Source organism: Drosophila erecta, unplaced genomic scaffold, assembly GCF_003286155.1.
Source record: "Drosophila erecta strain 14021-0224.00,06,07 unplaced genomic scaffold, DereRS2 tig00000021-arrow-pilon, whole genome shotgun sequence".
Classification (NCBI taxonomy): Eukaryota; Metazoa; Arthropoda; class Insecta; order Diptera; family Drosophilidae; genus Drosophila; species Drosophila erecta.
Window position 1 is genome coordinate 3,946,172 of NW_020825198.1, and position 477,143 is coordinate 4,423,314.

At 43.7% G+C, this 477,143-nt stretch overlaps 77 protein-coding genes across 117 annotated transcripts; 40 read left to right on the plus strand and 37 right to left on the minus strand.

Annotated features, from left to right (window-relative positions):
• The first annotated feature begins 1,495 nt into the window (after positions 1–1,495).
• Positions 1,496–2,348, plus strand: LOC6544072 (pupal cuticle protein C1B). The gene has a single exon (XM_026976924.1). It carries the CDS (start codon positions 1,550–1,552, stop codon positions 2,240–2,242), a length of 693 nt encoding a protein of 230 aa, XP_026832725.1. The 5' UTR covers positions 1,496–1,549; the 3' UTR covers positions 2,243–2,348.
• Positions 2,349–4,465: 2,117 nt separating this feature from the next.
• LOC6544073 (carboxypeptidase B) lies at positions 4,466–5,871 on the plus strand. The gene is made up of 2 exons (XM_001971396.3): positions 4,466–5,224; positions 5,291–5,871. The coding sequence occupies exons 1-2, from the start codon at positions 4,515–4,517 to the stop codon at positions 5,730–5,732; spliced, it is 1,152 nt and encodes a 383-aa protein (XP_001971432.1). The 5' UTR covers positions 4,466–4,514; the 3' UTR covers positions 5,733–5,871.
• Positions 5,872–6,724: 853 nt separating this feature from the next.
• Positions 6,725–9,315, plus strand: LOC6544074 (cytochrome P450 4d8). The gene is made up of 4 exons (XM_001971397.3): positions 6,725–7,024; positions 7,722–8,175; positions 8,243–8,805; positions 8,875–9,315. The coding sequence occupies exons 1-4, from the start codon at positions 6,868–6,870 to the stop codon at positions 9,222–9,224; spliced, it is 1,524 nt and encodes a 507-aa protein (XP_001971433.1). The 5' UTR covers positions 6,725–6,867; the 3' UTR covers positions 9,225–9,315.
• Positions 9,315–10,966, minus strand: LOC6544093 (probable cytochrome P450 316a1). Its single transcript, XM_001971398.3, has 4 exons — positions 10,810–10,966; positions 10,333–10,762; positions 9,733–10,268; positions 9,315–9,675 (listed from the first exon to the last, which is right to left on the minus strand). The coding sequence occupies exons 1-4, from the start codon at positions 10,964–10,966 to the stop codon at positions 9,326–9,328; spliced, it is 1,473 nt and encodes a 490-aa protein (XP_001971434.2). The 3' UTR covers positions 9,315–9,325.
• Positions 10,967–14,828: 3,862 nt separating this feature from the next.
• On the minus strand, positions 14,829–16,575 carry LOC6544094 (probable G-protein coupled receptor Mth-like 6). Its single transcript, XM_001971399.3, has 7 exons — positions 16,102–16,575; positions 15,907–16,051; positions 15,673–15,849; positions 15,367–15,618; positions 15,152–15,311; positions 14,904–15,098; positions 14,829–14,850 (listed from the first exon to the last, which is right to left on the minus strand). The coding sequence occupies exons 1-7, from the start codon at positions 16,573–16,575 to the stop codon at positions 14,829–14,831; spliced, it is 1,425 nt and encodes a 474-aa protein (XP_001971435.3).
• Positions 16,576–27,773: 11,198 nt separating this feature from the next.
• LOC26526917 lies at positions 27,774–28,382 on the minus strand. Its single transcript, XM_015158875.2, has 4 exons — positions 28,320–28,382; positions 28,104–28,265; positions 27,920–28,045; positions 27,774–27,855 (listed from the first exon to the last, which is right to left on the minus strand). Exons 1-4 carry the CDS (start codon positions 28,380–28,382, stop codon positions 27,778–27,780), a joined length of 429 nt encoding a protein of 142 aa, XP_015014361.1. The 3' UTR covers positions 27,774–27,777.
• Positions 28,383–31,474: 3,092 nt separating this feature from the next.
• LOC6544095 (pupal cuticle protein G1A) lies at positions 31,475–32,388 on the minus strand. The gene has a single exon (XM_001971400.2). The coding sequence runs from the start codon at positions 32,300–32,302 to the stop codon at positions 31,475–31,477; it is 828 nt and encodes a 275-aa protein (XP_001971436.1). The 5' UTR covers positions 32,303–32,388.
• A 1,314-nt stretch (positions 32,389–33,702) lies between these two features.
• Positions 33,703–34,443, plus strand: LOC6544096 (cuticle protein 76). 2 transcript variants are annotated; one of them, XM_001971401.2, is made up of 2 exons: positions 33,703–34,053; positions 34,108–34,443. In XM_001971401.2, exons 1-2 carry the CDS (start codon positions 33,703–33,705, stop codon positions 34,441–34,443), a joined length of 687 nt encoding a protein of 228 aa, XP_001971437.2. The 2 variants fall into 2 exon arrangements, with proteins under 2 accessions (XP_001971437.2, XP_026833302.1); XM_026977501.1 differs by having other exon boundaries at positions 33,703–34,443.
• A 1,371-nt stretch (positions 34,444–35,814) lies between these two features.
• Positions 35,815–36,742, minus strand: LOC6544097 (protein late bloomer). Its single transcript, XM_001971402.2, has 5 exons — positions 36,641–36,742; positions 36,404–36,583; positions 36,204–36,338; positions 35,970–36,146; positions 35,815–35,919 (listed from the first exon to the last, which is right to left on the minus strand). The coding sequence occupies exons 1-5, from the start codon at positions 36,740–36,742 to the stop codon at positions 35,815–35,817; spliced, it is 699 nt and encodes a 232-aa protein (XP_001971438.2).
• A 396-nt stretch (positions 36,743–37,138) lies between these two features.
• Positions 37,139–37,870, minus strand: LOC26527042. The gene is made up of 4 exons (XM_015158900.2): positions 37,768–37,870; positions 37,548–37,715; positions 37,365–37,490; positions 37,139–37,300 (listed from the first exon to the last, which is right to left on the minus strand). Exons 1-4 carry the CDS (start codon positions 37,828–37,830, stop codon positions 37,232–37,234), a joined length of 426 nt encoding a protein of 141 aa, XP_015014386.1. The 5' UTR covers positions 37,831–37,870; the 3' UTR covers positions 37,139–37,231.
• A 9-nt stretch (positions 37,871–37,879) lies between these two features.
• On the minus strand, positions 37,880–38,699 carry LOC26526078. The gene is made up of 5 exons (XM_015158729.2): positions 38,528–38,699; positions 38,306–38,473; positions 38,118–38,246; positions 37,966–38,058; positions 37,880–37,897 (listed from the first exon to the last, which is right to left on the minus strand). The coding sequence occupies exons 1-4, from the start codon at positions 38,588–38,590 to the stop codon at positions 37,990–37,992; spliced, it is 429 nt and encodes a 142-aa protein (XP_015014215.1). The 5' UTR covers positions 38,591–38,699; the 3' UTR covers positions 37,880–37,897; positions 37,966–37,989.
• A 13,816-nt stretch (positions 38,700–52,515) lies between these two features.
• Positions 52,516–54,928, minus strand: LOC6544099 (pickpocket protein 28). Its single transcript, XM_001971404.3, has 6 exons — positions 54,338–54,928; positions 54,017–54,277; positions 53,762–53,966; positions 53,443–53,713; positions 53,122–53,380; positions 52,516–53,011 (listed from the first exon to the last, which is right to left on the minus strand). Exons 1-6 carry the CDS (start codon positions 54,886–54,888, stop codon positions 52,765–52,767), a joined length of 1,794 nt encoding a protein of 597 aa, XP_001971440.2. The 5' UTR covers positions 54,889–54,928; the 3' UTR covers positions 52,516–52,764.
• Positions 54,929–56,415: 1,487 nt separating this feature from the next.
• On the minus strand, positions 56,416–87,689 carry LOC6544301 (homeotic protein female sterile). The gene is made up of 8 exons (XM_001971407.3): positions 87,357–87,689; positions 65,729–66,162; positions 65,553–65,660; positions 63,254–63,332; positions 60,463–61,382; positions 58,656–58,793; positions 57,584–58,320; positions 56,416–57,450 (listed from the first exon to the last, which is right to left on the minus strand). The coding sequence occupies exons 2-8, from the start codon at positions 65,871–65,873 to the stop codon at positions 57,364–57,366; spliced, it is 2,214 nt and encodes a 737-aa protein (XP_001971443.2). The 5' UTR covers positions 65,874–66,162; positions 87,357–87,689; the 3' UTR covers positions 56,416–57,363.
• On the minus strand, positions 59,015–60,240 carry LOC6544300. Its single transcript, XM_001971406.2, has one exon. It carries the CDS (start codon positions 60,203–60,205, stop codon positions 59,015–59,017), a length of 1,191 nt encoding a protein of 396 aa, XP_001971442.1. The 5' UTR covers positions 60,206–60,240.
• On the plus strand, positions 70,496–72,945 carry LOC6544302 (serine protease 1). Of its 2 annotated transcripts, none has more exons than XM_001971408.2 (2): positions 70,496–71,255; positions 72,733–72,945. In XM_001971408.2, coding segments are annotated over exons 1-2 (762 nt in total). In that variant the 3' UTR covers positions 72,735–72,945. The 2 variants fall into 2 exon arrangements, with proteins under 2 accessions (XP_001971444.2, XP_026832692.1); XM_026976891.1 differs by lacking the exon at positions 72,733–72,945 and adding an exon at positions 71,323–71,425.
• LOC6544303 (serine protease 1) lies at positions 71,919–72,945 on the plus strand. Of its 2 annotated transcripts, none has more exons than XM_026976889.1 (2): positions 71,919–72,678; positions 72,733–72,945. In XM_026976889.1, coding segments are annotated over exons 1-2 (762 nt in total). In that variant the 3' UTR covers positions 72,735–72,945. The 2 variants fall into 2 exon arrangements, with proteins under 2 accessions (XP_026832690.1, XP_026832691.1); XM_026976890.1 differs by having other exon boundaries at positions 72,739–72,945.
• On the plus strand, positions 74,019–74,594 carry LOC6544304. The gene has a single exon (XM_001971410.3). It carries the CDS (start codon positions 74,141–74,143, stop codon positions 74,558–74,560), a length of 420 nt encoding a protein of 139 aa, XP_001971446.3. The 5' UTR covers positions 74,019–74,140; the 3' UTR covers positions 74,561–74,594.
• LOC6544305 (ras-related protein Rac2) lies at positions 76,314–78,895 on the plus strand. The gene has a single exon (XM_026976892.1). It carries the CDS (start codon positions 76,988–76,990, stop codon positions 77,564–77,566), a length of 579 nt encoding a protein of 192 aa, XP_026832693.1. The 5' UTR covers positions 76,314–76,987; the 3' UTR covers positions 77,567–78,895.
• A 17,284-nt stretch (positions 87,690–104,973) lies between the features above and the next one.
• On the minus strand, positions 104,974–105,267 carry LOC26527062. Its single transcript, XM_015158903.2, has one exon. The coding sequence runs from the start codon at positions 105,227–105,229 to the stop codon at positions 105,056–105,058; it is 174 nt and encodes a 57-aa protein (XP_015014389.1). The 5' UTR covers positions 105,230–105,267; the 3' UTR covers positions 104,974–105,055.
• A 2,304-nt stretch (positions 105,268–107,571) lies between these two features.
• Positions 107,572–109,381, plus strand: LOC6544306 (carboxypeptidase B). Its single transcript, XM_001971412.3, has 3 exons — positions 107,572–107,926; positions 108,095–108,985; positions 109,051–109,381. Exons 1-3 carry the CDS (start codon positions 107,859–107,861, stop codon positions 109,346–109,348), a joined length of 1,257 nt encoding a protein of 418 aa, XP_001971448.1. The 5' UTR covers positions 107,572–107,858; the 3' UTR covers positions 109,349–109,381.
• Positions 109,382–111,798: 2,417 nt separating this feature from the next.
• LOC6544307 (carboxypeptidase B) lies at positions 111,799–113,365 on the minus strand. The gene is made up of 3 exons (XM_001971413.3): positions 113,249–113,365; positions 112,293–113,189; positions 111,799–112,225 (listed from the first exon to the last, which is right to left on the minus strand). Exons 1-3 carry the CDS (start codon positions 113,326–113,328, stop codon positions 111,919–111,921), a joined length of 1,284 nt encoding a protein of 427 aa, XP_001971449.3. The 5' UTR covers positions 113,329–113,365; the 3' UTR covers positions 111,799–111,918.
• A 99-nt stretch (positions 113,366–113,464) lies between these two features.
• On the minus strand, positions 113,465–115,043 carry LOC6544308 (carboxypeptidase B). Its single transcript, XM_001971414.3, has 3 exons — positions 114,947–115,043; positions 113,980–114,882; positions 113,465–113,919 (listed from the first exon to the last, which is right to left on the minus strand). The coding sequence occupies exons 1-3, from the start codon at positions 115,018–115,020 to the stop codon at positions 113,622–113,624; spliced, it is 1,275 nt and encodes a 424-aa protein (XP_001971450.1). The 5' UTR covers positions 115,021–115,043; the 3' UTR covers positions 113,465–113,621.
• A 136-nt stretch (positions 115,044–115,179) lies between these two features.
• LOC6544572 (carboxypeptidase B) lies at positions 115,180–116,370 on the minus strand. The gene is made up of 2 exons (XM_001971415.2): positions 115,562–116,370; positions 115,180–115,486 (listed from the first exon to the last, which is right to left on the minus strand). Exons 1-2 carry the CDS (start codon positions 116,326–116,328, stop codon positions 115,180–115,182), a joined length of 1,074 nt encoding a protein of 357 aa, XP_001971451.2. The 5' UTR covers positions 116,329–116,370.
• Positions 116,371–116,972: 602 nt separating this feature from the next.
• Positions 116,973–122,223, minus strand: LOC6544573 (carboxypeptidase B). The gene is made up of 5 exons (XM_001971416.3): positions 121,316–122,223; positions 118,656–119,331; positions 118,116–118,226; positions 117,895–118,049; positions 116,973–117,377 (listed from the first exon to the last, which is right to left on the minus strand). Exons 1-5 carry the CDS (start codon positions 121,402–121,404, stop codon positions 117,086–117,088), a joined length of 1,323 nt encoding a protein of 440 aa, XP_001971452.1. The 5' UTR covers positions 121,405–122,223; the 3' UTR covers positions 116,973–117,085.
• A 3,176-nt stretch (positions 122,224–125,399) lies between these two features.
• Positions 125,400–127,347, plus strand: LOC6544576 (carboxypeptidase B). The gene is made up of 3 exons (XM_001971419.3): positions 125,400–125,481; positions 125,686–126,195; positions 126,263–127,347. The coding sequence occupies exons 1-3, from the start codon at positions 125,404–125,406 to the stop codon at positions 127,232–127,234; spliced, it is 1,560 nt and encodes a 519-aa protein (XP_001971455.2). The 5' UTR covers positions 125,400–125,403; the 3' UTR covers positions 127,235–127,347.
• Positions 127,348–127,413: 66 nt separating this feature from the next.
• On the minus strand, positions 127,414–133,640 carry LOC6544577 (nuclear valosin-containing protein-like). 3 transcript variants are annotated; one of them, XM_026977887.1, is made up of 9 exons: positions 133,290–133,640; positions 133,110–133,233; positions 132,721–133,050; positions 132,618–132,668; positions 132,224–132,567; positions 130,886–132,157; positions 130,493–130,825; positions 127,723–127,947; positions 127,414–127,664 (listed from the first exon to the last, which is right to left on the minus strand). In XM_026977887.1, exons 2-9 carry the CDS (start codon positions 133,186–133,188, stop codon positions 127,593–127,595), a joined length of 2,706 nt encoding a protein of 901 aa, XP_026833688.1. In that variant the 5' UTR covers positions 133,189–133,233; positions 133,290–133,640; the 3' UTR covers positions 127,414–127,592. The 3 variants fall into 3 exon arrangements, with proteins under 3 accessions (XP_026833688.1, XP_015013430.1, XP_001971456.1); XM_015157944.2 differs by having other exon boundaries at positions 127,415–127,664; positions 132,618–132,665; positions 133,437–133,640; XM_001971420.3 differs by having other exon boundaries at positions 127,415–127,664; positions 133,437–133,640.
• Positions 133,641–133,848: 208 nt separating this feature from the next.
• LOC6544578 (sphingomyelin synthase-related 1) lies at positions 133,849–138,313 on the plus strand. The gene is made up of 4 exons (XM_001971421.3): positions 133,849–134,787; positions 136,496–136,999; positions 137,070–137,236; positions 137,303–138,313. Exons 1-4 carry the CDS (start codon positions 134,202–134,204, stop codon positions 137,816–137,818), a joined length of 1,773 nt encoding a protein of 590 aa, XP_001971457.1. The 5' UTR covers positions 133,849–134,201; the 3' UTR covers positions 137,819–138,313.
• Positions 138,314–138,812: 499 nt separating this feature from the next.
• On the minus strand, positions 138,813–142,652 carry LOC6544579 (akirin). 2 transcript variants are annotated; one of them, XM_026977888.1, is made up of 4 exons: positions 142,348–142,652; positions 140,285–140,658; positions 139,830–140,186; positions 138,813–139,773 (listed from the first exon to the last, which is right to left on the minus strand). In XM_026977888.1, exons 2-4 carry the CDS (start codon positions 140,526–140,528, stop codon positions 139,763–139,765), a joined length of 612 nt encoding a protein of 203 aa, XP_026833689.1. In that variant the 5' UTR covers positions 140,529–140,658; positions 142,348–142,652; the 3' UTR covers positions 138,813–139,762. The 2 variants fall into 2 exon arrangements, with proteins under 2 accessions (XP_026833689.1, XP_001971458.1); XM_001971422.3 differs by having other exon boundaries at positions 142,274–142,650.
• Positions 142,653–143,026: 374 nt separating this feature from the next.
• LOC6544428 (SH3 domain-binding glutamic acid-rich protein homolog) lies at positions 143,027–147,951 on the plus strand. Of its 5 annotated transcripts, XM_026977127.1 has the most exons (6): positions 143,027–143,109; positions 143,205–143,445; positions 144,322–144,768; positions 145,827–145,904; positions 146,126–146,174; positions 146,227–147,312. In XM_026977127.1, the coding sequence occupies exons 2-6, from the start codon at positions 143,401–143,403 to the stop codon at positions 147,081–147,083; spliced, it is 1,476 nt and encodes a 491-aa protein (XP_026832928.1). In that variant the 5' UTR covers positions 143,027–143,109; positions 143,205–143,400; the 3' UTR covers positions 147,084–147,312. The 5 variants fall into 5 exon arrangements, with proteins under 5 accessions (XP_026832928.1, XP_026832931.1, XP_001971460.2 ...); XM_001971424.3 differs by having other exon boundaries at positions 143,041–143,445; XM_026977128.1 differs by lacking the exons at positions 146,126–146,174; positions 146,227–147,312 and adding an exon at positions 147,349–147,951 and having other exon boundaries at positions 143,047–143,445.
• A 3-nt stretch (positions 147,952–147,954) lies between these two features.
• Positions 147,955–151,800, minus strand: LOC6544429 (translocation protein SEC63 homolog). The gene is made up of 4 exons (XM_001971425.3): positions 151,292–151,800; positions 149,905–150,614; positions 148,587–149,835; positions 147,955–148,481 (listed from the first exon to the last, which is right to left on the minus strand). Exons 1-4 carry the CDS (start codon positions 151,413–151,415, stop codon positions 148,303–148,305), a joined length of 2,262 nt encoding a protein of 753 aa, XP_001971461.1. The 5' UTR covers positions 151,416–151,800; the 3' UTR covers positions 147,955–148,302.
• A 408-nt stretch (positions 151,801–152,208) lies between these two features.
• On the plus strand, positions 152,209–155,277 carry LOC6544430. Its single transcript, XM_026977126.1, has 7 exons — positions 152,209–152,443; positions 152,511–152,683; positions 152,742–152,876; positions 153,407–153,945; positions 154,006–154,095; positions 154,158–154,327; positions 154,411–155,277. The coding sequence occupies exons 1-7, from the start codon at positions 152,352–152,354 to the stop codon at positions 155,243–155,245; spliced, it is 2,034 nt and encodes a 677-aa protein (XP_026832927.1). The 5' UTR covers positions 152,209–152,351; the 3' UTR covers positions 155,246–155,277.
• Positions 155,278–155,610: 333 nt separating this feature from the next.
• Positions 155,611–159,000, plus strand: LOC6544431 (transcriptional repressor CTCFL). Of its 2 annotated transcripts, none has more exons than XM_001971427.3 (4): positions 155,611–155,798; positions 155,920–156,306; positions 156,366–158,317; positions 158,377–159,000. In XM_001971427.3, the coding sequence occupies exons 2-4, from the start codon at positions 155,922–155,924 to the stop codon at positions 158,476–158,478; spliced, it is 2,439 nt and encodes an 812-aa protein (XP_001971463.1). In that variant the 5' UTR covers positions 155,611–155,798; positions 155,920–155,921; the 3' UTR covers positions 158,479–159,000. The 2 variants fall into 2 exon arrangements, with proteins under 2 accessions (XP_001971463.1, XP_026832926.1); XM_026977125.1 differs by having other exon boundaries at positions 155,612–155,802; positions 158,377–158,999.
• Positions 159,001–159,659: 659 nt separating this feature from the next.
• Positions 159,660–164,027, minus strand: LOC6544432 (geranylgeranyl pyrophosphate synthase). 2 transcript variants are annotated; one of them, XM_015157943.2, is made up of 7 exons: positions 163,643–164,027; positions 163,318–163,472; positions 160,883–160,991; positions 160,558–160,818; positions 160,388–160,490; positions 160,186–160,313; positions 159,660–160,062 (listed from the first exon to the last, which is right to left on the minus strand). In XM_015157943.2, exons 1-7 carry the CDS (start codon positions 163,706–163,708, stop codon positions 159,904–159,906), a joined length of 981 nt encoding a protein of 326 aa, XP_015013429.1. In that variant the 5' UTR covers positions 163,709–164,027; the 3' UTR covers positions 159,660–159,903. The 2 variants fall into 2 exon arrangements, with proteins under 2 accessions (XP_015013429.1, XP_001971464.1); XM_001971428.3 differs by having other exon boundaries at positions 160,883–161,027.
• A 254-nt stretch (positions 164,028–164,281) lies between these two features.
• On the plus strand, positions 164,282–165,015 carry LOC6544433 (signal recognition particle 19 kDa protein). The gene is made up of 2 exons (XM_001971429.3): positions 164,282–164,463; positions 164,538–165,015. Exons 1-2 carry the CDS (start codon positions 164,399–164,401, stop codon positions 164,956–164,958), a joined length of 486 nt encoding a protein of 161 aa, XP_001971465.1. The 5' UTR covers positions 164,282–164,398; the 3' UTR covers positions 164,959–165,015.
• Positions 165,016–165,052: 37 nt separating this feature from the next.
• Positions 165,053–166,618, plus strand: LOC6544434. The gene has a single exon (XM_001971430.3). The coding sequence runs from the start codon at positions 165,279–165,281 to the stop codon at positions 166,500–166,502; it is 1,224 nt and encodes a 407-aa protein (XP_001971466.1). The 5' UTR covers positions 165,053–165,278; the 3' UTR covers positions 166,503–166,618.
• Positions 166,619–166,945: 327 nt separating this feature from the next.
• On the plus strand, positions 166,946–170,350 carry LOC6544484 (major facilitator superfamily domain-containing protein 8). Of its 7 annotated transcripts, none has more exons than XM_001971431.3 (6): positions 166,946–167,119; positions 168,361–168,656; positions 168,713–169,219; positions 169,283–169,434; positions 169,495–170,091; positions 170,149–170,350. In XM_001971431.3, exons 2-6 carry the CDS (start codon positions 168,465–168,467, stop codon positions 170,258–170,260), a joined length of 1,560 nt encoding a protein of 519 aa, XP_001971467.1. In that variant the 5' UTR covers positions 166,946–167,119; positions 168,361–168,464; the 3' UTR covers positions 170,261–170,350. The 7 variants fall into 7 exon arrangements, with proteins under 7 accessions (XP_001971467.1, XP_026833816.1, XP_026833817.1 ...); XM_026978015.1 differs by having other exon boundaries at positions 166,947–167,119; positions 168,367–168,656; XM_026978016.1 differs by lacking the exon at positions 166,946–167,119 and adding an exon at positions 167,133–167,527 and having other exon boundaries at positions 168,367–168,656.
• On the minus strand, positions 170,337–172,715 carry LOC26526277 (RNA-binding protein lark). Its single transcript, XM_015158765.2, has 4 exons — positions 172,542–172,715; positions 171,382–172,279; positions 171,040–171,278; positions 170,337–170,884 (listed from the first exon to the last, which is right to left on the minus strand). The coding sequence occupies exons 2-4, from the start codon at positions 172,081–172,083 to the stop codon at positions 170,767–170,769; spliced, it is 1,059 nt and encodes a 352-aa protein (XP_015014251.1). The 5' UTR covers positions 172,084–172,279; positions 172,542–172,715; the 3' UTR covers positions 170,337–170,766.
• Positions 172,716–173,476: 761 nt separating this feature from the next.
• LOC6544485 (N-acetyltransferase eco) lies at positions 173,477–176,846 on the plus strand. The gene is made up of 2 exons (XM_001971432.3): positions 173,477–176,543; positions 176,605–176,846. Exons 1-2 carry the CDS (start codon positions 173,632–173,634, stop codon positions 176,807–176,809), a joined length of 3,117 nt encoding a protein of 1,038 aa, XP_001971468.1. The 5' UTR covers positions 173,477–173,631; the 3' UTR covers positions 176,810–176,846.
• Positions 176,847–177,300: 454 nt separating this feature from the next.
• On the plus strand, positions 177,301–179,039 carry LOC6544486. 2 transcript variants are annotated; one of them, XM_001971433.3, is made up of 3 exons: positions 177,301–177,427; positions 177,617–177,972; positions 178,066–178,300. In XM_001971433.3, exons 2-3 carry the CDS (start codon positions 177,679–177,681, stop codon positions 178,255–178,257), a joined length of 486 nt encoding a protein of 161 aa, XP_001971469.1. In that variant the 5' UTR covers positions 177,301–177,427; positions 177,617–177,678; the 3' UTR covers positions 178,258–178,300. The 2 variants fall into 2 exon arrangements, with proteins under 2 accessions (XP_001971469.1, XP_026833644.1); XM_026977843.1 differs by lacking the exons at positions 177,301–177,427; positions 178,066–178,300 and adding an exon at positions 178,652–179,039 and having other exon boundaries at positions 177,672–177,972.
• Positions 177,313–179,041, plus strand: LOC6544487. The gene is made up of 3 exons (XM_001971434.2): positions 177,313–177,427; positions 177,617–177,972; positions 178,066–179,041. The coding sequence occupies exon 3, from the start codon at positions 178,264–178,266 to the stop codon at positions 178,435–178,437; it is 174 nt and encodes a 57-aa protein (XP_001971470.1). The 5' UTR covers positions 177,313–177,427; positions 177,617–177,972; positions 178,066–178,263; the 3' UTR covers positions 178,438–179,041.
• Positions 179,037–183,430, minus strand: LOC6544488 (structure-specific endonuclease subunit SLX4). Of its 3 annotated transcripts, XM_026977841.1 has the most exons (6): positions 183,202–183,430; positions 182,929–183,137; positions 182,327–182,850; positions 181,330–182,268; positions 181,225–181,269; positions 179,037–181,169 (listed from the first exon to the last, which is right to left on the minus strand). In XM_026977841.1, exons 2-6 carry the CDS (start codon positions 182,973–182,975, stop codon positions 179,275–179,277), a joined length of 3,450 nt encoding a protein of 1,149 aa, XP_026833642.1. In that variant the 5' UTR covers positions 182,976–183,137; positions 183,202–183,430; the 3' UTR covers positions 179,037–179,274. The 3 variants fall into 3 exon arrangements, with proteins under 3 accessions (XP_026833642.1, XP_026833643.1, XP_015013428.1); XM_015157942.2 differs by lacking the exon at positions 183,202–183,430 and having other exon boundaries at positions 181,086–181,169; positions 181,225–181,264; positions 182,929–183,015; XM_026977842.1 differs by lacking the exons at positions 182,327–182,850; positions 182,929–183,137; positions 183,202–183,430 and having other exon boundaries at positions 181,225–181,264; positions 181,330–181,421.
• On the minus strand, positions 182,799–183,346 carry LOC26526478. The gene is made up of 3 exons (XM_026977844.1): positions 183,202–183,346; positions 182,929–183,137; positions 182,799–182,850 (listed from the first exon to the last, which is right to left on the minus strand). The coding sequence occupies exons 1-2, from the start codon at positions 183,324–183,326 to the stop codon at positions 182,975–182,977; spliced, it is 288 nt and encodes a 95-aa protein (XP_026833645.1). The 5' UTR covers positions 183,327–183,346; the 3' UTR covers positions 182,799–182,850; positions 182,929–182,974.
• Positions 183,431–183,753: 323 nt separating the features above from the next.
• On the plus strand, positions 183,754–186,194 carry LOC6544489 (major facilitator superfamily domain-containing protein 1). Its single transcript, XM_001971436.3, has one exon. It carries the CDS (start codon positions 184,261–184,263, stop codon positions 185,695–185,697), a length of 1,437 nt encoding a protein of 478 aa, XP_001971472.1. The 5' UTR covers positions 183,754–184,260; the 3' UTR covers positions 185,698–186,194.
• A 151-nt stretch (positions 186,195–186,345) lies between these two features.
• Positions 186,346–189,009, minus strand: LOC6544490 (RINT1-like protein). Its single transcript, XM_001971437.3, has 5 exons — positions 188,753–189,009; positions 187,871–188,698; positions 187,588–187,813; positions 186,741–187,533; positions 186,346–186,658 (listed from the first exon to the last, which is right to left on the minus strand). Exons 1-5 carry the CDS (start codon positions 188,891–188,893, stop codon positions 186,472–186,474), a joined length of 2,175 nt encoding a protein of 724 aa, XP_001971473.1. The 5' UTR covers positions 188,894–189,009; the 3' UTR covers positions 186,346–186,471.
• A 195-nt stretch (positions 189,010–189,204) lies between these two features.
• On the plus strand, positions 189,205–191,497 carry LOC6544491 (FYVE, RhoGEF and PH domain-containing protein 6). Its single transcript, XM_001971438.3, has 4 exons — positions 189,205–189,452; positions 189,510–190,067; positions 190,124–190,677; positions 190,734–191,497. Exons 1-4 carry the CDS (start codon positions 189,320–189,322, stop codon positions 191,412–191,414), a joined length of 1,926 nt encoding a protein of 641 aa, XP_001971474.1. The 5' UTR covers positions 189,205–189,319; the 3' UTR covers positions 191,415–191,497.
• Positions 191,426–192,521, minus strand: LOC6544492 (uncharacterized protein F13E9.13, mitochondrial). Its single transcript, XM_001971439.3, has 3 exons — positions 192,385–192,521; positions 192,233–192,315; positions 191,426–192,169 (listed from the first exon to the last, which is right to left on the minus strand). Exons 1-3 carry the CDS (start codon positions 192,458–192,460, stop codon positions 191,501–191,503), a joined length of 828 nt encoding a protein of 275 aa, XP_001971475.1. The 5' UTR covers positions 192,461–192,521; the 3' UTR covers positions 191,426–191,500.
• A 7,054-nt stretch (positions 192,522–199,575) lies between these two features.
• Positions 199,576–248,869, plus strand: LOC6544382 (BAI1-associated protein 3). The gene is made up of 13 exons (XM_026977741.1): positions 199,576–199,858; positions 200,402–200,687; positions 220,526–220,669; positions 230,152–230,740; positions 232,932–233,181; positions 235,970–236,210; positions 238,043–238,211; positions 240,557–240,863; positions 241,637–242,149; positions 242,235–242,708; positions 244,114–245,503; positions 245,582–245,828; positions 245,901–248,869. The coding sequence occupies exons 4-13, from the start codon at positions 230,323–230,325 to the stop codon at positions 245,990–245,992; spliced, it is 4,101 nt and encodes a 1,366-aa protein (XP_026833542.1). The 5' UTR covers positions 199,576–199,858; positions 200,402–200,687; positions 220,526–220,669; positions 230,152–230,322; the 3' UTR covers positions 245,993–248,869.
• A 2,326-nt stretch (positions 248,870–251,195) lies between these two features.
• Positions 251,196–264,840, plus strand: LOC6544383. Of its 2 annotated transcripts, none has more exons than XM_015158236.2 (5): positions 251,196–251,406; positions 252,044–252,187; positions 263,254–263,374; positions 263,437–263,868; positions 263,996–264,840. In XM_015158236.2, exons 3-5 carry the CDS (start codon positions 263,352–263,354, stop codon positions 264,513–264,515), a joined length of 975 nt encoding a protein of 324 aa, XP_015013722.1. In that variant the 5' UTR covers positions 251,196–251,406; positions 252,044–252,187; positions 263,254–263,351; the 3' UTR covers positions 264,516–264,840. The 2 variants fall into 2 exon arrangements, with proteins under 2 accessions (XP_015013722.1, XP_001971477.1); XM_001971441.3 differs by having other exon boundaries at positions 252,047–252,187.
• Positions 264,841–264,968: 128 nt separating this feature from the next.
• LOC6544384 (mediator of RNA polymerase II transcription subunit 4) lies at positions 264,969–265,998 on the plus strand. Its single transcript, XM_001971442.3, has 2 exons — positions 264,969–265,321; positions 265,381–265,998. Exons 1-2 carry the CDS (start codon positions 265,085–265,087, stop codon positions 265,918–265,920), a joined length of 777 nt encoding a protein of 258 aa, XP_001971478.1. The 5' UTR covers positions 264,969–265,084; the 3' UTR covers positions 265,921–265,998.
• Positions 265,999–266,157: 159 nt separating this feature from the next.
• On the plus strand, positions 266,158–269,951 carry LOC6544385 (cell division cycle protein 27 homolog). The gene is made up of 3 exons (XM_001971443.3): positions 266,158–266,837; positions 266,911–266,986; positions 267,056–269,951. Exons 1-3 carry the CDS (start codon positions 266,814–266,816, stop codon positions 269,665–269,667), a joined length of 2,712 nt encoding a protein of 903 aa, XP_001971479.1. The 5' UTR covers positions 266,158–266,813; the 3' UTR covers positions 269,668–269,951.
• Positions 269,952–270,110: 159 nt separating this feature from the next.
• On the minus strand, positions 270,111–271,254 carry LOC6544386 (meiotic recombination protein P22). The gene is made up of 2 exons (XM_001971444.2): positions 271,175–271,254; positions 270,111–271,111 (listed from the first exon to the last, which is right to left on the minus strand). The coding sequence occupies exon 2, from the start codon at positions 271,098–271,100 to the stop codon at positions 270,111–270,113; it is 990 nt and encodes a 329-aa protein (XP_001971480.1). The 5' UTR covers positions 271,101–271,111; positions 271,175–271,254.
• A 288-nt stretch (positions 271,255–271,542) lies between these two features.
• LOC6544387 (39S ribosomal protein L50, mitochondrial) lies at positions 271,543–272,354 on the plus strand. The gene is made up of 3 exons (XM_001971445.3): positions 271,543–271,636; positions 271,692–271,801; positions 271,858–272,354. Exons 1-3 carry the CDS (start codon positions 271,607–271,609, stop codon positions 272,285–272,287), a joined length of 570 nt encoding a protein of 189 aa, XP_001971481.1. The 5' UTR covers positions 271,543–271,606; the 3' UTR covers positions 272,288–272,354.
• Positions 272,355–272,357: 3 nt separating this feature from the next.
• LOC6544388 (nuclear receptor coactivator 5) lies at positions 272,358–273,741 on the minus strand. The gene is made up of 2 exons (XM_001971446.3): positions 273,218–273,741; positions 272,358–273,158 (listed from the first exon to the last, which is right to left on the minus strand). The coding sequence occupies exons 1-2, from the start codon at positions 273,637–273,639 to the stop codon at positions 272,465–272,467; spliced, it is 1,116 nt and encodes a 371-aa protein (XP_001971482.1). The 5' UTR covers positions 273,640–273,741; the 3' UTR covers positions 272,358–272,464.
• Positions 273,742–274,150: 409 nt separating this feature from the next.
• LOC6544389 (60S ribosomal protein L18) lies at positions 274,151–275,340 on the plus strand. The gene is made up of 4 exons (XM_001971447.3): positions 274,151–274,215; positions 274,280–274,309; positions 274,595–274,681; positions 274,754–275,340. Exons 2-4 carry the CDS (start codon positions 274,307–274,309, stop codon positions 275,228–275,230), a joined length of 567 nt encoding a protein of 188 aa, XP_001971483.1. The 5' UTR covers positions 274,151–274,215; positions 274,280–274,306; the 3' UTR covers positions 275,231–275,340.
• On the minus strand, positions 275,281–277,035 carry LOC6544708 (folliculin). Of its 2 annotated transcripts, XM_001971448.3 has the most exons (3): positions 275,777–277,035; positions 275,554–275,656; positions 275,281–275,496 (listed from the first exon to the last, which is right to left on the minus strand). In XM_001971448.3, exons 1-3 carry the CDS (start codon positions 276,933–276,935, stop codon positions 275,376–275,378), a joined length of 1,383 nt encoding a protein of 460 aa, XP_001971484.1. In that variant the 5' UTR covers positions 276,936–277,035; the 3' UTR covers positions 275,281–275,375. The 2 variants fall into 2 exon arrangements, with proteins under 2 accessions (XP_001971484.1, XP_026833149.1); XM_026977348.1 differs by having other exon boundaries at positions 275,554–277,035.
• A 408-nt stretch (positions 277,036–277,443) lies between these two features.
• LOC6544709 lies at positions 277,444–278,193 on the plus strand. Its single transcript, XM_001971449.2, has 2 exons — positions 277,444–277,973; positions 278,040–278,193. Exons 1-2 carry the CDS (start codon positions 277,456–277,458, stop codon positions 278,179–278,181), a joined length of 660 nt encoding a protein of 219 aa, XP_001971485.1. The 5' UTR covers positions 277,444–277,455; the 3' UTR covers positions 278,182–278,193.
• Positions 278,194–279,578: 1,385 nt separating this feature from the next.
• LOC6544710 lies at positions 279,579–280,925 on the minus strand. Its single transcript, XM_001971450.2, has 2 exons — positions 280,224–280,925; positions 279,579–280,076 (listed from the first exon to the last, which is right to left on the minus strand). The coding sequence occupies exons 1-2, from the start codon at positions 280,739–280,741 to the stop codon at positions 279,935–279,937; spliced, it is 660 nt and encodes a 219-aa protein (XP_001971486.1). The 5' UTR covers positions 280,742–280,925; the 3' UTR covers positions 279,579–279,934.
• A 49,569-nt stretch (positions 280,926–330,494) lies between these two features.
• On the plus strand, positions 330,495–358,385 carry LOC6544711 (Down syndrome cell adhesion molecule-like protein Dscam2). Of its 9 annotated transcripts, none has more exons than XM_026976715.1 (21): positions 330,495–331,174; positions 336,594–336,926; positions 336,990–337,151; positions 337,811–337,957; positions 338,063–338,180; positions 339,915–340,363; positions 340,579–340,723; positions 344,796–344,947; positions 346,840–347,112; positions 348,477–348,761; positions 352,200–352,319; positions 352,702–352,875; positions 353,003–353,153; positions 353,221–353,501; positions 353,566–354,066; positions 354,131–355,447; positions 355,581–355,871; positions 355,947–356,066; positions 356,281–356,444; positions 356,915–357,041; positions 357,617–358,385. In XM_026976715.1, exons 1-21 carry the CDS (start codon positions 331,126–331,128, stop codon positions 358,372–358,374), a joined length of 6,117 nt encoding a protein of 2,038 aa, XP_026832516.1. In that variant the 5' UTR covers positions 330,495–331,125; the 3' UTR covers positions 358,375–358,385. The 9 variants fall into 9 exon arrangements, with proteins under 9 accessions (XP_026832516.1, XP_026832514.1, XP_026832515.1 ...); XM_026976713.1 differs by having other exon boundaries at positions 353,581–354,066; positions 355,920–356,066; positions 356,281–356,546; XM_026976714.1 differs by having other exon boundaries at positions 353,581–354,066; positions 355,920–356,066.
• A 407-nt stretch (positions 358,386–358,792) lies between these two features.
• LOC26526514 (probable serine/threonine-protein kinase mkcB) lies at positions 358,793–359,884 on the plus strand. Its single transcript, XM_015158806.2, has one exon. The coding sequence runs from the start codon at positions 358,813–358,815 to the stop codon at positions 359,638–359,640; it is 828 nt and encodes a 275-aa protein (XP_015014292.1). The 5' UTR covers positions 358,793–358,812; the 3' UTR covers positions 359,641–359,884.
• Positions 359,885–366,053: 6,169 nt separating this feature from the next.
• Positions 366,054–366,823, minus strand: LOC6544714 (RNA-binding motif protein, X-linked 2). Of its 2 annotated transcripts, XM_015157941.2 has the most exons (2): positions 366,426–366,823; positions 366,297–366,370 (listed from the first exon to the last, which is right to left on the minus strand). In XM_015157941.2, the coding sequence occupies exons 1-2, from the start codon at positions 366,679–366,681 to the stop codon at positions 366,339–366,341; spliced, it is 288 nt and encodes a 95-aa protein (XP_015013427.1). In that variant the 5' UTR covers positions 366,682–366,823; the 3' UTR covers positions 366,297–366,338. The 2 variants fall into 2 exon arrangements, with proteins under 2 accessions (XP_001971490.1, XP_015013427.1); XM_001971454.3 differs by having other exon boundaries at positions 366,054–366,823.
• A 940-nt stretch (positions 366,824–367,763) lies between these two features.
• LOC6544715 lies at positions 367,764–381,656 on the plus strand. Of its 3 annotated transcripts, XM_015158237.2 has the most exons (9): positions 367,764–367,978; positions 368,568–368,929; positions 377,135–379,032; positions 379,092–379,407; positions 379,471–379,759; positions 379,821–380,030; positions 380,096–380,267; positions 380,718–380,939; positions 380,999–381,656. In XM_015158237.2, the coding sequence occupies exons 3-9, from the start codon at positions 377,152–377,154 to the stop codon at positions 381,227–381,229; spliced, it is 3,321 nt and encodes a 1,106-aa protein (XP_015013723.1). In that variant the 5' UTR covers positions 367,764–367,978; positions 368,568–368,929; positions 377,135–377,151; the 3' UTR covers positions 381,230–381,656. The 3 variants fall into 3 exon arrangements, with proteins under 3 accessions (XP_015013723.1, XP_001971491.2, XP_026832364.1); XM_001971455.3 differs by having other exon boundaries at positions 367,764–368,929; XM_026976563.1 differs by lacking the exons at positions 380,718–380,939; positions 380,999–381,656 and adding an exon at positions 380,599–380,709 and having other exon boundaries at positions 367,765–368,929.
• Positions 381,657–382,107: 451 nt separating this feature from the next.
• LOC6544763 (protein melted) lies at positions 382,108–390,523 on the minus strand. 3 transcript variants are annotated; one of them, XM_026976565.1, is made up of 10 exons: positions 389,706–390,523; positions 385,681–385,826; positions 385,372–385,623; positions 384,500–385,301; positions 383,689–384,443; positions 383,388–383,625; positions 383,111–383,280; positions 382,917–383,045; positions 382,569–382,850; positions 382,108–382,510 (listed from the first exon to the last, which is right to left on the minus strand). In XM_026976565.1, the coding sequence occupies exons 2-10, from the start codon at positions 385,783–385,785 to the stop codon at positions 382,253–382,255; spliced, it is 2,991 nt and encodes a 996-aa protein (XP_026832366.1). In that variant the 5' UTR covers positions 385,786–385,826; positions 389,706–390,523; the 3' UTR covers positions 382,108–382,252. The 3 variants fall into 3 exon arrangements, with proteins under 3 accessions (XP_026832366.1, XP_001971493.1, XP_026832365.1); XM_001971457.3 differs by having other exon boundaries at positions 383,111–383,262; positions 385,681–385,835; XM_026976564.1 differs by having other exon boundaries at positions 385,681–385,835.
• A 791-nt stretch (positions 390,524–391,314) lies between these two features.
• On the minus strand, positions 391,315–392,969 carry LOC6544764 (acyl-CoA-binding protein homolog). Its single transcript, XM_001971458.3, has 3 exons — positions 392,891–392,969; positions 392,073–392,101; positions 391,315–391,670 (listed from the first exon to the last, which is right to left on the minus strand). The coding sequence occupies exons 2-3, from the start codon at positions 392,082–392,084 to the stop codon at positions 391,422–391,424; spliced, it is 261 nt and encodes an 86-aa protein (XP_001971494.1). The 5' UTR covers positions 392,085–392,101; positions 392,891–392,969; the 3' UTR covers positions 391,315–391,421.
• Positions 392,970–393,279: 310 nt separating this feature from the next.
• LOC6544765 (acyl-CoA-binding protein) lies at positions 393,280–394,028 on the minus strand. The gene is made up of 3 exons (XM_001971459.3): positions 393,865–394,028; positions 393,755–393,793; positions 393,280–393,627 (listed from the first exon to the last, which is right to left on the minus strand). Exons 2-3 carry the CDS (start codon positions 393,761–393,763, stop codon positions 393,382–393,384), a joined length of 255 nt encoding a protein of 84 aa, XP_001971495.1. The 5' UTR covers positions 393,764–393,793; positions 393,865–394,028; the 3' UTR covers positions 393,280–393,381.
• A 1,435-nt stretch (positions 394,029–395,463) lies between these two features.
• Positions 395,464–396,513, minus strand: LOC6544766 (acyl-CoA-binding protein). The gene is made up of 2 exons (XM_001971460.3): positions 395,901–396,513; positions 395,464–395,826 (listed from the first exon to the last, which is right to left on the minus strand). The coding sequence occupies exons 1-2, from the start codon at positions 395,907–395,909 to the stop codon at positions 395,587–395,589; spliced, it is 249 nt and encodes an 82-aa protein (XP_001971496.1). The 5' UTR covers positions 395,910–396,513; the 3' UTR covers positions 395,464–395,586.
• Positions 396,042–399,257, minus strand: LOC6544768 (Bardet-Biedl syndrome 1 protein homolog). 2 transcript variants are annotated; one of them, XM_026976426.1, is made up of 4 exons: positions 398,678–399,257; positions 397,550–398,617; positions 396,949–397,427; positions 396,042–396,061 (listed from the first exon to the last, which is right to left on the minus strand). In XM_026976426.1, the coding sequence occupies exons 1-3, from the start codon at positions 398,955–398,957 to the stop codon at positions 396,958–396,960; spliced, it is 1,818 nt and encodes a 605-aa protein (XP_026832227.1). In that variant the 5' UTR covers positions 398,958–399,257; the 3' UTR covers positions 396,042–396,061; positions 396,949–396,957. The 2 variants fall into 2 exon arrangements, with proteins under 2 accessions (XP_026832227.1, XP_001971498.1); XM_001971462.3 differs by lacking the exon at positions 396,042–396,061 and having other exon boundaries at positions 396,728–397,427.
• On the plus strand, positions 396,550–396,928 carry LOC6544767 (acyl-CoA-binding protein). The gene has a single exon (XM_001971461.3). The coding sequence runs from the start codon at positions 396,551–396,553 to the stop codon at positions 396,869–396,871; it is 321 nt and encodes a 106-aa protein (XP_001971497.2). The 5' UTR covers position 396,550; the 3' UTR covers positions 396,872–396,928.
• Positions 399,258–399,319: 62 nt separating the features above from the next.
• Positions 399,320–401,758, plus strand: LOC6544769 (protein male-specific lethal-3). Its single transcript, XM_001971463.3, has 6 exons — positions 399,320–399,558; positions 399,678–399,856; positions 399,923–400,480; positions 400,535–401,031; positions 401,086–401,170; positions 401,228–401,758. Exons 1-6 carry the CDS (start codon positions 399,457–399,459, stop codon positions 401,343–401,345), a joined length of 1,539 nt encoding a protein of 512 aa, XP_001971499.1. The 5' UTR covers positions 399,320–399,456; the 3' UTR covers positions 401,346–401,758.
• LOC6544618 (formin-J) lies at positions 401,571–430,128 on the minus strand. Its single transcript, XM_001971464.2, has 11 exons — positions 429,568–430,128; positions 413,759–414,153; positions 413,281–413,455; positions 409,682–409,715; positions 406,816–406,963; positions 405,591–406,621; positions 405,173–405,523; positions 404,733–405,112; positions 404,113–404,674; positions 403,914–404,047; positions 401,571–403,852 (listed from the first exon to the last, which is right to left on the minus strand). Exons 2-11 carry the CDS (start codon positions 413,939–413,941, stop codon positions 401,904–401,906), a joined length of 4,947 nt encoding a protein of 1,648 aa, XP_001971500.2. The 5' UTR covers positions 413,942–414,153; positions 429,568–430,128; the 3' UTR covers positions 401,571–401,903.
• A 1,380-nt stretch (positions 430,129–431,508) lies between these two features.
• Positions 431,509–432,158, minus strand: LOC6544619 (pupal cuticle protein Edg-78E). The gene is made up of 2 exons (XM_001971465.3): positions 432,059–432,158; positions 431,509–431,989 (listed from the first exon to the last, which is right to left on the minus strand). Exons 1-2 carry the CDS (start codon positions 432,068–432,070, stop codon positions 431,618–431,620), a joined length of 384 nt encoding a protein of 127 aa, XP_001971501.1. The 5' UTR covers positions 432,071–432,158; the 3' UTR covers positions 431,509–431,617.
• A 4,466-nt stretch (positions 432,159–436,624) lies between these two features.
• On the plus strand, positions 436,625–437,687 carry LOC6544620 (pupal cuticle protein Edg-78E). The gene is made up of 2 exons (XM_001971466.3): positions 436,625–436,738; positions 436,799–437,687. The coding sequence occupies exons 1-2, from the start codon at positions 436,727–436,729 to the stop codon at positions 437,321–437,323; spliced, it is 537 nt and encodes a 178-aa protein (XP_001971502.1). The 5' UTR covers positions 436,625–436,726; the 3' UTR covers positions 437,324–437,687.
• A 1,072-nt stretch (positions 437,688–438,759) lies between these two features.
• LOC6544621 (pupal cuticle protein Edg-78E) lies at positions 438,760–439,374 on the plus strand. The gene is made up of 2 exons (XM_001971467.3): positions 438,760–438,857; positions 438,932–439,374. The coding sequence occupies exons 1-2, from the start codon at positions 438,846–438,848 to the stop codon at positions 439,301–439,303; spliced, it is 384 nt and encodes a 127-aa protein (XP_001971503.1). The 5' UTR covers positions 438,760–438,845; the 3' UTR covers positions 439,304–439,374.
• A 3,513-nt stretch (positions 439,375–442,887) lies between these two features.
• On the plus strand, positions 442,888–443,502 carry LOC6544622 (pupal cuticle protein Edg-78E). The gene is made up of 2 exons (XM_001971468.3): positions 442,888–442,985; positions 443,060–443,502. The coding sequence occupies exons 1-2, from the start codon at positions 442,974–442,976 to the stop codon at positions 443,429–443,431; spliced, it is 384 nt and encodes a 127-aa protein (XP_001971504.1). The 5' UTR covers positions 442,888–442,973; the 3' UTR covers positions 443,432–443,502.
• An 11,166-nt stretch (positions 443,503–454,668) lies between these two features.
• LOC6543874 (GTP-binding protein Rhes) lies at positions 454,669–473,335 on the plus strand. The gene is made up of 5 exons (XM_001971473.3): positions 454,669–454,962; positions 469,163–469,986; positions 470,364–470,557; positions 471,393–471,576; positions 471,726–473,335. The coding sequence occupies exons 2-5, from the start codon at positions 469,445–469,447 to the stop codon at positions 472,132–472,134; spliced, it is 1,329 nt and encodes a 442-aa protein (XP_001971509.1). The 5' UTR covers positions 454,669–454,962; positions 469,163–469,444; the 3' UTR covers positions 472,135–473,335.
• LOC6544624 lies at positions 456,869–458,603 on the plus strand. The gene is made up of 5 exons (XM_001971470.2): positions 456,869–457,056; positions 457,112–457,251; positions 457,341–457,474; positions 457,644–457,816; positions 458,435–458,603. The coding sequence occupies exons 1-5, from the start codon at positions 456,869–456,871 to the stop codon at positions 458,601–458,603; spliced, it is 804 nt and encodes a 267-aa protein (XP_001971506.2).
• LOC6544625 lies at positions 462,820–463,962 on the plus strand. The gene is made up of 5 exons (XM_015158238.2): positions 462,820–463,133; positions 463,186–463,330; positions 463,385–463,510; positions 463,566–463,715; positions 463,767–463,962. Exons 1-5 carry the CDS (start codon positions 462,985–462,987, stop codon positions 463,929–463,931), a joined length of 735 nt encoding a protein of 244 aa, XP_015013724.1. The 5' UTR covers positions 462,820–462,984; the 3' UTR covers positions 463,932–463,962.
• On the minus strand, positions 463,944–465,921 carry LOC6543873 (invertebrate-type lysozyme 6). Of its 4 annotated transcripts, none has more exons than XM_001971472.3 (3): positions 465,520–465,921; positions 464,460–464,690; positions 463,944–464,169 (listed from the first exon to the last, which is right to left on the minus strand). In XM_001971472.3, exons 1-3 carry the CDS (start codon positions 465,857–465,859, stop codon positions 463,946–463,948), a joined length of 795 nt encoding a protein of 264 aa, XP_001971508.1. In that variant the 5' UTR covers positions 465,860–465,921; the 3' UTR covers positions 463,944–463,945. The 4 variants fall into 4 exon arrangements, with proteins under 4 accessions (XP_001971508.1, XP_015013424.1, XP_015013425.1 ...); XM_015157938.2 differs by lacking the exon at positions 465,520–465,921 and adding an exon at positions 465,288–465,362; XM_015157939.2 differs by lacking the exon at positions 463,944–464,169 and having other exon boundaries at positions 464,642–464,690; positions 465,288–465,909.
• Positions 473,336–477,143: the final 3,808 nt, after the last annotated feature.

The following is a 477,143-nucleotide window of genomic DNA, read 5'->3' on the forward strand; positions in this document are numbered from 1 at the left end:
GAAATGTAAGCACTCACATGTGATTCCTGTCGGTTCAATAAAACGTTAAGTTCAGTCAGACGACAATGCAGACGTAAACGAAGACGAATCCACTTAGGGCCAAAAGCGAAAATCCAAAGGAGGAAAAAAAGCAAGTAATGCGAAAGCCAATTCAACACTCAAACACAATCAGCAAAGAAAAGCAGAGTCGAAAGTTGGGCAGCGAAATAAAATCAAGCATAAATGCAATAATACAATTTATGTGCCGAATTTCATGAGGACCATAATGGACATACAACCCCGCCCCCTCATAATCCGCACAATAAAGATATGTGTTTCGAGTGGGACCAACAAAGGTGACTTTCTCAAGTTGGTCAGCAATCGCTGTTAACGTAATCGCATTTGGCGCCGAGATGTTGACGCTATTTGCCAGTGTGTGTCATTTTCATTGCGCAAAAGTTCTGCTCCGCTGGTGTGGGCAACAATGTCCCCACCGGATATCCATCCACTCCATGCCAACCCATGCCATCCCATCCATCCTCCCATTCTCTGTCTCGTTCGGCCGGCCAGCTAACAACATTTGCTTGACGTTTGCCAATTGCATTATGGCTCAATTGTGAGCTGAACGATTTCACGGACCAGCCAAGAATCAAAGAGAGGCAGCGCATCATTGAGGCAACTCCAAGTTGAGTGGAGTGTCGGTCCACTGAGGGAGAAACAGAAACGGAAACGGAAACAGAACTAAGTAAAAAGCGGAAGTAGCATGCAGTTCGATCGAAATTCAAGGGAACATTTAACAAGTGATTCATTTTAATATGGATGTTGAATTGCAGATTCCAGCGCTAAATTCATATTGCTTAATAAAGTTTAAGGGGTACATATGCGGATGCTATGTCAGTAAAATGTACAAAATATTATTTGAATAAGTTCAAACAACTGCAAACCATTGATGGTTCAAGTGGCGCAACTATTGCCACTTCGGATGTTTGAAGATACAAGTATCTACATAAACACATCTCCATGTGGTTCATCTCTCAGATTGAGTTGCTTGAAGAGCGGTTGGAACTGAAATGCATTAACAATTTGGCAGCGGCGTTAATGCATCTCCGATGGGCAATAAATCGCGCTGGCCGCAATATGTTTGGGCCACTTGATGGCCCTTCAGCGGACAACTGTAAGTTGCCATCGCCGCGGAATGTGGAGCAAGTGCGGCAAGTGCACAGACCTTACCTTACTCCGTTCATTATGCAATGCCTATGGGCCAAAGTCTTGGGCTACATAAACTGGGTCGACACGCCCTGCTCCAGCGCCTTCTCCGGCCGATAGGCTCGCCCCCACCGACTTTTGTGGCTGTCACTCGGAGCTGGGCAATGCTAAATTGATTTGCCACGATCGAGGGATAGAGCAGCGGATTTCTGAAAGTCACGCAAAGCCAGCCGGCAAAGCCGAAACGAGTGGAAACGCGCAGTGCGCCCGATTATGAGTAATTGGCATTGCGCTGGCCAGCTCTTCTATATATGGCCCAACCTCGTAGTTATCCAGCACAGTTGTTCCCATTGCTTCAATCGACATGGCTTACTTCCAGTTCCTCAGCGCTGCCTCCAGCCTGCTTCTGCTCCTGGCTCCCGCCTGGGCGGGATTGATTGCCCAGCCGACCATCAGCTATGCTGGCGACGAGCACGCGGTGGCCCACACCCAGCAGAATGTCGTTAGGAGCTTCGATGGCACCGTCTCCCACTACGCCAAGTCGCTGGCCACGCCCTACTCGCAGGTCCACAAGCAGGACACCCGGATCAGCAACAATGTCTATCAGCCGGCGCTGGCCAAGACCTTCAGCTATGCCCCAGCTCCAGCTCCAGTTTCGGTCTCGGTTCCGGCTCCGGTTTACGCCCCACAGGCTCATGACCAGGAACCAGCCCAACTGTTTACCCAGGCCTCGCCCGTTTACCATCAGCCCGCCCAAGTCCAGGCTCCATCGGTTTACCATCAGGCTGCCCAAGTCCAGACTCCATCAGTTTACCATCAGACCGCCCATGTCCAGACTCCATCGGTGTACCATCAGCCCGCTCAGGTGCAGACTCCATCGGTTTACCACCAGCCCGCTCAGGTGCAGAGCTACCACCAACCTGGTCATGTGGAGGCACCCTCTGCGTACCACCAGAACGCCCACTACAGCCACCAGCCGGCTGTCATCCACTATTCGCCGGCGGAGACCGTCTCCCACATGAGCTTCGATGGCTTCGGCACCCACTACGGATTTTAGGTGCTCATTACTTAAGTTAAGGTTATGCAATATAGCTCGTTAAATATATGCTTGTTAAGTAAATTGATGAACTAAAGATGCAAGTGAATTTTAATACGAATTTCAATCTGACCATTGTTTTCTTCAAAAATCCGTTTGTTTGGCAGTTATACTGAAACACAGCAACTTTTTGATTGACCCCTTTAACAGTGTGTTATGTAATGTTCCTCCATAACCATATTTGCATCATGTGCGCACCATTTGCCAAGGTTTTCTTGTCCGGCTCCCTTTTTATCACTCACGTGCGAGGGCAGCGTAAACAAATCATAAAAGTACACACAAAGTGCAACCAACAAATAGCCCCAAGTAGGACATTAGCTCTGGTCCTTACACCAGTCCGTGATCCTTGGATTCTGGGCAGAAGGATGCGGAGGGGTTGCGTGATTTGTGCAGCGCAAACTTAAAAATCGGACATGAACGCTACGTGCCTGGAATGGCAACTGAAGGAGCCAGGAGCATTTGAAAGGGACGAAGGACTCCAAGTGGCGTGGCTTATGAACTAATAAGATTCTGCCCATGCTCGTAAATTATGCACATTGACAACTGTAATCGGGAAATTGAAATCAGATTTTTGCAGGCTCATTAGCTTTGCAAAAGAAAAGGAAAAACTCCATACGCAGCCGGAAGCAAATCGAAAACTTATGAATGCCCGAAGTCAATAACCAATTTGTGTGCACTTGCCTTTCGCAGTTTCGTTAAATGATAGCTTCATTAGCTGGCCATCAAAGTAATGGCCAAAATGATTACCAGAACAGGGCCAGCCACTGCTGGGCGAACTTCCGAATTGAAAAACTGAGCAAAAGGCACAAATTTGCAAAAATGAAGCCATAAACTGCGCTTAGTCCAGCATCCTGCAGGACCTCCTGCCATTCCCCTCTGGAGCCACCACTTCTGTCCGCCACTTGAGTGCTAAAAGGCGCAATGATAAAATATTTGCCCGAGCAGGGCTAGTAAATTTGTTGGCTGAAAAGTTGAAACAGCTAACAAAAAACGCAAAGGAGGCGAAGAAAGGCCGAGCCGTTAGTTGTTGTTTTTATTTAGCTGTTGCGGCTAAAGTTTTCCCACTTTCCACGGCCAGGACATCGGCCAAAGGGAAGTTTGCGAAAAATAAAAATGCAAAATGCCCAGCAAGACGTATTTATCAACATAATTACATTTTTTAATGGCCCTTTAAACCGCAAAATGGCAAAGCCGCAAAGCAAGATAGAGTCATGGCGAAAACTTGCTCAACATCAGCATTCTTTGCTGGCTTCCAAGAAATATTAAGTCAATTTGTGTGGCCTCAGCCAAAGGCTGTGATGTATTTGTTAATAACATAATTTTACCAGAACTTTAAGTGAAGTAATTCAGGTGAAATTTAACTCACATGAGGAGCAGACTTACGATTAATTGGATTTCAAAGGATAATTGTCCGCGTTTTGGAAAGAAATTGTGACTGTAACCGTTGGCCTGTGACTGGCCTATACAATTTTCATTTAAAATACTTTATTCAGCAAATGATATCGTGACGATCTTCCGCATTTTTGCATCGGAATCTACCAAGTATAATAAATAGCTTTTAATTAATAAAAATTTAATAACAGCGCACCCGATCAATAAAATTGATAACCCATAAAGCGAATATTTGCATGTAAAAATGTATACTCGCTTGTTTATTAGTTATAGTTTTCAGCACGATTTTCCAGTGGGTCGTTCATAAATCAGAGTATTTTTTATTTAGAAAAGAGAAAAATGCTTAAGAGAACGTAGTTCTTGCGCTTTCTCTTTATGTTATACTATATGTGATTTCATGTTTATTTAAAGAATTGCAGCAGAATGAATGCATAAACCTGTTTGATCATCCGTCTGTTTTGCGTGCTACTCGAAAATTTGATCAAACCAAAAATCAAACAGCTTAAACAAAGTTTGTGAGTCATATAAATATTTATAGAAATATATCCAAAGTATGGGAGAATACATTGCTTGTTTATGACCTATCGAAATTGCTAATATTTAAAAATTTCAATACTTTGATAAATAATATCCAATGTGGAAAACTGATGTAAATTATTTAAGCAACAAATATTTGATATATTATATTTCGTATGTTCATGAATAGTTACAAATGAGGGTATTGAACGTTCGTAGTCACGATAAAAACCGATTTTATGCCATAGCTCTCGAAAAGCAATGTATATATTACCGAACACTGAACGCTCACACTTAGTTCCCGGCACATTGGCTCTCCGGCAGCATGTGGAGAATTCTGTGCGGGATCGGCGTTCTGGTGGCGATTGTGCATCCGCTGGCGGAGTCAAGGGCAGTCCGCCGGAGAGGAGGGGCTGAGCTCCAGCTGGACAACTACCTCAGCTACGATGGAATTATGCAGTACCTGGATCAGCTGGCACTGGCCCACAGTAGTCGGATGACCCTAAAGGATGTGGGCCGCACCTACGAGAACCGAGCCCTGAAAATGGCGATGATTACCAATGGAGATGGACGTTCGGGCAAGAGGGTGATATTCTTGGATGCTGCGCTCCATTCGCGCGAGTGGATGACACCCGCCGCCGCACTGCTCACCATCCACAAGCTGGTTGTGGAGTTTGAGGAGAACTCCGATCTCTTGGCGGACTACGATTGGCACATAATGCCGCTGGCGAATCCGGATGGCTACGTGTATTCGCGGAATACAGAACGATATTGGAGAAACACGAGGACACCGAATGGAGGCAACTGTTTTGGCACCAATCTCAACAGGAACTTTGCTGTCAACTGGAAGGAGGGTTTCCCGCAGCTACGGGATCCCTGCGATGAGAACTACGCCGGCAGCTCACCATTCTCAGAGGTGGAGGCGCGTACAGTGCGCGACATAATGCACGGCCTGGTGGAAAGCAAACGCGCTGTAATGTATCTCTCACTGCACACGGCAAACCGATCGGTCTTCTATCCTTGGGTCTACAACACGTATGTTGGAAGCGAATGCTTTATAAATATATATATTTTATATATTATATTAGATATTTTGTGTAGCGCACCAGTGCCGAACCAAGAGGAGCACGATGAAATCGGAAAATTTGTTGCTGATAGAATTTTTCAAAGTACGGGCACGATTATAAAGACGTGGCAATATGCTCTATATGACGGCACCTTTGGTGGCACCAGCATGGACTATGCACTGCTCGCGGGATTCCCACTCTCCTTTGTGTTCGAGATGTCGGGAACGGGACGGGACAATGTGGAGTACAAGTTCTTTCCTCCGGCCAGGGATATTCGCCATCTGGCTGAAGAGTCCTGGACGGGCATTAAGGCGTTTGCCGCGAAGGCCATCGAGAAGTATCCTCCGTCCAGGGCGATTTCGCATAACCAAATGGTTGAGCTTCCCAAAAACGCAGCTCCAACGATTCGTGGCTTTAATTCAATGGTTGGAACAGTTTGCATCTTCTTCCTATATTTGACCAGCGTTTTAAACTGAAACACGAAATCTTTGTAAGCCAAACTGCCTTGCTTGAGAACATAACAAAAGTTATCTAAAGCTTTTTAGTTTGTTCCCTTAACTAGCTGTTACTAAGTACATTTGGTTTATAACGATAATATTAAATTAAAAACAATTACTTTTACTACACGAATCATCAGACATTTCGCGAAATTTCCCTTCTCCTCGCGCTCTTTAAAATATTTTTAATACCCAGCAGGGAAATACCCAGCACTCCTTGCCGCTCTGGCATTACGCATACGCCTCGTTGTCCGCTTGTTTGCACTTGCTATCAACGTGACTTGGCTGCTTCGCTGGCGCGGAAGAGGGCAGAGTTTTCGGGTGGGGAACCCGCATATCACTTGCATTGTCCGATACATTTCACATGCGCTGCAATTAACGCAACAAATTGCATTTTTAATATGCAAAATTAATGCGGAAAGTTTTTCTGTGCGCGCGGAGCAACAGAAATGAAACGAAGGCGAGATACAAGTATTTTATTTATAACAGTCATTGTGAAAATTGAAAATTCACATTCACTGTCTGCAATTAAAAAAACACTTTTCCATGCAAGGGCTGTACGCGCACTCGTTCTGCTGGATATTGTGGATATGGCGAGTATTTAAAATAATAAAATGCCATTACAAAGTCAAAGTTGCCTGGGCCAGGAAGTCGCTGTTAATTAGTTTTTTCGAGGCACCTCTTGAATCCAGCCAGCTGACGAATCGCCCAGCCATCTATCTGTCCATCTAGCCATTCATGCCCTGCACTTTCTGCGCGGGAGTTGGGTCAAATGTTTTAATTTCCGCACGAATGTCTCTAACGGAAATTACTTAAAAAATAAAAAGCACAAAAATACACTTCACCACCCAGGGCGCGATGTCAATGGCCTGGGGTGCTTCGCGTTATCTTGTCCATGGCCTGGGCATAATTACTAGAGTAGTTCCAAGTACTCAATACTCCATACTAGCACTCAGTTAGTGTGCGCAGATTATCTCAATTATCGCGCTCGAGCTTCGCCAACTGCACTTTGAGTTACATATGAGTCCTACTCCGATTAGATTTGCTCGTACTGTGGACATTTCGCTCTCGGATCGCCGGATCGTTCGGCTTGGTGGGCGATTCAGAGTGAAACATGCTGCTGCTTCTGCTGGTTGTGCTGCTCTGTGGCGCGGGCTGGATCATCCATCTTGGCCAGGCCGATCGGCGGCGGAAGGTGGCCAATTTGCCGGGACCCATGTGCCCGCCGCTCATTGGCGCCCTTCAACTCATGCTTCGTTTGAACCCAAAAAGTGAGTAGCTGCTAACGTATACCTTTTAAAAAGGGTGAGACATCAGTTACCTAAAGAAGAATTCTGCTTAGGAGAATATACTCTTGTAGTTAGCAGAAATTGATTTACAAATCTTGAACTTTGATTTGCATGCGCTTACAAATTTATAACTTTTTGTAATAAATATGTACATATGTACTTATTACTCATAACTGAAAAGCTGTTCGTGACTGCTGCTGTTTAAACCCACTGATAAGAAATTACCAGGTTCTTTTTTTTTTCACTATATTCACGCAACCGCCTAATGAATAATTTATATTTGATGTCAACCGGTTTCTTACAACCAGATCAACAATAAAATACATCAAATAAGAATAAGAGTAAAATTTCACTCAAGCTAGCGAATAAAAGTTATGCACTTGAATGCACGGCGGAAAACTTTGAATGGCTTTATATTATCAACAAATTTATTGCTACTTATACTAGATATGGTAAGCAATTTGAAAAAAAGAGCTTAATCTTAAGCTAATAATAATATTTTTTATTGAACAAACATTAGACGCAGATTACTTTGAAATCTCACAGACTATCGCTAGGTATGTGATAAATAGATTTCTTATCAATGCGGATTTCTGAGCAGAGCAAGAAACAAAATGCATATCGGCACTACTTCAATTGTTTCAATTGCTTTACTTATTTTTGAACATAAAAATATTAGCTTTTCTAAAAGTGGGTCGGGAGTACGTGCAGAAATTTGGTCACCTCCAACGAGTGTGGATCTTCAATCGCCTGCTGATAATGAGTGGCGATGCGGAGTTGAATGAGCAGCTGCTTAGTAGCCAGGAGCATCTGGTGAAGCATCCGGTGTACAAAGTGCTTGGCCAGTGGCTGGGCAACGGACTGCTGCTCAGCGATGGGAAGGTGTGGCACCAGCGCCGCAAGATCATCACTCCCACGTTCCATTTCTCGATCCTCGAGCAGTTTGTCGAGGTATTCGATCAGCAATCGAACATTTGCGTCCAAAGACTGCTGCAAAAGGCCAATGGCGATACCTTCGATGTCTATCGGAGCATTTGTGCTGCAGCATTGGACATCATAGCCGAAACAGCTATGGGCACCAAAGTATATGCCCAGGCCAACGAGAGTACACCTTATGCTGAGGCAGTCAATGAGTAAGTGCCGCCATCGATTTGAAATGAATAAATGAAATATAGGGGCACATTTGGTAATCCCACACAGATGCACTGCCTTGCTAAGCTGGCGCTTCATGTCAGCTTATCTGCAGGTGGAGCTGCTGTTCACCCTCACCCATCCTCACCTGAAATGGCGCCAAACGCAGCTCATCCGCACGATGCAGGAGTTCACCATCAAGGTGATCGAGAAGCGTCGTCAGGCCTTAGAGGATCAGCAGAAGCAATCCAAGTTGGTGGAGCATGTCGATGAGGAAGTGGGCTCCAAGCGGCGCATGGCATTGCTTGACGTGCTGCTGATGGCCACCGTTGATGGCAGACCGCTGACCAACGATGAGATTCGCGAGGAGGTGGACACGTTCATGTTCGAGGGTCACGACACCACCACCAGTGCCTTGTCCTTCTGCCTGCACGAGATATCGAGGCATCCCGAGGTGCAGGAGAAGATGCTGGCGGAGATCCTCAGTGTGCTGGGCACCGATCGAAGCCGACCAGTTAGCATTCGGGATCTCGGAGAGCTCAAGTACATGGAGTGCGTGATCAAGGAGTCGCTGAGGATGTATCCACCAGTGCCCATCGTAGGGCGCAAATTGCAGACTGACTTTAAGTACAGTAGGTTTCGCAATTATTCTAAGTTTCCAAAATAGCAATTTATTTAATGTGCTTATTGACTCTTATCAGCGAACTCCGTGTATGGAGATGGAGTAATTCCAGCCGGCTCGGAGATTATAATCGGAATCTTTGGTGTACATCGCCAACCCGAAACTTATCCCAATCCGGACGAATTTATCCCCGAACGACACGAGAATGGATGTCGCGTGGCTCCATTTAAGATGATACCATTCAGTGCGGGACCCAGGAACTGCATTGGCCAGAAGTTCGCCCAGCTGGAGATGAAGATGATGCTGGCCAAGATTGTCAGGGAGTACGAGCTGCTTCCCATGGGTCAAAGGGTCGAGTGCATTGTGAACATCGTTTTGCGATCGGGAACGGGCTTTCAGCTGGGAATGCGCAAGCGAAACAGTAACTGAGCACTAACTAGTTTAGGTTGTAAAAAGACACGTATTATTCTCTAATCATAAGTAAAAAATGTGTAATTAAAGGCTGTATACCAAATTTTATTGGGCGTAAATTAAATGGCGTTTCCAGCGATTTCACGTGGCTTTAATGCCAACTGAAAGCCGTTTGATGATCCCATTATAAGTCGCAAGTCCAAGCGCACCTCATCGCCATAGGGCAACAGTTCAAAGTTGGCCAAAATAGGAGCCAGCAATGTTTTTAGTAGCTGCATACTAAACTTTCGCGCTGGACAACAACGAGGACCGAGACTAAAGCTCAGGAGTTCCGGAGGAGAGTCCAAAAATCGCTCCGCTTCGAAGTGGTTTGCTTTGGAATATCGATTCTCACTGCGCTGCAGTTCATAGAGATTTATGTAGATCTCTGAACCAAAGGGGAGATCTCCATCTCCCACGATACTGTGTGCTGTTGGAAATCAAATTAGAACGAGTGTGTTATAAAAGACACGTTACTCATACGCACTGTAGGCGAAATCCTTCTTGAGTTGCCTCCCAACAATCACCTGTGGTGGGTAAAGTCGCATAGTTTCTTGCAGAACAGCGTCCAGATAAGATAGCTTTTCCAGGTCCCAGCCTTGATGCTGATCCTTGATCTGAGCCAGATTTAACTCCTCCACACACCTTTGCTGAACCGATGGATTTCTAGCAATTGTGACGAGGCAGAAACATAGAGCTGAACTGCAGAGCAGATAGCCCAGATAATTACAGGTATTCAGCTCTCCACAGATTTCTTGGGTTGTAAGTTGGGTATCTTTACTTTCCAGGAGCATTTCCAAAAGGCATTCAAAATTCTTCGTAGGTATTGGCGCTAACTGATACGTGTCTGCAATTTTCAATTGCTTTTGACTTTGGTGAGTGGCTATGAGATTCTTGTGTTCCTCATTTAATACTTTTATCAATCGATTCTGACGTGTTCTCATAAAAGGAGAACTCAGCCAAAAATTGAATCTGTTTGCAGACTGCAGGCTCAGAAACCGTTTTCTGTAGACCTTCGATAAACTGAAAGAGGTAACGAATATGGGCTTCGTCACATGACATTCAAGTGACATCTGTTTTTACTCACTCTTCTAGATTCTTGGAGTATTCCTCACTGGGCCTGGCACCACAGGTGATCGTTACTATGAGCTCCAAAACAATAGGACTCACAGTTTCCCAGATATCAAACACCTTTCGATCGGCCTTTTCCGCCAATTTTCGTTGCAATTGATCCGCCTGTTGGCGACTTAAATCCATCAACTGTTCCAAGTTTCCTTTGCCAAAAAGACCACTAATAAGAGCATGTCGCTGTTGCCACTGATCCGACTGACACATGAGAACGCCTCCTCCCAGCCAATCCTTCATCAGCTCATATCCCGTCTCCAGATGTGTGTCACTTTCCAGAAGCTGTCTGCTGAGCTCCAGATCCGCCAGGGGAATGAAGAGGCGATGGAAGACCCAACAGCGACTCAATGAGCCATATTTGCTGAGGTATTCAGTGCTGCGCTGGAAGAAATCTGCCAGCATTTGTAGGAAAGTAAATCTTTAGTTCAGTAAGACTTACTTTTCGGCGTCAGGAATAGCAACTTTTGCATTGCTCCCATCAGCGGCCAGGTAAAGGGACCTTTCAGGTTTTTGATCAGCGATCTCTGCCGCCGGGTCCTGAAATAGTTGAAGGCCGAGGCCAGGCAGAAACAGACGAATGTGGTGGTCAAGATCATGGTTCCAACTGAGCCAAAACACCGTCCCCGTTTGTCTATGCTAATCGCAGGTTATCGCAATCGCCTGCATCTATACTATCCACGGTTTATGGCCGTTCGAGGGGCAGTGCTAATCTCACAGGGGTCTTAAATTTCTTGTAATCTTATCGATAGCCAAGGGGGTCTGTCAAAAAATAACCAAGCGATAGTAAAATCTCCGGATAAGTTAAGATAAGTTTGCTATTTTATTCTTGTATATAGTACTTCATAATCAAATTATATCTGCTTACAACGACAGACAGTTGAATTTATCTGCTTCTTTTTTTAGTTGAAAAAAAAAATAATAAGATATAAATAAAAAAATTGCAACATTTTACTTTTGTAGCTTGCAATGCGTTCCACAAAATGTTGCGTAGTGTGTCAGCAACATGTTGCTAGATAATATGCAAACTTAATGCAGACTTCATTAATAAAAAGCGTACAGTAAAAAATAGATATTAATTATGCAGAATTAATCATGATTCATTATAAATTTAAATAAAGTGTATATGGGCTGACATATTTTGATTCTAAGCGCATATCTCAGTAAAGCGAAATGTGGCTTGGAACTTAAGCAAGCGAGCAAACTTGATTGGCCAAGTTGAAAGTTGCCAATAACCGTTGGGGGTTGGGGTGCCATAACAGATACTAGTGACTAATAAATATTTAAATACTAACCCAACATTTATGGCTGCTGAGCTGGGTGACACGATTCGAAACTATTAAACAAACCAATTTGGGGCAATCGAGTGGGGAGGACAGCAAAGGACGAAGGACGTAGGACGAACGCCTTGGGGCCATAAGCAGCTGTTGTCCCGGCAAGCAAACAAATCTTTTGTCTTTTGCCCGTTGCGGTTGCCGGGGTCAACGGAGAGGGTTGGTCAACCCTTTCAGGCTTCAGGAGTTTCCAGCAATCGGACTGTCAAAAGTACATTTGCCTTGGTTACGCCACAGAAATATCCCCCAAGCATGTAATGACAATATCAGCCGACCTTCCTGCCCCAGACCACCACTTGTGTATATCTCTTGTATCTTGTATATATCCTTGCCCTCGGGGAGTTGGCAAAACTGGGGTGTTCCTTCAAACCGAGCGGAGTTTGTTGTGTTCCATTTTCATTTTGCGGCGTTGATGAAACTTTAATGACACTCCGCACGCATTCGAGTGGCAAATGGCAAAAGGCAAGAAGGGCCATGTGTCCAGCTTCGTTTTTTGCCTCCAGCCCCGGCATTTTTCTGCACAATTTCACTTTGAGGCAGCAAACAGACAAAGCCGGCTAATGGCGGCTAATGAAGCCAGTTTTATTGGGGATTTTGTGGGCCGTTGAACCCGGCTGGAAGCAACACCGAAGTTCCCAAGTTGGCCATACTGTGTGCATGTATTTATGAGGCCCAGGTATTCAGGCATTCATACGTCAATGTCACGAGTCACGAGTCGCAAGTACAAGGACTCTCCTCCTGGAGTCGAGTGCAATGGTCACTGGTTACTGGCCACGTGACCAAACACCAAATACCAAACATTCCGTTCGCCACCGTCTCGCATATGCAAATGAACAAAAAATTTGATGACAGCGTCGCCGGTGACAATGAAAAGTAAGCGCACTACAAAGCCAACAGGACGAGTGTTACGCAAAAGCACAAAAATAACCAACAGGAAAAATAAGAGCAAAAAAATCCTAGACCGACAAACAGCGGCAGGACAAAAATCCTTTCACATGCCTGCCGAATATGAGCTCCGTCGAAAAAATGTAAAACAAAGACATTGCAACAATTTACATTCCCATTGTTCGCCTCGGCGGCAGATACAGGTTCGCAAAAAGCGGCAGATAGTTAGATACAGATACAGATACACATGCTTACAGTGCGATTCGAATTCGATGGCCCAAGTATAAGTGCTGCATCTAAAAGCGTTTTTGCTTCAAAAATATTGGCTTTTTACAGGATTTTTTAATTTTTTACCTTTTTAAAAACATTTAAATTTATTTTTGTAAAGCTCATTTTTTTAGACGCAGTGTAGTTTTGCCCCTAAATTGCAAATGCAGTCGGTCAGCCGACAGGTTAGAGACAGAAATAGAGCAGAAAAACACATGGAAACCGATGACAACTGAAGTAGAGAAGTAGAAAGGACTTAAGAAACTGATAAAAATAAAAATGTATAGAAGAATTTTATGTAAAATAATGCTAATGTAAGCAAATGTCTGTATTGTTCTTACAGACATTACAAAAAATATTTCTTTTTCACATAATAACATTTGCATCAGAAACTTCTGTAGGGTATTGCAAAACCGTGCTGGCCGAGATATTTTCCGCCCTGTTCGACGTTGGCATCGTGCTTTGTCTTGGTGTTGTTGGCCACAGGAAGCATTTTGCATGAATTGTCCATAAAAATGATATGCACATCAAGATTGTCTGATGTGACTTCTGCGATAAGCGTGAAAATTTGCTTACTACCAAAGCTCATACTGCAAGCATTTCGAGAAACTTTAATGTGAGGGAATTCCCCAATTATAACAGCTAATCAGAATGAACGATACTCGGCTAGACATTTCATTTGGCCACTGCAGCTAAAAGGTTTCCATCAGTCTCAGGCAACCGCCCTACGCCCACTAACCTGCTGTTAACCCACCTCTCAACCGCCACCCCCATTAACCATCACCCATTAGGTATTGCCCATTATAAGCTGGGGCTTGGATAATAATAGTACCATCAATGCACAGAGAAAAAAGTTATACCTCAAATTTTAGTAACTTTAATACATAGCTTAGTAAAATTCAGTCACTCAATAAGTAACATATTTCGGTTACTTCTTATCCACGATGGAGCCCGATTGTGTACATTTTTATTAAAACTCAAGTGATATGGCATTTTCTCAGTGAACGGCAGCCTCCACACACTGGCATATTAATAGTCCGCATACCTTTTCCTTTTCCCTGGTCCCCGAACCCCCATTTTCCGCTTTCCCAGATGTCATATGTCAGGCGGCCGTAATATTACGAGCTGATGACTGCGTTATGATTACTGTCAGCGGCAGGCACTCAATGAATAAGCAGATGAGAGAGTCTCAGCCTGCGAGCTTTTCGTGCTTGTGGACTTTTCACGCATTTTCCGAAAGAGGAAACCACACAACACCCAACCAACCACCACCCACTCGCACCACCACATGTGACTTGAGGTGCCCCGCAGCGGCAACAACTTTGACTCGGCAACAATTTATCACAGCCAATTTAACCACTTAAGTGCGAAAAAGGTTTCAGCAGACTGAACTTAACGTGGCTCAAAAGTGAAGTAGCACAGTGCATGTGAGATAAAGTATTGCATGCATTTCGGCCTGCAATCTGGCCACTGACCACCGAATGTTCGAGTATCTGTGTGTCTGCCAGCGGCATTTATTTGTTTACAATCTGTTTGCGCAAAAGCTGCCGCAAGGCTTAAAAATCTGCATTTGCATTCTGACACCAGTTGGGGATTGTGAGGAAGGTGGACGAATTTGAGGTCCTGGTGCGAGTGCAAGGACTAATTGAAAAAGCGAGTTTCCATGGCAGTGCACATTTTTCAATGGAATTCCATTTTATACACAATCACATATTTTTGTTGAAAATTGACATTTTGTGCTAGCAAAAAGAATCAAATAATATTATTGATTAAATATCAAATGAAGTATTTTTCATTTGCATTTCAATAATAGCAAGATGATATGCATTTACTGACCAAAGAGTGACTGCTTTTCATTAAACTTACTAAAAAAAGCTCAAACAAACCCTTTTATGTACTAAAAATTAACCAATTATCTTTACTTCCACTTATGTTTATTATACATATAATTATCGCCTAATCAAGGTGCAGGTTGTTATCCTCTTGGGCCGCTGATTCTGGTAAGATAAGTAGTTGGTTACTTTGGAATCCTAGAAGCAGAAGCACTTACCTCTCAAAAATCATTTGAAGAGTGCTGCGCTTGAGAATGAACAGCACAAATACAATTATGCCGGAACCCAGATGGATAAAATTCGGCACCCGAAGGACTTGTCGCCAAAAAGAGTGCCGCTTCGCGAAGTAAGTTATTACCTCAGAAATTCCAGTCACACCCATCATTACAGACAGACGCAGGTATAGTAAAAAACTATGGTTGGAAAATGAATTGGAAATGGTAAATGAGAAAAACTTAAAGCTTACTCATAATGCTTCATGCACTTTTCCTGCTGTTGGGTAGAGTTTTCCACGCTATTCTTAACCTTCCGAATGTGATTCACAGTCAGAATAAACGTGAACACATTAAACAAACTCAGGACCAGCATCGGTCCATATAGGTATATCATTGCTGACCAGTCGTAAGCTGTGAAATATTAAACAATTATCAGTTTTCCATAGTGCCTTACTACAAAACCCACTGTTTATCCAACATCGATACAAGCCAACGCCGGGAATCCAGTTTAGTTTGTCAGGCCTATCCCTCCAAGCCCAATCCACCAGATACGTAACTCCCGTCATGATGGCAGGTGTGCCCCAACCATAGACGTTGTAGGCGAGAAAGTGATAGCGGGGCTCATCCCGATTGATCAACCTCAAGTTTTTCCATATGTGATAGCTCATGACAGAGAGCCAAAAGTGGGCGGCCAGAGCAAAGAAGTAGTTGGTGTAACCTGTGAAAGATAAAAGCCTGTTTCAAGTCCAGTCTCGATGCGGAATCAACCAACCTGCTAGAGAGCAAATATTAATCCACAAGTTCAGATCTCCTCCTGCCCAGATAAGGTACTGCGCAAACTTGCAAAACACATAGCATACGAAGCATTTTCCGAGCCGATTTCGCAGCTTTTTTATGTAGAGATAAACGGCGATGGTGAGAACACAGCCCACCATGGAAATTGTACCGACTGAAAGAATCAAAGTATTTATAAGACACTCAGTTCAGATGAGTTAATAGTACTGACTCTGCGGTACAGCTGGCATCGATCGCGGTATGTACACATGTTCCAGAAGCCATATGGAATTGGGATCTTCCAGACGGGGATAGAGGCAGTACCACTGCTTGGCCAATGTCCAGTTTACAGCGGGGTTGATCATAAAGCTGCCGTTCTAAGGAGATGGAGTTAATTGGAGAAATCTCAAACGGATCAAAACTGAACCTCAAATAACTTGTACTGATCCTCCTGCACCGTAACCACCCTCTCGCAGTACCGAAATTCATTTCTTAGAACGATCATGTCGGTGAGCAGGTGATATGTTTTCCTAGATCCATCCTGCAGGGTGATCTTTAGGTAGGGATTGATACGCCTCAGGTTCTCGGTGAGGCCATCGCTGCAGCGACTATGCGGCAACATTTTGCTGCGGGCACAGCAGAATCGGATGCAGAGTTTTAGCTTGCAGATACAGGCTCTTAAGTGAGTCTGCACTGGCTCCTGGGATCCGTCTGCCAGTTGCCTGAATGTGTAAAGACCCGTGAGGTGACCAGGTATGATTACCCCCTCGTACGCATATGAGTCATTCAGCTTTGGGATGTGAGATATATCCACCGTGTCAAAATAGTCGCATCCAGGAATAACTGCCTGCGATTGGGTTGACATCGCGAAAACGATTATAGCGAGTATATTTCGACCCATTTCCTGCAAACTGCGTGTTCCGACTAAACTCCATAAACTCCATGCCCATAGCTCACTCAAGTCTAAAGCTCTTGTACGGCATCATTTATTATTTTATCGGTTTCTTATTGTTTTATTCTTCTCATTCAGATGGCAAAATAATCGTAGCTAGGTCCCCTGAGTTTCATTATCAAATAAGTGGTGAAAATATGCGGTGCTTTTTATTCACACAGTTGGAATAACAAAACATTTCTTTCAGTAAGCGCAAAACATTGAAACCACTGCCAGTTTCATCGCATTGTTTCTGGCAAGAAATCTGAATTCCTAATGAGACGAAATAGATGCTTAAAGTAATGTTATGTTATAATACGTTAACGATTTATTATACTCACTTTACTTTGCCAGTTTAATGTGCCTGAGCTTAAATGGCCACGACCATATGCGAATCACGACCTAAAGGGCTTCAGCTGAATGGCACCAAATCGGCTTTGGCTGCTCTCCCTTTCAGCCATTTACACATATGTGTGTAAAAGTGCGAAATCATGTTTTGCTTGACAAAATCTGTATAAATCTAAAGACCGAATGCCAGCAGTCAGCTCAGCACAGAGCTCTCGCAACGTTGGGATTAAGTGGAAAATGGAAAATGGTTGGGTGGAAGGACGAATACGACGAGGTATTCGAAGCCATGCAAATGGATTGCTTTGGGGCCTCTGGGGGTCAAATGGAATTAGCCGCCATTTTCCGAGGGATAGATGTGGAAAGGTCCAAGGAACAAGACGCGAACACTTGTTGCGCCGCCCAGACCATTTTCACACTCATTAAAAATTTGCATAATTACGGCAGCCTGCCGGCTCATTAACACTTTCGAGGTAGACAGGACTTAAGGACCCAGGACACTCGTAACCAAATGAGCTTTTCATAAGGCCGCGCGAATGTTGAATTATAAATGCATGGAAATTAAAAACAATTACATGATATTCCATTTTCCGCTCACGGCTCGTGCATGTATTAACAAATAAAGTGCCCATAACGATGCTTATCCTTTAAGCCACACCAAACTGTTAGCGGATATGCGCCCCCACAAAAATAAAGGGCGTGGCTGTCAGAAAAGGGCTATCAATTTGCATTGCGTTTGGCTCATTAGCGTCGCTGCCACTGACCACTTGTAAATTTGGCATGTCTATATGGGATATTCGGAAAATTTATAGCCCTGTGGATGACATTAATTCGGAGAGTGTTTGTGCTTTTCCTGTAATATTGGAGAATATTAATTATATACATTCTAAGTTAATAAGTTGAGTTATGGAGTTTAGAACTTCAGCCTTGGAACATTTCCTAATTCTACATCATCATATGATCAAAAAAATTACAAAAAAATTAAATTTATATAATTTTCTAAACTTGAATGCAGTTTTTTAGAGAGTTGCGCCAGAATCATTTAGAGGTATGCAACTTCAAAATCCGATAAAGAAAAGTTGAGTTATGGAGCTTAGAACTTCAGTCTTAGGACACTTTTTAATTTTTTTGAATTTCCACAACATCATAACATCAGAAAAATGACAAAAAATTACAAAAAAAATATATTTCTAAATTTGAATGCAGATTATTAGAGAATTGCGCCAGAAACATTTAGAGGTATGCCACTTCAAAATCCGATAAATAAAAGTTGAGTTATGGAGCTTAGAACTTCAGCCTTGGGACATTTTCCAATTTTGTTGAGCTTCTACAACATCAGAAAAATTACAAAAAAGTACAAAAAAAATATATTTCTAAATTTGAATGCAGATTTTTAGAGAATTGCGCCAGAAACATTTAGAGGTATGCCACTTCAAAATCCGATAAAGATAAGTTGAGTTGTAGAGTTTAGAACTTCAGTCTTAGGACACTTTTTAATTTTTTTGAATTTCCACAACATCATAACATCAGAAAAATGACAAAAAATTACAAAAAAAATATATTTCTAAATTTGAATGCAGATTATTAGAGAATTGCGCCAGAAACATTTAGAGGTATGCCACTTCAAAATCCGATAAAGAAAAGTTGAGTTATGGAGCTTAGAACTTCAGCCTTGGGACATTTCCCAATTTTGTTGAGCTTCTACAACATCATAACATCAGAAAAATGACAAAAAATTACAAAAAAAATATATTTCTAAATTTGAATGCAGATTTTTAGAGAATTGCACCAGAAACATTTAGAGGTATGCCACTTCAAAATCCGATAAAGAAAAGTTGAGTTATGGAGCTTAGAACTTCAGCCTTGGGACATTTCCCAATTTTGTTGAGCTTCTACAACATCATAACATCAGAAAAATGACAAAAAATTACAAAAAAAATATATTTCTAAATTTGAATGCAGATTATTAGAGAATTGCGCCAGAAACATTTAGAGGTATGCCACTTCAAAATCCGATAAAGAAAAGTTGAGTTATGGAGCTTAGAACTTCAGCCTTGGGACTTTTCCCAATTTTGTTGAGAAAAATTACAAAAAATTACAAAAAAAATATATTTCTAAATTTGAATGCAGATTATTAGAGAATTGCGCCAGAAACATTTAGAGGTATGCCACTTCAAAATCCGATAAAGAAAAGTTGAGCTTCGAACTTCAGCCTTGGGACATTTTTTAATCTTTGAATTTCTACAACAAAGTACTTTTAAGGTACATTTCATTAGTAGCTTTGTAAAAAAACACATGAATAAGTTTAAAACTATACCATTACTGGTTTAAGGTTCACAATTGATACTCCATAAGCACACCTCGTTGAGGCCGTCATTTGACAAAATAATGCGGTTTCGGACCAGCTCGATGGCTCGAATGTATTCGAAAAGCTTGAATTACAACGGCAAGCAGGGAAATATTTATATAAAATATATGAGTAATTAAATGTCAATAGAATTAAGCCAGACAAAGTGGCGCAAACATTGAAATGCAGTGAACAGGAATTTCGATGAGCAAAGCCAATAAAAGATGTGTATTTTTGAGAGGAAACAATATTTAGTTGCACAATAATTTGAGACTACTTTGATTAACTAATATTGATTTAAATTCAAGGCATTGAAGTGCCGCTGTCAAGTGAAGAAACAAACTTATTGCCCAGAATTGCTGAATTTGCAGGCAAATTGCTGCGTCGCTAAGCCTTAAGTCCAACAAGAAAAATCACTTTTCTCCGCCAGACGGACATTTTTACTTATATAATCTTTTTTTTTGATTTTGGGTGGCTTGGGATTTGCTTTCGATTTTCCAACGGCTTTGCCGAATGATTCCCGCTTAATATGCCAAACACAATTTGACTTTTATTCAATATGCAAAAGATACGCGTCAATTTGTTGCTTGTCTGCAGAACTTTTTAATCTGATCGATATGCACTCCTCGTCTTTCACTCTGACTCTTTAAATCTTCAATTCACATGGCTGGCATTAACTTCTGGCGTCTAGTGGCAACATAAAAGATGTTGTGGCCAGATTTATGTTGGCAGTTTTACAGTCATTTTAAGCACCACCCCGCAGAACAGCTACTTAAGCCACTGAGCTCGCGCTGAAAACTTTTGCAACTATTAAAGTCTTAAGTAGAAGTGGATAAAGAGAAGCTGCCACAGTCGGCAAACTGTAAATGCATTTCCACCAACAGCAACAACGATATCACGTTGCAAGGGAAAACTTTCTTCCACTGTTGTTCTACTTATGCGGCCTGGCCAACACTTTCCGTTCGTTGGTTTGTTTGTTTCTGCGAGGACAAGACAAAAACTGACTTAAGCCCACATTCCGAGCTTGGTATGGGTGTTCTTGAGTGGGTCAAAGGAGTGCCAGGTGTGCTGAATAAAGAGATTAGGGGTTCTAGTTCAAAAGTATACAAAATGTCAGCTTGCATGTTTGTTACTACATGTTTAACTGAATGTATGCAGCATATTTTAATCAAAGGTCTCTAGCTTGGTTATTTAAGGATAGGCGTTATAAAAGTACTCATAATCAGGATACAGTATTTAAAAAATCAGCTTAAAGCCCACATGCATACTTCAGTTAACCCATAAAGATACATTTCCACCTGATACTCGACTCCTGATACTTGTGGGTTAAAACTTTATCAAAGTAATATATTTAGAGCACCTGATAACACTTTTTCGATTTCTTTGGGGCTTAACATTTTTTTGACTTATGGTAAAAGCAAACGAAATGTCAAATGATATTCCAATTCCCGCCGCCATCCGCACTTTCCCATAATATGCACCCTCTTTAGCCTTAAATCAATGTTGACAAAAGTTTTATTGGATAAGTTTGTTTAACGACAAGAAAGAGTAGACGCACACAAAAGGGCAGGTAAAAAGGCAAAAGTTCTTGCTATTTTGCTGAAAAATCAAATTGAGCAAAAGTTGATCTTCAAACCGGATAGAGCCAATGAAAAGTAGGGGGTGCGGGTATGGAAGCTGGAAAAGTTTTTGCAAAAATCGTTGGACGCGGCAAGTTTGCAATTTGATTTGTGTTCAATGTGCGCGCAATTGATTAGGCATTCTGCGAGTTCATGAATGTCCACTTCGTGTAGAACAAATCAGTACCAATCTTGTACAATTGTTTGTATGTTTGCACCATCGTTTAAGGTTCAGGCAATCGCAAAGTTTAAACAGGCACATCTCGACGGATTCAATGGTTTTAAATAAATATAAATACTGAATATTATATTTAGTTTCTTGTTAAGTTTCTGAATCCCTAAAAACACAGCAGTCATTATAATTCTCGCTGTGTGCCTAACTTGAAAGTAAGCCCGACTATCTTCAGCTGGAAGCTTGCCAAGTGTGGCACACTGAAGTTTTGCGGCAAGGACTAACAACTGTTGCAGGAATCCGAACTTCACACCCTCGCATGCATAATGGCATTGTGGTTTTCCGGCCGCAGACTCCTGCTGTTTAATATGCTGTTAAATTGCATTAAAATTTGAAAAGAGTTGGCTCTGTGCTGGCTGGCTGGCTTCCTGATAAGCGCATTACGAGCTGCAATCGCCGATAGTCGTGCTTTCTCATGTGATCCGATGAAGAGGGCAGGAAAAGCGAGGAAAACTGAACTGGGGTCTTCAGTGTCAGGCGGCAGTAATTGGCTGGCAAATAATTTAATGCGAAATCATGGGGCGGCAGTGTGTTGCACATTTAAAATGCAATAACCGGATTAGATTGTGTTGTTGTCATATCGGCGTGTCCTTTTTGGCCGCACTCCATTGTTGTGCTGCATGTTACTCTCGTATTTATAGAGTTTTAACGCAATCGCAATTTCGTTTGACATTTTGCGCTCTCGGCCATTTCCCATTTTCCAACTTGCCCCAGCCTCCGGCTGTCGATAGACGTCGTCTACAGGTAGTCCGCCCCCCAGAAAGTACCTCCCATCCACCTGGAATCCCGCCGCATCCCGAAAACCAGGTATATGTGCCCCATGCCCTCACTGTCTGCTTTATGAAAAATGCATTTCGTCTGTCGTCGGTGGTCCATGAACTGCGTACTGCGGCCGTGTGGCTAATATTATTTCATTTGGCTTTTGAAGTTGAAGCTCCAAATTCACTGGGGCATTGGCAAATATCTATTCAACATCTATTCAATTAAGTGGCTTAAATGAAATCGCCCTTATTGGCCACTAAATATTCCATTTGCGCACTTAATTGACATTTAATACAAGAGAGTCGAGTTCCCCGACTATCAGATACCCGCTACTCAGCTGGTGGTAATTGCGAAAAAATAAGAAAAATCAACTTTCTAGCTTTTATAGTTCCGGAAATCCAGACGTTCATACGAAAGTATATGAAGAGTCCAACTAGGCTAGGGATCATGACAGTTTTCAACTAAGGAATATACCCTTTACGAAGAAATTACCCTTTATAATTAATTGAAAAAGTCAAGTCATCGATTTAAGGAAATATCGTTGGCAATATGCATTTACATTTTTCATTTCAGGGGAAAAATGTTGGGAATACCTAATGAAATCAAGTAGAGTGCTAATCAAACTTGGGAATAAATCCCCTTCAGATTGTTTTTTTTAGAAATTAATAAAAAATCGTTACATCCCACTAGACATAAAAAACTTTGACGAATAAATCTCGTGATTTTGTGTGCCTACCATCAATCAAAAATGTGACATCTGCAACACCTGTGGCTGTGCAAGCCACAACATCCCTATATTTTTCAATTTTTTCCGGGTTGCTATTGATGTTCGTACAAATTAAAACGAATGCAAATAAGTCAATTTCGAATGAAACACGAAGCGAAATTAATGTGCTACAAAATAAATACGACAAGATAAATGTTTTTGCCACTGAGCGGGTGGCAAGTAACAAGATAAACTGATGCCGGAGTATCTCACGGATGCGGGTTGGTGTACTAATAAAAATACACGGACACGAGTCCTGCGAAGCGTCCTTGTGAAATGTGTGAAAAACGCTTTTGGCTCTAGACGTATGTGTGCGTTGCGTGTTAGTGTGTGAGTGCGGCACGTTTAGCATTTCAAAAGGCGTATTGTTTATTTTTTCGTGTTTCCCTTGTGTTTCCACATTCAATGTTATTTATCTGCGTTTTTCCTGCCCTCCAAAACTCCTACGATCTTTTCTCCTTTGTAACCCAAGTTCACTTTCCACAGACCCGCTTTTGTAGTTAACTTCTTTGTAGTTTCGTTTGCTTATTCATTTCCTTTTCCCGCACATACACATGTACACATGAAAAGTTATTTTTTCATCGCACAATGAAAATGAAAATGGGTGTGTGCGGAGAATAAGCGCAAAACTGGAAAACTTGTCACGTGATAAACTCGGAAAGCAAAAGAATGTCACGTACTGAGAAGCCCAGCGACAACCTTTGCCACTTAAAGTTTTAAGCTCGCCAGAGCAAAGAAATATGTTTTAATTCCATAATCAGCTTGCACTTGGCCAAAACCCGAAATCAATTCCCATTGTTACACTACTACTGTCCTGCCCAAAAAGAAAATATAAAAATAGGGAAAATCCCAGCATTTTGGGGCGACGAATGCTGGTCACGTAAATTTTCCCCCTGGAAAAGTGGGGGACAGCTGTTTGGGTGCACTTAGCATTGCTACATAATTTCTGATGGCGTCGTTTTAAGAATTATGAATGCCACGTGACTTCTGCTGGGCAAATAAAGAAAATGAAATCCGGAAATCAGGCAACAGGATTTTCAGTGTTGAGCTAAGCCGGCATAATCGTTTTTTGAAAAACTAAGTCGATTTGAAAGTGGGATATTGACGGTGGGCCATTTTTTAGATGGAAAATTTATTCAAATTTATAGCTTGACCGGAAATTAAAGAATTCGCTCTTCATTTATTCAAGATAAGGAGGATACAAATTATGAACAGAAAATACAAGTATTTTTACTTGAAATTATGTTTAAAATTTACCATGATTCAGGGGTGTTTTAAATGTGTGACTAACTAAAGAGCTTAGCATTTTTGTAATTATTACTAGGTATTCTTCAGATACCGTGTGGCAACAAACGTCCTTCTGTGATTTTAAGCCGACGATAGTAGTTTGCCCGGCTTGCAGGTGCAATTTAATTTATATCGTCTGACCGCGGGGAAAACCTGTGCCAGAAAAACACCTCGGTGACCGGTCAAAGGTGTCACACATAAACCATTCAATCTGACAGCCAGCTGGGGGAGATATGTATATACGAGTTGGTGGGGCTCTAGATACATATGTATCTGAAGTGAAATGGCAAAGCGATAGACAATGACACTGCCCAACGCTGACCGCAGTCAAACTTTCGATTTCACTTCGTTAACGTGGCGAGTTGGACACGTTTCCGACCCCTTCAGCTCACCTTTGCGTGCTCTGCAATTTATTTTCCCAGCACATTTGTCGAGAGTTTTCCACTCGCTCCATATTCATTTCGGTGGTGCAAATTGCGCACGAAACATGCGAGTGGTGAGTGCACAAAACCAATTTGTAATAAAGACGACGACGGCGAGGAAAAGCGGGAAAAAGCGCAATGCCTTCATTTCATTGTTCATTGTTGCCATACCCAGTGCTCCAAGAAGTAGGGGGTATACTGTATTTGGGCATACCTCTAAGCAAGGGCTGTTAGTTCTGCTATCAATATTTTGCATGTGCAACATTCCATACCTTATTTCTTGATTTCTAAAATAGAACTCCTTTTGCTTTCAGCTGACATGTGGTGTAAAGTACCATATTTCCTACTTTTTTAATGTAAGGGCTGGATATCCGTTAGTCGAAATCTTCATGCTGCTCAAGGACTAGGTGATGGGAATGGCTCAGTCGAACGGAGTGGGATTATGCGGCATCAGAAGATGTTGACACATCACGCAGCCGTCCAGGCATTTGAATGTTTTCAATTAACTTTATGTAGATAAATAGCCGCAACTAGCCCCGTTGACTGAGTTGGCTTTAAAGGACGAGCCAGGCCGAAGGACGCAACAAAAATGAAACATTGCACGGCTGTAAATTACACCAGTGGCGTGGGCATAAAGGAGAGGGGGTCTTTGGCGGAAATTGCATTATCAGCGTCAAAAGGCAAAGGCATTTCAGGCGCAAGTTGCCCCTTCTGGTGGCATGTTTTGCCGCCGGCTGCTGTTGCTGCCACTTCCTCCTGCACTTCCTGCCCGCCGAGACAATGAGTTGTGATAGCACAACTTTTGCAGCGGCGTCGCGCGTTGCGCATAATTACCGTTCGGGCGGAATGCGAATGGGAGCGGCTGCTCTACCGCCCGCCCAAGACTGATGAGCTGTTTATGACTTGACGCTTTCGCAGTGCATTTAATACCGTTATTGTGGCGCATTTGTAACTAGCAGTTAATAACAGCGCACAGCACTTTCCACACTGCCATTTTGGTTTTGCTCACCAATATTAATACCAAATTATATTTCTTGACAGCAGTTGGCACCGCAGCTATGATTAAAACACAACAGTCTTTGGTTTTTATTTTTTTTATATTTTTGCAACTTAACTAGCTACTAACTACTATACCAAATTTTGTTCTCTGTGCTGTTGCAGCTGCAAAATGGATTACGCTCGCCGGCCATTGTTCATGGTGTTTATATGAAATTTTAATGAATTGTAAAGCCAGGACATCTTGGAGCAGCACACATGTGCCTTCGCTGCTCTATCAGACAAACATTATCGCAGTCGCTACTTCAAGTTCAATAAAGTTGAGTGCCTGGCACAAATGGAAATTTTACGCATACCCATCGAGGCGAAAGGAAAGTGCGGAAAAGTGCCCTTTAAAATCACTTTATTACGCCGGCGTGTGTGTGTGGGTGTGGGTGTTTTTCATCCCCTCTTTTGGGGAGAGGGAAGAGGGGATGGTGGACACATTTGTTGGGGGCGACAATTTATAAGAAAATTCCCATCGAACTCCGGCATCGTTGGGCAAATGTCTTTTGACCGATAAAAACGTACCCGGCATACGCTTTAATCATGAAAAATCATATTGAAAGCTCATGCGCTGCACATGCTGATAGCGGGAGGCGTTCGCCAGATAGTGGGCGTGGCAGCCATTAAATGAATATTTCAACAAATTTGCCTTACAAGTATATTTAAGACCGGGCCAACGAGACTCTCAATTCCACACACAAAACAGCTGCACAATTTCCGTTGGAAACTTTGGACTGCAAAGTTTTTGTGTGCGACTTTAGACAACAACAAGAACCGTGACATTTGGTTGGGGAAAAATAAGTTGGGCGAAGACCTCTCTCGAAATACCCTAACTAGCTGTTATAACATTACCAGTCACATATAACATTGAATTTAATAGGTATCAACAACAATATAATACTACTAATAAATGTAGCTAAAATAAATGAAAATTTCAATACATTTTCTTAGGCTCTGAATGAAATATTTATGCTGCTAATTGAGTTGTTTATTAATTATATTATGAAAGCTTTTTTCTGTTCTGTGAGCCCACTTGCCCCGCATACCCTTCTTCGACAAGTTGAAAGTTTTTGCCGCATGCATTTCAATTGCGTAGCCGTCGCCGTCGTCATTTACATGGCAAGTCATTGGACAAAGTGGGCGCCCCGCCGGTTGGCTTGCCACCCGGTGGCATGGAGAGCATCCACCGCCTGCTTAGTGTCTTACATCTCTTTGACTCTAATAGATTTTAATCAGCCGCAGGACATGCGCCCCGGACGACAAGGACAACGACAACGTCGACGACATGCTGTTATGGCCCCAAAAATTCCAGTCCAGCAATCCAATGCGAATCGCCGGCGGCCGATCAGGCCTCGTCTTTAATTATGCCAGTTGGGGGAATTAAAAAGAAACGAAATACTTATTTTTGCGGCATTCATATCTTTGTTCGCATTTAAATGGGAGTCCACAAAAAGAGGTCTTTGTTCATAGCCAAAGGCTTTGAGCATTTCTGTATAAAAGTGCCAGTTTAGAGAGTGTTTTTCCACACAATTTCCCGGCCAAAAGCTTCGGGGCAGCGCACACACCTCTAATGAGCCACTTCACATCCTTGAATTCTGTTGCATTTTTCCAGCACTTTGACACGTTTCATTCCGGTTTTTTTTTTCCAGCCAAGAAGGGTGTGTACTTTTATTTGCGTAATTGGCCAAATGCTGAGTGATGTGGCCAGCGTCTTTATGGCTGAAACAAATTTAATGCCCTTATCGGCATCCGTTCTTGGCCATAAAATGACCCGCTCTACCGCTTTACCGCTTTTCCGCTTTCCACCCCACTCCATACTCCGTTTCCATTGCCAATAAAAGTGTCAAGTGAAATGCGTGTAATGAGCACCGGACTTGGGGACGCTCAGTTCTGCTCTCTGACTTCTGACCGAGTGGGAAAAGTGTTTTTAAATGCAAAGTATCATTATTTGTGGGCATCGTTAAACTTCATTTAAAGCTGCACAAATGGAGCCAACAGATGACCCCGGCGGGGGTCACCGCCTCTGCTCCTGTTGGCGCTTATCTTGTCATTGCCATCTTTATTGGCTGCCATTATCGTCCTGCGGGTGTCCATAATTCCGCATGTAATTTGATTACCCACACAGCCCACAAATTGCCACGCCCACCGATATCAACAGCTCCATCAGCTCCATCAGCACTTTGAGGTCACTTTCAGATTAAAGTAGGAAAACTGGCCTTCGAGCACCAACATCGATTATTATAGTGACAAGTAATGAACAGCTAAATATAAACTAAATGTGTTGTAAATTTATTTTTTAACTGAGAATATTAAACTGAGAAAATAGCAAAATAATTTGTAATCCTTGTAGTCTAAAAGCCCAGTTGAAACTCTCGAGTTTGCTCATGCAGCCGCATACAAAACAGAACTGTCAAAACCGCACACACTATCTGTGGAAGAGTGATATACATCAGTTATTTGATCGGAATATATGTACAGGAAACTGGCTGATACCGATAAGACTGTGTTGAGCTGGAACCATACGTGGGCGAGGTTGGCAGCTAAATGTGGGGACAGATTCTTACACACTATCCACATGACTATCTTAACTAAGCAGAATGATATCAGTATGAACATCTGCTGAAAGGGCCTCAAAATATAAATATTTTTGATGCAGAAGCACCTAATAGGGACCTACCATTCTAATTACAAAGAGTGTTTTCATAATCGTTCCATAAATTCCAAATATCAATGTTATAAGTGCAATGAAGCAGGCTATTAGGTTTAAGTTGGCGGCAATCTCATGGTGTTCGTCTTTCGCATGCACACCATAGACAATTATTTCCATAATATTGGTAGCCTGCGGACTTGATCAGGTATATATGTTCAACGATAGGCAAAGTAACCAACTCACTATGGTGGGAAATATTGTCAGCAGCAGTGATATCCTAATGAGTAAAGGCGGGCAAGCGCACATCCTGAATTTTAACGGAATTCAAATAATAAATGACAAGTTTCGCATGTCTAGAAATACAGTGAGTAAGTAAGATCGGATTGTCTCGACTATGAGATACCTGTTACTAGGCCAAGGAGAGTGCCGCGGAGGATTTACTACATGGCCAGTGGTGTTGATAAAAGTGTGACAACTCCTCCAACTTCAGCTAGTTATTTACAAGTGCTAAGCCGCAAGATATTCAAGTGGCGGAGAGAGGACGAGCTCCTCGAGGACCTCGAGCTCCTTCGAGTCCTGCCACATGTGGCTGAGTAACAGGGACGACAAAGCGGCCAACAGCAATGCCAACAACACTGTTGACATTTTCCAGTTGAACGCACAATAGCCCCCATTCCATTTGGAACCCGTTTGTTGTTTGCCGTCTTGTATCTTGTATCTTGTATCTTGTATATGGTATCTGGTATCTGGTATCTGTCCTGTGTGTCCTGCCGCTCTGCTAAAATAATCGCCACAATAATCTGTCAACGACAGCTGCTGATGTCATAAAAACCTTTTGAAGATGTCCTGGCTGGAGTCCTCTCCTCCTTGTTTGTGTGCCCAACACAGGCTAATGATAATTTGCCACAATTTACACTCAAACCAGCCGCAGCAACGAGGTCCTGTGGCTGTGTGATAAAATCATTGATGGAGCCAAAAGCTAATTGAATGTTAATCGCTTGGCATTGACATCGCACGTGGCAGCCAGCGGCGGGGTTGAAAACTGCCATGGAAAATCGCAGGAAAACGGAGAAATAGAAAACCCCTCATCCGGGGCTTTTCACAGATGTGCTGCGATAAAGCTCAAAGGTAAGCGGTCAATTTGCATAAAGTGATGATAAATCAACACAAAAAAGGCGACCTTAAAGTTGCTTTTGTGTTTTCCACTCGCCCAGCTGCACTTGTTTGTTTCGCATCGCCGGGCAAATGGAAAACAAGCCGTCTTTAATCTAAAAATTTAATTTTCAAACAAAAAAAGGAGCACCGTACATAGTAGGCCGCAACTTTGCTTGTTGTGCCTGTGATATGTTTCAAATGCAATGCATTCCAAGTGTGGCTGGCTCTGACAGAAGGACACATTAACTGCAGTCACTGTCCGGCATTATAGTCGCAGTTAGGAAAACAGAATCCGGACCGAGGGACTGCCCCTTTGTGGTTCGGTGGAGTCAAAGTTGCAATTGAAATGCTGGCACAGATGTAAATTCAAATGGGCGGGACGGGCACAATCTGCCACAGCAGATGCATCAATTGTCTTATTGTGTGCCGAGACAGAGTCGTCATAATGTCCATCAAAATGAGGCAAAAATTACCAGTCAGCCGTATACAGTGCAAGAAAAATATTAACCCAGCAAAGGGGTCTTCTCTATGCTCCAGTTTTTCGTTTCAAACTCTATATCCAGCTCTTTTGCTCAACTTGAAAGCATAATATTGTATAATATGACTGGCAAAACAATAATTATTTGTTTCGGTGCAACGATGGCCATCGCAAACTGTGTCTGTGACGCCGTCTGGAGTGTCATGCTCGGCACGACCCGTGGGATAGGTAAATTTGATTTATGACCTATTATGCGTCTTATGTCCAGCCATAATTTAATTATAGCAGGACACACAGCCAGCCAGTCAGACAAAACACAAAATACCGAATGGCAGAATGGCAGAGCGACAATGTCTGCAGTTTTTCAGCCACATAGAGACACACACAATCTGCCACACATAATGCTGTTATTTAAATCATGAAAATTCGCTTACCTAAATTGCATTGCAACAATTGCAGGGTGGTCCCTGCAATTCGCCCCTTGTCAGTGTCGTTTTTGTGGCAAAAACTAAAGCGGCAATCTTAAGCCAAAATGTAAATGTAATTAAAGTGCAGTTAGATTTTCATTTCAGGAGGTACGTGTGTGTGTGTGAGTGTGAGTGTGCTTGGCATGCGAAATGAAATTGAAATAAATTATTGACTAATTGTCAACTCAGACGAGGACAATCTGGCACATTTTGGCATGTGGCATGTGGCATGTGGCACGGGGCACGGGGCGTATGCGCAATCAAATCACAAATCAAAGCGCCGCCCGAGTACAAGAACAAATGCAGCTAATTTGGCTGGCAAAAATTCCAAGACAGGGCACCCGTTCTACTCTTTTCGGACACGTTTTCATTTAATTTGATTGTTCTTGTCTGGCCTGCCAATTGGTCTTGGGGGAATTAATCAGCTCGATTGCATGTCTCATTAGTGTCATGTCTTAACAGGGCCAACTAAATTGCACATTTTCCCCAGTCTTGCAGAAATATTTTAGGAGCCCTTTGCGATTTTTGAAGCATAGCAATCCATTTAATCACACACAAAGAAACGCTTTAGTATGACTTCCTTAGTTTCCATAAAGTTCATAGGTTCATGCAGTCAATGTCAATGATTATTAATAATTGCGCTTTAACTTTCCTTCCCTCTTATTTGTACATTACCTAACTCTCTCTATGACTTACCCTTCATTACGCAACTCGATCGCTGGCCAAGCAATCCCGCCAAAATATCACTGTCAAAACACGCATTCGATCTTTAAACTCTACCTCTTGGCCGCCTGTCAATGGCTCCAATTGAACCCATTTAACTGGAACCCATTAATGTACCACACATCTATCCGCAGCCACTCTGAGCCAAAATGTCAATTTTAAGCTTCGGGGGCAAGCGTGTAAGCCATTTATGCGAAGCTGCGGTTATGCGAGCATAAATATCCGTTAATTAACCGACAATAAGTATAACAAGTGCACAACTGGGCTAGAGGCTGGGTTTTGGGGGAAGGGTGTGCGAAAAATATGAAATCCAATTAAAGAGCCATAAAACACGACATGCCACGCCCCCGCAGCTTATCACAAAGCCACTTACCACCACGCCCACCACCTCCGCACTTAAGGTAAGACCTCATAGAAGGCCAACGCTTAACGATGAATTGGCAGAAACCAGTTTGGCCATTGTTCACCCAGAAGGTCTGCTTAACTCGGCTCATGTTTAATTTGCAACAATCGATCTCCGTCTTTATTGACCACCAAACATTAACAATTGCCTAAGCCCAAAGGCCAAGACTTACTTAGAAACCCCAGTGGGTTCCGAATCCATCGAAGCTCATGTGCGACACACTCTCGGCGGGGGAATACTGGACCGTCTGGGAGCTTCCATAGCTGGAGACGCCCAGAGCTGGGGCATTGTGGGTGTAGGTGGTGGCGGCGGGTCCATGGTTCACATTGGTGGTGGCCAGTGGGGCGGCATAGGACACGGTCTTGGCCACAACTGGAGCGGGAGCAGCATAGACTGGAGCCGGAGCGGAGTAGACAGTCTTGGCCAGAACTGGAGCAGGAGCAGCATAGACTGGAGCAGGAGCGGAGTAGACAGTCTTGGCCACAACTGGAGCAGGAGCAGCATAGACTGGAGCAGGAGCGGAGTACACAGTCTTGGCCAGAACTGGAGCAGGCGCGGAGTACACGGTCTTGGCCACAACGGGAGCAGGAGCAGCATAAACCTGAGCTGGAGCAGAGTACACAGTCTTGGCCAGAACTGGAGCTGGAGCAGCGGCGTACACAGTCTTCTCCACAACGGGCGCTGGAGCATGGACCAGAGTCTTGGACACGATGGGAGTGGCCTGAGTGTACAGAGGAGCTGCACCATAAGTGGTTGTCTTAATGGCAGGAGTGTAGACATTGTTCTGGATCCTGGTGTCGCTCTTCCGCACACTGGAGTACGGGGTGTCCACCGCCTTCGAGTAGCTGGACACAGTGCCGGCAAAGGATCTCACCACATTCTGCTGAGTGGAGGCGACTGCGTCCACCGACGGATTGGCAATGGCCACATGGCTGGCCAAGAGACCAGCATTGGCGCAGGCCACCAGGGCGCACAGAGTGATGAGGTAGCGGAAAGCCATGTTGGAGTGGAAGTACGTGGATGACTGGACGGTTTGCTCACGTCGAAAAGAAGTCGAAAGCAGGCTGGCTGGGCTGCGACTGATGCTGATTTGGCCAAAATGGTGCGGCTTTTATACGCATCGGACGCGTGCCAGTTTCTGCAAGTCTTTGGTTGATTTTCTGGTGATTTTTGGTAATGTGAACTGCCCACAATGCGATGGCAGTTCACCTGCGTAACCGCTTGAAAGCCAATTTACAGGCATGCATTAAACGCGGTAATTAGGTTTCGGTGTGGGGCAGAAACGGCTACAGGGTCCCCAGTGGAAAATTAATAACAATTTGCCAAAAAAAAACAAAAATAAAAATGCGCAAATAGAAGAAGGAAAAAGAGCGCAGAATTTGTGGCAGTAAGAAGCATCCCAAGTTGGCAACACAATTCAATTTGGAGTAGCGTCAACTTTGGTAATTTCAATAAATATTCATCATGCGCCCGTGAGCAGCAGAGCAGGAAAATTCATTTTCCAAACTTGGCCAAAACAAAAAGAAAACATCAAGCGAGTACAAATGCCAACAGAACGAAGTGTTGGATGCTCTATGCGCATAATTTACTCTCAATGGCTTAGGTGGTTCAATAAACAGTAATATACTAATAAATAATATAATATTTATGGCAGATCCATATACAAACTTTATACTAATATATACATGTTGCTATGACCAGCTAAACTTTCCGCCTGCCGATCATTAATTTCAACTTGTGATCTCCCTTCTGGAAGGGCACCAAAACTGCTGCGCTCCCCCGTGGAATAAAAACAAACAAAAATCATAAACAACTGACTGCCACCACTCCGAAAATAAGAAGGAACCACTGACACCCCTGCTGATAAAGTTGACAGCAACAAGGAGCTGAGGAACATCCCCTTATTGAGGGGTTGCCTCATATTTGCTGCTCGAGTGGAACTCAATTTAATGGAAAAACACGGCGGGAAAATAAAAGTTAGCTCCCTCCTCTGTTGCTGGAAAATTTATGAGCTGCTGATAGTACGGGTATTCAAAATAATTCACTTTCCTGATACATTTCGGGTGTGGGGCACTTGAGCTGGCCTCCAATTAAGACAGAGATGGAGCACGGAAAGAGGCGGGGAAAAGAGCTCAGTCATTTGTCGACCCATTGAACCAGTTTCTTGCTCTTTTTTCGAGCTTAGGCCTAAGTCAGTCTGTCATACGAACACACCGTAATTTGCAATTTGCGGGTTGGCCGTGAAATTTGGCAAGCCATTTTGGCTATTGGCGCGTTTTGGCTATAAAAACAGTCGCTTGCCAAGGGTTTAGCATCAGTAGCCACTGCAGCTCACTACAAACATCAGTTTAAGTGTTCAATTTCAATTATTATTTGCAAATTACAAAACCAATCCTAGCCATGGCATTCAAGTACGTCCTGTTGTCCTTCTGCGCTCTGGTGGGCGTGGCAAGTGCCGGCTTCCTGGCTCCGGCCACCACCTATGCCGCTGCCTCCATTCCCGTGGTGGCCAAGGTGGCCCAGCCCCACTACGATGCCGTGGGAACCACCCAGCAGAATGTGGTCCGCTCCTTCGGCGGCACTGTGTCCACCTACTCCAAGAACGTGGTCACCCCGTACTCCAGTGTCAGCAAGGTGGACTCCCGCACCACCAACAATGTGTACACCCCCAAGACCCTGTACTCCGCACCTGCTCCCGTGATCACCAAGTCCTTCTACACCGCTGCTCCTGCTCCAGTCGTGGCCAAGACTGTCTACTCCGCTCCTGCTCCCGTCTATGCTGCTCCCGCTCCCGTCGTGGCCAAGACTGTGTACTCCGCTCCGGTGGCCAAGACTGTCTACTCCGCTCCTGCTCCCGTCTACGCTGCTCCCGCTCCAGTTCTGGCCAAGACTGTGTACTCCGCGCCAGCTCCAGTTCTGGCCAAGACTGTGTACTCCGCTCCTGCTCCAGTTGTGGCCAAGACCGTGTACTCCGCGCCAGCTCCAGTTCTGGCCAAGACTGTCTACTCCGCTCCTGCTCCAGTTTACCACGCTCCTGCTCCTCTGGTGGCCGCTGCTCCCGCCGCCTATGTGAAGTACTCGCCCGCCGCCGTGGTTGCCCACGCCAGCTTCGATGGATTCGGATCCCACTGGGGATACTAGGGCGTGACATGCCATCCTTTGTTGACACTTTGTTGATTTATGATATATGAAATAAAGAAAGTCCCTTTATAACTGAATCAAGCAGGAACTTCAATTTTCAGTAATCATAGTTCACTGTAATTACATTAAGGGAAGAATGGTTGTAATGTATAAAAATGTCTCTATTTGCAAGGCAAAAAGTAAGAAAATATTTTAAGATTAAACTTTGTGCGAAGCGTCCGTCATGAATTGAATTTTGTTATCATATATTCTTCAGAACTGGCCATATAAAACGATTTTGTAGCCTCAATTTAAAGTAACACTTTCGCCCTTTTTCTAGCTCCTGCCTTCCATTTGTCTAGCGTTTAATGGGCCGTATGTGTGCTAAGATATGTGCTAACCATTCCAGGTCCCTGGAAACCATGGCCACTCACCTCAAAAACCCTTTTCATTCTGTTCACCAAGTGCAACTCTTTTCATTTTTTTGCGAGGGCGCAAATATTTAGTGCAAAACTTTCTGTTTGTCTTTGTCGGTTGGGGGGTGCAACAAAAAATTGTTGGCCAAAGTTTAATGAGCCACATGACCCTTTGGCCTGCGACTCGCCTTCGCAGCCCTACCCTTCTATCTGTGAACTTTGCACTGGGCATTTCAGCAGCTTGACCAAAAGTGTGGTTGCTTTTGCTGCCGTTATTGTTATGGCGGCTAAAAAGTTTTCCCAACACCCAAACACACGCATAAAAAAGGCATTAACGATGTGGGCCGGAGCAAACTATTTAGCCATAAAGTTGGTCGTTCCGGCGGACAATTTCGTATGCATATTTTATGGATTTTCAAATGCTGCAAAATTGTTTTTCACGACTAGAATTTAATGTTGACAACAATAAAATTTATGCGCGGGACGAGGCGAGGGACACAAAATGAATATATAAACTTGAGCGCTTGGTGGGGGACACTGGATCGTCCTTGAATATTTTCTGCTTAGCTGCATTTGCATATTGTCCGGATTGGAGTCCAATTCCGTGTCCGAATCCCAATCCGAATCCGAATCCGGGGTATTTGCAATACTTTTTCAATCGCCCGACATGCTTTGTTGATTTCTTTATTGGCTCATCCATATGCATGCCGTCGTTGAACAGGATTCTGGACATTGGATTTGCCACTCAAGTGTTTATCGTTATTGATTGCAGTCCGTGAAACATGACGAGAGCCAGCAGCATCCAATTTGTCTCGCCCGCCACAATGCCAATACCCATTGCCAGGGCAATGTGAATTGTGAACCGCGCCCGAAACTCGAATCCCCAAGAAAATCAGCTGCTTAAGTTCCATGCGATGTTGGAAAGTAGCCCTCAAGGTCTTCAGGATTACTTCCCAACTCCGAACGGAACTTTAAGTCAGGTATTCAAACTACCAAACATTTCGGTGCGCTGCTGAGACGATACGCCCCTGCTCCTTTTCAGTAAAATGAGGAATACCTCAATGCATATGACTAATACATACTAAATCGGCATTCAGCACTTGGCTTTTTAAGCACGCGGTCATCACTCACCTGAACTACGAATGAGATCACCTGGATGATGGGAAACGAGGGCTTTATGTAGTGCGTGGAGCAGCCGGATTGGTACAGGTCCCCCTCCCGTCCACTGCGATCCTGGTAGCAGGACAGCGGAATATCCATCTCGTCCAAAATGTAGTCGTCAGGTCCCAAAACGCCGCAGCACTGGCACTTTTAACAAACCAAGTGGATAAGTTTACTTAAGTAATATTCTTGGGGGACTCTTACACGGCTTTCGAAGAACTCCAAACTCTTCTCATTTATCCAAATTCGAAGCACATCTGCTACAGTTTGGTACTGCTGCGCAAACAGTATAGTCAGCATCATCTGCAACCAAGTTGCTACAAAGAGTACTGTTGCGTACTGGAAAAAGTGAAATACAATCTAGGCAAGCGCTGTGTTTTTCAAAAGAGTTTACAAAAAATTACAATGCGTATTGCGCTGGCTAACTCCAGATATATGAAGAACCCGCCCAAGATCAGCAGCGGTACCATTAGGAAATTTATGGTTAGGGCGATAATCATGTAGGACCTGAACAAACAGTTCCAGCAATCCATGTATTCCTTCAGCATGAAGTAGTATATGTAAATATCCGCACAGGTCAAAATCTGTGGATGGGTGCACAGTCGTAGTGGCTTTTTCTTAGCTTCGTTGGTAGTACCTACGAAATTGACTGCCCACACACAGAAGGTGATGACTTTGCTGATGATCAACTTCCCACCGCCGTATAAAGTCGGAATGCCACGTGTTTCCTGATTATCCACCATACTTATCCGAATAATATGAATTATATTACCTAAAATAAGTTGACCTAAAATGACACTACTTCCGCAGGTATAAATGCTTTAAATACAGAATTTATTCGGTGAACCATTAGCGATACAATGTCTTTAAACACCAATACGATGTCCATTCCACTCTTTTACTTTCCTACGATGCGCATTCAGCGAGCTCTTTGTAATAACACCAATGGCAGGGTCAAAGGGCACATCCACTTACTAGAGACAAGATGTAGAGTGCTAAAAACCCAACTTAGGAGATACCTACCATAATTTAGGTGTCCCTTGCGTTTCAGTTTCGCTCTGATCCAGTTGGCTATACGACATATTTAAGATCTTAGCTTTAATCACAGTTAACCACAATGACAACGCGTGCAGAGGTGATACGATTTTTCGATATTATTGTACTACAGCTATGAAGCTTAATAAAATACTTGGAAGAATATGTATTTTTCAATGCTATACAGCAGATTCAGTTTAATTGGCTTCGCTTGCCAGTTCATATAGCCGAAGCCAGTATACAGTAATAGCGGCCATACATAGAAACTATTCAGATGACAAAAGTGCTGTTTTTAGACACATAAAAGTAATTGGAGAAGTGTATGCATACCGTAAGGAACCAGCATACCATAAACATGGGATGGGCTGCCGTCTTACCCGTATCCGTTTCCGTGCTTATACACACGAACAGAATTACCAGTTTCACCACGACGATTATTGCAAAGACAAAGATCATCTGAAAATAACATCAAATATTGAACTTAACGATTTAAGAAACCTCATGCTAACGGACCACTTTTAGAATTCGCATTCTATTACAGATCGCCGCATATATTAGAAATACTAGAGTCGACAGTATGACTGCGGACAATGATAGGCTAATAACGATCATAATAAAATGGTATCCCTTTAATGTATTCCATATAGAAACATCTTTTGCTATTTGTGCGCCATTAATTCCCTGCGAAATGATTAAAGAATTTGCTGTTCAATGAAATGCGCATCCAACTTACTGCGGTTATTGGTATTATAAGCATAAGCATAATTTTGAGAGCAAGTGTGGGACAAAAGCACATCCTGCTGAAGATTTTTCAAGATCAAATTTGGATATTTGTATTTTTGACAATATTTCCGTTTGAAGAACTAAAACAAATTTATGGGAAACATTTTTCAAGTTTTCTGCATAGTTTATAAGGTGTACCCGTCCTTACCACAATCAATATTCTTTATAGGAATTAGGCAGCTTCCCTTGAAGTCTCTGTTAGCCGCATATAAAAGAATAGATTAAAGATCATACAGCAACCCTGTTTTGAGTAAAAAAAAGTTGTAGCTAATTACTAATCCAATTTGATGATCTACCTACCGTAAAAATCCAGCACAGAATGAACCAAAGATGGGCGGCAGTATTTTCTATAGTTGTTTCTGCGGTTAATGTACACACGATTACAATAATACCCTTTGCTACACACTTCAAAATCAAGCAAATGAGAGTCTACAAAATTCCTTGAATATTTTAGAAAATCGTTTATTAATTAACTCAATGCCACGCACCACGTTTAAGGCCAATATATGTTGACGAATCGCAGCGAATATCGCAACTAAGAGAACAACTAGTATAATAACACAGAGTGCTAAACTTATAGTAAGAATAACATGATGGTGACCCACCAGTTTATCCAGCAAAGTGATGTCTTTTGCTATTTGCGCGCCATTAAATCCCTTAAAAAGTGTGACTACAGTAATTTTACATGAACGAGTGTGTATTTAACTCACTGCGGCAATATGTATGAGTGCCAAAAGAGTGATTTGGAGTACGCGAGTTGTACAAATGCACATTATACCGCAGACTACAATCAACAAAGCAAATTTAAAATTTTCCAACTACTAAACCCAATTGACATTGATCTCATGTGTTATGTAAACAACTTTTTTTTTTCCTAAAGCATTATTGAGGCGTACGAGGAAATCTGGGAACTATAGTCTAGTTAGCTTTATCAACTTAATTATTAAATTCAAAAATAATTTTGACAAGCCACCTGCTGCGATTTCTGTTCGCCTGGTATCAAGAATCGAAATTTATTCTATTTGGTCAAACAAATTGGCCTCAGCTGCGGATTTCGTGGGTAATTTCGTGATTTCTAACACCAGCGGAACATAATCGTTAGCAGGCTGGGAATCGTTGGTCACTTTCTGCGATTTCTGTTCGCCTGGTACTTGAATCCAAAATCTCCCAATTTGCCCGACCAAATTTGCCACAACTAAGCATTTTGCGGCGAATTTCCCGATGTGTGGCACCAGGCGATCATAATTGTAGCACAAGGATGTTGGAAACATCTGATCGTTGGGTCACCTACGACAGTTTCTGTTCGCCTGGTACTGCAAAACGGAAAAATTTCAATTTGTCACCTTATTTTTAGCCAAAAATGGAAATTTTTATCAAAAGGGATGCCAATGTGATCTTGCAAGTAATCACACTTACGGACACATACGCTACACATACACTACACTCACTGCTCGATATTTTGTGACTCTAAATTAGAAGACATGCCTTACAGTCTTCACTAGAACTAGTTGGGAATTATAGGGCTACAAGAAAATATGTTTCCAAATTTAGTTCGACAGTTTCTGTTCGCCTGGTACTGCATAACGGAAAAACTCTCATTTGCCACCCTATTTTTAGTTAAAAATTGAAAGTTTGACCTAAATTTAGTTCGAATTACGGCAAATTTCCAGATTTGTGGCACCAGGCGATCATAATCTGTAGCACAAGGATGCTGGAAATATCTATATATTTGATCGTTGGGTTACCTCCGACGGTTTCTGTTCGCCTGGTACTGCAAAACGGAAAAACTCTCATTTGCCACCCTATTTTTAGCCAAAAATTAAAATTTGGACCCAAATTTAGTTCGAATTACGGCAAATTTCCAGATTTGTGGCACCAGGCGATCATAATCTGTAGCAAAAGGATGCTGGAAATATCTATATATTTGATCGTTGGGTTACCTCCGACAGTTTCTGTTCGCCTGGTACTGCAAAACGGAAAAACCCACCCATGCCACCCTATTTTTAGCCAAAAATTAAAATTTGGATCCAAATTTAGTTCGAATTACGGAAAATTTCCAGATTTGTGGCACCAGGCGATCATAATCTGTAGCACAAGGATGCTGGAAATATCTATATATTTGATCGTTGGGTTACCTCCGACAGTTTCTGTACGCCTGGTACTGCAAAACGGAAAACTGTCATTTGCCACCCTATTTTTAGTTAAAAATTGAAATTTTGTCCTAAATTTAGTTCGAATTACGGCAAATTTCCAGATTTGTGGCACCAGGCGATCATAATCTGTAGCACAAGGATGCTGGAAATATCTATATATTTGATCGTTGGGTTACCTCCGACACTTTCTGTTCGCCTGGTACTGCAAAACGGAAAAACTCTCATTTGCCACCCTATTTTTAGCCAAAAATTAAAATTTGGAAATATTTTCTTATTGCAGCATACTTTTGGGCTCAACATATTTAAAGTGTCGCCAAATATGTTGCATACTTTTGAGCTGGGCGAAAACGGTCGAAACTATGGTCACACTGGTACTTTATCAAATTACCATACGCAGCCCAAAAGTATACACCAATTTTTAACGTAATTTGATAGCGTCTGCCCAAAAGTATGCAATGAATTACTAAATTCACAAATTATTTTGACCAGCCACCTGCTGCGATTTCTGTTCGCCTGGTATCAAGAATCGAAATTTCTTCTATTTGGTCAACCAAATTGGCCTCAGCTGCGGATTATGTGGATTATGTGGATTATGTTATGTCTAACACCAGCGGAACATAATCGTTAGCAGGCTGGGAATCGTTGGTCACTTTCTGCGATTTCTGTTCGCCTGGTACTTGAATCCAAAATCTCCCAATTTGCCCGACCAAATTTGCCACAACTAAGCATTTTGCGGCGAATTTCCCGATGTGTGGCACCAGGCGATCATCATCTGTAGCACAAGGATGCTGGAAATATCTATATATTTTATCGTTGGGTTACCTCCGACAGTTTCTGTTCGCCTGGTACTGCAAAACGGAAAAACTCTCATTTGCCACCCTATTTTTAGCCAAAAATTGGACTTTTGACCCAAATTTAGTTCGAATTCCTTCAAATTTTGTGATCGTGGCACCAGGCGATCATAATCTGTAGCACAAGGATGTTGGAAACATCTGATCGTTGGGTCACCTCCGACAGTTTCTGTTCGCCTGGTACTGCAAAACGGAAAAACTCCCATTTGCCACCCTATTTTTAGTTAAAAATTGAAATTTTGACCTAAATTTAGTTCGAATTACGGCAAATTTCCAGATTTGTGGCACCAGGCGATCATAATCTGTAGCACAAGGGTGCTGGAAATATCTATATATTTGATCGTTGGGTCACCTCCGAGAGTTTCTGTTCGCCTGGTACTGCGAAACGGAAAAACTCTTATTTCCCACCCTATTTTCAACCCAATAATTCCGAAAAAAACACTTAAAACAAGTTTAGATAATTTTACAGCTTTTATTTGCATTTCTGGCCCTAAGCCTAATTCATGCCTTAGATCTAAGCTCTGGTAAATTCCAGCTAGTCTCTTTGGTTGCCGCGGGCGGGCGATGTGGCAGGAACTGGTATTCGCTGTCGGTGCCGATGATGTAGGTGGGTATGTTGCCACGCCGCTTGACAAAGGAAATGCCACGGTAGTTGCACTGGATGTTGTAGCTTCAGCGCCGCGATCTCGGTGACTGGGATCTAGCAGGGCACCCCGGTGGAGTCCATGCTCATGGAGGACACGTTCACCGGATTGCCCATGATGTCGTAGTGTGGCTTCGAGATGTGTAAACAACTAAATCCACATTTTTACGAATAACTCAAGTGTTTTTATTTTGTTAATTTCATAAATTTGTACCTAATATTTTATTCCACATTAGTAGAGCTCGAAAAACCCCTTTAAGAAATCTCAGGAATTTGCATAGATTTATTCAGCATCGCAGCTTTTGACCGCGTTTGGTGATGGAAAACGGCTTGGGGTTGGAAAAACTAGAACTAAACCCGTACACATCCCTGCAAGGGAGCAGCAGCTGTGGAATTTTTTAATCAAACAGTTGCCATTAATTACTGCAAAATTCTCTAGCCACATAACAGACATTTTTTCGACAGCCAGCCGCGCTGGAATGAATGAAAAGAAAACAGGATGCGCTGCCAAGTCCTTCCTCGTGTGTGTGTCTGTGTGTGAGTGTGCTTGTATTTGTGAGTTAGGATCTGCGAGACGGTACCCCGAATGCTACATGGCTACATGGCTGGGGCACAACCAGCTGAGGATGGAATGCCAAGCGAACCGACCGCAGACTCGCCACCAAAGAAGCAGGCAACTAAAAATCAAATTAGGTGCAAACGAGCGCCCGTCGGCGGCAGGCGTTCATTTACTTGGCTCGAAAAAAAGTGGGCGTGTCGCGGTTGCGTTTTCGTAATGAATAATTTATAATGCAGCCCGCCGATGGATTTTATTTTCTTGTTGAGCTCTTAGTTGAGATTAAAATTTTGCGGTTGCCCAGGCCGCCCCGAATTAAAGTTCATGCTCCGCAGGATTCGCCCGAATCGGCTGATAAATGTGCGTGGGCTGGTGTCATGTGCACGCTCGTGAATTCAATTTGATACACAAACTGATTTATCGACTCCCAAGCACTGGCAGTAGCAACGCATTCAAAACACTTCAACAAATATATGCATAGCTTAATATTGCTGCAATGTTCGTTCAATTTCACAATTAATATTTAAGGCATCTTTTCCATTATTGAAATCATATAAATCTAGCTAAGGCAGCCACGAAATTGACTATGTTTTATTCGAATATTTGTGTATTTAGTTTTCTAAATTTTATCATATTCAACATGTAAGCTATATTTTTTTTCCAGTGCTTTGTCTCAACTCAACTTGGCACACGCCATTCATAAGTCAGTCGTCGTCAGCGGGAGAGTGGAGTCGAAAGTCGCAGACGATAAAAAATTACATACACTTGTAACTGGTGTCCTCGGGCCGGAGTCCTTGCCGCTCCACCACTACTCCGGAGTTATGTCCTGGTCCGGAGGAGCCCTGTGCCTGTGCTGCAGCCTCTAACAAGGTTAATTTGTTGCGATCGCAGTTCTGTGTCATTTATCTTCGCTGTCAGCGGCAAGTTCTCACATAGAGCGCAGCTCCTGGCAGCGTTCTAATTTGAATTTAACAAGCTCACTGGAGGCAAGGATGTGGCCATGGATCCCATCACACCCGCCGTCTATCGCGAAGCATTGAAAATTAAAAATTTATTGCCGGGCGTGGTGTCAATCATCGCTGGCATCATTCTCAGTGCAGCAGAGAAAGTAATAAAGTATTGAAATACAAATCACTGGCGACTTCCGGTACTCTCTCAAAGGTAAAAACCTGTTTGAATAATTCTATTATAATTTTATTCGCACCTTTTTTGCAGAAATAAGTTGGGAAAAGTGTATTTATAAATGCTAAATCTGTAAATAATTTTTGTAGCACCGAACCCGCTCTATAAATTCGCAAAACCCATGTCAGGGTGCATAAAAAATCTCGCTGAGCATCCTGCCACACAGTTGCAGGCACACACACTACATCATCATCAATTTGTGCTGTGAGCTTCTAGAGCACCCTCATCCATCCTGTTTCCTTTCCATGTCCCTCCGCCCACATACATCCTTTCAGGACTCCGCACTATCCATTGAACGTTTCAATTTCACTTGTTGGCTTCGATTGTCGCCTGTAGTTGGGTTAGCAATTGAAAGCGACACTTTTATGGTTTTCAGATTTGTGTGATGTTTCCTCTTTCACCCAAATTTACCACTCGGTCTGTACTTTTTTTTGTTTTTGTCCACCGTAGCAATTTTCCCTTACTCTGCTACGTGCTTTATTAGAAGGGTGCTGTGTTTTCCGACGACTGTTCTAATTGATAAATTCTTGGGAAAATTACGATGAGAGACGAATGCCTTTAAGTGTTTTTCACACTTACTTCCACAGCATTGCCCAATAGTTTGCATAATATTAGTTTTATGCCAGCCAAGGTCTCGAGCTCTTAATTCTGCAAATAAAATTTTGTTGCATATTTTGCGGCGCCAAATGGCAGCCACAAAAATGAATGAAATCGTAAAATTCAGACCATGCTGGACCGCATCCACGCCCAGTGAGCTAATAACGTATACTCGAAAACCGGAAACGCCGCAGACCAATCCAATGCCGCACAAAGGCTGACCCGCAGTTTAAACCCCTTTGACCCTTGCCCCCAAAGAAATCTCTTACTTTTTATGCAGAGAGAAAAACAGAAAAAGTCAGAAAAAATACAAAAAAATTAAAAAAAAAAAAAAAATCTAAATTTGAATGCAGATTATTAGACAATCGCGGCAGAAACATTTAGAGATATACCACTTCAAAATCCGATTAAGATAAGTTGAAGTATGGAGTTTAGAACTTCAGCCTTAGGACATTTTTTAATTTTTTTAATTTCTACAACAGTCCGAGTTCAACTACATCTACGCCAACAGCCCCTCCACCAATGTCAACTTCAATGTAGTCTGCCATCATTTTCCGAGAATCCCCCATAGATATTAGTACCTAAATTTGGGCACTTCGTACGCTGCATAGCAATCTTATCGAATCGTAGCAGAACGAACTGCGTATTCAAGAAGCGTCTTGAATGAGAAAACAGTGACATTATTTCCACCTCTATAAAAAATAAAAAGTTAATTCTTAAGTAGAATGATAACATAAGATTGAATTTTAAATGACACTAATCGGAGTATCTCCACTTCCAGCTGAACAAGTACTCTCAGAGCTTGCGCGTGGAGAAGATGAAGGTGGCCAAATGGACGTACATGGCGGCCTGTGCCGTGGATGTCTCTTGTTCCGAGCAGGTGAACGCCCCCCAGATGAAGTTCAGCAACGTTTCGCTCATGTCCAACGGCCGCAGGAGTCGCTACGAAGATGCACGCAGCTCCAATGAGGACGGAGTGTAGCGGCTGCCGTACGGAAACGGGAGCAACCTAGCCCTGGACCTCGAGCGGGGTCAGTATCGACTGCGGCATGCTGAGGATCGGCATTTCACACTACGACATCTAGGCTGAAGTAGGCTTAGGGCCAGATATGCAAATAAAAGCTGTAAAATTAACTAAACTTTTTTTAAGTGTTTTTTTTCGGAATTATTGGGTTGAAAATAGGGTGGTAAATAAGAGTTTTTCCGTTTCGCAGTACCAGGCGAACAGAAACTCTCGGAGGTGACCCAACGATCAAATATATAGATATTTCCAGCACCCTTGTGCTACAGATTATGATCGCCTGGTGCCACAAATCTGGAAATTTGCCGTAATTCGAACTAAATTTAGGTCAAAATTTCAATTTTTAACTAAAAATAGGGTGGCAAATGGGAGTTTTTCCGTTTTGCAGTACCAGGCGAACAGAAACTGTCGGAGGTGATCCAACGATCAGATGTTTCCAACATCCTTGTGCTACAGATTATGATCGCCTGGTGCCACACATCGGGAAATTCGACGCAAAATGCTTAGTTGTGGCAAATTTGGTCGGGCAAATTGGGAGATTTTGGATTCAAGTACCAGGCGCACAGAAATCGCAGAAAGTGACCAACGATTCCCAGCAGCAGTCTGCTGGTGTTAGAAATCACGAAGTTACCCACGAAATCCGCAGCTGAGGCCAATTTGGTTGGCCAAATAGAAGAAATTTCGATTCTGGATACCAGGCGAACAGAAATCGCAGCAGGTGGCTGGTCAAAATAATTTTTGAATATAATAATTCATTGCATACTTTTGGGCAGAAGCTATCAAATTACGTCAAAAATTGGTGTATACTTTTGGGCTGTGTATGGTAATTTGATAAAGTACCAGTGTGACCAAAGTTTCCACCGTTTTCGCCCAGCTCAAAAGTATGCAACGTATTTGGCGACACTTTAAATATGTTGAGCCCAAAAGTATGCTACAATAAGCAAACATTTCAAAATGACTTTATTTCCCAATCTCATTTGACTAGGGCAAGCAGAAGCTGACCCTTATCATAAATTATTTGTTATCTGTGATTGTTTTGTTATTGTTAAATTGATAGTTAAATTGATAGTTATGTGGATTTTTTCTTGTGTAGCTCTCTTAAAACTTGCATATCAGTGTGTTTTCCGGGCTTGTGTGCATTGGCACTTAAGTGCCGAAACAAATTTTTGGGAAAAGAGTTTAGGAAAGAGCTCGCAGCCAGGACGTCTAACATAACCTCGATTTGTATGCGTTGCTTCTTCCATTTGGTTTTGTCTGTCTGTTTGTTTGTTTGTTTGCCTTTTGTCTCTGCGACTGCCGTCTATTGCCATCTATTGCCGTCTCATTCGGCGGGGAATTGCAATTGCATTGCCACCTCTTTCCCTCCCACCATTCTCCGCCGCAACGACTGTCCTTGTCCCGCATCCGCGCTGTGTAAATATTTGATTTTTGCATTAAAGTCAATTTGCTTTCATGATTCCGTAATTCATTGTTTACTCACGCCAACTTCTATTACGCCTTCTGCCGCCCGCTTTGATTGTTTATTTTTATATCCCCCCCAGGCCCAGCAGAACTCAGACTTTGGGTTCGGGGTATCCCATGGTCCCGGATTTCCCGCATTTCCGCTGCACTTCCATATCCACTTCCATATAATATCCACAGACTCCACTCCGACACACCAGACCGAGCCCAGTGATCATCATCATCATCTTTGTTTGTTGCTCGCAGCAAGGTTTTCCACCGCCTTTTGTCTGCTGCCGCCTCCCCCAGTTTTTCGCCCGGAAAATCCCCGGCACACCACAATCGCCACCATCCTCCACCGGCAGACTCATCCTCATTCCTGTACTTACTGTTTTAATATGCGCACTCAACGTTAGAAATTAAATCTGGCTCTCAAATGTTATTTGCGCTTTTCGTTTATTTATTTATTTATTATTTGCTTACGCGGCTGCCAGTTCTGTTCCTTCGTTCCTTGGTCCTTGGTACTTGGTCCTTGGTCCTTGGTCCTGGCCCAGTTTTCATTAGGTAATGCATAATAAGCTCGAGAACTTGCGCCAGTGAATTCAATTTATATTATTTTCTCTGGGTGCAGAAATTTTCGGGCCTGGTCCCCGGGAAAAGCAATTATAAAACTGAATATGAATGGAAATGTAAGAACTCCGGTTTCAATTGTTTGAGACCGTAGATATGGCATTAGAATTTTCCACACAGAATGTCCGTTGCAGATTCCACAAAAGCCTTATACAAATGCGTTGTATTCATAGAATAATGTTAGAACTATTGGCTGTCTATGGCACTATAAAATTAATTATGATGCTTCGGATTTGCACAAGCGAACACATTTTTACGAGAGCGCATAAACTACAACAGGTTGCAAGCTCGAGTCCTGCGAATTCTATTTATTTTACGCGACCCACTAACCATCAACGATTTTATGTTTACTTGGCTCTATTCTCGGCTCTCGGGGACACCATGAACCGCAACGTGAATCCTGCAGAGCCAAATCAATATGTCGCACCATCAATATCCTTCAGCTAAGCGGCATCCTCAGTCAGCCATCGATTGTCATTATTATAAGGGGCGCGTCGCGTGCAATTTTAACGAGCTTACGCATTTTATCGCCAGTAGCTGGAAAAGCTGGAAAAGCGGGAAAATAAGCCCGGGGACCGTGTCATCGCCTCATCATCAGGCGGACTATGTGGCTGCAGTAAAAAAGAATCTAATTTAGTGCGCGGTTTGCATACAAATGCCAAATACAAGAGCCAATACCGCAGCGAATCCTGCGTGACAATGATGCCCACATACATAAGTATGTATGGGAGTATATGAGGGTGTTAATTCGCAATTGGTGTCACGATATACATTGATTCGCCATTTGGCTTATGCATTTTTCATTAATTGTCTCGTCCCATCTTGTCGCAGTAACTTGCCAAGAATCTCACCAGCCAAGCAATTTAATCAAAAATTCTAATTCGTATCCAAAGTTGGGCGCAAGTTTTTAATGACTTTTCCAACTTCGGTTAAAGTTTTAGACGCGCTACAACTGCAATTACTGCAATCGATGCCGGTGCTTCGGTGTTTCGGGTCTCCAGGTTTCCAAGCTGAGCTGTTGCTCCACAGGACTATCCAGGACCAAGGCACAACAGCAAACAAAACGACGTGGAGCGCAAACCGCTAATCGCGTTACACAAAACTTCGCCTCCAAGGCAATCGAGTGCGAAATTCCACATACGCCCCGTGTGACGTGGCGATAGCGAAGGCATTCAAGTCATTTCCGCTTAAGCAATCAGTTCCAGGCAGCTCTCCAATCCCCACCAAAGCAATCCTCTGCGATCCGATCCCCTCCAGGTGGCCCACCACTTGACATGACAGCCGCGTGCTGTAGTCACTCCGCATTTGAATGTCTGCATGCCGCAAAACGCTGCTCGGCAAACCGACTTAAATACAAACAAACAGGGCTGCCTGGCGGCCACTTCCTCATCCTTTCTGGCCATAAATTGCCAAGTGCTGAATAGTGCAGCTTGGATCGGGAAATGTGGGTGTGTCAAAAAAATTTTTTGCAAATTTATAGAAGTTTACAAGATATATACAAGATAATTACAAAAAAATTAAAATTAAAACATTTTCTAAATTTAATGCAGATTTTTAGAGAATTACGCCAGAAACATTTTGAGGTATGCCACTTCAAAATCCGATTAAGATAAGTTGAGTTATGGAGTTTAGAACTTCAGCATTGGGACATTTCCTAATTATCTTGAATTTCTACAACATCATCACATCAGAAAAATTACAAAAAAATTGAAAAAAAATAAATTTCTAAATTTGAATGCAGTTTTTTAGAGAATCTTGGCAGAAACATTTTGAGGTATGGCACTTCAAAATCCGAATAAGATAAGTTGAGTTATGGAGTTTAGAACTTCAGCCTAGGGACATTTCTTCATTTTTATGAGTTTCTACATCATCATCACATCTGAAAAATTACAAAAAAATTGAAAAAAAATAAATTTCTAAATTTGAATGCAGTTTTTTAGAGAATCTTGGCAGAAACATTTTGAGGTATGGCACTTCAAAATCCGAATAAGATAAGTTGAGTTATGGAGTTTAGAACTTCAGCCTAGGGACATTTCTTCATTTTTATGAGTTTCTACATCATCATCACATCTGAAAAATTACAAAAAAATTGAAAAAAAATAAATTTCTAAATTTGAATGCAGTTTTTTAGAGAATCGTGGCAGAAACAGTTTGAGGTATGCCACATCAAAATCCGATTAAGATAAGTTGAGTTATGGAGTTTAGAACTTCAGCATTGGGGCATTTCTTAATTATCTTGAATTTCTACAACATCATCACATCAGAAAAATTTAAAAAAAATTGAAAAAAAATAAATTTCTAAATTTGAATGCAGTTTTTTAGAGAATCTTGGCAGAAACATTTTGAGGTATGCCACATCAAAATCCGATTAAGATAAGTTGAGTTGTGGAGTTTAGAACTTCAGCATTGGGACATTTCCTAATTATCTTGAATTTCTACATCATCATCACATCTAAAAAATTACAAAAAAATTGAAAAAAAATAAATTTCTAAATTTGAATGCAGTTTTTTAGAGAATTGCGACAGAAACATTTTGAGGTATGCCACATCAAAATCCGATTAAGATAAGTTGAGTTATGGAGTTTAGAACTTCAGCATTGGGGCATTTCTTAATTATCTTGAATTTCTACAACATCATCACATCAGAAAAATTACAAAAAAATTGAAAAAAAATAAATTTCTAAATTTGAATGCAGTTTTTTAGAGAATTGCGACAGAAACATTTTGAGGTATGCCACATCAAAATCCGATTAAGATAAGTTGAGTTATGGAGTTTAGAACTTCAGCATTGGGGCATTTCTTAATTATCTTGAATTTCTACAACATCATCACATCAGAAAAATTACAAAAAAATTGAAAAAAAATAAATTTCTAAATTTGAATGCAGTTTTTTAGAGAATTGCGACAGAAACATTTTGAGGTATGCCACATCAAAATCCGATTAAGATAAGTTGAGTTATGGAGTTTAGAACTTCAGCATTGGGGCATTTCTTAATTATCTTGAATTTCTACAACATCATCACATCAGAAAAATTACAAAAAAATTGAAAAAAAATAAATTTCTAAATTTGAATGCAGATTATTAGAGAATCGCGGCAGAAACATTTTGAGGTATGCCACATCAAAATCCGATTAAGATAAGTTGAGTTAAGGAGTTTAGAACTTCAGCATTGGGACATTTCCTAATTATCTTGAATTTCTACAACATCATCACATCAGAAAAATTCCAAAAAATTTGAAAAAAAATAAATTTCTAAATTTGAATGCAGTTTTTTAGAGAATTGCGACAGAAACATTTTGAGGTATGCCACATCAAAATCCGATTAAGATAAGTTGAGTTATGGAGTTTAGAACTTCAGCATTGGGGCATTTCTTAATTATCTTGAATTTCTACAACATCATCACATCAGAAAAATTACAAAAAAATTGAAAAAAAATAAATTTCTAAATTTGAATGCAGATTATTAGAGAATCGCGGCAGAAACATTTTGAGGTATGCCACATCAAAATCCGATTAAGATAAGTTGAGTTATGGAGTTTAGAACTTCAGCATTGGGGCATTTCTTAATTATCTTGAATTTCTACAACATCATCACATCAGAAAAATTTAAAAAAAATTGAAAAAAAAATAAATTTATAAATTTGAATGCAGATTATTAGAGAATCGCGGCAGAAACATTTTGAGGTATGCCACATCAAAATCCGATTAAGATAAGTTGAGTTATGGAGTTTAGAACTTCAGCATTGGGACATTTCCTAATTATCTTGAATTTCTACATCATCACATCAGAAAAATTACAAAAAAATTGAAAAAAAATAAATTTCTAAATTTGAATGCAGTTTTTTAGAGAATCGTGCCAGAAACATTTAGAGGTATGCCACATCAAAATCCGATTAAGATAAGTTGAGTTATGGAGTAGAGAACTTCAGCCTTAGGACTGCGGTTTTTGCGAATATCTCCATATATATTTTTTTTCATAAGCTAAACTGCTCATTGAGTTTGAGAATAAATAACACGTTAGAGTCCAATCATGTATCTCTAATAATATTTGATATTCGCCGGCTGTTTTCGCTGTGGGCTTCAAAACCGGAAGCAGGAAACCGGAAATTCAAAGCACCGCCGAGCAAATCAAACTGTTGGCCAAATGCAGCACGTCTTGCACTTTGTTATTGGTTGTTGCTATGCAGCTGATGGGTTTTTTGTTGCTGCTGCCAGACACTGCGGACAGTTTGAGTTGCATTGTGCAAAAGTTTAATTACAATTTGTACCTTTTTTTGCGTGCCATTTCTGCAAAAAGCGAAGAAAACTTTTTATTGATATTGCTCGCGAGTGCACGATACCCCGCCGACCTCCGGCTCAATGTCAAGTGTCATGTTATCCCGGACTTATTCATGTCCGCCATCACAAAGGGAGAAGAACTCAGCCGGAACTGAGCAGAAATTACTTGCAAATTGATTACTGACATTGCCTGCCCCGACTTTGAGTTGGCTTTACTGCTTAATAGTCAATGTCACATTATCGGCGACTGAAACGACAATACAACAAAGTCTCACTGCCCAAAAGAAGATACTTGTATACAATAGGCGTTTCATCCTTTCAGCGAGAGTTGGTTGATGTCAAAAGAAAAAAAAATATAATTACAATTGTGATACTCCAATACTTAACTAACGATAATCACAGAGCCTTACAGGTGTAAAATTCCATGCTGTAAGAAGCACTCCAATATTTTGCGAACCACCCTCGCTTTGTGTGGAATCAATAAAGCCCTCGAGACAGCCTTGGCAGCCATCAGACGGAAATTGTCATAAATTCATTTTTATATGTGAATCAAATTGGCAGGCACGGCAAGTGAAAAGCGGCCCACAAATGGCAAAAAGCAGCCGCTGGAGATGGAAAGTGCCAAAGTGCGGACACACGGATGTGGACTGCGATTTCGTGCCCGGTGTGCAATGTGCGGTGCACTCGCCGTGTTTGGGTATGAAAATTTTATTAGGCATATGCAAATGTGTCAACTTTATTTGCAATATTTCGACACATTTCGACACTTGTTGCCGTAATGAACTGCCAGCAAATTGCAGCAGTTTCATGGCTCGCACAACTGTTGCGCAAAGTGAGCTGGAAAATGTACTATACGAGCCGTGCATAATGCACACAGCCAATTGAATTAAACAAAATGACAGCCGGTGTATGTGCATGGCAACATTTTAAAGCCTACTTTGCAGCGCCTGCAGGACTGTGAAGTCGCCGGGGTTGGGTGTGCATAAATTGCTGCTATTGTTTAAATATTTGCCAACATAATTAACTTAATTCAATTGGATTTCCATTAGAGCCGCACGCACAACTTGAACGAAGGAGTGCCGGGATTGCCTCAGTGTTTGCCCAGCCAAGGTATCCCATACCCCATGCCTGCCATGCTCCTGGGATCAGGATACACTCGGATATCCTGGGCTGAATCAAAGGATTGGCCCTGCATAACATATGAGCTGGAAGTTGAGATGCGTAGCTCCCCTTTGACTTTGTCCACGACTCTTCGACGACGTTGTCTATTGACTTTCGAAATCGAATCGCATCGCATCGCATCGAAGGCAGCAGCAAATCACACAATAAAATAATTGATTCCATTTCAAATGCACACAGACTTGCACACAGACAGAAGCAGAGAGCAGATTTGGCAGGATGCGGGTCGTATTGGAACAGATAAATGACTGCACTTGCCGTCTAGTGCTGAGTACAACTTTATTTTCATTGTTTGCAGATTTAACATTTAACGCAACACAAACACAGAGCAGCAGAGTCAGCTAAACTTTGGCTTCCAGTTCAGATGGATTCACTGGGTTCTGGATTATTTATGGGCCGTGCAGCAGGTCCTTCGATTAGGCGTCCTTATTGACCGCCTTCAGCAGTTCCTTGCGGGTTTTGCGGCGCATCCTCAGGTTCGAGATGAGGCGCACGGTACAGAAATAGATCAGCTCCACTATGCTCAGCATGGAGACGCCCATGAAGAGGCCAAGTAGGCCACCACAGTTGGCAAGAAAATCGGTGGTACCATACAGCTCCGAGCGCCGAGAGGTCAGGAACTGGGCCTCCTTGAAAAAGATGGACACGCGCGACATCTTCATTCTGCCGAAAGGTATTTTTCAAGAAGAAAAGAAAACATTTCAGGTTTTTAAGCTGTTTATAACTATTATAACAATTAATGATGATGAATAAAGTATTCCTGCCAGACTTACCCTTGCCTCTTAGCCTGTTCCTCCTTGCCCTCTGGAGAATCCGTATTAATCACTGTCTTGTAATCGAAATCAGCCTGGGAGATCTCGGCCTCGTAGGCAATAGAAGTACACGATGGCAGGCAGTTGCACTCGGTTTCACCCCGAGTATTTTCCCCAGCGTTAATCAGGCCCTGGGTGAACTCCCTGAGCAGCAGCTCGTCCTCGGCTTGGTTATAGCACTTCAGGTTGGCGTCACCGCAAACGGGCATATTTACATTGCCTGAAACAGAACTAGTTAAATAAATCCCAATGGGCAATGGGCACACCAGGTATAGAACTTACGTGGCATGTTGAACTTAACACAGCCACATTTGGTCAACGTGAAGTTGGCCAGGCACTCCAATTCGCAATTACTCTGCGAGTAGATATTAAAGTAGCGCAAGTCCCTTTCCTTCTGGAAATAGCACTGTCGACGGTTGGGTTCGTAGTGCTTCAGACCATCCGAAGTGGTGATGATCTTGGGGCGAATGGATATGAGCACTTCCTGGTCGAACGGTATGCGGAAGTACTGCTTGGACACTTGGGCCACATCTCCAGGTGTGTGTAGTAATATCTAGAAGGACTCTCTTCAAATGACCATAGCAAACATAACAGATCTTACCTTGAAGCCCTGAACTGGACCACGACACATGTCATCGAAATCAATCTCCGCACCGCCCATGAACAGATATAAGCCAGCTCGGGCTCCTGGGCCCAAAACTCGGTTTGGATAGGGCGAAGTATCCGCACTGGCGCTGTAGCCATCCTCCACATTCCAATCCATGGAAAGTCGATTTTCCTCGCGGAAGATGAAGTCGGGAATAATACTGCAAGAGAACTTTTGTGTCGGAAGAATTTGATTTTCTAACAAACTCACCCTTCCGCGCGGAAAATCTCCGCTGGACTGAGTGAGTTAAAGCTGTAGCAAACGCCATCCTCCGTCACAAACTTGTGGAAAATATCACTGCACTTGACCGGGGAGTTACGCCACTTGCAGTTCAGATAGGTGTCATCGAAATGGGGCGACACTTCGGTCAGGGCGTCAATGATTTCCATGCCCCTCCTGGTTTTGTTACCCAGTGTTATATCGTGCAAGTGTGGCTCGCAAACCTGCGACACAGCGCCATATATTCCCTTTCTATTAACAAAATTATCATGGTAAACGGCGGTTTTTTAGGTGTGAAAAGCAAGTACTTACTGCTTATCGGTAAGGTCTACTATGCCGCTGACATTAGTCTGAAAGTCGCGCACTTGGTGATACGCATCCGTGAAATTGAATACATCGCGCCGGGTTTTTGTCTCCGGACAAACTGTGACCGCGGGAAATGGGATTTGCCACACCGGAGTGGATTTCTCGGCAAAACTGACAATCACCGGATTGTTGTTCCACTTGTCCCAGATATTAAGGGTCAGCTTGACGCAGGTGAAAACCGACAGCACAAGCACACTGATCCAGAACAGTCGCTCCAGCAGTGGCCGCTTCTTCTCGCCCAGATACCGGATGCCATGGATGGTCGTATAGTCGCAGTACTCGTGAATGATGGCCTTCGCCGCCTGGAAGCCGCTGCCGTACTTGATCTGCTTCTTGGTGTCCACCTCGTCCTCGCTGTCATCGGATACGGTTTCCCTGAACTCCGGCGCCACCCGGGCCATCAGTGCCGCCCGTTTCCACTGGTTGGCGGCACTGGGCAGCGGACGGACCGCCACCTCATGGCTGGGCGTATGGGGTTGTGTGCTGTCCGTCGACATCCGGTCCGTCGTGCTGGAGATGCGTTGACTAAGTCAGCGGTGCGCACGCAAGGCTCCGGCTTTTATATACCCTCTGTCCGGCTGCAGGGTGCGGCTGCCGTCCGGTAACGGTGGAACCGGTCGACAGTCCCGGCGGATCGCGAAAGCGGCACGCATAGTTTTCCACGAATTCGCGGCGTGGGAAGGTGGCGTTTTTGGTGGCGTTTCAATTACTTCATGTCGCTAAGCTGGCGTAATTTGCAAGCTCGCCCTGGAATCCCCAGCACCGGAATCCCCAGCGGGAGCTAAAGGAAGCCCAGGAAACCAGCCAGCGTAATTGTCAACTGTGACCCAATGCCCGGCTAAATGTTACCTTTGAGCCTGCACTAGGCGAGGCATTCTAATTAGCCAGTGCGCACTTGAAGCTCACCAGGCCCCGGGTCACCGGTGCCACATCCTCGACTGCAACTCTCCACCGCGACAGGTGCAGCCGCACGGCCATGGCCAAATTGAAAACGGCTACTTTCCGGCCACCGACGCGGGCTTATGCATTTTAAATCCCGGCCTGCGCTCGACGCCACTTGACTGCAGGCGCTTAACTCGACCTCGAAACAAAACGCCAAACGGCTGCAGACGCCGACAATGTCGCCCAAATCCTCAGGTTAAACACGGCTAAACAATGGCAGTGCGGCAAATACTGAACGACGACTGGCAAATGCTCTCTCTACGTGGGAAAGTTATTGAGCTGTTATTTATTTGCCAAATTTTCCGACTCTCGAACTTAAGTAGAGTGAGCACAGACTAAGCAACTTATGTTAAATAATCAAAATATTTGAAAATGTTACTTCAATCCATCAATCTTTTCTTTAAAAACAATATATATTTTTGCCTTGAAAAATTGAAAAAAAAAATCCCCAAATGTGTGTTAAAATGTAAATACCCCTTGAACAGAGTAGAGGAAAGAAATGCAATTTTGAATAACATTATGTATTATATATATTTTTTTGCTTGAAAAATTTAAAAAAAATTCCCCAAATGTGTGTTCAAATGTAAATACCCCTTGAAAAGAGCAGAGGAAAGAAATGCAATGGCCAGCGGCAAGGACACAACAAAGAGGGGACCACGACAGGCAACACGGCGCAACACGATGCGACCATTTTGGTGGCGCATTTTAATAAAGTGAACTGCATTTGGGGCATTGTGTCTAAATTTTTCGGAGGTCCTGGGAAATGGCGCCAGCAAAAGGGCAAATGGGGCTCCTTTGTTGGGGGCTTTCATTATTGCGAGGCTGTGCCTTCAACAATGTTGGCATTGTCCTTGCTACCTGTTAGCTGTTCCTTTTGCCAGCCGTAAACATTTACACACTTCTCGCTTCTGTCTGGCGAAGTCTGGCCATCATTTATTTTAATGAGCTGCGAAATAGAATTTCTGATGCGTCTCGCAAGTTTCAACAGGGAAAAATTTCAGCTTGATTTAGGCGAATCACTTTAGTTTAGCTATCATTTTCCCAACAAACCATTGAAAGTCGCAATGCATTTTGTATCTGTATATATATATATATTTGGTATTCTCATTTAGCATAATACATTTCGTTTGTTGGTTTATATGCTTTAGCTGGAGGACATTGAATTGAATGTTGTTACTGTTTACAAATTGGTTTGGTAAGTACATAATACGTTGTTTAACCTATTTACATAGCCGCTACTTTTGATATAGGTTTTACAGAATATAGTCGCTAATAATATTTCGCATATTTGATTATGATTCTAGATAATGTATAGCAAGTTACTCCGAATTTGTTTTTGAAACACCTGTTGTCACTATGCTACTTTTGATATACAATTTGCGTGGGCTAAGGACTAAGTTATTATTAATCCGTAAATGATATCCAAAATATAAGCATCGGTTAAAGCCGGCACCAGACGATTGTCCGGTTAATAACAATGATCTTATAATTCCGTAATTTGTATCCGTATTATTCCATATATCCATATGTACAAAGCTCGATTACCATTCAATTTGCACCGCCGACGGGCGATGACAGTTTAAGCTTTCCATAATTTTACCTATACGTTCACTTATGCAGTTTTGAAACCCAAATAAATACTCTTCCGTTTGAAACGATAAACCCAAAGGACATGCAAACAACACAAACACAAAGGCGTTTTACAGTTACAATTACCATTACAATTACCATTACAATTACAATTACAATTACAGTTACGAATACAAGTACATTACATATAAACGTACACATGGCTTTAATTGATATAGTACACAATACACTATATATAGCTGCACGTATTTCATATCTATGGCTAATTAAAAATGATATGTTTGCTGTAATTTACGTTATTCGATCTTCTTTCCTTCGGACTCATTAGCTTCCCCCAAGGTTAGTCTGTTAAAAATACTGAAGAAATTGCACTTGTATCGCACTACGATGGCGCAAGAAACACCGCGCTGAAGCTGTTGACCCTGCCCACGTCCTTTGACCTATTGCGGTGCGAGAGCCAGGCCTAAACTGTTCGACATCAGGCTCAAAGTATTGGCAGTTGGAGCTGTGGGTGACCCGGCAGTTTCCTGGAAATAAAGTTGAAAAGAAAAGAAGAGAAGTGGAAAACAATCAGTTTTTGGACTGCATAAGAGGATACTACATTGAGTAGCTTTATGAAGTGACTGTGCCAGCAGTTAGCCAAGGATCATCCATACTCACAATGCTTAAGGTGCGGACAATACAAGCCCTCGTGGCCGGCGGCTCATCCGCCTCCAGTCCGGGCGAACTGCCCCTCGAGGAGACGGAGCCACTCAGCAACTTGACGTTCAGTTCGTCGGAGTGATGGGTCTGCTGGGAGCTGCTCGACATGCGTCCATCCAGGGAGAGATCATCCCTGTGCTGATCCTGTAATGGAATCATGGCTGTATGGGCACCACTGTCTGCTGCCGCGGCAATCATGTCGCCCGCCTCCTTGGGACTGGCGCTTAGACTGAACTTTATGTCCAGACAGTTGGACTCCATGTCGCTGGCCATTCCATTCTCAGCCACTGATCCGGATGCCATTATGATGGCCGTTCCCGTGGGCGACATGTGGCCATTGATGGCCTCACTGCTCATGTTGTTGTTGCTAATTTTATTATTGTTATTGGGCTCCTTGTTAAGTGTTGATGAGGCATCTGGCATCTGTGGCATCTGCGGCATCTGCTGCTTTGTGGCAGCCTCATCGGCGATGGCATGTCCGTTCTCCACGGCTGCTGCATTTGCAACATTGTTGCTGCTGGCGGTGGTGGTGTTGCTGTTGCTGTTGCTGCTGCTGCTGCTGCTGCCCTCATCATCGCCCAACTCGTAAATGTTAACCATGTGGGCGGCCTGTGCGTGGACCATCAAATCCCAAGGATTGACGAACGCATCCTTGCAAACGGCGCACAGCAATTTGGCGCTCGTCGGCGGAGTCTCTGTATGAGCAAGGGGCGAAACATGCGAGAATTAATTAGTTATTTAAGTTGGAATTTGCAGAAGGACAGACATCGGAGGCTCTGGCGCATAAATAACTCAATTTTAAATGCATTTGCCAGCAGCCGCAGGACATGCATCCACATACATACTCGTGCATCCTGCTGCCCGGCCAGCAGATGTTGCTGACTGGCAAACAGTGGAGCGCCTACGACTTAGACAAACACTCTTGGCCGGGGCAAGGGCAAAAAGTGTTTAACAATCATAAATTAATTGCCCACAGACAGGCTGCCACAGTCCCTGTCCCCCCACAAGGAGCCCCGTTTCGCCCACTTACTTGCACTTGCCGCAAAGGCAACATCCTGGCACTTGCATGTGAACCTCAGCTTGCAATAACTTTTCTTGTGGTCCAATAACTCAGACAGCTCGCCGAAGGATTCCCGGCAGTTGCCGCAGATTAATGTATCCGGATTGCCTGTAAATATGCAAAGGATAGGTCTTAGAAACATGTTGCGCGTAAGTGAAAACTGTGGAAAACTGTAGCTTAAAAGTCTCTGCTACCAATATATTTGCTAACTTCTTAGAAATTAAAATTTAAAATATTTCTATAAGGCTAGCTGTTCGAATTCCTTATTATCTTTAATTCATTTTATCTTTATTTGAACATTGCTTAAAAAATATATAAATATTGTGAGCTTAGTGTATTTGCTCCACAAAATTCGCCTTTATGTTGATGGGCCAGATCTTTAGTTCAGCCTGCAGCAGTTGATTTTTGTCCAGGATCTTATCTTTTTTTCGTTTCGATCGGCTCTGCAACTGCAATCCAGGATCCGTTTGTGAGGAAAAGGGTTTCGGATATGGCGCTGCACCCTGAGCTCTTTTTCTGCGATATCTCAGTAAGTTGGTAATAGCGTTTATGCGCAAATCAGGCTGAATGGCGTGTCTGCCACTGCGAGGCTGCTGTTGCAAGGACTTCGGCTGCTCGGAATACGCATTTTGCACATTAACATTCGGAGGGGATGCAACGCCCTTATTCATTGGCTTGGTGCAGCAGGGCAGTTTCCTGGTAGTGCTTTTGGTATCACGCGTTGTCAAATGTTTTTGGGTGGTGGACTTGACGTTAGATGGCTTGGTGGGCTTCGTTTTTGGAGGCACGAATGGCTTCGCACTGGTTGTGGTGGTGGTAGTAGTTGCCTGCTCTTCGTTCTTCACATCAACGGATATCGAATCCTCCTCCTCACTTTCATTGGGCTTCTGCGTGGTGTCACAAGTATCAGTGCCCTCGCCCTTTCCCTCACTTTGATCCACTTGAGCGCTGTTCATGGCCAACTGCGGTCGCACCTGTTGCAACTGTTGCCGCTGGCCAAAGAACTCTGACAACTGTTGCAGCAACTCGAGCTGCTCGGCAGTGGGCGGCGGATCCAGTGACTCCTGTCTCTCCTGCTTCTTCGGCATTGGCACGAACGGCGGCTGGAACAGGTGAAAGGCGGGGAACTCCTGGTTATATCGATTCAACTTGGCCGACGGCATCTGGGAGGGAAGAAGATTGCTTTGAGCTAGCGCGGATGGCCTCAGACTGGCAACGTGCTCAACCTGAATCTCCTGCAACGGCTGGCTCTGCGGCTGCTGTACGTCCAACTGCTGTGTGTACCGCATGCCTGGCCTGATTCCGGATACGGGATCCGCGCTATTCCCCTGCTGACTGGAGTAACCCAGGGCCGGCTTGCTGGACAGCAGACTGCTCTTCAGGCTGAGTATGCCCTTCACGTAATCCGCGGGCAGTGGCTGCGATGTTGGGGCTTCCGCCACGGGCATCGGCATAACCTCTTGACCCTGAACGACACTGAATACGCTTGCAATGGCCAAAAGAAGGGCAACGTGAGTCATTTCCCCTTTTCAGAGACTCTGTCGTCAGGCGTCAGCATTTTTGACCCATTAAGCCAGGACAACTAGACGCAAATCAAACTGGGATGTATTTAAATCCTACAAGTAATTATCTTGTAGATACCTACTCTCATGTCTTAACCGCTATTTTACTAACTTATAAAAGCCAACTGCCAAGACGAAACCACAGACAATAATTAAAATATACTTTTCCGGCTTTATCCCTCCTCAAACTTGAGCAAAGTGGAGTCAATACTCACTGTATACTTTGAATGGTCCCCATTGCTGATGCAAACTTAATTGCTCCAGAGCATGTTGCTGCTGCTGGTTGTGCTGCTGCTGCTGTAGTTGCTGCTGTTGCTGCTGTTGCTGCTGCTGCTGCTGTTGATGTTGCTGCATCAATTGGCTGTGCAATTGTAGTGGCGTTGCCGCCTGATGAGGCTGCGGTTGCTGTGGGGACAATGCCAGAGTCAACGGCTGCAGCAACGGTTGCTGATGTTGCTGATGTTGCTGATGCTGCTGCTGCTGCGGATGCTGCTGCTGATGCTGGTGGGCGGCAAAGGCGGCTGCTCCAACCGGATACGGCTCGCCCAGCGCCGTTTGATTAGCAATTATTGCAGACTTTGCATTTTGCGGCGATGTCGTCGCCTGGACAGCCACGCTGCTCTTCAGCTGGAATCCGAACGGCTGCTGGTGGTGCGGGTGGTGGGCATGTGGATGGTGCTGCTGCTCCTGTTTGTATTGCGACCAGTGAATGGAACCCGGTGCCGCCGTTACCGTTGTGGCCACTGCCGCATTCGAGAGCAGATTCTGCTGATGCAGCAGCAACTGCTGCTGCGGCAACAAATTGGCCATGGCCGCCATCGCAACGGCAGCAACCTGCTGCTGGTGCTGCTGTTGCTGCTGCTGCTGATGGTGCTGCTGCTGCTGCTGCTGCACCTGCTGCTGTTGCTGATGCTGATGGACGGCGGCTGCCGCAGCAGCGGCCACTGCGGCCGCACTGTGATGATGCTGGCCGTGCTGCTGCTGTTGCTGCTGTTGCACGGCCACCGCCAGACCGCCGCCGTTGGTCATCAGACGCTTCCGCTTCTTGGCCCGCACTCCGTTCGAACCGCCCCCGCCCGCACCCCCGCCGCCTCGCAGCAGCGCCGAGGAGCAGTAGCTGTCATAGAAGTAGTCCCTGCACGGAGAGAAAGGTTACATTTTATTTAGATTATGGTTATGTACTATTAAGTTAAATAAATTAATTATTTTCAAAAAAATTTTTGACTTAATAGGGTTAATCCTAAAACTAATGGGTGAACCATGTTTAAAAAAATAATAGAAGTGGTAATAATACAAGAATAAAGTATTAATTGAATAATTTCAAGAGGTAGTTTATTTAAAATATTAATTTTGGGGATTAATGAAAAATAATAAAAATTTAATGGGGTAGAATTGAATACCCCGGAATTTTCTTAGGTTGTAAAAAGGCAAAGTTATTAAAATATATTTAAAAAATAAAAATAAATATATAATATTTATTTATCAATATAATTTCAATGCTTATCAAAATATTAGGGTGTGTGCGCTAAAGTAACTTTTTTTATCAGTGCATTAAGTAAACTAGTGGCCATTTACAAGTCGTAATCCGCTCAACAAATATTTGTCCGCTAATTGAAGTGTCGCAACGTCAACCCCAAAAAGTATGCTATTCAGAAATGAGTAGCGAATAGATAGTTGTGCTGTAGCTACAACGACGAATAGTCAGTACCCTGCTAATTTTAATACCTCACATAAAAAACTTAATTCGTATTAACTTATAAGTAATTTCAATTACCTGATGTGCAGTAATTTCCCAATAATAAAACCAACTTTCCTGCCTTGCCAAACGCAACGATAAATGTGAATTCCCTCTCATTAACTGCTAATGAACAAGCTGCCAACTGTTGCCCAACCTCAATGTCAGTCAGTCACTTCCTCAACCCATCAGTCCGTCAATATTTGTTTAGGCTGCCATTGCCGCCGTTTGAATTGTCATTTGGCAATTGTGTTTGTGTGCCGAGGTCTCCCGTTGGGTCATGTTGCCAGTGATTGATACAAATGCCGAGCCAGGACGAAACGCCCCTTCTTCCTGGCGAAGCCAACCAATTGTGGTCAACTGAGTGGGGCGGTGGTGGTGGTGGCTGCGGGTGTGGGTGGTGGAGTGCAACAATTGTGGCTTTTTCGGTCAGTTTGTGTGCGGTCAGAGGAGGCAAACCAGGTGAGCAGCCGTTTAATGACAAACACAAGAGCACAAGAGCACCTGGACATAGCTATGGGCTTTCGACGGAGGGGGACATCGACATGTTTGCGTTTTAATTACAATCAAGTCGATGTCAGTTGGGTTTCCCCACCCCCCACCCCCCACCAAGCTGCCCCGTTGTCATTCACGTCGCTGCCTTTTTAAAGCCGTCGAGCCAACGCATTCGGCATTTCGTTTCGGCGTCATTAAGCTTAAATTAAATATTTCCACACGAGTGGAAGGCAGCTCTGGGGCACCAGGCCCAAATAAATTGTGAATGTCGCTCAGTCATCATTAAGGCCGCGCCACGACAAAGACAAACAAGTGCACATGTCAGCGCCAGGACATTATGGCATACATTGCAACTGTCACTCACAGGATCCACAGGATACCCGCACACACATACGCATGGCTATGTATGGCAACTGACCCTCACACAGCAAAGAAAGTGAGCAGTGAAATGGAGACGAGAACTTGGCCTGAAGTGTCCTGGTTCCGGTTGGGCGCAAAAAGCCCGGCTAGCCGTTGACAGCCAAATATTTTATGCCGGCGACGGGGAAGTTGAAACAATGGGCGACCCCACCGCCTGATGAATGGTTTCTTATTTATTTATTTATTTGTTGGGCGAGCAACCCCCCAAAAAAAAACCCAGCCGTTAAATGATATGTAAATACAGTTCAAGCGAATGCCACATGGCGGCGTTAAATTGAGCAAAATTAACTTTTAGATTAAATTGAAATGAGGCTAGAGCCCAATGGGCGTCCTTGGTAACACAGCTCCAAACTCACCAATCGTTTCCGGTCTTGCTCACATTCTGCCTTTTCCTTCCGATCTGATGCGCTTTCGGTTCGGCCACCATGTTGACATCTGGAAATGGGATTTGAAATGGGAAAATGCTTAATGACAAAAGGCAATCTGTATTCTACAACGAAATATAAGTACACAAAAATGCTGGGTTCTTTGAAGTCATTGTTTTGGGCACACAAAGGCAGTCCTTTATAACCCTACTCCTTTCATTATGCAAATGAATAGACAAAATGTGAGTGATTAAAATGGTTTTGTTTTCCTTTCTATGTGCATGCATTTCCATTGACCAACTGCGTTTCTCGGTTAATTCAATCTGGCTGCACCCCAATCATTAATCTTAATAAAAGTGCGCCACAGCCGGAAAGCACATTGTCAGTTATGGTTAATGCAAAAAAAGGAAACTATGTGTAGTCGAAGGCGAAATGCTCTTCAAAATATAAACGCCAATCCACTTTTCTGCAATTTTGAAGATATTTTTCACACAGTTTGACATAATATTACATTTCTCTGGTATTTTTAAACGCTATTTAGGTAGGCTTTTCAATTCCCTCAGTGTATTCAAATAGCTTTATAAGCCCTAACCGCATCTGATTTTTTTATGAAAAGGGTGGCTGTGGTGGCTTTTCGAAAAGAGCCAGGATTTCGCAGCCCACGCTCGTTCATCATAATTCATGACAAAGTTTGAAGTGCGACGGCTGCGCCTCCAATCCTTTGGAAAAGAGAGCTGGAGCTGGTAAAATTCAGAGGAACCCATGGCTATCTACAAATTGGTGGGTTTGGCTTACAAAACAAAAAAAACTGCAAGAAAAGCGGGCGTGAATGCTTTGAGACCTTCGTTTTTTCAGCTGCTCCATTTCCTACTCAGCTTTCTTGTTATTTGTGTTTTCCTTTTACCGCCTCACTGTCCGACTGTCCGACTGCTGGGCTGGCAGGCTATAATTAAGATTAAGGATAAAAGCGTAAGAAGGATTTGCACAAGTTGCAGCCAGCCATCCACGCTGTTACCCCAGTGAAAATCGCTTTAGTGGGCCTGGCCGCGTTTTCTAGCGCCTCAAAGTCAATGGCGCGTAGCAATGAAATATTATGCCGGCCACTTCGTAGTCGGTTCTTCTTTTCCTAATCAGTGGAATTAGCATTCCACATTTAGCGATTCCCATTTGCATTTGCATAAGCGGCAGAGTATTTTCCCTGAGAGTCTGGCAGTTTCGCTTTGTTTGCGCGGCGAACGGGGCGTATGAATATGAAGCATCCGCCGTGTTGCCGCCAGAAGCAGAAGCAGAAGCAAAAGCATCATCAACCGACACAGAGCACTAAGTGCATTAACTTGTTCTCCACACGAGACACGCACTGCAGAAATGAAATAAAAAAGTGGAAAAAAAGCACAGCAAAGAGATTCACAGAACCGTCAACATGGCAGCTGCAACTGGCGTTGAATTATTTCATTAAACGCTGAACGACTAGACAGTCAGATAGTCGCATAGTCGCATAGTCGGATAGTCAGGGAAAACAGAACGGCAGATACAAAAGACAGTCGACTGTCTGGCACAACATTGAAATTTCATTAAAAGTATCGTGCCAAGATTTATGTCGGCCGCACTTTAAGTTTTTGCGGCCGGCAGCGACTTCCGCCCGTCGAAATACTCAGACATTAGTTGCGGAGGGTGCCTGGAGATATGGCCACTACACATGCCAGGATCGTCGACGGCTCCTTCATTACCATTGCCTGCTATGTGTTCGTTGCAAGCCCTAAGCCAGGACAAGCCATCCTGTGCCCCTCCAGGCCCTTTTGTGGCTTTTTTCGCGCGTTTGTTCGATTTTAGTGCAACGCTTCCGCTGCCGGCGGCCATTAACCTGACGAATGCCCCAAACTCCTTTGAGAGCCACATAACTGGCGATATCCTACGAACATGCAACTTTGGCCAGCCGAGGACGAGGGTTAAGGTCCTAAATGTCTATGCAAAGCAGCCTTCGTTAGCGGCGATTTTGTGGGACGCAGCAGTTGCGCAGATTTAAGACAGCTTTTATGCACTTTAAAGGTGAGCAAGAGATATCGGCCAGACTATCATATACCCGTTATTAGGGAGATAGTAAAGGAAGATTGCACATGCGCTCCATCTAGCGACGGCTACATGAAGCACCCCTAACTTTTTAAAGTATGATTTGACAAATAAGCAAAACAAACGAGAGTTTCTTCGCTTGTCAAATAATTAAATAAACTTATAATAAGGAGATGTCTGAAGGACATTTAACAAACGCACTGTAAAAGACCCAAATCCTTACCTAATGTCTGGCTGAGGACCGTCTTGCCATCCTCGCCGTGGCAGGCGTTCCGAGCATCGAATGGATTGGTGAACTGCACAAAGGCATAGCCCTTATGCATGGATATGCCTGCAGGATGTTTTGGGGAATCCAGATTTAGTGGGTATGAAGCTGGTGGCTGGATGACAAGGACTTACCCGCGAGGCGGCCATAGATCTGAAACATGCGCTCCACGTCCGTTTTGGAGCACTGAAAGGTATTCAGATTGCCCACAAAGATGCGCGAGTTGACCGCCTGCGGATCCTGCGAGTTGGTCTGGTTGGACAGCTTGGACAGCTTCATGGTGGCTACTGGCAACGTCACAGATCCTGCCAAGGACACGGGCACGGGCGCAGCCGCGGCGCACCTGTGTTCAAAGAACAAGTACGCAATCCTGGCGAAATCCCTGCTGTTGTCCCCGTTTTTGATGCTGCGTTTTTCCTTTTTTTTGTGGCTAAGACGGGGCTTTTGTTGACGGCTTATTGCATTTGCAGTCGGATTGTTTTCCCCTCAAACTCTCCCGGCGGATTTTTCACTTTTAACGAATCCAAATCTGTGAGCGGCCGCAGATTGTCCGGTGTCGTTGGAAAATCTGTAAAATAAAAGACAAACGCAGTGAACAATAAATAAAAATCACATCCGTTTTTGTTTGTCGATGGGCTTAAAAAGTATCAATGGACGTGTTTTTGTTTCATTTATTTATGTGGGTATGGGTTTCACGTTATCGTGTTGATTTTGGGGAATTTTTAACTTAATGCCAGGCAATTAAAATGCAAAAATGGCTTTTCACTTAAAAATACTTTTTCATGCTTTCCTTTTATATAAACTGTATAAGTTGAATAAATATGCTTTTTGGTTCTTTCTGTATTTATAAGAGCAGCTGTTCACACCCTGCCAATTAGAAAATGCTGATGTTTCATTTTCTTTTAAAGATCCGCTTTTTATTGATGTCCTTTTGCCTTCTGTGGAAACATGTTTTGAGCTTGTTATTAAATTAAATAACTTTCAAAGCCATTTCATACAGGCACTCACACCCATTTACACACCCATTATCCTTCCTTTGAAAAAGGAGGCAAACGTATAAAAAATGGAGAAGAGGTGCCGAAGCGACAACAACAAAGAAACTGCGCTCGCTTCTGTAAAAGTGAAAAATTAAGCGTTTTTATTGCGCTTTCGATGCCAACAGTGCAGTGCGTCCTTGTCTGCCACTCCACCCCACTCACTCCCTCTCACCCACACCCACACCAACAACCACACCCACACCACACCCATTGTGGCAACATGTGTGCTGAATGTGTGCGTGTGTGGCTCCTTTGCATAGTGTACGTGTGGTAGTGTGAATGGCGAAGGGCATTAAAATGTACAAAAGACGTGCATGAAATAAAAATAAAACATGCAGCCATAAAAATAAAATACTCGTGTACTAGCAAATTGTTAATGTGATTTTTATGCAATCCCCACCCCGAAGAATTTATTGCGGATTTATGGGTGTGCCAGTTGGTGTTAATTGTGAAAGTTTTTGGCGCTTCAACTGGAGTCTAATAAATAGAATAGAAAGTAGAAAAAAAAGAGACGAGTAGTATCTATGAGTTCGAAAGTTTATTTAGTTTCAGTGAATTAAATATTCCTACAGCCGTGGAATTAAAATTGTTTAGTACATTTGCGACTCAGTTAGGTGCTTAGAAAATGACATGGAACTGCATTACTGTGGTTGGTAAATATTCATTGATCGATATCTACGGCTTTTCCCATCAGTTTTATTAAAAGCGTTTTCGCATTGTTTGGCATAAATCAAACGGGGGAACCAGAAAAGGAGTAGCATGGAGTCGGGATATTCATGGCTTTGGCTGCATTGTGCGCCAGTTATGAGTGAAAGACTCTTTATTTATTATAATGGCATTCCTGCCTGCCAGTCTTCTGTCTGGTTTCCATCCATTCACTCACCCATTCAGGCATTCATTCACTCATTCAACGGTTTCTATTTTTGTGTCGCATTGTCCTTGCAAATGAAGGAATAACGCCGATGGCGAATGCACCGTGAAAAACACTCAGATCTGCCGAGATCAGATAGGTTGGATATGAAATAAGACACTGCCTTTCATTTGAGTTGCAGACGATAAAAAGATAAGAATTTGATGAGATATTATTTGATCAAGCTACTCACAACAACAGCTTACACTACACATTTTCCTTGTATACTTAACCCTAAGAATGGGAAAACTTGTACGATTTTCCACAGTGCATGACATAACAGCTTCCTCGAAGTCTGCTGTTCGCCATTGTGCAAATCCTACAACAGTAGTAACAAACACTCCTGCTGAAGTCATATTGAATAAACGTTTGAATATGCAACAGTTTTGGTGGCCTACTTTTCGGCGCTGTCGGCATATTAATGAACGCAACTTTAATTAAGACAACAATCAGGGAAGCTGACATATTAAAGGTGTCTGTGTTTAATGCAGTGCTCTAGTGAGTGTGGCAATAGGGCTGCTCAAGAGCCGGCAAGTGGTTAGTTAACTCGGCCTAATTGTAATTAACTGCACTACGGAGCAAGTCAGCCACCCAAGTTCAACCGCTAGAAAATGTGCAGAAAATTGCCGCAATCCCCTCTTTCCACGCCCTTTTCCCTCCCCCTTTGCGAGACCTACCAACAGTTTTAGGCCCAGAACAAAGGCTGCCACCGTTTGCACTTTTATTTTCCAGACGCCCGAGCGCAAAAGTAAATTAAGACGCCTCGTGGCAAGTGAGTTAGTAAAAGTCGTCGCCGGCTAAACTTCAGGATGCCAACGTGGAGCCGCCATATGAGCTGAACTTTGTAATTGAGTGTGGTGGAAACACACAAACAGCAGTTGCACTTCGGAAAAGTCGCATAGTCAATGCTCTACATGGGGCCACACAACGAATAGAAATGCATTTCAATTACAGCAGTCTAAAACTGGTTAGCATGAGTTCGAAATAGGCACTAAAACCTTGAAGGACTGTAAAACGAAGATGTAGCTGAACTGAACTTCTCACCTTAGTGGATGGACCCTGCCACAAAGTGCTTAATTACTTTTGCTGCATCCGGCCAGGCTCGGGCTGCCTAATGCCCCGCATTGTCTGCGGCTTAAAGTCAACGACTCTGTGGACTACATTTCGCAGGCTCCTTGGTCGAGTATTCGCTCCCCGATACTTTTTAGCCAGCATTTCGTGTTAAAGCGTTTTGATGGGGCCTCGACGTGCCATAAATAATGCAGAAAGCCATTAAGCTGCCGGAGTTGTTGAAGAGCCAACGATGCGATGCTGTCAGGATTATCGGTGGCGAGCGATCAAATGTCAAAGGACACATTTCGTCACCACGCCTGTTGCTATTTACTGCCTACTACTCGTATCATCTTGCGTTTTCTTTTTCCATCTCTACATATGTTTATATGGCAGACAACTTTTCATTTCAAATTGCCCGGGGCCATTGGGGGATGTGGATGCTGTTGACGGCAACCCCAATAGCGCAGCACAAAAAATGAATAGACGCCGTGACCCATTGAAAGCCAAAAAGTCAACAAAGGGGCACTCACACCCACCGATCTGAAGCAGATAGAGCGACAAATAACCCCAATTGAAAGGGGGGAGGACCGAATGGGGGACCGAAATGTTGGAGGAATGATGATGATGCCATGTGTGCATTGACAAGCCAGCAAACAACTTTATTCATAAGCAGTCAAACGGGACGAAGTCGGGCCAGGACATGGCAGACCAGGCCAGCAAGGACCCGCAGACGTGACCCCAGTTGGGCCGAACAGAATCCTTTCCGAAAAGCATAGCATCCATATGCGTGCACTAAACAAAACATTTCCACATAACATTAAAAGGATAGTTGGTGGCTACATTTAGAACAGCTCATCCATTGATTCAAAATCAAACAAACTGCATAACTAGCTTATTAAATCAATATAATAGTTGGTACTACTCAGCAAAATATTAAAAGCATATGGAAAGTTTGTCATTTCTCTCAGTGCATCGACGTATGCCCAGAGATGACTTCACGTCTGCTGGCGATAACTCTGCCGAGTTTATGGAACTCGGACTAGACGAGAGTCGAAGGAGTCCAACTTTTGGGACTTCCATTCCATGAAATTCATACCTTGTACATGCTGAATAGATTAAAATTCCGGAGATGTACTCAAAATTGTCGATAAGCGGAGAATGTGTCACCACTCGCGCATTGTTGCTTATTGTTTGCTGTTAATTTATCGTAATGCACAAAACAATTTACAAAGGAGCAAAAAAAACCAAATGAATACAAATATTTAAACATATTTACAGGCGTATTAAGTGCCAACTATTTGCATAAATAACAAGAAATTAATAACAAACACACGGCGCCATGGCAGCAGCCGCACAAAAGTTAATAATTGCTGCTGCTGTCAACAGGCCGTGGAAATGTGTGGAAATGGGTGGGAAATGGGTGGAAAATGCTACTGACATGTGGACCACATATAAATGAAAAATATGCCAAGAGGCGGAGGTGGGGAAAAAAAGAAAACATCGGGCAATACCATTTTATCACTTGACAGTAAATGCGTTTTATTGCGATGCTCATTAAATAAATTAAATTTGCAATGGATGAAGTGCAGCTTGGAAATCGGCAAAGTATTTAAACAATTCAAAAGCCAAGGAATTCACGCTTTAAAATTTTGAGATACCAATATACGTGTTGATCGTATCAAAATAAATAGCAATAATTACCGTATAGGTATTATATTTTTACAACAGAGAAGTGTATAGCTGCAAATTATATTATTATAATATAAAAATGAAAAGGAAAAGAAAATTGAAAGTAAAATTAAATTAAACAAAAAGGCCGCAACAACATAAAATGGATTCGACACACCACTAATATTTCTCAAAACTTTGTTAATAATATAACAAATTGTTACTGTTTGGCGATGAAGCTAGTTGTGGCATTACTAGTTTTATCACTAACTATTTCGGTTGGTGAAAAAAATATATTGAACCCCAGGATCAGCGGTGGTTATCGCGCGAAGGCCTATACAATCCTTTATCTAGTTGGAATCGTCTACTCCAAAAGTCCTTCATCCTCACTCAAGTTCGGAGCCGGCACCATAATTTCGAATCAATGGATACTCACAGTCAAGAATGTGCTGGTATTTAGGTACATCGAGGTCCACTTCGGATCAAGAAGAGCATTTTGGGGCTATGACATTTTAAGGATCTACAAAGAGAACTTCTACTTCCACTATGATAAAAAGCGCGAAATTGCCCTGGTCAAGTGTCCCTACCAAAAGTTTGACCATCGAATGGGCCGGGTTCGCATTCCAGCTTATGGAACAAGACACAACCGATTCCTCGGAAATATGACCTTGGTCTGTGGCTGGGGAACTGAAAACCGAAAGGCTATGCTGCCCAATTGGATGCGTTGCATTGAAGTGGAAGTCATATCCAACGAAGACTGCGCCAAATACTATGAACCATTGCAATCGTATGAGATGTGCACCTCTGGAGAAGGCTTCAAAGGAGTTTGTGAGGGCGACATGGGCGGTGCGGTGGTCACGATGGGCCAAAATCCCACCTTCATTGGTATTATATGGCTCATGCCCTCCAACTGTAGCATTGGATATCCTTCGGTTCACATCCGCGTCAGCGATCACATAAAGTGGATAAAGAGTATATCCGGTGTAGGATTCTGTGAGTATCCCATATCTAAGTTACTTTATCTCTATAGCAAGTGAATGCCAAATTTGATTTATTTCAGAAAAAAGATAGATGCTATAATTATGCAGCCCTTAAAATAAGCAGTAAAAGAGCGAACGCTATAGTCGAGTTGCTTATTAGATACCCATCACTCAGATAGTGGGAGTGCTAGTGAGAAATTTCAAAATTCTCTTGGCGTATCGACAGAAATTGCCAAAAAAAATAATAAAATGAAAAAATTTCAAAACCTTTTTTTTGGCGACTTGCGGAACTGTCCCTAGAATCTAGATGTCTAAATTCGACTTTCAAGTTTTTTTTATTTCTCGACGGATGGACAGACAAACGGACAGGAAGACGGACAGACATACGGACAGACATACGGACAGACATACGGACAGACATACGGACAGACATACGGACAGACATACGGACAGACATAAGGACAGACATAAGGACGACAGACAGCCATGCATAGATTGACTCCGCTAGTGATCCTGCTCAAGAATATATAGGGTCGGCAATGCAAATGTTACATACTCTTCAACGAATCTGGTATACCCTGTTACTCTACGACTAACAAGAATAGCAAAATGGATTCGGCACACTACGAGTATTATTCAATGCTATGGTAAAGTAACAAATTGTTTCAGTATGGCAATGAAGCTTGTTGTGATATTGATAGTTTTATCACTAGCTGTTTCGGTCGGTGAAAAATATAAGTTAAGTCCTAGGATATCCGGGGGCTATAGGGCCAAGACCTTTACAATTATATACCTAGTTGGAATCGTCTTCTTCAAAACTCTAAGATCACCACTGTACCACGGAGCCGGCACCATCATTTCGAACCAATGGATCCTCACAGTCAAGCATGTTCTGAAATACAAATACATTGAGGTCCATCTCGCATCAAGAAGATCGTATAGGGGCTTTGATATTATAAGGATCTACAAGGAAAACTTCTACTTTCACTATGATAAAAATCGCGAAATCGCCCTGGTCAAGTGTCCCTACCAAAAGTTCGACTATCGAATAGGCCGGGTTCGCATTCCAGCTTATGGAACAAGATACAATCGATTCCTCGGAAATATGACCATGGTCTGTGGCTACGGAACCGAAAAACGAGATGGTAAGATTCCCGAATGGATGCATTGCATAGAAGTGGAGGTCATTTCCAACGAGGAGTGCACCAAATACTATGCACCATTGCAATCGTATGAGATGTGCACCTCTGGAGAAGGCTTCAAAGGAGTTTGTGAGGGCGACGTTGGTGGAGCGGTGGTCACGATGGGCCAAAATCCCACCTTCATTGGTATTATTTGGCTCATGCCCTCCAACTGTAGCATTGGATATCCATCGGTTCACATCCGCGTCAGCGATCACATAAAGTGGATAAAGAGTATATCCGGTGTAGGATTCTGTGAGTATCCCAAAATGAACTTAGCAAGTGAATGCCTAAATTTATTCATTTTAGGAGAAGGATAAACAAATGAATCATAGAAAAACAGAATGAAGCTTTCTGCAAACAAAGCAATTAACATAACTTCTGAAGATGAACGAATTGCTTAATGTAGTTCATGAATATTAATACAAATTAATGTAAAAACTAAATGGTTGTAAATGTTCTGCAAAATGTAGTATGTTATCTTTGATTTGATTAAAACACCTTAAACAACTGCCTCCAAAAGCTTGCTGCCCAATTTGAACGTACACCTATGTAATATAATTCGGTTTGCTTATAATGTAACAATTTAATGCGATTTGGGGATAATATACATATGTAGGCTGCTCCTCGCACAACCGTTAAAGTGTTAAATTTATTGTTATTGAAGCCCCTGTTTGCAGTTGAAGCTCCACTATTTGCTTTATTTCGCTCTTTTCGGTTCAGGCTGCGGTTCTTTAGCGCACATTCATTCATTATCGCCAGTCCCTATATGTGCATATAGTATGCATGGGTATACTCGTATGTAGCTGGTGTGTGGTTCGTCTGGTGTGGCAATAAAAATGGCTTGAATATTTTTCAGTTTGTTATGCATTTTCCTGCCACTTGGGCAGCAACAACAATTATGAATAACTCGCTGCATAATGGCCTGCAAGCTGTTCCTATGAAATTCCTGGATCGATTACCGTGTAGGGGAGGGGTGGGTTGGGCTGGGTGGAATATATATTCATATAAATGTATATATATGCATATATCACTCCGCCAATTACGTGGCAAAGGGAACTGAACAGGGAACTGGCAGAGTCCCGGCGACAGTAATCAAATAATTGTTGCACTTGCTGTCATACGTAGCGCTCTTTGGCTTTAATTATTTGCACAGTTTTCCGCTGCGCAATGGACACGTCGTAATAAGGATATGCGGATAAAGTGCTGAATATGCCAACGATTACTTGATTAATGCAAAGCGGTTAATCGCTGCTTTTCAATTGCAAATGTTTGCCTTATAGCACCAAACGAAAGTCTAAACAGCGCATTGTGAACTTAAATTATGGTAATGAAAAGTGTTCGAATACGCCTAACCCATTTCAAACTACGTTTTTTTCAGATCCAAGTACTCAGAAATTTGTTTTTTGAATGTGTCAGCAGCGCTTGTATATCGAAATCCTCAGTTTTTACACCGATTCGTAGATGTGAACACGTCTGTAGTCCCAACCAAAAGTGAAATCCAGCAAATCAGGCCGTAAAAAAACATTTCTAGTTCAATTTTTTTTTTTTTTTTGTATAAAATTTGTATATATGGCGTGTTAGCAGTTGAAGCTTTTATAACAAAAAACAATGCACGTTCAGCACATAGTTCACTCTCGCACAGCAAAATTATTGAGTTCACTGATCATCTCGCTTCTGTCGACCAAAATTCACCTCCATTCCTGGCATCATTGTGATGGACTACGACTATTGCAGTGGCGCCACAACGCCAGTGTTCATCAGCCACTGTGCCCCATACAACTTTCTGCGAGAATACCGCCTGGCGTGCGAGGATAGGAATATACCAGCCATGACGCTGGTGCAAGAAGCCCGCAACGCTTGGCACGCACTTAGTGCCCAGGAGAGGTCCTTGTTCGAGGAAACGGCCTATCTGATGGCCCGGTTCGGACAGTCCAGCGACTCGGCGTTAAGGTTAACCATTGATGTCCTGTCCGCCCGGCAAACCGCTGTGCGAAGGATGCACTGCGACGATCGGCGATCCAGCGATCGTAGGCTGCATCAGGCGAATGCCAAGTTGCACAGAAAGAAGCGGCAGCAGAAGATGGGTGCAGTCAGCAGGAAGCGTGCACCAGGTTATTGGAAGTACCAGGTGTAGGGCAAGCACCTAGGGTACTCCCCAATTTCACTGGCATAAGACCGCCTCTTTTTAACCACGATAACCCCATATTTGACCAATGTGACGGGAATGGAAAATATATAGGTACACTTCAATCGAATGCGTTTTATTGCGGGCTTTATGCCTCATTTGGGTTTTTGCAAAATATTATGGTTTGAAGTAAATAACTTTGGCTGAAAGGTAATTTGATAACTGCGTTATTTGCTGCGCTTATCGCTTTTCAACTTAATTTAACACCATTGTTTTGGCCAAAAGCTACCGATTGGTTAATATATTAATTTACGCTGTAATTTGAAAATTAATTCGAAATAGTGTTGTTTTTCTTTCTACCCCCTGACCGCTGATAACCTCGCAACAACACCCACCCTTCCGCCCACTTGAAATCGAATACGAAATCGAATGAATCGAATGATTCACCCACGCACAAACAGAAACTGAAACAGAAACATTTATTCCCCTTGAGCGGACTTCATTGGCGATTTAATTGTGGCGGATTTTTTACAATAAATTCCATTAAAAACATTTTGAAAATGCATATTATTGAAATTCATATTCATGCTCGTTGCTCGGATGCTGGCGAGCAAATTTTGTGGCGCCTATTTAATTATCCAATTACAGCAGCACCATCAGCAGTGCGAGAAATTAACTTAAATGCGAAAATATTCGCCGGCGGCACTTTAAACATTTCCATTTTAAAATCAATGCGAAAATGGGCGTGGCATGTGGACTGGTTGCTGGGGCGAAATGGGCGGAAGCCAAAACACAAACACGAAATATTTCGGCTATCACTTTTTGGCTGAATGCGGATGCGGTGGATTCGGTGGATTCGGCGGATTCGGTGAATTCGGTTTGGGTTCTGTTTTTGCTTTTCGGCTTTTACTGTCGATATTTTGCACTGTTTGCCAATGTTATTTGTTTGTTATTCCTTGTGCTTTGGTTTTTTGCCGACACACGCAATTTTGTGGTCCATTAAAACAGTCGACGGCAGCAAATAACGCGTTTGGTAGTCAGTCATGAAAAATTTAATAATTCGTTTAAAAATTAGATGGGCAATCTCATGCAGTCGAATTTAATGAACTTCCAGATTTAGACATATGTACATATAAGGCCGCCTGATTTCTAGGGCATTAAATATTATAAAATGTACACTTCATTCCAAGTATTTTGATCAAAAGACTGTGACGCATATCTGGGTCACATAATTGATTCACCAATAAAAATATTGTTCAATTAATATTTATATCGCGATATCAACGTTTATTTCATCAAGTTTATTTTTGGTGTGGCACTGCAGTTGTACCGAGACAAGCTACAAACGATGTGTACCTGAATTAGGTACCGCGCATCTCTGATAGTCTCTAGTCCCGTGGAAATTGGCTCAAAACAACAAGCAACGGTAGGGAAATTCGTGGAAAATCGACGAACAAATATAGAAAACTCTACAAAAAAGACCAAAGCAAGGTCAAGTAAAGATACTCACTAGCGCACTATCTCTTTCTACCTCTCTATCTCTGTCTCCCACCGCTCGCGATGGATTGCCACGACGAACGTCACCGAGATAATGACTCACTCTGACTAATTTCACGGTACCGCACTGTGACGGGGCCGCCGCGCTCTCATGCTCTTTGTGTCGGAGAGCGCATATGCGCAAAGTGCTTCGCTTAAGCCACTGGCGCACGCGTGCGAGCGAGACAGCCGTAGCAACAAGTTGAGAGAGCGAACCAACAGTCAAAAAACAAGAACAACAACTGCCAGCGGAGGCAGAAAATTTCTTCAATCGCCGCGAAGATTTCACAGCGTTTGGGCGTGTTTTTTCCGTTCCTGCCTCAGCGAATTCCCACATATGCGGGCCGAATTAATTCATAAATAACATACCGAACGAACAGGAAGAACGCCGTCACGGTTCTGCTTTCAATTAAGAACATTGATTGAACAACTTTCGCGATAAATCAAACTCCACTTCAAATTCGCATCTCTCTCTACGCGCTTGAGCGTGTTTGTGTGTGTGGGCAGCATTTGTATTAGTGCGTGAGCAAATTATTGTATAATCGCCAAAAAAAACAATAAAAGCAAAACGCCAACGCGAAAACCAAAGGCAATACAATTAGAAAAACAAACTGAACTTGGTGTGTCGAACTAAAAATTGCCAAAAAACTGCTGAGTACAAAAATACACGAAATATTCAAAAACAGGCTGACCTACCGAATTAAATGATTACCCCAAAGTCATAAAAGTACACAGCTGCCACCAAAGGAAAACCAGTTGAGAGCCACTGGAACCAGCTGATAGCTGCTCCAGAAAAACCCTCTGCACCAAGCGCAAACCCATCAAGCTGCTGGATTCATCGATCACCAGTAACCAGTAACCAGTAACCAGCAGCCAGCAGCCAGTAGAGCATTCAGCACCATGCAGGCCATCAAGTGTGTGGTTGTGGGCGACGGAGCGGTGGGTAAGACCTGCCTGCTGATCAGCTATACGACCAACGCCTTCCCGGGCGAGTACATACCCACGGTGTTCGACAACTACTCGGCGAATGTGATGGTGGATGCCAAGCCCATCAATTTGGGCCTCTGGGATACGGCTGGTCAGGAGGACTACGATCGGCTGCGGCCGCTATCCTATCCGCAAACGGATGTGTTCCTCATCTGTTTCTCCCTGGTCAATCCCGCATCGTTTGAGAATGTGCGTGCCAAGTGGTTTCCGGAGGTGCGTCATCACTGCCCCAGTGTGCCCATCATCCTGGTTGGCACCAAACTGGATCTGCGCGACGATAAGCAGACCATCGAAAAGCTGAAGGACAAGAAGCTAACGCCGATCACCTATCCGCAGGGACTGGCGATGGCCAAGGAAATAGCCGCGGTCAAGTATCTGGAGTGCTCGGCCCTCACCCAAAAGGGTCTGAAGACGGTCTTCGACGAGGCCATACGATCTGTGCTATGTCCCGTGGTTCGCGGGCCCAAGCGACACAAGTGCGCCCTGCTCTAGGAACTTTGAACCCACCCGAAAAAAACAAAAACAAAAAGAGCGAAGAACTCTAAAAAAAACGAGAACAAAGGGCAAAATTGTGTGCAAAATATTCATATTCGCTTTGTTGGATCTTTGTTGTAACTACAGCAGATAGTGTGAGTGTGAGTGTGCCTGCGAGTGTGAGTGCGAGTGTGAGTGCGTCTCTGGCTGGCGAGTGTGACGGCATGAGTGTGTGAATGAGTGAGCGTAGTTTTGTTTTTATTGTCAGCTTTATGTGGGGGAGCAGCAGCCACAACAAAAACAACAGCAACAACCACAGCTATCAGCAAGGGGGCCACACGGAATGGGGGCGGGGTTCTCTGGGGGGCAGATCGCAGATAGAAAGATATACATGAACATACAAGTATGATATTGTGCGTACACGGCAAAATAAATGTGGAGGAAGTCGTAGAACTTATTGGATGTAATATTGCTCAACACTTAGCATATATTTTAGTGGGTTTCTCTTACTGCCACAACAATTTCTACTTTGCCCCAGATTACATGTTGAAATTTTTCTGTTCTGAGTTATTGTTTCGTAGCATTTTTAGTGACTAACTTTTTGTAGTATTTAGATTACAGTACAGCTCATGACCTATAAGAACTGACACTTGAAAAATGTATTCGATTAAACAATATTAAAAGAAGAGGTACTTTAAAATAAAGAAAATTTAATTTTCGCAAGTATGGGGCTTAGAAGCTTAACTATACTAATTGATGTAGAAAACCAGAGCCGCAGATGAAAAAGCTAGTTGAAGATCATAAAATGTCATAAACAGCCGCACATTATTGTTTGCCAAATAAATTCGGTCCGAGAAACGTATGACAAATGAAATAAAATTAATTGTAAATAAATCTAGACGATTTAAGGCCTTTAGCACCCCAAACACAGTCACTATAACAAGAACCAGATAGCTGTTATCTTGGTTGGGGGTAAAACCACAGGAAAGGCCCCGCCGATGGGCAATATCTGAACAATTGCGGAATGTGAGAAGCCGACAAAAACTTTCATTTATATCTAAAATAGAAGTATTTAGAGTTACGAGTGAATGTGTGTCTGATCAATGGTCTTCCCGCTAAATGCATTTGCCTGGACTTGATTTAATGTATACTAAATGCACAATTAGCCTCGACTTTGTTAATTTATACACTGATATTTATGTTAAAAAAATGCATATACTTTGCCATTTTGTTTTTAACAAAAGAGAGCGGAAATACAGAAAAAAAACTTTATTTATATTAACACATAATTTACCAATAAAGAGTGTAATATTAATCAACCGAAATAAACGTTTGTATAAAGCTAAATAGTCGGATTTGTAGTGAATTATGTTGGGCGCAAAGTGCATTTCAGATTTATGTATTTTTTGGAATTAATGCGGGAATATTCAAAGGTTTCTTATAGATGGTAATGCAATGGGGTTTAACCCCTGAACTGCTGCATACTTTTCGGCGACGGCGGCAAATTCCAAACGCCCGGCAACTTTAATCTTATCTGCACCCGCATTTGTCACTAATTTTAGATAATTATTTCCGATTGCCGGACACGCCGGAAGTTCTGATCCCCGCACCGGTTGACTAAGCAATTTGCCAGTTCCAGTCCAATCATATATGTACCTACGTACAAGGGTCACAATGGCTACATCATATTTATTCATGTTTTCGATCAATTCCCTCTATTTCTATGGCATACTTCGATTGTCATAATGAGCCAGCTGTTGATTGATTGCCCGCGGATATGATGAAGGGCAGGTTTGGGTGATGTGGGTGATTTGGGTGGGTGGTTTTGATGGCTTTGCCGTGGGGCACCGTGTGTATGTGGCTCGTTAGCGGATGTGGCCGCTGCCCAGTGAGAATTTGACAAATAATTACATAAGACAACCTGCTGTGCGAATTGCGCCCATCCTCCCGCACATTTCAACGGCCTATGATGGATGTTTTTCGCCCACACCCCCACCCCCCTACACACACCCATCATGGTTTTGTCTGTGACGCGACGAATCGCATAATTGACCCACATTTTGAACAAACACCGCGGCCAGCCAGCAATCAAAACAGAGAGGCCTTTAAGGATAGAGAGACCAACGAAGTCAATTTAATTAGCAGCAACATTTGGCTAGCATCTAGATCCGTTGCACCTCTAGAATTTGCACTTTTGGCTCCGCTGAGTGAGGAGCCGTTGACAGGCGTGGAATGTGCGGCATGTTCAGATACAATTGCCCTAGTGCCTTGCACGCGGATACTTTGTTTCAGAACAATACAAAATCTCAAATAATTTTCAATTATTTTCATAATTTCATTTACACATAAACATTTCATACACAAAGGCATAGTTACTTTACTAAAATTCTCCTAAAATGCAAATGATTGTGCTTGTCCCAATGCGAAATGGATTTCTCACCTATGCACAGAAGCAGAATTGCAATGGTCTCATAAAAGGCATATAATACAATTAGCTGGATTTCCCCTTGAATTCCCTTTAATTTTCAATCCCCAAACACAGGTTCGCATTTTAGAATGTGAACGGAATTATTCCTTGATTATCCCCCCACCAAATCGAAGGGGGAAAACTGCAAAATGGCCAATGCCGCAAAGTGGACAACTGCTGTGCGTTGCAAATCCATTGACAAGTGTCGCATAATCATGCCCCATGCCAAATGTAAATGCAAATGGAAAATGCTAAATTTATGCACTGCATGCGTGAAATTAAAAGCTTCCCCGGCGGACTTACAGCTCCATTTGGTCCTGATTTTCGGTCCAGGTTTTTGCAAAAGAGGCTCGCGCAATTTGTCCGTTTTCAACCGGTTAACAATTTGGCTAAATCAATTATACGCTATACGCACGGCGAGCAACGTGAAATCGACGGCTTTTTTTCATGGCGATTTTACAGCTTAATTGAGGGATTTCCAGGGAAATCGTGGCCGTTCGGGAAAGCCGAAAAATGTAATATGAAAATTTCCGAAAGAATTCCTTGCTGGCCACAAATTTCGTACAAAATGCCAATAAAATACGCTCCAGCGCAAAAATTCCATGCCACATAAGATGAAGGTAAATTCAGTGGAGCTTGGCGCTGGGCAGGTCAAAATATTTCACACTTCCGGTGTGGAGAATGCTTGCACCTGAACCTCTGAAAACAGGATATGACAAGCTCGAACACCTCATCGCATCCCCGCCCAAACCACCCAGCAATTTTCTCAGCATATTTTCAGCGGCAACTTCCTGCCAGAAAACACATTGCAAATTATGATGTGAATACGAGTGGCGGACGGAGAATGGGCGGAAATGTTGAGTTTTCCAAACTGCCAACTAAAAAAATTTCATTTGTGCGCTGATGCTGATATTGGTTTTGGCTGCTCATGGAAAAACAGAGAAATATAGGACAAATCGATTTTACTCAAACTGGAAACTAGAAACGACTTCAATACAGATACGAGTATCAAAATAATAAAAAACAATAGTTTTCACCTTTACCTAAATTAAGAGATGCTGCTTTCCAAGACTGAATTGTACTTAATTTCACATAAAGATCCTGAATATTTAAGCGGAGCACCACGCGATACTTGCTGTGAGCAAACAAAAGCTTGAGGACGCAATTGATATGGATGGCCAACAGGCAGGACACGCAGGACATTCGATGGGCTTGCGGTGATAGGAGCGCAGCCATCTAGTGGCGTAGCCAATATCCGTTGCAAGGATTACGCATGTGGGCATCTTCCTCGGACTTGTTATTGATAATCTTTGTCATGGCCTGCATGGCAACGTAAAGCATCGACGGCTAACAAAAAAGCAAGGAGTCGCAGGACAACAGAGTGCCGGGAAAGGATGCAGTCAACAAAATTTCAACACTTGTTACTTTACCAGTTAGAAAAATGTACAACATTAAAATTAGAAAAAGAAACATTTTTAAACTAAATTTTTATGGTTATGGGTTTAGTTCTAAAATGTACACAATTTAGACCCATGGTAGCACGGTAATAAAGATGGAGTATCTCAATATTTTTGATTGTGTAAGAGATGGGCCAGGATTGTCGTCCTGCGGAGTAATGAACTGCGGCAGGACCAGACAGGCGACGGGCCTTGTTTGTCCCGTCGATCGATGCAGCTGGAGTCGAGTCGAGTCGAGTCGAGTGTATTAAAAACAAAGTCACAATGTGTGTCCTGCATCCTTGTACGCTGCCAAAGTCAATGGACAGCGACGTGGGACGTGTTCGTGGACCGGCTGCCAGGATATGAAGCGTGTGCGAAAGTTTTGCACAATTAGGATGCCTCCTCGGAACGCTCCTCCTGCTCGGGCAATAAAAAAGTTTAAAGTTGCGTTTAAATATGCATTCCATAATTCATGGCTGCAGCGGGGGAGCTTTGATTTTCCGATTTTCCAGTCGACGCCGACAGCAACACGTTTCCGCCATTTTGTTGGCCGGCTGGCAACTTGTTGCATTTTCTACATTTGCATGGTTGGAAAATGATGATCGGGGGGAAAGTATAAGGGCACTGTTGACATCCCGAACACGTTGAAATTTCCGCCAGACAACGAGCGATGCTGAAAAGCTGAAAACTTGCCAGTCTGACATTCAAATCGAGCAAACGTACGTGTGTGGGACTTCAGGTGTGTGTTCATACTGAATTTGAGTATGATTCTGTGTGAGGCTTTTCATTTTCAATTAAACACAATCACATGTCCAACTGTCAGCTTTCAGTTAATAATGCACACAAGACACAACTAAAACACAGGCCAGCATCCCGAAATAGTTGTCACTTAGTTGCGCCCCAGGTAGTGCTCAAAAGTATCTGAATTTTTCGCTACACTCTATTTTTGACCACCTCCCTCTGCTACACAGTTCAAAGATTTTCCCCATTTGTGTTTTTGGCTTTTTAGAAATATATATGTAAACAAAACACACACCGTCATGGTCTTCTTAATATTTACATTCGCATATAATGATTTTTGGGTAAATAGATAGAATTCTCTGTGGGATCGAATCTAATGAAATCAAATGAACTTACTTTTAAATATATTTTCCGCGCCAAGAACGTATCTAGAGCGGAGAAAAATTATTCACCCTCGGCGCAGATTGACATTAATTGTTTAAATTGAAGCGGATACGCTCGACTGGCCAGCGAAATTCTTATAAATTTTATAAGAATCCCGGCATGGGTGAATTCCATCGAAGGATTTACGCATCCCATTGGACTTGGGAAAACTTGCTTGAAGGGCTTAAGTAATGACGGAAACTTTAAGAATTTATGGAAAGAGGAAATTAGGAGCAAGGGGTTCCCGAGATTTAGTAATGCAATTATTAGCATTGTATGAAGAAACCAAATTACTTTGGCCGGAAATTTACTTAAGGGGTTGAGTTTATAGTTAAATTTCGGATACTGAGCAAAAATGTTTCAATTCAAGGTACAAGTGAATTAATAACAAAATGAGTTAATCAAATTAGTCTTAATAAGACACTTACACATATATATTTGTCGCCCTGAAAACCGCCAAGTGTTAAATTCAAATACTTCTTCCCCCGAAATTTCATGCATTTGGCGCAAATTCGGGGATTTCCCTCCCCTTTTTTGGTAACTGATGTCTCTGAGGACACTTTATCATGGCTCGCGAGGCTCAAGCAATTGTTGCAAATGGAGCTCAGCGACTAAGTGGTTTTATTTTAAATCTTTCACGTTCAGCACAGAGTCACCAAAAAAAAACAAAAGAAATGAGAGCGCGGAAATCTGAAGCTTTATTACAACAAGTTGCTTTCAGAAACTCAACAGTCGCGACAAGTTGTAAGCGGAATAATTTGGTTTTTCTGTTTTGTCAGCTCTCTCCTTATTTTCTTTTTCCAGCTGAAGCTCAATTGTTTGGTAAATGTCAGTCTTCATTTGTCAGCTACATTCAAAGTTGGCTTAAGTGGCTTCGTTGTGGGGCGGAGGATACGGATCTAGTAGAATTATATATCTATATAAAGGCGATGTGCAGTAAAGCTTTAAAGGTCTCCCATTCTCCTTCACACCCATGGGTAGACATTTAAAATTACAATTGAAATGGAAAAATTTCCAACGAATTTCCACTCACTGTCGATTATCCCTGGGCGCAGCTTATACGAATCCTATAAATATTTAGTATAGCCGTTCAAGGACTAATTCTGATTAATTTATCAATCGATTTGCCGATGAGCCTTGACACGAAATGCCAGACTCTGGATTTATGGCCCAACATTACGAGCTGACTAGCTAATTATTTCGCTGTGTTTCGCCTTGGCTTTTGCCCACTTAACAACTCCCTGTCTTTGTTTCTTGGCAGTGAATCAAGCTGGAATCAATAAAATCCCGTGGCACATGAATTCAAACACGTAAGCCCCAAAAACAAAGGCCTGCAAATGTGCATGGCATCAAAATCAAAAGGGGCCAGAACAACAAAAGCCAACAGCGAACGAAAGTGAATTTCACGCCATTGGCCAAAACGATTTTCCGGTAGGAAGGCATCAATCAGATCGGAAAATATTTCGTTTTGCTTACTTATTTATGCGTCCCTGGCGTATGCGTAATATTTCAATGGTTTATCACAAGCTCATTGAATTCGCAGAGCTGCACAGTTGAAGCAGGCCTAATATGAATATGTATTCATTCTAATTTATTGAATATATATTACATTACGAGCTCTTTAGGTTGTTCGCTAATTTAAAGATTTTATAGCTAAAGTTGAAGTTGGCAACTTTTTATGCACGCAAGAATAAATTAGCAAAGTATTCTAGTTTTGATATATTTTAAGGCATTTGGAATTCTTAAAAAACGTTTTATTTAGACCTAGCAAATTCGAAATTTTGTAATTGTTGAATTATTTTACTGCAGATAATGTCAATTATAAGCTTGTAAAAGTTCAAGTACATTGCAATACATTTTTTATGCTAAACCACCTGAAATGTAACGAGTTAAATCGCTTAAATATTTTACAGGAAATGTAAACTGGAAATGTATTTCTTTTTTCCTGCCATTTAAGATAAATAACCCGAGACATCTGTGCCACAAAGGAATGCTAATCAAGTGGGAAGCCGGAGCAATGAAATTATCGACCGATTTGGGATTCCTCGTGGTTTCTCGTTCCCATGTTCGTGCTGCCTAAGCTCTAATTGAACTCTTTTACTTTAAGCCCGCTTCCTCGTTGCTGCCAAATGGAGCATGTAAATCCAACCCACCGGAATCCGCCACCCACTCGATTGCACATCGAGTCTGGTGACCTTGTGGCAGTGGTTATGGGCCATCTTGTTTAACTCAAACCGCAATGGGCCATTTGCTGTTACATTAACCCACTATGCACAGCTCATAAATTAGGAGGCATCTCAACACCTGCGAATTGCAGTTGCAGTTGCATCGCCATCGGGCAGATGGCTTTAATATGCTTGGAATTTCGCACAAAACCCCCCAATAAACACTGATTTTCATTTTGACTGCAGAAAGCGTTAAATAGTTTTGTGGTTTTTGGCTGTTTAGATGAAAAGTTAATACGGCTGCGGCCTTTGATGCGTCAGCTGCCAGAAATTAACAGGTGAAATATGGTTACAATTCTAACTAGAAAACTAGTCTCTTGGCTTGCCATAACAATTTCTGTACCATAAAATAAGAACGTTTTTGTTTATATTATTCACTTGTACGCAGCTCTTTCGAAAACTTGAATCTAGGTGACGACGACGAAGTTGTTGAAAGTTTTATCATATTAATACAATTCCGGTGGCGCAAGGACGCGGAATTCGAAGCTGAGCTAAACTACTTGCATAAATTAGGCGGAGGTAAATAAACACGATCGAGATGAATAATTTTCAGGCATTGTACACATGTGACCGAGCTGTTAGGCAATTGCAAGTCTAAGCAATTAAAATGCTATAAAGCTTTTCACAAGCCAATCACCGATACACAAACTCAGCGTGTACTTGAATGAGCATCCATCGCAGCAATAAAATATATGGCCAACAATTTGTTTGAACTATCGTCACCTGCAAATCGCCAAGGACAACGCACTGTATCTTACCATATCTATCTATTTATTATGCTGCGTACAGCCATTGGATAGCCATAAAACCATTGCCTACTCTGTGGCGTTCGATCGGCAGTAATTCGTTTTTAATAAACCGAACAGCAGCAGGCGGAGAGGAACTACAGGACTCTACAGGAACCCCCATATCAAGGCACTATTCAGTTGGTGCCGCAATAACCGAAAATCTAATAGCCATAAATGTGGCGATTTTCGGGATTTCTAGTCGAAAACGGGCCGTAAAAATGGTAGCCCCCACCATTGCGATTTACCGCCGTGTGTTTAACAACATGTTAACATGTTGACTATTGCAATGAGCATTTCGTATGCGGGCGTGGCCGTAAATCAGGCAATCGACTGTGAGCCACAAGCCAAACATTAACCCCGGAAAACCCCAAATCCGTTTCCCGCAGGATTCGGGCCTTTTTGCGGTCTGACGGGCCATAATATGATTTAACTTGCGGTTTGCGTTTGCTTTTGGTTTGATTACCGATTTTTGGCTTTGTTTGTCTCTCTATGCGATAGTCGCACCCCCTGTGCTTGCTTATTATAATATTTGTGTAATAGTCCTCTTCCTACTGCCGTGTTTCAATGGCACTTAACTTACTCAACCAGCTGGTTATTGTTATTAATATTATCAATGGTTATTATGACTCAAAACAGATTGAAGCACTTCAAATCAGTAATAAGATACATTTTCATATACAAATTCCTTACTATTTACATTTTTTGTTATAATTAATGGGGCTAGGATTAAACTTAATTTGATGGAGCCAGAAATCAACCAAACTAATTTAGCACCATCGCAATCCCATTTTCCGGCCGGCCTGTCTAGTTATTATGCTGTTATTTATATTTCAGCGCTAAATTCTCAGTGCCCCCGAATGTTGCACAATTTTCGTGTTTTTTCCGCTTTGTTTGTTTTTTTTTTGTCATCAAACATGTTGCGTGTCTGGCCGCCGTGTGCAATTTAAGCGATGACTGTGGTTCAAGGGGGTGCAGAAATGCGGGATGGCTGACAAACTTTCGCCACGTAAATGATTTGTTTTGTCAATTATTTTGTTAGCCAACATGCAACAGCAACAGCAACGACAGAGTCTCAGCTGATAACATCAAAACAAAGGATCCCAACCCATTCCCAGAGGAATAACTTTTCGGGCTGCGATTTAATTGAGAGGCGTGGCTGCACAAATTGCATCAAGATAAACAAACATTTTCGAAAAATACAAAAAAAAACAAAAAAAGCGGAAACGAAGTTGATGTGTCCCAGATTGAAAGTACGATATAGTGTGATTTTCTGATTTTCCACAGATTTTATTAAGTGCCGGGGAATCGCTTCGTTTGAGATTTCTGCGGCATCTGTTTAGACAAGTGAGTCGCATGCATAAATATTTATCGCACTCGCAGCCAGCTGATTATTTATCGCCTGGCGGAAGAATACGAAAATAATGAAACACATGTGCACTCGACTCTCTCTCCATTTTCAAATTAAAATTAATGCACATTTGGCTTACGGGCGGCCTATAAAAATAATAGAAAAACAGAGTTCTATGGGGGAAAATCCGTTGCTCAACTGGCAATTGAGTGATGGATGGATTGGCATTGGCCCCACTACCATTTGGCATTTCTTTTTTATGCCTGGTCTTAATTAACATGCGCGACATTCTGTTATTTCTTTCTGTTCTTTTTTTTTTGTTTGACATATGCTCAGATTCTGACGTTAGGGGACTTTAGAAATTCGGTAGAAATTACCTTAGCGCAACTGGAACTCAAACACCATTCAAAAACGTACACACACGATAGCTCACTCACTAAGAATATCTTTTTGGTAAATTCATTTGCTAATGATGCGCCTGGCCAGAGAAATAAATTTCCCAATTCATTGCACTAAATTTGTGGCACTAATTGCACTTAGCCGCAATCGCGATAACTCAAAATAACACACGCGGCACCCAAGATTCCAAATATTTATGAAAATATTCAGAAAACACATAGACAAAGATCTCTTGAATTCTTGAACTTGCTTGGCGAACTGAAGGCGTATGGATGACCGTTTCACAGTGCGGGCCGTTGCCAACTGAATCGTTGGATAGGAATCGAAATGAAGCCAGCCCCGAATCGCTGGCAAAAGGCTCGTGTATCTTTCGGATTTTCCGCTCGTTTTGTTTCGGCTATCTGTCGGATTTCGGCTTCGTGTGGAAAAGCCGGCAAAACAAAATGTAAATAACAGTGGGCAGGAGGGTATATTGGTTGGATGGTGCGGGGAGCGTGGAGGTTCGGGGGTTTGGGGGTTTGGGAAACCGGCTTTTGGTCTCAGTGTTGAGCTTTGCAGATTTTACGCCTTACGAGCCAAAACGTCAGACGAATGGATGTGTGCCCCCTGCTCCATAAAAAACCCCACCCACAACCCCCACCCCCTCTGTTTGCTTTGTGGCTTTTCGGGGTTGTTGTTAGAGAGTGTGTCGGTGTGTGTATGTGTGTGTGAATGCGAGTGTGTGTGCCACCGTTTGTTTGTAGATACTTCGGCTTGGCCTGCAATTGGCGGGAAATTTTGTGGATCGCATTTGGAGTGACTCCTTGAAGCCATTAATATTTTAGAAATTAAAATCTAATCTTGTTATTCAATTAATTGGCATTTAGTTAGCTCTTGAAACAGCTAATTTTATTACATTCCATCATTTTTATTGCATTTCTTGTAACATAATCACTAGTTTTAAAGCTATGTACATATGTGCGAAATTTTAAATTCAATTTTAAAACTGAAAATGTATGCAATTTTAAAACAAGAATTATTGTCTCAGATTTATAAACACTTTAAATTTAGGCTGTTAAATCCTATTTTTATGGCTTTCTAAGATTTCTTATACTAATTCAGTTAATATTACAATAAGGTAAGGTAAGGTAAGGTAAGGTAAGGTTAATAATGAGGTATAAATCAGAAAAATGTATAAATCGAGCAAGATACAACAATAACAATATTAGTTACTTATATTGTTGTAAAATTACTTATTAAAAACGGGCGTTTTGTGACTTTTGAAATCCTGCCTTGCTCAACTCACATTCCACCTTGTCAACATGTTGCATTGGCAACAAATGTTGCCAACACGCATCGCTCATGCGCCCTGTAGTTCCATTCGCCGTGTTCTTGGTTGTTTTTCTTTGCCTTCCCCTCTGCGCCGCCGCTCCCCGCACCGCCACCCCCCGGGCCGTCCCTTACTACCCAATTACCAACACCATTGCCTATCCCAACCAACACGAGCGACCGCCTAACGCTGCCAAAGTGACAACCTTTCAGTTTTATCGCTTCTACATAGCCATGGTTTGTATGTTTGCGATTGTGTGCCAATGTTTGCAAGGGGGTATGCATGTATGTATGTGTGTGTGTATATAAATAATGTAACAGTAAATTAGCGTGTTTGACACACTGTGGGCGTGGCCAAACGGTGCGTGCGTTGAACAATCTCAATCAAGTTAATATTTGTAATTGCGAATAAGTAGAAAATTAAAAGACCCTGGTGAATTCAAAAAAATCTAACATATTCTGCTGGGAAAATATTTAATATTGACATAATTAGAACAATTAAGTTAATAGAGGGAGGTCCCCATTTGAAGGATTCACCATTTAAAATATGCACAACTGAACATAATTATAGTAGAATTGAAAAATTCCGAGTCATTACAATCCTTTTATCTACGCCAATTACTATTTTGCCAAAATTACGCACTTAATACCTCTAAATATCGCATATGTGAAACAATATATTTATGAATTAATATATGCACTATATATTCACATTATTTAATTATGCTTACTACATTTATGGCACAATTTAATATCATGATAAAAAGAAAGACATATTTTTCTTCTCATTAAATAAAAAACCAAATGTGACTCAATTAAGAATGATTTTATGCCTATTTTCTAATTGAATAAAAATATGTATAAAATTTGCCTCTTTTCAGAAAATTGAGACGAAATTATTTTTATATTGCCGTCCCTGGCCAATTACATGCTGCAAAAACAAAAGGCGTCCGCCGCTGATTTTTATTTCGATTTTTATTATACTCAAAACGAAAGAAAACTTGGCCATTGGGAAAACCCAACGCGAAACTGGGAAAACAAAAGTAAAACCAAAGTAAAAATAAGAAAAGCGAATAGGATTATATTCTGTAAATAATTCGACAAGTCTTTACTCATTAACCTTTTCCTTTCAAAATATTGTGAGTATTATATTTGGAAAATTATAGTTTTGGTACTCACAATCTCAGTGTACTGTGTACCAAGAAAATGGCATAGTCAAAAGTCAACAAAGGAACTACCAAGCAAGTAAACAAGCGGACCAAGCGAGTGGAGCAGCAGAAAAAAAATTAGAAGCATTAGAAGAAGGGGAGCAAATTAACCCGTTCGGATTATATCCATTTCGTAGAACATCAAATGGGCCAAGACGTAAATAAGACCGTCTTCCTCTCGTTTTGGGGAAAATCTCGAGAGGCCACAGCAGGCGCCACCAAAGGGCACTCGATGAGATGACGCGATCCCAGAGTTCGCCTCACCTCCGAATGATCACAGACTTTTCGCACCTGTACAAATCAGTTGTTGTTTTTCGCCTTATTGTAGTGTCTGCTGGCCAAAACGTATTTTTGGTTCATTGCCAAATAGGCGAGCAGCAAAAAAGTGACTGACTATGCCAAAACATCTTCAGACATTGCGTACTGAGCAGGTAGTTTCTAGACTAAAAACTTAGCTGAATAATATTTATTTCAGGATTTTTTAGAGAGTAAGAGCTCTTTTTATCATCAGATGACCTCTTAAAAACTTCTCTGTCATATTAAGTATTTTTTTAATAATTATGATCTGATGAAGCAAATCATCAAAATTCCTTAAAATTACGAAACCCACTGTATTAATGTCCAAGTCGTCATTGCTTTCATGCGTGCGGGCCAATACTTTGTATGCTCATTCCCAAGAATTTATTTCGTTGTTTTAGTTTTATTTATTTTTGGCTTAATTTTGTGCCTCATAGCTGCTGATCAGCATAAAAACCATAAAAACCTCAAACTTCCTCAAGCAATAAAACGGAATGATCAGTTATTAACAGATTGTTATCAGATAAATTAAGGTAAGATAATTGTTGACGACCTTAACGAGCAAGAGATATGACCAATTAAGTTCAATGGACATTGCCTGTACAGAAATTTATTAATGGACCTTTTCAATCGGGCACGTACAATAAATCTGTCTTTTATCTGCCTCAATTAAATATGATCGAAGAAAATCCTTGGCCACTTTGCCCATTTTTGGCCCAAAGGGATTTCGTGGTGGGCCGTGACTTTCTGCCCAATCCGTGGGCCAGAAATTCTCACCGGAATTTGGAAAGTGCGGTGTATTTGCAACTTTATTCCTCATGGAAATTCGGTAGTAAATTGGCCCAACTGTATTTCATGTCGTGTGCTGAAATATGCGAACCATTTTTAAGACTTAATTGTTATGGCTGTAAATTATACTTGGCGGTTATATATGGCCTCTTCAGCGGCGCTATAATCATAATTTCCGAATGACTAAGTGGATGCTAAATCTTTTTGAAGATGCTAGTGCGCTGATTTTTTATTGGCTTTTAATTGGCCATGTTTCGCAACAAAAAATGTATTTATCAATAGTAAGTACGGATATGTTTATATGCTTACTTCACATAGCGTATTTTTTGTTATATTAATTCACAAGTTGGTACTCCTACCAAAGCCTTGTTATTTTTCCCTGTCTAATTTATTAATCCCGTCACCCATCCATCTCAGCTGGCTAAGCATTAACCCCATTTGGCCTAAATGGATTCCCGTTTGGCTTGATGAATGCATTTCGCTGACGGCACGAAAGCCAAAGGAAATATCACTAACGAAAGTCATTCGAAATAATTGCATAATGAATAGGCAGGACAACGAGAGGGGTCAAAGGGCGCTGTTCCTCTTCCTGTTCCCCTTCCCGTTCTCGTTCCGGTTTCAGTAACCCCCAAAGTATTCCTGCTGGCTAGCTGCGTGTGGTTAATCAGTCCGATTAATCTACGCAGGACGAGTGCAAGTGTTTTGCGAAGGCGGAGGACACGAGCCACCAAGCCAGCGAGCAGTCCTTGCTGATGATGATGTTAATTTGCACATAAGTTGCACGTGTAGCAAAACGCTAGCAGGTTCCGAGCAGGATCAAGAAGGTCTCTCCAGCAATTAATTTACTTTGGCAGGACATGCGACCGACGAGCGACCGCCTGCTGGTTCGGCACTCAAGGGGAGGTGTCCTTGCCTGCGGGCCAGCTCATTACGGCTTGCCGTTGGCATTGTCATATGGAAAGTCTTGGCCGGATGACAATGTGAAAGCCGCATTTAATTGGCATTGGGAATTCGCCGGAGTCCGTTAAAGAATGGAATGGAATGGAAGTGGGAATGACAAGCCAGCCAACGGAGCAATGACAATGACTCCGCTTTTGACTTCGACTCCGACTTCGGATCCTTCATTTATGCAGGACGAGTCCTGCAGCGCAACTCACAGTTGGAGACTTTTGATTGGCATGTCCTACATAGGGACAGTGCGTGCCACAACCATATTGCTTTCGACAGTTGTACTCATATGCACAACAAAGGGAACTTGAGCATGGGCAGATGTTCATAAACTACTAAATAAATGTTTTAAAACTCGATTTTGGTATTATACATGACCCATATAATATATACTTGCAAAGTTCAGCCTTTCTTGTTTTAATTATATTTAATAAATCACCCAGCCATCCAAAATTAGCCTGATGTGTAAGTGAACACTTTTGTGTTGAGTCAACGCAAACGGAAGTGCAAATCACGAGTCTTATTAAAAGTTTATTTCTGATCATTAAGAGAATAAAGCAAATAGCATAATGCCACCAATATACGATATGCGAGTCTTGAATATTTGGTCAGGTGCTTCGGGTGGGGAAAGTGGGTGGGAAAAAATAATTTGCATTTCATTTAGCCGCCAAATTTTTGAAGTAAATTGTGCGGCTGAGGGGGAATGCGGACTGTTCGCTGAGATCCGGCGGAAATGACGGCTATAAAAGCCAACTGCCGTATGCGGGATACGTGTAGCTAAACAACCGTAAAATATATGCAAACCCCAGATATTCTGCCACCCCGCACGCACGCACAGTAAAGACAATTAGTGTAAGCCAAGCCATGCCCAGCCACGCCCCTCCTGCGCCCACTTCGTGACTTTTGGCGCTCCATCCTGGAATCGCTTGGCTTCCCCCTGCACCCTCTTCAAAAAAAAAAAAAGAAGAGAAATACCCTTACCGCTGTTTTCCCTCTTCACACATGAGCATTTTCTTATTTGCACAACGCGAGCTGAACGAATGAAATAGGGTGCGGCAGAGGCCATAAAGCGGAATTAAATAAAAAGAAAACTTGCATAAAAAGGCGGCGAAACGGTGGAAAACCCCAAGGACACGCCACTCTTTGTTTGAAGATTTCATTTGCGTTGAAAATGTTTCGCAAATGTGGTGCGTAATGTGCCATTTCTGGGCCCCCATCCCAAAACGAGTTTATTCTGAGACCTAATTAAATGCGGAGCTTTAAAAATGCGATTAAGGGATTGATGCTGTTGTGGCTTCACTGTGGTTACATGTACATATTATAGGAACAATTGGATTTTCTTCGACATGATTGTGTACACAGAACTCAACTCAAACAGAAAACTCAATTAAGCCGTTTGCATTGATGAAATAAAAGTTAATTGCCTGAGCATATTTACCTAAAAGTAAGCCAGAGCAAATGCATTTGATTTATTACCCTGAACGAGACAATTGGAATCACTCAGAATTTATGCAGTTTTTTTTCGAATAAAATTGGCCAAAATACCCCTTGAGTTGGCCATAAGTGCGTCGATTACAATTATCCAAGCATCGTATATTACCAGATCCCTGACTATCCCAAGAAGCCATTGCCACCTCATACAAGTGATGTAGTTCCTTGGCCAAAAGCACGAAAAGTGCCTTAAGAATTAATTCCCCAGCTCGACTGCCGCCCCTTCACGACGAAATTCATCTAATCGAATTAGTGGAATTAATTTTTGATGATATTGAAATTAGTTGCAGGCAGCACCACAAATTTCACTCACTTCGATCCAGTGGCAGAAGTTACTACTTGCACCACAGGGGTGGCTGAGTCCAACTACAAAACACTTTTGGGTCCCGCATTTCTCGATGGCGTGTGGGTGCATAAATTTTGGTTTGACATACCGGGCTTGACTTTTGGCCCGTCGCCATTCATTGTGCTCTTTTGGACCACTTGATTCTGGCATGTGTACATATACGTATATACCCATAGGTAGGACTCCACTCCAGCCCTCCAGTGAGGAGGTCTTCCACCTTCATTATTAATGACTCTTCGACATGTGTGTCAGGTTCGGCGAGCGGAAGTTTTGTTGAAAAGCAATTTTATTTACTTTTATTTCGTGCCGTTGCAACAGCAACTGCTACTGCTGATATTCTTCGATTGGTGCTTATAAATGGCGGCTGCTATGTGTCATGTTATTATTTATTGTGTGCTGGAAATTAAATGCCAAAATACGTTGAATATTTAATGCAGCAGTGCTTAAAGTTGGCCGCCCCTCAACACGTGAGTTGGCGCTGAAGTTGCCAACTTTTCGCTACATTTCCTACATTGTCCTTGTCCTTGGGGCTCCAGGCCACCCATCCGCCCATCCGCCCACCAGGACATGATAGCACTCTAACTGCTGGCAAAAATAGGGATCCTGCAGGCGCGAGTGAGAGCGCAAGTGTTTGCATGTCAGCGAGTAATAAGCACAAGGGCCATAATAGTTTTGCCAGTTATTTTATTTTTTCTCTCCGCCCGCAAAGCATTTGCGCCCAAAATTCCGCCTCGATTACGCGGCCATGACTTGAAAGCCGCCAAGAGCCAACTGCTCCAGCTGCAGATAGCAAAAAGTTTCAGGACATCCATTTGGTACGCACCTATGACCTTCCAATAAAGTTAATAAATAGTTTTCATAACGTAATTTCTTATCTAGACATGTGAAATGTTGCTTTTTATTTAGGAACTTGATAAAAAAGAAAAAGAAACCAAAAAAGAACTCACGTAACTAAATGGTCCATAAAAATTAGGGAGTTCACATTTGAATTTTCTATTCATAAGGTTTTGCAGTTACAGCTCTTGAAAATTTTCCTCAAATCAAAGAAATTTCTGGTTAAATGGTGACCCAATAAATTCGTTGTTCCCTCATATACGATTTTCAGTGTAGTCTAGACCAACTGGAGGAGGCCAAGCCAACTCGTTGAGCGTCTTGGGAGGCAGACATAAATGTTGGACATTAACGGGTAATTTTCTTGCAATTTTGTAGTCGTTAGCGTTTTGTGGCAAGGACGATGACGACGCGCCGCGTTGACAACAGCAGGCAAGAATTTAATTTTCGCCAAAAATGCTGCGCCACAATTCGCATAAATTGTGCAGCTAATTTCGGTTGGCTGCAACAGGAGCGGCTGCATTCGCCTGGGCGAAGATTTACCAAAAAAGAAATATGTATAACTTTTGCAATTATTTAACTGGCAGCCTTAAAGCGCAGCAGCAGAGCCAAAAGCAATTCGGAATGGAAATCCATTAGCGGCGGACAAATTTGTAATTTCCGCTGCTGGGCACACGCACGCAGGACATCCAGGACACAGCTGGACACTCGGGCAGGACAGCCACCTCATCGCTGTTTTTGAGGTGTGTTCGGTCAGGTAATTTCATTTACCTTACTCATTTAGCACGTTTCTTTGAATGAGGGTCGCGACAGGGGTTTTGTGGGTGTCGGTCGGTGGGAGGTCCGGCGTTTTCCGGCTGTTTGCATGATAAAAATCACATACACTCCTTAAATTTCAACAGCACGCGATGTTGGATGATTATCCTTGAACCAAAAAAAAAAAACCTTAAAAAAAGCACCAAAACGGAGTGGAAACAGTGCAACCCACACCTCTTTCATGGCTTGGCCTTTGTCTCCTTTGCCGGGCAGCAGAGACTCAACCTTTTTGACTTCCCTGATAGAAATTAATGCTCTGGCTTTTGTCCCCATAAAATTTTATTTGGACTAGTCTGCTATTCATTCTCCCAGCGCACGCAAGCTCCAAGTATCCAGCTTAAAGCTGAATTCTGCCTCCCACCTTCCGCTTCCGGCAACTTTTTAATGAAATTCCATAACCTGGTAATCAAAATCCAGCACCCGGATGACCAGAAATATGCCCAAAACACTTGGCGCCGCTTCGGCGACAAGATTGAACGGAAGTTGTCAATTATTCAGGCTCACACTACCACATTCTTTAGACCCGAGAGTGGTCTCAAATTTGCTGCTAAAAATCTTTAAAAAGCCCAAAAGATCCAAAACTTCTGCATAACTTATTAAGGAATGAAATGTGTTTTCTTGAATTCAAATTATTGCAATGCCACAACGAATTGTACAGTATGGGTAATTTGCTGCAAATCAGACTTGAAATTAAACCAACTCCTTTTCTGTCCGTAGCCTGCCAATCTGCAATCTGTTTCAACTCCTCTGAGTTTTGTGTCCCCGTTCTAGGCTCAGTTTAATTTACATTTATCCACACGCTTAACCAGTTTGCTGCCCGAGACTCCAGGTGGAGTTCATTTGCCTGTTCCGAGTCCTGTTTCTGGTCCGACTTTTGGTCCTTGGTCCTTGGTCCTTGGGCTAAAGTCCCCGTGGTGCCTTGGCACGCAGACACACACATACACTGGCACACTCGCACAAACAGGAAGCGACTGACACCGTACAAAATGTTAAACACTTTGGCAACATTTGCTTAAAACTTTTGCCAGTCCCTGACTTTTGGGGAGGATTTTTCCAAGGGGCAGGGACTCGGATGGCAAGCGTGTGCTTTCTAGTTGCGGTTGCTGCACACAAACAGTCACCCGGCACGATGCAGTTCAGCCAACAGCAGCTCCAGTAGCAGTTGGCATGCACTGGCAAAAATTCGTGTGTACTACGTAAAATGATACAAATAACTAAGGGCAAAAGAAAAACATATATTATATATGCAATGATTTCCAATTTCCTATCATTTGAAATTCGCTCTGTTTTTCAAAAATGTAAAATTCGTTTAATGTGTAGACAATTTATTTTGCGCTGTGCAGCGGCAACAGCAACAAAGGGCCGAAAGGTAAACGTGGCCAACAAAAGGCACGCCCGGAAATGGCAAAGCTGCTCGACTACAGAAACAACAGCAATGAGATCCTGCCGCAGGAGCAGCAGCAGGAGCAGCAGCAGGAGGATTGAGGAGCTGGAGCAGCAGACGCCACTCGGCCACTCATTGTCGGTCGCCATGGTGAATCCTCAGGTGTTTTGCGCACAGTTTACTACGTTTTTCATTTAACCAACGTTGGGTTCAGGTCGTTTGTCCTGCTTTTTCCTGGATGATGTGGCTTCTGGCCCGCTCGTTGTTTGCTAGTTGGTGTTTGGTTTGCGGTTGCCTGTGGATGGCCAACGACACCTCTTGCTGTCCGAGCATAATTAAAAATTCACATAAATTTAGCTTAGCGTTGACGCACACACACACGCATTCTAATTGGGTTAATTATGTGTCGCCTGGACCTTAAAAATGTCAGCCAGTCTGTGTGTGTGCGTGTGTGTGTTGCACCTGTATTATGGCCAAGTTGTCAGCTTCAGCTGTACGGGATCCGAGTGCCAAGTACATTAACACCAAATTATCTTGTCGCATATGAGGTGAACGAAAGGGAGTTTAAAGGAGTCGCATGTCCATGGTGCGCAGGAAAGTAAAATGGGTTAAATGTAATCCCCTGATGTTTTGCCCTTTCATGCTGACAAATTATTGGCTATTTGTTCAAGCCTGGCCCTTTTGAATCGAAATAAGGGGGTTCCTACTGTTGTAGAGTTTCTTTTTATGCTTAACTATTTTTAATACATATTTTTAGTTTTCCTCTAAGTTGACTCTTCTGCGTTAAGCCCTCTTTCTCAAATTTCTTGCCCCCACTCGTTCAACTCTAATGCTGATCCACTGTTTCGAGCTTAATTACACATACGCCCCGTTTGACATGCCCCGGACGGTTGTACGTTTTTATGGCCACCTTGTTGCATAATTTAGGCCGCAATTTCGGCTTGGCAACGGCTTAAGTAGCCAGAAAAGTTTTTATGTGACCCCGTCTACGTGTGCGGTCCCCAAAGGGCAAGCCTGAACTGGGCAATAAAACAGATTTAAGTCGGGAAAATGGCATGAAAAGTGTGACAAGATGGGCCATAAAATAATGAAACATCATAATAATAGTAATAATAGGGCGAGGTCTGCTTTTAATCCCAGAGAAAGGCGCTGTGACACTCGAAGAAAGCAAAAAGGCACACAAAAGTATGCAACCTATAATGGCAAATGTCAACGGCATGAGCGGGGGAAAATCGGGAAATCCGGGTGGGAAACTGAAGGGGAAGCCAGCCAGGGCAAGACAAAATTAATTACTCGACGTGGAAATGTAATTACGAAAATATTTAGCCCAAGCTCAGCGGCATGCCAAGGCAACAAAATGCCATTTGTCAAGCGGTGTCCCACCGAGCGGATTTCTTCGGTTCGGGCTCAGGGGAAATCCTTGATATCCTCGATGTAAGTGTGTGTGTGTGTGTGTGTGTGTGTGCGTGTATTGGAGCCAATAATATGCCGCATGCTAAATTTAATGATTTATGAGCGGCGGCAATTAATCAAATCGAATTAATCAAAACCTCATTAAATTGTGGCGCAGTGCAGCAACGCGCATTTTTAAATGCCTCAAGTATAGATTCCCATTTCGTATACGAGCATATCTCTATTTTTGTATATTTCCCCCACCTTTTTTTCTTTGACATTTGTGCGTGCCATATGCACATTAATTCCGCGCAAGGAGAACTTTTCCGGCACGGCGTGTGGGAAAAAGTTCACTTTATGGCCCACTTATTTCAGAACGATGCGGTTTTCCTATAGCGCCTGTTCCGCGGTAATTATCCACTCACTATCCGTCGACCAACTTGCGCAATTGTCTTTCTATGTAAAGCCGTTCGGACGGGAAATCAGAAATGAGACTATCTGCACAATTGCCTTGTAAATGCCAGCCGATGGCCTCGATGCGTTTTCTGCTGGCAGGGAGACTACCTACCACATCTTTATAAATAAAGTGTTTTGTGCTGAATCCTTAAGAACCCCATCCGCGGAGTATGTCGCCATATTTTTTGTTCCAGCCAGCCAAGCCGAGTAAATTGAATCCAGGCTACGGAAGGGATGATGATGATGACTGCGTTGGTTATGGCCATGTCTCGCTTTCAGTGTTGACAGCTCCGCTGACGTGCTGGCCATAAACACGGCCAATGCCAGAGGGGAAATCATGGGAATTGGCGGGAAAGGACCTGCACCAAAAGGGCTTCGGCTTGGTTTGTGTGCAGCCGCCAGCGTAAAACCGCAAAATTTAATTCCCTTATCAGAAAGTGACAAGCGTGCGTAGTTAATGCAATTTTGCAGCGCATTTAACATGACATAGCTGCCATCAAGGATGGGCGAAATCTTTGTTATGATGGAAAACGGGCACTGCAAACAAATATTCATAGCACATTATAATCAAAAGTTTACCCAAATATACGCTTTTCATTGTTTTACGTGTATGTAACCATTCACATTCTATAGAACCTTCCTTTTTAAATCAGTTATAGATACATTCCATCAATTGAAATATTACCATTTTCTAGTAATGAAAATGACTATAAAGAAATAAAGAAATTCATTATTGTTTGCTTAAGAGCTCAACTCGATAACTTCTTTTCTTGTGTAATCTTGATAGAACGCACCGATCCGCTTGGCATTTTCCATTTTCCAGCGGAAGTTGTTTACGTCCAGGTTTCCCTTTATTTCAATGGCTACAGTGCTGCTTTGTCTTCAGCGTGGAAAAACCGCAAATTGCGCAGCTGGAACTTGCCCACTTTTGGGCCAAATTACAATTCCGCTGATTGCATTGCCCACTCTGCCGGCCCCTTTTTCTTTGGGCCGCGAGTGAAAAGCGCCTTCGGCTCATTCACATTTTCCACGCGTTATTCACACTTTACGCCTAGATTTTGAGCGCCATGAATCCTCCAACTGTTTTGCATATTTGCGTGCCTGATCCTTGGTCCGTACTCCAAAGTGCGGACTTTGTAGTCCGTAGTCCGCAGTCCGTAGTCCGTGCTACTGCGTCCTTACAGTTTGCCGTTTTGTTTCTGTTTTTGTTTCGTTTGGTAGTTTTGCATTCATTGCGAAAGAGATAAAAATAATGAACATACCAAAGGCAAACTCGAATGGCGAAAAAAAGCACCAAGCCAAATGCCAACAAGCAACTCAGCACAACTGCAGATACAGCTCCTTCTGATCCGCCAACGCTAACTTCTCTGCCTCCTTCTTTTTTTTATGTGCGTGCAACGGCGCTGCGATTTAGCCAAGTTTTTGTTGGCTTAGATTTATGTGCGCCGAATGCATGCACGTACAGTAGATACTGCGTCTAAGGAACTATAGTCACGGAGCTTATCGACCTATATTATTTCATTTATATTTTAATTTCCACTGTGACTAAATCACTCTTTGTTGAATACACATATGATGGATGCCTGGCATCTAATCCTTATGGCAACTAAAAGTATCTTCATTTTTCAAGGCGTCATACCTGTATTTCTGTGCCAAACATCGCCTTCAGCTTGAGTGAGAAATGGGCGTTTCCCTGCATTTTGCTGGGCGCCGTGCATAAGGCAAATTGCTTGTAAGTTCAACTCGTATTTTGCATTGTTCCTCACTTCCGACAGTTAAATTAAAGCCATTGTCTGAGTTGCAGTTGGTGTGGCCGTTAGTTGGTTTTGTGCGCCTAACGTAGCGATTGCCTGGCATTTTTATCTGCAACAAACCGCTGGAGCAACAAAAACAACATTAGCCAGGAAGCACGGGAACAGGATTAGAAGCCAAAACAGTTGAAATACGACAGCGAAAACAATTTGTTAGGCCAGAAGTGTTCTGCAAGTTTTGTTCTTGACCAAGTAGCCCACACCCCGCTCCAATTCCAGAATTTGGTTTGAATTCCGGCGTTGGCCATGAAGTGTGGGCTTTTGGTTGCGGTTTTAATTAGTCAAGCACGCGTCGAAAGAAAAAGCCGTAATCAAATGCGGAAAATCTGCGCTTAAACTCTGCATTGCGCGGAACTTACCTTGCTTAATTGGGGAAGTCAGGGACTAAGAAATTTATACTATAAAGTTCAAAAACTATACAAATAACAAATTTTGCTGATTCAGGCTCTATGGCGATTTCGTATTACAATGAGTTTCCAAATAGTTTCATTATTATTCATTATTTGTATTTGACTTGCAACGAAGATTTTCAAATTTTATGAAATCATATTGAAAACTTCCGTGCTTTGATAGTTACAACTGGACCTCATCGAGAGCCAACTGCAGTCCAGTCGCTGTGGAAAAACAACAGCTGAGAAACGCATTAATTATCTGACTATCTGCCTGGGGCACAACCACCCATTAAGCCGCCACCGGAGGCACCACCCATCGCAGCCCACCACCAGGATGACACAGAAAGTGTTGAGCTGCAAATGAGGCAACAATGCGACCGAAAGCGGGGCAGAAAATAAACAAAATATGGGTGAAATGGGGAAAATGGGGAAAATGGGGAAAATGCAAAGTGGAAATGCTTCGAGTGCAGGCCATGCGTGGCGCAAACAAACTCGGAAAATGCAAAACGGATGTGTAAATAATTTAGACGAGTTGCCAGCACAACCGGCGAGTATCCGTGTGTGTGTGTGTATCTTTTTAGTTTATGTATCATTAAAAAATACTTACAGCAAAACAAAGCGGGAAGAAGCAGAGCATAATGAAAGGCAGTGGGAAAAGCGGAAAATGTGCCATTTGCGAGCTGCAAAGCAAACAGAATGGAGGTTCCATCCTATAGTACATATATATACAAATATACGTATATAGTGGCTTCGTACTTTTCCGGAACGTGCGAGAAGTGCAATAATTATATGCATACAAAGCAACAAACACTTGTATAGTTACTTTTTTGACATGCTGCAAATTAAACAAGTGCAAAAAGAAGGAAGAAAAACTAAGAGGGAGAAAGACGCTAGGTGAAGTAAATTACTTTTTGCTACAACTGCACACAATCAAATGCAAGCGGATTAAAAACCAACAAGCAACATGTAACAGCGATATCACCTTTGGATTATGCACTAAGAACCACTACGGATTAAGATCGATTCCATTTGCAGTTATAACCAAATCAATTTTTAGGCTAAATACAAAGTGATTTAGAAGTTGTACCATCAGATAAACAAAAACTAAACAATCTTGTTATGACTAGAACCAAATGGAGCGCATTTTTACTCTCAGTGCACAAAGTGTGGAAAAGGATGCGACTGTTGGCAACCTGGCAAACCTCCGGCGGCATTTGCATACCTGATGCTAAAAAACTATGTTAATGTGTGAGCTATCCGGGATTGAGGCGAGTTGGCAACCAAGTTCCTGGCCCGAGAAGGAGGACCAGCTGTGAGTCCGCCGGCGGGACAAGCCGCAGACATTGAAAGTGTCGCCCTCTCCGCCTTCGCTGCGTCCTGGCTGCCTGTCTGTCTCCATAAATCTCTACGGATGTGTTGTTTAACTGCCGCCGGGCTCCTGGAACACTCCCCTTGCATTTTTCCTCCCCCAGACAGAATAGGGGGCGTGGCCGGGTGGTGGCTCAATTTGCACGCTTCGTTATTCAATTAGACACTTGGCACACAAACATAGCGAGTGCCGTGGCGAAGGGGCAAATTGGGAAGAGCGCCGACTACAAGGGACGCATAATTTTGATTGATGGCCCAATAATGGCGGTGATTTATCATATTTGCATGCTAACATTTAAGCCAACGAACGGCGGGTCTGCTCTTGAAGCCAGTTAGCGAGTATGTTTGCGAATTAGCTGCATACCATAATTAAATTTAACCCTTTCAATCTAGAAATTCTGTGAATGGCATGTACTAAAACACATGGAAGTAACTTTAAGCGAGAGAGAACGCTATAGTCGATTTCCCCCACTATCAGATACCCATTACTCAGCTGGAGGAAGAGCGAACGAGAAACTTCCAAATTTTTCTGGGAGATTGGCAGAAATTGGAAACCAAAATAATATAATGAAGAAATGTGTCGTTTGTGGACGCAAGCGTAGAATGTCGGTATAAATTGCAGGAAACTAAGTTTTTCAATAGTGTAGGCGTGGCACTTTTCGGCGGTTAGTTATAAGCTTTCTCTGTCACCGGCCACCGAAAAGTATGCTATGCATTCGAGCAGATGACGCCAATACAACTGCAGGTGTGTGCGTGTGAGCTGCACATACACACCCATGTATCCCGCTAATTGGTCTTTTGCTCTCTGCAAATGAAAGCGTTGCTCTGGCAACAGCCACGTGCAGCTGTGGCTCCTGGGCGTATACGCAATATCTGTAGTTTTTTATTGCACTTTCTTCGTGTGCATGTGTGTGTGTGGGTGTGTGTGTGTTTCCCCGCAACGGCTGTATGTCTATAAAATCCGGCTTAAGCCGCTTGCTACCTGCGAAATGTATGAAATTTCTGCAGCCACTCAGCAGCCCTCCCACTTATACACACACACGGGTGTATATGTGGGGATAAAGCCAGCGACAATGCAACTTCGCACAGAAGGAAAATACACAAAGGAAAATATATTTGTACGAATTTTTATAGTATAAATAGATCCCAGTAACAACTGAAAATATATGATTAAACTGAACCTAATAATAGCGGGGAATTATATGATTATATTATATTTTACCTTGATTTCTACCGATATTCCAGAAAAATGTTGCAATTTCTCGTTCGCACTTTCACCAGCTTAGTAATGGGTATCTGATAGTCGGGGTGCTCGACAATAGCGTTCTCTCCTGCTTTAAGCTTAATAAAGAATTAAATAGTTATATATAAATATACTAGTTTGCACTTTAGGAAACATAAGCAGGGCATTTGCAATTATACATATTTTAAAATTTTGTTTAGGCATAGTATTTTTTGTGATGCACAAATACAAAAAAACAAAAGTGGAACGCATTTTTGCCAGCAGGTTTAGCCGCTGCTCCCACTGCCTGTGGCTTTGCCGTCGGCTTGGGACGCTGGTAAACACTCAAATCCAATTAAATTTAATACGACTTACTTGGCTTTGTTGCTGGTGGATGGGGGACAAAGGGATCGAGGGGAAAAACCAGGACAGAAAAGAACGACGTGTGCCGTTTGTTTGGCATTTGGTTGTTCTCGTTCTGGTTTTTCTTGTCGCTTTTCTCACTCGCAGGTTGTTTTCATTTCAGTTTTTATTTTGTGTTTCATTACTTTACTTTCTGCCGTTTTTTACGCGGTACCTGTAGAGTATATAGCTTCCAAACAGACATATTCTTCATCTGGCTTGAGGACTTCAATTAATCCCCTACCTCCAACATGCAAATTATGCCAAATGTAACATTTTTATTTTGGAGATGAGCTCTTATGCCTCGTTGTAAATAAACTCATTGACTATTATTTGAGTGTTACAATCAACACTAAAATAGTAAGTAAATAGTCTTTAAAATAGATTCTAGTTTACTTACCCTAAAATCCAAGTAACGAGTCAAATCGAACAGTCGCAACACCTTCAAACATTCTTACCTGTTTTGCAATGATTTTGCTTTCGTTTGGCTTACCCGAGTGGTTTGGCTTAATTAAGGCAACATTTGCCAAATTAAATTGGCCCCTTCAAATGAGCTTAAGAGAGCTAATTGAGTTTTGTGCCACCAGCTCGTTGAGTCTGGCTCTCCGATAAGTTGACAAACTGAATTTGCTTAAGCCGGCTAAAATAAGAAGCAGTAACACGAAAATGAGGCAATTAATATCGCCCGACTGTCAACGATCGATGACATGCAATGCAATCCGGTCCGATTCGTTCAGTTTGAATGGGATTATTCAGTCCGCAACTTCTTTCCGGTTGTCGTAGGACCACTGATGCCACTGGCATTGTAAATATGCATAAGCTCCAGAAACCCCTTGGAATATTCATGGGGTTGTGTAAAGTGCCAGGAGCTGCAATCTATGTCATATGCAAAACAAACTGCTCGATAATGGCGGAACACTCGAGGTGACAGTCTAACATTTGCAGCACATCTATTTAACAAAGCTTGAATGGCTTGTTTGGCGGTTTAAATCACACAAAACGGAAATTCATTCCAAAATAAACAGTATAGAGCTTAACATGCTTTAACAGCTTCATTGGGCTATAAATAAAGATTTTAATTATAAACACACATATGACTACAACTTAATGAATGCCTGAGTAAAAGGCAGTGGCTTGTCATAAATCCTAACTTTATTTGAAGTCACAGTTTGAAACTCGTGGCACATTATTAATAATCCTGCAATTGCTTGACCATTTATCCCAGGCCCTTCAGACTTTCCAGGGTGCGTGATCCCACCCTCGCCGCATTTGGAGGCGCCACCGTGGGCGCTTTTTCTCGATTCCCTGCCGGAAAAGTGATTGGTGGATTTTCTGCCATCAACAGGGGCAGCAGCAAGATCAGGCAGAGCAGAGCCAAAAGGTGTTTCATCTTGAATCAGATCGGACTGGCAAATAACTGGCAATTGAATGTCGAATCGGTCTTTTATACGAGCGATTAACTTTTGCGAGTACACTCGAACAAAGCACAGCTTCGGGGCCAGTTTGCGTTCTAAATTTAAGTGGAAATCGCATTCAAGCTGGATTTCCGGCTGGCAATTAAGAAAATTGGCCAACACAACGTTGGCGACTGGCAACGAGTACATAATGGATTGTAAATATTTGACACCTGCGCCACCCACTTAACCCCAACCCCAACCCCGACCCCAGCCCCAATCCAACCCAACCCATTGATGTGGCCTTAATCCAAACGCAGAACAATGCCAACAATTTACTCGGTCTAAGCTGCCACCCAGCAAGTTCTTCTTCCAATTACTTTTTGCACGATTTGATTTTACATTTAACGATTTTTCGCACTTAATTAGAAGCCAGTGTCGATGTCAGTGGCAGGCGGAGGTGGATTTGGATGTGGATGTGGCGATGGAGATGGAGGCATCCAGCCAAGGGGTTGCCATGATTTGATTAAATGTGAAGATGAATTTTAATTAAAATCCACCCCCCAAACTTCTCGCCCTGGCTTGGCTCCTTCACCCTTTTGTGGCCAAGTTTTTGACACTCAACGGCTCTCCGACACTCCCCCAAAAATCAACCCACTCCTAATAGAGCAATAAAAGCCGCAAGTTCATGCCAGACTTAGTCATCGTAATTTATGCAAAATGAAAATTAAAGATCCACGGAGCAAAAGTTTTTCATGCAAATGACAGAGTATTTAATTCCCAAACTACTTACAAGCAATTTGCCAGACATTCCCCAGATCTCGACCATCTATTTCAATTAATGCCTTTACTGCTCCGATTACCATCAATCTCTTGGCCAAACAGTGAACTATTTGGCATAATTTCCCTTTAAATGGGCTGCATGACAAACAATGCCGCTTTGTCCAGCGGAAGACTTTAGTTAAAGTTTTATGCACAAGCAAAAAAAGTACGCACAAAGGAAAACAAATACAGCCGAGCAATCACACACTCACTCGCACAGAATTTTTACGGGCAGTCACATGCAGTCCACAAAAAATACAAAAACGAACAGGAATCGCTGCCAACAGGGCGAATACTTGATGCCCTGCATACTTGATTCTCCATACACTTTGTTTGCCTTTATTACTTTTTATTTAAATATCTGTAATAACGAAACGATTACCCTTTACTTCACCTTAGTTTTAAAGTTTTCAGGCCTAGCCATGAGTAAATGTATTCAAAGATACCCTGTATCTGGAAGATGTGTACCATACACCAGATATGCAGAACGTGGCTTAGAGGGAGGGGTTTTGGCTGTCGCTTCCAATGGGCATTCAAAATTACGAGCCAACAGTTTCCGCAGTGTTTTTTGTCATTTCCATGCGCTCATTGTCAGTTTTAAGTAAGCAACTTCCTCGTTGATTTTTTTTTGTTTTCCTTTTGCGAAGCAGCAGCCGAAAGTTTTGTGACCAAAACTCTGCCTACAAATGCAGACAAATATGGAAAAACTCATGAAATGCAATAAATTTTCAAATATATTTTGTGTGCGCGGCAGCAGAGTTTTTAGTTAGTCTGTTTTTGAATTTTTTGCGTGCGAGGTTTTTGTTTTATGTTTTTTTTAGCAAGCCCTGTACAGACTTTCATTGTTTTAAACTGAAAACTTTTTTCTTGGTGCAGTGCACAGAACAAACTGATAAAGCCACGTTTTGGAAGCAAATTCAAATACCGAAAATAGAGATAGAGACTGCGACTGGCGCACTCCAAGAATTGACGGAGTCTAAGGCCAAAAGGCCATATAAATCAAATGTTGATTGCGTAAAGTCAGAAGACCAAATTTACGAGTGGCTCAAAGCCGTCTAAAAATGGCAGATATCTTTGGAGAATGACAAATACAACAAGCATGACCGCACTTTGTTAAGTTATTTTTAGTGTTATTTAATTTGTATGTAGAATTATTAAATGTGAACCAAATTTGATATATATAAAAATTGAGATGACAAAATTCGAAATGCTTTGTTTCAGAGAAGCAAAAATAATATTCATAAATATTTACAAAAATTAAAAACACATAATATATAAAAATTATGGCTGAATAATGAATATTATAAACAACAGTTAATGTTTTACAATAAAGTATATGCACTGGGCAATTATTGAAATGGATATAATGTGTAATCAAACTGTTTACTTTAAATGCGTTTTAAGATTGACTCACTTAATTTTCCAGCCATTAACGTCACAAGGCAAAGTTTCAAAAGCCGGATCATGAGTTGCTCAAATGAAAAACTTTTACTACGATTCAGCCTGTCATCTTCTTGTCAATGACTATAAATTTTGAGAGATTTTTGTTTAGAATTGCCCCATCGCTCGGCGAACACACAACAACAAATCAAATCAAATGAAATCGAACATCGAACATCGCCCATCATCTGCCCGCTGATAACTGCTCTGTTCTGATAGAGTTGTTCATTGATAAGAAAACGAAGTGGGTGGCGGTGGGCTGTGAATGAACGCTGAGCTGGCAGTTGGCTATATAAGCCAGAATACGTAGGTGGGAGCCACATTAGAAGCCCTGGGCCCAAACGGAACGGAGCGGACTGGAAAATGTTGAAACTATTTGCTGCGGTGCTCCTATTGGCCGGCGTCGCCTTGGCGGCGGACAACTACGATGGGTGAGTGATCCGTCGGAGGAGCAGTGGTTCCGCGGGCACTTGGCCATTAGTCAGTAAGCTTGCACAAAGCCTTTTGGCCAGCTTAAGTCGATGAAATCAGCGGTGCCAGCTGCTTTTTAAAGGCCAAACTTAAACTATAGTTTTATGTGCTCACACTTGTATCTGCAGCTACAAGATCTACGACATCAATGCGAGCAACGCCTTTGAGAAGCAGCTGCTGCTGCGTTTGTCCGGAAATGAGGCGTACGACTTCTTTGATCTGCCCCGCTCGCTGGACGCAGCCAGTCGCGTGATGGTGAAGCCCGAGGATCAGGAGGGCTTCGAGCACCTGCTGGAGAAGTACAACGTCAACTACTTGGTGGTCAACGAGAATTTCGGGGAGTCGCTGCGCAAGGAGCAGGAGGAGAACCAGAACCAGAGGCTGATGAACCTGCGATCCGCTGGACGCAGCGTTGGCTTCAAGGCGTTCCATCGCCATGCCGAGATCAATGCCTACCTGGATGAACTGGCTGCCGCCTATCCCAGCCGTGTCTCCGTTCAGGTGGCCGGCAAGTCGTTTGAGAACCGTGACATCAAGACCATAACTATCACCAATGGCGATGGAAAGAGCGGCAAGAATGTGGTCTTCCTGGATGCTGGAATCCATGCTCGCGAATGGATCGCCCATGCTGGTGCTCTGTACGTGATCCATCAGCTGGTGGAGAACTTTGCTGTCAACTCGAATCTGCTGAAGAACTATGATTGGATCATCCTGCCGGTGGTGAATCCCGATGGCTACGAATACTCTCACACCAACACCCGCATGTGGCGCAAGACCAGGAAGCCCATCAGCAGTGCCTGCTATGGAACCGATGCCAATCGCAACTTCGATTTCCACTGGGGTGAGGTGGGCGCCTCCAGCTACTCCTGCTCCGATACCTTCATGGGCGAGACGGCCTTCTCCGAGCCAGAGACCCAGTTGATTCGCGACATCCTGCTCAGTCTGAACGGACGCGGCAAGTTCTACCTGACCCTCCACTCCTATGGCAACTACCTGCTGTATCCTTGGGGCTGGACCTCGTAAGTATCCTTTTTAAATACCCTTTTCTAGCACCTCAGTGCTAACCCGTCCAATCGCATTGCAGTGCCCTGCCCAGCAGCTGGCGCGACATCGATGAGGTGGCCCAGGCTGGAGCGAGTGCCATCAGGAGTGCCACCGGAACCAAGTACACCGTTGGCAGTTCCACCAATGTGCTGTATGCTGCTGCCGGCGGCAGTGACGACTATGCCTTCGCAGTGGCCAACTTCCCGGTGTCCATCACCATGGAACTGCCCGCAGGCGGCACTGGTTTCAACCCCAGCACCAGCCAGATCGAGGGCTTCGTCTCCGAGACCTGGGTGGGCATCAAGGCCATGGCCCAGAAGGTGGCCGAGAAGTACTAGCCAAGTACAATAAATACCATTGATATTTCCTAATCGCGTAGTCTTCATACTAATTGGGTTCGCATTTCCACGCATGTTTAAATCGGCGGGCGGCCCATTGGGTGGGTGGGCCATATCGCTCGAGGTTTGCCATTGACACACAATACTAATGGGCGGGGCACTCGACTCCGGGATACTACGGACTTATCGCGGTCTGCTACTTCAGTTCGTCAAGTGGAACGGATCTCAAGGGGCGGTCTTGATTATCACGGTTTCACGGAATTAAACCGCCTTTTGCCTTTATTTTTTGGCTGAAAAAATACGAACTTAAAATATTTTTCATGAGTCAAAGCGAATTTGTCATTTGACTCGTCATTATAATTTAAAATGTATATATATGCATATTTATTTATAATTTTCATTTGCTTAGATAGGTGTTTCACATACTTGGGTCCGCGGAGTAAGCGGTTTTAATCGGTTTTCAATCGTGTTTCTATTGGGAGAAATATTAAGTTATGTAAAATAATACCCAATCTCTGAACTTACCTTTCCCTGAACATTTGAAGGATTTTGCTCTTAACGATAAATAGCAGGAAAATTGGTATTCCAAAGGACGCATGCAAGTAGTCGGCTAACCACAGAAACTGTGGGAAAACTCTAAGGGTCTGCATTACACTGAGAATCAAATCCAGACTCCAAGTTACACCCAAGATCGTAGGTAATCGCAGCCAAAATAAAACACTGATCGAAATAAAATATACTCGTGTATAAGTTAAATTATGCTATTAATGTGCCCCACCTCTTGCACTTCTCCATTAGGTCGGCTTCCATGAAACTCCTTTTTTGTTTTAAATTGATTCTCACGACCAGGATACTCCAGACCGTGTTGATAAGGCTTAGAATCAGCATCACCACATAGTAGAATACAATTGTGTAGGGCCAGTCCACGGCATCAATTTGGATGAAATATGGAAACATGTATCCTGCGTTGCTCTCGCAGAAATAGTTTACAAAATAAATAAGTACGGTCCAAATGGCCGCAGTGAACCAGACAAAGGAACAGAATGTAGTGAACCGAACCAAACAGGGGGGAAGTTTGTGACCATAACCAACAAAAGATTTCCAAACCACAAAATTTAGGACAAAGAACCAAAGAAACGATGCCACCCAGAAGAAGTAAGCTATATAACCTGCAAATTAAAAGAGAACTATAATACTTGGCTATGATTAATAACGGCCAGCAAACTAATTACATATTACTATAAAACAGGACATTTTTAATATTACCTGTAATAGAGTAGTTTCTGTTCAACAAACACCGATCATCCAGCAACCAGAAAAGGCATTTCATACACATGCAAGCTAGGCAACTCATAAAGCACTTGCCGGTTAAATTCCGAAGTACTATTAAGTACAGATAGACCCCAATTGTTAGTACATAGCATATAACTGATATCACACCAACTTCGAAAAAAACAGTGATTAAAAAAGAGTGACCAATACGAGCATTAATAACCTATTTATTTTCTTACGTTCGAACACAGCTGGCATCAATATCTCGCGAGGGATCGGCTTGTACTTATAGATTTTGCTCTTATCTCCCATTCGGGTGTGTTGGTATAAGTTGAAAGTGATGGTCTCCTTCTAGAGTAAGTTAACTAAGTACAAGTTTATACGATAAAATATATGGCCCATCAAATACAAACCTCATGCAATGTATGCCCATTGGGATATTTTCTGTACATAATGGTATACTTTTTGTTTGGCGATGTTAGATTATATCCGCACTCGCCAGCGGGAATAAATTTATCTTTGGAGCAACAAATTCCGACGCAGTTCATCCCTTTACACACACATGCTCTTTTCCGCTCCCCACATTTATATGGCTTCGTTCCGTTGGCAGGAACTTGGGGTTTTCCGTACCTAAAATAGTCATCTACACTTTTTAAATACGACATATCCACCGTGTCGAAGTAATTACAGTCCGAAATCTTCGCGTTCGACTCGTAGGCAATCATTAGAAAAATAAATGCACTAAATAATTTCACAGGATTCCGCATTTTGGAACTCGAAACCCGATTTGCTCAGAGTACTGACTGCTCGACTGACTGTTTATAAGCTAACTTTACTATATTTATATAGTTTCGACATCCACTCATTTTAAGCATCAACATTATACTTATGCTTTTGGGAACTCAGTATGCAAAATATCTTTTGAGTGATCTACTTAAGACTATATGCTAAAATGGGATACGGAAAAAATAAATGTTTTTGAAAAGACGAGGAAACTTATCACAAAACGCTTTGTCAGCCCTCAATGAGTTACTAAAACAGTAGACATTTTATTTTAAGCACATTGCAAATATCTAACTAATCACAATCATTCTATTAAATCATTCGCTTGCAAATAAAAATAAGTATTAAGTTCCACACAGTTCAAAACTTTTTCTTTCATTCCATTCGTAGAAATGTTTATTTGCTAAAATGACCGGAGACTTTATCGTCTAGATACCACAAACATGCTAACGAACTGAAGTTCCGCTAGTTTCGTAAATCAATAAACTGATACATCGAAACAGTGCAAGAGTGCATTATGCAAGAGGATACTTTTGTATTACCCTCCGCGCCATGGCCGCAATGCCCACCCAGGTCTCCTTGACTATGCGATCTATATCCGATGCCGGGGGATCGAATCCAGTACCACCGAATGGCAGTTCCATGGTGAAGGAAATCGGGAAGCCAGCATTGAAGGCATAATCATCGCTAGCTCCGGATGCCGCATAGTTTATAGTTGTGGTAGAGGGCCCAACCTTATAGATAGTGCCAGTGGCATCCAGAATAGCACTTTGACCTGCTTCAGCTACCTCCTTGAGGTCCTCTTCTGTATCGGGAACAGCTCTGGAAAACATTACAATTTCATATCATACATGGAAATTACAAGCAAAATAGCTCCAAGGATACTTACGCAGTCCAACCCCAAGGATACAGAATAAGTGAGCCATAGGAATGCAAAGTCAAGTACATCTGCCCGCGGTCCGCATAGCTATGGATAAGATCCCCAACCACCAGAGCCTCCGGTTCCGAGAAAGCCTTCGCACCAGCATAGGTGTTACTGCAGGGATCGTCCGAGGCACCCTCCTCGTTCCAGTGGAAATCAAAGTTACGGTTGGGATCGGTGCCAATGCAATCGGAACTGCTGGGTTTCCTGGTTTTGCGCCACATGCGAGTATCGGCCGATAGCTGTGTGTACTCATAGCCATCGGGATTGACCACGGGCAGGATCACCCAGTCGAAGTCCTGCAGAAGATCGGCATTATCCTCGAGATTTTCCACCAGCTGATTGATCAGATAAATCGCAGTCGCCGGTGATATCCATTCGCGAGCATGAAAGCCACCATCCACGAGGATCACATTCTTATTGCGCCTGGCATCGCCATTGGTGATGGTGACGGTCTTCAGCCAGCGATTTTCGTAACTTCGGCCAACGGTTTTCAGGAAAACCCGTTGCGGATATTTCCTAGCCAAATCCTCGATGAACTGGTTGATCTCCTCGTGGGAGTAGTATCTCTCATTGCCCAATCTTCCATTGTAGGGAAACCACTGGCGTAGCATCCGGTTCGTTTCGAATTGGCGACTTAGAGTGAGACCCACATTCCGGTTGATAATATCAAAGTCGACATTATGGTCATCCATCAGCTGCACAAAGTTCACCTGTTCGTCAGGATGCACCATAATCCTGGCTGGATTGGCACCTTTAAATCCCGAGAACACCTCATAATATGACGAATTCTTGACCAATTCGGTAAGAGTTTCTGCGAAGGGCACCGAACGAGTTTTGCCAGAAACCTCATAGATTTTATAACTAAAACAAACACTTGTTTCAATTTCGATTAATATTATAAATTTCATTTGATATCCTACCCCTCGTATTTATTGGTGTTTTGCAGTCCAGCAGAAAAACTTAGGCAGCTTAGTGCCAGCAAAACCAAACAAACCGACATCTTTCAAAGTCGATTCCTATCTGAGCAATACCAATTTCAAGCTATCGAAACAACTGCCGTGGCCGACATTCTCAAATTGTTATCAGTAAATCGTGCTGTTTATATGAATGACTGTAAAGATTTCAAGATAAATCAATTGGTGATAAAGATTATTTAATATTTGGTTCCCAATTACGTTATCGAGCAACATTTCGTTGGGTAAAGTGAGCACAATTAGATTTTAATTGAACGCTGTTTAGAAAAAAGAAAGTTTTATATGAAATCTATATATATGAAAAATATTTGGACACGTTCTAGTACATCTCGATCACTTTCTCGGCCATGGCACGGATGCCAATCCAGGTTTCGGTCACGAACTCATCGATGCGGGTGACTGGAGGATTGAATCCAATGCTGCCAGCACCTGACAACTCCATGGTGATGGACACATTGAAGCCGGCATAGTAGCCGTAATCATCACTGGCTCCAGCAGCAATATACAGGACATTGGTGGAGGATCCATAGGTGTACACCGTACCAGTAGCGTTCTCAATAGCCTCAGCTCCAGAGCGGGCTACCGCATCCAGATCCTCCCAGTCCTCGGGCAGATCTCTGTGAAATGTCAGTTATATGTCAGAGTAAATACTTTAGTATATGATAGCCATGGCTTACGAGGTCCATCCCCAAGGATACAGCAGATAGTTGCCGTAGGAGTGGATGGTGAGGTACATAATACCACGATCGGCCAGCGAGTGCATCAGATCCCGGACGGTAACCGTCTCCGGTTCGGAGAAGGGGATTGGGCCAGCATAGGTGTCCGCACATGGGTTCGAGGAGGCGCCCTCCTCGTTCCAGTGGAAGTCAAAATTCCGATTGGGATCAGCTCCGTAACAGATCCGACCGGCGTACGTATATGGCTGGCGGGTTTTGCGCCACGACCGGGCAAGAGTTCCGGTCTGGGAGTACTCATAGCCATCAGCATTGACCAGAGGCAGGATAACCCAGTCGTAGTCCTTCAGCAGATGGGCGTTCTCCTCGAACTGCTCCACCAATTGATCGATGACGTACAGAACTGCAGCCGGTGAAATCCATTCCCTTGCATGGAAACCACCATCCATGAAGATCACTTTCTTGTCAGCCTTGCCATCGCCGTTGGTGATGGTGATGGTCTTCAGGACTCGCTTCTCATAGGACCAGCCAACGGTCTTGACGAACACTCGACTGGGAAAGCGCTGGGCCAGGTCATCGATATAGTTGATGATCTCCTCGTGCGTGTAGTATCGCTCCGTGCTCAAACGACCCTTTCCCGTGATGGGCGCCAGAAGGCGCTGCATCTGCCGCTGGGCAAACTCCTCGGCTATGGAGGCGCCCAGGTTGGAGTTCACCAGATTGTGTGCCATTTTCTCTCCCTCAACCAACTGCTGGAACTGCTCCAACTGGCCGGGACTCACAATCACACGAGACGGATGCCCCAACAGACGAGTCTCGCTGATGAAATCGAATCCCTGCAGACTGAGTTGATGCAACAGGTGTGCCTGGTCGACACTCGAGGGTGTCACCTCATAAATGCGGTAACTGGAAGCGAATCACATTAAATCCGTAACTAGTTCCTGGATGGATCAGTGACTGCCATACTTACCCCTCGTAATCCTGATCGGCAGCCACAAGAGTGGCGCCCAAAAGGAGCACTAGCAAGCCCAGGGAGAACTTCATCTTGGCAAGAACTAAGCAACCGCGTGGATGGGCCGAGCCACTTAAATAGCTAGACAAAGTCACCCAGACACATACATATCTAATCGACGAACGGATCCATAAATAATAACCCGCAAATCAGGGAAAATCAGAGTTAATGTCTGTTTATTTACAGCCCGATTACGCCGGATAGCGTCTTATCACCTCGGCGGCCATGGCCCGCACTCCCACCCAGCTTTCCGTGACCAATCGCTCGATGTGGGAAACCCAGGGATCGAAGCCCTGGAAGCCAGCAGCCGGCAGCTCCATGGTCATGGAAACCGTGGCATTCACCACTCCCAACGCAAAGTCCGTCGTATCGCCAGATGTCGGATACAGCACGTAGTAGGTGCTTCCATAGCTATATATACCATTCGTTGAGTAGATGATCGCCTTGGCCCCGGCATCCGCAACGGACATCATGTCCTGGTAGGTATCCGGAAAGACGCTGGATGAATCAATTAATATTCACTGATAATTAGAAGAAACAGAAATTAGAGAGACACCAGCCTAGTGGAATTACCTGGTATAACCCCATGGTAGAAGGAAATAGTTGCCATAGGAGTGCAGTGAGAGGTAAAAGTTGAGTCGTCCCCCATAATGGAGCATCACATCTCGCAGGACCTGCGACTCGGGTTGGTCGAATGGTCGCTCTCCTCGGTAAATAGCTTCGCATGGATCTGAAGAAGATCCCTCGTCGTGGCCCCACTCGTAGCCGAAGTTTCGATTGATATCCGTGCCAATGCAATCCGGATTGCTAGTGGGTCGACGGGACTTACGCCAGTAACGATCAACCGTGTGGGTGTACTCATACCCATCCGCATTAACCACTGGCATAATGACCCAGTCGTAGTCCAGCATGAGCTCCTGATTGTCCACATAGTTGTCCAACAGCTGCTGGATGACATAAAGGGCCATCGATGGTGATATCCATTCCCGGGCATGCACCGTGCCATCAATTAGGATCACTGGCTTATTCCGCCTTCCATCTCCGTTTGTAATGGTCACTACTTTGAGGGGTCGTCTCTCGTAACTCCAGCCAAATTGCTTCAGCTGGACTCGTTTGGGAAACCTTGCAGGTAAACTATCCAGGTAATCATTTATTTCCGCATGTGTATAAAACGCCGCCAGGACATCAATGTGTGGCCATTGGATGAGCAACTTCTTCTTAAGATTTTCAGCTCGTTGGGCACGCACCAATGGTGCCAAGTCCTCTATTAAAACCTTGTACTCCAAGTGATAGCTTCTCAATGTTTCAATAAATCCATCAGCTTCTTCAGGCGGTATCATCACTTTAAGTGAGCTCGCATTCCGACTTGGCTCGTGAAAGTCCCATGAGGGCTTCTCCTGCGACCACTTCCTTACAAGATTCTGCTCCACAGCTCCTTCAAGCTTCAGCTCGTACAGCTTGTAGTCCTTGTAATCCTGCCAAGCAAACAGCTCCATGGGCTGCAATAGCAGCAGGGTTAGCAAACCCAAGAGAGGCGAAGCCATTATTGCCCAAAAGTCCAATATTGACTGGGCTAAAAAGTGTGGCTGTTGGCTAATCGCATTACCCCTTTTTATCACTTTATTGGAGACGCTGCCGCCAGCTTACGATACCAAAATGTCGGATCGCTTTTATGATACATACACCAACTAAGTAGTTCCCCTTTTAAGATAACGCACTAGTTCCAGTTCATTTGGGCCAAAATTTTAATTAAAATTGGAAGCTACAAAAATATAAATAAAATAGTGGAAGGCACTCTGTATTTTATTAGTATATTTTAAATGAAGCCCGTAAAAACTGGTCAATTGTTCAGTTTCATAATAGAAATAATTTTCCTTGCATTTTTTGGCTACACTAATTTGAATTAACAGCAATCTGCAATTCATTCGGCAAATGCACATCAAATCAGAAAATATATTTGCAAATCTATACAAGGAATGGAAATATTTATTCACTATTCATCTCTTTAATGCTTAACAACGAGGTCACTTATCATTTTAGTTTTAACAAACAATAAATTCAATTGCCTAAAGGCTTAGCAAATACAGTGGGCACCTCCTAGTAGAGGCTGACGTGCCGGATGAACTCGATGAAGCCCGCGAATGTCTCCTTGCAGACGTGGATGATGTCGTAGGCGGGCACGTGGAACTCGTCACCGGGCAGCTCGAGCGTATAGGACAGGGGGATTCCCAGGTTGCCGTAGGCGAAGTCGTCCAGGCTGCCGGAGGCCTCGTACAAAATGGAGGCGGAGGTGCCGGTGGTGTAGCGCGTTCCACGGTACCTGCCGATCTGGTTGGCGGCCCTCAGAGCCACCGAGCGCAGTGTTCCCACGGTGGGTGGCACGGTGTTTCTACACAGAGAGAAATACTCGTCATTATATTGAACAACTATGGGTGCAACAGAATATAGAATGAAAAATGAAATTCCCATCGGAATCGGTATAGAAAATGTGCGGAGTATTTTTTTTGTGAAGTATTAAATATTTTAACTCACATCAGTTGGCATATGTAATGATTTTACCATTAAAGAAACATGTTTAAAGATTTTAAATACTACTTAATAAATATATAATAAATATATATAATAATATCACATATTTCCAAAGATCTATTAGTTACCGCTCATGCTCAGGAGTATACAGTTTAAACTTGAATATTTAACGCGCAGTGCAAGAGAAAAGAATTAAATGGTTGCATTGGCAGAAATATTCGCGTTTAATTGCTTTTAGCAAATAATTGAAAAGCAAATTGAATTTCTTTCTGGGCCACCCGCCGGCCTGGCCTTCAGCCACAGCCACAGCCACTGGCGAGGATTTTCGGACATGCAACATGGAAATCAGGGAGACTGCACTTTCCGCCCATACTCACCTCGCATAGCCGTAGGGATAAAAAATGAATTTGCCAAATGAGTGAACATCCAGGCTGAGTTTCACACGGTTTCGATTGAATTCCAGATACCGCACCACCGCCGACGTCTCCGGCTCCGAGTGGGGTGATGTGCCGGAGTACACCTCCGAGCAGAGCTGTTGGGTTTTTTGGGTATACAAAGGGTTAGGTTCACTGGCTAAGGTCAATGTCGTGGGACTTACATTCTGGCTGGCTCCCTGGTAGTTCCAGTGGTTTCCAAAGTTGCGATTGATGTCCACGCCGGAGCAGGAATGACCCGCATAACGATGGCGGTTCTTGCGCCAGAAACGATCCTGCAGTGGATTCAATTAAATTATTTCGTATATTAAATATATGATAAACTTAACAGCAATTGAATATTATGTGGCATATGTACTTTTCGGTTTATTTTAGCAGCTTATGAGCTGGCAAGAACATTGAGGGTATATTTCAAAATGTATCTTAAAGCCCGTGACATCTAAACACTTTTCAAATGCCACTTTTCTCTAGCGTAATTTATGTGTTTTCCCTCAGCCTTTCAATGGACATTTAAAGCGTATATGTATTACAAGATAAATGAGCGAGACTTGTTCAGCACATGTTCGAATCTTTCATATTTCGTTGTATAATTATATGGATTGAAAGTTTTTCTACGCAAAAAAATACTATAATGTGGCCTTGCCGACATGGCAAATGTATCTTACTTATGTTGATTGTGTGCAGTAGGCATAGGAACGACTTACCGTCGTGTGAGTGTATTCATAGCCATCGGGATTGACCAGGGGCACCAGGAAAATCTCCACATCCTGCAGGACCCTTGTGAAGGCGCGCAGATTGCTCAGCAGCTCGTAGGCCAAATAGAGGACGGTCTGGGTGGTGATCCACTCTCTGCCGTGGGTGGCTGCCTGAATGTAGGCCACTCGACGAGGACGTACCCTACTATTCAGCGAAATCGAGAGACCAGCTATGTGCCGACCCTCGTTGGATCGACCCAGGGATTCATAGCGGCAGAACTGCGGATATCTGGCGGCCAAGCCGCTCATGAAGCTGAGTACCTCCTGATACCGTGGAAAGTGCGAGAAGAAGCCGCGAGCCTGGCGACGAGTCCTTCGACGTGGTCGCTCCGACTCCTCGCACTCCTCCAGCTGGCACTCCTCGTACTCCTCATCGTAGCCGTCCTCCGCAAAGGAACTATTCGCCTGCAGGGCCGCCATCAGTTCCATGAGCGGCTGCATCTCGTAGCTGACTCCCAAGCTGGACAGACGAGCCTCGAACTGGGTCTTCCGCTTGGGGCTCACTGTCAGCACGGAGGAGTTTCTGGTCAGCAGCCAAAAGTCCAGCTCCGTGTCGTTCGTCTGCAGGTCCACCATGTACTTGAAGGCCTCCTCGTCGCCATGTTGCACCGTGTATTTTGTGTAACTGAAATAGGGGGTTTAAGACCAATATGAAATCGCAAGTTTTAGTAAAGTGTTTATAAAGTGTTGTATGCTCAAATTTCTGAATGGTTTTTAAATTAAATATAGTATATATAGCTTTGTTTTATGTGGCCAAAATCTAAGGAGATAAAGTTAATCTAGCAAGCAATTTTAATGCCATAATCTCCAGTGAGTATGTCAAGGTTGGGGTATATATTGTTTTGGTAGATACGTGTTAATTAATTCATTGCAGAGATACGCGATGTTTGGACAAATAAATATTAACATTCAGTTGACAGGCGTTTAATTAATTTAACAGCAAGACATGTTGGCACTGTTTGCTAGTTGCTCCTCAGCAAACCCCAATTTTTAGTTTGCAACTAAAAGTGCGATATTTCTTATAGTGATTTCTAATGAACTGATAACCAGCCAGATAATCGTAATCTAGCTGCGGGAAATCCCGATGATTGCTCCACATGTCTCAAGCTAATTGGACAACAAATTAATTTATGGCTCGCCCTCGCCTGGCGTCAAAATGAGTTGTTGATTCATAAATTTATGCAAAGCGACTGCTGGCCGCTGTTTGTTGGCTCTTTGCCACCTCGCACGAATCGGTGGCCAATTTATCATCTCTCGAAATTCCACACACACTTTTGAAAATACAAAACACAAAAAAAATAGTGAGGCAACAAGTCTTAGGTCCCTGCATATTTATCTCGTTTGCATTATGCGATTTCGTGGGTGGCAGGGGGCATTATGATATGCTATTATAAGCTTTTATATGCCACACATAAGCTAATCACGTGAGCCGGCCAACGGCATTCGATGGTAATTTAATGTTGGCCAAAATAAAACAGCCAGCGGTGCCCATTTTTCATCTTTAAAAGTTACGATTTTTGTTTGTTTGAAATTTTCCCAACACCTTCTTCAACCAAATCAAAGCCTATTGTCCAACGAAACTCGACCTTGTGAAATTGTATATCACTCTGCATGCATATCTTAATGTTTTTGAACTTGAAAATGGTTAGGAAACAAGACATCTGGCCAGTACTAATCGGAAGTTGGCTTTCCATTTGGACACGGACTTCCAGTCGGAAGCGCTGCAACCACAAAGCCCTCATCACTCATACGCCACATGGTCCAATGACAGGCGCAGCTTCGCCCCAGTGGGCGTGGCATGTTTGGCAAACAATTTGCACTGCGATCGCCTGCCAAATTACAAATGTATGGCAATTATCAACGGAATCGTTGAGTGTCCAACTGTTGGTCACTGACCAAACGACAAAACGTTTAGCCCTGCTCATTGTGATGGCTTCTAATCACGGCCAATGGCCATGGACTCGGCTAACAATGGGAATAAATATTTCAAAAACATGCAGCTTTTGTTTATCCTATGACTAGATCGGTTTTATGATGTTTGTTTATTTTAGCTTCAAGTTTTTATTCTCTTTAAATCTGAAAATGGTTAATGTTTAAATTTAGGAACCCTTCGAAATAATACTAGAAAATTCCCGCCCAAGTGCTACTCTAGTTAACCAAGCAAATCACATCCAATATCACTACACAAAAACCCCATTAGGAGCAGCAAAATGCTGCCAATTCTACAGGACTTTCTCGATTGGTTCTGTCAATACTACCGCTATTTTTGGCTGCTCGCCATTGTGGCCATTCCGTATCTATCCTATCGATCCAAGCAGGACGATTTCAACATGCTGGATGGCTGTATAATGTACGCAACAGTGTTCATTGGAGCCTTTGAGCTGATTCAGATCCGGCAGGGTGATGCTCGTTAGCACAAGCTGCTGGAATAGCCCTGATCATGGAGGAGATGCGAAAACCCGTTCATCAGGTGACCAAAAAACCATTTCAATTAATGATCTGCCCCACAGAAGAGCCGCTTGATTGATGTGTATTGCGTATTAAATCTTTTTTGCTACCTTAAGGTAACGTTGTAGTTTATAATTAATGCAAGTAGCGTCGATGATTACCCTTCGTAGCCGGCGAGATTGTTGGCAAGGCCGAAACCCGCCAATCCGACGAGGCATAAAGTCAAGCTGCACACGATTCCCTGCCACATTTTTGCAGGTATATGGATATTATATATATACTGTGCACTTGCACCGAGATGCTTCCACGATCTCTGGCTAATTATGTATTAAAATATGCAGTTGCATGGACTGGCACACGTATTTGTATGATTTTATTATTTTTTATGTTTTTTGCACTTTTGTTTGCCTATTTGTTTTATTGTTTGCACGCTGCACGCTGGCGGCGATTAGGCAAGAGTCTTGAGTCTTGAGTTTGAGTTTTTCAAGAGCTCTTAGTTGAAGTGATTAGCTTTGGGGAAAACCGTTTAATATTAAACACTGTTCAGCGGACGCGATCCGTGTGTTCCATCTCCGGTCCGGCGAAAGACTGACGAGCGGTTTGTAAAGCGGCCGAGAAAGAAGACGAGATCTTGGCCAAAAAGGCAGAGACCAAAAAATGGTCTCGGTTCCGAGAGTCGATTGTTTAGAAAAGTGAGTGTCAAGGTCGGGCTTTGCGACCAGTTTATATAGAGTTCCGAAATAAAGCGGCAAACGCGTCACGAGACAAGATTTTGGGCACGCGTCTTGGCCATTATGAATATTTCGAGTTTCGGCTAAGAACTTTTTGATATTTTTGCATAATTTATTCACCGTTTCGATTCCCTTTAATCTGTACTTTTTCTTTTCTTTAATTGATTGGGAATTAGTGTTTCTTTTATAGTGAGATTGAAAACTTGTTTGTCTCGAAATCACTTTTGATCACTTTTGGCCGCACTAACAATTTGTTCTGGCTTATTTGATGAATTTTGCATCCGCATATGGCGGTTCGTGAATCGATTCTGAAGCCGCTGATAGTTAATTTTCTGGTTTTTATAGACAAACTCGCTTCCTAATGTCATGACGATGAGTGTTCTGTTGCGGTCTGATTTGAAAGTTTAAGATATGCTCGTGCTGGAGATGGTCCGTACTGTGGAGCACTGAACTTTCGAATTTATGGCCAAAAACGGACAAGGTCAGTTGGGACCAAAATAGCCGGAAACAATAGACGATGGACGATGGACGATGGATGATGGGTGATGGGTTCAGTTCGTTACAGTTACCACTTGGCGTCTAAATACGCATTTATTGAGTTCATTAATTCGTGAAGAGATCATCATCATTGTGATCGCCGCCAGAAGCCAGGTCACTCAACGTCCAACTCAGCGTCTGATATTTATATTTGCCTTCGGCTCCACTCGTTTCGGACCGCTTTTGTGTGTAATTATAACACTTGGCTATAGCTTCAGGCACTTCCGCCTGCATTTTTTTGATAGGGAGTTCGACAGAAGAACAATCGAACCGCCACTCGCATATTTCCGGTGCTAAACCGATCCAAAACACAACTTGTTTAGCTAAAATAATTTACATATGAAATTTGTGCGACTTCTGCGGCTTAATGGCACCACTTGGCGTACTGCCAGCCCTCTCTAGTCGCGTTCTAAATCATCTAGCTTATTTATTAACCTGGTCCAGACACCGCCACAACTTCACAGCAGCCCAAAGGGCATTCAACTTGCCCAGCAAATTAATTCACAATCTCCACTCGACGATCGCATTAGCTTAAAGGCTTATATACCACATGCTTATGTGTTCGTATAAGGAGATATCTATTTGGCTTTTGGTATTGTGCGACTCAAGGCATGGCCATTGTGTTTGTCGCGTTTTCGACCGAAATATTTGCATCTGAAATGCCGCTGATGACAATTGACGCGTTTTGGCCTTAACCATGAACATGAAAACTTCAGTCTTCGCATGGGAACGGAACTGCGAGCTGCCAAGGAATACATTTTAGTGATTGCCTAGAAATCAAAGAAACATTGGTACACCTAGTAAACACTAATGTATGCTTGAAATTGAATTAGTTTAAAGTTAATTGTTTCAGTGTTTGTGCAAATTTAATAGAGTGTTTATTGGACGCGCTTAGCAATCACAGTAATCAGAATATTGCCCCACAAACTATGCCAAATTGCACAAAGTTAAATTGCCCTGCCACATGACAAAAATCCAGCTTATTGGGGCAGGTCCAGGCAACACAACTTTGCCAGCAAATCCGAATTCGTTTGGGCATAATTGTTTGGAATTTCGTTAATTCGTAAACAGTTTTATGCTACATTACGTTTCGTCATCGCAACTCGAACAAAAGACAGGAGACAGCCGTCAGGCGGGGCAAAAAAAAGGGCCCGAATTCAACAAAGTTTGGCCCTTTATATTGGCCAACATGCTAATGACATAATGCATACTTGAAGAGGGTTTTCCCCTTTAACTTTTACCCCCGACGGAGGACGTCCAACAACCAACTGACTTACTGACTGGGAAAGGCTTCACTTGCTCCATCCATCCATTTGGTTTTCGTCCTTGCGTGTTTATACATAACACTGAAAAAATAAAGGATTTGCAAACAGTATTTTATAAGAGCGACATTGGAATATGCGGATTTGGGTACAATCTCTTAAAACATTCAATGTGAATAGCTTTTTCTGGTTCTGTAAGCCAATTTGAAATTAATGTTAAAGAGTTACCTATTTGCTTTAGAAAAGTATCATTTTATATCACATGTATAAAGAAAAGTAGGAAATCTACAAAAAATATGTATAAACCGGGATTTTAATTACACAAATGCTCAATTAACTAAGTTCCTAAACATCTACGAATAATTTATACACGAAGGTTTGGCAGTGAAAGGGTATTCAACCGGAAAGGGAATTACAACGTATTATGTAGACATAGCGAGACATAAATATATGGCAGCCACTGTGTCAGGAAGTTGACTAAAAGACCGTTAAATGAAAATCAACACGAACATGCTTCCTGTATAAATCAACTGGTTGCGTTGCTCCCGCTATATGCCATACATATTTATACCAATTTATATGGATTCAGTGAAGGACTCGGCTCGGCTCCAAACTCCATGAATTTCTGCGGGTGGCTCCACAGCGACCTGCCGCGCACTTTTGACTTTTGCGTTGACATGACATTTGCCAGGACATAGGAAGCATATTACACTCGCCAGCAAAATGGCGGTAAAGTTGCAAGACATTTCTATGGGCACCTTGAACTGCTACAATACTTCTTCTAAACTCAAAAATCATGAACAGTCGTATACAGTGTATAGTGTATAATGAAATTTATATTATAAATTATTATTATAAATTATTATAAATATAATTAAATAAAGAAATTAAAAATAAAAACATATTTAAAAAAAACTAATTTTTAACTAAGCTTTCTCTTAAATTGCAAATATTTAATAGCGCTCTGAATTCGAAAGATTAATTCATATACATACTCATTTCCCGGCAGCTCAGTGTGATCAGGAAGCCCAGATCCACAAATGAACTTCGCTGCAAAACGCTTAACCGGAGAAGGACAGCAACGGCTCCTCCTCCAAATCCTGGCTCGTTTCCCAGGCTGCACGCCAGCTCCTGGAGTCCCTGTTTATTTGCATTAGCCTCCTGCGCTTTTCTACGCCCACGCCGCTGCTCCTTTTCCCGCCGCTTCTGCTCCTCCTGCTCCTCGTGCTCCTCCTGCTCCTGCGCGACTCCTCCCCACGCCCACCAGTCAAGCCACCCCGTCCTCCTGTCTGACATTTAGCATATTTGCGTTTTGTGGCAGCTGCAGCCAGGCTGGGGGATTCCGAGCCGGAATCCAAATCCAATTCCGCATTACATGCTACCGTGCCCAACTTATTAAACGTTGTCGCTGTTCCATTTACCCACTGCGAACTGCACACTCGAAGAAAATTCTAATTAAGTATGATAGTTTGATTTTTGCCAAATATGCTGATAAAAGTTAAATGTTACCTAACCTTAGGCAATTAGTAGCATAAAAAGTTAGTTAACGCTTTAGTTTTAATGCTCCTCATTTTACGATCTTACCAACGTGCAGTTGTGCCGAATTTCTGGCAGTGCATCAGCAGGAGCAACTCAATGGGCGTTGGACCTTCTGTGGGAGCACGAATTTCGCCATGCCGGAGTACAAAACCCAAGCGTCCGCTGCTCCAGGCCCGCACAATGGAAGACAAACCCAAGCAGGGCACACGGCTGGCTCTGCTCGTGGTCGAGCGGCTGCACCTGAACATCAAGTGCCAGGTGAGTGTGCCCACGCAGCAGGCCAGGGTGAGATTCCACTTGGATGTCACTGGCGAGTGAGGTGTCAGTTTTCATTTGTGCCTCAGTCATACGAAGGGCGTAATTCTTAAATTTTCCAGTGATAAATCGTTTTCTTATTCGTTGCTCTGTACAAATTATTTCGTATTCTCTGCGATGGCCGCCATACCCAAACGTAAAAATCAGACGGCCAAGGATCGGGCCAAGGATGCTGCCACTACGGCGCTTCGCCGGCTTGTGATCCCGCGACCGGACATCCTGCACACCTACCTGGAGTACAAGCAGATCAATCAGTATCTGGAGTACCTGGCCCAGCGGTATCCCCACTTCGTGTACGTCCACATCCTGGGCCACACGCACGAGAAGCGGGAGGTTCGAGCACTGGAGATCAACTGGATGAACTCGGAGAACGTGGAGCTATCGCCGCAGATGCGGGAACACGCGCCGCGACTCTTCGACATCGCCCCCAATGGACGGTTCACCGTTCCGGTGATCCACCTGGGTGAGCACTGCCGGAAAACGGTCTTCATTGAGGCAGGCACACATGCCCGCGAATGGATAAGCATCTCCACGGCGCTCAATTGCATCTACCAGCTGACGGAGCGATACACCAGGAACATCGAGGTGCTCCGGAAGCTCCGCTTCATCATCGTTCCACTGGTCAATCCCGATGGCTACGAGTACTCCCGCACCAAGGTGAGGAAATATTTTCGCTATGATAATTACCAACAGGTTATGGTTAACGATGCAACCAACTCCTTAGAATCCCAAGTGGCGCAAAAACCGACGGCCACACAAGTCCACCAAATTTGTGGGCACCGATTGCAATCGAAACTACGACATCTTCTGGAACAGCGGGCCCAGCAAGATCAACCGCAACACGTACAAGGGTGAAAGTCCGTTTTCCGAGCCAGAGACCCGGGCCATGAGGAGCATTCTCGACAGGATGAGCACGAACCTCCTGTTCTTTTTGTCTCTGCACTCGTATGGCCAAAGTATCATGTACCCTTGGGGCTACTGCCGTGACAATCCGCTCTACTGGCGCGAACTCAGCTCCCTAGCGAATTCCGGCAAGAGTGCGATCAAGTCCTACAATGGCCGCGAGTACCGAACGGGAAGCATCAGCTGTCTGACCAAGCGAACCATTGCCGGATCCGTTGTGGACTATGTATATGGGGTGCTTAAGGTGCCGATGGCTTTGGTAATGGAGTTGCCATCACGCGAGCTCGGCTTCCAACCGCCAGTGGAGATGATCAGTCAAATTGGACACGAAAGCTGGTATGGGATTCGTGAGATGTGCAAGCGCTCCTATGACCTGCGAAATCAGATTGCCCGCGAAAATGATCCACCGCTGCCACGACCGGCTCGTTACGAGGCCACCAATGAGGGCGTGGCAATCGCGAACACGTCAACGTCCACGGTAGAAGCCACTGCGGCTGGTGGCGATTGTGCCAAAACCACGTCAAAGAAGAAGCGTTCGAAGCGCACGGTTCGTGCGCAGCACGAGAACACCGTACGGCTGCAAAGGAGTTTCAAGGCACGTGAATCGCAAGACCTGCCCGAGGGCATTCAAGCCCTGCCTCCGGGACTCTTTCCGCGGCAAATGGAGCCGCGTTATCCACCGATAAAGCGATCTGGACTCAGCCGGGATGGACAAGGCGGTGGAGATGGCGCGATTCTGACCAGTCGAGGCAAACCTAACATTTCTTCACAAATGCCGCTGGTTTTCCCATAAGCTTACAATTTTGTTTTCTGATCAGTGGTAACGTAAAATTAAATTAAATTGTAAATTATGTGTAGGTCAAACTTAACTGCGATGAACCCAAATAAACGGTCACTTTTTTTTTACATATGTATAACATAAGTTTAAATTTAAAATTAGGGTTTCCAATTTATTTTGTAAGTTACTACAAAAAATAAACCAAATGAAGTTAAAATCCTTCTCTTCTACACATTTACAGATAGGTATACAATAGTTTTTTTTCTGGGTAACATTATTCTTTCTGTATCGAAAACTATACGTTAATTTCACGATTCACAATTTGTTTGATTCGCGAGGGTGCTTATCGGCTAAAACAACAATGTTGAATGGGTTACTTATCATCCAATGTGGGTACCCTGGGTGCAGCGTATTTCAGGCGCAGTTTATCGTATATTTTGCGGTCCTGTCGAGTAAATAAATATATTGAATACATAAATAACAATATATCGAGGCATTCTTACCTGTTCGTTAACTGAGGGGCGAAGCTGCTGTAAAGCTTCCTTGAAATGCTGGCTGCGTACGCACAGATCGTCGAGTTTTGTGTCGCCGTTGTTCAGAGATTGGCGCAGGGAGAACATGGAGGCCTGCTTGACCAGTCCAGCCAAGTCTGCGCCAGTATAGCCCTCGGTTTGGGCAGCAATTTCTTCAAGATCTACATCATCGGCCAGAGCCGGACGCTTTCCGTTCTGCAATGGAATAGAAAAACAATTAAAAAAAAATAAAATTCTAAATTTGAAAGCAGTTTTTTAGAGAATAGCTTCAGAAACATTTAGAGATATGCCACTTTAAATTCCGATAAAGATAAGTTGAGTTATGGACTTTAGATTTGCACCCTTTGGACATTTTTTACCTCTTTTTGAATCTCTACAATATCATAACATCAGAAAAAATACAAAAAAATGTTGAAAAAATAAATTTCAAAATTTGAATGCAGATTTGTAGAGAATTGCTCCAGAAAAATTTAGAGATATGCCACTTCAAATTCCGATATAGATAAGTTGAGTTATGGACTTTAGAACTTCAGCATTGGGACATTTTTTAATTTCTACAATATCATAACATCAGAAAAATTAAAAAAAAAATTTTTTTACAAAAAATTCTAAATTTGAATGCAGATTTTTAGAGAATTGCTCCAGAAACATTTAGAGATATGCCACTTCAAATTCCGATTAAGATAAGTTGAATTATGGACTTTAGATTTGCACCCTTTGGACATTTTTTACCTCTTTTTGAATCTCTACAATATCATAACATCAGAAAAAATACAAAAAAATGTTGAAAAAATAAATTTCAAAATTTGAATGCAGATTTGTAGAGAATTGCTCCAGAAAAATTTAGAGATATGCCACTTCAAATTCCGATAAAGATAAGTTGAGTTATGGACTTTAGAACTTCAGCATTGGGACATTTGTTAATTTCTACCATATCATCACATCAGAAAAAATAAAAAAAAATGTTGAAAAAAAAAATTTCAAAATTTGAATGCAGATTTGTAGAGAATTGCTCCAGAAAAATTTAGAGATATGCCACTTCAAATTCCGATATAGATAAGTTGAGTTATGGACTTTAGAACTTCAGCATTGGGACATTTTTTAATTTCTACAATATCATAACATCAGAAAAATTTAAAAAAAAATTTTTTTACAAAAAATTCTAAATTTGAATGCAGATTTTTAGAGAATTGCTCCAGAAACATTTAGAGATATGCCACTTCAAATTCCGATTAAGATAAGTTGAATTATGGACTTTAGATTTGCACCCTTTGGACATTTTTTACCTCTTTTTGAATCTCTACAATATCATAACATCAGAAAAAATACAAAAAAATGTTGAAAAAATAAATTTCAAAATTTGAATGCAGATTTGTAGAGAATTGCTCCAGAAAAATTTAGAGATATGCCACTTCAAATTCCGATAAAGATAAGTTGAGTTATGGACTTTAGAACTTCAGCATTGGGACATTTGTTAATTTCTACCATATCATCACATCAGAAAAAATAAAAAAAAATGTTGAAAAAAAAAATTTCAAAATTTGAATGCAGATTTGTAGAGAATTGCTCCAGAAACATTTAGAGATATGCCACTTCAAATTCCGATAAAGATAAGTTGAGTTATGGACTTTAGAACTTCACCATTGGGACATTTGTTAATTTCTACCATATCATCACATCAGAAAAAATACAAAAAAATGTTGAAAAAATAAATTTCAAAATTTGAATGCAGATTTGTAGAGAATTGCTCCAGAAACATTTAGAGATATGCCACTTCAAATTCCGATAAAGATAAGTTGAGTTATGGACTTTAGAACTTCAGTATTGGGACATTTGTTAATTTCTACCATATCATCACATCAGAAAAAATACAAAAAAATGTTAAAAAAAAAAATTTCAAAATTTGAATGCAGATTTTTAGAGAATTGCTCCAGAAACATTTAGAGATATGCCACTTCAAATTCCAATAAAGATAAGTTGAGTTATGGACTTTAAAACTTCAGCATTGGGACATTTTTTAATTTCTACCATATCATCACATCAGGAAAAATACAAAAAAATGTTGAAAAAATAAATTTCAAAATTTGAATGCAGATTTGTAGAGAATTGCTCCAGAAACATTTAGAGATATGCCACTTCAAATTCCGATTAAGATAAGTTGAGTTATGGACTTTAAAACTTCAGCATTGGAACATTTGTTAATTTCTACAATATCATAACATCAGAAAAATTTTAAAAAAATTAAAAAAAAAAAAAATTCTAAATTTGAATGCAGATTTTTAGAGAATTGCTCCAGAAACATTTAGAGATATGCCACTTCAAATTCCAATAAAGATAAGTTGAGTTATGGACTTTAAAACTTCAGCATTGGGACATTTTTTAATTTCTACCATATCATCACATCAGAAAAAATACAAAAAAATGTTGAAAAAATAAATTTCAAAATTTGAATGCAGATTTGTAGAGAATTGCTCCAGAAACATTTAGAGATATGCCACTTCAAATTCCGATTAAGATAAGTTGAGTTATGGACTTTAGATTTGGACATATGTACATATTTGAATTTGTACATCATAACATCGGAAAAATTACAAAAAATCTGATCTGAAATATATACATAATATTCCTTTTGCCTGTGACATACTTTTAAACGAATCTAGTATACCCTTTTACTCTACGAGTAACGGGTATAATTATTAAAATATAATATATTGAATAAAATTAAAAGGCAAACTCTTACCTTGGTTGTGGCCTTCAAAATCTCAGTACGTTCGCTCTGCTCGGGGAAGCCCACGTACAAAATGGTGTCCAGGCGACCAGGTCGCAGGATGGCCGGATCAATGATATCCGGTCTGTTGGTAGCCGCCAATATGTATACACCCTTGCGCTCCTCGACGCCATCCATTTCGGTCAGCAGTTGGTTAACTATACGAGTGCCCGAATTATTACCATCGCCTCCATCCGAACGCTTGGGGCACAAGGAGTCGAACTCGTCAAAGAAGATGACGCAGGGTGCAGAGTTACGGGCACGCTGGAAGCAGGCACGCACAGCGCGCTCGCTTTCGCCAACATACTATAGAAATAAACACATAATTGGCAAAGCAAGAAATATACAACCTTTCAATTAACTCACCATATTCATAAGCTCGGGTCCCTTCACCGATATAAAATTGATGCCAGCCTCATTGGCAATTGCCTTGGCCAACAGAGTTTTGCCGCAACCTGGCGGACCGCATAGCAGAACGCCTGACGGAGCAGTCAGCCCAAGACGTTCCAGCATCTCCGGATACTTAACTGGCGCCAAGACGGCCAACTTAAGCTCTTCGCGAATTTTTTCTAGGGCACCAATGTCATCCCAAGTGGTGTCCGGCACTGTAACAAAGCCCTCGCGCTTGGCGGAAGGCTGCATCACCTTAATGGCATCCACGAAATCGATGAGAGTGAGGCAGAAATTTGGGTCGGCGAACTCCTCAGGCGGGTTATCTAGAAAGTTGGTCAGCTCGGCCAGCGTGGGTTCGTAGTATTCGTCGTTGGAGGAGAAGTCCACTTCCTGCTCAACGTCTTTCTTCGGCTCCTTGGTAGCGACTTCGTCTACTTCCATGGCTGCTTCCGTTGGTTTCTCCGGTGATTTCTTCGGTGATTTCTTAGGTGATTTGCCGTTGGTCACTTTCTCAGGGGATTTAGTTGTGGGTGAGTCGCCTTCTGACTTATCCTTTTCAGATGTTTCCTTGTCACCATCCGCCTTTTGCTCTGCATCTGAATCTTTTGCAGTTTCCTTATCTTTTGACTCAGCCACAGCCTTTCCACCTGCCTCCTCGCTGGGTTCGTCGTCATCCAAAGTGACCGTTGTCATGTTCTTCTCACTGGCAGCGTGCAGTTCACGGAACTTCTTCATCGACCTACGCTTCACGGCTACAGAAGCTGCTCGGCTGACAAGGGCCATCAGATCAGCACCTACATATCCCGGTGTTAGCTCGGCAATCTTATCATAATTAAGCTTTGGATCGATGGACAAGCCTTCGCATTGGATGCGCAAGATTTCACGCCGCTCCTTTCGCGACGGGATATGTATGGCAATTTCATGATCAAAGCGACCAATGCGACGTAGTCCAGGGTCCAGGACATCGGGACGCGTGGTGGCCGCTATGACGACAACTGATTGGCCAAACTCGTTGGCCTTAAGGTTGTCCAAGCTGCTTATCAGCTGCGACACAATACGACGTTCCATGTCCTTGGAAGCCCACTGACGATTCCCTCCGATGGCGTCGATCTCATCGATGAAAAGCACACAGGGCGAGTAGCCTATGGCCTGTTCAAAGACCTCGCGAATTCGCTCTTCCGACTCACCAGAGATGCCACCAATTAGCTCCGTTGCCGGTATTTCCAGCAGAGGCATTTTTAATTGCTGTGTCGAAGAGCAGAGATGGTTAATAAATGATTCAACGATTTAATCTTGATCTATAAAACAGACCCCGCTAATGGCACGAGCAAGAAAGGTTTTGCCACAGCCTGGCGGCCCATGCAGCAATAAGCCTCTCGAAGGCAGTAGTCCCAATTGGAAGTAGAACTCCGGCGACTTAATATGGATCAGCATCTCGCACAACTCTTTAAGGGTGCTATCCATGCCGCCAATGTCCCGGAAACTTTCCGTGGTGTGCTGCACCTCCAACTCCTTTTTGTACTTCCTCGGGCGGTCCCGATTTTGGTTTTGGTGCAACTGGTGATATAAGCCAGTGGCATTACGGTGATCTTTTGACCGCAAAGCGGCTTCTTCTAAATGATTCTTAGCCCTATGCCCTCCACCAGGGGCGTGCACTAAAATAAACGATTTAATTGATTTGTCTACAGTAATTCAAATAACTCACGTTTTTGCACAGCATCCGACTGGCCGACGTGAATAGAATTCGGTTTAGCTGCTAATAGAAGGATTATTAAACTTAGTAATAGACACATGGATTCCTAACCCACTTTTCTTTGGAGCCACTGCGATCTCCGGCACTTCCTCCATCAGGCGTTTTAAGGCATTGGTTTGAGCTGCTGGAGGAGCAGCAACTGGAGCACCATCTCCGTTGGTGGTGTTTGTATTCGAGTCATCGTCGTTGTCGTCTCCACTGGATATATCGATGGGCTCGCTGATCGGCTTGGGCGCCAGCGGCTTTCTTGGCTGACTATACAGGCTGTTCATCATATTGTTCATCACACTATTGGTGGGTGGCGCCTCGAATTCCTCGCTAACGCAATCTTCCTCAGAACTGCTTACCTTGTCCAAATTGTAGCTTTCCGATATGATCGAGAACGCTGCCGTATAAATATTTGTTAACATACGGCTAATAAAACAAGCTTAGTCCAATGTTTACCTTGATGCACCAGCTGTCTGAAGGGTCCAAACTTGCGACGCGAATATTCCGGATACTTTTGCATCAACTCCCTGGTCATCTGCTTCACATCCAGGTAGGTTTCCCCGATGTGCTCCTCGAGGTACTGAAATCGAAAGTAGAGCGCAATTAGCACACGATGCGGGTAGCCTGCGACCTAACCTTGTTTTTCCTTGCCCAAATTCGCCGCTCTGCGAAGGGTTTTTGTGTTTTTTTTTTTTTTGGCTGCTTTACATGGGAATTTACCGGCTATCGGGCAGCTGGCAGGAGGAAGGTTTGTGGGGATAAACTAGGAATTTCAGGACGCACCTTCTTTACTCGGATCGTTATCTGATGGTCGTGCAGCAGCGGCTTGGCTTTCTTCATATTATTCAAGGATTAATGCTGTCTAGACATTCGCACAGGGACAATTAATTCACTTTGCCGCTCGCAAAATGCTAACGAAGCCGTCGCCTCGATATATTCGCTTTGCAGGCCGTTTCCACTCTTGCACTTCTTCGTCTCGGATGCGTGTGTATCGAAAGTGAATTATTTCAATCGAGCGTTAATTTGTAAATTGGCTGTACTCGTCTGACACCTCATATGGTTCAATTTTAAATCAAATTAAACGATGCGCAACTTTTGAGGCTTATAACTTTTCCCAGAGCGAAAGTCTTAAAACTTTTCAGTGTGAACACGCAGTTAATGCGACAGTAATTCCATCGATAACGATGGCTTGCCCAACAACTATCGATATCCGCAATCAGCTGTTCGGCATTGTTATCTCGCTCCCGCCCGCAGCATAGCCGCTCACACTGCTCCTGCTCTCTCGCTCGCTCTCTGAACGGAACAACTGAGTAGTCTGAATTTTACAAGCAACCAAACCAAAAATTAAATGTGCTTTTACATCAACAAACGCTGGACGCGCAATAAGTGAGAGGTGTTAATTATGCGCCGCAACAGCAGCCAGCAGTGAAATAATGATGCACTCCGTCTGAGTTCGGCCGCACAATTGTTTTGGATTGAATAAATCGCAAAATTGGAACGCATAAGAAACAGCCAGAAGAACACCGAACGGAAAAAAAAGAAAGCGCGATGTGCGACGGTGAAATTGGCGATCCGGTGACTCAGCCACGTTCCGAGGGCGGTGGATTGGTCTCAATGGATGAGGAGACACGGACAGATAAGCATCTGACCAATGGATCCCCAGATCCGGAGCCCGTGGATCCCCTGCTGGTGGCCCATTGGTCGATCGAGAATGTGACCAGCTGGGCCACCTACACCGAACGCTTTTCGCGAACACTGCTCGACTGCCTGCGCCAGGAGGCCATCGACGGGGAGGTGCTGCTCTCCCTCACCGAGGATGATGTACGGGATATGCGCTACAAACTGGGCTACAAACTCACCTTCGGGGAGCTAAAGAAATTCTGGCTGGCAGTGCTCAAGCTACAGCTTCTGGTGAAGAACAGCTGTGCGGAATCCGTAATGCTGGGCATCGAGAGCCATGGCGGGAACTCGGTCTACATGCCACTAGCCAGCACCGGCTGCGGTCCACCTTCCTCATCCACGTGTCCCTGTCCGCAGGTCGAGTGCCCCAGCTATGTGTCCGATTGCGATACCTATTTGCGCATGGGCGGACGCTATGTTCCGCCGGAATACTTCAAGACCGCCATGAGTTTAGGTGAGTGGTCCTCAATTCCCACCGACGACAGCCTGCCCCCCTTCAATTACGAAGGTCAATTTTCTATTGATTGCTTCTATCGTCATGTGGCTTATCGGTCGTGTGCCAATTCTCGAGAGCTTTTTCCTATACTGCAATTCATGCATAAAACTTTCCTTGCGATAACCGAGAAATATGAGGTTTCCCCATGGAAGTGACTATTATGATACATATGTTTGTATATAGATTGCAAGCTTAGCCATATGGTGCTTATGACAAATAATTCACACAGATCTACATATCTTATAGCGGAACATTTAGTTTACTGGCGCTTTGTCCAATTTACTTTTAAACGAAATGTATTGTCCACTCTTTGAATACACTATATAAGCATTTTGATATGCTTGTTCTTAATCCGAACAGAAAAGCTAGGAAAAAAATACAAAAATCACACTTTGTTCTTTTTAAATATTTTACTTGTCATATTTAGTTCTTGTCATGTTTTCCAGCATTAATCAGCACCTTTTCCTTCAACCAGAAATAGACTCTTTCCTTCTAGCAAGCATTGCTTTAATTAGCACAATTAATCACTACCTAAGTGATAAGCCAAAAATAATGGATTCAATGTCACGCATAGAATGAATGTTTAATCAGAATAATACGTCATTAATCCCCAATTATAGTCTTTGTACTATACCCATCCTACAAAAGTAAACGAGTAAACCTTCGAGTTCATGGGTTCATTTGCCATAACTTCTAAATACGTCACTCTAACTATTATTAAATAGTTTCTGCCCACTAGTGACGCATTTCTATTATTTATTTCGAGCACTTTGGAGGTTATTTGTGGAGACGCCACTCGCATTTATTTGTGTACTCAAACGCCTCTCATTCTGGCTTACTGGTTTTATTATTTGTGTGTTTGGGTTTGTGAGCCTTTTGTGCAACTTTGCGTGCCTCAAATTTCAAATTCCGATTTGTTTATGATACCCTTCAAACGGCTGTCTTACTTTACGTGGAAATTTTCAAAAGAGTAGCGGCAAAAGAAAACACAGACACAGTAGCCAATCGCATTTTGATTTGTATTATTGTTAATCTGATTTACTTTTTAATAAGTTTATGCTGTTTAATATGCATTCCCCAAAGTTCTGTAAAATGATTTTCCCTTTACGAATTTTTTGAATATTTAAGTGAACAAAGTCCAAGCAAAACAATGGGCTTATCTAGGCTAATTTGCTATCAGTCGCTTTTTATTTCGATAATGCATTTATCATTACAGGCTGTGCTTGTTTTCTTTTGTCATGGCCAGTTCAATAGATAAGTCTACATTTTGGCAGATAAAGCCGCTAAAAGATAATTATTTTGGTAGTAAATATTAAACTTGTATCACTTTCGGAATGGGGTCAAATACATAATCCTTTGTTAAAAGGTTTGCTCATTATATACTAATTGGTTATACAAACAAAGATGATAATCACAAACAAGTTTTTAGTCATCATTGTGATTCAAATAAATAAATCAGGCATCTTGAGACCAAATGCAAATATAAACGTTTTTATAAATTATATATAGAGAGTGTATACTTTAAGGAACTAATTTGTTCTAGCCTAGAGTTTCCAGACTATGGTTGCAAATTACCGATTCCATGATTATATTTTCCACGTGCAGAGCTAGGTTAGTCACAGTCTGAATTCGCATGGTAACCAAGTTTATTTTGTTCCATCAACAGGCTACTCGTTCGTTGTCACCTGGATAACTTCGTTAACAATGGTTATTGTGCACGAGCGGGTCCCGGACATGAAGCGCTATCCGCCGCTGCCGGACATCTTCCTGGACAACGTGCCTCATATTCCGTGGGCCTTCAATATGTGCGAAATAACCGGCTCGCTACTGTTCACCATTTGGGTGGTCGTGCTGATCTTCCACAAGTACAGATTGGTCCTTCTGAGGCGATTCTTCGCCTTGGCGGGTACGGTTTTCCTGCTGCGGTGCGTCACCATGCTGATCACCTCGCTGAGCGTGCCCGGAACGCATCTGCAGTGCAGCCAGAAGGACTTTGCCATCGACGATCCCAATGTGGATATGGTGGGCGCCTTGATCATCCGCATGTCGCGGGCCTATCGCATCTGGAGCGGCCTGGGCATGTCCATTCAGGGAGTGAGGACCTGCGGCGATTATATGTTTAGTGGTCACACGGTGGCCTTGACCCTGCTCAACTTCTTTATCACAGAATGTGAGTAATTGGCTTTACCAATTTATATTAATTAGTTCATAATTAATACTGACTTACTTTGATCTCTCAGACACGCCGCGAAATCTGTACTTCCTGCACACGCTGACCTGGCTGCTCAACATGTTTGGCATATTCTTCATCCTGGCTGCCCACGAGCACTACTCCATCGATGTGTTTGTGGCCTTCTATATCACCTCACGTCTGTTTCTGTATTATCATACTCTAGCAAATAACAGGGTGAGCATTAAGGAGATAGTTCCTTAAGAAATTGAATTAGTTTCTAATATTTCCTTCTATCCACAGGCTCTCATGCAAAGCGACTCCAAAAGAACGCGTGTTTGGTTTCCCATGTTTAGCTACTTCGAGAGCAGTGTCGATGGAATGGTGCCCAATGAATATGATACACTTGGCTCCCTTATCGATGGGATGATTGAACAGATCTTCAAGGCCAAGGACCAATTGGCCATATCCGTGAAGCGCTGCTGGCTGGATGCTCCACTGTCCGGCAATTCATCGACACACATTTTTGGTGGCGAATCTGATCAATGCTTGCGCAATGGTACAGCGTCAGCCGCTTTCTTTAGTCCTAATCAGTCTATGATCGGAGGATTGGGTCGCCCAGGAAACCAATCGCATTTGAATAGCGCCCAAGCCACGGCGGCCACACCGACAGCGGCTACATCGACGCCGGCGAGGAGTTTGCAGACCCAGAAGAAAACCTTTAGGGACGCGAGTGTGGACCCCTTCTCCCGAACGACGTTCGCTGCTGGCCAGGAAAGCGCCAAGGATTCGCCGGTGAAGGAAAAGAAGCATCTCTGATTCTCACAGCCATACGCTCTTCCACATTCGTATATCGATGTCGCTCTTCGAAAAGCAAACATGCAGAAATCAACCATACCGACTGATATTTTTATTTCGAAATTTCCATCGATCCCCTTCCTTTCACAGCTCCCCTGTATTATTGACTGCATTCTACCATTTGTAGTGCCTTCCGGGTCAGATCCCCAGCGAGTCTTTCCTTAGTTTACTTATGGAATTTGAATATCGAAGTTTTGTTTTTTAGCCGGAAGACGCTCCACGTCGTCTTCTAATTGATAATGATGATAAGATAACCCTCCTCATTCCGTTCAATTGAGTTTTGAACTAAATGTATTTATTATTGAAGACTTTTTAATGCATTATTATGTAATTGTAAGCATGTGAATCAAGCGTATTTTTAGTTAACTAATGTTAAGTTTGGAATGTTTCTGTTGAACGCACAAACATCAATAAATCAAAATGAATATTCTCAAAGTCTGGAGAAACCACTGTAAAGGTGTATTCAATTTTATTCATAAATGGAAAGTTATGCACAAAAGGCATCTTTGCTCAGTCTTTTCCCCACCGTAAAGCAGTAGCCCAAGTCATACATTAAGCCTATCTATGGTAGTTTTGCAAGATTTGCAAATAACATTAAAAAAATATTGTTAATAATTTACCATTAGCTGGATTTGGGGCGACCTGAACCAATTGAGTTTTATTAGTAAAGTAAGAGTTGGTATAAATAATATTGTGGGTTACAAACGGATGAAATTAAAAGTTCGCTTCACAAACAGAATTAAAAGCTTTAAAAGAAAAGACCAGCGGGCTTCTGCAATTCATCATTTTATTTTTGTTTGTTTTAATATAAAAATGGCATTTCTTTACTAATTTTAAGTTTAAATTACTAATATAAAGTATGTATGATTGCGGTAATTGAAAAATATATATATATCATATATTCTTGTATATATTCTTCAAGGTGTGAAAAAATAATTGTAATGAACATGAAACATCTTCTGACAAGCGTATATTATAAGAAAGCGTTCAATTTGACTTAATGAATAACTTTTATACGTTTGTGTTCTCCTTCTTTTCAGTATTCATTTTCGTATGTTGTAAAGCAAATCGAAACATTTCACTTGCTTTGTGTGTTTACATTACTTTGCAATAATTCGCATCAAAGGAAGAAACAATTAACAAACGATACTCGAGAAAATAGGCAAAGTCAAGCGTTCGTTTCTCGCCTTAGTGTACAACTAATATGCAAAAATAAACTATGAAAAGTGTTCTTCATGAGTTGTGAGTTATCTTTGTTGCATCGCTCGTGGCCTTCCGCTCATAAATTACTATTTCAAAAAACAATATATGTAGTTTGATACGTTTTACATCATACCTTATATGCTACATGTACCTAACATTATATTTGCCAATTCTGTCGGTCAGTTATGTACGAAGCTACGTTTGAGGTTTCATTGAATCGTTCTCTCTACGGATGCACCATATATGTCTGCAGTGGCGGTGTGCTTATAGTTCTTCATATTAGATATTTGTCATTTTATTTAGAATTTTCGTTATGTGAAAAACATAGATTTAACAAGTTTTGTTGGTTTCTTTCTTTTGTGGTTTCTGCTTGCTGTTAAATAATTCATCCCTTTGCTGCTAACCGATACAATATATATGTAAATCTAGGCATAAACTATAACTGCTTTCTTCTTTGCGTGTATTTCAAAATATATTAAACACGATGTATGTTGTAGTTTGTTTTTTCTTTTTTTGTTTGTTTTTTCCGTTTTTTGCTTTTTAGGTTTTTTGTTGGTTTGTTTTGCGTTTGCTTTAGTTTCCTTATTTGTTGTTTGTTTTAGTTTATGAGGGCTGTTGTTGTCGCGGTAGATCTACCGTCACATAAGATCGTAGTGCAATTATTAATTTCTTTTCTCTGAGGCTCCAGATGCCTACACAGCCTTACGACAGGTCTGAAAAGATAAGGTAATTAGCATTTTAACCATGAAGGATCCTAATTTGTACTCACAGCTAGGCGCTGCCTCGTAGCGACGCTGTATCTGATCATATGTGAACTTGACGAAGGCATCGTACTGTTCGGCCAGCTTGGTGGTCAGCACGGACTCGTAGCGCTCCCTCAGCTGATTCTCACGCTCCTTGATCATGCTCTCGCATATGAGCTGCACCTGCTTAAACGTGAACAGGGCCTTCTCGCCGTGGCGCATCAGGTTCTGTGGGCTGTCCGGGCGACGCGGACTCTCTGGACCCATCTCCGATCCGCTGGACTCCGAATCCTGCATGCGCTCCAAGGCCGACGAGGTGATCGGCAGCTGTTTGCGCTTGTGCAGTCTCTTGATCTCGTTGCACAAGCTCTCGGCCATTTTGTCTGTAAATTTGTATTCGGAAAGGAGAAAGATGTATTTAGGTTATGTGCACAAGTGGGTAATCCGACGTTCCTAACCAGCATCAAACTGATTCACTCACCTGGTGACATTTTTGCCAGCGACGCCTCGCTGAACGGGCTGGGTTCGGTGTTGTCCTTGGCGAATCGGTTGCTGGGCGTGTGGGGCAGACCCGCCGAGGTGCTGGGACCGTCGCGGTCACGGGACGGCGACGCTGGACCTGCGTTGCTCAGCTCCCGGCCAAAAGGATTGCAGCGCCGGCGTTTCGGAGGACGCTGGTTCATCGACTCCCAGTCAAGGGCGCGTTTCAGGGTTGCACAGGCCATCGCTATGATTGAGGTTCTACTTCTCGGTGCTCTTCTGACGAATAGATGGCTTGCTTGATTGTCGGTAGCTGCTGATTATTTTAGCTCGATTCCGGATGATGGATGCTGCAGATGGATGATCAAGCGTCGGCTGCAATGGCCAAACAAACAATGAATGAGTAAGGTGAAGCGAACACCTTGCTGGCAGAGAAAAGACGGCCACAAACTGGTTTCAAGGAAAAAACAGGATTCACAGGCGTGCACTCACGCACACGCAGCCGATAAAAGAAAATGGTGCAGCGATTTATGGCCGCCAGTGCTGACAATTTGGCCTGTTTCTCTCCAGATCTGCATAATGGGCAACAATTAAACGCTTTCTTATCTTATCGCTTATGCGGCACGATTTTGGAAATAATTCAAGAGGGGTAAGATAACTAGCAGATGCTTTAGTGCTACAGCGCCTTTCAATTAGATGAATCCCTAATAAGGAATATCCAAATCCTTAGTAGTAATTTTTTGTTGGAAAAACGGTTAGACTTCCGAAATTAGAATGGGTTTCTCTATTTTTTTATTGCATAAAAAAGTACAGTTAGCCATGCCAAAAATAAAATGATTTAAAAAGCTATCACCCGACATTTTTCCAAGAAATCTATAGAAAATATATGTAAATTCCACTAAAAAACTTTTAAATGCAAAGTTCGCCAAAGTTTAATGACTTTGATGACGTATGTTTTAAGACCAAATGTTCATGGCAAAAGAGAGGTGAACAAATTCAAGGCAACAAAAAAATTGGTTTATTGCCCTCATTTTTACATTAGTCATGATTAAATTATATCTTTCAATCAAATTAATAAGCAATTATCCATATTGTTATATTCTTATAGTGTCATGGCTAATTCTATAACGGATTCTAATTCTATAAATCCTACATTTTAAAAGACTATACTAGTTTCTAAGGGGGTTTTCTTTTTGTTTAGCTTTTTCCGCATATCACCGACAGCACCGATGCCCTGCAAGCAGCTGGTGTTTGGTGTTGCTGCAGGAAAAGGGCGATACCGAATCGGAATACGAATCCAGAAACTGAAGAGAAGGAGAAACAGCCAAGGAAAGCGATGAAACGAAGTGGCGCAGCTCAATTAAAGGACGGCCGACAATACAAAAAAAAAAAAAAGAAAGAAAAGAAACCACCACGACAAAGGCGAAATGCATAGCAATGCAGAGGGAAAAAAGAAAACAGAGAAAAGTGTAAAATGTAACCTAATAGCAGAACAACCACCGATATAAGAAAACTACGCAGGATAATAAGCGTGTTCTTCTTTCTCTTCCCGTTTCTTTCTCCTCATCCTCTTCTTCTTCGCTGCAGCAGCAGCTGTACCAGCTGTTTCCCGCACTAACACACGCGCACTGCCCTCGCGATAAACCGCAACACGTGTGTATGTGCCTGCTGCTGCTGTTTCTGCCCACAATGAATACATTTCTAAAGCCATGTTCAAAACGCTTTTGGGTTTTACGTTTTACTCATTTACTTGACAAATGCCAGAGATTAGTTTTAAAAAAACGCAACCGAAACGACAGCAGGCAAAGCGATCACAGTAGTTGTCTCACTCTCGCCTGCACACACACGCACACAGAGACACGCACACGCACACCGTTGTGAGTTGGAATGTTGATTTCATGATATTTTAAAAATGGTCGAATCGCGCATATCATTATCAGCTTTTCAGTGGAACAAAAAATGAATTAGCTTTTCCAACTGTCGCACTTACGTTAATGCGTTATTCGCTTTTGCCTGCCGACTGCCTTTTCGCTTTCTGCACCACTTCACACGCGCTTTATTTACTTTTTTATTGTGCCACTACTCCGCTGGCACATACGCACGTACATTCACGTTACAACTTCGGTTTAGGTTCTTAGTTTAGGTTCTCGGGTAGATATTAGTAATGTTATTGCTTGCTGGTTGTTTGAGCAGTATTTCAAAGGCCACTGAAATGCACTGTCAATAGGTGTTCGTCCACTGCGACTCGCTTGCTATAATTTACAAATTTTCGTCTCGCTTGGCAAAAATGGACGACGATGCTTGCGTGACGGGACGTGAACAGAGTGACCGCACTGCGACCGATACGATTAGCGACCCTTCTAACAAGTATATACCAACAAATACTTTTTGGTATACCATAAATAAACATAAAGGTACCAAAACAAATATTTTTAAACTATATAAATTTTTAAAATTGTATACAGATATTTCTGTTCTGTAAGGTTTCCTATTAAGTCTACTAATTTCGATCCCTCGTTTAATGGATCAACAATTTTTTTAGATGTTCTACATGTTGGATGGATCTATGCTTTAATAAGCTTAATATAATTTTTCATAATATATCTTAAATTTTTTGCTCATACATCTAAAAACGTTTAAAAAATTAGAACTTTACATGATAGCAAATTAATATTTAAGTTGTTTTAAGGAAAAAACACCTATGAAATGTCGTCACATAAGTAAACGAGTTAAAATATTTTCAAAAGGTATATTTAGTATATTTATAAGCCGGAAGGTTTTCCATTGCCATCAACCCGCGGTCACACCATTCGGTTCAACGACAAAGTAGGAAATATTTTCCACTCCTGATATCAAATATTTTTGCACTTTTATAAGCGTCGTCAGACAATTTTGTAACCGCGTCTTCGCCGTTTTTACAGCCAATAAAACCATCGACCTTGCCCAGTGCGTGTGCCTTCGTCACCAGTGGAAAAACATTACGTAGGGGCGCAGGACGGAAGAAAGCAGGAAAAGAAAATATCTAAAAATATTTTTAATCGCCGTGAAAGTAATCAGCGGGTTTTAGTCGCAAAATATTATTTCATTTGCGGTGCGAGGACACAGTTATCTGCGAAAATGGTCTTGAAAGTCTACGTCAGCGGCATGTCCGGCAATAAGGAGGTAAGTTTGTGGGCGTGGCGGGCTTAATACCGAAATAGTGTCATGTTATTGGAATGTTTGGCCCTGTTATTAGCAGCAAACAGATAAAAATGAAAAGAACAAAACTAAAGTGGTGACGAACGCATTGCAAATTCTATTTCTTCTGCTGCGTTTCGTGTATGTGTGTATGTACGTGCGTTGGACAATGATGATGATGATGTAGTGTGTGGTATGTAAGTTTGTATGTCTGTACAGTCAAAGAAAAACAAGTGGGTATTTTCGTGAGTGCGCTTGTGTGCGAGTGTTAGTGGTGGCAAGAAGCAGAACAAACATACATTTCATTGCCCATATAAGCTCATTCCACTGTGAACTGTAAATTGTTCATGGAAGAGAGGGATTTCCATTGATCGCAGTTGCGTGGGTGCGTGTTTGTGCGTGTCTGTGTGTGCATGCGTGAAGATGATTCACTTTCCCCTCTCTTTGTTCAATTGACAAAGTTATTCCTCTCCCAATAAGAACAAAAACATAACGGTCATTGTACTTACAGTTCACGATTATTTTGTCCTGCCTATGTACACTTCAAAAAATCGTAGGAAAACACATATTCCTATCGTAAGATAACTGCTGGGGTGCAACAAACCATTTTAATTAGCTTTATCATATCGCGTTGTTTGTACGTATGCTTATATCGGCGGGGAGTTGGCTTTGTGTGTGCTTGTGTGCGCTTGGGCTTGCCGGTAACATTTCATTAGCGATTTGTCATCGCTGTAATTAACAGTGTTGCTAAGGTAGTTACACTGAACAAAACGATAAGATAATTTCTTTTCAATACAAATTTCTTGTAATCGAATTCGTAAAAATAAGTGCATACACTGACACTCCAAATCTGTTTTTCAGGTGAAGAAGCGCCAGCAGCGCGTTCTGATGATCCTGGACAGCAAGAACATCAAGTACGACACGGTAGACATCACGGAGCCCGGCAAGGAATCCGAAAAGGAGCTGATGCAGAACAAATCGACGAGCAGCGGCGGCACGGTCAGCGATCCAGAGCCCCGCCATCCGCTTCCTCCGCAGCTCTTCAACGACGAAGAGTACTGCGGCGACTACGACGCCTTCGACATGGCCAACGAGATCGACACCCTGGAGGTGTTCCTCAAACTGGCCCCAGCCGACACCACGGCGGTTAGTACCGCCCAAATCGAACTGAAGCAGGAGAACGGCGATGCCAAGAAGGAGGAGGCTGAAGCGGAGGCGGTAACGGATGCGGATGCGGAGGCAAAGAAACCGGAGGCCGGTGATGGCGGTGCCAAGGAGGAGGAGGAGGTGGCTGCGGAGAAGGCCGAGGTTTGAACTTGAGCTATTTTCACGTATTTTCCGTTAACTGTTACGACGCAACAAACGCAGCCAGCGATCATCTGCAGCAGAGCAATAGAATTAACAACAGCAACGTCTTGAAACTAAATCTTCACAGTTAACAGCAGATATAACCCCCTAATGTTACCTAACAGCACTACCAACTTTCTATATCCATATTTATGGCCCCCGTGTCTCCGATTTCTATGCCTATAGGGTTCGGGGAGTCTTGGGTAGTTACGTATATAGATAGTTGCATAAATATTAAATGCAATCAACTTGGAAGCCCTTTGAAATTATAGGAAATTTACAACCTAACTTTTAAAACTACAAGATTTCTTAGATTTGAACGATCTTACTAAACCTAAGTGGTTTAGTTTTTTAGAGACTTTTGGGACCTCATCCGCTAGCTATTCCCCCAACTTTATAGAGCTAGAAATCGGGTATCTTCCAATTTTTAACGAATTCATGACGACGACTGCGGTTCTTAAGCTAAGTTCATGAGCTGAGTTCATGAGAAAAGACAATTTTAATCAAAATATTTATATTCATTAACTTACATCCAACAACTTGTATGTACCATTTATACACACCTGTAAGGACTCGGAATACACACGCCAGCACTTAAGCCTAAGTTGGATTAGTGTAGTGAGCTGAAACTTATTGTGCAGCTGTTATGTTAATGCTAAAACATAAAAAAGCGCTGCCCCTGTAATAAAAAGGAAATATATTTGTATTAACTAAAGAACTATAACCAACCGCAAGCTTGTTTTTCTAACTCTATGCAACACACTCAAACTCTAACACCACATCATTAACTCAACGGCAAGTTTAACAAAGCGAATGTGACAACTAAATGTACTCAACGCCTTTTCTACTACCAAATTTATATAAAGAGGTTGGTCTTTAGTTAGGTAGCTCTTTACAAATAGCGCACAAAGATTATGAACTGAAATATTCTTGAGCACTTTTGTTGCCCTAAAGACCGGCTTTTTCGAAGCAGTTTCGTAATGTAAAAGCATTGCTTACAATTGAGTGATTCTCCAAAGAATGAAGACGATGCCGGCGCGGACAAGGAGAATTCGAAGGGCGAGGATGAGGACGCTGAAGATAGTACCGAGCAAAAGGTAATAGATCGATAGATCCTGCATGACCGAACCATAACTCTAGAGTTTTAGAGCTTGTCTAAGCTAACAAAGGCATGATCTTGCACCGTAGTAGCCCAGCGATGGTAGAGGTCAGATCTTGTAAATACAACTTCCACTTTCCTCCTCCCAAAAATTATACAAAATCCACCCATCAACAACCCACAAACATTCGCACGCCTAATCCCACCACCCACAAAAAGACTGAAACCGAAGAATCCGGGGATAAGAAAAAGGAGGAGGAGACCGCAGGTAAAGTAGGACGTTTATCCCTAGACTCTAATCAACTTTTTTCCCCGTAAAGAAGCTGAAGGTGAGAGCCAAGAAAAATCCGCGGAAGTGGATACCAAGGAAAAGTCAGAGGTTGAGAGTACCGACGATGATGAGGTTGTTAAATCCGAGGATGCTGAAGATGATGGGGATGAAAAGTCCGAGGATGTTAAAGACGATAAGGATGTTAAGGATGATGATGAAAAATCCGAGGATGTTAAAGATAAATTAGAGGAAAATGAGAGCACAGGAACATCGGCGGATGTTGACACTGCTGAAAAATCAGAGGTTGAGCCCACCAAAGATGATGGGGATACAAAATCAGAGAAAAATGAGACCGAAGTGAAGTCCGAGGATATTGATGCCACTGAAAAACCAGAGGCAGGAAGTATCAAGGACGAGGACGATGAAAAAACTGAGGAAAATGAGAGCACCAAAGTCAATGAGGATGATGAATCCTCCGAGGAATCCTCCGATGTTCAAGACAAATCTGAGGAAAGTGTAACAGAAAAGTCCAAGGAGGAGGATAGTGCTCCAAAGTCAGAGGTTGAGAGTATCGAAGATGAAAACGTAGAACCATCGGTGGATGTGGAAGATAAAGTGGAGGAGAATGAGAAGACCAAAGAGTCTGAAGAAGTTGACAGTCCTGAAGTATCCGAGGTTGCAAGTACCAAAGATGAGGACGTAGAAAAACCAGATACAAATCAGACCCAAGAAAAACCCGAGGAAGTTGTTATGGCGGAAAAATCTGTAGAGGAAACCGAAGAGGAGGCAAAAGAAGCAGCCGAGGAGGAAAAACCCGCAGAAACGAAGGCAGAAGACACGCCCCAAAATGGAGAAAGCGAAGCGGCTGGGGAGAATTCTTCCGAAGAAAGCGAAGAAGACGAATAGGCAAAAGCTACCAGAATCGATTAAACGACAACAGAACCCACTGACATCCGCATCACAAACACCAATGCACAAACACACACACGCACTCGCACATAAAAACGCACATTTAGCCAAATAATTAAAGAAACTGTTTTGTAAATAGAAACAAGAACCCACTAATCACGAGTCTGGTGGCGGGTAATGAACCCCAGCTTAGGCCTTTTTGTGACTTTTATTTACAATTTTTTACCCCTTTCGCTCCTGTCTACAACAACAACAACGAAAGAAGTCATCAACGACAACAACAGCAGCAGCAGCTAAGAAGACTTCAGATTCCCAATCGGATCTTTTATTGCACAGCGAGCGGGCAGCGGCTGCGCAGTAGGCGTCGACGCCAACGCTGACAGAGGCAGCGCCAGCTTTTGATTTTAATTATATTATGATTTTTACAAACTATTCGGGCTTGTTGCAATTCTCACCTGTTTTTGCTTAATTATGCTTTTATGTTTCGTTACTCTAACAATGATACAACAGTTTTTACTTTATTACAAAATGAATTTACTGCTGCTCCGAGAAATATTCTAAAAAATTCTAAGAGCTATAAACAATTACATTTTCTTAATGCTTACCAAAAATTTAAATGAACAGTCAACTTAAAAATCTTTAAAGATTATGTTTTGTTAATATCATATACAATAGACAAAATTTATGACAACTTGAATGGTTTAAATTAAAGTAATTGTGATGCTTTTTATTTAAATGAAGAAAATTAGAAGAAGTTAAACTAGAAATTCGGCAATGGTCTAGTAAATTTAAGTTGATTCAGCATTAAACTTAGTGAAAGCCGTAACAAGCCCGTGGTTTTTTTTGCAGTTTATAACAACAAAAAGAGTAGTAATATCAATAGACTTTTGTATTTACGTGTCTCACTTTTAGTTCTTGTATCCAAATAATTAAATATACAGTACATTATAATTATGTTTAGTACAGTACACGGTAAAATGAAGTTATAGTTATTTACGCACTAGTTCGGGGTCTTTTCCATTACAAAACTAGTAAAAATGCGAAGGAAGGGTCGCATTGGTGTGCCTCCGCCGCCACGCGAAACTCATTTACTAAAAGGAAAACAAAGAGGCTGGCTTTCTCGTCCGTCTTACAGAAATGGAGTGGAGGGTTGAGGTTGATTGGGGTTACTCGGGTTCCGGGACGTCCATCCTTCCGTCGCTCTGTCCATCTAGATCTAGTCGCTGTCCTCCTCATCGGACGTATCTGTGGTGTAGTCGCTCAGGTTCTCCTGCTGGTCGGTGTGCTCCGGCTCCGATTCGCTCAGATCCCACTGAGGATGATCTGTCGGTGGTGCGGGCGCCTTCTGCACATCCAGCTTCAGCTCCTGCTGCTGGTCCATGCCCAAGTAGGAGTCTGAAACAGTGGAAACAATGTGTGAGAATCATAACGCAGGCCGAAGAACTAGCGGAACTCATTCACTGTAGGTCTAATTCAACTGGATCCCTTCCAGAAACTCACCCGATCTCAGGCAAACGGTGAACGTGTAGACGCCTGGCCAGCGCGGCGCGGTGAACTTCAGCTGGATCTCCTCCTTCTCAACCAGATTGGTCACGTGATAGGGCGCCGTCAGCAGGGTGCGGGACTTGCGGTCGCATATGTAGGTCCACCAGTACTCCTGCTTCTCCTCAGGGAAGTAGGGGCAGTGGACGGTGTGCGACAGCCGAGACTTGCCCTCGAGACGCTCCCTCTTGTTAAGCTTAGCTTGAAGTCGCTCCCACTCCTCGTCATCGTCGTCGTCCAGCGAGGAGTTGTTCTTGCCCTTCTCCTCATCCTCGCTGCCACTGCCAGCAGCCGATTCCACATCGCTGCCCTCCGCATTTCCGGCCTCTGATTCGGCATCAGAATTACCCGCCGCCGCCTGATCCTCGGATGCCGTGGTCGTAGCTGTGGCCGCAGCCTTTGCCGGCACCTTTTTCTGGTTCTTCTGGTTCTGGGCTGGTTTCTTACCACCCTTCCCCTTTCCACCTTTACGTGGCTTTGCCCAGGCGGAAGCCTTCTTGACCGGCGCTGCGGCAGCAGCCTCATCGTCATCACCGGCAGCCTCTTCGTTGGTCTCATCCTTGATGCCCTGCTTCTCAGGTGCCTTTGTGTCCCCGAACAGCGTCTTCATGTCCTTGCGCTCCAGCGTAACTGTGACCGTAACTATGGCCCCGGCGGTCACCACATTGGTGTTCTCATCGTCGATCACCTCGCAACGAATGGAGAAGTCAATCAGCGGCATCTTGCCCAGCACTTTCATCGTGTTCTCGTACTCAAAGTCCGATAGGTTCTTTAGAAGCTGACGGCTCTCTTCCGGCTTGAGCTGGGCGAATTGCTGCAGGTTCTTGACGTGCCTTTTCTTGTTCATAAAGTACAGATGGTCCTCGGTGAGGTGGGGCAACTGCAGCAGTGGCGATTTGAACTCCCACAGGCCTTGGATAATCATCGGTGACATCTTCATGCAGTTTTCAATCGTTTCGATGCTGGGCAGGCGGGGCACACGGCGGGCGTAGGCCATCATGACCAGCTGGTGGACGCAGGAGACCATTTCTTGTACCAAATAAGGGCACTTTTTCACCACAAACTGACGATCCCGCTCCAGGGTTTCCGGATTGAGGGGCATGCGACTGAGATGGGCATGCAGGATGGCACGAGCCTTGATGGAGTACATGCGGCACAGCGGATGCTCCTTGCACTTCTCATTCAGGTTGGGCAGTTGCCGAATGAGCTGTAAAACGAAAGTAAGGTGTCATTGATAACCGAACAAAGTAAGGGAATGCCCAGAAAATGCACTCACCGCCGGCACCTCGTCGTTGTCCGACTGGCGCTCCTGGACTTGCGAGTTGTGGCGCTTATCAAACTCCAAACTGGCCGCCAGCACCATAAGTGCGCGCTTAAGCAGCATGTGCGGTGTCTTGTGGATAAAGTAGAAGTACATTTGTGTGGTATCCAGCAGCACCTTGTCGCCACTGAAGCGGATGGATCGGTACCACCAGACACCGACCGCCGAGGGCATGGCCACCATAAAGACCAGGCCGTACAGGCCCAAAACCCAAACGCTGTTCTCCTTCTCCACAATCCATGAGGGCAGGGCGATGCCAAAGGACATGGCACCCGGTCCATCCGGATTACCATACTTCTCGTAGTTCTCCTTGGCCACATCGTCGGTCAGCGCCTGGTACGCTTTGCTCAGCATCATGAAGGACTTCTCGTCGCCCGTCTCCTTGTCGGGATGCAGCACCTTGGACAGCCGATAGTAGGCCTTCTTGATCTCGGCCTGTGAAGACGTCGGCGGCACATTCAGGATCTCGAAGGGATCGAAGCTGGCCATCTCGTAGTCGAACTGCGAGACGCGGTAGGTGAGAAATAGCAACAGGGCCCAGCCCAGCACAATGGTCAGCTTGATGGTCCATGACGTCAGAGCCCTGTACGGCTCCGCATTGGCCAAGATTGTCTTCTTTTTCTGGCAATCGGCGCACTGGCATTCCTCCTTAAGCTTGCTGTTATCTGCAAATATACGAAAATTGGGTCAGTACAGGTTAATATAAGTTATTTGATAATATTATTTGAAACTAATGATTTTCACTTAATTTATTAGAATAGGTTATTATTATAATATTAAAAGTACTCTTAAAAAAATATGAGGTCTATGCATATTAAATACAGCATATTTGCATTTTTACCGGGAATGCCAGCGTTACAGAAATGAAAATATCGCGAGAGGAAAATCTTGAGAGAGGAGCCGATTGGTCAGTGAGCGTGTGTGCAAAGTACACAAACACAGCAAGATCGCAATAAGTCAAGGGTAACTTGCTCTTAATCACTCAATCGATCGCGCCGATAGTGGGGAGTTATCTCGATTTTCGCTACGCATGAACGCTTGTGGAGCGTAGAGTGCGCTGTTCCAATTGGGAAATGAAGAGAGCTCGACTTGCGGTAACCGCAGCTTTCACCCATACGAAGACGATGAGCTGACGTTGTTAGAAGTAACTTATTGGAACGTGTCCATTTGCGACAGAGCTCGAGGGCGGGAGGAGGGCGGGTGAGAGAACGAGAGTGGGCAAATCACATGTATGTCTTTGCCTTACTGGCACTCACACTCACGCGCACAGCTGCAGGTGGAAAAATAAAAAAAACAAGAGCGAAGCCAGTGCTATTAAAATCGGCTGAGAAGCGGCACTTACCTTCTTTCTTTTTACGTGGCCAATAGTAAATGGTGGTCGGTATCAATATTAGCGCCAAGAACGATAACACAAAGTAGTAGAACGTTCCGCCGCTCTCATCATACTGAAACTTTTGACCCGCCATCTCCGGCAGCGACTATATGTATTTTGGATTTTGTGTTTTATGTTTTGTCTGGCCCTGCCTTTTGGCTCCGTTCCTTTCCTTTCTCTGCCGCTTTCCCTTGCACTTTTCCTCCGGCGGCTCCAGCTGATGTTGCTGTCGCGTTGGAGTTATCGCTTGAATCGCTGCGCCCCGTGGATTTTCGATCGACACGCGGCTATCGGCGGAGCGTTGGGAGGCGAATGAAGCAGGAGTTATTGCTGCTGCAAGGTATCGCGAGATTGGCAAGCCGCGAACTTAAAAAACTCTGTATTTACACCGACGCATGAGACTGACACGTAGGGTTGTTTGGCTCGTGCTGGAACCGATAGAAGTAACTGGAGCGGAGCCGGTTCGATTGCACGGCTATCGAAACGCAGGTGGCAGCATTCATAGTTTAGGGTTGCCAACGCTGGCGGAACACACTTTTTAAATTGATTTTTTATCAATTACGATAAGCGCCAAGTCACCAAAATGATGATGCTTTCAAGCAATAATTCAATCAGCAAAAGTTTTCAATAAATATATTTGTATATTTATAAATGGGTTTGGCTTTATTTTCGCAAATATATCAAGTAACCCGTAAGCAACATGAGCTTGTCTATGTGCCAGCTTTGAATACCAATCAAATATTTTCTGATTACATTTTGGTTTTAGTAAAAATAAACCAATTAAATTCTGCGTACCAAAAAAGTGACAAAGGTAAATGGCTATTATTGAACCAGTCAAAAGGTATGACCGTTTCAGGGCTTTTCTGCTGTCTTTTTTTGCTCTTTTTTTGCTCTTTTTTTTTTTGGTATTTTGAGTGCGATCGACGGATTAGTGTGGCAGACGATGAAGTTTTCCGATATAAGCTGGTGATTTCCCGGCATTATTCCATTAGCAGCGCAATTGTGACAACGGAAAGGTGGCGACTTAAACATGGCGGAAAACGTGGCAAACCGCACCGTACGGGAAGTGCAGCAAAATTTTGCTGAGTCGCTCGGTTACGCAGAGGAGGTAATCTGGGATCTGTAAGTACTGCGCAGTTGAATTTACGATTCCAAAAGTGTATGAGGGTTTTCCGTATTCCCCGTTCAGGTTGTCCCATGAACAATCTCATATCCTGAGGAGAAAAATCGTTGAACTGATTCGTGATTCTCCGCCACCGCAAACTGCACCGGAAAGTAATGCAGATAGGAAAATCCGGTTGAAGCAAAACGCAAATAATGAGCGGGCTCGTGAGATCATTTTCAATGCCGTTTGGGAGCAACGTGAGTTGGGTCTTGTATAGTATACTTTTTTGCCTAATTGCCTACACTTGTTTGCCAGGAAAGTACACGAGCCGTCAATCGCTAACGGCGATCATATACGTAATGGTGGTAGCTGACGAATCGGATGTTAATCGCGCCGAGGACTGCACAGATTTCAGTGTGCACCCAGTTTTTAGGGCCCGTCGATGCGTCGGTCAGTCCTGGGCATACGTATGCAATCTACATATGTATATTTATACCCGTTACTCGTAGAGTAAAAGCTTCGTTAAAAAGTATGTAACAGGCAGAAGGAAACGTTTCCGACCATATAAAGTATATATATTCTTGATCAGCATCAATAGCCGAGTTGATCTGGCTATGTCCGTCTGTCCTTATGAACGCCTCGATCTCAGGAACTACAAAAGCTATTATGTTGAGATTAAGCATGCAACTTCCAGAGACATGTTTGTTTCCAGTTTGTTGCCATTCCCACTCTAACGCCCACAAACCGCACAAAACTCTAATGCCCACACTTTTAACATTTTTTTATAATTATTTTTCATTTTATTTTTTTCTCACTTTTTACCGATTTTTCAGAAAATTGTAAATTTTACGTTTGCACTTCTACTAGCTGAATAACGGGTATCTGATAGTCGGGGAACTCGACTATAGTATTCTATCTTGTTTCTCTTTGATCCATCACATAAGATAAACATTGACATTACACTCTCATTTGTTCCTCAGCTGACAGCCATGGCACCAGCAGTAATAGTGCGAATTGCTGCAATCTATTTGTAGACGAGTTAGGTCGGGTCTACCAAAACTGGGAACAGTATGTGGCCAAAAACGAGTTGCCCGCCGGAGTGATGGTGGCTCCAGAGAAGGGAGTTTACCGACTGGTTAGGGATCAAGTACGTCTGGATAAGTACATAACACCGGCGGGCACCACCACGAGCATGGTGCTTGGCTACATGGATACTGGGTCGGCAATTGGAGGACTTGGTGCTGCCTGTGTGCCTATAGCTGCCCTGCTAACGCTGCCCGTATCCGCTCCGGTGATGGCCATAGCGGGAGTGGTAGGTTTGGTCAGTGCTGGATACGCTACAACGCGCTCAGGCAGCAGGTTAGTCGATCGCAGCCAACACGAGCAGTCTATCAATGTGACGAACCGTGAGGCTCGTGGCCATTGGCTGGGCGTGGCTTCTGGCACTGTAGGATTGGGGGCGGCTGGCGCCACCACAGTCTTGACAACGGCCACAAATGCCGGACGCGAGGTGGGAGCGGTGAGTCATTAACCCACACTCTAAGAGCATTGAACAGTACCCCAAAATTATAATATATAGATCACCCAACTGACTGTGAATGGCATGAACATATCCTCGATCGTGGTCTCGGGCACTGGAGTGGCCAACGGTGTGCTGGATCTAATATTGGCAAGTTTCATTAAGATCCCTATATCTGCAACATCGAAGCTTATGATCTCTGCTTTTCACAGAAAGCTAAAGATGGTGACGACATTACTGGGATGGATGTTCTGCAACTTTCCGCATCGTTGGTGCTGCTCACGCACAGTGTCTACAACTTCAAATTGGCTTCTACCATCATTAATGAGACAAGCAATGCTAATATTGCCGACTATCGTAAAAATCTTTCCAATAGGCAGAGGTAAAAAACGTTCAATGAGATACATTCTGTCCTGAACAAGAGTTTTTCAAAACTAGTTTGTTCTTATAACTTTCTTCTATTAGACGAGCCTTCGACAAGGCTTCCAAGGAGACTGTTCGGATGCAGGGCAACACTCGCGGCAAGCTGGACATTATACGCAATGTAAACGAAATGTCGCCCCAGGAGTTTAATGATCTTTTTAAGATCAACAAAAACTTGAATAGGGAGGGCGTGCGATACTCATTTGCACCCGAAGGCAAAGGATTTTTGCTAAATGGCGAGGTGCAGACGACGGGAGCGGAACTGCGAGCCAGTGTACAGCATAGCCAAGGAAATGTTCTAGGCCAAGTTAGTAAGCCCATTCCCGCTAGCCATGCGGGGTCAGGTCGCCTGCAACTGGAAGGCGTTAATCAGGTTTCCCGACTAATCGGACCGCTGCCCACATCCCATCCCCGCCAGGAACCAAGTACTTATGCCGCCGGCGTGTTCATCTTAAAGCTGAGCTCCGTAATAGTGAGTGGTGTTATTTTCGTACTGGAGGAATACGGAGAAATCATCTTTGAGCATGTGATCAATGCTGAAAGTTTTGAGAATCTAATCAACGGCATGGCCGAAAACCTTAACCCAGCAGTCTTTGACTATGTTATGAAACTGACCAGAACCTTCATGGACACCACGCTGGAAGAGCTGACCTCGGTGCTAAAGTTCTATATATCAACGGAGTCCGTTCTGTATCGAATTTTGTTGCAGGTTGTGCACAAGTACGGGAATATGTCATATTCTGAAATTGTGGATCACACAACTAATATCATAAATGCCGTCAGGAAGTACTTCCTATCCCTGAACCCAAATGAGTTCCCGGCTCTTCTTCAAAAGTGTCGAAATTGTGTCGGCTACTTCAGCATGTGTCCTTTGTAAGTGTTTAAATTGGCACTTCAGCTTGTGATAAATGTTGCCTTGTTGTTAAACCACAAACAAAAGTTAGTTTTATGCGCCAAATATGCGCGCAATCTTTTTACACAAATAATCTATGAGATATCATACTCAAATTGGAGCACAAATTGACAAGGAGTTAATAGTTTTTATAAATAAAGATTTCTTTTCTACTACTGAAACCAGTTTAATTTGAATGCATTAGTGGGTCTAATATCCGGTTTTCAAAAGAATATGTGAATCATCCACTATGCACCGGGGATTTTTTTATTCTAATCATATATGTACATATGTAGGTATTATGATATCATCTGCTGTTTTAATGTTTGATAACGATTATCTGTGATAGAGTATAGAGATGACAAGATGCGAAACTAATCGAACTATCGATAACTGGCGGTACTGATGCTATATGTCGCCATCTTTTATTAGAAATGGGCAGCTGTTTCTTGTGGATGCGAAATAAATTGTACATTTAACAACAATAACGACACCCGGCGTCCTTTTTACCTTAATTTTTGTTGGTCATTAAGTGCCAGTAGGTAAATTGAATCAAGTGGAATTTCAATTGGTCGCTGCGAGAAATCGATAAGCGCCCTCTTCGGGATCTCGGTCATCCGCTGTGGGTCGCCACTAAAAGAAATCCAATTTATCCATAGGAATGCCTAGGAGGACAAAAAAGTACGAGGACCCTGAGGATCTGCAGTCCTTCCTCAACAATTTCCATAAGGAAATCGAAGGCAACAGCGATGAGAAGGTGGTGAACACAATTTTGGAGGCTATTAGTGCCGAGGCCATCGACTTGGATGAGAATGATGAGGAGGCGGGTGGATCGAAACCGGTGGAGGAGGAGGTGCTGGAGCAGTTGGCTGATTTGGAAGAAGCGGAGGAGGAAGACGACGAGGACAAGTACTTCATAGATGACGAGGGCAACTGCTACATCAAGACTACACCCAAAAAACAAAAGGAGCTTCAAAAGCAGCTCAAACAGGCTGGCAAGCCGGGGAAAGCCACACGTTCCGTGGTCAGTACAGCCACCAATAAATGTGAGTACTCTTTGCCATATCTGTACGTGTATTTCATCACTTGAAAGATTTTTTTTTAGCCATCAATTTGCACCCAGCCAAATCGACACCACCCAAGGTGGCTATTTCAAAACCTGCCCCAGAACCCAGGGCAATTAGCGTTCGCCCTGCCCGAGCTGCTGCAGCCAAGGCGAAGCAATCTGCGCTGCCACCCCCGCCTGCAGCAGTGGTCAAAGTACCGGCAACCAGGGGCAGGCCAAGAAAGAACACTGTCATACCGAAGTCTGAACCTATTGATTTGGAGCGCGAGCTCGAAGAGCTGGTAGATGAGCCCGACATCAGTTCCATGGTGACCCAATTGGCGGACTATGCCGTAGACGAAGCTGCCGTAGATGCTGCCTCCGCTACCCTGGCGCCAAACGAGGCTGAAGTATACGAGTTTGAGGACAATGCGACAGAGGATGAGAGTGCCGACAAGAAGGACGTAGACTTTGTGCTTAGCAGCAAGGAGGTGAAGCTGAAGCCAGCTTCTACCAGCCAGAACTCAAATGCTTCCGGACATAAGTACTCATGTCCACACTGCCCGTATACGGCGAACAAGAAGTTTCTGATCACGCGCCACTCTCGGAGCCATGACGTTGAGCCTTCATTCAAGTGCTCCATCTGCGAGAGGTCCTTCCGATCGAACGTGGGTCTGCAAAACCACGTAAACACGCACATGGGCAAGAAGCCGCACAAGTGTAAGCTCTGCGAAAGCGCCTTCACCACCAGCGGCGAGCTGGTCCGTCACACGCGCTACAAGCACACCAAGGAAAAACCGCACAAGTGCACGGAGTGCACCTACGCCAGTGTGGAACTGACAAAATTGCGCCGTCACATGACCTGCCATACGGGCGAGAGACCATATCAATGTCCACACTGCACATACGCCTCGCAGGACATGTTCAAGCTGAAGCGACACATGGTGATCCACACGGGCGAGAAGAAGTACCAATGCGACATCTGCAAGTCACGATTCACGCAATCCAACTCCCTGAAGGCCCACAAGCTCATCCACAGCGTGGTCGACAAGCCCGTCTTTCAGTGCAACTTCTGTCCGACGACTTGCGGCCGGAAGGCTGACCTGCGCATTCACATCAAACACATGCACACCTCTGATGTGCCGATCACATGCCGGCGCTGTGGCCAGCAGCTACCCGATCGCTATCAATACAAGCTGCACGTAAAGTCGCACGAGGGCGAGAAGTGCTACAGCTGCAAGCTCTGCAGCTACGCTTCGGTCACCCAACGCCACCTGGCCTCGCACATGCTCATCCACCTGGACGAAAAGCCGTTCCACTGCGATCAGTGCCCGCAGGCCTTCCGCCAGCGCCAATTGCTGCGTCGCCATATGAATCTCGTACACAACGAAGAGTATCAGCCACCAGCACCGCGCGCTAAACTGCACAAGTGCCCGAGCTGTCCACGGGAGTTTACCCACAAGGGTAATCTAATGAGACACATGGAGATTCACGACGATTCGGCGAACGCTCGCGAAAAGCGGCGCCGCCTTAAGTTGGGCAGAAATGTGCGACTCCAGAAGGATGGCACTGTCATCACGTTGGTCAAGGAGCAATTTCTGAATATGGACCAGGAGGACAACGAAGAGGAAGACAACCCAGAGAGCTATGACCTAGCTGAAATCGAGCCTGAGAACTCGGAGGGTGAAGACGCTGAAGATGTGGAAACCATAGTCAGTGATCCGATACGGCAGAGAGTCAAGCCCGCACCTGTCATTATCAACAAACAGGCAAGGCTTGCCGCCTCCGAAAAGCAGCCGATGATCATCAATCAACGACTCCGAAGTCAGCGGGGCACCAAGACGTTCCACATCAAGGAGGAGCCGGATAACTCCGACTTCACCGTGGAATTGCAAGGTGATGACGGCGAGGTTATGGTCGTTGAGCTTGTTAATGGCGACGAGGAGGTGTTGGTCAAGCACGAGCCGAGCGCCAACTCCAAGATTAGTGCCAAAAACTGCTTTGGTTTCGAGGTATGTTCCAAAACGTAGACTGTCATTTATTCCACTACTTAAATCTGGTTCTCATTCAGGACGACGATGATTATGAGGAGTATGGCGAAGCGGAAAATGAAGTTGATGGCGCTTCGCAGGAGTTTTTGCAGCTGATGGATATGATTGAGCAGGATTCTTAGTCTCCTGAAAACAAAGCTTATAGATAAGAAATTATGGCTAACTTATGTACATACCAAGTAACGTAATTCTACGTTAAATTGTTTTCTATTTAAATACGAAATTGAAACAGAAAACTTATTTTGGAGAAATGGATTTAAAAAAATTTATTTTTTCTAAATGAATATACAATTCTTGATGAGCAGTTAATTTTCCTCCGCAACTATTTATAAATGATCCCCAACACATAACTTTTAGTTGACAACTTGGCATAAATATTTATTTAAATACATATACATATATTTCAATGTTTTCATTAGTAGTATATGGGCAAAATGTTAGGTGCGTTTGCGATTAGCTGCATCTGGGCGTGCACTGTAAATTCTCGGCTATTAGTTGTCGTTCCTACCGTAAAATGTTCGCATAGTTTTCAATTTCCTCTTCAGCAATCTGGTTACTTCTCTTGTTATTTATCCGATTTCTCTTGACGTTATTTCTTTTTGTTTTGGTTTTTTCAAGTGTATAACTACAATAAAAATATATATATTTATATATAATATTTGTATATATTTTTTAGGTGGTGCAATGTGCAAAAACCTGCTGTGCAGTGCATCATTATCATTATTTCAATATATAGTTGCTATCTCTTGTGTTGATTTTGCATGAACAATTTGTCGTTAATAGTACATATGTATGTATACGAATTGTATTTGTATAACAATTAAAATGGAACAACGTCGATAAAGGAAGTGCACATTGAGTTCCGAGTGAGTTAGATTTGATTAAAATGACACTTAGAAATCGAAAATTGCTTGCAGAATCGAGTTACGAATACGAAACACACTTAGAAATACAAGAGCTAAAAAATTGCATATCGCATATCCTATAATTCAGTAATGCTCTGCGAGATTTGCATGACTCCATTTGGTGGGCAAAACTAAAACTGGGTAACTAACCGAGCCGCCGACTGCCATAGTAGACCCGCAACTAACTACGTAACTTTAAAGCGAAACTAAAATAAAAGTAAAAAGTACAAAAAAATAAACAAATTCTTGGAAAGCTTTGCTATGGCTCTTTGCTAGCTCACCGATAAGCTTGGCTTATATCAATTTACTTTTGGCTTAACAATTTTCTGTAAGGCTGCTGTTGGTTTTGTTATCCATCCCCATCGATTTCACTTTCCAATCCAATTCCAATCCTCCTATTCCCGTTCTCATCGCTCCAGTTTCGGTTGAAAGTAAAGGGTTCTCTGTGGGCTTTTCGGTTGGCAAAGGGTAACATAAATCTCAGAACATCTTCAGCTTCAGCTTCTGCAGGAAACGCAACAGGGGCGCACTGAGGCACGCAGGCGTCGGCTGGCTGCTGGCCTGCTGCTGTCTGGGATTGGCGGCAAAAGAGGCTATGCCGTTCGCAATTCACGACTGCTCCCTCTTCTGCCTCTTTGGCTGCTAATTGCAATTGAGCGTGTTCTGGTTGGGGCTGCTGCGTGAGACGTTGTTGTGATTGATCTGGTTCGATTGCGTGATGCTGGCGCTATCGCTCGTCTTCCACGACAGCAGCTTGTTGAGGAGGCGGTCCATGTAGGGATTGCTGCCCAGACGAGCCACCTGTGTGGGTTGACAGTTTATTAGTTTGGCACAAAACTTGTTACATGTACTATGCGACCAATGATGGTCCTGAATTGGCTTCCAAGCAAATTTGGTTGCCATTGCTTGTCTCTAAGTACTAACCTCCGCCCGCGCCTCCGCGTCGAGCGTCTCCAGAACCTTGCGTGTATACTGAAAGCTGCCCAGCTTTTCCAGCAAGGTGATGCAGTACTTCTTGACCTCAATGTCGTGCGTGCGCTGGCGTAATATGTCTGTGGATATAACACAATAAGCCCCAGCTTAATGAGTGAAATGCCTTTGGGCGAGGTCAAGACGTAGGACTTACGTAAAACCTGTTTATCCTGCTTCTGGGTGCGAACCGCATGGATTACTGGGAAGCCGAACTTGCCTTCCGTTAAGTCTTCGGCAAAGCTCTTGTTCTCCGTGTACTACAGGGAGGTGTCATCAATGATTAACTGATTTACGCATATTGCCACCATTCATCCATGCACTCACCTCTTTCAGACTCAGATTGCAATAATCGTCGCGTATCTGAAAGTACAGGCCCAATATAGCCGTCAACTTTGAATAGTCCTCCTTGTTGTTGCTAAACAGCTGCATCAGGCGAATGGCCAGCATGAAGAGGCCGCCAGTCTTACGCACGGTCATCAGCTTGTAATCCGATTCCGAGGGACACGTGAAGCTGTCGCGCCAATAGATCTCCATGCCCTGTCCTCGGTGCAGCTCCAGCAACTGTTCGGTGTACACCTTGGTGGCCTGCAAGAAATGCGGATTACTTGTAGCTCGACAATGTCGTTTGGAGCTCCGATTTCGTTCGTACCTCCGGATGATCCAGCTGCTGCACCTTCTCCAGCGCCAGGAACAGTGCGTAGTTGGCCGCATTTATGGTGCTGGCCACGCCGTAAATGGAATGCGCTACGGGCACACCTCTGCGAAGGATCGAATTGTCTTCAATATCATCAATGCTGTAAGTTAGTATCAAGAACACATATGTTTATAATAGCCGAGAGTTAATTGTGTAAAGGGCACTTCTAACTTAATATAATTGCAGGCATCTCATTAACTTCAATCCACATACAATCGCAATTTTGCTACCTACCAAGCAACTGTGTAAGTTTTATGTATTAACAGGAATTCTGACCAGTAAAGTTGACGGTTAGAGTGAAAATTTGCTCAAGCAAGTGAAAATATATTACCCCTTTTCAGATCCGATAATTTACCAATCAGCAGATGTTTTTGTAAACCAATTAATTCCGAATTGCAGCACATGCACACGTACTGAATAGGAAAGTATGGGCTTTTAAATAGAATTTCACAATACGAGCGTGTATCAAGCGAAGGGAGCCTCGTATCCATGTGTCCATCAACCGCATACATATTTATAAACATACGGTGGCGCCCCCCATTCCATCCATAATGGATGTGTAAATTTAAGCCTTGCTTAAAGGCCGCCATCGCTTCAATAACTACGATGCCCGGCGGGTAAGACGAGCTGGGCAGCCCAACATTTGCGTAATTAAAAAATGTTTGCGCTCCGCCAAAGCTGGCAAAGTCATTGGTAGGGAATACGGATGGTACGGATGGTATGGGACGGGATTGGATGGGATTGGATGGGATGGCATGGCATGAAGGCGTGGGCGTTGAAGCGACAACGCACAAAGGGGCCGGGCTAGGGAAAGGATGGGATGGGGCTAGGGTGCAAAGGAGGCTGGATGGTGTTGGGGAAAATGAGGAAAAAGGGCGGAGAACGGGGGAAAATGGGCGAGTGGGCGTGCTACTGCTGCCGCTGCTGCTGCTGCGTGGCAAGAGTTGTGACAATGCCTGTCGACTGGCGACGGCCTGACTAACTGACAATGGGCATAAGTGCATGAATGACGAACGGACGGACGAGGGTCGGGGCTGCAACGGCAGGCGTCGTTGTAGAACTACTAGGGTTTTTGCCAATATGAAAATGCATTACTAAAAAGGAAAAACTAGGAACACCAAGAACATGCAGGCCACTTGCTGGCAATGAGAATGCTGTCGAGGAACAATGCTGGGGATTTTATGCAGAATTAAGGCCAGTTCCAAGTGTTTGTCTGTGTATGGATGGCGACAGGTGGCCGGAGGCCGGAGGCAAGACGGGATTAGCTGGAGAGCGACATGAATACTTTCTTAACTGCTGCCTGAAGATAGGCGAAAATCCCTGGACACTGCGAGTCAGTTTAATGTCTTCAATTGAAAAGCGGCAGACACTTCAATTGGCTGAGTTCAAAGTTTAATTGCGACGTTTTGTTGCTACGCCATCTCATTCATCGCTTTTCCCCCACGTAGGTCGCCCGGAGAAAAATCTAAATAATTTATGCAATTTCGGATTCCAAATTCGAGAAATGGCCTGCAAAGAAATTCTATTGTAAACAGAAAAACCTGCGGGCTCATGATGAAATTTGGAAATTGATTTGAGGCCAGCGCACAACGCTCTGGCCAAATAACCCACAAAATGTGCGAGATTATACATATGGTCAAATCCAAGTGGGTAAAAGAGTAGTGAGGATGAATCACCGTCCAAATGATAAAGCAAGCTTCCATACAGCATATGCGCTTTATGTAAACGAACTGCTGATGATGATAAGAACTTCCCAACGAGCATATGGCAGCATTTCTATATTTTTTTTTGGAGCGTGGAGTGCCTACTTTTCATCACTTGCCTAAAGAACTTCACACTCGATTGGGCATTTAACTGGAAACCATTTGAACAATAGCAAATACGCTAAATGTATACAAATACAGACTCTGCAAGTGTGCATTGAGATAAAACATGCAGGAGAAGTGGTTAGAACGGGGTGGGGGTCAAACGTTCGGGTGTTTTGGCGGGGCACAAACAAAGCGTAAACAAAGCCAAGTAATGGGGAGCAGAAGAACGAGGGTAGGCAAAGGTCAAAACTTAAAAGTAAAGCTCGCCAAGCATGATTAGTTATACCTGGCAATAAATCGACAGGTATTTAATGCGTTCATAAAACTAGCACAGATTTTCTATGGATTCTCAAAGGCATATGTTTACTCAGGCTACAAAAGTAAAATATTTTGTTTATATTGATATGATAGTTAGTCAGTACATTGTTTTGGGTTTTCCATAGAAGGGGACAATACATGCATGTATAAACATCTATTGCAAAGCACGGCATTGTCTGAAGTATCATGCTGAGATATTGGCGTGCAGCAAAGGGCCTATTAATCTGACCGCCAGTGTATACTTTATATAATTGATATACTCACAGCAAACTGGAATTGTGCAGCATCTGCACAATGTCTCCGATCTGCGCCAACTTTTCGCCCGGTATGAGCAACCAGTGATTGAAGGCCAAGGCCAACTCGGAGCGGAATTGTTTGCCCGGAATCTGTTGTATGTATGTGAAGGGCTGCAGCAGAATCTGGATGGCGTTTGCGTGCGTGGGCCACATGTAAATAAGACCCGAAAATGAAGTGGGACGAAAAGAAGGAGAACGGAAGGCCAAAATAGCTGGTTAGTTGGTTGGGTGCCACTTTCAAATGTCAAAGTTCATCATGGGGTCCTGGAAGGATGAAGCCGTGGGATAAGTACCTCATCCTGCTCCTTTTGCGTTGATTTATCTTTGGTCTTCTGTAATATGCTGTTCAGTTCTTCCATTGTTGTTGTTGTTGCTGTTGTTGTTGATGCTCCAATGTGGCCTTGCGTGTGTGCTTTTGTTGTTTTTATTGCGCGGGGGGTGAAGGGTGGGTGGGCACTGCAGTGTGGTGTGTGCTTTTTGTTTACCGCTTGGCTTCGCGACACGCGTGACTAGAATTGTTGGCCGCCGTTTCGTCGACTCGTCGCTTCAACTTGGTTTCGCGTTATCCGCTCGACTTCAAGGCAAATACACCACGGAGAGACCAAAAACAGACTGTTATTGAAGTTCTTTCGCGGCCTGCATATTAGAGACGGTCGCAAGACGATTTGTCTATCGATAGGATTGAAAGTTTTATCGATATACCGAGGGATGAGAAATGTAGCTTAGTGGAATTGGCGGGAAACAGCCAAAAATTATAAATAGGCCTAGCTCGTCAGTACCTAATTGTTAAGTAAATTAAATAATACATTTTATCAAAAATAACATGTTGAATTTTTGCATGCCTTTAATCAAACTTTTTAAAATTTTAAAATTGCCTCTAAATGTCCTATTACTTAGTAGCCAGAAGATATCGCCTAATATCGATTACGTGACCTGCTGCACTTGCCATCCCTATTCCAATTGGGTTGCTTGCGTGGAAAATAGCTTTCTAGCTCTTTAGCTAAATTACACTCAATTTGCAATAAACTAACAAGGAATTCCCTGCAACAATGGCGGCAGCAGTACCCATGATAAGCAACTGGAACCCGAACATGAAGCACAGCGATATGGAGCGGTAGGAACCAGACACTGACCACAAAAACAAAGTTCGATCCCACATGTAACTCCTCTTCTTGTTTGCTAACACAGATGGATTTGCATATATCCCGCGTACATCAACAGCAAAAGGACACGCCAGGAGGGCCGCCGGCTGCCCAAGGAGAACTGTGTGGACAATCCCACCTACATTGAGATCCGGGACGTGCTGTCCGTGTCCAACTTGCCCTTCCTAGTGGAGAACAAGAAGTACTGTCGCGAGAACAGCAACGAGCTCGAGTTCCGTGGTCGTGTGCGCGTCCAGCTGCGTGTTGCCGATGGCACTTTGTACAACAGTGACTTCGCCACGCGCGAGTCCATCATGATGCATATCGCCAGCAAGATACCGCAGCTGAAGACGCGACAGAACAAAACCGGCGACTCGTACCATCAGCAGTCGCAGCCACAGTCGAATGCATCCGGATCCGGGGGTGGTGGTGGCGGCGGCAAGAAGGGAAAGGGCAAGCGCCGCTAATGACTGCAGTGGCAACTCGTTGTTTTGGTTTCTTTTGTAATAAATGGTGTAAACAAAGATTTGTGTGTTCTGGTACAAGTTCAAGTGCGGGAATTCGGCCTTGGCACGCCGAAGTGTGCCAAAAAAAATCGGCACAAAGAACTCAATTAGAGAACCCAATTGGGAAATGTCTCAAGATCACACGAAGTCAGCACAAATTCCGGCGAACTGAAAGCTAGAATCAACTGTCAGTCACGAACATCTACAATTTCACCTGGTCAGCGTTATAAAATCGACTGCGCATCGCAAGTGGCCACACAGTTTGAACTGGAGCACCCACAATGATGACGGAAAAGATACGGAAGAGCAGCCTCTGTGGCTATACGGTGATACTTCTACTGGCGGCCATCCAGTTCCAAGCAAGTGTAGTGTCCAGCACGACGACCAAAGCGCCGTCTACAGTGGCCACCTCCACGAAATCTAGTCGCAATGTGAATCCCCTCACGGAGTCGAAGCTCGAGAAGAACTGCAAGGCGCTGTGTGAGCATTGCGGCTGCCTGGGTTTCTACTGCGGCGAGGAGTGCCTGTGCGAGTGTAATGACGACCACTCCGATACGGAGTGCATCCGCACCATGCAGATGAATGCCAAGACGTTGAATCTCCCATTCGAAATAGTCATCCAGGGACCGAGCAGCAATCGCTTTGTGCGCAACGCCCAGCAGTTTGAGCAGAAGCGGGATCTGCTGGCCAGGAGCGCCTCCGCTTCGAATCAGTCGCCTCGAAATCGTCGCTCAAACATAACCATCTACAAGCCCTCCGCTAAGTCGGCCAATCAACGTACTGTCAATGCCTTGGAAAAGCCATCCAAGGCATCGGAGCAGATTAGGCACAAGAGATCCGTCGAGCACCTGGAGTGGTTCAATGACTTTGCCAGTTCCTTGGTGCGCCCCTCGCCCTTGGGCACTAGAGCCCAAAAGCAGCAGCGTGCATCAGCCAAGCCATCGGCATTTAAGCGTCAGGCTGAGCTGGACGAGCCGGCTCGTCGGGAGCCATGGTTCCTGGAGCAGGCTGCTGCGCGACTGACCCGCCCCGCTCCCCTTAAGAAGGAGCAGCTCACCCGGAAGAACAAGAAGAGTTCGTTGTTCCGAAAGAGCACCAAGAGCAAGGCGTCCAAGGAGCAGTCGCGCAGAGAACCGGAGCGAGAGATTCGGCCACTTCGCGATGCCCTGCAGGTGGTGGAGCGTATACCCAAGGTGCTCCAGGATACTGTGAGTCATCTGTCCTCCGATCCACGCACTGGGGATGTCTTCAGCCTGAATATGCGGAACGAGGACTTGCCGCCGAAAAACGATCTCCAGGCTGAGGATCGTGCGCCCCGCAGGCCAAGTGCCGCCGTCCGTGGTTTCCGGCGTAATGAGATCATTCCCGAAGCCGTCACCCTTGCCGCCCCAATGGACCTTGTCCCACGCGTTCCACTTCCCGTACAGCGTCCAGGTGGTCTTCTGCTGCCCTGGCTAAGGCAGCGGCGACTGATGCGCCTGCAGCAGGCACAGGGAAATCTGTAGAGGCACTCCGCCCTCCAATTTACTTTCACTTCATTTATTATAATCCTTTGTTGTATATTTATAAGGCATTTTGGGCTCTCAAAAAATAAACTTGCACATTCTAGTGTTCTGCAGTAGCAGCGAATTCGGCAGTGTTCAAGTAAAGTACTATTATTATGGGATCTCGAATAGCTACAACTACTTTTACTTCAACTGTACAGTATAGTAGAACAAGCTCATTATAATGATAGTTTTAGGAAGCCGTAATGGTTTCCTAATCCATTCAAAATAGTCAATAGATTGTGGATTAATTACAAGTTACTAACTATGCTTAAAACTAATACCCTGAATAGAAAGCCCTTGCGATCCATCTAATGGATAACATACCGCACAGAGTATCTCAGTAGCATACTTTCGGGCGCGGGCGTTATCTGCCGTGGACTCCTCTCTCTCTGGGCAGCTCCATGCCGCTCTGTGGCGACGCGTCGTCCGGTTTGTTGGCAACAGGCGCTGCCGCGTCTTCAGCTCAGTTCGACGCGACCGTTCCTATTCAGTGGTTGTCGCTGTTCCGCTGCAACAGGTAGTTGGCTGAACTGAGGCCACGGAACCACTGAACCACCGCACCCGATTGGTAAAAGGTGCATTACCCGCTCGAAGCCCCACAAAGGGATTGCGAGGAGAGAAGCCGCGGTGGGGGGTGCCTTTGAGCTCTAGCCGCACAGAAAGATACATGTACATAGATACAGATACAGATATAGCCATTGGCATCGGAGAGATTGCGGAGAAACGCGCTTTCTGTGCGGTTGGTTAAACATTACAAAAATCGAGGAAGAGCGGTGAGAGTGAAACAAAGAAAGAGTCATTTAAAAAACAAAGAGTGCATGTTTCACTTTAATACTTGTGCTACAATGTGTGAAGAAAAAAACAACTTAGTAAACAGTAGATGGCGGGCCAAATAATTATTTCGAATGCTAAATAATTTGAAATCAAAGAAGAGAGTGCAAGGGCAAAGTATCGAAAAAAACAAAGGCAGCCAAAGATCAACGGTCGCTATCTTATATCTAGTAACTTGTATCTGAAAGATGCATGTGTGCGTGCTTGGAGAACGAGAATCTGGCTCTCCACAAAAAATAGAAAACCAAACAAACTTGTGCATCAATTGGCAATTGGTATATTCAATCAGCAATCGATTTACGAAGGCGTGATTTGCCATTGAGAAACGATGTAGGAAGTAGACAAGTCTGATTGATATGGCTAATCACTGCACTTGTTGCACTATCGAAAACTAAAGTTTAAACCGAGTGTTTTTCTTTCGCACCCTGTACTGGCGAATCAATTTCTTTCGCTCTCTCTGATAAATGAAATCATGTAATAAACTGACGCTGTGTTCGAAGCTTATCATGCCATATAAACAAAAGCAACGGCGTGCCCGAGGTGATAGTGGCTGTTACTAAAGAAAAACGCACCACAAACACCCTCACATGGCAACGGATAGCTACAAGCAGCTGAATATGGCTTTACTTCGGCGCCGATTGCCTTTATCTTTCGTCATTTCTGTGATAAGTTCAACCAACTGTTTTCCATACCGCCGGTTCTTCGGAGGATGATAATCACGCGACGGTTGGCAGATAATCCACTCCATATTCAAGTGCTAGGGATATACTCTACTCTGATCAGTTCATTGAGCTTAGTTATCTAAGCTTAGATATACTCTACTCTACTCTGATCAGTTCATTGACTTAGTTATCCTGCTCCTCCTATTGCACAAAGGTTTATACATATTAGTTGGTCAGCTTGTAACAGTTTTCCATAGTTATCAGAGATAAAATGAAACTTGACACATTCATTCACAAAAGTCCAAAAACTCATTCGCATCCAGTTACAGAATGACTCAGTGGCGGTGAAATCCAGCAGACGCATCCATCGCAATCAACCCGCCCACCACCCATCAAACATCACACAAATCAGCCAAGCAAATCAGCCATGGAGTTTGCTCGCCGAGTGTCCGCTCGCTTCGAAACCAAAAGACTGCCGGAGGATGTGGACGATGGCCTGGAGACGCTGGAGGAGTACAAGCAGCGCTGGCGCTCCGTTCGCATCATCTACTTTACCATGTTTCTGATGGCGCTGGGCTTCAGCATCATTCTCACAGGCATTTGGCCCTACCTCAACAAGGTGCGTACCCATTTGGCCACATTATCCAGCTGCTTTTCAATCCCATCTCTCTTCAGCTAGATCCCGATGCGGGCAAGGAGTTCATGGGCCTCATTGTGGCCGCCAATCCGCTGGGGCAAATGATCTTCAGCCCGATCTTCGGCTGGTGGGGCAACAAGCTAGGCAAGATTCGTCTGCCGCTGCTGCTTTCGCTGTCGCTATTCACGCTGGCCAGTGGAATATACTCCTCGCTGGAGCTGCGTCCAGACCATGTCAAGTACTGGATGCTCTCCTCGCGGTTCCTCATCGGTGTCAGCTCGGCGAATATTGCCCTGTGCCGGTCGTATTTGTCCGCCGCGACGCGAATCAGCGAACGCACCCATGCCGTTGCAATGGTTTCGCTGGCTCAGGTCCTGGGCTTCATCATTGGACCGACCCTGCAGGCGGCAGTCACGCCGCTAGGAGATCAGGGGCACGTTTGGCTGTGGGGCAAGATGCACTTCAACATGTACACGGCATCCGGATGGATCAATGTGCTGATGAGCATTGGAAACTTCTTGATGTTCCTGCCCGGTGTGTTTGAGGTGGGCTACTCACCTTACTTTGTTTGCACTTAAAAGTGGTTTCAAATTTGAACATTTCTGCAGGAGCACAAAATCGCAGCTCGCGAGGTGATGGTAATGCAGGGCGGCACATCCGAGAAGGAGACTTGGAAAGGCATCAAGCCAAGCTATCTGTCCGCATGGACTTTGATCGTCGCCTTCTTTGTTCTGGTATTCAACTTTGTGCTGCTGGAGACGTGAGTATTCTACAGAATGGATTCTTGAGAGCTTTATGGGATTGACTCCGCGCCTTGCAGACTGGGCACATCCCTGACAATGGATATGTTCGCTTGGTCCAATGACGAAGCCCTCTGGTACATGGGCATCATGATGACCACCGCAGCTATTGTGTCCCTGATCACGTTCGTTTTGATTGAGCCCATGTGCAAGATTATTGCCGAGCGGTATGTGCTCATCTGGGGCGGATTCTCGCTCATGTTTCTCGGACGCGTGCTCTTCGTGCCTTGGGGTCCGGATCCGCCAAAGCTGGCGCAGCCTTTCAACGCCAGCTGGAATCTGAGCGAAAGCGATCCCATCTTCTTGGGCTGCCCCACAACGCAGAAATGGTGCGGCGAACTGCCGGCATTGACCCTGACGCAGTTCATCATTGGATTTGCCTTCACCTCGATAGGATATCCTATTGGCGTGACACTCATCCAGACCATATTCTCCAAAGTTCTGGGTCCCCGGCCGCAGGGCGTCTGGATGGGCTGGATGACCGGTTCAGGTTGTCTGTCCCGCGTCCTTGGTCCTGTCTTCGTGGGATCTATCTACACGCGCCTGGGCACATTCTGGACCTTCGGCGTTACTTCGGCCATGATGCTGGTTTCCATGTTTTGGCTACAGTGCAGCAAGTAAGCTTGTTTTTGGTGGTACGAAGTAACACAAGAAGTAACATCGTATCTTTGCAGCCGCTTACTAATCCCACCAACATTTGAGAAGGCCACACCTGTGGAGCTGCAAGAACTGAACAAGCACAAAGGTAGCAAATTGGACGAGAACGGCAGCCAGCACTCCATTTAACGTCACGAAGGGAGCGCCAGTAGATCTAAGACACACCGTTGCAATACTGCCCCTTAAACTAGCTTTAAAATACATGTTTATTTTTGCATAGTTTCGACTGCTTATGCCCCTTTATTGGTACTACGGATGAATGTGTGTAAGGGCATGTCGTTGTCTAGTCTTTTAGGCATAGTTTGCGTATAAGGAGGATGCTTCGATACGTGTTTCCATCTTCTTGTTTAAGTGTACGAATTGTGGTTAGTATGGTGGTTTAGGCTTAGTAAAATACGTGTGGTTTACCAAGGCGGCACCCACAGTTGTGAAATTGTTGTCGGCATCAGCATGTGCTGTTGGTGTGCTTGATGGTAGTAGGCCGCTGGCGACCAGCAGAGCAGCCAGCAGTCCCCATGCGCCGTCCTTCGGTTGCTGGGAGTATGGTAGACAGTGTGGCCCATGGCTAGGGACATGGACATATGCATGGGTAGTGCAACCGGTACTCAGCTGCTGCCGTGATAGTAAAACTCATCTCAGTAGGGCGCATATCGGCGACCCGGAGGCGATGGACCACGCATTCCGCGCGACGAAATCATGCGTTCGTCGAATGCATCGCGACTAAAGTCCTCGTAAACGTGTGGAGTGGGGGAGCTGAAAGGGAAGAAAAGTACTCATTAAATACTGATTTCAAAATGAAGATATGTGAAGAACTGAAGAACAAGCATATAAAGCACTTTCAAGAGCCTAACTATCAAATAATTAAAGCCTTAATCATCGAATAAGAATTAACATGATGTGGTACCTACCCGTAGCGACTCATTCCATTGCTGCTACGCGGCGGAGGCGGCGAGCGCCGACTGAACATAGTGTCGTATCCACGAGAAACGCTGCAGGAGCGCAGACTACCGCTTAAGGTGGGCGGTAGAGGCATTGGTTCGCGGCGAGAGATGGGCGGCGGTGGGAAGTCGCGCATTCGCGAGGTCTGATAGCGACGCTCGTACAGATCGCGCGAGTCCTCGAAGCGGCGGTCATAGTAGTCATAGTCCTGCGGGTGGGAAAACAAGGATAAGATTAGTAGCAGCACAGAAAGTGAATGATACATGGGCAGTGGATGAATTGATCGGGGGGCAAATGGATGCTGAATTTACCCTAAAGCCATCCATGATGCGGTCACGCAGGAACGGCGGCGGGGGTGGTGGCGGCGGATACGGGTCACGACCGTACATGCGATCTCTGTAGCTGCCGGCACTGAGGGGCGATGGCGGCTCGCGTCCGCCTCCGGCACTGCCGTACAGTCGCGGACACTCTTTCGACCAATGCCCGGATCTTCCGCACCGATAGCACTGCTCCGGATCGCCCATGCCCGGCTTGGGCCGGACCCGACTGGTCGACACTTGAACCTTGAGCGGCTGGCCATCGACGACGCGACCGTTCAGCTCCTTAATGGCGTCCTGCACATCACCGACACAGTCCAGATGGACAAAACCATAGTTGCGTACAATGTCGCATTCGACGACGGTGCCGTATTTCTGAAACAGTTCCCGCACCTCCGGCGCCCGAGTCTTGTCCGTTAGATTTCCCACGAAGATTTTCGTGGTCGGTGTATTGGGCGCCCGCCGGCTCTTGGCCGCCTCCACCTTGATGGCGAACTCGTTCAGCGTATAACCGTTCAGATTCTGTATGGCATCGCGACCCTGCTGCTCCGTCTCCATGTGAACGAAGCCATAGTTCTTCACCACGTCGCACTCGACGACGGTACCGTACTTCTCGAAGAGGGCCCGCAGCTCGGTGGCCTGCGTCTTCTCGTCGAGATTCCCGATGAATAACTTGAACGTGCCGGCTCCGGGCATGGCGGCAGCGGGTTCCGCAGCGTGGTCGTCCACGGTTATATCGTTTATATCACTCTGGGTGGGGTAATCCCGGAAAATGAATATCTACGCGGCGGCGGCGGCGGCTGCGTCGGTAATATATATATATGTATGTCTATATGCTTGTATGCATATACCGCGTTTGAGCGACGACTGCGGCGGCGAATAAACGCGATACCTCAAGAGAAGAGAGAAGACAGTGCAATTGTTTCTTTTTTAACTATTACGAGCAAAGGGTAAACATTCAGGCAGCAGCACAAGGAGCGCGATTTACCATTAGTCTCTATAAATTCGATTTGATTTCTTATTATTGGCGTTGGCCAAACGCATACATAAAAAAAAGATGGCGGCGGCTAGAGTTAAGATTTTCTCACGGTTCTCGTTGCTTTCGTTGGCGTGGCTTTCAGATGCGGTACGGATAATGAAGGGGGCTGACTTACCTGATCGGCGGCGGGGTTGGGCTGCAAATTAAAATTTTATCGCACAGCTCTATACTTTCTGTATTTTCTGCCTTTTAGCAGAATTTTCCAAATCGATTCTGTTCCTTGCTGCAGTATGACCGTTTGACGTCTGGAGAAATGTGACCAGATATCATTTCGGTGGAAATACCAACGAAAGTTGGTCGCTTTGACTCTGTAAAACGATCGGTTAGTTAACATAAAGATAATATCTGAGAAAAATATGATGATTCGGAAAAACGCACATAAAATCAAGCGATACAATCATAATCGCTAGACGCATTAATTAATACTATATTCAATACATTGTTTTGGATCAACAAATTGGTTTCCTTTCGTTCCATATTTTGGCCGAAAAAATAGGCCATATCCATCTACAAATGTTCTACTTAAAATTAATAACTAACTTGATTGCTTTAAGGAAAAACGCACATTATAAAATGTGGTGGGAAAAAATATATTTATTACAAAATATTTTGATTGCAATGTATTTAATATTTTAAGCAGTACAGTATAAAATGTGGTGGCAAACATTATATTTATTACAAAACATTTTGATTGCAATGTATTTAATATTTTAAAAGTTGCTGTAAATCACATAGTAAGTAATACTATTTTCAATACATTGATTTGGATCAACAAATCAATTTACTTATTTCACACGAAACAAAATCGGTCATATCCATCTACAAATGTTCTACTAAAAATGGATAACTTGATTGCTTTAAGGAAAAATGCACAGTATAAAATGTGGTGAAAAAAATTATATTTATTACAAAATATTTTGATTGCAATGTATTTAATATTTCAAGCACTACAGTATAAAGTGTTAGGGGAAAAATTATATTTATTACAAAACAGTTTGATTGAAATGTATTTAATATTTTAACATTGCTGTAAACCACATAGTAAGTGTGATCGCTGTGGATCTCCAAGCAGCTGATAAGTGTTGACAAACGTCCGCAGAGACCTCGATCGATCCAACCACCCCCAACACTGGGCAGCTACAAAAAAGCGCGAAGGAGTCACAATTTGTACAAAGTTAAGCGAAATATAAGATTTGCGCGCGATCATGGAGACCCCGACGGGTAGTCGCCGTCCAGGTCGCATAGCCACCCCGCGTCTGTCCGAGCGCAAGCGGCAGCTCTTCGGCAGTCCGGTATCCAGGCTGCGCCAGATCAACGACGACGAGGATGATGGGGACGTAGCAAGTCTGGGTGTCTTGCCCCTGAACACCCATGTGGCGGCCAACAGGCAGAGAAAGAGCCTCTTCGCTGCGGGGGCCGGCAAGTCGAGCAGCAGTGCCAACAGCAGCCCGGAAACCAACAAGGAGAACAAGAAATCCCGTGGAGTCGTGACAGCCACGGCGGAGCAACTGCCTCAATTGTTTACAGCCACCATGCAGCTGAATAGCAAGAGCAGCAGCAGCAGCAACAGTCCCACCAGCAGCCCGCGAAAGCGAGCGGATTCTTCAATGTCATCGCCCACATGCTCCTCCGAAGGAACTCCTTCTCCGAGGGCCAGAACCAGCCTCAGACGCAGTCCACGAACCTCCAGTGCGCAGAAGGATCCTGATGCGTTTTCTCCGGCAAACTCATTTCATACTGGACAGGCTCCAAGATCTGGGTTAGAAAAATCACAGAAAAAACACAACAATAACCAAAAGACCACTGCCCAAGTGCATACAACTAAACTCAAGAAAACGAGCCCAGCTGAAGAGTTCGAAGACGACGAAAAACCCTCTAGTAGTAAGAACTTCAGGAAGAGTACAGAAGTACGCGAAGCAAATATACCGCAGATCATCAGTCCAAAAACAAGGAATAGGCGAAGAAACTCGGAGGAAATAAACAGCAACAGTCTGAAGGCTGCTGTCCAGGTACCTGTAATTAAAACGGATAGCGAGAACATGACGTCGGATGACGACGAAAACCGAGATATTGAAACAGCAGCAGTTAAGCTAGAAAACAGCAGAGGAATAACCAAATCCCCAGTAGAAGTGTTCAAGTCCAATAACGATGAAACCACAAAACAAAACCCAGTAAAGACCATCAATGAAAAAGCGAAATCCCCTGGAGAAGCCACAGCAAAGATCACAGAGAACCCAATAGGCAGTATGAAGATTGATGTCGAAGTGTTCGAATCGGACGAGGAAGCACCCAATCGTAAGCCCCCAAAGCGATTGCACTCTGAAACGTCCAACCACACTGCTCCCTCAGCGGAGTCCGACTATGGATCGCCGCAGAGCAAGATGCGCAAGATGACGCTGAGTAGCAGCATTCCCACCATGGCCTTCTATTCCCACAGTGGAGGCACTGTCACAAAGTCGAGAAGATGGCCGTCCGCATCCAAGAACATGCTAAAGCATCCAACGATGTCGCCAAGCTCCCGTCCACCATTGGGCATTAATAGAGGTGTTCACCACAAAATACGTAAGCGCCACGGATTCGCCTCTCGATTGCCACCCACCGATTTGGACAACATTATCAACTCGCTGACCAACGAACGGCTTAAGAAGCTGATCGCCACCAAGCGTGAGGAGCGCGCCAAAGTGGAGAAAGTCCATCAGATCCTGCGTAGTGCCAAGGACCCGATCAAAATGGCCAAACCATTGAGTGTGATTGGAGCCGACGATGCTAACAATAATAACAGTGTGCCAGAAACCGCATGGCAAGAAACGTCAGGCGACTTCTCTGACCTTAGTGAGGATGAAGATATTGACCCCGTCATCGAAATGGAGCCCATCATACCGATAATTCGCCACGAGCCGATTCAGAAATCGCCAACCGCCGAGCCAGCCGATCTTAGTAAGCGGAAGTTCTTTAAATCGGGCCAGCGAAGCAGCGCCTGCATGGAGGTGAGAATCACGGACAACATCCGGGCCAGTGTCAGCCAGGGCAAGATTGCCCTCGTCCAAACTACACGCCGTAAGCCGCGGCAAGTGCGCGTCAAGTCGGCCACTATATTTTCAGCCGAGCAAGCCACTGTGGATGCGATCCTGAAGAACCTGGACGACACGGTGGTTGATGAGATTGTTGAAGCGAATCCGGTGGCACAGGCAACGTCTATGGATTCTGAAGAAACTGCCATGGAAACGGATCCGCTGCCGGAAATAATTGAATATGCACCAGAAACGAATGATGTGGAAATTGATCCATTTGCTGAATTCCGTCAACGTTTGCCATACGAAACCAATGATCCCGAAGTCGTAGAGCAGCAGGAAATCTTGCTAGAGTTTCTCATTAGCAACAATATTTGCACCGAAAAGAACTTTCAGATTTTCATTGCCAATCCGGACGACTACAAGGACGAGGCCAATCAAATTGTGGACGAATTGTACATGGTGGTAAACAGCGAGGAGGCTGCGCAGCCTGCTCAGATGGAAGCGGTGATTGTTGCACCACAGCAGGATCCTCCAGCAACAGAGGAAGTTCAACCAAAGCTATTTCCCATATTTACTCAACGCCTACAGCCCGTTGTCCAGAAATCGATGCGTCGTCGTCCGGCTACATCGGTGCGATTGCTTTCGGCGGCTGGAGGCTCGAATCAGTACCAGATCGATGCTGGTCAAAAGGCCTTCGGAGCGCGACAGTGCCAGCAGTGCGGACTGGTGTACACTGTGCACGAACCGGAGGAGGAGCTGCTGCATCGGGAGTACCACAACTCCATCCATGTGCTGCGATTCAAGGGCTGGATCGACGAGGACATTGTGTCCGTTTATCCGGAGTGGGCCAGCGACGGCCGCATCATACGGATCAACGAGCGGGCTCCGCCAGCTCGCCTCGACAGACTGCGGGATCTCATTGGTGTGGTGGACAAAGAGCTGGGCTACTCCTCGTACATTGTGCCAAAGATCTTTGTGGCCTTCATAGCAGTGCAAAAGCAGAAAATCGTGGGTTTCTGCCTGGTGCAGCCCCTGAGGCAGGCCCATCGTTTCATCCAGGTCGATGGCACGGACTACTTCAGTGAGGAAAGCTACCCGGCCAGGTGAGAATCCCTTTCTGTATGCCCCTTGCTTTGTCAACAGCTGAACTATGCCCTCTTTCAGTTGCGGCGTGTCACGCATCTGGGTCTCCCCGTTGCAGCGACGCAGCGGGATCGCCAGCAAGCTGCTGCGAGTCGTCCAGTGCCACACGATCCTCGGTCAGGAGATCGCCAGGGAGGACATCGCCTTCAGCACGCCCACCGACGATGGTCGAGCTCTGGCGCGCCAGTTTACCGGGCTGGATAACTTCCTGACCTACGACCAGTGATCGGGCTAAATGGAATCGGTTATTGAATAGGTGGATTGTTTTTGAGTTAGGATTGCTTCGGAACCTGTAATAGTTGATAAGAAAATGCGATTTTGTTACAAGCGGTACGCAGACGCGGCATTTAATTTGTTTACAATAGTGGGTTTTAATATGCCAGTTCTCATGCAATGAATTTAACTTCTTCTTTCGGTCGCATTTATTTTGAAAATATAGAATAATCTCGTTTATCATACTTGTCGGGCGTTTAGTACGATCAATTGTTATAGCCGTGTACATTTGGTATTAGAACAGTAACATTTGCATTCAAGTGTTATTCAAAATTAAAGAAAGTTCTTGAAATTACTCATTGTTTAATTTGACGTATGAAAAAAGTACTGCCTAAATGTATGCAATAAACGATTTACACAGCCGCATTTTCGATCGATAAATTGTTATCGATCGCTTGCAACCATGCGGCGAAACCACTAATTGCCATCACTAACATACTGAGCCTGGCTTTTGGGCGTTGTTTTCGTAGCAGCAGAGTGGCTGAAATTGAATACTTTTACGACCTTAAGTAGGTAACACACCTGAATGGGACTTGTGCCAATCTCAGTGACCACCAATCGCGCGCAAATGGTAAGTGCACTGCACATCTTAGCTGCAAAGTCGGCAGTTGCAGGTGCTGCTAGTTTGATTTCTTTGGTGACGCCACGCCCAATGTGACAAATTGGAATCGGTGGCAAGTGGCTTCGGGGTGCAAGTTGCATGCAGCGTGGTGGTTGAACCGCTTTCTCATTGCGTACCCACTTCCCCTCCGCCTTTCAGACCATTGAGCATTGTGCAGCAGGCTATTGAGGCTCCTTCAAGTACCACACCCCTAAAAGACTATGTCCACAATCGAAGAGGAACGCAAGGCGTACGAAAAGAATCCCTACTTCACCGGCCACATCTACGGCAACTTCTCGCCGTTTTATGTGACCATTGCCATCTGCACCGTTGTCCTGGGCTCGATCATTATACTGAACATTATCTTGGGCTGCTGCTCCAAGCATCGCAAGTACTGGCAGGACAGGCACACGGGTAATCGCTGGCTGGTCTCCATTTGGTCCGCCACGCCCCACAATCAGCCGCCATTGGACTTCACTGAACTGAAGGACGCCTCCTACTTCCAGCGTTTCCATGTGAGTTTTTTTTTTTTTTTTTCAGAGCCCAAAACATCGTTGCTTATTGTTTGGCTCTATTGAAACTTATGTATGTATGCATATGTCTTCTAGCCCACAACCCATCAGCAAGTGTTCCCCGACGACGTTGTCATAGGCGTTGACGACTTGGAACCCGTGCACTCGGCGCATCATCATCACCAGCAGCAGCACCAGCGTCCACCACGCCCAGAAGGTCGCACTCTACACCAGCAACGCCAGCGCGAGGAATACGTGGAGTTGCAGAAGCGCGAGAGCGACATCTAAGTAGCAATGGCTCTTTACTTCCTTTATCCCGCCGTGGCCGCCGTCGCCCTGTTCATCGTGGGCGTTATTATTGTCATGCTGCGCTATGGACCGCGTTTGTGCGGTTTGCGCCACCATGCGCTGCCGGATGATGATGACCTGCGGGGAAAGACGTACGAGCATGAGATTAGCTATGCCTAATCTTGTTTAGGGGTGTCCTAGGAATTTCCTTCAACCAATATTCATTCCTCTTCAGCTTTCAGTAACCAATGCCAGAGTGGACGGTGAAGAAATAGTTTCTCAACTATAAAATTGTTAGAGATTCCTTGGACACCCCTGCGTTTAATTTACATATTGCAATGCTACGAATTGCTACTTATATATCTCCCCTAACTAATCCTAGCTTCTGTAAGAGCCCACTAACCCACTATAGTCTGCACCCACCAACCATATCAATTTTGCATGCAGTACAAATAGCTTCATTAGGAACTAGTTTCGTTCGAGCCGTTCCATTCCATTAATCGCAATCTGACAATGTGCCTTCCACGTAGAGACTCGTGAGAAAATTATACCGTCCAAGTGTCTTTTCTAGCGCCGTAAGATCGAACTATATTTACATTTAATACCCTTCCTGGGGTAGTCTGTCCACAGATGCTGCATTTATTGTTGTCCAATATTCTATTCGTATCAGTGTCTTGTATCTACAATAGTGTATGCAAACTCTATACATTTGTATTCGTCCATTAGTTTTGTAATATTGTATTTTGAAGTTGCATCAAATAAATCTACGGCCCCAAGAATAATGAAAGTTCGTTTTTTATTCAATGGATACATGCTAGAGGATAACCGGAATGCCAAATAAGAATATATGAGTTTTATAAATTTCACATATAATAAATTTCAATCGCAAAATGCCAAATAACAATTTCTTATTCAATACTTCATTTTAAGGTAATACTAGAACATAATTCAATGCATTCGAGGGTATAGCTACAAGGAAATTCCATAACTTGAGTTGCAAATAATGGATAATAGAACCTAATTTCTCTTAGGCTGCTTTCTGTGGTGCCTCCGCACATGATGCTCCGCCTGCTTGCCGGGTGCACCCAATTCATAGCGAAAGATAATGCAACGCCGGTCAAAGAAGGTCTTCAAGTCCTTTGGATCGTATCGGTGGCCCAGGTGCTTGAAGTGCAAGTAGACCGCCTGCAAATCAATGGGCTCGTACATGAGCACACTTTCGTGCAGCTGCGGATTGGCGCAGAGGAGATTGTGCCAGGCGATGTGTAGTGGCACCAGCGGCTGTGCAGTCTTCTTGGTAACGTTCGTTTGCATGACAAAGGTCTCGAAGTCGTCACAAAGACTCGGGGGCAGTGATTGGGAAAAGCGCAGCAGTTCCTCGCCCGTACCATCATTGAACTTGAAATCCTTTTTCGGCTCAGTTGCCGTCGCAGGAGTTTTAGTGGTTGACTTGGTTACCTTCGAATGTGGCCCCTCCATAATCACAGGTGTTGATTTGGAACGCCCAATTGGCTGTGATCTGGTTGGCAAGTCCTGGACAGCAGCCGTCTTCATTGTGGGATGCGTTTGATTGTAGATGAATTCTAACATTTTTACGGCCTGCTTGTGTTTCAGTGGCTTAATACCGTACTTGTAGAGCTGCTGGAGGATCTCCGCTTCCGAAAGGGTCGCGAAATCTGGCTTGGGTGTGTGGCAAACACGCACGGTGTAGACATAACCATCTACATCTACTTGCTCCGGCACAAGTGGAGATTGGTCGCTTGGAGCACTTGGCACTGGGATCGCTGTGGTTTTTATCTCCCCCTTTAACAAAAGGTCCAGTCCGCGAGGCATGTCATTGGTTTCGCCAGCAGTGGCGGCCTCCTTTGTGCTTTGGAAAACCATCTGATCGAATTCGTCAAAGTCATCATCGGAATTATGCTCAGGTTTGCTTATTTTCGCCAAGAGTTCATTAAATTTGTGGCTGCTCCTGCGAGCCAAGGGTTTTACTGGTGCATCCAAAAATGATGCTTCTGCCCAGTTGATTTCGTTATCCGATGACTTCGCTTCGCTGACGGGATTCTCGAATTCGGAGAGGCTGAAGGGTTGAGACGGAGCAGCATCCAGGATTCCAAACTCAGCACGCTCCTTGCTAAGGGCGCTTTTGTTGGGTGAATGCGAACTTTGCGATCCATTGGCAGTCGTGGAAAAGGCCATCAGAAAGGCATCTAAATCCTCCTCGGTTTGGAACTTTGGGACAGCTCGCCTTTTCGATACCGGAGATGCAAAGCAACTGTCTGAGCTATCGTCCCCAATATCCAGGTCCTTTGCGGTCTTATTGGCCTTCCATATGGAGTAATTGATTTCCTCGTCGGAGAGCATAATCGCATCGTCTTCATCATCGCTGTTCTGGGTTAAATCCACACTTGCATCCGACTGTTTATAAGGAGAAGCTGCAGGCGATACCCTCTTCTCAACCGATACGTTTGTTTTCCAGTTTAGCGGGCTTTTGAAACCGAGATCCGTTGATAGACTAACACTCCTTTGAAAGGAGCACCTCGAGAAGTTCAAGTCACTGAAGCTTGAACTCCGTTCAGTGTCGTTTGGAGTGGTTAATATGCCGAGATGAGGCGACGACTGCTCGGAGCTCTTCAAATCTATTTCCATGCTTGATGAAAATTCGACTTTATTCTCCTCTTCTGCTGCACTCCACACAGGAAATGTATCCACCTCGGCATACTTTTGGTACAATTCCTTGGAAATGACACAACTAACCTTTTGGGAACTGAAATCTAGTGTGTTACCAATTAGGTTGTCCACATTGGAATCTGTTTCAGATGATGCATTTAAACTTGGGGTTCTAGGCTTCGACTCATTGAATGCCGCCATTTCGAACTCTTGTGTTAGGTCTATAAAGTCGTCTATCGGTTTGTCTGTAAATAAAATAAGAATGAGTTTTCGGTTGCGAACATTTCCTCCCTCACTTACCATCAAAAGAAATCTTCTCCAGCATAGCGTTGGAAACAGTCTTTACTGAAAGCAAGTTGAAATACTCTTTAGAGTTATGCTGTCTACATAAATGAATATGCTCACCTTCGTCGCTGGAACTGGAAAACACTTCATACGTGGTTATTTGAGAAGGCTCATCGTTGCTGGATATAATTTCTATTTCCTTGACCGGAGATGATCGCTCGCATGGGCTTACATTCTTGTAGACCTTTATTGAAAGATTCCTAATATCTTCCGGCTCGTTAGAACTAGCAGTCGTTACAATATCCGGCTCATCTTCGGAATCCGCAAAGAGATCCGGCGAGGTGCAGCGGGTTAACTGGGTAGGAACACTTAAATTGGCTTTTGAGGCTGTGGGCAGCAGGTTTTCTTTATCTTCAACTGACATTTTTGGTCGCTTATCCGGCGGCTCTTTAGATGGACTGCTACTAGTCAAGCATGTTTCTGCCTCCACGACATTTATCACTAGGGATTCCTCTTCGATCATGTTTTCTGCCACCAGTTTTTCCAATTCATCCAGTTCCTTTATCACCTTCTGTTCCAACTTCTGTGTATTCCCGAAATGCCTTTCCAACTCAGCGTACACAAGTTCATGTTGTTGCCTCAGCTGGCGGCATTTTTGGGTCTCCCGCTCAGGAGAAAAATCCCTCCCCTGTATCGCAGCCCAATTCTTCAAAAGATGGTGTGCAGGCGTTTCACTAACTTCAAACAAATCTGTTACGTAGTATAATCTTAGGTCATCTATGGGCCCCTCGCTTGGTTCTCGAACGATTCGAGATTCACTGGTGGCTCTGAGTTCCTGAAGAGCTGCGGAGATCACAGTGTAAGGTGGCAAGGAACAGTCCTTGCCCTTCGGTTCCTTGGCGCGCACTTTTTGGGCCAGCAATGCGGACACTTTCTCGTCAAGCTTCTTCTGTTGCACAACCGGATTTCTTAATGTTAGGGCAGTGAACTTATTGGCCCACTTGCCACGCCTACCTCCTTTTGCGGCCACCACAGGCAGAACCGCCAGAGATTTATAATCTAAATTGGGATAAACGAATGTATAGTCGTACGGTGTAAACTTTATCTCTTTACTTACCTTCTTTGGCGGCTGTGCGGAAGCCATACTTCTGCAGCTTCCGCCGTATTCTATCCGTGGACTGCTCTTCATCATCCAATAGGTCAACCACTGCATCGTCATCGTCGTGCAAGCGCAGGCGTCCCTGCTTCTCACACTCCGACTTGGACAGCGCCAGCGCCATTTCAATGTCATCCGGACTAAAGTTGTCCGCCATGCAATGCTGGGCGGTCACCTCCGCAAAGATCTGCTCGTTACGTAGAAAGTTGCTGATATTGGGCTGCTGTTTGCTCTTTCCGCGTCCGCGACGCGCGCCGCTCGACGATGGCCCAGTGCTGCCCTTGAGTTTGGGTGCCTTTTTGGGCTTGGGTCCAGGTTTTTCGAACACATTGCTGGTGCGTATTGGTTTGATTTTGGGTGCAGGCGGATCGAGCTCCACAGGAATGTCTGTGAGACATGGCGGAACGTCTTCAGCACTTTCTGGTGTGGCAAAGAAGTTGGATAGCGATAATGTGTCTGTGGTTGCTTTGGTGCTTCGCGTCGATCTTTGGATGAAAGGAAACCAACGTGTTCGGTTAGATAATGGCAATAATTTTATTGGTCTTCATTAAAACTAAAATTACCGAGGTTGCAGGTTTTTGAAGTTCACCCGCCGCGTCTTGCGATCCATTATTTGTTCCTCTGCTCCTCACTCTCCTCGATGGCCTCCTTGATGAAATCCGAAGTCCTTGGAGCGGCGAACTGGAAGAGTCCTTTTCTATCGCGCTCCTGCTCCGTTTGAGCCACTGCCTGGGATAGCTTCTCGTTGGCAATGCGCTGAATGGGAGTCAGGCTATAAAAGAGGCGGAGAAAACTATAAAACCCCATTTATCCGTGGAATTAGAAAATATATTCACCTCCAAATGCCGAAGAGCGCAGTTCCGGCGGCCAAGAGGGCGTAGGCGAATCGATTGCGGTACTTATAGGATGGTGTGCCGTGGGTGCGTCTGGGCTTCCGCTTGGTGGTATCAGTGGGATCCATTGCTGCAAGTGCCCCTGAATTATATAATTAAGTACATTTTACCCGGTAAAAAGAATGAAAATATGCTTCGACTCGGCGTTGCTGGATTAGGGTTGCCAGGCTATGGTAAAACAAACCAAAACAAGATGAACGGCATTTCTGCACTTTTGAGTTCTTGGAGTTTAATTAATTTTCTCTAAGCGTTATTATACTTGCTTAAAAGTTCGGTCTTCTGTTTATTAAATGGTTCGTAAGGTAAGACGTTTTAGAATTATTCCTAGCTTTCATGAATTTCCTTTTTAATTAGAGACTTTTCAATGTAATAGAAATCGAACCAGGAATACCCCTAGTGCTTGTGATCGTTATCGCGTTCCAGCTGCTTGAATGCACCTGCAGCTGCGTCGACAACCCTGCCCCAAAGCGAGTTGGCAGCCCTGCCGTTGTATATTCGTAATTAACGTTAATTAGGCGGAGAAAACAATTTAGTTTCATTCGATCAGCAATAAAGTGCGGTTGCACACGACACCGGAAATTTTCGCCTAACACCGCAGCACGAACTTCAGCTGTAAGTGGAAAGAGTGGGAAAACTGCTGATAACCGATGAACCCAGAGACAACTAACTAGCCCACGCAGCCAACAACCATAACAACAACAGCAACAACAACAACAACAATAGTTTTTAGACAAAGAGTACTGGTACAGTAAACAAAAACAAAAACAAAAGCAGCGAGATAAGCAAAGACAAAGCAAAAGAGTTCAACTCGCTCGTTCGCTGAAATTCATACAAATATTTCGCAGAAACGAAATAAGAAAAGTGAATGCAAAAGAAAAACAACAGCGGCAGGAAATCAGAAGTCCGATTAATATTATCACATAGTTTTTGCATACGCCCATATTCTACGGGAATCGTCTGCCAACAACTGGTCAGTGCGGATTGAGGCAACGGTGAGTGGAGATGGCGCGCGAGGACGAGGAACGCATCGTGGACAATGAGGAGGTGTCGCATCCAACGGAGGAAGACCAAGTGGTCGGTCGGGCCGGTCGGCATGACAATGAACTGAGTCTTCCGTCCGGCGGCTGCTGTATGCCCTCGAGCACTAGCCATCGATTCATGGCTTTGGTGTTCATGTGCCTGCTGGGATTCGGCTCGTATTTCTGTTACGATGCACCCGGCGCCCTGCAGAACGTTTTCAAGCGGGATCTTCACCTGACCTCCACCCAGTTTACGCTCATCTACTCCATTTACTCGTGGCCCAATGTCGTCCTGTGCTTCGTGGGCGGTTTCCTGATCGATCGCCTGTTTGGCATTCGACTAGGCACGATTATCTACATGCTGATTCTGCTGGTGGGTCAGCTGATCTTTGCCTGCGGCGGCATACTGGATGCCTTCTGGATGATGATCCTGGGTCGGTTCATTTTTGGCATTGGCGCTGAATCACTGGCCGTGGCCCAGAACAGCTATGCGGTGCTCTGGTTCAAGGGCAAGGAACTGAACATGGTATTTGGCCTGCAGCTGTCGGTTGCCCGATTCGGCAGCACCGTCAACTTCTGGGTGATGCAACCCATCTATGACTATGTGAGCAACTTTTACAAGGGGCATACCGCACTGGGCGTCGTCTTGCTGCTGGCTACCCTCACCTGTGTGATGTCTATGACCTGTGCCCTCATACTCGGCTGGATGGACAAGAGGGCCGAGCGGATTTTGGAGCGTAACAACAACCCTGCTGGACAAATCCCAAAACTCACTGATGTCTTCTCGTTTAAGCCACCCTTTTGGATGGTTTCCATAATTTGCGTAGCCTACTATGTGGCCATCTTTCCATTCATTGCCCTCGGACAGAAATTCTTCATCGATCGCTTTGCGTTTTCCGCCGCAGAGGCCAACACCGTGGACTCGCTGGTGTATCTAATTGCAGCAGTATCGTCCCCTGTCTTTGGTTTCATCATTGACAAACTGGGCAGGAATGTGACTTGGGTGTTTACTGCCACATTGACCACCATTGGAGCCCATGCCCTGCTGACGTTCACCCAGGTGACACCCTATGTGGGTATGATCATCATGGGACTGTCGTATTCCATGCTGGCCGCTAGCCTGTGGCCTCTGGTGGCTCTCATCATTCCGGAATACCAATTGGGCACGGCCTACGGCTTTTGCCAGTCGATACAGAATCTTGGCTTGGCGGTCATCACTATCGTGGCTGGTATCATCGTGGATCACAGCGGCGGTGAGCACATGTGGCTACAGTTGTTCTTCATGGGCTGGCTGACCATTGCCCTGATCTCCACCGGTATCATCTGGGCCTACAACAACAAGCACCGCGGTAATCTCAACATGACACCCCAGCAACGGGCACAGTTTGTCAGCCCCGAGAATTATCAGAACTTTGAGTAGAAAGGGGATACACAGGCGAACGGCACCCGCAGATCGGTTTATTATCGGTTATTTAGTGTAGACATAAAGTTACTCTCTGCGGGCAATACGCCTTGGTCTGCTCCACGATGTGATGATGATGTGTGATGTGCGTCTCGAGTCGCAAATTGGTATTCACTAACTGCAATTGTTTGTCATCCGACGATTGGCATATACAATACGCCCTGATCAGCCATGAATCAAAACGAATCAGTATTGATGTGTCAAATGCAATATCTGCGATTCGAGCCCGATCAGGCCGATATATATGTATGCTATTTTACGCTATGTATTTTTAGAGCAATTTATTATTAATGTTACCGCATGTTTTTGTGTAAACGTTTTACAAATTAAACTGAACATTGAACCTCGATTCCAACTAAATGTTTACTTATCACAACACATTCAAGACTTGTGCGCCAAGGGCAAGGAATCGCTATTTAATTGTAAATATATACTCGAAATTATGTCATTCATACAACTTGGTCGTTTGTTACTAGCATTCTCACCAGATCAAAACTGTGTCCTGGTTAAATACAAATTAGTTAAATCTCCGTCATGATAACTATGTTTATACACATGCCTTTCTTCAAATAAAATGAATGTAAATTACGATAAACACCTATTCGCTTTCATTCCAGGTAGTAATAATTTTATTTCGCAAAAAGACGGCGTCTAAACGTTGTATATCATTGCATAAATTCCTAGGGCCCAATAAGAAACAGAGTAATTAACTAGCTTAAAGATTTGCTTCGCTTAAAACATCTTTATGTCCGTTCTCCGCTCCAGAACCTCGACGCATTGTTTGCTGTCCATGCTGAGCACATGCAGTTCCCTCAGCGGCTTCGTTTTCTCCTCCACCGATTGATTACTGCGCAGCGTTTCCAGCAGTAGCAAGGCTGTTCCCCGTGCCGCCGCCAGCAGCTTGCATGCATCGTGTATTCTGGCGAATGGAATAGGAATGGGAAAGAAAGGTGTCAGGTTTATACTTATTGTGCGCGTTGGCATATGCAGAGATGACTCACCGCTTGAAGAGCAGCTCGGGACGACGCGTATACTGTCCAAAGAGCGCAAATAAATTGCGCGTCATGTCATAATTGAATTGCGCTGCCCCTGCGGGTGCGAACTTCGTGTTCATGACCATGCTCTCGAGCATGAAGTCATCAATTTGATGGGCTATCAAACGGAGCGTCTGGTTGAACAGATTGGCGGACAGTTCCCGGTCCAGATTGTGTAGCAGCGTAACCAGTACCTGGAACATTTCGCCCCCACTGGGCGAGAGGATAAACGGCTCCCGGCTGTTTTGTTCGGGCATTGTTGGCCACGCATCATGGCGATAGCTCATCGATTTCGCTTTCATTTCATTGGTTGCCTTGGTAGCCAGATTCCGCATTAGTTGTCTGGCCCAATGCTCCAGTTCAGAGACCGCATGCTCGAACACTGAATTAATTTCCGTTGCATTTGGACCGGCAAGTGCCGCGTGCAGGTGTAGATAGTGCACGTTTTCGCCCCATTCGCGCAACACCATTACCAAATAGTTGATGGCATTCAGAACGGGAATGCTTGGCACCGCTCCACTGCTGTGCAGCTGCACCAGGCGTCGTCGGAAGCTATCGATCAGCTCCAGTTGCAGGTGAAGGAACTGCAGTTGGTGGCCAGGCTGAATCAGACCATTGTAGCGATCCTTAATGGCGTCCAGCAGTCGCATGAACTGATCCGCACACTTGGGAATTTTCAGATCGTCCTCGAATGTGTTGGGATCAATTAGCTGGAATGGCGTCTCCGCTTGCAGGATGTCATCCATCTTTTCCGCACAAACTAGGTAAGCACATTATTAAATAACAGCAATCGAGTGCAACGAGCTTATCTCACATCGTTCTTCCAGTGAAATCCACCGAAGCAAATACATTGGCTGCGTAATTACGGATATAGCGCTGGGAAAACTCGCCGGATATCCAAATGTTTCCCGTAACTCGGATTCGAAGGCCAGCGTCTCGTCAAGCAGATGGGCAAATAGTATCTCGTCCTGGGCAATCTGTTCTATGTCCACCGCTAACTTCTCAATGGCTAACTGCACCAGACCTCGCATGAACTCCAGCTGAAAGAGGATCACAATTAGAACCTTGAATGGTCTAGTAGGCCACCAAGTACTTACTCTGAGATTGTAGTCTAGCTTGCCCGCTTTGATGGCAGATGGCTGAAATGTTTTGCCCACAAAGAAATGCGTCTCCTTGCCCCAGTTGAGAATTTGCGTATAGAACCATTCGGGCTTGTCTAATCTATTTGTTTGCCTTGTGCCTGTGAAGTGAAATGTGAAGCGCTGGCGATATGGCGCCAATAGGAGCTGCACCACCTGGTTGATGGGCTGGCACACGATGCTGGGCGTGATGCTTTGCAGTGGCGCATGCTCTTCGGCTGGAGATTTGATGAGGAACATGTACTCCGCAAGCAGTTGCGCCTTGGCAGTGTCTCGTGTGGGTGAATAGTTGAGGGCCTGCTGTTCCAGATGCGCCCAGCGCATGCTCTTCAGGACCGTCTCAAATTCGCTGGAAAGCCGCTTGAGCAGCAGCTTGTGCCAGTAGATGGCAGTGCGTTCGGCAAAGGATTTCAGGGATTGTGCCTGCACGGCCTGCAGGCGACCCACCACGCTGTGCTCGCAGTCGTTGCCCTCGTAGAGGGTTAGGTAGATATTGACCAGTTTGTCCTCGTCCTTGCCATCGATGGCATTGCCCAGGGCAGCGCTTATCTCTTGGATGTCCTGGACCAGGCGCAGATAATGCTGCAAACGCTGCAGTTGTCGCACATTGTCCACGTCCTCGGCCACTCCCTTAAGGGCAGGCTGGCATTCTTTGAGCTTCTTTTTCAGTTTGGCTTCGAACTGGGCCAGCTTTTCCAGCTCGAAGTCGATGCTCTCGCAGACCTGTTGCTGGCATTGGAAGGCGGATTTGTAGCAGGACACGTTCTGGGCATCTTCGTAGTCCAGCTGGAGGATTATATGGATTAAAACATGACCTACACAGATCAATATTCGTCTTACCGTTTGTGACAAAACTTGGAGGCGCTCCTTGTAGTGGCTAACGAGGTGACTGGCGCGATGCAGCCGGCTGGCATCCTTTCCAAACTCCTCATTTAGACGCGCCACTATGCGCAACTCCGTTTCGCTGAGTTTTGCATGCATTTCGGTGCAGCATTAGCTAAAACACCATTTAAATTAAAAGCTAAACGGGCCACGAACCACGTATAAAAAATAAATAATTAAGCTAGTGTGACCATGTCGCAAGACAATAAACAAGCTAATGCAACTAATTTGCGGGCCCAAGTAGTTGTAAATGAAATTATGTTGATATTACACTTTTACAATATTAATAATATTTATAGGTACCTAACAGTTAATACAGATAAATGGCTACCAAATTATATACAAAATACATGTATTGCTTGCTATTCCATTTATTCTTCAAACTCCCCTCGCCAGTGCGGTCTCACATTTGCAGTGTGGCTGCCACCGATGAACGGTAACACTGCAGAAGCGGCATTGTTCAAATTGAGCAGGTGTGGCGTCGTTTTCGTTTAGAAATCTTCTTTGCAAAAAGTTGGTTGGAAAATGTTTACGCCCAGGCAGAAAGGATACGGGAATGGCTTCATCCCCTCGCCACAAACACCTCTCAGCTTCAGCCGGGAACTGCGGCAGGTGCTGCAGGAGAGGAATCTCCTAACCGCCAAGTCGCGCAGGAAAGGTGAGCAGCATAAAAAAGCGTCGCCAGGTGTTCGCTAATTGCGGCTATTTCGTGCAGTTTGCTCCATGCTGGACAGCAACAACAGCAGTCCCATTGGCTCACCCAATCCGGAATCGGGAAAACGTTTGGGCTTCCGGCGCCAGGCCATCCAGGAAATCATCTCGTCGGAAAAGTCGTATCTGGAGCAGCTGGAGCTGTTGATGAACTTTTTTGTGCGTCCCTTAAAGGAACAGGCTATCATCGATTGCTCCAATCACACGCTGCTCTTCGGTCAAATCGAAATGATCCACAATCTGAACGGAGAATTCCTACGGGAACTGGAGGGGAACATGGAGAATGTTGCGCACGCATTCCTGAAAATGGCACCTTTCTTCAAGCTGTACTCTGTGTACGCCTTTGATTACCGCGGTGCTCTTTTCATCATCCAGGACTTGATCAGCAAGAATCCGGTGTTCCGAAAGTTTTTGGAGCAGACTGAGAGTCGCCCGGAGGTGCAACGCAAACTAAACTCACTGATGATAGTGCCCATCCAGCGGGTTCCGCGGTACAAGCTTCTTTTGGAGCAGGTTCTGCTGTACACGAGTCCCGCCGATGCTGACTATAAGTTGTTGAAAGGTATGATCTAAACATGCAGATAACTCGGTAACCCATAAATGTGGTCATTCTTTTAGAATCCGTTAAGGAGATCGAGGCCACCGCCAGTCACATAAACACCTGTGTGGAGGAGCAGGAGATCACCCAGTATCTGATTCATTTGCAGAACTCCTTGGTGAACCGCACACCAAACATAGTGAAGCCCTCGCGGCGGGTAATCAAGGAGGGCGTTCTGCAGAAGATCACTCACAAGGGCACCAAAATTAAGCGCTATTGTGTGCTCATGTCCGACATTTTCATGTACTGCAAGATGGTCAAGGAACGAGCGCCCAACACCGTTGTGGAGAACTCACTGGAGTGTTGCTGCATTTTCCCTTTGAAAAAGTGCAAAGTGTATGAAATGCTGCCGGGCAACTTTAAGCTATCTTGCCAGAGTGATGGCATAATCTTTGGCAGCGGCGATGTTCAGTTGTCGCGCACTTGGGTGGGCTTCATCCGCGATGCCATCGACTTGCACGTGCAGTGCCGAAAAACTCTACGAAAGGACTCCAGTAAAAGAACGCCCATTCGCAAGAAGGACATGAAGAAGTTCGGAGCTGATTATGTACTGAGTCCCAATAAGCGCAAATGCGTGAGTACCCAATAGTTGAATTTACAATACAAGTATTAATATTTTTAATGCACTAGGAATATGAAACGGTTTTCCGCAATAAGAATCGCAGCACAGATTCCGAAGAAGAGACCGAGGACAGTGCATGCTTTTCTCGGAAGCGAAAAGTCTCCAGTGGGATTTTGAGGACTCCAAATTCCAATATTATGGGAAAGGCCTCCTCCTCAGGTTCCATGAAACGTGTTGCACCACCACCACCAGCTCCTCCTCCGCCTCCGGCTGTGCAGATGCGCCACCAGCCGGGAAGACCAGGAGAGTCCGCCAGCAAGGAGAACCGCATCTCAAAATTGTACAAAAAGATAGCCGCCGGGGACAAGGTAGCCAATGTTCGCGGCATCCTCAAACGCAGCAATGTGCCGGCGCCCAACAATGATCACGATCCAAGCTACGGCTTCGCCAGTCGCTACTCCGACTCCAAATCTTATTTTAGGGCCCACAATGTGGACAACACCATACCAACATTTGTCAAGCGAGAGGATCTGTTCAACGGGGAGAATATGTTCCCCGTACATTTAAGGAGCCATGAGGAGATCTGCACGCCGCCGCAGAAAAAGCGGGTCAAGTTCGACGACACCTTGGATGCAGTGTCGCCGGTTTTGGTCGAGAAACCCTTTGCTTTCTCAAGCGATGCGTCTTCTGCCCTAAAACCCACATCGTTGCGTGAGCGAATTTATGATTTCTTTGCTAATCTATTCTAGAACTAGATGACTTCAAACTAAATCGTATACATATTTCACCGTTTACAACATTTATCACACATCAATAAATTCATTAACAATTATTATCATTTCGAGCGCCGCAGCTGGCAAATCTTTTGCATGAATTCATCCACAGCTGGTTCACTGATCTCCTCAAGCCAGTTGCCATTTCGCTTAAAGTGCGAGCCAATTATCACTGCATGGGCATCTTTGTAGTAACTGTCGATATTATCTTTGGTCACCCCAGAGCCAATTATCAGGGGAACCTTCACCCGGCCGGATAGCTGCTGCAGATCTTCGGGACTGGCTGCATGACCCGTTGCTGTCCCAGTGATGATGATGCCATCGGTCAGAAAGAACTCGGCCGCATGAGCGGTTTCCAGGAGACTGACATCGGCGGTTATGGCATGTGAACTGTGCTTCTTCTTCAGATCTGTGAAGATCAGCACATCCTCTGCATCGATGAGCTTCCGGTATCGCAGCAAATCGCCCGCACAGGCATCCGTGAAGCCCTCATCTGCCACGTGACCAAAAACGAATCCCTCCGCGCGAATAAACTGCAGCTGACTGGCCTTGGCAATGGCCAGTGCTTGTTTATTGCCGCAGGCGAGCACTTGGACACCACAAGGCGTCTCCTTGGGGACCACATCGCGCACTGCCCGTCCCAGGCGCGTCATGCAGGCCACTATCTCGGCGCCAAGAAGACGCTCTGGCACATAGGGTATATCGTGCATATTCTCTATTAGCACGGCATCCTGCCAACGGATATACAAACAATGCATATAGAATGGAAAATTACTTATGTACATATATCCTACCAGTTGGTGTTTCTTGTACAGATTCGCCTCGTGGATGGCCTTCTCAATCGTCTGCTTCCAGTTGCCGGCGTATCGTGGCGTTCCTGATGTGGTTCCGGATTAGAAGCAATCGGATTTCGTTGGTTCTGAAGCTCTGGTGTAGCTTCTCTCACCTGGCAGCGCATCCACGTGTATCATGCCGATTACTTTGCATGTTTGCTGGTTGAATACCTTCAGGAATCGTTGCATATTTGATTTTAAAGCGAAATAGATGGTGGGAAAACCGAAATAGTTTGCCGGCAAACAGCTGATAAGCGAACCAGGGATGGATGACATTTGTTTGTTTTTTTGCATAATTAAAATAATTAAATAAAATAATTTAGTGGGCAAAATTAACAAAAAAAAAAAAATACAAAAAATTAATACAAATTAATTAAATTTTTTAAATATTTTATAAAATTCAACAATTTTGCAACATAATCAAGCATTAAAATTCCTAAAGCAAGCTAAATTTTTGATTTTAGCATGGAATATGATATTTAACTTAAAGCACATTGCACAAGCATAGTAATAAGACCACTTTTCTCTTTTTGAGTGAAAGTTTTAAGTACCCGAAATCATTTAAAACCTTTTTTTATGAACCAAAACAAAGGCATCACGAAGTGGCACTTCAACTGAATGGCGAGTGCAAACGAAAACAATTATGACACTTTGGCGGAACAATGAGGAGCGCTATCGGCGGCAGGGAAACCGGAATAGGACTGAAAGCAGCCGGGGAACAGCAGCTGGGAATAGGAACTGGGGAAATCCGCCTACAAAGTCTCGCCGAATGAAAGGCTTCCCCATTTGGGCGGTGAAACAGCTTCTGTTTTGTTCCTGTTTTGTTCCTGTCGCCACTCAATTACATTGTTTCAGGCGCGAGGAGCCCGTCGTCCTTGAGTTTGATTTGGATTGTTTTGAATGGAATGGAATGGGGTGGCATGGTATGGTGGGGGTGTGGTATATAGGATGTGCTCCTAACTGGCTGGGCTCAGCGGAAACGACTGTGCGCGCCAGAATTTCAATTACCGATGCGTGCGTATTGCTCCCTTCGCTCTCACCTTCGATTTGCATAACGCATAACGCATACCCTGTAACCCACACCCATTTCATACTCGCCATTTGTTTGTTTGCTCGGCATTGTTTTCCTTGCTGTCGCTGTGTGCGGTGTCCTTTGTGCACGTAACAATTGCGCTTTGTCCGGTTTACAATATGTAAAAACGATTGTTGTAATGGACTCCACTACTGCGGTTCCATTTGCTCCATAAAAATGTGCAATCTAATTGAATTTCGTTTAGTACCTGATGGGCCAGAGGCAAGGTCGATCAAACAATCAGGATATGCCAGCTTAATTGATATGGAGAAGAAATATGTTTACTCTTTGCTGCAACACAATCGAAATTATTTCCAAGTACCTGGCGTGCTGATTAAATCGACTTTCGCACTTGAATTCTAGCTCGTTTCACCGCTCTGCGAAGGACCTGTGCAAATATCCTGGGCCAAGTGGAAACTCTTTACCTGTTTGGCAAACAGTATAAATAATTTATAATCTGAGCCGAGTGTCCCTTCGCACTTTCAGCCCACTTCCGCCGCAGCAGCGCAGCTGGTCCGCAGGATCTGTGTCCTTTGGCGTCGCCTCACATGTGTATGTGTACCCACTTTGTTCGGCTTGTAGTTGCAACAAGTTGTTTCCGTGTTTGCCTTTTGTGCCCCCGCCCTTGATTATGCGAGCTGCTAGCAACCTTCATCTGTGCGAGTATGTTTGTCTGCACCGCACAGCATGGCAAACAGAAAACATAATGTCCAGGATATCCTTCCCATCACGTCCCCCAGGACCTCTTTTTCTAATTGGCTTGCCGAGCGGATACAGGATACAAGATAAAAGCCACATACGAAAATCAAAACTAGGATTTATCACCCATCAAGGTTTGGCAAAGATTCAGCAAAGTTAAAAGTGTATTTTGCAGTTGTGGCTTACAGAACTTTTAATAACTATCATTACAAATTAATATTGTTTAGTTTCATTGGAACATTTTTATTTCTAACATTTTCTTCAGTGCCGAGCTTAAGCCAACTTTATGCTGACGAGGCCAAAGAACCAATTACTGACCAACTGATGCAAGTTGGCCAAAAGTGAGAGCTCCTCGAATTCGCACTAATTAAGCCGTCTGCAAGTGCATCAAATATTACGCAGTGTGCAATAACAAAAGTCTCTTCAAAACTGAAAAACAAGCAGTTGATAGCCATGTGGACATGGCCAAAACAATTGAATTATTTACCATGCAGCAGGGTAAACTTTTTATAGTCTCTAATTGAAAAGTTGCCATCAGTTGTGGATCGCCAGTTTCCTTCACCTGCATTCCTCCTCCTGCTCCACCTCCGAATTTTCCCTCAACTGTCAGCTGCAGAAGATTGGACGAAACAGGTGAGGCAGGCAGCCCATTTTCCTGACCGCAAAAACTTGCCGACATTCATTTGACAAGAGACAGTCGTCGCTGCGAAACTAAATCGCTGCGCCCAAAAAAAATAAAGAAGAAAAACTCAACTCGGAAGTGGGACTAACGAGTTTTCCATTAATCTCCGCGTAAATTACATTTTCACACCTAATGCCGCTCAACGTGGGCGAAGCTCTTTATCATTGTCGAATCAGCGGAGACCATTTTACAAATTAGCATTTCAAATATTCGTATTCGGCCAACATTGCGACGTTGATTTGCCAAGCTATCGAAGAACGAAGGACTTTGGCGCGTGAGAGAATTTGATAAATTTGCCATTTTATTTGGCATTTGAGCGTTTTCATTAGCCAGTGCAAATGCAATTAGTCAATAAATTGAGTGAATATTACCAATTTTCATGCGAGCCGCGTTCGCTAAACGCTGAAGGGCAAGGACACCGGGTGTCCTGCGAAATGTGCGTGCTGTCGCTATCGGTGGCCATAATTCCTGGACGTCACCGACAGCGCATCGATCATCATTGGCCAAGGGTGGTGGTAATATGGCCAACACGCGACCAGGCTGCGCTGCAAATTGCTAAATGAGCGAAAACATGGCCACATTGTGTGCACAGAGGGCGGCTTGTAAGCGGCCAAAACTGCACATTGGGTGGCTGTCCCCTTGGCCAAAATGGGCACAACCAGAGGTGCTTACCTTAAAGGAGCTGAAATATTAGGGCATTATCTTGTTAAGTTTCCATAGCCAAGCAATCATGTTTTTAATTCAAAAGGTATTTCTCAGAATATTAACACTCATTAAAATCAAAAAGTAGCTGGTTGAATTCAGAGAAAAGCTGAGTATTATTGGAAACAGGCAACACAGGTTTTGTTGCAGGATATTTAAGCTTTTAGTCATAATATTAACTATCATTATCATTGTTATCAAAGTATTATTAAAGTATCACCATTAAAGTATTAACTTTTTCCGACACCTTTAAACACCCAAGTTCTCAAGGGTTATAGCCATATTTTTCACTAAATGCCTTGCATCTCCGCAGTTTAACCCACTTTAGGGCTTTTTCCATAATGAGCAGTGCTAAATTTTCACCATTTCTCAGCGGTTGGTGCTTACCAGGCACTTCGTTTAATGTTGACTGCTTTACAGCGCCAGCAATATTCCACTAAATGATTTAGGTGACAAAAGTTTGCAGACGACTCTCTTCAGCTCTCTGAACAGAAAAAGAGACAACTTTTTACTTGGTTTTTTACTATAAAAAATATAAATATGCCACACCGCGAAGGAGGATTGCAAATTATGCCATAAAGGTGAAATTGCAAGCGCTGCATGAACAATTAAAGGCGAACAACACGTATACGCCACGTGTGCACAATTTGCTGCAGCTGCCGAGGGAGAAATAAATTACTCAATTCGCCGTTTCAGCTGACAGGCAGCCCAGACAGGGCCAACCAAAAAGGCCATAATACGAGCAACGTCGAATTTTCAAGAGAACTTTAATTAAACTAAGCCACAGCCAGAAAGTAAGCGACGTATTCGTGACCTCAGGTGGCAAATATACGTTGGCGCACCCAGTCGCCAGTCGGACAGCCAGTGGCTGACCAAATAAGTCGAAAAAACCCGAGGAGCAGACAGCTGGATTCAGGGAGTGGCCACTGCCCCAGACATGGCTAGTTGGACTATCGACTCGCTTTATCTTGGTCAGCCAAAAACAAATTGTCGCACCTTGAACTGCCCGCAAAAGTATGCTACGCTTTTTCATTTCACTTTTATTTATTGGATTTCGTTACCGAGCGAAGCGAGCCTTCAGATACAGTATCTGAAGAGTCAAAACCTTTACCTGCCAACTAGAACTTAGCACACTTACACTAAAATCCTGTGAATTACGGCAAAAACAAGAAGAACTTGATAAACCAGCTGCGACTTTCAGTTTTGTTTTTCTGCGTGTCCTTTAGCTTTTAAGCCGGACTCCATAGATAACTGGCCGGTCATCAAGAGGAAGACATAATTAGTGAAAGTGATTTGTGTCGGTTGACTTGAGCGTTCTGAAAATCAGTGGCACTTCAAGAGCATTTTCCCGTCCATTTATTTTGCATTCCATTCCGGAGTCAGTCGACTCCTCTTACAACATCCTTAAGTCTCACTTTATCCTTGGCTTAAAAGGCAAGCGGGTATTAAAATGGGGCTGCAATGCACCTGGCTTTTGTCTTTCCCAGCCGTCTAATGAAGCTGCGCAAATGCATTCTGCTGAAATTCCTAAAGGATATAATTTGCATTCCATTCAAGTGGGTTGGGTATTTAAAGCATTTGCCTTGCTATTCGCATTTTTAATCAAGCAACATTCTGTTTGCCCTGCTTTGCTGTTGCACAACAATGTAATGCCAGCAACTACTGGGAAATACTGCTGCTTTTCTATAAACAAAGCATACAGTTTTGCCCAATTTGATGAACTAATTCGATAAGCTCTTTACGGATTTTTAGGCCAAGTGTATTACAAAATTACATGGTTTGCTGTGTTGGTATTTTAATTAGTGTAATTTAATCTCGGCTTTGTTTCCAAGCTAATTACACAATATTCTGCGATTGCTTTGAAAGCCAAACTAAAAACTGGTTAAGCCTAAAGTTAAAGCGCTTAAAGGTGTGCAATCCCGACTGCCTGTGTGTATGTGAACTGTGTGTGTGTGTGTGTGTGTTTGGGCCACCAATCAAAGTTCAAAAGTTCACATCATTGACAGCGAACAACTTTGGCTGCTTTGGCCCAACTCAAATTAAGAAAAGATAGCTGGCAAGCGGGAGAGAAGCACAAAACTTTTATCATTTTCACAGTCCAAGAGAGAGCAACGAGAATAGTTAGTTACGAAGTACTTGCCACCCTAAACCCCCCACCCCCCACAATCCTTCTACAAGGACTCTTGTTCAACTCCTTGATATTGTCGCTTATTTAAGCCGCTTAATTTCGTTGCCAATGGCACCGGTTTTTGCCCTCCACAATGCACAATGTTGGCCAACAATCAATCACCGCCTGGCTGACGTCTGTTGACTCCTGCCAACAATGCATGATGCAGAAATGCGTCGCATTCGCACCTCCATTCCGTTGGCAGGCCCCCAACTGCCAAAGCCCCAAGCCAATCAGGCGAAGGCGCCTTCGATGCCCGGACACACTGCCTCCCAGTGTTACATGAGCCACCACTTCGCTGGATGAATCTCCGTTCTCGGTTCTCCGTTCTCTGTGCTCCATTCCTGAGCGCCGTGTACGTGGAGGCATGAAATTGGGTCGCCTGGCGAAAGGCGGGGTTCTGGGTCATCGTCGTGGAGGAGCGTTCGGATTCGGGCAGCCGCAGAAGGAAGAGGGAAAATGCCAGCTATAAGACTAAGATTGCGGAACCAAATTCCGAAATAGACATCCATTTTGGCATTGAAGAGGAATGTGTAACCTTCACAGATGCAATTTCACAATTGACAATTTTTGCTTTCTCGTTGTACACTTTTAAAATAATATTAAAATGGTAATAATGCTATGGGTTTTTTGAAAAGAAATTAAGACCTCGATGAAATTTGTCTATTACATGAAATTTAAATTCTAAATTCTTTAAATAAATTAACGATTTTATATTCCCTTTAATTGAGTTTATTATACATTTGTTACAGGTTGCCTAAAATTCTTGGAATTATTTAATAAAATAGATAAAATCCTTGCAAATTTCATATTAAAAATGTGAAATATTTTTACTGAATTTTCCTTACGTGCAATCTTTAGTGGCAGGATGCGAGTGGCTCAAATTGTGGCAAGCAGACGTGGGTGGTGTTTGGTGGGTGGCGATTGGTGGGTGGCGTTTGGTGGCTGAGTGGTAAAGGAAGGAAGCCAACGCGCGCTAAGCGCCGTCGCTTGATGGAGCTCATCATAATTTTTGGGGCGCCACGGTGGAAAGCAGAAGGCAAACAAAACAAATCGAAGTGGAGCGTACAAGAGCAACATGTTGACGAGCGAGAGATAAAAGAGAGAACGGAGAGAGAGCGAGAGAAAGAGCGAGCTTTTCTGCAGCTTTTCGAGTTTTCGGCGCTAACCTTCATCTTGAACTTCACGGAGAGGGGAGCCATATGTTTGTGTGCGTGTGTGTGTGAGTGTGCGTGAGTGGGTGGGCGGATTGGTCGGTTGTATGCTCCATTTCTAGGCCAAGTCTCGACCCCCTTTTACCATCCTTGGCCATAAAAACATATGCAACAGGAGGGAATTCATTCATGACCAACCCACACCATTAAGCAGAGTATAATCGTAGTAACAGACGGAGCTTTGGTAGAGCAAGTTTCGTATTACCGAAGAAAGAGCCTTTATGTTACAGTTCTAAAGTAAATATCACATTTTTCGAAATTATGATCTTATTGAAAGTTCAACATGTTGATGATAGCTACAATATTTATAGATTGTTAAAACATTCAATTAATTAAAGAAACACAAAGACTTTTTCCAAACAAAATTTAAAAATTACATTTTTATAAAATATTTTCTGAGCTCTGTGTTTCTAAGTTTCTAATGCTTATAGCATATGGTTTCTTTTTCATGCGGCCATGCGGAAAATTCGTTGATGTTATGCTAAATAACACTCAATAGTGCATAAAATTCGTAACTTAGCTGAACTTTATGCAATATATTCTGAATTCATTAAATAAAAAACGTAATATAACATTTGAAATTCAAATGTTACTAACGGTAAACTCCCTGTTGAGCTTTGTTCGAAGAGAGTCGCGATGTTGGGGAAACCTGAACCGACCGAGCTTTCCACACACACACTCCCGCTCTCTGCGGCTCTCGCTCTCTCACGCACACCGATGCCAGCTCTTATCAAAGGACAACGGCTGGCTGGAAGGCAAGCCAGCAAGCAGGACTCGCATTGAGGATAGCACAGGAGCAGGAGCAGCAGCAGGAGCAGGAGCAGCAGCAACAGTGCGATGGATGCACGGCTTATAAGGTGAAGCCCGAAACTGGAGCAGCTCAGTTCGCTGTGGGCAGGCGTCGCAGAAGGTAGTAGCTCTAACCACCCAGCGGCACCTGAGGAAGTCCAGTCGGCAGCCGAGGGCCCAGTCTCCTAGTTGGTCTCCCAGTCAGGAGTCAATCAAATCAAGCAAAAAAAAGATCCTAGAGCCAACCGAAGGCGGTGTGAAAGTGAGTGCGCGAGTGTCAAATGAAATGAAATGAAACGTAACGAAACGAATAAGCCAAGCAAAGCAAACTCGACCCAACTAAAACAAATTGAATTGAATTAAATTGAGGAGAGGTGGAGCAGCAGCAGCATCAGCAGCAGCAGCAGCGGCAATTAAAAGCAAATTGCTTGCAGCTAAACGACGAAGGATAAAGAGGGGCCAACCGACGGGATCCGCCCGTTTATGTCACGCTGCATTTGCACATAATTGCAAACTGTTGCGCGGCCTGCAGTTTCGCTTTTTATTGCCAGGCAATAAAATAAAAATCCATTTGCCCGAAACCATTACACTTCCGTGGAAAAAACCCCACGACAACTGTTGCACACAGGACACTGGATACACCACATAGGACTTAGGACGGAAACACGGATACACGGACACACGGACCCACTGAACGCCATACTACACCGCACTGCAGTTGGGGGCCACAGGACATAACCATTTATTTTACGATCTCAGCCTTGGTCATGCCCCATTAAGTATGCTTCTGAATGTTTTGTTCAAGTTGAAACGGAAAGCGAGAAACGAAAAACGAAAAACGACATGCGAAATGCGAAATACGAAAAGTGCACAACCGAAAATTATGCTAAAATAAATATTACAAAAGAGATCCGCGCCTAAGAGCAAAGTAGACTTCAAAAAATAAGTAAGAAATCCTGAAAGAAGGAGCAATTTGCATTCGAAACTCCGAGTTCTGGTCAAAACCGGAGCAGCGCGTCAATTTATGCAGCCATAAAAGTTGAAGGCGAACTCGAGAGCAACAGCAAAGGAAAAGGATTCCCATTCACCTGGTGAGTCCTTGAAACAGTTTGCACTATTCTCTGGAAAAGGTTAATAAATCGACAGTCTGCCAGCGACATTCGCAGTGCAATTAATGATAACAACCAAAGCATTCATGGGTCATTAATTATTCATGCCAGTTTTCATTATTAATTTAATCCTTGTAAATTCCACACACGACTAACATATGTATGTACATATGTGTGATAAAGTACATATATTATTAACACCTGAGGGCCCTTTGGGATTGCGAATGTCCGGCTGAAAGTTGATTCATGGCTAATAGCGTTGAACAGAAAGGGCGAAATTGCGAATCGGTGATATTAAATCCGTTTTATTATTGCAATAAAGTATTCACGCATTTTTTTGCAAATCAATATTTATGTTCGCACTCAGTGAGCGGTGCATTTGTTTTGTGGGATAAATCAGGGAAAGTTGAAACGGCGTACAAGGCGTATACGTAATGCGTATTTTCTTTAATCATGGCAAACAAATATTGACGCAAAGCGAGCGAACTGGCCGTAATATTTTGATGATGTGGATGCCTCGGGCGCATTTAATGACCGCTTCCTTATCGCGGCAAACTATTATGGCCACGTACACGAGTATTACGCGTATTATATGGAATATGTCGTCTAATTTGCTGCCGTATATCAGTTACCCGTGGTGTCTGTGAAATGTGCAGCTGTTGTTTTTATGGCATTCAGCCGGATGGCTTGTGGGATACAGAATAACAAATGACTGCCCAGCTAAAAAGTAAACAAAAACAGCAACAGGCCGATGGGATCGGTACATCCGCAGTTAATTAAAACTCAACTCCAATTTGGCAACTGTTCATTCGTGGCAGACTAATTAAATTTATGCAAAATCCGTGTCAATAGCACACAAACACACACACAAGTCCACGTGCAGCTGTAGCGAAATGCAAATTTCAAATCAAATTAACCTAGTAATTCCATGGTGGCCCACCTGGCGTATGAGTGTCGCGGCTCAAGTGGTGCCATCTGCTTAGCTTTGCTCGGTGGCAAAGGCAAACAATTAAGAGGCACGTTTGAAGGAGGCAGGATGACTTGGATACCCTTAAAAGTGATTAATTTCCTGTCCAATAATATACCGCAATCAGCTCCAAAAATAATCGTTAAACTCTGCCCCGCAGACACTCACAATTGATACCAAATATAAGCTTCAAAAGGTGGGTTCACTTACCAGTGAAGGATATGACCTTTGATAAGTTAGGGTATTGATAAAAGGCGGCGCCGTGCTTTCATGTCAACTTTGTTAATTAAATGAAGCACTTAACATCGGGACATATTTCACCCTTTTTGTTTGAGCTGCGTTTTGTTTTCTCCGTTAATTTTTTCCTCTTTTTTCCGCTTGTATTTCGCTGACTACATAATTCGGTGTACCAGTTCCATTTTAATGACTGTCCAGTTCCGTAGTTCTTATCATAATTTCCATTTTGACTTCCGTTCGTTGTGCTGGCACTTCTGTGCTTTATTGCTCCTCACGGCACCACCCACCAAAAAAAAAAAAAAAAGAAAAGCCCTCAGATTTCCCAAAATATTGTCCTTAGACTGAATGTGGGCAACTTCAAAGGATTCGGTGGGCATTTCATTGAAATCGCTCTCGGTCACTGCGACTTTTGCCTTTTCCGCTGCTGTTTTGCATAAAGGTTACAAACAAGTTGTTTTTCCATTTCATTCTTCCGACGTTAATTGCAAGAAAAATGTTTAGTTTCGATGACAGCACAACTTTGACTACGCATTATTATTTGCATTTTATTGCTGTTCGACAATCTGAGCTATTTTTTCTGGCTATTTCCATTGTTTTTGGCATTCCTTGTTTGTTTGCCAGCTGCAATTGTTGTGGTTTCTGTGGCAAGTTTGTTAGGGAATGGCTTAGAGGCAGAGAAAAAACAAGACACAAACCACAACTTTATTGCATTCAAATTTGTATTTCTAACAATTTTTTTGTTTAAATTAAATAAGAACAAAGCGAAAACAACTAAAAAACCAATTATATGCAAAATGGGCAATGTAAAAATTTAAAAACGAAGGATTATTTTTATTTCTTGAAGAATTTCTTTGGTTCGTAGGAATATTTGTAGGAAGATTATGTGCCACAGTTGGTAAGAATTTGTGTTATTCGGACTAAGAAAAGCTAGCAAAAATTGTGCTTTATTTGCTGTACGTAAAAGATGAAAATTAATTTGGGTTCATAGTTTGGTGCAAAGTTTGCATAGTAACGTGAAAGGTTTTAGCTCCATCTTCGGTTGGCCATTCATATAACATGATAAGTATTGGTAATAGGATCTAATTTGGCTTTGTTGAATTGGCAACTACCTACAATATGGGTCCTTTTTGTGCAGGGCTTCTCTGCAAGGTTGCCATGCCCACATTCAGTATTCCATTCATATGACTCTAATATGCGACAACAAGTATCCTTCATTAGCTTGATATTCCCATATCGAGTTTCCCCCACCGACGCGACTACTTCTCCACCCCCCCTCTTTCAATTTCCGCTGACCTCTGGCAGAAATGTGGCAAAATATTGTCGCCTGCTGTGTTCCCAAATATTTGTGTTATGTCGCCGACGATGAGCGTCAAATCAGAATTCGATATGTTCAACAGCCAAAAGACGGCTAGCTATGTGCTGAAATCAAACGGAATTCGCAGTCGTATCGAATCCAAAATACCCCTCAGTGCAGCAGACGAAGCATGTGCGACACATCAAAGAGTCCTTGAAGGAGTTATTAGCATGCCCATTGAGTTATGAAGGGTATGTCAGAAATGGGCAATTAACCTTATCAAGACGCTGTGTGGCAGTAAAACAAAAAATGCCAGCAAGGATGTGTCCTCAACGTCGTTAAGATTTAGCAGTGAGGAAAAGCGACACGGCGAAATGAAAGGAAAAAACAAATAAAACAGGACGAAACCGAAACCCCGAAGCAGCTACCGTGGCCTAAAATATACGCCATTAGACAGACGGAATGCCGAAGCAAAGGGGAAAAAAAATAACAAGGAGTGGGCGAAGAGTCCTTCAACGGGGTGGCAAAGGCAAAAAGCAATTTCAAATATTTTCGTTACCTGCTTGTAGAAATTTTTACGTTTTTCTGATTACGTAGCAAAGCTTTCGTTGCCTGCTGCTGCTTTCTTTTTATTGTTGTTGTGTAATTGTGCGCACCAAAAAAAAAGTAGCAGGAGGGAAAAGTGGGGGAGTACCCCAAAAGACGACGATGAAATGGGTTGAGGGGACAGGCAGGAGAACCTGGAACAGCTGGGTGGCTGGTGGCACTTTAGGTCCGACTCTAAGGCTCCATTCTAGACATTTGAAATGCAAAAAAGCATTGCATACTTTTGCACATCCAGCGAAACAGCTTGGAGGCAAAAAAACACAGCATATTATAGCCAAATGGAGGTGCACTGGCATTGCGATGCAGCACAAGAATGGCAGCGAATGTGCCTTTCGAGCACCGGATTTGTCAACTGAGCCAACAGGACGAGGAGGCTAGCTTATTAACCATAGCATACTTAGCAGCTGAATGGAAGTTCTGGCCAAAGCTTTGGCCTTACTTGGCAAAGTGTGCTGAAGAAGACACGAGTTGTCGTGGGAGAACTTCAGATCTAATTGAGATTTGTCTTAAAGCTGTGTAATGCTTAGGGCATTTGCGTTCTACATACACACGTGAATCGGGTTAAGGAAGCATGTTGGCATTCATCAAAGGATTGAAGGAAAAGTTGCTAAGAACTTTTTGGATTAAACTGCTTTTTGAACAATATTCAAGCCTTCGCTGTAGAATGAGTGATAAAGTTTAAGCTTAACAAAGCAAAGAGCTGTCACATGATTGTTAATAATTCAATGGCGCCCAGAAGTATGCAACAACATATTTTGATTTTAGTCGACATTCGAAGCATACTTTCAAACACTTCTCAAAGTGTCAAAGTTTCTATAGTTTCTTTAAGCGGAGTATAGTATGGTGTAAATGTATTTTCAATTGGAATGGAGTTCCATCCCCATGTCTGGCATGTTTATATTTAGCTCAGTGGCTTAATGGCTCCATGTTCATGCAAAACCGGAATTATCCTGCGGAAAAGCTGTTCGCCTACTGCTCTTTTGGCACTAAAAATAGATTCAGCTCCAGCTTCAACTGTTGCGCAGTAAGAGATAACTAAAAATAGCAGCCAGCTGTGCTGCTTTGCAGAGCGGCATAAAATCCAATAAAATTGTGCGGCGGACAAAGCCGAATTACTCGACACGTCCTGCGTCCTCCACAAATGTTGACGTGTTTTAGTGTGAACACACATACGCGGCGATACCGCTTCGCTTGAGCACTCGGATACATATTTGTTTAGCTGTTGGATGTTTATCAGCTTGTCGCATGATTGATTTATATGCCCGCTGGATTATTAATGGACAGGGCCAAGTCAATTGAAACGACTCCACAGGACTTGGCTCATTCATTATTGATGCCCTGCATGAAAGTGACACACACGCGCACAAATTTGCTTTTTTATCATATCCAAATGCCATCCATTTGATTTGACTACTGGAGATGATCTTTTTGGCCCTTCTTCATGTTCAATTATTTTGAATGACCTAGGGCTGAAGATGTGAACATAAATTCTTTTGGAAAATAGACTTCATTTATAGTTGCATATTTTCGCAACATCTAAAAAGAGTCGAAAAACTGATAGGTCCACTACGCTTTTGTTTTAAAATATAAAATTACCCTGTTAAGTGGAAGTGCACTGGCATTGTTATGTTTTCCACTCAGCACACACACAAAAAAAAGGGGAAAATTGTAGGTAGCTCGTCGCTTAATTGCTACTCCGCTGGGAGCAAGCATCGCCCGGTTAACTTTGTTTGCTCAAGCAGAGCTGGAAAATGGAAAATGCCACGGAGGCGGTGGGCAGTGGGTGGCATGAAACGGGACACAGTGAAAATGTCCTTTTGTTTCTGCTAGCAGGTTTAACCTGCTCCACCTACTACCAAAAATAAAGAAAAACTTTCAGCCCGGCAGTTGGGAACGAAACACACGCATGGGACAATTCTCTAGAGGATTTCTCCGTTTGGAAACCTGGTGGGCGCAGCTGACTGTTTTATGGCTCAATCATAATTTTTCACACTGTTAATGTGCAAATGCGCCGCCAGACAAAAAGATGCGAGGGGCGGTGGGGGTTCAGGCCACTTGGAAAAGCGGCAAACACTCAGACAGAGCAAACACACACCAATGAGCGTGTGTGCCTGTGGGTGTGTGTGTGTGTGGAAAAGTTTTTCAAGTGTTAAATGAGATAACGTAAACATTGTGAGGTTCTCTCCGCACAGGACGTGGATTCCAGGACAATGGCTTCCAGGACTGCTCCTCATCTCTTTGCAACTCGCTGACAGACTGACAGCTCCCTTTAGCTTCCCGCAATCCCCCCTGCACTCCCAGGTCATAATAATTATTAAAAATAGCTCGCGCTTCTCGCAAGTTCTTAGGCAAAATGAGCATTTTTATGGCCTCGGGCCTGCCAGATGCAAAGAGTTCTTCCTTTCGTTGGGCATAATTTATGGTTCAAGTGACGTTTTGATTGCGCTTCTTACTGCCATTTTTTTTGCTGTGGCAAGTAGCAAGTGTGTGCAAATATGTGTGAGCCTCCTTTGACATTCGCAGGCGCAACACTTTCGCTCCTCCAAGTTAATTGAGTTTCAACAAGTGGCCGTGTCTTCAGGCGGCTGGAAAGTGCACAAATCGCTGTGGATTAAGCCCTTCAAGTGGCTGGGGGCCTAATGAATTGCCTGGCATGCCATCGGATTCACTTGGTTAATGAAGTGCTCGGGCTGGCGGATTTGATTGCAGTTCATTGCATTCGGAAAGGATCAGGTGGGGCGCTCAGTTGGCTGAAGGCAGGCGACTGACATAGTTTCATCGTTTTCTATTTGCCGATTACTATTTGCTGACTATGCTAATAGCAAATATTGAAAGCTGTGCAGTGTTACACTGGGAAAAGTGGACACCAAGTCTGTAGATAATATTTAAATGTCCTTTGACATTATTATTTTTTGACATTAAATCTACTGATTATATTAAATGTATCATATGCTATTAAAGAAAGACTCTTCAAGTGAATAGTTGGAGAATGAATATTCATTCATTTCGTCATCTGATGGATATTCTGCTGCCTCGAATGCCTCTGCATGGCGTCATGTGTGCTTGGTTACAACAGGATATACATCAGAAGGCCGCCCCCTGCAACGCCAAATGTCAATTTCAATTTATTGAATATGTAAAGAGATCAGGCGCCTGGAAGGGGGGCGAAAAACAGAAATAAATGGGCGTCAGGATGAAAATTGAAAACGATGCCAGCTGCGAGGAGCTCGACTGCGTTCTTGTTGTCAGTCCCGTTGGCTGCTTATTAGTTTAAATTGTAAACAGGAAGTGTTGCGGCACCGGATATAAGGCCAAGACGCTTTTAGGCCAAGGAGAAGCCAGGCAGGAAAATGAAAGGAATGGTGGGGGTGGGGGGCTTGGCATTTTGATATTTAGATGGAACACCAAAGAAGCGACTGGCGACTTGCGACTGGATTCAACTTGCCTTTCGCCTGTCAGCGGCAGGCGAGGAATAAACTTTTAAGCGAATGACAACAGCGGAAGCGCTGCGCCAAGAGATGCTTCTTCACTTGGCCTTGGCTTCCTCCCCACTGCCACTGCCACACCCACTTCCTCATCTGCGTTCACTTTGGCTCCCACTCTGCCATCCGTTTTGTTTGCCGCTTGTTGCAACTGTCGAGCATTTAGTTAACTCTTGGCGGTGTCCTTGTCGCTCTCAGTCAGCCGGTCGTCAGTCAGTCAGTCAGTCAGTCAGTTGGCGGATGTCTTGAGTAGTCAGTTAGCCACGCCGGCGGCTTAAGGCTCAATGGGGTCTTTAATTCGCTCCTGGAGCAGCTGCCACTACCAACTTGCCTCCTGGCCATTTCCCCTGATTTATTCAGCATTCTCTTGCATTTTGCATGAGCTGTACATTGTTGTTGCTGACGTTATGGTGATAGTGTTCGTGTATGAGGATGTACAGGAAAAAATGCTCCAAAATGCAACAATTGTGTAAGTAAGATAGGTGTTTTAAAACTGTGCAATAAATAAGATAAATTGGATAATACAAATCAAATACTTACAACAGAGTTACCTTTACCTCAATTATTTCAAAAAATATTGAATTACTAGTTTGAAAATCACAGCCTCACAGTTTTCTCTCAGTGCACTTGCTTTCTCCTCTTTGGCATAATGAAACACAGAAACGTTTCCATTCATTTCGAATAGCTCTTGAACTCGGGCCAATGGGGCGGATGGATAATATACGAGCAGTCGGAAAAAAGCGAGTGGGAGTGGGAATTAAAACCAACAAGACAACAGAAATTAATTTAAAAATCCTTGAGTGAAGTGAAGGAGCTCCAAATCGCTTAATTATATTAGCAAACATTAAGTTTAAAGCTTGAGTGGGTGGCAGGAGATTTGCTCGCTGGGGCTCAAAGTCAAGCTTCCGCCTGTTTCATTCGCTTTCATGGCGAATTCACAAAAGAAAATTGTTGCTATAACAATGACAGAGCACCTCCTGCCCCGCCAACCCCACTCCCCCTCCACCAGGACGCCTTTGGGCCTATTGTCTCGCTTTTATTCGTCACAATCCAAGCGCAACAATGCGACATTTTAGGCATTTATGGTGTTCCAAAGTTGTTGGCAAGGCCCGATGATATAGACGTTATGCCCACAATGTACCCACCCCGCCCCTAATCTAACCACTCAATGGTAATTGAAGTTGTTTTTGCCGTGGGAAAGCTACAAGGTCCTGGCCATCGGCCCGATATCAATCATATTTATGCAGTTACACGTACGACAGGACAGGCACCTTTTGTCCCCAGTACACCCAACAGCCAGCCAGTTTGCGTGATTTATGCGTCCCATTCCGGGAAAATCCAGTGGATCCAGTGGATCCCCATGCCCCAGTCCCAGTCCCAGTGGCAGCAGTATCCTGCCTATTTTGTTTTCTTTTCTTGCCAAGCTGATAACCAAATTTTGAACAACACAAAAGTTGCAAACAATGCGCATAATGCATGAGCAAAATGGTACCCATCTCGACCTCGGCCACACCTACCTACCGACTATACTGGCCAAAATTTGAATGCTTCTGTTGGCACGAACATGTCGAGGAATAATGGACAGCTTACATGCGCATTAAGCTGCTTTCAATAACGTTGGTGCAAGTACAAGTTTGATTGGAAAACTCTCGATGGCGATGGCGATTGCGATGGCGATTGCGATGGTCAAATGCGGCAGCCATTGTCCGTCAATTTGTTGTTATCATATTTTGGCCATTTTCGTTGCTCTTTGTCGGAGATCCTTGTCAAATCAATTTGCAGGCACAGGACAATGGAATGCCATTAATAAAAGGCGAACGAATTGGGCATTGTTTATTCACGAGCCTTCCAAAAGGGCATTGTTATTTTTACCAATAATAGTCTACAGTTTTTCTGTTAATTTACGTTATTAACTTGGGCAAGTGCTGCGTTGCAATATTTTTCCACTCGTCTAGACTGCGGTTAGCAAATAAATCTTTTCTTTAGACCTAATGGTATAATTTTCTGTATCATTACTTCCTTGGCAGACTTCATCTGACTTTCCGCTTGCTTATAGCTGCAAATTCAGTTTGCTCGTGAGTTTTAGGCATATGTATATACTCCTGCCTGCATATTTATGTACTATATGCTGGCCACGCTCAGCACTCCATAAAGGTTAAAACTTTATAACTGACAAAAGCAAGCGCCAGACAAATGGCCAACTTTTTTTTACCTCCATTCTGCCCGGTTCCGTTTATTTTTTCTCTTTGTCCTCTTTCGGGCCTGCGGGCTAAGGGGGGGCCAAAAGGACTAAAGGACCAACACGAAGACAGTTTAATGGGCTTTGACAACAAAAACATAAAAATTTAAGTGACATAGACGAGCAACGACAGCGTTGCTAGAAAGAGATAAACACACATAATATTATTTATTTTCCCTCGATTGTGTTTGCTTGTGTAGCAGAATTTGTGCTTTGGTAATTTGTAAATCTGAATGCGGAATGTGGAAGATTGCTCATTTTAGCCGGCATATTTCAGAGTACGCAAATGGCTGTCTATTAAAGAGCATGTGTTTTTCGAAATGTTTGTGCCGCTCACTTATTATTGCTAATGTTCAACATTTGGAAAGATACATTTAAAAGATACTTAAAAGAAGTAGAAGCAGCATGACAAAGCAGTTTGAGCACAAAGTCATAGTGCAAATTGAATAGCAAGGATACAAATTTCTTTCTTAGTTCGAAAATTTGTATGCATACAATTTATGTTGCATAGCATATATTTGCATTTTATCGAAAAGTGTGATCTTTAACCGTCTTTGTAGTAGGCAACTTAGAAGTAAGTGCTTTTCACCAAATAAATGCCAGATATGCTGTGCTATGGAAGGCACTTCCAGACCGTTTAAGCCATTATCGTAAAGCAGCTTCCGCATAAACGAGTCGCGAGTGCTGTGTCCTTGGCTGTCTGCCTGCCAGTCTGTTGCTTACCATTTTTTGATAGAGCCTGTCTGTTAGTCGTCCTTTCGCTGAAACACCGCCCCCCCTCCCGCCACTCCGTTGCCTTTGTCCTTTTCATTTTCTCTGTTTGTCTAGGCAGCCATTTTGAGTGTTGTTTTTGTTTCTGCTGCTGCTACCGCATTTCTAATTGAATTGCTCGCTACGTAAACGTTGCCATTGCCATTGCCGGTGCTCCTGACACGAACAGGCTGCCACCAGGATTTCCACGACCTGCCCGACACACACAGACACACAAGCACACATACACCAGAGCTCAGAGCGACACCCGCTCACGGCCATAATCGAATTAGATAAGTTAATAACTTGATAAAAAGTTACAGCGTGCTGGTGCTATTTGGCTGCCTGAATTTTCCTTTGTTGGGCGACCGTTTGTCATTCATTGTTTGTCAGTTGTCGCTGTCAATAAACGGTACGAAATGAAGTTGCCAAACAAAATTTGTATCGCAAAAAAATCGGTAAAAACAAACATTTCATTTGCAAGTTACTGAGTGCTTAAATCAATAAATATAAGTAATAATAGTACTTATAAATAGGGTATTTTTTGGGAAAATATGATGAGATGTATGATGTCAAAAAGGGATTTGCTTAAACCCAAATGCAAAATGCTTCCACTGCCTGTATAAATAAGAAGAAGGGAAACGTTTACATAAAACCTTCTGGCCTTTAGGCTTCAAAACATCAACAAGGAAATAATCATGCAGGGAAAGCAACAAACAGCAAGAACCAACAAACAAACAAGAGAAAAAAGAGAAATCAGAAGGGAAAATGTGGCGGGAATTACTCCCTGAATTATTAGCCTCGTTATGGCAGGGGCGTGGCATAATTTACGAGCCATCACCCTCAATCCGGCAGGACCGCAATGTCCTTATCGATTTTGTTGCCGAATTTATGCATGATATTGTCTGAAATCTGCCTGTGCGCGGACATATGGCTTTAAGGTACGTGATGAGGCTGGCCAAAACTTCAGATAACCGCCGAGTGCTGGCCGCTTAAAGCCAAAGGCCCTTGATCAGGTTGTGGCCAGGAAACGGGCCACTGCCACTAGACTGACACTAATCAGTTCACAGCACATTGACCCACTTTTCCACGGGGGGGAAAATAACTACGACGACGACGACGACGCTTTGAGCCCATCAAATGTAAACACAACGGCTGAAAAGGGGAGACATGTGGCCATGTGGATGGCTTTCAGTACGGGAATGGCCGTTGGCCACATGGACTGGACCAGGGCCACGACTTTATTGACAGCTCTCCAGCTCACCGGCTCACCAATTGTCCGGCCCGGTGCATTTTAATGAGTTTATTATGCCCATAATTGCGAGCTGGCGAAGCCAAAGGAGCCAGCAAAGCAAACATATTTAGCCGCTTGGGCGATAAATTAAACAGCAAGGAACCACCTTCTCTATCAGGGGGCAGCTCAAACTGGGGCACACAATAATAATTATGTGTGCATAGGTGGACTCCGGCCGCGTTGACTCCACAGCCAAGTGTCCCTAAGTCCCTATTGGTGATGCAGTAGAAGAAAATGCTGGCTAAAACTGTAACAAGCTATATCGAATTAAACGATATAAATTAAATTTCGAAATATTTCGTAATATTTCTGATGGTCTGATAATGCAGAAAAGTTAAAAAATGTCCCAGGACTGAAGTCCATAACTCAACTTATCTTAATCGGATTTTGAAGTGGCATACCTCTAAATGTTTCTGGAGCAATTCTCTAAAAAACTGCATTCAAATTCTGAAATTTATTTTTGCAACATTTTTTTGGATTTTTTCTGATGTGATGATGTTGTAGAAATTCAAAAATGTCCGAAGACTGAAGTTCTAAAGTCCATAACTCAACTTATCTTAATCGGATTTTGAAGTGGCATACCTCTAAATGTTTCTGGAGCAATTCTCTAAAAATCTGCATTCAAATTTGAAAATTTATTTTTTCAACATTTTTTTTTGATTTTTTCTGTGATGATGTTATAGAAATTCAAAAATGTCCCAAGACTGAAGTTCTAAAGTCCATAACTCCACTTATCTTAATCGGATTTTGAAGTGGCATACCTCTAAATGTTTCTGGAGCAATTCTCTAAAAATCTGCATTCAAATTTGAAAATTTATTTTTTCAACATTTTTTTTTGATTTTTTCTGTGATGATGTTATAGAAATTCAAAAATGTCCCAAGACTGAAGTTCTAAAGTCCATAACTCCACTTATCTTAATCGGATTTTGAAGTGGCATACCTCTAAATGTTTCTGGAGCAGTTCTCTAAAAAACTGCATTAAAATTTTGAAATTTATTTTTGCAACATTTTTTTGGATTTTTTCTGATGTGATGATGTTGTAGAAATTCAAAAATGTCCCAAGGCTGAAGTTCTAAAGTCCATAACTCAACTTATCTTAATCGGATTTTGAAGTGGCATACCTCTAAATGTTTCTGGAGCAATTCTCTAAAAAACTGCATTCAAATTTTGAAATTTATTTTTTCAAAATTTTTTTGGATTTTTTCTGATGTGACGATGTTGTAGAAATTCAAAAATGTCCCAAGGCTGAAGTTCTAAAGTCCATAACTCAACTTATCTTAATCGGATTTTGAAGTGGCATACCTCTAAATGTTTCTGGAGCAATTCTCTAAAAAACTGCATTCAAATTTTGAAATTTATTTTTGCAACATTTTTTTGGATTTTTTCTGATGTGATGATATTGTAGAAATTCAAAAATGTCCGAAGACTGAAGTTCTAAAGTCCATAACTCAACTTATCTTAATCGGATTTTGAAGTGGCATACCTCTAAATGTTTCTGGAGCAATTCTCTAAAAAACTGCATTCAAATCTTGAAATTTATTTTTTCAACATTTTTTTGGATTTTTTCTGATGTGATGATGTTGTAGAAATTCAAAAATGTCCCAAGGCTGAAGTTCTAAAGTCAATAACTCAACTTATCTTAATCGGATTTTGAAGTGGCATACCTCTAAATGTTTCTGAAGCAATTCTCTAAAAAACTGCATTCAAATCTTGAAATTTATTTTTTCAACATTTTTTTGGATTTTTTCTGATGTGATGATGTTGTAGAAATTCAAAAATGTCCCAAGGCTGAAGTTCTAAAGTCCATAACTCAACTTATCTTAATCGGATTTTGAAGTGGCATACCTCTAAATGTTTCTGGAGCAATTCTCTAAAAAACTGCATTCAAATTTTGAAATTTATTTTTTCAACATTTTTTTGGATTTTTTCTGATGTTATGAAATTGTAGAAATTCAAAAAAGGTAAAAAATGGCCCAAGACTGAAGTTCTAAAGTCCATAACTCAACTTATCTTAATCGGATTTTGAAGTGGCATACCTCTAAATGTTTCTGGAGCAATTCTCTAAAAAACTGCATTCAAATTTTGAAATTTATTTTTTCAACATATTTTTGGATTTTTTCTGATGTTATGAAATTGTAGAAATTCAAAAAAGGTAAAAAATGGCCCAAGACTGAAGTTCTAAAGTCCATAACTCAACTTATCTTAATCGGATTTTGAAGTGGCATACCTCTAAATGTTTCTGGAGCAATTCTCTAAAAAACTGCATTCAAATTTTGAAATTTATTTTTTCAACATTTTTTTCGATTTTTCCTGATGTGATGATGTTGTAGAAATTCAAAAAAGGTAAAAAATGTCCCAAGACTGAAGTTCTAAAGTCCATAACTCAACCTTTCTTAATCGGATTTTGAAGTGGCATACCTCTAAATGTTTCTGGAGCAATTCTCTAAAAAACTGCATTCAAATTTTGAAATTTATTTTTTCAACATTTTTTTCGATTTTTCCTGATGTGATGATGTTGTAGAAATTCAAAAAAGGTAAAAAATGTCCCAAGACTGAAGTTCTAAAGTCCATAACTCAACTTATCTTAATCGGATTTTGAAGTGGCATACCTCTAAATGTTTCTGGAGCAGTTCTCTAAAAAACTGCATTCAAATTTTGAAATTTATTTTTTCAACATTTTTTTGGATTTTTTCTGATGTGATGATGTTGTAGAAATTCAAAAATGTCCCAAGGCTGAAGTTCTAAAGTCCATAACTCAACTTATCTTAATCGGATTTTGAAGTGGCATACCTCTAAATGTTTCTGGAGCAATTCTCTAAAAAACTGCATTCAAATTTTGAAATTTATTTTTTCAACATTTTTTTGGATTTTTTCTGATGTTATGAAATTGTAGAAATTCAAAAAAGGTAAAAAATGGCCCAAGACTGAAGTTCTAAAGTCCATAACTCAACTTATCTTAATCGGATTTTGAAGTGGCATACCTCTAAATGTTTCTGGAGCAATTCTCTAAAAAACTGCATTCAAATTTTGAAATTTATTTTTGCAACATTTTTTTGGATTTTTTCTGGTGTTTGAAATTGTAGAAATTCAAAGAAGTAAATAGGTTCTAAAGTCCATAACTCAACTTATCTGAATCGGATTTTGAAGGGCCTTTTTTAAATATTGTGATATTTTTGTATTTTTTATTTATTTCATTTGTTCTTGTGTTTTCACTACATTTTTCCATGTGTATATTCCTGCTCAAAGTCCAGCCTGGAGCTCCTGACAAAACACTAAGCTCACCTGCCCTGTCTGACTGCCAAAGCTCCAGGGCGTTTCCTGAGCTCATTAAAGTCACGTCGTCAACGAGCAAAACTCATTTAAAGGTGTTGTTAGTATGCGATTCGTTAAATATTCATGAAAGTGGTAGAATTATTATTACTTAATTCTGTGGAATTAAACACAAACGCATTGCGAATGACCGTGAATCCCACTTTGCTGGTCAGACAAAAGTAATATTTATGTATTGTACATATTGCGAGGATGAAAGTAGGCCAAGTTTTTAATAAACAGCCAACACGCAAAAGTTTTTTTGGCACGCACTCACACACACATCCATCGCAACTAACACACTTCCAAAAGAATATTTATATGATTACTCCGACGAACAAGTTTAGAGAGCAACAAAAGAACGCGTCAAGGAATAGAGTGGCAATTTGGGGCCTGTGGGGTGTAACCTGCACATGTGCCCCAAATACACAGAAATAAAAAATGGTGGAGATTTTATTAAAGAATAAAAAGTTGAAGCATTGGCAGTTGTGTAGCTGAAAGCTGATTAAATGATGCGTTTTGAAAAGAAAAGGTTCTAAAGATCCAATAATAATACCACAATTATACCACAATTTCGCTTTATGCTAATATTTCGTGCTACCTATGGCTGTTGGTTAAAAGTGGCCACGTCCCGTTGCCTTATTAAATTAGTAAGCGCACTCTACGCGAAAGCAGCTGAAACGGAAGTCAAGCATACACAAGTTTTTCAATTTCCTGCGGCAAGTGTGTGTAACATGTGATACCACACCGTTTTAGTGGCATTTACCAACCTGAGGAGAGGTTAACATGGGGCCAAGCCCCTCCCATAACCGCCGTTGTATGGGCTTATCCTGTCCCGCGTTTGGCTTAGCTAAATCACAAAGGAAAATAAGGCAAAAGATGGAAACCCCAAGCAGCCAGTTTGCTAATATACCAACTCAAATGCTGACCAGCTCACCTGGGCACCGCCCCTCAGTTCGCGTACACATATTTTATCTCATTTATTTCTGGTAATTTACTTTGATTCATCGATTTTGTAATATATACGTGGTGTGGACGAAGGAGAGTCGAGAAAACACGCTTTTTATTACACTAACTGTGGGTAGTATAGCGTTTTTACGATGTTTGTTATTCGCTGGGGAGAGTCGTGTTTACACCAAAATGGTCTTAAAGTTTCTGAGAGGGCGAACGAGGTTGTAAAAGTTTTTAAGTTAAAACTCCTTGAAATGTGCTAAATTAAAGGGGGAAGCTTGCCAAAGGACAACTTCACAGTTACTTCAGAGTTACATAACTAAATGAATACATATAAGATATGGCCAATCTTAGCTGTTTTCATTTAGGGTATTAAATAACACATCCTCAATTGCCTTTGGTCTCTATAATATATCAATTGGCTGTTGTTTTTCCGTTTGACTTGGCCAATGCATCAAAATGTTTATATCTTTCAGCGTGTGTGTGTGTGTGTATCTCGTGTGTCGAAATCTGATTGAGTTATTGAGCGAGAATTCCCTTTAGCTTCCAGCTATTTCCGTTGCTCGCAATGCTGCACATCACAATCGTAATAATAATCGTATCTTTTTATGCGGCAGATAGAAGTACGGAGTCCATAAAAAGCCAGCAGTGGATTAGGTCGTACTCCAAGGTCTGTGAAAGGCTTTAACGCGATTTGTGCACATTAATCATACGCCATGATGCACAGTATCGAAACCAATAACAGGGACTTATACAAACATTATTCCTTGGGCATGTTGGGGATGTTGGCAAAAACTTATGACGGTCATTTGGTCGAGTGTGGCAGACAATGAAATCGAATTTCATTAAATTAGCAGGAGCAACTTCAACAAGGACACGACTCTGGCTGCTCGAATCAATGAGCAAAACAACATGAATGGACGCCATTAACAAAAGCAAATACGAAGAACTTTGCTAAAGGTAAAAACAATCGATTGAGATGGCATGAACAACATCTCTCCCAGAGGGCGATTCATTGACAATTTGCCAGGCAGGACGACTCTCGAGTTTTTTTTTTTTTGGCACCTGATTGGGGAGTTGGGAATGACGTGTGTGGGTGGACCTTATGCCTGTCACTTTATTGTTTGCAATTTGTTTCTAGCTGCCCAAACAAAACTTTATCTTTATGGCTAAGCCTGCGGCAAGGACACGCCCCATTTGTCCACCCAAAGGCTAAAAATAAGCAGGACGTGCCGCTCTATTTATAGTCCCCAGCATATAGCGACTATAACACTTGGTGGCAACAACTAATACCGATTGCCATAACCGAGAAATCGTGGATGAATGCCATTGACATTTAAGCTGCCACAAAATTGGTTTTCTGCGGCACCAACTCCTTGGCTTCTGCCACACCTCATCCATGTTCCCGGCCTGGTCATGTGTTCTCCCTTTTATTTTCTCTCTCCCGTTCGTCTGTGGCTTATCGAGCGCATTTACATAACGAAAAATGAAATTTTCAAATTATAACAAATTGAATTTCCCCCAAACGTAGCAAACAGAAAGCCGAAATGGAAATGGAAATGGTAAAGGAAGGAAAAGCCGGCAAAAGAGGATAACCCACAATCGGAAAGCTCTAAATATTGACATATGCCATAGGCCTGCAAAGGAAAAAGTGAAACAGGTGGAAGGCAAAATGTCTAAGGGGATTTGCCAGGGGATTTGATCGGCCATAGTTTAGCAAAGAAAATTGGCATACTAATAAAATTCCTGACGGGGTTTTACACCGTCATATAAAAATAAAAACTTTATAATATTTTCAATTAATAAATTTAAAACAAACTTATGCATACTTTCTTTCAAATGAAAGTAGCACCATGAAACTCAAGGTGCTGCAATTGCAATCTGAGCGCCAGTTCAATGAATCCTTAAGCGTTCCGAACCAGTTCCCATCGGATGCACTCCGCATCCTTGTATTCATGTAGCCTTGTATCCTTGTAGTCCAATCAGTCACCCGCCTACGTGTTCGATTCGAATTCAACATGTTGTGGAGCCGCCTTGGCGTCGCATTTGCGGCACATTGTGTTGTCTTTTGATCGGCGGCTGCCATTTCTTTCCCGCCTGTTCGACGGGCTCAACTTCCTTGGTGAGTCGAGTTCGTGTTTGCTTTTTTCTTGTATTTATGCGTTGATGTTTTACGTGCCCGAAATGCCAATATCCTGGCCATCCTGGCCATCTAAAATGTATGTGCGACTACTGACGATACGATTCCTATGTGCGATGATTGTACGTGCACAGTTAATACTCGTATTGTGTAAATGCTGGCTGGAGAAGTGTAGAGGCTGCGAGAAGCAACTTGGTTTGATGTGGCCAAAAATTGTATGACCCTGGAAAAAGGGGTTAGCATGCCAAATGAATTTATGTGGCTTTTGCCGCTTCTCCCATTTCCCGTTTCCACTCGGGTTACATTCATATTTGTATTCGATACCATTCGTCAAATGCAGAAAGTGAATTTAGCGCTCTTTGTGGCTTTCATTTTGTACTTTTTGTACGTTTTCGATTTTATTTCTCATTTTCTGATTTCCGTTTTTGGATCTCCGGTTTCGCTGCCGGTTTTCACTGTTATTAAAGCGTGGCAAAATATTGACGCAACCATTAACAAAAGCTTTTAGTGCAAATACAGCTGGCTGTGGCACATGGCCATCGGCGACGGCCATCGCCGTTGTGGAAAAAAAAACCAGTCCAGTGAATGTCCAGTGAAAGTCCAGTGAAAGTCCAGTTAAAAGGGTGGTCGTCACTTTGACAGTCCTGTCGTTTTGTAGCCCGGCTTTGTGTGCCGCGCTGCGTTGCACATTTCCATTTGCATTGTCCTGCTGCTGTCGCCCCTCGTCCCTGCACCCTCATCCCTCTTCGTCCAGGGCCAAGTGAGCTGGTCAACGGGCTATCTATTTTTGCTGCCCTGCAGGTCCTGCAGGCAGGACAGCCGAGCACTTTCAGCCCTTCCAAATTCGCTTCGGCATGTGCAATTGCCTGGGACAACAGCCACATCCCGAGTTGCAGCAGCAACATCCAAGCATGCAACAGCAACGGCAACAGCAACAGCAACACACATTGTTGCCCTGCATTTGTGTTTTGTGTCATGCTGGCTCTGCCTGTGGCATTGATTTGACTTTTCAGTTGCCAATGCAAAACGTTTCTCGCCAAGGATAAAGCAGCTTTAAGTCCGAACTCTGGTAGTATTGTGATGGTATAGTATTGTGATGAATAGGATATTCAGGCAGCTCAGCTCAGCTGGCCCATAAATATTCACTGTGAGAGCAGCTGGCAGTTGATGCTTGATTTGATTTGCGAAAGTATATTAATTACACTGACTTGATTTGATCATCAGGACTCTCCAAGTCCTTGAGCCAATTTCAGCCAATTTGAGCCAAGTTCAGATATGTAAGTAAAAGTGTGAGGATGCAACTTTCTATTAATTTCAACTGAATAGCTTAATAAAATAAATTGGAGGTTTGTTTTTGTGGCCCTAGGGTAAACAATAATCAAATAAATTTATTGGTGCTTGAATAATTCAATTATAATTTGATCTAGATAGCTGTAAGCGTTTATAATTAAAAGTCAACTGAGCAATATTTATATTTATATGCATACTTGTATTGTATGTACTTGTATACATATAAAAGCTTTGTTATAATGAATATTGAAAATTCAGAAAACCAACTGGCTTATATAAGCAACTTAATTATTTATAAAAAGTTTTAAAGTCCAAATCACACAAATCCATTTGCAGATTGAATTTCTATTTCTTTTCATTTGCGCCTAGTTTAAATTTTGAAAATGGAAATGAATTAATTTAAATATTAAATTTTCCCCAATTGCTTTAAAAGTACAATGGAAATGTAGAAATCTCGATTGCATGGCTTTTTCGGTGTGCATTTGAACAATTTGCCGCTTTGAATTCCCGTGCCAATCATCGAACCACCAAATTCCAATCTCGACAATCCACCCATCCCGACAATCCCATTCCACCAACATTTCCGCTGTCAAGGCAATCAAACATGGATTTTGGGTGCCCTTCAAGGAGCACCCGCAATCTAAAACAGGCAAACGCAATTAATGGGATAAAAAACGAACTGGAACTGGAGTCGCGCACTCTAATTTACTTTATTTTTGGACACGAATGGCGGACCCAGCTAAGTGCGTGGCCTCAGCAAAACGGAAACGGATACTCATGCAACCGAAAGCGGAAATGTTACGCTGACGACAGCGCTGAAGACGGTGTGTGTGTATGTCTGTGTGTGTGTGTGCGAGTAAGGACGCTGGTCAAAAAAAGACGAAGACGAAAAAAAAACACCCACCAAGAACGGATCCACAGACACACAGGGTCGAGTCGTGTCGAGCGAAGCATTTCTAGCATTAAATTTATGTACATGTCATTGGGGGCGTATACGTAATGTGCCCGAAGGGTATCACGGTATTTTAGGCTTGGGCGTCCATAAAGTGTTGCCAATTTCTTACCTGTACTGCACTGTAATGTACGGTGCCTTTGTCTGCGCCTGTATCGCGGCACCATTTGATGGCTGGGCTTAAAAAAATATTTGTTGCCGCACCGCGCCTTAAATCCACACAAATTAAGCCCTAAATTAGAAAGCCATCACTCGAAGTAATTGCCGGGCCGATTTTTATGTTTTATATCTTGGTTTTTATCTTTGCAGTCCTAGCATTTGCGGACGTGCCCCGCATGCCAACATGATGTATTAGACTTGCCAGTCCCCAGCAAGGACATCTCATTTCAACTCAACTTATCTCAATGCAGTGGCTGCCCCATTTCTATTGCCATCAAATTGTTTGCGCCAACAGTATGTGTTTAAAATTTCATTTTTACTGCACCGGTTTTTATTTCTCATTTAATGGGCTAGTCCTTATCTTTTTTGTTTGTTTTCATCGTGGCGCAACCCCGAAACAGTAAAGTTGCTTGGCTGCCCACATGAAACTTTCATTTATTTTTGCATAATTTTCAAGGTGTGTGGCAAAATGTTCATTAAACACCCGCAGGAATGTGTCTCTGGTGCGCCGAAATGTTTTTGTTTTAAATTGAGGTAGCCGTCGCCTGGGTGCGATGGTCCCAGGACTTCGATGTCCTTGTCTGCTGGGACATGAGTGGGTTGACAGTCCGGGTGACAGTGACACCAATTATGCATAATTTTGATGGCAGACCCGAGACGAAAGCGGGCAGAACATCCATAACGAATGCCAACTTTATTAATCATGCATAACGCTAGCCTACGAGGATAAAAAGCAGCGGAGTTATTGCTATTATAATGATTGCTGGTAATGGACAGGAAAATGGGGAAGTCCAGTGGAATTATGTCATTAGTAGGGGTGAATTAAAAGATTATGGTTAATTGGACGTTACTTTGCCTTGAGTGCCTACTTTTTATGTGCAACAATTAACTATAGCCCAAAAATATGAAGCCTTATGACATGATGGAGTGTAGTTCAATTGCTGTATATGGGCTTCAAAAAATGTTGATACTAATAATGCATTTATATTATAAGTATATAGCATGATTCTATTTTTAAACGTGCTCCTGCGGTCTTTTCTACTTTTTCGACCTGCGTCATTAAAACAACACCTAACTTCATTAGCCCGACTGGCCTTAGTTGCGTTTATTATTATATCCCAGTGCCACGCCCACAAACAGACCATAACATGCACCACAAGGACGCCCCCGTGTGGCACATCATCCCGGCAGGAGTGATAATATTTTCGCTCGCTCCGACCGCAGTTTTAATGCCTTTTTCATTGTCCTTCCATCGTCATAGCCATGGTCGAGGCCCATGTCGCTGGTCACGCCCCTGGCTGGCCGCATTGGGTCTATCCTGGATCCCTTTGCATTCATGGAGCTTGGGGGGCTCCTCCAAACAGGACCGAGACTGAGTGGCTCTGGCAAATTGACGTCATGTCATCAATCAATCTTGCTGCAGAGCTGCGAACTGCGAACTGCGAGCCGCACGCCAACGCATCATCACGCTTTTCCTTTTTTCTCTTCCCTGACAAGCTGTGAATTTTCTTTCGCTTTGAATTTTTCCGCCGCACTTTGCTTAAACCCAAGTTTGTCCGAGCAATTTCAATTTACTATGGAATACTGTTTTTCGCTTGGCAAATTTTCATTATGCATTGGGATAGCCTTTAACTGCAGGCCGGCCAGTGCGGCTTGATTTATGTTTTTTTAATGAGCCCCCCTGCCGGCTTAGCCATTGTCTGACCAAGCGTGAAGCCCTCGCAAATTTTTAGACCTTCAAGTGGTCTCTTTGAGCGAGGATGTGGATGCCAGGCAAAGGGTTCAAGGCCATAGCATTGACCTTTGCCACAATAAATATTCAGAGAGCGTACTGTTGAATACAAAACAAAGTACGAAATAGGCAACGAAATGCGTTGGGTGCCGTTAAATTTTAATTGCGTCTTAGGACACGGCCATCATGGCGTATACGTAATGCATGTGACCAGGGAAATTGTCGCTGCTAATTTCCCATTTAACATCGCTCCCTTTTCAGTTTGCTTGTATGCTTGTGTGTGTGTGTGTGTGTTTGTTGCGCTGTTTTATTGCTCGGTTATTTTAATTAAAAACTTTGCTCAGCTGACAGTAGCAATTGCTCCGCACCCGCCCATCCTTAACCCATTTCGCCTGCCTGCTCAGCAACTTTCCACCGATTTCTTGGGCCGAAGTTTCCTGAGCATTTTGGCCGCCTCCAGCCTCGAACAGCGTGGCATCCAGACAACAAAGCCGTCGGTACAAGAGCCACTTTTGTGCGAGCACCTTCCTTTGTCTTGGCCTTGTTTTCGCCACCATCCATCCGACGTTTTAGCGACTTTTGCTATTTTTACGCTGCTAAGCCGCCATTAAAGCCATATGCAAAAATATGGCCACGTTAAGAGCGTTAGGATGTGAGGCGCAATCTTGTGACGTTTTCTTTTTTTCTTTATTTTATTTGTTCACTGCTCTTATGTCACCTTGTTGATGATGTTGGCGACATTCGGAAAAACAAAAGCGCAAAGCGGCGGTCCTAATCCCGCTTAACGTTCTGTTGACATCGCCGTGCCAACCGAATGCCAACAGGCATTTCGTCACATAAAAATACATTGCCAATATATATGTATGTGGAAAACAGAATAATGAAAAATGTATATGAGGGCTGAACCCAAAAAAAAAAAACAAGGGGTCCTTAACGAAAATAAATCATAAAAAGCGAATGAAATGAAATACAGATTACTTGTGCACGCAGCAAGCTCCTCTTTAAGCGGAATTTCGCAGCCAATCGGCTAATGGTTTGTCACAGAAATGGTAAAGGATATTTTACCCAGGGAATTACAGCCTCCTTCGCTTTAATTCAGAGAAACTTAAATTCAGTTGGCTTTAAACATTTACGTCAAACGTAGTAAGCAAAAACTATATATCAAGTTGGTTAGCTATAATAATATAATGTAGCATAAAGCAAACATTGTTTGCAATTAGTTTCGAATTTAAGACTGCCTGGCATTTCTAGTGCCAGAATGCACCTGACCTTAACAAAAATCCCACATCGTTTGCGAAAACTGCACTCCGTACTCTGGCGGAGCAACTGGCACCAACACGTTTTAATTACCGAGCATTTAAGCAAACAAAAGCATGAATGTGCAGTACAAAAATATATTTTCATTGCTCCGCACGCCGTGTGTGCATTGCGCATACGCCGCGTACGCCGGCCAAGTTCGTAAATAAGCTGCGGCGCCCTTAATTGCAGACTTTGTAAAAGAGGGTTGGTTTGGGGGTGTAAGCGGGAATGGGTTAATACAAAACGCAATGAAAGCAAACAATAAACCTGGTCGTCATAAAGGCCGATGGCGAAAAAATCCAGAACATTACAGCACAGAGCAGAAGCAGAAGCTGAAGCTGAAAAGCAATTTTTATGATGGTCCTTTGCTAACCCAGAAAAAATGAACTTAAAGCCGAGCTCAACGAGTTGGAAACATTGAACGTCTGGCAGAAGCATAACCCATCTTTGCCCCATTCCCCTCAGTCTGTCATCCCCCGACAACCCTCTCTTAACCCCAGGAGATGTTGTGCACTGAGCCGTTTTGGATTTTCTTGTAATTTGCAACAATGTTGAGCTGCTGAAGCTGTTGGTGCTACTGCAACATCTTCGTTCGTTTGCCACCTCCCTCCCCCCTTTTGTTGTTCGTTGTTTGACATGTCAAAGGCAAACAAAGCGCTGCTAGACCCAAACACACATTTATTGGTGGGGGGTAGAGGGATTGCCCCATCCTAGCCATTAGCACTCCCCATGGCGCTGATTGGCGTCAAAAAACGCATCAGACAAAGGCAAGGTGACTTTCAAGTTCAGCGCTCATGGTCAGGAGATGGGGGAAATTAAAGGGGAAACGCTTAGAGGCCAATTAGTTTAAAAAACAAATAAATCGAGCCGCACAGTGAAATTTAAAGCGTCCTTAACTGGTACGAACGCATATCTGTTAGTCTGTACAATAAATCGATGCAATAGAACATGATTTTCATAGTAAATATTTCAAGTAGCAATTTTAAAACGTGAAACTTGTACAATATTCCCATTAAAATTTTAAATTAATGACCATAAGCTCATAAAGTTTTTAGCTCCTTGCCCAAATTAGAGGTCTTCATGTCAAAGAAAAAAGCCCGAAATCCAAAGGCAAACTCTTTAAAGTTGCCTGGCCAGTGCTCCACAGCATACAGCCAATCTATGCATTAATTAGCAGCATAAAGAGTTTATCGAAAGTTTGTACTTGGTTGTTGGGCCACAACAAGTACCCACTGCAGGCGTAATTTCGCCATTGATTTTGAATGAGCGAGCATGCTTGGAATTTGTAATTAAAGTGGCCAAAGCATCTGTGGCATGGGTGTTCGAGCGGCAGCCACTTTGAAATTGTTGCAATATCAAAGGCGACAATTAAATGTTGACTCGGCCTGTGTGTCTCTTCAGTTGCTCGGTGGTTTTGGCCACACTTCACAATTAGCCGAAATAGGACGCACATAGCACGCACACAAACACACAAGGCACATTAATTATGCATGCGTATGTGTGACGCGCCTCCAATTTCCAGGGCCACACATTCCTCATTGGCGAAAACATTTTTGCGCCACCGCAAATATAGTCAATGGATGGATCCAGTGTCCCCTGGGAGTGGGAGTGCACCGAGCGAAATTTGAAGTGATTGCTCTGTTATAAACATTTTTTTTCACAAGTATTACAGAAGTAAGAATTCATGATTAAATGTTTTTTTAAACCATTTACCAATCGCACTAAGTGAACGGCTGATTCAGTTACTACTAAGATTTGTTAATTTTTCCGAGTGTGCCTCGTAAGATGTCTTACTTGAGTTTTGTTCAAGACCTGCGTCTAATTAGGCAGCCTGGTTACGCCTCGCTAGGCTTACACGTAATTTGATAGTTTTAATTGGCCATTTCATGGTCCCCAAGGATGTGCGATGGCGCTGGAAGGGTGGGAGAAGCCCTTACATATGGAAATTTCGATTGAAATGCGAGCAATATTTAATTAGAACCCTTCCGTACACAAAACTTGTAATAAAATTTGCTGCCAAGTGGAAAGTGCTCGAGTCTTGAAATCCTCTGTTGATTTTCCCCCTGGCTGCTTAATCTTGAGAACGATTGTCCAAAGGGTTTCTGTTGGATTTCCCGCACACGCCATGAGTGCAGCGTTTTTGATAGCAATCCTTTGTAATTCATAGCCGCAAATCCAGCAAGTTAATTGAATTTCTATTGCTTTTGCATATGGCAAATCGCCCATACGCCCCGTTGTACCAGGCATTGCGCCCTGTTTGCGCCCCAACAAATTAAGCAATTTAACAGACAGCTGCACAAGGCAGGTGACCCTTCTTGGACGCATTTATCAAAGGGAACTCAGTTCGTTCAGCTCGGCACTTTTGCATGCTCGATGCCCATTACTCATTGGCCCCCTTGCCTCCTTGTCCATTGTCCTGCTGTAGTTGCTGTTGCTTCCCAACATCTTATAGTGGCCACACACAAAAGGATCCCTGGTTTATTGCATTTGACAGAGGAATCGAGCTCGAGTCCTTGCTTTTCGGCCCGGCAACATGCTGACTACAAATTGCCAAAGCAAACAATGATCGGGGCAAGCAAAATGTGTAGAGCGCTGCACATGCTGCACTTTTGTGATTTATGGTGATGACGATGTTGCTGATGATGATGATGATGCCAATACTGATGAAGCGGAAAAACGAGAAATCCCTGTGGGCGGACACACAATCCCTTTCCTGCTTTCTGTGGTGGATGCAATTTTTTCGCATCTCGTTTAATGCAATTCATGCTTATCGCATCACTTTTCATCACTTTTCAATGGCTTTATCACTATAAGTACTGTGAAAAAAAATATGAGCATCAACAGTTTTGTACCTTTTTATAAACAGCAAACTATTAAAAACAGCTGCTGTGTAAAAAGACAGATATTTGTATTTTATATATTCACGCTGTGTTTGGCAATTAAAATTTTTGTCTTGACTTTTGTGTCCATCAGACGCATTAAAAACATTTTAACTTGAGTTTATTTTTGAACGCTATGGATGGTAATGGCAATGTTTCCTGCTGTTAAAGCCATGATTATTACCATTATTGGTTGCTATTAACCTGGCTGGTTGCCACAGTTGCTGATGGCAATTAAATTATATTTGGCCACAATTGCAGCATTGTTAAGGCCGTTTCGCTCCCTGAATTTTGGGTTGCCCGTGCGTAAAATAATTTATAATTTGCCACGCCCACGCACACACAACTAAGGGAAACATTTGAATGGCACACATTTGTTTGGCTCAGTTTTTAGGCCAACCCCCGGCAATTTTTGCCTTTTGAGATGTCGAATTTGGAATATCTGCCGCAATGTAAACGACTTTGTTCTCTGGTTTTTTTGTCGGTTTACTGGCTTTTTCTTCGTTCTTCCCTTACACTTTTTTTGACGGATATTTAAAGCCACATATCATGTTGGGCCAGGAGTGAAAAATAAATTTTATGCCCGAGCATGCGTTGCCGTTTGTTGTTGAGCAGCTGCTTTGTCATTTTCACGTACAACCGTGCACCCCAAAATCCCCATATTCGGTGCCCAAAAACCTTCTGAATTTCACCCCAACTTCATTTTTTTCGGCGGTATGCGCAACACATTCATCTGCCAGTTGCCTGGGAAGGACTTGGCTTTTGGCAAAAAAAAAAAAAATGACATAAAGCGACATAATAATTTTGCCTTTGAAATTGCCTTACAATTGCTTCGTTTTTTTTTGGGTGTGCGCGAATTCCTTTCCTTTCGGGGACTCTGCGTTTTTTACACAGCTTATTTATAGCTGCGGCTTTGTGATTTTTTTGGCACAATATAATATGATATATATGATGAATCATTAACTTTGAAAACACCGTACTGTTTTATTGATTTACTGTTCTTGGAAACCTTTTATTACGGATTAATTTATTATTCAACTTTGTTTCGTCGAATTACATTATTTCCATATTTTTTTAGCGTGTTTAAAATTCTTCTTGCCAAAATCCCACGAGTTTATTTTTCAATTTTCCGCCTTCTATTTGGTTTACGTAACTTTTTGTGTGCAACTTGCGACCGTAGGATTGTTTGCACAGGTGGGTGGGCTCATGAAATGTTTTCAAATTATGCATGGCAACCAAATCAGCTCACAAAATGTGTCTAAAATTGACTAGACCCTTGTCTCAGTTCATTTCGGGCCACAAAAAACGATAATTACTGCGAGTTGATGGAGAGCACTGTGTTGTGACAGCTCTTCAAAGCATTCGGGAAGTCACATTAGTGCAATCCACATTTAATTTAGTTTTTTTTTTCCCGCGAACTGGGAAAACTTTTTCGAACAAGGGTTGCTGACGGCACACGAAAACCCACGCTAGCACCCTACTCACTCGGTCCACATGGCGTATGCGCAATCATTAATAAAAACTAAATAGATTGAAGCAACAGCGGGAAGGAAATGGCTCGTGTCCCTCCCTTTTAGCCCACACTAGTGCACTGGAAAAATAAATAGCCAAATTACGATTAATTAGGTTTTTATATTCTATAATCACTGGTTTCACTGAAGCACGATATTCTTAAAGCAGCTCTTAAAACTTGTATAGCAAATATTTTGCGGAAGAGTAGAGAACTTTCTCTGATTATCGCCAAAGAGTAACTCACACATGGCACAATGACTTGGCCAGTGACTAATTAATCTTAATTAAAGCCAAGTTGGCTGTGTATTTATGGGCCCTTTCCTCCACTCACATGCATGTGGATATGTATATATAAACATATATACTAAGGTTGTGGGCAGCTGTTGCTGTTGTGGCTCCGCTTCCATTTCATTTAATTGCAATACATTTGTCTGTCGCTTAATGGCAAATTTACGTGCGGCATATAAATCAACTTTTGTGTGCTGGTTGATTTATTTTTAGCGTTTTTAGAAACAAAACACAAGCCCAATAGACCGAGCCGCACACAAACTACAATGAGATAACAGAAATGGTTTGCAAATTATTTTCCCGAGTCCGCTAATTATGGCGCCAGTTGTAAGCAGGATAATATGCGGAAGCTAATGCCGCCTGGAAAGAGAGGGCTGCAGCGCTTAGAAAGAGAAAGCGCCATGCATGAATGCGCTGATTACGCCCACGAACGCAGTGGCTTACACATCGCAATCATCGCTGTTTCGGCCATTGTTTTTGCTGGCTGCAAGTTGTTTGCCAACTGTAGTTCCAGTTGCTATGACTGTGGGCCATTTAAGGCCATATCCTGGCACTGCTCGCTGCTTTTATGGCATTTAAAGCCACTCAGCACAGCACATAATACCTTTCACTGTCCCCGAGAGTACTCAACTACACTGTCCAGCGTGTTGCCAGCTACGATAATGTTGATAATGTTGAGAATTTAATCAGTTTGGTTCTTCTGACGACAGTAAACAGGTTGACAATATTCGAGTACTTTATTATGGGCGAGCTCAACAACAGATAGTTCGTGAAATGTTATTGATCTCGGCCAAATGCCAGCATGACATTTTGGCCTCGATATTTGGTATTCAGTAGCTCATTTAAAGGATTATATAACATTTCCAAGTAGAATATTAAACAATTATAGCGCACAGCTTTGCGTACGAGTAGTATTAGCATACAACATACCCAGAGATTTCGCAAATAATATTTCTGGTTAAAAGGGCTTAATTCAGCAAGTCTAAAATCCTTTAATTTTCTACGCGTTCCTCCCAAGTTTAAGCTACTTCACTCTTCTTGCCAAAACGAAATAACCAAAGAGCCGTTATCCGGATACATTTCCATGGTAATTTCCACGAAAGCAAAAGACGGACAACTAAGCCGGTCACGTTTGGATGGCTGAGGGGAAAAGCAGGACCAAAACTGGTGTTGTTCAATTTGCAATTTCATTTTCGCCAACCGATTTGCTCATCCATAAATGAGGGCCAAAACTAGCAAACTAATTAATTAACTACTTTTCTGCTTGGTCCAGCGTATTGGTTGTATAATTATTGTTATTATTTTGTGCTAGGCCCCATATATGAGGGCCAATTTATGGGCCAGGGCAACTCGGCCAGTTACCTTGAATGTGTGTGTTGGCCAATTATTCATGCGAATCGATTAGCCGTGAGTCCAAAAGCGGCTCATTAGACTCAGCTGATTAAACGTTAATTAAGACAGCAATACTGGGTGCATACTTCAAAAGAAATTTAATTAAGAGCTGTGCCTTGAAGTGAGCAAAACGGCGCTCCAATCAATCGACAAATGTATATAGACCATTGAACCAATGCCTAACTGCAATCGTCCTTTTTTTCGCCTGGATATTTGTACAGGATTTGGATGAGCAAACTGGAGATGAGGAGATGGGGCGGTAGGTCAACAAAACTGCTGACGAAACGAATCAAAGACAAATATAACGACTGACTGGGAAATCGAGGACATTGGGGAACTCGATTCGAATCACAGTCCCAGAATGCACTGGCTATAAAAGTGCCAAGCAAGTTGGCTTAATTAATTTTTTGTTTGGCTGCCATGGAATTCCAGCGCTGCACAGTATGTATGTATGCCACGTCAAAAAGGCAAATGAAGAGCATTTCGTCTGGCTTTTCTATTTTGTAATTGCTTTTAGTCGGAACACGAAAGTGTTTACATACATACACATAATTCCGCCCAAGTGCCGGGGTCGAAATTCAATTATTGCCAAAAATAGCTGAATACAATTCTCCAGCGGATAGCAGAAGCTTTCCACCTTAAGTAAACATTTCGTTTCGTCTTTATCCTTGCAGAGCCTCGATAAGCGGAAAACGGCAAGAGTCTGGAGCAATTTATAATCGGGGTAGGCAAATCGCGGGCGCAAGTTTCCAAGTGATTAATTTCACAGAAAAGGAGAAAAAACGACAAGAAGAAACAACTTGAGCCAATTATCAGCCAGCCAGATAAGAAAGCCAGATGCCGCCATGAGTTTCCTCAGCTCCATGCAGCAATATGTAACAAGTGGCATCTCGAGCTTGGGCCTGGGCAATCGGCGCTTCTCGCTTTCCCGCCAGGAGTCGAGTGAACAGCAGTCGGGGATCGGAGGCGCCACACCTGGCGGCCTCGTTTCCGGCCAGCCGCAGCAGCAGCAGCAGGTGCCGTTTTCGCAGCAGCCCTTGCAGCAGTCACTTCCGCAGCAACAGCAGCAGCAGCAGCAGCAACAACAGCAGCAGCAGCATGGCCACGCCCCCTTGCAGCAACAGGCGAGCATCGGCAGCGGACTGGGCGTCTATGGCACCCCTGCCCCGCCCACCGGAGTGGTGGCATCCTCGACATGTGGCAGTAATTACCCATCCGGCGGGGTGGTAATCGGCAATCCGAATGCCACCAATCCATTACTGGGTGAGTTCTGAGCCCGATATGTAAATACTTATATACATCAAAATATTGGAAATTATTTACATTTAAAGTGTAAATTTTTTATGGAAAAACATTTCATTATTTTAATCTAATTGCAAATAATAGCTTATAGCCAGCTTTTGTTAATTATTATTTAAATTAGCCCATTTAAAGCCTCAACTTTAGTGTGCACAAATTTTTTTCTTTTTTCATCTTTGAAAAGCATTTAATTACTGTATTGCATGTTTGACAGCTTATGTAGTCCTTTTGTGTAAAAACCAAAGCTTGATGAACGCCTTGAAAAAGATCATGACCTTGCAGTTGTATAGAATGGGTTGGCTGGATTTCAAAAACAGCCTTGCCTTAATTAAGTTGCTAATGGAGTTTTCCGATGCGGTTTTTGGCCTCCGGACTTATCAAGAAATCGTGTAGAGAAAAGCGCAAAAAAAGGAAGAACCTAAGATACACCTTTTAACTTGGCTGAAAGTTGACTTTCAGTTTCCATCAGCTGAAATAACTTGGCCCGCAAGCAATTTGTTTGCGTATGCGTGCCGCAAAAGATGGTAAACATGGAAAAGTTTATTGAATCCGCCAGACGCTATCGTCATCGGGTCTCAATATGAAAATTACATTACATGTCTTGCCATCCACCAAATGCGCCCAAAGTTTCCCAATCGCCGAATGTTCTTGGCCAGCAACGCCTCCCGCATATGGATCAACAAATGTGCAGACAAAACCACCGCAATGAAGTGCCAGTTGGTTCTAGTGGCTGATAGTGGCTCTTACACAAAGAACTAAAATTAAATCAATCAGATTTTTATGACTTCAGAAAGTGTAACGAAATTAGGTCTCCTAACATATAAGAATTGTAAGAATTTTCCATCTTTTGTACATTTATATACAGTATATACAGTATACAATAGAATAGTTTTTCTCAGTGTAGTATAGCTGGCGAAGCGAAAGCAATCAGCATGCATATGTGACTTCTTGTGCGGCTTCGTTTCCGCTTTGGCTCCGTTTGGCTATGCAAAACTTGTTTGCCCAGCTAAACGATGTACAAGGTTGTTGTTTCTGTCGTAGCTGGCAAGTGCAAACACATTTAAATGTCAAGACGCAACAGTGGCATCAGCAGCTGAAGGAGCAGGAATGGCAGGACCACAACCGCCGGATCCTGAACTTCCCGCCATAGCCATCACATGCCCATCGCCAAAGCCAACGACATTGACTTGGCATTTGGCTGGGATTTTGATTCACCGACGTCTGCAGCATTTAGAATCAAAATTTATATTGGCTTATCTTGTTGCACGAGCGACGAGAGAGCGGTTTTTACTGGCCAAAACAGCTGCCAACGGGGAATTGTCGTCCCAATGCAAAAACCCATCAACGTGTAAGCGCTTTTCCCAATTCCGCAGTCCACTGCAGTCCAACTTTGACTGTACGCTTTGTGCACACTTTAAAACCAAACCGAAATTCGAGCGCATATTCGTTTTCTTTTCTGTGCTTTTCTTTTCTCTTCAATTTTTTAGTTGGCCCGGCTTTCCCGCTACTTGGCCAAAAAAGCTTTCTTTTCATAGCCACAGCAATGGTTAGCTGTTTCCGTCCGAAAACCCGCACCACAGGCACTCTGTGCCTCCCAGTCGCAGTCCTTGGGAGCCAGGAGTGGCAACCAGGACCAGATGTAGGAGCCGCAGGACTCACACAGATGCATGTCAAGGCTGCGGGCTGCGGTTGCCAGTGCCGTTGCCGTTGCCGTTGCCTTCAGCACGGACCACTGCACCACACGGAACCACATCGCACCACATTGACTTTGACTGCGTTCGTTCCACACCTGACTTTCAGCTGGCTGTATTCCACAGATATTTGCATGTTGTGGAAATTATAGGACATTGCATGGGGCAAATAGTTTCAAGATGACTTTGTTCAATCTTCTTATTTCGGTGTGCAGAAAGTTCACAAAAGTATGCCAAAAACTATGGGAAAACCGCACGGGCCTGTACTTTTGAACCATTTTGTATAAACATACATCTTTCAAAATATGTAATCAGCTAGTAAGAGTGATTCCCACAGATTGTGCCGTGTATATTAAGTTGCTGGTGATTTTCCACTAAAATCAAACTAAATAAATACAAAAGACTTTATAAGTTGAAGTATAATCCAGCTCATGCCTTTACCCCTTCTTGTGTGTCTTCCAAAGGTTATCCCAAAATACCAGGTGGCGCTGCGGGCCCCGGCAGTCCCTCGACATCCGGCTCCGGTGGGCCGGGTGGAACGCCCCAGTCGCGTCGCCAGTCCCGGGCCCTGGAATGCCTGGCTCCACCGCGTACCGGATCCTTCAGGCAGCGCAACTCGCCGCTGCATCAGCCGGATCCGCCGCCTCGACCGCCGCTGGCCTTCTGCAAACGCCGGCTGAGCTGGCCCGAAGTGGATCCGCGCTCCAATTCCGGGTAAGTCCGCAGCTGAAGCCAAAGCCAAAGCCAATTCCAAGTCCGGTCCCCTTAATGCATAGTTGATGAAGTGCCAATGGATTTGGCAAATTTAATGCCTGTCTGGCGGAGATTGGGTTGCAAAGCATGAAGGCTGGAGGTAATTAACCCACAGATGGAAATGCTAATATTTTGCCCCAACTTAGCTGCCAGATATTTACACGCCAAAACATACACACACAGACAAGAACACCGAGGTATTCGAATGTGAAATGCATAAATTAAACATTCCGGCATAATGAGCTTCTTGGGGGATTTGCAGGGGCGTACACTAAACAGGGCGGGGCTTGAAGTCACAAAAGGGAGAAAATCTAAAATAAATTACACACATATACCAATTAATTAATGTACTTCAAATTCAGTTGCGTTTCTCGATTTGTTTTTCGAATTGCCAAACAAAAACTTCACCGCTCGACCTTCATAATTACGTAATTACAAAAGTTCCTACAGTTAGTTGGGCGTCGAAATTGGAAAGAAACTTCAGCACCCGCCCACTTTCGTAGGGCCATGGCAACTTTGGATGCGGGCGAAAAAACCTTTGAGTGTCGAAAACTTTGTTTTGGGTATAACCAGCACAAGCACACACACATAGACGATCTGGTTCCTTGGGCTTAAAGGTGCTTTTTGGGGTCCTTGGATTGCTCTCAATGTGGCCGAGTATCATCTGGCAGACAGGTGCAACATCCTTCAGTCGCTGCAACATCTTCTTTGCGGCTCAAAAGGCAGCTTTTCCAGCACTTTGCATAATGCGGCATCTGGTTAACCTGGAAATGTGCGCTCGACGCGGCTGCGGATCACAGGTTACATTTAATTAAGCCCGAAAATGAGGTTTACTCTGGAGATTGCTTAAAGAAATATGAGGTTTTGATGAGCCGAAAGTGTGAAATGCGTCCTCAAGAGCCAGAGCCGCCTGCGAAGTTTTTTACATCCATTAACATGGCTGGATTTCCGGCATAATTGGTCTCGTAAAGTATGCCAAAGTTGTTCAAGGATGAAATTAATTTTCACCGCTTTGTAAACTTATGACCTGGGGCGCACTTCATTGATATTGAGCGTATATTGACCAATATTGAAATTAATTTTTCACAAATGCACAGCAATTTGATTTATCCACATTTAATTGCACGCTTTTTGAAAGCAACATGTTCTTTACCATTTGGAAGCCAAAGCCAAAATTGTGCTTATTAAAATGCAATTGATGAGCGTTGACGCATATTTTATGCATTAACAACTAATTGCCACAACATTGGTTTGTCACCACAGCCAATAAGTTTTAGCAAACAAGCGTAAATTACGCGCAGTGGGACTGATTAATTTATATTTCATAAGAGCCCTTAACATAAAACCGATGCTTATCAATTATTAAGCTTCAACTGGTAGTCAGACAAATAAAAACCAATATTAATTAAGTGCTGAAAAAAAAACTTTTGCACACTTAAAATTGTTTACCTCAACTTAAATGCAAAATAAATATTTGCGACTAAATAAATACCAAAGAAATATAAAAAAGTTCAGCAAAAACTTTTCCCTGGGCCCAACAAAAAAAAAAAGAAAATGACAAGAATACGGCGGAAAAATCTTAAAAATTGAAACCAAAATTGAGTGTCCTCGGAGGCAATGAAATCACAAAGCAAGCCAGCAAGAAGAAAAATAAAAGCAACGCAAACATCTGGGCGAAAACTTTAAAATTAAATTTTTCACAAAACAATTTTTGAGTGCGACAACTTCAGACAACGCAGTTAGTCTACCCTATCATTTACGGCAATTATGTTGACCACTTTCACACGAACACGCCCCCAGCACTCACGCCCCCACACACATATATATATTTATATCTATGTATATATTTACTTATATATTTGTCTGGATGAACACCGAAAGGTGTTCACGAAAAGTGTTGCCTACATTTCGGGGTCGACAGGAAAAGTGCCGACAGAATTTGTTGCCTACTTTCGTGCGCTCTTCAGTTTATTTTCTGCCATAAACGTAAACGTAAAAAATCATCAACGCCGGCGACAAAGTTAAGCCGCTTAGCTGTTTTCCCTGCTGAGTGGACAAAGTTTTGGCCAACTTTTTTTTGCTTGCCACAGCTGCTCGAAACAAATCCGATGGGCTTTTTTTGCAAGAGTGCGGGGCATGCAAATCAAATGATTAGGAGCATCCACTATCGGGACTAGTCCTAGTTAGGAGCAAAGCTAAAAAGTTTCAATCTTGCATGCACTGCGAAAAAAGTATTTTGGAAAAGTTAACTTGCTTTAAATGGCTCATCCTTAAATAGTTTTCCGCAAACTTCAGTTGGATAATATTCTAATAATTAGAGAATATTATGGAATTATTATATAGGGTAAATATTTTTTAACTTGATACTTTTTTGAATGTGTACCTAGGTTGGACTTATAGACATTTGCTTTCTGTGCGCAAACGGGTGAATATTTGTATACAATTAGCGGCTCAGAGCAAGCCTACGCTTCGGGGCATCAAGCATACGCCCCGTGGTACGCGGCAACAGGCGACGACCCTTATCAAAGTTGAAATAGGTATACGGCAATGCCACATTTGTATGTCGGCCACTGCATATTGACAGTGCCAATTAAAGTTGGACACCCAACTGACAGCGGCAGCAGTCGATTTGAATATCCTTTGATATCGAATCGACAGACAGAGTGATAGAGAGAGCGCACACACATATCCCTATGTATAACCCTATTTTATAGCCAACTAAACCTCCATTGTATTTTTTCGTTCACAGAGTTCAGGAAACGGACGGCTCGTACTTTGAGAACTTTACATCGCTGGGCTGGAAACGTGAAAATCGTCGCATGTCGGCCACGCGTGCCGCCGAAGCACGTGCCGAGGCTAATCCCGAGAATGAACGTGATCCGCCGGCGGGTGAGGAGTCCATTGACCGCCAGGACGAGAAGGAGAAGCTGTATGCGGAGGTGCTCCACACCATTGCCAACACGGTGGGCGCACCGGCTCCAGGTGGACAGGTAAATCAATATTCCTGGATGAGTGGTTGCGTCTGCTGCTTGGAATACAATTATGATTTGGGGACATTTGGGGAAATTTTGTGGAAGGGCAGGAGTTTGGGCTGGGGTTTTCGGGGACTTATGCAAATAGTTGCAAATTACACAAATTAGGGCGATTTAGCAGATACCGAAAACATTTTTGTTTCGGGGCGGAGACACCACATGATTGAAAGGCTTAATCGCCGGCATTACGCTTTGAGACGTTTTGCAATTTGAATGATTAATGCTTTGGGTTTCGGGCCCCAAAGGCAAGGAAGCACATTCTGGGATTTGGAGATTTTGCAACTGGCCGAAAACAGGAGGCGGAGGTGGAAATTTCATTCCATTTCCTAGCACTCAAGCTCTGAAGTCTCTGTTGAGGGTAGCAAAATACAATTAAAAATGTGCTACTTTTCCTCCTCATTGCTGATTGCCATTTCAAAAGGAATTTCCCAATAATTCTGCCATGGCCGAGCCCGGCTTAACACCAGTTCATTTTTCAATTATCGTTTTTAATTTAGCAGTAAAAATTGTTAGACGCCCAGCGCACAACTAATGAAACTTGAGCAGCTCCCAGTGGGAGTGAAAGTGGAGTGAACATGAAAGTGGGAGGATGGCAAGGTTACGCCATCATAACAAAAGTTTCAACTAGTAGCGGAAAATAACGTTGGTACTCCTGCTGTGATTGAGTTGAAACCGGTCAAATCTCGCGGGTCTCTGCAAAGCGGATCGAGAAATGAGAAAACAGGACGAAGGACGCAGGGCGCAGGACGCAGGACGCAGGACGCAGGACGAAGAAGTGAGTTGGCCAAGTCAGTAAAGTTATTGCCTGGCCATCTCTGCGGGCGTCCCCAATGCTCGAGTTTTTGCATTTAATGGTAAATAATTACAAATAAATGCGATTTGCTCGGCCAGCGAGCCATCAGAGGGTTAAACCTGCTCTAATGGAAATTAATGAAAAGGGAAAAATAAAATAAAAGTAATAACGAAATGGAATGCGGCTAAGTTGCAGAAACAGATGCGGAATTGCGAAGGTTGCTGGGCAACAATCTGGCCAAGTGGTGTCCATTTAAACGATAAACAAACCGAGCTGAGCTCCGATTATTTTCAATTATAAAGACTTTGGCTGCAGCAGAAGTAAGATTAATGAAAAAGCAGTTTCATTTTTGCCTAATAAGTAAAAATGTGACTGAGATCGGACATAAATCTGATTCGCTGATTTCTTTTGGTAGACATGAGATAGGATGTTTAATTCCCCCACTTAAAAATGCCCTATATCCAAATCAATTCGAGTTCTTTTCAAGCAAACAGTGCCGAGTAATTGTAATTAAATTTTTTTAAAATATCGTTGACTGAATGCAGATTATGTGCACATTCTACCGAGCAAATTTAATGAAAGTCAAGATTATTCATAATTTCGACTGCAGCGAAAGCAATCAAATTATAATAACATAGCAGTAGTGGGATGATGAAAGCGTTTTTCGAAGCGTGATTGAAATCAAAAGACGGCAGGCTAATAAATTCAGCAGCGATAAATCAATACAGACGACCAAGAAAAGAGAGTGAAATGAAAGTGGATTTTGTTTGATGAGGGGTAGTCAATAAACGAAATTTCTGGCGAAGCGAAATATGCAAATTTTTTGCCCAAAAATGATATTATAATTTTGTTGACTTGCAAAATATTTACAAATGAATGACAATATAATTAAATTAAATTTTAAAAATATTTACTCTCTCCCTGTGGCAACATGCGGCGTATACGTAATGCGGCGCCACATGCGACTCTGCGATTCCTTGCGAAATCCGGAGCACAGTTTGCACACTACAAGGACGAAATGTATCTGCACGCACAGCGCGCCTTCGGTGTCAATCCGGATCGTCATTATCGCCTGCTGCACGCCTCCGCCGAGGATAAACCAAAGATAATCGTACTCTCTGCGGTGGTAATCGAGGCAGATGGCCTCGAGGCAAAGGATGCCAATGGTAAGCCAGCACAATCGGCACTTTGCCACACTTTCCCGCCTCACTAGCAGCCCCCTCCCCCTGCCTTCCTATGTTTCAATCTGTCTATCCATGTACTGTGCGTAAATATTTTTAGTTTGCAAATTGATTTTGCGGCTACTGCGATAATTGCATTATGCGGTGTTTTGCGTGTGTGCGAGTGTGTCTGTGTGCGGGTTGTCTGTGTGCGAGTGTGTGTGCGTGTGCACTTGAGCAAATCAAAAAGCCAAACGAGCCATCCATAAACTGAGCACCATGTGCGTTGACTATTTCCCCCAATTATCCAACATTTTCCGTGCAGCGTTTGTGTTGCTGTCCTGTCCCATGGACCAAGTCAAAGTTAGAGTTTTGGTTATGCCCCATCTTGTTCCTTCAGCTTCGTGTGCGTTCAATAAATTTGCAATTTAATGCTTCCCATTTTGTTCATTATGCTCAAAAGCTTGAAGCCCCTACGACCAGAAATAGGAATGCACAGAGGGAAATGCTACTGGGACAAGTGAAGCATTGCTTTTAATTACATCTAAAGGTGTTATTCTAAAAGCACAAGGGAAAAATTGTAGTTCCTTTGAATTGAGTTGAGCTAAAAGTTATAAGAGTCTATTGCACTTTTAAGCAATGATTTTCATTTTAATTTTCTTTTAAATATTTATAATAATTCCATTCAAGCTGAAACAAAGCTGATGTTGGAGGGCTTCCCACGAATTTCTCGACCTTTAAAGGGAAACCTATAAGAATTCCTCACTGTGCAGTAGCAGCAGCCTCATCGAAGGCAACGCAATTTCGCATTTTAATGTGCTCAAGGATGTGTAAGGAATACGTTGAGTGCTCCTTCGTCTGCGTCTGCTTCAGTTGGAGCCTTTTTCTATCGCTCAACTGGCCGGGAGCCCACATCACCATCACCATCACCATCACCATGCCCTTTCCGTGCAGAAGTAGTGCAGTGTTAGTGTGCCGTCTGCCATCTGTTAAATGTACTGATGACGGCCAACGTCTGCAGGCAGAGGGGCACAGCAAATAGGCCAGAATGAGGCATCCTTCTGGATGGGAAGGGGGTTTGGATGTTGGGGGCTGGGGCAGATGGCAAACAACTCGTTGCCAATGAAACGTGGCCGATGAGAGCGGTCTGCCTTTGTTTGGGCCGTTCTCGATGGGGCAAATAAGCTGGCAAAGCGAAGAATCAGGTTCAGTTCCGTTTCGTACCATTCGATTCGGCTTGGTTCGATTTTCATTAGCAGCCAGTGATTCCCTTCGCTACCAGCGACTGGTCAAGCATGAAAGGCAACAATCAAATTGGCCATTACAATGAGTGCCTTCAATGTGCGAGTCCGAATTTCAAATGAATCATTTCTGTGGCGTAATCGATTTACCGGCGAAAAAACACACTAAATGTAAATCGAATTCGGAAGGAATCCGTTTTAGTACATAATCAGCATGGGCAATCGGATACTACTTCGCCTATTTGCTGCCCACTTTGAACCCAATTAAATTAATCGCCCTGAAATCATATCGTCCCTGACAGAAATTGTCCTCAAGGCTGGGTAATTGTTTCAATTATGTAGATCTTTGTGCAAAAATCTTAATCTTGGCATCTGTGGCAGCGCAGAGCACTGCGATGTGCGCGTAAATCACAGGCACTCAATAATTGAGCGGCACTTTATGCAAATGAAATGTTAATCATACGCAATGTGTGACTGGGACCAGCTGACGCCACGTTGTCCCCGCTGGCAGTGCCATTAATTGCCGTTTAATGTCATCAGGCGACCTCTTCATTAATGCGCCACCACTTCCCACTCCACATTATTTATCCTGCCGGCCTGCCTCCTTCCATCTTTTTGTGCTGGTCCGCGCAGAGAGATAAAAACATAATATCAGTTACATTGCGCCACCATAGCTCATTAATTGAATTATTATTGTAATTATAAGGGCATTACTTAAATGAAAAATTGAAATATTGTATTATCTTCTTGTGGAGATTCGGGGTTGAAATGTTAATTTTGTTGTAAAACTTCACTTAGCGTTATGAGTGGTAATAATCCTTAAAAAAAAGGTTATAGCAGCGTAATATAAATCAACACCAAATATTGCAATTTCACTAATTAACCTTTACAAAAATATTTTTTATATATAAAATGTATCTATAATAAAATAAACAAGATAAAATGCTTTAGTCGAGTTCACGACTATCAGATACCATCTAAAAAATATACGATCATCTATATACATATATATAAAAGAAAAAATTACTTAATATTTATTTAACCTCCCCCCAAATGAGACTTTGATTAGATTCTTTGTATAAGTGTACTCAATGTTTATTGCCCGCCCAGGTTTCTCGGATCCGTACTGCATGCTGGGCATCCAGCCGGACGAAAACGGCGGTCCGCCCGTGTCGCCGCTGCCGCTGCCGCCGACGCCGCGCGCCCTGTCGGCGGACATGAGCGGCGGCTTTGATAACAGCGCCACGGACTCGCCGCCGCACAGGAAGCACAGCTTCCGGCTGAGCTTTAAGAGGCGGGAGGCGGGACGGCGGGAGCAGCGCGACTCACTGGGCGGACCCGTACCGGCCAAACTCATTAAGGCGACCAGCATCAAGCCCCACACACTGACGCCCAAGTGGAACGAGAAGTTCAAATTGTAAGTAAATGAATTACAATTATAAGCCTGACATTTAGTGATAGATTCGTGGCACTGAACCGAAGCATTTGGCATCAAAAGACAGGCATTCATATTTCCGCCTGACTGCCTGATAAATGAGATATCCTGGCAACAGCAAAACAAAATTTAAACAAATCGTTGGCATCTGATTGGTGGTGGGTCCTGATCCCTGTCACATGCCCAACGATTCGTATTTTACGAATTGTAAGCCATAAAAGATACACATTCATTTACATGTTCCATAAATGAAGCACAATTGCACATTGGAAGAAATGCAATAAATTTGATGTGGCAAATGCAATAAAAATCAACTGGGCAAGGGAAGCAAGAAATAAAAGCAAATTTAAAATGCCCTTTTCATGATACATTACTAATACGCGAATAATTAGGCTGACAAAGAGATGGTTGTTTGTATTTCGTGGAATGACAAATTAGTAAACATAACGCAGGGCATAATTGATTTATTGTTTCTGGGAATTCTCATTGTTGCCAATCATTATCATTGTCATTCAAAGGAAACAGCTAATTCCGGGAAAATAAATCTTTTCTCAATAATTTCCAATGCTGATGGTTTTCGCATTACGTGTTATTTCTGAGAAATCAACCACAAAGGTAGAGAAAATATTGTTTCAGCTTAAAAGCAAGAATAACGCGAGTTATAAACTAAATGGAGCAGAAAAGCTTAGCACGTGCTGAAGTACATAAATCTTTAGGAATAAATAAATCACTTGATGTGAAATTTCCTCCCGCAGCGACATAGATGACATCAATACGGACACCTTTCACCTGGACATCTGGGACCACGACGACGAGAGCTGCGTGATGGACGCCGTTTCGCGACTGAATGAGGTTCGTGGAGTGCGTGGACTGGGTCGCTTCTTCAAGCAGGTGTGTCAATCCGCTCGTCAGGGCTCGCAGGACGATTTCCTGGGCTCCGTGAACATTCCGCTGTCGGAGATCCCGTCCACCGGACTGGATGCCTGGTTCAAGCTGGAGGCACGCAGTCATCGTAGCACCGTGCAGGGTCGCATCCGGCTCAAGTTGTGGCTCTCGACTCGCGAGGATCGCAGCACTGTTAGCGAGGAGAACCACGAGCAGCAGATCCACAAGGTGGAGCAGCTCCAACGGGTATTCATGCAGCACGAGGTCACCACGCACGAGCCGTCGTGGACTTGGTGTGGTGACCTTCCCGGTCCGGCTCTGACCATCCTGCATCAGCTGGCGGTGCAGTCGGATCTCTCGGACTTACACTGCGCCATGGCCAGGTGGGTTCCTATAGTTTACTATTTATTGGTTTAGTTAAATTCTTGGACTGAAACCTGACTTGGAACTTCCGTATTTCCTTTTCAGATATGTGGCTGCAGCCAAACTGAATCGATCTACCCCGCTGGACCCCAAGTTCCTGCATCGCCTGCTGAGCGACGTGGAGAAGCAGTGGAATCAGCCCAACCAGGAGGCACTCAGTCGCGATCTGGAGCAGTGGCTGGCGGATGCGATGAATGGCTTCGTGGAGCGCTCCCTCAACCAAATCCGTCGCCACAGGGACATCTTTCCCGCCCTCAATCCACCCTCGCTGATTCGGCTGGAGTTCCTGCTGCGCTGCCTGGGACTCCTCGGCTCCATGCGGGCCTTTCGAGCCGTGTGTCCTTTCAACAAGGGCGTCAGGGGCGAGGTGGTCAATGCCCTGCGCAAGGGGTCCGTGATGTGGGGCCAAACGGTTATGCGGGAATCGCAGGGAATGCCCAATCCATTATCGAATTTCGTAACAACATTAACGGCCGACATTCAGCTGGGACAGACCTACTACCATGCCCTCTTCGACAAGTGAGTAGAAAGAGTAGATTTTAGGATCACTATTATACGCCGGTATCGGTTAGATACCTTTGTGCAACACCCCACAACCCACACACGCATCGAATTGGATTGAGCATGTGGCACACGTGTTGCCCATTAAACGTACTCGCTATCCTCTCATCGTGGACATAAAATGAGCTTGGGACATTTAACGGAACAAGCTGGGTACCAGCCCATGCCATCGCAGAGCCCGGGTTACCATGTTGACCCAATTGAATTGTGACCCCACGCAAGTGGCGTCACTTCGATTCCAACTAATTCGCCATTGGCGCCGGGGGCGGAGCACTTTACAGTTGCCGGTTCCTAATCAGCTTGTGCATTTGTCAAATGGCAAAGTCAAAGTCATAAAGCTAACGAGCATTAATGAGGGCCACAAATGTTGTCGTGACAGATTGCCAGCAGCGTTGAAAGTGACTGAACTAGTTCCACCCAAGGGGGAGTGTTTACAGGGTCAAGTGGTGCAAGTGTTACTCACTTACCCAGTCAAATACATGTAAGCGGAAGCTTAGGAAGTTACCTACTCTCCAATGCAGCGCAGAATTCGATAGATACCTGTATATCAAGTTAGTCAAAAGTGTCCCCCAAGTGAAATGATAAATCGAAGCACCAAATGCCTGAGATCACGTTACTGTCGTAAACGCAACCGGAAGTGCGTCCATAATGGGTCATTTATTGGTGCATAGAGCCGCATCTCCGGCCTTCCCGCCGGACTAATCAGTCACATATTTGCCAGTTAGCGCGGCCATAAAAGGACCTTAATGAGGACATCAAGTGGCTTACACACATAAGCCCCAAATTAATTGCGCTGTCATAAAAATGCTCTCACGTTGCCCTCCACGTTCTGCCGGCTTTTCGGACCGGCCAACAAACCGGGCCAACAGCCTGACGAGGCATTTAACAAATGTCCAGGGGCTGTCAGCCAAAGAGTTGAGTGCTGAGTCCCGGAGTCGGGTAGCATTAGCAAAATTTACTTGCTGGCTAATTGCTCCATTTTCTCGCATTAAACTCGGCAGGCCATTATTTGCAACTCTTTAGGCGGAAAGGCAGCTTAAGTGGTGATGTCTGTGTCAGGTGTTTGCACAATACACAGTTAGTTTATTTATGAGCCTGTTAATAAGTTTTAAGGCCCTTGCTTAATTATATAACACACATATTGTATAATTTCAATGAGTGCGGTGGCCTTTGTAGCTTACTGACATCGATCGCACCAGTTTCCGTCCCACTAAAAAGAGTCCCAAGTGCAATAAAGCAAAGTAAGAAGCCTTCTGGAAAAGTTCCCCCACAAATAATTACAGCACAAACAACTCGAGCACCTGAGACAACATAAACCCATAAATCGATGTCCAGCCACGTAAACGTTCTATCTTTCTCACAGCACGAATGGCATACAGTACTTCAGCATCATCTACAAACAATACGATGCGATGGTGGGCGAGGAGGTGTACAGCCGGATGGCCGCTGGCCAGGTGCCCGGTGTGCGGATGAACCTCTCGCAGTATGCCGTGCTCGAGGGCGATGCGGAGCCGGTGGACACCAAGCCGTTCGAGCTGTTCCTGGCCCTGCAGGAGTTCTGTCAGCTGAAGCGACACCTGTCCGCCCAGCCGCAGCCGCCGGAGAAGCCGCTGGCGCTGAGCAACAGCCACGAGTGGTTCATCCCGGCGCTGGAGCGCTGGATGATGGTGAGCAAGGCCAAGGCGCTGCAGAGGATTAGGGCGGCCATACGCATGGATGCCATATGCGAGGGTGAGCGGATTGTGCGGTACAGTAGCTCCTCGGTGGACACGGCCAGCACGCTGCTGAACATCAAGGAGTTCTGGAAGGTGCTCAATTGGCCGGACGAGGATACGGCCATCATGATGGAGTCGCAGCTCATCGATGTCGTCTGCTCGGCGGCCATGCACTATTGCGATCTAATTCACACCGCACTGGCGGATAGTGGTTACTATGAGCAACAGGGTCCGTTCCGGTGCTCGGATGACATGTGCGTCACCGTCAACAATGTGGAGTATGTGCGTCGCACTCTGGCGGAGTTCCGATCGGATGAGCAGCCGCTGGAGGAGTCGGCCGATAATCTGCTCGAGTCCAGTCTCACCCACATGGAGAACAGGTGTGAGCGAATACTCTCCAAGCTGGCACCCCTCATGCAGATGTCACTGCAAAAGGCCATGTTCCATCTGGCCTGGTCACCCGACTCCCTGCCCGCCAATCAGGCCATTGTCCCACTGCTAGAGTACCTGGACTGCCACCTGGCTGCCCTGAACAGCGCCCTGCTCACCAAGAACTTCAATCGCTCGCTGCGATTTATTTGGAAGACAGTGCTTGGCGAGATGTCCCGCCAAATGGAAACTGGCGATGAGACGGACAAGCCCACACACTTCCACAAGCGGCTCTATGAGGCACTGCAGCTGCTCATCGATTTCTTTCATGCCGAGGGTCAGGGATTACTCCTGGAGTGCCTGCACACCGAGGACTTCTGGCGCATCGAGCAGCGGCTGCAGTTTCACAAAACGGACACGGATCGACTCATCGACATGTTCTATATGCAACGCCTCAGGGAGCAACTGATGGCCGTCATGCCCTCGCCATATGGGTCGCTGGCTGTGCGGGCCTACTTCAACCACGACTCCCTCTGCGTGGAGGTCCTGCATGCCAGGGATGTGGTGCCCCTGGATCCGAATGGCTTCAGCGATCCCTTCGTGGTCATTGAACTGCTGCCTCGCAGGGTTTTCTTGCACTGCATGGAGCAGCAGACCAATGTGCACAAGGTAATTAATTACTCTCCTACACATAGTAATAATACAAAATAAATAGTACATTTAAAATAATACTATTTTTGTGTGCAGCGAACACTTAACCCCGTTTTCGATGAGTGCTTCGAGTTCTCCGTGACCCTGGAGCAATGTTTGACCGAAGGAGCCATGATCTGCTTCACGGTGATGGATCACGACGTCCTGACGGCGAATGATTTCGGTGGCGAGGCCTATTTGGCACTGGGAAACATTCCCGGTGTGGCTGACTACAGTACGAGTGTGGACAACTTCCACGGACTGAAACAAATCGAGCTGCCACTCATGGAGCAAAAGGATAAATGTGAGTAGAAAATACCCCAACAGCCCAATGATCCGTTGATGCAATGTAAAATGTTCTTAACCCCACACGAAGGCAATCCCATTTTGCAAATCCTCGAGGTGCGCGTCAATGACAAACAGGCTCAGGACTTTGTGCGCAAACAGAAATCGCGGTTTATCAATTGATTCTAGACAGGATAACAAGGAAACAGGACTACCGAACGAACCGTTTGTAAAACGTTGGAAAGCGCGGATCGAGCAATGTAATTGCATCGATAGCGATGATGATAACTTAACCAAACTTAAATTGTAACCAAAACCAGCATTGTATGTATTGTACTTAATCTAGTTGTTCGACAAAGACTCCTTCTTCTCTTCAGTTTGTAAATGTTAGCAAGGAATCGAAATTCAAATGGTGCAAAAGTGACTAAAAAATGGGGAACCTAGCTTCCCGGCTCTACACAAAAAGTTGCTTGAACAAAATTATGGATAAATTGTAACTCAAATTAGGGACTTATTAGAAGCCTAGCATTGCTGAAATTGCCACAAAATTGGCAATCAAACAAAAGTTATCTACAGCAAAATCTCATATACGAAACACACAAAAACTCGAGCTATCTACTCCAGCACCCAGATGCGTTTTGAAGACTTTTACCAAAAAAAAAAAACACTATATAGTATATACATTGTTAAAAACTCGCAAAATATCACTAGTACACTGAAACACTTTTTGGGTCAATTTAAACAATACGATATATCAGCAACAAGTATACCTTATCATACAAGCCACAATTCAGCATATTTTCTACCATAAGCCAAGAAACAATCAAAAACCGCGTAACTCTGAGCTTCTTTGAAACCCCCCAAAAGAAACACAAGACACGAAGTATATTCACACGCACACAGACAGGAGAAAGCTATTTACAATATGAATAAACATAAATATGAGATATCAGATATGAGATGTGTACATGATTTGTACATTTTATATCACGCCCAAAGGACAGTGTAACTAAGTCTAAAGTATATTTGTAAACTATTTTCTGAGCACAGATTTTGTATAAATTTATTAGACACGCGCTTGTCCCCAGAGAGGCAGCCTTCAGCTCTTTTGCTTATACACAACTTAGGGCTTTCCCCCACTTTTATGGATCCACTCTCCACCAAAAGACCCCCATTCCCCAATTAGTTTAACCCATCCAGAAGGTCTCGCTTCTATTGTAAATTTTGTACTATATACAACGGTCTCTATGATGAAACACGAAGGAACTTAAAACATATGCACGCGGTTGGTTAGCGGTGTGTATTATGAATAATTGAGGAAATTGTTGAAATTGTGTAACTCTAAATTGTAAACTGTAAACTGTAAACTGTAACAAGAACTTTTTATACCTGTCGCTAGGGAGGCAGTGGGCGTGGCTGAGGACAATTTAAGTGGGTTAAACAGAAGATAAAAACTAAACTACTAAAAGCTGCACAACAAAGATGAAAATCCAAGTCAAATTACAACTATTTTTAATATTTACACTTAACTAAAGAGATGTGCAAAGAAATTTCATGATTGTTAATTACAAGTAAATGGAGTATTATGCAAAGATAATATACCTAAATATACGAGTATATATAGATAAATGGATACAAAACTAATCGGTAATCAAGTATTTAGTTTGTAAGATAATTCTTTGGTTTCTCATCCCTGCACAGTCTTTCACACTCTTAAACTACAAAATTATGTTTTTGATTGGGTTTTTTCTAAAATTATTTAGTCTGCCATCGCCAAGACATCGACAGTGATTAGTGACAATCCCGGAGGCAGGGAAGTTAGGATCCCGAAAAGATATGAAACATCGAAGTAGAGTCAACGCTGTACGATCATAATTTCCTCTAAGAACTCCCATTTCACTCAGTATCTTCCAAAAGGGCACTCGTTATTTTCCAAAACTCCCCACTTCAAACTGCTATCTTCCAGAATGCATGTGCAGCAAAACTAGTAAGGAGACACATAGTTAATTGGATAAATAAATAAATGTAGGCCAGGGTTTGTTGTACTAGCCAACCATAACTACTGTGTTGATATGTGTACCTATGATAGTTTCCTATAACTAATAGACAAATTCAAACACACAAGCGATCGAGAAAGAACAAATGAAATGAAATCAAATTAAATTATTCATGTTACTAGCACTATCTAACATAAAAAACAAGTGAAAAATATGCGAAGCAGGCAGAGTAGGATAATTTTAAACAATTGTACAATTTATTTTGAAGCGAAACTGTTAGAAGAATGCGAAAATTGGCCAAACAATGAGACCAAACGCATTTCCCAACCGCAACAAACCCAACAAGCAACTGAAACTGTGGAAAATCAAGGCCAAAACAAGCATAAACCTATACTAGAACTATATATATATATACATATTTGAATGTGCAATTGTTGTGCTAGTTACAGAATACAAGGAAACCTACAAAGAGCCCTCCTACATACATATACAGATTGCAAATGCAAATACGAAACACTTTTAATTGCCACATTTACAAGCGACCAGCAGCTGAGAAATAAAACTGCAATTTTTTCGATGATAAAGAGGTAACGTATATTTATTTCCCCGTTTTATTCAGGGCACACCACACCCAAAACAAAAAAGGACTTGAAACTATTTTTTGTATGCCAAGACAGAACTATAAAACAATCCACCGCCGAATCTTGATATCAATATTTTGAAGGAAACTACTAAAACCAAAGGTAAAGAATATAGTTTTTTAAATGTGAATGCAAATACCAATGGGCCGCAATTCAGGTTCCTAAGCTCCCCTCCGTAAAAATATCTGAATGGATGTATCTAAATAGCAAACACAGCAAACTCTAAACTATAGCTAAGTACATAAATGTGTGTCTGTGCCACAGCTAATCAAATCAAATCAAAACGAAATCGATACGAAAGCGATAGGGAAAATAAGAATGAAGACGAGGACGAAACCCCTTAAAACATATTCAATGTAAATTCAACAAAATGCTGCAGAAAAACATTATCAAATTCAATCAATAAATGTCAATGAATAATTAACTAGCAACTGTCTTTTATTCAGCGTGCGATTCCTGGATATTCAAAAGGGTTCGAAAGAAGGTGGTAAAAGGTAAATATGGGATTATGGCTTTTGGGAAAACCCTCAAATCCATTAGGCGCCAGTTTGCGTAGTAACGAAGCGCTCCAAGGGAGTGTGCAAACACCTTCTTGTTTGACAAGCAAAAATCAAATAAACTCTTTAAATTGATCCACTTCTACCCTTTTTAATTGATACGTAATCGCTCCTAGAAGAGTAAGATTCGTTATCAGGTTCCAGGTAATACATATATGTTTGCCAATTGATTTTCCTGAAAACTCCCATCTACCGATAAGCTAGAATCAATCCCGACGACAGGCCAGACGTCAGAGGTATGAAAACAAATTGTCGTCTTGCTGGCAGGGTTGTGGCCGGAAAAATGTTTACGGAATTGATTTGAGGCATTATCTGGTGCACGTCAAAGGCCTGGCGTGAAAGTGTGGAAAAGCTTTTATCTAAATTAAATCCCGACACATGCGAGCCCGGCGTTTTCCCCTGACTTTTTCAGCCATTCTCAGCACATGAGATTCGAACGACCTGCTATTTAAGGGGTCACTTTAAAGCGATCCTTTGAGAGGGGCACACATGCAATACATATCTAGATGTTTTCCATTGTATTTAGGGCATATCCTAAACTTTTTCACGACGCTCACTGCTGAGAAATCTGTGCAGTTTTATGCAACTTTTATGACACCAGCCGAGGACACAGAGCGTACACAAAAAACTTTTTACGACTTGCACTGCCAAAGAACAAACATCAGAGCTTCTCGAGCTGCGCCTGATGCGTAAAGTCAACAAAAAGTAAAACGTACTACCAGGCACCGAGTGAAATTTCACAAAAAAGTCCATACACCTACACACTAAATGTGTGTACAAGAAAAATGTGCTGGCAGGAGGAAAACCTGAAACAGACAATGCAAGTATGCACAGGATCCAGTTCGTGTCAGAATCAAAGATATCAAACTTACTGAAGGACGCCACGCCCAGCGCCGAGCAAATAAAAAAATTAGTGCGGATTTGACACCCACCAGATAGGGAAGAAATATTTCACATACTCGCATCTCAGCTTCAAAAGAAAATCAAAGCAACAGCTACACTTTTTATTCAGCTGGGAAGGAACAAGCATCTGATAATTTAAATCAAAGTTAAATACATGTTTGACAGTTTATTATTCTACTTTTACGTCAAATTATAAAGCCATTGAAATTTATGGAAAATAAACTAATGCAAACTGCAAACGGAAGTTGTGCGAAAGTTGTTGAAAAATTTCGCGCAACATTTTCACACAAATGCCGTGGAGCGCGAGTGGAATAAATGCCGATGTTAATGTATGAAAAATATGGCATGTAATATTTATTTACATGGCTAACTATTTTGAATACCATGCAGCGTGTAAATTGCAACCTTAAATGTTCACAATAGCGGGATTTGCGGCGCAAAGTGACCCAGAGAGTTGGGCCTCTGGCCCCATTATCGATGCCACTCATCCTAATGACATGATGCAAATTAAGCCCCCAACATCTGCCCCCCAGCCAACATGACCCCCAATGCTCCAGCCAACAGTCAAAAGCATTGCGCAGTCACGTGCGGCAGCTGGCCAAAAGCGGTGCCTGTCAGCCAGTGGGGCCTAATGTAGTAAGCCCCCAATGCACCTCACCTCCAACCCCTGTAACGCTCTCACTCCCACCCCCACCCCCACTGCCTCCCACCACCCACTTAGCCTCCCAGTGCACTGAAAATATCTTCCTTGACAGTTAATGCGACAAATTATCTGGAAGATAGGGTAAAAAAATGCCTTCTTTTTGTATCAAACAATAACTAGTTAAACAGTATATGTTTTAACTAAAAATAAAATAAATATTTTAAATATTTTCCCATAAAAGTTTTCTTAATTTTACTTAGTATTCAAGGTACCTCAAGCTGTAAACGGTTCAAAAATCATGGAATAGATGCAAACACTTTTTGGCTTACGAAGACAGCACTTGCATCTTTCGAGTCTTTTTTTCTCTGTGTGTGAATGCAGTGCACGTGTTGCAGAAGTTTCGGTTAACGGTTATTAAATGCAGTTTTTGCAGTTTGACAACAAGATGCAGTCGCCAAAAGTGCAAAGTGCAGATGGCGGAGACCGGCACGGCCAGGCCAAGAAAGCCACAGAGAGAGATAGAGAGACAGAGAATAGTTGGGAAAGAGCCGGAACAATTGGTAGTGAGATTGAGATGGGACTTGGCCAAGAGCGAAACCGGTTTGGAGTCGCGTTTTAGACCAGTTTAGACCACTCACAGGTGCTGGAACATTGTCGCCACTCTCGGGCGATCAGTTTGGGCCGAGATCGCGACGCGTTCGCTTCGATTTCCTCTACCGGAGCACGGTGCATTTGCAATCTCCGCGATTGCCAAACAATACAATAGCAAAACAAAGTTGTACTCCAATCCAAAAAAGCCAACGAAAAATCTGAGAAAAATAACGCGCAGCAAATTCAACTATTTTTAGCGGATTACGTGAGTGTCATTTGAATTTTTCGGCGTGAAGTATACGCCCGATCTGCTGGCGAGAAATAGCCGAAGAATAAAAAAGAACAGAGTGCTGGCCAAATTTGCTCACCATTTCTGTATGTGTGTGTGTGTGAGTGTGTGGTGTGCGTGTGTGTCTAAGCCAAAGTGTGTGTATTTGTGTGTTGTCCAACTCCAAAACCTGCTGCTATTATTAGCCTTAGCCAAGATTATGGGCGATTTCATTATGGCGATGCAATTTGCTGTGCCGCCGCAAAAAGCGAAACAAAAATGTAAAACAGAGCTTAGGCCGAGAAGATTTGAGCTGAGTTAGACGAGTTCCGATGTATTGGCCATTGTGTTTGGGCCGCCTCGCACCGCTTCGAGCCAACTTGCGAGAAGCTGCAACGCCTTTCATTCATTCATTCATGTCAGCAGGCGATTATATCATTCCCCATGTACGAGTATTAATGTGTTGGCTGGCATTTTGGCCAGAGCCAGTAAAGGTTTTTGGCCCACACACACACACACAGAATCACACACGCGTACACAGCGGCGACGATGTCATCGCCTTTATATTTGCATTAATATTTCCCTTCATATCTACATACATTGCAAATGTTTATTTTCTCGATTTTCGGTGCAGCAGCCATGTGAAGTGTAATGAAATGTGTACAGCAGCCAAAAACTAACAACCTGTCACACTGGCTGGCAAAAAGCGTTAACAATAAATAAGCGAAACAATACCAACAGCACGGCCAGTTCAACTGTATAACAATGAGGAGAGAAGGTAAGCCAGTTTTTGTATTTTATTTATTTTGTTGCCCACAACCATGCCGTGGAATACATTCCCATATCGCTATATATATGCAGAGGAAGTTGTGTGGATGCATAGACGAGAATACGGAGTGGAAAAGCCAAGGACACACGTCTTATATCAATACTTATATCAATAGACCATCTGAATTTAATTAAGACTATAAAATCGCCAGCTAATTTATGCGAAACGCTTAGACTTTGCAGAGTTTCCACTCTGTAATGCGATATATATAATGTTATTCTACTAAAATGACTAAGGAACAATAGGTCTTGGGTGATAACAGATTTATAAATTACTATTAAAATTCATCTAGAATCTTGAGCACTTTTGGTATATCTATTTTTCCAGTGCACGCTCGACTTGTTTATTTGCCAACAATTTGCTTTTTGGCGCAGTGGAATTGCACTTTGAGCATCTTAAGGTTGCCAACCACCTTCGGTTTCAATTTCCGCAAAACGTTGAACCGAACTCAGCTTTTGACTCTGCGTGGGTGGTGATTCCATTGATTACGCACCGGTTGACCCTGAAAGTGTCAGCCAAATGTTGGCTTATACTGGCCTTATATGAGCACGATACGGTCTTTTGTCGTTCAGTTTGTTCGCCTTTCGATGGCCGGAGTGCTTATGTCATTTGTCAACAGAGCAAAAATGATACCACATACGGATTCCGGTGGAAATTCGAGTGAAAAGCAACTTTGGTCATTTGGCAGCAAACTGCAATCTGTGGAATTGCCTCTAGGCAACAGGGGGACCAGTACAAATGCCAATACCAAATGGATCAATGAGTGAAATTTAATGTGCTTATATGCATTTAATTTATTGCTTTCTCTTTTCGCCCGAAAATGACAATCGTGATGGCAATAGGCATATCGAGGAAATGCTTTGACATAAGCCCTTACCCAACGATTTTATCATATGACAAACAATGAAAAGGAAAGCGTTTTCAAAAGGGCTGTTTGGCTTATCTATATGGCAAAGATAATAATAATAGAAAACCCCATGCAACCCACTGTGCATAACAGAACTTGCTTTTGGTTTTAGCTGGGCTGCTGAGCTGTTCAGTTGGTGATTTTTCTTCGGCATTATTTTTTCGTGTCTTCGCCGCTGGCGATGTTTATGTTTAAAAGCCAGCCATGCTTAGCACGCTTGCCATCCAATAAAAGTTGCACGGACAGCAGCGGCAGCTAGAAATTCAAAACCAACGCCAGCGGCCAAGTGTTTCTAGTTTTTCTCTTAGCCCCCTTTTTTTTTGATGACAATGTTTTGATAATAATCATAATTTTCTGTGTCTTTTATTGTGCCGGGGTATTTTTTACATTTTTCGTTTGCTTTGGGGTCAGCATGGAGTTGTGTTTGTCGTGATTGCGCCGAATTCGGCAACAATTAGAGTTTTGGCGTTGATAACTTTTCAGCTGAAAAGCCACTGCTCATGGTCAGCAGCGTAATTCGCAAGATGCAGCGAAAGTTACGTAATGCTGCGGCAGTGGCTGTGGCTGCTGCGGTTTGGCGCAGACAGGTTTTAAACGTTCAATTTGCAGCTGCACACGGTGCGTATACGTGTTAAGCGAGAAACCAGCAATTCATTGACTCCCGGCCACAGCAAATTTAAGCGAAGAGGGTATATACCCAACTATACATATACTCGTCAAAACACAAATCAATCTGAGCTAATCACAACTGGCAAGTTGGTTATATAAAGTCGTGTTACTATCCGCAAATATGCATAAAAAACAGCATACTCCCAGCTTTCGCAGTCTTTCTCATCTTTGGCGTTTGCGTGTGAATCCGAAAGACAACTAGAGAAATGAACCTAAAAACCCAGCAACTATTATGCAGGTACGAACCAACCAGCCAACTGCAACTTTCATCTGACATTCGAGACTGTATGCAATTGAAAATCTGCAAGCCGACAGATGACTTGGTGCTGGTGATGTCATCATCACACGTAATTAATGCCTCGTGTCGCTTGCACATTCATTGCGTGCATATTATACAAAAAAGTATCCGACATTCAGACATTCAAACATTCATACACTCAGGCATTCCGCGGTTGCATTCGAGCTATATAAATCAGCGATCGATTCGCAGATCGATGCTAAGTTGAATGCTTATTGAATCAATGATGGCAACCGGTTTTGGCTGCGATTTCTGATTGCTGATTGTGCAGGCAGTCCGACTTTTTAGGGTATCAGTCAACAGCAAATTATGGGTTTCATTAGACGCTCAACAGCATTTTCAAAGGCCATTACTGGCAATACGATTATTTTTTTTACAGCATCCATGCATAATTTTTAAGAACATTGGTGAAATTTAATTATACGCGTTGGCCTCTTTAAGTTTTTAAGCACTTATTCAGAAATATATAATTTGCCTAACAGCATCTTAAAGACTAGCAAAATAAAACTAAACTATAAGCAATTAACATGGAGTTCTATGCTACTTCCTTCACTTTTTCTGTGCTTCCACAAGTTAAGGTCCCAAGTAAATCCTATAATTGATTCCACCACAATTCAGTTGGCCTGGGAAACAATTGGCAGTGGCCAAACAATAAACAAAGCTCAATATGCAAAACCTCTTCACTGCCCAATCCATAATTCAATGTGGCCGAATCGGAGGCAAATTCCAAGCCATGGCAACGTCCTCAGTTTCAACATCTAATTGAGTGAGCAAGCATTTGATGAAATGTGCCCGAAACAGAGAAGCAATCAAGTCGCTAGGTAAAAATGCAAAAGAAGCTAAACTTGTTGAAAATACACACAGTTTTTTGTTGGGCTTCTCGAGTGCCTTTAGCTTTAACAATGCCAGCAAAGCCGAGTTCTGTGAGCCACACTTGACATTAAAGCATTTTCTCAGGGGCTATGCGAGTATACACGCCCCCACAAATCTTCGACGCGGGGCGATAAGTGGCTATGAAATTATACATGTATTCCGAGCAAAGGCAAATATTATACAACATCAGCTTTGGCCAAATTATAAAAGGCAACACCCCTCTCATAAATCGCTGTCTGCGTTTTGCCGCCAAAAGACCTTGGCGGCCAGCCAAAATACATTAACTTTATATACTCGTATACAAATGACCGACAACAAAAGGGGCAAAAAGTCTCAAGATTGTGTTTGATATTTAGCGGAGATTCGTTAGGTTCAACCTATTTAGTTTATTCGCTTCTATGATCTACGGTCATCTTCATCACGAGAGCCGCGTCATCGGCGATCATATAACATTATGATTATGCGGAGATGTCATGCAATCATTAGGGTATAATTAAGTTGAGCCCAGCTTTTTAAGGAAACGCAAATGGAGTTCCTGAAAGGAGAAAAACTGCTCTCGGTATTTCCGCCATGCAGCGAAATAATTGTGAAACAATGAATGTGCGAAAGAAAAAAAAAAAAGAAAAAGGCCTAACGAGTTGCAATATTAATTAATCTCCGTCCGTGTCCCGGCTGCATTAGAATACTGGTAGCCGCCACCAACTGGGCATTCTCAACACCGCCGATCCACAGCGATCCATTCCGATCCAATCCAAGCCTATCCGATCCAATCCAAGCCAATCCGCTGCGATCGGAGCAGCTGCAGCCTAGCGTGGGAAACCGATGGCGATGCAAACTGGCCAAGGCGGACACTGGAGGTCCGGGCTGCTAGGTGGAGTGGAGGATGTGGTTGTGGATGTGGATATATAGCCACGATCTGGTCTGGGAGCCTCGAGTTTGCATGTGCTCATGTGTCGATTGCCGCATTGGCTTATTATTTGATATTTAAGGTCTGCCTTTATATGTTTCCAACACTTTTTCTATTTGTACTTACGAACTTTATTGTCAACCTGCCTGTTGTGCAATGGAAATTAATGCAGCAGTTTGATAGCAATGCGCAAGTACGGGCGACACTGCCTACAATCAACCTCTTTATAGCGCTTCAATTGTGTATTTTTAATTATCGCCATGAGTCAGAAATGAGTTCATTAAACACTTGAGGTTCATTAAAAATGTAGAATACCTTTATAATTGCTTTGCAAAAAATGTCAGAAAAAGAAAGTCATTTAGCGTACAACTAGTTTTTATTATATGTTATAACCATATATATGGTATAGGGTATATATATGGTTTAGATATACATATGGCTTATATATATGGTCAAAGTTGGTAGGTAGTTTCGCCTGTATGCGCATTGCGCCACTTGTTTGCAACCCGATCCTTATGATAGTCAGTAGATCAATAGATTACAGACGCATTGGGGTTTACGAGGTCGTAAAAGTGGCGAACTGTTTAGTTCAGTGTGTCTGCCTTTGATGTTCAGTCGAGGCACTTGTGCAGTTATTTGAACTATTAATGAAACCGAATTATGTGCACAGGCGGCTGTCTGAAAAGAAAATAGAAAAGTGGCACTCAGCAGGGCGGGGGGAGGCGGAAACAAAAGCTATAACGGTGCGGCTGTGTAGCGGTGGCATGCAGTCAAAGAGATACATTTTGGGCTCCCTACTGCCTTGGCTGGCTGACTGCCCATAAATAAGGCAAACAGGTTTACCCCTGGCAGCCCCGACCAGAAACCACCAAAACCAGCGAACTACCTAACCACCGCTGGAACCGCTGGAATCGCTGGCACCGCTGGAGCCACCACCTTACCCCAAAAAGCAAGAATATTTATTATGCGCATTGTTTTGGGTGCCATTTAGACCGTGCGCCACAGATACGAATCCGCACGGATTCCAGAACGCAGCTAGAACCACGCAGTACTAAGTAATACCGAAGTACTCAAGCACCTGACGATCTCTATCTGCAGCGGTTCTGCTCGGAGACCTGGTTAATGTGCCACAACCGCGTTGGTAATACGACCACAAATCTAGACGTCTGTCAAAGCGGATCATTGTGCCTGCAATCGAACGACACCCTGGTCTGCACTCAAGCCAAAGTGAAAATCAATTTACCCACACCATATGGCGGAGTAGCTATTCCACTGGAGTGCAATTATGCCGGAAGACGACACCATTAAGCCAGAAGCCAGGGGAAAACAGCGGGCGCCCACATAACCATATTGGAAAAGTGTGCTAATGAAGTGCGAATGGCTAAGTGCGCCCTCCGCATATCGATTCGAAATGCGTTGGTGTGATGAAAGTGCTATTACTTCTATACAATGCCCTAACATTAATACCCTTTTCTTCTGGTTACAGTAACATACATGTTTTTTCAAAGGGCTGCAATAAGTATAAGTGTAAGCATATCTGCCAAAATAATCTCACTCGCAAGGAACTACAAATCTATGAGTAATTTCTTGCAATCGGCGGATTAGCTTGATCCCCCAGGCAAAAACAGAACTGTGGAAGCTAACTCTGTCCCAAGTCCGCAAATCATCTTGGACCTTTTGTACTTTCAAGTATGCCTGCTCATGCACTAAGCCCTTGAATCCAGCCATTTTGCGGAGTTGGGTGGCCAAAGACAATCCCAACCGTGGAGATTGCCCACCGACAACTGTTGCGCTTAAGGTGAAAAACTGGGGGCATGTGGAGTCATACATATGTGGCATACCCCTTGCAAAAAAAAAAAAAAAGTGGTGGAAAGAGGGTTGGGTTGATTGAAATTGATGTGGCAGACGTGACGCAGTCGAAAAAGGGACCTTTCAGACACCTCACATGACCACTTCATCGTTTCTTGGCCCACAAAACAACAATTGGCCAACAGCTTCATTTTAGCCCTTGCCAGTTGCCACAATTGCAGAAGCAAACCAAAGGCGTGGCTAAAATAAAAACAAAACACCCGGCCGCTGTAAACAATTTTTTGCTGTTTAAAGTGAGCTTGCAGAAAATAAAAAGTAAAAGAATCAAAGGGAAAAAATTGAAAGCGGATGGTGGTGGGCGGTTTTTTTTTTTTTTTTTGTTTTTTTTTTTGGTAGGAAGTGGCCTAGCTAAGGCCGCTAAGTCAACTTTCTCCACTCGATTGTTGGGATTTAATATTGTTTGCCTCATACACCAGCAATGCCAATTGTAAACTTCTTTTCGAGTCCGTTTCTGTTCAATTATTCTTGCTATATCAGCCATTGATTTTAATGGCTTACTTGGCGCAGCGCAACATTAAAAAAATGGCTTAAAAATTAATAAAAGAAATTTGGCATCTTTATCGCACTTTCATCGCCCAATGCCCCATGCCGCACTTGGCCATAATTAATTTCGTTCCCTTGCCTTTTGGCCAAAAAGCCTGACGACGTGAGCGAGCATTTATGGCTAGAAAGTTTGAAGAGGGGGTGTCTTAGGTTTTGGGTTTTGGCTTTGGCTTTGGCTTTTGCCGCATGGCTATTGTCGTTGTCAAATTGTTTTGCCAACTGACCGCCCATTTGAATTTTTTCGGCCAACTTGTTGGATTACCATGGGTCGCTTTGAAATGGTCTCAGTGAAATTACAACTTCCCATTTTATGCGCTGCAAGTTTTAGCCCAAAGTTCGGCAGAACTTTCCCATCTTAGCCAAGTGCTTTATGAATAATATATGACATTGTATAACATTTTTAATATGTACATATGTAGGCAGCATTGGGAACCTGCCCATCGTACAACTGAATAATTTTAAACGCTGCTCATTTTTCAAGTCTGCGCGCCCTTTTCGGAATCCGTGGCGGCCTCTTTTCTACGTTCGTTTGTGTCTTTAATAGCCGGCAGGGTTAAAAATTTAATGGAAAAACGTTTTAATAAATCAGTTAAGTGGTCTTGCCGCTTTTTTCTCCCCCTTCCACCCTCTTTGCGGCTAATTACACGCATTAGTGTTGGCCAGTCCCACATCCCCAAGTCGTTTCTTTGGCGTGTTAACAGCCGCACCGGTGTCTCCATCTCCAGCTCCAGCTTCAGCTCCATCTTCCATGGATGCGACTCCAAGCTCCACTTCGAGAACTCCATATACTACATACACACACATATATATCCACATAGCCTCCATAGCCTCGTCGCAATGTCGACCATGCAGCGCGTAATTTAGCAATTAAAAGCGATTAACGCGCGGCAGACATGGCTACTTAGTGTCTAAGATCGGCGACGAGACCACGCATCGTATACGTATATATCGGATATATATATGCGTATATATAGGTGGATCTACCCAGTACCCACAAAGCCAGTTTGAAGACCAAGCCAAATCAGCATCAAGTGTTTGACTCCCGACAATGCAATCAAATTTTATGCTGATTATCGAAAACATGCAGCCAAACTTAATAGTCGTGCGCAATTAAGCAAGGGTATTCTGCTCGAATGCATTTGAATGTTTTTGATTCGACTCGAATATTCATAAACTCACAGCGGCATACTTGCTTTTGCCCGTTTAACGACTTATGGGTTTTATAGCACAGAAACACCAAGCTATTTGGATTTCTGCAGTTGAACACTTATAAATATGTGTCTTAGTACGCAGATAATTATTTCTTTAAGAAATATGTGCACTGCGCCTGATCATTTTCGTAATTGAAAGCCCAAATTCCAATGCAGGAAATACATTCACAAATTCCCTAACGTTTTATTAACTAAACAAATAGGCTAAGCCCATAACAATTGCTGATTTATGGACATTAAAAGATCACTTACTGCGCAACCGCACCAAATGGTAATTGTACAATGCAAATTCGCAGAATGACAAGGTAAAGTGTGTTATTATTTATTCTAGCGAATTCTGGGGGCGCTGTGGGGATTTATTTATTGGATTGCGGCTTTGGCGAACTGTGGCCAGCAGCTTTTGGCCAGGCAATGGAAACTCCCTCCCGACTCCACATCCTTCTGTCGATCATCACCTGGTTTTTTTACTTTTTTTTTTTTTGTGAAAGGCGAACCAATGCGGGTTGACTGCTACAGATTTGTTCGATGGCGGCTGGCCTGCAGTTCTAGTGAATGCCATGCCCCAGTTTTTCGGGCACATCCACATGGATGGCAGGGGGAGAAACTTTCTAAACCGCGCCCCAAAAAAGAAATACAAAATATATGCCGCACCGGCCATGAAATCTGCATGCTGACCACAAGTTTTTCGGTCCACCAGCAAGTTCAAGTCCGTTCAACCTTTACGACACTTGACCACAACGGTTGCAGTGGAGTGCATTTTTGTGGTCACTCCCTTGGCGGCGGCGCCAGTTTCACAGTTTTCTCACCTGGGCGTTGGTGTTACAATTGCCGCGAATTAACTTCTCGTTTTCGCCGAGCAGCTACTTCCGCTCTTAACCCATTGTTGCCCCCCTCCGGCAGCGGAAGCAGCGAAAGTGGTGAAATCCATCGAAGACAATGGTGGAGGCGCCACTGCCTCGGCGGTTGAACGACAAAATGCAAATTTCTTGTAAGCTGGTCCATCTAAAAGGCTTTACGAGTGATGTGGCAAAAACATATAGCACACAGCGAGAAAAAACTCTTAGGTTGTCAAGCATTTTCGTAAAAATATCACAGTGACAATTCAATACTTTTATCAAAATATCAAATCGACAATTTAACACTTTTATCAAAATATCAAGTCGACAATTTAATACTTTTATCAAAATATCCGAGTGACAATTCAATACTTTCATCAAAATATCAGATCGACAATTCAATACTTTCGTAAAAATATCAGAGTGATATCAATAGTTTCATCAAAATAACAGAGTGACCATTCAATACAATCCTAAAGTTTTGTTAGTGTGTAGTATGGTGCCCCCTTATAAGAAAAATTGGTATATAGAATATATCTTTGTGCATGAAACTAACGATGCTCTCGAGCGAGTTCTCGAGGCTTTCACGGTTTATTAAGGCTGTTTATGTGGCGTTAAATGTTAAGGCCACGCGGTGCGGCAAGGTGAATGGTAAATGCGGGAACAAGCACATTTTAATGGCATTCGCATTCCATTTGGGCAGCGCCGCAAAAGGAGAAGGCTTTAATATAAGTCAGGCCTAACAAAACAAACCCCAAAAACCGCATAAACAAATCAATGTGCGGAGTGGAAATCCGACGCATGGGAGTTGCAAGTCCGTCTTTGATGGCCGCCAAGTGATAGAAGTGGTTAGAAATCAGTGGAAATACTACCAGCACAGGAGGCCAAATGGAGCGGTTCAAATCCAAGTCAGTGCCATAGGGACCACACAGATGAAAGGGTCGCCCTTTCTGTTTTGCCCCTTTTTTCTGTTTTTTCTTAAGGTTTCTGTCTCTCAAGCTCCCCGAACCGCACACCCAATTCGATTTTTCATTTGACGACGTTACCGCCCACACCATAAATGTATGGTGTGTGTGTGTGTGTGTGTGTGTGTGTGTGTATTTCTGTCCCCAGGCACAGAAATCACCGCATTGAACTTGAAAGTTGGCATTGAGAGGACTGGACTGGACCCAAGCGAAGCGAAACCAAACCGAACCGAGCTGAACCGAACCGAACCGAACCGCAAAGAGACCCCCACACAGATCCACAGATCCAGATCCCAACTGACAATTGTATCGCGATTGACCGCCGGGCAGGGCACAAATGTAAATGCACTCAGAGATTGGCTTCAGCTGAAATAATAAGAAAGCTGGCCGCGAAACTCTGAGAAAGGGGTCCGTTTCTGTGGAGGATTGAGGGGCGGAGCAGGAGGAGCCGTAGGAGCCAGCCCATCCCAGCTGGCCATCTTACACAGATAACGACACCCTTTAATTGGCCTAATCGAGGCAATAACTCAATTTTATCAGCTGCCATTGGCGTTAATGATATGCTGCGAAAAAGAAGCTGGTAAATTATAAACTCATTCGCCCGGCAGATTCGTTAAAAATAAATATACATATCTGATTAGAGTTTTCCCTGATTGACACAGTCGTAGCAGTTGTATCAGCTACACTTCTTCAAAGCAATATGCTAATAATAAGAGGCTGGCATAATATGGGCAGAATTCTCGAACAGGTTCGTTAAAATTCTTAGCAAAAACACCTAAAAGCGAGGAGTTCGCAATATATGGCTACTTTTGATTGACATATTCGAGTGTCATAAATAGAGCTCAGCTTTGGCGAGGGGTTAATGATACACAGAGGAAAATCAGGCATGATTACATGCCTAAGCATAGTAAAAGCTCTGTTTTGCTGAAATATGTTACCTGTTGATTGACATATTCGAGTGTGATAAAAATGCTGATTTGTGAGCCTACCGGGGTGCGTAAACAAATTCATGGGAACATCATCGGACTGAGATTAAGTTTGCGGCCGATGGAACCAGTTTGCCCTTAACCCGCTGACGCTCCCTTTTATCAGCTGTCACCTCGGTTGGGTTGGAGTGACGCACCCAGAACCGAGCACTACGTGACCAAGTGACAAATTGCAGGCGAATGTCGAACGGCGAATGGCGAATGGCTGCGAAGGACGGGCAACTTCAATTTCTCTGCCATGAACTTGAAAGAACGAACAAATTTCTCCAACTTTGCTGAGTGCCTGCGGTGTGTGTTCTTGATGGCCAGGAGTTGGGGTATGGGGGCGATTTTAACAGAAAAGTGCAACGAACTGTCATTGCAATCATTAAGCTGGGTGTGTCCTCTGCTCAGATACCATAAATTGATATAAGTTATGCAAGGCGTAAAGGAAGTTTAAGGTCTGTTTTGATTGCAAAAGGGAATTAATGGCATTCTCGGCACCTCCATGGACTGCCAGCTTATCGAAATACCCTTTTTGTTTATGATCCTTTGTCTCAGGTTTCAATTAACTGCTGCACTTTGATAAGCAGTATCCCATTACTTTCAGGTAACCTATTTTGAAAAAAAAAGTTTTTCAGTTAAAAAACATTTTTGTCATTTTACTGTTGGAGTTTGGAGTTGCTTGAAATTTGTACGATCCAGGTGGTGTTCCTGAGTTTTTGTTCTTTTTCAATATATATTTAACTATTCAACTTTTGCGAGCGTAGAACACAGAACACAGAGCCATAAAACTTTACATTACGCTTGTGAAATTCAAACAAACCAGTTATTTTATTGAATATGGCAGCAGTCGAATGAAACTTTCATCGCTCTAATTAAAAGTTCTAAGCTATCCGATAAAGTGGGGCCAAAACCTAATTGCCATGAAGTCGAGCTCATCGTGTGTTTGTTTTACTTCCCCATTGGCAGGCACCTCGAGGAATTGCTAGTCGGGTCCATTAGCAGTCAATCAGCCGCAGAGAAGAGCCAGCAAAAGATACAGATACAGCCGGTGCAAAAGATACAGGATGCACGAGAGACAAGTGAAGAAGTGAGTAGCGGATGGGCCACTTAGCGGCCAATTGGCGATAACATTCTGCGATCCAATTACAGGTTGAAGGGCAGCCATTATGTGGCCACGCACGGTCGCCTCACTCCGGACCCGCCCTACGTCCACTCGAACCGGGGCTACTCCACGGACGGCGATGAGACCCACTCCCACCGGGCACCCTCGGAGCGCACCTACTCGGAGTACACGCTGACCCACGAGCGCATCTCGCCGCAGTACAATGGGTCGCGCAAGAAGCGCTCCTCCTCCGCCTCGAATGGCCACCACCACAACCAGCACCTGCAGAGCAGCTACAGCCACAGTCAGATGGGCCTCTCCAGTTCGCCGGACAACGGAGGACCACGCTCCCTCAGCGGACCGCCGCCCACGCGACAGCCACCGCGTGCTCCGTCCGCCCTGAGCTACGACCAGGCTGGGGACGCGGGCAGCGACATCTATGTGACCAGTGCCGCCTACAAGGCGCCCTCCGAGATCAGGTGCGTGGCTCCAATGCTTAATGTTAGCATAGAAACCAACTCGACTATCAGATACCAGTTACTCAGCTATAACGTTTTGCTCTATGTATTCAGTAATAAGTAACTAATCGACCTACCTCCATTGCAGTCGCTACAGCCAGCGCCCAGTGTCCCGAGGAGCTCCACGGAGTGTTTACTCGGTGGCCAGTACGGCCAAAACCGGACGCAGTGCCCGCTCGACGACCCGGAGAGGCGCCAAGGTGGAGACGATGTCCGCACCGAATCCATTTTGTCCGAATGTCAAGGGCGTGTGCTGCCTGATGCTGTTGCTGAATTTGGGCCTGATCCTGGTGACGCTGGGATTCGTGATTGTGGTGCAGTTCTATGAGCCACTGTACGTGTGGATACTGGGCATCGTGTTCCTGGTCTTTGGCTTCCTCACGCTGATCGGCTGCATGATCTACTGCGTGTATGTGTTCCGGGATGCGAAGACGCCGTCGCAGGTGCGAAACGAGGATCTCTACTGGACGCGGCATTGGCAAAAGAATATCGGGTATACGCCGCAGGAGATCAACTACAAGGCGGATAAATATGATGCCTACTCGGATCGCTATTCGGTCAGCAAGCTGAGTGGAAAATATTCGGATCGCGAGAGCCAGCGATACTGATACTGATTGTTATGCACATGCGGTTTGATAATAGGGGATCCTTCCAGCCGGCGAAGAAATATCAATAGCAACATATAAACCACTTATATCTTAACTAATTGTAAGACTATCTACTAGTTCTAAACGGTTATTAACAAGGCCCCTCAACGTACCTGCTGCAAGTTGCTTGCTGGTTTGTATGTTTTAAGTGAGAAACTGAAGGGAGACGAGAGGATACAACAGAGTATTGTAATCTGCCATAATCAACAAGAGAGTTTTATGCTAAAATTGTAACTGCAATTGTAACACATGAGAAATAAACAAGCAAATAATACTTACTAGAGAAAACACGGCGAATTTGCTCTGTCATTTAAATTTCCTGTGCTTTAGTGTAATAAAAAAAAACCGTGTGGCAACTCTGTTGTCTGGCAACATCAACATTTGCGGTATTTTTCGGGGCCTATTTACAGAATAATTATTAAAAATAAAATACTAGAAGGTATATTCTAGCAATCGAACAACAGCCACATTGCGGTGTGGAAAATAAACAATTTGCAATTATTGTTTAAACCAAACGAATTAGCGAGATAATGTCGTTTCACCTCAGCACAAAGGAGCGCCTATTGCTCCTGATCGACGACATTGAAATGATTGCCAAGGAATTGATCGAGCAGGCGCACCAGAAGATCTCCAGCACCGAACTGGTGGACCTGTTGGATTTGCTGGTGGCCAAAGATGAAGAGTTCCGCAAAATGCTGGAATTGGCGGACGAGCAGGCCAAAGTGGAGGAGGCGATGGACAAACTGCGCGCCAAGGTCGAGGTGCACGTAAGTGGATGTCTTGTATTCGCCCCAAAAATCAGTTATAAACTGGATTTCCCCATCAGGACCGTGAGATCCAAAAGCTGCAGAAGTCCTTAAAGGATGCGGAGCTCATTCTGTCCACGGCCATCTTCCAGGCACGCCAGAAACTGGCCAGCATCAATCAAGCCAACAAACGACCGGTTTCCTCGGAAGAGCTCATCAAATACGCACATCGGATTAGCTCTGCCAATGCGGTCAGTGCTCCGCTCACTTGGTGCATAGGCGACCTACGGCGCCCCTATCCAACGGACATTGAGATGCGCAACGGTCTGCTGGGAAAATCCGAGCAAAACATCAACGGCGGTCCAGTGACCCATCAGAACAGTGGCATGCCCTCGGAGCAGCAGAGAACCTTGTCCGGCAGCGCAGGAAGTGGGAGTGGCAGTGGCGCCGGCGGCGAGGTGCCCAATGCCTTCCAGAATCAGTTCAACTGGAATCTTGGAGAGCTGCACATGACCATGGGCGCCTCCGGGAACACAGTGGCCTTGGAGACGCGCGCCCAGGACGATGTGGAGGTCATGTCCACGGATAGTTCAAGCTCCAGCTCCAGCGATTCGCAGTAGATTTGGGATGCACAACTATAATTAAAATTCGTTTAAGCAAGTAGTAATAGGTATTTAATAAAAGCGCTCTATAAGATAGGCTAGTTTTATATATTTGTGCTGGGATACACAAATAGTTGAATTGGTATTTAAAAAATTTCAAATTGTGGCAGATGTAAAGTTAAGTGTTAGTGGAAATAGCTTATCAACACTCGCCCTGGCTTTCGTGAAAAGCGTTGGTATTTTCGCGCTACTACAATACGGTCTTCCACAACCACAGAAACAATCGATTGGCAGTGTCGCGTGCAATCGATACTTTGACAGCTCTCACATATTTTAGTTTTGGGTTTTAAAATAAAATGGAATGCAATGCGAATGCAGCGTGTTTCAAGTAGCTAAAATGTGGCCAAGGTTTAGTCCAGTGTCGCCGCCAATCGCAGATCAGCACCGTGTGCGCCTATAACAACAGATAAGCTCCGAAAACGATTGTAGAAAACCGACCCCCATTCGCAGTGTGTGTGTACAGAGGGCGAAGCGAAGCGAAGGCTCGACTCAAACCAATTGCAATATCAAAAAAGTGGAAGTGGAAGGTGGAGTGGAGTGGCCAGGGAGCGAGAGATACCGCCATCGCCACTTGCATCGCCGCATCCGCAATCGGGTTACATACCACATTCACATACCATACAGCACACAGACCAAACTTTTACTTTTCGGATCCGATATTGTTGGGGAAAATTTGCCAAAAAAAAAAAAAATTTATATATAAAAAGAAGCGTGCACTAGTGGCGACATGACAATTTGTTTGATTTCTACACCGTGCATATTTGAATTACTTGAAAGCCAAGAATCACAGTGAAGCCACAAGCACGCACAACCATAGAGCGCCCCTAGAAAGTCGCATAGACCGCCCATACATGATGATTCAAGAGCCCGTGCAGGTAAATCAATAGCTCCTCGGTCCACCTGGCCTCTAAAAAACCAAATGCTCTCTCTTTTTTTCCATTCCAAAAGGCCGCCATATGGCACTGCCTGAATTACTACAACTTCAAGGATGCTGTTTTCCTGGCGGAGCGACTGTGCTCAGAAGGTATAGGTCAAGGTCTCCTTTGGTTGGCCGGGTACATCACTGATTTTCTTTTCCATTGTGTCTTTTCAGTGGAGAGCGACGAGACGATATTCCTGCTGGCCACCAGCTACTTCCGCTCCAATCAGGTGCACCAGGCATACTGGCTGCTCAAAGAGAAGGCACTACGCTCGCCACAGTGTCGCTATCTACAGGCCAAATGCGCCTACGAGCTGAAGAAATACGCCGAAGCGGAGAGCGTTCTGATCTCTACGGGATTCGCGGACGCCAAGAACTGCGATGAACTGCAGCGGGACTTCGGGGATCTGGCCTGCTTCGCCTATCAGTTAATGGCCCAGATATGCGTGAGAACCGAGCGCAACAAACTGGCCGTCAGTGCTTTAAGGCGGGCCCTCAAGCTGAACCCATTCATGTGGCACGCCTTCGCTGATCTGTGCCTGCTGGGCCAGGACACAGATGCGGCGACCATATTCCAGATCCACAGCACAGATGTGTTCAACACCTGCCAAGGCAGCAGCGCCAATGCCAATGCAATAGTGCTGTTCGGCGCCGAGCAGCAAAGTCAACAGCATCAGGAGCGCCAGTCGCTGATCACCAACCTAAGCAACTCCAACTACATTCTGACCACGCCCGTTGATCAGCAACAACAGAATCAGCAGCAGGTGCAGCAGATCAACCAGAATCAGAACCACAACAGCAACATGGTGACGCCCATCAACAATAATAATAATAACAACAATCTCAATAGCTCGATCAGCATGCTGCGCGGCGGTTTGGTGCAAAACTCCAGCATGCTGGCGATGCTGGAGGACACACCTATGGGATATCCGCAGGACACAGCCGGTCAGCATCAGCAGAACCAGCAGCTCTACGACATGAGCAGCGGCACACCCTTCCGCAAGCAGTTCAAATACCTTTCAGCCATCTCACCGCCAACTCCGAGCTTTGGCATCATGCCACTGACTAGTCCCTGCACCGGCAACGATGGCTCCTTCATTGGCAACCACACGCCCGTTATGAATATTACCTATTCGCCGATGCCGCAGATGCTGGTCGAGGTCAATCAGGAGCCGAAGATGATGGGCAAAAAGCTTAAGACACATGTGGGCGGACTCATCAATCGCAAGGAGGGCAGCCTTAACAAACCCGCCGTCTTTACGCAAGCCGGTAACATAACGCCCCGCACCCCAAACAACAATAATGTGGGCAACAATGGCAATATGAATGTGCCGCCCAATCCGAATGCTGCAGTGCGCCGCAGTTCGCGGCTGTTCAGCAACTCGTATTCGGTGAAGGAGAACAATAAATCGCCCAACATAGCCAACAAGTTTGTGCAGCCACGTTCGCCGCCCCGCAAAACCAAGTCACGGATGACCAAGATCTGCCTGAATAACGAACTGATCGAGGAGAAGTCCCACCACCTGTCCGAGAAGCGCAAGGAGAAGGTGGAGACTATTACTTCCTCGGGAGCGAATAATAACAGCGGTGGCCGCAGTGCCGCCGAGGAGGCCAAAGTACTGTTGAACAATAGCTTAAACAACGCCCAGACGATGGCCCACCAGCTAATGGGCCTCAAGAAACAGTCGGCCGATGGGCTGATGGCCCTTCTGCGGGATTTGGCTGAAGCCTATCAGCTGCTTTCCAACTTCCAGTGCAAGGCGGCCATAAAGCAGCTAGAGACGACGATACCAAAGCACCACCTGAACTCCAGCTGGGTGCAGTCGCTCATCGGACTGGCCAGGTACGAGATGCGCGAGTATGAGGCGGCGGTGGCGATATTTGAAAGCATCCACAAGGCAGAGCCATGTCGCTTGGACTACATGGAGATATACTCGTCATCTCTGTGGCATCTGCAGCGTGAAGTGGAGCTGTCTGCTCTCGCCCAGGATCTGATTAACCAGGACAAAACTAGCCCGGTGACCTGGTGTGTGGCCGGAAATTGCTTCTCCCTGCAAAAGGAGCACGAAACAGCGATTAAGTTCTTTAAACGGGCTGTCCAAGTGGATCCAGACTTTGTCTACAGCTACACACTGCTGGGGCATGAGCTCGTACTCACCGAAGAATTTGAAAAGGCCATGGACTACTTCCGGGCCGCAGTGGTTAGAGATCCACGGCATTACAACGCTTGGTACGGCATCGGCACCATATACTCCAAGCAGGAGAAGTATGAGCTGGCTGAAATTCACTACGTGAAGGCACTGAAAATCAATCCGCAGAACTCGGTGATCCTCGTCCACATCGGCGCCATGCAATTCTACATGAAGAAGAAGGATCTGTCGCTGCAGACCCTAAACACGGCCGCCACGCTGGACCCCAAGAACCCGCTTACGCGATTCCATCGCGGTTCCATCTACTTCTCTTTGGGCAAGTACCAGGAGGCGTTGCGCGAACTGGAGGAGCTTAAGGAAGTCGTGCCCAAGGAGTCGGTGGTGTTCTATCTGATCGGCAAAATTCACAAGACGCTCGGCAACATGGATCTGGCGCTGATGCACTTCAGCTGGGCCACCGACCTGGATCCCAAGGGTGCCAACAATCAAATCAAAGATGCCTTCGACTCCATGGCCCATCCCAGCTGCTGTCCGGCCAACACTACGGCCCTGGACGTTGATCTGGAGCCAACTTCGGAGCGTTCCGATGACTCCACGCAGGCGCAGCAGGACGGAAGCTACGACAGCGACTACTAGGGAGCTGCGCCTCCAAATTCACGCGGTTGTATATACATTAAAGAGAAACACAGTAAACAAAGGAAAACTTAGTAACAGATACAAAAACCCCGATCGATTGCTGCTGTATGGTCGTAGAGGAAAGGAAACCAATTATGAAGTATAATAAAGTCTAGATAACGTTTAGCATTAGTAATTTAAAATATACAACAAAGTAAATGGTTTAAACAAAACTTGTGCACTCTGAAAGTCTAAGGCAAAATAACAAAAAAACAAACAACAAAAAACAACAATAATTAAATACCACTTAAAAATATACAAAGAATCGAGATACATTTTAAATGTTAAGTTATAGCAACAAGGATCTTAAGGATCTTGAGCTTGGACTTGATCAATGGGAATGATCACATTAAAACTATGCAACGTGGAAACATTTCGTGTGTTCACCTATAGGGCACTCATTTTTAAGATACTTCCCGTTCCTCCTCCTCTAGTTTTACCGGAAAGCGTAGGATCTGCTCGTGGGTTAAACCCTGGGTGATTTCCAGGACACTGCGGAGTCGCTCCAAGTCCACGTTCAGCATGGTTGCCAATGTGGGCAGGTGCTCCTCCAGCAAAATATACTGACGTGGTCGCTGCATGGTCAGAATGCTGCTTATGTCCTTGGTGCCGAAGATTTCGCCAATGGAATCGGACAGGGAGATGTTCATGGAGACATCGGAGTCGAGATCCGATGGCGATTTGTTTATGACTTCACCATGTGGCTCCGCCGTTTGAATCTCATCGTGCGTGAGGCACAGATCGCGGAATTCCATAGCCGGAGCAGATAAGGAACGACTTCGAACGGCAGAACTGGCATTTACTGCGGGCGGAAGTTGATGAACAAAATGTGCTGGATATTTCGCAGGCAGCTTCGATGGCGATGGTGTGTTCCCTAGATGATCGTTCGGAATACTTGATTGCAGTTTTTTGGGCTTTTCCTTAGCCGTTTGCTTTGGTTTTCGGCCACGTTTTTTGGGAGTGCATTGCGTGCTCCTCTTTTGTGAATTCCTTGGAGGATCTCTTTTTTGAGTGTTCTTTCCGGGTTTCTTTGCATCATCTAACCTCTTTAAGTGGACAATCTTATCCGATGGCTTAAGGTGGACGATTTTATTCGAAGGTTTCAATTGGAGAACTTTAGCTGGGGATCGAAGATCAGCCGAGGATCTCAGGTGCACTAACTTAGCTGCCGGCTTCAAGTGAACCACTTTTTCTTGGTGCTGCAAGAGTTCACTGTAATCATCTTCAGTGTTTCCAAACAATTGAGGAGAAAGACTTTTGGGCGGAATCTTCGGCAAATCGCGATTTTCCTTGTCGATCAGGCGCTGTGATCGCCGTAATGGGGAGTGCTGGGAACCCCCAACCAAGGAGCAGTAGGTGGAGGCTGGACTCGGGGTGACTGTTATCCTATCCATTCCGTTTTATACTATGGAAATAACAAAAATGTTGTTTAAACTATCACTCGATCCAATATTACAAAAAAACTTACAGTTAGCGCGATAACAGGATTTTATGAATTGAGTAACAGGACCTTGTTATCGAAAAAGCTTAGGGCTGCCACCCAATTTATCAATGTTATAATTTGTAAATTTATTGAACATAAATAAATAAATTCTTAACTTGAAATGGAGTAATATCATCCTTTTAAAATACCATCAATCACGGGTAGTTCGTTACAGTGAAATATTAAAAAAAAAAAGTTTATTTTAAGATAAATTTAAAAGCTGTATAAATGGTGCATAAATATCAATACTAAATACAGTGTAATTGTTTAAGTTTGTTTATAAATTGAACAATGGGTTAACACAAAAACCATCTGGTAACGCTCAGTGCAGTATTTTAGTGTTACCATCTGCTGACTTCCAAATATATTGTCAGTCTTAACTGTCATGCCTCAGTGTTTTTAATCTGGTCACATCCGATGGCAGCGATTTTACGTAAAACCCCAATTGTAAGTAAAAAATAATAAAAATTTCAATTAACATCCAATGCAACCGTAATTTTAGCTTGCGGGAACACTGCAAAGGAGTTTTGCCTCCGCCGCCAAGGCCGCAAAAGCAAAGCCAGTCAAAACCGGCTCTATATCAGCTGTCGGTAAATCCATTGCCGCCAAGGGGTAAGCACTTGTCATTTATTTACCTCAAAACCAAGTAAATATTTTCCTGATTGTAGCTTCCTGCGTCCTCACAAGCCGTACTCTCCACCTGCAGATGCAGCAGAACGTATACGAACTGTAGCCGCCTCGCTTCAACTGAAATCCGATCAGCTGGGTAATCTCTCCGAGAAATTCGAGTTCCTGAACGCGTGCTTCCAGGAGCTGCAACACGGAGTGCCCAATTCCCAAGTTCATGAACTGCGCACCATCGGCGACGTTATCGCCTTTTACGAGACATCTGTGGACACAACCGTGCCGTTGGATGTACTGAAGCGCATAGAATTGCCTGAGAATCTGCACATCCAGTACGAGTACGTGCGATTCCATCCCGAGACAGATACCAAATTCGACGGCAAAACGGCTTTCCCCAAGAGCTCCACCCTGGTTACCGGTCTCAAGTACCGTGGCAAGTACGAGGGACACGAGGCCAAGCGATCATGGCCTTAGAAACAGCCGCTTGTTAGTTGTTAATGTCTTACACTTATTAAACGCCTGCTACAGCTTAAAACCCAAGTTATGCGTGACATATGTGTAGTAGGTATTACATTTACTAAATGCCAGGAATCCGTAATCATTCTCTACGGCACTGCGTTTAAAATTACTTAATCCTAATATGTACAGAGTTTATAATAACTCGGCTAAGGTATGCCGAAGATCCGAGTTGTAAACGCTTTCCAGGGCCGCCATTACTCGATCATCAGCAAGTAGCTCCATTAGCCTCTTGTCCTCCTTGACTGCCTCAAATGTGGGATACAGGAGCTCATTGGTGATCTCGGTCACTGGAGGCTTGTTCATGATGCTGAGGATCTTCTTTTGAAGCTCAATTTCTGGATCGGGTGCTTTGAGCTTAGCCAGAGCATTGGCCTCGCCAACCTCTCGCTTCAGTTGCTCCTCGCGTTCGCCTTCGAGGTACTTTAGAATCACCTCGTACTGCGACGCGGTCAATGGATGATTGTCTGCCAGCCTTTCCAGCAGCTCCTGCATTTGCTCCGGATGGCGTCGCTGTCCCTTGTGTATAGATGGTGCCGGCGGTAAGATGACAGCGTCGCGCTGCTTTTTGAGCCTGAAATCGGTGGCAATCAGTGTGATGGCGTCCTCCAGCGGCATGTTACGATGTTCAGCGGGTACTCCATACAGGATGTTTACTGTGATGCTGTTGTGCTCCTCGTGTTGGGGTGTGACTAAGACCGCATACAGGCAGCCGCGCGAAGAGATATTGGCCAGGACCTTGCCCAGCAAGACGTCCTCGTTGGGAAAGAGGACGTCCACCCGCAGGCTGGAATTCTTTAACCGCTCCTCAATGTATTCTGCGTATTTGCTGCAGGGGTTACAAAGTGTATGAACATCGCAACTCGAATAATATGGGCCATAACTCACGTATTCTCGCGATTCTTGACTATAATCTCGCAATCGTTGATGACGGGCTGACCAGCGGCCGCGGACGCCGCTGACATTACAATGCCGCCCTGAACCGTGACCTGGGCTCCTTGATTTGGATTTCTTTTGGCGTTCGCATTGGCTGCTTTTGATTTGATGCTGGCGTTGCGTACGGTGAGCACGTTTTGCTTAAACGTGGACTTGTGCAGAGCGAAGGCGGCTTTATTGGCCAGCTCTTCCGTTTCAAACTGAACAAATCCGTAGTTTTTCTGGACCATCGAACCGAGGACCTTGCCATACGGCTGGCAAATGCTCACCAGCTCCTCGCGCGTGCAAATCGGCAGGTTGCCCAAGAAGATCCGACTCTTGGCCAGCGTCGGATCTTTGGTTATGTTGTAGCCAGCGCTTCCTGGATCGGACATTATTATTTAAAGCTTTTCGCTAAACCCACAAAACCGAAACAATAAATATGCGATTACAAGTGTGACCAGATGGGCCAAAGAAAAACATAAACACCGGTTCGGCTCAGAGTTGCCCTCAGTTTTTAATTAAAAAAATGATACCCTCCTACAAATAATTATATAAATTTGCATTCTGAATGTTCTTTACTATTTACATTCCTTTTGAAATTTTTAAATGAAATCCATCTGTACAATTAATGTAGTCAATTTTTTGACAAAATTAGTATTAATAGAATAAACAAATGGTCATACTAATGCTAAGCTCAATTGCGGCGTTGCCACACCGGGCATTCAGTAAAGAATTGTTTTTAGGTATAATTTTGTATAAAATAGATTAAGAGGTATGAAAATTTGCCAATGGTATAATTTATGCTAGAAATATTGTTTTAAAACTTAACATATCGCTTTGAAAATAATAACACCTTGCGCCCTAACAGCACGCTGTAAAGATAACAGCACAGTCGGATATTTTAGCGTCTTGTTATTGCTCGGTGCAGCCACACTATTTTCTTTCTTTTGGCTTTCGTTTCCGGCGAGGTACGTGCAAGAAATTCCTGCTCCACGTTTTTGGCTTAAATTAATGTCCAATTTTCCATTTTAGCGTTGATTAATACATTCAACAAAAGAAATGGTGGGTTCCCGATAAAAGTGTGCCAGTGATCCTTGCAGGAATGTGGCAAATAACCTGCAAACGTCAGCGGAGCCCCAGCCCACGTGCATTGCAAAGCTTCCTGTCGATGAAATGAAATAACAACAAATTTGTGTGGGCGGCATCTAGCTTGTGAACCTAAAATACCACGAAATAAGCAGTTTAACTGAAGAGTGCCATGGATGTGTAGTAAACATTCGCCCAGATGCCGTCCAACTGTTTTCCCGGTTCAAAACACCAGTTCTAATACGTGTTTTTCGTTTGCAGGGTATTGATATCAACCACAAGTACGATCGCAAGGTTCGCAGAACCGAGCCCAAATCCCAGGATGTGTACCTGCGCCTGCTGGTCAAGGTAAGGCATGATATGGCGTTGATTGCCAGCTGAATGTGGAGATTAATAAGTGTTTTTGTTTGCCCCATGCAGCTGTACCGCTTCCTTCAGCGCCGCACCAACAAGAAGTTCAACCGCATCGTCCTGAAGCGTTTGTTCATGAGCAAGATCAACCGCCCGCCGCTATCGCTGCAGCGCATCGCTCGCTTCTTCAAGGCCGCCAACCAGCCGGAGTCGACCATCGTGGTCGTCGGCACCGTCACCGACGATGCCCGCCTCCTGGTGGTGCCCAAGTTTACCTTGTGCGCCCTGCACGTCACCCAGACTGCCAGGGAGCGCATCCTGAAGGCCGGCGGTGAGGTCCTGACCTTCGATCAACTGGCTCTCCGCTCGCCCACCGGCAAGAACACGCTGCTGCTGCAGGGCAGGCGTACCGCCCGCACCGCCTGCAAGCACTTCGGCAAGGCTCCCGGTGTGCCCCACTCGCACACTCGCCCCTATGTCCGCTCCAAGGGACGCAAGTTCGAGCGTGCTCGTGGTCGCCGCTCCAGCTGTGGCTACAAGAAGTAAGCGGCTGGCTGACTGGACTGGATTCGGCATCCTTTTGGTTAAGATAATAATTTTTCTCGCCTTCGCTTAAGCAGCGCGGCAATAAAGAGGTTTTATTCCAAAAGGTGAAATCGAACGTCCTTAATCTGTGCGGTATGCAGTTGTACTAGTGAAGGTGTGTGCTCCAGTAGTTGATAATCGGCTGATCATGCGGCTGCACGCCAAGGACCTTCTTCAGTTTGCCCTGCACGCTGTTGGATTTGGCATGATTGAGGCACGTCACTTTGCTGAAGTAGGAAGTCAATTAAGTTGTGGACTATTTCAGTACTCGAAGGGCTACATACTTTTTCCACTCTTCGATGAGCACCTTGGTCTGCTTGTTCAGCACTAGTTCTGTGAAGTTTTTCTCCTCAACCGCCTTCAAAAGTTTCACCATAAGATCTGGCACTAAAGTGGAAGAATCATTAATTAAGCTCTTGCGTGGGAAGTATGAATGATACCCGTTTTCACATAATCCCCGATTGGTTCTTATCAGTGAACGCGGAAACTGACTACAGTGAAGCTTACATTTTCGTGGCAGCTCTCCCGGCCATTTGACCGACACCTCATGTCCGTTGACGTGCTTGTCCAGAAAATCGATCCGATAAACGGAGCTACTGGCCATGGGCACGGCTATATCATTGGACACGGATATGATTTTGTACTCTGAGCTAATGGAGTGTTGATGCTGGGCGTCGATTCGCATCAGATTGTGCATGGGCTCGGGCAGGAGTTTCTTCAGGCAGACCATGAACCGGAAGGTCTTTCTCGGATCCCCTCTCACAACAATCTTGACCCCGGTCAAGGCGCAGTAGCAGACCGTGGCAAACTCCTCCTTGCGCACGACACTCTTGAGGTGGCGCAAAGAAAAGAACTCTTCCAGATCGGGATCGTCGATGCTTTCTATCATTGGCAGAGTAGAACTATTGTATGTGAGTCGCTGTGCGGGAGGACGGCCACTACTTTGTGGCGGTAGCCACGGTAGGTTTCCGAAGGTCACGTGCTCGGTGAGGAATCGGGAGCCGGCCAGCAGGAGCCACGAAAAGTGTGAGTGCAACTGGGCGAAGATGTGCTCCTCGCCAGTGAGTTCCAACAAAGAGCGGGAAGTGGGCATCAGGAACTGTGCACCGGACAGACGCCTCTGCCGCTCCGAGTACGTCAGCTCCTCCGTCTCCTTGGTCTTCTTGGCAGCTGCCTGCAGCTCCGACGACACCTTCTTCAAGTGCTCCGCCAAAAAGGGCTTGATGTTTAGCAGGAAGTACTTGTCCTTCATCAGCACAATGATGGAGAATAGCTGCGAGTAGCCGCGCGCCTGCAGGTCGCTGATGCGAAAGGTGTGACTCAGTATGTGACCCCTGGTCGAATCCCCGAAGAACACGAACTCGCCATCCTTGCTGGCGTCCGTACCATTGCTCAGACTGAGGACCGCCGCCTCCTTGACCAGACTGGCCACTTTCGGCAGCACAGCCACCTTGGTGCTGACGAATGTGGCCCCGCTTTCCGTGTCCCTGCTGTAGATCGCATTGCTATTTTTGCTAATGGAGTAGTTGCAGGCGGAGCAGGTCTTCTGGGTCTGTTGGTCCAGCGACAGGTCCTCCAGCTTGGTGTCCCTCAGTGTCTGGGTGCAGAAGATGGCGCAGGGACCGTGCGCCTCGCAGAAGTGGCACAGGGCTATCACGGCGTTCATCGCTTCTATTATTTTCTATTATTTCCGTGGTTATGTTATTGTTTATTTTATTCGTTAATTATGCTAGAGTGACCAGGTGCGCGCGTTCACTGAAATGCTTGGAATGGCAAAAATAACATATTTAAACATTTTTATTAAATTGAATATATGTCTTAAAATTTGTTGTCTTTCTCTTCTCAAAAATTGGAAAAAAAAGGAATCAGAACAATGGCGAAAGAAAGTTAAGCAAATACACATGAGAATAAAATTCGAAGTATAGGTACACTGGAATAAAAAAGAATTTTTTAACTTAATTATTGTGAATTTCCACGGCTAGAATATCATCTGTAGTTATTTACCCAATTAATAATGCAGAACGAGAATGTAAAGCAGATCTACCTTCTGGATGTCTTTATAACCCAATTTGGATGCTAATTGGTTCAGTCAATATTAATTACTCTTTGCAGCGCAGATGGTTGCCGACTCAAGTGATCTTCATTCTCGAAAGTTATTGTGGCACTGCCAGTTGTTTTTCCATACAATGCAACTGATTTCTTGGATTTATTTATTGGCCTGTTCATTGCCAGTGGTCAGAAGCGCGTATAAGTTGGTCGATCCTCCAGTTGGTCAGAATATCACGGAGTATATGCATCTCCGCCAGAAGCGGCATCAGTTGATCTACAGGAATGGAGGAACCATCCGTTTGTTGGTGGGTCCCGTGCTGGCCACTCAGCTGGAGGATCCCGTGGTGTGGCGCAGCATGGTCTACTATTATGTGCTGCATTTCGGTGCATTTACCCTGCCGTCAGCTCCACTTTATCCCTGGGACAAATGGGAGACGATATATGCCCGTTCGTTGCAGGACAAGATCAGGAGCTTGGATGAGTCGCACGAGGACGACACTCGCCTATTCGTGTACGCCACCTTGGAGAACTACATGGACCAAGTCAGTGGATCGGTGGGCCGAGGTCGACACTGTTTGCTGCGCGGCATCTGCGAAAATGCCCAGATTCATTACCATGTGGGAATCATGGCGGAGCTGCTAAACGTTCTACTCACGTGAGTTTTAGTTTTTGTGTGCTATTACTTAAATGGAAGATTCATATAATTATGTAAACTTAATAGGCCTGGTAAGACGCGTTTGGATGTGGAATACACAGAAGCTTTTGCGGCTGGCAAGGCTGGGATTGATTGCATAACTCAATATTCTGATTGTCCAAGAGGCGAAAGTGTGCTGGATGCCTATGCTGTGGATGTGGAGTACTGAAATTGCAGGAGCTTTGCAGGCGAAGCTTATATCGAATATAATTTTTAATACAAAAACTGATTTGAAGTGATGGCCATATATAAGTGTACAACTCTAATAAACCCAGTTATTGAATTTCATGATTACCACTGACGGTACTTTTCAGTATGATCAAAAGGACTCACTGTCAACGCTCCAGAATCTCTGCTCACATGAACAATCTAGGTACTGCGATGCATTTTTAACACTAATTGCAAGTGATTTGCGCCCTTGTCGTCGCCACGCCCCTCGAACTCCTGCGAGCGGAGGATGTCGCCACTGGTAAACCAGAAACATGAGTGCATCCATGGCAACATCCACCAGAATCTCGGCGAAAAATGCGTTAACATTAATGGCTTGTGGCTGCTGCAACTTGGGTGGGTGCAGCGAAAGCCAACACACAACCGCCATTTTGTCAACAATGGCGTCAATTAAATGGAAAATGCGGCACCACCAACAGCCGCCGTGCTGCAAGAACAGCAGCAGCAACAACGAAAGACAATAAATGCGTCTTAAGTGGCACATTAGGCTCGCAGACGGTGCCAAGCGGATGGAATGGGCTTACCTACAGGGTGCAGCGGATGCTTTCCTAACCGGAAGTGTCCTTGGAATAACTAAGCAGTTCAAAGGAATCAATAAAAATATAATATAATATCATATATATAATATTTAAGTGCATATCATTTTAAGTGTGAGCAACTGCTTACTCTGTCTGCTATAATTTAATTTTCTATATTTCATGTTTATGCTTATTATCAGTTGAATATTTATTGAGCTATAAAATAGTTGCAAAAACAAATTTAATTTGAAATATGTTTCTTTAGTTTGATAGAGAAATAATTGATATATTTAAAAATTGTGTTTTAGAAAGAGGAGTAAATTAAATCTGTAATTGTATTTGTATATTACCATATCTTATCATTATCATTTATTAATTGCAGCATATACTCGGGGCACCCTGTTCGGAATCCTCAGCTGCGCCTCGTGTGCACAGCTAATTCAAATGCGATTATGACAACGCGAACAACGAAGGAGCTAAGCGGCGCGGAGGACGAGGAGTGGTGAAAGGAGGTGAAGGCGGAGAAAGTGGGGCGAAGGAACCAGGCAGAGTGCAGATGGCGCAGCAAAAGGGGGTAGGGGGCCTGCACAACTTTGCGGTGTTTGAACTTGTGATGGTGCAGTGGAATAGGTAACTAATGTCTGCGGCTGCCACGTTTATGCGGCGGAAATAACGTGAATTTTGAAAATACCATGTATTAGGTTACAAATTAGTTTGATTCAGTTAGTTAACGCAGCGTACGGGGCGGATGATTAATATTAGGATATGTTCCAGAACTTATTATTTTTACGCAGTTGGAATGTTTAAAAAATATATTACAAGTTTTCTATTTTATTGTGAGCGAACCACGAAGATTATCATTTATTTATATTTAGTTTCTACAATGAGGAGTTTTTAGAGCAAGACGCCCGCATAAACCCTCAAACATGTGGGTTGCCTGCATCCATGTGCACACATGCTCATCCTGGAGCCGAGTCAACACAGTTTCCTGCCCCCCTCAGACATGCTTCCGTGCATTTCCGCCCCAAATTATGCTGCAAGAACAAGCGGAATCCGACATCAGGACAAGAACCATTAGACATGCACTTTGATTTGGTTGAAAACTTTATTGCGGATCCCCATTCTCTTCCGTACTCCACAGTAATCCGCAGCAGCAACAGCAGGAGCAGCAGTAAATCAATCATCTTCCGCAATCAAAAGCCCGTCGAGGAAGTTGGAGCCCCGAGGACAGGTCCTGTACAGGCCTAAGCAATTGGCTCCAGCTCTTCCCGCGGCATAGGCCTCATGGTAGGCATTGTCCAGATCCGCTTTGCCGGGACTAAAATGATTGGCAGATTAAGGTATGATTAATGAGTTAAGAGTAAGTACTGGAAAACAGGTATTTAAATGTATGCAAATTATTTTTACATTAAAAGAATAGGAGTTCTGTTAAAAAGTATTCCCTAAATTCAAAGCCATCTTTTACCTGAGTACGATATCCATAATTTCCGAAAACACACCGATGTGATGATGGATCTGAGCATTCTCGCAGATGGAGCGCAGCAGGCATTGTCTGCCAACGGAAAGGTCATTGTTCCTCCTGCCCATATACTCCTCCAGAGCAGTGTAAACCAGGAGCCTGGCATCGTCCGCATATCGCACTCCGCCATTGGCCACATGGCGCTCGATATTCTTTCGCATTTGCGTCAAGGAACGGGCGAAGGTGCCTTCCCACTTATCCCAGGGCCAGATTGGTGAGCTAGGCAGCGAATAGGATCCACCTTGGAGCGTGTAGGAGAGCACACAGGAACGGAAGGACACCTTATCCTCCAAGGGAAGGGGCATCGATGGACCAATACTGAACTTCAAGGACCCACTATTCTGGTAGATCAGCCAGCGTTTCTGTCGATGTCCCATGAATTCCGTCAGATTTCGAGTGGTAAGTCCCGGGATTGGTAGGGTGAGCAGCCCCACCGCCAAGAGCAGACCCGTTGTCCACTTCATGCTCTCAACGACTAACTGGCTACAGGTGTAGGCGTCACGGCCTTAACTCGTTTTGAAATAGCTCGTGAATTAAGTGAGCCATCAACTCAAGATGACAAGTGGAAATTTGGTAGGCACAAACATTTGGCCAGGCAATTAGCATTATGAATTTGTTGAGAACTTTGTTACACTGGCCCAAAAATGTTACAAACGTATTTCATTGATTGTGTCAAGTGTAGGATGTTGAAATATCGAAAAAATATCTACAACACATTATTTTTCAATGTGTTCCCAATCCGTTTTGGGTTTCTATTTGCACACGTGAGTGGAAAACTGAGTGGACAACGGCCAACTATTTGGGTACGGCCCAAATGAAGTGACCCCAACATGGAAGATCAAGATGAAAGGTCACAGAAAAGTGGAGATGGAGAAAGACCCACTTAGAAGACCATTAAAGCACGGAAAATCTCTGCACACAATCAGCCTGCAGAGCGCTGAAACGAAAAATGTTTTGCAAATTATTTATACAAATACGGGAAGTAGCACCAAATGTCTGGGCAACCGCTCAAGGCGGAGATAATATCCTTTTTCGGGTTGTTTTGTGATTTGTCGACGTGGCCGGAAATGAAAAGCAAATAGCTGTTGCAGGAAAAGCAGTTGGCAACTAAATTTGCTTATATCACAGCACTGGCATGGCAACTGTGGCAGCAACAATCGGAGTACAGCAAACACGGCAACAAGCCGCAAAGATGAACACGTTGGAAATGGATTCCGGAGCAAATACTGCTTATACGCTGCCGAAATCCCTTGTGGGTTCATAGGTCTGACAAAATCACAATGCCGCGAAACTTTTGCCACCCAAAACCTCGGACACTTCCGCTGTCTAGGGAATAACAGTCAACAACTCGCTCCACGTATAAATTGTTGACAATTTGAATGGTTTATAAAAAATGCGTGCAGACGAAATTGTCACATTTCTCAAATAGCTGCCAAAGAAAAAGGAATATATTGAAGTACTGAAGGTCTATGTGTAGGCGTGAATAAAAAGATCAACAAAACCTAGCGATTCGGAGCAATAGACCCGTTTAATTGACACGTGACTAGCTCATTAAATGAAATATCTGTAGACTGTCCAGTCATTGTTGATATCATAGTCTAGAAAGTCTATGTCAACTATTCCAAGCCATTTTAAAAATAGACAAAATATTTGTTCAAATGCAAGTGATTTTTAAATTATTTTTAAAGAAAAAGGCATCTAAGAATACTGATATCTAATTTGCTACGAAAGATTATGAAGTTTTTGGCACATTTAAATACAACCACAGCACATTTTCAACACTGCAGCAGTGCGCTTCGTCACTACGTTACTTAGTGAAGTAATCCTAATCATCTGAAATGGAAGTGCACATTCATTAAGCAAAGCAATTCCCGACCTTATAGAGATTTTGCATTGCCACATGGGTTGCATGTGAGCAGTAAGCCATTTTTGAGTCCTCTGTTGCATCTGCATTACTTAGCAGTAGTCCTGATTTATGGTTGCATATGTGCAGTTGCTTGCAATATTTTTGGCAAAAGCTTGTTTCAACATTGCAACATTGCCGTATCTCATGCTCTGTCATACGACATTGCACATGTTTTTCCCAGCCGTCTTTGCCCATTCTTACTTGGCCCGTTCTGCCTGCTCCTTTTGCCCAATTTGGCACAGCCAGGAACTTTATTTTTCTTGGCCACAATTAGGCAGCGGGTGCACGGAGTAGTAGATTCTGGAAAAACAATATCTGAAGTGGGGTGTGGCATCGCCTCCCCACACAGAGCATTTCTCCAACTGTCACGGGCAGCGTGAAAAGGACGAAGGACTCGAGAAAAAGTAAGGAAGTAACTGCGACACCCAATGGACTCGTAGCTACCTCATTCGACCTTCTATCCCTCGACCCACACCCAAAAAAAAAAAGAAAAAAAAACGACTCCCCAGAGCGAAGTTCCTCTTCTTCAATTTCTCACACAAACTGTATATAATATTTATTATGTTGGCATAATAAATTGCAACATGAGGCAGATTCATTTTCGCACTTGCGGACATTTTTCATTTTGTTGCCCGCCGGGCAGCAGCTGCTTGGACTTGGCGGTGCGACGGGTGGATGGGTTGTTTTCCTTTTTTGGCCACTGGGTTAGTGGGTGGTGGCCAGCTAAAGCAAGAAAATAAGAAGCGTTGCTGCCACATTCATGTCGCCGCTGCTGTCCTCGTTGCGGTGTTGCAACTGATGAGCAAAAAATACTTGTTGCCATCCTCTAGTTCCGTTCGGCACTCTTGGTTCGAGCTGCCTTTTGAATATAAACGACATTTGCGGACCGACTTGATATATCTATAATCTTTCGTATGCAAACGTTGTTCATATTTGTTATACTATTTAGAATAGTCTTTTAATAAGAGTAAAGCAATTGTTTATTTTTTAATAAGATTAAAAGTGATTTTCCAGTCTGTTAACATTTTTGATGATTTATGATATTTTCTCCAAATAAGTTTCCAAACTGGTTCCTTCCTTGGCTGCACTGCATCACCTGTTCTTCTTTCTTCGCCAGCTGCCTCGGCATGTGCACATTTTAAAAGGGAAATTTAATAAACCTTGTCCTATTTCATGCTCATTAGTGTCATGATAAATTGTGGAGCCACAGTCACGTAACCGGAGCGAAAAGGAGACCCCGGTATCCGGGGCCATTTCTCAGGTGAGGAACGCCGAGGAGATGGGAATCGCGTTGCCCATGTAAATGTGGGCCGGGTGCGAAGTTCAAAGGGCAGTCGGGCTTAACTGTTGCACAATGCATAGACCCCCCACAAATGGCCATAAATTAGAAAAGTTCGCCCCTGATGCGGACAAGTTGCCTTTGATTTGCCAGTTTTGTTCGCCATTTTATGGCCGTTTAATGTGCCGACATGTCGGCAATTACAAGAGAAAGATCGCCGGCAAATGTAAAATGGAGCTGGGCGGTGTGTACGAGTTCATAGAGCTCACATAAATTCAGGCAATAATCTCATTGTTTTCACATGCGCTTCATTGCGCGGTTTTTATCACGCAACTGAAAATCGAGACACTTTTCCCCAGCTCTGTGCTCATTGCCTTGCTGTTTTCCTTTTCCCTTTGTTGTCAACAAAGTTTCGCAGACACAATATGTCTGCGGCAGTCAGTTGTCTCTATATATATGTATATATATACTATATCTACGTGTACACATGGTGTATCCCAACCCCATCGGTTGATCCGTCCGTCCGTCTAACTGAGCTCTGTCCGTCCCTCCGGTTGCCTCCATCTGCCATCTGATGTAGCTACTTTTATGGTTGATGTTATTACTTTTTCCTTGTTGTCCCCACTGACGCCTCGCTTTTCCATTTCCCTTCGCCTTCCCGCCCAGCTTTTCCACCAACTGATACTGCGGCATGCAACAGCATAAAAAGTTAAAGGTTGAAGGCTATCTGATGAGTGGAAAGCTATTCGCAGATGCACTAGGAAGTAAAAAAAAATATATATTTTGTACATAGATGGCTTACAACTTGGCTTACAACCAGTCTATAGTTAAATACATAATTCTTGAAATAAATATTTAAAATATGTATATTGATTGTACTTATCCCAATCTAAAAAGCGCCTATACCCTATCCTTAGGGCATCATCTAACATAACTAACTTCAGCAGCTGGTTATTGTTTTTTATGCTAGTTGCAGCATTGCTTTTTGCCTTTGTGGCTGCATCTGCACTTCAGACGTCGCCATCCTCGTGGCTTGGCGACGACATTTAAAGCGCCATGAATATGCAAAACTTTTACACTTGCTTTTTATGCGCAAATGTATAAATTGAGGGAAAAATGAAGAGGCAAGGCAAACAAACGCCGCTGGCAGCAAGGATATTTTTTGTGCTCTCCGGGCTCAGCACTATTAGTCGCCAGCATTGGCAACTGGCAACTTGTGCCGCCAGGATGCTGGGAAGCTGGGATGTTGGGATTCCAGGATGCTGCGATCCTGGGTTGTTAAAATGCCCACCCCCTTCATCGCGCAATAATTCTTCAATAATAACGGAGCAGAGTTGGCGGAGGGCAAAGCGTTTGTCGGCTAGGTGGGAAGATGGGTTCCGCCGGAATCGGAGTTCCTGGCTTTCCACTGCTGCAGCCAACTCCATTGCGGGCTATAAAATAAACACTCACTCACTGCTGCCCCAGCTCCTTGTCGCGTTATCCTTTTTCCTGCAGCTTCTCATAGAGCACTGAGAGAAATCACCCAGTACTTGTGCTGACAAGGAGATTACTGCTTGGATGCAAGCACAAAATTTCACAACAGGATTCTCTTTAACATATGTGAGTTGTATGAAATGAATCTGAAATCTACTATGAATAAATACGTTTTAAATATTATTTTTCAAATATTTTTCAAAAAGCTTAAATTTTTGTTGTAACTCTTGGCGAATTTTTTTAAATGGTGTAGAATATGTAAATTAAATGGAAATATGAATTAGTGATTAATGAATATCCAATTTATTTGTAGTGTTCAGCTCCTTGCCAGCGTTTTTTGTCACTAGCTGCGGTTTAAGTTTCGTGCTTCTTTCTCGGGTTTTCACATTTTTTGTTCGCAACTGCGGCTTGCTGAAATTTGTTTGCATTTGCAATGCAGAATTAAATTATTGCTTCCCCGTACACCCAACCTAGTCGAACTTTTTGTCTGCTGCTGTTGCGGTTTTTCCATGTTGCTGCTGCCACTGCTGCGTGTTGCTGTTGCACGTTGCACGTTGTTGTTTTGCGCACCGCAGCAACATTATCGTTGGGTTTTGGCTTGTTATTCGAACGCCGCTTTGAGACACGAAACTTGGGCCGCGAAGCACTGCGGTATGAGGCCATATTGATTGGAAGGCGTTTAAAGTCGCCAAGAAGCTGGCCAGGAAGCTGTGGTCCCCGGGCGAAGTTCAAGTTGCCGCCGCAGGATGTTATTGATAGCGATCTCATCTATTAAACGCTTTCCAGAGTAATTGCGGTCTAATAAAATCCCTGAGCACGAGCAAGTTGGGAATTTCCTCGTCTCGCGAGCAATTTCAAGTGGAAATCCAATTATGTAACACTTCTTAATGGCGAGCTGGAAAGGAAAAGATTTGTACGCAATCAATATAAATTGCAAGTATAATAGAGGTATAATTTGTATTTGAATTCCTTAAATAATATTTTGAAACCACTGTTGAAAACGAACCCCATTTATTACGCCAACTTAAGCAATTTCTCAGCAAAACAAGCGAGGAATTTCGTTGGTTCTTCTTATTTGTGCGCCATTTTTTTGGCACTTCCTGAATCTGTCGCTGTCCTGTCCGCTTACTTGCCGCTTTGCATTCATTCCAAATATTTGCCGCCACATTTTCACAAACAATTTTCGCATGCATACTTTGGCAGGACAGAGTTAAAAAGCGGCGTGACTCCAGCCGAAAGCCAAATCCGGCAATAACTGTCTTGAGTCAGGAATCAGGAATACCCAAGGATGCGATGATACCGCACTCTAACAACAGGACACCAAGGTTCCCTAATGCGTTTGTCTAAATTATGCGCCGCTGTTGGGAAGTCAAAAATGATCAAGGACGAAGCTTTAATACACTTTCTGCTATTGGGAACATATCAACAATCCTTGGATTTAATTCTAGCACATTATTCTACAGATCGGGCTTATATTCCAAACTTCCTTAATTTTAATTACTAAAGTATGGAAGTACAATATCAAGTGCCCTTATATGTGAAGTTTACTTAGTGTTCAAAGTAGATGGATGGGTGGACAACGCGTGACTTTCAACTTCTGTTAGCTGTCGTTAGTTGCCATCTCCTTGATCTCCTCTCCCAATCAAACATGCCACACATACCCCCTGCAAAGGGTGTAAGGAAAAGGGTATAAAAGGAAAGGAGAAAAGCAGCCCAAGGAAGGAAAAGGCGGCGACGAGGTAAGAGCCCGGATCCTGGCTGGCGAAGTTTGCCAGCTTGCAGCCCATAGTCTCGTGCCCATGGATGAGTTGGCCCGGGCATGAACTGTGACCCCGGACCGGGTGCAGAAGTCAAAGAGTGTGCGGGGGTTAAATATGTTTTTTGTTATTTATGCAAATTCGTTTCTGTGTTGCCAGCGACCTGGGCATTGTTGTAAGTCATAATAGCGTACACGCGGCGCGGGAAAAAGGAAAAATGGAAGCCCGAAGGGGTTTCTTCAGGCTCTTTAACCTGTTGGCATTCGGGGCTTCGTGTTTATGTGCCAAACACTCGTGCTTTCCCCTTGTTTTATGCAAATTTCCTAACCAGCCGCATTTTCTCGTCCATTTTTCACAGCATCGCGGTGGCTGAGCTATAGCCATGGTACTTGGTCCACAACTTTGTTGCAAGTTTGTCTTCGCCGGCATTCTATTTTCCCTTGCTACATATTTAATGCCCAACAATAGGCTTGAATAATGAATACGTTGCCCTGTGCCATCCAAACTCAGATACACACACACACATTCTCACTAAAACTCGCAAGGACTCACATTCAGGTTCAATACTTGACACTTTGGGGTAGCACTTTAATCTCAAATTTGTGCCTGCGCCCAGTTTATTAGATTTAATGTCATAATTTATTATATATGCATGCCCAGCTGGGCCCACGAATTACTCAAGGACGAACAAGAGCCCCCAACAGCCAGGGGCGCCAAAGTTGCCTGCTCGAGGACATGGGTAATTCCACCCATTTCTGGCTGCATAATCACAAAAAACACTCGAAACATTTTTAATTAAAATTTGTGTTGTGTTTGGGCTGAAGTGTTGGGTCGACTTAATGGGTTACACGGTGTTTGCTGCAGGTCAGCTCTGCTCACGTTCATTTACGTAACCGAAAGGTGTGCCCATTATATTAAATCAATTAAAACGAATTCGCTTACATGGTCATTAAATGGGAACTAATTAATCAGATTGGGCTTAATAAGCGAAAGTTTGCTAGTTTATTTCCGGATATTCAATGAGCTTTAGGTGAAAACAGTTTTAAACATTATTCATCCTTAAAAGAGGATTCTGAAAAATTGTATTTAATTAATTTTTTGACGCTATGGTTTCGGGTTTCGTTGTATGGATTTTGGGAACTGAACCCTTACTTCAGTTAATTTAAAAGGGATCCACCTATCAGCCGCTTATATGTTGTATGGTGCCTTCATTGATTCGGGTAGTTACTCTCGCCTTCTCGGCATGTGGGTTAATTTATTTAAATCTCACTTGTAATTCATATTTCTCAGGTAACGTTGGCTGCATAATAAGCAACTTATTTGGCCATAAGTCAGCTACGAACTGCCGCACCTCAGTTCCTCGGCTGATTTTGGTGAACATCCGTGTTCATGGGTGCGTGTGCGAATATTTGAGACATAAATTTGGCAAATTTTGTGGAGCTACGTGTTGGTTGGTTGCCTGGTTGGCTTTTGGGTGCCCGGACAGCATTCGTGTCGGGTGTAAATTTGCAGATAAGTAGCATTAGTTGGGCCTTCCATCCTGGCGCCTTTAGCACGGTTATTATGTAGTTAACGAGTGTTTATTAGCATTTTAATTACCTACTGGGAGCGTGAAAGCGCATTAGCAAACCCTTAGTCGCATATATATATGCCGGCGGGCTGGCAATTTACCCCTGGCACTTGGCCAACAATATATGGCTAAAACTTTAATTATGTTTTTAAAGTTTAATGAGCGGCAGCGGCTTTGAGCTTTGAGTGGCTTCAAAATATTTGCTCATTTTAGCAGGTGCAAGAAAAAACTTACAAATCATTTCATTAAAAATGCATAATATACAGGTGTATGGGTACAGTGAAATCGTATTAAAACAAACATTTGCAGCACCATAGTGCTCAGTGACGTGAGCACAAAAGAAAAAAGTTGTTAGATCAATTTGTGTTTAATTTTTTTTCTAATACTCCTTAAGGCTATTTAAACTTTATATTAGATTCTAAAAGATTATGTGTGTAACTTGTGTTTCTGTACTTCGTTTTGTAAGAATGATGCAGATTTTTCAAAACTTTATATTAAAGCTCAAAAATATTGCCTATCGTGGTAGTGCTGTGAAAATAAAGTAACGATACGCACATGTAAAGCACAAACTATTTTTTGTTTGCTGCCATTTGAACGCAAAGGGTTTCATTTAAACGGACTTTACTACAACATTTTCCATATGGTACAATCGTAGAGAAATATTTGCATTGCTCTAATAAAAACAAGGGAAAAATTGCAAAAACTAATTGGATGTGCTGGGCGGAAAAAAAATTGCACTACGCAGCGGTAAGCGTAGGAAACGGTGGGCGTGGCTGTTACGGCGGAGGGGGCGGGGGTGGTGCTGGTTGCTTGTTAAAAGTTCATTAAACTCATAGAATGCTTGTAAAGCGAGATGATAAATTAATCTACAGCAGGCAACGAAGCGCGCTATTGAGTGGGCGCAGCGAAAGGGACAGAGGATAAGGAGTGTGGGTGCAGTCAGAGAGAGAGAGGGAGAGAGAGACGGGGAGACAGAGAGAGAGAAAGAGAGAGCGATGCAGATGGAGAGCTAACATAAATGACGAGTTTAATTTGTATGCAAACAAGTTGGCGGCGTCGTCTCTACACAAACACGCTGCTGATGTTGACGGCGATGAGGATGATGTTGGACCTACAGTAATTACGCACACATTTAAAGAAATGCAGCGGACACACACACACACGCACGCTTGCAGGCGGAAGAGAGCGGGAGAGAGGGAAAGCAAGATGGCGAGGTAGCCATGATGGTTGCTAACTGTTTCCGCTTGATGCTGAGTGACGTGCGAATGCCAGGAATGAAGAAGCATTGCACTGCAGCCAGCCAGCCAGAGAGAGAGAGAGAGAGCGCGCGAGGAAGAGAGAGAGAGAGAGAGAGCGAGGTAGAGGGGAAAAGTGGTGAGAGAATCATTGTGATGAAGTAGCATGTGCATTAGTTAAAGTTGGGGGAAAGCATTTCACTGGGGTGCACGATAATGCCAGCGAGGGGACTCCAAAGTAATGATGCAGAAAACATGGCAGCTTTGTCATTCGGTCGCCTTCTTTGAATGGCAAGTGTATTTCAACGCGAACTGTACACACTTTTGGATTTGATTAAATAGGTCAGTGCTGTGATGGACAAACTGCAAGGAACTTGTGTTTCAAAGTTTATGTATAAGCAAAAAAACTTCATTATTAAATTCCCATACAGTTGTATTGCCAAACAAACAAATGCAATTATTAATTAACCAAGCGAATGAACATAGCAATCCAATTAGAAAATACCCGGACTCCATGGCGTATGCGTTATTTTTCAAAGAAGCAGTGGCAGCGACCTTTTAAGTGGATTCTCGGCAATAAAATGATTCGCTCGACTAGCAGCGTGTAATTAGCATAAACTCGAACAGTTAATTAGCGTAATAATTGCGTTCATTCAGACAAACACAAAGGCAGAGGGGATTTTAACACCAAAGGGAAAATAAACTAAAGCAAAGCAAAAGCGAAAGCCAAATCCAAAATCCAAAGTGTAACAAAAACTAAAACTTATGGCGTCTTAATTAGCGTGCGTGTTCAATTACAATCGAGAAAGCTACTGCTGAACCGAGTTTCCTTGGATTCCTGGCCCAAGTTGGCTGAGAGTGGGTGGTGTTGGCAGCAGTGTAGTTCCTGGTAATAAGCCATTATCAGCTGCTGTTACTTGAATTTATTTGCCAGACAAAACACGCTGAAACAAAGCCGAAGACCCGGCCAGCACGTAATGCCAGAACGAGGAGGTGGGCGTTGCGGCAGGACGAGTGCCGTAGGACAGGCTGTCATTCATGAATTTCAAATAATGTCGATGTCGAACACTTTGACTTTGTCCTGGTGCCGTGCAATGCGATGCGATTGAGGCGAAAACCACCTCGTCCTAGTCCTCCTCCTTCTGCGCACAATGTCGTGATTCCATTCCGTGATGCCTGGCATGCCAAAATCCAATGAAAGACGTTTAGTTTGCCTCGGTGTCGTAGTCCTGCGACGTCTCGAGGAATTCGCAAAGAAAACAAGCAATGAAATCGCATAACTAACAATGAATTCCTAACTTGAAGCTACTTGAGCAACCAGCCACCAGCCTGCAGCCAGCAGCCACCAGCAGAAAGAAGCCATAAGATGAGCTGAACGTGGTCTATGTCTGTGTTTCTACGGTTCTCAACCGCACGCCCCTCTTTTCATCACCCACACACGTAGTTATACAGAGAAAATATACATCACTAGAAATGGTTATCAATTGGATTTTATAATCCTTTTATATGATCCCTGTATTAAACTTCCCTTTAAAAAGTTTGTCAGCAGCCTGTTGTAAAATTCCTACTTGTTTCTAAATTCAAAGAAATATATTTCTTGAAAGAGCAGTCTCGTCTAGACAAATATATTAAGTTTAGGAGCTTTTGCTTTTGCTTGCACAGTTTTTATGGTGATTATTAAATCATAAACTATATAGAATATTTAATACAAGATTTTCTTCGCGTGCATAGTGTGCAAAAGTCGACTGGGAGTTCTTTAGAGATTTCATGGCAAAAAAATAACTTGAAGCGTGCTTTTCTACCGTGTGTCCTGCGGGTGGGCCTTCATTCCTATGCTGCCTGTGTGCTGCCGGTCGCGATTTGCTTTTCCTTCTGCCTTCCGCCTTCTGTTTTCCATTTTCCTACTTTTCCGGATGGAACGTGAATTCTTTGCTTTGCTTTCTGTCCGCCGTTTGGTTTACTTGTGGGCGCATATTTGATTTCTGTGCGCTGGAATTTCAAGGAGTCATCAGCGCCAGTTCCGGCTGCAGATTCATATTGCAGCTCAGTTTTTACGCCATTTGAGCAAATGCAGTCGATTTATTGCATAACACTGAAATTATCTTATCGCCATCCCATTCCATGAGTCTGCAAATATTTATGGAAACTGACGTATTGCGAACGATAGTTTCGCAGCCAAGAGAAATGCATCTTGGGTAAGGTAATTTATTGCTTATCATTTAATTGTTTGCCATTAAATTGATGGCCTAAATAGTGATGGTGCTATCTGATTGGCTTATCAACTCGGGCCAGGCTAAAGCAATTTGTATAGCTGTACATAAGAGCATATATTTTCTCATGTGTTGCTTTAAAACGGACACATATGTGCCAGCTTGCTGCTGCCACAAAGCCAATAAACATGCGAGTAATTTCATCGACAAACAAGGCACAAAATCCCTCAATGTTTTGCTTACTTTTAGCCAGCAAAGAACAACAAACGAAACCAATACGAGTTGAAGGTTTTCGAGTTCAATGGAAGCGATTTCCAGCTATGATCCCAAAATCCAAAATCCATTGCATACTTCAAGGGGCGGCTGGGATCGTATGCGACTGCTCTTGACTTGCATTTCAAGTGCATGTTGGTTTGCTGTGGATGCTGTTCCACCATTGTTCCATCGCATTGCGGGCTTCTTCTTGGCCAGCTTCTAGTTTTAACAATGCCACTGACTGCGGATGACAGCATTTCGTGTTCCAGTTGTTGTTGTTTTAACGCCACCAGCCTGCGGGCTTTCCAGCTTTTGTGGCCATGCGGATATATGTATGTATACACGTATGTATGTGTGCATACGTATGTGTGTAGGCAGCCACTTCTACGACAAGCTGAAAAACATGTTAATTTGGCTCCCAAAAGAAGAGAGGGATGCGGGGTATCGATTATCACAGCCTAATGCGAAACGCCGCAACTGCTGATGCATAATTTAGACGGCAGACGGTGCTCTAAATGAAAAGACGGCTTATCAGCAGCGCCTCTAATCAGGGCAAGGTAACAAATCCTTCGCCAGAAAAAATTCCAACAGCGCGGCAGGCAAATAAGCATTATAAAAACACGGGGAATACGGCAAAAAAATGTGTACAAAATAATTCCACGACAGACGGGAGGTAAAGAATAAACAACGAAAAGGCAAAGGTGCAAGTCAGGTCGCAACCATGGGTGGTGAGGAAAAATAGAAACAAAAAAAACGTACGAAAATATGTGGCATATTTCTACAAAACTGAAATATTTATAAAATGTAATTTTTTATTTAATTTAATAATTAGTATTAAGCTTACTTGAATTTCCTTTTTTAGTCTCTTTTTAGAAAAAAGTTTTTCTAATACTCCTTATATATTCCCAATATATCTTATATATAATATAATATATCACAAAATGTTTCTCGCATTATCGAATTTTACAGATGTGAATTCTAAAAGTACATTTTAAAACTTAAAAAAATCTCTATCCTTGGGGCTGTTGTTTAATATAAAAAGCTGCATCATTTTTATGAAGCAAGCCATTAAAGAGTTTTTGGGATATAAAAAAGTGGATTTTGTTTTAATATTTTGATACAAAACTTTTAGCTGCCACACCCATGGTGTCTGAGCCATTTGGTGTGCCGTTCCTGTTGTCGCCAACGACTTGTTGGCAAAAGGCATTTAACGACACCTAAACAGAAGACGTCCGCCCAGCCAGGAGAACAGGACAGCAGCGGGACAGGATACTGGAGACAGGACTCGGAACTGGAGATGGCGAAGACGGCGCTGTTTACATACAGGGATGCAGGAACTGGGGGAAAGATTTGAGGGAGGAGTGGAAGTGGCTGAGCGACTGCTCGCAAATTCTAATAAATGTAAAAGAAATTGAATGAGGTTATGGGGAAGGTTATGCCACGGCAGCTGCGAAAATGGCTGAAATTGCCAGGCAAACGCAATTTTTAGACTCATCGTTCTACTTTTTTTTTTCTCTTTTTTTTGTAGCTCTGTGGGTAAAATGAAAACTAAACGAGTTTGTGCTGGCCTAGGCAACATCATCCTTGACTTGGATTTGATGGCAGTCAGCAAATTGGCAACGCACTGCGGAATCGTGGTGCTGGTGGCGACAGTGAAAATTGCTGAGCCAAAATGGATATCGTTTTAATTTTTTCAAATTGGGGACTCAACGTCGTTACGCGGATAGACAGACAGGCAGGCCGGCAGGCAGGCAGGAATTTAAATTATAATTGTAAGCGGTGAGGAGCCGACTGCAGACTAACCATTAGAACCCGATAATGTTGCGAAGTGGAATTCCCGATTTGTCAATCGGATATGCAGCTGCAATTTGGAAACGATTTAAATTGGGCTGGCCAGAATGCCACATGGTGCAGTAGTACAGTGTCCTGCTGCCTGACTGACTTTACATAATGCCTGCCTGATTAGGGCAAAGGGCATGAGCCATGCCCCTGCCACTCAGCTTGCACTGGCCACAGTTAATGGCGCCTGCATCTAGGCCTCAAAATATATAACCAGAGCATGTGGCCAGTTTCGTGCGTGGGCATGTGTGCGTGTGTAACTACATAATGCCCAAAATGTGTATTTGCATGGGAGTATGTATGCCTGCGTGTGTGTGTGCTTGTGTGTGTGTGTGTGTGTGTGTGTGTGTCTGTGTGTCTGTGTGCCGAGTGCGTACGCAAAATTCATGTCTCTATACGCACAGGCGGCAACATTGGCGAATCAATAATGATGACCTGAATACGCAAAAGCTGCAGCCGATTAACTCTGGACCCTGTCATACGCACACACGCACACACGCACACACGCACACAGGCATGCATTCAGAAATTGCGTATACGTATACGCACAGAGATATTACGTATACGCACGCCTCGAAGTAGGCAACGGAAATGCTATTTGTTTTGTATGGTTTGCTGACGTTTTTTCTATTCTTTCTCCTTTCTCCTTTCTCCTTTTCCGTTTTTCTTTTTTTTTGTTGCCCATTTCAATTGCTGTTTTGCTTCAATTTGCTGGCGCTTCGTTTGCCAGCTCCCCAGTTTCATTTGCGCTCTCGCCAGCGTCTTGTTTTCAGCTCTGTGTTCTGTGTTTTCATTGTCTTGCCGCTTGATTGTTCAAAGCGCAGCTTTCGGCTGAAACATTTGCAAAGTACTATTGGACTCCCAGTCCTCCCTCTTCCCCCCACAGTCACCTGCCAGCGCGTTTACTACGATACGAGGGATATACGTTGGTATATACGAGAACGGTCTGGTTGTAGTGCCAGTACATAGGCCTCTCCCTCGCCGGTAAATGTGTGTGCTATATTTATAGGCATGTGCATGTGCATTCCATGTGCAGTCCGTTTTCATTGTGGGTCACTACCGTTCCCAGTCCCATTCGGGCACTCCCATTCCGCCGCACCCTTCTGCTCTCACATTTTTATGTTTTCGACGCCTGCCTGCTTCCATTTGCATTCGCACTGTGCACACGAAATCCGCTTTGCCCACTCACACAGATGCACAGACAGATACAGCCACGTATACATACATGCAATCCTCCGTCCAGTCTCCATCTGACATGTGTGCCTGTGTTGCGTATACGCCGCGTGGCCCATTGTGAGCCGCGCCTCGGTTCGTTCACCAACACACTTCCCGCCCTCCTCGCCGCCTGTCCACTTGCATTACTCATATGGAGCAGCAGCCAACGAAATACCGACAAAATAAAAGAAAAAAAGCAACGTAGAGCACAGAAGTAATACAAAAAAAATTGCTCAACAATTTATTCATTTACGTGGCAAACCAGGGCTGCACCACAGCAGACGATAAGCGGGCTGAAAGTCGAACGAAACTGGGTCAGCAATCGAAACCTTTAAAATGCATTACAAATTGATGAAGTCCCACTCGAAAATATTTTAATTTTAATGTGCAAACAAGCAGGATGCCTACAAAGGGCCTACAAATTGCCAGTGTTATAAGAATATGTTATTACAGGAATAAATCAAGTTGTTCCGACTGCTTCGGAATGTCCAATTACTTGTAAGGAAATCATTAAGAATTACTTTTAAAATCCGCATTGCTTAAAGAATTTAAAAAATGTTGTTTCTAAATGAAATACTTATATTAGGTCAAGCATAGTGTATCTGAAAATGAATTATTGGCTTAAACCTATTTATCTGCATAATATTAATCAAAGAATTCATGTTTAAGACTTTAAGTTTATGCAAATTGTTCCCACTTTTTAAGTGATTATTCATTGAGTTTCGTTACTTCGCAAGTTCATTTGCCACACTTGTCTAAGATGTAATTGTTTTACCTTTGCTTTAATTGCTCAAATATTCCCATTGTGTGCGGGCAGTCCTTTAACGGGTGCTTTTGCTTGAGTGAGAGCCATCAAATATTTAACTTGAGTTTGATAGGGCAGCATTCTGCCATCTATTACTATCTAATTCTTCTGCATATTTCTGCGATATGCCATTTATCTTTGTTATGCATAACAGGGCGACTTTTTGCCCGTACCCTGGATGCACATTCCCCATCTTCCGGTCTTACTTAACCCATTTGTTATGGCTCTTAAAGCCTGACCCCTTATTGCATTCTACTGGCAAGCAATCACACACACACATACACACTTACTGGGTATACATATACGTTTGCTGCAGCCCTGTGTGTTGGCACTGTATGTGTGGGCACTGGTCGTCATTCGGCTCTTCTTCTTTTTGTTCATCTTCTTTGCAATGCATTTTGCTGCATTTTATTTATTGTTCCACAGGCTGGATGTTGTTGCATGCATACATTTTGCATTGCCACCTCTGCATGCGTGTGCGTGTGTATCTCTCTCCCGCTTCGCCTGTGTGTGTGTGTGTGTGTGAGTGTATGCATTTCGTATTTACGCCTGCTCCAATTTATTTATTGTATGTATATTTGTTTATATCGTATATAGAACTCTCAACAAATTGCCGCTCCTGCTGCTGCTGACGTTGCTGTTGTTGTTGCCATTGCAGCTGCAATTTTTTCGACATTTTTTATTGGGCGTTGGCCGCTTTATCGATTGATTTTCAAGTGTTTTGCGGCTGCCTTCGCACCGCCTCGCAATTGATGCAATTTCAATTATGCACGCACAAATAATTAAATTGTTTTAATTGCCAGAAACGAAGTTGCCATGTTGTTAATTAACGGCGGAGGAGCTGGAATACTAAATATGCATCAGTGGTCTGCCACACAGGACACATGTCCATCGCACCTTTTAAAGATATTTATACACTTGAAAGGCGTGAACAACAGGGTCGTAGTTTTTGTTTATGTATTTTTCTAAAGGTCAGGTTCAAAGTTATAATAGAGAACATAATTTTCATACTTAAAAGTAGGCAATGAAACACGTTTCATTATTGGGGCTTTAATTTCAGTTGATTTATTTACTTTCTGTGTACATTTACGAAAGGGATACATTCGCATAAGCAATGGGCATGAAAGTTTTCAATTTCATTCCCTTTGCTTCGTTTTCAGCTTATCTAAAATTACTCCTTCACACACACACTTGCACTCACGCAAAAAGGAAAAGGGAGAGGAATGTGTGGATAGCCTGGCAGCCAGATTAGAAAATATTAAGGTCAACAGGTTAGTGTGCTGTCCCCAAAGGACACAAAAAACGGCAGCTCCGGCAAAACTGTTTTCAAAATTTTCTCTAAAAAGTAGGTTGTATCCCAACCGTTTCCATTTAGTGTTTGATGTATGTGTGCGTGGGTATGTGTGTATTTTGATTACTGCCTAATTTGGTGACGGGGCGAATGTAACATGGCGTATACTTAACGCGACGTCTGCAGCCTGGCTCTTTTATGTGAAGTGCGGTTTCTTGCTTGAGTGAATGAGCGAAACCTTTCCTCTTATCTGCCAATCCCCCTCCTGTGCCGCCCCCCAACGCAATTTACGTACAATTGCTCCATGCGTGTGTGTGTGTGTGTGATATTCAGAGGGGTGAGTGTGTGCGTGCTGATGACGATGCCAGCGACGTTTCAGCAACACTTGTCGCAAAATGCCGCATTAAGCAACGTGCGTGGTATATAAAGTCGCCATGGGTGTTAGGCCATGTTAAGGCAAAGTGCTGGGATACACAGAACTTTTCGGGTGGCGGAGGAATGGATGTGTGTGGTGTGTGGCTACGGAACTTGGCCAGGACGAAAAGCTGATGAGTAGCGAGCGCGCTCGGCTTGCCCGGAAGGGGAAATGATTGTGCTGCTCGAGTGGAGTCGGTTTGATGGGCTTCCAGCCACGATCGGTTAACACTAAGTGGTCGGGAACCGGATTATTGAACACCACGCATGAGAGGAATGCCAGAACTTGGAGCTTTCATGTTATAAAAGTGATGAATTTAATATATTACAACTAAATTTTTATAATTTCAAGTAAATTTCATTTAAAACTGATTTTATAAGGGGATGTAAGAAGAATTCAAATTTATTTATTAATTTTTTATTTAATTTATTCTTCTGCAGATTTTTCGCATATTTTTAACAGTGATTTTCCGAGAACGTTTATACAAAAGCGGCTTTTCCTTTCCTGCAGAGGAATACAATGCACACACACTTGGACAAACACGTTGGGGCTGAGGAATCCTTGCAGGTCTAAGGAACTAAGGAACTGAGACCGCCGCACGGACAAAATGTTAGCATAATTTTAGGCACGAATGCGCTGCCACCGTGCTCCATCTGTCTCAGTGTCTTCCAACGTCCTCCGACGCCCTCCGAGGTCCTCCGCCTGTTTCCGCCCCTTCAATCCCCCCTGCAGCCCACCGTGTTTGTGGTCGCTTTCCCCCTCGAACAGGACAAAATTGTGTAACCGAGAGGAGAGTGCATTCGGGGGAAATGTGGCAGGCTGCGGAGAGAGGTGAGCATCTGAGCATAACTCAACGAGTCAATGACTTCTTGGTGGCAACGTTGATGTGCCTTAATATTAACAACATCACGGGCAGGAGCAGGGGCAGGGGCAGGGGCAGGAGCAGGAGAAGGGGCAGAGGCAGGGGCATATGAGGCGGCATTTGAAGAGCCACATTGCGCATCAAACTGCCACTTAACCGAGCACACACAAATAAATTTGCAAATGAACACGTTCCAAGCGACGCTTGATGGCAGACTGGTGGGCTGGTCGGTGCTAGCCGCGCTCCACTGTAGATGTCTGATAAGTGTGTCAACAGCACCGTTTCGCCACCGCTTCTCCTCCAGAGAGAGAAAAAGCAGCATTTTGGTCACTAGACGATTTGATTTGAGAAATTAAATTCGTAAGCACACTTACCTTAATTAAGCTAGAACTTCATATTCTACAAAGCAAGCTACCACTTTTATAAGATATTTTAGCAACGCTTTCATATCTTTTTCCAGTGCCCAACTAAACTAAATCTGCAAATTGGCTCCACTTGACTCGTTTTCGCTCCCTTTGGCCGGGGCCTGCTTATTAATAATCATCATCTACTTTTTTTTGGGTCTCCTCTTTGGGGAATGGTAATTAAGCAACACAATAATAATTATAATCTTCATCTGGCAAGAGATGCATAAATCAGCAAATTACCAGCGAATGCCGCCGCCGCTGCCGCCGCTGCTGCTGCATAATTAAATAAAAGGCGAACGTGATAAATAACAATCTTTCAGCAAATACGCCTGGGAGATTTTTGCATTAAATTGATTAAATGCGGAGCACATGCAAAATGATAACAACTACAGAAGCGCCAGTGAAACAGCAGCAGAAGCAGCAGAAATTATCAACTTGGAGCGAAAACCCGTTGAGACTCATAAAAATGTGCCACTTAGCAGGGAAGTTGGGTGGCTAGCCGGGGAATTGGTTAAAAGAAGGAGCGATGGAGGCTGGTGGATTGATAGGGGTGGCAATGGGGATGGATGTTGCACGCACACTGCGGCATAATATGTTGCCTGTTGGTGTTGGCCTTATGCGGCTATGTGGCTTTCAAGAGCGATTCCTCTCTTTGTGTCATGGTGAGCATGCGCAGTGGCCTCAATTGCCAAAATGGCGGCCTACACCAACAAGAGAAATGCGACGAGATTCCGGGGAGTTGGCGGTTGCAGGCGGTTCGAGCCAAGTTAACAAGAGAGTTGAGTTTCCGCTGCTGTTCGGTGCCGTAAATGTCAAGTGTAATGTCACAATCAGCAGCAATCAAATACGCAAACACACACACATACACACACGCATATTTTCACGTGCATGCACGCACAACACCAATGTATGCGTGTGCACAGGAAATGGAAAACATGAAGTAACGGAGAATATTATCCACACATTTGCAACCCAAAAGCCTGTGATATGTGTAAGTCACAGAACCAAACGATATTCAATTAAAAGCAAAAGTGTATTCACCACCATCGTCAAATTAAAGATCTTCTCTAGTAAAATCACAACTTTGTTATACTGACTGCACTTAGTACTCCGTTGTATTGGGGTTGTCCGTTCAACAGAGCGTCCGATAAAATGGAATTATTAAATATTTTGCTAGTGCAACAATTTCTTGACCCTTGAAACAAATTTGGATTTGATGTGTTCGCCCTTTGAAAGCGCGCCAGAAAAAGTCCCACTCATTATGTGAGTTTCGCTGGCCTTTCCTTTGGCACATTTTTTTCTCCTTGCTCCTCTTGATGTACAACTTTTTTAGTGAAAATCATAGTTTGCTGGTATCAAAAAAAGAAAAATAAAAAATGCTGCTACCCAGCTGGGCAATCTTCTCTGGGGTCAACCTCAAGTCTTGGCTCTCAAGTTTTTCGATGGTCGGAGAGGAAGGTTTGTTTTGCAGAGGAAGTGAAGATGGTTTTCGGGGTGTAAGGGCCAAAAGTGTTATTAGTTTTTGCGGTTCATGCTCATAAAATGTTGTTCTTTTTCAAGTGGCCGCTGCGCGAAGTTTGGAACGTTCTTTTTGTTTGACTTTTTTTATTTTGTCCGTTACTTGCAAAAGGGGAAATAATTAAAAATTTGAAATAGCTTGAAGCCTCTTAGTTAGGAAGTTTCAAAGAGCAGATGCAAGCGGATATCTGCTTTGGTCATGGCGGAAATAATACGAAATATCTGACCAGAGTACCAGAGTTTATTGTCTAAAATAAATATTCCCATGAAAATGAATCTTTAAGGACTAACCTCTGCAAGTGCAAATAAAAATTGTTGAATTAATTTCATCGTTGACTGTAATGAAGCACCGACATTAGCTTCAATTAATCTGCACGTGGGTTCGGCCTTGAGCTTTTTTGATTGATTGCCTATCATTAATCTTCCAGTGCTCTCTTGACATTTCAGTCAGATATATTCGTTAAGTATACGCCAGGCAAGCCCAAGGATATATTTGATATGTTTGCGTAAATTGAATTACATTATTGTGGTTTTTGTATATCATTGGACCAGTCACATTTTTTTTTTTATATATTTTAGCTAGCTTTTTTAAATGTTTCATTTCCTAATAGAATTTCCCCCTCGTCACAAAACTGCTAACTTAAATATTCCCCCATGTTTTTCTTCTCTTATCGACAATTTTTTTGCACTTCGTTTTGAGTTTGTGTTTGTTTTGTAATGCGGGAGTTGAATTTTTGTCATAATATTACTGGGACACTTATACACTTCAAGAAAAGACGAGTTTCTCAGTGTGCGTGTGTATAAGGCATATGCATGTCATAGTCCATTTCCTTTTCTTCCTTTGGTCGACTCCTGCGTTTTGACGAATTCTCGGAGTCAGCCAAGTGAAACTATTGTGGGCATCCTTGGGACGCCCGAAGGGAAGTCCATCGTTCTGAGTCCTTTCACTGGCCACTCAAGGATCGTTGAAGTGTGGCACTATGTGTGTGTGTGTGTTTGCCTGTGAACACATGGACATGAGTGTCAAAAGCCTTTGTGGCAACACTGAGAAGCGTTAGATTTTAAGAATTGCACAGCACCCAACCCTAACTATTCAGTTTTCCCCCAAAGTGGTTAGCTTAAAACTTGAGTCTGCTCACATTTGCAATAATTAACGAACCCTCTTCGCGTGCAAGAAAGTTGAAGGGTGTGAAATTGAAGAGGTTCGCCTTCCCTTCCGCTGCAATTTTCTTTAATTTTCCAACGTTTCTCTCTCATCATTCTCGTTGTTTTGCTTGGCTTCTATTTGGCCTCCTGCTGGTACTTCGTGGGCTTTGCCACGCCCACTGGGGGGGCAAAAAGCCGTCAGTTGTGGCATTTGCCAACGTCAACTACAACTTCAACGCCGAAGCGGAAGTTTTATTGTTATTTGCCCCAAGTGCGTGCAGCAGCTCCGCTCTCTATTGGCCATAAAATATGTCCCATAAAAATGTTTGAATTTTGGATCCTGGTCGGTGGAACCCCTGTTTTTATGGCCACAGCATCCACTTTCCTCTTACTCAACCCTTTTCACGACATTTTACAGTTCAATCAACTGTTCAATGCCCCGCTTTTGTGCGCAAATTGTTTACAAATGCAACAGCAATTATGCAATCATTTGTGGCCGGCAAATGAAAAGAGATTTACATGCTGGCTTCCTCCGCCACCCCCCACCCCCCTCCCAAAGCACAAAAAAATCACAAATCGATGGTGCAATAGAGCAAATATATATCGAGTTGTGCGGTGTGTATATGTGTGTGTGTGCGAGTGCTTCTGACCAATGTTCCAATGAGCCAGGTCAGTATGCAGCCGGCCAACGCCCAAGCCTCCACTTCGTCCTCGAACCCGATCATGGGTCCACATTCAGCCGGCCTCTTCTCTCTGATTGTATGCAATTGTGTTCTGCGTATGAATGACCAGAGACCACATTGCGAATGAGTGCTCCTGACTCGGCCTCCACACCACACCACCCCATCCCATCCTTTCACCTTTTCACCCACCATCGCATCGCATTGCATTGCACCGCACCGCAGTGCCCAACCCCCTCCTCCCCCAGCCATGTCCATGTGCATGTGCTTATTTGTATGTATTGTATTAGCCAACATAATGGCCGCAACAGCAGCAGCACACAGCTCAAATGGCAATAGCAAGAGCGCACTGAAAGAAAATAAGTTAAGACAATATTAAATGAAATAAAGTAGCAAGCAATCAATCCAACAGAAAGCATTCTTATATCACTTATAAGGAACATTTCATTTGGATTTTGAAACACAAAATGCAGGATGAAAGGATTCCAATCAGTTATCACATCAGCCAACGGCTAAACTCATTTTCGTGCAGTGCAGCAAAGCAGCATCCTGCTGGCAGCAATTTCGCATTGGTCATAACGCTGGCTCCGCCATGGGTCAGGTCAGGCCGCTTCCGTTTCCGGCTGGCTCCTGTTGGTCCTGGCATCCGTGGCCATTGCCATGGGCGGGGTGGCGGAATGGCAGGGTGCTCTAGGTGGGCGGAAGTGGGCTGGATGATGGCGGAGGTGCCCGGCTGCCCTTACTGCAATCCAATTTTCGTTGCTGCTATGTTTTTGACACTTACAAAGTGGTTACGGCTTTTGCTTTGGCATTTCTCACTTCAGCAACCGCACAAGCAGCGCACAGCACCCACACGGCACCCAAACACAAACGCAAACGCAAACACAAACACAATCACAAACACAAACACAAATAGAAATACAAATACATAGGACAACAAACAATGTCGAGCGGACCGAGCAATTTACCAAATGTGTGTCAAAATCCTCCCTGCGGCTCTGTGCCACCCGGAACTCCACCCATTTCCCATTGACGAGGTCAGTTCTTAGCTAGTTATTGGATTGCCATTATCAGGCGGCCCTCCTCATTTCAATTAATTTGCTTATGGCCCGATCTGTGATTGATTTATCTTGGCCAGCAATTGATAGAAGTGGATAGCTGGAACTCCAAGCAAAAGTTCGCTTTGCCGTCTTTGCAGAAAACGAATTTAATTCAATCAATTTCTGACCTTCAAATCATGAGATTAAAGGGCACCTATCAAAGTTATTTATAATGAATGCCTGCTTCCTAATGTTGAGAAGTAGGTTTGACAATTTAGGTACACGTTGAATTCATTTCCAATAATATTGTAACTAGATAAATTAATAAAAATTTCAGAAAATTACCAAATGGAGCAATACATATATTTTTAAATACCATTTTGGGAGAGCTGATTTTATATGTAGATGATGTAATGAAATTCACACTTAAAGCTATGCCAATTACGTTTTCTTACAATTCTTGTCGATACTGTTGATAAATGTGGGCCATAAATTTATCTGTAAAGTTGCGAGCTCGAACAGCAGATACTTTATCAACGGACTGGTACAAACTTCAATATTGCTGCGTATTTTAGAATGTCTGTGTAGCTTAATTTAAAAAAATGTAACGCCGAACGCTAGCCAACGTACATATTACAAATTTTGTGCATTAGGGGCATTAATTTTACACACTTATGACACCCAAGCGCCTCGTAAAAGCGAACCACACGCAAATGACATTGGGCCAAGATGTTTTGCCTTGAGAGGAATTGCGGGTGGGAAAATGGGGAGATGGGGAATTGGGTGGCAGTTGCGGGCTGTCGTGGCTGTCAGCTAAGCTGTGGCATTTATTAGAGCTGCCACGCGATAGTCGCAGGATCCGCAGCCACAACCACAACCGCATAAGCTCATTTCCAATGGCTGTCCATGTGACAGCTATGAAAAAGCAACGCAAAGGACACCATCCGGCCAACGTCTTATTGTTTTGCAGGGAGGGATAACCCAAGGCCCAAGATGGGATGCGGTTGCCAGGGAGCAACGCAAACCCAGATCCTAGTTCGCCGTATCCAGATCCCTGGAAGTTGCTAACAAGCCAGCCAAATTGTATTTGCATGCAAGGCGCTACATCCTTCGTCCTGTCAGCTACAAATGTATGCAGATGCCGGCAGAAACCAAACCAACGCACACGACAGCCACGACATTCTAAGTGAATTTTATGTCGAAAAGTTTGAGAAGGGTAGCAAGGACTGGTAAGTCGGCTAGGACATCCTCCAGTCTCCATCCTCCTCTGGCCACATATCCTGCGGCAGAAGGAGCAACAAGTGCTCAGCCGAATGCTGCAACATGCCGTGAGTCGCTGGGTGGAAGTGGCAGTGGAAGTGGAAGTGGTTGCAGTCTGGCCCTGTTGCGGCATTTGCATTTTCGGCTTTCCTGCTCTCGTTTCGGGAGTTGTGAATTATGTAAATGCTTAAATAATAAGATTCACCCTGGCCTCTATTACCCTCTGTATCCTTCCAAACGCCGTGTGGCTTAAGCTAATTGAAATAACAAATTCGTTGTAAGATAGCTCCAAATAAGGTCGCAAATTTGATGTAATGCTGTCTAAAAGGCTAGCTATATGTATTGTATTCACAGTGATTGCATCAGGAAGAAGGAAAGATACTTTTACGTGGTGTATACTTTGCAATCTTAAGGTAGCGATGAAAAAAATGCTATAAAATGCCTTTCTTGTTCAGAGCTTGTATATATTACTTTGTAGACAAACTGTACTCAATGTATTTTTCAATAAATTCCAAGTGCCCACGTTGTCTGAATGCATCAGAGTAATTAAGAAAGATAGCAACCGCAAAACCCATAAAGATAACAGCCGTTTAATGTTATGAAGCTCAGTTGAGAACTGCCATTAAAAGCTCTATCCGAACTGATTTTGTGGGTCGGAATCCCATGCCACCACCCATGGCAAAACTCCAACTGGAGCTTGGACCCCCAGCAGCTGCCACATAACAAGTTGGGCTAATTAGAAATATTCCGAGCCATAAACAACATTCGTGGGCCAAAACGCTAAGCAAGTCCTTTTGGCATGTTTCAGTTTTTATTAAATTACGCGTACGCACTGTTTTGCGACAATAATTTTCTTCGCCGTCGTCTAATGAAATGCCATAAAATATGAAGCAGCCTGAAGACTTGAAAAGGCTTCAAAGGTTTCCTGTTTCATCCTTACTTAGGAGGAAAATGTTAATTAGTCCTCATTTTTAATGCTGGAACTTAATCAAGGATGAAAGGGTTGAATGCTAAACTTAAATATTGTTCCACATTTATAAAATGCAATTGCGACGTTTCTAAAGTCCCGATGGCAACTAAGCCGTTAGGCGAAAAAATATAATGTATTATGAAAATATTAGCTTGATTATTCGGATTGATTATTATTGTTGTAACTCCCAGTTATTTGCTGGTATAAGTTCCTAGAGATTTTCGACTCAAAACAGATTAGATCTTCCCAAACCCGTTTAAAATTCATATATGCGTCTGCATTGATCACAAAACCAGTCAGCCACTGACTAATCGTAAGCAGTCCTCCAAGGGAATAACTGGCTAAAGACTACCAGGAGCCCCCATGTGGACCACCCACTTGGCCATGTGCTCCGTTCACCATTCACTTCCTCTGGTTTTGGGCTTGGTACGCATGTTGCATATTTAATGGATTTTGACAGCCTAATCCATTGCACACAGGCCCAGGATGTCTGGACTCCTCGGTTGGGTTATGCCCGGAATTTCAAGCATAATTTGCCGCATATTTCTGGCTACTGTATTATTTAACTATTAACGTTCAATTGCCGCCAAGATTTATCGTCGAGCTTACACTCTCGGCATTTTTCCATTTCACCCCGCGTTGTGCCACCCCGAGTGGCAGCCACGTCGGGTGGCAAAAGAAAGAAAGAGTGTATCCGTATCCGTATCCGTCTCAGTCTGAGCTCCACGAACAAAAAGGTAATTCAATATCTTAATATCCGCATAGATCAAGTGCAGGTACGTGCAGGTTTGCACAGTTTGACTCCGGCGCCGTTTAACGTGGGCTGTCTCATTGCTGGGGCTTCTTCTCCTCCGGATTCCAGCTGGCTTACAAGTCTTACAAGTGGGTGGGGAAAATGCCGGGAAAACACCTTGCATTCCGGCCCGTTTTCGTAAAGGTGTCTGCACAAGCCTGCACAAGAACAAATTCGAGCAAGTCACTATTGCAAGTCTAATCTGAAACTATCTAAAATTGTTTCAGAACTTAGACAAAAATCGTTGTGATTATTTTAAAAGTGTTTCTCAGTGATTTTTAGACTAGATCCTGAGACTAAGAGTTAAACGTGGCGTGCACCAAATCCTAATACACAATATCAAAACTTTCACGTTACAGATACAAAAATATTTATTTCAAAAGCACATCCAATACTATTGACTTTTGGTTTTAAAGCTTAACTTTTATTTCTCGTTTAGCAAGTGGATTTTCTTGCCTTGATTTTCAAACAGGGTTAAAGTAAAAGTGATTTTCTGAGCTCCCCTTTTTTGGACAACAATTGTAACCGAAAATGATTGTGCGGTTATTATTATACATTTACGAATTTCCTTTGAAAACTTTTTGTTTTTTTTTTTTATTTTGGGGGGTTGTGTTGCCCTTTTTGTATTTTGTTTCGACCGAAAATCTCGTCGAAAGTTTCGCAATAAAACTAAAAGTTTCAACGTTTATTGTCGCCAACTTGAAAGTTTAAACAATGAGCGCAGTTCATGAGCCACAATTTTTGAGGCGGCTGCTGTTGGGTGGCGGTGCAGTTTAAGGATTGAGTTTTGTGGCAAAGGGTTGCCGGCATCATCAGGACCAGCAGGATAATTAAAAGCTAGACCTCTGAGTGTGGGGACCAAAAAGTTGATGTAATTCTAGTTTTTGCTCCTATTCATTTTTTGAGCTGTAAAGGGGATCAATTAATCCGGAAAGCGGATGATAAGCCGCAGTTAAGCGGCTGAGGCATTATAAACTTTTTATGAATATTGCGGAAATTATGAATTTTAAAAAACGTCATAGATTCAGTGCGTTTCGCATATGGGGCTTATGGGGTTATGGACTTTAGAACTTCAGCCTTGGGTCATTTTTTAATTTCCACAACATCAAAAAATTACAAAAAAATTTAAAAAAAAATAAATTTCTAAATTTGAATGCAGATTTTTAGAGAATTGCTCCAGAAACATTTAGAGGTATGGCACCTCTAAATCCGATAAAGATAAGTTGAGTTATGGACTTTTGAGCTTCAGCCTTGGGTCATTTTTGAATTTCCACAACATCATAACATTAAAAAAAATTACGAAAAAATTAAAAAAAAATAAATTTCTTTATTTGAATGCAGATTTTTAGAGAATTGCTCCAGAAACATTTAGAGGTATGCCACTTCAAAATCCGATAAAGATAAGTTGAGTTATGGACTTTTGAACTTCAGCCTTGGGTCATTTTTGAGTTTCCACAACATCATAACATCAGAAAAATTACAAAAAAATTGAAAAAAAATAAATTTCTAAATTTGAATGCAGATTTTTAGAGAATTGCTCCAGAAACATTTAGAGGTATGCCACTTCAAAATCCGATAAAGATAAGTTGAGTTATGGACTTTTGAACTTCAGCCTTGGGTCATTTTTGAATTTCCACAACATCATCACATCAGAAAAATTACAAAAAATTGAAAAAAAATAATTTTCTAAATTTGAATGCAGATTTTTAGAGAATTGCACCAGAAACATTTAGAGGTATGCCACTTCAAAATCCGATAAAGATAAGTTGAGTTATGGACTTTTGAACTTCAGCCTTGGGTCATTTTTGAGTTTCCACAACATCATAACATCAGAAAAATTACAAAAAAATTGAAAAAAAATAATTTTCTAAATTTGAATGCAGATTTTTAGAGAATTGCTCCAGAAACATTTAGAGGTATGCCACTTCAAAATCCGATAAAGATAAGTTGAGTTATGGAATTTTGAACTTCAGCCTTGGGTCATTTTTGAATTTCCACAACATCATCACATCAGAAAAATTACAAAAAAATTGAAAAAAAAATAAATTTCTAAATTTGAATGCAGATTTTTAGAGAATTGCTCCAGAAACATTTAGAGGTATGCCACTTCAAAATCCGATAAAGATAAGTTGAGCTATGGACTTTTGAACTTCAGCCTTGGGTCATTTTTTAATTTCCACAACATCATGACATCAGAAAAATTACAAAAAAATTGAAAAAAAATAAATTTCTAAATTTGAATGCAGATTTTTAGAGAATTGCTCCAGAAAAATTTAGAGGTATGCCACTTAAAAATCCGATAAAGATAAGTTGAGTTATGGAATTTTGAACTTCAGCCTTGGGTCATTTTTGAGTTTCCACAACATCCTAACATCAGAAAAATTACAAAAAAATTGAAAAAAAATAATTTTCTAAATTTGAATGCAGATTTTTGGAGAATTGCTCCAGAAACATTTAGAGGTATGCCACTTCAAAATCCGATAAAGATAAGTTGAGCTATGGACTTTTGAACTTCAGCCTTGGGTCATTTTTTAATTTCCACAACATCATAACATCAGAAAAATTACAAAAAAATTGAAAAAAAATAATTTTCTAAATTTGAATGCAGATTTTTAGAGAATTGCTCCAGAAACTTTTAGAGGTATGCCACTTCAAAATCCGATAAAGATAAGTTGAGTTATGGACTTTTGAACTTCAGCCTTGGGTCATTTTTGAGTTTCCACAACATCATAACATCAGAAAAATTACAAAAAAATTGAAAAAAAATAAATTTCTAAATTTGAATGCAGATTTTTAGAGAATTGCTCCAGAAACTTTTAGAGGTATGCCACTTCAAAATCCGATAAAGATAAGTTGAGTTATGGAATTTTGAACTTCAGCCTTGGGTCATTTTTGAATTTCCACTACATCATAACATCAGAAAAATTACAAAAAAATTGAAAAAAAATAATTTTCTAAATTTGAATGCAGATTTTTAGAGAATTGCTCCAGAAACTTTTAGAGGTATGCCACTTCAAAATCCGATAAAGATAAGTTGAGTTATGGAACTTTGAACTTCAGACTTGGGTCATTTTTGAATTTCCACATCATAACATCAGAAAAATTACAAAAAAATTGAAAAAAAATAATTTTCTAAATTTGAATGCAGATTTTTAGAAAATTGCTCCAGAAACTTTTAGAGGTATGCCACTTCAAAATCCGATAAAGATAAGTTGAGTTATGGAACTTTGAACTTCAGCCTTGGGTCATTTTTGAATTTCCACATCATAACATCAGAAAAATTACAAAAAAATTGAAAAAAAAAAAATTTCTAAATTTGAATGCAGATTTTTAGAGAATTGCTCCAGAAACTTTTAGAGGTATGCCACTTCAAAATCCGATAAAGATAAGTTGAGTTATGGAATTTTGAACTTCAGCCTTGGGTCATTTTTGAATTTCCACAACATCATGACATCAGAAAAATTACAAAAAAATTGAAAAAAAATAAATTTCTAAATTTGAATGCAGATTTTTAGAGAATTGCTCCAGAAACATTTAGAGGTATGCCACTTCAAAATCCGATAAAGATAAGTTGAGCTATGGACTTTTGAACTTCAGCCTTGGGTCATTTTTTAATTTCCACAACATCATGACATCAGAAAAATTACAAAAAAATTGAAAAAAAATAAATTTCTAAATTTGAATGCAGATTATTAGAGAATTGCTCCAGAAACATTTAGAGGTATGCCACTTCAAAATCCGATAAAGATAAGTTGAGTTATGGAATTTTGAACTTCAGCCTTGGGTCATATTTGAGTTTCCACAACATCATAACATCAGAAAAATTACAAAAAAATTGAAAAAAAATAATTTTCTAAATTTGAATGCAGATTTTTGGAGAATTGCTCCAGAAACATTTAGAGGTATGCCACTTCAAAATCCGATAAAGATAAGTTGAGTTATGGAATTTTGAACTTCAGCCTTGGGTCATTTTTGAATTTCCACTACATCATAACATCAGAAAAATTACAAAAAAATTGAAAAAAAAATAATTTTCTAAATTTGAATGCAGATTTTTAGAGAATTGCTCCAGAAACTTTTAGAGGTATGCCACTTCAAAATCCGATAAAGATAAGTTGAGTTATGGAACTTTGAACTTCAGCCTTGGGTCATTTTTGAATTTCCACATCATAACATCAGAAAAATTACAAAAAAATTGAAAAAAAATAATTTTCTAAATTTGAATGCAGATTTTTAGAGAATTGCTCCAGAAACTTTTAGAGGTATGCCACTTCAAAATCCGATAAAGATAAGTTGAGTTATGGAACTTTGAACTTCAGCCTTGGGTAATTTTTGAATTTCCACATCATAACATCAGAAAAATTACAAAAAAATTGAAAAAAAAAAAATTTCTAAATTTGAATGCAGATTTTTAGAGAATTGCTCCAGAAACTTTTAGAGGTATGCCACTTCAAAATCCGACAAAGATAAGTTGAGTTATGGAATTTTGAACTTCAGCCTTGGGTCATTTTTGAATTTCCACTACATCATAACATCAGAAAAATTACAAAAAAATTGAAAAAAAATAATTTTCTAAATTTGAATGCAGATTTTTAGAGAATTGCTCCAGAAACATTTAGAGGTATGCCACTTCAAAATCCGATAAAGATAAGTTGAGTTATGGACTTTTGAACTTCAGCCTTGGGTCATTTTTGAGTTTCCACAACATCATAACATCAGAAAAATTACAAAAAAATTGAAAAAAAATAATTTTCCAAATTTGAATGCAGATTTTTAGAGAATTGCTCCAGAAACTTTTAGAGGTATGCCACTTCAAAATCCGATAAAGATAAGTTGAGTTATGGAACTTTGAACTTCAGCCTTGGGTCATTTTTGAATTTCCACAACATCATGACATCAGAAAAATTACAAAAAAATTGAAAAAAAATAATTTTCTAAATTTGAATGCAGATTTTTAGAGAATTGCTCCAGAAACATTTAGAGGTATGCCACTTCAAAATCCGATAAAGATAAGTTGAGCTATGGACTTTTGAACTTCAGCCTTGGGTCATTTTTTAATTTCCACAACATCATAACATCAGAAAAATTACAAAAAAATTGAAAAAAAATAAATTTCTAAATTTGAATGCAGATTTTTAGAGAATTGCTCCTGAAACTTTTAGAGGTATGCCACTTCAAAATCCGATAAAGATAAGTTGAGTTATGGACTTTTGAACTTCAGCCTTGGGTCATTTTTGAGTTTCCACAACATCATAACATCAGAAAAATTACAAAAAAATTGAAAAAAAATAAATTTCTAAATTTGAATGCAGATTTTTAGAGAATTGCTCCAGAAACTTTTAGAGGTATGCCACTTCAAAATCCGATAAAGATAAGTTGAGTTATGGAACTTTGAACTTCAGCCTTGGGTCATTTTTGAATACATCATAACATCAGAAAAATTACAAAAAAATTGAAAAAAAATAATTTTCCGAATTTGAATTTTTATTAGAGAATTTTTAGAGAAATGTTTCAAAAACATTAGAGATTACAAACATTTTTCAAGCGCGTGGTCGAGACAGCTTAAGGCGGCTTGTGGGCGTGGCAACATTTGGAAACAAACTTGCGCTGAGTCTATGTCTCTAGAAATTGCATACTTAATCTCAACATTCTAGCTTTTGTAGTTCCTGACAGACAGACGGACACGACCAGATCAACTCGGCTATTGATACTTTATATGGTCGGAAACGCTTCCTTCTGCCTGTTACATACCTTTAAACGAATCTAGTATACCCTTATAGTCTACGAGTAACGGGTATAAAAGCGACAAAATTATTGCTGCCGCTGACGTTTTTATTGACCCAAATGCTGGTCTCATTTCCATGGCATGGGGTGCAACAAAAAAAGTTAACAAAATGCCAACTAAAATTGCTATTTGCGGCAGCTGAATCGTTATAGTCCCTGGCTTATATGTATGTACGTATATACATACACATGGTACTTCCCCCCTATGTATCGCTTTAAATCTGCCTTTTTTTTTATGAATAAAAATAAAATTTATTTATTTAATTTGCTGTTTGCCGCTGCGTTTTGTGCAAACAAATGTGCGAACAATTCATTTAAAATGTAACGCTCACACACACATACACAGATGGTACGCGAATGCATTAAGCGAAGTGCAATTGCACACACACACATGCATACACATACACATGCATATATATGCACATTCGGTGCACATGCATACACACACACACGCTCACGTGCATAAATTGCAATCGCGTTATTTGCATTTAAAATTGCCAGGCAACGGAAAGCCAACTTTTTACGAGGTTTTTGGCATATTTTTTCGTTTATTTGCGGAAATTTTTTGCTCCATTTTGAAATTGTTTTTTTTTTCCAAATACGTACGATGTGTTTGCTTAGTTTCATTTTAATTGAATGATACAGATGATTTGGAATAGAGTTGGGTATGCAAAACCCGATTAAATAATTATTTGAATATTTAAAAGCACTATGCATGGACTACAATATTAATTGAACTCTTTTTTAAGTACAAAGTGCTTACAACAATACACTAAAAGTATATGTTTTAATGCAATTGCAGCATATTTAATGTGTGCTTATGTATTTATATTTGAAATGGTTTTCAGGAATTTTGAGTACTTAGATTAAGTAAGTTTAAGTGCCAAACGAATTAAATCTAAATTCCAACGAAAAGTGTACACATAAATTGGTTTCTTATGCGAGAGTCTTGTTGTTCTCGACCTGTCCGACTTTCCAGATCTTCTCCTCAGTATTTTAAGCCCCAACCCCGATTTAACATCATTTTGTTCCCACGTCAAGCAAAACTAATAACATCCGTTTGCGGTTTGCTCGTTTTGATTTCAATTCTGATGCTTCAACTGCGAGTACAAAGCGGCTGTCAATTACACACAATTAAGCCCGAATTCTATGTATTTGGATTTCCATTTCCGCTGCGTGCTCCGATATTAAACGCTCGCCGCAAATCCACAAACCAAACGGAACGAGATATAAGCCCCTGTCTGGATTTCTGTTTGTACATTTAACGAAGAACGGAAATTGATTTGGTTTTTATTTGTTGTTATGGAAAATCAACTTTGTTTAGGTAACATTTTCGATTTGCTCAGCCCACATGGGGGCCGGGTCAATGAACTTGGGTCAATTCAATAAGCATATTATAATAATCAGGACCACAATGATGATGACCAATCCCAAATGCACATAAAAGATGTTGACAGAGGGAGAATGGCGGAGTATGGCGGTTGTGGCTTGCGATGAGTGAATGGAAAAACTTTTTGATATATTTTGCAAACAATAATGCCCAAGGCAAATTGAGAATGTGAGTGGTTTGAGATACCAAAGAAACCGACAGATGGAAGTGCAAAAAGCAAAGAGGAGGAGAACAAAAGTGGACATTTCGCATCTGGGAATGCGTATCATACGGAAACCCACCGGGATTACCCGAAACATAAGCTACACAACCAACACTCGAGGAGGTTTGAAATAAAAAAGTATACAAATGAAACAAGGAAAAAGTAAAACAATCATAAGCAGCACAACTTTTCCATATTTCGCCAGTCGTGTCCTAACTATCTCCCATTTTCGCCACCCATTTACCACCGACTTTTCCAGAAGTTTGTAGCATACATTAGGGCGTGTTGAAGCGCATTGAATTGTGTATTGGGAATTGTTTACAATGCTGCAAAAGTTTTTTACGTTCGCTTAGCCAGCGGCAAAGCGACTCGAAAGTTTCTTAAGCAATTGCCAGGACCCTCCAGAACAAAGAGAACAGCAAAGGATGGTCGACGTGGAGGAGTTTTGGCATTTATTAGATGCCCAACCCTGTTTTGCCCGGTCCCTTAGCCCGATCCTTCAGCTCTGGGCCATGATATAACTTTTCAGCCACAGCATTTCGCTTTGCGGTCGTCACCAAAAGGACGGCGGACCTGGGTTTTGGGCTTTGGGTGCGCTTTTAATTTATTTAAAACACTTTTTGCTGCAGCTAGGCGAAAAGTTGCAGTGCAACAAGTTGTGACAAACCGAACAAAGGCATCTGTGCTCAATAGTTATGACTTTGCAAGGACCAGCGAAACTTCAACGTTGCTTGCGTAATTTATGCAAAATGCCCCCAATTATGTGTATGTTTTCCTTTCTGTCTGGCGAGCTGAACCTCCGATCACTGATAATAAATCAAACAAATTAGTCTGGCTTCTGTCAATGTCGCCTTGACTTTCAGCTAATATCCTGTCGCCGAAACTATAATCGAGCTGAAAATGCTGTTTGGATTTGTAATTGCTTTTGCTGCAGGCCATGCCCTCTTAATTATATCCGAATGGCTTTTTTCCAGGACCTGGCAATAATTTTGATTGCTTTCAACGGCCCCTGTATTCGGCATGTTAATTTTAGTTCAAAAGTGCCATGGCACACGTCGCAGTATTGCTTTTTATGGCCATTAATTAGAAATACAATTTGTCCGGTGGCCATGTGGCTGTGTGTGTGTATGTGTGTGTGTGCGGAGGAGTCGAACCGGATGCAGGACCCTCTGGGGCTACTCTTGACACCTGAACAACACAGCAGATTTCTCGGTCTGGGTCTAAGTCTCAGTTACATCCGCCCGAAGGAAAACGATGCGAAAACTCTGGCTCTGATGCTGACTGATGAGATTAATTAAGCAAGGCAAACAAAAGGATTTCAGTTTCATGTGGATATATAGATACTACTGGCACACATATGCTACGAGCGCACATTGTTGTTATTGCTGCTCTTGCTCTTGCTGTTGCTGTTATCCTTGTTGGATTGACAGGCGGCATTGCGTATGCCTGTTGGCATTTTTATTGACAAGGACACATTAATTACTCAATGACATTGTAATCAAATATAAGCATTGCCTGAAAGCATTTGCTAGTTCATGTTCGCCCTCTTGTTGTTGTTTCTGCCATTATCCTTGTGCTCTGACTTGGCCAGCGTGTGCGTGTCTGCGTGTCTGCGTGTGATATGTGTGTCGAAGTTCACTCCGTGGCTTCCACTAAATCTTTCTCCGATGTCAATATTGCGCATACGCCACCGCCAACGCCACGATGCACGAGTGTTTATTTAAGCTACACCGCCGCTGTCCTCTGAGCCTGGACACGCCCTTATCTACATGCACGTGGTCGTGTGTGTGTCTGTGTGTTTGCCCTTAGGTCCTGTGTTTTATTAATTACGTAATTATGTAACAAATTAAATGCATGTACAGGCGCAGCGAACAGGAATGGAAGCTGAAGCTGGGAGCTACTTAGACCGCTTGCTGGCATGTCGATATGGAGACAAGTGGGTTAACTTGTGCCCCGGCGTGCTCCATATGATACGATGCATCTGCTGACACACATCCTTCTCAAAGGATTGCCGCTCCAGGAGAGTGTTTCTTGTTTACTTGGTCCGCAGCTCGGAGTTGTCAGCCTGGAAGCTCTGGCACAAAGTGAAAAACATGTTTTGAAAGCGAGCTATGAATGACATACTCCAAAATGCGAATACTTGAAATTTAGGATAAGAGCTTGGCAAACAAGCTAAAGCTAAATGAAAATTATACCTAACTTGCCTTTAAAATGCTTAAAATGAAGTTAAAAATGTTTATTAATAAGTGTGATTTCTCAATTGTGACTGTGAAACTTAATCTTTGCTAACCCAAAGACCAAACATTTTTTTAATCAAATTAAAAGAGAAAACCTCCTCGAAACTTAAAATCGCAATACTGATTTGAGTTTCGAGCTAAACAAAGATAAACAACCTGGAGACCACAAATCTTCAACCAGCAGACTTGCCACAACTCGCAAAAAATCTGAGTAATTACAGATTCGACACTCAAAGTTTATCCAGTCCTGCACCTGTCGTGGCAAGGACATCCAAACTCCATTCAACAGCCATAAAAAAGTTTTGCTCGATGTTTCCCGCTGCGTGAGTGTGTGTGTGTGTTTGTCTGCCTGCAAGTGTGTGTAAGTGTGGGCTGCAACATTTGTCTCATTTTCCCCATCTTGTGAGCCGTCAAGAGTCTCCGGTGCTTGGCAAATTCATCGCGTCGCTGGTCCTGGTCTCACATAACGCCACGGCACGCATTTAAAATCCAAATTAAATATTTCCGCATGAAACTCAAATCTTACAACTGATTAAATAACCCACGACCGGAAGAGAAAGAGAGAGCGAGTGAGAAAGAGAGAGAGAGAGAGAGAGAGAAAGAGATGACAGAAGAGTCCTTGTTGTTGGTGGTGTTGAAATACTGCGGGGCAAGTCAAAAAGGCAGCGAAGGCAAGAACTTAAAATGTGACAAATTTGTGTGTACACAAGAAAAACACTTTTTGCCTTAAAATTGTTAAAAGGCATCCATATGAATTTTAAGAGGACCAATAAAAAGAGTTTACTTAAAAATATAATTGTAATAATATAATAATATTCATTAGTCATAATTTGTGAAAAAGGGTGAAGTTTACTTTGAAGTAAACATTTTTATAGGCATTTTTTGTTTGCTGGTGAAAAATTACAGATGCGGAAGTTCAATTACATTTATTATAATATTGTGTTGTTTTTTTCCTCAGTGCTTCAGTGTTAAATGTGTTTGTATAATTGGCATGCCAGCAGACATACGTTTGCGGAAAGCTTCTATACCCATCCCTGTCCTCCAGATCTGTGCCTCTCTTTCGCTCAGCTGTTGCTATGTGGCAGGAATTTTTACCATTTAACAAAACACTGCACAGGCGTCGTTGTCCTGGAGTAATTGCGTTGTTATTTGCCATCGCCCGAAACTCGCTCGCTCCCCGCTTTGCGTGGAAACTCATTTGGATTCTGGCCAGGAGAGGAGCACCTGGCTAGATGTGTGTCTGATTGTGCGTTTTATGAATGAATTTAGTCTCCTGCCGGCGGCTTCCTCCACCACACCTTGCTGATTGCGGAAAAGGACGAGTGGATGATGACAGCGAAGGGAGCGGCGCAAAACTTCGTCCTTAGCTTCTGGCCAACTGGCGTCCTTCGTCCTTCGTCCTCCGTCACTCACTCGCCCATTGCTTACAGTTATAACCTTTCCAAGAAACTTTCCAACTTGCATCAGCGAAAAAATATTTACATTGCACTAAGATGATTTAGCTTACCATTATTGAACACTAATTAAAAGATAGCTTACAATGATACTTTCTATTATAAATAGAACGATTTATAAAGATTAGTGGGATGCCTTAGACTCGATGTGGGTATTATAATATTAGGTCCGAAGTTATGCTAATTTTTTTCCGTGTGGACCTGGCTAAGAATGTCCTGCACTTCTGGCTATCACGGGCCAAAGTGAAAATCATTTGCACGGTAAAACGTTTTTCGGTAAACTCGACTTGACTTGGATTTCGGATTATAAAATAAAATTACCAACAAATTGAAAATTGCATCCTGCGTGCAGCCTGCATTCCCTTCGCTTTCCAAATCCCAAGGCGCCCGTTCAAGTTGGTACACGAAAAGTTTTCTATTTTATACCCAAGGATTACGCTATGAATATAAAATCTTGCGAAATTACACTGGCACAGACACAGGCACACGTGGCCAAATCTACACGTAGAAAGTAACTGAAAGTTGCGGTCGTGACGTTGCAGTGGGCGAGCCAAAGGTTATGACTGTGCGAATGTAATTTCAGATTGTGCGACTTAGTTAGGGACTCACTGAGAAAAAGAAATGGGTCCTTCTTTTCAAAATGTATGTATTATTTTAAAGGTGGAAATAATGAACTTTTATAAAGTTGCTTCTACTTGAAAGAACTCAGTTGAAACTCAAGTCCTTTAAGACATGTAATGCCACTTTAAAATGCTTTTCACCTCTAGTTCGGAAGGGTTCTGCTTTCCAGTTGCCGATGCAAAAGGAAACTTATTATCCGATGGAGAACTCGACGCTTGCCAACAAGTTTTGTGTCCCCGCGGCAAAGTGCAACAGCTGGCATTTGGCTGAAAGGTCGAACTTCTTGTTGGCCCCGGGCAAAAAGCGCTCAGTGTAGCTTTCAAATTTGCAGCAATTTGAGAAACTTACTTGCAGTTTCTTCCGCTGCAGCCTGCAACCTGGGGCATCCTGTCGAGGATGAGCGGAAAAGTAGCATCTGGCAGGGCAGCTGGAAGCGCAATCATAAGCCAACACCTAAGCACGTCAACAACACGGCTCCACTGAAGGAGAAAAGGGAAATCCCACGCCCTCATCAGCTAACACTGTTTAGTGTGAGAAGAAGCGAAACTTTTTGCAGCTACTACAAGTAAAACTAAAATTTGCCAGATCATTGCTTCCGCTACGTGCGAGGATTCAGGATTCAGGACTCAGGACTCAGGACTCAGGATGCTGGCTGCTGGATGCAGGAATGCCAGGATTGCCGTTGCAACATCTAGATCCTGGCCCTTTGGGAGCCGTAATGTTATTATGCATATGGAGTCCTTGCTGGCGTGGCATCCTTGTGTTGTGATTGGCACTGCGAGGAGGGAAAACCCTAATTCGAAGGCAGGCTGCGTTTCTTTGTTTTTGCTGACTCCTTGTGCGGATTTGGCTAGGCACAACTTTCAGCCCAAATTAAATGTTAATTAAAACGTTATCAGCCCGGGGTGAGACGAGCATAAAAAGTGGTCGGAACAGTTGTTGAGCATTACTAGCTTTGCCGGGGCTTTGAAACTAAAGTTAAACATAATTTCTGCACCAATTGCCACTTGGCAAGTCTTCGCTGGCTGCTTACTGCTTACTGCTCGCTGTTTGCTGCCTGCTACTTGAGCGTAAATTGCACAGCTCCAGCTACCCGAAGTCGGAGTCAGTTTCAGAGCCACAAACACAAACCCACTCCCACGTCCTGGCACACACTCACACACACACACACACACACACACACACACACAAAGGGGAGCAGTCAGGCGAGTAAAGCCCAAGGGGTCGGTCCAAAAGGGCAGCAAATGAAATAAACGTGAGACCAAGGAAGGAATTGAGGCGAGTTCCAGTTTCAGTTCTTAGTTCATGCACTGAACCGAAAACAATAGATTTGCAAAGTTTAGGCAACTGGATTCGATAATATACTTGTATTTCGATACAACTATTCAAATTATATTGAAACAGATTTTCGTAGATTGTGTCATGATTGCTCATGGCAAAGAAACACATACATTGATTTAATTCACAACTTGTGGTGGGCTGACTTTGTTTCGCTAAGTGCAACGCTCCCATTGAGCCACTAGAAAACTGCAATGAATGGTTAATCAAGCAGCCGGCTTGAACAGCTTTTGGCTTCATTTTACAGCAAGTTGCACTGGGATTGGGATCGGGAGCGGGAATGGGAAACGACCTGGCCCATTTTGTGGGCCGGTTTTGGTGGTGAGGAGTACCAAGTGCCGGCTGCTTAACTGCAGAAAGTGCAGGAACGGGTATATTATGTGCAGAAAACGCACATAAACAAAAGCGCCAAGCCGGAGCTAAATAGGCCGAGTGCAAAAAGGCAAATGGTGGCCCGGCAAAGGTGTTCCATGCTTGACATGGCCATGGACAGGCCGCAGAAAGGACCTGCCAACTGTACGGGAATTAGTATAATGCCTGGCTAAACTTTTAAGTATATACGAGTATAGTGTGGGCTGCAAAGGGCCATTGTGCACTGATATGTAATTGATGGATGCACTTGACAGGCGGCTGAAACTGAGACTTTGAACCACTTCGTTCGGTCAATAAAGGAAGTTGATGAACAACGGGTTGTGTTAGGCTCAGTAAATTTCTCCATCCTTAAAACTTCACATTCTGACGTGTTTTATGGCGTGGAAGCTTGCTTAAGTTCCGCTTTAAGCTCAGATTAACGTATCCCGACATCCAAGTGACGGGTTCTAAATCAAAAACATAGTATTTATCGGAGCGAACTCCATTCCAGCTGGAAATATATATTTTTACGACTGCCGTAAGCTGCTTTAGGCAAAAATGGAATAAATAGGACCAGATGCAGCCGTAAATTCTGCAACTATCCAGAATTACCTCTGGTCATATAACTGACAGTTTAACTATCTGTTAAAAAAGGTAAGAAAGAATAAGGGGTGGATGAATATAAATTTTTACCCGTTTTATTGGCCAAAGAGCTTAAAAACGTTGAATATCTATTAAATATCTGGCGCACACGTCGTATACGTAATATCAGATTACGGCAACGGCTTAAAGGTAAGCCAAAAAAAAAAAAAGAATGCAAAGGGCCAGAATTGGGAGGGTTGAAAAACAACAAAGCGCGGAAACAAAACAGAATAACAAAACAACAAAGGTAAATACAGAAAAGAAGAGAGTGCAGCAAAAACAAAAAGCAAAAAAACGCTGGCATAAAATAAAATGGAAATTACATGGAGTGAGATGGAAGTTGGTTTGCTATAAAGGTGCTTACGTTTTTTAATTACCTCGTTTAAGGTTGCAAATGTGTGTGTGTGTGTGTGTGTGTTAGCCAGCTCTTCGACTTGTGTGTGTGTGTGTGCGCGCTTTTATCAACTCGTTTCGCCGTGTTTTACTCACTCGCAGACGTTGCCATAAGTTTTAATTAAAATTACTTTGCTCGCTGCCTGCCGGCTGATGATGGTTGCTGCTGCCGCTACAGCCACTTTTCCATTTTCCATTTACCATTGCAGGCTACCAGCTAACAGCTACCAGCTACCAAAAGCTACCAATGCTGCCCGCTCCTTGCGATTCCTGTGCTCCTTCTGCGGGCCGAGTGTTTTGCCGTGTGCTTTTTGTTATTTGCTGTTTGGCTCCTCTCACTCATCACTTTTGGCCACTGTTTACGGCGGAGTTTTTGCGGTTCCATCACCCATCCATCCATCCAGCCAGCCAGCCAGGTCGGCTGTGTTTTTGTTTTTGCCCTTGCATAGGGCCTGCGGCAGAGTTTTTTTCTGTTTTGTTTTTAGCCAGGTCTGCATACACCGGCATTTGCAGCCTACGCCTCTGACATTGCCCCATTACAATGACAATGCCACTCGCCAGTTGCTGGTCATTGGCCGCATTTGGTTTCGGGCCGGATATTAAAACGCAGCGGAAGTTGGCAAAATATTGAACACTTATCACCACAGCTGGGAAATTCAAAAAAGGTTTTCAATTCGGGCTAGCCTTAGTATGCGCATAAATATTATTTACGGGTTATACGCGGCTTAAATAATGAGTTCCTACAATAAAATATCTAGACTTTCACAGATTGCTAAAATAATCTCATAAGTTACTTTACTTTATAATAACTAAAATTCCATAACCGCCATAATTCCAAAGCCGCCATTACAGCTCCAGCAAAAATTATTAATGGCAGACGTATTTATTGAGCGGTGATATTCAACTGGGCATGACAACCCACTGGCATTTAGTTTCCAAGCCGAGCTTTATGGACTCCGGATCCGGATTCCGGATAACGGAGTGCGACTCCCCAGCGTCGTCGTCATCATTCAAACAATCAGCCAACTGTGAAGCTGTGGAGCTGTGGAGCAGCCAAACGAGCGGCTCTAAACGCGCAGTTCAACGCTTGGCTTGTGTTGGCCCCAAACGCGCGGGGGGTCCAAATGGTCGGTGGGGCTAGTGATGGTGGATGCGGTGGTTCCAGGGGTATATTTGCCACATGCTGATAAGCAGACATAATAATAAAAAATGTATGAGCTGCCTGGCAAGCGGCAGTCATAATAAAATGTGCAAAATAAAATGGAATGGCGAGCAACCGCAGCGAGGGAGCGCCCGAATGCCACGACTTAGGATGCGGACCACTACCAGGACGAAGACCAGCAGCAGGAGCAGGAGCTGGAGCAGGACGAGAACGTTGGCGGCACCGGATGTGCGCCAAAAGCAGCAACGGAAACGTTGCACAATTTTGCGGCGATGGGCGTCAAGATGGAGGGGGCGTGCCAGGGGACAAATGCGACATAATGAAGTCAAAAGTTGTGGCGGCAACCGGCCCAAAAGAGTTTTGAACGTTTTGCTAATGAGAGCTCGGAAAGCTGGCTGCGATTATCAGGGACAGCACCCCGATGCAGGCGGTCCGGGGCCAGATGATGGCTAATACCATCCCTCAACTGGTCCATCGTCATTTTGGCGGAATATATATTTCTCGCGCACTGCGAGAAAAGGGCACACTTTTGGCGGATTTATTAAATACCAAATGACCCCGGCTTCGGCGGACAATTGTTCGCTGTGTAATGCAGCCGGGCAAAACAACATGTTAGTTGCATAACTTGCTTAATGCGAAAAACCAACAGGGCGGAGCAGCAAAAATATCTGCACATTATGCCACTCAACGGCGTTCAGTTGCTCAGTTGCTCAGTTCCACAGTTGCTCGATGCCGAGATGCTGTTCATATTTTGCGACAGGGGCGACAACATTCATGGCCTTTGGCATTAAGAAGCTTCATAAATTCCGGAGAGCAGTCAATGAGCAGTGGAGCAACCCATGGTCCCCCTGTGCTCCACCATCCATGAGATGCTGTCGTTTTCTGGCAGCAAAGTCTGCATTTGATTGATACTTGATGGGTGATGGGCGGTGGGTGGCAAGTAGGAACGGGTGCTAGCGATGAGTGGCACCAAAATGTGCGACCAGGCGATGGTGTTGATTTTGTTTACGTTACTCATGTTGTTGTTTGTTTGCCCCATCGCCAGGACTTGCGTTTGTTGTCTGAGGCAACAACAATTTAATAATAGATTCATTGCGCACACACTAACACACATGTCGAGCTTCAACCTCCTCTCTTGGCTAGCAAAATAACGAAACATCTTTCCGATGACAGTTGGGCTGGCTTGACGCCTCATGCGTATCATTGTGTCAACAGAAAATAAGTGTCTCTATATCGAATATAATAAATTGAATAAATTTTCATCAGCAATAGGAGCGAAAACAGGCGCAATAATAACATCGCCAGCGGCAACATCATGTTAACAAATAAAGTCGCCAGTCTGAGGGCTTATTGATTTGGTAAGCGAATGCTGCGACATGTGATGCGTAGTAAACAATAGAGCAGCAGTGACATATTAATAAAATTTATGTATAATACAGCACATTTAAATTAAAATAAATGTTTGTCCTGTGTACAAATTATCACAAAGCTACTTATATTACTTGTGGCCCCAGCACATTAACAACATAACTAGAAATTATTATAAAACGTGATCGTATTACGAAAGCATATTATTGTTATATTTCAAAGTGGACCTAAGTAGTTTTGAAGCTATGATATTATTTAAGACCTTCTTGCATTTGTCAGATGGCGCACTAAATGTGTCTTGCAAACAAGTAGCGAAAACATTGGTCATGTCCTCCATTCGGATCCTGTATCCTGTCAGAAGTGCTAAACTTAGCGGAGGCGTTGAGGCGCTAACAGTTTGGAAGTTTATTTGGCATGTGGCAATATTCGAGAGGAGTCATGAGTGGCGGCTTCTGTTCATCGACGGCGGAGGATTATTATCTCCGAGCAGTCAGTCGCTGGAAGGATATATCCCAACACGACCCTTTGGTTGTTTTTCAATAACATTGCCTTCGGAGGAAGAAGCATAAAAATTTCATAGAAACTTGCTTTGATATTTTATTTATTTTTATTTGCCCAGCCACAAGCAGCTTTATCTTCCACTCGTCTTGGCCCATTTTTCCTGCTTCTGGCTGTTTCTAATCAATTCCAAATCATTTAGCACACGCATGAGCTGTCATTGTCTGCATTAGTGTGCGTACTTTGCTCCTTGTATATGTGAATGTGTATAGGTGTGTGTGTGTGTGTGTGTGTGGCGACGCGTTAAAGTTGTGTGGCTTTAAGCCGCTCAAAGGCAAATGACGGTCATAAATCAGGAGCGTGACTGGGCGCAAAAGCCAGCCGACAAAAGCCGAAAGCTGTGCTGGTAATTATGGCTAATTAACGTGCCCAAAAGCCAAAGGCAGTCGGCCAGTCGATATTACGAACCGAATATCGCCAAAACTTCTTCTTTTAATAAAATCATCAAATTCGCCTCCAGGCGGCATAAAAGGCTTTTGCGGCAGCCATAAAAACGTCGTCGTTGAATGGCGAGTGGCGAGTGTCCAAGTCGAAGTCCCAGGACCTCGAATGTTTATGGCCAGCACATGTTTCCAACTGGAGTAGTAGTGCCTTCAATGGGTCTGTAATTTAAGTGGCGTAAATTATGGTCAAGAGGTTGTTCCTCTGAACCTCTCCTGAACCCTTGAACCAAAAAAGGGCAACACGATGGAGCATTATCCTGGTCCCAGGATATTTTGTTCGTTCGATGCTTTGTTACATGTGTGAATCTGCTGCTACCCAAGTATGCACGTATCTGTGCCCAAGGCAATTTCTTGCCATTTTATGTGCGTACCAGACCAGGACATACCAAATATGACAGTTTCCCCCCTTCGAGCGCCACAAAACCCACACAGAATGTAATTTCAGCAGAGAAATTATAAACAGCAGGGACAATTTCCAGTTTCAGTTTTCACATCTTATTCCACCAGCAAGGAAACTGCGGCCCAAGTATACAAGTATTCTCTTATTTACTTTGGACCGCTGCGAAATGCGCAATTCAGCACGTTTCCATTGTTCATAATAAATGTTCATAAATAAGTTGATTAGTTTTTTATGTGGTTAGCTGGCGGAAAAGAACGGCATTTCGGGCGCCATCTTTGGTCCTGATTCTTTCAAGACGGTAATTGAAAATGGCTCTTAGTGCGTGATTATTACATTTTTTCTCCTTGCCACATTACAACGTGATAGGACAAAAACGAGAGGGATTGCCAGGATATTTATAGTATATTAACTTTAAACGAAAAAGTGCACAGTAAGCTGCTTTTGTGCTGATCGAAATGGGAGGAGCCTTTTGAAAACATATTGAAAATTGCATTCGCATATAAGAGATAAGACAGTTTACCAACTTATAATGGTGTCTAAGTATTTGTTTTGGCAAATATACAATCCAATGTAACAAGTTGCGTTGCGATGAGGGATTGACTAGTTAAATAAAGTTAGCTACAGCAAACAAACTTTTTAAATTACTTTACATGAATATTTTTGGTCACATGTTTGGGGTTTCCTTTCTTGTATTTCCCAAATTTCTATGCTTAATAAAGTTTTCATTTCTAACTTAGACATGCAATCGTTTTGCCTGCTTTCACAAAACTTCGCCTGTTTGAAAGTGTCCAATTTTATGACCCAATCACTTCAAATAAACTTTTCTTTAATAGACTTCTCTGTAGAGCCGTTATAGTTTTCCCAATTGTCTCTGCCTAAAACGGAAACTAAGTAACGGTTATTTCATCTTTAAGTGCGCATTTGTGTATGTTATTTTGGGCTTCTTCATCGCAATTTCCGCTCCGCCAATAGAAATGCTGAATTCAGAGGAAAACTTTAGAAAACTTTGCCACATTCGGCAAGAATATCAGCTCGAAATGCTCAACAACTACTTGGCAAATTGTTTGCTATCCCAATTTCCGTTTGAACGAGACAAGAACGATCTTAAAACAATCTATTTTTATGGCTGGTAATAGATTTTCTTTCAGTTTGTTAGTTTAACTCTTTGATTGGGTAGTTTGACGATTGGGCTGAGTTTGCCAAACATTTTCGATTTCATTTTTTCCCGTTTTTTGACATTAAGGAACGAAAGAAGGTTAATTGTAATTTATTTTTATATTTTTAAACAAGCCTACTTTAAACACGGTAGTTAATACATTTTATGCATTAGTTGACTTGAATTTTTTGATGTTTAAAAATTTAGATTGGGTATTTAATGGTTCTATTTGGATGACTTCGCCTGAGTTCAGCTGTTGCTTTCGTACTTGCAACATGCTGAGATATTGAGTGATTGTTGCGACATCTTTTAATTATTTAACGTGCTACGTTTGGCACACACAATGCCATCTTCTAGTTGGACTGCAAATGCATTTTGCATAATTTGTTTGTGCGCTGAGGCGTGCGCAGGCTTCATCATTGTCATTCAGAAGCGCATACCCATACCCATTGTCATACCCAAGCCCATGCCCATTCCCTTTCCCATTCCCATTCCCGTTCCCAGACCCATGCCCGTCGTCATCGTTGGAGCTTGTCATATCAATCTCCTGGCTCAACCCATTTGACTACTGTCAACACGGAGAGGGTGCAATTGAGGAGTCTATATAGACACCCCCACCTGAGCACATGTGTGTGTGGCAAACATCAACCCTCTCTTGCCACACACACTTACACTCTCACTTTAATTTATGTGCCACGACCCTCCGTGGCCCAAACAATGTCACTTGGCTTTTGTAAGCTCACGTGTTACATGCAAATGCGCTTCCTGACTTCCCAGCCAGCCTTTGTTTTGTCTCTTATCCTGCGAGGGGTTAAGTGTGGGTAAATATTGTAATGATGTATGTGATACGCCAGTTCTTTTGTGCCAGTGCCTCCCTCGCCTATCATCAGTTGATTGAAATCACTCCTTATCCCATCTACAACTTCCCAGCTACCAGTTTCCTTCAAGTACGCCCGACCACTTGAAGAAATTTTTGCAACATTCTGCAAGCATCTCGCTTAATGAAGTAACAACATGGTTGAGCTCCTCGAAAAAAAGTCATTAAAAAATGCTAAATGCAAGTGCCAGGCGAAAAAAATCAATAAACAATCAACGGTGCGGTGAGGAGCGGAGAGCAGGGGATAAATAACAAAATTTATATATGCCTGCCGCAGGCCTCAAGGCTGCAATTATGTTGAATGACGTTTGCCTGGCTGTCAAAGAAAATGCGGCAAAATAAAAATAAAAAAAGTACAAAAAAATGGCAAAAGGCTGAATTTCTTTCTGCAGATGAAATTGAAAAATATGTAAAGCGCGTTGACGATTGCGTTTTTCAAGTGCAGCCGAGAGCCGCAGCCGTCGTCGCATTTTCAACTCACATGAGTTCGCGCACGGCCAGCTGTATACCAATTAAAAATGCAGTGGACAACGCCCAAAAAAGTATGCTACAAAATGGGTTGGCCGATTGGGCGATTGCAGCAGGAAGAGCACTCACACTTGCACACTCGCAATCTGCTGGCGACTGCTGTCAATGACAGGGCAAATAAAATGCAACAAAGCTTGTTGTAAAACGCGCAAAAATGAAAATCAATAGTGAATGCGCCTACATATCTATGTGTGTGTGCGTGTGCTGGTGTTGCATGTACAAATGCACATACATATATCGGCGCTATATAACGCACAATTCATACGATGGTGCGGCAGGTTTGGGCCTGGTCAGCTGCTGCTTTTACATAGGCATCGTGGGTGTTTGTCATAACAACGAGAGCAGCGAAAAGGGGGCGTTGGGAGGTGTGGCAGCAACATAAACACGGGAAACGGAAACGGACAAGGATGGGTGGTGGCACACAGGATAATGGGTGGGATGGCAGGGGCTGGATGGGGGTGGCTGGCCGGGTGGCAGGACATTCCCGGTCCATGTTGACGTCAGTCATAGAGCGTGCAAATGTTGACCTACATACAAAACGTTGAGCAAACAGGCGCATAAATGCCACGTTAAACAACTGCAACAACAACGACATCAACAGCACCGCGCGCTCTGCAGATAAGTCCGCCTTTTTGCCCAGCTGCCAACACGCATTGTTAGAAATTGTCGGAGGACATGGCCAGCCGGCACAGTTAATAGCCCATGGTTGTAGCCGTAGTCGGAGCCGAATCTATAGTTTTGCATGCATGCACTGTCAAAAGAAGGTATGAAATCGAGCTGGCATTGAAAAAAACTAACTTGAAGATTGTGCAAATTGCCTAGGAAAAATGCATTTTACTTTTTACCTATTTCAGAAATCTCTGGAAGTTTCTGAGTTAAAATATTGGGCAAGATGGACTGCTCCAGAAATCAGAGGTTCCTAAAAGTTACTGAAAATATTTACAATTTATTAAAGGTGTAAATGAATATTTTGATTTTAAACTGCAATTTCTAGAGACTTAAAGTTAATGTGCTAATTTTGCATTATCCCCTTGTACAAAATCCATCCACTCCCCTACTTCCTATTGATTCTAAAACTTACCAGCATCATAATTGTTATGCAGATCTATAGAAGTGGGTTGACAGGCCAACAGTGACCAGTGGCCAGCATCGGATATGAACCAGAGCATTGAATGCATCCGAACAATGCTTTGCAGCCATCCAATGCATTGTGCGCCAAGAAACGAATGACCAACTGAACTGAATAGACCAGAATTTTAAAGGAGCCGTCTCGAAAGTTACTTTCCTGCCCCCAAATTTATAGTCCCGCTGGGTAGTCCCTTTTTCCTGTAGCCCTGTTGGCACGATGCTTGGACTTGAAAGTGGGCCTACCAGCCCACCCAACCTCCAATCCACCAACACAAGCTGCTCCACCTGACCCAGCTCTAATGATGACAGAGTGGAGCGAGTGGAGCGTTGGCCCAAAATGAAACAGTGGCCATAACGGAGCGCTGTTGTTTTTGCTGCCCGGTGACTGCATTTACTCCGGTTAAGGCTGCCAACGTGTGCAGACACGCATTGGCAGTCAGTCAGTTTGCCATTTTGTTAGTTTGCCAGTTTGTTAGTTTGTCAGTTTGTCAGTCAGCCAACCAGGCAACCAACAAACAAACACGATAACGCTGCTTGAGCCAAAGAGTGCAACGGAAAGCGGAAAGTTGAAGGAAATGGTTAGCGCAAGATCGAAAGTGTGTGTACCCTTTATTATTAACAACAATATGCATGATATGCTGAATAGATTTCAAATGGGAGAACTGTTTTAGTTATCCTGAATATTTATATAAATAATTTTAAATCCGCCCAGTGCATATTTATGCTTACTTCAAACGACAAGAGCCATGCTAAGTGGTTAAGCCCACTGAGAGGGTATGCAACGGGTCTGCCCTGCAACTTCTGATAGCACACATACATGCACAAACGCTCACCGGGACAAAACTCAATGAGTCAATGACTTTTTGGTGTCGTTCGTTGATGCGCAACGCGGTCCCGTTGTCATTAGCAGCGACACCAGTACCAATACCAATACCAGTACCAATACCAACACGAACACCAACACCAACGCCATTACCATTACCATTACCACCACGGACACCGTCACGCTCACAAATGCAAGTCACACTCGCTGCCACAAACACTCTCACACACACACATACACTCTCACAGCCTGGATGGCATACAGAACTCATGAATATGGTTACTGTTGCTTGTTGTCTGTTGTTTGCTGGCTGACTGTTTGTTGTTTGGCATTCGGTGTTGCCGTGGGAATTGCTAACGGGTCCAAAATAAATTTGGCAAGCAAACACGTTTCGTTTTCGGCTTATGTTTTATTGTTGCTGCCTTTGTTGCGGCTACGGCTGCGGCATCCACTGTCCTTGGCACGCCTAATGTGGGCCAAAACCAGATTCAAAACCCCCCTGCCGCTTTTTACGCGCTCACGCGTCCCAAAAACAAGAAATTGGCCAGCGCCAAATGTACACAAACAATTCATGCACTGAAAACTGATTATGGCGAAAGCAGTATTTTTCACTTCCAAAAAATGTATCTGTCATATTTCAACTATGTGCAATGTACAATGATTCTCAAATTGAATCAAAGAAAATCCTTGTAACTATATGTTTCCTCAAGGTATTTCTCTGAGTGCTAAAAACTTGAAATAGCACATTTTGGTGCTTAACATAATGAATCTTGGCAGCTGGCTGAATGCGTTGTTGTGGTGGCTCTTTTTTCCTAGAACGAGTAAAGACCCAGCCTTGTTGGCCATAATTTCCCCCGGTGCTCATTAGCGGAAATGGCCAAAAAATAGACAACATTTATGCGGTGGCAGGAAGGGACTCAAGTGTAAAATTGCTGTGCATAATGCCAAGTAAATTATGCCAGCAAAGTCGATGTTGAACCTAACGAATTGCGTTATTAATTGACAGTAAATTTATGGGATGTCTTATTAATTGAAAGTAAATGAGATTGTTAACCCATTGCCATTCCCATTACCATTCCCATTCGATTTCGAGAGAGTCGTCAGCCAAGCAGAGTTCATGATGCCTAATCTATGCCAAGAGAAGATGGAGCTGGCCGAAATAATTGAAACATTCAGCAGGCACTCACGCATGTGGCCGCACCACCGCCCAACCACCCCACCACCCAACCACCCACTCTGCTGCCCATTTCCCTGTGCAGCCGCACCACCCAAATGGTCCAGTGTAAACACAGCTGTTTCGAAGGCGCTCCAAAAAGGTCGTGCCTAACCACAGACAACAAATGGTGGTGCGCATGCGCGGAGAGCAACCACTGGCGGTGCTGCCAACTGCACCACTGAAACGTCGGGACTGAGCACGAGTCTGAGCCACCAAAGAGCTGGTGGTCGCCGCATCCGGCAGTTGCTGTTCGAGGCTCGAAGGATACGCACGGCTCTGGTGGACGACGGAAGTTGGTTTGAAAATGCATCGGGACTGAGTGCCGAAAGTGAGTGCGTGTGGTGAATTCTCGCCGAAGAGAGTCCGGAAGAGAGGCGCGGAGTGTGCGAGAGTGCCCCTAGGTTTTGGTGTAAGAGCTCCTAACTTGGCCAACAGTTCGGTTCCGGCGGCGCGCAGTCAAGTCGAGTCCTTGCTGGCAGTCGGTTGTCCTGGCGGGCGAGTGCCTAGTTATCGAGTAGCAAAGTGTGCCGGCACCGGGCCATGCAGTCCCCCCAAAAAACATAACATAACATCAAATCATCCAAACACCAAAGAGCACCGAAGTGAAAAAAAGAAGAATCTGCAAGATACAAAAGTGCCAAAAGTATGTGAGAAGAGGAGTCAAGTGTGTGAAATGTAAAACCGCTCAAAAGCAAAAGCCAAATCAAAATTGTACAGGTCACTGCCCACGGAAATTCCTGAAGAAAAGAGCTCAGCTACAAAAACCCAACAAATCAAAAATAAAAAATACCAAAATACAAAAATTCAAATCGAAATTCAAATCAGAATCAAAACAGAAGCCGGAAAACATGTGGATTAGTAGCCGCTTCTTTGTGATTCTCCTGCTGCTCAATCTGGGTAGGTGCCTCCATCAACTTTTCTCCGGGAAAACTCTTAAGCCGGCCTGCCGGCATTTTAGGCGCCTCTTCTTGGTTTTCCTTAAGTCGCTTGGCACGCGCCGCAAAGTATTGCTATGCTTAGTGCTTTTTGTTTTTCCACCGGCACTGTGCGTGCGATTTTCCAACCATAAGCCCCAACAGCTGTCGGCGTGTTATTTTTCCCCTCTTTTTTTTGGATCCCGGTTTACGCCTCCGAAACGGAACTTATTATTAAGTCTTGCGGGTAAAACAAAAGGATTTGTGGGCTTTGGCGGGATATTCTTGGCGGCTTAAGGAGCAAAATGAAAAAAGTCGGCAGAGAATTATCTTCAGTCAAGGCAATTACTCAGCTTATTATCATTCAAAGTCCAATCTTCAGTGCCGTAGAAAGTCCTGAATTTATGGTGATTCATGCGAGTGAGGAGGTGCCATAATTTATATCTTATATATGAGTGTCGGTCGCCCAGAACTAAGTGCAAATGACTTGGTCTCTTTATGGAGCAGACAGGACCAGGACCGGAGACCATAAAATTGCCAGAAAAACTAAAGCCGAAATGCCCCAACATAATATGAAATTGCCTTATGATAAAAACCAGGCGTCAATTTATGCCACACAAACGACTATCCCATCTACTCGTTATGTGTGTGTATACACAGAGAGAAGGAAAGCCTAAGAAAAACTCATATTTTAAAAGCCTTTAAAAATCGGATATTTTATATTTCCTTTCTGGTACAGCGTAGAAAATACAACATTTGTGTATTTAAAATTTTATACTACAATAACCGATGAACAATTTTATCTACCTACCCACAATTTCTTTCCAAATAAAATACATTAATTATTTAAGTTTTTTTTGCGTTTGTTGCTTATTGCAAGATATTTACTTTAATTGGAATCATTATTTTAAAATTCATATGGGTAACCATGTTAAAAAAAATGTTTTTAAACGGTTTTTTCCCTCACTCATTTTCTTTCGGCTATTTTATCTCCGTGTAATTGAGTGTGTGTGCGGAACAGGCTAATGAAATGTGTCAGAAGCAGAACACTCGATCGACCCACCGACCTTTTCATATCCGAGGAGCCATGTGTGCGGGGCGAAAACCTCTTTTGGAAATTTGATATTTTCCAGTTTTCATTGCCCAGCTCCGGCATTCAATGGTGACTGGCTTACATGTCTATGCGCTAACCAAAAAAAAAAAAAAAAATATTTATGTATATATCGAAATGCCGCACGGATATTTCATGTTTCATACTCACCCACAAACGTATTTATTCGCACCCTCGATGGAGACAGGAGCAAATGAAAAATATGCAAATGAAATTGTTGCTCAACGTCTAGCGAACACACTTTTTGCTCTGGCGTTGTGAGAGATGGCTCACATTTTTCGGTGTTGTTACTCCATTTTGATGCAGATAATCATAAAATATAATACGTTATATAAAATCACCACCGGCGCCGACAACAACAATGGCGAAAATCCGATTAGATTCGAGCTGGGGGAAATGGTTCGAGCTTGTGATGGGAAAATTATGAAAAATTATGGCCAAAGCCAAAGTTTTCCAGCACACTATGATTGATTATGTTTTAAACCGTTTATGACAAACGCTTTAATTTCTTGTAGGATTAATGAAGTGCAAGGGATAAAGTTTAAATTAAATGTTCACCAGATGGCAATCTTACTTCGAAAATGCGGATGGATTTGAAAACCTTAGTTTCTGTTGCTGGCATTATTAATGATTCGACCTACCACATTATAAGTTTGCTGAGCTTGGAGTTTGTCAGTAAAATGTGTACTGTTACAGAAGTTTTCACTTCGGGGCCTTAATAAAATAACATTTAGTCTTGAGTTAAAATATGATTATAATAAGCTTGCACGAATTTACAACAAAGGTGTTCTACACAACCTTACTTTTAAATAAGATTCTTTTGATTATTGCATAAAATTTGAACTATTTCTTTGGATACCCCAAAGAATGATTTGGATACTGCTCAAGAAATAAATAAAATCAATACAGTTCTAATGGTTTTAAACATACTCGGATCAACATCGATCTCTCTGTATATTCTATCCACTATATTCTAAACTGTGTTTAAAGAACAAACACTTTAAGTTATCAGTATAAAAGTTCCAAGTGAAGCGCTTGATTTTCCAAAATTCAATCTCAACTTCCCCATCATTCCACTTTATTTTTTGCACTCGCTTTGCAAAACAATTCGGCCAACAAAAGATTTTGAACGTCTTATTGGAATCGTCCTGGCCCCCATGCCAACCGAATCCTGTGTGCACTTTGGGCCAACTGGAGCACATCTTACTGGGACTAGGACTCCGGCGAAGGCAGCAGGAAAATCAAGTTATTTACAATTATTATTCGTTTCGTGGCCGTGTTGTTGTTGGGCGGCGCGTTGGTCTGTAAACGTTTTAACTTCTTTCAAGTTTTCCTCTGCCTTCTCGTTTCCTTTTGGCCAAGCAATATTGAGTCCGATATCTTTGGCTGTTTGGGTGTTTGGGTCACGCCTTCCTGCCGCTTGTTCCTTGCGCATAAAAAATTGAATTTCCTGTACTTTTCGACCTGATTGCTTACAAGGTTCGTCGCCCACTTCCGGCGCAGCTCCCAGAACTTCTGTGGTCTTAAAGTCTGCTACATATATTTTTTTTGTGGCTTTAATGGACTGGCTTGGGCTGTCCCTAGGATCGGGGCCCATTAGAAATATTACCACTGCATTGCCAGCCGAGTGCAGACACATTGCAGCCACACAACATGCATCACATGCCGCCCGCCTGGAGGCAACGAAATAATTTCGAAAAGTGCCAAAAGGGCATAATCCAAACGGAAAAAAATATATATATGTATTTCGAAGAGCAGGAAAAAAGGAGTAGAACACACACAGACACAGGGAAAATAATGTCTGAGAAGCTTGGCAAAGTAACCCCTCAAGACTCGCACAAGTGGATGGGAAACACATTCGGAGTGAACGGAGTGAACGGAGTGAAATGTACGACACAAAACGAGCGGAAATGCGAGCCAAAGGAAAAAAGGGTTTCTCGGGGGCGGGGGCGGGGGCGGGAGCGGCACTGGGAAAGTGGGCGGAACCCGGGGGCCAGTTGCACATGCAGCTGTATGTAGAGACTGAATGCGCCATGACTGCTGCAGGTGTTGCAGAAAACCAAACTGGGAAAACAATTTGGGAAAGAAATTTGTGGAAAATGTAGACAGCTCAAATGCGCTTTTCCATTGACCAAAAAATCCAGTCTGAATTGATTGGGAAACACTCAATTGGGACAACACAAAGGTGATGCAATTGCTCTCGACTATGTAAATGTGAACATAATAGCATTGGCAAATTACCATATTTGCATTCCATCTGTATAACCAAAAATATGCAAGAAACGTGGCAAATGTTAAGTAAATCAGAAGTGTAGTCATGTTGTAGTTTTATTAAATATTTAAAATAACTTTATTGTTAAGTATTAACATTTTTGGAAAACCTTGAATTCTTGTAAGCCTATTTTTGAAATTTCATCGGGCTTTCTTAACGTATTAACTTGGCGCATTGCCTAAAATGAAGAACATTTTTTTCGGATTTCGATTTTGTCATTGGAGCATTGGAATAGGCCGAAAGGCAAGAAAAACAGGAGTTCGAGTCGGAATGAAGCTCACCCACACATGCATACATGCAGGACATTCAGAAGGAGCACACGCACAGGAACACCGAGAGGGTGGACTTTTTGTTTTCACAGGAAAGAATAAAACCCCTACAAGTGGATGTATGTACACACACAAATCGACGCACATGCAGCAAGCCACACATGCACACGGGCACACATACTTACACACATGGGATCCTGCTCAAAGGCACAAAACTCGTAAAACATACCCTATCCAAACGAAATGCTGAAAAAATGAGAAACGAGTGCCAAGCATCCTCAAGACATACTTGCAATAATTTTATGGCCTGGCAGAGGCGTCGTCCTTATCCGCATCCTGTTTCCAGGAGCAATGATTGCACAGAGGAAAATAACTCAATTTTCTGATTTCAATCATTGACAGGATTTTGTATTTAACTAGAAATAAATATTTCAACTGAATCAGTAATTTGAATACATGTTTGATTCTCGCATATATTCGATGTGCTAAGTATAATTGGGTGATGATACTTTGCCAGCTATTTTGCTATAACTAGAGACTGGAATTTTTCTGCGTGTGCTCCGTGCCGCTGGAGGAGCAAGGGAAAGCCATGAAATCAGCGGGGAAAAGCGAAATGGAACCATCTCGGCGAGCGAGGCGATGAGACAGACGGAGGCGAAACCAGAAAGCAGTTACATAAAAATCCATGCTGTCGAGCGTAAAACAAAAAGCGCCTGGCCAGGCACAACAAAAAGCGTACAAAGCCAAAAAGAACAAAACAAAAAAAGGGGGAATAAATGGGGGAAAAACAAAACCAACAAAAACAACTCTAATTGCAGACACAATGACTTCTAGGGATAGAGCGGGCGGGGGCGGATTGGGAGTCCTGGCGTCCTGGGCAGGACGAATGCTGGATAGATTGAACGAGTTGCAAGGATTTGCACAGCGCCGCAGGGAAAGATGCCCGCTCCGGTGGCAGACAGACAGCCGAGGCGCATTCATGTGGAATATGAAGCGAAATGTCAATTTGGAGAAATATATACATGCAGATATATAGACATACTCGTGTACCCCCCACCCACTCGGCATACATATATGTATTTGGGTCTGGGGGCCATTGGGAGCCCTGGGAACAAGGGATTCCACTAGAAGAGCAGCCCGAGCTAAAGACCAAAGTGTTATTCTAATTTGGGATAAGGCTAAATCTGTTTGCGCGCGAAGGGAGCAGGGAAAACGGTCTTCGAATGCGACAATGGCGGGCATTATACAAAATGTAAAATGCTTATTAAAGTGCAAAAAGGTCTCAAGGGATTTTGCGCACCCAAGAAGGCCAGCGGCCCTTTATGAATTTTTGATATCTCCCTGGGATTATTGCTTTTGTTTACGCCAGCTCACAATTTTAATGCATGATTGGGGAACTTCTCCTGCATTTTTATGCGGCCTGTAAACGATGTATGGGGTAGTAAAATATTTACGAACGTAAATGCATTTATTCAGCAGAAAATCTAGAGCAGCCATGGCTAAGTTCATGTATCCTTAAAGGGTTCCTACGATTTCCCGGACTTCATCTTCATTTTTTAGCTTCTTACCTTAGAATTTTTGTTTGAAATACCAAATTTTAAAGCTTAGGTGTTGGAAAATTGGCTAAAGGATGTTCTTAACATCCAGTTTCCTTATAGTTTAAAGTAAAACTTCAGCACTATGCTCATTTATTGGTTTAATTGTAGTATTTGGCACTTAACTTTTACTAATTAAGTTCTTTACTTTCCAGATGCCACCTGCAGTGAACCGTTCGAAGCCCACCTGCGCGGCCCCGGATTCGTGATGGAGCCACCTGGTCGGGTGGAGTTCTCGAACTCCTCCGGCGGCTGGCTGGACTGCTCGGCCTCCGGAAGTCCGCAGCCGACGGTCGACTGGGTGCACGCGGATGGATCGGCGGTGACCGAGATCCATGGGGTGCGACGTGTCCTGCGGAACGGGACGCTCGTCCTGATGCCGTTCGCCGCAGCCGCCTACCACCAGGATGTGCACAACACGATCTATCGCTGCATCGCCAGCAATTCGGTGGGTCGCATCGTCTCGCGGGACGTGCAAGTGAGGGCGGGTGAGTTGCTGAGCTGCAGTGGTGGGCGTGGCAGCATTTAATAACATATATACTCCTCTGCAGTCGTGGCCCAGGCCTACAAAGTGGACGTGGAGGTGCTATCTGCCGCAAGGGGCTGCACGGCCATTCTGCGCTGCGTGGTGCCCACGTTCGTCAAGGAACTGGTACGAGTGGTCTCGTGGGTTCATGAACCCGCTATCTACATCTATCCCTCGTTGCAAGGCGGTAAGTTAACCGGCGGCTTCTCTGTCGTCCTTCTGCCAGAAACCGAAAGGAAACTTAGCCCAGCTCAGTCTGCATCTGCATCCTTGTCCCTGCGACAAGCCAACAAAGTGCATTGTTTGCTTGCAGTATTTGCCTCACATGTTTGCCTGCTTAGCTGGCATTTGCGTCCGCACCTGCCCCTCAGTTTTCAGTCTCCTTTTGGTCCTTCGGTGCATAATTAACATTGTCCTTTAGCAATTTGAGACGAGCTTTTGGCCTGCCCCAAGCCACTCCACAAAGAGCTGGCGTTCCCGGCTGTCTATATTACAAAGAGCGAGTCCCACTCCTTTTCAAAAATCCACCGTCCTTTGTGGCGGCTAAACTATCCGGAAAGGTCAAGAGTGTCTGGCTGAAGATTTGAATCAGAACCATGCGACAGAATGGAGGCATCCATCTTGATTAATACTGTCAGCAGGAATGCCAATGCAGAGACTCACAGTCTCCTCTTTTATATCACAGTTTTCACTTCGGGAAAATATTTTTTTTTTGAATACTTAGCTTAACTTTTAGTGGAACTTTACCCCTTGCTTTTATGTGTATACTTGCTTGGGTTTTTGAGTAGGGTTCTGGCAGCAGTACCTCTTAAAGTGCCTTTTTCTTGCATGCCCTCTCCACTCCAGATGGCAAATTCCACTTGCTGCCCACCGGCGAGCTGCTCATCCACAATCTGCAGGAGAGCGACGAGTCGCAGTCCTTCCGCTGCCGCAGCATGCACCGCCTCACCCGCCAGGTGGTCGTCAGCTCACCCACCCGACTGCGTATTAATTGTGAGTATACCCAGGCACAGGCACCGACAGGAGCTGGTGTGCCACCAGTGCCACCAATGCCACGTATATCACCAACTCCATCATCTCTATCATCTCCCGCCGCAGCGCATCGCGGCATCATTTCGCCGAGCGTGGTGGAGCACACGGCTCATGTGCAGGTGTCGCAGGACGAGGGCGCAGTGCTCCTGTGCGTTGCCCAGGGCTGTCCTTCGCCCGAATACAGGTGTGTATAGTGCCGCAAATCGATGCCATCCACTGGCGCTCCCCAAAGGACTCCCCACTCCCCACTCACACTCACTCATTCGCTCGCTGAGAGCTTTAGCACACATTTCTGGCGAAACTTTTGACGTTGACAGGTCCTGGCCGCACTAACACTATGCCACTATAGCGCTGGGCTCTCACTTATTAGAGCACTGGGGAAAACTACAAGGATCTTAGCTGAGTGTCCTTGAAGTGCAAAAGTTTTGCCAGCTCAGGAATCAGTTTATTGTTAAATCTAAATTGTTATACTTTCCCCTGAAATATGAAGTTTACAATGCTAGAAACTGCCAACATAAATTTATATATTCACTGCTATATTTATAACATTCAGATATGCAAATCAAATTTAGCGCTTCATTTGCAAGCTGCTACAGAATAGTTAGTATACAAACATTTAGATTTTGATATTTCTACAATCAGTATAGATTTTCCTCTGTGCAAAACCAGTTATGCCTTGGTGGTGCGAGTTAATTGGAACGCATACATCTAAAGTGTGCGGCCAAGGCATTTAGTTTGCAGCCAAATAAATAAACAACCGCTCCGGGGGTCAGAATACGAGAGCTGCGGAGACTGCGAGCTGACGTGCATATTATTTTGTAAAATGTGTCTGAAGAGTTGGTAATGTGTGTGGCCTTAATTGAAATGTGAGCTAAAAGCGTTAGTTAACATTCTCGACAGCCGATGGCTCGGCAACAATGGCCCAGGTAATGATGGGAATGTAGTCGGGCTGGAAAAACTCTGCAGCCACAGCGAGAACAGAATGCACTTGTGTACATGTGGCCATAATTGCGCTTTGATAAGCAGACAAGTAATGTAAGATCCGATGGTTAGGAGTGGTGGTAAAAGCGGGCACAATGTCAGGCTGATGACAGATAACAAAAGAATCTATAAACGGCGGCATGGTGGGCTGACTACATGCATATATAGATAGATTGCTGTGCCGAGGGGGAAGCAGTGTAGCCATTTCATAATTAATACGGCAGAGCGGGACGAGGTCCTTCGAGAAGAGGGATAATGAGCGAGGCAAAGGATTAATGCAACATTAAACAAAGGCACCACCAGCACAGACAGCACAGACAGCGGGGCATGCGGGGGGATAAAGGGGATATAAGGATAAATAATGCCAAAGGTAGTCAGTCCATCAGGCCTTGAACCTTGTTTCGTTGTCAGATAGTTCCAGTTGAAATACCCTTTCAATGTTCTCGCAAACTTTGGCAGCCATCAGATGCTAAATTTGTTTGGGGCACCAGATGGTCCGTGATAAATGGACTGCAGTTGTCCCAAAGCTCAGCTCCATTAATATCAGTCTGTCGGAAATAGCATTCTGCGCTCAAATTACAAAGCGAAATTTTCAATTATAAATCTGGAATGCACTATGCACAAATGTTTGGGACTTGACATTGGTTTCCTACAGCTTAAGCATTGTATTTACCCAATAACTGAATTTTGTTTAATCTAATAAAGAGATAGTAACCAATTTGTTAGGAACCATCTCCACATAATACATTTGTGTAGTTTTGATGTAATTTATATGTGCAGGGGCAGAGCGAAAGTTTCGCTGACTGCCCTAAATAATGGAATAACCACAGTTTCGCTGTTCGTGCGCTTTATATTTTTTTTAAGTTTACCAATTGAAAATCGCGATTAATGGAGTCGATTTACAATAGTCTGATCCACATAAATCTCTCCAACGCAGCTGGTTCACCCACAACGGAGCCGGACCCCTGCCCGTACTGAGTGGTCCTCGTGTCCGACTGCTCGGCCCCATCCTGGCCATCGAGGCTGTGACTGGCGAGGATTCCGGCGTCTACAAGTGCACGGCCGGCAATGTGGGCGGCGAGGCTAGTGCCGAGCTCCGGCTCACGGTGGCCACGCCCATACAAGTGGAAATCTCACCGAACGTACTCAGCGTTCATATGGGCGGCACCGCGGAGTTCCGGTGCCTGGTCACCAGCAACGGCAGCCCCGTGGGCATGCAGAACATCCTGTGGTACAAGGATGGCCGCCAGTTGCCCTCCTCGGGCCGCGTGGAGGACACCCTGGTGGTGCCACGCGTCAGTCGCGAGAACCGCGGCATGTACCAGTGCGTGGTGCGACGGCCCGAGGGCGATACTTTCCAGGCCACCGCCGAGCTGCAGCTGGGAGGTGAGTCCATCTAAATGTCCAAAGACTCCAGCCACAACTTTATTAATAATTATTGAAAACACTCGTTGGAGAAACCTTGATGTTAATATTGCTATTTGTATTGTAAGCCGCTTATTTGATTCCTTCCGTATTAGACCCATCTCAGCCCCTTGGACGGGGCCAGCTTATGTTTAAATTATTAACGTGACCTCTTGCCACCACATTCTGCTCCCCAGACGCGCCGCCCGTGCTCCTCTACAGCTTTATCGAGCAGACCCTGCAGCCAGGACCAGCTGTGAGCCTCAAGTGCTCCGCTGCCGGCAATCCTACGCCGCAAATTTCATGGACACTGGACGGATTTCCGCTGCCATCAAACGGAAGGTAATTGAACTTGTTGAAAGGGGCGAACGGGGCAAGAAAGGGGCTTTAAAGGGGGCTTGGCAATGGCAACGGCAACGGCAACGGCAGAGGCGGCGCTGCGGGCGCCCAGCAAAAATTTATCTCAACTGCGGCTCCCGACTGCGGCTGCGGTTGCATTTATTGCACTCGTTGTGTGTGTTTGCCTTTTGCTTTTCCCTCCATAACTTTTTCCGTTTTTATTTTTATTTTTTGCTGCCTGCGCTTTCCTTTCAAAAACATTGCCCCACGAATATATAGAAAAAACATATACACATATAGAAAGTGGCTGCCGACTGCCGCGCCTACAAAGCTGGGTGGTTTGGGTGGCCTCGTCTGCTCCAGCGTTCATTCACTCCTGTGGCGGCGACTGTAAGTGTATCTGAATCCGCTGCTGCATCTGGTGCTGGATCTGTATAGAGGTATATGTAGCGTGTGTATCCGTGTTTGCTGTGTCTGGTCCAAGGTTCCGACTTTGCCTTTCTATTTGTTAATTAAGCGCCGTAGCCGAGCAAAACCTTACGCATTTAATTGCATTTTTAGCAGGCCCGCTACCAACTGAATTGAATCTCTTTAATGACATTGACATTTGCATTGGCCGAATAAAATCGAGCCCAGACTTGACAAATAGTTGGTTGCCCCCATCGGTTGCCACCAAATAAAATGCAGTGGCGAATCGAATCGATTGATTGGCAATTCGGTCGGCGACATTGTCAGTTGCCATTCATTTGGCTTTTATCTCAGTCCCTTACCTGCTGGAAAAAAACCCTTCTTTTTATTTTGTATCTTTTTTCTGTTGCGGCAATCCAGCTTCATTTGCAGTTCGTTGGCAGCTGCCACTAATTGTTTGAGTAACGTCTGTAATGATTTGCAAGTCAAACTTCTGTTGACTTCTGTTGTTGATTAAAAAATACCAGCAGCGTCCTGAAAATCAGCAGCGTTTTATTTGCACTCGCTTTTTCGTATTTTTCCCTTGGTGGAAAGCTGTAAAATGTAAAAAAAGGGAAACTAAGGCAACCGTGTCCTGATTGTTGTCCTGCGTCGCCCAGCTGTGCAATATTTTAATTAAAACTTAAGCAATATGTCGAACGCAGGCGACGGAATCCCATCAACTTGATAGGTTGCTGGGCTGCGCCGGAAAATGATTCGATTTCAGAATACCTCTTAGTTTCGATACTTATGAGAAATATCTAAGGCTAGTAGTTTCGGGTAATCTTGTAATAGGAAAGTAAATGTTTTAGAAGGTTATTGGTATCCTGGAGAATAAAATCGATTTTAAATCATTTTAAGTTTTAGAAAGTTTGAATTTAATTTATTTGCTCGTCTATCCCCTGCATAAACGTATAGACATATGACTCCATTAGTCTTCAGCAATTTAAAAGTTCGCAAAAATGCGACTATATTTTATGCATGTAAAGCACTTGAGGCTGCAACTCGGAGCTGTCGAGGACATTGCCATGCATTTGGTTTGCTCAAGTGGTCATCTTGAAGTCCTTGGCTCCATGGGACCTGACCACTTGGCTGGGGAAAAGGAGCAGGAAGATGGCTTGACCACAAGGCAAAATTGATTACAAAAATTTGTGTGTTATGTGGTCGGTGTGAAAATTTGCTTTCGCAAACTTGTGCGGACATGCAGGCGCCGATGGCCTTAATTTAAAAGTTATCTGAGCAACACAATTTTGACACATAATACCCGCAGGCGTTATCCTGGCGTCGCTGGCAACCTAATTTGCCAGGAAGCAGCAGCATCCTTTCCAGCATCCAATGCAGCGCAAATTCCCTTGCTGTTTGCGTTGTTATTGCCGAGTTTTAAGTGGTTTACATTATTCGGTTTAAAGGTATATCAACTTGGTAAGTGTATTTATTTAATACACAGACACACAAGCACACCCGCACACACACACACACAAGCTAGAGTGGCAGACAGACAGGCAAACAGGCATGTCGGTGGAGGCGTTGGGAAATGGTCGGAAAAGCGGGGGGCAGACGCCTCGAGGCGGAAATTAAATGATTGCGCGCACGAGGTAACGCAACACTCAAACGCTCATTTTACGCCATTTTCAAAAGTTTGTCTGCGGCGGTACCAGAAACTCGGGCTAAGGCTGTTGAGAAGGCGTCTTTGCCCCAGCTTTTCCGCCGCTTTTCCTTGGGTTTTCCCCCAGATTTCCCCAGCTTTTCCTGCCGAGCTGCTAAGACGTCGACGGAGGCGTGTGTGCGTGATGCGTTTGTCTACAACTGCAGGCGTTATGGAAATATGTGTAATTTTGGCCTAAATGAGAAAACGCTTAAGCTGCACAGGAATGCTTTTTAAGCGCCACAAAGCCGTGTGAACTACAGTGAACCCTGCGTATATATAAGCTAAGCGCAGAAAAGTGTTGTATAGCAAGATTTTGAGTTGGAAAATTCATACCTGCCTTTATTATTTTTCCATATCATTACTTTGAAAGCTATTAACCCTGTGATCCCTTAAACGTTGCCTGCAAACTAACCTGATTGCGATCCCAGTGCAAACTCGATTCGGCTAAATTGAAATTCATAATTTCTCATAAGCTTTTGCCACGAAACTTTTCGCCTCTGCCACTTGGCGCAGTGGAAGGGGCCAAGCTGCAAGTGGCACCCAGTGAAACTCTTACTCCTGCTGCCCCTTTTCGGCTGGTTGGCTGGCTGGCTGGCTGGAATTAAGCCACCCACTGAGCCGGGCACTCACTCTGCAATCAGCTAAAACAGCACACAAAAGCCGCGCCAGGCTATTAGGTTTATATTGTTGCAGCCAAAGCGTTTTACGCTCCACACACACACCGTTAAACTTCTGCCATGCCGCTTAAGCTGGCGTTGTGCGGATGCGAATGTGGCTGCGGACATGGGGATGCGGATGTGTGCGACTTTGTTGCAATTTGGTCCTCGCCATTGTTTCCACTGCTCACAAGTGCTGCAGCCAACGACTGAGTGTCTCCCTTCCGACTGCGACTGCGACTGCGACTGTATATTTTTGCAGCCAGCTTCATTTTCATTTAACTACAGTTGCTACAGTTTTTCTCCATAAAGATTTTTCGGCTCGACTTGGCCACGCCTTCTGGGGAAATCAGCGCCTCTCGCGCCTGGCTTATGCATTCATAAGCCCCCAAGCCGCGACGTTGAATCCGCTGTAGCCACAGGATGCGGCTGTTGCAAAAGTTAATTAAAATTGTAATTACTTTGCCTCCGCCATTATTGTTCTCCGACTCCAACTACTACTCTGGCTGGCTCCAACTTCCAACTGCGGCGGCCGTAATGCCAATTGAAAAGTTGCCACCGAGCCGGGCCACAAAACTAATGAGCCGGCGGGTGTGCTGCTGGCTTAGATCGCAATCCCCAATCCCCAATCCCCGCCTATACCCAAACACTCATACACGTACACTCACATCGCTGCAAGATGCCGCAAAGGCCACACGGCGTATGCGTAACAATGTTGCCTGTAATTAATGCGTCTGTGCCAATAAGAAAGCGTGGCAAACAATGGAACAAACGCAGAACTTAATGCCAACTTGAGCGCCTCGTGAAATCCTTTTTCCCCTCATTATTTGAGTCGTGGCGTAAGGGCTTGGCATTAAGTGGATGCTCGTAGTCGCATTCGTGGGCGTGGCACATGACATTGACAGCAATATGGAAACTATGCTAAGCCCCGACAGCTCGACTGACAGCCTTCATTACGACTAAATGTGGCGGTAAAAAAAGGACGTAAAAAAAGATACGGAAAAAACGAAAAAACTTACGCAAAATACGACAAAAACAAAATGAAGCCTACAGTCAAAAGGGATTTGGGTCAGGCTGCAGTTTTGAAGTGTGCCTAGCTGATGAGTGTGCACTGGTGTGTGTGTGGGTGTGTGTGTGTGGTGTGTGGCACGCTTAAATATGCAGCGGCAGCTCGAAAACAAGAAAACAATTGTAGAACACGAAGAACACGCACATTGCGCATACGCCGCGTGCAACCATCGCAAAATCGCAAAAATCGCAAGCAAGCAAATATTAATGTGTTTTTTGTGCTCTCATCCAAAACCAACCCTTTTTGCCATTTCAGATTTATGATCGGACAATACATCACCGTGCATGGCGATGTAATTAGTCATGTTAACATCAGCCACGTCATGGTCGAGGATGGTGGCGAGTACGCCTGCATCGCGGAGAATCGGGCAGGACGGGTGCAACATGCGGCACGCTTGAATATTTATGGTACGTTGTATTCACACCCACCCAAACACACAGATGCAGATGGGAAAAATGTTAATTGCTCAGTAAGTGGCTTGGAACTCATGTGGAGATCCGCCATATGACATCTATCTAGTATGGCAGATACCAGTATGAAATATAATAATATGCAATTTGGTTAATGTTTAAGTTATGCTTCCCTATTTTCCCCATTTTAAGTCACGTTTTCTTGTTATTAAGGCTTCTGCTAGTTCATGTGGTGAAACACTTTTCCAGAAGGCCCTTCGAGATATGTAACTGAGCAATTTCCCTCTGTGCAGATACAAATATGACCGGCTACTTACATATGCACTTAAACATTCGCCGCGCTCGAGGCTGGGTGCTCTTCCTTTTTGGCATTTGCCTACTTTTGCTTGATTTTGTTTTACAACACGTTTGCCATGTTCTTGCTGTTGCCACATCCCCTAGTTTGCTGGCCAGATCCTTTGGGCCCATGTCCCGTCCTCCAGCAAGTTTACTCTTGTGCCTTTGCAGCAGTGAAGTGTTGTTCGAGGCGCACACTTCTGTTGAACATGGCGCTCGGCTGGCTGCAGTGCCTCCTCCCCCATCCTTCCCCCACCCAGCACAAAGTTCCCTCGAAAGGACGAGAAATCCACCCAAAAATCCACCCATTTGCCAGTGCCAGTGCCAGTGCCAGTTCCCAGCAGCACGCGCACCATCTGCCTTGTTTTTGCAAGAAATCAAATATTTTTGTGTCGCCAGGCAAACAAAATGGCGTTGCCAGCGAGAAAGAACCAGAAGCAGGAGTGCAAACACAAAACGACAGCGGCGGCAAAAACTGCGCCATGTTTACAAAGTTTTGCAGTGAAAAAGTTGAAAAATAAAGTCAAGTAAATGCACGAAAAATCCCTTCTCGACTAAACGATGCTCTGCTGGTGGAAACAAAGAGGGGAAATTCAAGAGAAGCCAGGGGGAAGCACTAAGCACTAAGCACTCGGCCATCCCCGTTCGACATTTATCACTCAAATCAAATAAACTTAGGGTTGGTTTATCCTTGGACGAAAGTTTAAGAGCCAAGTGACTTGGTATGATAATCAAATGAAGGCAAAAAGTATGTCACAAGTACCTGCTCCTACCTCTCGTCCCTTCGACTCCTTTGACAAATTTCCGCATACCCTGCAAACATTGTTTGCCAGCGGAGCTCGAAAAAGGAGCAAATGAATCCCACTCCCACCATCATCATTTAGTTTAAAGCTCGGCGATGTCGCTGATTGCGCGACTTGGTAATGGCGGTGATTACAAAAATCCCCAACCACTCCTCTCCGGAAAAAAACCCACACACACACGGAGACCACGTATGACGTGCTCGGGAATTATGCATATTCCGCAGAAAAAAATGGAAGATAAACCCAGCCCACAAGGCAACCGGAGGAGCTGCTCCTTCAGCGGCGGCTGCTGCCGCCTCCACCGACCGACAGTTGCTGCATTACTTCCTTCCACGTTCCCGAAAAGTGTTTTGGCGGAGGGCAATGGAGTCAGGACGAGGCCAGCCAGGATATGCATATTACATTGTGCTCCGCTTCCTGTTGTCTGCACTGAAGAAAGAGTAGCGATGTGTAGGCACTCGAAAGCTGTTGCTTTTACAAGCAGATATATTTAAATGTCATTACTTTCACTGACTTCAAACCATAGTGACCCTGAGATAGTTGAAGTAGTTCAATTTTTCGGTGATATTTCTGCTCAGTGTAAGTGCTCTTTGTGGCTCCACTTTTTCGCCGCTGTATGTGTCGTTGTTTACTGCATTATTGAAAAAGCAACGTACGCGCAAATCTGTTAAGCATTTACATTCCCCCAAAAAGGCTGCATCTAACTCAGCAGCTGGCGCTTTTTCACCCATTTTCCAAATCCATCCATAGGTCTTCCGTACATTCGACTGATACCGAAGGTAACTGCCGTCTCCGGCGAGACACTGAATCTGAAGTGCCCGGTGGCGGGCTACCCCATCGAGGAGATCCACTGGGAGCGTGGCGGACGGGAGCTGCCGGATGACATACGTCAACGTGTCCAGCCGGACGGATCGCTGACCATCAGTCCCGTGCAGAAGAACTCCGATTCCGGCGTCTACACGTGCTGGGCGAGGAACAAGCAGGGTCACAGTGCCCGGCGGAGTGGCGAGGTGACGGTCATAGGTTAGTATGTGAACAGAAAAGTGGACAAAAAAGTGAAAAACCCCAAAGAAAAGCCAGGGAAAAAAGCATGAAAACACTGTGAAAAAGATAAACAAGAGGAGGTCGAGGTTGGTTTCTTTCACAGCTCCTTTACCCCGAACGATGACATCAAGCAGCGGGCAACGAAACGAAGTGAAAATTGCATTTTAATTATTAACAGCAAACTAAGTAGTTTCCTATGGCGCTTCAAGTTGTTCCTTTTTGCCAACCTTTTTGCATTTGTTTTCCCATTTTTATTTTACATTTTTTTTTTGGATTCTGCTTAATTTTGTTTTGTTTTGGCTTTCAGCCGGGTACGTGTACTTTTTGCCTCTGCTCTAATTAAATATGCGCAATAATCTAAGCTTAAAAGTTGGTAAATTGAAAAAAGTGAAAACAAAAGTATGAAAAAATGGAAGCTGAAGGAGAGCAAGGACGAACGGAAGCCGGTTTTTCATTAGTGCTAATGTTAATGAATCCGCGCCCTAATGAAGCGCCCTGCTGATTAAATTTTCATAAATCGCAACCTTTTCACCACCGGTCACTCTGTGACTCTGTGCTCCTTTCGCTTCCCCTTTGGCTCATCAATCCTTGGCTGATCCCTTGCAGTGCCGCCGAAGCTCAGTCCCTTCCAAACGAACATCCTGCAGCTGAACATGGGCGATCGGGCCTCGCTCACCTGCTCGGTGGTGAAGGGCGATCTGCCGCTGACCATCAACTGGCGCAAGGATGGCCGCCCCATCGATCCCACCCAGCACATGTCCGTGAAGCAGGTGGACCAGTACAACAGCATCCTGGTGATCGAGAATCTGGGCAGCGACCACACCGGCAACTACTCCTGTGTGGTGCGCAATTCCGCCGCCGAGGTGGAGAACTCGCAGGCCCTGCTGGTCAATGGTAAAAACAATGAGGAACTCGAGTCCCACGAGTACCCAGTTATCGAGCTATCGAGTTATCCAGTATCTGTAATCCCGTTTAGTTGCAAGTAGTTGAGTTTCCTTTTGTATGCACTTTGATTCACGTACCATGTAACACAGAGCCATTGAATTGCATATACATACATACTATCTTATATATATATATACGATCCTTGCTATCCTTTGTAAATGATGTTTCCACTTTCGGAATGTTTGTACAAGATTAAGTAGCGTTTTCGATTCGAATGTGTTAACAAAACTGCGAAGGTTTACAGAGCGTACTAATTGACAAACAGCAATCTGGTCAGCAAAGCAAATCATCCATTGAATCAACGTGGGAATATCGCGTCCTCCAGGTGTCTCCGCTCAGGTGTCCGCCGACCAGCTGTGCCAATCCTAACCCGTTTCGCCTGATCTTTCCTCTTGCAGTGCCGCCGAGCATAGAACCGTTCGCCTTCCAGGAGGGTTTGGCCGAGGGCATGCGGACGAGGACCGTCTGCGGGGTGTCCAGGGGCGATCCGCCGCTGAAGCTGATCTGGCTGAAGGACGGTGATCCGCTGCCCGACCTTTTGGGGGCCAATGTCACCATGCTAGACCAGTACAGCTCCCTGCTGAGCATTCCGTCGCTGTCGGCCACGCATTCCGGCGAGTACACGTGCGTGGCCAAGAATCCGGCGGCCGAGATCAAGTATACGGCCCTCTTGCAGGTCAAAGGTAGCGTACTAGCGTACCCATCACCACAGTTAAACACCAGACACCGGAAGAGAAACGCTTACGAATATCGCTGCCATTAGCACTCAAAATTACAATTAAATTAAAGCTCTTTAACAGCAATAACTTCTTCAAAACCATTTCTCTGAAAAACAATCTAAATACTGCCTAAGCAAATTATATTGCCTACTTATGGGCGCGCAATAAACGTTTTCCAATTCCTAGACACTCAAGGAAATCCACATTTCCCATATGAAATATCAGAAAATTAATTATTAAAATATTGAATATTATTCGAAACACAAACAGCTATGGCGATATTATTTCTCTTAAAACATAACAAACAAATCACACTACATACAAACTAAGCGAACTTCACTTGCCCCTCAAAAACTTTTTGCTTTCCCGCTGATGTATTCAAGAACAGCTTCTTAATGGTATTTTCAGTTGTTGATGATATTTTTGGTTGATTTTTAACAACAAAGAACAGTGGGCTGACCAAGTTTTTTGGAGTTCTATGTAACTGAGCCCCGGTGCAACTGAACGTTGCCCAGCCCGAAGGCGCTTTGATTTTTTGACTCTCTCACTAAGAAAACCACCCATAACTCCAATAACTCCAATAAAAAAAACGTACAGCTTAAAACCCCCGAAAACCCCCTACTAATCTACAATTAAGAGTTCCCCGTCACCTTTAAGTCGCTTTGGCACGCTGTGGGTTTTTTTGACAACCGTCTCACCAGGTAAAACGTTTTAACTGCACTGCTTTTTATGCGCTTCGTAACCAAAAATCTAACAAATTACCCATAAAGCTTATGAATATCTCTTTTAATTTGCTGCATATTATTTAAATGCTTCTTACACGACAAGTCGGGCTTTAGCTGCATAATTTAAGTGTGCGCTCTCCCAGCGAAAATTCAATTGGTGTGGTCTTTCAAATTTGACGAGCTCGGAGGGCGCACGGCTTTGTGATTAGCTGTAATTTATAATTTATACAAATACTCCTGCATAACATGGATAATAAGCTGCTTTAAGATTCGTTTGCCTTATTCGCAATGCCCCACTTTTTCTTTGGTTGCCGGCCAGTGCGATGCGGCTCGGCCTGCAGGATACATGCAGAATATCCTTTGTTACCCTTGGCTCCTCTCTTCATTTTTGACTTGCAGCTTTCGAAAACTCCACTTCATACTCCACTATGCTCAATGTGCTGTGCTTAATTAACGAACGAATAAACAAGGCGAACGCTGAAAATGAATGAGTTCGCACAAAAAAGCAACGAATCCACCCAAAAAATCCTTCGAAGATGCTATGAAACTCGCGCTTACGCTTCAAATTTGATTTTGGCCTCTCTAATCGCTTACTATATTTCCACACCGAAAAACTTGGGAGGGGATTCAATTTCACTGTCTTTTTTAATAAATAACGTGAGATCTTGATAACAAATAAATTTAGTTATATTTTGTACTCTTCGCAAAAACACTTCTCATGAAATTAGAAACGTTTTCGGATCGACGTATCCTTAAAAATAATATTTTTTTAAATTTAAACAATTTTCCACTTAAACTTAAACAAAAACCAAGTACTCAACTTATCTCGAATTATATAGTTGCGATCCCCGACTATTTTTTTCGGTGTAGCCACCCCTTTCGCTTGTGTGAGTGCCTGATTGCCTGTGTGCGTGCGTGTGACTGACAAAACGCTTAAACATAATCTTATTGCAGAGCAATGTGAACTAAACCGCAAAAATAAAGAAAATAAATGCCGGAGATCCGACCGAGAAACTAAATGGATAAGAAACTTAAAGCTTCGCAGTATTTGCTAATGTAGTTGAGAATGGTTGTTTTTTGCTAGAGAAGCGGCCAACATGCTGCATTTTTTTTGTTCATCTGCATGCCATTTTGTACAGATTAGAAATGCAATTTTAAGTTTGCTCGGTGCCAGCTGCATGCGCGTAGTGCTGTGACAAATGAATTTTAATTTCAATTTATTTATGATTTGCTTGCTCTCCATTTGGTTTGGTTTCATTTCGTTTCGTACCACTCCTCCTCGGTTCTTAAGCTCTCGTTTTAATTCGTTTTTTGGGTTTTTCCTCCTTTCACACACAGATTGCTCCGTTAAGCTTTCTCCACCCAATTTCGCCAGCCAGCTTGGGGTGTGGGCAATTATATTTATACTCGAGCTGAGCTCGACGCACACAGTTTTCCGAAATTTAATTTATTTATATTTATATTTGTTTTGCCAATGCTCCATTTCCCAGGCTGACGCTGCTGCTCTTGTTGTGTGCAAAGATTTTTTCCGTATTCGAATTAGACACGCTGCCACCCCCAAAAACCAACCCCAAACTATGCAAAACCCATTCCTGAAAGCCGAGAAAAATAAAAAAGAGGAGAATTATGCCATAATAACCAGAAATCATTTTAATTAATACTGGAGCCCTGGGCCAGCTGATAATTTCATTTGGAGCTCTATAATTTGCTCCTTGTTCGGGCTTAATTTTTAATTAACATTTTTCATTTCGCTATTGCTGCACAAACAAAGGCTGGCAATTAAATGCAGCTGCCACGTAAACAGTTTATAATTTATTGAAAATGTCGCCATCGTGGTTGATTTTTTTTTGTATTGAAATCCCATTTTATTGTTTCGCTTTTTTTCTCGTGTTTTGTTAGCTGCGTGTCCAACTATAAAACTCACACCACGTTCACATTTATGTTGCGCATTCTATAATTTCTATGCAAATATATTTTCAATTTCGCTTCTGGCATGCCTTTGTCATTTAATTTATGCGCCGAATATACCAGAACATATTAAGCCTTTTTTGCGATTTTTTCAAACAGTGAGGCACAGAGCGTGGGCGAATCAAAGAAAACACACAAAAGAGAAAGCGATCAATTTGAATAAACGAAACGAAACGAAATGAAAAGAAATCAAAATAAAGTCCTTGCACACCAACAAAAACTAAAAAGAATTCATTTTCCCCACGGACATTCCTAAATGATTTTCCTTAAACATGATGACATCAAAGAATCTACATTATTTTTGTTCCATTTTTGACTGAGTTGCATATGAAATAATTTTTTGTATTTGATTTCGAAGCAATCCACCCCAAAAAAACAAAAAACCAAAAAAAGAACAAATATCCTTTTGTATATTAGTTGAAAAGTTCCTACAATATTGCTACCACTATTCAACCAGTTTTTACATTTGTGCTAGGCACAATGAAAATCTTAAGATCGTAAACAGCAAAATTCTTTATGCCGTTTTTTACTTTGCCAGAAATCTTCACTTTTCCTCTCTGTCTCTGTCTCTCTCTCTCTATATCTCTTTCTAAGAACCATTACTCTTACTGTATGTCTTAGCAATTTTGATTTGAATCATTCGTTCTGAACTCCCAGCTATTTTCCAAGTTAGCTAACTCTTTCTTCATATCACGCATACGCCCCGTAGTGCCGCCTCGCTGGATCGTCGAGCCCGTGGACGCAAATGTGGAGCGCAACCGCCACATCATGCTGCATTGCCAGGCGCAGGGAGTGCCCACACCCAGCATAGTGTGGAAGAAGGCCACAGGTTAGGCTCTGAAAACATATAATATAACATAATATAACATTATAATCTTTTGTTTTGCCAATTATTTTTAAAATATTAATGGATATTACTAATCCATTAGTAACTGATCTGTTACTAATTTTGTTATTTCGATTGAAAATCATTGTAGTATTTAAGTTTATTTAAGAAAAAGTGTCGGAAAATACAGATCCGCTGGGACAAACACGAAATGTGCTTATGGTGCTATTAATGTCACCGCAACTGTAGATAGTCCGGAGAAAGGGATTAGTCTTTAGTCTGCGGGAAACAATCATCACAATACTCATTGTGGTTTATGATACTCAGCCACGTACTACATATGATTTAATAGTATGTAAAATGCGCCTTCAATGTCTTCCCACAGGCAGTAAATCGGGAGAGTACGAGGAAGTCAGGGAACGTCCCTTCACCAAGATCCTGGGCAATGGCTCCCTGCTGCTGCAGCACGTGAAGGAGGATCGCGAGGGCTTCTATCTGTGCCAGGCCAACAATGGCATCGGCACCGGCATCGGAAAGGTCATTCAGCTGAAAGTGAACTGTGAGTATTTGGCAGAAGACAGCCACCACCACCAGCTGCGCCGGCAATTTGGTTAATTGCAATGCTGTGGCCCCGGAGGAGTCAGCGCCATCGTAATTAAAATGGGCAAAATGCTCGCCGTTTTCAGCCTCGCCGTACTTCTCGTCCACGTCCCGCTCCGTGATGGTGAAAAAGGGCGACACGGCACTGCTCCAGTGTGCCGTCAGTGGGGACAAGCCGATTAACATTGTTTGGATGCGCTCGGGCAAGAACACGCTGAATCCGTCCACCAATTACAAGTGAGTGCACTCGGCCGGATTTGCGGGCGGCGAAAGTAATAACGCTGCACTTTGCATTCGCTTGCAGGATCTCGGTGAAGCAGGAGGCCACACCCGACGGAGTGTCTGCCGAGCTGCAAATCCGCACCGTGGACGCCACCGACAGTGGGCCCTACTTCTGCCGGGCCAGCAATCTGTATGGAAACGATCAGCAGCTGGTGCAGCTGCAGGTCCAGGAACCACCGCTGCCACCCAGTGTCCTGGAGGCGGCCATGATCAGCAGTCGATCGGTGAACATCAAGTGGCAGCCCAAGACATTGGGCACTGGCGATGTGACCAAGTACATTGTGGAGTTCCGGGAGGCAGATCGTACGTATAGCATGGAATGGAGTTAAAAAATTTGAAGAGATGGTAAAGTGTCCCTCGTAATTAGACTCTCTCCCACCAGCCTTGTTTGTGGACCAGTGGCAGCAGATCGAGGTCAAGGATCCGCCGCATTTCAATGCCATGATCGAGAACCTGAAGCCGGCGACACGTTACGCTTTCCGGGTGATTGCCGAGGGCTCGGCCGGACGCAGTGCACCCAGTCAGGAGCTGATTGTTCGCACGGAACCCCAACGCCCGGCAGGACCTCCACTGAGCCTCTCCGCCAGACCCCTGTCTTCCACCGAGCTGCTCATCAGTTGGGTGGCTCCATTGCCGGAACTGCGCCATGGTGACATTCAGGGCTACAATGTGGGCTACAAGCTCTCCAGCTCAGGCAACACGGCATACAACTTCACTTCCGTTTCCGGAGATGGCGATGGAGGCAATGGAGAGCTGCTGCTCAGCGGACTGGCCAAGTTCGCCCGATACACCGTAGTGGTGCAGGCCTTCAACCAGGTTGGGCCAGGACCTCTTTCGGAGCCCACCGCTGCTCAAACTATGGAAGATGGTAAGTTAGCCTTCAGTCAATATAATCTTATAATGCTACAATATTAATAAATGTTTTTAATCAGTTCCAAGTCGGCCACCGGAGGACGTGCGCTGTGCCGCCTTATCCTCCCAATCGCTGCAGGTGTCCTGGCAACCACCGCCAATTTACCACACCAATGGCCTGCTGCAGGGATACAAGCTGATATTCGAGCCCATCATCGATGACATACAGCCCAGCAAGGACGAAGTGGAGTCCAGGAAAACGACGGCACTCACCATGGTGCTGACCGGACTGCGAAAATACACCAACTACAGCATTCAGGTTTTGGCCCACACGCGTATGGGCGATGGAGTGGTATCGAAGCCATTGTTTTGCCACAGCGAAGAGGATGTTCCCGAGGCTCCGGCTGATATCAAGGTGGTGTCCAGCTCATCGCAGTCCCTGTACATCTCCTGGCTGCCCCCAAATGAACCCAACGGCGTGATCACCAAGTACAGTCTGTACACCCGCGTGGTGAACGGGCGCGAGGAGCTGAACAATGAGAAACGTAGTCTGCCCTCACAGCAGGCCTATTACGAAGCCAAGGGACTGCATCCGCATATGGAGTATCAGTTCTGGGTGACGGCCAGCACGCGAGTGGGCGAGGGCAAGAGCTCACGAGTGTCCTCGCAAATAACCACGAATCGCATACCGGCTAGGATCATATCCTTCGGTGGCCCAGTGGTCAGACCTTGGAGATCCACCGTTACGCTACCCTGCACGGCGGTCGGAAAACCCAAGCGGGAGTGGTTCAAGTCGGATGTGGCCCTGCGGCAAGGTGGACTGCACAACTCGCAGCTGTTGGACAGCGGCGATCTGATCATCTCCAGCCTGCAGCTGGCGGATGGGGGCAACTATAGCTGTCAGGTGGACAACGGCATTGGAACCGATCGACTAACGCACACCCTGATCGTCCAAGTGCCACCCACAGCTCCGGTGCTCTATGTTACGAGTGCCACCTCGAGCAGCATCCTGATGCACTGGAAGTGCGGCTTCACCGGCAATGCACCCATCACCGGCTACACCTTGTTCTACCGGCGAGCCAACGGAAACACGGACGAGATGCAGTTGTCCCGACACGCCTCCAGTCATGAACTCAAGGGCCTGATGTGTGGCAGCACGTACCAGATCCACCTGAGTGCCCAGAACAAGGTGGGCACCTCGCCCACCAGCACCATACTGCACGTGCGCACCCAGGGTCAGTCGCCTGGTCATCCCGCCTCCACCGCCCTCTTGGCCCCCAACTCGACCTCGCTGTTGGTGCGCCTGCACTCCTGGCCGGACAACGGGTGTCCTTTGCTCTACTTCGTCCTGCAGTACCGGGCGGTCACCGAGGATCCGGATGCGGAGTGGGTGCTAGGTGAGCTCAACTTTCTGACTTATATTATAAGTAGTTAGCTAGTTACCTGGTTCACAGAAGCCATCCATTATGACCAACTGCTCAATTATACTATTAAAGATATATAATGAATTCTCCCAATTTTGCACCGCAGTATCCAATGCCTTGAAGCCACAGCGTCGCATAGTGGTCAACAATCTGCAACCATCGACCCTCTATCAGCTGCGCATGGAGGCGCACAATGTGGCCGGCATCTCGCAGGCGGAGTTCAACTTTGTGACCCTGACCAAGGATGGAGATCCACCGCCGCCGGAAATCATGCACCGTGGCCGTAGTGGTCAAACCACGGTCATATTCGCCAACATTAACCTGCTCATCCCCACCATTGCGGCGGTATCCGGAATGTTCTGCACCATCATCATGATCATCGTTTGCTACAGACACAGTAAGTATACAAACTCCATCACATCCAGAGCTCCACTAATGGACCCAGTGCTTAAAAATGCACCACCGCTCGCAGAGCAAAGCCAAATTCAGAAGGAATCACTCGAGAATCGAGCCAACTCAGAGGCTGCCCAGCGGGAGCGGTACTATGCCACCATTCACAAGGTGTCCATGCAGAACAACGACAAGATTCCAGGTGGGTGATTGAGTGGACAGGGGTGGCCAGAAATCTCAAGTGACTGAATGAGTGATGAATTATGACTCAATTAGTAATTCCTGGAAGAAACGCTTGAGTAAGCAGTTCTTTAGTCACTGACAAAGGCAAAGCCTTGAGATTTCAGTGACCCCTGCCCTGTGGCCCATGCTACCTGATCAGATCCGCTAACCACCCGGGCACGTCCGTTCCACAGAAACCTCCGAGGACATCTCGCCGTACGCCACCTTCCAGCTGTCGGAGGCGGGGGGCAACATGTCCCAGCCGCACCACGGCGGTCCGGCCAACACGCTGCTCCACTCGTTCATGTACCACGAGCGGGCCCTGGCCGAGGGCTGCTCGTCGCCACCACCAGCCGCGGTACTGAACCCACCAACAACCACCACCCATCACCACCACCACCACCAACGTCCACTAAAGACAATTCATAATTATTATCAGACCTCACCGTTCCATAATATCGTGCGTTTGTTTATTCATTTCTTTGATTTAGCTCTCTCTCTTGCTCTCTCTCCTTCTACTAAGTACTTCGATTGATCGAATGTGGTCCTGTCACAATTAGTGTTTTTCTGAGTGTACTACGTGCTTTTTATGTTGTTCCATGCTCGTGTATTTGTTTGCCCTTCAGTTCACATTAATTGCAATGCCGTAAATCATGCCAAGGGGCTTCGACGCCCTGGATCCATGTCACCTGCCAATCTTGAGTTACCCATTCCTTTGTTTTGAGAAGCGTTCCAACCCCAGGCGCTTTGTAGTCGCTAGCTGCGAAACTCTCCGCACAGAGATGCCAATCCAGACTAATTTCCCGCTGTTCCATGTTCCATGTGCAGTCCAAGAACCGGCGGCGCCACTCCAGGAAGACGGAGCCGGAGAGCGAGGAGTCGGAATCGGACCAGGACCAGCTCACCTCCAGTCGCACCGAGTCCTCCAACCAGCACGAGGGCAAGATCAAGCACAGTAAGTCCGGGATGGGAAATGTCTCCATATTATTTGATGTTCTTGAAACGAATTATACGAAAGTCCCATGTTTTTTGGTGCATCTGCAGTGAACGTCCTCTCAAAACTGAAATTAAATTGATTTTATCTGAATTGATTTGATGAAGTGCTATTTCATTTGGCTTGAACGGCTTTCACTGCATATGTCCTGTGGTCTAAGCTCCCAGGCTTTTATCCTGACGTATTCTGCCAGCTGAACTCTCTTTTTGTGTTGCTTTGTTTTTGCAGACTCTAGACTAATACAACACTTTCCAAACCACAATATCTCGATAACATATCTGTAGTAGGCCAAACTGCACCAAACAAAACTCCACACGAAATACTAAGATCAGGCCAACCAATAAGACTAAGACACCCAATTTTGTAATTGATAGTGCTAAGTTAGTGCTAAGTTTTGTTAGCGTTTGCTATCTATGTATTGTACCCCTTCCAAAACAAAAAAAAAGGAACTCTCTATCAGCCCGCTCTTTGTTTTCTGTTCTTTTCTTCCCCACTAACATCTCCGTCTGCGCTGCGATTGATCCATTCCGCCGTAGGCATCATCTACCATGGAGCACAGTCGAGCACCTCCTCCGATCTGTCACCAATGTCCGAACAGAAATCATTGCCCCGCCGCGGTCGCTCCAGGTATCATCATCAGCAATATCAGTTTTCCACCAATACCACACCGCGCCACCACAACAGCAACAAAATGAACAACAACACCACCAGCAACACGAACACCACAGCCACCAATACGACCGCCACACCATCGACATCCAGCAATTCGAACAAAATTTTATCGCCGCGCGGCGGAAATCTGAAATCCATATCGAGCACCTTCAAATCGCAAGACTCCATACAGTGCCACATACCCACATTGGTCAAGTCGCCATCGATCAGTACACAGCAGCAGAAACAGTTCCACAAGCAGCAGTTGCAGAATAGTAGTAACAATGCCCAGCATAGTAGCTCCAATCCGAACAGTAGTAGTTTGAAGCAACAGCAGCCCCTGCTGATCACGCCCAAGCTCCACCAGCTGGAGGCCAATGGCCAGGAGCTGCTGGGGCTGGACGGGATCGGCAATAGCCCGTTGGTAGCCTGCATGCCGCCCTCCTCACAGTTCCGCCCCATACCCCACAAGTCCATAATGCCCGCGCATGAGCCACCGCACCACCACAACCACAGCCAGCAACCGCATCCCCACCATCAGCAGCAGCAGCCGCAGCAGCCGCAGCATCCGGGCACGCTGCTCAATCCCTCGACGGCCATGCTCTCCTCCAAGTTCTTCACAGCGCCCACGCTGCCCAAATAGGATACGGCCAATGGGGGGAGTGAATACGTTGGTGGTGCCATGGAGGCCATGGACGGTTTCGGCTATGACAGCGGCGAGATCTCCTGCACCTACATGGACCCAATCGATCAGACATGAGACCTGGCCTACGGTGAGGTGTGTGGTCCCCCCGAGGGGGCCCGTTAAGGGCCCATTTCACGACCTGGTGGCTCAGCTGAGTGCCTGGATAGCATCCGAAAAGCTTGCCTCCTCTTCCATTTCAGAACATATTGTTGCATATTGTTTTGAATCCTTAAGAGTTCTCTGTAAATCAAACCTATAAGATGGTTTCCTTAAGTGGAAACCTAAGCCATTAAGGTAGAAGCTGACAGACCAGGTCGTGAAATCCGTGCCCACCCACGCACACCCAACCAGACACAACCAGACTAGAACTACACCACTAGGTCTTTAAACGAATGAATGCTTGAATGCTGTGGTTGCAATCAGAAAACCAACTCTGGACCCTTTCTTGTACTTGCACCCCCATCACCCCCCAACGATTGCCACCCACCACCCTCCCACACCCCGAATGAAAACACGCATCCAGGGCCGGCATCCTGCGCACGCTGCATCCGCTCCAGCTGCAGGCCGAGTGCAACGCCGGCGCCTTCCATCGCACGGAGGACGGCGGCCTGGGCGAACGGATCGAGCTGGCCGAGGTCGAGGTCGATGTGGATACGATTAAGAAGCTCAAGCTGGGTCAGAGGTCGTCGCTCTGGTCCCGACCCTCCTCCACCACCTCCCAGCTGCAGCAGGAGCACCAGCAGCAGCAGCAGCAAAAGCACCACCAGCAGCAGCAACACCACCCACAACAGCAGCAGCAGCAGGCACCACAGCAACCACACAAACGAGCGCATTCAAAGTCACCGCAGCCACAACAACAACAGCCACTGCAACAACAACGCCAACAACATTCACCCGCTCCTGGCCAAAAATTGCTTAGCGAGAAATCGGATTATTCGATATCCGTCTGAGACATTGGTAAGATCTGATCGCAGGATCAGCAGATTGGATGAGATTGGGCCCCCCGATAGCCAGAAAATTAGCAGCAGCCGGGCCGTTTTTGTACATTTTTGTAATGCATTTGTTACCTTACCACCCCAACCCCCAAACCTCGCCCCCCTGACACCACTCTTAAATGATGATAATGATGATGATAAACCACTACTCCAACCTTTCGGAGGAGCCCTAAAACCCAGTAACACCCTTCCGTTCCCCAAAAGAAACAACCAGAAGAACACTCAGTAAACTTTCGGACAATCAGTATCAAAATTCTGCACCAACCATCCAAAAACCAAACATACCGAATCGAAACACTTCCCATTATGAACTCCTGCCCTATTTATAGAGGTCATACTATATCTAAGTATTATCGATTGTGCATGCTCTATACCCACGTATGTGAATGCATATGGCATGTGTCCAGAAAGAACCCAGGTCAGTTGTCGAACTTCCAGAAATGTTGTATGTATATAATATACTAACGTAGTCTCTTAAGTATCCGTAAACGACTAATGCGTATATCACTCGAAACTGTAACTCAAACTACTAACTGCAAAACTATCGCAAACTATCGTATCGAATCGAACCGAACTGTTTTTCATCGTATGTAGAAAGGACCTTCGACCTTCTAAGTGTGGAAGTCTCAAATCTCGAATAGCAATGAGTGTTTGGTATAGGCTACTATAAGCTACTCCTAAAGTAGTTCTATAAGTTTCGGTTTTGTAGTACACCAGGGCGATGAAACGAGGAATTTAATCTTGAAATTTCAACTAAACCGAAAAACTCAGATATATGCTGTGTACAAATTTATATGAATGTATATTTATGTGTGTCCGTGTGCGTGTCTACGTTATGAGGCAGTCGTGCGCTCATGTATGTATATAGGATATATACCGAGATATACAATCGAAGAATACTCATTTAGTTGTTAGCGAATCCCCGTACATGTAGAGTATTGAGTATTGAGTATTGAGCAAATGCTGTAAATAATCAAAAGTAAAACCCTCAAAGGACTGACAATGTTGCATGACTCACACAGAAAACAAAATGAAAAAGTAAAGCCACAATGAAAATGTTAACTAAATGTATTCGATATAGCCGATGTACACACACTCGAATATGTCGCCAGCTGAATTTGAATTCAAGAAAGCAGTATTCATAGATAATATGACATGATATCGCAGTAATCACACATTAGTGTTTCCATAACAATAAACTGTCATTCGTCGAGTTGTAGATAAATGTTTTTAAAAACGAATTAATGGAAGTTAATTGAATGAGCCTGTAGGAGAATCAAATACAAGTCGTAATTAAATTTCGAATTATCATAAACACTCAATCAAGCAGTCGAATGGAACGAATCCAAGTTAGGAGCAGACAAACAAACTACAAATTAATATAACTCTTAGTTCGTATCGAATAATCCAAAATAATACGAGTACATAGCTGTATTTTAACTAGCCTACAAAAGCATAAGGAAACCCATTAAACAGTCAAATAAAACCGAGGAGAACCAGAAGCAGAAGCAGAAGGAGGTGGAGGTGGAGGTGGAGGATCAGAAGGACGAATTGAACCCATTTCGGAAACCATGTGCCAAAATTTGTTTTTAGACAAAGCTCTCTTAAATTACGGATATACAATAAATAATGCAAGCCATGAAAAGCGAGTAAATAGCAGCCACGAAATATGAACATACCAATTAGAGCCACAGAATTCACAAAATAAAGTCAAAGTCAAAATAAAGCAGATTAAGGTGTTCACTTGGGTAAAATTTATTCGGCCCGAGCCGGACAGCGTAATTCTTTTTTGTCTCATTTAAAATCCAAAAGCGAAAAAAAAGAAGAAAAACGAAAATTTACGAGCCAGCAGCACTCTTTGTTTATATAGCGATTAACGCGATTTTAGTCGGTTTTTATATGCATTTATTTGTACGAAGCAATGAAATGGTTTATTACATTTAACATCGAATTTTACGAATTTATTAAGAACAACAGCAAGTTGCGACTGCAAGGAGCAACCTCACAGAAAAGTCTACAAATCAAAAGAAGAAATTAACTTAATAGATCACAATCAAAACGAGAACAAAACCGAGTAATTATACGAGAGGGAGAAACCATTTTTTATGTTTAACATATAATTAGCACAACAACTACAAAATAAAAACTATTAATGTAAAAACAAACGGCATTTAAAAAATATAAGAAATATTTAAAAATAACAACATGTTGTTTATCTCTTGTTTACCTAATTGAAAGGGTAAGATTGTCAACTTCCTAATTATAGTATAATTATTTTTTTTTTTATTTTTTGTAACTTTCCTATGCTATGATGATGTAGAAATTCAAAAAAATTCAAAAATGTCCTAAGGCTGAAGTTTTACAGTCCATAACTCAACTTATCTTTATCGGATTTTGAAGTGGCATAACTCTAAATGTTTCTGGAGCAATTCTCTAAATATCTGCATTCAAATTTAAAAATTTATTTTTTTTCAATTTTTTTGTAATTTTTCTGATGTTATGATGTTGTGGAAATTAAAAAACCACCCAAGGCTGAAGTTCTAAAGTCCATAACTCAACTTATCTGTATCGGATTTTGAAGTGGCATACCTCTAAATGTTTCTGGAGCAATTCTCTAAATATCTGCATTCAAATTTAAAAATTTATTTTTTTTCAATTTTTTTGTAATTTTTCTGATGTTATGATGTTGGGGAAATTAAAAGACGACCCAAGGCTGAAGTTTAAAAGACCATAACTCAACTTATCTTTATCGGAATTTGAAGTGGCATACCTCTAAATGTTTCTGGAGCAATTCTCTAAATATCTGCATTCAAATTTAAAAATTTATTTTTTTTCAATTTTTTTGTAATTTTTCTGATGTTATGATGTTGTGGAAATTAAAAAACGACCCAAGGCTGAAGTTCTAAAGACCATAACTCAACTTATCTTTATCGGATTTTTAAGTGGCATACCTCTAAATGTTTCTGGAGCAATTCTCTAAAAATCTGCATTCAAATTTAAAAATTTATTTTTTTTTAATTTTTTTGTAATTTTTCTGATGTTATGATGTTGTGGAAATTAAAAAACGACCCAAGGCTGAAGTTCTAAAGACCATAACTCAACTTATCTTTATCGGATTTTTAAGTGGCATACCTCTAAATGTTTCTGGAGCAATTCTCTAAAAATCTGCATTCAAATTTAAAAATTTATTTTTTTTTAATTTTTTTGTAATTTTTCTGATGTTATGATGTTGTGGAAATTAAAAGACGACCCAGGGCTGAAGTTTAAAAGACCATAACTCAACTTATCTTTATCGGATTTTGAAGTGGCATACCTCTAAATGTTTCTGGAGCAATTCTCTAAATATCTGCATTCAAATTTAAAAATTTATTTTTTTTCAATTTTTTTGTAATTTTTCTGATGTTATGATGTTGTGGAAATTAAAAAACGACCCAAGGCTGAAGTTCTAAAGTCCATAACTCATCTTATCTTAATCGGAATTTGAAGTGGCATACCTCTAAATGTTTCTGGAGCAATTCTCTAAAAATCTGCATTCAAATTTGAAAATTTATTTTTTTTCAATTTTTTTGTAATTTTTCTGATGTTATGATGTTGTGGAAATTAAAAGACGACCCAAGGCTGAAGTTTAAAAGTCCATAACTCAACTTATCTTTATCGGATTTTGAAGTCACATACCTCTAAATGTTTCTGGAGCAATTCTCTAAATATCTGCATTCAAATTTAAAAATTTATTTTTTTTCAATTTTTTTGTAATTTTTCTGATGTTATGATGTTGTGGAAATTAAAAAACGACCCAAGGCTGAAGTTCTAAAGTCCATAACTCAACTTATCTTTATCGGATTTTGAAGTGGCATACCTCTAAATGTTTCTGGAGCAATTCTCTAAATATCTGCATTCAAATTTAAAAATGTATTTTTTTTTCAATTTTTTTGTAATTTTTCTGATGTTATGATGTTGTGGAAATTAAAAAACGACCCAAGGCTGAAGTTCTAAAGTCCATAACTCAACTTATCTTTATCGGATTTTGAAGTCACATACCTCTAAATGTTTCTGGAGCAATTCTCTAAATATCTGCATTCAAATTTAAAAATTTATTTTTTTTCAATTTTTTTGTAATTTTTCTGATGTTATGATGTTGTGGAAATTAAAAAACGACCCAAGGCTGAAGTTCTAAAGTCCATAACTCAACTTATCTTTATCGGATTTTGAAGTGGCATACCTCTAAATGTTTCTGGAGCAATTCTCTAAATATCTGCATTCAAATTTAAAAATTTATTTTTTTTCAATTTTTTTGTAATTTTTCTGATGTTATGATGTTGTGGAAATTAAAAAACGACCCAAGGCTGAAGTTCTAAAGTCCATAACTCATCTTATCTTAATCGGAATTTGAAGTGGCATACCTCTAAATGTTTCTGGAGCAATTCTCTAAAAATCTGCATTCAAATTTGAAAATTTATTTTTTTTCAATTTTTTTGTAATTTTTCTGATGTTATGATGTTGTGGAAATTAAAAAACGACCCAAGGCTGAAGTTCTAAAGTCCATAACTCATCTTATCTTAATCGGAATTTGAAGTGGCATACCTCTAAATGTTTCTGGAGCAATTCTCTAAATATCTGCATTCAAATTTAAAAATTTATTTTTTTTCAATTTTTTTGTAATTTTTCTGATGTTATGATGTTGTGGAAATTAAAAAACGACCCAAGGCTGAAGTTCTAAAGTCCATAACTCAATTTATCTTTATCGGATTTTGAAGTGGCATACCTCTAAATGTTTCTGGAGCAATTTTCTAAATATCTGCATTCAAATTTAAAAATTTATTTTTTTTCAATTTTTTTGTAATTTTTCTGATGTTATGATGTTGTGGAAATTAAAAAACCACCCAAGGCTGAAGTTCTAAAGTCCATAACTCAACTTATCTTTATCGGATTTTGAAGTGGCACACCTCTAAATGTTTCTGGAGCAATTCTCTAAATATCTGCATTCAAATTTAAAAATTTATTTTTTTTCAATTTTTTTGTAATTTTTCTGATGTTATGATGTTGTGGAAATTAAAAAACGACCCAAGGCTGAAGTCCTAAAGTCCATAACTCAACTTATCTTTATCGGATTTTGAAGTGGCATACCTCTAAATGTTTCTGGAGCAATTCTCTAAATATCTGCATTCAAATTTAAAAATTTATTTTTTTTCAATTTTTTTGTAATTTTTCTGATGTTATGATGTTGTGGAAATTAAAAAACGACCCAAGGCTGAAGTTCTAAAGTCCATAACTCAACTTATCTTTATCGGATTTTGAAGTGGCATACCTCTAAATGTTTCTGGAGCAATTCTCTAAATATCTGCATTCAAATTTAAAAATTTATTTTTTTTCAATTTTTTTGTAATTTTTCTGATGTTATGATGTTGTGGAAATTAAAAAACGACCCAAGGCTGAAGTTCTAAAGTCCATAACTCAACTTATCTTTATCGGATTTTGAAGTGGCATACCTCTAAATGTTTCTGGAGCAATTCTCTAAATATCTGCATTCAATTTTAAAAATTTATTTTTTTTCAATTTTTTTGTAATTTTTCTGATGTTATGATGTTGTGGAAATTAAAAAACGACCCAAGGCTGAAGTTCTAAAGTCCATAACTCAACTTATCTTTATCGGATTTTGAAGTGGCATACCTCTAAATGTTTCTGGAGCAATTCTCTAAATATCTGCATTCAAATTTAAAAATTTATTTTTTTCAATTTTTTTGTAATTTTTCTGATGTTATGATGTTGTGGAAATTAAAAAACGACCCAAGGCTGAAGTTCTAAAGTCCATAACTCATCTTATCTTAATCGGAATTTGAAGTGGCATACCTCTAAATGTTTCTGGAGCAATTCTCTAAATATCTGCATTCAAATTTAAAAATTTATTTTTTTTCAATTTTTTTGTAATTTTTCTGATGTTATGATGTTGTGGAAATTAAAAAACGACCCAAGGCTGAAGTTCTAAAGTCCATAACTCAACTTATCTTTATCGGATTTTGAAGTGGCATACCTCTAAATGTTTCTGGAGCAATTCTCTAAATATCTGCATTCAAATTTAAAAATTTATTTTTTTTCAATTTTTTTGTAATTTTTCTGATGTTATGATGTTGTGGAAATTAAAAAACCACCCAAGGCTGAAGTTCTAAAGTCCACAACTCAACTTATCTTAATCGGAATTTGAAGTGGCATACCTCTAAATAATTCTGGAGCAATTTTCTAAAAATCTGCATTCAAATTTGAAAATTTATGTTTTTTCAATTTTTTTGTAATTTTTCTGATGTTATGATGTTGTGGAAATTAAAAAACCACCCAAGGCTGAAGTTCTAAACTCCATAACTCAACTTATCTTAATCGGATTTTGAAGTGGCATACCTCTAAATGTTTCTGGAGCAATTTTCTAAAAATCTGCATTCAAATTTGAAAATTTATTTTATTTATTTAATAATTTATTTAATAATAAATGAATGTATCAGCATTTCATCAACGAATGCAATCTTATCTTGAATATTGATTTACCAAACTACTGGACCAAAAACAAATACAAGCCCCCCTCCAATTTAAGTTCAATAAAATAAATAAAAAATTCATTTCAATATTTTTTTTAGGCATATATATTTATTAAAATTTTTTTTTTGGGTTTTTTTTTTGTGCACACTTAACTTTTAAAATGGATAATGGATATTTGGTAATATTGAATGCAGCCAGATACTCACACTGAAATCCGAACGGGCAGAGCCAACGGCAATGCTCGGGATCGTCGGGAATCGGTGTAGGACCTGGAACGAGAACGCCCATGAGAACGGCCACGAGAGTGACCACGGGAACGACCACGAGACCTGGAGCGATCCCGCTTGCGATCATCCCGGATGTGTCTCCTCCTAGGCATGTGTTCCTCCTGCTCCGCCAGGATCAGCTCGCAGTCGCTATGGTCGGAACTGGAGCTGGAAGATGAGCTAGTGTGATGACCATGCTTGCGTCCTCTGTGTCTGCGTTTACCTCCATCGGAACTTCGGTGCTTGGACTTGGTCTCCTTGGTGGAGAGCTGAGATTCCGTTTGGATCTGCTTCATCACATCGTTCAGCATTTTCTGGGCCATGTTGGCCTTCCGAATGAGTTTCTCCAGCGACGGGGTGGCCATGTCCTCCACTTCTACGGGCGTGGCACGTGGCAACTGGCCGCGGCAGCCTTGACATGCCTCCGGCACTGCATTTGCCGCAGTTTGCTCACGTGCCACGTTATCGGATTGCGACATTTTCGCACTAGTTTACACCTGACCCGATAAGGAATTCACTTAGCACAACTGGATACAACTGCTGTAATTGCTGATGATGCTGCTGCGGGATCTGTTGCGTATGTTGCGGCTGCTTCACTTGAACACTTGAACTTGACTGGCTTCTGCTGCTTCAGTGATGAGCTTTTATAGAGGCAACTTTGGCGCCAAGCTTATCTCGACTTTCGGACTGTAAACATTTGCCTTTCTTTATCAGTCACATACTAATACAAACACAAGATAAAAGTGACGTCATCTCAGCTATTTTTAACCTAATCGATTTCATGGGTTTGGGCAAATACTTCTATTGATCACGTGTTTATTATGTTACATAATTTCACAGCCAAACGTAACCTCAAAAATATTTCACATTAATGCGAAATTGTTGATCTTATATTAAAAATGTGAATTGTGAAATATTTGTGAAATATATATTATATCTCAAGATATAATATTCATTTATAATTTCGGCCAAGTGTGTAACCTTAAATTATAATACAACATTTTTGAAATTTATGAAAAATATTAAAAAAATGGAAAATTTAACAGCTAATGGTATTTTTTTTAACTTTTGACAAGTTTTTCGAAATTGTTTTATTATTTACACCCAAACCACTATTTATACATTTTTTGATTATTTTCATTTATTTAATTTAACGGCAATTTATTAAAATTTCAAACTCAACAGATAACACCGAGTATAAGACTACGTATAAGACATTACCGATTGAGGTTAGTATTTCTGTTGCGGTATTTTGAAGATTGCGTTTGAAATGTACCCGCCAGCATTTGCAGTATTACCCAATATATGTATGTTCTTTAAATTGTTTATAAGAAGAATATCCAGAATGTAAATTAATTTAAAAATATTAAATATGATTACATAAAATTAGTTTTGCTTATTAAGAGAACTGATGTTATGGATGAGATACAGTTGGTGCATCCGATAGTTACACTTAACAGCAGAGAATTAACAGTGAGATATGCCAGACGGTTAACAGCGTGGGAGAGCGGGAATTCCCGGCTTTGGTATTTTTACATTACCTTCGTTTGGTTCCTCTAAATTTTTCAAAATCTATATAAGCACCCGCACCGCAGTTTCTCTGTAATTTTTCGAGAGAGCGCAGCGGCGCGCGCTGTTTTTCGGTTGCAATTAAAAAATATTAAAGAAACATCCATATTTCTTTAATGCCTGCGGAGTTGCGGCATTCGAACAAATGTTTTAAAGCAAACGAAAAAAAATTCGACGTGATAGTGTGTTTCTGTTCGCCCGCATGAAGTAATTGCGATGTATATTATGATTTAGTGAATATATATCGATTTAATTAATATTTAAACTTGTTGTTTTCCGCGAGTGGGCGCGTTTTGTTACCAAGCCGCTCTTCGATTTTCGTTTTTCCGACTTTCCTGCGCGCCGAACGGGTTTTTCAACGCAGCCTTGCTGTCTTTTTCCTCTCGAGCAGCAGAAACAAGGCTGAAAAACTAAATATCAAGCGACGATTTGCGGGAAATGAATCGATGTGCGGCTATTAACTTTTAATTCGCAGATTCATCATCGATTTTTCCTTTCAACTCAGCTGCAGTGCGCTAGTGTTGGTGTACGTGCGCGTGTGTAAGTGTGAGTGAGTCCTGACAATACAAATAAGCCGTTGTGTTAGGTAAACGAAACAACAAAAGCAAGTGAGCAAGACAGGGAGAGAGAGAGGAAACAGCAGGACGATACCGAGTCCTTGAGCGATCATTCGTGCTCTTCTTCTTCTCCAGCTGCAGCTGTCACGAAAATTCGCGCGTGCACGTGTGTGTATGTGTGTGTGCGTGTGTGGGAGAGGGGAGAACACCGGAGTTAATAATTTCTCTCCATTTCGCAGTGTTTGTGCATTCAATTTGCACAAAGTTGAAGCGACTCGCTAAATTCGCAAAATTTCCGTCCGCGAATTGCCATCCATTATTTTGCACTCCCCCCAAGAGAGCGAGAGCAATAATAGAATTATCAGGCAAAACGACAAAAAAAAATACAATCGAAAAGAGAATGCCCTGGGAGGCCGTAATACCGCGACCCTCTGACATTTCCATCGTCGCCCACCAAAGGAACAACAACTAAGCAGCAAGCACAGCAAACACAGCAACAATCCGACAAACAAACAAAACAGCAAACGAGCGAATCAACGAACGAAACTCCAGCAGCTTCAACCGCTGGCACAGTTTTCCTCCTTCAGCACCAACTCCGTGGGTGAGTAGCCACAGTGCAACACCACTAAGTAGAACGAACTGGGAGAATATGGCTTTGAGCAACTCTGAACAACTCCTTTCACTGGGTCTTACGAAGTTTTAAAAGTACCAGTTTTGTCTTGAAATCGATTAACAACACCTATTTATTACGTCTTAATATCCTTTTTATATTCGCTTACATTGTAACTGTTGGTATTGGGGAAAGGCAAATAGCTCTAACTTGAAAAACGTAGCTAGTTATAGTTTTTACACAGCATTTAAATATAACAAAGTGCACACAATTTACTGAGAAAATGAAAGTTTTGTTTATGTAAGAACTCGAATAGTCTATTTCTGTAACTGCATCAGGATGCAGGTTCAGCTTACTTAAACTCCACTGTAACTCATTGGCGGGTAGAAAGTGGTTATCGAATATGAGCTGCGTCTTAAGTTGAGGCCACATCGCTGTGTGGGTGAGGGGGTGGTTGAGGTGGTTGTGGTGGGTCAGAGGTTTTTTGCCCCATGTCTTGGCGTCGTGTGGCTTTGGTTTTTAGCTGAAATTAAAAAGGTCAGGACCGCCGGACTGAGGGGCTTCCGGATTTTGTATCCTAGCCACGTCGCCCGTTTCATTAAGCAGCGTTAACTTTGTTGTAAGAGTATATATACATACGCGTATACGTGTATGCATGTGGCAAGCGGTGAATATAATTTCAGTTGCATGACTTCGGCGATAATCGATTTTGAAGCGACAAAGCAATCAGGAAGAGTGCAATTTAATGCCAGTCCGTCACTCAGTCAGTCAGTCAGTCAAACAGTCACATCTTGACACACTGCAAAAAGTTATGCTGCAAAATGGAGGTCAGCATGACGCTCTTGCATTAAAGATACAAAGCAAAATGTGGCAAACACTTTTTGCCTAAAAATTGTGGTATTCATTAATGTTTGCATGAATTATGTGGTTCGCAATTCCTTTTAAGCTAACATAGAAAAAGTAATTCCCTTTCAAAAGTGATTAGTTGCAATCTGAGATAGTCAGACTTCTTTGAATTAATAATTGGTAGATACTCCCATTTCTGCTGGTGTATTCCGGCCTGCTTAAGTGGCTTTTACCATATTCATAAGCCCCGATTGACGGAGCAGCGGACATGGCAGCCGTTACTCCATAATGCGACAATTTTCAACTTGGAATGGGGGAGTGGGGATGTCGTAATGGAGAGTGAGCTGAGGAAATCGCTAATTAAGCATCAATTAGTGCAGTTTCCGGTGCAAGAGTCGCAAGAAACAAGCCTCCGTTCTTGTACTTTCCACTCTGCGAACAAAACGTGTGACACATTTCGCTTTCCCACACACCAATTGGCGATAGTGGTTATCAGCGCTTTCCAGTTCTAGCACCAGCCCAAAAGATAATAACCCATTGCATTTTTAAAGTGTTTCCCCGATAACTGGCATATATACATATGTATGCCCGATTAGCGGGTCTCTCAATAACAATGGCGATAATTAATGATAAACAAGTTTTTGAAGTGTGCGAAATTTGGCAGCTCACTGATTCGAGCCTGTTTTTGGCGACACTCCCCACTCTGCGCCGCTGTCCAAATTTTGCATTGTTTATAATCAGCAACGGACTCATGTCTGGGTGGTTTTCAAGGTCAGTTGAATGGCCAGATTCGCCTCGTTTTGATTTGGCAACCCTTGGAAACACGATAAACGCGGGCAAACAGAGCAGAATTCCAGCTGCAGCCGCCTCATCATCTCGTCTTTCCACAGACAATGGCCATTCGGCTATTCCGTTTCGGCGGATTGTGCCTTGGAGAACGCTTCTGGAAACCCTGGCTGCCTGGACTGGAACCTTGCCAAAACATTCGAGACGAGATACTGAGACGTTGACAATGAGCGAGGCTCTCAGGCGAGACTTTCAGGCGTCTCCAGATGCTTTCCATTCGCTTTGTCTATGCCGCTTTCGGCGTCGTATGCACTGCGAGAAAAAATAATGGTTATTCTAATGCATTTGATATGGATTTTTCATATACGTTTTGAAACTACTTCAGTAATACTACTATTATTTAGCTAGCTATAGAGTTTATATTTGGGGAAAATATGACACAGGAACACATCAATAATTCTTTCCTTTTATTGGAAATATGACCGCTTATCTACTGTTGGCGACACAAATATATTGTTATCATATCACAGAAATATCGTGATTATAGTAAACCTGCTAAAAATGTACATTGAAAGCGATTACTTAGCCAGAATATCGATTAGAGTTTTGCATTACTGAGAATTACCTTGATAAAACATACATTTTGGGCCACATTTTGTAAATTTTTTGCGGTGTGGTCTCATGGCTTTGGCTCGGTTTTATGGATTGCCTCCAGTCAAGCTCGACTCTAAGCGTTGCTGGTCAATGGTCAAGACCGCCCCGCCCCTCTTCCACCCCTTTTACCCCCCTTTTTGGCAGCGGAGTGTCGTGTGGCGCATGCCGCTGAAAAACTTTGCGGAGCGTGAAGTACAGCACTCATTGTTTCTACTCGCATTGGTATGAAAACTATGTGTATTATGGCATGGCTCTTATAGAGAGCCATTTTCTTTGATACCCAAACGTTAAAAGACCAACCAAGTGGCCATAGGCCAAAGTATCCGAACAGCGCGTTGGAGATCAGGCCGCAATCTCGACTTTCTCCGCCATATGACAAATAACTTCAGTAGTTGGCGTAATTGCCAACGCAATGGGTAGTTAATTAAGCCGGAGAGTTTCACAAAGTCACTAGTCACTAGTCACCATTTCATTCCGGTCTCTGTCGGTCTATTCCAGTTCGCATTTGGACCAGGCCAACAAACGATATTCCGCCCTCGCCGGTTCCGCACATCTGAAACAAATCAAGTGCGGCACATTTGTCACAAAAGACTCCATTCCATTGGCGAACTACATTTCAATCGCTGGCAGCCTAATAAAAACTATTTTTAGACTATGCGGGAACACATGATTAATGCGTTCTCTCAGATGCGAAAAGAGTTTGTAGATACGAAAACTCTTCTCATAAATGGCATGACTCTTTTGGATTGCAAATAGAAGTTGAAACTTGCACGTTCCTGGGAACTTGCATAGTGCATTCTTTTATATTCTTAATAACAATTCATAATAACAGCGTTTTCTTGGTATAATGATCTTGAAGTACTTTACAAACTGGAAGTTCTTTCCAGCACGGAAATCTAGAGGATTATTGAATGCATCTCTCTAAGTACTTGAACCTTTTTGAAGTCAGTGTTATCCCAAGAATTTGAAGCAGTTTCGAGCTGCCTGCCTTTCAGTATTGCCCAATCTGCTTTTCGAAAAAACTTTCCAGTAAATAGTTAATGCAAAGCGAAACATTTGCGTGCCGTTGCTGTTGACTGAGAAGCCGCCAAAAATTGTTTATAGTTTACGGCAGCAACGAAAACAGCAACAGCAACATTGCTGCGTCTGAATCAACAACAACAACTCACCAGGGGCAGAAGACTTGAAACTTCAAAAGCGATGAGCGATTCAGTCGGCCGATTCTTCCTGCTACGCCGACTACTCGTATTAATGTTGCCCAATATCTGATGGCTAGTGCCGAATTCCCGATCCCCGTTACCCAATATTCCCGATCCCCAAGAGCCCCAAAACCCGCGTTCGTGACAGCCAGCTGGCACCGCAATCGCTATAAGGCCCAGCCACGCCCCAGTCCCCGCCCCTTAACTACCCCGCCTCTTTTCGGTTTCAGTTCTTTCTTTGATACCCCAAACACATACACACAGATGGCGGGAGTTAGCCCCAAAACAAATTGAAACTGTTTTGAAAAAAAAACAATAATAAAAAGAAAAATGAAGAAAAGCCGCAAGTCGAGACAGGGGCATCGGCTAAAAATTAGAAAATCATGCTTACAATTCTCTGGTCCGCACTGTGTGCATAATGCGCGATAAGTCGGCAGGTGCAATACAGAAGGAAAACACCAAAATATAGGCGAAGCCAGATAGTCAGAGGGGGGAAAGAACCCGGAAGAGTCGGAAAGTTCTTCGACTTCCCCAACTGCCCACTGGCGTGACTCCTGCCCCTTCTGCCAATAGAAACTACTCGGTGCACTGAGCGGAATTCTGTGCACAACCTGTTTATACTTTCTTATCTGCCACATTTGCTTACCCGATTCAAAGAGTGAAGATGTTATAGATTCTAATTATATAAATTTTAATAATAATTATTGAAATTTTATTTTTTTTTATGTTTTTAAGCCATTATTTTTGTGAGGCTTTTGTTTGTGTGTGCAGTTTTGAATTGACGTTCGTCCCCCAGACGAAAACTGTGCGCACAACTTGCAACTGCAACTCATTATAACTGCACCGGGGGGCGGAGAGGGAGGTGTTTGCATTTGGGGAGGGAGGGGCAGGGAGAATGGGGAATGGGGATGGGCTGTTCGGCAGATGCGGGCGGCAACTGTGAAAGGGGGGAGGGGTGTGTGGTTGGGGGCAGGGGCACCGACCGGGGGCAACTCGATTGTAATTCGCGGCACAAATGTTTCACTTCATTTGAGTTTCGTGGATCGCTGGCAGCACAGGAAGTGTTTTGACAAACAACAAAAGGTTTTTCGGGGAGTGGACTACTCCCTTGGGGCGTGGCAGTCACCCACGCACGACCACCTGTTTTAAAGTTAGAACACGGGTATGCCATAACACCCGTTTCCATATCAATTAACCAGTCGAGCTAACTCACTCCCAAAGGGAAGCCCCATCAATTGAGTTCCTCGAGCATCGAGTAACTGGGATTCCAGTTTTCAGAAAGTGGGCATTGGGCCATAAAAGGGGTTCTCCTAATCCCCCCAGTTTCAATCTGCGACACAAAAATAATAAATAAATTGCTGTAGATACTCGCTGCATGTATGGGGAAGTAAATTGTTTTCAATGCAACTGCCACAACAGACGGAACAAAATGGGAGGAGAAATTTATGCAAGTGAACGTTTGCGTTTCCCCTTTTTCCCGAACATGTGGCACAGAATCAGTGACCAAGGAACTGCGATCGCATAAATAATCATATGCATATGCAGGCACTGCGTTTCGGCAATGTAAAATAGTAGTAGTGAAATAGTAGAATATACCCAAAAGAACTATTTTTTTGTGCGCTTGCTGTTTGCAAATAAATTTTTCAATGGCTGGAATTAAAGTGATATATCAACCTTGCCTTATAGTCATGGAACGCACTGTCTATGCAGATTCTGCTCTGAATTGTCATGCGATTTGGAGTACACATACTCTCATATAGTACATATATCTGTTCGAATGGGAATGCATAATTGAGGAACAAATTGCTGAGCGGTTCCCAGAAAACCGCTTGACCACGGTCACAGATGCGATAACCCATTGAATTCTGCAGATCAGAACAGATTTGAAAAGAAATAAAAGTAAAGCACTGGTTTCACCTCAGTCCAACTGGGAATTTCGATAGGAAAAAGCGAGAGTAACTGCTGTAATTTTCCTAAGCCAACTTATCTTAACGATCCGAAACTCCCATCCATGAGTGGGTTGTAAAACCAGCGAAATCGCTGAGACGAGGCCTCCTCCTTCTGTCCATTGAATGGATGCTAATTCGAGATGAATGGCAGATGTCTGCGATATGGCGAGATTGGTGTGTGACCGTTGACAGTCACCACCAGACGCTTCAGATACATCAAACGTTGCAATTAATGCCGAGCGATGCGTTAAGCGCGCCACTTGTGGCACTTGCATCTCTTGCAACTTTTCCCCATTTTCCATTTTCCATTTCCCAGCCAGCACAACACGGCTAAGTGCAATTAACTTGGCAAAGCCGGCGACATTGCGACGACGTCAAGTCGGTGCCCGGACTACATGTTCTTGCTCTGCCAAGCGCCTTAATCGAATTAGTGGACCCCTACGAAAGGGGAATACCCACTCTGCCCATTGATTGGAGTTAATGTGCCGTGACGAAATCACCCTCAAGGGTTTCTATTCACCGCGCTCAACGAGCGTGGGCTCCTATGTATTTATATAGCTTTCGCCTTGAACTATTACTCGCTAAAACATTGTTGCATGCTGCACCATTATCCAGCGAAAAGAAGGGTATTTCGCAGTTCCACTCTGTGCGATCTTTCATTTACACAAAACAAGCCATTTATGTATATTGTAAAGTATGAGATTGTGGGTATAGAAAGTATTATTACATAAAGTATAATGTGGGTATGAGATAGTTTTAATATAAATATTAATATAGTAAATCCTGATCCAGGTGCACTATCAGAATTATTGGAGCCGTCATAACAGATTTGTACAAAATACTTATTTGCCTTTACTTTAGAATTTACGAGTTATGGGCAGACACTATTTCTTCAGTTCTTTCGCAGTGCATTTATGCAGCGTCTGTTCCGGTTTGTCCAACCAATTCCGCCAAGCGCCTCGCCATCGAAAGAGTGACAGACTCGCGACTTCGACTTCGATAAGACCTCAGCCTCGGATGCGAAACTAGTTTTTTCCGGCCTCTCGGCTGACTTGCATCTTTCACTGCCAGGGCCATGGCATTTCGATCGATTCGTGGATTAGCGGCGACAACTTCATTCCCGTTCCCATACTCAATCCCAATCCCGACTTGCCGTCCTGTCCCTTCTATTTCGCCACCTCAATGTGTATCCAGCAGATACTCGTACTTTGTGTGTGTATCTTTGTATCTTTGTGTGGAAATGTGGCTGTTTATGGCTTCGCCTTGCCTTGGTTTTTCTTGCACCCAACTGGGGGGCCAGTGAGGAGGCGCTTGGAGTCTTACCCATCAGCGCTTTCGAGTGGTCTTCATTAGGTGGCTGGCTGTCTTGTCTGGATGGGCTGCAACGTCTCTTTAAAGTCAACTCGAGCATCGACCGAGTGGCGGGCACGACTTGAGACAGCCTTTAACATATCGTAAACAAGGTCGTTTGCAGGATCTCCGTTCTGGCTGGAGAAAATTGAAAATGCTGGCAGAGGAAAAGAGCATGGAGGGCATTCCTGACAAACCGGTTGGCGATTGGCCAAGTCTGGGTCGGGCCAGCAATTTACTGTAATTCGCTTCAAACAAATCTCCAATTTGCTGAAAACTGGAGCAACTTCATTAAGAGCTCCCTCGCAGTCACCTCACCTGCGTGATGAAATCATCAAAAATTTGCCCAAAATCTCTGGGAGATCGCATAACAAACATGACGCTAATGACGTGTGTCTAACTGGGACTGTAATGCAAAGCCCAACAAGCGGCAAATATATAGCAACTTACCTTGTCTAGATGGTGAACCAGAAATACCCTTACAAAGCTGGTACTATATGGCAAAATACGTTAACCAAAGTCGAGATTTACTTAGCACCATTTGCACCTTCCAAATTGAAAGCGCCAGCACCTCTGAGTGAATCTTATGAATCTCGTATGAATCTTAATGTGACTCAACTAGAATGATGATGGATGTGATAAAGTGCGAATTGCGAAGCGGATTTCTGGCACAACAATGTGCCATGCCAAATTGGATGCGAGTTTGGAAAGTTCCGCAATGATGGCCCACAGGCGTCTGCCAGTTGGGTCAACGTGCCACACACATCCACACACATGCCTCAGATATTTCGACGATGACGACCCCACGAGACAATGCTCCTCATAATTTATTTGCGACAGACCCGGCGATGGCCCACTTCGTTGTAATGTCGGCAGGTGCACATTTCGTGTCGTGTCACTCTCCTCGGAAACTAGTTCAAGTCAATCATGGCCTGCGGGGCCAAATGTTTCGTCCTGGTCACGATGCAACCACATTCACCCGTCCATCGTCCATCGTCCATAATCCAACTGTTTTGGGTTGCGTGCCGGGCAACTTGACCGTAAAAATGAATTGTACTCGCAAATCCTATTTTTGCATTTCGGAAAAAGGTCGGTGGCATGCAACTTGTTTGTGTCGCATGCCGAGAGAATGGGAGCGGGAAAATGGGGATCGGTCCGAAATGCCAGCATCCCAAAAATACGCGTCCCGAAATGTGGGTCATCTTAAGTGAATCACTGCACTGCGAAAAATAAGTGATCTTAATCTCTAAGTCTATGCTGGAAAAACTTTCAAATGTGGTCTCAGATGATAATTTAAAAATGATGAAGTAGAGAAATAATCTATTTGTTTCTATAACATAATGTTATATTATTTTATTTGTCTCAGTGCTCTGACTAACAGCCTCTCATTTTCTCCTTTATTTCGTGCACAGGCGACTAGTGGTCGGCCATGTCCGCCACTCTCTTCGAGATGGAATCGCGAGCGGAGGAACCGCAGCAAACAGTCTGCCTGGAGGAGCAGCAGCTGGTTGTGGGGATGACCAGCTTGGAGCTGAGTGAATCAGTTGTCACCCCGGGCAATTGCGATGGCAGCGACAGTGGCTTGGATGTGGCCAGTTGTTGCCATTCGAGAGTCACCTTGCAACGTGGCCTGAGCAGCACCAGCGGGGGCTACACCAGTAGCAATGGTCTGGAGGAGATCTACGACAGCTGCGAACTGAAAGTGAGCACGGTGGCCCTGACTGCTAGTGAAACGGGCAGTGAAAAGACATCGCCGCCGAGGAGAACGGGTTCGGTGAAGAAGAAAGTGGCGATGTTTGAGCCGGAGGCAACAGGTACTCCTGCCAAGGATCAATTGCGTGGCCGGGTGGCCAACCTAAAGAGAGCGGAGAGCCTGCCCAGAAACAGTGCCGCACCAGGCACTCCTGGCACACCCTCCACTCACAGGGATAAGGCGCGCCTTTCGACCTCCTCATTTCGAGTGCCCAGTGCCACGGCCACACCCACTTCCACCCGCCTGGCACGTCCGCAGAAACCGGATACGCTGCCCAATGCCCTGAATCGGGCGCAGTCTGTCCAACGGCTCACCCAGGTGCAGAGAACTCCATCGCTGAGTCGAGCCAGGACACCGGGCACGCCCTCCGACGATGGTCGCTGGCCGGCGAATCGAGGAGCAGCTCGTCGCGGAATGTCAGTGACTCCGGAAGTTACGGCAAATCGAATGCGAGGAAGTCCTGCACCCGGCGGAACACTACCTCGGCGCCGGAAACAGCAGTCCGTGGAGGATCTCACTGGGGGCCGACTATCGAGGAGCAACTCCATCAGCCGTGCAGCAGTCGTGGATGCCCGCATGACTTCCTCGGTAATGGTGGTTCCTACGAGTCGTAGAAGCTTGGCTCCCGCCACCGCTAAGGTCAATTCACTGAGAAGACCACAACCGGCAACGCCCAGAACACGAATCTATCACGAGACTGCAGTGCAAACGGCACTGACCAGTGAGGACTTGGAGCAAGTCCTGGGCGGCGGACTACTGCAAACTCGAGCCCTGGACGCCGTGGAGCAGCGGCATCAAAGCACCCAAGCGGAGCCAGACCAAAGGGAATTCGAGCTGGAGCAACTGCGTCAGGAGGTGCGCCAACTCAGTGGAAAACTGCAGCGCGAGCGGGAGGAAAAGCTGGCCATGCAGCAGGAGCTCCACTTGAACACGGAGCGGGTGATGGGTATGCTGGAGCTGGCGCGAGTGGTCAGTGCCAGTGCGGGAACACCCACATCGGAGGACAGTGGTGATGGCAGTGGTCATGACAGTCTACTCATGCTGGAGTCCCAGATACAAATCAGTGGCCATGAGCTTTTCGAGCGGCAGCAGGAAATAGGCCAGCTGAGGGCCATGTGCCGCGCTCTGCAGCTGGAGATGCGCAGATCCTTGGCCACGCAACAGTTGCTGCTCCAGGAGAAGGCCGCCATCGAGCAGGAGTCCAGTGAACTGCAGGACTTCCTGCAGCATGAGAAGGCAGCTCAGTGCGATGCCCTGCGGGAACTGGAAGCGGATTATCAAGCCGTGAAATCGCAGTTGGCCAATCGCGAGGAGGAGGCAAAGGTGCTGCGGGATGAATGCAGACATCTAGTGCGACTCAATGAGCAGCGGCGCCAGGAGAACCGTCTGCTTCAGACCAAGTTCACTGCCTTGGAGAACAAATCGAGGGAGCTCATCCACCAGCAGAATGCCTCTGTGGCCGGCGCATCCACTGCCCTCTCGGGACTACACTCCCGTTTGGATGGTCTGGTGGAACAGCTCGTCTACTCCTACAGTATTTCCGAGCAGGACTTGGAGGTGAGGTGCTATTTTCTAAACATCGTAAATAAATTCTACATAAATTCTTACCTTCACAGGACATTCGTTTCCAGGCAGAATCGGAGCACGTCCACAACGGACAAAGGCCCAATGGCCTGGACCTGCCCATTTGTCCGGCAGCTAGTGGCGATGCCATTCACACTCTGGTCCTGGCTAGCGATGGTTCCTTATCCCCGCAGCGCAATCAGTCCTTCATAGCCGCTGTCATCGGTGCCATTCGTCAAGCCACCACCCATTCCGGTAAGCGTTTGTCTCTTCGACAGGCGGGAAAAAAGAATGGAGTAGGATTAGGATCAGGATCAGCTCCCGCGGTTACTGCAGGAACACAGGGTCATGAGCCCCAGGGAAATGGAGGTATTATAAAAACAAAACCCTTTTAAAAGCATCAAATAGTAATACTCTATCTGAAATCTGTAGATGATTCCGATTCAACGGAAATGCTGGACTCTGAGACGGAACCCTGCCTGCTGATGATGGACAACGTGTTGGAGGATGTGGTACACCCGGATTCGCATTCGCACAACATGGTCTCCTCCTGCACGGGGATGATCTCCCAAATAGAGCTGCCCACGGAATTGATTAGTCAATGTAGCCATCCAAACAATATTAATGGGGGAGATGACTCCCTGCAACAATTATCCCAGGCCATCACCAATCGCCAGCAAATGGAGCTGCACATGCACAAGATCAATGGCATGCCCATGAAGTAGGTTACCATTGATGTTACTTAATCCGACTTGCAGCTCATATGTATTCCCTCATTCCAGTCCTCGCGATCAATGCAACACGGAGGAGCTGAGTTGCCACGATTCACTGGCGGAGCTGACGGAATTGCCCTCACTAATGGAGTACAGCACCGCGCAGGCTGTGGTGGACCAGGTGATCGAAGTGGATACCTTGGTGACCAAATTGCTCAAGGTCCTGCGACTGGTTCAGCTGGACAACGACAATTGCATACAGCAATTGATAGTAGATAAGTGAGTTTTAGCTTTAGCCGATCTATATTTTTAATGGAAACTCATCAATAAATTCTGTGTTTCAGGAACAAACTGCAGCAGCACAAGGAGGACATGCTGGAGAAACTAAAAGACTTGGAGGACGTTAACCTGAAGCTGCAGGACGAACTCATGGATGCCACCCAGGAGCTGATGATCAAGGGCAGCGACCTGAGTGGCGCCAAGGCCGAAATGCAGCGCCATCGCAACGAGATCGACGTAAGGTTTTAAGACTAGATTGCCGCCGAGCATTTGGACTTTTCTGTTGCGCATCCTTCGAAGACATTTCTATATATCCGTTATCGTTTAGCATCAGATATATACTCTCATATTTTGTATACCAATCTCGTTCGCGATCTTATTTTATTTGATTGATTTAGTTTAGTTGTAGTTCTAATTTTGAATAAATTACTTGGCTTATTGACATCTTGAGTTGTGCCGTAGTCGTAGCTATTGAACGAACTTCCGATATAATTTCTTTCGCCTTATTTCATCATCACCTGAATCATCGATCAATCATCAAACAAACGACATCTCGATGGTACGACAGTCCCAAATCAAGTTTAAAAGCGCACTATTTCGTTTAAAATGAGAACCCAAACTAATTGCCATGTAACCACCACGCTGCTGCTTCTCCACAACTGCATATCATCCAATAATCCTGACCAGCGCCTCAACGAGGACATCTGCACACTGAGCACACTCTGCAGCAGCTACAAGAAGCTGTCGCCCACCACCGAGTTCCCGCCCATGCGCCTGCTCTCACCCAACCAGGACTCCGACCAGGGCGATGTCCTCGGAATTCTAAATCTGCTCAAAATGTGGCAGGCGGGTGGGCAGCTGAAAGACCCACGGGTCCGTGGATACCTTGAAATAGCCAATGGTAGTCAGGTGAGTCTAAATCATCTATAGGTATATATTCAAGTAATTTAAAGTGGCACATTCTTCAGGTCCAAACCCCTCATCAGGATAACAACAATGTGGAACGCCTTAGGATCTATGCCAATCAACTGGAGCACGTCTCCCGCGTCCTGGACGATGCGTTGCCCACGGAGTTGCATGCTCCGCTCCAGCAACTGCGCCAGGACATCGAGGTGGTCAGGACGAATGCCAACTGGACGCAGCTGCTTGAATCAAACGAAACGGATCACAATGCCAACGGCGATGTGGCCACGCCTTGAATTGTGTCAAAAACTGTTGTTAATTGTCTAGTTAACTATTAGATCTTGAGCGTTGTTTACTTTTACGTAGTTAGTTACAAATGTTTGCGTCCAACTTGAAAGGCATCGATTGCGGCTCTAAATGTTTTAACCACGTCCAAATAATATTTAAAAGAACTCATTCCATTCCATACTGCAACTAGACTTTTGAAAGCCACTGTGTAAGTGCTCTGGAATTCCATTTGAGTTGGTTTTGCATTTAGCTAGTATAGCATACCCTGCAGCATTTGGACTTTCAATGCTGCATACTTTTCATCTGAAAATATAGTTCTCAAGCCCCTGGGTTACCAAGTATTCGGATTCAAGTATTATGCAAATTTTTAGAACTAAATTATTCCTAGAGTTAGGTTCAACTTTGTTGAGTAGCACTTCAAACTAAAAAGCTCCATCATGCCACACCAGTTGAGAGCATATAGCGCAACAGAATACAAATACGTTTAGCTTGATTTAGAAAGCGACAATTGCTTATGAGAAATCGCCTCAAATGTCCTTTGAGATATGGCACACCTCAAAGATATAAATTCCTTGCCGCATTGCCAAAATTATGATTGCAGCTACAATTCGCCATTCAGTCATTAGTTGGAGATCGAAAACGGGTTTGTTAAGGCCAGACCCCGTGTACTGAAAATAACTGAAGCATTCGATTGCGAAAGCAAGCTGTTTGTTTAATACACGTACAATAAATAAGCATAAACTAAATACATATGTATAAAAATCAACTATAAATGATAAAAACAATTTCGCAAAATTTTTGAAATCCCTTGAAATGGTAAGTACACGCTAGATAAGTCTATGGTATATATCATATATATTGAATGATATATTGCATATATATATATATGTATATGTATATGTATATAGACGGCAGAGTCCTTTGCTCGCCGATCCTTTGTCTGTTTGTCTTTTGTGTGTTGCCGTTGCTCTGTCTTTACATTTACAAATAATCTCACATGGGTTGTTGGGATGGCATCGCATCCTAGAATCCTAGAAGGAGGGCTTGCTGCTGCCCATGCTGCGGGCGGGCAAGCTGTTCGTCTTGGCCGTGGGATTATCTCGGGCCTGCGAGTGGGCCACCACGATGCTGAGGCACTGCACCCACTCCTCGGCGTTCTTGCCGTCCTTAGGCTTGAGTATTAGTGTCTGGTCGGCGGTGAAGATCTCGAAGGCCTTGGGTATGTTACGCGCACCACGAGACACCTTTACCGATCGTATCTGGTTCACATCGATGCTCTCACCTCCGCTCTGCAATAGTTAAGCATTTAGTAATCCTCAGATAAAGCATGACTCTCGATATACTCACAGATCCTTTGCAGGACAAGTGCGCTCCGGACAAGGTGAAGTAGCGCGTTCGCCACCGCCTGAACAGTCGCCACTTGCCCTTCTTCTCCTTCAGCTGACCCTCGATCATGGGCTGATTGCTGCCATTGAGGAAGCCCACCGCCTTGTCCGGATGATTGCAGAGGAAGCAGCCCCACTGGTACTCCAACTCATTGCAGTTCGGGTTGGACTTGTCTGTCTTGGACACCTCGAACACGTCCAGGAAGCCCGAGTGACGCAGCTCGTTCACCAGGATCTCGCGGTCCTGAAGAATTTCAATATGAAGCAATTAATTTCACAAGGGACTTATTTTGCGGAGGGATTCACCCACCTTGACCTGAGGAAACTGGCTGGTGACCAGCTCGGTGAAGCTGCGGTTCTCGCACTTGAGTATCTGCCAAATATTCTTGAGATTGCTAATGCCGGACTCCCGCGTGCTCAGCACGCACTTCTCCTTCACCTAAAGATCACAAATAATTACAAAATGAAATGATGTTTTTCAGGCTAAAAGTTGAGAGCACTCACAAAATGCCGCACTTGAAAGTCCAGGAACATCATATGTATCCAGGTCTTGGGGTTCCGCGTGCGCATCGTAAAGCAAGTTTTGGAGTAGAGGCAGTGGGGACCACGAATCTGGCAGGCGAAGTGCAATTTGGCCACCTTTTTGGTACGACGCTCTGCAAATTCATTGGAAACTGTGTGATGTGTTTGTGTGTGCGTGTGGGATGTGTGTTTATGTGAGGGATGCACGGGCACAGGAGTTAGAGATTGAGGAAAGGATTGAGAGGATTCCAGCACTTACCCTCAATGCTGCAACGCGTGGGCGGCGGCAGATGCTGCGACACCTCATCCATGTACGACTTGATCGAATTGAAGTTCTTCTCGCAGAACTGCTGCACAGGATCGCGCATAATCTGGTATGGCTCAAAGGTGCTCATCCGCTGGTCCATGACACTGTTGGCATTCAATAGGGTCCTGCTGGTGTTGTCGCTGCGTCGAGGCGCCACATTGGTGGTGGGTCCCGAAACGATTACTTCGCTCTGTAAGTGGGTTCAGTTGAAACATCAGTTGATGTGCTACATGATCTGTTTGACATAGCTTACATTTCCGTTGACTGGCAGTTTCATCACTGACTTGGCATGGCCATTGCTAGCGGATTGGGGCAGCGCCGGGGAGGCATGATGGACGGATACCGCATTCTGTGTCTGCGTCGCTGGCAAAGTGGCCACCGCTGCCGATTGTGGTATGGAGATCGAGCCCACCGATTGGTTCAGTGCATCCGTGCTGTACTTCATCAGCACCGTGCTCGAGTTGAGCAGCGTTGAGGGTCCTTGGGAGTGCGGTCGCACCTTCGAGGGCGACGTGGTCACAGTCACGCCTCCGGAGGTTACAGGTATGCCGTGTCGGTTGTGTCCAGTTATGACCACGTTGTTGCTCAATGGCGGCACTGGGGTCACCGGCGGATTGCTGAAGCCGGTTGGGGTCTTCGGAGTGGCACCCGACTGCACCACCACATTCCCATTGGAGCTGCCTCCGGGTTGCTGGTTTATCTGCGAGTTACTCAGCCGTGTCATGCTCTTGTGCAGTCCTCCCACGGATCCACTGGCCACATTCAACCGGGTCACACTCCGGTGCGTATTGCTGGCGGGATGCAGGCGACCTGTGCTCCGGGAGTCACCCAGCTTCACCCGCCGCGTGTATCCCGCATGCTGCGCAGTGGGCGTGGCAGCCGACACGGGCGTGGAGCTGGCAATAGGCGCCGAGGCGGAGGCGGGAGGAGGCGTGGGCGTGGGCGTGGCACTGGCTACGCTGGCCGGTGGAACACTTGTTGTGTTTATAGACGGTGCGCCAATCGGAACTTTAAGGGATCTTGTTAGTACTAAATATGTACAAGTTTATCATAATTGAGCTCACCTGGCCTAAGGGGCGGACTGAGACTGGAGCTGTTCAAGCTGACAATGGTGACACCACCGGAGGTCTTGTTTCCCAAGCCATTTCCCACATCCTGTTGCGAGCTGAGAGCTGCGTTCTTCTGCCGCACACAGGCCAGGACCTTGTCGGTGAACAAAACCGGATGGGCGGAGCAGAGGCGAGTGGCCTCCTGTTGCAGAAGTGCCTGCGTGGGCAGGTGCTCCAGCACAAAGTCCAGAGCCTGCTGGGCCGTCTCCTTGCTGCCCACTCCCGCGGTAGTCATAATCTGGGCACAAAGCGGAATCGTTCCAGGATTTGTCTTAGCCGCCAGGCGCAGTTGCTCGAAATGGTCGACAAGAAGGCTGGGCGAGTGCTGGGAGAGCTTCAGCAGAATCTGCATGGTTATGCTGCAAGTGTCGCTATCGAGAAGGGAGCCACAGAGCTGCGGAACACACGGTTCCAGAACCTCTGGCGACTTCTGAACGATCAGCAGATACAGCTGGAACACCGCCATCCTCTCCTGCGGATCACACTGCGGCAGCAGGGGCATAAGCAGCGGGGCATGTGGCGCCACCGCCTCCGGAGCCACCTCGTACACCTGGGAAAGCACTCGGAGCAGGCCGTAGTTGCCGGACAGGATGGACTCCATCACGGACTCCGTGTGGGGGCTCAGCAAGCAGGCGTGATCGATGGCCGCCAGCGACAGGTAACTGGCCAAGTTGCGGGACAGCTCACGGTTTCCCTTTGGAAGGAACTGCACGGCGACGGGAAGGGCTATTTTCATCAGTTCTTTTTTGTCATAGTTCTAGTTAAAACAAAATAGGCCACAGTCATTAAAGGTGATCGACTTATGTTAAGAAAGAACAGTAGCTTACCAGGAAAATGCTGGAGATGATATCGGCGGCGATCTTGGCGTGGGGCGGCTCTTCCTTTGTGGTTCCCGAGGGTTGGAGGTTCCACAGCAGACAGGTCCGCAGTAGATCCACCAGAGCAGCACAGTAGCGCTCCGCGGTTTTTGTTTCCCGGATGCAGGACAGCACCCGCGTCACACAGATCTCCACCACACTCTGGTCATTGTTGTTCTTCACGTAGTCCGCATGCGAGATGATCGGACTGATCTCGGAAAGCTTCAGGGGATTTCTAGTATAAGTTTCGATCTTAGGATGGTGCTGTGGATAACCTACCACCTCCGTGATGTCGTCGACAATATCTGCATCCGGCACGGAAAAGAGATCTCCGGCTCTTGAGAGATCGCGTTTGGCGAGCACTTTGTTGAAAAGTTCGTGCATCGTGGAGAATTCCCCAATCAGTGTTCTTCAAAATTCTTCATCTGCAGCAACTAAAGAATATTTGATTTAGTTCTTCATGGGAAAAAATTGTATGTTTATGTATAGGGAACTTTGTGAAAATTAACTCCATAGTTTAATATTTTAGTACATGGGAATGCCTTAAACAAACTACATCCAATGAGAATTATTCGGACGTTTTTGTTTATTTTAGTCAGTGCATTTTTTCACTGCCATGTTTGGAATTGGCCCATTGCCAGAGTTCAGGCGCCTCTGGCAGCCACTTTTTATCTTATCGCCGGGCATTTGTATAGAGGTTTCGGCAAATACTTGTTGCTCCAGAGCAGTTCTATTCTCGATAGTCCCGAAAGTGCATACATAAGTAGTTGTATAAATATAGACAGTCCGCGAACACCAAATACTTGTTGCACTGCCTCGATGTTTATCTAAGATACTCTCAGCCAAGATGCCCTTGCTCAGCCCCTGATGCAATGCATTTTTCATGTTAATTGTAGCCATAGCCATAGAACTGGTGATATCAGAAATCCACGCGAATTATTACTAGCTAAAGCCACTATCTTTATGGCAATCGAATTTGGGTCAAATATATCTTTATGGAACCTTCAAATAATTCGCATGGAGCGCATGATTGGCCCACATTAATTGCCCAAGCTGGTTTGTTTACCCAAGAATCTGCACCATGTGGCCGGGCAGAAATTCTGCGAAAATGATTCGGCTCTGTTTCTGTTTTTGGTGGGGTTTCCCGCAAACGCTATTTGTGTTTGCCCACGTGCAGTTGGCCGCTTGTCTGTTTCGCTGATAGCACCGGTGAATTCTTGGCCAACTTGCCGTCGACTTCTTTGGACCTTCGTGGAATGCAGGTCTTTTGATTAGATGAGCAAAATTCCGGCAGGGATTAGCCGCGACTTAGCGGATCAGCCGGGAATTTGCTGGCTGGCCAAATCCGTGGGCGCTAAAAACCAAAAAAAAATAACAAAAACAAAAAGAGCTGACAGAAAAGTCATTTCGCGCGGCTGTCGCGCCATCAAGGAAGCAGACGCTAACGCCAACGCCTGGGTTATTAAATTTTCAAATAAAAACTGAAAACCGAAAACCGAAAACCAAAACCAAAACCAAGAGTTGCATAATCCATAGAGGCCAGTCAGGCGGGCAAAGCGGCTCTGCACGCGAATTGCAGACGGGACGGGTTGCTTTTGGTTTGGGCCTCTCGACGGGCGGACAAACAGCCAAACGGACAAGCGGACGGACGGACAGACATTTGCTTCCTGGAAATCGGGACAGAAGACAGCGACTGGGCTGCTGTGGTTGTTGTTATTTATGGCTCATTCGCGCTCAGGTTGCAGCACCAACAACAAACAGAAAAACTGGTTAAAAAATAAATAAAGAAGCAGCAACAAGTCGCAGCAGCAGCAGCAGCGGCAGCAGCAGCAACTTTGAGCGCCCGAGAGAAAATTAAAAGAGAAATAGAAACACACATATGTATGAGAAGGGGTACGAGCTCGGGTATAAGTAATGGATGATGGCGTTGGCTAAAACATAAACCGAAACCGGTGCGGCAGGTTAATACACACGAAGCCCCGGTCCCCAGATCGCAGAGGTGGCAGTGGAGGCAGAGGAGGCAGTGGAGGCAGTGGAGGGGCAGGGTCTCCAGATTTCGGAGACAGAGTGGAAACAAAGGCTGTGCCAAAAATCCGGGGGCCCATAACTCTTCGCTTAGATTCTATTTGCATTGCTCCACAAAATGGCAGAGTTCAGAAACGGAATAAGCCCGATCACTAAAAATCTTAGTTCGCCAAGCATTTTCATTGCAGTCGAACTTCTTGGACTGGGACAATTTGGGTCAATTATGGTGATTACCATTCGGGCGAGTTAACTCAAGCTTAAAAATTTCAAAATCGTACGAAATGCATGTTTGAAACCACAAACCCTTTTAGCTGATGAAAACTACCAAGACAGCTATGAGTTTTTTGCAGAATTAGTTAGAACCACAATTAGACTTCTAGGCTTAGGCCCACTTCAGCTAAATAGAATGTGTAATACTCGATGACGCAAAGTTTGTGAATATGAACTGAGTGAAAAGATATGCACGCAATTCGTAGATCTTGAACGTGACAAGATCGCAGTTCGACTTACAGAAGTCTGTCTGTGCTGGTGGAAGAGCGTGCGAATGACTCAATTCCCAGATGGCGATACCGATGCAGAGATGCCTCGCTATGAGTAACCCTACCTGTTGGCCAGGGCTGGACCAGCAGTCGGCCAAGTGGCACGGCCTTCGTGGGTCTCCTTGTTGGGAGTTTCCGCGAACCGGGCAGCCGGCTCACATAACCGTCACACTGGACGTATACGTATTCTGATCCAGCGAGCATTCCGCGCTTTTCCGAAACCGAGTCGCATTGCGTGCCTGGCCAGTGTTTGGTTCTTGTTTGTGCATTCCATTGTCATACCTGGCCAATTCGATGTGCCGAAGGAGCGTCAAGTGTCTCGGCTGCCCGCCACTGGCCACTGGCCACTTGCAACTTGCAACCTGCAACCTGCAACTTGCAACTGCAATTACACGTCGGTTCAAAGTCTGCAAGGCGCCTCGGGGGAAAAAAGGAGTTTTTGGCGGCGGACAGTCGCAAAACATACATAACTAGTATTAGTGGCTGTCGCTGGATAACTCGTTTTCCTCTAACTTCCACCGCACAATCCGTATTTGCGTCTGCGACCAAAAGGCTTCTGACTACCTGGGCGACTGGGATGCCTCTGACTGAAAATGTATTTATCTAGACAATTTGAAAACTGGGTTGCAAATGTCATCAATAATTACTGATGAAGGTTGGCTAGTAACGTGTTTGTGTGCGAATGAAAAATTAGTTTGGGTGCATGAATAAAGAAGTACGCTTATCAGTTGAATAACAATTATTTACATTTCCTTTTATTTATTCAGCAATAGTATTTCTGGGCGCAATGCAGACATGTGGCATTAATCTTTTATAAGCAAACTTTAATTTCCAAGTCAGAAGTTCCTAATGATCTATGAGTTAATTGTCTGAAAGGAAGAGACGATCATGTTTGACCACTTTTATTCAAAATCCGTGTGCATCAAAAATCAAGCATTTGCGTTCTTAGCCAATTATAAAAGTGTATTGCATCACCAGGTGAATTTTGTTATCTACCCCACTGAAAGCTACAAACTACCTACAAGTACGAATTAGCAAAAAAATTATAATTTATTCGTACCGCTACCCCTTCCCCTACCCTGCCCCTTGCCAAGTATTTGGGGACTGCGAAAAGTAAAGACAACATCAACACGGTAATCCGATCCGCAGACGAGGTGATTCGGGGACAGGAAGGAGTGCGATGTATGTTGAAAAATGAGCGGCGCGTGAAACTTATTAATGAAAAGGCCGCGAACGAAGAAATTGCCGCGAATTAGCCCAACAACAAGAATATATATACAAATATCCCCACAAATACTGGCGCACACATTTTGGCACTTTTTAATGGGCGATCGGATCGCTACCTGGCCAACTTTTATTTAAATATCTGATGAAATTGTGGAGCAACTCTGATCTGGGGTATAAACTCTTCCAAATCCCTATAAACTGCGCGTATGCAGTTACAGATACGAAACTTGTTCTTGATAAGCTCAAAAATTTATGAATGCATTTGCTTAGATACCAGAACACTATACCTAGACTAATAATTTATTAATAAACAGTAGTCATTCACGATAGGATAAATGTTACACTTTCGAACATAATGTCATATTCATATTAGGTTTATCGCTAAAGGGCACTAAAACACATTACAGTAAAAGGCCAACCACACACGAAGTTTCGCTCCGTTCGAGGCAACTTCAAAAAGTATCTTTCGCTCCACGAATTTGAATGCGGCAACGGTGAATGGGCGAAACTCACCGGATTGCATCTGCGGCTGCTGGCAGACAGCTGGTCATATCAGTATCACTTCGGGCGACTGGAACTGGTCGCAGTGGGATTCGGAGTGGGATTCGGAGTCGGATTCGGAGTGGCATTCGGAGCTAAGCCCGATCTTTGTCTGCGGTTCCTGCTCTCCGGATCGCTCAATAAATCGCTCTTGCAGCAGCAGCACAAAACCAAAAAAAAAAAAACACACAGACTTGAAAAGGTAAAAAGGTAGACAACGTTTGTGGTTGTTGCTGCTGCCGCTTTTGTTGTTGCTGTGACTGTGGTATTGTATTTTTTTATGGCTGCTACTTTTGTTAACTTTGGGTGTAGTTCAATATTAATTTAATTGTTGCTGCTGCTGCTGCTGCTGCTGCCGATAAAGCACAAATTCAGAATTGTCGTTGGCGTTACTTATTTTTTACGGCCGCGCTTTGTTGCCGCGCCAGCGCATTGCTTTTTATGCAAATTTTCGCATTTCGTGTATATCACGAAAGATATGTTTTTGTGTATTATTATTAACATATAAAATTTGTTGTTGTTTCTCAGTGCCGACTGTTACTGCCGCCGACTGTTGTTTCAGCCACAATGCCTTGTTCCACTATGCCTGATTTCTTTGTATTTTTGCTAATCACATTTTGTTAACACACACACACACACACGCACACACACTCGCATGCACAGGCACACACGTAGGCAGGCGCACGCACACAGCGAAAGGCGAGCAAAGCGACATGGACGAGCGCGCTGGCCAAGCGAACGCGTTTGGGCCCAAATAGAGACTGAAGTAAACTGAACGCTCAGTTGCTCAAACTGGCAGCGCAAAAGCAAACGCAAAAGCAAAGACAGACTGGCTGACACCGACTGGTTATTGTGGTTGTTGTTGCGGTTGTTGCGTTTGTGCTTGTGTCTGTGCTTGTTGCTGCCTATTTGTTTTGCACGATCGCTCGCTGAACCGAGTTCTTTTCGGAACCAGTTTCTTGGCCAATACTGGCACCTGTTTCAACACCCCTGGTTTCAAACCGCTGGTTTTCCACCTTGTGCCTGCCTGTCCCATGCTACCCAATATGCGAGGACTAACGTCTTGCGCATTAATGAGTTTCCAAATCCGAAAATGCCCTTTTTATGTGCGAACGTAATTCGGAAATACGAATCTCTGCTTCCTCTTCCTCTCAGCAAGATGTTGCTGATTCACCTGTTGCGCGGCTAGCAACTCTGCACTAGCAACATGTTGCCGTCGGGAGTTGTTGCAATGTTGCGATTGCATTCAAACAAACGCCACTTAATTCAGTGAAAATCGTGGCTAATTATCCAGAGCTTTCGTTAATTCTAACTAACCACGACAAGCAGGATGGATGGATGGATGGATGGGTGGCTCAAGGTCGAGGCTTTAGGAAACCTTCCCCTCGACTTTGAACCGCGTTCGAAGCGCGGTTTGAACAAACACACTCGAAGATCCATTAACGATGCACCGCTAACAGGGCGCCACTGGCCACTGGTTCAAAGTACTGCAAAGCGCTGCAGCCAGCCACTTCCTCTATTTGCCAGTTAAATAGCCGCAGGCCAAGCGAATGCAGCTCGTGTGAGTCAGCGGGTCAACACATTTTAGTACAAAATTAACATACAAAGTTTATTCCGCATTACAGGTAACATTACATTATAATAGTACAAGTTAAGATCGCTGCTTATTGGTGGGCATTGGGTTTATTTTTAGGCGTACTTGGCCACCAGGCCCTCCACGAAGCTGATGTACTCCTGCTGGGCGGCCTCGCTGCTCTTGCCCTTCTGCTTGTTCCACGCCTCCCACTTGGCCTTGCCCTTCAGGTCCAGGAGACCCGGCTTGGCGGTGTCGTTGTCACCCACGCTGGCCTGCTTGAAGAGGGCGTACAGCTGGAGGAACTCATCATCGCTGGGGCGCTTGGTCAGGCTCTTCACCTTCTCGGCGGCGGCGTTGAATTGCTAGGGATAGATGGAAAGCTATGTTAGTGGAGATCTATCAAGCTGGTCAATTAATGATATATTAGTTACACATTGTAAGCAGTCTTAGTGAGACCTTTGCAAGCCACTAACAAATATTTAAATATATTATAACAAAATTATAACTATTGATTTCAACTGAAAACTGTGATTCTTTAAAACAAAATCTTATTTGAAAAGCTGTCCCCGATTTAACGGAAGCACAATCTTATCTCATAGCACGACAAGTTAGTTTAAGAAGGAAAAGTTCATCGTTTTTGAATAGATTTCGATCAGTGTACAGCAATCGAACAGGTGATTAGCGGCAAGTCTATCAAGCAGCTAAGGCCCCAAATTCGTTAGACTGCTGTTATCAGTGCATTATCAGTTGGGAAAAGCACTTACCTCGGAAACCATTCTGGGTTAGATTTTATCTGCAAGTAGCGGAATTGTAAAAAACTTTAATTAGACATGTTTATAAAGTAGTTAGCTTAATGTGTACTAGCATAATAGGTAAAACCAGTTCCGCATGAAGATGCTGGCTGGCTGGCGTGTGCCAAACAGAGCCAGCTGGAAGTGACCTTTGGCCCCGTGGGGCGATCTCGACCTCAAAGACCCACCGAATGTTTGCTAATGGCTGTTTGTTTGTCGCACCGCACCAGCATCTTCGACTTTCTCCCAGCAGCAGTACATAATTCGAGTAGAACTGGGTAATTATGATGCGGAAGCAAACAGCAGACGCAAATGTTTGTCTCGGCGGCGAGATTTTTGAAAGGGAGCGGGCCACCGTTGGCGGCCGCTTTTGGCCGGCGAATTTCGACCAATTTGGATACGGACGTGGGCTTTGTACGTGTCGAGCACTGAGCAAAATAAGTGACACATATGGTCGTGCCAAGTTATGGCTACAAAAGCTTGCAGTCCCAAAATAAGCAATCATTTAAAGGCGCTCATTTAGTTTATGGGCGTTGCAAATGGCAAAAAGTCAAAGTGGCAAGGTTTTGAAGTATGGCATGTTCTGGAATATGCGTTTCGAAGCCGATTTTTGCACAATATTTTTCTCAGTGCCTGTTGCTTGGCGAATTTCCATAATTGAGTTCTGCTGCAGGTGTAGAAGCTCGCACCAAATGTCCACTTTACGTGTCACATCCACAATTAGTGAGCACTGATATTACCACCTATCAGCTATCAGCAGCTGTGTAATTGAATTTAAACTAAACACTTACTGGTGTGTTGGCTGCCACAGAACTAAACAGTGTCTGAATTCCAATCCGGCGGTGACTTTCAATTTAAGTCAGTCCACATCGCACGATCGCCCTCAACGAGAAAGCTTCTCCCCAGTGAGCAAAATAAGAGAGGGGAAGCTCCATCTGAAAATTCTCAGTGGATCGCGAAGCTTTCGGTGAAGTGGGTTAGGCAATCGCGCTGGTGATAATGCAGGTCTACTGATAACGATTTCGATTCCCTGATAATTCGTCCAACCAAACCGCTGCCAAGACACGTAATCTCGTTCGGATCAAAGTTCGAGGGGTCCCACCTCTCCCGAATCCCCAGCCAGTCGCACTATAATGCACGAAAGCTCCAATAAAATGCTGCCCGCGGTACAAACACCTGATTATTGCTCATATCTCTGGTAATCTTTATTGTTCAACTAAGTAGTAGTGATGGCAGGTGCATGGGGGGTCCGGAACCGTATCGCATCGGATCGGATGCCGGATTAGGCGTACTTGGGGGCATACTTCTCGTACACCTTCACGTAGGCCTCCTTGGCGGCCTCCTTCGAGAGACCCTTGTTGGAGCTCCAGGCCTCGTACTTGGCCTTCTCCTTCAGAGCCAGTGCGCCGGGCTTGTCGATGTTCACATCGCCAACGGTGGCCTGCTTGAAGAGACCGTAGAACTCCAGGAACTCGGCGTCGGTGGGCTTCTTGGTGAACTTCTTGGCGAGTTCACTGGCTTCCTCGAACTGTGCAGTGGAGCGAGGTAAGCGATTATTATGGGAATCAGTAATCATATAAGTGAATAATATGGGAGATTCCTTTTGGGCAATCTTTCACTTATTTGATGATATATCCAAGGTGCAGAATACTTACCGAGACCATGTTGTTAGTATAGGATTCTGGTTGGTAGTGCTGAAAATTGGATAGTAATAGTCCCAATTAAAAAGAGTGCAACCGAAAGGATCCTTCGCTAATGTGCTTACCGCTGAAAAACCAAAGACGATTGAATACTTCTGGGCCTTCCATTCGCGCTTTTAAAGCATTGAGACCCTTTCATTTCTCTATTGGTTTATTGGGCCAAGTCACATATTTCCATTTTGCTGGTAATCAGCAGATATCGATATCTTTATTTCACTAATTTCGCTGCCCAGCTACAATCGAGCGACATTGTCAAAGGTAGCGATATTGAAGATAGCCCCGGATACACTTATCGTTCATTGCATGTTCTGGGAGCCAAGGGCACACTCCTGTCGGATTCACCTGTGAATTAGTCTCCGGACTTTAAAACTCTTACGATTAGTTTAATTATCTATTGCTGTGGAAGAGTTTGTGGCTACTTGGTCAGCATCAGCTGATTATTGCAGAATTGTGCCCCTTCTTATTTAACTACTTCAAGCACGTTCCGGGAAGTAATAATTAATTTTTTATACACACACATGAACATGAACATGGATGGCCGGAATTCGATTTTCTCTTAACAAATAATTATGTTCACTTCCTAAAAGTGCGCTACGATTTTGTAGACAATTTTTCTTAGTGAAAAACTAAACTTTGTTATTGTATGATGTATATTTGATTTAACATTTTTTTTACTTTTTATAATAATTGTAAATTTCTATCGATTTGCAATTCTCTAAAAATATGCATACAAATTTCGAAATTTATTTTTTTGTAATTTTATTGTAATTTTCTGATGTACAACAGTTAAATTCAGTTGAAATTCAAAAAAATAAAGAAATTTCCCAAGGCTGAAGTTCTAAACTCCATAAGTCAACTTATCTTAATCGGATTTTGAAGTGGCATACCTCTAAATGTTTCTGGCGCAATTCTCTAAAAATCTGCATTCAAATTTAAAAATTAATTTTTTTTTAAATTTTTTGTAATTTTTTTGATGTTGAAATTCAAAAAATTAAGAAATGTCCCAAGGCTGAAGTTCTAAACTCCATAACTCAACTTATCTTAATCGGATTTTGAAGTGTTTCGGATACCTCTAAATGTTTCTGGCGCAATTCTCGAGAAAATGTTGAAATTTCTCGTTTGCACTTCCACGAGCTGAGTAACGGGTATCTGATAGCCGAGGAACTCGACACTAGCATATTATTTTGTTTTTGTAGTATTTAACAGGAAGCACCCATCACCGTATTGTTGATTAGAAATCCAATCAAATCAATCATTTACAATCTTACACGTAGTCTTCCGATGAGTAAGTTTTTCGCAAAAATACATTAGTAAATTATTATGACAATGGAGGTGGAAAATTCCCAGAAAGAACTAAGTTAGAATTTGAAAAATTCAACAAATTTAAATATAACTTTTAAATTTATTTATGTCGCCAAAGATATTACAATGGTCTATCAAAGATGTGATGCCAGGTGGGCAGTCACATGAGTAGTAGAAGAATCAGATAATTATGATGTGGGTAATATTATATTAATCATCTCATGCTTGCCAACGAAAACGATTAAAATAAAAATAAAATTTTTATATATGTACAATTTCCAACCCGATACAGCCTAATCAGATTAAGATAGGTATGGAGTGTGTCACCGCGAGTGGAAAGTTAAAGGAGAATGCCGTTTGCGCTTGGTTTAAATGCATACGTGTTTGTTTGGTTTATTATAAAATTACAATAAATACAGAGTTACAACAAATATCCACAATCATCGTTAGAAGGACACATGAAGGGGTCTAGACTAGGGTTGTGCTTATTCGTACTGGGCAGCGTACTTCTTGTAGACCTCGATGTAGTAGGCTTTGGCATCATCGGCGGTCAGGCCGGCCTTGCTCTTCCAGGCGTTGTAGCGGGCCTTCTTCTCCTCGTCCTCCGGCTCCTCGATGTTGCAGTCGCCGACGGTGGCCTGCTTGTAGTAGCCGTAGAACTCGAGGAACTCCTCCTTGCTGGGCAGGTTCTTGAAGTTCTTGGCCTTCTCGACGATCTCCTCGAACTGAAAACGAGGATGGTGCAAAACGAAATGGTTACACAAACAATCGCATTTTTGCTTGGCGGCGTAAAACTTACGGTAAGCATGTTGGCGGCTAGTTGGTTTCGGTAAACAAAAACAATCTGTGCGGATTTCGGGGTGAACACCGTTTATATATGGGCAAACATGGCTCACACCCTTCGCTAATCTTATCTGGTCACCCACTGCAATTGTAGTTCCCACCTTATCAGAAAAGTACCTATATATTGAAGTAATCATGAAAAGTGAGAGTTCCTCTTAGGGGCAGTGAAATATATAATTAGACGGCAGCTTATCAGCGCTCTTGCACTTGCCAAAAAAGTGGAGTGAGCCATATGCAGAACCCATATAGCCATATACCCACTATCTGATTGATTGATTGGGCCGAGCCCCAGCAAGTACAGAAATCTGGATAGCCAAAACCCCAATACTTTAATTAAGTGGCTAGCCAATATTTTTCAGAGTCATGGGCTGTGATTTACACCTAATTCACGTGAGTCAGGTGCTGTTATACGTTATCATGGTGAAGTCGTACGATCTGTTACTAAGAATAGTTCTTCGGCCTTCTATGGTAGGTAGATAGTAGTATCTACTCCTAAGGTTCCCCAAAAAATATTAATTAAACTATTTGAGCGGCATTATGGATACCAAGTTGAGCAATGCACCTGGTACATATTCAAACTAATTAAATTTCCTAATATCAATTGGAATGGCCTATATAAGGCCGCTGTTGGCGGTGAGAGCTAACCTAGTATCCACTCACAAACTCAGCAAAATGGTCAGTTTTGAGGAAGCCGCCGAACTCGCAAAGAACTTTTCCAAGAAGCCCACCGACTCCGAGTTCCTGGAGTTCTACGGTCTCTTCAAGCAGGCCACCGTTGGCGATGTGAACATCGACAAGCCCGGCATTCTGGATCTCAAGAAGAAGGCCATGTACGAGGCCTGGAACTCCAACAAGGGTCTCTCGAAGGAGGCCGCCAAGGAGGCCTACGTGAAGGTGTATGAGAAGTATGCCCCCAAGTACGCCTAAGGCCCGAGCTCAGGACTATTCTCCATCTGACAAATAAACTCGAAATCTTATTATGAATATCCAAGCTGCTTACATACATATTTCGCTTAGAAGGCCGCCTCGGATTGGGGCATCGAAACGGCGGCTGCAATGAGTGGCTTGGCCTGGCCGGCCTTCATCAGCATCACCCGGATCAGGGAGTTATCCGGTGTGAGGCTGGCCGGTGGCAGTTTGTCCATGGGATCCAGTACCGCAACCACCTCGAAGTCCACGCGTAGAGGAACTCCTGGCAGGACACTCGGCAGTCGGGCCAGTGCCTGCGGAATGGTGTAGTGGCGGCGATCCGCGTGGAGTAGGACCACCAGATTGGAGGCCATTTTGAAGGTGGACAGGTTCTGAACGGTGAGGTAGAGCCGAAATGCGGGTCCACTGCCGCAGACCTCGGCGGATAGCTTCACGGGGGCGTGGGTCAGGTCTCCGGATATCGTGCTTTCCGAGGAGTTGATGGCATCGATGGTTGCCCGGGCTGCCGTGTGGCGAAGGCGCCACAGCTCCACTTGGAAACTACCGTAGGTTGCTGGATTGGGGAATTAAATTTTTTAAGAATTTGTGGATTTCTGGATCTTAAAACTTATGGAAAACTACACCTAGTTCTGATTGAAATCCCCTCATTCTCAGAATGGTTACTTTGCAACTTACATTTGGCCTGCTGCTTCTCCCGTGCCGCCTGCTCCACAAAGATGGAGCTCTTTTTGGGCTTATCCAGAATCGTGGCATCCACGATGGATTTGTGATCGCCTAATGCTCGCTTGTTGGCCAGATCAGCGGGCTTGGGCTCAAAGCGAGTCACACGTCTCAGGATCTTGACCACGATTCCACCAGATTGAGTGACGAGGGTAAGGACATGATCCTCCATGCCCATCCGACCATAGAGCATGGCGTCCACCGTCTCGTCCAGAACAAACTCGTCGACCAGATAGCGCTGCAGATAGAACTTGACCACTCCTCCTCTGAGGGCAATGGCCACCAGGGTTAGTCCCAGATGGGTTAAGGGCAGCGGAAGGAGGCACACAGGTAAATCGGCCATAGGCACCTCGTACAAAAGCTTGCCCCGCTTTGAGTAACACAGATAGCGATTGTCCATGGTGGAGGCGATTATCGTCTGATCGATGGGCAGCAGTAGGAGACCGGTTAGAGGGATTCCAAGCTTGACAATCTCCTGCCCATCAGGCTGACTTTTCCGCAGGAGGTAGACACCGCCATTGCGCGTGGCCACCACGATGCAGAAATCCGTCTCAAAGGTCCCCTGTACGGAGATCAGGCTCGGCACGGCAGTCTCATCATCGCAGGCCTTGCCCTGGTAAACCAAATTGAAACCCTGCGGCTCCAGGATCAGGATGCGTCCAATATCGGTGGCCAGTACCAAGTGGGATGGCGGATTGGCATCGCTGGAGATGCGCTTTATGCAGCACATGGCCACAATACTGCCAATCCGACCCACTGGCGAGTCCTTGTGAGTGGCGATGAAGTTCTCCCGCTCCTGCTCGTCCATTTGCAGAAGGCGCTGCGATTTCCGCGACAGCTTGGCGTGGTCAATGGTTTTCAGGGAGTCCAGCAGGGCGGGATGTGCACTAGGCTTCACAACCGGCAGCTTGCGCCACACCTCCAGCTCCAGATCCTCGGAGACCTGTGCGGGAATTGTGTACTTGAAGTACGGCTTTAGGTGGCGATAGAAGAGCACTGACTCGGCAATGGCCACGGCAATGACTGGAAAATTTAAAATGATTAATGATGGGTAAATAGAGCTTTTTTAAAGAGTAAATGTACCCGGCGTTTTGGGCTCTGTTTCATCGATGTAGAGACTTTCGATGGCCGCGGGAATACCCGGCAGTGCCTGCTCCTGTTTGAGTTTTAGACCACGGAAAACCTTGAGCGTGGCACTGGGCTCCTCGGCGGCATTGTCCAGTGAAATGTCCGCCGCAAGCAGCCGGATATATCCGTCGCACTGCACGTCACTTAAAGCCATGCAACTGGACAGGGTGGTGAGATGCGGTGGAGGAGCCTCGGCCTCCGTGTCCACGTGAAGCCAGTTGGGAGCACCGGCCATGGCAGGATCTTGGTGAAAAGCTTGCAGCACAGTGTGAAAACGAACAGGTGATTCCTGACATGCGTTTGTTTTGGTTTTTCTTGTCCTTAGCAACCAGGCTGACCGCACATTTGAGGTTTGTTTTTAGGTTTATTGCTTAAAAACACTAAATTGGCATTAACTATTAAAAATGTTAGTTGTAAACGGGTAATAACATATTACTAAAAAAAGATGAAATGATCGAAATAAGGGTAATTGCGAATATGATTTTAATTAGCCGCCACAAATGAGTTTGTCTTGCGTTGATCTGGTCACACTTTATGCCGGCATGCTGCGGATGTGCAAGCATCGATAGTTTATACTATCGACAAGCAAGAGCACTTATTCGATAACCACTTCGATAGCTTGTCACGAAACACATTCGATATAAATACCACCTAGGAGACGCCAGACGTTGAATTCAATATTTAATATTTTGTATAACTAAGTGATTTACATAGACCCTAATTTGCTGCGAGTGATGGCCGCGCTGTGGGACGAGACGCCGCTCTTCCACAAGGGCGAGATAGTCCTTTGCTACGAGCCGGATAAATCGAAGGCCCGTGTTCTTTACACCAGCAAGGTAAACACACACACACGCGCGCACGCACACAAGCGCGCACTGAAGTGTCAAGCAAACGTCATAGGCGAAGTTTTCACAAATGATTTTCCGTTTCCTGCACTTATCCGCACTTGCCGCAGGTTCTCAACGTCTTTGAGCGCCGGAACGAACATGGGCTGAGGTTCTACGAATACAAGATCCACTTCCAGGGCTGGCGGCCCTCCTACGATCGCTGTGTGCGCGCGCCCGTCCTGCTGAAAGACACCGAGGAGAATCGCCAGTTGCAGAGGGAATTGGCCGAAGCCGCCAAGCTGCAGATGTAAGATAAGCCACTAGCTATGCGAGGAATACTTTCCCAACCAGTTCCCCCTTGTTTTCCACACAGTCGTGGTGACTACTCCTACAAGGGCACACCCGATAAGCCGGCGGCCAAGAAGAAGCGCGGTGGTAAGGCGGCACACGTTGAAGAGGCACTTGTGGACCCACTGGACACGGGACATCTTAAGGCGGAGCACGAAATGGCACCCACTCAACGAGCAGCAAGCAACCGGACGCGCGACAACAGCGGTGGCAAGCGGAAGGAGAAACCCGCGACCGGCGATAGCCGATTAAAGGGAAACCGGGGACGACAAACCGAGACCCACTATCACAACAACATAAATGATGTATCTGTCGATGGCCATGTGCCCCAGGAGGATCGCGTTATGATGCGCGTCAGCGAGCGATTGCGGGAGCTAATGGAGTACGATCGGAATATGGTTAAGGTACTGGGCAAACAGCACGCCTTGCCTGCCCGCGTGCCCATCGTGACTATCATGGAGAACTTCGTCAAGCAGCAGGCGGTGGAGCTAGCCATTAGCATCAAGCAGGACAGCTCGAGAGCCAGGAACACGCAGAGTCGCAATGCCCGAATGGAGCGGGAATACGATCGTGTTATGTCCAGGTTAGTTACCACCTTATATTAGACCTGGCAACCCACTAATTCTGTTATGTACAGCGTCTGCATGCTGAAGGAGGTGGTGGACGGATTGCGCATCTACTTCGAGTTTCACGTGGATGACCACTTGCTGTACAAAGAGGAGAAGGAGTACGTCCACAACTATCTCACAGACGTCAACATGCGCAACTGCAGTCTAATATTAAACAAGTCGTACGAGTACATCAATCCCAGCGGCGACACGGAACTGATCGGTCTGGACGGCACGCCAGTGGGGGAAGGGTCGGGCAACACCAATGGTCAGATCGGAGGTATTATTCTCGGCGGCCCGGAGTACGAGAAGCAGTTGCAAAAGTGCCTGCTCTACATTGTGACCACCAGTGGGAAGAACACTGCGCAGGCCTATGAAAGGACTTCTCCGTACACGGCTGCCTACAAACTACCTATGGAGATGCGCGGAATTCTTTACGAAACATTCAAGTGGCGGCTTCTATCAGCGGAATCGCCGCCAGAAAAGTCCATGGTTTTTGGAGCTCCTCACTTGGTTAGGCTGATGAGTATGTACCATTCTTTCGCATCCTATAGCACACATTAATTCATGGTACTTGCAGTAAAAATGCCTATGTTCTTAAACGCATCGCCCATCAGCAACAAGAAGCTTGAAGATCTACTTCCCCACCTCGACGCCTTTATCAAGTAAGTGTGAGACCTTCCTGAACCGTCCACAATCGAGCTAATCTCTTGGCTTTGCAGCTACTTGGAGAACCACAGGGAGTGGTTCGACAAGGATAACTATGTGAACTCCACTGCCCTGCCTCAGGAAGACCTGCAGCGGGAGTTGTTGGACTCCTTGGATGGCATTGCCGCTTAGCTTTAGTTGATCGGAGTTATCTAGTTTATTTATTATTAAGATTAAAGCTTATGTTCTTTTATTTAAAGATTTGTAATTGTCGTTTTGGTTTCTTCAACTACACACTTTGTAAACAACGCACTTCTATAAAAAAAGTCTTCTAATGTGATCGTATAATCGAATAATGCCTACAACTATATGTTAAATATTGAAAATACGATTTTAACATTTTTTTTTTGTTTTTTTGCTTATCCTAAGTTTTAGTTGAGTAGTACATGCTAGTATTTTTGTCATGCTTTTTTTTTGTGCTCAAATATATTTAAGAGTTGGAAAGTTGTCTTTTGTATTAAGGATTTGCGGACCTTGAGTTGGAATGTGCAGGGGAATTCTTAAGATTTGTATAACTTCTCAAAATATTGCAACTGTAACAACTATGTGAGTGCTGATTTGTGTTTCAGATCCTGCTTAGAAATTCGAAATTGTCGCTTGGACGGCTTGGAGTTGGATGCATTCGCGTTTGTAACATGTGTAAACTTGGGACGTTAACTTGGACGATGACTGAAACTGGACCGCGTGCCCTTACTTCTGTCGCTTGGTGGCACTGCTGGCCGTGGGTCGCATGAAGCTGCTCACGGATCGACTGCTGCTGGTGCTCCTCTGCTGGGGACTCGGGTTCGCAGCCATCCTGGCCTGCTGCTGCTGGTTCAGGGCATTCTTCACCAGCACCACGCTGCGAGCGGCGCTCATCCGGGACTGAGACTGAGACTGGGGTTGGGACTGGGACTGATTCTCCTTGAAACTGGTGCTGCCATTGATATTCGATTTGGGAGCGGTGTTGGACATCTTGCTGCGCACCAGGATCACACTGGGTCCCACACTCGAGCCACTACTGCTGCTTCTGCTAGCCGGAACTCCACGACCCTGGGTAGGTCGCAGATTCTGGGCGGCCAGTGGTCTCTTGCTGGGCGAGGAGTCAACGGACACAGTGGCTCCTGCTCGCTGGACGGCGGGCAGTCGTCTGACTACCGTTTGCGTGGAGGCTCCGCTGTTGATGGACGATCGCGAGGAACGCAGACTGTTTCTCGAACTGCTGCGTTCCACGCCGGAAAGGACCTGCTGCTCCTGCGGCGAACGTCTAACGGCGGATGCGGATCTCAGCGGTGCTGCACTGGCCAACGGCTGACCGTTGGGCATGCGTAGCGGCCTGCTGGCGGAGAGACTCCGCTTGACCGTTGCAGTTTGAGTGGCAGGGATTTGGTTTTGTGACTTGCTGGCTGTCGATCCTGGGGATCCGGAACTCTTCATCCTGGCCTGCTGCAGGCGATCGGCCAGCCGACTGCCCATCTGGGTGATGCTGGTGGTTGTGGGCTTTTGCTTCTGCATCGGACGCTGGCGGGCTGGAGTCTCGTTGACGCCCTCGTTGCATGAGGAGTTCGTGCTCTCACCCTTTCCATGTGAGGGCGTGTCCGACACAAGACTCTGAGTCTCCTCGAAGCCCTCATCATTGAGCTCGTGGTGACCACTGGCGGAAAGTTTCAGCTTGGAGGGCGTGATCTCTCGAGGCGGACTCCAAGGTCGTTCCGGAGTTCCCGTGGGCGACTTCAGATTCCGAATGGCCTCCCTCACATCCTCCTGATTAATGGAGCTTATGTGGCGACCCACCTTCTCCAGCTTGTTGATCGTCCGCTCCTTCTGCTTGGACTTCTCGGGTGCGGGTGGCTCCGGCTTCGATGGAGAAGTCTTCGCCTCTGCTGTGCTGGTGGTCAGGATCTCCTCGTTGCCACTGCTGTAGTCCGTGGGTCTCTTATAGCGTCGTGTGCGTCGGGCCAGGGCATGGCGATCGAAGTGACCCGGAGCATCCTGTTCCGATGAGTTGATCTTCTCCTCCGTCACAGCCTTTGGTTTGTCTGTCATGCTCACGGTGACCACTGTGGTGGTGGGCGTGGCTATGACGCGTCGGCTCACTGGCGGCGTCTCTATATTATCCGCATCCACGTCCTTGGAGGAGCCCTGCATCTCGTTTTGCGTCTTGTGGTGGCTGAGCAGGCTGGCAAAGGTGTCGTCGGACACTTGTGGCTTTGGTGACTTGGGTGGCAGTGGCTGCTCCTCCGGTTTCGCAAGCTGCAGCTCCCGGCTGGAAGATCGTCTGATGTAGATTTGCAACCGCTCGTTGCTCACGTCCCTTTCGCCCTGTTTCTGGATTAGGGACTTTCGACGATCTTCCTCAGCTATCGATTGGAGTGCAATGGGATTCGACTGTTCCTGCGATCGCTGTCGGCGATATTGACGCAGTGCATCGTGCGGCTGGGCATCGGCAATGGCCTGCAGATTGGCCACCACGTCCGTCTGCTCCAGCGTCCTCGAGGGCTTCCAGTCGGCGTAGACGCGCTGGTACTTGCCGAATTCCTGATCCGTCCTATTAGCGGAGTTAGTGGGATTAGTTGTCGTGGGCGTGTTCGTTGGCGTAGCTGTCGTCGTCGAAGGCAGGATCTTCTCCTCCGGCAAGGGGTCCAGTTTTCGTTCGTTTTCTGCCAACATAGAATATGTCTAGAAGATCCATTTTCACCGGAACTTTTAAGGGCACCTTACCAGTTTCGTTTTCGAGCGATCGCCGATTGGCGTTGACCAGACGACGCTTGCGCCTGTACTCCTCGTTCTGCTTCTCATCGCTCTCGTTGGATTGAAGCCACGTCTCGATCTTCTGGCGCCACTCACGGGATATTCTGTAAAATAACCATTTTTCATTCTTAGTAATGCGAAACAAAAGGCGCAGGAGATGTAACCCCACCTTGGTTTCCCATCCTCGTTGATGGACTGCGTTTGAGTTATCGCCGATCCACTGCCCGTGGGCGTATTCGCTGCTGTTGTGGGCGTGCCAGCTGCACTGGCCAGCGGAGATTGCAGTCGCTCCTGGGCACTTTGCTGCTGCTGAAGAAGGGGAGCCGGGGAGCTGGCCCGTTCGCGATCCAGGCCAAAGTCAATGTTGAGCAAATCGGGCCGCTTGCGACTGGAGCTTCCGGAGCGGGCACGACGAGCCCACGAGCGATCCAGGCTGCCGTAGGCCGCCTTCCGCTCCCTGCTGTTGTGTCCATCGTGAGGACCAGTCGAACTCCTCAGGAACTCCATCAGATCATCCTCCTCGGCCAGAACGCGACTGCGCCGGCGCCTCAGACTTCCGTTGGGTGTGATGTCCGGCGAGGCGCCATCCTGTTCCACGCGGATGAAACCATTGCTGAGCTCTCCGGAACCCAGGTGCCGGCGACTAAGTGCAGGACTAGCCCTAGGATCGAAGAGAGCATCGCCCAGGAAGGAGTGCTCCGAATCGGAAACCGGCGTACCAGCCTGACCAACTGTGGATGAACTAAGTAAGTAAAGAAATTTCTTGCCAAGCACATCCGATGCACATACTCTGCCTGGCTCTGCGGGCCAGCTGCTCCTCGCGTTGCTTCCTCCTGAGCGTGGCCTGGTGCTCCTGCTGCTGGCGGCGCTCGTTCTCCTTGACCGCCTGCTTGAATTTATCACAGAAATTGTGGAAGATTTTGAAGCACTCCTCCAGCCGGAAGGTGGCCGCGTCGTCGCAGAAGAACTCGGACATTTTGAGGCGCATGGACTCCACCTGTTTCATGCCGGCTTGCAGGACGGATAGCTCGGATTCGGCGGCCTGCAGGAAGTCGGCCATTTGCTCCTTGATATCCGCATCCGTGGCTGGTTGCTCGATCTGCCTGGCTATTCTTCTGATCCTGCCGTCCAGTGTGTTGATTTCATTGTTGATCTGCTCTGATGTGGTTCTAACGAATGAAAAGAGTTGAGTGAAGGAAAACACTTTAAAGGATACTCCATTCACTTACTTGCTGGCACTTTCTAGGTTGCTCAGTTGTCCTGTGAATTGCAGCAATTCGGGATTGCGTTTCTCCGCCTGAAGAGCCACGAAATGAATGAGGTTCATGCCCGGCTTATTCGCCCGGATATCAGTGAGTTTTTGCAGCGACGATAGCTTTACGCCCGCCGCATTTCCCGCATATCCGCCGGAGTTAAGGAAGTTTCCAGCCACCACGACCATGTAAAGGACCTCCTGAAGGGTCTTGTTATTGAGTAGATCGTCGCCAGCATACAGCATCGAATTGATGCAGGGCTCCAGGTAGGCCACATTCGCCGCAAACTCCTCCTTGAGCAACATGCTCTCAATCCGCAATTTGTAGCTTCAAGATGAAAAGGTTAAGGTTAAGGTTAGGTAATAGTCGTGTATATTCAAGGATAACTACGTACTTGGGCACCTCGAGCAGCTGCAGCAGGAACTTCTCGGCATTACCCAGTCGTCCCTTATCGCCGTTGAATCCCTTCAGCATGTCCAGCTCATCCACCTCGGGCATTATCTTCAGCAGACCCCTCAGTCTCTCCGCTCCGATCTCCTCGTGGGCTCCCTGCCGGATCAACTGGATGATGTCATCGTTGCTGGTGCGGAATTGCTTCAGGAATATGTTCACATTCAGACTCCTCTTGCCGTCGAGCAGCGTGATCTCTGTGCTCTCCTTCTTGGACTTTCGGTCCAGCGTATCGCATCCATTGGATCCGGCGGAGGCCTGACTGCCATCCCGTCCCAACTTTGGTGATCCCTGGGCACTGGCCGTTTGCAGGCAGAAGAGTCCCTCCATCTCGTTCCAGTCGATGTCCTGCATGGGGCTGTCCTGGTGATTGCTGGCCACGATGCTCCAGATGTTCTGCTTGCCCAGAACCTTGTTGTGCGGTATCTTGCCCCAGTTAATGGTCTTCATCTTGGCCTTGGGAGCGGGTGTGTCCTGTTGCGGCAGCAGTATGGCAGTGGCTACCGCCTCCGCGGCCAGGGGATCTGGTGTCCTGGGCCGTGAGGCCATTTGCATCGAGGGCGGTGGTGGCGGCGGAGGCAGCGCGCCACCATTGATCATCGGCGGTGGCGGTGGTGGCGGTGCTGGCCCATTTATAGGCGGTGGCGGGGGCGGTGGTGCTGCGGCTGCCATGGGCGCCAGGGGTGGTGGTGGTGGCGCAGGCGTCGTCGTCTTGGCCGACACGCCCGCCGGCTGGGAGGGCTTGCGGGTGGGGCTGCTGGCATCGCTGCCGCGGCAACTCTGGCAGGCGAACTTCTGGCTACTGGGCGTGCGCAGCAGGCGCACCGAATCCTCGTGACTCTCGAGGAGCGTGGCGCGGTGGACCAGGCGCTCTGTGGTGTCCCAGATGATGTCGCTGAGCGGCTCCTTGGGATCGATGCGCAGCAGGTGCTGCAGAATGTTGAGGAATGGCACTTCCTGTGGCGTATCGGCCACCTGTGAAATATAATTTGACTTAGGCTTTTATATTTCTTAAGGAAAGTGTGTTAGGAATTAAAAAATTGAATCCTTACGGCAAAAAACTGACGCATCATAAGCGTAAAGCAATGTTTCTTGATTTTTTAGATGCCTTGATTTTAAAATGGCAGTAGCAAGAAAGAAATTAAGCATACGCCCTGTTGCACACTCACCTGTCGCAAAATCGCGTAGAAGACATCAAGATGCGAGTTGAGATTGATGCCATCGGGCGCCTGAAGGCTCTGGGCCTCGTCGCATTCCTGCTGCTCCACGAATACGTCCAATTGTACGATGATATCGCCCACACTTTGTGCGACTTTTCTGTAATGCAATGATAATGATAAATAGCAGATAATTGGATCACTAAGCTCAGTCCGCGCTAATTATTCAAGCTGCTGGCTGCTGGCAATTTGCAGTTTGTAGGTTTTGTGTTGACACAACTCACTGCCTTTTAATTTATTTCTTATTTATGCACGGGATTTACAAGCATATGTATATATGCCATATATTTATGGCCCAACGGGAGGAAGGGAAGAGGTCTATCCACAAGTAGTTGATGCTTGCCAGAATCGATAGAGAACAACAAACTCCGCATCTGACATTGAGTAACCTCCGGAGGCTGCCAAAAGCAGAAAAAAATAAGGGGGAGGCAGCAGCACAAGGACCTTCGACCCGCTGCACACTCACTTGAGATTCTGCACCAGTTGCAAGGCGGCGCAGCTGTAACGGGACAGCGAGCCGCAAAATGTGAGCCGCCGCTGCAGGTGCAACGGCGAGGGCGACGGCGTCACGGAGGCGGAAGCGGAAACGGATGTCGTCGCCGATGTGGCGGCGGACTCCGATGAGAGGGATGGCGGCGGCGAGGGCGATGCTGACGACTCCACGTTGCAGCCTTGGCAATCAAAAATCGCTTCTACAGGCACATCACTTCACATGCGGCGTGCAAAATCGTTAGCCTTGCGCAATGTCCTTGCTGGCAGCTCCGCTTTTGGCCTTTTGGCAATTGATATCCATACATTGACTAGCACTTTTTTTGTTTTTGTTTTTGGCCCGTTTTAATTGCTTGCCCCAATCGCTTTTGCGGTTCGAACGAGAGCACGGCCAGAATGGCAATAACGAGGACGAGACAGCCTGGCACTACACAGTGTTGGAGCTATGGCCACGACATGGCGATTTGGCGGCACGGAGAGCCTCGTCGCCAAATCCGAGTCCTTGTTGTTTTTGGCGGCCACGTGCTGCGCGCGCAGGAGTTTTCCTCATTATTTGCGAGGCGCCCAAGGCGGCCTCTTTCATATTCCGGAGCAACTTCGTCAACATCCATCGTGCACATTAAACACCCGGACACCCGGACACCCGTACACCAGCACGTGATTCTCCGTTTCGTTTTGTTGTTTTGGCCAGCAGCTTCTATTTTGGTCCGTCACGGAAGTTGTTACGGACTTTTGGGAGTGGAGGGCGGCTCACTTGCCGGGCCAAGGAAATTGGGTAACCGAAACGCCAAATTACAAAACTTTAAACGGAAGCTTCAACTAACCGAAAGGGAAAAGTCGGTGGCGCGTCTTTTGGAAGAAGACTTAAGTTTTAGCTGTTTATATCTCAGTAAATAAATAGAAAATAGATAGCTGGAATCTTTGTTTTGTATAACATTCTTCAATCCCACTTGGGATTAGATGGACAAGTCAGCTTAGTCAAGTTCGCCTTCAGAAAATAAAGTCTAGATATACATTTCTAACCTTTTTTTTATTAATAGGTGCCTTGATCCCCAGACCATTGCTTCCAATTGTACTTCCTACCCTTTGAGCACTCCATAAAAATACTTCAGTAATCGAAAATGTCTATTCTTGACACGGTTCTAATAATCCCCCTGAAATGCGATACTTTGGAGTTTATTTTTAGCAGACACTTATGCGTTTGACGGTAACTCGATACTAGCGCACATCCATCATTCTCGGGATAAACGACTTCGATTCTGATTTCGATTCGATTAGAACACATTAGGTAGAGAACAATTAAAATCCGCTTAAGCATCGGACGGCTTCCAAGCTACGCAGAATCGAGACTCGCATGAAGCTCAATGGTTCTCCATCTCCTCTAAATCAAAATCAAAATCAAAATAAAAGAGAGGCGGTCTCGAATCAAAGCGCTATGTGGCTGAATGAAAACGTTTAAGGCGATTCCAAATTCCAAATTCCAAATAAATTAAAAAGCGCCAGCAAACTACGCATTTCGGCGATGTGTGCGCGTTAAGATTTTAATAACAATAGAACGAAGGGGTATCCTCATCTTGAGCTGGGGAATGGAAAAATGCCACAAGACAAATGGGCCGGGAGAATCAATTAGTCAACTCTGTGCTACAAACTGACAAGCTGAGGAATCAGCCAGCTTGTTTGTTATTGTTCGCATTTGGGCTTGAACTATTTTCAAAAATTAATTGAATTTGCTAGTTTCACTCGTCTTCGAGAGCCACAAATTTGTCAGGCAGAGGGCCATAAATAAACCCGTTTTGTAGGGTGAGTCGCAGATCCGACTAATTGATTTATTGTTGACTAATTAAATATTGAATTAATTGGTTTGCTCGCAAGCGGCGCACATTATTTGCATAAGACCCAATGGGCCAGTCAAATGGTCATCTCCTTCAGTTTGACGAGCATTTGACAATCATTCCAGCAGTTTGTGGAGTGATCATTAGCGCTCCGCCCCCAGATCCTCCCCTCATTTTTGGCTTGGCAGAAAATAAAATCCATTTCAAAATCAGCAAATACCTTGATCTTGTCTTATGGTCCCCTGCAAATTAAATGTGCGTGTGACTCGAATAAAACATAAAAGGCAGCAAATGGCAATCGCTAAACTGTTTGTGATACTCATTCGCATGATTGTGGGAGCCTTTCAGGGTTTTTCACGCAACTCTTTTTTATTTGGACTTCACACGATCGAGTCGGAGTATAAACGACGCCCTCAGCAAAACTGGGTGCTTCAAAATGTCTCGTCTGTGGCATTTTGATGAGCGCGTCCTCCTAATCGATGCACTTCAACACTCACCTTAGGTTATTGAGCAGCGGCAAAACTTTGAGACCTGCAAGACAAAGGAGAAATTCATGAATTGTGGGCGGTACTGATGGCGTCCTAGATTTACACTGCAAAACACTTTATTCAAAAATTAAAAAATTATTCAAAAATCTGTGTTTTGCACCCAGTTGCTGTGTGGCCCATGTGGTGATGATTCGTTGCCCCTTTGGACAGCGCATTGCCATAGACAGCGAGTCAACTGAGACCCGCCCAATGTCCAATGAATCCCGACCGACTTCCGGCCAAGCTCGTTTTTTCGCCTTTTTGCTTTTATTGGCGCACTCACCAATCAATTTATGCGCCCGTACACAGAGGCACACACTTCTATCCGTGAGTTGTAAATACAAATAATAATAATAATAAAAAGTTAATTGCGAAAAAGCTCGTGAAAGTCGTTGTCGCTTCTGTGCTATATAGCACATATAGCACATATAGCACATAGCATGTCCCTCAGATCCCCTCGATCAGCCTTATTTGGCGCCTTGACGTTCATAATTTCGTTTTACGACTTTTTCGCTCCGCTGTCATTTCATTTGTTTGAAATTGAAATCCATAAAAGGCGCACAATTAAAATGCGTGTGCGACGCTGTGTGAGTGTGTAGTAAAAGTTTCTTTGTCCCGATCTTTGTTTTTTGGTTATTCGCTTATTCGGAAGTTGAGAGCTCCCAACTAGAACCAGAGTGCCAAGATCATTCAAGTCGTGTCCACCTTATACACCCTGCTCATTATGAACTTAGTATTTGTTCTGAGTGGAGGTCAATTGATTCGCAATTGGCCAAGCTCGACCATCGAAGCCCTGCGGCCAAAAGATTGGGTATTTATGTGCCGCACAATAGTTGAGATCGGGGACACGCCCAAGTCCGCAATTAATTGTTTAATAACATGCCATGGAACTCAACAGCGCGAAAATCAATTCTCCACTAACGATTTAAATATTTCACTCAATAGTGTAAATCTCTTGATGATTTATAAATCAATTGAAATTGAATTTGAATTTGGCCCGCGAAACAGTTGGGCAAATAAATTTATGGCTGACTATGGGAAAAACTGTTGCGTGCCAAAGTGGAAAATCATGGGGCATAAATCTTGGGGCCCCACCAAAATGCCTCCCAGCCTGACAGATGACATACAGCAGATATGATGGCTATATGGCTGGTCCGACGATCGGTCGGTTGGTTGGTTGGTTGTTGGGTTGCTGGGTTGGTTGCTCGGAGAATGGGAATGATTCCGAGCCGATAATTGGGCACTTAAGTGGCATTAGCGAGAGCCTCGCAGAGTTTTTGAATTGAAAAATGCAAATATTTGAAGGGGCGTTGCTGGCCGTTGTTCCTGGAAGTTCAAACAGTGGGCCGAGAAAACTGAAAACAACTGAAGAGAACTGAAAAGAACTGAAAAGGCTGAAAAGAGCCGAGAAGACAAAGTCAAAGTCGGGCCAACAGCCTTGAAACTGAATACTTCGATTCATTGCCAAGCGAAATGCGGCCGTTGCCTGTCAAATGTGTCGTTCAGGAATGCCCAGGAGGAGCAATCGAAGTTGGGGGCTTTTGTGTGTGGGGGCGTGACTTACATTTTGTCACAGCCGTTGAGATTTCGAATTTGTCTTGCTACTTCTTTGCTTTTCTCACTGCGCGCGCTCTGGCTCTTGTAATGCTGAAAAAGCGCAGCTCAATTTATTTTAATTAAGAACAATAAAAACGCCGCTTCTCAGTAAAGTTGCCCCGTTCCGGCGTTTTGCAGGCAAGTGCAGCCCCGGGCACTCGGCGTGCACCACATTTCGGTGGTGCTGGTGGTGCTGCGGCTGCGCAGAAGGAGCAGCGGGCACAAATGCCACCACGCACGCACTACCGCGCTCAATCAAAGTCAGGGAGTCGGGTTGACGACTGCCAAGTACAGTGGATACTTCCTAGTGCAAACGCGCGAGTGGATTTTCATAAAACGGAGGTTTACATAATGTAATGATTCTAGAATTTACTCAGAATTTATATCAATTTATATGTTTTTATTTTCTTTTTTATATTAAGCTATGAATTGAATAATTGTATCTACTGAATACTTTATATGTTTTTATTTTCTTTTTTTATATTAAGCTATTGAATAATTTATATGTTTTTATTTTTATTTTTTACATTAAGCTATTCAATTAAAAATAGTAGAGATACAGAAACTAATGTATCTATCTATGCTTTACTATAGTATGTTTATTTAATAACGATACAGAAACTAATATACATCTATGCTTTACTATAGTATTTTATATTGATTCTAACTTTACGGAGCATCATAAATATCTAGCCATGTTCATATTTTGCAAGCTTGACTGTAGAGGAGGTGGAGGTCAACGCAAGTTGGAGGTCGGTTTGGGGGTTGGTGGAGTTCGTAGGCAGTTCATGAACTTTGAACAACTTGCAGCCCAGAGTCGCCGATGAAGAAGGGAGTGGCATCATCTGCCACTGACAGGATGTAAATGAGTCCCTTGTTTGTCAACAGACGTCTTGTTACATATAAAGTATGTACATTTTGTTCATTGCAACTCATCTGCAGAGGAGGCAGCAATAAATTTAAAGGGGTTCCGCGATGTTGCAGCAGTGTTGAGGCACGTTCGAAGCGTATTACAAATCTAACTACAAACACGATTTGGGTGCAACTCCATCGACATAAATAAGCCAAACATTATCTATCCAAAAATTTGTCACGTATATTCGATTTGATTTGAAGCTGTTGTTAAGCTTGTAACAAATAATGTATTTTTTATTGGTGTTTCTGGAAAATAAAATAAATATTATGCCCCGTATTAACCGTACAGCAACGAGTATGTGTGAAAAGCTGAGATTAATCGAATCACTTGCATAAGTAGAGCAACGTGGATCAAAGGTAAAGATAAGTGCAGCTTTTTATGGCTATTTCACGAGTCATTAAGGTGTAAATGAGCATTAAAAGTCCTACAGTTACCCAGCAGCAAGTCGACAAATCAGCGATTTAATTGTCAAAATCTTTGTTTGCAATCAAAACGTCCTCAATGACCCGACAACTTTTGCCACAATTAATAAATCAGCCATAAACAAACAATGTTCGTCTGACCGATTTTCCACCAGCTCCAGTTCAAATGACTCGCAGTCACTTGGTCACTTTAATGGCCCAAAAGACGCGCCTCTAAATCGCCGGCACGTGCTAAGGTTACTCGGTTCGACAAAAGGCGATTTTGGCATTTGGGGCTCTTCGAACCTATCATTATCTAACCTCAAGTCAACGAGCGAGCAGCGCCCGAGGGTCGCTGGTGTGGCTGCCTCAATATGAATTTATATGGGGGGAGACGACATGCAAACAGTGTATCTGTGTGTGTTGGCCAAACAGCCAGCCGGGCACATACGGTCAAGGGTAATGGCACTGGATCAGCGGGCACATCAATCAAATCAATGAAATCGAAGACAGCACCAATGGCATCGAACAATCGCAGGGGAACAACCCGTTGACTTTTACGGGCTTATCCCCATTGTAGCAAATTATCACTCAATTTATTTGTATTTTTCTGAATATTATTACCAAGTATAATATTATGGGAATCGCTCGCTCACCTATGAATTCGTTGCGAATGCGAATCCGCTCCTGTAAAGTGGCCGCCGATATGATGACGCAGTTGATGAAGGCCAGCAGGGCGGCCTGGTAATCCAGGGGCGGAATGGCAGCGGCACTCGACGACTCCAGTTCGTTGATGACAATCTTGAAGCGGTATCGCTGCTTCTTGAGATTCTGCAAGGGTTTCAAGATTCAATTTTAGGATGTATCTAAACGGACGCAGACAAAGCCAAGCAAATGTATCTTATGGCAGGAAAAATGATCTAAAGCTGGAGATAGGAACTATGTCCCTGATCTATTGAGATTCTTTTGAAAGTCAGCTGATGGCATAGTATTAAATACCCTCAAAGAGTTATATGCAATTGCCTACATTGCATTAGGAGTTTTCCTAGAAGTGCCGGAAATAAGAACCCTTTAAAGTTCTTCAAACATGTCAAAGCCAGTTCAATTGGGATTGAGTGTTTTTCACCCACTTACCTTGTAGAATTCGAGGGTCTCGATGGCACGGGCATATCCATCGGGGCTGTAGGCGCACAGCGCGGAGAGGAGCTCGAAGACCTGCTTCTTGACGGTGGCATTGTGGGTGTCCAGGGCAGCGCCCAGCTTGGCGATGTAGTCACGATTCTCGACAATGTAGTCCAGGCCGATGCGTGAGTCCATCGTGGCGGCTTGGGGTACTGGGTTCTACTTTTCGGGGGTTCACTTCTGGCAACGGAACACGTCCCCAAAGTGGACGCTTTATGTTTGGGGGCAATCGGATCGAATCGATGTGAGACGATCGATGGGGGCGGCGGCTAGTTGCAAAGGTTTGGCTTCTCGCATGGAATATCTAAGCAGTTCACGTCATGCCGAACGCTCCGCGTGCGCTGAATCTGAAAAACGAGGCGGAAAAACAGTGGGAAATTCATTAGTTACTTGGGTCGATTCAAGCTGCCATTGCATTTCGATGATCTAGGCCCCTCAATGCGCGCCCTGTCACGCGTTGTTCCATATCTTGTGGGCTTTTTAGACCTATATACCCCCCCACAATCTCGATTTACATTTAATTAATTTACGATCGGTTCTCGGGGCCCCGAGCTGCAATTGTCATAAATTCATTGCGGCCAAGCAATCGCCAGGGGCGTACAGATTTTGAATTTTCTATCGGTTTTCGATTTCGGATTTTGGGATTGCGTTTTGGAGGCACGATCAAAGGCAACCTTTGGCCATGGCGACGGGTTCCGCCTCTAGATCGGCATCAGTTCGATATCGGCATCTCAATTACCAGCAAAAACGATCTCGTTAATTTGTTTACTTTCGATTAGTCGCCGTCTAAACTGCCGACAAAGTCTGTCATTTGGTTTCCCGCACATATTAAAATGCGATTTTTCATTAAAATACAAAGAGCGCCGATAAAATGCTTAACATTTTTGTTAAGAGCTCTGATCTCGAGTGGCACTTTGCGTTATTTGAAATTATAATTTGTGTGTGCGCTAAATGCTCATGTTATTGCCATTGTTGCTATTGTTTTATTCCGCTTTTGAAAATAAAAAACCGAGATACATAGGCTGTGCGATCGGCGGAGGCGCTAATGAAATCACATACAACGACTTCGCAATTAATGGACAGAAATCACAAAGTGACATCCTTGCGATATGCCTTATTGTCGTCCGTCCATCACTTAACATGATATTTCCGATAATTCCCGCAAAGTGCCGACTCCACTCGAGTGGATGGGCGAATTCTCTGGAGGAAAACAGAAAACAAGTTCTCAATCGAAAAACACAGACAAAAACACATTCGCCACTTTGTATCTTGTTCTCCGCCCGGCTTTCTCATTCGGATTTCGCTGAATGTAGATCTACACTGTGTCACACAACTGGGCTATGAGCTTAACCAATTAGCAAATGATAGTAATCTCCTAGTTAACCTATGTAAATTTCGCTCTTTAAAGGCTTCGTTTTATTTTATTGCGATCTAGTCGATAACAACAGTCAATTTTCACATGCCATTGTGAAATGGCACAGATTAATAAGTTAGATATATATGATTAGGTTTCATAAGGAGATTGTGTCTCACATATATTCGATAACGAAAATACTGTAATATTATTTGAGTTTGAAGTGAAACTATGAGTGTTGTGCACAACTTGCAAGTTCCCCAGCAATATTTCCAAGAAAAAGTGTGTCTATCACTGAATTTATTTGGAATTTTGTGAGTTAGTGTGCTGCTGTGGTGACTCCAGATAACTTAGCACAACACCCGCACACTTTTAACATCCCAGAGTGATAGGACGATAAATTAATAATGCTTATCTGTAAACTGGTTCCATTAGCCCAACCAGCCAGCCAACCAACCAGACAACCAACGTGCTGGACATCGCATTATTGCTGCTATTTATTGCAAAACAGCAGCCACATAAAGCCAATTGAGTTGTTTTTTTAGGAAATCAGGGAAAGGGAGCAAATGTCTGGGAATCGAATTCGCAGTGGAATTGCTTTAGTGCCAGCCGAAATGTTAATGAACCCGCCCCACAACAAATGTGGCGGCGTCTAATTAGAATTTGAGTTGGCCATTTATCGTGCCACAGTGTTTCGGCTAAAAAGCGGGGCGTTGACAGGCGCAAACGACATGCCCCACCGGAGGACAGGTGGCGACTCACTGGCGGCGTCAATAAAATGTCAACCACAGGCCCACAAATTGCTCGCTGCCATTGTGGAAATATTCACCTCGTCATCGCAGCAGCCATGTTAAAGTGCAAGTAATAATTCACGAATTTCGAAAAGTTTTCCGTCTCCCCGACTCGCGTTCGTTTTCAATGTCTCGCGACATTATAATATTGTTGTATAAATTATGCGGAGGCCCACGGGGCGTATGGCGTATGGCGAATGGCTAAATGTGATTAAATGTTGTGCAAACTGCTGCTTTCTGGGCTGGGCCTCTATTTCAAATCACTTGGGCTGGGCTGCGGAATTCAGCTGCTCATCAGCAGGAAAACAGTGTCTAGGATACTTGACCAACTTGGCTGGGAAATCGAGACCAGTGCTTGAGGAGATCAGCAAAGGTAAACAGCTGAAGAGCAACTACCGTAGCCACACATCTGTTGCAATAGGCGCAAGGTCGTTCCACATACGAGTATGTGTTGCTTCTGATGTCGGGCACCTGTAACAAATTGTAGCAAATGAAGCTGCAGCAGTGGTCTCTGGGTTTTTTTCGTTTTTTCCCACTCCATCAGCATTTGGAACGGGTGTGTCACTAATCTCGAAGAGCAACTGTTGCGTCGTTGAAAGCACAGTTTTCATAAATTTTTATTGAATTTTTATGACTGCAGGCATTGAATTTGCATGTTGATGTATGCACACAAAGGCGCACCAAATAAAAAGCATACAAAATTAAATAAACAGCCATTGAGAAAAGTGTTTGGCACTCAATAGTAAATGCTGATGATAACAGTGTTTCGAAAATGGTAACTTGGTAAAGTATCATTAGGCTAATAGCATCATTTATCCCTGTCAGCCCAGGCGAACATCTTGATCTCTTGATTCAAATAGTTTAATCTCAGCTCGAGCAACTTCATTTGAGTTGTTTATAAGCTGCTTATCAACAAACGCCACAAATTGTGAGAATGTGTCTGGGAACCGAACTGAACACAGAACAGACTCTTTGTTGCGTCCACTGAATTGAAATGGGGGAAAAAAATAAAAACAGACCGACTGACTTGGAGTCATAACACTTGACGACGCACCAGCAGCAGCAACAGCAACAGCAACAGTCGCATCAACATCTCGCAGCAGCCGCAGCAGTCGCAGCAACACGACGATGTCTCCGACTGCGAGTTGCAATCAAAACACGATCTTGGCGCTCAGCATTGACCTTATGACTTCTAAAATCGGTAAAAACATCTTTACAGCGCCATGTCGCACTGCCGATGTGTTTCCAATATGAGCTAAAAATACGAAACTCAAGCTGCGAAACGGCGGCGTACTTGAAATTGGGATACATTTTATAGCCTTAATATATATGCATGCACAGATTGCCATTTTCAATTCATTTCAAGACTCATTCATGAGGCCAAAAAGTGGAAGGCACTCGTGAGTTGTACACTCATTTTTAAAGGATACTCGCACTGCCTTGCACATTTCGGTTATATGTCAAGTTTAAGTGGCAGATGCGAAGGTCGCAAAACTGGAGGCGTCCCAAATTGAGCAATTAGGGCGTGGCCGTAGTACGCCTCATTTGCACTTACTTGACTTAATTCGTCAATTAGCCGCTGCTAAGGTAATCACAGACCAGCTGGCCAACTGGCCAACTGGGAAACTGGACAACCTCATCCACTTCAGACTCAAACTGAGATTCGGATACGGATTCGGATTCGGATTCAGATTCGTGGGCGTTCCAACAGCCAAATTCAAGAGCCACAACAAAGCAAATAAGTTTAATGATTTGCTCCGCGTGTGTATTGTATGGTCAACAAAGAACATTGGACTACGAAAATAAATAAAATGCAGCCCACGGGACCAGAAAACAGACGAAAAATTAGTAAAATAGTGCGTAGGTTTTGCATTTCGATGATCACAAAACCGCAAAGACCCCACAAAAAGCGGAGCTCGTTCCAAACTAAGATGATTCTATTTTGAATGGAATAGAGCCGTACTGTGATGACTACGTAAATTTCAAAATCTTCTTCACTGGCTTTAGCGATAACGAAACATAATAAAGCCGGCTTGTAATAATATTATTATTTACTTATGTAGCAACTGGATTTCTGTAAAGTATGCGAGTACTCTTGATTTATGTTAATTGAGATCTATGTTTATTTAAAGAATATGAGCAGCGAAATTGGTAGATTTAGGTGTGATATATATAGTTTTGTGTATGAAAATAACCATGTGTGTAATCTACGAATGTCCAAGTGAATTGTTATATATCTATAAATATGTTCTTTCAAAACCCCCATGCCCATTTAGAAAGGGAGATTATCCGTGACTTTCTTGATTAGATTCCATTGGGCTGCCGCGTGGCGCTAGTTGACATCTGACAGCAAAAAGCGGGCAGAGTCACAATTTTGGGGAACAAGCACTTGGGGAACTCCCCCAACTCTGTTCGCCATTGATGAGAATTTATGAACTCGCAGTCACACGGACTTTCGGGTTAAATGGACTCAACTGGCAATGACAGAGCTGTGCTCTTGGCAGTCAGTGAAAAACCCATCAAATGTGTCAAAAGCCGCTTCATTGGAAAATTTTCTATTGTTTTAGGGCTTTCGTTTCTTATTCGTTTTTTTTTTTTATTTTGAATTCGGGGGATCGTTGCGCAGGCGCCGTAAAAAGTGTGAAAACGTAACAAACATGTTGTTTGGTATCAGAAAATTGGGTCTGGGCCTGTTTTAAGCCTATAAATTATATAGTGTGTTAAGGCGCTAATGGGCAGTTTTCACGCTTATTTAGACAATGGAAAAGCGAAAGTTTTATTTATTGGCGGCTCACGGATTTCCAGCGTTCGCAGGTGTCCAAAATTCTGGGGCCACCAAAGTGCATAAATATGTTTTCAAAGGCTTGCTTATGCACTTATGACAGCACCCCAATCTCAGCTCATGCAACAAGTTTGGCCGCATTTACAGGTGGCCCGAAAAAATATTTAACAAATTGTGCGACATGCAAATGTACGTGTAAAGTGGTCAATGTCCATTTGAGTGCCCCAAAAAAAACCAAATATATCGGAGAAATAAATTTACCTGGCATGCCGGCCAAAAAGACTCAGGGCCAGTCGACAATGAGCGCTAATTATGCTGAGATGGCTTGCCAAAAAGGTTCAATGCACCGCTGCAGCATTTCAAATCCCTTGTTGACCTTAACTTTGAATTGTCAAAATACAAAAGTTCAAACAGACACACAGCTCCGAACAATGAGCACAAAGCGAAAGACACACAAAAGAAGTGAGCCACGGAAACCTACATACTTTGGCCTAAACTGAAAAGGGTACACAACAAATTAAGTTAGGATCGCATGGAATATTGTGTGGCAATACCCTGAAAATGAACAGATTCAAGATTCATCTTAGTATTGATATATGTATTTAATTTGTAAAGTTTATATCCATTTATTTGTTTTATAAACTGGATTTTATGGGCAGAGTGCAGAGTCTTTCTGCCAGTGCATCGCTGATTCATTTGAAAAGTGTTGGCCATATGCAGCAGGCTGCACAGATTCAGATTCTCGAGCTTGCCGCTCGGATGGATTTGTTACTTATGGATGCTGCTGCCACCGCTTTGACATTGACTTGTGGTTTCAGTTGCCGCCACTGCCGCATTTCAAGTTTTCTGCCGCTCAGCTTTTCAGGTCTTTTTTATTTTTTGTTTTCATGTTCGGTATCCAACGAAATAGTCGCTGTGTGTGGGCTGGAATTGTTTTCCTCACTTCATTCATGGATTCGAAAACGCGCTAAAATGATTAGTCAGCTTCTTGGCTTTTGGGGAGCAGCTCAGCTGGTTTTGCAGCGATTTAGGTGCGATTCTTGCCACAGTTTTTACTATTTTTGCGTGGTATCGGTATCTCGGCTGTTTGTCCTTCACAAACATTTGTTTAAGCCGCACGAACTCGCACGAACAGTCTTTGTGGTCTACGGCATCTGAGCCCGAACTTCCGCATGAATACTCGTAGATCATACATGGCTTATCTATACATCTCGATACTATATTTAGCCCGTGAGATTAGGCGGGTTTATCGCCTTTATGCCACAGAGTCAATTTGGCATTGGTCGCCCACAAGTGGCGGCAGTGAGTCACAGAGCAAGAAATTTGGCGTCTTCAATTATGAAATATATAGCGGTGCTAAAAGGTTGTAATTAAAATGAGAAGGAATCACTCTATAATACAATTTCATTACGCAATTAATGCGAGATGTATAGAGGTTTTATTTAACACATCTAGACAATTTATTCTCTTGCTATCTCAATTGAGCGTTGGGCAACCAGTTGCCATTTATGTAAGTTCGACATTTTGCAGATCTATCCCCAGCAGCTGCACTTGACTATCGTTGCAGCAACAAAGTTAAACAAAGCCCATACAGACTGCATAAATTAAGTGCGGCTTAAAAAGATATCAGGTGACAAGCGTGAAAAGCGCTGTTCTGACAGACAGACTTTCCTATACAGAGACGTTCGTAACCACGCGGAGATTAAAGGCCAGCCCAGGTGCCTTCGTTACTTTTGCCTTTTAGGCAGCAGTCGCTGCACTTGCGCAATTCCCCGGTACCCAGTCCACAATACCCAGTGCTCAATCCCCAAACCGCGATCCCCAATCAGCGATCCTCATCACAGCGCCAACTCGAACTTGAACTACATTGCATTGGACATCAAAATAAATACATAATCGTAAATATAAAACCATGCGCATTGCTCCCATTTCTTTGGCGGCACAGGCCACACCACGTGACTGGCGAATTTGTTGGTCAATGTTTGGCGGTCGTTGCTGTTTTTTCTTCCATTTTCCCCTCTTTTTTGGGGCACAACCGAGACAGATTGGGCAGCTTATGAGGGGCAGCTGAGCAACAGAGATACATCCACTGATCTCCAGGCAGCCGCATCGCCCACAGCGCCGCTGGCTTGGCTTTGTTGTTTTTAACACTGTGTGGCAGTGACACTGGCGAAAAAGTGATGCCAAATGCAACAGTCTTCCAAGAAAATATTTAAAATAACTTGAAAATATTGCAAATAGCTGAAGGACAACTTTGAAAAACACAGGCATACCTATTATATCACAATTATTGTATAAACAAGCAAGTGATTTTATTCTCAAGCCTCATTTTGTTGCAGGATTTTTATTTGAATGTGAAATATAATTTTTATAAAGCGTATTGACAATTCGGTGCGATCTGCCCACAATTTGCACCTCATTGTTGCCTCGTGAACTTGTAACTGCATTGTAACCTGATATTTGCCAGCATTAACTTAACTATTTTGTTGCATTGTCTTCTTGTTGGCATGGTTTTGCGCTCGCTTTGGGCTATTTATAAAATGGTAAACGCTTTAGCTGACTACGAGCACTGTGCCTCGCAATTAAGATTTCATTGTGGGATTTCGTGGCATGGGCCACACGGCGTATGCGCGATTCGAATCAAACGCAATTTGCACTGCCACTTGCAGCAGCGCTCTGAGCATCTAACATGCAATAATTTGTTTAATTAGGCGTAAATGACGCTGACAGCGCTGCCAGCTCCGTCGGCATCTTGGCTCTAATGGAGCGTGGCTGATTTTAATGGCTTGTCGGGTTGGCTCTCACGCCCAACGGTGCAGCTTGTGGTTGTGGCAAGTGATTCGCCACTGCAACAGCCACACCCCAGCGATCGCCCAGCCATGCTAATGCCATATTCTTGTTGCAAAGTTGCAGTTGCAGTTGCAGTTGCGGCCGAAAATGCCATAAAAAGTACAGATATACACATGCCCCGGACACATGTCTGCCGATCGCACGGATCGTATCGTATCGGATCGCATTTGATTGCACCCCAATCGATCTTTGGATGCCTTTGCCATTCACGACGATAATTCAATTAATTGCGAAAATGTCCTAGAGACAAATCCATATTCACAGCAGACGGCAATGACGACGGCGATTGCAACAAAGTGCAAATGTAGCGGTCGTGTCTGCGATCGTGTAGCTTTTCATTAAATTTCATTAAATTCTTTTATGCGATGCCAAAGCAAAAATCGCAACATTAAGCATTGCAACATGTTTGCCATTGGATCGGATTGCCATGGAGTGCGGAGTGCGGAGTTTTGCAGTTGTAGACTGCTGGCGATCGCTGGCTGATCTTCGCTCCTCCAAGCTCTGTGCACTTTATGACTTTGATTTATTTGTGCAAATTATTTTAAGCTGTTACATGACTGGCGGGGATCCCTGGCTCTCGAGGAAGTGTCTGCATGAGAAGCCACAAGCTCTAATGGAGCGACAAGCTGATCAGAGATCAGTGATCGGCGCAATTTGCCATTTCTCATCGCTCATTGCTCATTGCCCGTCCAAGTTATTAGCTGTCTGCAATTGTCAGCGTTCGTTTGACGGCTTCGCTCCCAATTCCCAGCTCGACTCCAATCCGATTGCATCCCAGATCCCCAGGCAGGCGCATTTCCAATTACATAAGCCAGTGATCCTCCATCTGTCTGGCCGCAGATCAGCTGTCTTAGCCGTCTAGCTGTGCATAATTTCAATTTGACAAAGCACATACGATCGATGGCTGCGCTGATAGGCGCCATAAACTCGGTCCCAGGCCCCCAGGCCCCATCTTCCCATCTCTCCACCCAAAATCAAAAAGCAACTCAAGTCCATTGCACGCCCATTCAGCGTGCTTAATTACTTTTTGGGGGAGTTCGGCTATCGACGATTATCAACGCGGTATGGGAACCGGGATGGGATATGGATTTGGGATGGGTATTGAGCACGGACATCCGCGTACGTGTCCGGCATAGGCAAACTCCGTTTCTGGATAGGCAGCAGATGGGTATGTCCACACTATCTCCTTTTAAGTTGCTGACCTATAAACTTCTGGCTAACACTTTTGGTTGGACGCACAAAACATTTAGATAGGCAACATGTACAGCACATATAAAATGAACAAGGAATACGCCAGTTAATTAGTTTTGTTTTATTAAAAGATTTGAGCAACATTTAAAGGAAAACTTCCCCAATCAGTGGATTATAGTTAAGCAGGCACTTATCACAATTATTTCCTACCCCATTGTTTATGCACAAAAATGAGTCTGAATGCTGTTATTCACATGTTCACATCCACACAATTGGCCAAAGCAAACAAATCGACGGAGTTTGGACAGCTCGGACACTTAAAGTGGTGCAAAAACTGCGCACCCACGATTTGAAGAGCATTCACGTTTCGATGGCTTGTTTCCTTCCTGTCTGAGGCCTATAGGTATGTGGCATACCCCCTCTGCCGCCCACCAAAAACGTTGCTTAATGAAAACAAATGAATTTATGACTCGCTGCCGTCTGAGTTTTTGTTTCCTTACCCCCAGCACCGAGTGCCTCGCAAAGACTTATCCCAGTGATCGCAACATTGGCATTGGCTTTGTCTTCCACTCGGCGTTTTATGGCAACAAGAAACTTGGATTACGCACTTTTTCGAGCGGAGAGCGCTTTATTAGCACCAATGACCGTGTTGTTATTGCTTGAGTTATTGTAATGCCGCATAAATTATTGTAATTTTGCAGTTACAGTTACATATGAGTATTCAGACAGGCGGCCGGGGTCTAAGGTCCGCGCCATTTGGGGACGATCGATGTGATTGATCGGTTTGTAATTGGCTGCGGCGGTGTTTTGATGGGCCCACGAAATAATAGGTAGGAAATCTCTGGATTTTCGCTGTTGGTAGCAAAGTTCAAATGGGTTTCTTGCGATGAACCTTGGACCGATAGGCTGTTTACAAGCCGCCTTGGTGTCGCGCGCAAATTCGCCAGGCAACTAATAAGCAGTTCCATAACGATTTTGTTCTCTGTGTAGAGAGCAGAAAGAACAGCACGCTGCGGCCGAGATACAAAGATACTTTTAGCCGCACACGCAGCTGCGGAAACGTAAAACAATGTAGGTGAAACAAGTTCCAGTTCCCGCAAATGCCAAACTCAAGAGCCCGGCCATCGGCAATCCGCAATCCGCAATCCACTCGCTCGTATAGATGCAAATCAATAGCAGATTTTGGGCCTTAATAGAATTTTTTTTTTTTTTGAGGCGGCAGTTGAAAACCGCAACGCTAAACGCAACCGCAGCTCAGACAAACAAACCCAAAGGCGCCGTCGCAAAACACTTTGCTCGCAGAGCACAGCAAAATGCCAAATAAAAACCAGAAAAATTAGAAAATAAAATAAAACCCCAGGGCGGCACTTGTCGCGACACAAAGGGATTAGAAAACGTCGAGAGCTGTTTATTTTGTAAGCCAGGCGCTCTAACTTATGCATAGGTACACATACGAGTATGTATCTCGCCGATTAGCCGAGAATTTCCGCTTTCGATCGACAGATGCTCGTAAATTAACCAAAATTTAATAAGAGTTCGCAATGCAGGGAATGTGAGCTGTGATGTTCCCAGAATCACCAGCGACCTTGGGCAAATAAAAATCGCAGACAAAAGCCAATCTGCCACATGTCGCTCGCCATCAAATAAATATTTATGCTCGTGGTCGAGGGTAATAAAATCTCAGAAGTAGGCACATACATTCACATAAGTGAGCTGAATTAGCAAACGCGGTACACCCTTTCTGCCCATTGAATATTTTAGCAGATGCCTCGCAGAAGTGTAGTATTATGCAACTTGTGGAGCTCTAAACGAGGCTTTATTAGCCGATAATTGGCGCTCAAATAAGGCCTGATCGTTTGTTGAACAAACAAAGTATGTACGTATCCATCGGTTTGATTGATATTAGCCATCCATAAGGCATCCAAATTCTGTCCGTGACATCGAATATTTTCGAGACCCCGCGTGATTCACAGTGTTCTTTACACTAATGTTTTATTTGCTTACTTGCGCGGGAGGGTAATAACATTAAATAATGATTTTTTACGCCATTCCTCAATTGTTTGCTCAACCTTCGATGTTCGCTTGACATTTTATTGACGCATTATTTGTCTGCGCATTCTTACGTTTCGCGATTCTTGCGAAGAATGCAAATTTCCGAGATCGGCGATTATGGTTAAATTATGCATAATAATAAAACAAAATGAAAAAAAAAATGGCAAGCAAACAAATTAGGCGGGCGTATACAAATTTCACCTGCTGACAACTCTGGCCAAGGTAATCGGCTTCGCCAGCCGCCAAATTTGGCCAAAGCCGCCCTACAAATTGTTTTCAGATAAATGGCAAAAAGTCGGCTAATGGATAGTGGGTATCTAGAAAGTGGAGTGGCGTTGCCCAAAAAGCCAACTGGGTCAGCCAATCGGGGGGCGGAAGTGCCAAGCCATCGTCTCTCTCCCAATATATACATATGTGTATATATAGGATAGTTCCAATTAACAGTCTCTACATAATAATAGCATATTATTAGCGCAGCAAGTCCCGATTTGGACCAGAGTTCAAGCCAAAGTGTCTCACACATTTCTCGTTGCCTCCTGGGAATTGCAATGCAGCCGCGTAACTCTAAATTTGAAAACAAACTCTGGGAACTGCGACAAATATTTCCATATCGGTTCTACGAATTATCTAACGACGTCGGTCGGCTTCCCACAAAGTCAAAGACTAAGTCAATAATTACACAGCAAGCGGTGTGATGGGCGATTCAGCCAATGGCATTAAGCGTTTCAAAGCGTGAAAAACGCTTCCTATTATTAGTTTAATTTGTTTTGGGCGCGCAATTTAATTTATATAACTATAATCGTTTATAAATGATAAATTAATATGGGAAACAAATTGTATGGGCGGTCGGGTCGATAGCTGCAAGCTCGAAACTCAAAGCTGAAAGCAGGGAGCTCTCATCTCTCGATCGCTGAAGCGATCTTCCAGCGCCAAGTGGTCGACAAGTTGCCAAAATTGGCAAGGCTTAAATGGACAACAATGAGCAACAACAGCAACAGCAGCGACAACAACAACATCGGCGGCTTGCAACTTGTAATCAGTATTGTTTTTGTTGGCCAACTTGGACCTGGTTAGTTATTTCCTATCCGCCTTTGTGGCTCGTATATTTCGCTGGAGTGTGTGGGTTGCCATTCGGATGGGTCAGCAGCAGGCAGTAGTCACTACTCACTATTCACTATTCACTATTCACTATTCAGTGGTCTTTGGGCTTTGGGCTTTCGCATTACGCATACGCCATGCTGGCTTTGATTTCTTACTTGCCGAATGGACGACGGGCGAGAACTTCCAAATAGGGAACGCAACTGAAGCAAGGCGAATTTGGCTTTGTTGCGATTTCTTTTTCATTCAAATTTTGTTAGTTGGGCCAACAAAGGGTGAAACTTAAGTGGAGTGACGCCTCAACTCTCGACTTCCTGCATTAAGAATCCTAAAAAACTAACATCCATACCTTGCGCCATTCGAAAATGACTTTCAGGGAGCTTTAAATGGGCTGATTTATGGCTATTTGATGAGCACATTAACCGGAGGGGCAACACCCCGCCCTCGGCTTTCACGCTATGTACGGTGAAGCCTTTAAAAGTTATTACATATTTAAGTTTATTGTTGCTGCTTTTGTATGCCAGGCACACGAAATAAAATAACCAGCAGCTTCACTCAAATTCTTATGGCTTTTTCATTCAATATTCAACTCTTTCGTTGAGCGCACTGTGTGTGTACTGTGTACTGTGTGTGTACTGAGTGTGTACTTTATTATTAATTTTAAACGTGGGCTCACAACAACACGAAACACCCACAGCATTTGTCAAGTTGCTTGGATTCTTTTCTTCATCGGTTGCTCAGTTGTGTTTTTCCTGTTTTTCGTTCTTGGCTGCTGGCCGCATTTGTTATTACTTTTTGTGGTTTTGCTGCAGCGTTTTTGAATGCTGTATGCTATATGCTGTATGGTGTACTTTGTGTTCTGTGTTCTTTTGCAGATTAATACTTGCAATTTGAGCATTTCAGCACGTCGACGACGTCGGCGCCTGTTTCTAATTGCAAACGCAAATTACTCATACGCCGCGTTGTGCTCGCATAATTATCGCTTAGTGCCACATCAAATCACTGGCTTGCGTGGGCAGCTGGCTTGGCTTCAAATTATAATGAATATGAATGAAAAGCGGCAAAAAGTGTAAAGAATAAAATAGCAGTTGCCAAGTGACAACTGCGCATCCTCCCGTTCGGCTGATGCATAACAATTATTCTCGCATTTCGCAGCCATTTTACTTATTGTTTAGCAAATATCGCAGCTTCGCTCTCCCTGCTGCAATGAATTGCCTTTATGCGCTCATTTGCATATTAAATAAGCGGCTGCCACTGCGATTGCCGCGGTGTTGGCTGCAATTTTTATTTAAACTTTTTTGTATTTTGTTGCTGGTTTCTAAGCGGCAGCAGCTGTCGTCAATGCAAAGAACGTTGTTGGCTGATCGTAGGTTGGCCAGCCGCGATTTTTATTAGTATTCTCCATTTGGCTCGCTGACGCAAAGAAACGAAGCGATGTTGCATAAGGTGGAAGTGGTTAGTATGCCCAGTGCCCTTCGCACTGGAAACCCACAGTGCTGAATAAAATGTGATAATTAGATCGGAAATATTACATCAAATCAGACAGAAATGTATGGATTTTTCATAACTAAATATATGGATAAGCATAAGTACTTTCCCACTTTGCACACTTTATGCTCACGAAAGAGTGTCAAGGAATTATTTAAATGAATATTCAAAAATAGGTGTTTCTTCTGAGTAGCTGAATATGCATGCAAAGAAATTTCGCATAAAACTTTTATGAAGCGATCAAATTCATCAAGATTAGCCAGCAGCAATAAAATGCTGAATATTTAGGTTATGCATATATCAAATAATAATCGCATACATTTTAAAAGACCTTATCTAATTGGACTTAATCTGCGAAGACCACTTCGCATTAAATTAAATCGGAAGCAGATAATAAATCAGTTATCCATAAAAACAGCAGCCCTGCGCAAATAAATTCTATTGCGGAATTCTAATGGCATCGAGTTAATTATTGGACAACTGCCTCAGTGCCCATTCCTCACTGCCCAGCGATCTCGATGCAATTAGTCAAGCTCCCCAGGCCAATTAGTCACGGAGAATTTCCAGTTAAAGCCAGGCTTAAGCCCAGCTGAGGCCTTTGTAATCTGTTTTGGGGTGGCGCGGCACACTCATCCGTCGATCTGGCAACTGGCTGCCTTTTTAGGCCCTCGGAGCTTAGATAACAATTAGAGAATAAATTCAGTTGGACGGACGCATGCTAATTTCAATGTTTATTCGCCGATAGACAAAGGAAAGTCAGCTTGCGAAGCGCCAATGCTGGGTGACTATTTCACTGAGTTTTTGGTGAAACAAGTAGTTGAATTTCCTTTTTCAAAGCTCAGCTATTGACAGGCAGAGAGTTATACTTATCTCTGGGCTGGTGTGAGTGTGAGTGTGTGTGACATTAAGCCACACACAAACAAGTCTGCCATATTTGGCAATTGACTTTGCAGCCAGCTAGCAGTGCTATTCGCGATATATATCTGCTATATATGCACAGGAAATTGGGAACAGGTCTTGGTGGAAATTTGATTAAAAATCTCCGAGCCTTTTGAACCATCTACAATGAACATTGTAATTGCTTTGCCCATAAAATATCAATTTAAATGTTCATTTTACATACAGCCTGTATGTAGTCAGTTTTCTCTCTCTGTACCCAGTTAACATATATGCGTGCTTGGGTTTTTTCTTCTTTTAACTGTTTGCGCTGCCCACATGCGATGGCCCGGGCTTGATAAATAATTTTAGTTTTATAAACACAAATTGACACTTCAAATTGTTTGCCAAAAAAAAGAATGAACTGAAACCAGAGGTGCGGAGAGAACGAATCGCAAAATGAAATCAATTTGAATTAAGCCGCCTCGCTTTGAAGAGATTTCTTTGGCCTCGAGGGGTGGAACCTGCCTCGATTTGAATATTGGGCATATTGGGCATATCATGGAGCGAAACACTTCTCGGAATCCGAAAGGCAGGTAGCCGCCCCACATGTTCTTATTCTTGTTCTTTTTTTTCGCCCTGGGCTCCTCCACAAAAAATGCGAATCCGATTCGTATCGGCAAAGATCTGAACACGGCTTCTAATACCGCGGGGCATCGAAATGGAACCGAAAACCTGCCTTTTTGGTGGCTAAAGATATTAGGATTTTCAAAGAGCGACGCAATCGTTATTGCCGCATTATGCTCGCGTTAATTAATTGTTTATTTGTCTTGCGATTACCACCGATTTTCGTCATGCAGGTGGGGTGTTTGTAATTACAGGCGGGCCTCGCTATAGGCAACTGATCGTTGGGCTGACCGTTTTGGGGAACATGTTAAGGAAAATAGGGAAAATTGAAATAAGGAAAAGAATTGATTGTTATAAGTAGCTCAAGGTATGAATAGATAGGTGTTATATGCATTAAATGCTTAACCTCTTAATTTAAAAATTTGTTATTTTTTTGTATTTAATGCAATGGTTAATGGAGGGCGCCAGTCTTATCAGAATTATGGTTCCGCGCAATCGATCTAATTTTGTGGCGATCGCTGCATTGGGGAAATGTTGGTGGGGACGATCGGTAGTAAATATTATCACAGTTGACCGCGTCTAGCGGGCAAACAAGAAGGCGACTTAATAGGCCACTGCTCGGCAGTTCGATATGAGCGCGTGGAAAACTCACCATGGGAAATGCGGTGGGGAAAAACACCTGCTGGCCGTCCAATCCAATTGGGTGCGCAAATCGGATTGGGTGGGGGTTTTTGCCGATTGGATTGCGTTTATCGTACTTATCGAATGCACTTTGCTTCGCTTTTACTCAGGCGTTCTTGTTGCTTGCCGCTTGCTGCCACTTTGCGGTTGCTCTTGCTGCCGTTTTAATTAGCAATACAAACACATTAGCCAATGCACACACGCGACACACAGCCACATGGAATTGGCGCCCACGCAGCCGAAAGCGCCAAAAGCAAACGCGTTTATTGAAAACGCAGCACAGAACTCGCACTAGAGCCAAATTCAAATTCAAAATCAAAATCAAAACGAAAAACCAAAACAAAATAATAGCTTGTGGCTGCACATGCACTTTGCATTTGCATTTGCAATTGCCGCTGAGCGGAGTTCGCGGCTCAAAGCAACTGAAAACAACGCGAAACAACACTAAACACCACGAGAAACACCTCACACCTGCTGCCGGATGCCAAATACCGGATAACCGATTCGTTCGAGTGATCGCGAGTGACTGAAGTAACGGCGAGCTTGCGCGGCTGCATTTTCTACCGATCGCCCGATTGCGCCCGATTGCGCGCGCTCATTTAAAATCGATTTATTTGCTTACTGTTTTAATCGATAGGTTGGCTCAGATGTCATGTCGTAGTTTCAAAATTTAAACCCCCAAATTGTGGAAGAGATGGCTTCCGAAAACCTTAAACGGCGTTTTCTCAAAAAACAGTGAACTGGTTTTTTATTATCTAGCATTTATTTTAAGGAGCATTGATCTATATGAACTTAAGATATTAGACCCTTTTTGACCGCAATTACAACGACATTTTGTGTGAAAACTCTCTTTATGTAAGAAGTAATTCGTAAAAACTTCGAAGAAATTACAAAGAACGTTAACATTAACAGTTCACTGTTAACAGCTAGCAAAGAAATGATACGGATACGCGCTGCTAACCGGTTGGCGAACCAGTTCCGAATAACAGAGAGCCCTCTGTAAGCATAAGTGTAATTTGAAATAACCGTTACGAGTCTCAGCTATAACTTAAAAAAGTAATTAATTCAAAAAAATGTTTGTATTGGCATTAGTAGGTAAGATTAGATGAATAGGAATTAGAAGCTATGCTGCAAGTGAACGATTTGTAAAGAACACGTACTGTAAAAATTATAAGCTATATTATAAAAGTTGAATATTAATGATTATATTTATTTTATCTTCAAAAAGTAAATTGATACAAGCTTTAAATTAAAAAAAATGCATCAAAATTATTCATGATTCTGAATTCTTACGCTCAAAATTACACACAACAGTTGTAGACTTTACGAGGCGACCACCAGTACTAAATACTAGTTAAGACCAGTTAAATTTACAAATTTACGTAATGTTAGTATGTTTTTGTTTACCTTGTACCATCATATTTTAAAAGGCGCGCCAAACTCCGTAGATTTTGATAGATATCGATAGTTTTGTATCGTCTTCGTTCCGCTGTGATTGGCAATGAGTATTGACAACAAATCGATGAGCGTTGTAGGAGCCCTGGCTTCAGCCAGAGCGCCAAAGATTTGAATTTGAAATGAATTTCAAATTTGCTCATACTTCAAAAAAGAAGCTAATTCACAAAAGAAGCTGTTTAAGGCGATTTAAAGTATCTTATTATAAAACACCAACTGCAATTCCGTATGTTAGTAGTTCAACTAATTTGCACAACATAATCATGAGGAAATTGTATTTTTTATAAAACGAGACATTCAAGTATGCAAGCCTCTGGTTAACTTTAAGTTCAGACAAAATTAGTTTGTCGAAACAACGGCGTGCAAGTGTGAAATCACGAATGTGAAATCTGCCATTAGCAAATCTGTGCATTGCCCGCAAAAGCTATCTGTACCCGAATTCGACAAGAGCCTCGACTTGTTTATGGAAATGCTTGATGCCTCAAACAATGTTTATTTTCAAATGACTTAAGACTAGCTCGAATAACGCTCAACATGTGGTGGTGGTGCTGGTACGCCCATTTGGTCTAGAATCGTCCATGTCCCTGGCGACCCTCCTGCTGGGGATGGGTGCGGATGTACTCCAGCGACTTCAGGATGGCCGCCGGGATTGGAGGTGGCGTGGGCAGATGGGCGCCGGCTGGGTGGTATCCATTGCCGTCGGCGGTGTAGGTCAACTGGATGAGCTGGCCATCGGGGGCGTAGTAGGCGTTCGAGCCACTGGCATAGTAACCACCCACGCCCGATTCCTGGCCAGCGATGCCATTGGACGTCTGGTACTGATACGCATAGCTGCCATCCTCCTTCAGGTCGCTCTTGTACTCGCGGGTCTCGGCGCGGGCATCGAAGGAATCGGCCTGGACGCAGGAAACAGCCAGGGCGGCGACGGCAAGGACGAACTGTGGATAATGGATAAGGATAATGGTAGTTGAAAGAGTTTGCCTCCTGGCCGAAAGTCCTGAACTCACGAATTTGTTCATTTTTCTGTGGATTGGACTTGTTGTCACTGTGAACTCGCAACGAGAATGAATGTGACCGAATTGGCCTGGCAACGCATTTATAGCATTTTGGCACGCCAATCATTTTGGGCCGGGCACTCGCAGTCGCCGAAAAACGCGTATAATTTGCAGCATTGAACCTGAACTGCCCCACTCACAGATACGAAAAGTACCCACACACTGGCATACAAAAAAGACTCCGCTGGAGACTCTTCGGTGATTTTAGTGCTTTAGTGCTTTAGTGCTGCTGGTGTGTGTGAGATAGTTTTTTGTTGGCCATAAAGTTTATGCTCCTTTTTGTTCAACTTGTTGGTGGTAGCCGGTTAATCAATTCTTGGGTCTGCGGCGAGGGGTTAATTTTTCATTAACACCTCCGCAACTTGTTTGGTTAGCGCTTGTTTGGTTGCCCCATCGCTTTATTTCCTTATAAAATGCTGCCCCCAAGCTCGCAAATTATTTTAAAGCGCCTGGCTCTGTGGCAGGATCATTTATAAATGTTGCGCCTAGTGCCCGGTCCCAAATCATATGCGAAACTTTATAATAAATCGTTCGCAGTATCGGCGAAATCGATTAAGAACCTCACATGCTGGGTCAACGTATCCATTTATTACAGAATCACCAAGCGCGTCCAAAAATGGAAAAGCCGAAAAAGCCGAAAAAGCCAAGGAAGTGGCAAGCAACCTCAGCTTTGCAGCAGACAGACGAACGACCTTGCCACCAATATTGGCAGACTGTCGAAAGTACGAAAGCTTATCGACAGCCGACCGGGCAAGTTTGTATTAAGTTTTGATAAGAAAACTTGCGATGGGCGGCGAAGACGATGACGTGACTCACGGGGTCTACGAGGGGAAATCAGGTGGAAATTGGGGCTCTAACTTCATTTCAATCGGAAATTCCGAGCACTTAAAGCATTTGGCCAGTAAATTAGACTAAGTATGGAAAGGGGTAAAATGCTATAAACCATACATAGGTGCTAACTTGATTAACCTAAAAATACAAAGCTCTCTGGTTATTTTAATATTCTTTATTTGTGGAATTTTGTATGGCTGTTAATTAATTTCGTAAATATTTATGGTATAATATTTATATTGTTATAAATAATAATATTTATTATAATACAATCGAAAGCTCTTTCCATATTTTAATAGTCTATATTTGTGGAATTTTTTATTTAATTTCGTAAATATTTATAATATAATATTTTTATTATTATAAATTATAATATTTATAATACAATTGAAAGCTCTGGATATTTTAATAGTCTTTATTATTGGAATTATTTATGGCTGTTAATTTTGTAAATATGTATAATATAATATTTGTATTATTATAAATAATATTTATAAGACAAAGTCTATAATTTGGTTCAGCTGGACCTCGGCTTGCATGCCTATTCTAAAAATATATATTTTCACCAGCAAACGTGACACTTTTATGTGGGCCACATTCAAAGGTGCCAGTCTGCCATCGCTAAAGTGGCCAAAAGGCATCGACGGGCGGCTACAAGAAGAGCGCACGCTGCTTCCCTTACAAGATTTGTGTTGGCCTTTTATAAGTACATGGATTGAACGGCCAGGCCGGCCAGTTCGGACCAGGCCGAACCAGACTGCGTCTGCTGCTCGGAATGAATCTGATTCCGAGTTGGGGAGTAAAGTGAATGTGATGGGGGGCGATGTCGCATGGAGGCAGCAACAAAAGCAGAAGCAGAAGCAGAAGCAACATTATCTGCCTGGTGCTCCCTCTGTTTTGCTGGCCTTTTTGGTGTTACTTTCGGCTTTTATGCCCCAAACCGGCTGTCCGGCAATTGGGCATTTACTTTTTCTGTACGCTGCGATATATACATATACTGGTATATATTTTTTGGCAACACAATTGTCCGGTGCCTGCCGCTTGGGCGGCTTTAAATGAAAAGCAAAAGTTGTTACGATTCGCTGGAGTTGCCGGTTGCCTTAAGCCGCTTCCGCTGTACTTAACCATCCTGCCCCCCAATGTTTTGTCATTGCTGTTGCTCCTGCTCCTGCTTCTGCTCCACCTCCTACTCCAAATCCCCATCCATCCATTAGGGCATCAATCCATCTTCGCGCGCATTAAGCGGAGACAAGGAGCACCAGTGGAAAATGTACAAAAAAATGAAAAAGGGGACCTGCTCTAGTGCAGCGACTCCTTGGCCAGCTCCTCACGCTCACCTGCTCCACCTCAATTGACCCACATTCGGTGGCGGCCACTCGTCCAGTTCGTTTCAGACTGGTCCCATCCAGTCCAGCCGAAGGTCGGTCGGGCGCAGTGCTTTAGCCCTAGATTGGGCATGTCTTTGAATGTTTACTTAACGACCAGTGCCGCATCTGCACTGCGAGAAAATGGTACAAATGATAAGGAACACAACATGAATTGAGAATGCAAAGGCTTCTCTTCTTTAGTTACACTTGTTACCTAATAACATTGCTAATTGTGTGCAAAACATACTTTAAATACATGAATGGGAATTTCACATTGTATAAAAACAGTAATCCAAAGCAACCTGATTAGGTTTCCCATTTCTCTCTCTGCACCGCGGCGATTGGCATTTGAATTTTTATGGCCCATCCGCTGCTCCACATTCACCCATCAGATACATTTAGTGATTTTAATTAACTAAAACCCAGCCAACAAAATCGACGCGACGCCTGCAGACTGTCTGGCCACTTTTATGGAGCGTTTGTGCAGTTTCATTCGATGGTTAGTCATTTGCTACAGGTTTTGGCCGATTCTCCAGCAGATGTAACCCTATCTAACGCCCAAAGATATCTGGCAAAAAGCGTTGGCGTTGGGCGTGGAAGGTCGGCCCTTGGGGCTTTTTTTTATGTAGTGAAACAAATACAAATACAAATACAGCAAACAAAGTCAACGACTTTCGAAAATCTTGCCGCTACGACCTTCAATCCATAGAGACGAAATGGGTCTGCTAATTGCTTGTAGTTGCAACTTTCATTTCGATTCGCTTTGGAAATTCGGCATGTGGTGGGTTTTTTTTGTTTTGTTTTTTGGCAAGTTGGCACTTGTAGCTTCAATTTAAATCAGCACACGGCTTCATTGAATAACCCAATTAATTGGATTTTCATCCATTTGATTTTTTTTGGCAGCCAAACATACTAAATTTGTTCATGCATTTCTGGTGTGGCGAATATTTAAAGCTGGCTGATGGATTTTTAATCAAAAAGTTGATTCAATTTGCATGTTTCAAGTCCGTTTCCCTTCGCTATCTGAATGGTGCGCATCTTTTGACAATTCATTTGAATGCGTGAATATGCCATAACATCGCCCCACTAATTGATTTAGTTCGTAAGCTATTAAATCTCGGAACAAATAAGAGCATTAATGTCTGATATTTGCATCATTTCCTCTCAATTGAATTCAATTATCAGGCGCGAAGGCGCCCAGCAGAAGATGTTTATGTAAACCTATCAAAACTGAGAGAATTTTTATGTACATGCGTGTAAGTGTCGCAGTAAAAATAAAAGCACAAGTATATTGGCCTTTTATGCTGGCAGTGCATCAAATGTATATTTAATGCACTTTCGCAGGCGACTTGAAAAGTGAAGATTCAATTATAGCACATATGCACATATGTATGTGTATAGAACAGAGGCTTAAAAGGCTTAAAAAAGTTTTCAAAATAAAATACTGACTGACACTGTCAATAATTGCATCGTAATTATATTATTGATTGCCATCACACTCGCTGGCTAAAGAAATAAAGCGCTACATTAAGAATAATTTATTAAATTCATGCTTTTGGCCAGTAGCAGCGCATATTTGCCATGACCTAATTGTTAACTGAAATTGATGAGCGGAACCAGTTGCCCGAAATCAGAAAACCGAAGCCAGGTGCATTTCGCGTGTAAATTATGGGCAGGCCGCTTTCAAATTCTGATTGATTAGCATCTCCGAAACTAGGCAAAAATTAGCAATAATTTGTGAGTGGAAAGGGCGAATCCATTGGCCATTTCACGCCCAGCGCACCCAGCAAACCCAAACCAGCACGAGCCATATCTGGATCCAGGGCATGGATGAATCTTTGGGGCACAGTGAATCCATTACCGATTTCGTAAAAGTGGTCATCTTACGTACGAATGCGCCCCGATAAGTGTGCGCAACTTGGTCGTGGATAATTAATGAATTAACACAAACACTTAATTGCTGAAGTGCCGGCGGCGAGGAGCCGTGGTTTCTTGACCCGCGGCGAGTGGAAGCTGCAGAAGGGTCATTCGACCAGGTTGGTTCCGTTCCGGTTTCGGTTTTGGTTTCGGTTTCTGTTTCACTCAAAACTTTGTTAATGAAACTAGCTGTGGAAGCCACCTAAAGTCGAGATAATTGCCGCTTGCAACCGTTGCTGGCTCTCGGCTGTGAAATCCACTCTGAGCTGCCACATGTGATGGGATGTGATGAGTTCCCCCCAGCTCCGCTGTGTCCACAATTATAATTACCATCAGGTCTAATGGCTGCCCAGCACTTTCCTCACTTTCGTTGGCAGATCAATTCGGATTTTCTGGGGTATAAAAGCGGCGGGTCGAGGTTACCGAGCCATCAAACACTGTTTAGCTCTTAGGGTCAAACCAGCAAATAAACCATAAACCAAATCTCAACCTAAGCCAGGCGAAAATGTCGAAGATCGTAAGTCAAAAGAGCAGGAGCAGCTCCCAAGGGATATAATAACAATTCATGTGATTGCAGAACGTCGTCGTACTTGTGGCCATGTCCGTCCTGCTCGCAGTTCAGGCTCGTCCCTCCGATTCCCCGGATGCCCATGCCGAGATCCGGAGCTTTGTCAACGAGCTGAAGCAGGAGGACGGCAGCTACAACTACCAGTTCGAGACGTCCAACGGCATTGCCCAGCAGGAGCAGGGAGTGGGTGGCTACTACGCCAGCGGCTCATCGCAGTACTACACACCCGAGGGCCAGCTCATTCAGTTGACCTACACGGCGGATGAGAACGGCTTCCAGCCGCAGGGCGAGCACCTGCCCACGCCGCATCCCATTCCCGAGGCCATCCTGAAGTCGCTGGAGTACAACCGCAACCACCCGGAGGAGGATGGGGAGTACGAGCACCACGAGCACCACGAGCACCATCAGCATCACCAGGGCCATGGTCAGGAGCAGGGCGCGCAGTATCTGCAGCCAGCCGGAGCGCTGCTCGCGCCCGCCTCGTCGCCAGTGGTGTCCGTGGGTCAGGTCCTGCCCTACGACAGGAAGGTATAAGGCTGCATCCCATCTACTGCATCCGTAGCCGCCGCATCCAGCTCGTTCAGCTGCCCATGTTTCTGCCCGTCTGTTTGCATAGTCAGAACATCCAGCTATACAGTGCCCATCAAACGGCAGAAAGAACATCGGAGCAACTACATCTGGACGCGGCGACACACCATCCCACACACACTGTATATATATGTATAGGGACCATCATACATTTCCATCAACATGCTCCCGGGCTCCTCAAAGGTCCTGCGTCCTGCGTCCTGCGTCCTGCGAGCCCCGGCTCCTCCATTCCGTGTCCGTTGTCGGCTCGACTGACGTTGACATTTATTGCCAGAGATAATAATAATGTAATAAAAGAAAAATACAATTTAATATGCTTGTTTATGCTATGAGTGCCTCTGCCGAGACGAGAGCATATGGCCGTGCCCGGAGCCAGTGCACAGTGAGAAAACATGCCGACTATGCGGGGGATAAATCATATCTGTGGCAAACTGAGTCAAAATGTTTAAAAGGAAAAACGGCTAAGGGGAAGTCCCCTCTTCAATATGAGCAACATGAAAACTAATATACATTTTGCAGAGACTTTAGTGGTATTCCCCTTCGCTAGCTAATGATGGATTTGCTTACAGGTGTGGGAAACCAGTTTTACACCTCAGCGAAACTGATCAGCATGCAATGTGTATAGCTTCACACCTTCGAGCAATACTATTTATAAATAATAATATATAATTTTCATTTAAACACTCATATTTTTCTCTGTGCCAATGCCAACGCATCGCCCACATGCATCATCGCAAAGGCTAACCCCTTGAGATTCTCCTGCAAGTGTGCAGATCTGGCTCAGAATCATCTATATCTAAATTCAGACTGGGGAAAGTTCAATCAGAAATTAATAAATGCACTCTGGTATTTGTTGCTGCTCGGAGGTTGTATTATGCAAATTGGCATTGGTCCTACAGTGTAGTAACTTCAATCATCATTGTTGGGCTGATTAAATTAACAACTCGTATTTGTTGTTGATAATCTCGATGGCGTTTACCATTGTTGGTGTTTGCCGAAGAGCCAGATTCGACTTTGAATTTCATGCATTGAGGTTGTGTCAGCGGTCCACCCAAATTTATGATTTTAGAGGGTATAGCTCAGTTTGGCACTGGATTCACAGGTGTTTTCTGCAGTAGGGCATATAAATAATTATGTGAAAAATAGAAGGAAGCGCACTTCCACCAGCTAAGTAAGCTATAAGCATAGCAGGTATGTGATATCTCAGCTTCATTAAAGGGTGTACAAAAGTCGCTATTGCCCATCAAGGCAACTCCATATCTTGCATTAATGACTGAAAACGTGTGGCCAAAAGCAGTTTATTGGGCGAAATATGGGTCGCTCTGCATGCCCGACTTGTTTGCATATTCGGAGTCTGTGTCTGCATGTTGGCTTTGTCTTTGGCTATCGGATCGGAGCTCTATAAATAGTCAATCAGGGCCCAGAGTGACAGCATTAGCCCCGCGGTCAACAAACCAGCAGCAGCAACATGTACAAGCTCGTAAGTGGATAACAGATTCCGTCTGCATGGATCCAGTGATTTAATTGGACTATTCCATACCAATCCTATACCAGCTCCTCGTCGTCGCCCTTTTCGGATGCGCCCTGGCCGCGCCACTGAACGATGATACCATCACCAAGTTCCTGTCCAACCAGGATACGGACGGCACCTACGCCTACGACATCGAGCAGGCTAGCGGTATCCAGATTAAGGAGCAGGGTCTTGGCGGCCACAATGCTCAAGGATCCTACTCCTACATCTCCCCCGAGGGCACTCCCGTCCAGGTGGTGTACACCGCCGACGAGTTCGGCTTCCACCCACAGTCCAACTTGCTGCCCACTCCACCCCCAATCCCAGAGGAGATCCTGCAGTCCATCCGTTTGATCCAGGAGCATCCCACTCCCGAGGAACTGGCCGATCGTGAAGTTCGCGCCCGCCAGATCTAGAACAGGATTGAAAATAGTAATCTTAAGTTTGCCAAAGTAGTCATCACACGATGTGTTCATCACCCCAGCCATTCGATTAAACAACAGCCAGCTTTTGGTTGGTGTTAATTCCACTTATTTGCGGACTATCTAATTTGCTTGGGAAAGAACTAATTAGTGGGACAATATAATAGATTTAATTCCGGCTGAAGCGCACTTCATACTGAATATTTAACGCCAGTATCATGACATTGCCTTTGGCGAACAGTGGCTCCAAAGTTGCCCAAAATCTATATAAGAAACGAAATCTTTAACTGCGGCTGATTTTCGAAAGTTCCTTATTGTTTGGGATTACAAAACGAAAACTGGGCAACCGAAGATACTTTCTGGGGCAATCTACACAGCTGAAGGCCAAGGTCAACGTGGGCGAAAAGCGAAAACAGAATTTGTTTCAAATAACATGGAAAGTGTAAAGATATTGGGCTAAACTTGTTTGTGGCCAAAACAAGTCTGTGGACTTATTTTGTTGTTTTTAGTTTACCACACGTGCTGAAAGTGAGAAATTGTGTTTTTTAGCTTTGAAATAAAATCGAGACCTCAAATATGTTTCTGGATCTAAGATTGATTACTAAGATTACTCGAGACATACTTGTAGAATGTTTTTAGACTGCCGATGGAAATCTAATGATACTTATCTTTTAATACACATGACTTACTTGAATATTTTCTTATCTAAATATTCATGGCCAACGAACACTGTGCGTTCGCTGCTCATTAACATTTGACATGAGGCAAGTTAATTTCTGCTTTTGGCTGCGATTTTATGGCCGGGAATTGAATGAGTGTCTGCTGGAAATGGAAATTCATTAAGACACTTACATTCAGAGGAGCAGGAGCAGGAGCAGCAGCAGACTCATAAGACACTTGGCTAACACGCACACAGCGCCATTGAAGCGTGATGGTTTTTTGGCGGCGGAAAATGGTGGGAAAATCGAAGGAAAATTGGGGAAAGTCTGGGAAACTGTGCGCGCAGGACTCTCATATCAATTAGGCACGCTCAGCAGCGGATATGAGTAGTTAATTAAAAAGATTGGGACGCGGAAAGAGTTAATATGCGATGTGTGAACTGCTATAAAGTTTAGCATCCTAAAAAGGACGAAGGACGATGCTATAAGAGCTTTTGTTTCGCTCTTCAATTTTCGGTCCTAACGCTTATGCTAATGTCAACCCATTACATCTGTGGATCTGCGGTCACCACTTGAGGCACAGGTGCTTCAGGTGTTCCTGGTGTTCCTGGTGTTCCTGGTGGTGAGGATTCTACTTCTGCGGGGGACAACAGCACAAAGCTGCTGTGTAATCAAAAACTTTTATTTCTGATTTTGCTGAAAGTCTAATTATAAATGCGTTGTGGAAATGTGGCTCTTTTTTTCCGGTCCACCTCGTTTTGGGTCTGAGTCTCCATCCTGAGTATCCTGCTGTTTATTCCCGGCGATTGTCGTTCATGTGCCAAGTCGTAAACGGGAGCCTGTTGGGCTCCGATCTGGTGTTTGTCCTGAATAGCAATAAATTCTTAAATAATGTCGAGATATCAGCGGAATCGTAAAGCGCAGCATATGCATAAACGGTTTGTAAAGTTTAAATAATTGAAACGTGCTCATATGTGCATATATCTTAAAGCGTTTAAGGTTACCACTTTATGTTGTCGATAATCTAAGTAACTCATGTATTTACTCTTCTTCTGTAGTTTAATCAAAAATCAGTTGGGCTCGATTCGTTAAGCCTTTGGGTAATGCGGGTGCAGATAAGCCGGTGCACTTTCCCGGAAAATTTAGCCCGTATATTCAGGCATCAAACAAATGGGCCAATAACCCTAAGCTTAGTTGCCGTGCAATTTAGATTTATGGTCGGTATAAACTATGCACAAAATTAGCTTCTCTGTGCGTCTTTTATTTGGCTATAACTGTATAACCAACTGTAGCGCATTTGGCCCACTTCTTCACTTTTTTTGCTCCAACAAATGGGATAGACAAACAGAACTACCCTTTTGTGACCGTTTCAATGCAAATACGTTTGTGGGAAGAAAGGGATACCTTTTCTATTTGTCGGGATTGCGAGTGGCCACGGGCGGAATTGAGGGGCCATGCCATGTCCATATTTAAGCAGCCAAAAAAATTACTTTGTTTGCAGCTCGGTGAGAACATGGTCACGGCATGTGTCACGTAGCTGCCAAAATATGAGAGCGAGTGCTGGGAAATGACAAGGACCAAGGACTACCAGGACTACCAGGACTCCCTTTTTTCTCCGCGGGAAAGCATAACCCGGAACGGAAGAGTATTTCAATTAGGAAAAAAAACTGAAGCGAGAAAAATGATGATGATCTAGTTCACCATTATCTATATTTAAATTCTGACTGGGGGAAGTTCAATCAGAAATTAATAAATGCACGATTATTATGGTATATGTTGCTGCTCGGAAGGTTGTATTATGCAAATTGGCATTGGCCCTTCGATTCCAAGTTGATGCGCGTCACGAGCTGAAGAAATGTTGTAACTTTAATCATTGAATAAATTAACAAGTTGTATTTGTTGTTGATGATCTCGACGGCGTTGCCCATTGTTGGCGTTTGCCGAAGAGCAAGATTCGACTTGGATTTTGATGCATTGAGTTTTTGGCAGCGCTCCACCCAAGTTCAGGGTTTTAAAGGGTATTTACAGGCGTTTTCTGCTGAATACAAATAGGTGAAGACTCTTTAGCACATGTTTTAAAAATTTAACAAATTTTCTATAATTTAATTTAGCTTTGATTTAGTAATGTTATTGCATATTGATGAAAAGCATGTTGAAAGTATGTAACAGTTAGCAGGCAGCGTTTCCGACTCTATATATATTCTTGATTAGAATCACTAGTCGAGATGATCTGGCCATGTCCGTTTTTGTCCGTCCGTTTTTCCGTCAGTTTGTCCGTCCGTTTTTCAGTGCGTTTGTCCGTCCGTTTTTCCGTTAGTTTGTCCGTGCGTCTGTCCGTCCGTATGAACGATTAGATCTCAGGAACTATAAAAGCTAGTAAGATGAGATAAGGCATGCAGATTCCAGAGACATAAACGCAGTTCAAGTTTGTTACCCTATGTTGCCACGCCTACGCTAACGCCCACAAGCCGAACAAAACAGCCCTCACTTTTAAAAAGTCTGTTGACATATACAAAATATTGAATTAAAATCTTGTTTTTTTTTATTTAATATATTTTTTCTTCCTGAATTTCTACCAATATTCCAGAAAACGTTGAAATTTCTCGTTCGCACTTCCACTAGTTAAGTGTATGATAGCTGGTAAACTATAGCGTTCTCTCTTGCTTAAAATATTTTCCATCCACATATATATATGTCTCCGAAGAAAACAGTAAATTAATTTGCATAATAACCAAACCTTCACCTTCATTACAGGGTGTACAAAAGTCGCTATTACCCCATCAAGGGAACTCCATATCTTGCATTAATGACTGAAAACGTGTGGCCAAAAGCAGTTTATTGGGCGAAATATGGGTCGCTCTGCATGCCCGACTTGTTTGCATATTCGGAGTCTGTGTCTGCATGTTGGCTTTGTCTTTGGCTATCGGATCGGAGCTCTATAAATAGTCAATCAGGGCCCAGAGTGACAGCATTAGCCCCGCGGTCAACAAACCAGCAGCAGCAACATGTACAAGCTCGTAAGTGGATAACAGATTCCGTCTGCATGGATCCAGTGATTTAATTGGACTATTCCATACCAATCCTATACCAGCTCCTCGTCGTCGCCCTTTTCGGATGCGCCCTGGCCGCGCCACTGAACGATGATACCATCACCAAGTTCCTGTCCAACCAGGATACGGACGGCACCTACGCCTACGACATCGAGCAGGCTAGCGGTATCCAGATTAAGGAGCAGGGTCTTGGCGGCCACAATGCTCAAGGATCCTACTCCTACATCTCCCCCGAGGGCACTCCCGTCCAGGTGGTGTACACCGCCGACGAGTTCGGCTTCCACCCACAGTCCAACTTGCTGCCCACTCCACCCCCAATCCCAGAGGAGATCCTGCAGTCCATCCGTTTGATCCAGGAGCATCCCACTCCCGAGGAACTGGCCGATCGTGAAGTTCGCGCCCGCCAGATCTAGAACAGGATTGAAAATAGTAATCTTAAGTTTGCCAAAGTAGTCATCACACGATGTGTTCATCACCCCAGCCATTCGATTAAACAACAGCCAGCTTTTGGTTGGTGTTAATTCCACTTATTTGCGGACTATCTAATTTGCTTGGGAAAGAACTAATTAGTGGGACAATATAATAGATTTAATTCCGGCTGAAGCGCACTTCATACTGAATATTTAACGCCAGTATCATGACATTGCCTTTGGCGAACAGTGGCTCCAAAGTTGCCCAAAATCTATATTTTCGTTTCTTTAACTGCGGCTGATTTTCGAAAGTTCCTTATTGTTTGGGATTACAAATCGAAATCTGGGCAACCGAAGATACTTTCTGGGGCAATCTACACAGCTGAAGGCCAAGGTCAACGTGGGCGAAAAGCGAAAACAGAATTTGTTTCAAATAACATGGAAAGTGTAAAGATATTGGGCTAAACTTGTTTGTGGCCAAAACAAGTCTGTGGACTTACCTTGTTGTTTTCAGTTTACCACACGTGCTGAAAGTGAGAAATTGTGGTAAAAAGCTTTGAAATAAAATCGAGACCTCAAATATGTTTTTATACCCGTTACTCGTAGAGTAATTTAAATTTTGCAATTCGTTTTTTTTATTTCTCTAAAAACTTGAATTTAAAATTTAGATATTCGGTTTATTTTTTTTTTTAACTTTTTTGATGTTAGGATTTGTAGAAATTCAAACAAATTAAGAAATGTCCCAACACTGAAGTTCCAAAGTCCATAACTCAACCTATCTTAATCGGATTTTGAAGTGGCATACCTCTAAATGTTTCTGGAGCAATTCTCTAAAAATCTGCATTTAAATTAAAAAATTTTTTTTTTCTAAATTTTTTTGTAATTTTTCTGATGTGATGTTGTAGAAATTCAAATATGACCTAAGACTGAAGTTCCAAAGTCCATAACTCAACTTATCTTAATCGGATTTTGAAGTGGCATACCTCTAAATGTCTCTAGAGCAATTCTCTAAAAATCTGCATTCAAATTTAAAAATTTTTTTTTTCTAAATTTTTTTGTAATTTTTTTGATGTGATGATGTTGTAGAAATTCAAATATGACCTAAGACTGAAGTTCCAAAGTCTATAGCTCAACTTATCTTAATCGGATTTTGAAGTGGCATACCTCTAAATGTTTCTGGAGCAATTCTCTAAAAATCTGCATTCAAATTAAAAAATTTATTTTTTCTACACTTTTTTGGAATTTTTCTGATGTGATGATGTTGTAGAAATTCAAATATGACCTAAGACTGAAGTTCCAAAGTCCATAACTCAACTTATCCTAATCGGATTTTGAAGTGGCATACCTCTAAATGTTTCTGGAGCAATTCTCTAAAAATCTGCATTCAAATTAAAAAATTTATTTTTTCTACACTTTTTTGGAATTTTTCTGATGTGATGATGTTGTAGAAATTCAAAAATGACCTAAGGCTGAAGTTCTAAAGTCCATAACTAAACTTATCTTAATCGGATTTTGAAGTGGCATACCTCTAAATGTTTCTGTAGTAATTCTCTAAAAATCTGCATTTAAATAAAAAAATTTTTTTTTCTAAATTTTTTTGTAATTTTTCTGATGTGATGATGTTGTAGAAATTCAAATATGACCTAAGACTGAAGTTCCAAAGTCCATAACTCAACTTATCTTAATCGGATTTTGAAGTGGCATACCTCTAAATGTCTCTAGAGCAATTCTCTAAAAATCTGCATTCAAATTTTAAAATTTATTTTTTCTACATTTTTTTGTAATTTTTCTGATGTGATGATGTTGTAGAAATTCAAATATGACCTAAGACTGAAGTTCCAAAGTCCATAACTCAACTTATCTTAATCGGATTTTGAAGTGGCATACCTCTAAATGTTTTTGGAGCAATTCTCTAACAATCTTCATTTAAATTTGGAATTTTTTTTTTTAAATTTTTTTTTTGTAATTTTTCTGATGTGATGATGAAAAAAAAAAAATTCTCTTAAAACCTGCATTCAAATTTAGAACATTTTTTTAATATAATTTTTTTGTAATTATACCCATTGCTCATAGAGTAAAAGAGTATACTAGATTTGTTAAAAAGTACGTAAAAGGCATAATGAAACGTTTCCGACTAGATAAAGTATATAAATTCTTGATCAGGATCAATAGCCGAGTCGATCTGGCCATGTCCGTCTGTCCGTATGAAAGCCTCGATCTCAGGAACTACAAAAGATAAAATGTTGAAATTAAGCATGCAGCTTCCAGAGACATGGACGCTGAGTTTGTTGCCACCCCCACTCATATGCCCACAAGCCGTCCAAAACTGTCACGCCCACACTTTTGAAAAATGTGATGATTTACTTGAATATTTTCTTATCTAAATATTCATGGCCAACGAACACTGTGCGTTCGCTGCTCATTAACATTTGACATGAGGCAAGTTAATTTCTGCTTTTGGCTGCGATTTTATGGCCGGGAATTGAATGAGTGTCTGCTGGAAATGGAAATTCATTAAGACACTTACATTCAGAGGAGCAGGAGCAGGAGCAGCAGCAGACTCATAAGACACTTGGCTAACACGCACACAGCGCCATTGAAGCGTGATGGTTTTTTGGCGGCGGAAAATGGTGGGAAAATCGAAGGAAAATTGGGGAAAGTCTGGGAAACTGTGCGCGCAGGACTCTCATATCAATTAGGCACGCTCAGCAGCGGATATGAGTAGTTAATTAAAAAGATTGGGACGCGGAAAGAGTTAATATGCGATGTGTGAACTGCTATAAAGTTTAGCATCCTAAAAAGGACGAAGGACGATGCTATAAGAGCTTTTGTTTCGCTCTTCAATTTTCGGTCCTAACGCTTATGCTAATGTCAACCCATTACATCTGTGGATCTGCGGTCACCACTTGAGGCACAGGTGCTTCAGGTGTTCCTGGTGTTCCTGGTGTTCCTGGTGGTGAGGATTCTACTTCTGCGGGGGACAACAGCACAAAGCTGCTGTGTAATCAAAAACTTTTATTTCTGATTTTGCTGAAAGTCTAATTATAAATGCGTTGTGGAAATGTGGCTCTTTTTTTCCGGTCCACCTCGTTTTGGGTCTGAGTCTCCATCCTGAGTATCCTGCTGTTTATTCCCGGCGATTGTCGTTCATGTGCCAAGTCGTAAACGGGAGCCTGTTGGGCTCCGATCTGGTGTTTGTCCTGAATAGCAATAAATTCTTAAATAATGTCGAGATATCAGCGGAATCGTAAAGCGCAAAATATGCATAAACGGTTTGCAAATAATTAATTCGAAAAAATAAATTTTAGCAAAATTTCGCATTTTTGATAAGGGGTACCCCCATCAAAATTTGCGAAAAATGGCAAAAAATTAGAATTTACTTTTTTGAATACACGTTGATGGGAAATTTTGTTACGAATTCAACGGGTTATGACATTCTAGGTTTGGACAACTATTTTTATTGCTATCGCAAAAAAACCGATTATTTTTATCAAAAAATAATCATAAAAAAAATTTTGTTAAAAATCGGATATTTTCAAACTGGGTTTTCGCCATAACTTAGCAAAAAAAAAAGGCACAGCTAAAATGAAGACAGTTTTGTGCTGCTAATAAACATAGCTAACTATGCCTATCACTACTTTTATGATTTTCGGAAAAATAAATTTTAACAAAATTTCGCATATTCGATAAGGGGTACACCCATCAAAATTTGCGAAAAATGGCAAAAAATTAGAATTTACTTTTTTGAATACACGTCGATGGGAAATTTTGTTACGAATTCAACGGGGTATGACATTCTAGGTTTGGACAACTATTTTTATTGCTATCGCAAAAAAACCGATTATTTTTATCAAAAAATAATCATAAAAAAAATTTTGTCAAAAATCGGATATTTTCAAACTGGGTTTTCGCCATAACTTAGCCAAAAAAGAAGGCACAGCTAAAATGAAGACAGTTTTGTGCTGCTAATAAACATAGCTAACTATGCCTATCACCACTTTTATGATTTTCGGAAAAACAAATTTTAACAAATTTTCGCATTTTCGATAAGGGGTACCCTCGTCAAAATTTGCGAAAAATGGTCAAAAATAAAAGTTTCCAAGTTTGAACATAGGTGGATAGGAAATTTCGTTACAAATTCAACGAGGTATGCCATTCCAATTTTGGACAATTACTTTTAGTGCTATCGAAAAAATACTTGAAATAATTGAAACGTGCTCATATGTGCATATATCTTAAAGCGTTTAGGGTAACCACTTCATGTTGTCGATAATCTAAGTAACTCATGTATTTACTCTTCTTCTGTAGTTTAATCAAAAATCAGTTGGGCTCGATTCGTTAAGCCTTTGGGTAATGCGGGTGCAGATAAGCCGGTGCACTTTCCCGGAAAATTTAGCCCGTATATTCAGGCATCAAACAAATGGGCCAATAACCCTAAGCTTAGTTGCCGTGCAATTTAGATTTATGGTCGGTATAAACTATGCACAAAATTAGCTTCTCTGTGCGTCTTTTATTTGGCTATAACTGTATAACCAACTGTAGCGCATTTGGCCCACTTCTTCACTTTTTTTGCTCCAACAAATGGGATAGACAAACAGAACTACCCTTTTGTGACCGTTTCAATGCAAATACGTTTGTGGGAAGAAAGGGATACCTTTTCTATTTGTCGGGATTGCGAGTGGCCACGGGCGGAATTGAGGGGCCATGCCATGTCCATATTTAAGCAGCCAAAAAAATTACTTTGTTTGCAGCTCGGTGAGAACATGGTCACGGCATGTGTCACGTAGCTGCCAAAATATGAGAGCGAGTGCTGGGAAATGACAAGGACCAAGGACTACCAGGACTACCAGGACTCCCTTTTTTCTCCGCGGGAAAGCATAACCCGGAACGGACGAGCATTTCAATTACGCAAAAACTGAAGCGAGCAAAATGATGATCGGAGTGGGAGCCATTCAGCCCTTTTGTTGTATTCATATTTATAGGGATTCGCAGGAAATTAATTTCCCTTTAACATTCTTCAGCTGGCGAAGGGAATATCCAACTTTAATGCCTTACTTACTTTCCACTTTTCACTTTTTATTTGCTGTGCAATTTTTCTTGCAACCGTATAAAAAAAGTGGGTAAGGGCAACGCAACGAAAAACATTCACTGGCAGTATTAATAACAATAGTTCCGGCCATTTGAGATGGTCAGTTGATGGCGGAGGGGATAAATGCCCAGACTTTTGCTAGCGAAATGAAAAATAATTTCCCACCATAATTGCGAAGGAAAACTTTCGGGTGAGTGAAGTGCTGAATTTTCACTCATACTATAGAAATACCAATAGGAATGACAACGGCCATAGCTAAACAGACAAACGAAACCAATTTATTCCCAAGTAAAAATCAATAGCCAAGTAGCAGGAGAAGTGGGGTACGACTAACGTGGAAATCGTAAAAAAACGTCAAATTTTTTAGAGGCGACAAAATTGTGTGTCCAAGTGTGTGCGAGTGTGTGTGTGTGTGTGTGTGTGGCCCCATCAGCGATGTGTACGTGAAGATGCCACCTCGAATCGTCAGTTTTGCCGGACACTCAGCCGTCATCGACGGCCCCCAATCTCCACGCTCCCCTTATCCGCTCCTCGACTGCCCTTTGCCGTACATGGTGCACTTATATCCGTATCGGTCGTCCGCCTTCCGGAATCCGTTTTCGTTAACAACTGCGCCCCAAGTAGCGCACAAGGATGGCTGCAGGAGCAACACTGCCAGCCAGGACTACAAGGACAACGGCGGTGGCGCTGAATGGTAAAATATGCATTTGACATGCGATGAAGCACAGCGAATGCACAGAGAAAAGTGCGCACGAAAGGTGGTAGTTTTGCATATTTAAGTGGGCTGCATGTCAGCGCCGTATATTTGGAAATGAGAATATGAAATAAGCATTATTGTGGATATGACGGGGTGTGAAAATATGAAATGTATCCCATGTTTAGTATCTCAGTACCTTTCATCATTTCTATTTCGTAGCCTCCTTGACATCACTGTTTAATATTTCATTCCATTCGATTAATCGCTCTTTTTGTATTAGTTAACTATTTGGCTCAGTGTACGGCCACCCCATTGATTGCTTGCTTATTCGCGGTCATTTGTTTAAAGTTCCAATTAATTGGACCGCATTTTATGAATGAGTGAAGCGGACTGCCGATAAGCCAGAAATATGTTCTTCACTTTAGATGTGACATTTTGATTGCTAGCACATATACTCGTACATATATTAATTTTCAGCGCCAGCTGCAAAGTATGCCATGTTTTTTGTTCAGCTGCAATGTAATTACACGAGAATTTCAATGCATGGAAATTTAATAATACCTTCTTAGTGACACACATATGGATGGCAGCACTAAATTTGATTTCAATAATTCAATATTAGACATAAAGTAACAGCCACGTTCTTTGCCAGGCCAAGAGCCACTGTTGTCCTAACAGCCGAAAGGTCCTTTTAGCTGGCCAACATCGAAGTCGAGTCCTCAGTTGCCTGCTGTTCGTGAGTGGAGCAGGACTTTCCAAGCTCCCCGTGTTTTAACCAACTATCGAAAGACGAACCCCGCTCTCGTACGTAAATATTTATGTTTGCGAAACTCGCGTTCCGAGTTCCCAGTTCCCAGTTTCCAGTTCCGACTTGAAAGTTTGGCAGTGTGAGTGCGCATAAAAAACTACGAGTGCGTTAAAAAGTTCACACACAAATTGCATTATTTCCGCGCTGCGATATATTGGCGCGTTTTTCATGCTTTTCATTTTTTTTTGCATTTTCCGTCGCCGTAAGTGGAACAAAAGCGTAATGTATATGCGGGAAAGAAAAAGTTTGGGGCGATTGTTGTGGATGTGAATTTTGCATAAGGACATGAGCAGTAGCACCCAGGAGAACAAAAAGCGGAAGGGGTCGCTTTCATTCCGGACATAGGCACTCAGAAAAATGGCAATAATCAACTTTAATTGACCGAATTTTTAAAAAACTAATTGTTAGTTTATATTCACTACGTAAACTTTTATTTTGACTTTTATATGTTATCTTTTCTCTAGATTTTTTTATGTTTTCATCCTTTACCAACGTGTTTTTCTAACTGCACATGTTACATACGTTCTCGTGTGGCTGGCAGCTCGTTTATTTAAAAATTTCCATTTAAACCCCACTGACTTACTTGTGGGGATCAAGTAACTTGTGATTCCTGGGGCCAAGTGGTTTCTCGCCACCTGAAAATTAGACAGAAGCCCCCCGATTTACAGCGAATTTAAGTGTATTAAGGCATTAGGCCGGGTCTTTGCCACTGGCGGAGAACTTCTCCCTTCCATGTGGCCAAAATGTAATTTTCTTAGCACTTTTGTTCACGCCCGACGACACATGTTGTGGTTCACACACCAACTCACCCGCATTTACCGCACCCACACAGACGACGTAAGAGACACTCACACACACTCACACACAGTCACACACACACAAGGAAACCGCAGACACCGATACGAATGCCCCCCGGCAACATTTACATACTCGCCTAAACATAAGCATAAGCGCAACTTAGCTTGCCAAAGTTTTTTGTTCAACTTTCGGTTGCCGCAGGCACGCTTCGAATGGGTGTGCACTAAGCCTGACTAATTGATACCCTAACTGCTTGTGACAGGTGAGGAAACGTATAAGGAACAGTATTTAATGACTAGGCCAGGGAGTGCCTATGAATATCACTAATACGCAGTGTGTACAGCTTATTCTATGATACAATATTGACTCTTTTGGGTGCATGGATACAAGACGATTCAAAATTACTATTTATGCAGGCAAATATTACAGAACTGTCCTACGTAAGAATGCATTCATTGAATTTGAAATACTGTGTAGCATATTTTTAGTCTCCCTTGTAGCTTACATAAGTTCTAAGCTTCTTTTGCCATACTTAAGCCGACAAGGCAGCAAGCTAAGGTGCCCCTTTCATACCCTACCATTACTGGCTGGCATATTTAAATGCTCAAAGTCCGGAGTTCGAAAGTAGCTGGCAGATATAATGCTTACAGTACAATCTCCGTCCTCAAATCGTCTGGTTGACGACACTCTGAGCTTTAGCCCGTGGGCTATGCCACTTTGGCATCCTGGGATTGCGGCGACTTTAATCGATGGGCACGCTAATAGTTGGGTAGTGCGACACATGTGGGAATATCTGATGGGGCTGCATTTCAACTCCCGACTGCCAATCATTTCACGCTTGATTGCCGTTCACGGCCGGAGGCTCCGGAATCCGGTGGCAACCGATGTTGTCCGTGGGATTTGGGCTGCCAAGTCAGACATTAAGTCGCTGCTGGCTGGGCCAGCCAAAATGCCCGGCTGAACTGTTGGCAATTCGTCTAAATCAGGTTCGGCTGGCCGGCTCTGCGGTTGTGGCTTCCAATTAATTAAAACAAATTGTATTTGCCCATGGCCATGAAAGTGTGTCGGCTGCTGATGGCCGGTCATCTGCCGTGTACTGTGTACATACACACTGGCATTCTTTTTTCAATTAATTGTTATTTCATTAGCTTCCATTACCCGCAACCCAGCAACCCAGCAACACAGCAGCCCACCCACGCGGACTACGGACTACGGACTGTTAATGAAGTGGGCGCCCATTCACCTGGCAAGAAAGCGGAGCGAGTTGATCCTGGGTAGATGTGCGTTATAATTTTCACTTTTATTGGCTTTTAATGAATGCGAAATTGCCTGGGATTATGAATACACTTGCCCATTATCTGCTGCAGGGCCATTAATTAGATTACAAAACGTTTTACGGGCTTTGGCTAGGGATTTTCGAGATTTTCTCGCTTAAGTGGAAGGTGTGTGCTTTGCGGCTTACTTTCTAGTGGTTTCAAACAGATTAATTTTAAGCCAACGTTTTTTATTTGCATCTAATTAGCTTATGATCGGGTTTTGTAACTAATACCTGGTAGTGGAGTGATAAGTAGTGTTCTTTTAATATTTTACTGTGAAATGGCAAGCGGTATGTCGTAAATGAAATGGAAAACACTGCTGATGTCCTCGGAACGTCGGCCACACTGAACAAATGTGATCGCAATGGCATTGTTACCGATACAGTGGTCTTTGGCTACTGGATATCTGTGACCATGTACGAGTGCTGCTCTGCATTCTGGTGCCGCTTGACTTCCATTCAGGAGCCGTCTCATTGACTTGTCAAGTGATGCTATCAAGCCGGGCTTGTGGTCGTTACACTGAATTTGCTTGTTTGTTTGTCCGCCCGGCTGCTGATTCACTTGTCTGCCGCCCGGCAATTGAATGCCACTCTGCGGCAATGCATTACTGTGGGCTCCTGGCGCCTGGCGCCTGGCTCCTGGCTCCTGGCTCCTGCCTGACTGCCATTCTGCGTGAGTCCTTTCAACACTTTGCACTTCCCGGCAAACAATCACATTCATTGACTTGCATTCACACATTGCGGGGCGGCAGAAGTGTGGCTGGTTCAGGTGGGTATTCACTCTCAACCACTCTGCTGATTATTGCTTACTTATTGATAGCGAAACTGATTCGCCAAGGGTGCGGCAACCGCAGCGATAAGTTTGTTCCCTGCGGAGGCAGTGGAGCGTGCCACTTGGCAGGAGATACTTTTTATCTGCCACATAAATTTTTCTGCCTTTCAGACTCTCAAATACCTGAGATACTGCATACTTGATTCACTGACATACTAAATTAAATCTTTACCGAGTGGTAATAGGATGGCAAATAAAAAGGCCTGCAAAAGTCATCAAAGTGTGGTAAAAGCCGCAAATAATTCATATAAATGCATTTATAAAATCGCACTAAACGTTTAAACTCCGATTTTGGCTCTTAAATCAGAATGGCAAATATTGCTTTCCTCGCATTGCTATGCAAATTGTTATTTATTTCCATTTTGGCATATTTATTTACTTTCCGTTTTCCCATTATTAATTTGTGATATAAATTGAGTTGAACGAGCAGTGTTTATATTGGTGTTTTGATATAAATGGGAGATTTACGGAGAAATAGCCAAAATTAAAATGAAAACATTCATCAAATGGCTAACGAAAAATGTTTTCCAGTAGCAGGAATTTCAAGTATATTTTTTCAAACAAATTAAAGCCCGAAGTAAGCACATGATGTGCACACCACACTGCTCATCCAATGTCCTCCTGTGGCAGTTAACTTTTAATTTCCTCACCTGAGCACAGGCAATCGCCCCACAGCAGGGGATTCCCCACGATGTCGTGAGTCCTGTGGAATCGTGAATCAGAGCCGCAAGCCGCAAAGGATACGCGGCAGACCGCGCAAAAATAAAAACAAACAGAAACAAAAACATCAGTTGAGCCCACTTTAGAGGTAATGAGGCGGCGTTAGTAGTCCGTGGCATTTGCCATTTGCCATTTACCATTAGCGATTCAGGCGCAAAGGAACTGGCTTATTTTCATAATTGCCGCGGCTTAGACGCGTTCTTGGTGGCAGAAACAGCTAAAATAGCAAGCGCGCAATTGTCGCTAATCAGGATGTCCTCCCACCTCCCTTTTTGTGGCCCACTCAATAAGCGACTTGATAAACATGCTGAAATGATTACAAAGTCAACAGCTTATTTGCCATGCCAAAGACATTCAAATCCTCAACTCGCCACTCAACTGAATCAAAGTGTGTGGCGTAAGCACGATTTCTTAATTATGTGTACCCACGACTGCACAGCAAGAAATTTAGATCTTACAGATACATCCCCCCAAGTGTAGATGTCACAAATAATGCAATGAAAGGTAACAAGTTACTTTGGATCGAAAATTTTGTAGCACACTTTAAGACATCTTTAAAGGCATTTTCGAGATTTCTATTTACAGTAGGTAAGTTTCTTTAATGAACGATTTCAGATTTCTGTTCAAAATGACTTTGGCACTTTTTTAGTTAAACGCAAAAGATACAGAAGATTATTTTGTGTGTGCTGTGGTGTTGACACTCAAGTTGGATAAAGTATCTATTGGGGGAGGAGATGAGCCGTACACCCGCTTGTTGCTGGCAAAAACTTTTCATTATATTTATGATACAGCTTGACTTTTGTTTTGTTTGTTTAACTTCTTGTCAACCTACATAATCTGGATCTCTCTTCCGCTCTCTTCGGCTCTCCACGACTCTGTTAGGTGCGCTCTCTTCTGCTGTTAAGCGAGTGCGCAGGTCGCCGGAGTTGGCAATTGAATTTCACAGTAATTTCCTGGCCACGACTGCCATACGCTTCAGATAATCACTCGTCGGCCTGCGAGTCGGACGGGTTTTGGCCACGGAACAGAAAAGATATATTATATTGAGGCGGGTGTTCGGAAACCGTTTGTTCATTCATAAAGCCGTGTCCTTTTACGCGAAAGCCACAACAATCTCGCATCCTGGAGGACAACGACATCTCTCGTGTGTGAGTGCAAGTGCTCTTGTGTGTTTATTTTTATGCCGACCGGAAATACTCGACCAAGGTGATAGCGTAACATAGACACACACAAAATAATTGCAAAGGACAACCAATTTAGTTGATGTCCATTCAGGTGAGCCCAAAATTTGTCGACAGGACATTGTTATCGCGGCGCCATTATATTGTGTGATTTCTTCTAATGCAATTTGGGGACTATTTTATTCGATTTGCTATTTCTTTTTTATTTGATTTTATTGTTGCTGCCTATTTGATTTGTTGGCCGGACACCTGCGGGCACAATATACAGGGCGTATACTTAATGGCAAGACGCCCAAAACTGCCCCATAAAAGTCTTTTGGGGACTTGGGCGACCAGCACAACTACATTACCCACTCGAGGAGATCCAAAAATTTTATGGTCTGCCACTTAAGTGCATCGGTGGCTTGGCTTTTGTCTTCACTTTTATAGTTGCTACTTGAATTTTAAACGCCTGTCATGTGGCTCCTGTAGAGCTAAGTGAAGCAGAATTTCAATGTAAATCTTTGCTGATTTAGCTGCCACACCGACAGTTCGAAATTCAACCAGCCCAGCAAAAAACATATATGTACATTTGTGCGGCAGTAGGCTCACATGCTTTGCATATTGCTTATCTAAATTGTTTTGTTCGTGCCTTGAGTGAAAAAAAGTAACATAGGGCCATTAAACCGAAGAAAACATACACACTCTAGGCTAGGCAATTTTTCAAAGTCATTCCAAGGCAGCACAATTTTGACATTGCCCATTAATAAATTAGTGAGCTGGGATCCTCAGCGTGCTAATTGAGTGGTAAATGGGTGGATGCCTTGATGTCAAAGTCCTGTAAGGGACGAGGGCTGATATCGCAGCTCAGGAATCAGCATCACGCAACTCCAAATTAAAAGAAATGCTCAAGATCCAGGCGGCATCAACAGCTGCGCCCACACGCCCACCCCGCCCACAAAGAAAGTAATTTGAGGCGCTTTCCCTAACCTTTCACCCCCATTCCGCCTTTCACTTCCGTCGCAGCCTTTCGCAGCCTTTCACACATCTTTTAGCACTTTGGCCAAACTTTGCAGCCGCTCTGGTTCTGGGTATATAAATAAATATATATTTATGTATATATATGTATATGTATGTAGGAGGTCTCAATGTGTGGGAGTTTGTATTTGCCCATCTTGTTTTTGAACAAATCTTTTCAACAATTCAAAATGTTTACTGGAACGAATTTATGGGATCTCACATCTGTCCCCGTTTTTTCGGCTTTCTTGGCTTAAACCCTTCGAGGCCGTATACTCATTATATTCTTGTTGATTGTGGATTGAATGGATTTATACGAAAACATCAGAAAGCACATATAAAATGCAGAGCATGAGAATTCTGAGAAGTATTTTTCTGGCCATGAAAAACCTCAGCTTTATCCACCAAAAAGGTAAGAGGAATCCTTTAAAAAATTGACTCATTTAAAAAGGAAATTTCATGGAAAAATACTCAGTAACTTAAGATACTTGAAAATGAGCTTCATTTACGGGCGTAGCAAATTGTTGAGCACTCACAAAACAGCGATAAAAATATACTTAAATCAGCTTTGAAGATGAGCAGATAAATCAACCTGCGCCTTAATCCTGAAGACTTAACCATTGAAAATCGAGCCATCTATCATTCGGGAAATCTATTCAAGCAGAGTACAACAAGGATTCCCATCCCCAAAAAAAAACACAAAGAACTCCCCTTTGGCTGTCATGTGTTGCCGCTGTAGTCATTTGATTTGGATACGGTTGCAAATTCCCTCGGAGTGTGTTATCCGCGGAAGTTAGGGGTATTGTTATGAGAAGAAAAAGAATGAAATCCTTCAGATACTACCCCTGTAGATGCCAGATGTTTAAACCGCATGTGGCAGTTAGGTGAGCTGTAAGCTGCAGCAACAACTGCTTTGCGTGTCAGGTTTCTTTTGTGATTTTTGTGTTTTAACTCATTTTCTCCGCTCTAAATATCCTTTTGGGGTTTTAATTCCCATTCGCAAGATGGCGTCGTCTAATAAACCACCTCCAGTTCCACCTCGTCCTGCCAATTTGCCGCGCCCCACTATGCTGCGTTCTGAGCCCTATGAAAGTCAGAGATCCTCCAGATGCAGATATATAGTTTTGGTGTATCTTCTAGTCGTAGTAATACTACTGCTTGCCTTGGTTCAATGGGAACTTGTGTCATACTAGTGAGTGTTTAGAATCTGTATTTAATTGCTACATTAAACGGTATTTCACCGCTAGTAAACCATTGACAGATCTCTTTTTGGCCAAGTACTGGATTAGCGTATCATGCATGGGGATCTCAGTTCCACTTTTGGCCACATTCCTGCTTATACAGCAAATTCGATATTTACCAATTCTTGGATGGTTGCTAATGTGCTTCATTGTAGGTATATTCCAGCAGTATTTTGCTCAGAAAGTAGCCCATATTTCAGATTACAGATAGAGCTAATGGTAATTGGTCTTTGTACCTTGGCTGCTTACTGTCATGCACTCAGCTTTTTGATTTACTTTACCATAACTGCAATTCTGGTGATCGTCTTTGTGCTAATTGGATCCTTTATTCCCTGCGACCTAACTGCTAATGTGGCTATGTTGTTCATAGTCGGCGTTCCGATATTTCTATATAGCATATATCTACTTATGATCTTCATGATGATTGATTCAGGCAATGGATTTTTCATCTCCTTTGCTGCATTGGTTTTGGGTATTGTGTGCATGGTAAAGTAAAATTTGTTGAATTTGGTAGCTCTCCTAATGATTTGCTACCCAGTTTACCATATACCATGCTCAACTAATCCGAGGTTGGCGGTATGCAGAACTATATGCCACCGATGGACTCTTTGCCGTGATCGTCATTTTCTGTCACTTCTGCATTATCCTGATGCTTTTCTGCTTTTTGGATTGGTCACAAGCTAACGAACTTGATGATACTGATTCTTCTTCCGATACTACTGCAACCACTCGAAGGCTGCCCGATGAATTTAGAATTGGATTCTTAAATGCGGCCCAACATTTTGAAGATGTAATAAATCTTTGACTGCAGTTCAATTTAAGTACTGTGTTATGTTTGTTTAATATTAGATTCTTTAAGAAACTTATCATGGCTTGTAAGATGTAGTTACCCCTTGACTCCATTTAATTTGAATTTAGCTAGCATTTAACCTGCAGGAGGAATGCAAACATTTAGTCGAATGAACAGCGGCCCAACGCTTACTATTCACGTATTATTGCCACGATAATCCCTATCTTGTTTTAATCAAATTAAGTCGGGACTTATCTCTCTTTGGCATAACCAAATGCAAAGGAGCAAGCGAGTAGTGGCCATCTGGCATGTGGCTTAAAGGATTCCGCCGGCCGGGAATATAAATTATCGCATTATGCTTGCAGCTCAGCTTTTTCACCCGCCGTGCCATGATACCAATTAGTATAATTACCAGGGGAAGAAAAATGAAAACAGCACTTTTTAGTTGGTAAATACTTAATGAAAAGCGCAGTTCTGCTCCGCATTTGCACATTGCTGTGCAGTGGGCATTAATTTTTATTAAATTGTTTTAACTTTTAAGCAGCTTACAGGGCTCTGTGGCCATTGGTCTCCTCAGCTGTCACTGAAAATGATTTTTTGGGTCAGACCACTCAGGACATCAGGCGCCTGCTAAGCCCACTCGTCGACATTATAATAACATCCATCATTCTGGACCATACACAAATGACAACAACTGCCAAAAAGTAGCACAGTAGTAAAAATATAAATAAAAACAAAACGGCAAAGACGCAGAAAAACAAAAAAGAAAAAGCCAAATACAAGTTTTACTTGGACTGCTCACTGAGTAAACATGACATATTTTTGTTTACACAAAACGTTTTCCTCGTTTTTCTTGTTAGAATAGGTGGCTGATGGGCCTTTTAGGCCAGAAATGAATGGGCCCTTTGACCACCATTTAACCTGCCGTTTCGGCGCCTTCATACACTCGTCTTTATGCCTTTGTATAAATATATATTCATTTATATACATATTCATATATATATTCATATAGGAATGTGTATGAGTAGGACTGTTTATGCATCCAATAATAAGCAATTTCGTGCACATAATTGGCAGTGGCATGAGCCGAAGCGGACAAAGTAAATAGCCATAATTAATGTATACAACATAAATGTGACCTGACCGAAATACGAAAAGCGGTCGAAGCTCACGAAACGACAGAGCCTTAAAAGAAATGTTTGTCTTGAATGGTGCACAGTGGCGCAAAATCATAGCTGAATTTCACACTTCTTTCCCATTTTCAAGCTCAAGTAATAGCATTGGTGCTATAAAAACGATAATCATTTTTACCAAAAATCAAATTTAAAATGGACGTAGCTGATTACACATAACCCATAACAAAAGTCTCCGTGGAGCTATTCCACGGCCATCTGCTGAACGCTGTATGCTACATAATGCGTATACGCCACGTTGTACGCACTGGAAAATGTGCAATAAAGACGGCGTTTTTCATTGATACGCAAAGCAGCGATATGGGCATCTATGCTGTATAATGCAAACTGTATATTGAGTGCGGAATGTTTAAGCCAGACATCGCTGGGAAATTGTGAAGGATGAAAAAGTGGGCGAATGCGGACGGAAAAAGAGCATCAGCCGCAAAATTGGCAGAAACAACAGGAAAATGTTTTACGCCGGCGTCGCGATGCTGTTTCGCTGATGTTTCTCCGGCTGATTGCGTTGACGAAATCGCATTGACGGTCGACAACACAGCGAAAAATAATAATGCATCATTGTATTAAAAAATTCACAAATGACAGTGAACCAAATTGAAAGAGCAATACAAGAATTTATTCAACCGCAGGGACTACATAATTTTAAATTGGCTATGATGAAAAACGTTTTGTTACTATTTTTATGTACGAGGCATTATATGCGCATTTTTTGCATAGTTGTACAAGTTTATAAATAAAGAAGTAAAAAATTTGTATTATTTTTGGCAAGGATACGTATGATTTGTATTTTCTCCGTGCCGAATCGGGAGCAACGACACATCCTGCGGATATTTGACGGCCTAGGGTGGCAGGAAGTGCTGTTGTGAGTGGGTGTGTTTGGGTGTGTGTTGCCGTACTTGGACACCCATCAAGGGTCTGAAGCATTCTCATTATTATAAAAAAGATGAGAGGAGCCGCTGGGTTGGGGACAAAATCCAAATTAGATTTGCACGTTGTGTCAATGAAGGTTTGCTCAAAAGCGCCGTCCGGGCGTCATTTAATTTTCATTTAATTTGGGCAAACACATTTTGGCGCGCGGCAAGCTCTAATCAGGCGCAAAGCCTTTTTATTCTGATAATAGTAAAATTAAATAAATGCAAACTGCTGTGAAAATTTGAATTTGAATTTTCGGGTGCTCGCTCGGGCACAAAAGATGTCTGCGAAATTTATGCGTTCCCCGCCGACGCGCTCCTTTAATTTTCCAAGGGAAGCCATTGTGATTGTCGAGCTACGGCGCTGACAGCTGCTCCCTTTGGAAAAGCCATCGTTTTCCACAAACACCCAAAAATGCCCCGCCCACTTGATGGCCGCCTTTTGTTGCCTGCATTGCTGTGACATTTTTATTACAAGGGCTCATGAATTTTATTTGGCTCGCGCGGAAAATGCCGTCGATTTTATGGGCATCTCGCTCCCGCGGCATCAAATTTTCGGACTCTGGAGCAAAACTATTCGCCCAAGACGATCGAAAAGAAATTGTGTGCACAATGCGCTGCCCGCAAACAACTCTAATTAAAAAAGTTTTGCGTTTAACCACTTGACTTGGCCCGAACACACCCTTACCGGTATGTTACACACATGTGCACTGAAGAAAAAATTTCAGATTTGTCAAATATTTGTCATGATAAATGACATAAATGCATACTTCACTTCGTATTGATTTCTGATTTCAACTGGCATTGCTTTTAGGTAATCTTATTAATGAACTTTTAATACGATATTATTAAATATTCTATGCTTATAAAAAACGAAATAAAGGAAAATTTAGAAAATATTTAAAGCGAATTTTAGCAATTAATTTAGCATAAAGTTATAAAGTAGTAAATTTGATATATGATTTATTCTCCGTGCTGCATGTTTGTGGCATGTGAGTGTGTGGCTAGACAATCAAAACTTTTGCCGCAGCCGAGGAACTTCAAAGCAAAGACAACAGGCGGCCTAGGCAAAAAGGCAATGGAATTGTAAGTGTAGATCCTTCAAAATGAGTGGGGGAAAAGAGGGGAAAGCGGGAAGGGGGGCGGCAATAAAATTAATGAAGCGCCTCGGCTTTTAGCCGGCAGCCATGAGAGAGACATTAAAGCGGTTCCCCGGAACAGTTGTAGGTCATGTCATTGCCAATGTCTGTTTAAGTATGCGCTCAAAGAGTGCCGTTTGGCAGGAATTGCGAGGACGATGAAGATGGAACACCAGGAGCGGAAGCCAGGACGAAGAAACCAGGACAATTTCCCCGCGGGACAGCGGCCTTCTTGCTTTTGTTGATGGCGGTGGCTAATCTCTGATGTACACTTAATTATGTGGCGCACTTTTGATTGCCGGCGGGGACTTGAGCTGGGTGTCCAGGCGGGAAAATGGCAACCCTTTCAGGTTTAGACGACCACCCCACTCACTTTTTGGCCATGTCATGTAAATTTCATTTGGCAAATGCTGTTAGCTTGGCAGTCGCAGAGTATGCTACACTTTTTGACATTTTCATTCGACTTGGCAATGCAAACAAGCGAAAGCTGGAAAATCATGAATGATAGAGGTTTGAAAAGGACCACCCAGGAGAGAGAGAGATAGATAGAGAGAGAGAGATGATTGAGGAGGAGCTCTTCTAATCTCTCTGGCAGCTGAAAAAGTTCCCAGCTAAGTTTCCAAGTTGAGCGCCAAAAAATCCTTATCACAACTTGCAGTGCATTCCATCAATTTTGCACCACTTTCATCTCTTCCTTTCTATCTCCTCGCCGTGCTGCAATAAAGCAATCAATTTTGAGAACCCCCCCTCGGCTTTTCCCGACCCTTCTCAGTTTTCCCTCACGCTTTTCCATCGTGGATGAACGACACCTTTGACACGGACCAGTGGTAAAGAAAAATATCGGCGCGCAACGAGTTATTCAACCGAATTGGTAATTGTTTTTAAATGAAACTCCTTTGTCCTTGGCCATGGCCAGTTGCCAGTTGGCAGTTGGCAGCAATTCAGCAGTTCAGCCGGTCGCCAATCAATCAAACAATCAAGCCATGTTTATCAACAGCGCTCAATAACGACAATAACTAATGAACACGAATCGCGAGTCTCAGTCGCTTCTTATCGGATTGTCTATGCCGCATATTGTCTGCCCATTTCGACTATTTCTGTTTGCAATATGCGCTATTTGCACATTTGATTGAATAAAGTTATGTACACTTGTCATGCAATCGAGAGATTAGGACTCAGGCGAGGCAGAAATCAACGTCATCGTCCTGGGGAAAAACAATGCCGACTTACTTGGGCATTGATCTCCTCGGTAAGGCAAAAATAATTGCATGTACAAAATGAAGTACAGAGAAAAATTCAACTGTGAAGTAGAAGTTCCTACACTTATATTAGCATTACTTACACCAAATAATAAACTTTACTATACGTCCGTTTATCCTGCGTTTAAGAATCAGACATTTCCTGTAGCCTTAAGTAGGCCAGGATGGAAGTCATGAATTTATGCATTGCGCATACGCACTGTTCGCCCGCTATCAGTCGCAACAAATTAATGCGACATGGCAGCAATTAGTCCGGTTCTGCTAAATGATTTAAAACTTGCGCCAAAACTTTCTGCTTGTTTGTCCGCTACATTTTGCGCCAACTTTTAATTATTACACACTTGCGAGTTGTTGTTCAATTTGTTCGCGATGCTGCCAGATTATAAACTTTTGTCGAGTTCAATTATGTACACCGAATCGTCGTCATTGTTGGTTCTAATTCGCTGCCATCAACTTTTTACTCCGGACGGCTTATTTCGCTGTGCAATTAGCGCCCGTGCCCGGAATGTTGTGAATTTTTCATAGGAAACTCAGAGCAACTCTGCCTTAGACGGCCTGGCGCCCATAATCAAACTCATTTTTCTGCCATGTTCGAGGCAGATATCACCATCTGGCCGTTTTTCCACACGGAATCGGTGGATGAGAGGCGAAGATATATCATAAGGGTTATCCTGGAGTTCTGCCTTTTCGTCGCCATTGGATTTGTGCACTGGATCCTCATGCTAACCTTGCTGCAGTAAGATTTTTGGGTAACTAAGTGCAGATTTCATGAGTGGTAATATTACTAGGGAATGGTTTCGGGACTTGGTAAAAGAGCACTCATCTGCCCTGCTCCTAGCTTTTGTATTTGGCATTTTCCTGCTGTTCCTGTTCGCCATCAGCAAGCCGCTGAGGAAATTGTCCTGTGTCAACTGGCTGATTACGTCTATTATCGTGGGTATCCTAGCACTTGAACTACCTAACCATGTAAACCCATATCATATCAAGGTGGAATGCGTGGTGGTTTCACTCGGTGTGCTGATCGTATCATCGGGCGTACTTTATATGCTGGCCGGATTTCTGATAGTCGCCCTGGCATTTGTGCTATGCACACTTATTGCGGCTTTAATGGCGGTAAGCTGGTATACAATGAGCATATTCGAAAATAAACATTTATGTCCTGCCGCAGTATGACCTCACAGGCACCGGACTGTATCTATATGCCCTATCTACTGGCACTTACATACTGAGCATATACGCGTTGGTGTTGTATGCGGTTCTCGACGTGATCTGGGGATTTTATATATTCGCATGCTGTATCGGCTGTGTGGTGATGATGGTAAGAATTTTGCCTGCAACTGGCGGCAGCATAACCACAAATCACTTGCAGTTCCTGATGTATCATGTGCAGTGCATCATGGGCGGAAGAAGGGCCTCGACCAAGTTGTTCGATGACAAGTTGGCCGCCCTGCTGCTGTTCCACGAGTTCATAGGTCTCTTTGTGCTAACCCTCTACTGGCGGCCCATAATGCGTCGCCTGCAGTTGAAACAATAAACGAGCAATCGGTTCTAAGTAATCCCACTGTATTTCAAGCACTTTTCCAATCTCCGCTCAGCCAGGCTCCCCAGAGGCTCCTGCCTGTGGCAGCCGCCCGGGCCTCGCATGTGCAGCCGCACATGATCCTGACACTCGATCCGTCCGTCTCCACTGCAATCCTTGCCACCATATCGCTGCACGTAGCTCCGCACAATGCGCTCGGCGCACTGGTCATCCACCACGCATCTTCCGTAGTCTGTGGGGTAAAGGGTGAATGGTAAAGGGTGAAGGGTGCGAGGTCAGAGGTAGGAAATGGGTTAGTCGGTGGACATTACACGCTGTGGCAGCCCGACAACAACAGGCTACACATGAACAAATGGTACAACAAAATCTTGAAAATTCAAAAGTGCGCCATGAAGTTTAGATACAAGCTGCATAAAGAGCAGGAAAAGTGAGACTAAAATGGCTTTGGTACTTGCAAATGGCTTATGCTTTCGAATTGTTGTGATTCTGTTGCACCACGTTTTGCCCCAGTGTATTCATTACCCTGGGCGAGTGAGTCGTCCGGGTCAATTATCTGCAGTGCGTCCTGCCAGTAGACGTGGGAGATGCGATAAATGCCGCACGGCTCCTCCGGTCGTCCTCGGTTCCTGCAGATTGCCGGAATATTATCCGTGGCAGTGGTGGCCATGCAGGCCAGGCACTTGGCACTGGGCTCTGGGCAGGATGTGGAGGATGGAGGCGGCTGGAATGTTGTTATCGTCGGGGTCTGGGCAGCTGCAAAATGCATTCCAAAGAGGGCCCAATTAGCCGTTTAATCGAAACTATTTACCACACAATATGGCTAACAGCATGCAGCATAGTTGGCTGGGAGTTTTCCATAGTTCCCTAGGATGTAAATGCTCCCAGACCTCACGTTTTAGCCGCATACTAGTCGCAAGTTGCGAAGTTTTGGAGTATGTTTTATTAACAGATTTGCAGAAGCAACTTTAAATTGCACTTTTATGAACTTTAAATTGATGTAAGACACAGTTCTGACTATATTTTGGCCCTATAAGTGCAGAGAGCGTTGCTAAACCAAACTTAAATTGAGTTCACATTTGGTGTCCATAAACTTGCTGTTATTTAAGACATACAAGTCTTCCGTTGGCAAAATAATTGTTTCCAACTAAAGTTTCCAAGTCGAACTTGAGGCGAGTGCAGAAACTATAAATCTATATTTCAAGCTAGCAATCACTAGCAGCTGTGTATTTATATTGAACAGTTTAATTTCAAACATTTGAGTGCTTGGCGTACTTTCAATGACTGTCACTATTTGAAATGACTGATTAAAAGTGGCATAAAATATGTATGACCATAATAAAAACAACTCACGCATTGAATAGTTGTTGTGTAATGAATAGAAGCTTTCATTTATAATCGCTATAATTTCGAAACGCTGACATCTGCTGGCTCATCCTATGGCAATTCTTATCAGTCAGCTGGGAAAGAAAGAAACAGAGAAGACACAGAAAACCACCATCCCAACAATGTAGACCGCTTATAAAACTAACCGAGTACCAAGCGCTGCTTAGCGATTGAACAAGGGTCCTTGCGGCGCACTCACCCACTGCCGCCGCGGTGGCCACGGGAAAGTTCTCATCCAGGACCTCCACTCGGTCCCGATCCTTCAGAATGATGTGCAGTCGGCCCAGATGATGCTTCTGTCTTAAGTGCATGTAAATGGCGCCGATGATGAGCAGCAGTGCGATGAAAATGGCGCCCGCACTCAGGATTTGACGAGTGCAGCAGGACCTTCGAGTCCATCGTTTCCGCTTCCGACTCTCCCCGCTCATTGACAGCGCTTCGGCGTATTCCTGATGCTCCGCCAGCTTATCCTCATCCAGTTCCACATCCCCGCTGTTCTGGGCCAGTTCCGCCACACTGCTGCTGCTGGTCGGTTCCATGGCCAGCTGGCTTCTCCCTCGACTATCGCAAAGCGACTGAACCAAGTGACTGGCTGGAACACTGTGGCATTTATACATGCTACCAGGTTACAGGTGCTGCTCGAGATAACCTCCCCTCGATTATCGCTCAATGTTGTCGGCGTAATTGATGCCCGCTGTTTGCGGTTTCTACATTCTCTGCGTTTTTTCCCGACCAGCTAATCTGTTCCAGCTTTTGTTTGCCATCCCCCCGGCATTTTGGTGATTTTTCTCTCGCATTCAAGTGGCGCTCACCATGGCGATTTTCCTCGATTTCGCGAGCATCAGCAGTTGTACACATCAACAAAGTCTAAATTGCATGTGGTTTCATTCGCAAAAATGGCACGAATTTAAACTGCAAGCAGTAGTTTGTTTATTTTATAAACTCTTGTATTCGGCAGCATATATTTTTCTAACATTACTCAAATTAATTTGATCGAAATTATTTTAGAAAGTGTTTTCATTACTTGGTTGAATGAACATATTAGCACAGCTGAAAATGATCAAAAATGTGGCATCTGCATTTCATTTAAAGTTTGGTTTATTGCCATTTACTATTGCTTTTATTCTTCTGATTTCTTCCGGTGTATTCTCGGATTGGGTGTCGATGACACTCCGCTTCCATTTGCGACATGACAACTTATGGCAGGCGTCCACTGAAATGGGAAATGGGTGGCGATATTTGCCAGATGGGAGGCAAGGTGGGTGGCTGGTTTGGCTGATAACCTTGCGCATTTGTATGCGCGAATTGTAAACAAATATGAGAAATTGTTGAGACTCTTGCGGCGAAATTGGAGCGAAAGTGGGGGCAGCAGACAACAGCAGCCGTTTGTGGCACCAGGAGCCAATGGAAGGAGCGGCATCCTTCGAAAAAGGGGTGTGAACAGGACGTGCTCGATGCCTCCTGAAGTGGCACTTCTTCATACGCAAACTTACTTCACGACCATCGAAATCTGTCAACAGCAAAGTGTGGGTGTACCCGTGCAATGCATGCTAAAATACTCAAAATCTCTGTTTACTCCCCATTTATTATATTATTTTTCTAAAATATCTACGATCAAGTTTGTTTGCTTTCAAGTGGCAGCTAAGATTTTGCTGTCTTTCCCTCTGTTATCGAAAACTTTCCATTGAGATGAGCTGAGCGCAAAGTTATTGACACCTTCCAATCACGCGATGCGTTCTTGGACTTCTGGCACTCAAGCAATTTTTACAAACTGCTGTGGAAAGTTGAAATAGAAAAGAATTCCATGTATTGCGGAAATACCAAACAAATCAATAAACATTTCAAAGGCGATAAACGGCTAAAGCACAGCAGATGGCTTTAATGTTGTTCATTTGGCTTTGCTTTTAATTTATTTAAATTCCTATTCCTTTCTGTTAATAAATAGTTAAACTTTTTGCGGAGTATGCAAAAATAAGCTTGAAAATTGGCCCAAACTAGCGCCCCTCTTTGGGGACGCCTCTGAACACATCGTGCACAGGTGCTCGGCAAATAAAAGAACTGCTCCGTCACTTAGTTGATTATTCTTTCAGTTTTTGTGTACAGCAGCCATTTCCACATTGCCTCGCCAATGTCACCATTGTCTCAAGGCGTTTCCGTTTCCCATTTCGGTATGTTTTTCTCTCGAACGGCCAAGGCAAAAAGTCATTTGTATGAGTGGGAGTGCGTGAGGGTGTCCTGCCTCCACTAACACATGGCCGGATGAAAGGACGAGCCAGACCGCAAGCCAAAATCAATTATGGAAAAATTACCCGTAGTTGGGCTAAATGGCCTTTATACGGTTCGGATTGGGCTGGCTTTTAGGGTTTGGGTTTGGGGTTTGGGGGGTTTTGGGTTTCATGGGGGTGTCGCCATGCATGTGAAATAATGTGCGGTGAATTCTTTTCTTGCAAATTTTCCACTCCAGTTCGTTTTTGTGAGCTGGCATTTAAGTTCTCGTCCTCCGGGTTTTTCTCCGCCAGCGGAAAATGCACGAAAACGGGAAAGGAAAATGAAAATGAAAATGAAAATGAGCTGAAATCTGAGCGCGAGTACGAGCACTCGGAGAGCACTTGGTGCACTCGATTATGGTGGGCGCCAAGCTGCCGTTGCGCGGTGACGGTAACGGCTCTTTCCGGTCTGATTTTGCCACCCACTTCCGCTTTCCGCCCAGCTTGACCACCTCGTCCTTCTGCTGCCGCCGCTGTTGCATGCGATATGCATGAGTTGAGCCAATGTGGCCATTCCGGCTGATGTACACGGGGCACGTAGCATGCTAAAACAAAGTTAATTAGATTTGCGGCAAGATGCCCATTATGGCTTAAATGAGGAGGGGGGTGGCGGGCAATAGTCCTTTTAATGTAAGGAGTGTAGCTGGTTTTTCAGAATTTCCTTTTCATTGGTTTTGAAGAGCTTGGCGGTTAGCCAATTTCTACATCAATCTGCGGCAAATTCGGTGCTCTTTGCACTACTCATCCCGAACAGCTTATAACCAAGTCCGCATATTCTATGGTATTTCTATGATATTCATAGATATTCTAGTGTTGTTTTTTGTTTTGGTCAGAGAAATGCATTTTTTATTAGAAATAACAATTTGCTTTGGAAACATCCGAAGCGCTTATGTTATTTTAGAAGGGTTGACTCAATTTAAATTTGTGAATTCGATCATTTCCTAAGCCGATTAGCATTTCCAGTTAGGATTAAAATAGTGGAAACCAAAACCACAAATTCAGTACACTTTGGCAAACAATTCACTTCAAGACTGTGAAATATGAAAAACCATTCAGAATCACCTTAAGCTTTGTTTACCAACGATTTTAGTTTGCAAACCTATTCCGAGCATCCACACTTTTAAGACGGCTCATGTAGTTAGAAGTTATCAGGCTTAAGGTATTCAAAATTTCAAAGTTCACTTTATTTCCCCAAACAACGTTGCAGCAACAAAGTGGTAGAAATGTAAAGTTATTTTGCTAACAATCGGATTTAGGCAACTTTGCCCAACTGCAGATAACCTGATTTCGGGTGACGGGTATGTGGTAGTCGAGGATTCATTTTCCACTTACATTTTCCTCTTGCATTTTCCTCTTGCATTTTCCTCTTGCCTTTTCATTGGTTTTTCTGTGGCTTATTCGTCTGGATGGGCCACGGGGCAATTACCGTGCTTAATGGCCTCCAAAATGTTTGCTACCACCAACACCACCACCACCACCGCGTAAACTCGACTTTTTCTTGCCGGTTCTTTTGAGTAGATGGCGTAACTTTTTTTACATTCACGAGCTGAATGCATTTTACATCTCTTTTTGCAGCTTGAAGGAAGCGAAGGCAGCGAAGGCAGCGCGTCTAATGCATTTCGTTCGGGATAAAGTTTATACCATTAGGGCGGCACTAGGTACATATGCAAATATCAGCTTGTTAACTACAAAGTTGAATGATTGAAAATGCAAATTGCAACCGCAACTGCTGGGCTACGAAACTACAACAGCAGCAACGAGAACAACAAGTGCGATCGCGGTGCATCAACACCACAAATTAACCAACCGGTGGTGCCGACGACAACCAGTTAAAGTGGCGGAAATGACAGAGTCAAAATGTATCGCTGCAAAAATTGGTTTTGTGCGCGCAGCAACAACAACAACTACGTCGATGTGGCACTAAGCGAGGCGCCACCCATCCATTCCACTGCAGCAACAACAACAACAACAACAACAGCCACACCGAACAGCCGCAACTTCAGCGCCAGCAACAACAATAACGTGCGAAGCAACAGCAGCAAAAGTAATCAGCAAACAGCGGCACAAAGAGGCGCCACCACCCAAGCCGCCCACCCTCCCACACACCCACACCCACACCACCCCAGCACCACCCACACGACCGATGAGGCTTCGCCACCACAGGCCCACGTGGTTACCTTCCTGGACGAGTCCACTGGCGGCGGAAGCAACGGTGCCGTGACCAGCAGCCGCCTGGTCACCACCGCCGAACTGCACCAGGCCCACATGCTGGAGCACCACTCGAACCTGGACGCCATCGAGCAGGCGGACGACTTCATCTACGGTCCTGGCGCAGGACTTTCGCTCTGCGACGACAGCCTGCCGTCGGCCAAAAACTGCTATCGACTGGTCATGCTCGGGTACGTATACGCCCCGTGGACGGGCACTGAAAACAGTGATGTTTGCTTGCTCCAACTGGATAATATTGAGTAGAAGGTCTTAAAAGCTAATAGTGTTATCTTTATGGCGTACTCTTGGAAAGTCGAGTGTTTTCAATTCAACATAATATTGCGCTGCATTTTAAAAACAAAGGATTAGCCAATGTATTCAATGTTACTATTTAATCCTTGATGCTTTGTAGTCTTGTAAACTTCTCGCACTGTATTATTCATCGAATGCATGACGCCCATTCGAGCTAATTTTGAGCTTTCATTGGCGTTTCTTGCATTCGATGAGTGGACAGGACGGCGTCAATTTGAAAAGCCAATCTCGATTTGCAATTTTCCTTCCCATGCAGCTCATCACGAGCCGGCAAGTCATCGATTGTGGCACGTTTCCTGGGCAATCGATTCGAGGAGGCCTACACGCCGACCATCGAGGAGTTCCACCGCAAATTGTATCGCATACGGAATGAGGTCTTTCAACTGGATATTTTGGATACTTCTGGCTATCATCCGTTTCCCGCAATGCGCCGTTTATCATTTCTAACTGGTGAGTGTGACGTCTTGGCCATCAAATAGTTGCATGTGTGTGCGGCATTCCAAGGGATATTCGACGAGCGCCGGCAACGCACGTTCTATCACTTAAGTTGTCGACTGCCTTCATTGGGTGCCATTTAATGTCCTATAAATTATCATAAAAATCAGGCTCAGCTGCTGGTAAACAAAGTTGGGTTCTATACCCTTTCCGGCGACATCAATGGCATGGGTAAAGTTTTGGTAACTTCCTTTGGACATAAAGGGTGTCACTTGTATTTAAACTGTGATAAATGGACCTGCGATTATGTTCAAGGACCTAAAAACTAGCTTTACATAAATTAAAAGTTGTTAGTTGTGCATAATTTAGTGTAATAGTTTTATGGGGCACTAATAGATAAGGTTACTACTCCAAATTGTTAATAATTTCAAGCTTATTACTGGACTTAGGACCCGTTACGACCCCCACCACAATATTTCTACGAATATCCTGAACATAATGAATCTAATTCTTTTTCGTCCAGTCACGCCCGCCCACAAAGTACATCCTGCCCATAAAAATATCTTTGAATGGCACCCAGTAAGTAGGGTATTCATGTCTGAGTGGTATGCGTCTATTGATTTTCCCATTCCCAATATTCGGGTATCCGAATTACCCTAAATAACCCAGAACTCACACACCGTACGAAACACATTAACATAGGGGAGATGAGCTTCAGATGTCAGTATCGTTTTATATAGTGTCTGGAAAATTGCGAGTTCGTAGGTCATAGATGCGGGGCCATAAATAAGCAATAAATTTGCATTTGCTAAATCAAACGACGATTAATGTTCCTTTCCTTTTATTGCAGGGGATCTCTTCATCCTCGTTTTCAGCATGGATTCCCGCGAGTCCTTCGAGGAGGTGGTGCGCCTGCGGGAGAACATCCTGGAGACCAAGTGGGCTGCACTAAATCCCGGCTCCGGGTTCAAGAAGAAGAGTCTTCCAAAGATACCCATGATATTGGCGGGAAATAAATGTGATCGGGACTTTAAGTGAGTACATCACACTTGGACTTTGAAGTGAGGCAGAAATCAAATTTAAATGTCATGGTTGCTCCGCATAACTTGATAATTTAGATTTCTGTGAAATCACTTTGGAAGTGATTGATGCAAACACATTCCAATGAACACTTCTCCCCCAGAACTGTGCAGGTGGACGAGGTGATGGGCTACATCGCTGGCCAGGACAACTGCTGCACCTTTGTGGAGTGCTCGGCTCGTCAGAACTACCGCATCGATGACCTCTTCCACTCGCTGTTCACGGTCTCCAATCTGCCGCTGGAGATGACCCCCAATCACCATCGTCGATTGGTGTCCGTCTTTGGGGCGCCATCGCCACTCCCACCACATGGATCTGCGGTGGGCGGGACCAAAAAGAACGCCCTGTCCATCAAGAGAAGATTCAGCGATGCCTGCGGGGTGGTGACCCCGAATGCCAGGAGACCCAGCATCCGCACCGATCTCAATCTGATGAGATCCAAGACGATGGCGCTGAATGAGGGCGAGGGTGTGAGGAGTCCTTCGCGTTGGAACCGCTGCGCCCTGATGTAGAAAACCTGGGCAGTGTGATAGTAGTGATGAGCGGATCCATCAGGGACATCAGGCGAAATGGCCGATAGATGGAGCAGAAACTAATTATAAACGCAGCGATTGGGTGATTTCGATATTATAGTGTAAATACTCGATTAGTCAGGTAGTGGCAAGTTGATACTATTTATTAATTATGCATTTAGCACTTTCTCGCCATCAACGGACAAAAGGCAAAAGCCGCGCCAATTGTATTTTATTGCATAATTAAAATCTGAAAGGGATACTTGCATTGACTGCCCCTCACCTCTGCTTGCCCAATTGTCCAAACTGAATAATCCTACGCACTTGCTGCTCAGTTTTTCCACTTCATTTTTGCATACAATTTCGCATTTTAATTGCGTTTGTAATTTCTGATCGTTGTAATTGCACATTTACTTGACGCACACACAAAATGAAACCAAAACGCAGAGGACAATAATGTTAAAACGTATTCGGAATTGCGGGAATCGTAATTGTTATTCAAATTTAATTTATAGAATTAGCCAATTGAATTTACATGAATTTATTATGAACTAATTTAATGTTATCGTTTATTGTTGAAGATACCAATTTAAAAATTTGCCAGTTAGTAGGTCGTTCTGTTTCGACACATACTCAACTCAACTATCAACTTTCGAAAGATTGCATATCAGCCAAAACTGGAACAAAATCACACCGACTCAATACTATTGAAAGGAATCTTGACCAAACTTGATACCAACTAACTCTACTGTAACACTTGTACACCGATCTACGCGAATCTAAGCCCAACTATGGTTAACTATATTGCAAAATGACAAACTAATAGCAAACACACTTCTAGCGTTAAACCGAATTTATCAGATCTGTTCTCGGCTCGGTTTTTGGTCCCTTAGGGCGGATATCTAATCGAGAACAGCTCCGTAAGTTTAGAAAATTCGAGTTTCAATCTAACCTAAGCAACGGCAACAATTTTCGCGAGTTTAACATTTATAAAGTATTATCAATAATGGAAGTAAAAACATATGCGTTTCATCGCCAAATGAAACCAAGACCAAATGATTATTCTAGCTATACCAATGAAATAAACGCTAATATAAAAAGGTATTACCTAAAAAGTTATTAAAAATTCAAGCATACATATTTTAGGCAATTATCGTTAATGTAAAACCAAAAACTAAGTGCAAATATTTACAAAATTCGCGTTGGGCCAAAGTGCACAAATATAAATATAAATTGAACTAAGAATAGTACCCGAAAGTCGGGCGATTGTTCTCCAAAGTTATATTGATTTTCGACTAACCATGAAAGCTAACTTTTAAATGCTTTGGATTTGCATTATTTATTTACATGTTATATATATTGTAAACAATTGAATTACGATTAAATAAAATTTAAAACATAGACCACAATTTTGGTTGGAAGTTTGGGTGAAAGCTTCTTTAACATGGCAACGGAAACATCCTTTAAGCTCTAAAGCTCTTTGTTAAAAGTAAACTTTGGAAAAGCTCCGCTGAATAGAAGGATAAAAGTTCAATAGTGCTGCCATAAACAGTTCACGATGAACCAGTAACTCCGTGTTTGTTTATTTATATGATTTTTATACTCACTTAAATTTATAATAAGGCATATTAAAGCCCATAGGTGATGCAATACAATTTTGACATGGACACAGGTTGCAGTTATTGTATTTCTTTTTGTTAATTAACCATATAAAATGACTTCATATTATTCAAGTCTAGCAAGGACTAAAAGTTCTAATTAACCAGTTTACAATTGGTGCCTAGACTTGGTTTCTGCATAGGAAAAGCTTTTACAATCAGGGCAAACTTCTAAAGCTTCAATATGATTTTTGAAATTGAAATTGCAAACGCAAAACTGAACGTTTTGAATGACTTTGCTATACACATAAACGCAACATAATTGGTTTTTGATTAAATGGGGCAGACAAACGCATATTTCACTGCATTGCAAAGCGTGCACACCTAGCGTATACTTGATGTGACGACACTTCCGTTCTCATATTGCAGAACAACAAATCACGGCGTGTCCTGCCACGTTGACAACAACAATCTGCCACACATTGGCCCACATTACAAGACACTGGCTGGGAAAAATTTATGCCTTGCAGACGCGCCGGCCTGGTCCTAAATAATGGCCAGTTGGCCATCCTGGAAAAGTAACAGGAGCACGTGCACGTGGCGATGACGCCGACACATTTACGCCCAATTGAACAATTTTCCGGTATGACGATGGTGCGGGAAGTGGCTGAAGGGAGACGCAGGACGAAGGCGGTCCATGCGGCTGGAGGGCATCCGCTCAAAAGTGCAGTCAATTTTAATTGCTTGTCTGATCGCAGACAGGGGCTATTAATAGGCTTATGGCTTGCATGATATACCCACGCTATATCCCGATGCGAAAACCTGCTCCATGTGGCTTTTGGGGGCGTTGGGTGCGTTTCCAGACGCTGGCTTATGCAAGTGAATTGTTTCAGCAGCTGGAGCTGCAAATGCCCCCCGCCGACCCATAAGCCCCTCGATAATCACGTGGTTAGCTGGCCGCCCCTGAATGGGTCATTGTGGGCCAGCGGGTAACGCACCTAGTATCCCCTGATACCTAATACAATTTGCATATGAAATTTGCCGTCTGCCAATTACAATTCGCCCAAAATAGATTAGTTCCCAAAAAGCCAAATCATAATTTTAATTATGAATTGGGGCGCCGCTGCTCCACAGCTCGATTGCTAATTAAAAGTTAAGCATTTTAGCAGTTTGATTTCATTGTTTTATTGCGATGATCCTGGCTAGTTTAATTAGAGGAAGGTGGCTAAATGCTGTCATGGCCAGTGCACCTGCATCTTTTCCAGGTGGCAAATGCCGATTGCCGAGGTGGCAAATATTTACGCAGCAGCAAAATGGAAAAGTTATCGCACGTTTCCCAACCAGACTTTGCTTAGCGCTGTTTAACTATCAGTCGGCCGAGGGAAACTAAAACCAAGAGCGGGAAAACTTTCTATGTAAGCAGGACTCGTGTTGACGCTGCCGTCTTTAAGTCAACTAAACCTCTTCACTAACAGGAAATAGAAGCACTGGCAAAAACAGAGGGCAGCTGAAAGGAAATTGTACATAAAGATGTGGAAAAGCGTGGGGCTTAAGATTGCATACTACTCAATCGGCTGAAAACTCGCCAGCTGAAAAGCAAGCCAAGTAATCATATTTAAATAATTAATTTAAACTTAGAGGGTTACTTTCGATTTTTTTTTTTTAAATTTTTATCACCGTGCACTTGTTGGTGGCGCCACCGTCGCTGGCGTATTTGCTTATTGTGTTTGTAAACATTGCTAACAACTTGAGTAATGCCGGCGACAATGCCAGTATTGCCACTTGCCACAGTGCCACGCCCACGCCAGCTACGCCTGCCACTGCTAGTATGGTGGCAAGGGGGCATGGGGAAATGTGAGGTGAACCGAGGGGGATACACCGCCGCTTCCTTGCAACTTGTAAGTGCCCAAGTTTTTCAATTAAAAGTTGCTACCTTTTGTGTGTTACTGCGGCGGCATAACATAAATACGCATGTGTGTACACACATTCACGGCAACGTAGGTGGACTTGTATATTTCCTGACTTTTCGCCTAATCACGATGCCGCTGATATATCAATAAACCACAGGGCAAAACGTAGCAGGATCGCCTGCATGGTAAATCAGCAGCAACCAGAAAGCAAAACTCTGGCAAACCAAACAGCCAAACAAACATAGAACAAACAAACAACCGAACGAGCGAGCGAACGAACGAATGAACGGCAAACGACAGGTGTTGAAGTCTAGGGCATTATAAATTCATACGAAAAAATACCGAAACGTCAAACAAATTGCAAGTTTTCAGTTGCATTTCCGCAAAACGTAACTGAAATAATACGTTGCCGGCAACGCAGCAAAGTATGCAACAAAAGCCGGAGCTGTGCGGTTGGCTTGATTTTTGCCCGCCAATCCCACATCCACGTGGCGGTTGATGGTGGTTATCGGATGGCGGCGGGCACACGGACAAATTGAAGGTAGGCCATGTTACAGCCCGGGGCAACGTCTTCGACTTTGCAGCACGCTCCGCTGCCCCTGCCCCTGCCCCCGCCCCCCATCACCTGTGCCCCCACGCCGCTCTTTTCCACGCTTTTCCCGCTCGCATGACAAGTTGAAATGTTGACGGCTCACTGACATTGTCTGCCAGTGTATACGTGCCCTGTGCCATGCGTGCACTGGGAAAAATAATGCACTGACATATCCTAATCAAGTGAGTTTTCACTGAATGAGGCGGTAAATACCTCAATCCACCTTAAAACTTAGAAAATTATTTATTTAATTATGGGTTTCTTTAAGAAACACGTTTTGTATAACATTTGTTTACAGAGGCGAGTATTAAAACATTAATCTGTGCTCTTTTTGTTGTGTTTCTTTAAGAAACACATTTTGTATTATATTTTTTTACAGAGCCGAGTATTAAACATTGATATAAGCTCTCTTTGATGTGTATTTTATGCCTATTTCAAATTAGTGCAAATATCTTGATATTTGCCATTATCTGCTGTAGTTCTAGGGGCACAAGCCAATCAGCATAGATCCTTGCCCATCAGGAGAAGAGAAACTTTTTTTCAGTGCACATGATTGTGGGCTGCATGCATGTATAAATGATATTGTGGCTCGACATGGCTGCGCTGCAAGAATCTCATACAAAGTTATGCAAATTCCGATTCCGTTGTCGCTGTCGCCGCTATGTTGACGTCGCGAGGGCTCTGGGATGTAGGATGTGGGCTGTGGGCTGTGGGCTGTTGGCTGTGGGCGTGGCATCGGTTTCTGCGGTCTGGCATGCATAATTGTTGGTTTTTAGTTACACGTGAGCTGGTCGTGCGGCCACGCCCGCCCAACTCTTGAAAACAGCCCCTTCGAAGGTACATTCATTCCAGTTATTTGTTCGCCGTAATTGTCTGTCTTGGGAAAGATAGAAATCCCATTAAAAAGGA

What these genes read in the sequence shown, in the direction of transcription:
- LOC6544572 (XM_001971415.2), bottom strand. Translation starts at nt 116,328, where the DNA reads ATGATACCGCCTGAAGAAGCTGATGGATTTATTGAAACATTGAGAAGC. An exon ending in CTACCATGGGGTTATACCAG is followed by an intron (nt 115,487 to 115,561) that starts GTAATTCCACTA and finishes TGATTCATCCAG; the next exon opens with CGTCTTTCCGGATACCTACC.
- LOC6544432 (XM_001971428.3), bottom strand. Translation starts at nt 163,708, where the DNA reads ATGGAAGAACTGAACAGCATATTACAGAAGACCAAAGATAAATCAACG. An exon ending in CTGCACAATTCCAGTTTGCT is followed by an intron (nt 161,028 to 163,317) that starts GTGAGTATATCA and finishes ACTAACTTACAG; the next exon opens with CATTGATGATATTGAAGACA. An exon ending in GCAATCTGAGTCTGAAAGAG is followed by an intron (nt 160,491 to 160,557) that starts GTGAGTGCATGG and finishes ACCTCCCTGTAG; the next exon opens with TACACGGAGAACAAGAGCTT.
- LOC6544300 (XM_001971406.2), bottom strand. Translation starts at nt 60,205, where the DNA reads ATGACTCACGTTGCCCTTCTTTTGGCCATTGCAAGCGTATTCAGTGTC.
- LOC6544618 (XM_001971464.2), bottom strand. Translation starts at nt 413,941, where the DNA reads ATGGACTCACGCATCGGCCTGGACTACATTGTCGAGAATCGTGACTAC. An exon ending in AGACCCTCGAATTCTACAAG is followed by an intron (nt 413,456 to 413,758) that starts GTAAGTGGGTGA and finishes AAACCCTTGCAG; the next exon opens with AATCTCAAGAAGCAGCGATA. An exon ending in CCGCTGCTCAATAACCTAAG is followed by an intron (nt 406,964 to 409,681) that starts GTGAGTGTTGAA and finishes ATTGCATTACAG; the next exon opens with AAAAGTCGCACAAAGTGTGG.
- LOC6544578 (XM_001971421.3), top strand. Translation starts at nt 134,202, where the DNA reads ATGTGCGACGGTGAAATTGGCGATCCGGTGACTCAGCCACGTTCCGAG. An exon ending in CAACTTCTTTATCACAGAAT is followed by an intron (nt 137,000 to 137,069) that starts GTGAGTAATTGG and finishes TTGATCTCTCAG; the next exon opens with ACACGCCGCGAAATCTGTAC. An exon ending in ATACTCTAGCAAATAACAGG is followed by an intron (nt 137,237 to 137,302) that starts GTGAGCATTAAG and finishes TTCTATCCACAG; the next exon opens with GCTCTCATGCAAAGCGACTC.
- LOC6544307 (XM_001971413.3), bottom strand. Translation starts at nt 113,328, where the DNA reads ATGTCGGTTTGTTTGGTTTTGCTGGCACTAAGCTGCCTAAGTTTTTCT. An exon ending in AACACCAATAAATACGAGGG is followed by an intron (nt 113,190 to 113,248) that starts GTAGGATATCAA and finishes TGTTTGTTTTAG; the next exon opens with TTATAAAATCTATGAGGTTT. An exon ending in TATCCTTGGGGTTGGACTGC is followed by an intron (nt 112,226 to 112,292) that starts GTAAGTATCCTT and finishes AATGTTTTCCAG; the next exon opens with AGCTGTTCCCGATACAGAAG.
- LOC6544073 (XM_001971396.3), top strand. Translation starts at nt 4,515, where the DNA reads ATGTGGAGAATTCTGTGCGGGATCGGCGTTCTGGTGGCGATTGTGCAT. An exon ending in TATCCTTGGGTCTACAACAC is followed by an intron (nt 5,225 to 5,290) that starts GTATGTTGGAAG and finishes TATTTTGTGTAG; the next exon opens with CGCACCAGTGCCGAACCAAG.
- LOC6544093 (XM_001971398.3), bottom strand. Translation starts at nt 10,966, where the DNA reads ATGATCTTGACCACCACATTCGTCTGTTTCTGCCTGGCCTCGGCCTTC. An exon ending in GCTATTCCTGACGCCGAAAA is followed by an intron (nt 10,763 to 10,809) that starts GTAAGTCTTACT and finishes AAATGCTGGCAG; the next exon opens with ATTTCTTCCAGCGCAGCACT. An exon ending in CAAGAAGGATTTCGCCTACA is followed by an intron (nt 9,676 to 9,732) that starts GTGCGTATGAGT and finishes GATTTCCAACAG; the next exon opens with CACACAGTATCGTGGGAGAT.
- LOC6544715 (XM_001971455.3), top strand. Translation starts at nt 377,152, where the DNA reads ATGTCCGCCACTCTCTTCGAGATGGAATCGCGAGCGGAGGAACCGCAG. An exon ending in TGAGCCCCAGGGAAATGGAG is followed by an intron (nt 379,408 to 379,470) that starts GTATTATAAAAA and finishes TGAAATCTGTAG; the next exon opens with ATGATTCCGATTCAACGGAA. An exon ending in ATCAATGGCATGCCCATGAA is followed by an intron (nt 379,760 to 379,820) that starts GTAGGTTACCAT and finishes CCCTCATTCCAG; the next exon opens with TCCTCGCGATCAATGCAACA.
- LOC6544577 (XM_001971420.3), bottom strand. Translation starts at nt 133,493, where the DNA reads ATGAAGAAAGCCAAGCCGCTGCTGCACGACCATCAGATAACGATCCGA. An exon ending in CAGACAGCTGGTGCATCAAG is followed by an intron (nt 133,051 to 133,109) that starts GTAAACATTGGA and finishes TTTATACGGCAG; the next exon opens with CGTTCTCGATCATATCGGAA. An exon ending in GCCCCTCAGTTAACGAACAG is followed by an intron (nt 127,665 to 127,722) that starts GTAAGAATGCCT and finishes TTTACTCGACAG; the next exon opens with GACCGCAAAATATACGATAA.
- LOC6544383 (XM_015158236.2), top strand. Translation starts at nt 263,352, where the DNA reads ATGCACGAGAGACAAGTGAAGAA. An exon ending in CACGAGAGACAAGTGAAGAA is followed by an intron (nt 263,375 to 263,436) that starts GTGAGTAGCGGA and finishes ATCCAATTACAG; the next exon opens with GTTGAAGGGCAGCCATTATG. An exon ending in AAGGCGCCCTCCGAGATCAG is followed by an intron (nt 263,869 to 263,995) that starts GTGCGTGGCTCC and finishes CCTCCATTGCAG; the next exon opens with TCGCTACAGCCAGCGCCCAG.
- LOC6544305 (XM_026976892.1), top strand. Translation starts at nt 76,988, where the DNA reads ATGCAGGCCATCAAGTGTGTGGTTGTGGGCGACGGAGCGGTGGGTAAG.
- LOC6544484 (XM_001971431.3), top strand. Translation starts at nt 168,465, where the DNA reads ATGGAGTTTGCTCGCCGAGTGTCCGCTCGCTTCGAAACCAAAAGACTG. An exon ending in TTTGGCCCTACCTCAACAAG is followed by an intron (nt 168,657 to 168,712) that starts GTGCGTACCCAT and finishes ATCTCTCTTCAG; the next exon opens with CTAGATCCCGATGCGGGCAA. An exon ending in AACTTTGTGCTGCTGGAGAC is followed by an intron (nt 169,435 to 169,494) that starts GTGAGTATTCTA and finishes CGCGCCTTGCAG; the next exon opens with ACTGGGCACATCCCTGACAA.
- LOC6544488 (XM_026977841.1), bottom strand. Translation starts at nt 182,975, where the DNA reads ATGGATCGCAAGACGCGGCGGGTGAACTTCAAAAACCTGCAACCTCG. An exon ending in TTCAAAAACCTGCAACCTCG is followed by an intron (nt 182,851 to 182,928) that starts GTAATTTTAGTT and finishes TTTCATCCAAAG; the next exon opens with ATCGACGCGAAGCACCAAAG. An exon ending in GGAGAAGATTTCTTTTGATG is followed by an intron (nt 181,170 to 181,224) that starts GTAAGTGAGGGA and finishes TTTTATTTACAG; the next exon opens with ACAAACCGATAGACGACTTT.
- LOC6543874 (XM_001971473.3), top strand. Translation starts at nt 469,445, where the DNA reads ATGTATCGCTGCAAAAATTGGTTTTGTGCGCGCAGCAACAACAACAAC. An exon ending in TATCGACTGGTCATGCTCGG is followed by an intron (nt 469,987 to 470,363) that starts GTACGTATACGC and finishes CTTCCCATGCAG; the next exon opens with CTCATCACGAGCCGGCAAGT. An exon ending in CCGTTTATCATTTCTAACTG is followed by an intron (nt 470,558 to 471,392) that starts GTGAGTGTGACG and finishes CTTTTATTGCAG; the next exon opens with GGGATCTCTTCATCCTCGTT.
- LOC6544709 (XM_001971449.2), top strand. Translation starts at nt 277,456, where the DNA reads ATGCAACTGATTTCTTGGATTTATTTATTGGCCTGTTCATTGCCAGTG. An exon ending in CTGCTAAACGTTCTACTCAC is followed by an intron (nt 277,974 to 278,039) that starts GTGAGTTTTAGT and finishes TAAACTTAATAG; the next exon opens with GCCTGGTAAGACGCGTTTGG.
- LOC26526277 (XM_015158765.2), bottom strand. Translation starts at nt 172,083, where the DNA reads ATGCCCGGAGCCGGCACGTTCAAGTTATTCATCGGGAATCTCGACGAG. An exon ending in GCATCATGGATGGCTTTAGG is followed by an intron (nt 171,279 to 171,381) that starts GTAAATTCAGCA and finishes TCCCACCCGCAG; the next exon opens with GACTATGACTACTATGACCG. An exon ending in AATGGAATGAGTCGCTACGG is followed by an intron (nt 170,885 to 171,039) that starts GTAGGTACCACA and finishes CTTCCCTTTCAG; the next exon opens with CTCCCCCACTCCACACGTTT.
- LOC6544579 (XM_026977888.1), bottom strand. Translation starts at nt 140,528, where the DNA reads ATGGCCTGTGCAACCCTGAAACGCGCCCTTGACTGGGAGTCGATGAAC. An exon ending in GCTGGCAAAAATGTCACCAG is followed by an intron (nt 140,187 to 140,284) that starts GTGAGTGAATCA and finishes ACAAATTTACAG; the next exon opens with ACAAAATGGCCGAGAGCTTG.
- LOC6544095 (XM_001971400.2), bottom strand. Translation starts at nt 32,302, where the DNA reads ATGGCTTTCCGCTACCTCATCACTCTGTGCGCCCTGGTGGCCTGCGCC.
- LOC6544306 (XM_001971412.3), top strand. Translation starts at nt 107,859, where the DNA reads ATGTTGAAACTATTTGCTGCGGTGCTCCTATTGGCCGGCGTCGCCTTG. An exon ending in GCGGCGGACAACTACGATGG is followed by an intron (nt 107,927 to 108,094) that starts GTGAGTGATCCG and finishes TTGTATCTGCAG; the next exon opens with CTACAAGATCTACGACATCA. An exon ending in TATCCTTGGGGCTGGACCTC is followed by an intron (nt 108,986 to 109,050) that starts GTAAGTATCCTT and finishes ATCGCATTGCAG; the next exon opens with TGCCCTGCCCAGCAGCTGGC.
- LOC26526478 (XM_026977844.1), bottom strand. Translation starts at nt 183,326, where the DNA reads ATGGATCCCACTGATACCACCAAGCGGAAGCCCAGACGCACCCACGGC. An exon ending in GCGCTCTTCGGCATTTGGAG is followed by an intron (nt 183,138 to 183,201) that starts GTGAATATATTT and finishes CCTCTTTTATAG; the next exon opens with CCTGACTCCCATTCAGCGCA.
- LOC6544387 (XM_001971445.3), top strand. Translation starts at nt 271,607, where the DNA reads ATGGCAGCGATTTTACGTAAAACCCCAATT. An exon ending in TTTTACGTAAAACCCCAATT is followed by an intron (nt 271,637 to 271,691) that starts GTAAGTAAAAAA and finishes CCGTAATTTTAG; the next exon opens with CTTGCGGGAACACTGCAAAG. An exon ending in AAATCCATTGCCGCCAAGGG is followed by an intron (nt 271,802 to 271,857) that starts GTAAGCACTTGT and finishes TCCTGATTGTAG; the next exon opens with CTTCCTGCGTCCTCACAAGC.
- LOC6544308 (XM_001971414.3), bottom strand. Translation starts at nt 115,020, where the DNA reads ATGAAGTTCTCCCTGGGCTTGCTAGTGCTCCTTTTGGGCGCCACTCTT. An exon ending in GCCGATCAGGATTACGAGGG is followed by an intron (nt 114,883 to 114,946) that starts GTAAGTATGGCA and finishes ATTCGCTTCCAG; the next exon opens with TTACCGCATTTATGAGGTGA. An exon ending in TATCCTTGGGGATGGACCTC is followed by an intron (nt 113,920 to 113,979) that starts GTAAGCCATGGC and finishes GACATTTCACAG; the next exon opens with AGATCTGCCCGAGGACTGGG.
- LOC6544487 (XM_001971434.2), top strand. Translation starts at nt 178,264, where the DNA reads ATGGCTCTTTACTTCCTTTATCCCGCCGTGGCCGCCGTCGCCCTGTTC.
- LOC6544576 (XM_001971419.3), top strand. Translation starts at nt 125,404, where the DNA reads ATGGAAGACAAACCCAAGCAGGGCACACGGCTGGCTCTGCTCGTGGTC. An exon ending in ACCTGAACATCAAGTGCCAG is followed by an intron (nt 125,482 to 125,685) that starts GTGAGTGTGCCC and finishes CGTAAAAATCAG; the next exon opens with ACGGCCAAGGATCGGGCCAA. An exon ending in ACGAGTACTCCCGCACCAAG is followed by an intron (nt 126,196 to 126,262) that starts GTGAGGAAATAT and finishes CCAACTCCTTAG; the next exon opens with AATCCCAAGTGGCGCAAAAA.
- LOC6544428 (XM_026977127.1), top strand. Translation starts at nt 143,401, where the DNA reads ATGGTCTTGAAAGTCTACGTCAGCGGCATGTCCGGCAATAAGGAG. An exon ending in TGGCTGCGGAGAAGGCCGAG is followed by an intron (nt 144,769 to 145,826) that starts GTTTGAACTTGA and finishes GATTCTCCAAAG; the next exon opens with AATGAAGACGATGCCGGCGC. An exon ending in AAAGGAGGAGGAGACCGCAG is followed by an intron (nt 146,175 to 146,226) that starts GTAAAGTAGGAC and finishes TTCCCCGTAAAG; the next exon opens with AAGCTGAAGGTGAGAGCCAA.
- LOC6544302 (XM_001971408.2), top strand. Translation starts at nt 70,496, where the DNA reads ATGAAGCTAGTTGTGGCATTACTAGTTTTATCACTAACTATTTCGGTT.
- LOC6544429 (XM_001971425.3), bottom strand. Translation starts at nt 151,415, where the DNA reads ATGGCGGGTCAAAAGTTTCAGTATGATGAGAGCGGCGGAACGTTCTAC. An exon ending in GCCACGTAAAAAGAAAGAAG is followed by an intron (nt 150,615 to 151,291) that starts GTAAGTGCCGCT and finishes GTATATTTGCAG; the next exon opens with ATAACAGCAAGCTTAAGGAG. An exon ending in ACAACGACGAGGTGCCGGCG is followed by an intron (nt 149,836 to 149,904) that starts GTGAGTGCATTT and finishes TTCGTTTTACAG; the next exon opens with CTCATTCGGCAACTGCCCAA.
- LOC6544489 (XM_001971436.3), top strand. Translation starts at nt 184,261, where the DNA reads ATGGCGCGCGAGGACGAGGAACGCATCGTGGACAATGAGGAGGTGTCG.
- LOC6544710 (XM_001971450.2), bottom strand. Translation starts at nt 280,741, where the DNA reads ATGAAGTGGACAACGGGTCTGCTCTTGGCGGTGGGGCTGCTCACCCTA. An exon ending in ATTATGGATATCGTACTCAG is followed by an intron (nt 280,077 to 280,223) that starts GTAAAAGATGGC and finishes CAATCATTTTAG; the next exon opens with TCCCGGCAAAGCGGATCTGG.
- LOC6544074 (XM_001971397.3), top strand. Translation starts at nt 6,868, where the DNA reads ATGCTGCTGCTTCTGCTGGTTGTGCTGCTCTGTGGCGCGGGCTGGATC. An exon ending in GCTTCGTTTGAACCCAAAAA is followed by an intron (nt 7,025 to 7,721) that starts GTGAGTAGCTGC and finishes TAAAAATATTAG; the next exon opens with CTTTTCTAAAAGTGGGTCGG. An exon ending in GCAGACTGACTTTAAGTACA is followed by an intron (nt 8,806 to 8,874) that starts GTAGGTTTCGCA and finishes GACTCTTATCAG; the next exon opens with CGAACTCCGTGTATGGAGAT.
- LOC6544094 (XM_001971399.3), bottom strand. Translation starts at nt 16,575, where the DNA reads ATGGGTCGAAATATACTCGCTATAATCGTTTTCGCGATGTCAACCCAA. An exon ending in GTATCGATGTTGGATAAACA is followed by an intron (nt 15,312 to 15,366) that starts GTGGGTTTTGTA and finishes AATATTTCACAG; the next exon opens with CTTACGACTGGTCAGCAATG. An exon ending in AAGTGCATGAAGCATTATGA is followed by an intron (nt 15,099 to 15,151) that starts GTAAGCTTTAAG and finishes TTCCAACCATAG; the next exon opens with TTTTTTACTATACCTGCGTC.
- LOC6544304 (XM_001971410.3), top strand. Translation starts at nt 74,141, where the DNA reads ATGGACTACGACTATTGCAGTGGCGCCACAACGCCAGTGTTCATCAGC.
- LOC6544433 (XM_001971429.3), top strand. Translation starts at nt 164,399, where the DNA reads ATGGCGGCAGCAGTACCCATGATAAGCAACTGGAACCCGAACATGAAG. An exon ending in AAGCACAGCGATATGGAGCG is followed by an intron (nt 164,464 to 164,537) that starts GTAGGAACCAGA and finishes TTGCTAACACAG; the next exon opens with ATGGATTTGCATATATCCCG.
- LOC6544385 (XM_001971443.3), top strand. Translation starts at nt 266,814, where the DNA reads ATGATGATTCAAGAGCCCGTGCAG. An exon ending in TGATTCAAGAGCCCGTGCAG is followed by an intron (nt 266,838 to 266,910) that starts GTAAATCAATAG and finishes CCATTCCAAAAG; the next exon opens with GCCGCCATATGGCACTGCCT. An exon ending in GGAGCGACTGTGCTCAGAAG is followed by an intron (nt 266,987 to 267,055) that starts GTATAGGTCAAG and finishes GTGTCTTTTCAG; the next exon opens with TGGAGAGCGACGAGACGATA.
- LOC6544490 (XM_001971437.3), bottom strand. Translation starts at nt 188,893, where the DNA reads ATGCATGCAAAACTCAGCGAAACGGAGTTGCGCATAGTGGCGCGTCTA. An exon ending in TCCAAGTTTTGTCACAAACG is followed by an intron (nt 188,699 to 188,752) that starts GTAAGACGAATA and finishes ATAATCCTCCAG; the next exon opens with CTGGACTACGAAGATGCCCA. An exon ending in GATTTCACTGGAAGAACGAT is followed by an intron (nt 187,534 to 187,587) that starts GTGAGATAAGCT and finishes GTGCTTACCTAG; the next exon opens with TTTGTGCGGAAAAGATGGAT.
- LOC6544485 (XM_001971432.3), top strand. Translation starts at nt 173,632, where the DNA reads ATGGAGACCCCGACGGGTAGTCGCCGTCCAGGTCGCATAGCCACCCCG. An exon ending in GAGGAAAGCTACCCGGCCAG is followed by an intron (nt 176,544 to 176,604) that starts GTGAGAATCCCT and finishes GCCCTCTTTCAG; the next exon opens with TTGCGGCGTGTCACGCATCT.
- LOC6544099 (XM_001971404.3), bottom strand. Translation starts at nt 54,888, where the DNA reads ATGTCGACGGACAGCACACAACCCCATACGCCCAGCCATGAGGTGGCG. An exon ending in GAGATTTTCCGCGCGGAAGG is followed by an intron (nt 53,967 to 54,016) that starts GTGAGTTTGTTA and finishes GTTCTCTTGCAG; the next exon opens with TATTATTCCCGACTTCATCT. An exon ending in GTCCAGTTCAGGGCTTCAAG is followed by an intron (nt 53,714 to 53,761) that starts GTAAGATCTGTT and finishes GAGTCCTTCTAG; the next exon opens with ATATTACTACACACACCTGG.
- LOC6544708 (XM_026977348.1), bottom strand. Translation starts at nt 276,935, where the DNA reads ATGAACGCCGTGATAGCCCTGTGCCACTTCTGCGAGGCGCACGGTCCC. An exon ending in CTCATCGAAGAGTGGAAAAA is followed by an intron (nt 275,497 to 275,553) that starts GTATGTAGCCCT and finishes TTCCTACTTCAG; the next exon opens with CAAAGTGACGTGCCTCAATC.
- LOC6544768 (XM_026976426.1), bottom strand. Translation starts at nt 398,957, where the DNA reads ATGGCCGGTGCTCCCAACTGGCTTCACGTGGACACGGAGGCCGAGGCT. An exon ending in AACAGAGCCCAAAACGCCGG is followed by an intron (nt 398,618 to 398,677) that starts GTACATTTACTC and finishes TAAATTTTCCAG; the next exon opens with TCATTGCCGTGGCCATTGCC. An exon ending in GGAGAAGCAGCAGGCCAAAT is followed by an intron (nt 397,428 to 397,549) that starts GTAAGTTGCAAA and finishes TCCCCAATCCAG; the next exon opens with CAACCTACGGTAGTTTCCAA.
- LOC6544492 (XM_001971439.3), bottom strand. Translation starts at nt 192,460, where the DNA reads ATGCAACGATTCCTGAAGGTATTCAACCAGCAAACATGCAAAGTAATC. An exon ending in ACACGTGGATGCGCTGCCAG is followed by an intron (nt 192,316 to 192,384) that starts GTGAGAGAAGCT and finishes GAACCACATCAG; the next exon opens with GAACGCCACGATACGCCGGC. An exon ending in TGTACAAGAAACACCAACTG is followed by an intron (nt 192,170 to 192,232) that starts GTAGGATATATG and finishes ATCCGTTGGCAG; the next exon opens with GATGCCGTGCTAATAGAGAA.
- LOC6544303 (XM_026976889.1), top strand. Translation starts at nt 71,919, where the DNA reads ATGAAGCTTGTTGTGATATTGATAGTTTTATCACTAGCTGTTTCGGTC.
- LOC6544486 (XM_001971433.3), top strand. Translation starts at nt 177,679, where the DNA reads ATGTCCACAATCGAAGAGGAACGCAAGGCGTACGAAAAGAATCCCTAC. An exon ending in CCTACTTCCAGCGTTTCCAT is followed by an intron (nt 177,973 to 178,065) that starts GTGAGTTTTTTT and finishes TATGTCTTCTAG; the next exon opens with CCCACAACCCATCAGCAAGT.
- LOC6544388 (XM_001971446.3), bottom strand. Translation starts at nt 273,639, where the DNA reads ATGTCCGATCCAGGAAGCGCTGGCTACAACATAACCAAAGATCCGACG. An exon ending in GTCAAGAATCGCGAGAATAC is followed by an intron (nt 273,159 to 273,217) that starts GTGAGTTATGGC and finishes TAACCCCTGCAG; the next exon opens with CAAATACGCAGAATACATTG.
- LOC6544389 (XM_001971447.3), top strand. An exon ending in ACCTGCGCCTGCTGGTCAAG is followed by an intron (nt 274,682 to 274,753) that starts GTAAGGCATGAT and finishes TGCCCCATGCAG; the next exon opens with CTGTACCGCTTCCTTCAGCG.
- LOC6544624 (XM_001971470.2), top strand. Translation starts at nt 456,869, where the DNA reads ATGGCGTCGTCTAATAAACCACCTCCAGTTCCACCTCGTCCTGCCAAT. An exon ending in TGGGAACTTGTGTCATACTA is followed by an intron (nt 457,057 to 457,111) that starts GTGAGTGTTTAG and finishes TTTCACCGCTAG; the next exon opens with TAAACCATTGACAGATCTCT. An exon ending in TGGATGGTTGCTAATGTGCT is followed by an intron (nt 457,252 to 457,340) that starts TCATTGTAGGTA and finishes TTGGTCTTTGTA; the next exon opens with CCTTGGCTGCTTACTGTCAT.
- LOC6544301 (XM_001971407.3), bottom strand. Translation starts at nt 65,873, where the DNA reads ATGAAGCTGTCCAAGCTGTCCAACCAGACCAACTCGCAGGATCCGCAG. An exon ending in GATCTATGGCCGCCTCGCGG is followed by an intron (nt 65,661 to 65,728) that starts GTAAGTCCTTGT and finishes AACATCCTGCAG; the next exon opens with GCATATCCATGCATAAGGGC. An exon ending in GGGACCATTCAAAGTATACA is followed by an intron (nt 58,794 to 60,462) that starts GTGAGTATTGAC and finishes GCATATTTACAG; the next exon opens with GCAATCCGGATACATTAATC.
- LOC6544072 (XM_026976924.1), top strand. Translation starts at nt 1,550, where the DNA reads ATGGCTTACTTCCAGTTCCTCAGCGCTGCCTCCAGCCTGCTTCTGCTC.
- LOC26526078 (XM_015158729.2), bottom strand. Translation starts at nt 38,590, where the DNA reads ATGTGCATTTGTACAACTCGCGTACTCCAAATCACTCTTTTGGCACTC. An exon ending in CACTCATACATATTGCCGCA is followed by an intron (nt 38,474 to 38,527) that starts GTGAGTTAAATA and finishes ACACTTTTTAAG; the next exon opens with GGATTTAATGGCGCGCAAAT. An exon ending in TTCTGTGCTGGATTTTTACG is followed by an intron (nt 38,059 to 38,117) that starts GTAGGTAGATCA and finishes TACTCAAAACAG; the next exon opens with GGTTGCTGTATGATCTTTAA.
- LOC6544714 (XM_001971454.3), bottom strand. Translation starts at nt 366,681, where the DNA reads ATGTCGCAATCCGATAACGTGGCACGTGAGCAAACTGCGGCAAATGCA.
- LOC26526514 (XM_015158806.2), top strand. Translation starts at nt 358,813, where the DNA reads ATGCTTGAATGCTGTGGTTGCAATCAGAAAACCAACTCTGGACCCTTT.
- LOC6544096 (XM_026977501.1), top strand. Translation starts at nt 33,703, where the DNA reads ATGGCATTCAAGTACGTCCTGTTGTCCTTCTGCGCTCTGGTGGGCGTG.
- LOC26527042 (XM_015158900.2), bottom strand. Translation starts at nt 37,830, where the DNA reads ATGTGCTTTTGTCCCACACTTGCTCTCAAAATTATGCTTATGCTTATA. An exon ending in TTATAATACCAATAACCGCA is followed by an intron (nt 37,716 to 37,767) that starts GTAAGTTGGATG and finishes ATCATTTCGCAG; the next exon opens with GGAATTAATGGCGCACAAAT. An exon ending in TGGTATGCTGGTTCCTTACG is followed by an intron (nt 37,301 to 37,364) that starts GTATGCATACAC and finishes TCATCTGAATAG; the next exon opens with TTTCTATGTATGGCCGCTAT.
- LOC6544434 (XM_001971430.3), top strand. Translation starts at nt 165,279, where the DNA reads ATGATGACGGAAAAGATACGGAAGAGCAGCCTCTGTGGCTATACGGTG.
- LOC6544384 (XM_001971442.3), top strand. Translation starts at nt 265,085, where the DNA reads ATGTCGTTTCACCTCAGCACAAAGGAGCGCCTATTGCTCCTGATCGAC. An exon ending in GCGCCAAGGTCGAGGTGCAC is followed by an intron (nt 265,322 to 265,380) that starts GTAAGTGGATGT and finishes TTTCCCCATCAG; the next exon opens with GACCGTGAGATCCAAAAGCT.
- LOC6543873 (XM_001971472.3), bottom strand. Translation starts at nt 465,859, where the DNA reads ATGGAACCGACCAGCAGCAGCAGTGTGGCGGAACTGGCCCAGAACAGC. An exon ending in GGCCACCGCGGCGGCAGTGG is followed by an intron (nt 464,691 to 465,519) that starts GTGAGTGCGCCG and finishes TGCATTTTGCAG; the next exon opens with CTGCCCAGACCCCGACGATA. An exon ending in GGACGACTCACTCGCCCAGG is followed by an intron (nt 464,170 to 464,459) that starts GTAATGAATACA and finishes TTTACCCCACAG; the next exon opens with ACTACGGAAGATGCGTGGTG.
- LOC6544491 (XM_001971438.3), top strand. Translation starts at nt 189,320, where the DNA reads ATGTTTACGCCCAGGCAGAAAGGATACGGGAATGGCTTCATCCCCTCG. An exon ending in CGCCAAGTCGCGCAGGAAAG is followed by an intron (nt 189,453 to 189,509) that starts GTGAGCAGCATA and finishes TATTTCGTGCAG; the next exon opens with TTTGCTCCATGCTGGACAGC. An exon ending in TGACTATAAGTTGTTGAAAG is followed by an intron (nt 190,068 to 190,123) that starts GTATGATCTAAA and finishes TCATTCTTTTAG; the next exon opens with AATCCGTTAAGGAGATCGAG.
- LOC6544763 (XM_026976565.1), bottom strand. Translation starts at nt 385,785, where the DNA reads ATGCACGAACTTTTCAACAAAGTGCTCGCCAAACGCGATCTCTCAAGA. An exon ending in ACTTTCAAGTGCGGCATTTT is followed by an intron (nt 383,046 to 383,110) that starts GTGAGTGCTCTC and finishes TGTGATCTTTAG; the next exon opens with GTGAAGGAGAAGTGCGTGCT. An exon ending in ACTTGTCCTGCAAAGGATCT is followed by an intron (nt 382,511 to 382,568) that starts GTGAGTATATCG and finishes TAACTATTGCAG; the next exon opens with AGCGGAGGTGAGAGCATCGA.
- LOC6544573 (XM_001971416.3), bottom strand. Translation starts at nt 121,404, where the DNA reads ATGTGGCAGGGAATCGTGTGCAGCTTGACTTTATGCCTCGTCGGATTG. An exon ending in ACCAGGGAGCCAGCCAGAAT is followed by an intron (nt 118,050 to 118,115) that starts GTAAGTCCCACG and finishes AAAACCCAACAG; the next exon opens with CTCTGCTCGGAGGTGTACTC. An exon ending in TATCCCTACGGCTATGCGAG is followed by an intron (nt 117,378 to 117,894) that starts GTGAGTATGGGC and finishes CTCTCTGTGTAG; the next exon opens with AAACACCGTGCCACCCACCG.
- LOC6544769 (XM_001971463.3), top strand. Translation starts at nt 399,457, where the DNA reads ATGGCCGCGCTGTGGGACGAGACGCCGCTCTTCCACAAGGGCGAGATA. An exon ending in GTGTTCTTTACACCAGCAAG is followed by an intron (nt 399,559 to 399,677) that starts GTAAACACACAC and finishes CACTTGCCGCAG; the next exon opens with GTTCTCAACGTCTTTGAGCG. An exon ending in TCACTTGGTTAGGCTGATGA is followed by an intron (nt 401,032 to 401,085) that starts GTATGTACCATT and finishes TGGTACTTGCAG; the next exon opens with TAAAAATGCCTATGTTCTTA.
- LOC6544386 (XM_001971444.2), bottom strand. Translation starts at nt 271,100, where the DNA reads ATGGATAGGATAACAGTCACCCCGAGTCCAGCCTCCACCTACTGCTCC.
- LOC6544625 (XM_015158238.2), top strand. Translation starts at nt 462,985, where the DNA reads ATGTTCGAGGCAGATATCACCATCTGGCCGTTTTTCCACACGGAATCG. An exon ending in GGCTGATTACGTCTATTATC is followed by an intron (nt 463,331 to 463,384) that starts GTGGGTATCCTA and finishes TATCATATCAAG; the next exon opens with GTGGAATGCGTGGTGGTTTC. An exon ending in TCGGCTGTGTGGTGATGATG is followed by an intron (nt 463,716 to 463,766) that starts GTAAGAATTTTG and finishes AATCACTTGCAG; the next exon opens with TTCCTGATGTATCATGTGCA.
- LOC6544431 (XM_001971427.3), top strand. Translation starts at nt 155,922, where the DNA reads ATGCCTAGGAGGACAAAAAAGTACGAGGACCCTGAGGATCTGCAGTCC. An exon ending in CAGTACAGCCACCAATAAAT is followed by an intron (nt 156,307 to 156,365) that starts GTGAGTACTCTT and finishes ATTTTTTTTTAG; the next exon opens with CCATCAATTTGCACCCAGCC. An exon ending in AAAACTGCTTTGGTTTCGAG is followed by an intron (nt 158,318 to 158,376) that starts GTATGTTCCAAA and finishes GTTCTCATTCAG; the next exon opens with GACGACGATGATTATGAGGA.
- LOC26527062 (XM_015158903.2), bottom strand. Translation starts at nt 105,229, where the DNA reads ATGAAACACCTTTTGGCTCTGCTCTGCCTGATCTTGCTGCTGCCCCTG.
- LOC26526917 (XM_015158875.2), bottom strand. Translation starts at nt 28,382, where the DNA reads ATGTGCGCTTGCCCGCCTTTACTCATTAGGATATCACTGCTGCTGACA. An exon ending in CACTCTTTGTAATTAGAATG is followed by an intron (nt 28,046 to 28,103) that starts GTAGGTCCCTAT and finishes AGGCCCTTTCAG; the next exon opens with CAGATGTTCATACTGATATC. An exon ending in AGCTCAACACAGTCTTATCG is followed by an intron (nt 27,856 to 27,919) that starts GTATCAGCCAGT and finishes ACTCTTCCACAG; the next exon opens with ATAGTGTGTGCGGTTTTGAC.
- LOC6544382 (XM_026977741.1), top strand. Translation starts at nt 230,323, where the DNA reads ATGAGTTTCCTCAGCTCCATGCAGCAATATGTAACAAGTGGCATCTCG. An exon ending in GATCCGCGCTCCAATTCCGG is followed by an intron (nt 233,182 to 235,969) that starts GTAAGTCCGCAG and finishes TTTCGTTCACAG; the next exon opens with AGTTCAGGAAACGGACGGCT. An exon ending in TACCATGCCCTCTTCGACAA is followed by an intron (nt 242,709 to 244,113) that starts GTGAGTAGAAAG and finishes TCTTTCTCACAG; the next exon opens with CACGAATGGCATACAGTACT.
- LOC6544767 (XM_001971461.3), top strand. Translation starts at nt 396,551, where the DNA reads ATGGCCTATATAAGGCCGCTGTTGGCGGTGAGAGCTAACCTAGTATCC.
- LOC6544097 (XM_001971402.2), bottom strand. Translation starts at nt 36,742, where the DNA reads ATGGTGGATAATCAGGAAACACGTGGCATTCCGACTTTATACGGCGGT. An exon ending in GTGTGTGGGCAGTCAATTTC is followed by an intron (nt 36,584 to 36,640) that starts GTAGGTACTACC and finishes ACCCATCCACAG; the next exon opens with ATTTTGACCTGTGCGGATAT. An exon ending in TGGAGTTCTTCGAAAGCCGT is followed by an intron (nt 36,147 to 36,203) that starts GTAAGAGTCCCC and finishes GTTTGTTAAAAG; the next exon opens with TGCCAGTGCTGCGGCGTTTT.
- LOC6544430 (XM_026977126.1), top strand. Translation starts at nt 152,352, where the DNA reads ATGGCGGAAAACGTGGCAAACCGCACCGTACGGGAAGTGCAGCAAAAT. An exon ending in CAATGCCGTTTGGGAGCAAC is followed by an intron (nt 152,684 to 152,741) that starts GTGAGTTGGGTC and finishes CTTGTTTGCCAG; the next exon opens with GAAAGTACACGAGCCGTCAA. An exon ending in AATCTTTCCAATAGGCAGAG is followed by an intron (nt 154,328 to 154,410) that starts GTAAAAAACGTT and finishes TTCTTCTATTAG; the next exon opens with ACGAGCCTTCGACAAGGCTT.
- LOC6544711 (XM_026976713.1), top strand. Translation starts at nt 331,126, where the DNA reads ATGTGGATTAGTAGCCGCTTCTTTGTGATTCTCCTGCTGCTCAATCTG. An exon ending in GGACGTGCAAGTGAGGGCGG is followed by an intron (nt 336,927 to 336,989) that starts GTGAGTTGCTGA and finishes ACTCCTCTGCAG; the next exon opens with TCGTGGCCCAGGCCTACAAA. An exon ending in CTATCCCTCGTTGCAAGGCG is followed by an intron (nt 337,152 to 337,810) that starts GTAAGTTAACCG and finishes TCTCCACTCCAG; the next exon opens with ATGGCAAATTCCACTTGCTG.